Raw genomic sequence first — 576,716 nt, forward strand, 5'->3', positions numbered from 1 at the left:
AGGGTAATTTTCAAAGCCTCAGGTACAAAGTACATATCCAGGCCTCACTAAAATCAGTGGCCAAATTCTTTACTGACTTTGCAAAATTGTGAAATTTCTAAGTTCTGAGCACCATAATTTTTTCCTTCCTCTTTTGCTTCAACTCCCAATAGCAATGTTCAGTCAGGGTATCCGTATGTGTCTATTCCTGGCATGAACTTATATTAATTTAATTTATAGATACCATAATGTGTAAGCATATATTATGATAATTGAAATTTCCTCTGCTTAAATTTCTTATTACCTTAATTTTGTAGAATGTGTAAGTTAGTGTTTAGTAGTGAAAAATGGTTATTTATTTTCCAAGGCCAGTGACAAAAAGGAAAAAAAATTTAAGGTGTAATTACTCTTTTTCCATTTTGGTGTACAAGATAATCATAATGATTTTGATTAAAGACTTGTTGGGACAGCTATACATAAATGCTAAATGATGTGGTCTAAATATTAATAGAAATGGCTTTGTTCTAATCAACTTTGCTTCTATTTAAGGTGAGGAGTGGTGATACAAGCTTGTTCAGCCACCTTCAGGAAAAAAAAATACATTTACAACTTCATTGTTATTGCTTTTTTGAAAACAAATCCAAACAACTTTAATAATGAGGGAGAAGGAAAAACAGTAGAGTGAAAACATTCGATCATACTTCTGCATCAGAGTTCCTTATTTAATTAACAGTAGGACACAAAGATCCTAACATTGTCTTTTCTGACAATGTAAAAATAACATTGTCCCTGTCCTGAAGATCTTGAAGTCTAAACATGCTCACTCTTGATATATTTATTTGTTATTAAGTTGAAAAATATTGACTTGATTTTACCAAGCAGATGGCATTGCCAAGTAAAGCCATTTTAAATACTTGAAAGTATGAAGAGGCATTATCAAAGGGACATAGATGGCACGTACTTGCTTCATTCTCCAGCAGACTCTTTATAGGTGACTCATGGAGATTGTCCAAATGCCTAGAGTTTATTGAAGGACTTCAGTATTATTGGGTTAAGTCTAATCAGCTACAATGTAACAAGCCATTGGAAAAATACCTTAAGCTAGTGAAGGTGTCATTCTTGATTCAAAATAAGCACATAATAATGTGCTCAGAGGGCTCACTTCTCTACTTTAAGGAGAAAGAAGATACTTTTTTTTAAAAAAAAAGTAAATACTGATAAATAATTTTGCACTATTTATACACCAGCAAAGATCTCAAAATACAGACTCTGTTCTTGGAAAAAAATCAAATGCAACAAAAGATTTGTCAGAACAAGGTAGAAGAAAAGCGGAAAATCCAACCATTACTGAGACTGATAAGTAAGAAGAATTTTCTTCTGCCATCTTCCTAGGCCATGTGAACTTTAGTTATCAAACTATAATTAAAATCCAAGATCAATTATCATCTGTATTTCACACCAGATAAAAACATACAGGAGAGTTCTTTAAAGCTGTAGAAGGAAAAATTGAAGACTGGTGTGCAAATGTTTCAAGCAGCAGAGTTGTGGCTTTCTGATAGAGAAAAACTTAGACTTCCACAATGCCTGATAAAGGTCAAAATCCTTTTCAAAACAATGAGGAAGGAGAGCAGGTGTATAGCAGGTAGAATGTATAAATAAGATGGATCATGCAGAATGTATAAATAAGGTAGAAATAAGTCTTCCACAAAATTATTGCCAGATATGTTAATTTATAGGGCTTCAGCTAATGTAAATTAAAATTATGCATTCACTGGATTGGACAGTAGAGTTTAATTGATCTCATTGAAGCCATAATCCATCTGTCATTGAAGCCATAATCCTTCCATTTTAAGGAAGCAAACAATTTGTGAATATATCTAGAAAAGACTAAGGTGCTGAAATGTTTCAAGTAGAATACTTTTCAAACAGGTAATTTGAAATATGTATAAAGATTTTTACATAAAACTTTGCAAATCAAGAAAAAAGATTGAGTGGAAATACTTTTTTTCCAGTCTTAGCATAAATGAAATATTGCTGCTCTTTCACTATATAATGGCATATAAGGCTTAAATTGTTATGAAGCCTGATTTTTTCAGGTGACAAATGCTACAACTGTTTTCCCCTGGAGAAGTTTATTTCAACCATAAGCATGCAGAAGGTTTAGCACAGGTATTGTATGTGATTAGTAATAATTTTATCCCCGAAAAACCTTCAAACAAAACCTATTTTCAATGAATTCAAAGACAGTAAAATCAGGCCCTCAGCTAGAAAGTGATATTTTGGTTGCATTTTTGTTAACATCTGCTTAAAACCTCTTAAGCAGACGTTGACTAGTGCAGTTGCAAACTCTTATTTGTGTATATGTTGTATAGTTTATATTGGTACCCTGAATTTTATAAACAATTACAATTCAAAAACATTCTGACATCATACTGTCACTCATTGTCAAACATACATTTATTCTCAGCACTTTTTGATTAGTTAATATTATCTCTGTTTAAAAGGAAGGAATATTTAACTCCTGTAAGCCTTCAAAATCTCTGTTAATGACTGGCCCTATACCCATGCTGCTCCCTATCTTTCCAAGTCATATCTGACCTTGGGGAACCTTCCTAAGCAATTGAATTTTCAAGTTTTATGGGGGGGGGGGGGGTTAAAAAAAAAAAGAAGGAATAATTGCATATCGTTTTGTGGTTTTGGTTTTGCTTGCACCATGACAAAAGACAAGGTCTATTAATTACATCTTTGTCTTCCAAGCATCGCAGCCCAACATTTTTGTTCCCTCAGCTTTCAGCTGAAGAGGATTTATGCAGCTGACCTTCACCACTTCTTTTAAAAGAAAATCTTCACTTTGGGATCTGGCACAAAACCTAAGTATTGAAATGAGTGCTGTATTACTTTTGGATCATTGTCCTCCAAAACATGAATAAAGCTGGAAATTAAAATCAATACAACATGCTAGCACTTAATAACAGGTTTAAAGAAAAAAAAATCATGTAGAATTTTCAAAGTACTTACTATTGTAAAACTGCCTTTTTTTTTTTTTTTAAAGACAGGATCTAGCATTAACTTTATTATGGTGGAGGCATAATTGTGGTGCAGAGTGCATTTCCTGTGACTATTATTTTTCTGAGTATCTTTTAGGTAAAATCAGTTTGCTAAAAATGTAAATGAGTCTTGTAATTTCTTTCTGCTTTGCAAAAGCAATTTTGGCAATACAGTGCAGTTTTAATTTGTGAGACAAAGTAATACAGTGTAGTTGAGTGAGCACTTGAGATTTCTGAGCTATGCTTTTAATCTTATGGTCAGGTATTCAGCTTCTGTGTATCTTAGAATGAAGCTTCCACATGTATGGTGGTGTTCAAAGTAAATACACCCAGTCCGCTCACTGGGTTTGTGTATGTGGGAAAAAATATATCAGCATATAAAATGGTTTGACTATTGGAAGAGTACTGTGTAAGAAACAGGCAACCCATATTGGTTCAGATCTGCTTCAATAAGTACTCCTTCTGCCTATAGTGAAGCTTTAGTCCCCTGGGGATAGATTGCTAAGTGCCAAAAAAATGTTTCACGTTTTCTAAGTCACAGTTCTGAGTTTAACAGTGACTTTGACAGTACTCTAAACTTTTAATTGGAAAACCAATTATTTTATTTAAAGTTGAAAACTATGCTGTCTGGAAAGTGCAAAGAAGTTATTTATTCTGGGTAAAATAGTTAGAAAGCTGAGGAAAGGTAAATAAAGAGAGATGAAATAATGAAGAATTATATAAACCAGAAAATGGAATACCATCTGAGATGGCAAGCAATATTAGAGAAACTATTAAATGTCAGAGTTTCAAATCATCTTATTTTGAGCTAAATGTATGAGTGATACAGTCTTGTTGAGAAGAAAGGTAGGCATCTGCAGTAAAGTTAATTAGTGCAGTGGCTTGAGGGGAAATTCAGGTTAGATGTAAGGAAGAAGTTCTTTGCTGTGCGGGTGGTGAGGCACTCGAACAGGCTACCCAAAGACGTGGTAAATGCTCCATGCCTGGCAGGGTTCAAGGCCAGGTTGGGCAGAACCTTGGGCAGCATGGTCTAGTGTGAGGTGTCCTTGCCCATGGCAGGGGGGGTCAACTACGACATGGTAGCTGTCCCATTGGTTAGGTTTGGTTTTTTTTGGTGTGCTGCTTATCTGGAGCTACATCTTTACTGAAGGAATATATGACATGGTATGGATAATGTAAGCCAAAAAGCCAGGTCAGTGAGATGGGATATTCTGTATTGTAGAATTTGTGCTCTGTATTTCTGGTTCCCAACTCACTAGCTACACATGAAGTCTATAAAGCCACCTTCTGTGGTCAGAAGGTTTTGAAGAAAGGGTAGGATGACTGCAAAGCATGTGATGACAACTCCCAAGGCTCAAACACACAGCAGTTGTCACATGTCAGCTACTTGAAGTAATGAAGTATGTGCTCACCTGAGGTAAGCAGATAGTGAACAGATAGTAAAACAAATTTCTGCCATGTGAGCTAAAACTTATTTGCTTAAACCTCATTGAGATATAGTGGATATTTGATTATTCATTAAACTATCATAAGACTCGTAATAATTTCTTGCTTGAACTGAGGCTTTAAGAGAAGTCTAAAATGTCCTAAGAATCAGTAAAACCTTTTACTAAACATGTATCTGAATAATATTCTCATATAATGATATGGCAGGCTTTAGCTTTATTTTGAATCAGTTCTCAGACCTTTTCATTCAGCTTATGTAATGGCTGTTTGATTTCCTTTTTTAGTTGCTTGCTACTTCAAAGCATATTATTGCTCTGTTCTAAAATTCACAATTATTTATCTGTTTCTGCCTTTTATAGTCTAAAAAGAATGTCAGACTTGCAGTGAGAAATGCAAGTACTACAAGGAGATGATGAAGCAGTGACTTTTCTCCTAAAGACAATGCTGTATGTTCAGTCTTTTCTCAGGCTTGTTTTTCTATGTGCTTACTACAGAATAGTATGTGGAAAGAACAGGCAAATGTGCCCCTGTATCAAGCATACACAAAGGCAATAGCTGGTTGCTGGTAACTGTAGCTGTGTAGCTTACATCAAAGCGAGGGTTTGGTAGAGTGTTGTGACAGTAGAATGTTTTCCCCCCTGAGAGCTGCTGCTAGTAGTTTATGTAGCTTAGCAGCTCTGTTGTGCCTGCTTATGAGGGTGCTGTCACCATAAGGTCTGTTTCTTAACATTTCTTCTAGTGTTTCTTTCAGGACAGTGAGATCACAGCATAGTATCTAATGTTGAGTATCAAATCTTGTAGATAATGAGTTTGAATCGTAGCATCAACTGTTTTGGAAAAGACCTGTAAGACCACCATGTCCAACTGTTACCCCAGGACTGCCAAGTCCACCACTAAACCATATCAGTAAGGGCCTCATTTACACAGGTGGGTTTCTTTGGTTTTGGGGGGAGGGGGTTTGGAGGTTTTTTTTTACACTTCCAGGGAGGGTGGTTCCATCACTTCCCTGGGCAGCTTGTTCCAATGCCTGATCACCCTTCTGGTGAGGAAATTCTTCCTGATATCCAGTCTACACCTCCCCTGGTGCAGCTTGAGGCTGTTAGCTCTTGTCCTATCACTTGTTACTTGGGAGGCCAGCCACCTCCTCGCTCCATCCTCCTTTCAGGTAGTTGTAGAGAGCAATAAGGTCTCCCCTGAGCCTTCTCTTCTCCAGACTAAACTACTCCAGTTTCCTCAGCCATTCCTCATCAGACTTGTGCTCTAGGCCGGATAAAATACATCCCTGCAGTTGAATTTATGCATCCTAAAACCCAAATACAAGGATGAACTAGATCTGCAGTCATTCAGTTGTATTTTGCTGCAGAGTTGCTTCTCATCTCATTTTCCTTTTCAGAGGAGCCATGTGAAGTTTCCAGCAAGCCATAGTAGTTGCTCCTGTGACCATTGAAATAAAGTTTATCCAAAGCTCTTTATTATTGAACTCATATTCTATAGTTTGATTTAGTAGAAGTTTGGCTTCCAAAGTGGGATTAAGCTCTGCAGTTGCAGAGGTGGGGATGCCAAGTTTTTGCTTAGCAATACTAGGAATCTGTTAAATGTCTGAGTGAATATAATGCATGATGTAGTGCATCAAGTGGTTTATTGGTGTAGTGAATTTCATCCTTATAGTCTTTATACACAAAATACAAAGCTTGACAGGATTGTTCGTAAAATATTAATGTAATACACCCAATGATATATGTCTAAAAGTTATAATGTGCAAAACAGTAAAGGTAATATTTGAAGTTCTTAGAAAGGTAGTGTTGTGAAAGAGCTAACTGGATCATTGCGAACAAAATTAAAGGTCATGTAGTTTAGCAACATGTAACATCTTACTTAACTGTATGTAGGAGATTTTTGACCATTGCTTCCCAAATGAGTAAATCTGGCCTATCAAGTGGGATGATAGAGGGATGGATGCTAGATCTAATAATTTTAATTACCTGGATTTCTTCTGTTGAAATATGGTTGCCAGGATATTGTTGCCTGAGATATATAGAGACAAATACAGATGCTATATTCTTGCTTGTACAGAGTATAAGGATGACATAATTTTTGTAAAGTTTTCCCATCTGAACATTTTTCATGCAGTTAAAAAATAATGTTTGTCATATCTGTATACTTGAAGTGTTGTATTATGTCTGCTTCTTAATGTGAACAGAGAAGTTATTCTGTATGTGAAGAATTCATCTTAAATGAAAGAAACAAGAGAGACCTCAGAAAGGTAAGAGATTAAATTTGAGACAGATTTTTTAATTTTGTTTCTGGCTTTATACTGCTATAAATCAACATATTCAGATCATTAACTGAGCATACTGCTCCACCAATCTCAAGAGTTTTATAGCCTAGTTCAGGCTGCTTTTTCAGATGACCTGTCTTGCAAGAATTTATAAAACTGTGGTCCCTGTGCACTGTAGGCTGGAGTGTGGTTACCGGTACAAAGGCAGCACAAATAACCTAACATAAGTTACTAGCAATGGCAGCACAAAGCTAATTAAGTTATTGCAATGCCCAAAATGTCTTCAATATCTCACTTAAAATTGGCTTAGCTATGTTTGGCCTAGGGCGTTAGAACTGTACAGGTTTGGAAGAGGACTTGTTTTTTAAAAATCAATGAATGACATTGTGTTCCTAGGGAAAAGAGTGAAGTTACTCCTGCAGGACAAACATGCGGTTATCCCACCGTAGATAAGACAGCACATGTGTTCAAATGCTAATAGGCTTTAAAAAGAACATCTTTAGTTTATTTTTTCATTCCTTTTATTAAATTTGCATATATAGATTATTTGAATGTAGAACATATGTGGGTTTCTTTAATCATCTTTTATTTAAAAGAGCATAAAATGTATCTTGGGGTTAGAAAATGTTCGACTGGTTTTGATCAGTGTGGTTTAAGGTCTATGCATTTGGATCAGACTTCAGTGATTTTAGATATTTTCCTCTTCTGGTTAATACTTCTCATGTTGCTGAAGGCTTTTGGGGGTTGGTTTTTGGTTGTGTGGGGGTTTTGTGTTATTTTTCTCCTTCTTTCATGTTTCATCAGTAAAGCATTCCATCATCTTACTTTTTAAATATGTTAAGTTGTGGTCAGGATTTCTAACAAAATTCAGGTTGTATCCTGGGAATTATGTCTGCTTAACATTCCATTTTTGCAGTACTGTATCTTCATTCTCCCATGCATATGCAAACAGCCCTTCTTCCCCCCACTGCTTGGTCCTATTCCTTGCAAAAGATGAATTCTTCTAACAATCAGAATTGTCCTAAAGTTCCTGTGATTTGGTTAAGAAGTAACACCTTATTAGGATATGGCTTTCCTCATGGTCAGGTTAAAGGAGATTTTTATTTAAAAAAATATAAATAATTAACAAAAGATAAAATTAAAGAGCTCATTTTATAGTTAATGTACTTGACATGTGTTTGTATGTATATATATATATATTAGCAGCATCGAAAATTCATTCATGCAGTTTATAGAAAAAGGGGAGAGGGAGGGAAGGGAAGGAATTTGGAGGCTTTTCGTGTTCATTTTTCTTTATTGGTGAGGGATTTGCAGCTTTCTATTGAAAGCCTGAATTTCAAAGTGATGCCAGGGGACTGTATGTTTTGCAGCATCTTTAGTATGCTAGAATATATACACAGATATATCAACATTTCACATTTCTCTCTGATGCAATTTGTAAATTGTTTTTCTTTTCCTGTCTTATGTGGGCCTCTCCAGCAGCACTGGGACATCCATGTGCTGAAGGGTATGTTTTGTCATTCCCAGTAGCAGCATGTTGGGATCAGGTTTCCCATAGAACCATGTTATTGTCTGGGTAGTGAAGAAATAGCATAATTTTCTTCTGTTAGTGTGGCACTGTTCTGATAAGGAAACAATTTTATTTTTCTATAGTGCGAGTGTAATTTTATTTAAATCATGCTGAAACATATCTTTTTCCTTCTTGGAAAAGCTGAAAAATATACAGGAATTAATGTTTTAGCAAACAATATATACTTGTATGAGGTGCCTCATGACTTACTGCTTATAAGATTTTAAACATATGATCTGCTCTTAAATTGTGACACAAATGTGGTCATACTCTCCTTGTTCAGGCTATTGTTAGACTTCTGAACTAAGCCCACAGGGCTTATGTACAGTGAATATCCAAGGATTTTGGTATGCACTGACAAGCTTTCCTTTGTCTCTGGCATTTTTAGTTTGCTGCTGCTTCACAGTAGTTGGAGTCTAAATCCCAGATGTTTTGGAAACATCCTGCATGTTTGTTTTTTCTGTCTTGTTTGAGGACAAGTAATTGACTAACCCATTCCTCACATTACTCCGTAGATATGTTGTCTAAGGTCTATAGTTCAACACTTCCAAAATTGATAGAAACAGTACAAGAAAAAATAGTTTTGAGGGAGTCCTAAACCAGCATGAAGCTTTATTTAATGCCATGAAAAATAACCAATTTCAGTATTCCTTTGCCTTTGTCTTTTCTCATTTGCCTGAAACAGTCTGGGGGATGAATGATGTCCAGAAACAGTCATCATTATTGTCTTCTAAATCATGAAGTTCATCCAACATTTTATTATTCGTCATTTATCAGCAGTATTATTTAGTACATTTTATCCTGACTAGGGTTTTGCTACTTACTTGCCTGTTTCTTATTGTCTTTCCTTTTCCTATCGTTGTGAAGTCTCATCTTTGTTTCTGTGCATTTGGTGCATGACTTTTTTTCTTTTTCCTTGTTTAAGGAAAGGTGATTCCCAAACCACATCAGTGATAAAGACAAAAGTATTAGCTCTCTCTAACTCTAGCCAATATCCTTAACATTCTACTTTTTTAGTCATAGCAGTGGAGAAACTTCAGCTTTTTCCATTGTTCCTAGGTTGATTAATATATATGCTACTAGCAGAAATAAACTTGTTCTATGGATACAGTAATTTTTATAGTGATATTTTATGATCTATTGTTCCTCAGTGACACACATAACTGTTCCCCAAATCATTATGTATGGTCCATGAACTTCCACTTATTTTGCATGTGTAAACTTGGTCTCTGGTAAAAAATGTAGCAGAAAAGCTTAAAAAGACTTTCTAAGCAGCCTTTTTTGCTTGTCATAAATTCTTTTTTTTAATCCATGATACAAGAACAATTACACATTACTCCAGCTGGATTTATATTGATGGAAAGGCTTACTGCCACAAATCAGCGGAATCTTAATAGAATTTTATATGTAAAATTCGAATTACTAAGGTGACTTCTGCACATTTTCTGTTGCCAGCTCCTGATGTAAGGTGTTTTAACAGTTTAATCATTAAGCCACATGTGTAAACATCTGTTTGTTGCCTCTTCTATTTGATGGTCAGCTTCTCCCTGGAAATAGTAGCAGGCTTTGTATCTATAATTTAAAAGTATTGGAGGGATAGCTGGTCATCTAGTGATAGAACCGATCATAATTGGTATCAAGTATTAATTATGGTCACTCTACTTAGTTTAAACTGGCTACTAAATCTGGATTTGAGAGGAACTTTCTCAAGAGTATACAGATAAAAACCTTTTGTTCTTTTGTATATAAGTTTTATTGTTTTGAGAGGAGGAAAAGATGCTAGTTTGTGTTTGTTGGGTTTGGGGGGTGGAGTGGGGGTTTGAGTGGTTTTTTTGTTGGTTTTTTTTTTGTAGTTTTGCTTTTTGGTTTTGTTTGTGGTGGTAGTGCTTGCTTTTCCTTTCCATACCAAATTTAGGATGACAATGTGTAACTGTGTGTCATGGTTTAAAACCAAGTCCGCACAGCTCATTCACTCACTCCCCCCCTCGGTTCCCCAACTCCCAGAGAGTTAGGAAGGAGAATCCAAAGAATGTAGCCCCCACGGGTTGAGATAAGCACAGTTTAATAGCTAAGGCACAACACAAATCACTACTGCTACTACTACTACAAATAATAATGATAAAGCCAATACCAAGTGAAGAGAATACAACACCTCACCAACCACCGACCCATAACTCACCCCACCCTTCCCGACCGAGCACCGACAGATACCTCCTCCATCCCCCCAGAGCTCCAGCCCTTCTGGGTCTCTCCCGGTTACCTCCTGGGTATGACGTGCTATGGTATGGAATACCTCTTTGGCTAGCTTGGGTCAGGTGTCCTGTCTCTCCTTCCTCCCGGCCTCCCCTCCTCCCTGGCAGAGCATGAGCTCAGAAAAGGCCTTGGGCAAAACCAAACATTTGAGCAGTAACTCAAAACATCCTTGCTATCAGCAACTGTTCCCAGCCCGAAAGTCAAAACACAGCACTGCACCAGCTACCAAGAAGGAGAAAAATTACTGCTACTGCTGAACCCAGGACAGTTGCATACATAAATGAGATCTTCATAATGGATACCAGCGTGTGAAATAAGATGACTTCACTTTTGTGTTTCATTATAGCAGTAGCAACATACAAGCCAGAAAACCCATTGAAGCCACAAGCCTGATGCAAGATTAAATGTTCCAATTAACAAAAAAAAAAAATCTGTGCAGGAAAATGAAGGCATGCAGGAACACAAACTTGAACTCAGTTAACTAATTTTTCTACACAGTTTAGGATAAATGAAATTATGAGGATGGCTAATACAATTGATTCAATGTGTTCATTAGCATTTGTGTGGAGGAACTGCGGTTGACAGAAATGCATTCTAGATGTGGTAGGAAGAAAGCCCTAACTGACCCTAACTGATAAAAATACTTTGGGGATCTTTTTAAAATTAAATATGGAAATTCATGTTATAGAACTCCAGTTTTAAGTGTAAATATCATTTCTGCTGCAGATTTAGCCTGATTAATAATCTTCATATTTTAGTCACTGAATAGAGCATGTAATCATGTGTTGTCATTTATATTTTATCAGCTATAGCATGCTGCTTTATTGCATGGATAGCAATTATGCATAGGCAGAAAGGATAATAAGCAACATTTTGAATACAGTGTATTTTGAAGTCCCGAAGCATAAATTCTTCAAAACAATCACAGAGTGGTTGAGGTTAGAAGGGACCACCAGTGGTCATCTACTCCAGTCTTCCTGCACAGACAAGGTCACCTAAGCACATTCCTCAGAGTTGTGTCGAGATGGCTCTTGAATGTCTCCAGGGAAGGAGACTCCACCACCTCTCTGAATAACCTATTGCAATGCTCAGTCTCCCTCATGGTAAATTTCTTCCTCGTACCCAGGTGGAACTTCCTGTGGTTTAGCTTATACCCACTGCATTTTGTCCTGTCTCTTGAAACCACCAAGAAGAGACTTGTCCTGTCCTCTTGACACTCTTCCTTCAGATACTTACACACATTGATCAGATCCCTCTAGAGCCTTCTCTTCTCTAGGCTGAACAGGTCCAGCTCCCTCAGCCTTTCCTCATAAGAGAGTCTCCAGACCTTTAGTCTCTTGTCTGGATTGGAGATCTTGGCTGGACTTGGTCCAGATGCTCCATGTCTCTCTTGTACTGTGGAGCCCAGAACTGGACGCAGTGCTCCAGGTGGGGTGTCACCAGGGCTGAGTAGAGAGGGAGGATCACCTTCCTTGACCTGCTGGAAATACTTTTCCTAATGCAGCCCCAGAAAACAGGGGCCTTCTTGGCCACAAGGGCATGTTGATGACTCATGGACAGCTTGATGTACACCAGGATCCCAAGGTCCCTCTTCTAAAAGCAAACAAGAGAAAAAGCACAATAAAAAATATTTAGTATGATTCATGTTACTATGCCATGCTTAGGCAAATTTAACCGTCTAGTTAAAATTTTTAGACACTAAGTTTCACTCATTTGAAAACTGATTTTTTTTTGCTAGGAAGTTTCACTGAATTCGGCCCAAGATCACTCATGTTAAATCAAATCTTGGGCAAAGCGCATTGGGGATGCTATAGGATATAAAAATACACAAGTAGTTTTAGGAGCTGAATATTGATGGAAGCATTATCTTCCCCATCTTGTGAGTACCTCCAGAGTCCTTCTGTGTCCCCTAAATACTACCTAAACGGCAGTGGTCATGTTTGTGCGGTACAAGTGCATGTGCCAAACAAAACAGAACTGAAACTCTGTTGCTACGGGTTTCTGCCATAGCAGGGGCAGTAGCTCTCCTTTGCAAGTTACTGATTTAATGAAGTTTCTAGGAAATTAAAATATTTTTGAGACCTCTTTTATAAATTTTGGCTAAATTTGACTAACAGTGGTTACAGGATGCAAGACCAATGAGCAAGCAACTTAAGCAAAAAGTTTTATTTCCCAGAGGATGGTAATGCTAGAAGGCAGTAAGCAACTTGTTTTTGCCTCAAATGGGTTCAAAGCAGCAGTTGCTATGAAAGGGATGCATACAGATGTAAGAGAAACACAGCTTCTGTTGCAGATAAATGAAACACTTGGCACTTGTGGTCTGAGAAATTCTGAGAAAACTGGACAATGATGAATTACAGGGGCTAGTAAGGCTCTAAATGGAAGACTGGAGCCATGTTAAATCACAAGAGAGTATTTCAGTTTGTGGGTGAAAATGTAGTTCAAGAAGATGGAAGATGTTAAAATGTCTTGTCAGAGAGCCAGTAATCATGCCAAGGACTGTCAGTGGACAAAGGACATCAAAACCTGATTTTTTGAAACACGTAGCTACTTCTTCTACCTTCAGATCAAGCTTAAATGCCAGTGTTAAAGAAGTTTCTCAGAACTTTACTTATTGTGTTGATTCTGGGGACAAAGAATGTCTGAAGTGTGGAATAGTAGACTTCCTAATGCAAGCTCAAGCCTGATACGGCACAAATGAGGTGTCCAACCTCTTGTTTCCTTATGTTGCAGGGACTGTGCTATGTTACAATGGACTCATCTTTGCCCATTTCTACAAGCATGCTCATGTTTCCTGCATTACTCCTCTATGGAATGTGTTTTCTCACTTTTGCTTTGTTTGATCTGTTTCTGCCTTGCTGCTCTTATTAACCATTATCAAAAGGAAGTTAATTTAGTATCATTGTTTGCTTTGTTCTCTTAAAGCAGCCCTAATATGTCCTCACCAAACTTACTATATAATATTTTTGCATACATTCTGATGCAATTTTTTTACATAATTCACCCTCAACTCTTATCTGTACTTGAATTGTGACAGTTTTTTTAAACAGGGTTTGGCTTACTTGTATTTATAACTTTACAATACCTGGTGTAAGTAGGACTCTTAGTTAGGATCTGTGGATGTAATTGTAATACTTAAAAATGAAGAGGCTGAATTGGTTAAAGGACTGCAGTAAGATCTATGTCTGTTTCAGAGATGAGCTCTGAATCATATACATGTGATTCTCCTGCAGGTACCTGAATATCATGTGGTAAATGTTTTGCGTTTCTTTTCCCTCTTCATGCTACATTTGTAGTTACATTTTCTCATGGGATACAAACAGCTTCTGTGGACATCAGTGGGAATTACTCATGCTCTATGAGTGGAGACCAGAGTCCATGACTGAACTGAAGCCAGTGTTCTTTAAAAGTTCACATCTTGTATTGCTCTGTAATTTAGAATCCTTCTGACCAAACAAGGGGGGGAGAATGTGAATAATAGCAGCTGTTTTGAAAAAATTCAAAGGGTTAACAGAACATGATGTAAACTGTTTCATCTGTTCTTCCTACTTGTCCATTTTAATCAGAAATGAGTAAGTAGAGCTTATATGCAATGAACTTGAAGAATGCTAATGGGATGCCTGCATCATGTTGTACTCAGAGTACTTATGCCAGAATAGGAAAGCCTTTAATTCTGTGAGGCAAGAAAGAGGCTTTCTGAAGAGTTACTTTAAATTTAAACTCTCATTCTAATATTAGACAGCCTGCTGGATCTCTGAGTTAAAAATTGCCTCAGCTTTAGTTACTAGAGCCAGATGTAACATTGACCTTAAATGGTAAAAGCTCCCAAGAGTGAAAGAGAGGCTGGCCTGAGGGGAAAAAGAGGAATAACTGAAGTTTTAGGTAAGTAATCTCTGTAACTGAGAATAAGGTCTTTTTCAGCCGTGAAACAGAACGGAACCATGTTTCCTTCTTAAAGGTATAGTACCTTGTTGTTGTGATACCAAATAGCTGGTTCTTTCCAACTTTCCTCCCCTACACCCTTCAAATTCTACCCCTTCTTCTGATTTTAGCTGCTTAAGAAGTGAGTGTAGTTAATGAAACCTAGTGCACTGTATGTACTGTTTGGGAATGTACAAGAATGAAAAAGAAAAAGCTGTGTTAATTATACTGAGACTTGATTACTGAAGGTTTATAGTCAGTAATTCAAGACAACCTGATTCACAGATACTGTTAGCTGTCAGAGTCTTAGTTAGCAGCAATACAAGTGATAGGGAAACAAATTTATTTTTTTTATTATTTATTTTATTTTTATTGCATGACTTTCCTTCCCACAAGCTTGCTTTTAACAGTGCCGGAGTTCATTTTGATGGATTACTTGTGTCTGGAACTTATCTTTAAAAAGGCACTTCCAGAGCTTTTTCTTTATGCCTTGTGTTTGGTTTTAATTCTATTAGATGTAAATTAATACTATTAAGTGTGCCTAATTGGAATGTTGTACAGAAAAAAACCTAACCAAATCAACCTTCAAATGTTACAGCTTTAATACAAAAAATCACAGTATTTACATTTCCTGGTATTTTGTTCTTCAGTTTTATCTAAGCCATTTGGTAGGTGCTCTGCACTGAAGCATATTTTCTTGGCAAATTAAAAACTTCTTGTCTTACTAATGTGTATGTTAAACTTTTCTTCTCAGACAGTAGTATGTAAACAACATGAAAGTATGAGGTCAGTTCAAGGAAAGTGAAGGCTGGGGGTTCTGTTACTAACTGATGTTAGTAACAACTTGTGTTAGTTGATTTTTCAAATTGTATAGAGAATGATTGCATCTGGTGAAAAAGTCTTTTCAATCAGCTGCAAGATTCCATCTTTGAGAAGTGATTAGACAGTAGATTTTAGTTTATGCTATGCAAAGTTCAGATGAATTTAGAGTTCTGAGCATAGACAGTGTTCCTGCAAGTGCTAACAGTTGCTGCAATTATATTTGATATGGTAGGTGTTATGCATACTTTAAAGAAAGGTTACTTCATCCAGGTTCAAGAGAATGTGGTAAATAAGTCTTATTTGTTAAAGCATTTCAAATCCAGTTGCAAAACTTACTCAATTTTCCTTTTCTTTTTCTCTAGATCATTGGTGAATAGCTTAGTTTTAGGTTTATCTCCTACCTAACCTTTATGTTTTAGATAAATAATTCAGATCATTATTGAGATCAAATAATTCAAATTTTGATCAACCAAATATCCAAAATCAACAATTATACCGAACTTGGAGTTTAATAGTCTAACAATGCAACCCATAGAAATCTAAGTTTATTAGAACTAACACTGGAAACGGCTTTAGGTGCCCCTGCCTTGGCAGGGGTTTGGAACATATGATTTTCAGAGGTCCCTTCCAACCCTAATGATTCTGTGCAATTAAGAAACAGCCCAATATAGCAAATGCTGGATACTAGAGAGCCCTCCCTGTTTTAATTATCTTGTGTTTTTGTAGTCTCCAAAGCCACTTGTTCTGATTTGTTGGTCCGGCACGTGTTAGTTTACTTGTGACGTTTTGTGCATCCCCTGTGCAAGGGTATGCAACTTTAGATGGTGTTTAGAAGGTGTTTAAGTTTCAGTTAGTTATTTTTAACTTTGTATATGGGCTTAAATAACTATTCAGTGTCTAACTCCTTCACTTCTGAACTACATATTTCTAATGTATCTTGTAGCATTTCGGCAAGTATAGTTCTTAATGCATCCAACCCTTTTTTTTTGTTTGAATATACAATATGTGTAAATTTCTCATCAGTGAAGATGTTATAATGACAGTAAGTGTAATTTAATACAAAAAGTACAGGTTGTTTATTTGTACATAGTGAAAATTTTGTGTTAACATCAGCACTATGGTAAAGTACACAGGGTTATCAATGTATTTCATTTATATAAATTCCTCTGCTTTACATCCACCTGAATTAAGCTCTAAATTAATTGCAGACATGAAACCTGAATAACTCACTACCGCCTATCTTCTTATGCATTTGAGTCAGTTTTAATAGTTTTAATAGTTATAGATTTTTTTAATAGGTTTCTATAGTTGTATTTGTTTGGGAGCAAAGAAGTGGAAGTTAAATATTACCTAGCAGTCAGATTCATGCTTCCAATCCTGAGCACCAACCTCTTCCATCCTCCTTTCGGTCAGTCTGCTTTCTGACAACTTCTAGTTGTAGTATGGTGTCAAACTACTTTTTGAAAATCTGAGTTAGACAGAGTATGGCAACTGAGGTATAGAAAGCTGAGAAGAGACAGATGTTGAAAGCTTCTTATTTCAAGGATCATCTATGTATGCTCTTTACGTGTCATGTTGTTCTTCTGCTTCATCTATTTGGTCTTCTTAATGAAGTGTGTAAGTCCAGCAAAAAGAAGCATCAAATGGCTTGTGAGTGGAAGGAGAAAGAAAATTCTTCCTGTTTCAAGGTTTGTGGGCTGTTAAAAGGTCTGGGGGATTTGTGTGCAGAGAGAGATCTTTTCTGTCCTAACTTGCAGCCTTCCTGTAAAATAAGCAGAAGAATTTCCTTGTGGTGTGTTCTCCACTGGTACATCCTTTGAAAAATGGGTTGAAGAGGTGGTTTGGATCTCAGTATCACTGACAGAAAATCTGAATGGATGATGGATCTTTGTAAGCTTATAAACTAGTGACTCAAGACATGAATTGTTGCTTATGTACAGGTGTGTTATGTAGAATTTATGTGCTTATCCACATGTATGTTATGTAGAGCTGTAACTCTTACAGAAGAACTGAGAAATAACTCAGTTTCCCTCCCTGGAAAGTAGGAAATTCTCAAAAGGATAGAGTGTTCTGATACTTAGAACAAGTGGACTTGCAGCCTCAGGTTTTGCTGGAAAGCTTAGGCTCTAAAAGCATTCCTGGATTTAATTCTCTTCATTTGGTAGATGCAATGTTTTTTAATTTTTCTTTTGTTTATTTCAGTGTGTCTATTGTTACTTTTACAATCTGAAAAATAATTTGAGAAATTCAATTTTATTTATGAATTAACAAATGTATTAAGTACTGAAAGATTTAAACAACAGTATGCCCAAAAACACTGACACGCGACACCCACACTCTCCCCCCCAAAAAAATCAAAGTACCACCTGCTAGAACTTTTACCTGTCCTTAAAATGTACAAAACCCAAAGTCTTTTGGTATCACAAGTCACTACGGACCCCTAATATTGTTGATGTGATCACCTGTGGGCTTGGCTAAATCAATCCTGTAGAATTTTATTTATTTTATTTTATTTTATTTTATTCTATTCTATTCTGTTCTGTTCTGTTCTATTCTATTTTATATACTAGCATTAATTGCTTGGATCAAGGAGCATGAGAGAGGCAGGGAGGGAAATATGCAAAGCTGGCAGCTGATGTATGTCAAGTTTGTATGTAAACCTGAAAGTCTTTTTCCCCAGCTAATGCTGAATTATGTTTTGTTGAGTTTTGTCATGGTACAAAGTTATACTTTGGTTATATTTTAGTTATACTGCACTGTCCCCTAATTTATCTACAAATGCATTTAGTGATTGTCCAGCACAGCTATCTCATGTCTATAAAATAGGGTCCACTGGGCTAGTTACTGCAATTTCGGCAAAGAACAAAGGAGTTAAAAAGTTGATATTACAAAGGGCAGCATGAGGGAATAATTTTATTTAGGAGTTGCACTCTTTTTCTTACCAGTTGTAAGGATTTGCATCCTGGAAATTAATTCATTGTAGAAATTGTGTGCTGTTGAGTCAAGTGCAGCAATTAGTTTGTGCTAGGGGCTTGCCCTCAGAGTAAAATTACTGCTGTTTATATAATTCTGCAGAATGTTTTGTAACACTGGAGTTATACACAGGGAATTTGGCTATGAGCCTTTGCTTTTGAAATCAACAGCAAAGTTTCCATTGACTTCAGTGGTGACAGATCAGGCTCGTGGTGAATACCACAAAGGTAAAGGCTACATTAGTTCTCAGGAAATAAAAGTCAGAAGTCTAGGAGAATTTGAATAGAAGCAGTGGGTCTATTTTCACCTTTCTTATTTTGGACTTACAGAGATGAACTAATAAATGGCAGGATCTATAGAATGAGATCTGTTTCTGAAATTTTGGAAGGAAAAAGTCTGCTATTTTATTTTCAAGTGTTCCCCTCTTTTCTCTGCAATGTCTCTGAAAAGGTCTTTCTAGAATGGGGTGTACGTGTGCAAGCAGTAGAATATAAATCAAGTGTGATACGTCTATTACCATTTCCTGTTGAAACTTCTAAAGCTGTGCTGAACTGCTGTAACTGTGAACAGAGAAAATAAAAATAACATGTCCAACCATAAGCTGAAGGAGAGCTTGTGGAGAGGAAGAGAAATAATTTAACAATGTATAAAAATGCACATATGCATCACAATTTCAGTCACTGAATTTCCCATAGTTTTCTTCTTCAGTAGTGACTGAACATGACGGACCTCTGGGCTGATGAAAATAGCATGATTAACTAGGGGCATAAGTCACAATGGAGGGTGGAGTTTGCCCCCAGGAGGAGGTGCTAAGTCAATTTGATGCTCTGCGTGTCATCTCAGACTTTCCGATGCAAGTATAGTTGTGCCTGTCATCTTGACTTCCTTGAGGGCTATTGCAGTTAAACTTATAATTCCTATTATTTGATAGGTGTAACTATCAGCATTGCTGGAAAAGCTGTTTTCAGTAAGCACCGTACTGGAGCAGACTGTAGAAAACCAAGCAGATGTGTCAGAATTCCTAAGTACCTTAGCCTCTTAAAGCAAGATTAGAAGACTTGAAAGGTGTTCTGTGTGAAAATATCTGAGGGATAGGGAGAAAGAATTTGTGGGATATATTATAAAACCTCACCGTATAAACCTCAACTTTTATCTTCATGTTGAGTTTTTGGGACTTGCTTGAAATCTCTTCTACATAAACTTCCTCTTTATATCCAATCTAAACCTCTGCTGTTTAAGTTTCAACCCGTTACCGCTTGTCCTATCACTACAGTCTCTAATGAATAGTCCCTCACCAGCATCCCTGCAGGCCCCCTTCAGATACTGGAAGGCTGCTCTGAGGTCTCCACACAGCCTTCTCTTCTCCAGGCTGAACAGCCCCAACTTTCTCAGCCTGTCTTCATACAGGAGGTGCACCAGTCCCCTGATCAACCTCGTGGCCTTCCTCTGGAATTGTTCTAACATGCTGGCTCATGTTAATTTTCTCATCGACCAACACCCCCAAGTCCTTCTCCTCAGGGCTGCTCTGAATCTCTTCGCTGCCCAACCTGTAGCTGTGCCTGGGATTGCTCTGACCCAGGTGTAGGACCTTGCACTTGGCATGGTTAAACTTCATGAGGTTGGCATCAGCCCACCTCACAAGCACGTTAAGGTCCCTCTGGATGGCATTCCTTCCCTCCAGTGTATCAACCAACCCACACAGCTTGGTGTCATCAGCAAACTTGCTGAGGGCACACTCAATCCCGCTGTCCATGTCAGCGACAAAGATGTTGAACAAGACCGGTCCCAGCACCAATCCCTGAGGGACACCACTCGTTACTGGTCTCCAGCCGAACATCAGAGATCAGAGTTGACAGAAATTTCTTCCCTTCACAAAAGGACCTTGTAAATTTCTTGCATACCTTTTTACAAAATGGGCACAAATCAACAAAGCTTTTCACCTAATCTTGTTCTCTGCTTTCTGAGAACAAAATCCTTTAAACTCACAATATGCCTGACATTTACCTGTTTGCTTATATGATTCAGAGGTTATAAAGTTGGGAGTTTTTTTAATTTACTTTGAAGGTGGATACTCTACAATCATCTCGTGTACTTATCTCCTGAGCATCTGCTTGGAAAATAAAACAGCGTGCCATTCTGACATCCAAGAAAGAGCTATTAAAAGTCTGTTGCTATGTTTAAATGCCTACACTCAGTTGCTATAGCAATAAAAATATCAAAAATTATGTACGAACTGCATAGTGCATTACCAGCCCTTTCTGGGACAGGAAGATTGTGGGACTGAGAATATGACAAAGGTGCCAGCATATTAGAGTGTGGAGCTGCCACGGATTTCCAGGTGGCCTGTGCTGTTATTTGTGTGCAAAATGCAAAATGTGTCCAACTGTATAAATCCCAGAGTGGCTGTGTCAAAAGGGAAATTTGGATCTCTTCTAATTCTTTTTTTTTCTTCATTACTTGTGTAACAATCCAATACTTTGAGCATCTTCCCATTTGTCTGCAGGAGAAGTTGCTGAAAACATTGACCTTTCTTTAAATTCTTCCAGTCCCATAATATCATGTGTGAAAATCAGCATACAGAATGCATTGGACTGTGTAGATTTCCTCTCTGTAACAACAGTCATACCGAAATGCCCTTGTTGCTGAGGCAGCTATGGGACACCTGTCAAAAGGGAAAGAAATAGTAGCTAATGAATTCCTTAATATCTCTCTGGGGCTCAAAGCCTTGAACGTTGGATTGCTTCTTGAAGAGAGCAGGAAAATTAACTTCCTTCATAAAATATAGCAAGTAATGGAAGGCATGTTATTTTGGCAGCTATAAGTTTTCTTACAGAATTGAGTTGTTACTTCAAGCATCTCTATGCCTTAGTCTGTCTCCTACTGAGTAACAAGTTAGGGAAAAAGAACTGGAAAAAATATAACCTTCTTTGAAAGCAATATAACTGTTCTGTTCTCTTTATTCCTAATTGCTTGAAGAATCCTCAGGATTCAAATGAGATTGGCTCATGCTACATAGCAGTGTACTGTTCAGTTTGAATGTGGTAATGCAGAACAATCACATAATTACTGCAAGTGCTTTACTTTAACATATGCTTTGAATTCTGATGGAGACGTCTGGTATCAAGACTGTATCAGTTGTAGAAATACCTTTTTTTTTTCCAGGTAGTTATCAGTGCTCTAGCTCAAGGGTCATTATGCTGGTAAACATATAGATGAGGTGATTCTTAGAGGCACTATGGTACTCTAGTAGTCTGAGGGCACACCTAAATCTTCTAATATTTCTAAGTATTTTTGGGCTACTTTATTTTTGTAAAAGGTCTGAATGAACTACTACAACTTGGGTTAGGGTTAGGGTTAGAGTTTTTCTTAAAACAAGAGTTGTGATGTTACATAGTAGCACCCCTCTCATTTCTACTACAAAGTAGCTTGTATTTGCAACGTAATTACAGTATTTTTATGCAATAAATTTTGAGTATTTTGGAATTAAATTTTAATGTTTCAATTTTGCTTTTAACTTTTTAGGATTTACACATTTTATAGCATTATAGCTGCACATGTAGAAGCTGTGTCTTTCGCAGCCTCTGTGTGGATTCTTTGTTTACTTTCCTTCTTGACTGTTCTGTGTGAGGTACTGGAAAATCACTTTCCAAATGGGTTTATTCTGAATAGGATTGAGTGTGGTTTTGGTTTGGTTGTTTGGGGTTTTCTAACAGATCTCATGGAGCAGTCCAAATGTTAGATCCATAAATATTTATTGGTAGTTGTTTGTTAAAATTTTCTTAGAATTCCAATTATCTCTTAGGTCAAGCTCTGGAGATGCTCTTGTGGTTACATACAGTGTGCCTGTAAAATTATCAAATCTGTGCTTCATTTACAATGTTGTAACTTTTACTGTTTACAATATGTAGTTATATGAATAACCAGATTGGGGAGGGGAAGAAGACAGGGGGAGGAGATGTGTGAAAATTACCAACTGCAGCTTTTATGTTTCATTAAACTGTCAGGTACCTGAAATGCAGAAACCTGATTTTCCTTAGAACTGTCCTCACCAAAATTGTTATGACATCAATTTATTCTATATTTCAAAGATATTCTATACAGTCTCTGTTTCTGATGCTGTACCTCTGGACTTGCATCTGTCATGGAAATGCAAACTGACTGATACATGCCACAACCTGGGGTCAGCTTTTGGTGAAACTGGTCACCAACTTCAAAAACCATTGCAGTGCAGGAGTTGAAGAGGGAGAACTGAAGAGATAACATAGCTACATAAGCTTTTTTCAAAGAATAAAGAATTATATGGCTATTGCTTTAGAGACACATTTCCCATTATGTATTGTCCACTAGCCTTCTTTAAGTGTTAGCTATTTATTTATTCTTTCCAAAATCTATTTTTGGTCTTGTTCTCCTTGGAATAAAAATTATGCTGTTACTCTGGTTATCAGCCAACTATCCTTTCCCCTTCTTCCCTGCCCTCCCTTCATTCCCTCTCAGTAGCCTTTGAACTTATCCAACTTGTTGAATTTGGCAGGAGAGGATCTCAAAAGTATTAGATTCCTACAAGTGAATATCAGTGGTCTGGTAAAAAAGGAGAGACCCAGCTTCATGTTGCTAAAGGAGAAAGGCTCCACTGTGAGCTGATATTATCATTGATTCTGCTTGATCTGCCAGCTGGCAGCCTGGCATGTATGAAGTTTAAAACCAGTCACAGCAAATGCTCTCTTGTCCCTCCAGACTGTCAGGAGACTAGGAGACAAGTGAGCTTGTTATGAAGGAGATAAGATATAGAATCAGTAAAATCAAACACTTTAAGAGCAGGTTCTGTTAGCTCAGCTGCTTAGAAAGAGCTTGATTCTTAATGTAGAGAGACATAGGTTATAAAAGTGTCTGTTTATGCACTGATAACTTTATTTTGGAAAACTTTTGCACATGTCTTTGAAACATATTGTGAAAGCTACATCATGTGGTTTCACGCTGATTTCTAATAGTTAGTGGCAGTCCATATGTTTGACTTCTTGCAAAGCAGTGCAGAGTTTAGGTTGTAAAATAGATCCTCATCTATTTTCCATGAAGGCTGCAGTGCCTAAAGGGGAAAGATCAGAGGTTTCTGCAGTCATTTGGAACAGGCTGTAGCCTCTACTCAGTGTGCTCTTCAGACATGTCAGTCCTGCTCATGGGAATGGTGTTAGTGGACAGGTTCTTCCCACAGTAAATAAATGTCACCTGTCCAGGTAGAGGCAGCCGTTCTGATTAGACTTCCCTTATGCAACAGATGTTTTGAAGTTCAGCCAGGGGGAATACAGTAATAGGAGACAGCAGCCCTCATCTGCTTTATGGTCGTTTGAAGAAGGCAGCTGAGGCTCAAGAATCTTTTCACTGAAGATTTCCTTGCATCTGAAATTGTTTCTCCATTAATGATGTCCCTTTATGCATATAAGAGGTCAGTATGCAAGCTCGAAGGTTCATGAAACTGCAGGAGTTGCACATCAGGGAGACTGCTCACTTGCACCTGCTCCTTTAGGTGCCCTTTTAGTCATCTGTCATATATGTAGTTTTTTTCTTGAAAATATACAGGAAAATACTGGACTTGTTCTCTGAAGATTACTCAGAGTAATAGATCAGGTTTATGGATCACATCCAGGTTTATAAATCAGATCATGTGTACCCCCATGATTTCATGGCTTTTAAAAAACATTGGAAAAAACAGAAACACTATTCAGATGCTCACAAACCCAAAGAGACATACTAAACCAAAGTGCTGCTTCATAAACAAATTTTAATTAAATTGTTCATTAAAATGGTATAAAAATTCTAGATGAGAAAATATGGAAAACTAAGAAAATAATTATATAACATCTATTTCTGTGTTAGTGCACAATTGAGGCCAACAATGATAGCTTACTGTCTGTGAAAATGTTAATCCTTTGCAGTTCCAGATCAGAAACTTAAGTTAATGAGCTGGAAGATAAAAATCATTGGATTGCCTAACTTGTAACAAAAAGCTATATTTTTTTTCCATAACTTTCAAACATAATTCCCACTGAGTTCAGTGCTCCACCTAGATGGATGTAGAGGGATGGAAGTTACATCATAAATCTCAGTTGTAACTATGTATTCTTGCTAACTGGAAGTGCGGTATGGCTTTGGTATGTGACATGTAGTTTAGAAATGCAGAAGAACGAACAGTTATTGTTCAATAATGTGATGAGTTTTACCATGGAGAATTTAATAATTAGGACCTATCCTGAAGCAGTATTTCACAATATCAACATCTGATAAACAGTTCAAGGTGAAGAAGTAAGATACAGTGGCTGATTTTACTTAAGAGCATTGGGGAGAGATCATTGCTTCTTCACAGTGATAAATCTTAGCTGCATTAGAGACTGTTTATTAGGAAAATCTGGAGAATAGTGTGGCTAGTATTTTGAATGTTCTATGGCTCTTAAATAGGTCTTCAGAAAAACAGAATAACAAGCCTCCAAAAAATCTCAGCTTTCCCAAAATATTTGCAGGATATAGTGAAAGATGTGCTGTTTTACAGTGAAAGCATACACTGAAGAACCAAATCTCCTGAATAGTTCAGAACTGAATGCTTACATCCCTTGTTTTCTTAAACACACTGTTCTAGTATTTCCTACTGCATTTGCGCTAAGAAATAATGATTTAAATTGATGACATTTCAATGTTCTGCTCAGCTTTACAGACTGAGTAATGTATGAATGCAAACCATATTGAGCATGGGTTCAATATACTAACCTCCCTAAGCAATGTTAATGCATCTTAGTGTTAAAAATATGTAGCTTTGTGGAAGTCAATTGAGCAAATAACTCTGCCAGCCTTTGCAGGGTAAATTGACTAGAAAATTTTTGTGACTTACTAGTGCCTGATTTTTAGCTTGATATAGTTGCAGAAATACAAAATAAGACAAAGTATGAACCAAATCAATACCATTACTCCACTGCTGCAAAAATTGAAGAAGGAATACTAAAAGCGGTAATACTGTGTAATTGGTTACTTTGTCATTAAATATTCATGAAGCCCTGCTGTACAATGTTCAGTTAAGGTATTGGTTGCAATTAAAATGAGCTATGTGATTGAAATTTGCTTTTTTGTTTCATCTTAGTTCAAAAGCATGCTTAACATGCATTTAGAAGTGTTTTTTTCTCTCACGTGTATGACAGAAAAGTGCGATACTGTTCACCCAGGTTAGCAAATTAATTGTTATGGAAAGTATTATAGTTGCCGTGTTTGTTTATCTTCTAGATTCTGTTGTTTCTTCAGAAAATCATTTCTGTACTACCTGGATAATGAGAATGTTGGGGGAAAACAAAAAATCATAGCTAGCTCTAAACTTAAGTTTAAATATTTCCTTTACCAAAAAACTGGCATTTTCAGTTAAGTAACTTTATCTTCTTCATTCTGTAAAAATATGCTTTTTTCTTTTTTCCTCTGAGAGGATTAAACCCAAAAGTCTTGAAGGGAACACTTAGAAATTAATTTGTAGGTTGCAACTGAGCACCATGGAAATTAAAATAAATATTGCTCTAACTAAGAAACATTAACAACAACAAAGAAGTTTGTGTTGGAAAAAATCTTTACATGCCTTAGAAACATATTCAGCACAATTTGACATCATCTTATTTACACAGATCAAACAATATAATTGCTATTAATTTATCTTTACATAGATCTTTTTTGCATATGTATAGACATTATATACCTTGTATGTTAAGCTAGTTTGGCAAGCATTAGTTCTTTGTAGTGAGTTATTACATATGATAAGGAAGAAATAAAGGAAAGATGTGAAAAAAAGATTAGTGGAACATACATTTTTTACGAAAAACTAGTAACTGTAGTTGTAGCTTTCTTATTTCTTGCAATTTGTGAGGCAAAACTATCAGCAAGGTGGTTTACTAATAACTGCAGCCTGGGATTTGGATAGAAGACTAATAAAGAGAATTAAGATTTTACTTCTTAAGAATTTAATTTCCTGATCAATAAAAGTAAGAATTAAGAGAAAGATATAAGTGCTCTCGCTTTAGCCCAGTATCCCTTCCCCTGCCCCAAAGTTACTTGGAAAGTAATCTGAAGTAATTTTGGAAAGGGGGTTATCTAAAAAAAGATTAATTGTAGCCCAGTGAAGTTTATCTCCCTGGGCTCCCCCTGTAGTCAGCTGAGAAGAGAGAGGTTCCTCCAGAGTACAATTCAGAGAGCCTAAGTTAAATTCCTAATTTTAGGGTAGGATCATAAGTTGACTTAAAAGCAAACAAAAAACCAAACCAAGAAACCAAGCAGAAAACATAGGGAGACAATGTCCTTAGGCTGAAGTGAACTTCCATGGAAGTTCCCCTTTATACATGTTGTCATGTCTTTCAATGTTTTGAAGGCATGTGGTATTATGATAACTTTTATCAAGGATGATGTACAGAATGGAGTCGGTCTAGGCTGTTTTTCTTCTCTTGTTCCTTCTCCCACAGAGAGCATAAAATTTGGTGTTACTGCTTTGGGTAGAAACACAGAAATCTTAGATAAGTATTTAGCAACTTTATCCAACTGTCATGATTTAAGCCCAGCTGGCAACCCAGAAACCACGCAGCCACTTGCTCACTCCCCCGCCTTCCTCCCCCCTCTCCCAGAGGGATGGGGAGGAGAATCAAAAGAATGTAACTCCCAGGGGTTGAGATAAGAACAGCCCAGTAACTAAGGCATAACACAAACCACTACTGCTACCACCAATAATAATAATGATAAGGTAAATAACAAGGGAAGGGAATACAACCCCTCACCACTTGCCGATAGATACCCAGCCTGACCCAAGCAGTGATCAAGCCCTTCATGGTAACCGTCCCCAGTTTCTATACTGGGCATGACGTGCTGTGGTATGGAATACCTCGTTGGCTAGCTTGGGTCAGGTGTCCTGCCTCTGCTTCCTCCTGGCTTCCTCTCCTCCCTGACAGAGAATGAGACTGAGAAAGTCCTTGGTCAGAGTAAACATTACTGAGCAACAACTAAAAACATCGATGTTATCAGAGCTGTTCCCAGGCTGAAAGTCAAAAACACAGCACTGCACCAGCTACTAAGAAAGAGAAAGAAAATGACTGCTACTGCTGAACCCAGGACACCAGGTATATCCGAACTGGTGAATCTTTGAATGAAACCAGCATTTTCAGTAGACAAGCCAGAGCAAATATCTGCATTTTTCGTAAGGAAAAAAAAATCACTTCCACAGCCTATCAAGTTTTGCTTTCTTTATATCAACTCTGATAACTATACTAGGACTAATGTAAAGCTAGTGTTGCTTCCGTTTAACTGAATTGATAGAGAGATACAAGTAAACAGGAGAAAGTTTCACTATGGATGCCAAAACATACTTTCTAAGGCAAAACTGCAAACGTGAGATTTTCAAGAAGAGTTGAGATGAGACATTAACTTTTGGATGCTGAAAAAACTTTTTGTCTTTTGAAAACTTCAATGACACTTTTTTTTATGTGCCAAAGCAAAAGAAAAGTTATCCATCCCTCTTTGCTTTCCTTGAAGAAATTGTCATCGTAATTCTAGATGAACAAGTTATATTTCGCTCCTACTTTGTAGCAAATGTACATGGATATATTTTGTTTAGATAAACAATTTATTTTTTTTAAGAAAATATACCATATTACATGCTTGATAGCAAAAGCACTGTGTTTGTATCACAGAAGCTTTGAACTTGCAATGATGACTAAAATTTCATAATAATTTCTCTCTGGGCCAAAATCAAGAACTGGAATAAGACCTTTTAAAAAGAAAAAGGCATACCTGTAAAACTGACGATGGAAGCAATCACACATGGTAGACTGAAATTACATACATTTCCCTTATAGTAAATCTCTTGCTTTAATGACATATAAAAAATTATTTTGTGCTTAGTTAAATAGAATTTTTCATAGACTATTTCTTTTTACAGCCAAAAAGAAGAAATTTGCCAAAACTCTAATGGAAGCAAATATTTTTTAAGAAATCAGTGACATAAGGCTATTTTCTATCCTCAGACATAAATTTGCAGTTTCTGTTTTGAGAATGCATGTGCTAAAAAGATCAAGCCCGGCCTTAGCTCATCTATCAGTATTATGTCAGGAGTGCTGCAGTTTTGCTGGACAGATTCTCACCACTGAAAAATTTATACTTTGTGTGCTATAAAGATATAATTCAGCCTGTGTTTGGCCAACCTCAGTTGTAGAGACAGTGAACTTGAACAGTGTATTCTTGTCCAGACAAATTCTGTGTATATACTGTTATTCTATTTTTGTCTGTCCTCTACCACAATACATCTTAAAAGCTTTATCACCAGGATTTGAAAATATTTGTTCTCAGAGTAAAACTTTACTTACTTTCATGTGCTGTTTCATGTGTAGCTACTAGCATGCAATGTGATACATAGCTGAAGCTGTTCTGCAAGGTAACAAGGGCCATACTAGACAACAGACCCCACATATATGGTGAAAGCATGGAAAATTACATCATTTCCTAGAAAATATGATGTTTTGTGTTTCATTATTTGGTTGAAAAAGAAGGTAGTATTGTAGCTCCTTACTAGTCTGTTATCAAGAGATGACATTTTCTTTCCAAAATATTTATACTGGCTATATCCTGAGTAGTCAATTGAAGCTCTTATGATGTCAGTAGGTAAGTATTTTGGCTTTTTATATTTTAGGAATTATTAATCACTTTAAGTACCTTAATGTACAATTATTGTCCTTATATTGAGAAACACTCCCCTTATACCACCCCAAAAGACAGATACTTGCTGCTTTCTAGTAACTTTCTGAGTGAAGGTGATCATGGTATTCAGAGACCATGAATGAATCCTAATAGCTCCTTAAAAATTAGAGTCATCCCTGCTTGGTAACATTGCTATGCTTATCTGTACTACCAGGATTTGATGTTAATAAGCTTTCCTTGCTTGGTTCTGTCCTACAGGCCTTACAACAAGAGGACGAGATGTTGTTAACCCCTAAGGTTAATGACATGATATTTGACTTAGTGTTACAGTGACCCGACACAGGGAAAACTTAAATGCAAATGAAACGTACTTTGAAGAGTCTCTGTCTTCAAAGCCTTTCTATAGCGAGTGAAAGCTTTGATTGTGCTTTGATTGTGATTACTGGAAAAGAAAGTAGATGACTTGCAAAGTTTGATAGACAAGAATTAAATTAAAAGTAATTTAAAAACGAGTTTGCTTTGATCTTGTTTATCTATGATGTTAGAATCTAGCAGTAGCACATGAAAAATTATAATGATATGTATTATGTGTTTGTTATTAAAACAATCTCCTTATGAAGTTTTTCTTATATCACTTGCAGTGTGAAATAACTTTTAGAGTCATAAAATCTGTGGCTGATATATAGTATGTGTAATTTTATGGTTTTTTTCCAGAATTTGAATACCTTAAGGGGGAAGGCTTTCCCCCCTACCTGAGACCAATCATTTACATTTCCTTGCCTACTGAAATCTGATTTTTATACTGACTTGAGCTAGAAAGAAATATTAGAGAAAGAGATACTTCCAGATTCTGTCTCAGAAAGTTTGATTTATTCTTTTTCACTCTCCTGGTATAGACTCTGTGGAAGAAAATCAGTGGGAGCTGCAACAGCATCTTGTAACATTCTCCCACTTTGTATTACTGATTTGAGAATAGATAATTTTCATGTTTTTTCTGAATCATAGAATCATAGAATAGTTAAGGTTGGAAAGGACCTCAAGATCATCTAGTTCCAACCCCCCTGCCATGGGCAGGGACACCTCACACTAAACCATGTGACCCAAGGCTCTGTTCAACCTGGCCTTGAACACTGCCAGCGATGGAGTATTCACAACTTCCTTGAGCAACCCATTCCAGTGCCTCACCACCTTCACAGTAAAGAACTTCATCTTTATATACAATCTAAACTTTCCCTGTTTAAGTTTCAACCTGTTACCCCTTGTATTATCACTACAGTCCCTAATGAACAGTCCTTCCCCAGCATCCTTGTAGGCCCCCTTCAGATACTGGAAGGCTGCTATGAGGTCTCCACGCAGCCTTCTCTTCTCCAGGATGAACAGCCCCAACTTTCTCAGCCTATCTTCATACAGGAGGTGCTCCAGTCCCCTGATCATCCTCATGGCCTTCCTCTGGACTTGTTCCAACAATTCCATGTCCTTTTTATGTTGAGGACACCAGAACTGCACACAATACTCCAAGTGAGGTCTCACGAGAGTAGAGTAGAGGGGCAGGATTACCTCCTTTGACCTCCTGGTCATGCTTCTTTTGATGCAGCCCAGGATACGGTTGCTTTCTGGGCTGTAAGCGCACTCTGAAGCAGGCTCATGTTCATTTTCTCATTGACCAACACCCCCAAGTCCTTCTCCTCAGGGCTGCTCTGAATCTCTTCTCTGCCCAACCTGTAGCTGTGCCTGGAATTGCTCCGACCCAGGTGTAGGACCTTGCACTTGTCATGGTTAAACTTCATGAGGTTGGCATCAGCCCACCTCACAAGTGTGTCAAGGTCCCTCTGGATGGCATTCCTTCCCTCCAGTGTATCAACTGAACGACACAGCTTGGTGTCATCAGCAAACTTGCTGAGAGCACACTCAATCCCACTGTCCATGTCAGCGACAAAGATGACAAACAAGACCGGTCCCAACACTGATCCCTGAGGGACACCACTCATTACTGATCTCCAGACGGACATTGAACCGTTGACAAGTCTTTGAGTGTGACCGTGCAGCCAGTTCTTTATCCACTCAGCCACATGTGAGGCACTGGGAGCAGGAGTGTGGGCAGTACTGTGTAGCTGAGGATATTTGATAGGTAATGGGATGACAAAGGAAGAAAATGGTAGGCTATCACAATAAGCATGAAAAAAGACAGAGAATGGCAATAATCCTTTGTGGTTGAGGGGTGCATAAACTTTTGTGCCAGTTTCTTGATCTTGTAGGAGAAGATGGAGGGAAAGAAGATTCTATACAAGTTTGCACCTGTATCTCCTATTAAATAGTATTGCGATCAAATAGAATTTTCTTCATACAGCTATAAAATTGGGAATATAATTTGGTGTGTCTGTAAGCAAATGTGTGCATGTATATGTAAGACTGCAAAGTTTGAAAAGTGCTGGCTCACTGTCTTTTTTCTATGTGAAATTCAGTACTTCTTGCATTCATCATATGAGAATTCAGCATTCTTGTATGATAAATCTTAAAGAACTGAAAACACTTTCAGTGGCCTGCCACCCAAATAGCCTCTTAAAAACATCTGAAGCTTGTTCATATGCAAGAATCTAAAATGTGACAAACCAGGGAGATGCCAGACATTCTTCAGACTGAGTTGTTTACTTCTTCAGGAAGGCTACTTAAGAAACCACTGTAGTTCCATCCAATGGCAGCAATATCTTAGTCCTGGCTGTGATCTTAGCATGCATTGTCTTGTATTGACTAGAAAAATAGGAAAAACCCAAAACCTTTCTCCAGTACTTTCCTCTCTCTATTGTTCTATCCATCCCTTCAGCATTGGTAATTACTCATAATGGGCATAAAGGTAATTTTTCTTTGTGCAATTTTCTCATAATCAGTTTCTTTCAGAAATAATACCTGCTTCCACCAGAGAACATTAGAACTGCATATGCATAAGCAAACCATTCACTTAATCCCACATGAGGATCATGTTTACATTACTCTAAAACTCTCACTGTTTTCAACCATCTGCAGGTTAGGGCTTTCCAGATTCAGAGATTGTATAATTAATTACCACTGTACCTCTCCTCTGGATGAGTCTAATCTGCTTTCAAACTTTTTACAACTTTCTGTGATAACAAATTTGATTATTTAATTATATACTATTCTGAAGGAGCTTCTTTTGTACTTAAACTATTGCCTTATAACTGCTTTTGGCATCCACATCCTTGTGTACTGAGAAGAATTGTGAGCAAATAATGGCCCACCATCTCCAGCTTGTCTGTAGCTTTCTAAAATGTCTATACTGTTTGCTTTTTCAAGCTGAAGTGATCTAATCTCTTTTTTATGTTGAAACATTTTGCGATTTCTGAAAATTCTTTCTTCTATGTACCTTTTGTATTTGTGTTGTGCTTTTTTTTGAGATATCATTAGAACTCTTGAAAATCTGGGGATAATATGCTCCTAGTTTGTCTTGTTCTCGATTGTTTTTTACTAATTCATAACTTTTGCATTTTGGGCTGCTGCTGAATGCTATTTTCAGAGAACTATTAAAAATTACTTAGATATCTCTCCTGACTGGTAAAACACAATGATGAGCTTTGACTTAGCTAAGTATAGTGTGTGGTTATTTTTCTCCATGTACTTTGATTTGCATTTTTTAGCAATGTATTTCACCTGCCATTTTATCGTTCAGGTGCTCAGTATCCCTCAACTGGCTTTAGATCTTATTATCCCATCTCATCTTTAATCAGCTGTACACACCTCTTTTCCAGATTCTTCATGCCTATGTTGAACACCGCAGTCTATGTGGAAGTGTAATCTCTGCAGCAGAAAGGCAGACTTCCAACTCCTACCCTTTATTTTCTTCTTTAAATTACAAGAGGCCTTTCCCTCTTGTCCTGTGACAGTAGTTTTCTACTATTTGGTACAAAGCTTTGTCAAAACCTCCCTTTGAAAATACATGTTGCCTTTATTAAAATGCTTATCGACTTTTGTAGAGAAGTGTAATGAAATAACAAAGTTTGGAATGCTGTACAGCCCTGTGTTATCATTCTCACATCATCATTGATTTAGTAACAAAATATTAATTTTTATGTAGGACAGTTATCTTAAAGTTAGTAGTTAAAGTCAAGTAGTTAATGTGCAGCTTTTTGTCTAGGCATTTGCTAGAATGTTGTTCATAGGCATACTAAAACCCTAAAACCTTGATTAATAATAAAACTTTCGAATCATTGCTTACTCAGCATTTCTTCTATTTTAAATTATAGACTTATCTGTGTCGTTCCATGGTATTGTTGAAATTACTTGCTATATCTTTTTTTAAGATGCATTTGCTAAATATTTTACCTGGGTTCGTAATTTTTGTTTCATAATTATTAGAATAATTGAATTGCTATAATTCAGTTTTTCAAAATTTAAAATGAATCAGCCATATCCATTACTTCATTATAATTTAAATTTATTCAATATAAGGAAAGACTAAAAAATGGTAAGACAGTAAAACTGTATGCATAAGACTATATGGTTATTGTATTACATATTTCTATACTAATTGTTTGTAAGTAGGCAAATACAGAATACCGTTTTGCCTGATTTTTTATGTATAAGGTTATAAAATGAGCATAATTAGACACACATCACAGTTTCTTAAGTAATGACAATAGCAATATGAAATTCTAACATAGCTGATAAAGTGCTGTGAAGCAGGGCTAAGAAAGATGAGTTCTGATACGTTTAGCTCAGTATCAAGATGTGAATGCTGCTTTGCCCCTACTTGTGTCACCTTGCCTCTCTGCCAGGAGTTATCAAACTTTTAGCAGCTACAGTGGAACAGAACATGTACAACTTCAGTCATTAGCAACTTGAGCTAAACTGACAGTTGTCAACTGAGATGACCAAAAAGCAGGTATGTGCCTTATTTACTTGCTTTTACTGTAGACATAGTGCATTCTTTCAGAGACACAAACTACAACTGGAGTGGTATCTTAAATTTCTATTGCAGATTTTGACCTCTTTCTCTTTTAAAGTCTCTTATATGAGTAACTCTGCTCTTTTTACCCCCTTCTCACCTCTTCCATTTCCATTTTAGGTTTTGAGGGCAAAATTGTAAACCCTAGGAAATAAAACGTAAATCCCAAAGTCATTCTCTGATTTAAGCTCACCTTGTTGTTAGGGGCTCCTTGTGCCCAACACAAATAAAACCATAATAAATGTGAAGGTTTTTTAGATGTTGATGAGATTAGATTTTGCATAAAGCTGGTATGTCGGGTTTTAGATCAACTCCTGGATATAATCAGCTATGGAATGGTGTTGGCTAAATAGATTTATGGATACCATAATGTGGGCTGCTTGCAAAAGGGTTTGTCTGACAAAGCTCACTAAATCTTATTAATGACTATGGTTTAAATCAGTGCTGTGGTTGCATTATGAAATATCTGTCTAAAGAATGCAAATGAATATTTCAATGTGTAAGATGTAAGAATAGCTACATCATGAGCATGCCTAATGGAACAATTTCTGTGCTAACACACTATTTCTGCATGATGTGTGAAGTCTGGAGTATTTATTTTACCTGAGTCTTAATTGCTGCATCATCCTGTCTGATAGAATACCTATGCAACCTTCACATTATTAAATCAAATACTTTTTGTTTGTTTCACCTCAAAATTAGCACAGTTAGCAGGAGTGCACACTGCCGGCTCATGTTCATTTTCTCATCGACCAGCTTACCCCCTATCTCCCTTTGGGTAATACTCAAATGAACAATCATCCTTTGTATGATTAATTTAATATATGTTTTAATTATTATGATGTGTTCCTGAAGATAGACAGTGATAAGATAAATTGTTGTAGTTGCTGGCTTTTAAGTTGTTCCTGTTTCCAGCAAGAGATTAAACTACATTACAAAATCCTATTGCTTATGCACAGTTCTACATCTAGCTAGCAAAGGGAAGAGGTATACATGATGGCTTTTGCTACTTCACAGACAGCTAAGCCTGCAGAATCAATGTGTAATTGAGGGATAAAGTTGGACTGTTTCTAGCAAAAGCAGTAATTCTTGTGGTCTAAGATATAGCATCCCTGTATACAAGCTGGGACACCACAGTCTACCAGATCAGTGGAAAAAGCAATTGAATAATTGGATTCAAATAATATACTTCATTCATACTACTTGGCATGTACTGGCCAAGTGCAAGGTCCTACACCTGGGTCGGAGCAATTCCAGGCACAGCTACAGGCTGGGCAGAGAAGAGATTCAGAGCAGCCCTGCAGAGAAGGACTTGGGGGTGTTGGTCAACAAGAAACTTAACATGAGCTGGCTTCAGTGTGGGCTCACGGCCCAGAAAGCAACCGTATCCTGGGCTGTAGCAAAAGGAGCGTGACCAGCAGGTCGAAGGATGTGATCCTGCCCCTCTACTCTGCTCTCATGAGACCTCACTTGGAGTATTGTGTGCAGTTCTGGTGTCCTCAACATAAAAAGGACATGGAACTGTTGGAACAAGTCCAGAGGAGGCCACGAGGATGATCAGGGGACTGGAGCACCTCCTGTATGAAGACAGGCTGAGAAAGTTGGGGCTGTTCATCCTGGAGAAGAGAAGGCTGCGTGGAGACCTCATAGCAGCCTTCCAGTATCTGAAGGGGGCCTACAAGGATGCTGGGGAAGGACTGTTCATTAGGGACTGTAGTGATAATACAAGGGGTAACAGGTTGAAACTTAAACAGGGGAAGTTTAGATTGGATATAAGGAGGAAGTTCTTTACTGTGAGGGTGGTGAGGTACTGGAATGGGTTACCCAAGGAAGTTGTGAATGCTCCATTCCTGGCAGTGTTCAAGGCCAGGTTGAACAGAGCCTCGGGTGACATGGTTTAGTGTGAGGTGTCGCTGCCCATGGCAGGGGGATTGTAACTAGATGATCTTAAGGTCCTTTTCAACCCTAACTATTCTATGATTCTATGTTTGTCATCAGATATGGCTTACCACATTGGGCACCCAGGATGTTGATAAACTTGAACAAAACCAGGGAAAGCTGCTATGTCAAGAGGCACATGTTCTGTGAGGGGATGCTGAGGTAATGAACTGATACTGCTTACCCTGTAGATGGACTCAGGCACTTTACAGAAGTGCATGCCAGGGGAATGAGACAGTGATCATAAAGTACAAGGTATGTTCTGACCAGACATAAGGGTGGTGGTGGTGGAGATTGCTGTGTGTGTAATTGAACACTGGATCAGATCTACCATAAATTCTGCAATTTCTGTCCCTGGAAGTTTTCAAGTTCCAACTGGATAAAGTCTAAAGCAACTTAGTCTAGTTTCTTCAGTGCTGACCCTATGTCAAGGAGGAGGTTGGTCCAAATGTCCTTCAAACTTGAAGAATTCCGTGAGTCTGGAAATTGAGCCTTCAACCTGGCCATTATACAGTAACATGAAAGATACTGTAGTCAAATAATCAGTCAGCAGTCAAAATCCGTACAATGGCTGAGTATTTCGATAAGTTGATAGTACAGTTATTCCTTCTGTGGCGTACAGCGGTATTTAGAAAAGATCCTCAGTGGAATTGAATTCATAATTCTTTTTTTCACAAAAAAGAGATGAGTCTTTCATGCTGTTTTGAGTGTATTGATTTTGCAATGCAAATAAAAACATACATCTGTCCCTAAAGTAAGCAAATGTGAATCTGATTTTGCCCAGGAAGCACAAAAGGAGAATAAAATACTTGCCTTGCTGCTTTGCTACTTATCTATGCAAGATGGAAAGCTGACTATAATCCGCTTGCTTTAAAGACCACAACTGCATTTTAGAATCCTAAAGAAAGCTATTTATTGTGCCCTCTGGGGTTACACTTTGTGACTGGGAAATAAAGAATTTTGATTAATTTTTTCATTTGGAAATTTTTTTGCTTGACTAGCAACAAGACTCTTGGATCACTGAGCAATAATTCTGCCCTAATTGCCTTCAACTTATTTGTGTTTCTAAGTTAGGCTTTTGGTACTCATTTTTTCCTAATTATATAAAGTTGATATCCAGTGATCCTGGAAAAGAGAACAGTTTATAGAATGTTTTTATGTAAAAATTACATTTGAAAATTTTACTTTGAGTAATAACCTGAAGGTTTTTCTTAAACAAGAATGAATTGGTACTGAAGGATACACATTTCCCCTCCTCCCACCCTGATCTTGCGTCTCCCCTCCCCACAAGCCAATTTATTCTCTTTTTATATTAAATAAGGATATAGTCAAGTGGCAAATAGAGATAATATCATCTCAAACTCCCAATTCTGCCTAAATGATAGACAAAAATAAATGTGTAACTAGAATGTGATGTATAATGTATGCAGTGCAGACAGTAGAAACATTGGTTTCTCCGAATCTGTGAGGAGTAGAAGAAACCCAAATGACTCTGTGTTACTTAGTGTGTGATGCTCATTTGGGCAAAAGTATGTTTTGTGGTAGTACTGTCTCCTGATATTCTTAATACTACTGTCAGTAGCAATTTCATTTGGGTGATTTATCAGTGCCCAGGTATTTTGTGACTGTAACAATTGGTCCAGTCTCCTAAACAAATTCACTTGTTTCTTTCAAATAGTAAGTTGATCAAATAGTAAGTTGGAGGAGGAAGAGAGTAACATTTTTACTCAAAAATTTACGATTTTCTTCTATTTTAAGGTCACTGCCTTTCTGTTGTTAAGACAATAACTTTTTTCCAGATACTTTCTAGTTCTAGATTCCTTTTTGAACTACCCTTCTGAGTAACACTCCATATATTGTTCTCCCACTATTATCTTCACACTTTCTTATGTGCTGTTCCTTTTGTTTAGAAATCCTTATTCTCCATGCCAAATATCCACCCACTCCCATATTCTCATTTTCCCTTTAAATTGCATTTCCTTAACGTCTATCAAAAATAATCTTTAAGTTAAGAAACATCAACTCTGCCTTGGGTTCTGACACTCTTTCGATTGTCAAATTTGCTACTGCAGGCTGAGTACTTCAACTTGTTCTGCTGTTCTTGTCATTCTCGGTGAATGGAAAAAAAATGAGGTCAGTAAGAAGTAGGATGAGTTAAAATTTTTGTTTGCAAGGTAACAGAACATACAGAAACATGTATCTGAATCACAGATTGAAGGTGTTTTTCACCTGGGTGGTGATTTGTGCTTTGAAGGGGGAATGTGATTGGGGCTTTTTTTACACAAAACAAGGGAAAGAATTGTTGAAATGGTAAAACCGAATTTATTTAGGAATGATTAGTTGGAATTTAAAATGCAGGAGGCATACCTAAAAACTCTTGGATGATAAGGTCTGTTAGGCAGCTGTGACTATTTCATGACCTAGTCTGGTATATGGCATGCTTGTGCAAAGGTTTGTTATGTGCTTTGGAAGATGGTTTCCTGTGAGGTAGAGGATCTACTGTAATTAAAATTTAAACTGGTTCAGGTTTGGAGAGCTTTCACTAGGGATTTGAGCATAAACCTTCAGTAAGCTCAGTGAAAAAAGGTATAGCTTTCTCTGGTATATTTTGAAAGATTGAACATATGGCTTTGTATTTACTTCAGCTTCTACTTCCTGAAGAAGCTTCCTTGCTTTTGGCTAAGAAATATGCATGAGTATTTGGAGAGCAATAAAAGAACAAAGCAGTAGATAGCAAACAAAGAAAAAAAAAGGAAAGCATAGAGATAGGTGCATAGTTTTCTCTTTTGTCACAGAGCCACAGAGTCCTTGGCCATATTAGTTCTCTGCTCTGGAGATTATGTCTTAAAAGTGACCCTGGAAACAGCTCCCAACTAAATTGATGTACCGTTAGTTCATGCTGGATGCAAACCATTGAATGAGAAGGAACAGATGAGTAAAAGTCTTCAGGAATCCCTGAGAAAGTGACACCTTCCTTTGGTTCTTTTTCCACAGCTGTCCTGTTGTCTCCAGCACAGGGATGTGGGGATTGCCAGGTTCTTGCAATGGCATGACTGGAAAGGAGCCTGTGCTCTAAAAGCCTTGCAAATCTGTTCTTTCCACACAAGAGCTGCATTGAGTATCTTAGGCACATACTTAAACAGACAAAATTGCATTATTGGAGTTCTGTCTCAAGCTGATTAGTTCAAAGAAAAAACCCAGAATGAATAAAAACTATAACTTTTTTTTTATGAACTTGTGTACTATTTTTAAAACCTTGTTTTCATGGGGAAGAAATGCTACTTATAACTTAATTTCCTTAAATTCTTTTTAGTGCTAAACAAAAACTGGAACTAAAGACTTGCATCCAACCCAGAATAATTTATAGAGGTTTGATTCATGAAATATTAACTCCTAATTGCCCCAGAAACAAAGTGGAATCAGGAAACTTTCAGGCTGCCAAAAATACAGTTATCTTAAAAGAAAAAAAGTGGTATTTTCTTCCACATCTTTATTGTCAGGGTGGTGAGGCTGTGGATGCCCACTCCCTGGAAGTGCCCAGGGTCACACTGGACTTGGAGAAACTGGTCTAGTGGAAGGTGTCCCTGACCATGGCAGGGGGGCTGGAACTGGATGAGCTTTAAGATCTCTTTCAGTCCTAACCATTCTATGGTTTTACTTTGTACAGTTGTATGTATGTAACTCAGATTATTACAGTTATCACAGAGAAGCCTTTTATTAGTCCTGGGGCTATGACTTTTGTGTTTTGGTAAACTGACTGAAGCAACATCTTATTATCTTGGAAGCTTAAATATCTAATATGAGAAACCGTTCTCAAATTAGATGCAGTAGGAAACAATGTTTTCTGTGTTGGAGACAATAAAGAGTATTCAAATTTCCATGTAGTATCTCTCATCATATAGGCCAAAAATGTAGATGAGTTAGATTTAGTTGTGGTTTTGTTTTTATTTTTTGCTTTTTTTTTTCCTTTTCCAGTGACTGTATCTGTTATATCAAAATTTTCAGGTCCTCCTGCAAAATCTTAAAGGTTTTCTATTAAGATATTCTGGATCTGTTTGTTTGTGTTGTTGTATTGTTGTAGGTTTAGAATTTTTTTGACGTAGCTAATGAATGCCAACAATTTTTTTTTGTTCATTTATCTTAAATTCTGTAACTGTGCTTTGTGTCTGAAAACTTATTTTATGGTACAAATGCACTAAAGACCCTGTTTTGCTCATGCTTGGTTTGGGTGAAGTAAGTTTAGCAGGGTGTTTTAAGTACTTCAAAGCTGCAAAACAGTTCAAAATCCGGTATGATTTCCATATGCTTTTACAGCTCTACAAAAGCAGTGCAAAATGATACCTTTTTAATACAGTAATGTTTTACAACCACTTTGCAGGACAACAAAGAAAAAAGTTACAAAAAGCAGCTCAGAATTGTGCAGCAGCTGTGTTCATGAGTACGCAACTCCCATTGTTGACAAATGAGAGTTTGTTTACTTGACCCAGTGCAGTATGAGGTCAAGACATATTAATAAAATGCTTTCTTAACTGTTTATTTCCGCTTTTTTTAATATATCCTTGTGACATGGCAGAGCATTTGAGGTTAACTGCCAGGCTACCAGTGGGGATATGGAGTAAAGCACCTTTAAGCTTTTGCTAATGTGGTGCTTGATTGGTGATTCAGAGAGGGTAAGTTAACTGATTATAATTAGCTTTCTCTACTATGGTAAAATGAATTGCATAGAGAACACACTGAAAGCCAAGGGCCTCTAAATACTTTTCCCTTTTATGGAATAGAGCTCCCAGATCACCATTTCCTGGAGACTGTACTCTAAGCCTACAGAGTGGTAAAAGAAAGTTCTCTGTATTCACTGGTCTATATCTGACTATGTATTTGAGCTCATGGGATCATTTTTTTCCTAACTATTTTAAGCAGTAAGTTCACAATAACAGAGCAAAACATTAAGAAGCACTTCATCCTCTTTTCTTTCTTTTTTTTTACTTTTTTTATTACATTGTCTCATCTTAGTGTGGGAATACAGAGAATTTGGTGAATAAGATAGGTAATTTGTTGTTTGGGGTTTTTTATCTCATTTTGTAGGTATATATGGCTTGTGCAGACTAACATTGTAGATCTTTGCCCACATCCACTTTTCTTGTGACATGCGAGTTAATCTCTACAAGTATTTAATTTTAAAAGGTAATTTTGAAGCTCTTGCAATTTCTAAAACATTGGCATTTGGGTGAGGGGAAGATTTAAGCTGATAAATCACTACAAAAATAACATGACATCCTTTGATAGGTTAAAAGTAGGCCAGGCAGTGTTTGATCAATGCCTAATGAAAGAAATAACAGTATCTTGAAATTGTCTAGTGACTAGATGCTCACATGTGCTTATACATCTTGACTGTTTTTAAAGTGCAGATGTATTTTTTTTTGTTTATCCTTCACTGTCTTCAGGGACAGCAATTACAGTTGTTTCAGTTGATTTCTCACTATATTGCATATATTGTTGACATATCATTTCCTTCTTTGACTGAAACATGCTTATGCTTGTGGAAGGGAGATAAAGCTGGCAAAGCTAATGGTACTATGAGTGCAAAGGTTGTTCAGCTGGCAGATGAGCCAGACTTAGAACCTGGATAGTCATGCTCTTTGCACTTTGGTTTAGGGTTCAGTAAGGCTGTAAGCTGTATCTGTAGATAGAGGTAGGAATTTCTGTAGGTTCAAAGGCTGTAGTCCTCCATAATGCTCTACTGAAGAAGTAAAAAATGCACCTTCCAGGAAATGAACTTTCTAAGGACATTTCTTTTTCTTCCCACATTTGTGAGATGCAGATAAGCTCCTCTAATTCTGGTTAGAGTGTTCTCATGAGGCCCCCTTTTCTTATGTTTTGTTTCTCACTGACATTTACTGGGGCTATTTTCATTGCCCAATCAAATAGACCTAAGGTCACTTCAGCAGTGATGGAAGGTCATTTATTCACTAGTGTCTTAAGGATCTATCATTTCTAAACATTCACCTTTCCTACTAGTATCAGAAGACAGTAACTGATTTGGAAAATAGCAAAACTCCTTGCATGGAAAATGCACAGCATGGCACAAGAAGGTGGCTTCATTGAATATCTCCACTTCTATTTACAAAATGTGATGTTCTGGGCTGCATCAAAAGAAGCATGACCAGCAGGTCAAAGGAGGTAATCCTGCCCCTCTACTCTGCTCTCATGAGACCTCACTTGGAGTATTGTGTGCAGTTCTGGTGTCCTCAACATAAAAAGGACATGGAACTGTTGGAACAAGTCCAGAGGAGGCCACGAGGATGATCAGGGGACTGGAGCACCTCCCATATGAAGACAGGCTGAGAAAGTTGGGGCTGTTCAGCCTGGAGAAGAGAAGGCTGCGTGGAGACTTCATAGCAGCCTTCCAATATCTGAAGGGAGCCTACAAGGATGCTGATAAGGGACTATTCATTAGGGACTGTAGTAATAGGACAAGGAGTAATGGGTTAAAACTTAAACAGCAGAAGTTTAGATTGGATCTAAGGAAGAAGTTCTTTACTGTGAAGGTGGTGAGGTACTGGAATGGGTTGCCCAGGGAGGTTGTGAATGCTCCATCCCTGGTGGTGTTCAAGGCCAGCTTGGATGAAGCCTTGGGTGATACGGTTTAGTGTGAGGTGTCCCTGCCCATGGCAGGGGGGTTGGAACTGGATGATCTTAAGGTCCTTTTCAACCCTAACTATTCTATGATTCTATGTTTGTGCTTGTTAAGCACCAGAAAGTCTTGAAGGGATCTGGACTACTGATTTTAAGAACCCTGCACAGTTTAAAAATAAGCTTTTAGATTGAAAAATAGTAATTCATGAGTTATAAATCTTATAGCTTATGAATTGAACAGTGCCCTTATATATTTTGTTGAGATACCACTAACCCTTGCTTTGGCACCATAGAGGACTGCAGCAGTGTGGTCAGCATGTGCAAAGGCAAAATGTGTTTTATGAAGCCTCAGAATATGAATAACTGTATGCAGCCTTTTCGCTGCTCCAGTAGAGTCCTCAGCACTGGGGTTACCTGGAGAGATGTTAGGGGAAAATGGAAAGTCAGAAGAAGAAGTTTTCCTACTGATCAGCACCACAAAGATATGGAGCTTTTTCCTAGTTGCAAGATAGCTCTGTAAGGAAATCAGAGAAAGGTTCTAATTGTGTTACAGATGGACTGAACCCCATCCACTCCATATCTGGGGCTTGTTAAGGTGGCATAAATTCATCTTTCTACTCTCCATTCTCCCTTGGCTGTACTTTCTGTGCTGCATCTCTAAGACAACATAGCTTGGGATTTGTTCCTTTCTATTCTTAGACAAGACTTGATTATTTTCTTTTTCTTTTAAAGTTTTTTTGTTTTGCTTTTGAAATGTGAAAAATGACCTGAAACATGATGGACTTAATAGCTCTTTCTTGTTTCTTTTCCTTTTTTTTTTTTAAGTTTAGCGTGTACTAGGAACTCAGCTAAGCCTAGGAATAAACCACCTTGATGCAATAGCTGATACAGCTTCACACAGGACTGCAAACACTCGTTGGTCATGACTTGAAATAATCCTGATTTTTCAGGCTCAGCATTCATTAAGATTATCAGAACCCTTATAATTTCATAAGGCAAACACTAAGAGGGATTAGATGAACAGCTAAATGTCTATCTTCCCGTTTTTGTTTTTGCTTGAATTTAACTTCTTGCAAACTCTAAAAGCATGTAGGATACCAGGATTTTGTTACAGAGATGAAAAACAAGTCCATATAACTTGTTTTAGCTACCTTGCTTCTTTCTCGTCTTCATTTGTTGTTAATAGTTGGTGATTGTTGTTTGATACAAAAGTACTTAACTGTGGAAACACATAGATGTTTAATGCTACTGCTATCTGCCTCATCTCTATGGGTTTATTAAAACACAGGTAATCATTAATGTCTGTTTTCCATCATATTAGGGCCTTTAAAGATCTTTCTTTAAAGATTAAAAAAAAATAAATCTTTCTATTTGTATAAAGCTTCCTGTAGTCTTATTAAGTAAGAGATGGGTAAAATCATGATACAAACATGAGCTTCCACTTATTGTAGTAGAGCAAGAAATTCATCTGTAACTGGTTCAAAATGTCTACAAAAGCTTGAAACATGCTGTTCCTACATGCTCTGAAAAAGATTATGCTTACTGTTTAAAACTAAGTTTATATGCTGGTCTTCAGGATGATGTCATATATGCTAGATCTTTTCCACAGTCTTTATCAAAGAACTTCAATTAAACAATTTTTTTTCCTGAACACACTAATACTTGTGTAGAGATTATTTTTACAGTCAAAGAGTTCTACACTGAATTTCGTATGAGGTGTCCCTGTATTCCTCTTCTAGTAAAAGAGAAAATTCAGTTTCTAATATAGTGTGAAATAAATCTAATAAAAGCATGGGTCTTAGCTACTTCTGTAGTCCAAAGTTTTCATGCATTCTGCAGGTTTTACAACACCAATTTTTTTCTGTGAAAGGTGAGGTGAAGAACTTGTCACTACTGAGGCTATTTTAGTATTTCCTATGAATGGGTTTTTCTCTTTTTTGTTGATGTTGTTTTATTTGTTTTTAAATCAACGTAAGTATTTTGACAGTTTGGTCAGCTTCAATAAACTGACATGTTCCTGAATACATTCTGAATACATTTCTTTTCCCTTCCCTGAAATCAAAAGGAAAACTCTAGAAGATCAATCTTGCAATGCTGCTAAGTGCCTTGAAATTAAATCATCTCTTCATCTTAACCTTCTTGTTCCATCTATCTTGATTTCCAGAAAAGTAAAAGAATTGAGATTAGTAATCCAGATTTGGGAGAAGATAACATGTTTTGGAAGTTGAACTCTTTGGCATACTATTAAACTTATTATATTATGGTTTGAGTGTATAGCTCCATTCTGTACATACCTGTGAATTAGCTGTAAAGAGAATATAGTTAGCTTTTAATAGTCCAGACAGAAACTGTGCACCAGATTGTCTCTCTTAACAGCGTCGTCTGTCATCTGTAAGCACTACCAAGGAGTCGATTATGAGAGCTGTTCGTTAATTAGCCGGTAGGTGTCATAGTAAGTCTTGTAATGCATAACACTGTAGCTACAAGGTTTAGTATTTAAAATTTCTCATCTCAGACTACTGTACAGGCTTTAATGCTGACAATATCCTTGTGAGGGCAGTAGCCCCATAGAGAATAATAACAAAATTTTCTCATATAGTGGGCAGTGATTTTTATTTCTTCCCCCTTTTTTTTTTCTTTCTTTTTTTATTTGGCCATTACAGCCTTTTTGCCTCTGAAATGTCCGGCACAGCATTATCTTGTGTGCACATGCACACCAAGTCTTTGTACAGTTCACTTAGGCCTTGATCTTGCTTAAAGGAAGAGTGCCACCGTCTGGGTTATCAGTTTTACTCCTTTCTTTGATATCTGAGCTCATGCTCTGTTGCATTAGGACTTTGCTGGTTACTAAAAGGCATATTACACATATCTGGGATGCTATTTCCCTCTTACAGGATTTTTAGAGGTAGTTTGATCACAGGAAAAACAGTCATAGTAACAAAAAAAAAAGAATAATCTGTAAAATAGAGGAAAGAGATGGAAATAGTTTCAAAATTGAAGGTTATCCATTTTGAATGTTTTTACTAAGTTATACTTGACCTTGAAAGCTTTAGCTAATAAACCACAAGATAGCATTTTTAATTTTAAAATTCAATACTGTTTGTTACTGTAAGTGATCTCAGTGAATATAAACAGATTTTATTTGTTTTTTTGGCATCTCACACAGCCTGCAGATCACGAGGCCTCAGCACTAATGCCTTCAGGCTGACTGGAAGCAAATATTCTCAGCAGTGCATGGTCCTGATAGTCCACTTTGCAAGCCACGTGCTTCACACTGCCCACCATGCCAACCTTACCTGAAGACAAGGGACAATCAGAAGAGTCACAACACAACATTTCTCCTTCAGCCAAAGTAAGCATTCTTGCAAAGGTGTTTTCTGACAGTTCTTGGAAACCTGAGTGTGTATTTAGGAATGCATAAAATAAAATCTAATCATTGCTGTGTATTAATATGTTTTGATTAATTGATGAAGCTATGAATGACCTTTCAGTTGATATTCTTAAAATTCTTCAAATATTTTATAGACTGAGGAATGTGAACTGAAGTTGCTCAAGCATTTGTTTATCAAATTGATCTAGAGACTTATGTGGCTGGCTGTTCTGAACCAGTTATACTTGCAAGCTCTCCAAAAATGTCCATTGTGATGGTATTACAGAAAACTCAAACCTCTGGGATAAGAACTTAGACTTGTACTTCACAGTAGCCTTGAAATATCTAGTGTTGCCTTTACAGATTTAGAAAATGTTATGCAATTCATGCGTGTGTGAAAGATGGGAATCTGCTTTTTGGTTTCTAGACTTTCTCTGTGCTTTATTTGCCATAGCAGTAGCTGAACATATACTGGAACTACACAGAGAGCAGATGGGTGCTCCCCAGATTTTGCTACTAAAATTTGTGGCATCTACATGTTTTTACATGTTTTATTTGCAGATAAATTTTAAAAAAAATCAATAAAACAGTATCATTCTCCCTTTTGAATAATTCACACCACTGTTAAAAAGTAATTTTATGTTCTAATAAAGTGAAGGGTTTTTTTAATTGTTAGATTAGGTGAAGTAAAGAACCTTACTGTGATTACAACATAACTGGTTGTACAGATCATCCTGTTTAATGCATACTGGTATAAAGAAAGAAAGGATTTATAATCTGGCACATCCTCACTTCAAAATGTATGACTGTCACTGAGGACACTATGTTCTACATTTTAGGTGAAACATCCGCTACTTTAACATTGTTGGAAAACATTGTCAGCAGCAAGCCCTACACTGATTTGTCATGCATTTCATCTAAACTGCACATTGTGCTGAGTATTAGTTTCCTGTCTTCAGATAAACACCCCAGATACATGCAAGTTAATTAGACTATTAGCTGAGAATATGTATTAGGTCAAGAAGATTTTAAGATTTTTTTTCCCTTTCTCTCCCAGTTATTTTTAACTCACCCATGTGAAGAGTATTTTGGTAGAAAAGACTTGCTGGGTCAGATATACCCAAAGAGAAAAAACTGTGAAAGGCTGGCAGACATCAGTGAATCTAAGGCTGAGTGTGCTTGTCAAATGGGAGACATGAAAAATTCCAACCACCTAATCTAATATATATATATATATATATATTACATTATGCAAGCCTTTTAGAGATAAATCTTAAATGAACTATGATAATGTGATAGTTCATGAATCAGTTAACTGTGCAAAATGCTTCTTTTTATATAAATTGGGATTTTTAGGCACAAAGTACCAGTGAAAATATTTTAACCAACACACTGTTCATGAGCCTGCTTAAGGATTGCAACTAGTCAGTGCTGTGAAGAATTCCATCTCGTTCATACATTTTATCACTCTTGGGTCTTGCTGCAGTCCAAGTTGTACAGCATGGCTATATAAGGAAAATAGCTTATTGTGTGATAAGGACTTGCAAGCAAGGAGAGGTCATCAGAGGGCACACACAATTGGTGAACTTGTTTTCTGCATTAAACAAAACTTTCCAAGTCTGGAATCTCATCTTATCTAAAGTGGTGTCTGGTGTCTAACAATTTCCTCATTCTATTACAGGAGATACTTCCCCACCTTTTCCCTGCATGCACAAATGCACACACATTCACAAAACAGTTCTGACAAAAAGAAAACAAACCTTACATCACATGCAGTTTCTTGTTTACTTCAAGTATCTTTTACATGATGGGAAGATCTAAAATTAAGATTATTTAAAACCCCATCATTTAAAAGACTGCTTCTGAGATACATAACTTTTCTGAGGCCTTTCAAATAAGTGCCTGTTTCTGGCCAAATTTGTTCTGAAATACAGTTGAGACCTTTAATTAATTTCTCAGAATATGGCCAGCTGGCAGAGGGTTTTCTTATTATTATTATTTTATTTTCCTCAGTGCTTTAAAGAACTGAGGTGGTGTTACAGGAAAGCTTTCTCATCTGACTGGTAGGTCTGGACAGCGGAAGGCATGTGTCTTCACCTAGAAGCTGAACTGCTGCAGCTGGTGATCAAGGTTAATAATATATTCTACCTGACCTGAACAAGCCTTGACTACATCAATTTTCTTGGGATTTTTTGTTTGTTTTTTGTTCATTTTAATAGGCTGGTTTTAGAGTCCTAAAATGGACTTGGGTGGCTTTAAAGCTAATGTTACATCATTCAAAAGCTTTTGCTTGTTGGTAGTCATGAGATTAGTATCAACAATGTGCATGTGTATTCAGCTGCTTTGCCCTACAAGCAGGGCAGTCACCTGAATTTTTGTCATTGACTGTTAGGCAAAATACATTGTTACTTAGTAACATTTCCAATAATATTACTATTCAAACTATTATCATAAAATGTCAGCTGTGAATCACATATCATGCTTTTACATTCTAATGTTCCCAATATTGCAAGGATATTTTCCTTAAAATTTAATCTTGATATTGTTTTCTTGGCTTATTTCCAATTGCTCTCCTGTGACTGATAATCTGGATTTGCCAAGGAATGTCATATGAGAATTATGAGCTTAGAAGTGTGGAGCTGTCCAAGCAAAGCATATTTTATTGCCTTTGAGAAGAAGAAGGGTTATGTTATATACTTTAATATTATACCACTTTCAAAATGCTTCTCTAGTTCTTCAATGTTATCAGAAAATTATTTCAACAAGAATAAAATGCAGCACTGGTTGCGATGGTGAAAGGAGTTCTGTTGTATCTGATATATATTAGCAGTCACATAATCATTAGCTTTCTGTGTGCATGTAATTCCATTTCAGTTTCTAGTCTTGGCTACTTGTTCATTATGACAAACCTTATAACTATGCTAATTTCTCCACATGACAGTAGTTGACTGAAATATTCATTGATAATTTTTTGTTTCAAATAACTGAAATTATTTTTCTCTGTTCTAAAATGTTAACTTCTGAAACTGTGAGCCATTTTATATGCTTCATTCTGTAAATGCCTAAAGTAGTGCTTTTATAACAGCTTTATTACCTGCCTACTTAATATTACTAAAATAAATGCTATTCTGAATTCATTATACTTGCATCAAATTCTAGTATGTAAACATCCTTACAAGGAGTAAGCAGAATAGAACAGCAAATGTTCTGTCAATAAAAACAAAATTAACTGTTGAAGGTAATTGGCTTTTTGCCATGGATCGCAAACATGCTCTTTTAGAAAATCAGAAGCATCACTTCTTTGAGTGGTTCACATCCCAGGCCTGTCAGTATTTGAACAAAGCCCTTAATACTGTACTTTAGCATTTGGTTAGCCCTGAAGTGGTCAGGAAGTTTGGACTAGATGATCATGGGGCGTTCTTCCAACTGAAAATGTTCTATTCTGTAATCTAATCTAAAGCCCACTGAAGTAAAGATTTCTTATGAAACTTTTGGATGCTATTTCAAGAAAAAAATGAGATTTAAATAATTAAATAAAATAAAATACTTGTGTATACAAGTGCTTACCTGGAGCAGTTAGTATTGAAGAATTTAGAAGTTAATCTGTAAATTTTACAAGTTGTTTGATGGCAGCCCCCTGGCACTTTTGGGAATCTTCCCCTCCAGCTATAAAAACTCACAGTACTATGACATGTTCTACTTATCTCAGGATTGTACCCTAAAATAAAAATTGCAGCTTCTAACAGGTACCTACCCCCTCTGCATGATTTTATGTGAATCACTTTTCAACTTCTTGACTAACTGTAAGCACCAGATTGCTTCTGTAGCCTTTCAGCAGTGCAGGTTGATTTTTTCTTATTCTTTCTTTTGAATCTGAATGTAGCACATGCAGTACAAGTAATGTTTTTGACTACATATTTTCAATTTCTCTTTAAATGCATTTTTGTATTTGTCACAAACCATCCAGGACACTGTTGTTGAAGGGACAGCGTGCCGGACACCTTCTATTGTTCTTTCAGAGAATGCTGTAGCACCAGACATGGAAATTGATAAAAATCTGGTTAACAGGTATTGTATAATACATTACTAAACTATGCATGATTTGTGTTTCTAAAATATTCTTTGAAGTATATATTCTAATAAAACATTATCACTGTATCTCTATTTGTAATTTTATCATATTGTCTTTGCATTTTGATGATTATTTTTTTTGATGCCGGAAAGGGGGAAGGAGGAATATTATTGATAGGAAGGACTATTATTGATACTAAAAGAGTCGAGTTTCATATAATATGAAGCCTGCCAACCTGACTCAATATACTTTCAATTTAAATGTACTTTCCTGTCTTTCAGAATAGCATAATTTGATACTAAAGCAAAAATTTAAATTAAAATTTTGTGTAATTTGGACCAAAAGCTGTAAATTTTTGAAGTCCATCCTCTTGCTAGCAAATAGAATATAGCCTGATGAGGGGAAAATTGTTTGGTCAAATCCTTTTGTAGACATACAGTCATGTGCATGTGTGCTACAATACTACACCTACTACAGGGATGACTGACAGTTTGATTCCTTATGTTCCGTGTGTGGTAATGAGTAATACAGTCCTTCTGTCCATTTTAAGCTTTACTTGGATCCAGTCAGTGAGCATCTGGGACCACAAAAGTACAACTGAGCATTTTTATGTTTCCTGAAGTATTCCCTACTGTGGAAATTTTTCGATTCAGTAGCTAAATCCTAATTCTGACCTACTAATTATATAGGTACACCAGTAGTGCTGCCTTTACTCATATAAACATTTCCACTGAACCAATAAGATCTTTGTAGATATATGGTGGTTTAGACAATTAATCATTATAAGACTTAAAAATCTGTTGTTTTTTTAAGTACTGAAGATGTTAAGTTCCTCAAGGTACAGTCAGCCATCAGTGTTGACTCTCACAAATGAGTGTATCTTACATACGGAGTCCATGTTGTCTGGTTCCTTCTTGGATTAAGGAACTAGCTGTATTACCGTTGTATGACAATATTTTTAGTATCATACTGAAAAATAGACATTGTAGCAATAATATTTGTTATCTGTTGATTTTTTTTTGTGTATTGAAAGGAAAATGCAGCAACAAACTGCTGTTTGCTGTGTTATTCCTAAAAACAATCTGTTTGCATGATCAACTGAAGTTTGGTTTAGTGAAGAAGGAATGGTTTTGGCAAAAGATAAGCTTGCAATGTATTACAGTTTGTACAATAAGGCTTATTTTTGAGGGCAGAAAATTTCTAAGGAAGGCTTATGATCATAAGGTACAATTTTTACTAACAGTTTTTGCAAGTATTTTATTTTTTATACTTGGCATTTTATAGTTTTATGAACTGCTGAAAATCTTCTTTTGACAGGTTTAGCATATTACATATATCTTTCAGAATAAATTTACCTTCCAGTCAGTCTTGTGGGTATTATCTTGGTATTGACTTAGAACACATACTGTTTTATATAACTTAAGGTGATGCTGGTGAAGCTGCTGTTATTATATATTAACATAGAATCATAGAATAATTTGGTTTGGAAGGGACCTTCAAAGTTCATCCAGTCCAACCCCCCTGCAATGAGCAAGGATACCTTCAACTAGATCAAGTTGACTACAGCTCCATCCAGCCTGGCTTTGAATGTCAACTGACATTGCTGACTAACTTTGTTTCATAGGATAATATTCTGAGATATTAGAGTACCATGGTATTATTACCCAGTATCTTCTATTTTTCTTCTAAAGCCAATTAAGGTTGCTCACTTCTTTTAAAGTCCTTAGCTAAAAGCATTGGAAAATTAATTACTGGGCTATTCTTTCTTTTCCTATCTAAAAAACAGGTGCAACAATTGTAGGCTTCTTTTCCAGCTCTCTTCTTTCCCTTCCTCCCTTGTATCTGTTCAGTCCTCCTTACTGTTTTAGTGAAGCTCCAAAAAAACCTTCTGAAGCACCTGGAAACTGGGATAGGACCACATTCCTGACTGTGTGAAAGAAAATAGGTATCAACTAAAGATTCAAGAAGATAATGTTTCTGAGCTAGACTGCTGGACAACTTAAATGTCTAGCTTGAATATTATAGTAAGTTTTAAAGCAGATATTTGAGCTTGTTCAGGCAGACAGGGCAAGTTTACCATGTTGCGGTTAAGTGTATGTGAAAGTAGGCTGTTGAACGGAAATAATAATTCTGTATGAAGTTTAAAACCTCAATTAAATTTTGAGTTGCTTTAAGATTATTTTCAGTCTTCTGATAAAGCATACTTCTTGACTGGGATTCTTGAGTTATTGACCTGCCATTAGACTTAAAATATGGGGGGAAATTGATCAGAAAGTATTGATCATAAATCTATATTATAATTTCCTTTTATTTTTAAAGTGTACTACACAAAATCTCAAGATTATTTAAGAGTCAGCATTACAATGCAGTCACTTAAAAGCAGCATTATTTGCTGGATCAGCATTTAATTTTCTGCAGTCATTTGAGACCTTCACCTGGTTTTCAATCTAGAAAGTTCCTAGATTGCTATATAGGATTGTCAGTGTGGGAGCAAAAGAAATTCTTGCAATCATAAAACTTAGTTTAGGAAGCACTAAAAATTCACAAAGACTTTTACTTTTTTTTTCAATGTACCATATTTATATGAGTTTTAAGTAATGATAACAAACTAAAATGTAGGGTTTTTTGAGAAATCAAAATTTCACAGTGTATGAGTTTATCAAAACTCCTTTGTGAGAGCAATTTCTATAATTTTCCTTCTTTCTGCAATCTTCCTCCATTTTCCAGTTGTTTGGATATGAGAGGAATTACAATAAATTCTTTTAGTTTTAATATTTTTTAATCAAAGAAGAGTGCTTTCTTTTTAATGATACTCTTCTTTTATAGAGAAGTAGAATGTGTTTTGGTGGCATACTCCCATAATTTTGTTTGTTTATTTTTCTCTCTAGGCCTCGTAGTCCTCATAGGAGACACTCTAACCGTGCCACTAGGAATCCACCAAGTTCATTGACTTCTGTTGGTAAGAATTAATTCATTTAAGCTAGGATGTTTTCTCAGAAAATGTGATGTGCAAAAAAGGCCTAAATATAGAGTCTGACTGTATTGGCTACAGCCTTTTTCCTGTGCATACTGACTGTAATGCATACACAGGGAGGGAATACTGCTAGCATGTTGAGTTGAGTTAATGAGTTTATGATCTATAGTGGATTTACTGCAGACAGAATCAGGGAAATATGCATACTGTTTGTTTCATAAAGTTGTTAGCTTAGTGTGTTAGCTTAACAATTTTAGAAGGCTGGAGATCTACGTGCTTAAAATTCTTGTTGTATGCAAAATACTGCTTAATAATACTGTTTTTGTTATTTTTTAGCTTGAATTTTATTAGCAAGATCCCTAAAAGACAATTACGTCTCCAGTTATTTAGTTTGGATTTAACTTCAGATGAAATCAGGCTATCCAGGGAAAGATTTTCTTTGATTCTTTGCTTTCTAATTAATCTCTTACTAAGTATTTAGTTTTATTAGTTTTCTGATAGCTACTTGTGGAGTAAATTGTTATTCAAGGGTGCTAATGTTGTGGATGCAGATTTGTCCGTACTACAAACTGAGATAAATGCTAATCCTGTTAAGTGAATGGCAGAGCTCCCATTAGTTCTTAGTCTTGGTATGTTTGCATTTGGAGTGTTACTTGTCTGCATTTATGGATTTAATGTAAAGTACAAGTTGAACAGAGTTGATGGAATGTTTATTCTATCACATATAAAGTATGAAGGAATAAGGATATGAGAGCTCCGACCAAAACAGGGTGGACAGGAGGGGAAATCAGAAATACAGAATAAATTGTTAAAATTCTTGTTATCTCTCCAACCATGTTACTTTCTCCCAGCAATTAATCTGATTTGAGCCATTATCACTGCTGTATGCTGTATGTATAAAGAACAACTTTTCACTCACTACAGAGTCAAGCATTGGAACAGTCTGCCCAGACAGGTTTTGAATGAAAATCCCTAGAGGTTTTTCAAGACCAGATTGTCCTGAAAGACCAGCAACCTGGTCTGATTGCACCAGTCATTCTGCTTTGAACTGGTTGGACTAGATGACCTCCAGTATTCCTTTCCAATGTGCATTACTCTATGATTCAAGATATTGCTTTTCAAAGTTAGACATTTTCTAATTGAACCTTCTCAGAGGAAATCTGACTTGCCTGAAAGAAACGTAATTTCATGGACATGTGCAAAATCATAAACTTGCAGACCTGAAATAATAAGTGATTCTGTGAACACTTGCCGTTTGTAACTAGCTGCTGAGATGGGACAAAAGAGGAGAAATTAAAGGGTGTTTGATGGGGAAAAGAGAAAATGACAGCAAAAGGGAAGGGAAACAGAATTGTGGTGAAGGGGCAGAAGGCAAGGCAAGTATAAAAAGTCAAAGATGTTGAGTATAGAGAGGAAAACATACCTGTGTAAGGAGGATAGAAATTACCACACCTTGCAGCTTTCCACTTTTTCTGGCCCAAGGAAAGGGGCATGGGAAGTCCTTTTCTCAAATTTTCAACGAACAAATCCTAGTGTAAAAGAAAACAGGTATTTCATTAACAATAGATTGCTTTAAGAATATCCTGTGTATGGGCATGCTTTTTTAAAGCCTTCATATTTGAATAAATTTATGGAAATTAGAAGCAACCTCCAAAAACAATAAAATAACCCAACAAAGAGCCCCCTTTCCTGTCTCCAAACTAAACCCCCTTGACTTTTTGCTGCTTACTTATGTCCTCAGCTTTTCTGAGGACTGATTGTTCTGTAATCGATCATGTCAAAAGATACTTTTCTTGCATTACCTGATGACTTCCCATCCCCTCACCCAAGCTGTTCTTTAGTAAGTTCTTCTTATTGCAAAACAGTGTTAGAAATTCCCTCCTCCTAATAGAAACATCTGGCTGCGCAGCAACAGTCACAACTGATCTTTATCTCACAAAGCTGTTGTTAATGTGATGAAGTTGTTACTAATACCAGATAACTCTTCACACAATACAGTCACTGATTCACTCATACAGTTCACAGATTTTCTCATAGCTACCTGAGAATAAACCTCTGACTTGCAGTCTGTTGTTGATGCTAGCATGTGTCAGTGGCCTTGAATGGATTGAGCTGACTCTTGGTCATCTATTTATCAGTTCTAGCAGATCCAACAAGCTCGTTAATCTGTAGAGTTTATCAGCCCCTGAAAACTCTTTGCTTAATCATAGTCTGGAGAATTGTAAAAATCAGTGTTCTAATTTAGTAAAATTTTTCAGAAAATAATGTATTAATCTAATGGTCTAAGTGTATGGCAGTGGCTTTCAGTTTCTGGTCCATGTATTCTCCTGGGTCACATATCTAAAATATCAACAGAAGTGGGCATGAGGAAAAGTAATCTTTAACAATCTTTAACCATTAGATATTCTAATGGGATGTGCAATTCCTTTGGAAATTTCTTGCATGTCCCCCACATGGTAAAGATTGATTAGCTTTTTGAGATAGCTTTACAATTCTCATGATTTAACTATTCAACTTCTGCCTGCAGCTTTGCCAGATGCAACTTTACTGTCGCTTCTTGCATCTGTGCAAAAAGCTCTTCTATCTGCAGAGAATAAAATCTTTGTACTTTCAAACTCTTCACTTGATTTTATAGATTATTCGATGGCATCACCTCTATGTTAAAACTAGTTGTGAAATGAGTGTGTAGGACCTCAGCCTTAAAAAATGACGAACAAAATCCATGCAAAAACTCGGTCTCTGGCAGAAATGCTGTGACTGCACTTTTACTGATAAATTAGAAAAACTTTATTAGGGACACAGCCAGAAAAGCCAGTTTCACATATCAGAGCATCTTTGGTCATAGTGACTTAATCTTAGTGAGATACCAGTGGTTTTTGAGGATTTGCTCTAAACTTGAGAATATAAAAATATTAGAAATGAGCAGACATTAATTCTTGTGAAATGCAAGCTCAAAGGTATGTAGATTTGCTTCATAGCTGTTACTCCAAAATGCCACAATGTATCACAATGTTTTTATGCTGATGTTTCAAACCAGACAACAGCGGTCATGTCATTGACCTTGTAAATGATCAGTTACCTGATGTAAAAATATCGGAGGAAGACAAAAAAAAGAACCTTGAATTACTGGAAGAAGCTAAGAAAGTGAGTGAGAGGTTTCTCATGCGCAGAGGCAGGAAGTCAAGAAGCAGCCTTCCCGAGTCACCCACAGGTAGGTGCAGATTCTGAAAACAAGATTTCACATTCTACTTTAGAGATCCTCAAAGGCAGAAACAAGGATCTCCTGTAATACATACACTGCTACCATGTTACATACACTTTGTTGATTTTAAGGTCAAAATCCCTCTGCCCCTCCTCACAATTCCATATAAAATAGAACTGACCAATCTCTATATTCAGATGTAACAGTGGAAGACCGTGTAAAGTTTTCAAGTGCCCAAATGACACACTGCAGACACTGAAATGGGAATGCACACAGAATTTCTGTTGAAATGTGAAAAATAGTCACAAGTTCTTGTTTGTGAAGATTTTAATCCTAAAGTTCCTATTGCCCATAAAATTATATTTAAATGGCAAGATTTCTACTGCTGAAAAATCTTTTCCAGACATAATTACACAGACTTTTATTCTGAGCATATTCATAAACTAAACTAAATGGATCAGATCCTCCTTTAAAAACAGCAGAAGAAAATGTTTTGTTCTAGAATGTCAATCAAAATTGTTTTTCCCGTCATATGAAGTGCTTGAAAACTAGGAGGAAATGCCATTTTATCATGGAATAGGACTTTCATTTAGCTTTAAAATACCATTTCAAAACAAAGTTCTGTCTTAAAATCACGTGACACTTTCTGGAGGGGAAAAGAAAGAAAAAAAGAAAGAAATAAACTTCAAACTAAATTTTGCTTTTTCTTTTCTAAATTTCTTGTGAATCCTTCTCTTGTGTGTACTTCTCTGCAGAACTTCAGTCAGAAAAGTGAGGAGAATAAGGATTCTGTATACCAACAGAATCTCAATTAAAATGTCTTGTCAGGTTCTGGACAAACACATGACTGACGACAATGTGATTCATGCTTTAATCTTAACAGAATTTTGCAAATTCAAAAACTAGAAACTTGGAAAGTAAAATTACCTTGTTTTGGTTTTGTCTTTGTTTTAATGAAGCAGTTTCCCCTACACTTAGTCCTAAAGTTTCACCAGTAGGATCTCGGAGCAACTCTCTCACTCTTCCAGTTCCATCAGGTAAAATGATCTATGCAGGCTCAAACTTTAACTTAAAAGCTCACAAAAAATGTATTTTTAAATATTCCTTGGGAAGTCAGAACCAGTAGATTCAAGGATCTCCTCCTAAATATGGCAAAGCTCACGAATGCTCACATATATATTTTTACATAAATACGTAATTGTATTATATTTTTACTCCTGTGGTGCTGCTAGATTACATGTTCTGGTTTTTAATTATTCTCAATAATGGAGTTTTGAGAAGCTTTAATGATCTTTCACTTACTATCTTTTAGATATTTTCCCCCGTTTTGAATTACATTTTCCACATTTAAATTTTTTCTTAATATATTATGTGAAACTGTATATCTGTGTGTTTGATAACGCTGTAGTAGTAAAAACTTTGGGCAAATTAGGATGTGCCCTAATTATGTGTGTGTCTCTCTAGGGTCTGATGGATGCACAACCAGTAGTGTCGAGTCAGTAGGTCCAGGGCAGGTAAGAAAGAGCTGAATAGTCTGTACAGTAGCCTGGTTATTACAGTACTACATTATATTATGCTTGTCCCTGAGGAAAATGGGATGGTTTGAATACCATTTTATATACCAAGACTGTATTACTAATATGTTTTTTTTTCTGCAGAGTGAGGGACTAATAAATGTTTATTCTAAAGACAAAAAATCCACGAGGTAATAAGCACAGAAGGATCATAGAGATCTTTTAACTGTAGAAAATGGAAAAAGATCCAATATAACCCTAATCCATGGAAAAAAACTAACCACTAAAATGACATCATAAATAAATAAATACTTCATAAATAAATTTGACAAGTGTAAAAGTTAAAAAATTCAAAGTTAATCTATTAATATCTATATCTAACATTTACAGCGTAGATGTGAAAGATAACCTTGTAAGGCAATTTTTTTCTTTCTTTTTTGTTAGAATAACAGAGCTGTGAAAGAGGAAGACAGACAAACTGTAGAGGTAAGTGTTTCACATTGTTTTGAACAAAATTCACCTGTTTGTCTTGACATACATGATTTATTTATGTGACTAAGAAAGCTAAAAGCCTGCTTGCTGAGTGAAAAGAAGAATTATGCCATTCATTTGCACCTGAAAATGTAGCAGACGACAGTGGACTTACGTAAGCCTTTACATCCTGTTATGTACTTTGCTTTAGCTTTATTAAAATCAGTATACTATATAACTTCATAAGTTTAAAGTATCTGCTGTAGCTACTTTGATTTATGCTGGTGTTTTTAGACATCCTCTTCCTTTGATTCAGTGGAAGAGGTTACTGTACCTCACATTCTGTACCTCTGATAGGCTTTACTGCTCCACACAGCTACTGGTGAAGCAATCTATATGCATGTTTCCTAATTTGTTTTAGGTAACATCAGATGGCACTTTAAAAAGATGTTGCTGTGAGTGGGTTAGGTAATATTTACAAAAATAGTGTGGCAGCAGAATTTTGGAGCAGTAACTATAAAGGATGGGAGAGCAGCAACATATCCAAGGCAGGGACCACAGTTAGGTTTTATGCTTGTTGCCTTAAATTGCTCACACAGGTGCCCTTAGGAAAAATACAGATTCTGAACCAAAGTAGCCAAGGTATAGGCAAACATTCTTTTGCTAGATGTCCTGTGGAGATTGCAGCCAAATTATAATCTGTGGTACTACACACAAAGAGAGAGATCACAATAGTGTACAAGTCCATGCTGGTTTTTTTCCCTTGGGAGGTAAGGGACTCATGGAAAGCAATCAAAGGAAAGTAACAGGGCTATAAGATACAGCCTTAAAGGCATGTCCTCAAACAACCTTACATCAAGATGATGAGAGACTTGGCTATATGAAGATTGATATATTGCTGTAATGGACTCTAGGATAGGAGGACATTCTCTCAAAAGCTGAGAAAAGAGATTCCCAATTCAGTGTTCTGTGAAGTGCGTTTTAAAAATTATTTCTCTAATCAGCAGCACATGTTTAAAAGCAAATGTCACTGAAAAGGTAATGGCTTTTTACAGGGTTAGGGTTATCTTTGGCAGAGGAAAGAGAAAACTACACTTGTTTCTCTGTTTTATGTGTGTCCCTCTACTTTCAGAATGCTGTAAAAGGACTAATTGATCGAAGGCAGAATGATCAAAGAAAGATTTCTCAGGGAAGGTTGGTTCCTCGTTCTGCTGGTTTTGAAAACTCCAAAGAGAAGCTCTCAGAGCAAAAAGAAAACTTTGATCCGTGTAAACACATGGATACTTTACCTAAATGCTCCCCTTCAGGTGGTGATGGTGGCAGAATGTCTCTTAATACTTACACGAATGTTTGTGAAAATGAACTTGGAAAATCGTTCCTCAAGAAAACAAAAGAAAATGATGTTCCTCTAAGAACTCATCTACCAACATCAGGAAATATAGACTCAAAGCTAAAAATTTCTTTTCAAGAAATGAGGGACCATAAAGTTTCATTTAAACCAGAAATTAAACTTTGTGGACTTCGTCCTCCTCTCCTACGGGCTGTATCATGGGATAGCTTGGAGCCTGGACAGAAAGATAAAACACCTTTAAAATTACCATCTGAGGAAGATAAAAGCTTTGTTGTTGGAAACAAATCCAGCAATCAGTTAAAAGCGTTCAAAGACCTTCAAATCCAAGTTCAACCAGTTCGAATGCAGAAATTGACAAAGCTCAGAGAGGTGAGTCTCAGTCATATCCTGTTTTAAACTTATTCTCCTATTTTACTAAACTTTTGATTTGCTTAGCATTATTTTTCTCATTGCAATAAACATACAGTAATATAATGGGAAACAGTTTCAGGAAAATTAATCCAGAATTGTATCATGTTTTTACTTTGCAACTTTAATAAATTGTAACCTGTAGCTAAATTCCATGGAATTGTTCTATTTCGTAGTTGTCTTTAAATATGCACCAACTGCACTGTGGTATTGTCAATATGCACATATATGAATCTGCATATGCTCTTCCACGTGCAGGTTTTGGCCCCCAGGAATTAAAAAAATACAGTATTGGTGTCAATAAAGTAGTAATTGCTTTCATTGTGACAGAAAGGTAAGTCTAAACCACAATACATCTCATACTTGCATCATCTACATGACCTATAAACAGGAAATAGTTGATTAACAATCATGTAATTTGTAAAATGTTCTTGGAACTAAACTGATCTATTTTGATTTCGAAAGTATTTTAGATCTGAAGAATTTTTCCTTCCTTAGGATGTAACCATATTCTTTTTAAAAGTGTCTCTTGTGCTCTTTTACTTCCTTTGCTTCCCTGTAATATGCTTTTTCTGCTCCTTCAGAATTGTCCTCAAATTCACAGACTCTCACAGTATATTGAGTAATTGACAGATTTCTTTATGTGTGGGATGACACCTGTGTATGAACAGAAATCTTTAACTGAAGTTTGTAGGCAGTTACTATACTCTTGTTTAAGTGCTTACGAAGTCTCTGGATATCATAAGCTATTTGTAAACTTTATTTGGATTTTAAAAATCCAAATTTCTAGCTGAGTGGCTTCGAGTCCTTTATTGGTTGGTATTCTCCCTTCTAAGGGCAGTAGTCCTGTATTTCAAGAATACTGGCTTTTGCAATAGCATTACATTTGCAAGTCTCAGGGGACAGGAAATTGTTTTCGTATGATTTTTTGCTTATTGAACATTCTCAGAAAATGTCTCAGTGTCCAGGGCTGTAAAACCTTACATCGTGCAAATGTGTCAGCTTCTTGAAGGCTAGAATTGGACTGCGAAATCTATAAAGTAATCTATAGTTAAAAAATGTATAAATGATTGGTTAAAATTAAGAATTAAACCCTAATAATTAATCAGTGTATTGAAAAAAGGTCAAAATGAAATGATAACCCACCATCATAAAATAACCACCATGTGTATAGCAAAAATTACTTTGAAAGGAAAAAAAGAAAATAGTAGTGCTTACTTTACTTAACAACCTAATAAGACTATTTTCTTTGACTTCCAGTAGTTATTGCTTTAACATGAACATAAGGCTGACAGGTGAGGACCTCAAATTCTGTACTTTGGTTAATTTGTTCCTAGTGTATTGTTTGGAAATGGTAGCTTAGTTATTCGTGTTTTTCTGTTTATGTTGCATACAACTTCTTAGCATATGTGTACCGGAATTCTTATTTATAGAGACACTTGAGCCATATTATTTTGAAAGTCCTAGAAGGTGTTAAGCACAAATAATATTTAGAATCAGAAAAATAATATGTGATACATGATTCTGGTTAGGTGGGATTTGAACTCTGTCTTTGGTAGGAATTGCCTACTTATTAGCAAAAGCAGGTGTATGTGTATTTTAAACATATTTGAGAATATTAAGGTAGAAAATCAGGCGATGAGTACACTCTTCCTTGCCTTTAAGGAATGGAAGCAGGGTACAGTAACAGTGAAGTATTAGCTTGCAGATGTAGCATTCTCTCTCTTTTCTGGGATACTTAATTATTGCTATAGCTATATCCAAAATTGCTTTTTTTGCTGTTATTTACTAAAATGCTTATTTACCAAAACCTCTTTGGGTAAGGGGCACCTGCTGCACATCTGTCTGCATGACAGGAATTTTTCTAATTGATGCGTGTATGAACTTTGAAATATGTAATATTTAATATGTTGTGTTTGTGAATGTACTTGTGACCGTGCAATGTAGCATGTGACTATAACAATATAACAATATAAATATCCATTCTTGAGTTTATTAGCTCAAATAAATGTAATATTTAGTGTCCACATGGCAGGGATCTTTAAAGTGAGATTTCTAGTAAAGTCACTAAAAAATGTGACTGTTTTTCTAAACAGGAGCATATTTTGATGAGAAATCAAAGTTTGGTTGGACTCAAACTTCCTGAACTTAGTGAAGCCGCTGAACAAGAAAAAGGTACAGTATCATAAAAGCTGGAATGAGTGTCTCTTATACACTGATTTTTATAACTGGCTAATATGGAAGGGGAAAACAAAACCCCAACACTTCAGTTGCAATAATTGTGTAATGAAGCAGTCATGAAGAAGGGGACTGGCAGTAAAAATACCTGGATTTCTTGATGATCTGAGGCAAGAAGATACTGTAGGTATTATTACAACCAAATTAAAAGATGCATGCCTGGAACAGAGTCTAGGTTGTACTTAATAGATGAAGGACTGTCTGAAATTTCAGCCACATTCTGAAAAAAGCTTCAGCAGTGATGGATTCAATGGATGTGACCTCTGCAAGATATTCTGTCTATAAGGGGGAATTTGATCCTTGAAAGTATTAATAAGAGATGGAATGCTTTATTTCTGCTCTATTATTCTACTATATATGTGTCAAATACAGAAATGGCATGTCCACTTTTGGTCCACAGCTCTACATCAATGTGGATAGGCAAGAGTAAGGCCAGAGAGGAGACATAAAAGAGATTGAAGGATTGCAAAAATATGCCTTGCAATAAGTGGGGCTAGAGGGTTTTTTTTGCTCAATTAGTATGATTTTTAATAAGAAAAAGGCTAAAACCTCTGCATAAATATTTTTTTTTCAAATCTAACACAAGCAAATGAGATTTGATGCTTGTATGCTGCATCTGAAAACGTTCAGAATAGAAATAAAGATGGAAAATAGATAACAGATAGAAATAAAGAAATAAATCTTGAGGACAATTCAACAACTGGAAGAATCAAATAGCAGTAGCTCTGAGTGATCAATTGAAAATATTTAAAACAAACCTGTAAGTTTTCTTGGAAGTAGTTAAGTCAGAACTTGTTCAGTGTTTCTAAGGCCACATTAAGTGAAATGGAGAAAGTGAAAGGAGCTGAAACTGATTATCCAAGGTTTGATCCAAAGAAAATCTCTATTTTTCCTAATACTATTAATTTTGCTAATCCATAGATTTGCTTTGGGACTGTTTCATAAGGCCTTAGAGTTTCTGTCACACAAGATGAAAGAGAAATTACATTTCATGTTATCTCTGGAAACAGACTCATCTTGAGTCTGAATAAAACAAGTTTAAAAGAGACTTCTTGTCTTCTTCCTGTATTTAGTAATCTTTGAATTCTTAGGTATCGTAATATTATCCTTGTCACTATGCTAATTTATTGTTTCCCAGAAATTATTTAGCAGACTGTGTTTAAATGTTGCCACTTTACCAGCGTACTACACAATTCTGGCAGATTTGAAACTTTTGAGGAAACTGTTGTGAAAAGCTAAGCATTATTTTATCCAGCTTTTCAACCAAGATCTCATTAGCCTCACAATTTTTTTTAAACTCTAGTAACTTATCTAAATGATAACCAGAACATTAAGAGTCAACTTCTTGTCCTTGTTGGGGAAATCAAGTGAGGGGTCAAATCCTTAGTTCATATGTTAGAGAGGCTTACTTCCTTACATTGTCATAAAAGTAACCTTGTAATTTTTAACTGGAATAGTAATTTTTCTTAAACAATAGGAAATAGCCAGATACTTCATTATTACTGTTATGAATCAAATATACTGGCTCCATCATGTTTTGCTGTCAATGCCAAGTTATTGTGATCATCTGAGTAAACACAACTTTGCATCTACAGAAGTTTAGATAAGTGGAATATATTAGATGTGGAGACATTATGGTGTCAGGCTGGCTTTTTATAGGGACATTCGTGACTGTTCTCAAGTAATTACTGAAATTTTTATGCATAGAACTAAAAAATGCAGCTAGAAAGAACATCCTTTTCTGTCTTTCATTTGAATACTTTCCGCCTTTACAAAACTTGAACTTTGTCACAGAATTTGTTTTGCAAATTTAAGAATCTTTGTGTTATGTCAAACATCGAAACAGCTATACAAAGATATCTTCCCAAGTCTGAGATTCAGACTGAGAAACCTGACTTTCCTGTAGAAGAGTCCTTCACTAAGTTCTGGCAAGGTAGAAGAACGTAAGGAGTTACTATACATGAAATTGAATAAAATGAAAAAAAAAAAGTAACATGAATTAAAAATAAAGTGTTAGCTGTATCTTGGTCCTTCTGAAGGTGATAGAAGTTGAGAATGTCATTATAAACTTTATGTGCTGTTTCAGTGAACATGTACTGCTAACGAATACATGTTGTAGGCTCATCAATGCAAACCAGGCACAAAAATCTGTAGTATCTGCAAACCATGCACAAAAATCTGTAGTATAGTACTAGGCTTCATCTTGGCAGGTAGCATTTGAAGCCTTAGAAAATTGCAGTACTCTATTAAAAAAAATCTAATCTAAAATATTCCAGAAATTATGTAGCTGTACTGCTAAAACACAAATGCAAAATGTTAGGTTAGATGTTCCAGTAATAGAATTTGGGTTCCATTTGAATTCTAGGAAAAATATTAATTGAAAAATTATTTTTCAGTGCATTAGAAACTGTGAGGGTACTTATTACTTCAGTCTTTCTTCATAAAGGATGACAATTATACTGATTACTTTTGTTGCCAGTGCTTGAAAGTAAGACAGGGAGTAAAGGTGCGTGATGTAGCACCATATGCAATAAAGGAACTATTACTCTGCATGAAGGAATGAACCTTTTCTTATCGCTTTGCTCCCAGTACAGCTAGGGTGAAAGGCTCGTTGACTTTAAAATGACACAGGCTAAAAGGTCTCATTTGGCTCTGAGATGCTGCCTATTAATAGTTAATGCATGACTTTTCAAATATTATAAAAAGGTTTTTTGTCCAACAATGTCTTTAGGCCCTTCACCTCTCCCTTCCCCCACTGAAGAGGAAGAGACAAAGAATAGCTCTGATGTCATGCCCAGCATTCCTGATGTATTGCTGCGAAAACTACGAGTGCACAAATCACTTCCGGGAAGGTAAAAGCTCATTAGAAGTAGAAAGACATCATGTGGGGGAAGGCACACTGGTGGTTTCCAGTGAACACCCTTTATGGAGTTCTATTCATATGGGATCCATATAAGTAGTGACTGAAAATGTGCAACACAGATTTTTCAGAAAAAAATTGGGGAATGCACAAAGTTTCAGTAACTGGCCAAATTTTAAAATTAATTTGTAAGGTCTGTGTAAAAGGTCTGAAACCCAACTTGCATGCTACAAGGACGTTTTTGTACAGATTTCTTCCACTGGTCTGTCCACTCCTGGTTTTCAGTATTGCTGCTGAAGATACAAATTCGTGTTGAAAATGTTACTGTTTCTTTTCCCCAGAAAAATAATCAGGTTTGATAATGTTTTTCAATGGTAAAATTTTGGCAGGGAAGAACACTGCAGTTTTTTCTGCAAGTGACAGTTTTTCAAGGAATTGGAGTTTATTTTGCAAATTCCTTGATTGCCGCGGAAAGGACTCAGTCAGAGACCAATATGATCAGACCAAAAGCCATTTATTGCAAAGCATTAACTCCTTATATACTATTGCTTACACACACCTACAGCAATTTGGCATATCATGATTGGATACTTGACTAACATAGAATTGGTTAAGCACAGGTGTGAGAACTTGACCTCGAACACTTGCCAACAGTCCACAGTTCTCATAACTCAGTGAATTACAGCTTCTTCTTATCTTGCTTGCTTAGGCTTCCTCAGGCCTCTCACGGCCTTGCTGTATCCCTTAGAGTTATTCAGAGCTCATGTACCAAATATCCATTCTCCTGTGAGAACACTGTCTCCACACTTGATCTTTTGCTGTGCAAGACAGTGATCATATTTTAATTTGTATTGTATTAAAAAAAGCTAAGCTTCTTCTGTATTTCTCCATAAACCTTTTCTTTGAGAGAAGTAAAAGAAATAAGCTTATTTTTGTTTGTTTGGGTTTTTATTAATTATTAAAACAATTCCAAACATATGTGGCCAAAACTATTCCTAAATTCACCCATATATTTTTATACTATAAACACCAGAGGCTTTTAATAATTTGAAGCAGTCAGTAAGTGTTCTCTGTGCAGCTGGAATAAATAGTTAGCATTTGTTGTGAAGGAACTGTTATATAAATGGATGTGTGAGGTGAAGAAGTTCTAAAAGACCATTGCTTCATTGTAATTAAATACTGAAAAGAAAAACAATTTCATAGCTTAGTGCAAAATAGGTAAATGCTGCTGGCTTTGAGGATCGGATAATACACAGATCTTCTGGTTTTCAGGCAATATTCTTTAATCAGTCAGCTTAGCCTTTTGAATAAATGCACACATTACTTTTCATTCTTTAAAGGGGGTCTCAGAACATTCTCAGTAAAAATCAAGACATTAATGTTACCCTTCTGTGCTGTGTTATATGACACATACAGATGCTCAGACTTTCTTCTAGGACTATTCCTTCTAGTAGGCTTCCTCCTAGAATAACAGTAAGTAATATGAATAATAATACTTTAGGCACAGAATGGTTTTCCAACACAGGGAACATACTGGGCTCCTTTCTTCTAGTCACTTCTCTATGTATTGTCATCCTATACAATGAAAAAAACCTGCTGCTCAGTGGTGCCAGATGCATTGATTTCTATATTTGGGATTAATGATGCAATGAATATTACAGTAGTATTTTAATTTAAACTTAATTTAATTAACTGTCTGTCATATTTGAAAAATGGCAGTCAGGTGAAGTTCCTGGCAATTAGAAAAAAGGAAATATAACCCCTATTTTCAAGAAGGGGAAATGAAAGACCAAGGAAACTACAGACCAATCAGTCTCACCTCTGTGTCTGGTAGGATCATGGAGCAGCTTCTCCTGGAAGGCATGCTAAGACATGAAAAACAACAAGGTGCTTGGTGACAGCCAGCATGGCTTCACTAAGGGTAAATCATGCCTGACCAATTTGGTTGCCTTCTATGATGGGGCTACAGAAGTGATGGATAGGGGCAAAGTAGTTGATGTCATCTACCTGGACTTGTGCAAAGTATTTGATACTGTCCCACACAACATCTATGTCTCTAAACTGGAGAGACATCAATTTGATGGATAGACCACTCAGTGAATAAAAAACTATCGGTGGCCACAAGCAGAGAATTGTGGTCAAAGGCTCAATGTCCAACTGGAGATGGGTAACAAGTGGTGTCCCTAAGGGGTTGCTGTAGTGACTGATCCTGTTCAACATCTTTGTCAGAAACATGGACAGTGGATTGAGTGCGCTGTCAGCTTTGCTGATGACATCAACCTATGTGGTTCAGTTGATACCCTGGAGGGAAGGAATGCCATCCAGAGGGACCTTAACGTGCTTGAGAGGTGGGCTGATGCCAACCTCATGAAGCTCAACAAAGTGAAGTGCAAGGTCCTACACCTGGGTCAGGGCAATCCTAGGCAGAGAAGGTTGGGCAGAGAAGAGATTCAGAGCAGCCCTGCAGAGAAGGACTTGGGGGTGTTGGTCAATGAGAAAACTCAACATGGGCCAGCTTCAGTGTGCACTCATGTCTCAGAGATCCAACCGTATCCTGGGCTGCATCAAAAAGAATGTGACCAGCAGGTCGAAGGAGGTGATCCTGCCCCTCTACTCTGCTCTTGTGAGACCTCACTTGGAGTATTGTGTGCAGTTCTGCTGTCCTTAATGTAAGAAGGACATGAATGTGCTGGAGCAAGACCAGAGGAAGGTCAGGAGGAAGATCAGGGGGCTGGAGCACCTCCTATATGAAGACAGGTTAAGAAAGCTTGAGCTGTTGGAAAGCTGGACCTCATAACAGCCTTCCAGTATCTAAAGGGAGCCTACAAGGAAGAGACTCTTTGTCAGGGACTGTGGCAATAGGACAAGGGGTAATGGGTTTAAACTTAAACAGAGGAAGTTCAGGTTAGATATAAGGAAGAAGTGCTTTATTGTGAGGGTGGTGAGGCACTGGAACAGGTTGCACAAAAAGGTGGTAAATGCTTCATTCCTGGCAGTGTTCAATGCCAGATTGGGCAGAGCCTTGGGTGACATGGTTTAGTGTGAGGTGTCCCTGCCCATGGCGGGGGATTGGAACTGGATGATCTTAAGGTCCTTTCCAACGCTAACATTCTGTGATTCTATTCTTACAATTTAATGATTTTTCTGACAGTATCATGGCTGTATAGATCATGATAGATATCGGCTGACATCCACTAGAATTTGTATTTACAGCTCCTGTCATTTCCTTCAGGTGTTTCTTGTCTCTATTCACTTGTATAAAACTGAATAGCTTCTGATGTTTGGGAGCAATTAAAGGGACTAAGAACCTGTAAATTCAAACACTAAAGATGACTGCCTTTAAGTGAAATCTTGCAATATAATGTTGTGTATCTCATCTTTTTTTCTTTAATAGCTATATATATATATATAGTATTCTATGAAACTGCATTTTGGTAACTTTTTCTAGTTTTTATATAGCCAGTAATCATTTTTGTGGTGGAAAACTTGTAAAACTCAAACATAAAATTTGTCAGTGTCAGAATAATTGTTAGCTAACTTCTAACAAAAGGAGCAGCCAAACCAGAATAGTTTAGTAAACAGTGAGGTCGGCTTTGAATTCTGTACATCTGTGGTTATCTGTTAATGGAAGCAAAATGGGTAAAGATTATTATTCCAAAGCATATTAAGTCACCCACAACTCCAAAAGGGTAACTTTTGTCTTGCTCTTGTACTCCCGATTTATCACAATGCAGTACAGATAGCGCTATTTGTGGTTGCCACAAACTTTGGTATGGTTTTGCCAATACTCAGGAGATTCTCTGCTGTGCTTAAAAAACCCCACAAAACCAAACAACACTACGTGGGGTTTCTCCATAACAAGTACAATTTAATTAAATACTGATTTCACCTAAAGAAACCATAACATATTCACAGGGAGGATGTGGATTTTTTCTCTTGGTTTTGGTTAAATAGAAGAATAGCTCTGGTTTTAAAGGCAGAAGTAATTAAAATGTGATTCTGGCTTACTTTTATTTCTAGCTCTCCTCCACTTACCGAAAAAGAAGTTGAGGTAAGTATGTTCTTAAACTCATTATTTTAGCCATATGCCTCAATTTCAAGTGGTTGTAAGCCTAAAGGTTGTTACTAGAATCAGGTAATGGGGTTTTTATTTCCTAAAAGTATTATCAGAAAAAAAGCATATTGAACACAAAATAACAATTCTGTGAAATACTAGCAGTTGTCGGAGACAATATAAACTGTAAAAAGACTTACAGTAGGAATAAACAAAATACTTGTTTGTGCTTTCTTCAGAGTGAAATACAATTCATTATGGAAATTACTGTAATATACATAAAGTAGTAAAATAGAGACTAAATGAGACCAGAAATTAAATGAGTTTAATTGCATTTTTGTACTGGCCACTAGAAGCTTTGGGGCACTTTTTGATTACATCTTGCAATCAGTTTACATAATTTAACTTTTTTTGTGGGTTGCTCTTTAGCTTGCTGGCTTTTATTCTTCTTTTTTTCCACATACCAGACAAGAAAAATATCTTTATTTGCATAGCTGCAATCCAATGAAACTGTTGGTACCTTGTGCTTTGCAAAGTATTTATCCTAAGAAATAATGCATCTGGTGAAGAAAGAAACAATATATAACAGTTGAGGGCAGGAGAATAAAAATGTTAGCACTTAACCTTTTGCTGGCTTCAATGGTAGGTATTTATCCCTTACATAAAACAATGCTAATGGTGAGCTCATCCCTGGACTTCCTTTGCACAGACTATCTGTTTAAAAACCTTGGGGACCCCTGGAGGAAGTCCAGCTAGAAAACAGGTCCATTGTGATTCTGATACTTCTGGTAGGCTACTTCCTTCATTGTGTCTCTCTACTGATCTAGAAAAACATTCAGAAAAGAGGCAGCAAGGCCTGTTGAATATTTATTCATATTTTAAAAGTAGTAAAGAGAAGTGATTTTTGGAAAAAAATAATAATTTAAGAAATATTTAAGATTTTCTCTTTCGATACTTGTTTAAGCACCAAAGTTTCTTAAATACATACCATATAAGCTGTTACTGAAAATGACATTACTGTGATGCTTATTTAACAATGTTTTTTTAAATCCAAACAGAATGTATTTGTACAACTTTCCTTGGCCTTTAGAAATGATAGTTATACCTTGGAATCTAGAATTAACCAAGCAGAACGAGAGAGAAATCTTACTGAAGAGAATGCTGAGAAGGAACTGGAAAGCTTTAAAGCAGCCATTACAGTAAGAAAACAATAATTCTATCTCTAGCATACATGAGAGTATTCACACTTGAAATATGTGAGGCTAGGTTTCCTTATGCCTATTGTAAATTCAGCCCCAGAACTTCATTTTCTGCTGCCTACCACTCTGCACAAGAGGGAGCATTTTCTGCCAGCAGGCCACCATTGCCGGAAATTGCCCTACATCTAGCAGATTTCAGGAATAAATACTATTAATTTGCTGTTTGCTACTTGGAATAAGCCCTTGTCAAAGGTAAGGGTGTTCAGAACAGCAGTTTGAACAGTGATCCCTGCTCTCCTGGGCAAGACCTTCTTTAGCACTAAATTTGAAGTGTCTAGTTAGGGGAGAGAATGAAATCACCTGAAGCCTGAGTCCTGAGATTTGTGATTTGAAAGACCTCTTAACTGCAGATAACAGAAGGCAATATAAGAAAGGAGACAGAAAGAATTTCTTAAGGAACAGATGCAGCCTCAGGATCAGGTTATGGGCATTATTACGCTTTAATTCCAGCCTACCCTGATGTTCTTTTATCAGCAGTTTTCAGTCTTTTTTGCCAGCTTTCCCTGGATTTTCTAATTCAAATGACAAATACGTTTTTGAGATGTGTCAATTTATGTGCTGCACACATTTTTGTGCAAATAGGAAGGGATGCTCAGATACCATGATGCTAAATGAAATACCTGTAGACCCAATTTGAATATTACAAGGAGGTGCTGCTGTACTTTCAAGAAATAGGGGAACATGTTTCTCCCATTTTTTTAATCAAGAACATCATCAGGTAAGAAAAGATATAACTAAAAAAAAGATTGTGATATTTACATCTTTTCATCTGGAAAATACTTCTGTCTTTTCAAAAAATATTTGCATCTTTTCAAATCTGCGTTTCCAGACTATTGTCCCTGGGGGAAAAAAATAAGTTTTTAATGTTTTGCTGCTCTTCACTCTGTTCTCTGTTTAGAGAGCAGGCAGAAGCAGCATATAAATCAGGGGATTCAGACTGAAAAAAGTCTGTTAGATTTGATCTCTTAAGAATTCCTAATTAGGCACCAAGGGTCATGTTGCCAGCATGCGACAGATGTGGTTAGCTTTTTCCTCCTTTGTGCAGTTCACATGCAACAGTCTGGCTTTTACAAGCTTTTCTACATAGTTTATAGGAAAGTAGAAACTGCCATTCATATGAAAGCTTTTGTTCTATACAATGGAATAAACTAACAAGCGATTAAATGAAGTGATGGCTTCTGTGTAATCTGTATAATATTAGACCTAGACTTGTTTCAATCTCAGTACGAGGTTATCTTCATTTCTGTAGAACAGGCACATTATATGGCTCAATGACAGTGCTACCAGTCTTCATGATTTTTTTAAACCAATCTTATGATAATTGATGTTTTATTAAAAAAACACAACTTCAAGAGAAAGCTGATTTACATGAACTTCAGATATATTCGTGAAAACTAGGATGTTACAGTTGCCAAGAAAAAAATGAAAATTGGCAATTTTGTACATGTTTTTTTCAAACAGATTTCTTTATGCCTCCATGGGTCTTACAGTTGCCATCTGATTTACAGGCCATATTATTTTTTATTGCTCTCTAACACTTGGAATTCTTGAGACTATAATTTCTTTTATAAATAAGTGAAGTATCACAGAACTGAGAGAACATGAATGGCTGCTTTAACCCCTTGGGCCCAGCAGATTAAAATGTTCTTTGTGTTTTGGCAATAATTTGTAATTAATAATTCAAAAAACCTTGGCATTGGCAAAGTTCACAGGTAGCCAGGCATGATTCATCATTAATTTCAAAAGGAAAAGTATTGCAAATGTGTTTAGCCCTCTTTAACTCCTTGAAAGGTCTGTCTGCAGCATGCAGCGAAGCATCATTCTGACACACAGTAGCAGCACTGTCTCTGTTATCTATGGTAATAGTGATGGAACTCCTCTGGGACTAATTTGTAGTACATGTGTAGTTCTGCCTAGACATCTCAACCCTGCTTCTGTGGCTCAGGCTACTTTATCTGAATTAAAAGTGGCAAGATATGATGATAAAGCTTCTGTATTTTCACTTCAGTCTTCAGCTCACTTATGGCATCATTATGAACACAGAGAAGCTTACCAGAAGCTATTGGAGGATATTGCTGTTCTGCGGCGTTTAGCTGCTAGACTATCTAGTCGTGCTGAGATGGTTGGAGCTGTTCGCCAGGTAAGAACACCCTGGTGTCTAACACATATTCTGGCTGCACATGTTCACTCTTTCTCTTTTTCAGTCATAGCTGGAGGTTATATTAGCCCTTTGAATTTTATTTGTAATTTTCAGAGATTAAAGACATTTATTATAATGTCAGAGAAGACACCATTTCAGTATGGAAATAAAATTCAAAAAGAATGTTGCCCATGAAGCTATTTAACATCTGTGCAATAGGAGCATACATATTATTCAGAACTATAACTGCATCACAATAAACTTATTTAAAATCAGTGCAGCATGAATAAGAAAACTCTGGGTGAGAAAGCTGATCTAGTTTAGTCACCTGCCTTTGGCAACTACAGTAATAACAGAGCAAGTATAAATGAGAACACAGCAATATCCTTTCAGATTCAAGACTGTTGCCTGTTTCCTTGGAAAAAAAATAGACTGATGCCAGTGACTAAGACCTTCAAGAGTTTGAAAGCAAATGTACCTATACAACATAACTAATAAGATAGGCATGCAGGCAGAATGTAGAAAGATATGGCAAAATAAATTATAATATTCTGTGATTATACATGAATGCATGTACATTTGTGTTTAATTAGCTTCAGAATTTTCAGACATGGAGGTACCATATATTTCTTTATTTCTTTAATACCTATTCCAGATTTGGCCTAGACAGGAAGCATTCACAGAGGCAAATAATTTGTTTGAGAAGTGTAGAGGTTCCTGAGTATTCTCCTCTTTTCTTCCTTAGGAGAAGCGAATGTCAAAGGCAACAGAAGTAATGATGCAGTATGTAGAAAATCTGAAAAGAACGTACGAAAAGGATCATGCTGAACTAATGGAGTTCAAGAAACTTGCCAATCAGAATTCTAGCAGAAGCTATGGGGCATCTGGTAAAAAAACCCAAACATTTAAGGGTTTGTCTCGTCTCTATATGGAAAGGTGTTGGTGCTATTAATGATAAAAAGTGAAGTATTGTGAAACTTGTTCACAAAGTTCTGATCTACAGGAGTAGATTTCAAAAAGCTATAGATGTAACTATTAAGATATTTCATAAAAAACAAACAACACTGTAGTGCAGTAATTTAAAATCACTATCACATTTTTGTTGGCCTCTTGCACATACACATAGCTTACACAGTTATAACACATCTGTCTAAATGAGGTATGATGGCAGAATTTCATTAATGATAGAACAGTTAGGGTTGGAAATGACCTTAAGATCATCTAGTTCCAATCCCCTGCCATGGGCATGGACACCTCACACTAAAGCGTGCCACACAAGGCTTCGTCCAACCTGGCCTTGAGCACTGCCAGGGATGGAGCATTCACAACCTCCCTGGGCAACCTATTCCAGTGCCTCATCACCCTAACAATAAAGAATTTCTTCCTTATATCCCATCTAAACCTCCCCTGTTTAAGTTTTAACCTGTTACCCCTTGTCCTATCACTACCGTTCTTAAAAAGTTTTTTTCTGTTTCTAACCTTTCGTTTCCTAGTTTGCTAGGAAACTGAAATATGAGTATTTTCTTTTGCCAGAAGTTGTATATGGAGGCAAAAGATAGTAAAGATAGTAATGTTTCTTTTTTTTTTTTTTTTGCAATTATTTGAAATTTCTTCTGTAGGTGTAATTGAGACCAGAACTGTATGGCACATAAATATGCAGTCACTACAGACCTTGTATAAGTATACTACATCAGAGTTTGAAATGCAAGCAAGGGCTCTATAATCATTATTTATATAGATACTCATGTAGTGTAAGACAGCTCTTTATCTACTGTTTTTTTGCAGAAGACGGAGTGCCTCGTTCAACTAGATCCATGTCTCTTACTGTTGGAAAGGTATTTCTATAATATTAAGAAAATGAATATTTTATATAGTAAAATTTCTTTGTCTACATACACTTATTTTCTTGGGCTGTGTTCAAAACATAATGCCAGTAAATATTCAGTATTGTTCATGGAAGTGCTTAGTAATTTTGGATACATGATTAAGTATGACTTTGGGCAATAATGATAATGCTTGCTGTGGAACCATAAATAATAAAGGGGCCTATTTATTTAAGAATAATTGTATTCCAGGCCACATACCTATGCAGAGAATGGCTGAGATCCTGTACTTTATTCTAGTTCCTCAATGAGGAAGCTGAACACACAACTTACTAAGTAACTTGGGATTCTATGATTATACCATTTTCATTATCTGAAGAGTTATATCATGTTCAGAGTACCTTAAGATGTAAACAGTTGTCTTTAAGCGCTGCTCATTTTTCAGTTAGCATTGAAGTATCTTGTTCAGTTTGACAAAGTATCCAGAGTGAGCGATTATGTCAGATTGTTTTGGCTTGACCAATAACATGGCCAACATTCCATTTCTGTAAAACTTCCAAGTGTTGGACGTCAAGTTTATTACAAAACTTCCTAAAACAACCATTGTTTTGAGGGAACTAAGACCCATTGTGACTATTATGAAATTTGGTGGTCAGAGGCATTATATGAAGTCTATTATTTATTTTCATGTTTTTGTTTGCTTGAGTTATAGTTCTTTGGTTTTAATTTATTTCTGCCACCTCTGAGTGCTGGATAGAGAGAATTAGAGCACAGAGCATGCTGAGGGCAAGACTGGCTTTAAGAATGAGAACCAGATCAGCTGAAAGAGAGATCCCCAAAAAAAGATTAAATTTAATAAGAACAAGTCCAAATCATAAAGGGGAGGGGACCCAAAACACTAGGATGGACTGCCTAACACGGCTGCAGACTCCCCAGTATAGTTTTCAGGAGCACCTGAAACCTCTGTCATTAATGAACATGTGTATTGGTTTTGTCTAGAACTGAGATAAAAGAGTAGGTAACTCCTTCCATATATTTACTAAATCTATGTTTCAGTCCTTTCCTCTAAAGCTATCTAGAGCACAATCTTAAAGCGTTTAGATATGCACTAACACAAAGCTGTCAGGACTCTTTTACTCAGTTGGAAGCTTAAGTTTTACGATGTGTACACCATTGGATGAAACAGTTGCCTATTTACCTAATGACAGCAAAAACTTATATGATCTGTACTTCAGCTAGAATATATTGTGTACAGCTAGCACGTGTTTATCATATAAAGAATTTCATGGTCTTTGGGAAATGTAAGCAATGTTGCATGATGCAGCTAACAGCTCGAGGATTGAGGAGAAGGCTCTGTTCTTTTGCAGAGGTAACAGATGTTATAACTTGCAGGTTTAGAAATAATTGTGGGTAGAGCATATCATAGCAGATACAACGTATCATAATGGGTACATAACAAGAGTTTCATGTGTAACCATGATCCAGTCACTGAGACACTGGCACTTTCCCCCATTGTATTATACTTCTGATTTAACTGTGATAATAGCCTCTAATAAGAACTGACAGTATCAACTCAGAACATATCTGTTGTGTGGCTTCAACTAGGCCTTCAGTGTGGAAGAAAAACAGCAGCATGCCTGTACAACACCTCATTTCACACTAAGCAGTTGATGTACCAGTTAGTACTAGAGGAGGTTTTGAGGAAAACTACAGCCATAACAGCCATTCATCTTAGTTTTGCTTCTAACTCTCCTTTCCCTGAGGCACATTAACCTACCTGTTTGCCACCCCTATTAACCTGTGGAATTGTTCTTCAGTCTATCTTGTATGATTGAAAAAAATATAAATTGTTTCTCACAGAACATGCCTCGGAGGAGAGTCAGTGTTGCTGTTGTTCCTAAATTTAACTCCTTAAACATTCCTGGTCAGCCACCGACAGCTTCACCTATACCTTCAGTGCCATCCCAGGTAAGTAAACCCCACGTTTTAAAGATACTGCTTTTTGTTTAAATCACTTTTGCTTAGGACAAAACTGTAGTTACTAAAAAAAAAAAAAATTAAATTTAAGCCCTTTTGTTGGTTTAACTTGTTTTGACTTCATCCTAGTGAAGGAGATGGACAAAGGTAATTCCTATTATGTAGGGAACATATGCCTTCAGAAACTACCTCCGTAAATAATCACTTTGGACACAGAGCCCAAAAAGGCTTACTGGTGATTCAGAAGCATTAGACATTAGTTGAGGCAATTTGCCTTTAATTCTGTAGTAACATCCTGGGAAGGAGTAGTAAATATAGTTGTCCACTGTATGAGAGAAGTTTTAACTAGAAACCATAGAAGATGGTTGGACTGCTTCTCTTCATTGTTGAAAAGTCCACTAAACAGAAAAACATATAATTAATGTACAGAAATATATGTGGTACAAATCTAGATGTTCTGTGATGGAACTATAGTGGAACTATCAGACTCTGTCTCGATTTTTGTTTACAAAATTTTAATGAATTAAATTAAAATCTATATAAATACTTTGATGGAAAAATCCAAGGTGTATCAATTGTTCAGAGATGAGCTATGATAGCTCATCACAAAAAAAATACATGGTTTTCTGTTTAAAATGTAGGGCTATTTAAGTGAGGGGTTTTGCTGAGAAGTTAAATCCATTGTGGTGTTCAGTTTTAAGGAAACAATCTGTTTGTGCAATTTAGGTATTATGTCCTCAGAGTCAATTGTTTCAGAAATGAAGTGTGTTTGTTTACCATGATTTATTATGATTTTGTTTTGTTACAAATTTTCCATTGAAAACTCAGCTAACAAATTAATGTTCCTAGGATAATATGGAGAGAAGGAAATAGAGTAATTTTGCTGTTAAGTTATCAAATATATGATGAAAGACTTTTCTTGGGAAAAATAAACAAGATGGAAAGGAATGTCACAGAAAACTCTTTATAGTATGCAAGTCCGCTCTTTACTGTCATTAGTGGGAGTAATTAAGAAGCTCTATGTTAAGAGCTCGTGCCCTTGGGTGTGGGAAGAAAACCTAAGCAGCACACTGACTTTGTCATTTTATTGAAGTCTCATATGAAATTAATGTAACATTTATTGCTGTTTTCCACTGACAGTCTGAATCACCTAGTAATGGAAGAAGCAATCTAACGTCTACTCCTGTTCTGCCAGCACTTTTAGAAAAGTGAGTTCTGTCTAGGTCATCTCATTACCTATTAAATCCTAGTATGAAATGAAGATTATTTTATTTCTATCTTTCTTAATAGAAGTTACACCAAGGTATTGAAATCGGCAACCAATATGATGTTGGTTCGGTTGATTTCATGGTCTGGTAAATGCGTTTTACTATGTCACCATCATATGGTCCTTTTCATGTTCAAAGAGTTTGCAAACAGTATCTCAGAACGGTATCAAGCTTGCTATGATCACTAAAACTTATCAAGTGAAAAATGCAGCAGAAGATCATGCATTTACTCTTTTGACTAGGCCTGTCTTCAGAACTTGACAACATTAAGAATATGACATAAAATGCACATGGCTGGGTTGTGGGGTTTGGGGGTTTTTTAAAATATATTTCCTGGAACAAATTAATGCTATGCCTACTGTTGGCCATGACCATTCCTGGGTATGAATATTCATTAACTTGACTATCCCAGTAATAGAAGTTTGTGTTCTGCCCTTGCCTTTTCAACATGTTCTAGCTGGTAAGAATTGTATTTTGAAATACTCTGCTATCCAGTGTCATGTAGCCTTTTTAATTTGCATGAATAAACATAATATACAAAATTCAACAGTATAACTTATCATAATATTAGATAATCAGATTATTGCAGAAGTCAAAAAAATTATTGAGTAGGAATTCTTTTCTTAGTATAAAATGAACATTCAGCTAAATTGAAGCTTTAGGTTTGAGATTTTAGTTTTAACATCCTGAGACTTTAGTTATAACAGGCCAAGATGTTTGCATTTTAAAATGAAAAAATAGAGATACAAAGAGGGGATTTCTTGTTTTTAAACCTGGTAAGAATTAAATACCTCAACAAGTATTTTTCTAGTACCTATAAATTGCAAAAATATTTTTCGTTAAAAGAGTTGCCCTTCTGATTCTATATCATTTACCACTACTACAGTGTCTACACTAGATTAAGGTGTGCTGTAGTTATCCATTTTTCATAATAGTTCCATGAGTTATTCCACGGGTTAAAATAGTACTGCTTTAAGAGCAAAATAATAGTTACATGAACGAAGAAAGCAGGTAATTGCCAGAAAGAACATGCATACACACATTTCTGGAAAGAACTTTTAACTTCTTCCAGCTGAAATTCATGTAGGTCTGTAATTTAGTTTTGTGCAAGTTATTGAAACATAAAGCCCCTGCAGTAGTAGAGTACAAGGCTGGGCAATAGGAAAACATGTGAGACTGGGATGAGAACAGGAAGGCACACCTAAGCTGTTCTACAAGGTCTTTGTAAACAGTTATTGTTATGGATACAGGTATATTGCATTTGCAAACCCTTGTACATATAATTCTCCCAGAAAGCAACAAAAAAAAAGTCAGGCATTTTTCCAAATATATATCTCTTCTAGGAAATGTTGCATATTCTAAGGAAGTTGCTTGCTGGCATTTCAGAAGTAAAACTTACTGAAACATCACACTGATTTTTGTTATTGTTGTTCTACTTCTACTACTACTTTGGTTGTTTAGACTGTTTACAATATCACAATAAAACATCTGTAATACAAATTTAAATTAAAGTTTGTTAGAATGCTTTAAACATGCAAATTAAAAGCTTTAAAATACGTAGATCTCACATCAGTACAGAATATTGAATTTCACAGATTTTAGATAAGTGCTGAGGGAGGACGGAATTTATCTTATGTCTTTATTTTATCTCTGTGCTTTACTAAGAATGAAAATACACAACGATTGGAAAAACAAAACAATTGAACTATGGCACTAGTTTTTACAAATCAATGGAACTCTGTAAGATTTAGATCATCTTTTGGAACTATATAGAAATTCTGAAAAACAAAACCAACCAACAAACAACAAAAAAATCACACCAAAACCAACACCCCCCAAAAACTTTCTAGTGTCTGGTAGGTATCTTCCTGGATCTTAGGAAAACAGATCATGCTATCAAGTACTAGAACTTTAAATTCAAGTTTGGCATAAGTATGTATGCATGAGCCAGCTGCTATAGTAGTGTAAAATTATATAGTTTTGTATATGTAAGCAGTTCAATCTTATACTCAGGATTTGTTTAAAGTCCAAGTGAAAATAACGAGCATATGACTTCTTGAGAGAAAATCAATTGCCCACAGATAGTGTCAGTCAGGATCTGCCATTGATTTTAGTGCCAGGAAAATAAGGCCTGCAAAAAGGGTTAGATTCTGGAAGTTGAAAACCAATCCACTGTTAAGCTTATTAAACATTGTTTCCTAAGTCATGTCTGAATCACTTAAATTCTCTGTCCCAGCCTTAAATAAATGAGGACAGGTGAGCACTGCAGAGAGAAAGCAATATACAATCTCTTATCTTTAGGCTAAATTCTTATGGTTTTCACTTAGGAAAAACTCCAGTAACAAAAGCTGTGCATGTGTTTGTATTTTTTTAACCTGTATACTGGTTCAGTGTTTAAAGTCAGCAGAGGGGAGTACCTAAAAGCACATAAGAAAACTATTTTGTTAATTAGAATTTAGTACTATTTCTGTTCTTTTCCTCTGGAAATAATAGCCTACAATTTCTAAGATGATTTTTATAAAGTTGAGGGAAATGTTTTCAAGAATAGCAAATAAATGCCATGTATAAGCCAGGAAATAAATGCTCTTGTCTTTTTTAAAGAAGAAACACAATGCAAGTTCTAATACCTTAGAAACATATTAATTACTGTTCTTAAATTACATTTTGAAACTAAAATATTGCTTAGTGTTTAATTTTTCTCTTTTGAAAGACATTTGATTTCTTAGATGGACATTAAAGAAGAAAAATTGCAAGTCACAAAATTCTGTGTGTTTGTTCTTGTTTCGTAGTATACTACAAATAACATTTATTTCAGTGATGTTGTTTTCTATGTGATTGTTTCTTTTGTCTTGGCAGTGGAAAGAGTAATGGAGATCCTGCCTGTGAAACGGCTACTTCTGTGCTGACACAGAGTGGGTTGGAAGAGATCAATCCTGAAACTAAAGCCAAGATAGAAGAGGAAGCATATAACAAAGGGTGTGAATATTTTATGTGCACTTCTGTAAATGTGTGCTGTGAGATGAGGGCATATGTTTTTATAATGTAATTTTAAATACAAAGTGGGTGGCAATCAAAATCCCATACAGTCATAATTGAAGGAGTGTGGGAAACAATGCAAGTGAACTTTATTCGCTACATTTGCATAGTAGTAGTTCACTTTCATGCATTATTAACATTAGCCAGACTGTGGAAGGGCAGTTATATCAGAGATTCTCAATTGGGTGGGTGTTCTTATGTTAGAGTTCAGCTTCATGATAGGATAATCCAAAACAACTTTCTAAAATGTTTATTCTGAAAAGTTTACATGGACATCTGTAAAGAGTAAATATCAACTCTTAGAGTAAACTTGTGTTGTTTGGGTCACAGAGTGCTTTACACAGCATGTTTTGGGGCACAAAAGGCTATTTTACCCAGCTTTGGCATCTGTTTCTGAATATCAAGCAAAGACCTTTTCAATATAAATAATATAAATATAAAATATATTTATTAATATATTTATTAAAAATAATATAAACATTATTTTTATATATATAAAATATAAATGTAATTCCCTATTAATGTATGGTGGGGGTCTGTGTGACATATTTACATTCTTCAGCTAATTTTTACTCTTGCCCAAGTGCTGCAACACTGCTGGTTGTGTTTTACGGCAAGTGACAAAGCATGAAGATAATTTTTATTACATAAGAACAGGCCAAGCATGCTAGACTAAGAAAAATGTTCCATGTGTTAAAGTTATCAGGAAGGCTTGAAGAAAACCAAAGAACTTCAGGAACTGAAGGAAGAAGATGAAGATACACCAAAAGAAAGTCCTGATGAACATGAAGAAAGTGAAAATGAACATGAGATAAAAAACCTGAAAAACAGGTGAGACAGGGGTGTAATATGTCCGTACAAGACAGGCTACTTTTTTATCAATTAGTGGCACCCAATGAAGTGTTTTGTACTGTTATCTTGACATGCTTTCTTCCAGTGTAGGGAACTATACTTGAAATAACAGTGTTTTCACAGTAATGCATATTCTGAGATAAATAACAGTTGCAAAATGCAAAACTTCTTATATTTCAGCTAAAATTGTGTTGACATCAATATGCTTCATCTTGATGGGGTTGGGTTTGGATTTGAGGTAAAAAATATTCCACAAGATTTCTTTAGATGCCAGAGTGTATCTCTCAGTAGGCATGTGTAGTCTCATAAAAGTTGTAATTCAGGAATCTGATGCCTGTATTTGTGCCGTATGTCATTCCCAAAGGGTCTTCATAGGTGAGTCTTTCAATACATCTACAAGATGAATACAGATTAAGACAAGCTCCTCAACTACGTTGGACTTGCTCTGGCTTGAACAGGCAGATGTTTGCTCCCTCTGCAAGCTGTGTAGAGGCAACAGAACACTGTTATGCTGGAGTTTCTTGCCTTGCAGCAATGACATTTATTGCATTAATCTGCCCAGTGTTCTCTGTCTGAATCATCTGCCTATTGTCTTACCTGAAGCAATTGATGCCTAACTAGAAAACTTTTCTTAGAGTTAATTATTGAGTCTCCTCATTGTTTTACCACCCGTTTCAGTACACCTGCAATGTCCTTCATATTAAAAGCAGTGAGAGAGGCATTAGAGAGGCATTGAATGCTAAACAAAGCAAGTAATATGTCAAATCCCAGGCTAAGGTGGGGATCCTTACCTGATCCAGAAAAAATAATTTCCATTCCATAACCATTACAGTTATAAACATCTGTAAGGGGGGTTAGAACTAGAGGATCTTAAGGTCCTTTCCAACCCTAACTAGTTTATGATTCTATGATTTCAGCCATATTCAGAAAGGCATCCATCTCAGTAGTCATGAAACTCTCAGGAAGAAATATTTACAGTATGTTCTAATGTTGAGTTTAGTTGAGCAAGGTATAAACAGTGCAGAATTTTACATCATATCAAGACCTGAGATTTGCCAGTTGACGAGTGGAAGAAATAGAAATCGAGTTTTTGGTCTTCAGCTGTCTTGCAAATATCACCCATATCTGACAGCTCTTCTTAAAACAGCTTAATAAGCTGATTCCTTTTTGACAAGGTGTTTGTATTTGGAAGAAAAGTGGTGCACCATACATCTATCCATATATCTATGAAACTTCTCGAACTGAAAAGCTTAAGATAAGAAATTTGCATATGATTAATATATAACAGTTTTCTTTTCATTTTACAGCAGACTTGAAGTCATCATTAATTATTTACATATACTGTACCCCAAACTGTGTAAACACTGGAATGTGGTATGGCTGGTAGTGGCTGCAATAATAATTTTTGCTGTGGTGTTGGGAATCTACCATTCGTTCAACTCCTGTGATGAAAAATCAGAGGGACCTGAAGGGAAGGCTAGCTGTTCTGCTGCCCATCAACATTCCTGGTGGAACTCAGGATTTCAACATGAGCAACACACTGAATAATAAAGGAACAGCCACGTACTTATGATACCTGAGCAAGTATGCATATTGGAAAACTGTTGTTATAGGTAGTGCTTAGTTATCCTTACAGCTGTTAAATGTGGTCTGTTAGACAAGAGAGTTACCCCACACCATCAGGTTTGGGGATACACTATGAATGTACCTTATCAAAATGACAATCTGATAAATAATCCTATCTTGTCTTTTTAGTGTATATGACTGATACAAATAAAGTAATACTGAATCGTGATAAGGTTGTGGCAGTAATCAGCCATCAGCAAGACATGGTTTGCACAGGACAGTAATATCTCTGCTATGACTCTGAAGAAAATCATAAACCTGCATTTGCAGTTAGTGCTTTGCATTCCCTGAATTTATTACTGATTGTTGGAGTACTAATGGCATTTAAGTCCTTTGGGTTTCAAGAGACTATCTGCTTCCTTTTTCATGATTACTGGGTAGGCAGAAATAGAAGCTCTTCTATGGAAGGTTATGGTTGTATTATCAGACTAAATGCTTTGCTGATAAAGTTATTTTATAAGAGCAATTATCCGTATAACTATATAAATAGAAAACTAAGTACATGCATAAATGTGTTTTATGGTACACTTTAAGAATTGGACCACCACTTTTTTTTGTTTTTTAAGTGGGATACACCACAAACTGTGTCCAGGTGGCAGAGACGATACTGTCAAATAAATGTATCAAAGTGCTGAGACCAAAATGCATGTCAGTAAAGGTATACCATACGTACCTGCTGAACTTCAGTTACTTCTGATTGAAGATGAACTATGTCTTTCCATAACTATATGCTTGAATGTGACCACAATTTCAAAATCAGTTTGATACCTGATTGCACATGTGTCTTGCATTCTTCTGGCAATTTCTGACTGATTAACAAGTCTGTTTACAGCTGAAGGATAAGTATGTTATGAAGTACTGTTATTTCAGTTCAGATGCAATTATTATTGTCTTGTTTGTTGGTGTAAACACTGAACCTCAAGTTATCAAAGAAAATAGGTTTCTAACTCAGAAATTTAATTCATATATTGGCACTAGTAACAAATATCCTGCCGGTGAGTTTCATTTGTTACATCTTTTGCCATAAAGAATATTAATAACAAGGTTTTAAAAAAAAAATCATAACTTTTTTTTGGGGGGGTGGGGGAGGCAGGGGTCTATAAGCAGTTGAGGGTTTGGGTTTTTATGTACATGTTGTTGAGGAGTGTGCTTAAGAAAGTTCAGAAAGGATAATGGGAAAGTGCCATTTGGTCTAAAACTATAATTGTTAAAGAATAAAACAGAAGATGGTTTCTTGTAAATTATTTGGTATCTGGTTCAGTTAAAGTATCTGACTATGAAGAACTACTGTGACATTTCACATACTTTCAGTATTTAAAGAAACTCGTCATTTGCTCTTTGAATACTTCTTTATTAAAATCAGCTTCTTTAATATTCTTTACAAATAGTGTTGATAATAAGGCAACAAACATTGAAGGTAAATAGTCCTGAAGATTCAGAATCCCCTGGGCCAAAAATTATTATGTAAATTTGACTATGTGATTGTGGAAATGTTGGACTGCAATAAGTAAAAATAATTAACAGTGCCTATAATTAAATTAATTTGCTCTGATTTACATATCCATTGATGTGGGTCCAACACATATTATTGCAAAGAAATGTAGAAAGTTATTGATATCAACAGGACACTTGAACTGCTTCATGTTAAGAATGTGCTAAGGTGTTTTTGGTCAGTGGGTGAATAAGGTCTCCATCCTATCTATCTTGAAATTCAGCACACTTTTTGTGGACTTATTGCACAAAGGCAGATTTCTATAAGTAGCTGTACTGATTTGAACTGAACTATTTGCATGTCTAAGGCAAGTATAGTTTATTCACAAAGTTATTAGTTGTTGTGGGGAATGTACTGAAAGAGTCAAGAGATTTTAATAGGGATGAAAAGATGAAGATAAAGTTTATATATATAAGAAAAAGTTGTTCTTTTTATAACTACTTTGAGCAAATTGTCCACTAAAATAATGAACCACAATGACTAATAGTATATTAAATACTTTTACTTATTTTTTCAGTTAATGAAGACACTTTTTTAATTAGAAACTAGATTGAGCTCAAAAACTATTCTAAATATAATTTTATCTGTTGTATATTAGTTTGCTTTATCTGGAAAATAAGAACCAAACCAATCTCTTCTGTGTTGAAAGATCACATCAGATAACAAGAAATAGATCTATTATTTATGCTAGTAACACTGAAATAGTTTTCTTGAGGTGCAATATTTATTTTTCTGCTTTATCAAGACACGTTTACTGTTTTTCCTGCACAGCACAGATGTTTCTAGTAAAAGGAATTTTAAAAGGGCACTATTTTTGTGTATCATATTTAAATTTGTACTATTGTAAGATTTTGCACAAGTGTGCTGGTATTGTACTGTATAGTATCACATACTTGAGTTTTGAAATAAAAGTATGGTTTCAAAGTCCTCAATGTTGCTACTTTAAAGATTTGGTTTTTTACATGTACTCTGTCAGCATATTAATGGCTGTCTTCTTATAAAATACATACTACCTTGTCTATACTGCATAGTGTAGTGCCATGTTACACATACCAAAGGTCTTGTTCTTAATCTTTCTGTTCTTCAGGAAAATTATGTAAGACGAAGCAAGCAAAATCTTGTTTCAATAGAGAAAGTGTTTGTAAGCAGGGTCATCCCTGTCATACCCTAGAAAGTTGAGAGAGGAAACTGAAATATCCTGGAGAGAGTTTAACTCCTGCTTCTGAGGGATACTGCCTTTCACTGAGGAGATTGAACATGGAAAGCCACAAGGGAAATCTGTTACCAAAATAGACTGAGTGAAAGGTTAGGATTCTTTGCTTTATCTTCTTGTAGGCTTGAGAAGGCTGGGAAGCCTGGGCTTTTTGGGGAGCTGAAGAGCCATACCTGAGGGAAGGAGACAATACTCTATTCCCAGAAAGAACAGAAATGTCACTTCAGAATCTTTTCTGTCTAGCAACCCTCATCAGCATTTTAATACATGCTGACACAAGATGTTGGGAATTTTCCTTACAGGTTACTCTAGTATTAAGATCAATTACAGACTTATACTGAATGTTTAATTATCTTTTTTCACCATTCAAGTTATGATGAAGACCTACAAACAGGTTAAAAACCTTTTGTACTGTTACAGTCCAGATAGTTGATTCTTCCACACAGTTTTGGAGCAGCTGAAATATAAAAAAGAAGAAACTGGCACAAAAAAAAAAAAAAACAACCCAAAAAACATTTATTTTAGTATCACTTCATCATCCTGAAATTCTTTTCTTCCTCTCCTAATCTGTAGTTTGCTCTTACAAATCCACAGGAAGGAGCTTATATTTTTGTTTGGTATTACAAAGGTGTTTATCTCGTTTTTGCAGCTTAAAAGCCTACTAAACACCAATAGCATGGACAGGATTTCACTACAGGAACTTTGCGACAGTAAGGATAATAGGCAAGAAAGTGTTAAAACATGATAGGACTCAGCTTTTGATTTCATGGTAGGAAATACTTAGCAGTCCAAGGTAAGCATGGAGATGGTAAGATTTTGTTTAATGTTCTCAATGTTTTACAGACACCACCTAGTAGTTTATGAGAGCCACAGAAAAACTATTAGTTTCTGTTCCTATATTGTAAATGCAAGTGAATCCACTTAGAACTTGCTCCAATGAGAGTAAGTCTGATTATAGTATTTCAGATTGCCATCACTTTGTAGAGGCAGGTAAGTACAACACAATAAAGGAGTGACTAGAAATCGGAGCAAGAAATTTGTCTTAAGACCTCAAGGAGCTTTATCACCATTCAATTCCAAACTGCAGCCCAAACACAATCCAGTTTTCATTTATTACTGCTTAAGGAGCCATCATTTCATTAATCCACAGCATTCTCCACTAGTCCCTGTAGGTACCTGTCTATGTTATTAGTATACCCATAACCATGTTATATGCTGCTATAAGAGATTGGGTATGTGCCCATATAAAAACTAATACTATCTTAATATATTAAGCAGGAGCTCTCCACAATGCAAGCCACAGTTTAAAGAGGTAGCTACTGTTAACACTTGTGTTTACAGGACCTTGAAAACAGTCTGGGGATATAGGACCTCTAGAAGTTTACTGTATCACAATCTAAACATGATGTAACAAAAACATCCTGTTGCACAAAAAAATGCTCATACCATTCTGAACTATATAAGCAAGTAAAGTAATTTATTAATCAGTACTTGACATTGGCAAGGCCTCAGCTAGAGAGAAAGAGTGAGCAAGCTGGGGTTTCTTAGTTGAAAGAAAAGTGGGAGCAGAGGCATAACTATTTATGCCTCTTCACTCACATTACCTTTTAACAGTAGAGTGATGCACTGAATAGAGCGTTTGAGGACACATTAGGAATTTGATGCTGGAAGTCTTTAAGAACAGGTTAAACAAACATCTGTCGCGAATAGCATAAATACAGCTGATCCTACTGACAGTAAAGAGAGCTAACTGATCTCTTGAACTCCATTCCCACTCTGTATTTGTTGGAATCTATGCAAAAATCTGAGTTTCTTGCTAAGACTTCCTGAAGGTTTTCCGTTACAGCTATAGGGATCATCTGTATTTTGCATGAGGCTATTGGAATCCCTACTTGTTTTAACTTCACAAAAGGCAGCAGGAACCCCATTTATGGTAGTGTATTTCCAAATCTGTTCAATACTAGATATCATATTATCTCTGTGTTACAGTACCTATTTTTGCATTGGAAGTAAAGGAAGGTAGAAGTACTGCATCAAGACATGTAGGATATGGGGGAATGGTTGTCATTTCAATTACAATGCTGCGATACAATAGAGAATTTGTTTTATTTACCAGATGAATAGACAACATGAGTAATGAGCTGTTAATCAGTAAAACAGGAAAAAATAGCAAAAGAAAAAGTTCTTTCAAAGTGTTTACTGACTTTGCAGTCTAACAGTCTTATCTCCCTTCCTCAGCTGTGCTTTCTGAGTCAGCAGTAGTTAAATTTTCCAGCAAGCCCTACATGAAAGAAAGCATAAAGGGTGATTAGGGATTTCCACTAAGTGACCTCACCTCTGAGTGGGACAGTTAACACGTTTGCTCTGACATTCCTTCTACAAAGCAGTGCAGTGACAGCCGAAGTCATCTCAAAGGTGATCTGACAGCATCAATACCTTAGCTTTTCTTAGCAGATGAGACAAATCACCTTGAATTTCTTAATTTTCTGAGTTGGTGACAATGGCAACTTATTTTGGAGTTACCTCTGCAATGTCTTTCATCTGGGTTACAACATTCATGGCTCAAAATTACTTTATAACAGGTATGTAAAGTTCCACTTTTTAGTCTCCTAGTTGAACAGTAAATTACTTGGAAAAAAAAGTAGCTAGGTCTGCAAACAAAAATGGGGGGAAAGAGTGTGTGTAAACTTTTTCTGGCATAGGAAACCAAAGGGTTTTGAGAATAAAGTGCAATGAAAACTACTCTAGCATATAGGGGAACTTTCATTGTTAGTCTGATTTAATTACTGTCTAAATGCTGTAGCATTATGGGATAAATGCTACAGAACTGCTTGTTTTAAAGATTTGGTATTGCATTGAGGATTAAGTTATCATCTATCGAAACATGATTTTATTTTGTATTACTTAAAATACACGAGCAAACAGTTTTGTACAATCCTCAAAGAGCAAAACATGCATGAAACTAATTCTGTGCGTCTCTGCTGAAATGCCATCTTTAAAGCAAAGCACTTTACTCCAATTTAGCAACATCCTGATACTGTCTTGATTTGCAAGATTAAAGGAAACGTGTGGCAGGGATCTTGCTGTTCATCTCCAGACCAGTCACGCCTGTCTCTGGTTAATACAGTACAAAAGTTCCTATTTTGTCTAAACTATCTGTTTGAAAACAGGGAATAGCCAACATCAACTTTATCACACAGTTCTTAGACAGCCCTCAAACATTATTATATAAAAGTGGGTTTTTTTTTCCAGTCGAGGTCATACAATACTCCTTTCTTCTATAGTTAGTAAAATTTAAATGTCTTCTCCTTCAGACTCCACAATTGATGCAATCTATTCTAACTGCAGAGGCTACTAGGATATCTTCAGATAACTCAATGTACATCAGATGTTTCCAGATGTTTCACTGTAATTTGCAAGGAGTAAATGCTTGTTCTACTGGTGTAAAAGGGCATAAAACATTGTTGCAGACAATTTATTTTCTGATCTGCGAAAAGGCTTCTGAAGGAAACCTGGACTGAGAAAATTAGATGCTTGAGTCTTACTGTTTGTAGTCATCTTCAGGATGACTTTCTGGATGACCTCTGCATCTGATTCATTGTCTTGGTCTCTCTGGGGCTGCCAGTGAAACCTGCCACTGTCACTACTGTTCAGGTACTATGGGTCTGTGCCCTGATCAGTGATGTGTGCACTGTGCTGTGGTCACCTTCAGCTCCTGACTCCACTTTCCTTGTGGGACAGCCTCATTCTTGCTGCTCCCTGACATCAGCAGCGAAAGGAAAGTCTCTAATAAAGGAGAGTGAGGGCCTGGTGCAAGACAAAAATGACACAAACAACAGCTTCCCCCCAAAAAACAAGAAGAGAAATAATGCACAATAGAGCCAATACCCAGAGCTTACAAAAATCACTCTTCTTCCTGGCCTATGACAACTTTGTCATCTTGTGAGATTCTTCTGTCCAGGTCTTCCCACCTTTCTCAGTAAAGCTGACTTTTCACACAAGATCAAAATACTGAGGAGAATGTCCTGTTATTTGTAGGTTAACTAAAAGGAGCAAAGCTTAAAATATAACTGTGTTCAGCTTGTGGACCAAAAAGAATAATATGCTTCTCAACGATTAGTCTGTCTCTCATACAAACTCAGCCATCTTTGTAACAGAGTTCAGGTGTGATTTAAGAAGAAATAAAAAGACTTGAAGAGGCTATTGTTCTCTTTCTGGACTTCTTTTTCACATTGTAAACCCACCTGGAATTTAGATTGAATTTGGTAACTTATACAAAACATTTATTTTATTTCACTGTTTTGTTTTAAAAAGGTCAGTTTTGGTCCATTTCCTATACAGCCTCTTTTCTTATCTCTTAAGATTCAGGTTTATGGTACTAAAGTTTTATATTATGCTATGTAGTAATGCAATTATTATGTATCATGCAATTCTAATGTAAAAATATCTGTATATGTTTTTACTGACTAAACACTGCAACAGTTTACAAGTATCTAGGGAACTTTGTTAGGTTTCAGGAAATTCCATTCATTCAGCTGCTCAGCTTTATTTGAAATTTGTAAAGTTGGTCATTGAGAAACTTCCATTCTCAACATTACATTTTTTAATAGCTATATTGAGTCAAAACTGAAGCTAGGGAAATAACTGACAAACTAAGCGATAAGAAGGAAGTCTGAGCATGAAAAGGAGTAATTAAGCATAAACCCTAGAGGAGGAATGGGGTCTTGGAAACTGAGAAGCTGTGGGATGTGCCCCAGCAGCTAAGACAGGACTTATTCAGGAAAACAGAAATTATTCTCATGAGGACTGGGAGAGTTGACTGTTAGCAAAAAGGAATCAAGAAAACTTAACACTGGAACACCTAGAATAGAATAGACTATTTCAGCTGGAAGTGATCTACCATGATCATTTAGTCCAACTGCTTGACCAGTTGAGGGCTGAACAAAAAGCCTCTTAAACAGACAAGTCTGGCACATTGACCATCTCTTTATGAAGCCTGCTCCAGTGTTTGACCTCACTGCACAGGACTACTTTGGCAACAATGAAGAGATACAGGAGGACATTCACAAAGACAGACAGACTGAAATGAAGAAATTTGACAGCATAAGGATGGTCTGGAACTATCTGGGTAGACTTGAGGTCCTTGATACCTAAAGACACAACTCCATTGTGCAATGTGGCTTTTCTGCATCCTTATGCAATATGTTTGGGCTTGTTTTATGTTCAACTCGGGGCTGGATGCAGCCATGATTTGGCTATGGGGAGCATTCAAGTGTTCAGTGGCTCACCTGCCATGTGATGACCTACACCATGCCAGGAAGTGTTAATGGGAGGCCACAGCCTTCATCACAGCTGAAATAAATCCACCTAACAATTCAGTGATTGCTCTTCCGAAAATTTAAGTCCAATCAAACTGAGTGTAAGGACAGTATAGATGCATCTCTCGCCAGAAACCATTTCCAATCCTACCACACCCCATGGGAGCGGGAATGAAATGCTTGTCTTACTTGGAGCACTCCACACAAGCTTAGTCATCTTTCCATCCCCTTCTCATCATGGGAGTAGCTTGGCTGCTAGTTCATGTTTCCATTCATAAAATTCAATTTAACCTCTGTTGCTAAGAAGTCATGTGGTGAATCTGCAGGCATCACTTCATCCTGCCTTGAGAGCTCTGGATTGTCTGTATTCTGATGCATAGATTTTTATGGATTAGTGTACATACCTGGTGTGAACAGTCTGAGAAGCATATTGAGCAAGGAAGTAACATCTGTGGCTGTTGGTTATCTGAAATGTTTGCAATTAAATGTTGAAATGTTTCATTTAATGTGGCAATTACTGTATGTAACTCACAAAAAAAGAATAAAAATCTGTTTTCCAGTACATGCTTCTGGTGAAATATGGAGGCAAAAGAGTAATATTCTTTCTCCTTGGTGTGTCAAATCCTGACTTCTATGTCCTTAACACAGACTAAGAAAGTAGAGCAGGTGTAATCAGATCTGCATTTCCTGATGCACGTGTCAGGAACAGTGTGCCAGCTGTGGCTATCTAAAAAAACTGCCTATGGAAGAAAAATGGGGAAAATGGTCATAAATTCACCTGGCCTACTCCTTCTTTTCCTGCTGCCTGCCAAGCTTCCAGTAAATGAAACACTTTACAGTGACTGAAGGGTGGAAGCATCATGCTAGCCAGGAAGAAACAAAAGTTCAGGATCCATAAGGAACATAAGAAATGATAAATTCTTATAGGTGTATTTTCTTATTGGCATATTAATTCCATGGAAAATTACATATAATATCTTTGATAGAACTCATACTGGTAGGAGTGGTGTACTGACAGAATCAGTGCTGCAGTGAAACTTAGTTTTATCATTTTAATTAAAAAAGAAAAAAAAGGAAAAAAAAACCCTTGTATGATACAATTACTCCTTCCGTTTTGCATGTATATGTATGACAAATAAAAATGCCTTTAGTAAGAAACTGACACCAGGTAATGACTAAAATGCCAACTGTTTATGCCTTTAGTCTAATAACAGCCAAACCTCTTTAAACTCTGATTATTGTGTTAAGAAAATATGTTCTAAGGTATGTCTTCTTTTGCTAGAAAATCGTTTTCTACTATCCTCAATCTAGAAACTTTTAACAGTGTTCAATTCAGTTTAACGTGATCTTAAATTCTTCAGGAGGAATAAATGTTAATATTCAGATACTAACCTTGAATATTTATGTCTAAATTACAGGTTCCATTCTTTCACCTTGCAGGATCAGAGGTGTAGGAATTTATCTTGAGGAAAAAGTGAACTTCTCAGAAGCAAGTAATGCATGTAATCAACTGAATCTACAATTGGCAAGCAGAGATCAAGTTGAAAATGCTCTGAAACATGGCTTTGAAACATGCAGGTATATGACATTTGTTAATGTCTTGTTACCTTCAGTGAACACCTTTACACACATCTGAGGCTGGAGATAAATCTAATATTTAAAGGACTGATATTTTCATTGTAGCTATGGATGGGTGAAAGATGGATTGGTTGTCATTCCTCGAATAACATCCAACAAGAAATGTGGCAAGGGCAATGTTGGACTAGTGCGATGGTATGCTGAACCCTTCAAAACATTTATGGTTTACTGCTTCAATTCCTCAGGTATGTGAGCATGACAACTACATTTTTTGTGTTTTGGTTTGGGTTTTATTATTTTTTAGTATCTTCATGAAAAAGCATAACGAGTTCTTACAATCTGTTGGCACTTCCCCCCCAGTCTTACATGTTGCCAAGCTGCACTTAGCTTTGTAGCTTTAAAGGAATACAAAAAGGTCACTTTAGTTAATCCAAATTAATAACCTGGTGCTGCCATGAAAGCTCCTGAAGAAGAGTTGCTTTTACCATTCTGTAGTGTCCAGATAATGCTCTCAGTAAGTTTTGATTTGCATACATGAATTTGAAGGACAATAAATCAAATCTTTATCCAGGGTGTCTCTGTGCAGTGTGTGTTTTCTTGCAAAAAGACCAAGAGCGGGGTACTTCAGGAAAAGCTGATTGTTTTATCATTAAAGGAAATTTATCCATTAAACTGAATTAAAATACAAGTTAGAATAGCCAAGAGACCACAGAACTAGATTCCCAATCTATTGTCTCTAAAGTCAAACATCTTCCTTTAATAAGCATCATCCCAAGTGTGAAAAGACCTGTCCTTCCCCCTCATTCTTGACTGTCTATTCCCTGATTGAAGACACAACAATGGAACTTAGGAAAGAGCAGGAGAAAGATAGATATGCAAGATATACTCATGCAAAGATATAAAGATGTATGTGTCTAGTGACTGTGCACATTGGAGCTTCCAAGACTGAGGATAAAGTTTTTAGGGGAAAGGCCATGATCCTGGGCCATTTTAGTGCATGAAGGTAGGTAATATAAGTAGTTGACTTATTAAGTGTCTGACTGCTGACAAGAAAGCACTGCGGAGAGAAAGCACTGCTAAATACTGACTTATCACCTGACCTGTAAAGTTAAAAATTACATGATTAGGCTTAGGTTTTTTTCTATAGAAAGTCCATAACTTTAATTGATAAATGCATGGGTGAATTAGTACTATGGCAACATCCTCTAAAAGAAGCTGCTTCTGTTATTTTTTCTGTTCCTACGCAACACAGTGTTTCAATGTATGAAATATGTGTAAAAATGCATCAGAAATGTCAGGTAGGTTGGCTAATGCTAACGAGATAGCAAGTAATTCCAAATTATTTGCTTTGTTTATTATTACAGTATGCAAAGAAAGTTAAGCTTGCTGAATGGTTAGAAAATAATGTATATTTAGCATCAGGTTTATTCTGCACTTTATCTTATTTGCCTAACTGCTGCTATTCTAGGCATTTCTTACCAAAAACATATTTGGCAGAAGCTTTTTCTGTCAATTTTTCTTCATGCCAAAGAAATGCCAAAATTGCTTGAAAACTATAGTGGAAAAAGTAAAAAGCCATTTAGCTTTTTATTCTGCGAATGTAAATGCGTCATCAGGCGTCCTGTGGGGATTCATTTGGAGAACAGTACCTACATCATTTCCGTTATTTATGTTGTAATCTGCTTGTTACTTCAGTGAGATTTTTATAGCTTTACAGAATATAGAAAACTTCACATTTTCACATGAGCCTGATTCAGAACTCAGCTTTTTTGTCTACATGTAAAAGTCCACTTGCACCAATATTTTCACATAGACAACATCTGCATCATTTAAATGACTGAATTTCAGAGTGTGCCTTAAGTTTGTTTCTCTCTAGCCCCTATTAGAATGGTGTCACTTTTTTATGGCATGTTGGTGCCTGGTTTACCTGAAAGTTTTAAGGGCTACTTTTCTTTCCATTAAATCGTAGTTTTCCAAGTATCAAGGGTGCATGCATATGTTTTGAACTTACATGTAATACAATAGAAATGTTTTTTGATCTTGGATCTGTAGGTAAGGCTCCTGCTCTGCAGGATGTCATCCTGTTGGTTTTATATGCATTATTATTCTAAGTGCTGTTCTAAGAAACCTTGTTCTTGGTATGCATTTATAAAACACACACTGCACATGCTCAAAAAAGTGTTTAACTATGTTAGCAATTATAAAAGGTAGGTAATCTGGGTTGTAGCCACATGTTTGAAAGAGGTGTGCCTGATTTGGGTAAGGCTTTTTTGAATAAACAAACAGTAATTTCCAGAAGGGAATGACTGAGGAACAATTTCAATAAACATGTGTACAGTAAGTACAAAATTAACATTCAACACAACTCCTACGTATTTCTTTTCCCTGCTGCAGATGTTCAGATTAATTCATGCATACCAGATCCAACTACAACCATTCTACCTTCATCAAGTGCACCAACAGATTTAACTGCATCTTCAGGCTCTGATTTGACTGAGAACATCACAGCAGTGCCCAATGTGACTGAGTCAGAACAAACACTGAAAAATATAAAATTTCGTGTAATATGTATAACTGAAACTATATTGCCAACCGAGGGGACTACTACAAAAATGCCAGAGGAATACTCACCAATTGATTCTCCTAATTATACTTCCCGTTCTGCTTTTAAGAATGATGCTGTTGTCTTTGGAGGTAAAGGCTGTTTATGTAACTATTTAATCAGAAGGGCTACTTATGCAGATGTCAGTAGCAAAACTGTTTACTGTTATTTTTGTTTGCTATTCCAGCATCCACAGAATATGAGTGTTAGGGTTTTGCAAAAGCAAAGCCTATAAGACAGGATCTTTAAATAATTTTAAAGTAGAAGTAAGATCTTATCTTAAACTTTTTGTTAATATTTTAATATGAAATGGTGGAAGCTTATTCTGCTTAATGGGATTTGGGATGAATACATTTCTGAGAAATGTATTAGCAAACACCATGTGCTCAGAGTAATAATGGAAAACCCAGCAGGCTCTTAAAAAACAGAAGAAGCCAAGAAAGTTTTAAGAACTGCTGTTCTCCAAATATGGAGGTGTTCTTGAGGTATGAGCTGTGAATAAGTAATTCTAATATACAAGCACTGAGAAATAGACTAAATATGAGAAAATGCATTATAACTGTAAGGACAATTAATCACAAAAATGTGTTCTCTGGGGAAGTTGTAAAAACACTCCAACGAGCAGGTTAGACAAACATCTGTCAGGGATTACCTAAATACCTGATTCTAGTCTTTTGAAGAAAATGAGCTGTAGTATAACTAACCTTGTGAGATTCCTAATGCCTCTATTATTGCATTGACGTTTATGTACTTCTTACTCTAGACTGCTTTTAGAAGAATCTGGATTTCTGCTCATGAGCCTTTAGAAAGTCAGAATTAAGTACATATAAAAACTCAGTCCCTACCCCACTTTTATCTCCAGGTATCCCTACTGCACTTCTTGTACTGGCAGTCATCTTCTTCATTATCTCAGTTGTACTAGCAGTCTGCTATATCAAAAAGTAAGTACTTTATTTTTTGATTATTTATTCTTTTTCTCTTGGACTGACTTGACTCCTAGAGAACAACCAGTGAATATTTTAAATATATATATATATATTAAATATATAGCTAAAGAGCAGAGAATTAATGGTAATAACAATTTAGCACAAAGAACAAAATCTTAAACCATGCTGTTATGCAGATAAAATTTATTGTTGCTGTTGCCATTCCCTGCCTTAGGAAAAAAACAAAGACAAATATTGCCTATTTTTGGTTAGTAAATCATACCGAGTGTGAAACATTTACAAGTGTGCCAAATAGTAACAGTGAAGTGTCCATCTGTTTGTATACAAGTCTGCTTATGCAGTTTTCTTCTTGTTTCTATGTCAGACTCAAGGTAAAAGTTTTTATTCTTGGAATATGATTGTGTCCAGAAAAATGAGTTCATTTATCAAGTGGAAAGATTTTCAACACAGTGCATCACTAAATCGTATCAGAAATCTGTGTGCATTTAGAATCATAGAATCACAGAATAGTTAGGGTTGGAGAGGACCTTAAGATCATCCAGTTCCAACCCCCCTGCCATGGGCAGGGACACCTCACACTAAACCATGTCACCCGAGGCTTCGTCCAACCTGGCCTTCAACACTGCCAGGGGTGGAGCATTCACAACTTCCTTGGGTAACCCATTCCAGTGCCTCACCACCCTCACAGTAAAGAACTTCCTCCTTATATACAATCTAAACTTCCCCTGTTTAAGTTTCAACCTGTTACTCCTTGTATTATCACTGCAGTCCCTAATGAATAGTCCCTCACCAGCAACCCTATAGGCCCCCTTCAGATACTGGAAGGCTGCTAAGAGATCTCCACGCAGCCTTCTCTTCTCCAGGATGAACAGCCCCAACTTTCTCAGCCTGTCTTCATACAGGAGGTGCTCCAGTCCCCTGATCATCCTCGTGGCCTCCTCTGGACTTGTTCCAACAGTTCCATGTCCTTTTTATGTTGAGGACACCAGAACTGCACACAATACTCCAAGTGAGGTCTCACGAGAGCAGAGTAGAGGGGCAGGATCACCTCCTTTCACCTGCTGGTCACGCTCCTTTTGATGCAGCCCAGGATACGATTGCTTTCTGGGCTGAGAGCACACACTGAAGCTGGCTCATGTTCATTTTCTCATCAACCAACACCCCCAAGTCCTTCTCTGCAGGGCTGCTCTGAATCTCTTCGCTGCCCAACCTGTAGCTGTGCCTGGGATTGCTCCAACCCAGGTGTAGGACCTTGCACTTGTCATGGTTAAACTTCATGAGGTTGGCATCAGCCCACCTCACAAGTGTGTCAAGGTCCCTCTGGATGGCATTCCTTCCCTCCAGCGTATCAACAGAACCACACAGCTTGGTGTCATCAGCAAACTTGCTGCGGGCACACTCAATCCCACTGTCCATGGCACCAACAAAGATGTTAACCAAGACCAGTCCCATCACCAATCCCTGAGGGACACCACTCGTTACTGGTCTCCAGCCAGTTCTTTATCCACCGAGTGGCCCACCTATCAAACTGATGTCTCTCCAATTTAGACAAGGATGTCATGTGGGACAGTGTCGAACGCTTTGCACAAGTCCAGGTAGATGACATCAACTGCTCTACCCTGTCCATCTGTTCTGTAGCCCCATCATAGAAGGCCACCAAATTGGTCAGGCAGGATTTCCCCCTAGTGAAGCCATGCTGGCTGTCACCAAGCACCTTGTTGTTTTTCATGTGCCCTAGTATGCCTTCCTGGAGAATCTGCTCCCAGATTTTGCCAGGCACAGAGGTGAGACTGACTGGTCTGTAATTCCCTGGGTCATCCATTTTCCCCTTCTTGAAAATGGGGGTTATATTTTCCTTTTTCCAGTCATCAGGATCTTCACCTGACTGCCATGATTCTTCAAATATGATGGCCAGTGGCTTTGCAACTTCATTTGCCAGCTCCTTCAGGACCTGCGGATGGATTTCATCAGGTCCCATGGACTTGTGTACATTCAGGTTTTGAAGATGGTCTCGAACTAGATCCTCTCCTACAGTGGGCCCAAGGTCTAGGTTTTCACAGTCCCTGCGTCTGCCTTCCAAGACTTGGGTGGTGTGGTCAGAGCATTTGCTGGTGAAGACCAAGGCAAAGAAGTCATTCAGAACCTCAGTCTTCTCTAAATCCAGGGTAGCCAGTTCTCCTGATAGCTTCTGGAGGGGGCCTACATTGTCCCTACTCTGGTTTTTAACCACTATAGAACCCCTTCCTGTTATCCTTAACATCCTAGCCAAGTTTAATTCTAACTAGGGCTTCACTCACCTAACCTGGTCCCTTGCTTCCTGGACAACATCCCTGTATTCATCCCAGGCCACCTGTCCTTGCTTCCACCTTTTAGAAGCCTCTTTTTTCCTGTGAATTTTTCTCAGCAGCTCCTTATCCATCCAAGGAGGTCTCCTGGCCCTCTTACTGCACTGCCTTCTAGTTGGGATGCAACACTCCTGAGCTTGGAGCAGGTGATCCTTGAATATCAACCAACAGGCTTAGCCCCCCCCCTGCCCTCTAGGGCTATATCCCATGGAACCTTACTAAGCAGAGTCCTGAAGAGCCCAAAGTCTGCTCTCTTGAAGTCCAGGGCAGTGAGCTTGCTGCACGCTCTTCTCACTGTCCTGAGGACCTCGAATTTGACCATCTCATGATCTTTGCAACCAAGGCTGCCCTTGAGCGTCACATTTCCAACCAGCCCTTCCCTGTTGGTGAGCACAAGGTCAAGCAGGGCACCTCTCCTTGTCAGCTCCTCTATTGCTTGCAGAAGGAAGCTGTCTTCCACACAACCAAGGAACCTCCTGGATTGCTTGTGCTGGGCAGTACCATCCCTCCAACAGATATCGGGGTGGTTGAAGTCCTCCATGAGAACAAGGGCCTGCGAGTGTGAGACTGTTCCTGTATCCCTGTAGAGTTCTTCATCCACAGGTTCCTCTTGGTCAGACGGTCTGTAACAGATCCCCACAGTGATGTGTCCCATCACTGTTCTCCCTTTAACCCTGACCCACAAACTTTCTGTTAACTGCTCACCTGTCCCCAGACAGAGTTCCATACTCTCCAGCCTATCCCTAACATAAAGGGCAACTCCCCCTCACTGCCTGCCAGTCCTGTCTTTTCTAAAGAGCCTGTGACCTTCCATTCCAACACTGCAGTCACAGGAGCCATCCCACCATGTTTCTGTGATTCCTATTATATCATACCTCTGTAGATGTGCCCACATCTCTAATTCCTCTTGTTTGTTCCCCATGCTACAGGCATTCGTATAGAGGAATCTGAGCCGAGCTCCATATGAAGCCGGCTCATTGGCTGGAGCTGCTAGAATATTACTGCATTGCTCAGAGTATTTATTATAGGTGCTGGCAACTGACTGGGTGTGTTGGGATGGAATGATGCTCCCCTCCCCCAACACATCTAGTTTGAAGCTTCCTTGACCAGTCTGGCAAGCCTCCCAGCAAAGCCACTCTTCCCTTTCTTTATCAGAGCAGCTCCACCAGCCCCCAGTAGACCTGGCCTCCTAAACTGGGTCCCATGTTCTAAATACCCAAACCCCTGACTATGGCACCACCCTTCTAACCATTTATTAACCTGTCCAATCCTCCTTGCCTTTGGAAGGTCCTCCCCTGTATCCTGGAAAATTGTCGAAAAGACTGTCTGAGCTCCAGAGCCCCTGACCACCTCTCCCAGAGCTCTGGAGTCCTTCTTTATACTCCTCAGGCTACTACTATCTATATCCCTAGCACCCACATGTATCACTAGAAGCGGGTAATAGTCCGTGGGACTTACTAGAGCAGGCAGCTTCTCTGCAACATCCCTGATCCGTGCCTCAGGTAGGCAACACACCTCCCTTGCGACCGGGTCAGGCTGACAGACGGGTGCCTCTGTGACTTTCAAAGTAGAGTCCCCTACTACTGCAACCCACTGTTTTTTTCTGGTGGCACCAGTAGAGACCTTCTTTAGCAGTGCACCAGCTGACTGTTTCTGGTACAAGTGTGTTTGCTCATCAGGCCCCTGCAGGACAGCAAAGTGGTTCTGCATGGGGACAATAGATTTTCTCACATCCTAGCCCAGATAGCTTTATTGTTACATACCATGAATCCTGAATATACGTCATCTGATTTTTAAAAAAATACAAAAATATTGCTTTAAAAAGCACACTGCTTGAAAAAGCACAACGATCTAGCATGCCACTATTCTCTGTGAGGCTTTTGTTTCAGTATGGCAAAGAAATTCTAGGTATTTTTCCCTTTATTTCTTGAGTGATACTATCAAACTATGTCAGTGTTTCTGCTTTACTATATCCTTTTATTCTATCCAAAGGTACAAGAAAACCTTTCCATTTTCAAACAAGAATCAGCAAAAAGAAATGGTTGAAACAACTGCTCTTAAAGAGGATAAGTCAAATGACAAAGCTGCTGAGAAGGAAACGAAGAATGGTAAAAATACAGAAGAGTCTAAAACCAAGCCTGAGGCTGTAGTACAATGTCTAGAAGCAGAAGTTTAAGTGGAAGAATGTACACTGCTTGACAGAAATACAAAACAAAGTACACTGAACTAAACAGTGCTTTTCAACATGGGTGATCATAAATACTCATGAATATTTTCTCTATCTTAACATATGAAAACCTGTTTTTTTTTTATAATTACATCTTTAGCTACAAATACTGTTGCAGAAGAATATGGAATATTAATTACTTGAAATAAAATATCCATGATGCAGCTCATTTTTCATCTTTAATAAAGTAGTTAGAAATATGATATTAATGACATGCAGTGTGTTAACTATTTGCACAGAATTCAGTTCAATATGTAATGAAAAGCGTTTTTTTTGTCTGGCTGGAAGATCTCTGCTAACTTAATGTTGATTATCTTACTTCCATTAAGTAGCTGCTTATCTTTTTTAACGAGTCTGTTTACAAACAGATGAAATAAGTCTGTTTACAAGTGAGTAAAAATACCAACCCACTGACTGTCATGCAAATACCCAAGGAAGGGTACAAAGATGCCAATGTTTATATACATAGAACACTGTATAACTTTCTTGGGTATCTTTGTCACATCATAATTCAATGTTTTATTTATTAAAACCTGTATCATTCTTCTGCATCAGATATTTGATGGGGGGAACTTTAACTGTATCTCAACAGTTATATTTAAGATCTTTTATGCAGATTTAAGTGGGGCTTTCAGAATAAAGATCTCCAGTGGTATGGGACATTTACAGTACTTCATAAAAAAATAAAGTACAGTAGATACGTTTGTCTGAAAAGTTTATTCTTATTAAAACTGTCTCACAGTGAAAAGAGCTCAGATAACCTTAATGTTACAGAAATAATTAGTTATAAAAGAACAATATTAGCAATTTTTAAAATATTTTTTGAATAAATGGTTTGGATAATTTATTCTTGTACATGATGGTCATTATGGGAAAGTTTCTTTTTAGATCCAGCAGCCTGAAAAACATAGTCTAAAATAAAATAGTAATAGAACTGCTCACCTATATTGTGTTTTCTATAGTGTAGGATACTGGGTTATGAACTATTCTTTATCCAGAGAAATTTAGAAATTGGACACTGAGTTATACTCTATTGCTAATGGCAGAGCTTTTCTTTTTGTTTGATAGGTCAGAAATATTCCATGGCTCCATGACTCTGGGCTGTGTTGATACACAGTCTACCACTGCCATTAAAGCCATAATACTACAGAAGGACTGAGTCAGTATGGGTCTAAGAAATGCTAGTTTCAGATGTCCATCAAGAGAATTTCAGCAGGACAATGAGCAACAGAAGAAAGCACTAAATACAGCCTTCCCATGCAGTTAAGTAATACCTCTCCCTTGCAAAATATTGCAGTAACGTCATGTATTTCTCTTGGCAACCTGAATGAAAGTGCTGTGTGCCTTATGGGCAGCAAAAGTAGACAGCAGGAATAAGGCCATCATGAAGGGCCACAGCCAACACTTGATATGGTGTCTTTAAGCAAACAGGCTTAAGGACACTGGCAGCACTAGTGGATTCCAGGTAATTTTGAACTTTTTTTGTGACAATTTCCCTTCTGACTCTCTTTTCCATGTTCTAGATATTAGACATTACCTGTTTATTCTTTCCCTCTCCACCAAGAGATAATTATCTATCACTTCCCTTGATTGATACTGCTGGTTTACCCCTGATCCAGGCAGAATCCAGAAGGGATGAACTTCCTTTTCTCTCAGATTGTCTATTCATGCCTAAAGGAATTCAGAAAGTTTTTCTCTAGTTCCACTCCAGCTGGAAGTTTGTTGCTTCTATTTTAGATCTAAATAAGGTATTTCCCTCCCTCCCATAGTATTTGCTTTCTAAAAATCTATTTATGTTAGCTAATGTAATAGGATATTGCTTTAACCTGTAAATGTCTTGTTTTATCACGTACCTTAAAAGCTCAGCTAGCTTTTGTCCCAACCTTCACACTGACACCTGGCCAATGCACACAGTTTGATCTACCCCTCCTTTCTAATACACAATTTATGCCAATGCTACAAATGCTAAAAGGAACCTGTTACACTGTTCTGTAAGTAGTAAAAGGCATCTGTAAGGACTAATGAACCAGTACTGCACTTGATATTCTCTGTATATAATTAGTACTACTCAGTCACGTTTGCATTAGAGTACAAAATGTTCTCGCTTAGCATTTAATAGAACTGCAAGAGACGTACCACTATAAAGCAAACAGGAAACATTAATATTTAAGTCCTAGACAGAAAGTGACAAAACCCCCAAACCATTAACCAGTAGTAGCAGAAAATTAATGATTTCTCTTAAGTCTCTGACTTCTGTCAAGTGTCTTGCTTTTTTTACAAGACGTTCTCAACAGCTATGAAGTTCACTGATGTCTCAGAAATGGCCCTGTTCTTAAGTGTCTTGGACAAATAATTCATTCCCCTAGGAGGAGATCACAGTTTGCATCAGTCATTTGACAGTAACACTACCCAGATTCCCACACTGAGGTTACAGATGTTTGCTGACCTTAGGTGAAAGGGCTGGTTGATCTGCAGGAAATACAGTGAGGTTCCCAGTCCAACCCAGTCCCTGTCTGGAATATACGGTTGCCTTTGTCACGGGAAGTGCGTTTGTCTGTGTGTAAACAGATGCGGACAGGAAGGGGAAGTACTACTCCTTTTCTCCTCTTTAAATTAAAAAAAAATAATGAAAATCAAAACAACAAACCTCTAGAATTAAGCCCTTAAGCATCAGGATACAGCTGACCTAGAGGATGTTCTAGGATTTCTGTTCTTAAGCAGATTATGATTATTTATGGGTGTTGGGTTATTTTGCCAAAGGTCAGTGACCACTGACCTTTGCCACACACATCTAGCTCTCACATCCCTCAGGTTGAGGGGTGTTCTCTTCTTCACCTGTTACAGCAGGGAGTAGTAGTAGTTACAGTAGTAGCAGTTGCTGGCCTGTGGCGATCCCATCATGGTAGGCACTCAGACCCCAAGCAGTTATCATTTAACCTGCTATTTATTAGAGCTCATAGAAAAGAGTGGATAGTACAGGCAGTCTTACGACCCTTCAGAAGCTGGGAAAGCTGCGCTGCCCAGCAGTGCAACCCAACCTTCTGAGGACACACTATGGGCCGTTTGCAGCAAAGTGTTGATTATTCAAGCACTTATGGGACTTTTATTACAAGAACACAGCTCTGTACAACACTCTTACTGCACACCGGAAGGGATGCTCGGGCGGGCTCTGCTCCGCTCAACCACAGCCGAGGAAGGCTGGCACGGCCCTGCCAATACCGTCTCACCTCTCCCTTTCCCTTTCCCTTCATTTCCCTTTTTTCTTTCCCTTTCCCTTTCCCCCTCTCCTCTCCCTCCATCTCCTCCCCCAGGCCTACAGCTGCCGCGGGTCCCTCCGGGGTGGGAGCCGTGTCCCTCCTGGGCCCTCATCCCCACAGCAGCGTCCGCTCTACCCCGGCAACGGCACCACCCGCGCTCTGGCGTCACCGCCCCGCGCCAGCAGCCGGTGTGCTCTGCGCCTGCGCTGGAGCTGCTGTCGGCGGGCAGGATGCCGGGGCGCTGGGGTGAGGTTCGCTGCCTGGGTCCTCCTCGTCCGCAGCCACGGAGCCCTGGGGAGAGGGCGAGGCCAGGGGAAGCCGTTGGGTGCTCTTTGTCCGTCGGGGCCCGAAGTGTCGGTTAGGGGTTACCGGAGGAAGTGGTGGGGGGGTCGGGTGCGGGCGGCCCGTGTCGAGCGCGGCCTGGGGGTGCGGGTAAACCCTGAGGTGAAGGCAGGTGCCGTGCCCTGGCGTTGGGAGCGGTTGGCAGCGCCATCCGTCTCCTCGTCCCCTCCTTTCGGAGAGGCCCTGTGGTACATCCGGTTTGTCTGTGTATAGGTTCGGGTATTGCTGATGTTGAGGACTGCACCAAAGGAAACACTTTGCAAGCATCTTTGCAGAGGTTTTTTTGTCCAGACTTTTGTGTGGTAGGATCTCACTAGTTCAGTAGGCTGACACACGGCACTTCGCTTCCGCAGGAAGGTGGCTTCTCAGTCACAGAAACCAGAAGATAAGGAATGAGCTGTGTTCGAAGCATCAAAGATTATGCTGTGGAGAGGTTGTAAGTCAAGTGTATCTTTTGGGTGTATGCTCAGCAAACACAAGGCCCAGATAAGGTAGAGAAGGTTATTGGAGCACTGTTTGGAATGAGAAATATCACTTGAGTGGGAATACAGGTGTCCAAGAACAATTTGGTCAAAATTCCAACATTAAATTGGAAGTTTATTCTTTTGTGTGAAATACCAGAGCAGTTTGTAGAATGTTCTGATAAAAACTCACTTCATGTGTGCTCTGTTTTTCTTACACCAGGGCAAGATCTTCATAGCTGTAGACCAAGTTTCTGGGCAGTTTGATGCCCAGATGCAGCTATATAGTTGTGCATGCAAGATGAAGATCTGGTTTTCTGTAATGTCTCTCTCATAAAGTGTTTGTAAGGTACCTAAAGTCAGATATTCAGTGCTTAAGGCTGATATTCTGTAATTAGCTTGCAATTGCAGACCTCTGTATGTCTTAAAATGGTACTGGTTTGGTTTGCATTACAAACTATGAACTCTGTACAAACAGAATTAATTTGCATGTCTCTGCCATTTTGAGACAGCCAGGAGGAATTTTGAAGAAGTGCCAAATGACAGGGCTCATAGGGAAAATATGGGTAAAGACTCAGAAGACACAGAGTAGATCTTTAAGCAGACTTCTTGGGGGAAAAGATACGAGTGTAAGGGAAGGTTAAAATAAGCTAAGTTGGAGAGGTTTGAGCAAGTCAATTCTGTAATACATCCTGAATTTGAGTGGGTTGTGTCCAGGGAGGTTTCTAAATTGATTTATTTAGAATGCCATTCATTGGCTTACCAGTTTAAGAATGCTGTGAGAGTTATTTTGATCTGCCACTCTCAGTCTGATGTAAGAAAGCTAATTCCTGATGTAATGTCTGTTTATAAACAAACATTGACATGCTTATTTATAGACATTCTGACTTTCACGTGCACAAATATTTAGGACAAACAAAAATTGTCATAAATTATAACTGTCATCTTAAAATTTTATTTTGCATTCCACTGGATTTACTTATCTATATGTGTGTTGGAGCTGCTGAAGGAACGGCATGAAAATTTACCTCACTTTAATATAAGTATTGCTGTAATCAAAATAGTACTTTTTATAAGCTGTTAATGCCACATTCCAGTCTCTTCTAAATGTTCTGCTTTGACTGCTCAAGTTGTGTTACTGTAGAATAATCAGACTGTGTAGTGGGTAGTTAAATTCTTACACTAAAAGAGAATTAGAGAGTAACCATTTGTAAAGCATACAAATGTAACTCTAAAATATTTTTAGCAGAGACTCTGCAAGTGAATGAAAACTTCGTTCTACGGAACTGAGGTGAAGAACTTCAACCATGGGTCAACAAATTTCAAACCACACACAAACTGTAATTAACAAGTTGCCAGAGAAAGTAGCAAAGCATGCCTCTTTGGTTCAAGAAAGTGGTTTCCTAACCTATGAAGAGTTTCTGGGAAGAGTAGCTGAACTTAATGATGTGTAAGCCCTACTTTGTTTTCTTGGTGGTTTTAGTGTTTTACAGAGACTTTGTATGCAATATATTCCTCTGTGCTGGCTAACTCAGGACTGGCCAGCTTGTTTTGAAATATCTCCTGAAGCTTTTAGTTTCTGTACTGGTTATAATCAGACTTCAAAACAAAAGCCATTTTTCCTCCAGAAATTTACTTTTTCTCCAATATTCTTCTTCCAGCAAGTGTTGCTTCTCTCTTAGTTAGCAAGAGATAGACATTTAGCAGTATCTTTTTGTTGGTGTCACCTGTCTCCCTTAATCTTCCCCCCTTCACCAGCCATGTAAAGATGCAATGCTGCTTCATCTCTGCCCATAACTTTTCATAGGAAGTAGCAATATGAGCCTTTTAAAGACAGTACAGCTACACTATGAAGGTAAACCTGAGACAGAACCATTTGTGATCATCTTTTCCACCTCTGTGGACAGGCAGTGCTGTTCCTCATTAAAGATGTGGCATATCTTACTATCAGAAGCCAAGTGACCAAGATAATCACAAACAAAAGGCTGCATTAGAAATATTTTTCAGTGTGAATTTTGACTCCACATTGATGGTAAAAAGCACTGAACAAAAATGCAGAGTTGTCATTTTTACCCAGTATTTTTAGTATAAAATTATAGGAAGTGGAAACATATATGCTGATAAAGAACTTTGTAGTTTGAGGTTTTCAGTCATGTTTGACATTTAACTATAACGTGAATTTGTATTCAGTTTAGAAATTGTCTTGTAGACAGTCATACTATTATGAATGACCTTCAAGAACAGACAGGTATCTTCATCAATAGATTTTGAAGGACATTACTTTATGTTTTGCCTGAGAATCTAAGAATATATCAGTATGATTAACTCCAAAATGCCATTGTTATTCAAGGTTTTTTCTTATTTCTTCCAGTCCTTACTTCAGCCTGAATGTAACATAGTTTGAGCTCCTTCTTATGGAAGAGACTTTTGTGTCTGTGTTCCATTCAAAAAAAATACAACCCCCCCGAAAATCTCAGGGTCACCTGAAGCTTTCACCTGACTGCTTCATTGTTAATATATACTAACAAAAATACACTTCATCTGCATCTGTTGGTACTTGCAAGCTTTTTTTTACACACATGGTAAGGAAATAACCTTTTTAGATTGGACCACAAGATTGTATGATTACTATAATAAAGAGTGAGAGCATATAAAATGTCTGTAAAGGATATTTGCTGATGCTGGATCAGAAGACTTGCACATCATTTTCTGAAATTTACTGTGCAATTTAAAGTGAAATGGAACATATTTTATATTTAATGACATGCTAAGAAGGTCATTAATTTCATGTCTCTGGGAATCTCTTTAACGATAACACATAGGTGAACAATAAATAATACCACAGTAGCTAAGGCTGCTGGTCTTTGCATGTCTAGCATGTGGTGTAAACTGGATGATTCTTTATTTCAGTACTGCAAAACTGGCTTCTGGACAAGACAAACACCTGTTATTTGAAGTGCAGCCTGGTTCAGATTCATCTGCTTTCTGGAAGGTGGTTGTTCGGATAATATGCACTAAAGTAAGATTGTTGAAAATTTTAATTTGGCGAGGGGGTTCATACAAATATTTGAGGATTGTCACCTTTACTGATAAAATCTAACGCCTGCTACATACATTTTGAATATTAGATATTATTTAATATAAATTGAGTATATAGAGATGATTATATATATTTGTAAATTGAGTATATACAGATGATTCAAGGATACTGTTGAGGTAAATTAAGTCTGAAGTCTTAAGTTTCTGCAAAAAGCAGGTTAACAAAAACATTTTCATAACTAAGTTTAAAGGAGTATCTTCTGATGCAGCACTTATGGCCCATTAGTTGGGAATTCCGATTACTTGTGAGGTCGTGTCATGGTAATGAAATAGTACAACACACTGGGAACTGTATAGTTTGATAGAATTTAATCAGCAATTCCAAGCAGCATTAGTTGAGCTAGTGTAACTGTGTGTATTCTTATTCATTAGAAAACCAATCTAAAGATTAAGTGTTTAACTAACTGAGGAAGTTTTGTCATGGTCTTGAAACTAAGTTTGCTCTTTCTAATGGGGAGATTATTCCCCTCTATGTCTTACCAAGTAACATCCTTAAATGGTCCTGAGCAACCTTAACATGCAAGTTTCAAGCAAGCCAATGCTCAAACTTGGTTTGAAACAGACAGTTTGTGATTTTCTGTTTGCTCTTGGTTTTCATTAAGGCAGCCATCATTGTAGGCTATTTTAAGTTCAAATAAGAAATAACTCTTTGTTCTGTCCTTTGTCTTAAGTTCAGTCCATTTTTAAGGCATTAAATCCCTACTCATAATTTAATTCATTTGAGTAGTTACGGTAATTGTCTTGCGTTAAAAATGTAGTCCTAACCATGGTATTCCTTATTATAAAACAACTGCATTTTCGGGTCTTTATTGAGACAGACTGCAATTTGCTAGTGTAGTAACGGACAGTTTGGAAGGTGGCTACTGCCATGAGGATTGCAGTGCATTAAAAGAATTTTGAGCAATGTCATGTAAAAATCTGATATATAATTGTAAACAATTCTTATATCTTAAGATAAATAAAACCACTGGCGTTGTGGAAGCTTCCAGAATCCTGAACTTGTATCAGTTCATTCAACTTTATAAAGACATCACCAGTCAAGCAGCAGGAGTTCTTGCACAGAGTGGTACTTCTGAAGAAGCTGCTGAGAGTTTGATGTCTGTGTCATCTTGTCAGGCCAGCTTGTGGATGGGCAGGTATTTTGATATACTCTAGCTTTTGACCACAGTTACAACAGAAATAGTTTAGGATTTGTGTGTAAAACTTGAGCTACTAACACCTAATGATCAAAACCACATACTCTTAGTAGATGCAGTCTTTATATCATCACAGACCTGAATAACGTGTCTTCTCTTGTACCCCGAGAGCTATAGTGTACTTGAGTGAAATGCTGTTGGTGCTACCCTTCCTTGGCTTCAGAGCAATCATTTTAATGATTCATTCTAATATAAACATGATATATGTTGAACCTCCTGAATAAGGAAACAGGAGGAAATGGAATCAGCTGCAGCTACAAATTTAGGGGGTTTGACAGTGTTTGTTTAAACAGATTTTGTTATTGTTCCACTTAAACTTTCTCTTCCTCTTTTACGTTTTGGCATGTGAAAGTTCCCATCTGTTGCCACTAGACACTCATCAGTTATAGTAATAATTTAACTTGTAAGACTGGAAAAATGTGAACTGTCTCACACATGTTGACATCCTGCTTTGTTAACTAGAGGAAAAGCAAAAGATTGAGGTCAACACCTGCAATAACTTCAGTTCAAACTGAATGGAACAGCAATAAGCTTGTCACCCTTTCCCTGAGTGGAAATGTTGCTACCAGTAATTCCTTACTTTTAACTTTCTGAATTAGTTCGAAGTTCTACCTCAGTTTTAAGTGAGATACAGGTTTCACAAGAAACAGTAGTGAAGGGTATAGTTCTCTATATCAACCAGTGAAGAGCTGGTAGCCGTGTATTTTAACAGAACAAGTTGCTGAGCTAGTTAGCTATCTAGACTGTCACACTCCAGCTGTTAGAATGAGAAAGGGGTTGGCTGTGTTGTCATTCTACAGATAGAGCCCACTTTTTTCTGTCAGTGGATTACAGAATGTGTTCTTTTCATTTAATTTCCTGATTTTCTTGTTTGGGAACAAATAATCTTAAAGTATTGGCTGTTCTGAGTTATTAAAATGCTAGAATTAGGTAACAAATTGTGAACATGTTTGGAAAGTGTATTTTCCTGCTCTTTCTCAAAGATACATCCTAGATCACATGTATATCTGGAAATGGCCCTTTACTTCAAACAAAAAACCCACAGATGCTTATGCAAAACAGCTTTATCTATTGCTAAAGTCAGCGAATAGATAGATGTCTTAGGTGAGTTTCTCTTTCAGTTTGAGACTTCAAGATGGGGGAGATAAGCACCCTTTGTGTTTGTAAACTTCATCACTTGAGATGGTATTAATGATGAATAACAAGAGAAATCGAGTATAATATTCTAATATGCTGGTAATATTCTGGAATTGAGTGAACTTGTTGCTTACTCAAGTGTTTCAAGTCATTAAACAAAATACAGGCTGAGGCACCTTCAAGTATTTCATACTGAGGAAATATCTTCTGTTTGGTTTTCTGTGATGTCCTCCCATTTGCCTACATTTTTCTCACCTTGAGACATTTTTCAGCTCTGTGAGAGCTAGCCACCACTGTCCAAAAATAGCAATTATTATCTGTTTCATTCTTCTTCTTATCTTAACTTCTCCCACTGGAATAATACCCTAGTTCTCTAGAACACCCACTTCCTATTTGGAGCATTCAAAAAGTATCCGTAAGTGTTTTATGCTTTCTGATAACGAAGAGACAAGCATTTCCTTAGTTTGTCACTCTTGTATTTTACCATTTTTAAGAAATTTAGTCATATGACTAAATCTTAGTTTCCAGAAACTATAAATAGGACATCTGTTTTAAGTATAATTGCTTGTATATATACCAGCAAGTCTCAAATTGAAGTGTTATCGAAGGTTAGTACTCAGAGAGTTTGATGGGGAAAGGAAATGGAAGGGAACAACTCCAAAGACCACAGTGAGCTAATCAAAAGGATTTTTGAAACTGTTGTCCTCACTGTATGCAAATCACCATCTGTAATGGTACAACAACAAAAATCTCCTAGCATTCTAAACTAATTTATCAGAAAGCAAGTTGACAAGGAAACCCCAAGGACCTACTGAAGAATAAAATAAAAGCATGTTAATTGCTGTCCCTTGGCTGGGTAATCTGTACTGTATTTGACAGGCTCCCAAGATTCCTAAGCAAAAGCAGTCTGGTCAATAGTAATTAAGGTGGACTGTCTCTGCCATTCTTTCTAGACTGCTGCCTTTGTGCCCCAAGTCACAGAAGGGATTTCAGAATCGGGGATTTTGTAAGACCTGAAAATTTCAGAACACCTCGTGGCTGTATTGGAAGTGAGCCATGACTATAAAATTAGAGAACTTTACATGTCTAGTTAGGTCAGTGAAAGCTGAGGATTTTGTGCACATTTTCATTCTTGGGAATCTTGATAATGCAAATAGGTGAGATGCTTCTGCTAGGAACTTAGATACAGGTATCTATTATTTGGGAAAAAAATGAAGACAGATAAAATGAAAATGTCTGTCCTTGGGAGTGATCTAATTTCTAAACTTTTTTTCCCCTTCCCTAACAACACCTAAAAGCTTATCTGGAAATGCTGTGGTAACAGTCAACTTGAGAGTTCTAATTTGAAGGAACAACCATGAGGAGCTTACTACAACCTAAAACCATCCTTTTCAGTCTAATGAGCCGTTTAGCTGATGGCATGTGAAATGAGTGAACATGCATTCTGGTGATCCTCTTGATGTGTGTTTTTATCTATGGTATAAGCCAGCACACAGAAATTTGACATACTTTTATTATGAAATAGTTCAGCCTAACACTCTGAAAGGAAGGCAGATCCGCCTTCAACATAAACAGTGTTTCTGTTCTTTTGTGTCGTTGGGTGATGTTTAACCATTACTTCTCACGCTTCTTTGTTGATAAGAAAAAGGATTTGCATAACCCATTGCAACACTGAAAGCACCACATGAGACCAAAAATAAATGCATGTTCTGATGTGCTTAATTCATTTACTGTTTGTTGGTAGCTTGAGGCTCTGTCTGACAAACTGGGATGATATAACTAGTCCATTCACAAAATTATATGTTCCTTGAAGATAAGCAGTGGTGTTCCTTTCTGTCCATTAATTATTACGAAAAATGTAGTAACTACTGTAGTCACTAGGGCATAGATACAAGACCTAACGGTTATGTGGAAAAACAACTGTCTTCTCTTCTGCAGGGTTAAACAGTTGACAGATGAAGAGGAATGTTGCATTTGCATGGATGGACGTGCTGATTTAATCTTGCCATGTGCTCACAGCTTCTGCCAGAAATGCATTGATAAATGGTAATACATATTAAAGTATACTCATTATTTTATAGTATGCACTGGTTATCTGACATGTTCCCATTTGGTCTGACCAATTCCTTAGTTCCCATACAATTTAATGTCTGAAGATACTAACAGGATAATGATACATATGATACATAACAAGTTTGAGTAAAAGCAGACTGTAGCGGAAGGAAAAAAGGATTTCAGAATTTGTGAACACCTTATGAAGAATTTCCTTTTGGAAAAAGAAATGTAAAAGTGCTTTTCAGCATTTGTTATGTAATTTCTTACCTCTGGTCTTATAAAATTAAATCATATTCGTGCTTGCAAACTAGAGAAAACAGAGCATATGCTGATGCCAGCATGTTATGCTTCACAAAATCTCATTAAAATCTGTTTTTTAAGGCAAAAATCAGTAGTTTGTAAGAGTGTGCAAATATGAAGGCAAGTTGTTTATTGAAGAAATAACTATTAGGGTTTTTTTCCCATATATTATGCTTTCTTTTCAAATAAATCGCATACAATTTACTCATTTAAATATATTTCCCAAGAAAAGATTTCTTCTCAATAGCAGTGCCTTCAAATTTATGTATAACATGTACCTTACAATATTGTGTTCAGCTTCATAGTAAACAGAACAGCTTTTCAGCTTCTGCATCTCTCCGATGCACAGGTTGTTGGAAAACAGCAGTCTATCAGCAATACTTTTGCTTAGGTTAGCAACCATGGTGGAGAGTGGATTATTCTACTTTGGGTAATGAATCAACTAATGAATCTTAACTAAGTTGCAGTTACACCATTCTTTTCTTAGTACTCAATTTTTAAGGCTCATCTCTTCTTAACCTAGGCAGACAACAGAGTTTCCCAGCTCAGAAACATAATTATTTGGGACCCCTGAGGTAGTCACTGAAGGAGGATGGCACCCTAAGGACCAACTCTAAACCTCAGTGGTCTGAATAACCCAGGAAATGGGTTCCTTTTTCTATTTATATAGGAAGCTTATAGGGACTAGTTTCTGAAGGACCTCAGCTGAATATCTAAAGACGAGAAGAATTAACTTAGATTAGCTTAGATTTCCATTTAAACTTTCTGGACAGGTATGTAGATGCATTCATGAGGAATATAGCTCCAAATTTATCACTCAAAGAATGGAGCTATGTTCAGAATTTTTGGCCAGAATTTCTCACAAAAAAAAAGGTTTTCAAATAAAAAAATACATATAGGTGGTCTAGTCCAGCTAACCTGATCATTCTTAATGTTTCCATTGGGTTGTGTTCTTTTGTCTGAGGGCTCTTTTGGCTTTTGGGAGCCAGGAAGAGACCACCAATGAAAAACACTAATTTCTCTGGCTTTTTAACAGGAGTGATCGTCACAGAAGCTGTCCCGTTTGCCGTCGGCAGGTGACTGGAGCAAGTGATTCTTGGGTGGTTTCAGATGCACCTACTGAAGATGATATCGCTACTTACATACTCAACATGGTAGATGAGGTTGGCCAGCCTCACAGACCCTGACACTGGCCATGAGCTGATAACCATACTTGAAGTACTTGGAGCTTTCATTTTCACAAATATCTGTTTTTACCTCTCATTGGTGTTCTTCCACCGTCTGTCTTTTGCTTCACTTCTTGTCTGCTGTGCATCTATGCTGTTCTTTTAAAGCACAGGGTATATGAGCCAGTGTATGTGTGGACAGTCTTAATTATTAATCTGTACTTTCAGTAGATTCTTTGGTAATTAACAGAATTTCTTCTAACAACAACTTTTGGTATTAACAGTTTGACTACTAGATGAAGAAGTTTATAACAGCACAACTACAGCTGCTAACTGCTGTGTCGACATCACAGAGGACGAACTGTGTCAGGTGGCTTGACCTCACAGTTCTTATCCTTAAAAGCACTCACTTTTAGTTTCATGACAAACGTGAATAAAGATGATGAGTTAGCACTAGTGATTATTAGTTTGAAATTTTACTTCTGAAACTTGAAGACGTACCACTGCCTGTTCTTCAATAGCCAGTTATTGCTGCTTTTAGAGTTTACTGGTTTCAATCTGATCTGTTAGGAGTTGTAGTAGTATTTTAAATCTGCTTTGGAGAGTGTAGGCAGCTCTGTAAATGTACTTGTGCACTTCTGTTTATTCTTCTAGTAGATTATCTCCTAGAATATTTTTTAGAAATTATATTTAGCATAATATTATTAGCTTGGAAACACTAAACAGTTTCATACACAATCCTAAAAAAAAAGTAAATCACTTTCTGTATAGTTTTTGATAAAGAACAGCCCAAATTAATTTTTAAACATTAGGCATATCTATAAAGAATGCCATTGTTTGAATTAGTGGTTAAGGTATAGTTTAGTCAGATGCTTTGGTTTTATCTGCTTCTTTTTGAGTTTTTGGAGTGATGAAAACAGCTGTAAGGTGATTTAAGTAAGGGTGCTGTGCTTTATAAGTGCAATATGCTTTTATGTAGCAGAGAGAAACTTCTTTAATTGTGTTGCTTGCAGTGAGATGTGCGTGTGACAACTGGGGAAAAGGGATATCACGACTGGAATGCAACAGTATTTCTGTCTAGCAGAACAAAATCTTTAAAGTGCTGAGTTTAGACAGTCTAAAATGAATTGTTAGTATTCAGGAAACCCATCTGCAGCCGTATTGGCATAAATAGCACTATGGAAAACAACTGCTATTGTACAGAACTAATTTTTTTATTATTATTACGCATACATATATTAACAAATACTACCCTCTTGAGGCTACTGAGTGAGAAATACTCAAGGTTAGCATTTGAGGGAATATCAGCATAAATTTTGCTTACTGTAAGACTACATTTTTAATTACCATACTTGTGAAAATTTGATGATGCCATAAGGCTGGGGCCTTTTATCACAGACAGGTTCTGAATTAGAAGGCATATGCACGTGGATATGCACGTTTGGGTTGTGTTTTCATAGTTGGCTACAAAACAATGTAATTACATTGGGGGCAAGATCTTGTTCATTTTTCTATTATACTTTTTGTTAAGGAATGTGTGTAGCATATGATACCCTTTTGAGCTTGGCTTATGGCACAGTTGTCAAATTGATCATAGGCATTAAGACAGATAAGCAACAGACTCTTGTATGTGTCATCTAAAAGCCAATATGGCTTAGTGTGTAAATCTGTATTACTGAAAAAATCTGTTTATGGATGTATATAGCTTAGAACTAATTTGTTTCCCTTTGTTAATCCGTTGGTATCATGAGGTGTTCTTAAGAAAATATGCGGACTGTTTGATTGCATATAGGCAACAACTAAAAATTGTTAATGGTCAGGGATTTTCCACTAAAATATTTGCAAGTATTCCTAATTACATACTGGTTTGGTTTCTTTTTGCTTTTTGAGCTTGCATTAGTCCATGTTCAGAACTTTAACCTTTGAATTTTTTAGCCTTTTTATATCACTGGAACGAAAAGAACATCTAAATTAAAGCTTCAAGCTAACTTTATTTTTCAAGTAAGTCAAGAATTATACTTCTGAACTGAGATTTTATAAGTTGACTTTGCTGAGAACTGACATGAACTTTTTAAAATGTAATTTTGTAATGATGCAAACAGGTTGTTAATTGCAGCACAGTAACCTTGCAGTTACAATATACTCTAGTGCAAAAATTATTTAAATAGTGAAAAAGTAAACTTTGTATTCTGTACAGCTTTTTTTAATTAAGTTGCTGTAATTCACACTACTGTGATACAGGTACTGTAATGTGTGCCTTGTAAAATATATGTACTGTATGTAACATGGGATAGCAGGTCTATTAACACTGAAAAACTAGTAATTTGGTACTATTGCCTAGTCTGAAGTGCTATATTTAGCAAACAGTTTTGGAAATGGTAAAGGAATGAGACTGGCCCAGACATGGCAATGGGGTCTAGAAACTAGTCCTTGAAATGTTAATTACTATGAATAGCTGTTAGTGGGGGCATTAGAACAGACTAAACTTTCCTGTGTTAAGTGATGATTTCTTACTGTTGTAATGTGAAATTGTAACTTAAACATTTTAGATTGTATTAATATCTAGGGACACTCCAGTATATTAAACTTTGTGTATGAATGGTGCAAGTTACTTTGGAAGAAATGTTCTTTTAAACTTAAGAAAGCTCTTGGCTTTAGTACCACAAAAATCTGAAGAGTGAATATTAATCTAAATATAATCCTATTGTGCATGTGGTGTGGTTAAAAGTATGCCATAGAGGTGGGTCATATGTCTCTTAAACTTTGCAGTGTGGTACTAACAAGGTAGCTTAAATGCAGACCTGCAGAAAAGACCCACTCTGATTCTCCTATGTTTTGTCTGTCAGAACTGGAACATTCTGCAGGGATGGGAAAAGTTAACCAAGCAGCTCTATTTATTGAGGAGTGGGTTTGTTTAGAAAAAGGATATTTTTTTTTTCTCAGAGAAGTTTGATTCACTTTGTTCCCAAGTTATTCCATCATGTTTCTGAGAGTATTTTAAGCCTTAAGAATGCTAAGGTTTGGAATATTCTGTCTTCTCAGATTTTACCTGTTTTTAAATAACTGCAGTATATAATTAATATAACTGTTTCCTCTGTCTGGTTACTTGGTTTATCTCCTTGGATCTTTTGAAGCCAAGTGAAAAATGGGAAAGGAATTCATTATAACAGATGAGGAAATTAAAATTGGAAACCTTACCAGTTGACAGTCACACCAGGAGGTGGGTGCACTTGAGGAATTGACAAGTGTTGGTATTTAGGAGGTTTCAAGTTTAGACACCTTACTAATGTAATGCGCATGTTTCTTTTTTTAGTGGGAAATGGCATATCTGACTCACATATCTTTCCTTTGAAGAGAATTGTGTCTGTGATTATAAAGGTTTTCTAATCCATACTAATTCCAATTTTGGAAACACAAGGTAGCCAGTAAAATCTCTGTGCTATAGGTTTCAACTGAGCTGTTAAATCCGCTCCCCCCCCCCCAGCTCTATGTGCCAAGTGCATTACTTTTAGAAGGAACATCTTGGCCATAGTTCTCTGTGCTTTGTGTCCTGCTGAATCATGGAATGGTAGCCTTCTTGGATAGCCTTGAAGATGCCGGGTGTAAATAGGAGTTGTATGTTAACCTGTCTGCCCTTAATATTGCATACACATAATTCTTTAGTTTTGTATCCACTAAATACACGTGCTCTAGTATCACTAATTACAGTAATTAATTATTTTCTTTCTTTTTCTGTTGTTAAACCATTCTTGGTTTTATCCTCACCTGTTTGGGTGAATAGAATTCTGCTTTCTTAGAAGTGTGTCTTAAAGATCAGTAAACTCAAAACTGGGGTTTTTTAATTGTCATGTCTTCAAATGTTTTAATGGTCTAGAATTTTTCATAGGCAATATACTGTAAAGATGGAACACTTTTGCTGTTGCTATGCATAGCCGAAATTAACCTGAATAGGACAGTGTTGTTTTTCCTTTCCAGTAACTGCAGTGTAGATAATGGGGTTTTGCTGTGAACTAGTCATGTTCCAAGGAATGTAATGTCTGAGGGATCTGATGACACATTCTACTTTCATATCTGAGCTGTCACAATGTCAATTAGCATGTGATTGCTTACCTCAATAACCGATCAATCAAGGTTAAAATACTTAATGGGGGGGCATAGGTTTTGTAGGCCTGAAATTAAAAAACAAACAAAAAGACAACCCTTTTGAAAACTTGGATGGAACTTTGTCCTGTATGTATCTGTCTGGTGGCTTGAATACCATCCAACAGGTAATTAAATGAGCTCTCTTCTTTCGTTCAAAGTGCTGTTTGAAAAGACAAGGTATTCTTCTGAATTAAGCTTAAATTGATCATAAACCTGCCATGTTGGAATTTGGTTGTATATATGCGGAACAGAATAGGGGTTTGATACAACAGTTCCATGTTAATGTGGTCCCAACCCACTTTAGTAGACCTTCAAAAAAACATTTTTCATGTGAGATGGTACACACTAGTCATGGCTAATGATTGAGTTACTTAGCAGTGTTCCTGTTTCATTATTATATATACTATTACTCTGTGCTGCTTAACATTGATAGTGCTTTAAGAGGTATGGGTAAGAAATACACATTCTTCATTTACAGATGGATCTGTACTCCTATGCTTCATAAGTGCTGCTTGTGTACAGAAATTAAGGCTTTCTATACAGAAATAGACACATTTTCATCTTCATTTAAAATTATTACATGTACTGAAGAAAACATCTTGTGTTAGACTTCTTTTTCTTGAAAGTGATCTTGACTGTGGCAGAATGTCCATGTTGATACTTTTTCAGTTTGTCACTTGTTGGCTCTTGTGTTTTGTCAGGTAAAGCTGTCCTATGTACTGCTTAAACTGTTTCAGCTGTGACTGTCAGAACTGCTCTGCTGCTACCAAATTCAGGTGGTTTCACTCTGGTTAATAGCAAGGTGAGGCTCCAGCATCAGGAAGAGGTGCCACATGCCTTATCCTGATGCCCAGATGGAATAACCAGGGAGCCAGGGCATCAAGAGACAGCAGGATCAGCCCTATAATACAGTTTCATTTCAGGACTGAGAGGTCTACTGGCACAAATCGGAGCAGGTATTTTTTTATAACATTGAATTGCTTTATGTCAGTGTCCTAGGTTCAGCAGTAGAAGTAATTTTTCTCCTTAGTAGCTGGTCCAGTGCTGTGTTTTTGACTTCAGCCTGAGAACAACGCTGGTAACACCGATGTTTCTAGTTGCTGCTCAGTAATGTTTACTCTGACCAAGGACTTTCTGAGTTTCATGCACTGCCAGGGAGGAGAAGAAGCCAGGAGGAAGCAGAGACAGGACACCTGACCCAAACTAACCAAAGAGGTATTCCATCCACAGCATGTCATGACCAGTATAGAAACCAGGGGAGTTATCCAGAAGGGCTGAATCACTGCTCTGTTGGGCTGGGTATCTGTCAGTGGGTAGGGAGCGGTTGTATTCTCTTCCCTTGTTATTTCCCTTATCATTATTACTGGTGGCAGCAGTAGTGGGTTTGTGTTATCCCTTAGTTACTGGACTGTTCTTATCTCAACCCATGGGAGTTACATTATTTTCATTCTCCTCCCCATCCCTCTGAGAGTAGGGTAGGAATGGGGAGAGTGAGTGAACAGCTGTGTGGTACTGAAGTACCAGCTGGGCTTAAACCATGACAGTAAGCTAAGCTTTTAGCTCCTTCTCCTAAATATTGGTTAGCATCTTCTCTATCTCCACTGCAGTTTTATTGTTGGTTGTGGGTTTTTTTTCAGTATTCATGCTGTGGTAGTCCTTAATTTTGGTTTGGTCTTCTGTACTGCTAACAGGATTATTTCTGCTTAAATGCAGATTCTCAGCAGCTACATATCTTATTGAGAGGTATACACAGACAAAAGCTATACCATATTATTTTATAATTTATTTATTATTGTAATGTTTAATGCTTCCACAAGAGGCAAAAGATAAACATGATTTAACCCAGGCACAGAAAGAAAAAGCAGTTTTTACAGACATCCTTCCCCCTCACCCACCTTTTTCAGACTTAGATTTTAACTAGGCAAATAGAACAGGAAGGTTTAGTGACAAGTAATGAACAAAATGATAGGAGAAGGTGAGGTGGCTCTGAGGTGGACTTGCATAACCCAGCAGCAGAGTAAATGCCTGCTTTGCTAAAGGACTGTAACAGAATGGAAGAGCGTCACTAGAAACTGTTCTGAAAAATACGTTGTAAACATCAAATAACCATAATCGACCATTTTACATGAACGTATAAAATGCTCTGAAATAACATTTAAGGAAATCTTTAATAATGTTTGAATCTTAACACCAATGAAATGATGAGAAAATAGGATAGTCTCCCATTCTGAAGCAACACCCACCCCAGTAACCCTCTACAGTGATGTTCTTCCAAGTCCCTTTTTGTTCGAGTATAACACAAGCTGTGATGTAACCAGGTTTGGTCTCAATGCTGTGGGGGTAGGGAGAATCAGCAACTACCCTGTCTTGTATTTGAGTAAATGTTTATGACAGTAGTTCACACTGGACCTGCCCTTCATTGTACACATATCCTCAGACTGCAAGGTTATTTTGAACAGCCATACATTAGAACAAAAGTGCAACTTGGAAAAAAAAGCAGCTGAATTTTAAACACTACATTTGAGAATCGGTAACTTTTGCCTAATTAAAAGATGACCAAAAGAGATGTAGTTATGGAAGCATGAAAGGATGTCAGGTTTGTTCCCCTAAATGCAACACTATTAGCTTAATTTATCCTTAAAAGCAGTGCACATGGAAGCCCAGAAAGCAGAATCTCTGCTCGTGACCATTCGCATGTTATTACTGTCAAAATCCTAATTACTATCCATTAACTCTGTATTTAAACCCAGTTTGTGTTTTTTTCTTTAGTAAGAGCTACAGACATATTAGAACCTGATGAGTTTGAGGTAAGGAAAGATGAAAAGGTATTAAACATATACAAATTTAGTATAATATTAAGAAAACAAAGATCTAAGTGACAACAGAAGCAACACTAGTAGCAGTATTAAGGTGAAACAACCCAAGTACAGTAATGTTTGTCAGATGAAAATACAATTTAGATTCTTCAAACCAAGCATGTTACTTATTTCACCTGGACACAGATGCTTTTCTCAGGAAATTAATGTTATGTAGATAACAACTGATTAGTAAGTTGTACTAAAGAAAACAAGGTGTCTGAATTTTATGCAGCTAAAATGCTTGAACCCCTGTTTTCAGACTTTGTCCTAAGAAAATTACATTCACCCATCTTGGTAATGGATTATATGAAGTTTAACAGTGAAGCCAATAGGCACTGTTGATTTAAGAACTTTGGACCATTGCGTTATTGTACAGTTGAGCAGTGTAGCACAGTTTTCCTGTAGCACAGTTTTTTAGCTGCACAAGGAGTATAAAGTCTGGCAGCAGTTGAACACTGCAGACAATAGACTAGGTTGCTGAAGAGCTGAAGTCATGTCTCCCACCACCTGTCAATATGCAACCATATATTAGATTAACAATGTCTGCAATCACTGCAGCCCCTGTGCATGACACACTAATAGTGCCTGGATGTCCAGAACTCTGCTCCTGTGCCTTGGTCTCCCTCAGAGCAGGCTTACTTCCAGGCTGTTTCCTAAAGGTCTTTAGGTTTAGTCTCTCTTGTGGGGCTCTTACAGCTATAGGAGGTGATAGGGAACTCCTCCTTCCCTTACTTTGATGCCATTTCCCTGCAATCACCATTTTGGGACAGCAAGTACATTTAAAACGTGTCCTTGTAGATACTGCTTTGAAGTGCCACAGCCTAAAGGGAGAGTGTATGTCTTCAATGCCTGTATACATTCATACCATTAATGAGTCATTTGCTACTGGTGATGTCATCACTGCTACTTCTGGCTGCATTTACAAGGGAAAGTGAGACCTGATCAGCTCTTGAAAGGAAGGATGTAGGAGCCCAAACCCTGGAGGAAGGGCATGGCCTAAGGAATAAAGTGGCACACATTGTCTGATGCAAAACATCAAGTGTTTTAAGTCTAGTGAGGCTTGATTGGTTAGTGTTCATTATTTGTCCTTCTTGTGTGTGAATTTTCAGTTACTGCCTGAAGCTGCCTAACCTCCCTCTGTATTAAATGAGATCCCAAAGGCTCTAACCATAGGCTCGTTATCTTAGCTTAAGGAATTTAGGTCTCAAGAAGTATAATGTTGGACTTAAAGGCATCAACATCCTCTGCTGCCTCTAGCCTCAACTCTTTTTGGGTGTGAAACTACATGCAGTTTCCACAGTACATAAATGCTATCATGTTACAACCTTTAATCTTTTCTGAATGTGTAGTACTGTGCCTTAAGAAGGATGAGCAAATAGAAGAAAGAGTGAAAGTGATAAATAAATATTCCAGGAGCTGTATTTTACTAGCCACTCCATCATAAATAAAAAGTTCAACATAATTTGAAATGCTGTGTTTCAAGTGGGCTAGCTTCTGTATAAATAGACAGTTTGACTTCTCATTCAACTCTAACCAACGAAAATATAAACGAATGCAAATGTGTAAAAAAGATGTCAGAAGTAGGACCAGAACCCAGGTCTGGAGGTTCTACCACTGATTCATAAGAACACTTCCTTTGTTCAAGTAAAAAATTCCTCTTTACATGCAACCAAAATTATCTGCGTAAATTTCTAAGTAATTTGAACTGGCATATCCACATATTCCCATTACAAACCAATAAAAAAGTATTCTCACCTTTCAAGGCAAAGTTTTCATGATAGAATTAGACTCATTATTACAACATACAATGGTGAATTCGACACTATGTTTTCTACTTACTAGATTAGAAAGCATTAATTTGCTGTTCTTCACTGATATCCTACATGACAACAGGAAGTAGTTAGTCATTAAACAAGACTACCTGATTCTGGTTTTTCTTGTTTTCCAGTCTGAAACATTAAGATAAAAACTGTGTCAGAACACCTTCCAGAACGAAAGGCTAGCCTCAAAATTATGCACCCCATACAAACTGCTAATGATAAAGGGTTAAACTTACAAGTGCTAAATGCCATGACTGCTGCTGAGACTAGCAGGACAAAACCAGATGGATGTGTACTGTCCACATCTGCAGAATTGTAAGGTGCATGTCACAGATGGGCTACGAATATTCTGTTGTTTTCCAAGCTACAATACAGTGTACAGTTAAGACAGCATGAAACAAATATTACAGGAGTCTGAGCTTGCATCTAGTATTTACAGCCATCTTACAAAGCCTAATGCTGATAAAACCTGAAGTTTTTGCAATGAGAATAATGCATTAAAAAATAATGGCAAACACTGTTTACCTTCCATAAATAGATAATCTTTTTCTCTGTACTGTTCAGTTATGTCTTGGTAGCATCAAAGACAGATGATTCAATCTTAGTCAGCAATTCTTCCTTCTTAGGAGTGGGATGTTCTGATTTCTTTGAGTTTGTAATTACTTTGTCAGAGTAGAAATCTCTTCTGTTCTCATAGCATCAGACAGGAAACTAAGTTCATTGCACAGTGTCTCGTACCTGAAGGCCATCCGGATCTGTGCAACATTTGTCTTTCGAATGTCATTTCCCTCAGGCCCTTCTTTACAGTAATTCACCCCTAAGAATTTCTGCTTTTCCTGTGAGTGGGATTAAATATAAAAAGAAGTCAGTTCAACTGATCTGATTTATTGGCGGAGTGTTTGTTAGCTGAATGACTCCAGTGCAAGTGAAAAGAGCAGCTTCAACCAGCTGGCCACTGATCTTTGCCTAGAGTCTTAACCAGTTCTGAAGATTTTTAAGGCCAAAGTTACATATATAATTACTCAGCAGTACATTCAGGCTGGCTTGCTAAAACCCTCTGTGCTAGCATTTGGTCTTCACTACTACACCTTTAATGTCAGAGGTCAAAAAGAGGCTTAGATTTCTTTTGCTAGTTAAATATTGCACAAGAGGAAAATCTGCAGTTGTCACTAAAGAACACTGGAAGAAACAGCAGAATATATTAATAAAGCTCCTTCACATACCAGCTCCTTGGAGACAATGTTTTAAAACTACACAGAAGTAGAAGATGTTCTAAAGCAAGTCATAGAGAAAACCATGGATGTATAGAATTTTCAAGCCAAAAGGGATTTCTGTAGTACTCCCTTCTTAGCAAACACATCTTGCTTTTGACAGACAGTTTCTTTTTGCTCAATGCAACACATGATGTATGAAATTGCTGGCAGACGGATCTCACCCAAATAATTAAAGGTTTGGGACAGGAGGCAGAACCAAGTCTAAACATGCACCTGCTCTCTGCATGTTTTGGGAATTCCAAAACAAAGCTAATGAGGAGAACATGTTAATACTTTTTAAAATGTAAGACTGCACAGGAGATACTTTATGAAGATTTCTGGAAAAGAGAATAGGGCTGTGTGCAAATACATCACAGAAGCACCTACTATTCAGTTTTCAGAGTACTGACTTATCAGTTCCTGCTTGCCCCGATTCTTGCAAACAGGGATTTTTTCAGCCATAATTACCTTATCTGACAATCCACTCTGTAGTACGCTGTTTCTTGCTATTTCACACAAGTCACAGGTACTTAGTTTCCACACCTGGGCTGCAATAGCATATTCTTCCATGAGAGCTTCCTGTATCACCAAAATATGTTTAATATTAAATTAGATGTAAATAGGATGTATATGGAGATACGTACTCATTACTAAAGAAATTAATATATGCTCTTTAGGTAGCTGTGAAAAATTAGAGACAAATAACCGGGCAATTTCTCACTTCTGACCTTCCACACAAGGAGGTTGGGTCTGACTAATGAATGAGCTGTCACAGCTTACAGTCTTCCACACTATGTGTAACTCTGCTGGTGCTGCATTACATCCATGCAGCAAGCCCTCACAGAAGCTATCTTTTCTAGCAGAGACAAGTCATGGGCCAGAAGCCTGAGTGAAGCACACCAGAGATCAGCTTGTTCTCACAGCTCAGCGAACTGAGCAATGTACAGGCCACGCTAAAGCATAACATGATTCAAGTCAGTGCCAACCACAAAACAGGAGCATCAGACCCAATGACCAGGCAGTTCTGTCCTGCCAGGCCACCCAAGGGCAAGAATCAGTTCACTGAGCAAACAGCTGTCATCTTCAGAGATTCCACATTGTGTTTTTGTGATGTACTTCCCCAGATTTATTAGTAAGGAAACTGGACTTTCCTGGCACTCTAGAGGATTGTTTATGAAGGCTCAAACCTCCCTTCAGCCTCATCCTTCATCCTATACTTCAACAGCCAACACTGGAGAGGCAAGAGTACAAAAGAAACATAATTAGGAAATCAGACATTTCCCTCTGAAACCTAACAGTGAGTAGACTGAGAATGAGGAAGGATAATGAATGAAGTGACTGGAAGACATGAAACTTGATATCCTAAGCAATGATACGAAAGAGCTTTCAGGTCATTCTGGGCCTATTTAGTACCGTTGCCAAATTCAAAGACAAGTGCTTCTTGTTCTTACCTTTGTGTAATGAAACTGCATAGGATCATCTGTGGAGAGAGAGACATGAAGTCCCTTATGTAGAAACTCCCGTAGTGGATTTTTTGAGTACTCCAGGAATAGGCTGTTGTTACTAAGTGGGGACATAGCAATGGGTATTTGTGCAAGATAATAAAGATACTGGAGGACAGGACTCTGCAAAACAAAACACAGTCAGCATTTAATGGTACCATGGGCTAATGAAAAAAAGGATTTCCCCTGGATAAAATAAAACAGCATTACAGAGGGAGGAATAAGATCCAGAAAATTTGGTTGACACTAAACTCTGACTTATTTAGAAAATATTTTAAAGTCTGAATTTTAAATGTTACTGATTTTTATAAAAATAATTTACATTCTTCAACATATATGTCATCCTTTTAAAAATATGGTGACTAATGTTACTGTAGATTAATAAGTATATATGACTATGCAGGGCACTGCATTTGATACTAACTGCATACCTTCCCCCAAAACCTGAAATCACAGGAAACAGATGTGTAACAACTGCTAAGTTTTTTCAAAATTGAAGTCCAACAGGTAAATTTTAGGTGCAGAAAAGGTTTATTATATGTCATGTGTAGCTGTTGCACATAATATAAATCTTTTGTGGTCACCTCACCTTTATTGCTATTTTTTATTTAACCAACATGTAAACCTAGTAAGTGCCATTATCATTGTTGTTAATATTATAATCTGCTATGCCAGGTTATTGCACTTGGCTAAGCAGGTGAGAGTGAAAAGAAGAATGCTTTGGTCACATACAGCCTTAGTACTACTCTGGTTCTAATACTAGGGATTACTGGTTCTGAGAATAATGTCAGACATGATTTTAGGCAAGGTTTTTCTTTTTTCTTGTATATGTTAACAAACACAGAGAGAATTTTACAGCATTAACCAGAAAATCCAATTTACAAGAGAATGCTTTCTAAAACATTACAATAAACTCAGTGCAAGTCTGCCACCCACTGACCAATTATTTTAATTACAGGACACTGGCCTGGGGATGTGATGGTTTTCATTAACTGATACACCAGGAATGATAACATTTGTCCTGTCATGAGCAGCAAGCTGTAAGTAAAATATTACTGTGCTATTCAGCTATGTTAAATTTCTTGATCAATTGATCCCAGTTACTCTAGATGTAAATAATCATAACCTTAAGGAATTTCAGAATGAACCCTGAATTACAGGGATGCCAGTCAGGGAAAATGACCTTTGTCCCTCTGCAGAAGAAACCAGAGCTTAAGTTCTTCTGGGATCTAAACCAGGAAGTAGCAACAAGTCTAAGCATTTTTTTTCCATCTTAGCTCTGCTTTCAGGTGCTGTCAAGTCCTTGACATTTCTGAACAGTTGATCTTCCCTATAAAGACATAGCTTTAAAATAATTTGGAAAAGATTGGTGTTGTAGCTTAAATAGAAAATGCAGCTGAGCTTATTTATTTCACAGAATGGTTTGGGTTGGAAGGGACCTTAAAGCTCATCTAGTTCCAACCACCTGCCACAGGCAAGGACACCTTCCCCTAGATTAGGTTGCTCAAAGCCACAGCCAGCCTGACCTTGAACACTGCTAGGGATGGGACAGTCACAGCTTCTCTGGACAGCCTGTTCCAGTGTCTCAGTCACCCTCACAGTGAAGAGCCTCCTCCTAATATCTAGTCTAAATTTACCCTCTTTCAGTTTAAAGCCATTACCCCTTGTTCTGTCACTAACGTTCCCTTGTAAAATGTCCCTTTCCAAATTCCTTGTTGGCCTCTTTAGGTACTGGAAGGCTTCTCTAAGGTCTCCCCTGACCCCTGAACCTTCTCATCTCCAGGCTGAACAAGTCCAGCCCTCGCAGCATGTCTTCATATCAGTGCTGCAACCCTCTGATCATCTCCTTGGGGCCTGCTTCAACAGGTCCACATCCTTCTTATGCTGGGGGTCCCAGAGCTGAACACAGTACTCCAGGTGGGATTTCCAATTGAAGAGTTAGTTGTGCCTTGCTAAGAAAACTGATCTTGGGCTGCCAGACAAAGTCAATTTGGCGACTGCTGTTTGAACCAGTGACTGATGTCTAAGCAGACAGTGATTAGTTTAGGTTACCTTTTTCAGTAGCAATCCGTGAGAAATGTTGTCTGCTGTCAGAAAGGCTGATACAAGGTGTGTGATAGACCCAGCTTCTCCACAGTGCGGTCGAAACAGAAAAGTACACATGCCTCTTTCCCTAAGGAGATTAAAAGCAAGTTTCACTAACAAAATAGCACTGTTAATGCACTTGTTTTCATCTATTTTGCATATAACTAGCATTAATATGGGAATTTAAAAAAGTTACACATTCTCATACAGTTTGGTATGACATCTAATCAGGCTGCTGTTGAAAGGGGCAGGTCCCTATACCCAACCCCCTGCCATCACCTAACATATTTGCGCCTTCCTTCTTTCCTTCCCCAGTTATATCTCGTTTAGCAATTGTTTAATACTGGGTGAACAGTTATCAAACTGTTTTCAGCTGCGGGAGCTAGGGGACGGAAAGCTAAGTGAACTGAGGTAACCCATGGCTGCATAATCCCTAGGTTCAAAATGAGGGAAGCAGTGGAAGCACATTGCCAAGAATCAGCAAACACTACGTAGTGCAGTGACAACCTGCCATCTCACCATGTTAAGCATAGCATGAAGCCACAGCCTCAGCTGCACAGGAGTGTTAGTTGTTACACTAGACTTAACACTTTAATTTCTAGAACTGTTTTATTTTTATCATCTGTATTAAAAATTATGCTGAGTTTTAGGTTATAATGGACCCTATTACTCAGTGAAGACAAATGTCCCATAAGTATTTAGAGATTTAGATATAATCAAAGCAAAGAATTTCAACAAGGACTGCTAAAGTAATGAGGAATTTCTAGGATGGAAGTTTAGTCACGTTTCTCCTGAAAATGGATGCAAGGATATAATCTACCCTTGCTGACTTTGCTAATAGAACTAAAAGTATAAAAGTCTTCTAATGGACTGGCTGTGGTGCCTCAAATACTCAGTATATTTAACAGGGTGAACAGTTTTACTGACTCATTGATGAATTGTGTCATCTCACCTAGCTATAAAGAATATTTAATTATTACCTAGGGAGATTTTCAAATAGTAGTTGAAATGATTTTGAGGTGAAAAAGAAATGTGTGATGAAAGGGATGACCTGAATATCAGCTGCTGTGCTATGTCCTTTCCATTTGATGTTGTGAGCTTTGATTCTATTGGGTGGTCAAGAGAGAAATGCTTGAGGTAACAGTGGGAGAGAAGAAATAACATTTTAAATGTTAACTTGAGTAAGACTTGTGAAAATGACAAGTCTGTGCAACTCCTATAAGGAAATCCCAACATATTTTATAAATAATAATGAACCAAATCCTTGCAAGGTACATGACAACACTGTAATATCAGTGGATAACCCCACTGTGCCTCAATTTGAGTCAGTTGTGCAGATCACTCAATGAGTCAGCCACAAAGTTGGGAACATAATCTGATGTTGAATTTCAGGCTTTACTGAGCCTGATGCCAAAATCTGCTTTTACAGTCATGATCTCACATTCAGAATCATACCTCTCTGCATTACTTGCCTAGACATTGGTCTCAAAGGCAGTAAAACTGAATGAGTCAACATGCATGCTAAAGTAAGTTAGCTAGATGTGCAGTTTATAATTATGTCCTCCTTTGTCTATCTTTGGTAACAGCAGCAGCCCTAAACCCAATATTGCACAACATAACTTTGTACCTGTTAAATTACTAGGAGATAGCAGCTACCAATAAGTACATTATATTTGGAAATCCACTATGAATCCAAGCCAAGGTCAACAAGTCAGTTTTGTGTCAAACTGGTATATTAACCAGATGTCTTTACCATTTCTGAGTATTGCATTTGAATTCATTGTGTGCTCCTTTTGGACTCTTTAAAATAATTCAAGATAACCTTTGCTTCAATAGATGTATGATCTAGACACTGATTTAGATTAAGACAAAGATTACTGATTTTTCTTTCTGAAAGCTTGTAAAAAATTACTACTTACCTTCTGAGGTTGTTTAGCAACATGATGTTCACATACATATAATACAAATAATAGCTATATGGGGGATTCTTCTCACTGGTCCAGAGGTCAGGGTTAAGGCTTTTTTCAGAAAACATATGGCCACTATGTTTGGACTCATCATCAACACTGTCAAAGCCAGTCACCTGGTGGGAGAAGAGACTAACAGAAATCAATGTTTTCAAGAAGCAAATGTCAATGTTATTTTTCCTTCAGGACTTGCTTGTACAAAGCAACTAGTCCTCTTTCTTCATTTCCACCTTATGCTAGCAGTCCTGCCCTCCTATCACTCCCTGCAGATAGCAGGAGTAATGTGTTTCCTTGAAGGCAGTTTCACCACCTCCCCCCTTTTTTTTTTGAGACAAAGAGAAGGCCCAGGTGTACAAAAGCCTGTAAAATTCCCTCCAATCCAGATTAGAATCCTTTAAACTCATCTGGTTTTGTTATCTGAAAAGCAGCTGAAGGCCAGAGGCTCCCAGGAAACCTCAGAGTTCTGAACTGGGGCATGCTTTGCAATGGCTCTTTTAATCATGTCCCAGCAGCTACATCCTCACTTCTGAGTTCCATCAGGATCTACACAATACTCCCTTTTAAGCTGCCTCCTTTTTGAAGGCCAGTCCCAGAGACAAGCTCGCAGAGCGCATACTGGATTACTATGTTCCCTTTGCACAAGAGCATGCAAATGTCTTTTGGTCTTAGTGAGGATCACTGAGAGGGCAAATAAAGAGGTGATGAGCTGTTTCAGGGAAATAAATAGCAACTATTTAACAGCAGAACCCTACCCAGGCTTCTATTAAACAGCCAGTAAAACAGTAATACAAGTAATCTGTGGGGGAGGAAGATCTTAGTGTCTGGAAACAGCTGTGGACAAACAAAATTTATGAATAGGAGAGGATCTGTTTCATGTGAGACAGAAAATCCAAATATACTTACGTATTTGAGGAAAAGGTGCAATTCTTTGTGGTCTTTGGGATTGATTGTAGCTTCAAACAAAGGTACAAAGATGTTCTCCAACATCTTCCCAAAACTAGGCAGAATATTTTTTGACCTGAATATGTCACTGAAGAGGAAAAAATACCACAGTTTTGACCATTCTTTAATAGGCTTTAATTTTTCCTCCATTTTCACATTTGTTGACATTTGAGTTTATTCTACAGCTTCAGTTCTGCCAGGATTAAGAAATTAAAAGTTTATGTCAGGGCAGGGCTTGTCTCTGTGCTCCATTTCCTGTACCTCCTGCCACTCTGCTTCATCCAGGCTCTGCTGGAGCTCCTGAGCGCTCCAAAAATAGAGACAGTATGCAAAGGTAGATGGTCTCTCAAAAAGAGTGACCCTTTCCTTTACAGCAATCCAAATACCAATAGGTAAGACAAGGAATTACTTCTGAAAGATTCTGTTTTCCAAAGTTGTTAACTACTTCAAACAAAAGTAGAATATTTATTCTGCTTTAGTGAGCCTCTCAGAACAGAGGGACAGTACTCGAGTGTGTCATTAAGTGCACGACTTAATGAAGGTGTTGATTCCGCTGTGTATATAAGAAATCACTACATAAGAAATTAAAGGACAGATGCTTTCTCCCTAATGAGAAATCCACTCTGGGAGATATATATGCAACCATAACAGCTCTTTCTCTACTCATATTCCAACTATGCAATTTCAAAACATGAAGCACAGCTTTAAGACCTGACAAAATTATCATGGGACACTATTATAATATATGTATTAAAAACAAAGAACCATTTATTAAAGTCCCAAAGGATGCTTAAAACCTAAAAAAAAAAAGTGATATTGATTTAAGCTTGCAAATCAGCAATCAGAGCTGTGTTTCCAAGTTCACTGTCATTTAGTCACTGATCTTAAGGAAGTTTGGTGGTAACAGTTCTCATTTATGGAATTCGAGAGGTGATTTATTTACATCAATAACTGTGTTTTAACTTGCCCTTGAATGCAGCTTAATTTCACACAGTTGTAATTTTTGATTTTTAGTATCTTCAGACTTACAACTAATTCACAGTAGTTTTGAATAGCTTCATAAAGAATAGATTCAAACCCCATCTCCTGTCTTCCACCCCCAGACTGTCAGGAAAATTGCAGCAATGGTCAAAAATAGATTTCCCAGGCTCTTGCTTATAAATAGAACTACAGGAAAGCTCATAAACCATCTAAAAAATATCAGAAATTAAAACAAATCATTGGTATGATTTCAAACTATTAAAATTACCAAGAGTTCCTGATTACTTACTAGATTCTGGGAACCTGAATTATCCAGCGCATATTAGGGGAATAAACTTTATGCTTAATGAACCATTTTGCCAAGTTCAGCCATTCATCTGGAGACCGTCCATAAATGGATAAGCGGGGTTCTGTATACTGGTACTTACTTTCTTCTAGTTCACGGGCTACTTCCTATTAAGTAATAAATATATTTGCTTTAATATGGACACTGAAGATTATTTACAGCTAGTAATATATTTATCATTTTTTTTTCCTCAGACCAGATGTATTATCACTCTTTAAAGATAAAAAGGGAATGTTTTGTCTATTAATCAATTATCTTATTTTAGGCATTTAAATATTCTGCTGGCAAGCTATCTCAGAATTATTTCACTGTAACTAAACTGTAACACCTAGATTTAGAGAACAATATTGTGCAGTTATTGCTAACACCTTTGTAAGACATATGTTTAAAATTGGTAACTCAGAATGATACTATTTAAACTGTAGTAAGTGACTACATAAAATATGCAGACCGATAGAGAATCTGACCCAAAATGCATGGTAGTAAGCAATTTTAAGGCTGTTAATTTTAGACAAGCACTTCTGTATGTTTAAGAAAAGCTGACATCTAGTTCATGAAACCTACTAATTTTTTGGTTGTAAGAAATTAATTTGAAGCCTGTGCATACATGTGCAGGTACAGTTTTATGCAGAGGCACTGCCCTAGCCCCTCCTTCCCTAGCAGCTATCACTAGCCTACTACGTCCTCACAGAATATTAAGCTGGTGAATTGACTTTTGGCTGTTCTCCATTCATTTGAAACTGTACCCAGCACTGCTTTGAACTCATACGCAGGTTATGTGTATGAGTTTCTACCTCATAAAATGATTTAGAAAGCAGCAGTGGCTGACTTAGCTGAGGTCTTTCTCTGATGAACTGCCAGAGCAAGCCCAGTACCTGGAAACACTTAACCATAATATTAGCTCTAGATACAATTATGACATCACATACCTTTTACAAACCTTAATTTCTCTATAGCTGGAAAAGCTTGACATTTATTTACCTTGACCATACGAGCAAAATATTCACCACCAATGTAGTTCTCAGTTTTCAAATACAAGTCCCTGAGCTCACTGGCACCAACTGGATTGTACTTCGAATTGAATTTGTCAAATCGATGAAATGTTTGACGACCCTGGAGGAGGAAAAAAAACCAAAACACATGGATTTAAGTACACACAATAGTTTATAAATTAAATTGTCTAGCAATGAAAGGCACATACAAGAAAAAGCTTATGCTAATTTATGTCACACATGCAAAGTAATGCATGAGCTCAAATCTGATTTGATAAGTTATGCAAAAACTGTAGAAACCAAAATTTCACACTGAAAAAATTTAGTTTTCTTGTTTACTTTGTCAGTTTGATAGACTTACTGCATGGACATCTAGAGAGTCTACAGTGAGGTCATAAGGATCCATGTGAAGGCTTTCAAAGACTTGCTTTAAAGTCATCTTCTTGCCTTTCTTCTCTGCAACAATCCTGTTGGGCTCCGTTTGATATGTGTGCTTAATAAACCTCAATAAGTGTTTCTGGTTCATGCAAGCAGCAGCATGGATATGAGTATCAACCTGAAATCAAAAAGTTATTCATGCTCATCATCCATATACATGAGCTTAAATTAGCAAAGTATCTTTGTCAGTGACAACAATGACTAAAGCTTCTAAAATATTCTCCAAGTAACAAAAGGATTAGTGCCTAAGCAAGTCAAAATGTTTCAGAACCCTGAGATTTTAGGTTTGGAGGAATTATTCAACAAGCAGAACTATAAATGAAACAGCCCTCAATTAACAGTTCCCTACTTAAATATTTTTAAGCAAGATACATTATAAGTGCCAATCACAGAACCTGGGTTCTGATTAAATTTTATACTTCCCTAGGCATTCTTTAGTATTCTTTACTTCATCCACAAAATGACAATGTCTTTCTAGTTTATGGACTGCAGTCATAACCACCCTCTTTGGCTGAAAGAACCAGGAATTCTTAGCCATTTACAAAAGCATAATTCATGGTTTTTTACTTCAACCACATAAAACAGCTTAGGTCACTAGAACTGCAAAATGTACATGTGAGAAATTTTGTCACTGTTTTTTTCAAGTTTAATTATAATACATCAACTCATAATGCTGACAGATTTTTCATTTTCTTCAGATCTCTTCACACACTAAGGGAAGTGCAAGCTCCACAGAAGGGCTGAGAGTGCTCCTGCAGTTTTTGTTGAAGTCCCATTAAAAACAAACAAACAAAAAAACCCCAAAAGACAAGAACCAAATGGCTTCCACAGGTATGCTTTTTTTTTTTTTTGCCCAGAGCCTGCGTATCTGTTTGAGCACCTATACTAGAACACAATCCAAAGAAACAACTGATGAGACCTGGGGCTTGTTTGTTGACTTGAGTTTTCCCTTCAGTATGTGTAATGCCTTAGTGCTGCCAGCAGGTATGTCAAATGAATCCATTGCAGTTGCTCACAGTCAAGGGTTTATTATCTTAACCATACTGAGAAAGAGGAAAATCAGGTATATTCCCCAACTTCTTGTTTGAAAAGGCAGATAATACTAATTGCAGTTCACGAGGACCAAGTACCTGAAAAGGAAGACTACGCCTTAGCTAGGATAATGGCCTTAAGGCACCTACCAGCACAGCAATACTCAGTACATGGAGGAGCAAAGCTGCTGCTCCAGGGTCCATTTGTTATTAATTTCCTTGAGAAATTCTGACTGAACAATAGAACAGCCTAATGCATGTTGTAGGTAAAACAATGAAATTACAAAAAAAATCCTATCAATTTAAAACCAAACCAAAACAAACCACTGTTCTGATCAGGTTTCACAGTTGACATAGTGAGCACAGCAGCTCTGGGGACAGGCTGTCAGACTCTGAGGTTGCCTTCAACTCCAGACTGCCAAATCCTGGCAGAAGCAGTTGCAGCTCACTCAGAAGCTGCAGTGCTGCATGTAATCTGTCTGCTAAGCTTCCCATTTCCCTCCAGTCCAGACCCCACATGGACATAGAAGGTCATGAGTACAGGGATGTAGCCAGAAGCAACTGCCGACATTTACTATTTCTAACATCTGCCTTGTGTACCAACAGACTGGTACTGGAGAAAAGTCTTACGAGACCAACTGATAGATTGCTTCTGCAGAAGGAGTCAGAAGCCAGATAATGAGTTTGTAATACAAGTTTCAAGATGATATATAATAGGGACAGGACAGTTCAGATAGCAAGTCTAAAAAAGCACCATGCAGTACTGCCCTAGATATTGATAGGTGATGGTCTGGAATCATAAAAGTTAACACTTAATCATGAGGCCCTATGTAAAACTGTGGCAGAAAGGGCTGCTCTAACTTCGTATACAGAGTTGTCGTGGTTTAAACCCAACCATGCAGTCTCTCACTCCAGAGGGATGGGGAGGAGAACTGGAAGAATGAAACTCCCACAGGTTGAGACAAGAACAGTCCAGTAACTAAGGTATAACACAAACCACTGCTGCTACCACCAATAATAGTAACGATAAGAGAAATAACAAGGGAAGAGAATATGATACCAGCCGCTGAAAGGAGCCTGACCCAGAAGAGAGCGAGCCCTTGTGGGTAACTCCCAGTTACTTCCCCCCCCCCACCCCCACCGTGCATTTCAAAGCAGAAATAAAAAATATTCTTGCTTCTGCACAGCACTGGTAATCCAGCTGTCAGAATGCACCCGGTTTTGCTGTCTGAATTTAAAGGTTTTAAAAAAACCCGAATACTGACAATGTTCCTAAGAAACATCACAAAAGGAAATAGGAGATTTCAGATTTCACCAACATAAGTAGTTGACATCCCACTCTGCTTTTATGGATCAGTAGGAAACACATCACTGAGTACCTGAACAAATAATAGCCACACTCCTGCAATGTAAAACTCAACTTATGCCATGTCATACACTCCACAGAAATGCCACTGGTTTATTTGGCACATGTAGTCATCCAATTCCAGTTTATACACACAGAATGTGTTCCATTCTTCTAAGGGTATTTCCATGTGAATGTTAATAGTGTAACTAAAGACAAGGATATAAACTGAATCCTAAACATGAACACTTAATTGTTAACTGCTGCCCAGTTCAAATATACTAAACACTTTACAGCTAAATGAAAAAGCAAGAGACATAGTACTGTCTTAAGACTGTACTGTCTTGCAGTTAAGTAACACTTAACTGCATTATTAATGCTCAGTAAACAATACTGTGTCTAAAACAGTCAAAACAGCTCCACTTAACATATTAACATATTACACTCCTCAGACTACTTTTATAGATACTTGAACCAAGTGCACTTCTGTTTTAGAAACAAATACTGTTTACTGTAAACACTTTCTGGGCCAGTGAAATATTACAAACTACTAGGCTTGGTTGACTTATGTGGAAGAATGAAATAATTAATAGATGCCCTATAAGTTCTAAACATTCAGAGAAAGCAAGTAATAGGTATAGAATACCAGGGTTAGGGAACTTGAATAAGAGTAGGTTACTGAATTTCAGAATGCACTAGTTCCAGTGGTGGCTCAGCTACTGGAATTAATGAGTCTTGAAAAAACAAAACAAAACATTTCCTCTCTGTTTACATCAACATGAATTCAGCACTGTTAGGAGGGCAAGGGCACAAAACCAGGAGACTTTTTGTTTCTTTTGTTTGCTTGTATGAAAGGATCACATGACACAGTAGTAACTGCATTTCTTTTAAAGTCATGCTTCCCTCTCCTAAATAATTCCCAAGCGTGCCTCAGCAACTCAGTAAGCTCCTGTGAAATCTTCCCGCGTCCCCACAAGCATATCACACATAGCTCTATAGCTGAGCTAACCACGTCAGGCTTCTTCCCCAAGAACCAAGATCTTCCTTTGTATTTTTTCCCTCCTCTGTCTCCCTAAATAGAATTACTTCCCAAGAGTAAAAAGATTTTCCTGGAGTCTCTTTCATACTTTCTCCAGAGAACATGAGGTACTTTGGCTACTTTTGGGGAGACACCATGATCAAGCAGGTGGTTTTCCCAGGGCGAGGCTCATCCCTTGCAATCTGGGTGTGCTGACCCCTGTGATTTCCCCAGATGTGGGAAACTTGTGGTAGTGGGGGACTGTTTGGTTTTTTTTTTTGGCTGAGCAACCCCAGGCACAGCTACAGGTTGGGCAGAGAAGAGATTCAGAGCAGCCCTGAGGAGGACTTGGGGGTGTTGGTCAATGAGAAAATGAACATGAGCCAGCTTCAGTGTGTGCTTGCAGCCCAGAAAGCCAACCCTATTCTGGGCTGCATCAAAAGGAGCATGACCAGCAGGTCAAAGGAGGTGATCCTGCCCCTCTACTCTGCTCTCGTGAGACCTCACTTGGAGTATTGTGTGCAGTTCTGGTGTCCTCAACATAAAAAGGACATGGAACTGTTGGAACAAGTCCAGAGGAGGCCACGAGGATGATCAGGGGACTGGAGCACCTCCCATATGAAGACAGGCTGAGAAAGTTGGGGCTGTTCAGCCTGGAGAAGAGAAGGCTGCGTGGAGACCTCATAGTGGCCTTCCAGTATCTGAAGGGGGCTATAGGGATGCTGAGGATGGACTATTCAGTGTGTATGCTTTTGTGCATTTCACAAGGACAGGTGCAATCCTATAGAAATGAAATATCTAAAGACAGAATCCTTAGACATAGCTTATATGGTCTGATTCGGTTATGGATTTAAATTTTTTTATTTTTATTTGAAGTGCTGTCATGCTAAGAAATTGTGTTATTTATTATGAAGGGCATCTACTAAAAGAATTTTAACAGATTGAGCTCATGTAAGTGACAAATGCCCCCTTTGCCGCCTTTCTCCCTCACAAAAGATAAAACCAGGCCCAGTTTAGGCTGTTGCTATTTTGCTCTTCATACAATACATGAAGTAAGCTGAGGCTTTTCTGGGCTGTGAGTAACAAGCCTCTACCATAAGGTCTATTTGTGCTGTTTGCAAACATTCTGCTTGCATTTCCAAATTTGATACAGTGCCACTTCAGCCCAGTTTCCCCTTAGCAGAAAGAAACCTCAGCTGCATGCCCTTAGGCAGATTTCCTGTTGCAGCTATTACTGTCCTCTCCCACAGGAGCAAACTTTTTACTCAAGGTCACCTTAATCTTCAATGAAAAAAAAGAAACAGAATGACTGACAGAAACCTATCTTGGACCACTTAATATGCCTTCAGTGAATTCACCTTTTTAACAAATGAGTTAACAATAGTTAACACAAAGCTCTCCTTAATTCTTTAAAATCCATCACCTCATTCAAGCAATGGTGGACATAATTTTTCTTGCAAATAAAAGAGGATCACTTAGCAATTCTCCATGTAACGAAGCCAGCCTGTCTTTCTTGGCACTCTCAGTTCAGGCTAGCCCTTTCCTTTTTGACCTGACCACCCATGCCATTCTCTCTTCAGTCAGTGTGGATGAAATGCTTGTACTTCTTAGTCAAGATAGTTACATGTGTGTACAACTTCCAGCTTGAAGGAAGTTCTCACTGGCATCCAAACCATGTCTCGCCAACACCAGCTTCCCTAAACTACTCTGCCTCTCTCATCTTCCTGCATTGCTTCTTTTTAATTCCACTGTGTTTCAGATCTCCACAAAACATCTACCTCAGGGCTTCTCTGTGCATGTCAGAAATAGTTTTGCACTGAATTAGCCATATGCTCTAGAGTCAAAGTGATAAATACAGCAGGAACAAATGCCAAGGGCAGCCTTTTTAATGATACTGAAATTATCCAGTGCATAATCCAGTGTATAGTAAGCAGTATCCACACTTGCAAACTACCTGATTTTTGAATACATGAACTTTAACAGAGAAACATTTCTACCCCAATAGCTCTGGACTTAGGAACTTGACACTACAGCCTTTATTTCAATGGGGGATTGAAGGGAAATCACTCCACATCCTACTGCTGGATTCTGTGTTCACCAATACATTCATACAGCACTAGCTTTTTCAGATAGGATGCAACAGCTTTATAAAATGAGCTTGATTCTTTCCTCACAGCTCTGTAACAGGCATAAGCGGCAGGAGACACAAAATAGCCTGCCAAAGGGTAGAACAGTAAAGCTCCTGGCAGCTGAAATAGTCCCTAAAGCCAGGCACTGCCCCTCAGGAGCTTGTCTAATTCATACTTAATGGCATTCAGAGCAACCCCGAAACCAGGAGAGACAGGAGATGCAAATCCCTGTATCTCCAGCTTCTCGTGCAGCTGCAAATTTACAGAATCAAGCCCTATAATGTTTGTATTCACACAAATACAGAACTACACTGCTGAGAAGTAAAATTAGTTTCTTTTTCTTTTAACTAGTAACAAAGAGGATAGAGGAAAAGCTTTCTTTATGGTCTCTACAGAATTTTTGTGTTATAATGACTGATGGCTTTCCCTGGTCATTATTTTGTGCTTACTTTGCAAGACTTGAGGGTAGATGTAAAAATTTACCTCAGCATCTCCGCAAGACAGGAGGGAAGAAGTAGTATCCACAGTGCTTTGAAAGCACTAAATACAGCTTTAATGCCAGTTAAGAGTGGCAAGGTACCATTACATGTAATACCAAGAGAGGTGCACAGAGGCATTCCTGTCTGGTGCTGTCCCATAAGTCTTCACATTCACTGTCAGTAAGTAGCTACTGGAGGGAAAAAAAGACCTCAGAATCAAAGTTCATGGAACTGAAGTATAAATTCACTGTTCACTCATAAGGCTTTTAATCGTATGTTTGAAAAACAGATATCTATTAATCTTATTCAATATTTTGTGAGATCTATAAAATTTGCAAGTCCATAAACCACTCAAACATCCTTTCTTAGAAATAACAAGTGGTATTTTCAACCCTGTGGTCACAAACAAAAGCTAAAATATATTTCCTTTTTGTCTAACCAATACCTTAAAAGAAAAAAAAAATATCAGTTTTGATGATCTAGACCAAATGGTACGTCACAGCAGCCATCAGCTACTGCAACATGCAATTCAGAATGGCCCTGTAAACCACTCTAGAAACTGCATTCTTCCACTAATGGCTCCCCTGGTCTGAGCTACACGAGGCCAGGCATCTGAGCTAGTGAAGCTGTAGGCAGAAGAATATGACATGTAAAAGTCACTGCTATGATACATAAGCAGGTTTGGTTTACTGACAGACTGAAATAATGGCTAAAGAGAGGAGGAATATGGAAGGAGGCTTAGGCTGTAATTTTCTTCTTTATAAAACTGTATCAAACACAGTACATAAATAATATATAAGCGAGTACATGTTAGGTAAACAAGTTAGCTTGGCTTCACCTTTTTTTTTTAAGAACAAAAAAAGCAACAACCTCCCCCCTAGAAATAACAACTTGAGACAAACCAAAGCTCCTAATAACAAGAACAGCTCTTGGTCCTTTACTTTGAAGGCGTATTTCAGCTTAGAAACTGAATTATCAATCAGCTCTGAATTATCAGAGGCTGCTGGGCTCAGCAGTCTACTGGAAGCCCTGCTCAAAAAGCCTCACACACTTGCTTTGGAAGGCAAGATACCCTAATAGACAAACTAAAACTCAGTTCTAAGTTTGTGTGCCACAGAGCTGCACTCTTGTTGCTTAATTTCACCCTTATTGCAAGCAACCCAGGAGTTATGTGGAGAACTTGTTTTTACTGCATCTTTCAGTTCATCAGCCAGAGAAGGTGGGAGAGCCCTGCTGATGGTAAACTCAAGAGTCTTCTCTAAAGTTAGCATTCTCCAACTCAGACAGTTGTCTATCTCATGTGGGGAGCCAAGTGGAGCCAGCCAGTCCTTACCAGCTGTGGATTTTTGTTTGTCTATAGATGTATTCATCAGGTTATTAAAAGACAATTTTCCAGTTCCAACTTGATCAGTGCAAAACGTATCTTTGGTTGCATTCTAGTTAAGTCCACTATGAAAGATACACATGTGCATTTCCCTTACTTAGCAGGAGCCTTATCTTGGGTTTTATTAAATAGACATGCCCATAGGAGAACTCCCATAAAACCTGGAAAAATAGAGGAAAAAAAAAACCAAAACAACAAAACCACCCCATACCACAATAACCTTTGATTGTCACGCCAGCAAATAATGCTGGCCAGCTTCCTGTACCTTTCTAAATACAGCAATACATGCTCACTGATTGACCTTGACACTGCATTCATAATTGTTTTAATTTGGGCATTTTCCATCAGTTACATTTGCTCTATTATGTAACAAATGGATTTTACCACATTTTCCACACTAGTGTCTGAGGGATGTAATAGCCAACTTCACTAATAACTCTGTTGGGAGGTGAATCTTATTTCTTGCTTTCCTTACGAGCAGTACATATTGTTTAATGATTGACTAACAGAGAGACAACCTGAAAATGTAGGCCCTAGAAGTGTGGTTCATATTACAAGTTTCACTGCTAAAACTGTTATTAGGAAGGAAGCACTTTGGGGAAGTTACAGAACCAAACATTAAATGAGTTGGCAAGACAGGAAAAACAAGATTACCTGGGGACTTGCAGGAACTCTACAATGCAGTTTACTTTTCAGAGTGCTTCATAAAAATACTACTTATAAGCCTGCTTCAGAAGAATACTATTTTAAGAAAGACTAACACTGCAGCAAGCAATAACTCTCAGTAGGAATGACCTGTGGCAGAGAAAAGCAAGCTTGTTCCTGCACTCCTGAATTTGAGTATTGCTAGAGTGGAATTGATGGAAATTTTGTGGTTCTGAACAACATTAAACCATCTGTAGATTGCCTTATTTAATAGCAAATAATTAGAAAATAATTAAGATATGCTCAGAGACATTGAACATTTGCTTTTAAATCAAAGGCTGAACTTAGCAAGTACAATCCTACCAATTACAGATTCTCAAGTAATCAAATTGACTGTCTAAGGCAGATCCACAACTCTGCCCTTCCCACCCCTCCACCACCATGTGTTTTATTATCAATGTCTGTCACTTAGTGAAATGTTTTCTCTGAATGTGGTATTGAAACAAGGGGAACAGAAAATCACAAAATGGAATTTATAAACCTTTAGAATTAGTTTTAAGCAATGTTAAGTTCAATGGCTTTGTAACAGTAGCAGTGGAAAATTACTGAGGTGCATAATACATAGAAAAAATAGAGTACAGCTAGAGAACATACTGGCACAAGATAAATCGTTATAGTTGATGTGGTCTTAAGAAAAACAGTCTAGAAAAAGAGGACACAGGGATAAGGAGTATCTGGGAATAGCAGGTGTCCAGGATAGGCTGTGGGTAAACTAACTGATAAGTAGGAGGATAGGGGGATTATTATGTCTCTGGTGCTAGTGAACCAATTAAACTGGTATGAGCATCTACTGCGCGTGCTTCAAAGGCTGCCAGAAGTGATGAAGATTGTTGGAAGAAGTAAACGACCCTCAGAGACCACCACCACAGTTCTGTACGCATGCGGGGAGCTTTCTGGAAAATGATGTAATCCATACGTAGCCTCATGAATATGTATGTATGCCCAGGGACTATATAAGGATGGCTTGTGTAGTAATAGAGAGACACACGTTAGGAGGAGTTATCCCCCGTGTCTCCCGGCGCCGCAATAAAGAATACCTGCTTGTCAGCTTGAAAACTTTGTTGGCAAGTTTGTTCCTGGAGTTTTCTCCGAATCAGTATGGAGTAATATCTTCTCCAGGGTTATGCAAGAAAACCGTCAAGTTAGGAGTCAAGCCTCTGCTACTTGAGTCCTGCTCTAAGTGAATTAGCTTATAGATCCTCCTGTTCATGCACTTAACAGACAGAAGTGTGAAATTCATTAGAATTTACCTACCAACCCATCTGCTTCTAGCCTTGTGATAGACAGGAGTACACCCATCAAGCACTTGTGTTTAGCAGATTTTATATTTGCTTGTTTTTACCACAACAGTGACAAACATTCAGCAGCTAGCACACTGGGCACTATTGGAAAAAGCAAAAATGACTTCTTGGTGTAATTAATTCAATCTGAAGTTACAACATAAGGACTAAGTCATCCAGTTGCATATAGAGACAATATAAAAATGGGTCTGTAGTGGTTAGAAAAAATAGCAACAATTACTGATTTGTGAAGAAATCTCACCTATCAAAAAAGCATTCTCTTTCCACTAACTTCCTCTTAAGCTCAAGAAAGGGAAGCAAACAGAAGCAGGCTAACACTGGTGCTTCCTTGCTTTGAAGAGAAAGCAGCTCCCCTGGGTGTGAATACATCAGGAAATTAAATCAGCTCCCTCATTCCCCTATCTGTCTCCTAATTACAGCCCCAGCATATCTCAGACAGCTAAATAACTTCTTTCAGAGTCCATAGACGTTTTTGACCAGATACTGATGGCAGCACAAACCCTCTGTTCAGTTTCTGTTGGAGGTCTTTTTACTTTTGACATGTACTTAAGTGTTTTTTTTCAATATGAAGTTAAATTTTCATCCAAAACCTATACAGCTTTTCCTACTACAGTCTAGTATGACTTACCTACATGAAAGCAGGAAAATGCACTTGACTGACTTCAAGTGAATTAATTTAAATAAATTGAAGCTCCATATGGATATTTCTATTCATAATCCAAGTGAGCTTAATTTGATTAAATGTTTCACTCCTTTGAAGCAATCTACATACAGTTAAACTCCTTTGATTCTGGATAAGTGAAACAGATTAATTTAGCCTAATCCAATTAACTCACTTGCATTCAAGTTCACTTTCCTGGCATGTTCCCATGTAGAGCAATTTTGATATTCTTAATGTAGTTCAGTTGAGCGCTACGCACACATCACTTCATGTATATCATCTACACCCCACGCAAGAAAAGCAAAACTGCTGGAACTCCTACTCAGAGCATCATGCCTTTAACCCTTTTCCCACTTACCTTTCTCACATTATAAAAGTCTCGATGTGGATTACTCTTCAATTCTTTAAATTCTGACATTTCATTTAACATCTCATGTAAACTAAATTTAGATTCTAAGAAGTTAAGCCTCCGATGACAATATGTTTTTCTGTAAAAGAAAACACAAAAGTCAACTTAAAACTATTTCTATTTTCAGTTCAGAAAGAACTTGAAAGTTTTCACATTTTTTTTAATTTTTTTATGAAGACCAAGACAAATCCATTCCTCTTATTCTACTGGTTAGCACTCAATAGCCAATATTATTTCAGACCAAACCTCAAACAGAACTCTACAGAACTATGTTATGTCCTTTAAGTAGTTGAAGTATTTATCACTGCATCTGTGCATATAACGCAGTTCTTTCAATAATGATGATCAGAGAAAGCATAAAGCCTGTAATCAAATGTGATGTCAACTGCTACAACTCTGAAACTATACCTTCAATAGAGCAGATCACCTCATATATAACAAACCACCAGGAATCCAGACTACAGATCACTATGGGTATCATAAAAAAAAAAAACAAAAAACACAACAACAACAAAAAATACAAACAACTCCCCAGGTTATTTGCCTTTTCAATGCGAATATAAGAAGCCAAGCTATGATCCAGTATACTTACATTTTTAAAACACATATTGTGTAGAAATACCTTTTCTCTAAAATATTTTCTTTTGCTCTTTGAAAAAATCATGCATTTTTGTTTCTGCTTGCCTACTTTGCCTTTGCTTTCATCTTCTGTTATGGTTCTCTTTCTATTTTTAACCACTGACATATTTATTCCCTTCACCATCTGTCAATTCTTAGTGAATCTACAATATTTTTGTAGCACTAGTCATGTAACAGCCTTCTTTTTTCTGCTTTATTGTTGACAGTCTCTCCTTAGTGGGACACAAATCCCATCATGCACTTGAACGTCCAATTCAAACACAGTCTCATTGTATCTGATATTGATCAAAACACATTTGCCCACTGCAGGAAGTCTTTGTTGGGTTTTCTGTTATTCAAGACACTGAAAAACTGGTGAGTACAGGTGAGATTTTCCACCAGCTAAAGAACAGTAAGGCTTAAAGAGTAATGGGTTCTTGATCTCCAAGCAGCCCCATGTGTGATAGACATAAATGGCAGAAAAGTCTTGCTACAAACATGGAAACAATACCACATAGAGAGCTTATGCTCTTTACTTCCAGGATTACTGGACTCAGGAAATGTGAATCACCCTGCAAAAGCTTAATCTGAAGAAGTGAAAGGAATATATAATTGCTCCTGCGTTCACAAAGGTGCTGGGTGTTCTAACATCCTCCAAGGCCCTTCTTACGGCTTCCTGATAAATGCTGTTAACAAAAGATGCAAAAAGAAGGGTCTTCACTATGACCTGTGTTTCAACTTCTTCCTCCTTGTCCTTTATCTTCTCAGTATCTTTCTCTTGGAATATAACATGCTGAAACTGGAAATACATTTCCCCACTGCATACTGTAAACGAAGCATAATCAAACTAGCTTTGATTTGGAGCAGCAGTGCTGATAATGCTGGCAGAAACATAGGCTTTTGCCCTTGAAAAAGCCCTTAGGGAATGGGGCAGTTCTGTTCAGCCCATCTGCTTTGTCACTATCAATATGCAAGGCAGACGGATCATGCTGCAGGTGTCAGACACAGAGTCAAAGAGAAAGAATGCATCAGGTGCAACTAACTTGTCACATTGTAAATGATGATCTTCCACTGGCAGGACTAGAAATGTAGCGCTGGCAGGCAGGGCGAATAGTTAAAAGAGCAATCAGGTTCCTGCTTTGTTCCATCTAAGGTGGATTCCTTTCCCAGCACTGAGGCCATGAGAAACCCTGATGGTTCCAGTACTCAGCTGGGAAGTAAACTGAAAAACCTGGATGTACATGTTCTCATTATGTACTGGACAAGGACATTGCTTTGTCACGAGTGTGTCAGTTATTATTCTAGAGTTGTTAAGTTTCTAGTTTTTAGAGATTTCCCAGGAGTTTGATGGTTCTGGGAAATTTCAGATCTATTTTGATTGTGTGTGTGTGTGGAGCAGTTTTGCAACACATGAGCAGTTAATTCACATCTGGAACAAATCAGACAGACTATTTACATTTCTGAGCTGTTCTGTATGCTCTATAAATGCAGGGCTTCTCTTCATGCAGCAGGAGTAGAACAGACATGAAGAAATTCCAGACAACTGTTCAAAAACCTTAAATTCAGTATGGGCCAAAACAAAAGAGGCAAGGTTCAAGTTTCAGTTTCCATGCCTCAAGAAGTTTGGATGAGATCTGACTTCAATGGGAACATTTGGCCAATTTCTTGCTTCTCTGTTAACTGCTTCTCATTTTGCCATGGTTGATGTAGATAAACTAAAGAAATTAAATATATCTGTACTTGGCTTTTTTTACTTTTAAGTAATGCTTAAGAGGAAAACAAAACAGTACTTTATAATGATTATACTGAGGAATTAGATATTGCAAAAGTGAGAAGTATTAAAACAAGGTAACCAGCAGTCTAAAGGGACAGAGAAGAAAGAAACATACGTTGGACCATCTGCAATTAGAGCAAGAACGTGGCTCAGGTCAAGGGTATATGTCTCAAGGTCAGGATATGGCAGACTCCGAGGCTCATTGAGTTCCATCATTTCTTTGTTATTGTAAACAAAGGGAATGCCACCTTTTATCTTGATAACATAATCCAAATTGTCTGGAGCATCATCAAGATTGTAAGGATCTTCATTTTCTTCTGGGGGTGAATGGAAATCTGGAAATAAATTTACATTACATTTAGAGAAAATAGCTTTCACAAAAAGCAAAGCAATTACAAAAAGGACTCTACGCTTCTATAATATTTCATTTCAAAAAGAGCTTAATTTTCCCATTAAATTTACATTTTCAGTTACTGTAAAAGACCTTTTGTTACAACACAGCTTTATTCTGACAGGCTTTAATTGCAATCTCTCTCTACGCTAAGTGCCTACCTTATTTCAAATATTATACACTAGACTTCTCTGAATCAATGTATAAATATATTTAATACTATTTTTTATTAATGTATGACAGCACAAGATTCAAAATAAGTTTTCAGAAGTACTTAAATTAGTATTGTTGAAAGTATCATTGAGATTTTTGACCAATAAAACAGTTGTTAGTGCCCACCATTTTTTTCCACCTACTGACTCACTGTAGTAATTTTGTTAGTTTGTATTTAAGCACATAGTAATGCAGTTGTTCTCATCTGGAAACATATGTCAGAAAAGAACAGGCTTTGCCTTACCTCACCTCTGCTATTCCCACAATCCAATGAGCAGGAAATAACTTCTGATTCTGTGCTTCTCACTCTGATCAAGGCAGTGGTTGGTTTGTAGGGTTTATTTGGGTTTGGTTGGTTGGTTTTGCTGTGGTTTTATTGGGGGTTTTTTTGTGGGTTTTGTTTGTTTGTGTTTAGGGTCTGTGTTTGTTTTTTTAAAATAAAACTCCTCATTTTTAATTATTTTTTTTTTTGTAGAACCAAGAAGTGTAGAAGCCAGGGACAGAAAAACACAACTACAATTTTCCCCTTGGCCTTCTGATAATGACCAAAATCATAAAGTACCAGAAGCACAGCTGAGATTTGTTCAGTGCAGTTTTGTAATTCCTTGACAAAATAACAAATTTGGTTGTTTTTTTTTTCTGAGAATCAGGTAAATGCACACACTTCTGGGAGATTCAGCTTATGTGAACACTTAAACACTATTGCTCATGTTAGTGAATTTTCAATGCTGCTTCTACAGTATCTTACCCCTGCAACCAGCACAAAGTATGTGCCTCAACCACACTTATGTCAACCGAACTGCACTGTTGGGCTCAGACTTGTCAGGCTACTTCTTTTACCTATTCAGCTAAGCCAAGACAAAAAAAAATAAGTAACTGGTCCTTTTATTCACTTAAAGCACCTGAATGTATGGTATAAATATTAGAGATAAGAATGGTATCAGTTTGTAACTATCCAGCTCAAACTTGTACCATTTAAGACACTGTAATCAGACAGAAAATTTAAAAATTATAACTGTAAATAAGTTAACTTAATAATAGCTTGAAAATATCTCCCTGCTAGCTGTTCCAAAATATATTTCCTGTTTTGAATATTCTTTACATTCTTTCTACATAATAAAAACATGTTAATTCATTCACCTGCTTTAAAACACTGAGCTAGAGGGTACGTGATTTAAAATGTCACTTTATAGCTTAGAATACATTAAAAAACAATATGGACACCTCTACAGTGGCATCTGTACAGACCAAAGGTTACTCCTCACACATAAATCCAAAACTAGCAGTGACAACAGTTTAATGCACAAGCAAAGCTTTCAAGACACAACCCACCTAAGCGACACATAAGATACCACTTATGACATTTATAGTGGGGAATACAGTCAACCTAATAAGTCTTGTTGAGTGATGAGAGTTTATTAAACTGGGCAGAATGCCCAACAATATGACTATACAGCTTTCAGCCTTGACCTGGTAAGTGTACCATGACTGTGAAATTACTGATTCAGGGCTTGCTAACTGGCATGTCTGTACTGTGCGTCAGCAGTTTACAATGAAGATGAGCTCATAATCCTTTTAATTTCAGTATGCCAAGATCAGAACAAACGACTCTTCACTCTAACCCTATCCATACAGCTTTTTCTGGAGCTTCACAAGTGTACTCCTTACAAAAACAACAAACAAAACAAAAATATCAATAAACATCTAGTGTGGGGGGTTTTAGCTTTTGACAGCTTCAAAGTTTCAAATTAGACACAGGATTTATAACTCAGGTCCAGCAGTAATTCTCCACCACTTACTAACAGAATAAACTACAGAGGCAAAGACATTCAGAACAGATCATCAAAAAAATCCAAACTATCTTTACGACAGCAGTGCATGGGTTTAATTCTACATGTTTAAAGAGAACAAAAATACTCACCTGGATACACTTCATCTTCAACCCTCCATTTTTCATCTTGCATGCTACACAAATACCGAGATGTTGTTCTTGGGAAGCGATGGTAGGCAAGACGAGAATACTTTTCCCGAATGAGAAGAGCTTTCACCAGGCTCTTGGCAGCTTGCTCATAATCATCAACTGTAACCTGAAAGGAAAGCCTGGATAAATACTGACAAAAACAAAACAGTAGTTTCAGCAACAAACTGAATCCACACCAGTAACAAGGAGACTGCATTTCCAGAAAGGTTAGTGTATCTGGCTTGACAGTATGGATCTTGCCCAAAGTCTCAAGAAGCCAGTGACAGAAACAGAGTCCAAATCCAATGTGCAAAATACACATATTTTTTCCTCCTACAATATATTACCCATTTATTGAATACCTGATTATGCTTTTACCATAAAAAACTAAATCCAGTAGATAAAAAGTATAAAATGACCTGACCTTGACTTGAACTGTTTTACAAATTGATGTGTTCACAAGGCAATTTACAGTTTGTGGCAGAGAGCCATATATCGTCATGTCACACTTTATATACATTGGTTGGTTTGCTAACTGGCAACCAAACTGGCTACCAAACATGGTTTGGTATTCAGCTGCCTCCCCGCAACGTGAAAAAGGTTTCTTACCCCTGCACAGTAGTCCCCACTAATTGAAACTCTCTGAAACTCTGGTACATCGTATGGCACTTGAACTGGCAGAAAAGCACTTGGAACAACTGGTGTTGCAGGAGACAGAACAGGATTGGCTGATGGTGCTTTCCATTCCTGAGATGGAATTTGTAATGACAAAGACTGGGATCGAATCATCTTGAAACTTTTCTTCCTATAAATTCATGGTATAAAGCATAAAAATAAGCCATGGTATAAAACACTGAATACACTGGAAAACTGACTGCAGCAAAAAAATCACCCCCTAAGAGCTCTTACAAATGCTATCTCTCATATACGACAGGAAAAAATATTAGCCATAAAATATTTGTGCTTGTAGCTTTTTTCTATTGACATTTCACATTACATTGATACACACAATTGCACTTACCCTCCACATGAACACAATATGACAGAATTTATTTACAATTCCCATAAGATGCTCTACATTTATTTTGTTCCTCTTCTTACAAATTCAGCCATTTAGTGCCCTGAGGGAAGGTATAGACTTGTGTATCAAAGCCATGCTATGTTATATTACTCTGGTAACTAATATTACCCTTTTGCTCAAGTCTCACCAAACACTGCCTAAGGAATAACTACATGCTCATCTTTTTTCTCACAACTTTAACTGCATGACTACATATGAAATTTTGATGCAACTGTGACAGACGCATACCTCTGACAAATCAGTTAAAAAAGGAATGTTGTATTTCTCCATGAAGTAATATCTCAAGTGAAGTTTTGAAGTATCTCCAAAAATTTCATTTATTTTCCTTACTTCATTTATTTAAATATATTTTAAATACTCATATAATAAGTAACTATGTTATAAACTAGCTGTGACATCATTTTCACACTGTGGAAATAGTTCCTTCTTTTATAAACTAAGTGCCAAAACATTAAAATGACAGTAAAACCACAAAGAAAAAAAAAAAGGAATACTGGAATACTCTCTGGAAGTTGCATATTCTGTGAAATTCTAAAAAATAAGAACATGGGGTGCTGTAATAATTATTACCCTATGATTAAATTCCATCAGCTCTTAAGTACTGGTAGCCACCTTAGAAATCAGCACGAAATTCTCGAAAGGCAGTGCTGGATCAACTACAACTGAAACCAAAAGAAGTTTTAATCATGTAACTGTCCTTGAAGTACACTTCAGTCCGGTAGGACAGGGATAAATACCTGTTCTGTTCCCACTTGTAAACAACATACTTACAATATCCCACTTCCCACAGTTAAACTGGTACAAAAGTTGAGGTAGTGTGACAGAACATATTTCTGTAAGACAATTTCCTAAATTAGAAGTGAAACTTATTAAATTCAGGAGGAAATAGATACTAAATTGTTTTTTTAATTAAAACATCTAGTTATCCCCTTCTGTGCTTGCTTATGTCTATGAACATGCCAACTGGGAAACCCACTTGCACAATTCAAGACCAGAAGTCTCAGCCTGTATCATCAGTGTGTCATGCCTTAACTAAATTAACTCTTCTCCCTTCTGTTCCAGAAATATGATGCCAAGCATTGCCCAACTGATTGTCTGCAGCTAGTACATGTGTTTAGCTATCACTTTCAAAGGCTTCCTTGTTTGCTTGCTTTTTGAAGAGTCTGTGTATGTCCAAGCCATTTGGTGTCAGGCTGCTGCTGAGCTCATGTGACTCTAAGGAATAGTCCAGCCAGTCCACTGAAGTTCAGATACTGGAGCAGCTTGACACCAGGATAAGGCCACCTCTTTCACAGGAGGTTTGGCTTCATTACATTCATGGGTGGACTGGACTTTTTTTTCCCCCTGAGAAAATTCAAGATGCGTGCTTTTGTGACTAATAGTGGTTAGATTTTATCTCTGAGTTAAGGAAACCTACAAATAACCTCATTATGCCAATAGCACTTTTCACCTTCTCCCTTGATGTTAAATGTGATGTCTTCGCTTTCATCTATTTTTACAGAGACTAAAAAAAATATCATACCACTGTCATTTTCTCTGTAACAAAATTTTCTGGTTTTCCAAATTAAACTAGAATAAAGGGGGGAGCAGAAAGTGTTTCTTTTACTGACTCTAGTCTTTGGGTTGTGTTTATTTCTACCCAGCTATGCTGTTTGTTAAACTTGCATAAGCAGTATCTATGCTATTGCTGGAAATGCAGCTGTGACAACCTCACCAATTCAACTTCCTGAGGACTAATTCCCCCACCTTCTGCACAGCAGAGGATAGTACACAGGTGCCCTTGGTACCTGCTGCTGAACTTTCTCTTGAAGTAATAAGAGGCAGGATGTTATTTGCCAGTTATTGCAATATTAACTCAACCTAATTTTAAAAAACTGTTTTCTACTAAGAAAAAAACTACTGAACAAACCTTTTAGCTGTTTCTGCAGACTGTTGTTCTGCCAGTTCCTTCTGCAGCTCCCTTTCCTTAGCCTCTTTCTGCCCAATAGGGCAGTCTTCAGGCACAGTGAATAGTGACAATGCATCTTTGCTGTCTTCTTCTCGGAGAACTTTAGCAAATACTTTCTCTGCTAGAAGGCGTACTTGCTCATCAACCTCAGAGATGTTCAGCTTTGGAAATTGTCTGGGCATCTCAGCTAACAAGGAAAATAATTGACAAAGTTATAACTACAAGAAGAATAAAGATGCGTGAGACTGGGGTTTTTTCATGGTACACCTATCAAAATTAAGAGCTTAGAGCAAGAACAGAATAAAGTAAAACAGCTACACAGAATTTGAACCAGTATGCAGTACACAAGAACCAGAGGTATCCACTAAGAATCTTTACTTGTGTAGCCATGCCAATTTGTGAATCAGGCACTTCTTGGTCTTAAGACATTCTTAAGATACGTATGTACAGATCTGACAGTAGATTCCACTTACTTGCATTGCCAGGCTATATTATTTGTGATATAATGTATACATAGCTGTACATACTTGCACTGAACTTGGAAACCACATTCACACAGTTGCCTGCCCTGCTCAGTGAACTCTGCATGAATTTGAGAGCCACAAACAGGTTAGAAGAGCAGTTTGCACATTTATACCTCACTCCGTCCTTTCCACAAGTAAGAAAGTCATGGAACTGCTTTGAAGTAAAATGGTTGCACAACAGGAGCAAATATGGTGTGATTTCTCCCACCTCCCCCCCATTTGTTTTCAGTACTTTATATCCTGCTTTTGAATTGTATGTGGGAAGCAGATAGGATATGGGCTTTATATATATCTGGTAGCATTCTGGAGGGGAAAAAAATACAGGCTTTATAAGCTACTGACCAGCATTATTCATTATGTACTATAAAGCTTTTTGAATGCCTTCAGTATGATGGAGCTTGTAACAAATAAGATTAAATTCTTATTACCAAAGTTAAAAATAGCGATGAACATGTCACAACAAATGGATTCAAGCACTGTCAGAATGTGAAGTCCGGGTCCAAAACTGGCATTTCACAATCTTTTGGTTACAAAAACACAAACATATTTTACGAGATGGTATTCATTTACATAGTGATGTATGCTGAAAGTGAGCATAATAGTTTTTAATTGTTCCAGGAATAACTTATCAGGGCCCCCACTACAGCATTTATGCAGGCATGCTGCAAATTTCAGATGTTGATATGTGATCCTTTTGATATGTGATCCTTGTTTTCAGCCTAAAAGATTCTAATTAATGTCCACCTGTTGGTGGACAACCACAGTTGCCTTGAGAACACTTGTGCTTTTATTCTAAAAGCAAATACAACATGAAAAGGTGACGAGATATACTGGCCCATAAATGGACCATAAACATGGCAATGTAAGGATCATCTACATTATTTTGTATTCTTATTTTGTAAGAACTACCTTGCACCCCAGCATAAAAACATCACTGGTTTCAGAGAGCTATGGGTCTGAGTCTTCAGCTTTTCTGCCTGGAAAGTATTTGTTGTGCAATTAGCATGAAGTCTTCATAAAATCAAGTACAGCTACATAAGAAACATCATTCAATGACAATGCAGTATGATGTCTCATAAGCATCCAAACTTAGATTCGGTTTCTCAATTTCAAAACTCAATGAAGTCATGGGAGTCTTTCCACTGACCTCAGTGAACACAGTTGTCATCAACAATAACTGCCATACATGCAGTTCCCAGCAACAAGGGCCTCTTTAGCCATTTCAGCCATGCAAGAACAGTATACTTACTTGACCACATTAAGAATGCTACCATTAGTAAAATTTGGAATTATAATGCTTCTCCTGGTTCTAAATCAGCAATCAAAACATCTTTACTACTAGCTAAGACAGGAAAAATCAAATGGTTGCATGTTTATGACTGGCTTAGCATTACCTAATAACTTTCTCTTAGAAAACTGTAACCAGAAAGAAAAAGCAGTCAGAAACACACTGCATGAGCAATCATACTATATTTTAAATCTTTACAGTAAGACACTGAAGTCAAAATATAGAGATACAAGTACAGTCTTCTACCAAGACCAAAGTGTATTTTTTCTTTCTTACAGAACCTGATCTCATGTTCGCCACTCAAACAAATGAGAGATTAGGGCGCAAAACACTTCGAAAAGTAGGTTCACCCACATCACTGTTAGCTTATGCACTTGACACAATACTCATGCAAGCTATGCCATCCTGAACTGTAAAAGTGATGAGGATCTTGTATCCAGCATCCTTCTATATAAGTGCTGCCTTTTACCCAAGGTGAGCAACTGGGAGAGCAACAACTAGACATACTAATGGAATAGGAAGGGAGTATGAATGCCATCCAGCAACCAACAAATGCTCTTTTCCTAAACCACTCTCACAGAAAGACTGCTTAGTTCTTTGGTTCTGCACCTTTGTAGAAGAAAGCTATTGAAGCACACTGCATAAGAAAAATGATGATTATTTTAAAAGCAACTATTGATCAGGAATGTAATGGGCTTGAATATGTAATGAGCACACGCCATGAATACAAGAACAACCGCTGCCGCCCTCAAACCCCAACCTATAGCCAGCTGGCAGCGCAGAGAACCGCATCCTGCCACCGCGAGAAGGTGGGGACCGGCCGGGCCATGGGGCGCAAGAGCCCGCTCACGGTCGCTTGAGATCCGCTCCCGCTAGGGCGGCTGCCAAGGTCACCACCACTACCCCGGGCCAGGCCTGCCTCGGGACTTACCTAGTGCCCCGGAGAAAGCCATGCTGGGGCAGGGGTGGGTCGCGCCACCGGCGCTCCCCCCGGATGGAAAGACTCTGTCAGGAGCGGCTGCTGGCGGAGAAGGAGGCGGCGGAGGGAGGGAGGAACTGCTCCTGCCAGATTCCGCCGCTCCCCTCTGCCGCATTCCCCCACCGGCCGGCCGGCCACCCCGCTACCGCAGTGCCGCGCCGCCCTTTCCCCGGCCCTTTATGGCCGCCACGGCCCCCGGGCGGAGAAGCCTGCCTGCCGCGCCCCCGGCCCCACCGGGGCCGCACACTGCTTCCTGCGAGGCAGCATCACGACCGGGGCGGTTCCGCAGCAGGTGGGGCCGGGAGCTGGTGGAAGGAGGGCACTAGGGTGGGGAAGCCGGGCCAGCCACCAAGACTACCCCCCCTGCCTGCCTGTCCCCAAGTCCGTTGGGGTGGGGGATGACCGTTAACCGTCGCCCTGGCTGGGCGGGGCGAGGAGGTGCGCGCCTTGTCCGTACCTCAGTGAGGAGACTCCCGCCCAGCGGCGGGGGCTGTTTCCTTCTGCCGCTCGTTGGCTCTCGTGGCTGCACCTGCGAGAGCGGCGGGGCCGGAGCCTCAGTGGGGGCCGGAGGAGCGTAGAGAAGCGTTCTCCCTCCGTTTCCCCTTCGGAAGCTTCAGACAGAAGGCGCTCTGTCACGTCTCCACGCCGGTGTAGGAGGGGGCTACCCGGGCCGCGCCGCCTCGGCCCTCCTCAGCCCCCCTCAGCCCCCCTCAGCCCCCCTCGGCTGCTTCACAAGCGCTCGTTTCAAAACTCCTTCTCAAAAAGCGCTTTAATGTAGAAAACCTTGGTCTGAGACCGGAATGGCGTGAGGCTGGTGCAAAGATGAAACCCGATCAGTAGGTTTGCTGGCGATGTATCCCTCTCAGGAGTTTCCTCAGGAATGTCCGCCCTTCAGGGTAGCGACACGCTCAGGTGTTCAGGTGTATTTTTTTTAATAAACTTACGGATAAAGGGCTCAAGACAAATAACTGAAGGTCGAAACAAGCATGAGTCAGCAGGAATGAGGATCCTAATATGTAAAATAATTTGACCTTATTTTGGGCCCTGAAGTTGAAAGGTTTACAGATGTTTATGGTAAATTTGGGTTACAGTACTTGGAGTCTAATCTGAAGATGTTTCAATATGAAAGTATCTGTACAACACAGAGAAGCACTGGGAACATAGTGACTGAAGAGCAAGGCTATTTGTGTAATGAGCAGGGTAGAGGTAGATCTCCCAAAATGTGTGAGGAATCAGGTGGTTCTGTGGTAAGTGTGCTGTCCCCGTGTCCTCCCGACTTGGTATAGGAAAAATGTTCCATGTGTAAATCTCAGAGGTTTTTGGCTGCAGAAATTCCTTTACTTCCTACAGCTGGTGAAGAAATGGAAGTGAAAACAAAAGTAACTACAAATTTTGAGTTGCAAAGAAGAGTTGCAAAAGTTTGCATAGTCTGAGTTGCAAAGAAGGGCAGATATTTTGACTAGTATCAACATGATCCCCTTCAAGTACTCATAGAAAAAGATAAGAATTATGGCCACAGCTGTTACAAGAAACATTTATCAATCCAAAGCATTTGAAAATTAGTCACAATCAAATTTATTTTTTTATTTTTTATTTTAAAATAATAATTCTACTACTAAAAACAAAAACAAAACAAAAAACCCAACATTGTTTTTTAGCTTGGGAAAAAAAGCTTATACTGCATGTCCATGTTTCTCCCACAGTAACTCTGAATGTCTTCATCAGCTGCTTGCAGGCTACACCCAGACAAGCCATCTGCCACCCGGAAACTGCAAACTGTAAGTGTCTGTAAGTCTGACTCAGGGTTGCCCTGCCCACACAACATATGAGTAAAGGATACCTGTTGCTGCTGGCCATTCTGTACACCCTTTCACTGCTGCTCTATTAGTCCTTCATCCTTTCTCCTGTTACCCATGTCCTTTTTCCAACTGCCTCTCTGAACTTGCCCAAACTTGTCTTCTTCCCATCATGGAGTCTGCCTGGCAGCCTGGGCACCTTAGTGGCCTTCTAATCATAGCTGTGCCCTGCCTGCTGGACTCAAGTATCCCATGGCTTCTTGGATTCTTCTTTTCAGCTTGGCAAATAGCTCTTACCTCCACACTTAATTTAATCTATCTTCTAACTGCGGAGTGCAAGAGCCTGGAAGAGTTCCTTCCTGTGCACTTGCTGGCTTTCTACCAACTGCAGTGAAAAAATAACGTCCTTAAAGATAATTGAGTTTCTACAGTTTTCTTTCATGGAAACAAACGGCTCTGTATACCACAAGTGAAAAAATATTGCAGTGTGAGTTAACCTTTTATGAAGGCCAGAGAATTCACACAGAAAGAAGACCTTAAAGATGCCTTAACAAAGAAAAACCTTTATGACCACAAATCCATAAGGATGTCAGACACTTGTACTAGGTAACCATGACTATTTAAACGAGCTTTCCTTTTGTAACAAGTTGGAAGCCTTTAAAGGCAAACTGAGGTCATAACTTAGTAAATGCATCTGTTATAATTCAAGCATTAAGAAAATACTGTTCTAAGACCTGTAATAATGTCAGGATAGACTGTAAGACTAGGGTAGTGGTAATAAAAAATGGTAGTAAGAAAATACTTTAGGTCCTCTCACATTTCAAAAGCTGAGGACAGTGAAATAGCATATTTGCAGTAGTAGATATTGTGCACTTCCATTAGCAACTGCAAAACACATAGCCGTGAACTTTGCATCTAGACTTAGAACACCCCAGTGATGTCAGTCAGCACCTTGTTAAACACTTACCATGTGGCCCATGAAGGAGTCTTTCTGCCAGTCCAGTTTTTGGGTAGATTATACTTTTATACACTATATTGAAAGTAGTGCAAGTATCTCCAGAGCCATTTTCAATTCTGATTCCTGCATTAAATGTCAGTACATTCTGAAGCCATCTGGGTTTTAGTTCACTTCTCTTGTGTAGCAAGCAGTTCTCTCAGGTAAATTTTGCACTGTGTAAAAATTTATTTCTTTTTATCTTTTTAATCTTATTCTGCAAGAAAAAGTTATCCCCTTCCTTTTACCACAAAATTACAACTGATTACAGTTTTTTTAACATTATTTTTAAAATTCTGTATTTCTGTTATACCTTCAACTTACTCTAAGCCCTACTTTAGAGATTATTCTTTTGAAACAGTAGTAAACTCATGATCATTCCAGTGTACATGGTATTTGAACTGCTCTTTTGCAGTCAGTCTATTTAAAAAAGGAAATGTAATAACAGTTTTAAAGCTATACTTGCATGTCAGTATCTCCTGAGGAATGGAATAAAGAAACCCCTATATATACATCTGTATTAGTAATACAGATATATAATTAGTATTATTAATACACATCTTGTCTGGGAGATTATTATAGCCAGAATGCATATTCATTAAAATTAGGAAACGGTCTCTCATTCTCACTTGAAATAGTTTCAGTTATAATGTACTGCTTTCATTGGAATCGTGCCTTAAAAACAAATGGATTTTTTTAAAATAGATTTTTTTTTAAATAGATTCATATTACTGACAGTGGTACTGATAACAATAAAACAACTAATGGATCAAATGAAATATTTCAATCTATAACATACCCATTAGTGGCTTCCAAGCAATATTAGTTGTAGTACTCACTTTTCTGATCTTCAGTCAGTTCAGTTAATGATATGCTTGGCACACATGCATTTACTTACTTAAGAGTAGCTGACATTCTAACAGCAAAAAACTCATGGTTAAATAAAATTATCTCCAAAAGCTGGAGGGGAGGTTTGTGCCAGATGTGAAATGTAACTGAATTGCATTATCAAATACTCTCTACTAGAAAGGAAGAATGATTCAACTTTTTAAACAAAACAGTAAATGAAAAATGTAATCAGTCAAAAAGGGAGAAAATTATTCCCCTGAGTGATTGAAATGATACAAAGCAAATCATATCTGTCTGTTTTATGAAGTCAGCAAATCAAAAAGCATCACCTTTCTTATCCGCTGCTTTTCAAAAACCTTTTACAAATTTTGACATATGAGTGTATGTGAATTAGACTCAGTTAAAAACTCTTGACACAGATGACTGGGTCTTTCTCAGTATTGAGTTAAAGTAGAATTTGTAAATCTAAAAGTTTGGTTCCTGCTCAAAATATAAACAGCTGTATTTTAGAGACTGCTTAAGGCCATTCCAGAAAGTATGTGACAGCAGCAACAGGGAGAAGAAACTTTGATTAGACCAATTTTTTATAAGCTCCATCTTGGATAGTTGTGCTGTTTGGAATATGTACATAAAAGATACATCTATGCTTATATAAAATTTTAAAATTACTTGCACTGACATTTAAACTGATAGCAAGTGTGGAAGCTTGTTTCTTGGGTTTTTTTTCAGTAAATGATATTCTCCTTTCTGAAAGGATACCTGCAAGTACGATTGTCCTGTAGTGTGTTATTCTAAAAAAACATAGATATAGTATGCAAATATAAATCTGATTATTTAAAAACTGAAATGGAAGTGGGAACTATGTCAATTACAAAAGGATGTGACTGTTCAGTGGCTGCTTTGAAAATGAACTAGGGAAGTACCTGTGCAGTCCTAATAGTCTGAGTCTGAAATAGCAGAAGCTTTCCATGAGTTTATAAATGGAATACACTGTAATACTTTGTTGCACAAGAGAAGTTTACAAGCAAGATGGGATGATGTGGTTTCTTTGGAATTGTAAGCTGTCATTCGGATATTTGGAAAGCTTTCTTTCCAGCCAGTTGGCAAATTCTTTGCTGGCATCTACTAACAGCCTTGCTTTGTCACAACAGCAGTGTAAAAATTCTAGTTTAAAACCAGTTTGTCTCAAACCTACTTAGCTTGGACTTCACAAGTATTTACTTTTGATGGAGGACTGCCTTGCTCTGACATTATACATAATGTATCTGAAATTCTGAAATTGTAAGGAGGAGATTTCTGACTGTATTGGACAAATGTGTATGTGGAGCTGAAAGGCTTTTAGTCTGATTTATAAAATGAGAATTTTCTGAAAGTTACATTTCACATCTGTTATGTGATCTGCAAATGAAATACTTCTTAACCACTGCTGTACAATATTGTTTTACTTAGCTTTAAGAGGAATTTTATTTGTTCAGAGTGAATGTAAAATACAGTATTCAGCAAGCAATAGTCTAATACATTAGACACTGCCAGTGCATGATAAATAATGAAAGTGTCATTACAGCTCACAAAGGGGAACACCATGGTCAGCTTTGGAAACTGCTAAAATAAAAAGTATCCTGCAGTATTTGATTTCTGCAGAAATCAGTACTGGAATCTAAATTGTATGAATAGAATTAGTTTACATATGAAGTTTGCAATGGAAGTGCAAACAGTTCCATTGATACTTGGGTCTGCATTTGTATTACATTTAGATGACTACTAAGGTTTTTGTGATGATATGAAAAAAGGGTTTGCATCTGGCTTATTTGGCACCCAAGTCAGAAGTTTCATGCCCAAAGAACAGATATCTGTGTGCTGCAGGTGGAGCACATAACTGTCCAGAAAGTGGGATATGCAAGATATGGTTTAGACATAACCTTACACAAACCTTACATAACCTTACACGAACCTTACATAACTTTATTTAACTCAAGTCTAGGTGTTGGTGAACAGCAGTCTTCCCTGTCCCCACAATATCCCCACCTTGTCTTTGTTTTACAAGTGTATTTTCCAAGTCTCTCCTTTTACAAGTGTGGGTGAAACTCTGCAGCCTCCAAAGCCAGGAGTGCATTTGTTCACAGGAATTCTTAGGGGCCATTTACAGCCCAAATAAACCTACTCTATGTTGCTTGTGTAATGCTAAGCAGGATCAGTTGGCTTGGTCAGAAATCCAAGCCCAGATGTTCTTATTTTTATACAGAAATTTAAACTTTCACGTGGGGGAAATTTTTATGTTTTTTAACCAATTTGCCTGAGTGAAAAATGCCACGGCTAGGCCTGCACTTTTAGGCAGAGTGTCTTAGAAAGCCCTTGTCTTCCTTCCATAAAGCGCATCCGAAATCTTACGTACGGGAATCCACAGGCTGTGAAATTCGCCTTCTGTTTTCCTGCCCTATAGACAGCAGGAGAACAACACAATGTGTTTTCTGTGACCGCGGCTGCCCAGGAGGGCGGTGCCAAGCGCCCGCTCCGCTCTCTTCGCCCGGTTGCGCTCTCCACGCTCCGCCCGTCAGCGCCGGGACAAGGCCTGCCGCAGCGGGAGCAGCCACCCTCCCCGCGCCTCCCGCCGCCTTATGTAAACTGTCGTTACGCAAGGAATGCGGATTTCACCTTACATAACCGTTGGCTCCTAACACACACTGCTTTACTGGTGCCATTAGCGGCCATACGTTAAAAGGAGAGAAAAGTGATGCTTGCATTATTAGAGATTTCTCTCTCTCTCTGGTTCCAGAATGGGTAGGTGACCTGTTTGCTGCTGTGGTACTTTTCACTAAGGCAATCGCATGGAACTCCCTTTTCTTCCTTCACCTGGAGGAAACTCCCTTCTATTAAAATAACAGCACACATACTTAGGTCTTATTTGTGCCCTTTCCTGGGTGTCTAGGAGAGATTCATAATTATCACATAGAGTAAACTTAATCCAATACAAAGGGAAATCGAGATCTGTGTATCTCAAGCTGTATATTTCAACTAATGCCACAATCAGAGGATCTGATGCCAATGTCTGTGCGCAAAGGTAAGATTTCCAAAAGCCTAGCTACAGGGTTAGGCAAAAGATCAGTACTCTGGAGAGATCCCAGAGATGAGTGGGGTTTGTTTCTCTTTCCTTGTCCTCTTGAGTGAAGGCAGAGCATCATTAGGTGCTGTATACCTGGGATACTTTCATGGATTAGTAGATACTGTCAGGGTTTCTGTTTGATGCTTTGCTCAACTTCCCTTTACTAATTTTTGATCCTACAACTCTTACATACTTTTCCTTTTTTTATGTAGTGCCCTTGGTAAGCTGAGAGAGGGTGTTGTGTGGTTTTGGGTTTTTTAGTTGGTTGCTTTTATGTTGGGTTTCCCCCCTGCCCCTTACTTTAGCCTTTTTTCTCTCTGGAAAGTCCTTGAATTCCACCTTAAAGGATCAGTCTACAGGGGTGCTCTGCTCAGGGTTTTGCTCTGGTTCTCTACTTACATGTTTTTGACTGTACACCTTCATACCCCTTTTTCATTTGTTGTTAATGCTCAGCCAGCCCTGAAAGAAAAATACAGGATGAGCAAAACCATCAGTAGATAGTTAGATGGTGTCAAAGAGCAATCATTTTCCAGTTTTGCCTCACCTGTATTGCTTCATAACCTTTATGAATTGGAGGTGGAATCTGGACTCGCCTAACTGATTGTAATCAGTCAATAAATACCTTACAAGAATGAGTCCAGTTCCATTTTTAACTGTGTCTGTCTTGGTGTCCAAATCATCCTATGGTAGTGAGCTTGTTCTCCAGCTTCATTGTGCACTATGAGCCAGCTTTGATCCAAAGCTTGTATGATGAGAAACAGCACGGCTCTTTGAGCTCTTAGCTTTTGTTGGCTAAGACTACAGCTAGTGTAAGCTCATGTCTTTTCCAGTGTATTGCAAAGAGATCCTCTAACTGATGCTTAGACAGATAACAGCAATGCACTATTGAACCAAAGGAGTATATATAACCATGCTCAGGCATGTTGCGCTATGGTAAGACGATCTGTGGGGTGGGTCTCTGTACCTAATAAACCACTTTGCTAGGTCATGCAGCTGAAAATAAGTCATTTGCACAGGAAGGAGGACAAACATGGACACATTTCTTTGACACTCAGGCAGCTGATTGAGACTGTAGCAGATGAAAGAAAGTATGAAATGAAAGGGGACCTGCTAGGTTAGGCAGCTGTTTGAATGGCTGATTCCTGTCATCTCTTCTACGATCCAAAGGGCATAAGCAGGGAGTAAGTAAGGGAACAGCCAGACTTCTTCAAAACTCAAATTATGTTGTTATTTCATATAAATGAAATATGACTTTTAAACTGTTATGTATATTACCCCCAAAACGATGGGGAAGATAAATTTTCTGTGTGCATATATGCATTTAGTGATTTGGTACTGAGGCTGGATATTTGGTTAAAGAGCAAAAGTAGATTTCATGTACATTCTCTTTGTTTTTCCTGATATGCTTTAACAGTTCCTAATATATTGAAAGTGTTAATACAAAATATTTCTGTTGTTGATTACCAAAATACCCAGCAAGGACTACACCAGTGATTAATTCTGTAAGTGAAAATCATGCACCAGGGAAGAACAGCAAAGTTTTAAAGGTGTTACTATTATGACCAGATCCAGGGTGATAGTTGCAAGGTTGCTGAGGAAAAAAAGAATCAACTTATTTTCTAATGTGAGCAATTGTACTAAATGTGCCTAAAAACTAGAGAAGAAAGGGTTGTAGATCTGCAACACTCCTGAAGGACTAAAATGTTTTCACAGTCCCAGATTAAATTAGTAATCAATTTTGCTGATTGATAACGTCTAATCGGTTTCCCTGCAAATTAAGGTACGTTTGGGTCTCTTGTTCTAGCAAGAAGCTATCTGACTGATAACTGAAAGAGAATAGATTTAGATTAGATATTGTGAAGAAATTCTTTACTGTGAGGGTGGTGAGACACTGGCGCAGGTTGCCCAGAGAAGTTAAGGATGTCCCGTTTGTGGCAGTTTTCAAGGCTAGATAAGATGAGGCTATGAGCAACCTGGTCTAGTGGAAGGTGTTCCTGCCCATGGCAGCGGGTTGGAACTAGATGATCTTAAAGGTCTCTTCCAACCCAGCCTATCCTATGATTCTGTCAATCTATGATGACTGGGTGTAAAGTAGTTAAAAAATTGGAAGAGTGTATCAATAGTTTAAAACCAGTTTTCTCCATGTGTGGGGTCAGAATCTACAGCCTTCATTTTCCCATTTTTAGTCACCACACATATATCCAGTGGGCATAATTAACTGAAAATTTGGTAAAACACAGGGGAAAAACTGAAAGCCAATGGCTTTTAGACTCTTGCGCTGGTTAGCAGTTCCAGCTTGGTCAAAGGCTGAAAACAATTTTATTTTATTTTTTTTTTTTAATAGTCGCTGTGTTTTCTTGTGATTGTTCACAATAGAGTCTTCAAGAAAAAGTCACATAGTCCAAAATGACTGCCAATGGAGCACATCTCTCTGAATCCGATCTACTTTTCAAACCAGTGCCGGCTTGGAAAATGCTGTGCTTTAAAAAGCCAACAGAGCCACCTAGTGTTTAAATTAAAAGTGTACAGGTTTGAGTGTTTTGAACTATGCAAGAGCAATATCTAGGTCAGAGGAGGAAAACAGATCATAGTTTTTCATATTAATCGTTGACAGTTGTTTCTTACAAACTCCACAGTTATTTGTGCTAGAATTCAGTGTTACAATTCTATGTGGAGATTTCTATTACTTCACTAGAGAAACCCAAGACTAGTAAAAAAGTTTCCTCTCATATTTAGCCTTAGCTACTTTGTGTTATAAATTATACATTTTCATTTCTTCTTGGCACTTAAACCCTTCAGATACCTGTTGCGTGCTGGTTCAGGGTATGTACTTAATTGTTTTATGGGGTTTTTGCCTTCTGTGAACTCTCTTTTTGACAGTCTGGCATATCAAACTTGATGCAGTGCTCTGAAGATGGTCAGAAAGCTAGGAAGAGACCACATCACAGATTTTTTTTTCCTCAAAATGCTGCAACTAGCTTCAGTGGCTGCTATCTCCCTTCCCAGTAATCATGTTACATGCACACAATTTACACTGATTTTTGCCTCATCATTCCTCGTAGTGAGCTCAGATAAAATTGCTCATAATTTGTCATCCAGTCTTTTACCTTATTACATATTCATGTTATTTTTTTCTGCCTCTACAGATAACTTCTAGAGGAAAAGAAACATGATTTTTGTATTTATTGTGTAAATAGTTGGGCTGTGTTTGTGTCGTGGTTTAAACCAAGTCCCCCCAACTCCCGGAGAGTTAGGAAGGAGAATCCAAAGAATGTAGCCCCCACGGATTGAGATAAGAACGGTTTAATTGCTAAGGCATAACACAAAACCCCTACTGCCATTTACTACTACAAATAATAGTGATACAGCAAACAGCAAGTGAAAAGAATACAACACCCCACCAGCCACCGACCCATAACTCACTCCACCCTGCCTGGCCGAGCACCATGTGCTCCCTCCTCCATTTTCCTCCAGAGCTCTACCCCTCCAGCTTTCTCCTTCCCAGTATGTATCCTGGGCATCACGTGCTATGGTATGGAATACCTCATTGGCTAGCCTGGGTCAGGTGTCCTGTCTCTCCTTCCTCCCAGACTCCCCCTGGCTGGAAAAAACCTTGTACAAAAACGCCCTCAAAACATGCTCAAACCATGACATTATCCACCCCTTATTCCATACCATTCACGTCATGCCCAGACCTCACATTTCCAATACACAATCACTCTTAAGTCCACCCCTCGATCATGAGACATCTCTATGTTGCATCTCTGGACTGATGGCCTGAAGTATCTGGGCCCACCAGGCTCAAAATCATTCACCGTCCCCTTCAGCAGTTCTACAGCTTGCTGCTGGGGACTCCATACAGCTGCCTTCCACCTCCAATGCTTCCAAAGCACTGGAGGGGCCCAGTGGATCAGATACCTGGCCATACTGTCCCACATGCCCTGCCACTCATGACTGTCCAGCCTTGGGAACAGTCTACTGGTGCTCCTATGTACTTGTCTAAACTTAGACAAGACCCAGACCTGACTCTGCTTAACTTTTGGGATCAGACAAAATGGTTGTGGATGGAACACACTCTGTGTGTGTGCCACCATGCTGAAAACCATCACAATCAGCAGGCAGGTCCCAAGGGCACCCAAAAGCCATTCATAACCGTCAGAACTCTCAGCTGCTGCTGCTGCACTTGTCACTGGGGCTGATGTAGCTGCCCTGCTTGCCAGCTCTCCCACTATCAGCTTCTCTTCTCCTCAGTCTGGATCTTCCTCCTCTGCCTTGCTGGGAAATGCTGCGTGGTCTCCTGTATCCTGCTGGGGCTTGGCGGGTGACTTCCGGGGAATATTCTCGGATGCTGCGGGGTTCGGAACGGCGGCAGGACTCGGTTCCTCCTCTGCCTTGCTGGGAAGTGCTGCGTAGTCTCCTGCATCCTGCTGGGGGTCGGCGGGCGACTTCCGGGGGACACTCTCGGCCGTCGGAGGGTCGGGAACGGCCGCAGGACTCGCCCCCCCCACTGCCTGATCCTGCTGCTCAGCTACCGCCCTGCTCCGCTCCTCCCCCGCCTGCTCCCGCTGCTCTGCCACAGCCGTTTGGCTCCCTGTGCCGCTCTCCCTGGCAGCCTCAGCTGCCGGCAGCTCCCGGGGCCGCTCCTTCCTGGCTTCACGCAGCTCCACACAGACGACGACGAGGATAAGGACAAGGACGGCGAAGAGCAGCGGGACGGCCTGGTACAAGTCCAAGTCCACGGCCACGTCCATCCCCCCCTGCTGCCGGAGCCCCACCGTATTACAAGCCTCTGACACAAACACATCCAATCCATACACCAAGTACCCAGTAAAATCCCGAAACAGCGAGATCCAGAGAAAAACCTCTAAGAGCCAATAAATCAGCATTGTGACAAGAGACCATAAATCCGCTCAGATCTGTTCTTATCTCAATCCCTCGGGCCCCACGTTGGGCGCCAAAAATGTTGTGGTTTAAACCAAGTCCCCCCAACTCCCGGAGAGTTAGGAAGGAGAATCCAAAGAATGTAGCCCCCACAGATTGAGATAAGAACGGTTTAATTGCCAAGGCATAACACAAAACCCCTACTGCCATTTACTACTACAAATAATAATGATACAGCAAACAGCAAGTGAAAAGAATACAACACCCCACCAGCCACCGACCCATAACTCACTCCACCCTGCCTGGCCGAGCACCATGTGCTCCCTCCTCCATTTTCCTCCAGAGCTCTACCCCTCCAGCTTTCTCCTTCCCAGTATGTATCCTGGGCATCACGTGCTATGGTATGGAATACCTCATTGGCTAGCCTGGGTCAGGTGTCCTGTCTCTCCTTCCTCCCAGACTCCCCCTGGCTGGAAAAAACCTTGTACAAAAACACCCTCAAAACATGCTCAAACCATGACAGTTTGTTCTCCTTAACGTAATGTAAGAAGGTGAGTGCAGATCAACTAATGACTACTCAACAAACAGGCAAAACAGAATTTAACTGACCTATGGCAAAAAGAATGAGGTCAAAGTAGAGCTGGGATCATGTGTTAGCCAACCTAACAGCTTGTGCTAGCATGGGAGATGTAAGACAGGGCAAAAGAAGTCACACTGGGAAAAGCCACTGATATTTCTGAGACAAACCACCTCTTCCTGGGTCCATGTCAGAAGTCATTGTCCCATAATTGTTCTCTGTTTCTTTTTCTGTCCAAGTCTTGTCTAAGAGTATGTTTTTCTTATGCAGCATGCAGAGATTCATTAAAATCCTAATTTCCATTTAGCAGTCTAGCATATGTGTAATTCAAAGGTAGGACAGGCTTTGGGCATGGGAACTTATCTGACCTAACTTTAGATGTTTAAAAGATAGTTGTCTGAATCTAAGCTAGTGTTCTAAGATTCTTTATAGCCCATGAGAAGAAATAAACACTTTCCAAAAAATCGTTTCTTTGGATCACCATGTAGATACCTAATAATGCTGGAGCCAAACATTCTCAAGAGTTGAATCCCATGTAGCCAGCAGTAACTACTGAAAAACAGTCATTTAGCAGAGCAAGGCAGACTTATATTAGTTTCAAAGCTACTTCTGGTTGGCCATCTTAAAACAGGAGAGAATATGTAGTGAGAATGCTGCCCTTTAAAGGAATTAGTTAACAGCTGTATTCCTTTCAGTAATTACCCAGTTTGCTCAAGAAAGGAAACAGAATGAGTCTTGTGCTTGATGAATCTATTTTGCTTATTACTGGTGATCCTTCTGCCCACTCTGTATTTCAAGTTTTTAAAAGCAGTTAGGGTTTCTTCAGTTACAATATTGCCAAAAGTCAAAATAAAGGTTCTGATAATATCAAAATGTATTACTGCTGTATTCTGTTTACTGAATCCCTTCAAAGGGACTATCATATTACTACTATGACCTAAAAAAAAAATGTTAGCCTAGTTTAATCATTAAAACAAAAAGCTGAAAGCCAGAAAGATCATAATACAACTATTAGGGACAGAGAAGAGCCAACAATGTCTTTCACCAAAAATAGACTAGAAAAGACCTATCTGAGTCTGTAGGGTGTTTCCATTTCCCCCAGCTGATGTACTGCACAAACTCATGATATACCCAGTTTCTCCAGAATTTAAGTTTACATTCAAGTAGATCATGTGCCGAGCTGTTCTGTTTACAAAAGCTTTTGTCTACACCAGGAAATTTAGCCATACAGCTCTCATGTCATAAACAATTTTTGAGCTATTGGAAAAGCTGCAACTAGTTATTTAAGAGCAATTATTGTGGAATAGCCTATGCTACAGTGGTTACACCCATCACTTTCCCTTTACAATATTCCACACATGAACTCATAAACTTTTACGGTATTTTCTTCAGGTGTCTACAAATGGGCAACTTGAAATAATATTCTGAGTTATATTAGTTGTCCTTGAACAGTTAACCCTAAAATTTTTTTGGTTGGAGGTAATTAGAATTAAGCACAAGGAGAGGAAAGGGAGGAAAACTCCCACGGAAGGGAAGAAAGACAGAAAAGGAGACACAAGGAGAACTGTAAAGAAGAAAATCAAAGTGCAGAAATAGCAGTGGAAGTCAGGATGGGTATGTTTCCCCAGCTGAGGAGCTGCCCTGGTAGGAAGGCTGAGTTAGCTGCCACAGTTCAAAAGGATAGTTTATCCCCTTGATCTTAATGCCAGTACCCCACTGGTATCTGTGTGCATATTGCCGTAGATTAAGTGTATCCTATAGTCCAGAATTTAGAGAAGCAGTCATTAAACATGGAATTTGGCCTTCTCTGTGGAGTGACTTTGCATATCGCTCACATAGTTCTCAGTGCCAAGACAGTATTTTGTCCACTGCATGCCCATGTTTGTTCTGCCAGCCTTTTCATTACTTGTTTCCTTACTCAGAATATATCAAAGTCCAGATCTGTGACAATTCAGAGTATCTTTTAAAATAACTTTTTTTTTTTTCTGTTTGTTCGGAACAGTAGAAAGCAACTTGCTGTTTGTTTCTCCCTGTGGCTGACACTTCTTTCTAGGAGACTTAAATACTGTGATAAATTGAAGGAAAAGTATGTCATTTCCACATGTATGGCATGAGCTGTCAAGGAGGTGAAATGACAAGGACACATGCTGTCCAAAAAGAGCTGATAAGGACAGAATAGGGAAGCAGAGCCTGTTCAGAGCCTCAGGGAGCAACCTGTCCTGGGATACTGTCTGAGATGGTGTGCCTTAGTCTGTTTGCTTCCCACGCAAATCAGATATGGGTTTCGCACATCCTTACAGAATCAGGACCTAAAATGATTTTACAGAAGTGTTGCTTCTTTTATTTTCATAATTCGGGAGCTAAGAAAAGATTAGCTTGATCAAAAATATAATTAATCAAAGTTGTGATAACTGAGGGAATGTTATCTAATAGAAACTTTTACCTGTTTTTTAATGTTTAGGTGCTTTTTTAATGCCTGCATACAAATGTGTATCCACATTTGCTAAGAAAGCCATTCTATCTGAGATTCGGAATAAAAATCCTTTGTTTTAAACCTTACAGTTTGACCAGACAATTAGTCAAGGAGGTTAGATGCACCTTTTACTCCAAATGTTTCTACAGAGGAATGAAACTGCAGAAAAAAAAAAAAACAAACAAACAAAAAAAAAAAAAAAACAAAAAAAAACCCCAAACAAAACAAAACCAGTGAAACCAGGTGCTGTAGATGGGTATATAAAGTGGAAGAGGCTTGAGCACATGCACATTAAAGAACTAGAGAAAGAAATAAAATGATTTTATATGAGATTGAACTGAAAACATGGAACAGGAAGTCTGACTTAGCTGAAGGCAATGAGACCTGAGGAAGTTAGCTGCACAAGAGAGACTCTGGAGCTTTCAGAGCAGCATTTTAGGTAACTCCAGATGATATGGTATCTACTTGTAACAAGTGACTTGTGATGCCTCAAGAAAATACACACTGTATTTCTTGAGTTATCCAAATAAAGAGCAGGAATGTTTCAAAAATGCATGCAATGTGTGTTACAGTGTGTATACCTTCCACCTTAGGTACTTCCTAAGGTATAAAATGTAATTCCGACTATGTGTTTGCAGAGAGTGCCTTGGAGTATTCTCGGGATTCTGGAAACTGGAGACAAATCAGTTGTTTGGCCTATTTCTGTGAAGGGGAAACAGGGAACTGTATGTAGGGACTGGGAAGGCTGATGGAAGAGGTAATGATGTAGCCTACTAAGTAAAGCTTATTGCTACAAGTGGAGTGAAATTCACCACAGCAGTTTGGGGAGCACATATTGGTGCAGTTTGAACAGACCTACCAACCGAGGATGATTAGATGAGTTCACAAATAATTTCTCTTTCTGAACTTGTCAGGGACATAAAGAATCATTGAGAACCAAAGGCCATAAGGTGAAGCCAGCATGTTCAAATGAGAAGTTGACCATTCTTTTTAACAGCGTGTGTGACTAATCAGTGTCAGGGAAGTTGCTGATTTTCTGCCTCTTGATGTTTTCACTTCAAATCAGTGTACTTTTCTGGAAGCAATACTTCAGTTGAACAGATTTGTGGATCTCAGTATAGTAATAGATGAGTAAAACATAATGGCCTTGACAAACAAGAGTCAAACTAAGAGATCTGTTAGTTTATCCTGGCCTTAAATTCTCTGAATCTGTGAATTTTCTTAGACAGCTTTGACTTCCTCATCCTGGATTTCATATTGTTTCTTTCTGCTTTCAGTTTGACGTTTTAAGTTCATGCCTGAAGGCCAGAGGCACTTTTTTCTTGTTGTTTAAACACTAACTAGAGGGTGAAAACATTTCTGTTTGTCCAAATCTGGAAAAATGCAGAATGATTATATTACCAAAGGGAGAGAGGGGAAAAAAAAAAGGAAAAGAAGGAATACTGTGTACCCAACAAAATAGAGGCAAGAATGCAGGAATGTAAATGTGTTACAGGCTGTTATAAGGATTTTGGATTCAAAAATGAAACTTAGAAGACTGAAGAGTTGAACAGGCATAACAGTATCCAGTTTATTTAGACTACAAATTGCCTTCCTCAGATTGCTAAAGTGACAGGAAAAAATTATGAAAAGAAGGTAATCATATTTAGTCTGGCAGTTTCCACTGAAATGCCTCTTTCTGCAATAGGTTGGGTTTGGGTTTTGGTTTTTGTTAGTTTGAGGTTTTTTTTCTTGAAGGAAGTACCTTGGGGAATTACTAGAAAAATGAGCTTTATTAAGTGTTCATGGCCATATGAACTACCCACCCATCCAGTATAAATGTGTTCTGGCAAAACAAGTGTTTGTGTTGCCATAGCCTTTCCCGTGATGTTATTTTCTCAAGCAAAAGCATTTTTCTAGCTGAGATCTTAACAAGGACACAGGCAGGGCGCCATGATTCAGTCCTTGAAGAGAAAAATAATGGTTTGGAAGGAATGGTGAAGGAAAGAGATTGTTTCAGAGGGAGTAGAACAAAGGAGTTATGTATCTGGTGACTCTTTTGCCCAACAGAAGCAAAAATCCCTTCCACTAATCACTCCAGTTCTGTGGGAGAGAAGTGCAGCCTCCACCAGCCCTGCAGAAACACTGACAGCCCCAGCACTAAGATGCTCCTGGAGCATCCCCAGTATAGACAAAATCTTTTAAAAATAGTAGCTGAATTGTTACTTGCTAAGCAAATCATGCGTCAGATACAGGCTTCCTTAGATCAAGTCAGAGGGCCCTTTGCTGTGCACAGGTACAGCGACTCTGCACAGAAATACATCCTCAGTGTCTGTGTGGATCCATGTGATATATCTGCAAGATGTGAAGTGTTCTATGTACTGCCTTTTGGTTTTTCCTTCCTTTGCCTGCAAAATCACTTAAGGAAGGTCTTGCCTAAGTATTCTTGTCCTCCGGTGAATACTCCTGCAAGTTAAAATGATTGTGAATTCTACATTGTTTATTGATTTGCACTTTGGTTTTAGGTTAATATCAAAGAGTTTTATCATAAAAACTAGTGAGCTGATCACATAAGCATTGAACAACATTGTGACAACATTCTTATATAGTACGCATCACAGTGACTAAAGCAAGACTGATGGATGCTTACCTAAAATGCATAAGAAAAAGGCAGGTATTGAGTCACCCTTTCTCAGCAGATCTTCCTAAATTCCAGCAATCATCAGTTTATGAGGTAGAGGTCATATCTGAATCCTTCTGCTTCCTATCCGCAAGAGGCCACTCATTTCTTTCTGAAGGAATAAAGGACAAAAATAATGCCCCCCTCCAAAAAAAAAACCTAACCAACCAAACAAACAAAAAATCCCAAACACCAAGCCAAAAAACAAACAAACCAACCCCCAAGAGGACCACCAAAACAATACCTCCAAACTGAACAGCAGGACCAGAGGCTTGGGCTCAGCTCTCATATTCATACATGGGGCTCTGATGAGATTTGGCCATTTTTCTTCCCTTAGCTCCTGTGACACAACTCTTCTCTCTCAAACTGCTTTCGTATCTACATAGCCCTGCAAATCACAGAATATTGATCTCACCAAAGAAAATAAAGGGAATAAGGTCAATGAACACTAAAAGTAGGTCCAAAATCCAATAAAGTATCTATTTATAGGAGAGAATGCATTACAAAAAAAACACAGAATGAAAAATAAAAATAAAAATAAAATAGACCTCTTGGGTTATCTTACTCCCCTAAACTCAATTTTCTTCATAACACAAACCACATCATGAGGTGCTGAGCAGAACACCTTCTGTTTGAAGCAATGCAGTCCACATCTCACTAACACAGCACACCAGCATTTTATCAAACAGATCAGTTACAGACCCATTTCAAAACAAGCAAAGCAACATGGAACATTTTATTTACCTTTAAATAAATTAATTACCTGGAAACTAAGAGAGCAAGTAGCATTTGGTAGAAGTAACAGAATATACTAGAACTTTACTCCCAGAAATGTGTGTGTTCCTCTACCTGCTGAGATTCATTCAGTCTCATGCTCCTGCACTGAGGTTCCTTTTAAGAATCCCAAGATCAGAGCTCTACTCAGTCCTCTGGGAAGCAATTCCTCAGCCTACTACCTCCTGTTATGTTCTTCCTGTTCAACTCAACATGTACCTACTGTCTTCTTGATCTTGTTGGAGTCTTCAAAAGCTGTTTTTTCTCATCTTTCCTATTCATATCTACTGGAAAAAAATCACAAGATATTTTATTTAAAGCTACAAATGCACCAAAAGGAGAATGTGAGCTAAGTCCAGCTTGCTTTATGCAAATAGTTCCTATGAAATTAAAAGTTTTTTTAGTGGAGGGAAGCAAACTCACACCCTTGTGTAACATCAGTCCTGTCTTTATTTTTTTTATATGACCTTTTGAAAATTAGATTAGAAAAATAATTCCAAATTAACATTAAATCAATGAAGTCTCTTGCTCTTGAAGTTCAGGAGGGATGTATCTCACGCATGAGACAATACTGGAACTGCATATTGTGGGATGTATCTGAACCATGGTCCTAAAGTTGATTTAGTTGCCATAATGTGATGTGGGGAGTCTGTGTGCTTCATTCAGCAAGAAGAGGGTTGATCTGGATAACGATTCTGGAGCAGAGGGAAGGGGAACCTGGTGCAGAGAATTACAAGGCTGCTGGGAGAGCAACAAGAATCACTAAGAACTTAACATCATTTAAAGGGAGACATTTCAAATTTGATGCTGGCAGGATTTCAAAGATATGGGGGAACTAAAAGAGATCCAGAGGCTGGAGATACAACTACAAATGGAGTTACTGGTGCTTGTCTGCTGTCACAGATAGTGACAGTGATTTATAGATGTACCTCAGGGGTCAGAATTCCCCCTAGTTTCTTGTAAAAAGTCTTGAGAGATGGTCTATTCATATGCATTCCTCTCTTGAAGTTTACTGTCCGTAGAGCAGAAAGTACTTAGTGGAGATAGTGTTCTCTACTTCACCTACAGATGGGTGTATTAGCGAGAGCTGCTTCTGGTTTGTCTTTGAAAGGCTCCTTCTTCTATTTGAAACTGCTGAAGGCATGGGTATGCATTTAATTCAGTCATTCCTACTACTGAAGCTGTAAGCCCCATGGCTGGATTGGGCCATACCATGTGGAATGCCATTGGGAATGGCTATAGTCACTTGTATTGTCTCTGTCTGCATATGTGAATAAACCTCCTTAGAATGTGATCATGGAAAAATAATTCCAATGAGTTCAATATCTGAATAGAAAAAAAGATGAAAGCTTATTTACATGTGATGGGAAAACTAAGCTAAAATAACCTCATGAACAATGAAAGCTTATAAAATAGTTCACCTCCAACAAAATGCTAAAGAATACAATGTAATTACAACGTAGTTCCATTTAGTACATTTAGTACTATTTTGTCATGAAAATTCATAGTACTTTTAATTAATTTGGAGTTACTGGGAGTGACATGCTTTACTGAAAAAATAATGATGAATTCCTGAGCATCAGAGATAAGGTTTGTGGTTCCTATGATAAAATATTTTTAGCTGACAGGCATATGAAAGCATTTAGAATTGTCCTAGTTTCTTTAATGGAAAATAATTTATTTCATAAATACTTAAAAATTATTCTTACATAACTTGGAGGGAACTTCCAGAGGTTTCATTAAGTTGGAATGTTAATCAAGCACACATATTGCCTAATCTTAAACCAAATAGAAAACAGCACATATTCTGTAACTTTGCAGTATGTTATGTACTTCCCAATGTGGATGTGGGATCAATCAGATCCCCAGTTCTCATATTTCCAAATAAGCTATGTGATTCTAAATTTTTATTAGAGATCCAGAACCTCAATTGTTATGTAAATGAACAGTAAGATAACTCTTCTGTTTAGGACTAGAGGAAGGGCAGTGGGACATGTGGATTCTAATTCCCAATCTGCCTTATTAATCACAAAAAAGCTGTTAAGAACCAACCATTTCTTTGTTGTCTTGATGGTTTGTCTGGCCCTACATGGAGATGTAAGTGAGCATAAAGTGCCCCCTTTATTTCTCTCTTGAGCTTAATCCTGCAAGTAAGAGAGGTAAAGCAGATTCTGCAGAACTATAAAGCAGTCTTTGGTTCACTTTCCAAGATCATATGCTAAGATCATTGTACTAAAAAAACTTCAGTTTCATCTGATGAGAGACTGGAGCAGTTTTCTTGGCTTGGGGACACAAAAAACTTCATGCTACTAATTAGTTCAGGGCAGGTTACAAAGTGATGATCCAGTCCTAATTGTGGATGTTTGTTTTGGGGTTTTTTTTTCTATCACTAAGTAAACTAAGGCTTAAGAAAATGTAAAAACTAGGTTTAGTCTAATTTTAAAACCTTAGTGATAGATGGATAGCTTTAAGTTACGTGGTTAAAATGTTGTAAATCTTAAAATCAAAAACCTTAAGACAATTCTGACCTAGTTTGTGTTACATTCAGATACTGGTGTAAGGTGAGTTGTAATAGCCCAGTTTTGTATCCTTTATGTTTTAGGTGAGAATCATCCAGTCATATATTTCATTTCAAATTAGTAATTGAATAGCATAAGTGCAACATTTGTGCACTGCATTTTAAATGCCAGTGCCAATGTATATTGTAAATAGCTGAAAAACAGCTGTCACCATTGGTCTGTCACAGAGAGGTAGTATTCATATCCCAGGTCTTTGAAAGATTAAGTCCTCTGTTGAGATTTATGAACAATATACTGTTAATTTCTTGTTTCAAAATGAAGACAACTGTTAATACCCAGGTGTGACACAGTGGGATTCAACACAGTGGGACTGAGCTGGAAGTGGAGGCCTTCCCACTGCCTGTGACTTGCTTCTTCCAAAGACTGTCACTTCAGGAACAGTTGAACTGTGTGCAAAGATGCTCCCAAATCAACAAATCCTATAACATGTGGAAACAGTTCTTATTTTATAGTGATATTCTTATAGACATGGCTGGATGGATTATTCCATTTCCCTGTTGTGGGAAGCAAAGAGCAATCATAAAGATAGGCAGCTAAAAGCCACCATCAGCTAAATCTGCCTGTTTGTGAGTCAATACCTTCACATATTAGAGGTGGTAAATACCAAACTTTAGAGGAAAATACTAACATGTATCATAGCAACTGGCAATCACTTACCTGCAGCAAATCAGTATAGATAACCAAAAGTTTGGGCGTATGCTGAACATTACCTTCAAGGTTTTAAAGGGCCAAGAGAACTGCAAACCTGTCAGTATTGGGTCTGATTTGGATGGGATTAATTTTCCCCATAGCAGCCCTCATAGTGCTGTGCTGTGTGGCTAGAAAGGTGTTGATAGCACACCAGTGTTCTGGCTACTGCTGTGCAGTGCTCAGACAGCATCAAGGCTGTCTCTCCAACAACCCCCCTCACTCCCAAAGACCAGTAGGCTATGGGCAGGCAAGACCATGGGAGGGGACATAAGGCACCTGACCAAAACCGACCAAAGGGATATTCCACACCGTATGACATCTGCTCAGATATAAAAGCTTTACAGAAAGGGGGAGGGGGGACATTTGTTAGTGCAACATTTGTCTTCTGGAGCAGCTGCTATACATACTGAAGACCTACTTCCCAGGAAGTGGTTGGGCATTGCCTGCTGATGGGAAGTAAAAAATGAATACTTTGTCTTTCCTTTGCTTTCACATCCATCCTTTGCTTTTGCTTCATTGAACTGCATTTCCCTTGAGCCATTAAGTTCTTTTCCATTTTATTTTCTTCCACCCTGTCCCGCTGAGAAGTGATAGAGTGGTTTGAGCACCTGCCATCCAACCAAGGTCAACCCGCTACATTATAAGACAGATGTCACAGAAATGTTGTGATGAACTCTGAGTTGGATGCATTTTTATCCCTGTAAAGATCATGACATAGCCAAGAAACAGAATTGTATTCTTGTCCAAATTCTGTGTTTGTCCTCAGTGTCTGAAGGACTGAGGGACACTTGCCAAACTATTCAGTTGTTGGTCAGAAGTTGGAAAAGCAACAAGAATATGGTCCCCCAATACTCGCACATGATATAATTTCAAGTACGATGTTGCCAGCTTTTGAAATAGTGCTAAATTATCTACATGACTAGTATGATCCAAAAATTAACTGCATTGTGAACCTAACCAGTTACTGTGAAGGAGAACGGCTACCTTCAAGCACTGTGATTCCTCACTGATGTTACTCAGAAAATGTTTATGGCAAATGATCTCTGATTTCAAACTTCTAGAGAGAATCCGAGAAGATGGATCACAGATTGCCAGCACAGTGATGGATAGTCGTCTGCACTGATAATGTGTTTGGGATGAAATCTTGACTCTGCTGATTGTCAGTGCGATTTTCCAATTGCTGCTTAATAATAAGACCATACAGCTGAATGACGGGTGATAATTCTTCAGGGTTTTTTAGTTGATTTTGCCCTAACCAAAATTAACCATCAAGGTGTTGCCAGTTTAGTGAAACATTGAAATCTCTTGTTCTATTCTCTGGGATTTCCTGTGATTGCGTGAATGAAAAACAGAGATAATGGGCTCTGTATCTTGGAGCCTTCAGAAAGGAAGCTGAGGCCAGTGAAAATGTCTGCTCCTTTCAGGAGATTTTGGTGTGGTTATGAGTCTTGGAGATCAGTTTGAGTTCACATACTATCTAATGGACAACAATTATAAAGTTAAACCACTTAAGGTCATGTCAGTGTTGCTACACACTAGACAGCCATGCTTCTTGGTGCTAGGCCATTGTGCAAAGCCTGCCTTGGGAAATATCCCAAGGATACCCACTGAGTATGAAAGGAACACTTGGCCAAGGAAAGCAGGAAAAGTGTTTTTCTGAAGTGGGGGAAGGGATGGTGTTTGTTTTCTGGTTTTAATCCATGGAAGTCCAAGAAAGGGAACAAAAAAAAAAATGAAAGAGTGGGAGGATTAAACTGGAGGAGAGTAGAAGTGTCTTTTTACGACAGAGCAGACCGCTGTTTAAACCTTGGAACTTCATTATTCTTGATCCAGCTGGCAGTTTGCTAGAAGAGCTGTCCTGACTCCTGGGTATCCATGCAAGTTTGGAGAAAAGCAGGTTTTCCTGTTTCCACTCTTGCAAGAGTAACAGTTCCTTGCCAGAAGCACTGACTAGTGGCAAGCTACATATCTGCAACTAGAGAAACACAGAGAGAGCTGAGTTGCTGCTTCAGAGGCCCAGAGGAGATGTCTAGTACACAGCCAACAAGAGTCTGTCCATGCTGGTGCTGCAGACAGTTAACTGACTGCATTGTGTCAGTGTTCACAAAGATTTCCTCAAAGTACCCTGCTAGTCAAAGCCTCTGCTGTAATATACAAGCTAGAATTCCAAAGGTTAACTGCTCTCTACCAGAAGAAACTGGTTTCTGTCTCATTGTTTCCTGCAGAGCTTTTAGAAGCAGGACTTAAGCATGTCACCAGAACCACAGGAAGGGGTGGTTGTGCCTGGCAGCCCCTGAAAACCCACGTCCTCCCTCATACGTTTTTGCCTAACTGAAAGCATTTCACTGAAAGGTGCTTACAGTCAATAGATGTTACTCTTTACTGCTTCAGTAAAAATGTCTATCCTGGCAAAATGCAGAGAGATAAACTGCAGTACTGCCTGAAGAAAAGAGTATCAGCCATGGCCTTTTTCCAGTGGCCAGTGACAAGTGGAGCAGTGATTACAGATCTTCAGGTGAAGTGAAGGTTTTTGCCTCTTCCTTACCATAGCTGATCGAGGCTAAAGTGTGCCTTGATACTGCAGTGGTACCAGGAAGTCCTTCACTATATTGTCTGTATTCTTTTCAGTGCCTTCTTGTAACCAAAAAGACAGGCAAGGGATCCATCAAATGGCACATGCAGAAAAGGAGAGACACATGGGGCAGGAAAAGACACCTTTCTGGATAAAAACTGATATTGTGGGAGCTCCATTTGGTTAATTGTGTTGAAGTCATAAGGTAAATAATAAGCCTATAACTTTTAAAAAGAGCATTCTCTGTTGTGACATATAACAGTCTTTATGAACTGTTATCTCTCTCTTACCACTTTGCCTTTGAAGGCATTTTGAATTTTAAAGTCTTCTGTCCAAGTGAGGGTATATCTGCATGCACCATCTAACCTCTTTAACCATGTATATATGTATACATTTAAGAATTGTATATGGAAAGAAAGTAACCAAAATAATAGAGTCCTGGAACTTTAACACAATATTTTTGTTTCCTTGAAAATTATTTGCAGATTTGCTGAAGAAAAACATGAGTTCACACAGACTACAGGTTCTTACAAGAGGTAGCAGGAAAAAGGTTCTAACTTGATGCATTTCCCATTTTCTTAAACTTCCAGCCAGCTTTTTCCAAAGCTGAACAGCAACACCTGAACACTGGCACAAACATTCAGATTTCCTTTAGAACATTCAAAAGTCAGTTCTGAGCAACTGACCTTTGGAAATCCACTTAGGGGCACAGATACTGTTCTTAGACAGTAAAAAAATGAAAATTGACATTTATGCCTCTAACTGAATATTCCACAAACTTACAGTGAAGTCCATACCTAAGTAAGTTTTAATATTAAGTATTGTGATATTCTGGTATTCTATACATTTTATAACTTTTTGTACCAATAAAAGGTATCTTTAGCCAGATATGTCATCTCTTAATTACTTCTTAGATCTTTTGGATTAGGCACTGTTATACATAATATATGCTATTATGCACATTTTTTTTTTGATAACTTTTATTGCACTGTCCTGGGTTCAGCAGTAACAGTCATTTTTCTCCTTCTTAGTAGCTGGTGCAGTGCCATGTTTTTGATTTTCAGCCTGGGAACAATGCTGATAACACTGATGTTTTTAGTTGTTTCTAAGTACTGTTTACTCTGACCAACGATTTTCTGAGTCTCATGCTCTGCCAGGGAGGAGGGGAAGCCGGGAGGAAGCAGAAGCAGGACACCTGACCCAAACTAACCAAAGAGGTATTCCATACCACAGCACATCATGTCTAGTACATAAACTTGGGGCAGTTACCCGGAAGGGCCGGGTATCTGTCGGTGCGTGGGGAGCGGCTGTATTCTCTCCCCTTGTTATTTCCCTTATCATTATTATTATTGGTTTTAGCAGCAGTGGTTTGTGTTATACCTTAGTTTTGGACTGTTCTTATCTCAACCTGTGGGAGTTACATTCTTTTGATTCTCCTCCCCATCCCTGTGGGAGCAAGGGGAAAAAGGGGGGGAGCTGGTGGGGGGTGTGGGGAGTGAGCAAGCAGCTGCATGGCTCTGAGTTACCGGCTGGGCTTAAACCAGGATGTGCACATCTTCTGTAGAAGAGCATACAACACACCGTGTTTCCCTACAGACTATTGAATTCCTAGGTTTCTCCCGTGAGAATTGACTTGTGTACCATACTTTCTCTAAGCTGCATTATGTCTGGCCTGTCTCATTCTCCTTGACTATCTGCTCCCAATGTCCACTCTTCAGGTTTTGACCCCTCCTAGCTCTTCTTGTGTTGGAGTCAACCATGTCCTCATTTAGAGACCGAATCCTGGCTGGTTGTAATCCACATAGTCCCAGTTCTGCAACCACACCCCAGCTGTCAGCACGGACATAGGCAAGCACTCTGCATGACAACGTAGCAGAATGGGCATGAACAACATAGAACTGCTTGGCTCAGGGACCAGAGATTGCTCCTTGGAGGAGATGACATAATCCATTAAATGTAGCCTCTTTGCATCCACTTGGCTCCCATAGTCCCCAGAGTATCCTTGTTTCCTGTTCTCACCTTAATATAATTAGTGGTAACCACTTCCTTGCCCAGTGAGTCCTACTCCTTTACAAAATGAGTGTCCTATATAGAGTAATACAGAAAAAAAACAAAAACATTCTGTCTCCAAGCCCAGGAAGAGTAGCATTTTGCTAAAGGAGGTAATTTACCTTAGTAAGGCCTAGAGAGAGACGTCCCCACAAATTTACAGACTGTGCCATTATACAGTATGAGGTTTCTAATTCTGTAATTACTGAAATATTTAGTCAACTGCAGTTGTATTGCAGATTAATATTTCTATTTTTAGGTTATTTGTGTAGCCAGATTCTTCTTAGGTGGCAGTGAAGCAAGCGAGTAATTGTAATTTAGCATTTGGAAAGTTGGCATACATTTTTATGTAAGTTTCCCTTTTTAGTTAACTGCTGTTTCAAAAATCTTCCATGTTAGACATGTGTGAAAATAACTTAGAGGTAGGAGGAGCTTTTCAGACAGGAGTCAACAGAAACAAAAATTCTACTCTATCTCTGCACAGTACAAGCAATATTTAAAAATTCCAGGCATTTTCATGATGGTTTGAGTTGGAGGAAATCTGGACTAAACACAGACCGTAAACTTTCTAATAGCATTTTAAATTCTATGTTGAGCACATTGGCAGTTAGACAGTTGTTTAGCAATATTACAGGAAGGAGGTTAGGTCAGAGTGACCTAGTCACATGCAGGAAAACCATTACCTTCTCAAGGCATTCTGCTTGGGGTAATAGTTTAAAACATACAACAAGGAATGGATTGTGTCATAGCAGTGGGCTTAGGAGGAACACCAGGGCTAATGAGTGCTACAAATGTGCAACAAGTGTTGATACTCTACTCATGGCTGCTACAAAGAGTGCTAAGAGGCTGAATGCTGTTTAAGTGGAAAAGCTGACAGCGTGTGTCTGGGAATGTACTTGCCTTTTGGCTCAGGATAACACTGTCACGCAGTACCACCAGGTGGGCTTTTGGGCTCAGTGGGAAATGCTGTGCTTCCAAAGTGCAATATCACTTTCAGGCTGGGAAAGAGCAGCTGGGAGGAATATGACTGAGCACAGTTACTACCAGACTGCACTGAACAGAACAGAAAGCTCTCAGGTTATGCCATGGCCTGAAAACTTCAGTTTGGTACGGTTCCATCCCAGCTGTCTGGGGGACAAAGGCACTCTGATCAGCCATCTGATCCATTTATTTTTCTCTCTCATGTCTACAACACTAAATGTTCGAGAGAAGTCCCAATAAAACCAGAATAAAACACTGAATGTATCATGGTAAAAAAAAATATTTTTTCTCCTCTTGATTCTGACCCTGTGAGCTAAATCATGTTTGCTTTCCTTTGCCATCTACTGCTAACACATAAACAAAACAACCACTCTTCTGTTGCAATGTGTCTGAGGTATCTGTAATCACAATGCTGACTGCCAGTAATTGGTATTTGCTTTGGTCAGCTTTAAAATCATGCTAATTACAATTGATCTTCCTACTCACATACTGAAAGAAACATAGTATCTGGAGGCAAGATTAGGCATTTGAGGAAAACTTAATAAATCCTCAGGCACCAATGCCTGCCTCCCTCAGAGCTGGCATCAGTAACGTCTATGCTCCAAATGAACACTTGGTCATACTCCCTAAGGTCTTGTTCACTCAATGTGCATCAACAGTTCTACTAGTAGGACAAGGACAGCTTATTGCATTAGGTAGCAAACCAGCGAACATTGTCAGTTAGGTATTTCTGTGATAGCCAAAGATATTTACTGATTTTTCTGAAGTTTCCTTCCTCCAGTACTTCATTGGAGCACTTTCCTGAACATGCCTAACATCATCAGAAACCTGTAGAATGGGGAATAATAACTACTGATATAAGAGGAAGAACTAGGGAACACAGTGCACAGGTGTGGGCTTTAGTAAGGATACTGGAATCAGTACAGAATAACTAATAAACTCTTTAATTACATAATGGTTTAACATTGTCTTAAAGTGCCTCAAGTATCCTGTTGCCACCCATGTTAAGTTGCTTTATTATGGAATCAGCAGAAAGTGCTCACCCTGCTGAAGCATTAGCACACTCCCTGCTGTGCTTCTTCAGCTGGTTGTTGTCCATTCAGTCACTCAGCTACTGACACTTGATGAGACTGGAGTCAGAGGCTCCAGAACTACAGAAGGTCTTTGTCATGTAACCTTTGCTCATTGCAAAATGGTTTGCAGAGGGCACCTTGCAGTTTTGTAAGATACTACATGTTTTCATTTACAAAAACTTGAAATAGGTGCCAGGAAATAGAGCTGAAAAATCAGATAAAATAGTTACCAGTGAATTTTCCAGGATTCTTCCCTCTTCCATTTTCTAACTTTTTAATACAAATGCTTCTGCAAGAAGAAGTCAGTACCAAGAAGTTACAGCATTTATGTCTTGTTCAGATTTAATTAATGTTATTTCATCAGTATTTTTTAGAAACTACTGATAAAACTAAAGATGTACTTGCTTTGACATTTTCCTTAAGATGTTGCCAAACTCACATCAAGTATGTACAAAGATTTTATAACTGAAGATACATATGCATCAATTTGTGTATGCTGTCGTTTGACAATATTGTCATAAAATGCTATTTTTAGTGCCACTGTCATCTGCTTCAATTATTTAAGTTTTGTTATTCTGGCAAACATAAAACTTGTCTGAAAATATTCAGGTTCTGATATGAGAACCACAGAAATTGTAGGTTCCAAGAAAAAGATGTCTTGATTAACCCAGATTTACCAGCATGAATGTTAGCTTTTTCGTTGTTCTGTAATAAAGGACCATGCAAAGAAAATGTACTTACTATGTTAGTGTAAGATATTTTGATAGTTTGATAGAGATTGCATTCCTAGTTTCTTTTCTGTTTTGTATGGCATTGCTGTCTTCCATACCATATAGTTATTGCATAATCGCTCCCTTTCAAGCATACAAACAATGAGGTCAACTTGAGTCATGTCAAATAACTAGAGCAAACGCCACATATGAAATCATTTAAGATAACAAGTCATGTAATCACACGTATTATCTCTTGCCTGGATTTTCTGGTTCATGCTTGAAGTGTGTCAGAATACACAAAAGCAACAAAGCTTACCAGCTGACGGTTTTGCCTATGATAAGCAACTGATAAGCAGTATATTGCAAAGTGTTTAAGACAGACAAGTTAGAATGTAAAAATACCTTCCTCTAAATCATCATTCTGCTTCTTTAAACTGAACTTTTCAAGGCAAAACTTGTGTTTTCTTGCAGGGGAAAAAAAAAATCAACCAACATGATAGGGATGAAGGTTTAATTTTATTTTAGTGGGTGTAATAACATTCAGCTATGTTACATTTTAAAGCTACCTAATTATCAGATGTAACATCTGGGATACAGTATCAGACTGTGTTTTATCCAAGCTGGGCACAAATACAAGAAAGTGTTATTTGTGTTTATTAAATGGAACATACAGAGAAAGGTCAACATTTTCCCTATTCATCCTTCATCAGCAGAGACTGGTGAGAAAGCAGGGTAAAAGTGAAACTCCTTAATCAACAAGAACTTGTGACTTCAAAAATATGCAAGACACATGAAAGCCAAGAACAAGCTTCTTACCCATGCATTTTTTCTTTCATTGTATATTATTTAGTTCAGTTGTACTCAGACCACAGACCTCTGCTGTTCTTTACTGTTCAAAAGAAGTGGTCTCTCGTTTGCTACAGTGGTTGACAAGAAGAAAAGCATTAAATCACTGTTCATAGACAAGCAATTAAGAGAAAGCAGAACATGGTTAACACAATTCCCATTAATATGTTTTAATCCATTCTGCAGCACCTTTGAGGTAGTTAAACTGGTCAGTTGCTTCTATAACCCTCCCAACTATTTGTGATAGTAATTATATTTACTGGCCCTTCAATGTAAGTTCTTCTGCCTTGTGTCTAGAGGTTTTGTGAGTCTTTCTTTTTTGTTATCTACACTGCAAAGCCTCACAAAGAAGAGTTAAGTCTCTTCTAACCTTATGGTCCTAGAGAGTTTCAAGCTGCTGCTGGAGGGTGTGTGGACACATAGGTTGAACAATCCTGTTGGTATCTCTTACTGTGTAGAATCGTGTTCTCATTAGTCAGTTTTTTAGTCATCTGCTCCAGCACTGGCACCATTCATGTTCCTGATATGGCACAATGAAGTGGCTTTTCTTGCATGGAGGGGATCCGTAGAATCATAGAATAGTTAGGGTTGGAAAGGACCTTAAGATCATTTAGTTCCAACCCCCCTCACACCTCACACTAAAGCAATTCTCAACACAGAAGCTTTATTCACAAATAGCATTAAAAATGCCTGACTGGGTTAGAGCAGTAATCTGTCTAGGCCAGTTTCAGTGAGTGCCCGCCCCAGCTGAATATTGCAGAACTTGCTGAATGGCACTTCTGTGATTACCTTATCCACCATCTTAATTATTTTGTAAACCTAGAACATTCCTCATCCTTCACCTGTCCAAGTGGAAGAGTTCTAAACTTTTTAGTTTCTCCTCAGAAAGCAGCCACTCTGTTCCCTTGACCCTTTTAAGTGCTCTTCTTTTTGCCCTCTGGAGATTGATCCCCTGTCCTCTATGCAATGTAGAGATGAGAACTGTGTGCTGAATTCAAGGTGAAGGTGCATCAATGTTTTATAAAGTGTCAGACTGGCCCCTCTGTCACATTCTCAATAACCTTCCTGATGATGTACAACATACTGACTCCTGGTTCCTGCTGGACATTGAGCCAGAAGGTAACTTCCCTCCCTCAGCATCTCTGATTTGGCCTGCAGCATCTATTCTCTTTCTAAAAGGACTGGGCTTTTCCAGTCCCTATCTCTCTTATAGATATTTCTTTCTTTTTCTTTCCCTCCAGTCACATTTACTTTGAATACTCAAGAACTGGCAGAGTTAAAATCCAGACTAATTCAGTGACTAAAGGCTTAAAACTGTTGTGTTTTTGAATGGCAAGCAGAATGGAATCCTAACTGGAAGCCAAAACCAGATCTGAACAGAATTTGAAATACCATTTTGAAGACCTTTTCAAACATACATCTATATAAAACTTACTGTTTCTGGCATCCCTTAGCACATATTTGTGCAGTATAAGGACTGTTTAGACTAGGTCGATGAGAAAATGAACATGAGCCGGCAGTGTGCACTTGTAGCCCAGAAAGCCAACCATATTCTGGGCTGCATCAAAAGAAGCATGACCAGCAGGTTGAAGGAGGTGATTCTGCCCTCTGCTCTCATGAGACCTCACTTGGAGTATTGTGTGCAGTTCTGGTGTCCTCAACATAAAAAGGACATGGAACTGTTGGAACAAGTCCAGAGAAGGGCCACGAGGATGATCAGGGGACTGGAGCACCTCCCGTATGAAGATAAGCTGAGAAAGTTGGGGCTGTTCAGCCTGGAGAAGAGAAGGCTGCATGGAGACCACATAGCAGCCTTCAAGGATCTGAAAGGAGGCTATAGGGATGCAGGGGAGGGACTCTTCATTAGGGACTGTAGTGACAGGACAAGAGGTAACAGGTCAAAACTTAGACAGGGAAGGTTTAGATTGGATACAAGGAAGAAGTTCTTTACTGTGAGGGTGGTGAGGCACAGGAATGGGTTGCCCAGGGAAGTTGTGAATGCTCCATCCCTGGCAGTGTTCAAGGCCAGGTTGGACAAAGCCTTAGGTGATATGGTTTAGTGTGAGGTGTCCCTGCCCATGGCAGGGGGTTGGAACTAGATGATCTTAAGGTCCTTTCCAACCCTAACAGTTCTATGATTCTATGATTCTAGGTTTTGCACAAGCCTTTGTTTAAAGACTGTAGCACGGGTGTACTGGCTGCTCTGTGCTGCTCTTTAGATTCTCACTGAGCTTGTTCACTCAGGGACCTGCCTCATAAACAGCTTTTGGTCGAAGAGGGTTGGTAATAGAATCATAGAATGGTTTGGGTTTGAAAAGACCTTAAAGCTTATCTAATTCCAACCACCTGCCATGGGAAAGGAAACCTTCCATTAGACCAGGTTGCTCCAAGTCCCATCCTACCTGGCCTTGAGCACTGCCAGGGATGGGGCGGTCACAGCTTATCTAGGCAACCAGCTTTGCCCAGCTTTGATTCCTGTCCTTCTGTATCTGTCAACTCTGTGGTTATTACTAGTGACTTGCCCTGTGGGTAACAGTAGGCCTAAGTTTCTCAAACCTTTTTCTGTTAGTCTTATGGTGCACCTTACTGAGGTAGGTGTGTTTATATGTGTGCATTTCTGTGCTTTCATGATCTATATTTGTGTGTGTGCATTCATCTATTGGGTAGTGGTTCCCTATTGTTCCTGTTGTGGTAGCCTGTTCATTAGTCCTGCCTCCCACTCCTCTGCCTGAACTGCCACTAAGCTGCCTGCAGTGTTTCACCTTATTTGCATCCTTACATGTAGCCTTAAAGATCTGAGTAGAGAGAAGCTGCTTTTCTGGCATGGAAACATGGATGATGTCTGTCCTGACACAAGGAAGCAAAGACATAGGCTGAAGTAACTTCCTGGCTGAAGGTCCATGCTCCAAGTGTGCCCCATTCGTACATTTCCATTTTCATATTTGTAGCCATTCATAATAGAGTACATAATATGTAACCTGGGTGGGCTAAATGAGCCAACTAGTGAATCACTGTACACCCAATATAGAGTAAATTTAACCAGCACCAATTTCAAACCAGAGGTAAATAAAAAGTGTACCATTTCAACTGTTTCAAACCCATTATGAATAAAGGGCTGAATGTTGTACATGGACATCTTGCAGTATATGTTTTTTTGAAGAAACTCTACAGTCATAGAGATGAAAAGAAATATTTTGATGGCTCATTTTTCAATGTCTGTTTGGGTTACTCAGGATTAAAAATAAAATTGTAAAAATCCTTCATATAAGCCAAGAGAGCTTTACAGTCTTTTACAAGTCATCTCTACTGTCTTTAACTTCCTCATGTAGAATTTGAAGAAGCCTTTCATACCAGATATACTACTTCCTTCTTGTGTAAGTGTTGTTGGATTATGTGTTATAATAAAACCACTTTGCAACAGGTTATTTATTTAAATACTTGTATTATACTAAGTATATATAACTTGCATAACTATATCAGAGCAAATACAACTGTGATTTCAATCCAGTATAAAAATGTCATTGCAGAAAGTAGTCCCTTCTCTTTGTAACAGAGGGACAGCGTCAGTTCTGTGATGGTAAAAGCTGACAGCTCACACCTAACTACTGCTGAGGTGGTGCATTGTTTATGCCTTATTTAGATAAATGGGAGAAACAGGTCAGTCTGATCACACTGTTCTGATCCTTGCCTTTTAAAAAGCTCTCTGCCTAGAAATAAAAGGCATGTTATATCTCTCCAGTCATAAGTTCTCCTGAAAAGGCAGTACTGGTCTTTCTAACTTCAGACTTCTTTATTCATCAGTAAATAGGTAATTCCTGTAACACACAAGAGCCAGTGTTCTCTTTTGATTCCTTCATGTCACACCTTAAAAACATTATTTTCTCAAAAAATGCTGCTATGTTCACTATTTCCTGGTAGCCCACAGTTGCAAAAGTGGTATCAGGATAGAAGAAGCATCCAGTTGGGCAAAGTGTAACCCCTGAGTTTACTTAGAACAGAAAGACTAGAATCGTTTCCTTTCTCCATCTAGAAAGAATATATAAAGGTATTGTGCTGTTCCTGCATTTTCTGAGTAAAGCCCAGGAGAAATGAAAAATTTGAGTCTCTGCCTTACTCAGCATAGTGAGTAACTAGCCCAGGCCAGATATAAAATTGCTTTAAAAGCAGGCCTCCCTGCTGGCAGCAGCAGCATGCCATTTTGACATACAGCAGTAATCTTAAATGAGAGTGATTTATTTTTCTTTTGAAGGCAGCAGATGGCAGCAAAGTTATACAGATGTGCCAGACTAGTGGAAGAAGCAAATATCTTAGTACACACACTTCAACAACATTCCATGGAAAAAAAGGTATCATTTGTTTCTGTCTGTCTTGCAGTGTGGTTAAGAATATAAATCAGGTTTAATGGACCTCGTGCACTTGTAACGTGAGGGGGTTTTTCCCCATTATGAGTAGGTAATAAAATCAGATGGGGCAAGATGATGTGAATTATCACTCAATAAATTATCATTGTCTCTGCAGGAATCACTCATTTGTGCAAATATTTTTAGAACCTTCATTAGACAGATACTGATTGCCTGAAAATATTATCACATAGTGCTAGACTGTGTGTGCACCCTGACCAATACAAGAGCTTTGGCTGCCACTCTCTGCTGTGAGCTGTGTATACCACTCACTCTCTCACTTGAGTTGGTTTCTGGATGCATCCTTTTCTGAGGCTCCCAAGTAGGTGATGAGATTTTTTTAAAGTAGAGAGGAAAGAGAGAGAAGGAAGGAAATGCTGCAATGTAAAGTCATAGTGTTTAAAACACTCCAAAATCCTACTGTACAGCAAAAAACCCCAAAAAACAACAAAACAAAAAAAAACATGAACTCTGGGGTTTGGCAAGAACACGGAAAGTTTCTGGGATTTGATCCCTACTCATGAACACATTTATCACCACACTTAACACATGTATGTTGGTTGAAGTTCTCATTGCCAGCAGCACTACACCACATCCATTTGAGAGGAGCAGCAATTATCATACATTGTTGAACTCATTTCAGATTGAACTGAGAAGGTGAATTTGAGTTACCTCTTTTTGAAAGAGTTCCTGTCTCTTATTTCTACCTTTTAGTAGTTTCTTCAGTCTTCAAAGCCAAAACTTGTGAATAAAGTATAAAGCAAAGCTTACAATACAATCTTTCAGTGTAAAAATAGACATGTTTTTGAAAGAAAGCTGAGTCTTAGTTTTGGGTTTTTTTCCTCCTACTGAAGCCAGTAGAAGTTTTGTTTCAATTAAATGGGATCAGTCTCAGGCCTGGGATTTGGTGTTGAGATTCCTATCTGGCTTACCAGTTCATCACCACCAGAATGTCTGATGTCTGTAGGCACTAAGTAATGATATATGCCAGTTGCATATTTCTCATGTTGTTTATCAATAAAGAGCCAGACTATGAATTTGTTCCTTATGCAGAATGAGATGCAGAGCTTCAAAGCCCCAGAAAAAGAATTACTTAGAAAATGTGACTTGGAAATTCGTCACTTTTTTCTTGTTTCTAAAGCGAGCAAATTTACACAGTGCATCTGCCTTCTCCCAGTGTGCAGATTCTGATCTTCTCCCGAGTCCTCATATACAGGGAGGGAAGTGTAGTGGCCTGCAAGAGCTTACTGCTTTCTAGCAGAGAGCCACAGTAGAGTCAGGTCATGGGAAGGTAAAGAAGGAACCCACACTCTATTTTGTCCTCTCCAGTAACAGCAGTGGGATGACTTACATGCTGGCCTTTTCCTCTTACAGTGTTTTGGTTTCACGATAACTCCCGTGACAGTAACCACCTATTAAAAGGACAATAATAATGTTTGTTTGATGAACTGTTTAGTTTGCTCCTGAACAGGCAGATAAGATCTGTTATGTTTGTCCTCCCATTTCTGCCAACACTACTGGACATCAGAGATTAAAACCTGGACATTTGTTTGTTTATTTTTACACCAAATTAGCAAAGTGTGAAGAAAATATAAACCATTTTATATTTGCTGGAAATGTTGCAGGTAATTTGTAAACTGACAGATCTGGGAAGTGATGACTGAAGGTATCAGAGGAATATTTATTTTGCAAACCTATTCTGAGAGTCAGATTTATTACAAAATATTTACCTTCAGCTAGGTTGGACTGATCTTTCCTGGCTTTTGAAAAACCCAGGCTTTTTTAAATGGATGGGAGCCCCAAGGAGGTCTAGTTAAATGTTAGGTAAAAGTTATCACAGAATCAAAAATGTCAAAAGATTTCATTTGGCCTCCTTGTTGCTGTTGGTGTTGCCTGGAAGTTTGTGGGCAAAACACTCCAGTCTTATCAAATCATTAACATTGATTCTAGTCTTAACAGAACCATTTGTTTTTCATCTGGAAACATGACAGTTATCAAGCATTTTGACTATTGTACATAGCATGTAATAAAAAAGGTTTTTACATAGCAAAGTTCCTTACCTCATGAGGAAATTATGCTCCTTCTTCTCATGAAGGATACATGTCTTGCTCCAAAGAATTAAGTACTTAAAAATCAAAGCAATTTCAAAGCTGACACAATTATTTGGTGAAAAAGAAAAAACCTGTTCTTTAAGAAATATTTGGATAATAAAAGCAAACCCTCATGAACACAATAAACAAATTTTAGTTAGGCATAATTGTATTTAGTTATTGGCTGTACTCAGTCGTTCTGGATTTTTTTCTCCTGATGCCTGTGTGCTCTACACTACTTAACTATGATGTGAGATAATATAAAATGGTGTATTGACGGCACAAGGAAAATATTTGGATGGCTGTCTGGAGTTGCCATTATTGGCTTTAATTATGACTTGCTGTCCTTTGGGTACTAAATGAGCCAGAAAAGGTTTCATATGTGCCAAAGTATTCATTAGTATTCCCTTTTCTGTCATTGTGCTTGCAAAAAAAGTTTATATCTGGCACCTGACTGCAGTTCTTATTAGCACTGACCAAGATGCTTTGCAGATTTCGATAATCATCTGAGAGTACATCAGTGTCTCTACTTTTTGGATACAGAAGTTGTTCCTAGGTAACAGTGGCAGAACTCTTTGACCACATTCTGATGTAACTGGAGAGCAAACATTTTTGCAGTTCTCCATATGATGGGGCTGCTTAAAGTAAGATTTGTGGTACCAACTTGTTGTGGCTAAAGCCCAGCTGGCAACCCAGAACCACACAGCCCCTTGCTCACTCCCTCCCCTTCCTCCCCCTGCTCCCAGAGGGGATGGGGAGGAGAATCAAAAGAATGTACCTCCCACAGGTTGAGATAAGAACAGTCCAGTAACTAAGGTATAACACAAACCACTGCTGCTACCACCAATAATAATAATGATAAGGGAAATAACAAGGGAAGAGAATACAACCACTCACCACCTGCTGACTGATACCCAACCCAACCCAAGCAGTGATCTAGCCCTTCCGGATAACTGCCCCAAGTTTATGTACTAGACATGATGTGCTGTGGTATGGAATACCTCTTTGGTTAGTTTGGGTCAGGCATCCTGTTTCTGCTTCCTCTCAGCTTCCCCTCCTCCCTGTCAGAGCATGAGACTCAGAAAGTCCTTGGTCAGAGTAAACATTACTGAGCAACAACTAAAAACATCGGTGTTATCAGCGCTGTTCCCAGGCTGAAAGTCAAAAACACAGCACTGCACCAGCTACTAAGAAGCAAAAAAATGACCGCTACTACTAAATCCAGGACACTATCCACCCCTTATTTCATACCATTCACGTCATGCTCAGATCTCACATTTTTTAATATACCATCACTCTTGTCTCATACATATATATATATACACAAACACTAACACACCACAAAAAGACAGTGATCATTCCTTAGTGCATGGACCAATCCCTATAAAGCTGCTGAGTTCATCCTGTCCATGATGTCAGGCTCCATCTCTTATAACAGTCTTTCAGAGCAGGAGAGGCTCTGTGCTGAACCCAGGACACAACTGGAGGAAAAAAAAAGATTACTTGTTTCCCTCCTTCAGGTGGGGGGACCTGCACTAGGTCTTTATGGGAAAGCACTTGTATATCAGCATTTTAGGCCCCTTGCCACCATTCTGTATAGCATTAATAATGGAACCATGAAAGTCTTTCAGAGATAAAAATAGCCTTTGGAGTCTATTTTGGTAATAAAAAAAATCGTCTATATTGGAGTAGTTTTTCTTTGCCATAGGGTTTCTCTAGAGTAGGAATAAGACAAAATAATAACTCATAAAGTATATTTGAAGAACTCTTCTGACACTTCACTGAGGAGGCTCTGCTGAGATTGGTGACCACTCCTTTGGCATCCACTCTTGAACAGACTGAAGAATAAGGATTAATTCCTCCTCCAATCTATGTTTACCATTGCAAAATTTGATTTTAATTTAGAACTTTGTTTGAACTGAACTTACAGTCATGTTTTAAGCAGTCTCTGAAATGCTGGCCTGTGGGACACCAGGCTGTTCTTATAAACTAATATTTTAATTAAAGCAGTGCATAAACAAATGCTCCTGATTTTGAAGGCATTTGATGACATTTTCCACTCCTCATCTGTCACATTAGAGCATAAGCTGGACTTGACATAAGCACACAGCTATTCTTGAGCTTCTAGGACTTTGAGAGAATTCTTGCTGATGGGCTGATTCTGTTTCACAGTTTTGTTCTCCCTGAAGCCTCGGGTTTCAAAATCTTCACACTCAGAGATTTTAATCTAAGTTCATGTATGGATTTCAACCGTCTAAAGGCTAGTGCCCAACATTTTGCTTTGTGGGATGTTCACAGTGAAAAGATGCTTAGCCAAAATTCTCCAGTAATGTCACCTGCTTGTGCAGAAGGAAGAGCTTTGACCTTGACTCACCTGGGGTGAGTCACCTTGGCTCCTACCTGGGGCAGGTGCAGAAAAGGATGAGGAGCAAGAATGCTGACTCTATATATTTTAACAGTTACAGACCAGTTCCCCCAAACCTGGAGCTCAATTTGGGATATGCGTTTAGCTCTGTAATTGGAAAGAGTCCCTGCCTGCTCTGTCATTCTCCAGCCTATCTAGCCTAACCTAACTAGGTTGGCTAAAACACATGGTCATAGTATTCCCTGGGTTTATTTTTCACCTCCATGCTATCAAAAAACATGCTGCCTTCCAGTCATAAGGCTACTCACTACTTTCTAGCATGTCTAATTCATGTCTTTACACTTTAAAATACATAGTTTCAAAGACTGGGGGATGAGGAGTGGTAGGGGTGAGAGTGAAGGGAATTAAAACAAACAAGCAAACAAACTTTCTTTAGTTGCCGGTTTGGTTTTTTTTTTTTGCACCTACAGTTTTGCTTCTCCCTACAAGCACAGCAGGTGGTGCTCTTGATCCTTCCAAACAAATTCTATTTACTAAGCTCCAGTAAGGTCAGAATTACGCCAGGCAGCACCAGCTTGCTAGTTTTAGCTCTGTCCAGCTAGTCCAAGGATCTTTCAGCTCTGAGTGAAGTGTTTTCTGTCGGTGAAAGGGAAAGGAGGGAAGAAAATGTTTTTTAGTGGGGACCAGCTTTTGACAGTAAATGAAGAAAAGATCCATACAAACAAAAGTAGCCAGTTGGCAAGTACGTACTAACCACACTCTAGCCCAACCCAGCCTTACATCCCAAGTTTAGATGACAAAGATGCTAGCTGTGTAACCCGTAAGTAAAACATTGTAGCTATTAACTTGAGTGGTTCTGTTGAAGCCATTTCAGTTGTGCTCTTGTACTTTAATTAGGATCTGCTTTCACCTACACAATGTAATTTCCCACTGTAAGCACCCCAAACCTTACAAGCTACAATTATTCTAATTTCAAGATCTTTTGTGATTTGAGAATAGGCTCTTGCTTGTTTTTCAGCTGGCAGATACAACCTGTGCTGAAGATCATACATTTGCTGTCACCCCTTACAATTTGCGAAGTCTGGACCAGAAAAGCCACTGGCAGTAGAGAGGTAAATTCTCTTCCAGCTGTTAACAAACAGATGATAATTGAAACTGGCAAATGTCAATACATATATGAATTTGGTTTTTATATAAAAAAGAAGAACATTTCAAGTTGAAACCCCATCTTTCTATTCCAAAGTTTAGTGGAAAATGCTTAGGAAGTAATTAAAAATAGATAGTTCTGAGAAGAACTTCAAAACTTTGGGGAGAGAAATCATTATGAATATATGCCAGGCATCGAGTCAACTAGATTCCTACCCAAGGTTTTTGCACCAGTATTCCTGGAAAGGTATCCCTGCCAGTTCTTTTGAAATTTTCTTGTAAATATATGCTCCGTCAGCATTTAGTATTAGGTTAGAAAATAGCCCACTTCATTTATGCTAGCAGCATTTAGTGCTGCTGTTCCCAGAACTCTACACGTTAACTATGTTCGGAGATACTGTAAAATAGGGGAATTTGCATACTTTGCTACCCAAGATGTTATAAAAATACACTTGCTTAGTTTTTAGATTTTCTTGGCATGCAAAGGGGAGGCACCAATAGATGGTGCTATTGGTGCGTTAATAAGGTTCAGTTTCACATTTGGTTTCTGCTCTGTGGCTGGAATTTGTTTAAAAAAAAAAAGAAAGTAAGGAACAAAACAACAAACCCCCTAATGCTGAGCTTTTATCCAAGATGTTCTACCCACCCTGAACTGGTCACCATTTAACTTTAACCTCAACTGTGGCCCAGGAAATCCTTCAATATAAATAACCTTGGAAGCTGCCATGACCATTTTTGGAACACGCTCCCTCAATAAATCTGTTATTTTGTTGTGCAATGTTGAAGTGTGCAGTTGTTTCCCTGATTAATTAGAGCAAAAAATAAACTTGCACGATCAATCCAAGCTGTGACACATTTCAGCCCTGGCTGGAACATGTGAATAGGAAAGGCCTCAGAGCCTTTTCAACTGATCTGACCTGGGATTTTAGGATGCATTCTTGCTTTTGGGTTTACTTGATCCAGCTAGATAGGGTGGCTGCTAACGAAGTCTGAAGAGTTTTGGTCTGGCACGGAAAGGCCAGGCTAGGTTAGCAAGGGTAGGGATGAACACAGTACAACATCCTTCATCTTGACCACCTGCCCCACTAAAGACAACATAAGAGAACTGGTTTATGTAATAGTGTTTATTTCACATATTACCCGTGGAGAACAGCTGATACATTCTCTACATCTTTCACGAGTCTGGAATGAAAGATAAAAAAGGTATGGAAAAAAAAGGTAACATTTGACATTCATGATATGAAAAATAGAGGGGATACAATGTTTTAAAATGCCCTTATGCAATATATATATATAACGTATAAAAATAAAATATATTTTAAAAAAAGATACAAATAGGACATGACAGAGGACAATCTTAAATATCAATATGTATCTCATGATCCACACATACCGCACTTAAAATTAACAAAAACCACGTACAATTGCACTTTTCCTCTCTGGAAGGTTCAAGTATATTTGCAGTCCCCGCAGGGACTAGTGAGTGTCCGATTCCCTGCCGGGTGCAGATACCGCAGAGGGTAGAGCAGATGTGGGCGACATGTCCTTGCCGAGGGCCGAACGCGCACCCCAAACACCCAGGGGCAGCGGGCGAGGCCGGGGTGCAGCGTAGCGGCCGGCATCCCCCGACGGATTCCCCCGGCAGCGGGTCTCCCCTGAGCAGCCCCTCTTGGGGGCAGACGGGGCCGGGGCAGCTCTGAGGGCGGCCGGCCGGCAAGGAAGGCCCGGCCCCCCCTCCCGAGTGCAGCGGCGGGGCAGGGGGCCACATGGCGGCCGGCAGGGTAGAGGCGCGTCTGGCGCCTTCCAGTCCCAGGCGGTGCCTCCCCCGGAGGGTAAAGAGTCAGTGCCCGGCCCCCCGCTGCGGCAGGCGGGGGGGAAGCGGCCTCCACGCGTTCCCACAGCTTCCCCACTGCAATCCCCAGCGCGGGGCGCTGGCCGCAGAACCGGCTGCTCCACACCCTGCCCGCCGCTCCGCTGCTCCCGGCCCTGGAGGGCGCGCAGGGTTCCGCCAGGACAGCCGCTCTCCGCGAATCCTGCCGAGCAGCAGCGGACCTCTGAGTGTCCATACTTCAGTCCACCCATCCGAGACGGCCTCAACCGGTAGTACCGGCAGAGTTCAGAGCCCGAAGACGGCGGCGAGGGGCTGCGCCCTTGGAGTCCGGAGGCGTCGCTCGGCCCGGGGGAAACGCGCCGGGCCGCTGCGTTCGGGCAGGGAGCGCCTCCTGCGGCCGTAGCCCTGGGGACTGATCTTGCTGGCGGGGGCGGTGTCGTCCTTGTCTTTATCGGTCAGCTGGTAGATCTGGTGGGCCAGCTTCTGCACCGTGCACGTCCCGAATCGACACCCCGTGCGGATGGCTTGGAAGTGGGGGAAGCTGTTAATGCTCTGGCGGTAGCGCTTGACGCGGATGTGAGCATCCTCCCGAGTGCTGCGAGGCAGGAAGAGGGAGAGCGGGCATGAGAAACGCGCAGTGGGGCTTCGGATGAGAGGACCCCGTGGGGAGGGCAGGGAACCCCCGGGCTGGAGGTGGGCCCGCCCCGACGGTACAGAACTGCCACCCCCCGGCTTTGCTGTTCGTCTGGTGGCGAGAGAGGAGCGACCTGATCGCAGGGCAGAGCCACAGCCTGCTGCCGATGGGAGAAGAGGTCCCGCCGGTTTATGGCGGTTACTTTATCTATGGATCCAGAGCTCAAGTTACTATTTATATTGGACTTTCACAGTAAAGGTTTTGTTATCTCCCGACAGCTGAAGAGCTCGGGGAAAGGGAAGCGTGCTGTGCAGTCCGGGCAGAATCTGCCTACTGGACTTGGGGGGGTGGGGGTGGGGGGAGGAATCTATAGCGAGATTAAGCTTAAACACCCGGAAACGAGGGGACTCTGAAGCTTCCCACTGTCTCGAGCAAGTGCCTGAGATCAGAAGGGGCTGGAATGTACCTGGGATGCGAGATTCGAGGTTCCTCCTTCACGTCCTGGGTCCGTATGAGCGGCTGCACGTCGGCGGCTGCCCCCAGCCCTCGGAGCGCGCCTGCGGGCTTCACGTCCCGCTTGGCTCGGCTCAGTGCCCATCTCGTCCATCTGAAAGCGCAAGGGAAGAGGACAGCCTGTTAGCGCAAGCCTGCCCGTGCAGGAGCCAAACCAAAGAGATTCGAGGGGCGATTATTTTTGCCAGCGCCGAGATTTCTTTAATTTTGTTTCCCGAAAGGGCATGAGGCCTTTAAGGCGCTGTGCAATTCCCGCAGGGAATTCAGTCCCTCCGATAGCGGACGGAGTCCGGTGCGGAGGCTCCAGAGTGGGACTGGGAGCTGGCAGAAGGGCGTGCTCCGATACTCACTTTCTTTTGAACTCTGTCGCTACGTTCACCCGTGCAGCATCCATCCCAAGGAAGGTCACAGAGCCGAGATAGAGCAGGGCTACGTGCACTAGTTTCATTCTGGCTGGGGTCCTAGCGGAGGCAAGAAGAGAAGACTATAAGCACGATTGCTAATATATGTCAAGTAAGGACCGTCCTTCATTTCTGGTGATGCCAGAAAGCTCCTTTCCTCGGAGAGCCCCCAGGCTACCGGGGACTTTGCGTGCGGTATGAACCAGGAGCTAATATTTACTCAACAACTTGTCACAAAGTGAATAGCAGAGCCTCCAAAGTTTACGTTTGTCTAGAGTTTTACTTGCAGAGGAGGCTGAAACCCAGCAGGATTTCCAGAATACCCCCATCGGCTTGCCCCAGGATTTAGCAAACCCATGAGATTAGAGGGAGCTGACACTCAGACGCGTCGTTTCCAAACTCCAGCAAGTGTTTTGCTGCCTGGAAGCTGATCCCCTGATAGCTCATCTTCCCACTTCACACGCAAAACCAGCTAGCCCTGGATCTTATGTTGTAAACTGCAGCTGATGCCAAAAGCCAGTGCAAGGCTCTGCAGCATAGCTCCAAGCTCTTCAGAACAGTCCAGATTCAGTAGACTTTTTACTTCCTTTCCAGCTCCCCTGCATTTTTTTTTCTTTTTACTGGAATTATTGAGGAGGGGAAGGAAAAAAAACCCAACAAACCCTCTTACCTGCCAGTGAGGATAATCCACTGAGACAAATGTTTCTGTAGTAGCGATCCGAACTTGCAGGGTTTCCTGAGGAGCGAGCACTCTCTCTTTGTGTGTCTGAAGTAACCACTGCAGAGCTGCGCTCCACCGCTCCCTTTTATAGAGCGGCGAGAGGGAAGTGGGTGGACCTTGGCGTGGCTGGGCGATTCTTCATTGACACTTACCCCCACCCCCACGTCCTGAGCACTTCTTGAACATTTTAGAGTGGACTTTTTTACCCTACCAGAGTAAAAATAAGAAAATTATTGAAAACTGTCTTCAAAGACCCCTTCGGAATTTTGTTGATTACAGCGATAGATTTTAGGTGTGGATTCTGAGTCGTAAGGCATAACTGGCACAATCCGATAAACCCCTCAGTTGGTTTCATTGCGGACAGAGGTTTTAACTGCCGATATATAGTTATGTATACATGGTCTGTAGTATAATCTCTCATTCTAGGCATCTTGACTTCAGGTGGATGGAAGCAGGGGGTTAGGAATTAGACTCGATCAGTTTCAAAATCCGTGCAAATCCATCAAATCCTAAAGTTCCAAAATTAAACCCATATTTGGACAACATGAATTATAATGAGTGACGGTAATGAATGCCAGCCTTCTTTACATAAGGAGGTGACAAATCAGACATTATTAATATTTATGACTCAGCTTGGGTGCCCTTTTTATCTAATAAACTGTATTTTATTTACTTGATCTATTCAAATAAATCACACCTCAAATGGGTTTGGGAGATGGAGGTTAGGGCACACTGCTGTACCTCTGAACAAAGAAAGCAGTATGGCTTTGAGGCAAACACAGACTCCCTGACATGTGTGGGGATTCGGACCGGGGGAGACCTGCCTGCCCTCCATTTACCCCATTCCTTGAACATTTATATATGCATATATGTGAGTGCACTTTCTTCCCCGGTTATGAAGCTAAACCAGTGGCTTCCCCGGTTGGCCAAAAGGAAAATCTTAACCTGCCACTTTTTTGTGTGTGGTGTTTTTTTGTTTTGGGATTTTCTTTTTTAATTTACAGTCTTTAACATCTTTGCTCCGTGGCGCCTCAGCAACGCAGAGCTCCGGCTTCGCAGGGGTGCTGGAAGTCCGCACCAGATGGGCTGTTTCTCTACTGTCGCAATGCAAATTCAGCAGAGCCGAGGGAAAAGCCCAGGAGACCCGTGCCCTGGGGCGTCAGGGTCCTCTTCCCAGCGAGAGCTACTCGGGAGGAAGGAATGAGCTGGCATGTGCGAGCTCCTTCTCTCACATCTTGCCCCGAGCAAAGTGTTTCAAAAATCAGGTGAGTTTGTACTCGTGACTCTGCCTTTCTCGATAACCGCGGTATATAACAACACCCTGGAGAGGTATGTGCAAGGGGATGACGGAAACTGCTGTGCACGGCTGACTCGGGCTAAGGTGCTCCCTCCCTCACCAGCACCGGCCTGGCAACCGGAGGCTTCTGTCTCCGGCATCTACCTGTCAGGGGCCAGGCTGGCCGGAGTGACACCCGCCGGTAGAGAGGTTCGGCACTCACTGCAGCCGTTCCCGTGCTCGGCACCTTTCTTCCCCGAGAGCCCGGCGCGGCTCCCGCATGGCGAGCCGGTTTCCCCGGCCGTAAGTGGCCCGGTTCCGCTCCTCCGCCGCACCTGCCCGCCCAGGCGAGGAGCGCGGAGGTGAGCCGCTGTCCCCAGGCTCTCATCCCTGACAGCCGTCAGCTCAGGCAGCTACGTGGAGCAGCCGTCCCGCTGCCCTCCCCGCGGACCGTGATCTGGAGCAGGAATGCGGAGGGCGAGAGGCTTGGGATGTAAACCCAGGGAGGAAGAAATGGTAAGATCAGTGGTCTAGAATGGGGCTGTATCATGACCAGAGCTGCACAACTGCATCAGACCACGATGACTGGATTATCTTGACCTTATGAGGCAGCTCAGGCTAAAGTGAGTTCAAGCATTTCCTTGATCAGCAGAAGTTGAAACTGAATCTAGCATTTCCAAATTAGAAGGCAACACTCTGTGTGATGAGTGTTACTTTGATTCAAATTAAGTCTCCTCTTCCAGTAAAAAAATAACATACTTCCTCAAATGCTGGAAAATCCCTCATTAAAATCCTTGTAAACGGGAAGCTTATTTTGTATACTCCTGAGCAAACAATGCAGAAAGAATCCTATGCTGGTTTAGGAATAGTAACAGTAGTGGTAACACAAGTCACATGTGGGTTCCATACCAACTGCAACTGTCATTTTAGTGGCACAAAATCAGCTCATTCAAGTTCATGAGGTGTCAAATTTTGGAATATAAATCTATCAGTTTGTTGCCAATGTGATTTTGTGAAAGGGCTTTAGCCGGTTCAAATCCAACACAAAACATCATGTTCTTTGTTCTCATGCTCATTTTGTTCTTCCTAAGCAGTTGAGCTCCTGTGCAGCTTGGAAATGAGCAATAGTCACTCAATTTGTACTATGAGGTAACAGTGACCACTTTTTAAAAATAATTTTGTAAATTGCGAGTTATTTCCATCTAAAAAAAAGTGACACAAAATGTTCCAGGGAAATATTATTCACAAAGTATTTTTCTGAGGCAATGCCAAGCAATTCACATAGAATGGGCTCTCCTTGGGCATGCAGGGTCTCCTCTGGATGCTGCCCCATCGCTTGCGGGGAAGTTGGCCTGGAAGAACATCCAGCTCTTGTACTTATTTACTGATTATCTTGGGTGTGTCACTTAACCTCTTGGTGTTTTATGCACAAAAGGCTTTACAATATGTATCTACTCTGGCAGGGAATCTGTGAGGATTAGTTGCTGTTTGTACAGCATTTTATTAAGGTTGACTTTTATTCCAAAAGCAAAGATATAAAACGTTGTAGACATCAATGGGGAATAAGTTTGAGACAAATATTCTGTGCTGGTATGCAAGAAAATTGTTGTTTGAAGCTGGTGGAAGGACTTTTCTGTGTTTCATTTTAGGTTTAAATTTTACTATATTCATACACCACAAATATGAATATACTTTATTATATTTCAGATTGTATGAAATCAGCAGAAAGATTAACTTCAAGGCCAGGTTGGACAGAGCCTTGTGTGACATGGTCTGGTGTGAGGCATCCGTGCTCACGGCAGGGAGGTTGGAACTAGATGATCTTAAGGTCCTTTCCAACCCAAACCATTCTATGATTCTATGATTCTGTGATACTAATAGAAGAATGATAATGCATGGATGATGTAAAACCTCAGTCAAGCTCCACACAGAAAAGCCTGGTTGTTAGTGCATGCACTCAGCCAGCTTTGCCTGTGCCAAGAGCACAGTTACAAGAAGTGATTCCATTTCTGGTAGTCCCATTGGGGGTGCTTTTGGTATTACATCTGATAGGTTTCAGTACACCAAACAATGCCTGCTAAATGAGGGTAGGATGCATATTGGCAGGGGAAAGCCTGGTTTGGGTCTTTTGGGTCATGGCTGCTTCCTTATGGGGTGGCATGGAGTGACACTGGATTAGGGGACAACAGACAGAGTGTGACCATTATATTTCATGAAGGATGAGTTGAACTCACAGGTACTGTGAACTTTCACACTTTTTTGGTGGTAAGCACACAGTGAGTGTGGCAATGCTCCTTGTGAGTTTTCAGCCCCCTGAAGGGGCTGCAGCCCAACAGTTCTTCCTCTGGGATAAATATATGACTGCTTACTTGGTCCTTCTGGAGACCTAGGCCTTGGTGTCCTCCCAGAGCCACTGCTTTGTGAGCCCCTGCAGCTCCCATGAGGAGCCAGGCTACTCTGCTGCAACACAGGGAATTATGGTTTTGGTGGTCTGGATGAAAGTTCAGTTTACTTTGCATTAGACTTTATGTGAGCAAACAATCTGTCTGCTCCACTTCCTCATTTGTCTTGTAAGAACATAGGATTGCTCTATACTTAAGAGATGTTATGGAAGTAAGTTATGTATGACTTTTACTGTCCATGCAGGTACACATCTGTGTTCAAACCCAAATGAACAGTGACCTTCCTATTATGTGAGTACTTAAGGTGTGATTTTTTTAATTACATGCTTTATAAACTAACCAAGCTTTGGCTTAACTAGTCTAGATGGAAGAAGGAGCAAGGGTGTAAAGTGGGTGCTAGAAGTATTGGGGCATCAATAAGTAGCATCTTCCTCTTGATCCAGCATTTGTTACTCTCCTGGGAAGGTGATGTTCTCATACTTACAGGTGCTTGAACAGCAGTGAGACTCAATTACTAAGATTTGTTATTACATATTGAACCTTTCTAGCAGTGCAGATACGATAACTCTAAGATCCCATTTCAGCTCCAAATTAAGTAATTCCTTAGTGTTTCTAACCTTTCCCCCAGGTTTTCTGTACAGAACATCACCCCTTTCTTTTGTAAACTGTTGCATGTCCAGGCTTTGTGCTGTTGAACAACTGCACTGTCAGAATGATGGGTCATGTGTGACTTCATTAAGATTGGTGTTCCTTTGTTGCTACTTCAAAAATACTTTTAAACAAAAAGCTCAGTGTTTTGAAAAAATCTTTGTGGTTTTCAGTCATTAAAGACTACAGAATCATGAACCAAACTGCCTATGCATAACATCAGAAAAATGTTTATTCTTCTACTCCTACTTAATATGGAAAGTGATGGACCCCACAGATTACATCTGTTTCTCACAAGTATATTCAGTCTTTTTGATGTATATAGTATGCATTTTTCTTTACTTCTAAAGTTAACAAGCAATTTTATTAAGTTTAGGTCTTTATACATGGCATCTAAACATCATTCAAAACAGTTAAACCATGAAGCTGATTACTGCAAGGAGATTTTGACTGCTGCCCTCCACTGAGAAGGCACAAGCAAGAAGACTGTCATTGATTGCTGAAGTTTCCTGACCTCTGGGTTATCAGCAAGACACTGTATCGGTATGTCCCAGCTAAGTAGGAGGTGTAAGAATTACGTGTTCGAAATAGAAATGTCTCTGTGGAACTGCTAATGATTGTCTGCTGGGTCCCTTTTGATGGTGGATGCTTAGTAGACTCTGTGAATTTGCTGTTTCTGTACACAGCCCAGTACTCATGGCTAATGCAGCTCATCACTATACCACAACTGATGCCTTTTGCATTGTTTATTCTCTTTGTGCTATCAAATAGGACGTACATGGAACGCTTCTGCAGACTCCACCAGTTAACCAAGCGCTGTACTGACTGTCAGATACCGTTTATCACCAGTATCTCTGCAGTTTCTGGCAAGCCCACTGGGCTTTCAAGAGTGAGCATCCCAAAGGTGTCGGCCTCATCCGCACGTTATAATTAGCAACACGAAATCTCCCCTCTGTCCCGCTCCCTGACAGCCACCGCATGTACCCACATAAGCACGTCAGAGGCTAGGAGGGCTACGCCGAAGCGCTGCCGCCCGTCAACCCCGGCAGCAGCCGGTACCATCGCCAGGCTCCCACCTGCAAGAGCCGCGGCCCGCATGGAAGGGGGCACCCTGGTCGGCTGGAGGCATATCGGGCAACCATGCCTTGCACCGCACCGCGGGGGAGCGCAGCCTCCTCCTCCGCCTCTCGGGCACGGCCACAAAGCCCAGCCGAACCCAGACCACAACCCAGCCGTTGTGACCGTTAGCGCCGCGGAAGCCTCGAGGCCGACTTCCCCTCCGGTGGCACGTTCCGCACATCCCGCATAAAACGTAAACAGGAAACATCCTGGAAATGTAAGTCTCGATTCCCGAGGCTGAGGTCCGGGGGATGGCGCAAGCTCGCAGCCGAGTTTTACCTGGGCACAGCCTGAGAGGGGCGATGCCCATTCCCGGCAGTGAATTCTCCTGCCAGGAGAGGTCCCTGAGGGGGTGAGGTGAAGCCCCGCTTAGGGAATTCTTTCGGGGGTGCAGATCAGCCGGACCCCCCGCGTTTGTGTTTGGGCTTCTGCGTTTCCCAAGGGAGAAAGCGCTCCAGACTCCAGGCTCCCGGGTGGGGAGACAAAGCCCACAGCGGACGAGGAGGGCCCGAGTGGGGAACGGCCCTGCCCGGGGTGGGCTGTGAAGCGAGGCGGTAGCGCTGGAGCCCCCCGGGGCCAGCGGAGCCACACCGCCTCACCACCGTGAGCCCTCAGCCCACGCCCAGCCCGCCGGGGTCACGGCGCAGCGGTCCCGGCGGCGCGCAGGCGCACAGCGTGTCCGCGCCTCCAACATGGCTGAGGTGGTGCCGCTTCTTTTGCGGTGGGTGCGGAAGGGAGGATGCTAGGCGTCTGGGGAGCCGGTGCCGTAGCAGGGGTGCTGAGGCGGACTCCTTGCAGCCATGGCTAGGCTGGCCGACTATTTCATCGTGGTGGGCTATGACCACGAGAAGACAGGTAGGTGTGGCTGCGCGCAGGGCTGCCCCACGGTGCCTGGCCTCTTCCCCCCACCCATCGTTCCTGCCCGGCCCCGGCCCCCTCCCGCCTCCCGGTCGGGCCGCAGGAGGAGGAGACTGCCGCGCACACGGGGAGCGTGTGTGGCTATGGGGAGGAGGGCGGCCGAGGGCAGCGGGGCTGGCCTCTCTCGTGGAGGGGTGCGGCGGTCTCCGGGGATGACGGAAGAGTTAATCCCTCTTTCCTGAGGTGGAGCGGGCCGGCAGGAAAGCTGAGGGGCATTTCTATCGTCCGTAGGCCGGCTGGCCGGACTCTGGTCTCTTCAGCGGGGCCGGGGTGGTCTCTTTTTTTGTCTGGCCGCCTCAGTCCACCTGGTAGCGTCGCTAACCCGGCCCACGGGGAGCGGGGCACAGCACTGTGCCAGCCAGGGCGTATCCCGCGGCCTTGCCCCACCGCCCCGGCCGTTGGAAACGGGCCACGGTTCCTTCCAGAAAGGGGGGGGTAACTTCAAATGTCGCCCATGGACCCGCACGACACCCGACCCCCTGTCCCGCCTGACAGCCACGGCTGTGCTCCCGCTAGGCAGGCACCGGAGGCCGGCGTGTCGGTGCATCCCCTCTGCAGAAAACGGCGCTACTAGGCGTTGTTTCCCCACCTTTGTGCTGCTGGCTGGGGCACGGTCACCCGCGGCCTCAGATAAAAACAAAGACTGAGGGGTCTAGGAAAGCAGTGGGGCTTTTTGCCTGTTTTGACTGGGGTCTTACAGCTGGTGACCAGGTGCCGCCGATAACACCTGGGGAAATGCTGTTGCTCTTCGGGAATGGCTGCTTTTCTCAGAGAATTAAGATGTTTTGTGTCTGCTTTGGTGAAAGCAAAGTGGTGTTACCTACTATAGTGTCGTGGGTAAACGAAGAGTGATTTTATATTATGTAACTTTCTGTTGTAATGTGACATTCGTTGCTGGAGTGACCTTAAATCAGTATATAAACTGATTTGAGACTGAAGTGATTGTAAACTGGTATGTGTTCATGCTGGGTATTTCAGAATGACCCTTTGAATGTATGTTGTTAATAAACACTATTAAACGTTTGAATGTTCCCTAATTTATTTGACTGTGCATAACCCAAACAACACAAGTTTGTTACTCCAAGTAATTCTTTGAAGTAACAATTGCATGTAATCTCTGCTCATTCTAAAAGTGTAGCTAATAAACTCTTAAAAAAGCTTTTTTTTTTTTCCTTCAGGGTAATTGTATGTATGTGTTTAAAGATACAGAGGGTTACAAAGTTCTCTTAAGGGCCTCCTCAATTTTATTATACCAATATTATTATTCCATTAATTATGGTGTGACTCCCCCTCCCATCTCATTTGGAGATAAGACTTGTCCTAATTGTAGTGACAAAATTATAGGACATGTGAAATAATTTATGTTAAAATTCATGAATTCCCCTTGCCCTTCCCTTGTTTAGAGCATCTTCCCCAACAATAGTAGCCCAAATGAAAATGAAGAAGTAACTGAAAAACCCAGGGATGCTTTTAAGAAGACTTTAAAGCAAGTAGGCTGCTGCCTTAAAGGGTATGATTGGTCTGACATAGCCACTATGTGAGGTAAAATTGCAGATTACATTGGAAAGCTTTATGTTTGTAAAATGTCTTCATCAGTAGCGCTTAAGTATGTGTGTAACTTCCTGTACAAAAATTGTTTCCTTAGGTTTAGTAGAATTGCTTGCACAGATGAAATAGAGCAGATTCAGTAATAACTTGAGAAGCAGAACCTTAATTTGAAAAGGTCATGCCCAGAAAGTAACTATTCAGACTTTGACTTCATTATTTAACTTACTCGTTGGTACTTTAATGTTTCATACTAAAAATGTTTGAAGGAAAAGCATTCTGTTGAAGACTAGGCATGCATTGTTTTCCAAATTCCTTTACCCCCACATACAATCCCATAATACATGGAGTACTGACCTTTCGTTTTCTTGTAAAAATGTTAGTTTCTTGATACGTTTATTATGCTTCTTTCTATGTGAAAAAGCAGGGGCAAACATTTCTAGGTAATAGACTTATTGCCCATGAAGCTTTTAAATTGTAAGTGTGCTTTTTTTTTTTCCTTTAACAATATTCAGGCTTGGTTTTAATATGTTTTATTTTAATGTTGAGTGTAATTATGTTTTCTTGTGGTTTTGTTTTATTTTCTCCCCCCCCCCCCCCATACTCTGTGGAATACCCTTTTGTAAACAAGCAAACAAAAATCCTGTAACTTTTCCCCCTTCCCCAACCTGTTTGTCAGCAGCAGTTTGGATAATATACACTTGTGGTCAGTAAGGAAGGATGTTTATAGTAATGATTGTTCTCCCAGAAAAGCCCTACTGCCTCTACTATCTATCTGTAGCAGCTGTTATCTGCTCTGACTTCACCTGTGTTAGATGAATTTGTTTACGTGTGACAATGTCTGCAGTATATTGAAAATGTGGTAAAGGTTTTGTTTTCCTGTGCAGGTTATCTAGCTTTATTAAAAACTTTCACTATAAATATCTAAAATGCTGCATTTGTTCGCTTGTGTAATTTAGGAGTGGATATCTTGATTTTTCTTGTTGTGGGAAAAATTCCTTTGTTACTGGCGCCACGAGTTTTTACCCAACATAGTCTTAAGGGGAAGTGAACATTTTTATTGCGCTCAAATAAACCAAAGAGAGTATCCTTTGGGGGTCAGACATTTAAAGGTCATTCCTGTTCCAGTCTAGGCCTATGGAAATTGATGTTACAGCAGTCCAAGTGCTGTCACCTCTATTGTGTTAAATCTTCCTTTCATTTTCAGCTTGTTTTAGGATGCTGATCTGCCAAAAAGACCTTTCTTGCTGAGTAATTTGCTTGTGTTGCTGTATTATTTTTTTCTCTGGGTTACTTTTCTGCTAATTTCTCAAACTTTGGTTCACCAAGATGCCAGACGAGGGCTGGTGTGAGCATAAAGGAGGAGTAGGAGCATGCAGGAGGACAGATCACTGCAGCCTGAATTTTTATCAGCTTAGATGATCCTAGAACCTTGGGCACAAAGATGTTGATCAGATACCTTGGTCTCCTATGTGCTCCAAGGAAAGTAATGGGTGCTTTTGAGTAGTTCCAGTAACAGGTAGTTATATTTCTGGTTGGCAGGATGCACTGAGATTCAGCCTGTGTGGAGAATGAGCTTTGCCATGTTGGTAAACTTTCAGGCACCAAGGAAGTTAAGTCTTTGCCTTGTAAAGGATGATCTGGTTCATGTAGGATTTTATGGATTTCAGGTACAGCTGACTGTACTCCTGCTTAAAAGTTACTTAGTTTGTATCTTGCATTCTAAAAGTGATTTGAAATATATCATAGTTTCAGTTGCTGTTGTGTGTTTTAAAAACTCTTTCTGAGCCACTACAAAGAACTGCACTACCAGTAGCTACTCCCATTGGAAGTTCATGTTAGAATCATAGAATCATAGAATATTTAGGGTTGGAAATGACCTTAAGATCATCTAGTTCCAAACCCCTGCCATGGGAAGGGACACCTCACACTAAACCATGTTGCCCAAGGCTTTGTCCAGCCTGGCCTTGAACACTTCATCCTTGGATGAACATCCTTGGATGGAGCATTCACAGCCTTCCTGGGCAACCCATTCCAGTGCCTCACCACCCTAACAGTAAAGAATTTCTTCCTTAGATCCAATCTAAACCTCTGCTGTTTAAGTTTCAACCCATTACCCCTTGTCCTATCACTACAGTCCCTAATGAATAGTCCCTCACCAGCATCCCTATAGGCCCCCTTTAGATACTGGAAGGCTGCTATGAGATCTCCACGCAGCCTTCTCTTCTCCAGGCTGAACAGCCCCAACTTTCTCAGCCTGTCTTCATATGGGAGGTGCTCCAGTCCCCTGATCATCCTCGTGGCCTCCTCTGGAATTGTTCTAACAGTTCCATGTCCTTTTTATGTTGAGGACACCAGAACTGCACACAATACTCCAAGTGAGGTCTCACAAGAGAGCAGAGTAGAGGGGCAGGATCACCTCCTTTGACCTGCTGGTCACGCTCTTTTTCATGCAACCCAGAATATGTTTGGTTTTCTGGGCTGCAAACACACACTGAAGCCGGCTCATGTTCATTTTCTTATTGACCAACACCCCCAAGTCCTTCTCTGCAGGGCTGCTCTGAATCTCTTCTCTGCCCAACCTGTAGCTGTTCCTGGGATTGCTCCGACCCAGGTGTAGGACCTTGCACTTGTCATGGTTAAACTTCATGAGGTTGGCATCAGCCCACCTCACAAGTGTGTCAAGGTCCCTCTGGATGGCATTCCTTCCCTCCAGTGTATCAACCAAACCACACAGCTTGGCGTCATCGGCAAACTTGCTGAGGGCACACTCAATCCCACTGTCCATGTCAGCGACAAAGATGTTAAACGAGACCAGTCCCAACACCGATCCCTGAGGGACACCACTTGTTATTGGTCTCTAGCTGGACATTGAGCCGTTAACCACAACTCTTTACATGCGGCCACGCAGCCAGTTCTTTGTCCACTGAGTGGTCCACCTATCAAATTAGTGTCTCTCCAACTTAGAGACAAGGATGTCGTATGGGACATGTTCAGTGTCTTGATAGAGTTGGAGAAACCAGATGTAATAAATTCCCCATATTTAATAAAAAACCCTTGGTCAGTTTTCAGGAAAACGTGAAAGCGTCTTTCACATTTTCCTTCTTTGGAAATGTGAAGAAGCTCAATAATATACCAAGGTGGATTGCTTTACCATGTTATTTTGCATTCAGCTGAACCTTTACTAAGGTGGACAACCACATTTTTTCCAATGTATTAGGACAGGGTAAAGCTGTTACGTAACTTACTACAAAAGGCATTTACAGAAATCTCTGAAGGGACCAGGGTGCTAGGAAACATAGGCACTCTGGGTTATAATCTGGAGAAAATCCTGGAAGATGTTACTGTGTATCCATTTTCTTTTCCCATGTATTTCGAAGTGTTCAATGTGTTTCACCAAAAATTCCCATTTAATATGTTTGCGTAATGAGATATGGATGGGTTTTAGGAAGGGTACAGGTATTTGCAAAGATCACAGAAGGGCATGAGAAAATGCCGTTTGGTTTTGTATTTGCTAGTATAAGCCAAAATAATAAATTTATCCCTAGAATTTAAGAGTGGTGGTACTTGAAAACAGTAGAAGAGACAACTTGTGTCTTTCTTAATTCAACTGAAATGTAAGGTTAAAAAAGAGAAAGCTGAATAGTGGATTTGATCAATTTGCACATATGTCCCTAGCAGCTTTCCTGTAGGATGCCGTTGTGTACCCATCAGTTAACTCTGAAAACAACATGTTTTCTGTGAGATTTGATTGCTGTAAGAAGATGGACTAATGGTTTTTGTTCTTGCTTGTGAATGCTCTTGCAGCGTGTATGCCAGAAGGCTTGCAACTGAATAGCAGTTTTATTTGGCTGTTGTCATAACTGATAAATGTGGATATAACATGTGTAGGCTTTGCTGTGGTTGTTCCTGTACTGATTTTTACCAGCTTCTTTTCAGGGAAGCCTTTCTTGTCTAACATGGCTTTGTAACTTCTTGGATTTTGAAACTAGACAATTGATGATAGAGTGGGAGAAGTTACAAAATGCAGTTGTTTTTTTCTGTGGGCAGATTTTGTCTGTGAAGAATATCCTTTTTCTTGAATGGGGGTAAATGACACATGAGGATTTTTTTTGCGTATTTGTTGTATATTCATAGTTGGGCATTCCTCTGACTTGTGTGTGTGTAAAGAGTGGATTATTTCTTGGTGTCTTGGTATGCAATCTCCTTAAAACAGAAAGCGTAGAAAAATAAGGCAATCACACTGTTCCTTCAGTGGTTTTGTTATCTGTGCTTGGCTTAATTTGAATTTCAAATGCAATCCAGGAAAATTTCAAAGGGAGAAGAAGCCCCAACAAAAAATAAATCTTTTTGTGTCAGAAGAATTCTGGTATCTGTAACTGAAACATCAAGTGTACCATCAGAACTGAAGCAGAACGCAAATGTGTAAGTAGCTGTGTATTAGTAAGAGATTACTGTAGTTGGCTGTGACTAGAGGAGGGTATGAGTGCCAGAAAATTTCCGAACAAGTTAGTTGTTCCAGTGTAAGAAATGATCTCTTTCTGCAAATCTTGTCCTTGCTCAGTTTAGTTTTCAAATACCACAGTCTCCATAATACCGTGCCAAAACAGAATGAGAAAAGACTATTTCCATTGTCGGTGTGGCTTTTTTTTTTGTAGCATATGTTCCTAAAATGTATTCCAGCAGTTTCTTCTAATTTATAATGTTGACTAACAAAATTGTTGTTTTGATTTATGGGTTGACTGTAATTTTGGAGACACCTTAAAATCAATACAGATCAATAGAATTCTTCTTTTTCCTCAAAACCTCTAATTAATTTCTCTAAAAACTTGAATTTTAAACTCTTTGCTCACTTGGTCTTGCTGTCAAATAACAGCAGCAGTAAAAATACATTTTTTTTCAGCCTTTCAGTTTAAATCACACATTCATGGAGGCTGAATGTTTACTCTGTAGATATCTTCATTTATCCTAAAATGCAAGGACTTAGATTCTGTTAGAGGAAGTAGCATTTCATAATATTGGGGATATTTTAAGACTAGTTTACAGTAAAGAAACTCTCTCTCCCCTTTTCTGGTCTGGATTAATTTTGTGGATTATTTGACAAAAAGACACTTCTCCTGCAGCATGTTCATGGAGAACAATTTGTTATTCACGCCTGAATGCTATTTGAGTTCCAGCCTTCTATAATGGCAAGTGTATTTTTCAGTGGGAGGACAATAAGAATGACATTTAACTACTCCAATGTCACAAACATAATAGTCTTATAACTCTGAGGAAGATAATTATGCTGCTATGGTAGTTCACTAACATGAATTTTAAATACCAACTCCTTCCCCAGCTACTGGGACTTACAAAGTAAAAAACAAAGGAAAACCATGGTCACTATGGAATAATTTGAAAATGTGGAACAGTAGATTCACTGTTCAACCATGATAAATGTCAGTGGAAGTTGTATCTTACAAATATATACTGGTCATTAGGAAGTCTTCCTTTAATTCATCTGTTTTACTCTTTTGCAGTAACATGAGATTTTCAGGTTCCTTGCTTGTATAGTGAAAAAAATATTTCTAACAATAATGATATCGTTATTGATGGGATTAATTTTCTTCTGCTTGGTGTTTTTGGAATTGTATTCATGTACTGTTGAAATAAATTATTCCTTTGGTGTCAGTGGTATATTCTGAAGTCAAGGACAATCCAATTAGTGTTTATTGGGATTTGGCAGCTGAATCTCCCTGCTCATTGAGCCAAGAACATGCTTGTTATTGCTTATCTGTTAGTGACTAGATACATCATGATTTCCTGTCTGTAATGTAACAATTCTTAATTTTCACTCTTCTGCAAATTATATGACAAAATGCAATCATTGAACAGGGTGTTAATTCTTTGTTTTTAATAATCTTATGGTCAAGGTTCAACAAAGTAACTATCACAGTAACTAAACTACAGTTTTCACTAGGTCTTCAGCAAGATTGGAAGTATCTTATTAAATGGTAGACTTACACTTTGGACCTAATAGAATAGGAACTGGAATGTAGGTGAGACATTTTGGCAGGGAATTTCTCAGACACTTGTGGATGCAAAGGAATAATGACTTTTCTTTCTAGATGTTTTACTTTAGTTGTGGAAGACTGTGCTTTTGAAAATGGGTTTAATTGAGCTACTTTCGACAGATGCCATAAATACTAATGCCAAGAGTATTGAGTGTTGTTAGTTGGCAGTGTTCCCTTCAAGCTTCATAGTGGGCTGCATATTGGTTCCGTGTGCTTTGGGAGCCCTCACTCTGTTAGAGGCTGCTCTTCCTGCTTACTCTGATATATTCTGGTATTTTAAAGTTCTTTTTGTCTACTTTGGTTTCCTAGGTTTACCCCAGGAGAATCTCTGACCTAAGTGTCTGTCTCTGTTTCTCCCTTCTTTCCCCCTTTTCTCTCTCTTAATTTCTAAACATAGCCATTTTTATCTACATTTCTCTGAGATGGGAGTCCTCTTGTCTTAAAAATAGCTTTAGAATAGAGGTTAGAGGGGCCTTAATAATGTTTAATGGTGGTTAGCTGTCTGCCAGTCTAAAAAAAGACTGTATTCATATGTCTTCTTAGTTTCTTATAACTGCATAAAACTTGTAGCTTGATTGTTGTGTTGTTAAAACTCTTTCACATTTGAAATTTGTACATTTAACATGTGTATTTGTGCTTTGGAAAAACAAATACAGACACATCCTTTTTGTGACTATTCTTTTATGAACTATAATTCTTAAGTAACAGTAAGCATAAGCTGACTGTATGACTAACAGTGCTCACGACTTTCAAAAGGACAAAGTTGGTTGTGAGCTTGTCGTAAATACATCTGTAATGGACTTTTAATTCTTGAAATAGTGTTGAATGGGCATACTGTACTTTTAAAATAACAAAAAATTAGGAATTCTGTGGGGTTTTATAATGCTCTTACAGAGCCTGCTTTTCATAAGAATGCAAATTGCAGTTGCATTAAAAAAAAGCCACACGTGTTGTTCCTGCAGAGCTGTTTCTTCATAGTCTTTTTTCCCCGAAAAAATATATAGTAGTTTTACAAGGCTTCTGCAATGACTAAGTTGTTACTGTTTTATATTGTCAGAATATGCTATTTTTGACCTAAGTGTAACACAGATAAATCTAGTAGAAGTTACAGCAGGATTTTAGTTTTCTTCTTAGTTGGTAACTTGTAAAGAGAGAAGTAGGCTTCATATTTTTGAAGAACTTAGAATTTCTTAATGAAGATTTCAAAGGCAAATGAATTATTCTTTTCCTTCCTAAAACATAGGATCTAAACCCACATTTTTTTTCATAGTATATTGATAATCTAATTTTTCTAGTCCCTCTCTTTTTAGGCTGTGTGTTCGTAGAACCTTCAGTCTGAGAGAATTGTTTTTTTGTTGTTTCATGTTTAGTGTTGGACATAGCTCTCAATGCTGTTTCTATAAGAGCTGGTAGCAGATGCTAATGTGGTTGATTGAAAATTGGTATTGTGTCGACTAGAAGGGTCTGGATTTACCTTTGATATAATTTCTTTTCTAGCTTTGAGTACTCAGTGCTTCTAAACCCTAGAAACAGCTTTTGTCAGTTCAGAAGGTCATTGCTCATCGGTAGGGCAGTGTGTCTTTCTAGAGGATGCTGCTGCTGTGACTGTCATGGCTGCTGCTGGGCTGCTAGGTGGAATTTGCTCTTTTTGTAAAGGAGGTTAACCTGGGGCTTCTGCCTGGGCAAGAAATAGTTTGTGCCCAACTGCAACTGAGGAGCTAGTTGGAATTCCCTGTTAAGGGAGGGAAGAGCTGCTGCCTGTAACTTGGGGATTCACCCCATGTTTCTTAGACATACAATTAACTTGCAAAATAGGAAACTAATTAGTGTGTGTTTCTCACGATCAACAATTTTCAGCAATGGTCGAAAGCTCAAGGTTTGGAATGGATGTTATATATAGTATTTCCAAAAAAGATAAGATAATGAGGCATATACACAGAATAAAAAGATGTTTTCTATGGCAGTATATAGGGTGTAGAGCTTGTGCTCAGAAATTCCTGCAAGTTACAATTGTTGAAAATGCTGCAGAGAAATGTTTCCTTTCTGGGTATTTTATAGTGACTAAAATGTAAGTGCTTGATTTTAAGTAACAATTTCTGGTCCACTTTGCTTAAGGAAGTTAAGATAATGCCTTTGGAAGTCTCAAATTTGCCTTTTAGCTGAAGGCAACTGCTTCTACAGCAATTTTAGATACTTCTGCTGGTTTGGTGCTAGTTCCACTAAATGAGCTGAGTTTTTGACTCGAGTTACCTGTAAACATGCTTTAAGCTGAGACACCTGGATATGTATCGACATAACTGGGGCACTTGCTCCTTTTTACCAGCTCTGAGGGTTTGATCATTTCTAGCAGAGAAGCAGCAAAACCAACTAGAACATCCCAAACTATCTCAGTAGATTGTACTAGGACTAGAGTGTCAAAGCTGTGGTGTGTCAGTTGGGATGGCGTTGTAATTCAGCAGGACAGCCAAAGTAAGTGTCATGTTTTTTCAGTTACAGGCAACTACAAAGAAAACAAGTCTATAGAGAGCCATGTGTTTGTGATTTGGAATTCAGAACTCTTCTTTTAAAAGATTCTTTTTCCTGTTTGATTAATCTGCATAAATAATGACACGAGGTTTGCCACTGAGCAAATAGTGTTGATGAAGTACTGATACTTTTGTGAAGTTGTTGTTTCAGTACTGTGTTTTCCAAATATTTTGCTTATAATGTTTATTATGAAGAGAGATGAGATCATACATATTTAACAAAATATCCTTGTGGAGGCTGGTTTTATTATTTTGTTCTCTTTTGCCACATGGCATATTTTTGGAAGAGGCAAGGCTGACACTGAAACATTTTATTTTTTTGTGAGAGAGTAGTCTTGAAAAGTATCTAGAAAGCACACTTTCTGCCTTTCTGACCTTGTGAGACGTTTTTGCATTTCAAAAGGAATTTGCTTGCTTAGTGTTGCTTATGGGTTTATTTTGCCTTTTTTTTGTGTGTGTGTGTTTTGAGAAAATCTGGTCCAGTTTTTTAGTAAAGGGCCCATTTTTAGAAAATTGCAGTTCAAAACTGTGTGGCTTTAGTGTCTCTAGACATAATCATTGGTAGTCACAGCTGCTGCGCTTGTTAGTAGGTTAGTAGAATGCAGGAAATAACAATTTACAACCATACTTAATTCTAACAAAAATGGGGTTTGTTCCTTGTTGCAATGAGACTGTTTTAGCAGCCTAACTCGGAAGACTGTTCTTTTCACAATCTGTTGTTTTCTTGATAGTATGCTTACCATTATGTGAAGTTAGACAACTCAGAAGTAAGACTTGTATGAAGGTACTACTACTAGTAATAAAGGCCTTAACCTTGGACTGGGTCCATAGTTTTGTATGTCTTAGGGAAGTGACCTTGAAAATATTCCCTTTTCCAAACTTGTGACAGCTGAAGGTAGAATGTTGAAAAATAAAACCCATGCAACTCATGTCTTCCTGTATTAGTTGTGTGTGTTCTGTTCATTCTTAATCATTGTGCTTAAAGTTACAGTAAAAGTTTGTGGATCCCATTGCTACACTCCTTCCTCTTTCCCCTCCCTGTTCCCTAAAAAACCAATAATTTTTCTTGTTTCACATTACTTGTAAAACTTAGGTTATGGAGGCTAATAAAATACTTGAAGACTCTTGAACTGCATCCTATAGTTCTGAATTAAAAATCAGTTCCTGTGTTATAAAGACCAATTTTGCTCATTCTTCTTTGGGTTGAAGAAAACCAAACCTATGGATAAATAGACAACAGACTATAAAAATCTTCCAAATACGCTGATCAGTTTCTGTCATGCATTCTTATGCTTGGTAATCAGCTTTATAATCTAGCTTTTTTTTTTTTTACTGTCAAACTATATGGATTTTGCAGCAAGAATTATTATTCTGAAGAGCTCTTTAACCTTCTCCCCCAGCCCCAAAAGGAGGAGCATATGGTTTCTGTGAAAAATCAGCTAAAGAGATGTAGAGCTTCTTAAAATGTCCCTGTGTGAACTCTAAAGTTGAGCAGTAGGTATCTCTAATTACTTACTGTCAAAATCTGCTGTGTACTTCCTACCTGATGTTAACTTTACTTTCTTAAAGGTGTTTTAAAGGTTGTTGGTTTTAGATTTCTTTGGTTTATGGCTTTATGAAGACCCTGGATCTTTCTTTATTCTTTTGTATTTGGCAATTACTAAGAAGAGATGTAGCCTATAATAATCTTAATATTTTTCTACAGTAGTAGAAAAAGTCATCTGCTTTTTTACAGTTTTTACAGCAGATGGACAAAGTTTTTGTCAACACTGTCTTGCCTATCTTAACTTTCAGCAAATTTCCATATCTGGGCCTTTTAAAGAATCTAAGCTGTTGCTGGTTAAATGGCAAGAGTCTAAAGAGTTATGACTAGATTGAAGGATAGAAGTAAATGGTCAGTAGTCATATGCAAATTGATAGCATTGACTTCCAAAGTTAATTTTAGACACTTTTTGCTCACTCTTGTAAATACCTGGTAAAAGGAGAGGTGGAATAGGTAGGGGATGAGACTTGCAGATGATTTAAAAAATAAAAATAAATTCAGGATAGCTGAATCTAGAGCTTATGGTGAAGGGCTCCAGAAAGAGCTCATGACAAGATGTTGGAATTTTGGATGAAATGCTGTTTTTGTAAATAAAAGCTAAAATACAAGCAGTGGTGAGAAAAGATTGTCCTAACATACATTCACAACAATGATCTCCAATTTAGCTATTGTTACTTAGTGAAAAAGTTCTTGGAATTTGTTAGGGCAGTTCTCTGTAAACATCAGCTTAGTGTGTGGTGATAATGGCCACAGTAAACTCAGAAATAAATAGTATGGAACTGTGGGGAAAAACACCCCACCAGAAAACATTGTGGTGCTGGGACTTGCAACTTAAGGAACAAGAATTGATTGGGTGAATCCCTAGAGGTCCTGTGTATCCCTGGTTTCTGTAGTCCTGAATCTTAAGGAAGACTGGACAGGTCCTCTGAGAATCACCTCCTCGCCTTCTTCCCCAAAGCACAATTAGCTGTAGCCTTTGTTGGTTGGAGTACATCTTTCTTTAGCTTGTTCTTAAACCTGTTCTGTTACAGCACTTTCACAGCCTGCTTTGTGAGTGTGTTCCAGTGCTACTCTGCCTCACTTCTAGAAGGGTTTTCGTAGTGTTTGAGTCAAGTGGGTTTGGGTACAGTGTTAAGCCTGTTGTTACTGTTCTCCTCAAAGTGTGTGACCGAACTGGATATGGTAACTAACATAATATCTTACCAAAACTGAGAGTGAGATTGTTATTTGCTGGTTCTGCAGACACTTCCATGCATAGACATCTCTCAGTTTTGTTCTGTTTATTTATTGAAAATTTATTTTTCAACATTGGAACACTGAGGGTCACTTTGTAGTCTACTTTAAAATCTACATCCCTTTTAACTGAACTACTGACTGTTTGGCCATCTCATATATGTAATCAGCTGTTGTGACAACTCTGCAGCTTTACATTCACCTTAGTTATGCCCTGATATATCTTCTTAATTTTTTCCCAGTCTTTCAAAATCACTCTGAGTTCTAATCTTGTCCTCTAACTTGCTTATCACCTGCATTTTCTGAAATTGGTAATTTCTGTGTATATGTAAAGTACTTGTGTATATCTATGCTTATATATATAAACAGAACAGCTTCAGTTCTATTTTGTGTTTCAGCCTGCAGTGACTTTAATCAAAAACAAACCAAAAACCACCCCAAAACCAAAAACTGAGCACTGAACCCCATAATGACTCATGTATCATAGCTGTGAGATGGAATTAATGTTGCTGTAAGTATGATTGAATGTGTGTAGTGAGTCACTTTGCACAAAGTCTATTCAGTTCTTCCTAGGCGTATTAAATTGGAGGTGCTTTGTGGTATATTTAAGTAGGGCTATATTTTAAGAGTTGGGGTACTTGGAGAAATAAGTTAGCAAAATATTCCATAAACAACAGAACTAGTGACAGCTTTCTGCACGTTTTTGTCTTTTGTCTTGAATATCCCCATTAGTACTCTACTGGACAAGAAACAGGGTGTCTTGAATAATTTTTTTCTTTTTTTTTTTTCAAACCAGGGTCACTGGGCAATACTTACATTAGTTAATGGCAGTTGATCACATAGGTTTCCTACAGAAGCAAGGTTTATAAGAATCATGAAATCATAAAATGGTTGGGGTTGGAAAGGATCTTAAGATCATCCAGTTCACACCCCCTGACATGGGCAGTAATGCCTCACACTAGAACATGTCACCCAAGGCTCTGTCGAGGCTGGCCTTAAATATTTCCAGAGATGGAGCATTCACAACTTCTCTGAGTAACCTGTTCCAGTCCCTCACCCCTCACAGTAAAGAACATCTTCCTTATATCTAACCTGAACTTCCTCTGTTTAAGTTTAAACCCATTACTCCTTGTCCTGTCACTACAGTCCCTAATGAATAGTCCCTCACCAGCATCCCTGTAGGCCCCCTTCAGATACTGGAAGGCTGCTATGAGATCTCCATGCAGCCTTCTCTTCTCCAGACTGAACAGCCCCAACTTTCTCATCCTGTCTTCATATGGGAGGTGCTCCAGTCCTCTGATCATCCTCTTGGCTCCTCTGGGCTTGTTCTAACACTTCCATGTCCTTTTTATGTTGATGACAGTGGGGTTGCACGAGAGCAGTGGGACAGGATCACCTCGTTTGACGTCCTGGTTGCACTCCTTTTGATGCAGCACAGTATATAGTTGGCTTTTTGGGCTGCAAGCCCACACTGAAGACAGCGCGTGTTCAGTTTCACATCAGCCAATACCCCCAGGCCCTTCTGTTCAGGCTGCTTTGAATCACTGCTCCACCCAACCTGTAGCTGTGCTTGGTATTGCCCTGACCCAGGGGCAGTTCCTTTCACTGGGCTTGGTTGAACTTTGTAAGGTTGGCATTGGACAACCTCTCAACTGTGTCAGGGTCCCTCTGGATGGCAGCCCTTCCCTCCAGCATATCAACCAAACCACACAGCTTGATGTCATCAGCAAAGTTGCTGAGGGTGCACTCAATCCCACTGTCCATGGCACTGACAAAGATGTTGAACAGGATCAGTCCCAATACCAACCCCTGAGGGATGCCACTGGTTACCCATCTCCAGCCAGACCTTGAGCTCTTGACTGCAACTGTCTGCTTGTGGCCATCCAGCCAATTCTTTCTCCACCAGGTGGTCCATCTATCAAATTTATGTCTCTCCAGTTCAGAGACAAGGATGTCATGCAGGACAGTGTGTCCTGGGTTCAGCAGTAGCAGTCATTTTTTCTCCTTAGTAGCTGGTGCAGTGCTGTGTTTTTGACTTCTGGCCTGGGAAAAGCGCTGATAACACTGATGTTTTTCGTTACTGCTCGTCTGCTCAAATGTTTAGTCTGATCAAGGACTTTCTGAGTTTCATGCTCTGTCAGGGAGAAGGGGACGCTGGGAGGAAGCAGGGAGAGGACACCTGACCCAAACTAGCCAAAGAGGTATTCCATAACACAGGATGTCATGCCCAGGATGTGAACTGGGAGTTACCCGGAAGGGCTAGTTCACTGCTTGGTTGGGCTGGGTATTGGCAGGTGGTGAGCTGTTGTATTCTCTCCCCTTGTTATTTCCCTTATCATTATTATTATTGGTGGTAGCAGTAGTGGTTTGTGTTATACCTTAGTTACTAAACTGTTCTTATCTCAAGATATCTCTTATTCTTTCAGTTCTCCTCACCATCCCTCTGGGAGCTGGGGGAGGAAGGGGAGGGAGTGAGAGAACGACTGCGTGATTTACAGCTGAGCTTAAACCACGACACAGTATCAAATGCTTTGCACAAGTCCAGGTAGATGATAACAACTGCTTTGCCCCTATCCATCAGTTCTGTAGTTCCATCATAGAAGACCACCAGATTGGTCAGGCAGGATTTGCCCTTAGTGAAGCCATATTGGTTGTCACCAACCACTTGGTTGTTTTCATTGTTTAGCATTGTTTCCAGGAGAATCTGCTTCATGATCCTGACAGCCACAGAGGTGAGAACTGGCTGGTGTGTAGTTTCCTGGGTCTTCCATTTCCTCTTCTTGAAAACGGGAGTTATATTTCCCTTTTTCTGGTTGTCAGGAACTTCGCCTGTCGTGATTTTTCAAATAAGATGGATAAAGGCTTAGGAACTTCATTTGCCAGCTCCTTCAAGACCTGTGGACATGATTTGCTGACACTTAGGAGAGTATCTGCTTTGTAATAAATACATCCTAGTATGCTCCAGTTAGAATTCTGGGACTGGCATAACCTCAGAAGGGAGGGGTTATATTCTATTAGTTTATTATCAGCTCATAGTCAAGTGACATTTAATTATTTGCTAGGGTGTGGCTGCAGCTCCACTTTCTTCAGTTATGCTCTAATTTCAAACAGCCGCTTCAGTTTCTTACTTGCAAATTATGGATCGAGGATTTATTTTAGGTATTTTTACTGCTAATGGTGCAGGTACTAGAAGCGCGTTTTGATGTGTAAACTCGTGGTGGTGTAGCTTACTTGTGGGGTGAGAAATGACGCTAAGGAAATAGGTGATTTATCATGGAATTGTGGAATCACAGAATGGTTTGGGTTGGAAGCGACCTTAAAGCTCATCCAGTTTCAACTCCCTGCCATGAGGCACCTTCTACTAGACCACGTTGCTCCAAGCCCCATCCTGCTTGACCTCGAATACTGCCAGGAATGGGGCAGCCACAGCTTCTCTGGGCAACCTGTGCCAGTGTCTCACCACCCTCACAGTAGAGAGCTTCTTCCTAATCTCTGATCTAAATCCGCCCTCTTTCAGTTTAATTTAGCACGTAAGCAGAGAATCATACTTAATTCTTGCATTGCAGTTTTGAAAGAATTACCTAAAAACCTGAAGGAATATACTTGTTGTTTAAAATAACAAATGGATGTTTATTTTATTCCTTTCTATTTGTTGCTGGTTTTGTTTTATAATTGCTTAAATATTTAACAGCATTTGCAGTACTGATTTAACTGTGCTTAGAGATCAGGTGAAACAATGTTATGCTACAGAGACAAGATATAATTCACATTATACAAAGTTCAGCTTTAGTGAAGACTGTGTTAGAAGAAATATAAATGCACACTAATGCTTCCAGTGTTTCGAAGTTCATGTGTACATTTAAAATAAATTTGAATACAACATACTAATTTTCAGCATCTCTTACAAAGGACTACATTCTTTGTGTTGATCCACACTTGATTTAAGTCACTCTAGCAGCTGCGTTCTTAGGAGAGGAGGGAATGAAATAAACTGTTAACCTTTGAAAGCCAGAACACAAATAGTGTTTAACTTGTGGACATTTGTAGCTATTTCAAACAATGGTGTTGATTTTGGTTGCCTTTTTGAAGTAGACCCACTCTTTTTGTTCTTGTTTCGGAAAGTAAGCATATTGTTCGGAATTTTTCTGCAGCTGTGAAGAGCAGTGTCATGCAGTAGTTCGGTAAGATGACATCATGAGATGGTTCTGACTACTGTGCAATCTGCTTGCGTTTGGCCCTGTGTAAGTGTGATCACTGGCATGTACTTGTTTCCATTTGGTTTGAATCAAGTAAGCATTGATGGAATTGTTTTCCATGGCTATTGGCTTGATCTTGTTGTTCTGGGCTATGGTTATTTTGACCTCAAAAACATTCTGTTCAATCTTTGCTCCAGTTCATTCTCCTAAAAGGTGCTTCACGTAGATCCTGTTATCTTTAGACAGCAGAGCATTCCTGTAAGGCCACGTTGGGCTGTCAGTAGGTAATTTGGGGATGTTAGAATGGTGATACACCAGTTGTTTGAAATTCTGGTGTGACAGAAGGCCAGTAATGGCAGAGCCTTGTGCACACTCTCCACATCCCTGTCCTATAGAGTACTGGAGAATGCAGATCAAAATATGTCTAAACTCTTGGGCCAAACTCTCTTGAGATCATCTTACATTGCTTTACAGTACTGGCTTGCACGTACTTGTGTAGGGTTTAGGTGGTAGGTACCATGAGCAGCCTGAACACTGGCATTCATGCCATTTTGGCAGGTGGGTGAGGAGCTGATTTTTGCTAAATACATATGGGCCATTAGATATGCTCACAGTTACTGGAAACTCTTTGTTTTTGCTGTGTGTTTTTGGTCTATAGTCAGTCCAGACAAAATATTTGTCCTACCAGGATATGTGAATCATTGTTGTTTGTAAGACTTCATTTATCATCTGTGTTCTGAAAATGGTTTGTGTGAGGGAAACACTGAGTGCACTCAAATTTTATTGTTAATGTGCGTTTTTACAGCTGTTAAAAAAAATTGCTTTGGTAAGATCAAAATATTATTGAATTGTTTTAGCCTATTGGAAACGCAGGAAATATAAAGGCTGGGAAACTCCCAAGTGACTCATCATTCTTCATCACCTGTAGGTGAGCAAATGGCATGCAGACTTAAAAAAACCCAGAAAAAACAAATCTTAGCAACTGGGTAGTTCTGGGAAAAAAAGAGAAGAAAAGTTGCTCCTTCATCCTTCATGCATTGCTAATACTCTTTGAGAATAAAAACTGCTTTAAAATTATTTTTATCAATGAAAAATACATGTGCAGCACAAAATTGGTTTTAAGGATTGAGTGAACAGATTGACTTGTGGGTTTTTTATTTTTCTTTTTCTCTGTAATCTGCTTTTAAATGGTAGTGAGGCCATATGCATGTGAATTCAAGTGAGGAGGGCACTGTCTGAAATTCTGTATGGACTTCCACTATGCTTCTCATCACATGAGGGAATACAGCAATTGCTATGCAGTTAAGGGGGAAATAATGTGCTTGTAGACAGTTGAGATGATCTTCCAGTCACAAAATTCTGTAAGTTTTGAACAAAGTTTAAATGAAGTGTGACATGAGGAAGTTTGGTGATGATGTCTGCTGGTGTGTGAGCGTGTACGTGTTCCCGTTCCTCTTGCTAAAGCGTGGCTCCATAAATTCTTAGAGGCAGGAAGCATTATAGAAAAATGACTATTTTAAATGACAATAAGAAGTGAAAAAAGGCAGAAGAAGAGGAGCTGAGAGATGCTAAACATTGTCTTTCAGAAAGCACATGTGCAGTGTGCAGAGGAAAAATCTTGTGAAGGTAGTGGAGAGGTAACTAAAGGACTTGGGAGTTGAGGCAGCTTCTTATTACAGAGCATTGAAAAGTAGATCAAGAGGAAGTGAATTTCAGAACAAACATCTTGCATGTTGAGATGTGCTGAATTATATTTACAGATTGGAGTTTAGATATGGGTAGTTTGATCAAACTACAAAACAGGATTTTGCAGTGATATGCATATTACTTGATTTAAGGGTAATATAAGGCATTTGGAGAAAAGAATTGGGCAAATGACTCTTATTTACAGACTTCAGACTTGGAGAGGAAGGTTTTGGTATGGTGCAGGTGAGAAGATGTGTCTGAAGATCTTGCCTTCGAGATAAGAAAGTGAAGGACAGAAAGGATTTCTCTGTCTACTGCCTGAACTATGTTTTAGTTCATAAGCACTGTGTTGAAAATTTCAAATGAGCTGGCTTGGTGATGTATTGCAAGAATATGTTGAACTTCCAGAGATGCTAGTTTTTTAAGCATAGTTGGCAAATACTCTTCAAAAGCAATTTTAAATTTTTGGAGGTCGTATTTCCCTAACTCTAGAGTGACAGTGTCTCCAGTGTAAAGCAGCATTAAGCTACATTGATACTGTAATTTAGCAGGAAATGTGGATCTTTCAAATAAGTTTTGGATCAAATATGTATTTCCTTTGATTCCAAGCAAGTGCTTTTATTAAAGATTAATGTGGTTTTTTTTTGATGTCACAGAAATATTTCTGTTATTGGTCAACTAATCATCCTGGAAATGCTTTTAGAAGTGATGATTGTTTTGCTTAAATGCGTGTCAATACCATCTTCAACATCTTATACTTTCCTGTTTCTGTGGAGTATCTTTCTGGTATTGACAAACTACACTACAGCTAAACTCAAAGTAGACTTAAAACTTCACCTTGAAAATTTCAGAAAGCACATTACCTACTGTACAAAGAACGTTATTTATGAAGGGTTCTTCAGTTTATTGTAAAGCAAGATGCATTTTGTAGAGCATGCTTATTTTGCCTTCTGGTTTATTGGCTTAAGGAAGGGAAGTTTTTTTTCCCTGTTGTATTTTTTACACAGATGTGCATTTTATTTCTTGCTTAATTTTACTGTAATCCTTCATGTGCACATTTGATGACAAAGAAGTAGCAGGACATCATTTAAAAAGCATTTGGACACTTTTCTGTGTACCAAATTGTCACTTTGAACTCTGGGGGAAAAATGAGTATAATGAAACGGCTGAGATCCAAACATGTCAGAATTGAGCTTTACAGTAAACATTCTCCACTTTCAGCTGCTCTGTGCTAAATAGTCTTTTGGAAAGTGACATGTATGATTACTAGATGTGAGAAGATGCAAAGGACTTCTTATTTGATGTAAGCACTGTCATAATGTTCCATGTTCTATTTTACTCCAGTGTTGATAAGTACTTTCTTACACTTTGTATTTTTTAATAAGAAGACATAAATAACTTTAAAAAAACCCAACACATAATGTTCCAGATTATCTCGGATAAAATTGATTTCTTTCTTTATGATAATCTGTCCATATTTATGTGGGAAATATGTGTATTTTTAAAAAGCCAGAATAGTTTTAAAATAAAGCCTTTGCCTTTTCAGTCACTAACCAGACATGAAGTTGAAATCAAGTTCATGGAGAAAAAATACTGCTCCCTTACAACAGAACTTGTCATTCTGATAGGGAGAGGTCTGTAGCACTGGTCAGCATAGCCAAAGGCAAATCCTGCCCTGTCAATGGGATGGTACTATGAAACGATTGAAGGAAGCTGTCTTGGGGGATTTGTCTGCATGGGGTCTCCACTGTGGGAGTTGCCATGTAGGGCATATAGTCTGTATAAGTAAGGGAGTAAAGTATAAGTAAATATAAATTTAAAATGCTCTTTTTCAGAAAGTGCAAGAGAATACCTGTGTAACAGTACCATAGCATGTTCTGATGTAATAATTCTTTAAGAAATGTTTCCCCTGCTGGATAGTGTTGAAATAATATCCATATTAAGTATCTTTGTCTTAGTAGCTGCTACAGTACAGTCAACAAATTTAGTTTTGGCTAAAGATTTACAGTTTAAAAGGTCAGTAGAAAAAAAAAAAGCCAACCCCCAAACCAAAATGCTTTCCAATAAAGCCAGCTATTCTTTTAGCTTCTTTCCCTTGGCCTTGTTCCCCATGCCAGCAGACCTCCAACTTTCCGTGAGCATACCTTATTTAACTTCATTTGCTTGAACTTGTGAAATCTAACTTCAGTTTTCAAATACACAAAATCATTTGCTTGCTATAGTCACTGCTCATCACATAGACATGATGTCTAGATTGTACAGGTTCTGAGAATTTCCTCAGATTTCATGCTTGGTAGTGATTATGGTAGTTCTCTTTGAACATCTTTACAATTGTGAGCTCAGGTTAAACTCAATTTTCAACATCCAGTTGTTGGACATTCTTTGTGAGTAGCCTGAGGATACTGTAGTTATTCTTTCCAAATACATTGGTTAAGGAGAGTTAATGTAACAGATAATATAGTTACTTACTTGCTACTAGCTTACAGTTCTACAGGTATCTTCCCCACAGTCAGAAAATGTTCATGAGAAGATGTAAACTTACGTGTCTTCTGTTTTATTGTGGACCTTCTGGATAGTTAATGCAATGGTTGAGTTGAGCTTTGCTGTCTGTTGCCTGATAACTTTTGCTCTGAGTGGGATAGGAGCAGTGTCTTCTAGATAGCAGCTGTGTGGTCTCCACTGACAGAAGAGTATGCTACATGTGCCAATGTATTTGAACGCCACTGCAGCAGTTGCTTTCCTATCTATGTGCTTCTAGGGGATTTTTAGCCTAGTGCAGATGCACAAATGTAGACATCCCTATTCCCTGTACAATCCAAGTTTGTCATACATTGATAGACAGAATTGTAGCTTCCTCATCTGTTTGCTTCACACTAAGGAATTGTGCTTCTCAAGTTTTTCAGCAGCTGTAGGAGACTTGTACCTCTGTAATGAACAATGCTTTCCTGAACTGTTTTGTCAGATGATTTACCATGTAGTCCGAGAAAATTACCTCATTTAGAAGAAGAAAGCTCTGAGGGGAAACTGAGGTACTGTGCCCATAGCTCTGCAATCATGAGTTCACCATTGTCATGTTGACTCCTTCTTCCAGCCTCTTTGTGTGGTTATGAAGAATAAATAATCCCTGTATCTCTCCCAAGAGATAAGCTTTCCAGAAAGACGTGGAAAGTCTTCAGTAAAATTTAATCAGTTCATAGGCTGTCTATAAACAGGCAGCTCTGAGGTAGCAGATGCATGTGGAGTGTATATGGAATGCCAAAAAGAGTGTGTAGAAATGCCAGTCTACATTGCAAGTGTGTTGCTGTAGATGTGGGTACTGGGGAGCATGCAGACATTGCTGTGACTGTTCAGAGTTGCTCTGGTGGGTTCTGTTCTACTGTCATCTGATCTTCTAAGGAAGATGGTGTGAAGCTGGGCATTTATGCTGCCAAAATACAGATCGTATGATTATGGGCTTATGCTAGGTCTGTTTTATTTCTGTCTGTAGGGCTGCTTTATTAAATCTTGCAATGCTGAGCTGATATTCTGAGCTAGTGGGGAACATAAGAGGAGTGGCTTTGGTTTCTTCACTTTAAATTGAAGGCCATAATTAACTTCTCTTAATAGTTGTCTGTTTGGTTACATTCTGGTTTGAGTGATGAAGGAGTTGCTGAGTTGCCTTTTTTTATTTATGTATTCTGATGGACAGTAGAATTGGGGTCTGGTAGGATTAGTAAAGTAAGAAGGTTTCTTGTCAGATAATCTTTTTTTATTGTTGTTTGTTTATTTTTTGGCCAGAAGGAAAAAAAATGAAAATTTAATTTTCTTTTAAATTAAGAGTAGGTATCCTGCTAAGGTCATAACTTCCTTTTCAGTTTTATGCAGCAATTTTTGTACCTGCGTCAGAAAATTGAATTTTTGCCATTTATAACAAGATTTGTTGTTTCCAAATCAATGGCTAAAAATTCTCATTTTTCTGTTAATGCAAAGCCTTGGTGTTTTTATTTTCATTCTTTTTTAATTTTGAAAGTAGATTTTTACCTATAAGTACTCAAACTTCAGAACTTTCAATCTCCAGTAAATACTTTTCTTGCCTGTTTTGCTGTTGACAGTAACACTTAAGAATGAGGCTAAGTAAATGATGACAGGTACGGATACAGTTTAGGGTAATAGAATGGTGTGTGCAAACCCCACACATTTCTATTCTATAAGTATATTTATAGAAAATTTCTATTGAAGAAAATTAATGTTTTGAAAATTGAAAAATCCATTGAAAATTTGTATTGAAACATGTAGTTTTTAAGTAATATAAGTCCTCTGAGGCCTAGCGTGTGGTGTGCGTATATCACTTGAAAGTCACGGTAATGCCAAACAATATTGGAAATTCATATTAAAATTTGAAAGTGCTTATTACACTGTTTAACTGGGCACACAATGTACTCTAAAGCTACATACTCATTCATGGCTGCTGGGTCATCCATGTAGTATTTGTTGAGATTTCTGAAAAATAACTTCTGTTGGAAGATTTGAGATTCTTACCAGTTGATAATTATTTCTCTATGATAGTTTTGCTAAAACAAGATTGGCAATAATTTACAAGAAAGTCTGCATCTTCTTGGTCTGCAGCTCTTCTCAATGATTGTTGAAATATTGTTATTCTTAGAAAGCATTAAGTAGCTTGCTTCAACTGCCACTTGAACAAAAATCAATGCCAAAAACCCTGACAGGTTATATAAAAAAGAGAGACCTGGAGGGCAAACAAATAAACATCACGACAAAACCCCCCAGATAACAACCAGCAGAACCCATAAACCAAAAAACAAAACAAAAAACCAGCTCAGAAATCACCTATTGAGTTTTTCTTATGTATTTTCTATACAAGTTTGGGGCCTTCGCATCCACAAGTCCATCATCTCTGCTGGTGTTCAAGGCCAGGTTGGACAAAGCCTTGGGTGACATGGTTTAGTGTGATGTGTCCCTGCCCATGGCAGGGGGGTTGGAACTAGATGATCTTAAGGTCCTTTCCAACCTTAACTATTCTATGATTCTAAATGGAAAACTACTTAAGTTTAAAGACAAATGACTTTTAAAAGTTGCATCTTAAAATATTTATGATGCAATACTGTATTTTTATCGTATTCATCATAATTGATTCAGTGTGATACAGTAAGTCTGTAGAGGGTCACCTTACTACCAATCCAGAGTAATTTCATTATTTGAAGAAAAGCCTTTAAAGTCATTGGTAGGTTTTTTTCCTCTTAAATTCTTTCACAGCTCATCAGAAAATAAGAAATAAATGAGGACTTTTCTGTTGCAGCATAATAATAGTTACTCTTATAATGACTGCAAGAAATTTAAAGGTGAGTACTGAGATGAATTTCATAAAGTTGAGACTGGTGTAACTGAGAAGCAGAACTGAAAGTAGATGTATTTAGGTAGTGTTCTGGGTAGAAAGTATGTGGGCTGAGGAAGAAGGATAGAAGTTACCTTGATAACAGTTGATACTAAGTAGATGATGTACCTTTAGGAACCTGGCATTGTCTGTAGGAACATTCTTGTGCATCAGACTGGTAGCTTTTTCTGTTTTACTAGTATAGATGCTCCTCTGATTTTCCGCATTCTGACAGAGAGGTTCTGGTTTTCCTCTTAAATCTCCATGGAGACTTTTTGGAGTTAATTTTTGCCGATATTATGTATGCACAACATTGTCTTGTCATCCATAAGTTCTCAGCTCTCTAAACTAATCCCAAGCATTTGTTAAGTGTGTGGTGGCTAGACTGTAATTCTAATAAAAGACATCTTAAGAAAAAAAAAGAGAAGGCTGTTTGGCTTGGATGGTGTTTTTCTGCCATGCTCTTTTGGTGTCAGGGTTCTGACTGATACCAAATGTTGGCTAGATTTGTGAAGAAGCTTTTTATTTTACTTTGTTTTTTATTTTGTTCTTGTGGACCAAGCTCTTGTATTAAGATGCCTTTCATAGAAGGAAAACAATTTTCAAAGTGTTATATAGCATATTTCCTGAGATTTGAGTCTTAAGTTTACAATAGTTTCTTATTTCTAAAATAAGATACACGAAGATATATATTTCTGAGATATATACTATAGATGCTCTTGTTGTGTATAAATATTGTGAAAATATTGTCATCCTCAACAATCTGATAGGTCATAGTAATTTTTTTTTCTTCTTTCATGGTCTTTGTGTCAGTTGTTTTAATGGAATCCTCAGTGGATAAAGCAGTTAAGTAAGATCTTGCAGGTCCAGCAAATGGATCTTGGTTATTATTATTCTTATGGAATGATAAAGCTGTAAGCTTTTACATTCTGTCTGAAATAAATGTGACATAGAGCACTCCGGTTTTCAGTGTATTCAATAAGTTAAAATGGAGAGATTTTGGACTGGCTGTTAACACTGATATATTGGCTTGTAGTATGATGGTAGCAGACTTGAGTGCTAAACTTGTCAGATTAAGGAATGCAGAGGGCCAGAACTGTATTGATGTACAGTAATTTTATAGCTGGTGAATCATCCCTGAAAGAAACTTTGTGCTACCATGCTGTTCTGGCAATTTTCAGCTTGTGTAACAGCCACTTGAAGGGCGTTTAAGAAAAGCCCCTTAGGCTTTTTGTACGTAACACTGAGAATCAGTCTTATTCCTACCAGGCAAAGGGTAAAGGAAGTGGAAAGGTGGCTCATAACCAACTTCCGCTTGCCCTCTGGTGCTGTGCTGCTGCTCAGGCACCTGGCCAAGCATACATAATGGGAAAGACTTGCTAGTAAACCGCATTATTTGAAGAGAGACAATATAGGCAATTTGCAACAATTTGTACATATTATGGAAAAAGTTGCATGTAGTAAGTAGTAAAGAAACAAAGCTGTGTTACCGAATTGCTTAACACTATGAGTATTTCATAATAATGTGCAGTTTGCATTTCAGCAGTCTTAAAAAGAAATTGGAGTACTTTCAGACATGTTAGATGAGACTCACATGAGAGTGACAGATTCTTCATTCATCAGAAGTCAAATTCTTGTTGATCCCTCCTAGAAAGTAGTAGTTCCCCTGTACTTCCCTCATCCCAAAGGTATTGTGCCTTCTGAAGAATGTGGAAAGTGTTTCTCAAAGTAAATTCTTTTGTGCTCAGAGAAAGTATTTACTTCCCCTGTTTAAATATTTAAACTTCACTGAAGAAGAAAATAATATTTTAGTATCATTTATAGTTAATTCAGATTGTGCAATTCTGATTGTTCTATACATTTTGTGTGGAACATTTTCCTACTAGTTTCAGTTTTTAGCTTGTACATCACTCTTGTTCCTAGATCTAAAATGTGCTCTTCAAAAAAAAAAAAGAAAAACCAACCCACAAACCAAACAAAACCAAAACCCCTGGAAACCAAAACCACTCACCCCTAGAAAGCAAGAACCCCTCCCAACCTTTAAGGTTGTTATTCTCTCATACTATATTTGTGTTAGCTCAGATAAGGCTAAAGTCGTTCTAGCATGAATGTTCACAGATCAGTGTTCTCTCTCCTTCCCTTTCTGTGCAGGACACTTTCGGTGGTCACCAACTGAATACTGTTTTCAGCGTAGAAGGACCTAATTTTGCCTTTATTCACAATTATTAATTTGTGTAATTTGAAGCCAATTTTTAAGTATATTCTTTTAGGCATCTTTAGCTATAGCATTATCAGTTTTCCAGAATATAATCCAGAAAGCATCTACCAATCATCCAAATATAAAACATTATTATGATTCAAGCCAAATGGAATATTCTGGGGCTATTTATCCTGTATTAAGTGTCCAGGTCAAGTGTCTAAGCTTTTGTCATGAAACTTATTGGTATGTGTGGAGGTATTTATAAGTACTTCTGTGTTTCTTTAGACGTGACTTACATTCAAAGGCTTTTATTACTTCTACTGAAAACAATAAAACTCAGTGCTGGTATGCATTGGTTTAAAATATAGCATACTTATTAATATGTCCGACTATGTTTTTTTCTCTTCTGGCTTGTTTTGTAAAATGCTGTGTGATGAGAAGTATTCCAGTGCTTTAACCCATGCAGAACTCTTCCAAAGGGGTTGCTGAAGTTGAATCTTTTTGTTGCAGGTGCTATGCGGTACTGTGTGTATGTATATCTCTCCCAAATTGGAATTGATCTAATAAAGGAGTCTTTGAGGTACTTCAGTAGAATCCACAAAGTTGCTGAAATAAGTATGCAGTAATTAAGCTAATATAATCACATCACCTCTGAAACTAAATCAATGTGATGTAGGTGAGGATTTAAAAAAAAATTATTTCATAAGGTCAATTTTTTATTCTTTTTTACTTTTTTTTTTAATGAAAAAAGTTTTGCTTCTTAAAGTAATGTTTACTTTTAAACGTATGGCTCTAGATAAATCTCCCTTTAGATTGTACCCTGCCTATCTCAAAGCCATATTAGGTCATTCGTTCTTCTGTTAATGAATCACTAGAATTATTTGACAATGAATCACAAAGCAGGTTTGAATGAAGCTTGTTGAGGAGTGCATTATTATCAAATTTGCATCACAAATGCTGCATTCTTAAATATATTTCATTGGGTTTTGAGTTATTGATCCTGTTCTTCTTTGCTGCTTCTTTCTCTCCTCCCTGCCTCATTTTACCATGTTCTCTAAAAGGACAGCTTGAGTTGAAGCTTGCTACATCTGAAAGCCATTTCATTTTCTATTGCTTTAGTGTGATAATTTGCTAAACCCATCATTTTTGTGGACAAGAATCTGGTCAGGCCATGAAGTGTGCTATTTACTCAGAATAACACTATTTCTTACAAGTAAGATTAGGTGGAAAAATGTTTTAATTAAAATTGAAATCACTTGGATAGATATTCAGGATTCTGTTAAAAGCAAAATTTTACAGTTTAAAATTAGCCAGGACTGTAGATACTAATTTCTAGGTCATGGTAAAGAAAAGATGAAGTGCTAGTGCCTGGAAGTAGCGTATGCTGAGGAGATGTATCATTCAAGTTTAGGAGTTAAATTATCATTTGTTTCTAATCTTCCACTTCTTTCTATCACTTGATCATACAATTAGTTTTCATGTGAGTCAGATTTTCATTATAGGGGCATTTTGATTTTCAGTAATTTACAAGAATTCTTCAAGAGCTTTCTTCTGTTCTTCAAGCTGTTACAATCGTATGTCCCTGTTGTAACAATATTATCAATGGCATCTTAAGTGGCGTTAACAGCACTTGACATCTCTGAGGAAGCAGGGTTCTGAACATGTTTATCAATTCAATAAAACCCTCAAAATATGTTTTCTGTTATGGGTATGCCTGGTTAGTTTAGCATTTCTGGCTGTTTCTGAACATGCTTGATTTTTGGTAGAAGAAAATCAGGTAAACTGCTGTGAAGTAACAACTGTATGTAATGTGTTGAGATTTTAATTTATCTTGCTTCATTTTGTATGGTTCATAATGCTCTGGCTATCTGGTTAGAGGATGTTCTTTGTGGAGTCATGAAGGTTTAGTGCTCATAACATTTTCAGTCTTAAGAGAACTGCAGATTCTTTATTTGCTTTATTATTTGCTTGAATGTGTTCTAGGTTTTTTTGTGGTTGCTGTTTGTTGTGGGTTTTTTTTTACATGGAAGAGGAAAAACAAAAACAGCAAAGCAGAATAACAAAGTTTCGATACAACATAGAATTCGTGTGAACAAAAAAGCGAAGTGTATGTGCATTATATTAACAGGAGTAAGTTTTAGTTTATTTTACGTTTTGACACTGCTTATGAGTTTGTTTCTACATAGGCTTTTTTTTTCCCCTGAAGACCTCTGAGCTAAACAGTGTGCAATCAGGATGTGTATCTTTTTACTCTGTTCATGTCTTTTTGCTTATCCGTCCACTCATCAGGATGTACAGAGTTTAGCCATTGAGATGCAGAGTTGTTTTCTAATAGGTGTGGTAGTTGGGTTTCATCTTGCTAGGCAATGTCAATGCTTTCAACAGCCTCTGCTGCCCTCTCCTGCTGTGCTTTCTGGCTTCTGTTCTTGGAAAAGTGAGTGGATTTCAGGATGGAACCCGGACAAAATGGGCTTTTCCAGCTTTGGAAAATGGTAGGGTGGAGGTTCCATGCACCCTTGTGCTCTTCTATAAAAGTGAGATATTTATAGCTTGATAACATGTTCCCCTATCTCCTAGAGCATATCAGTGCTGGGGAGAAAGGCCTCACACTATTCAGATTAACGTGAAGGTGAGTAAAAAGCATCTGAAATTGTCGTGCTAGTTGTGATGGTAGCATAGCAGCAAAGCTTCTCCATTTGAAGTGGTAGGGTTATCTTGCATGCTCAGGAACTTCTAATATACCGTTTCAGATTCCTGAGTCATGGGTAGTAGGAAAAAGACCCACAAATGTATTACTGTTATTAGTGGCACAGAAAAAAAAAAAGAAAAGTTACTGAATATGGAAGTTAACATTTTGTATGGAATTTGAGTGATGTAAGCAGTGTTTGACCAGATGCAGGCTAGCATAACAGTTTGCTTTCTTTTTAAAAAATGCATAATCTCTCCTTTCATCTTTTTTTGCATATATTAGAATGGAGAAAAATAGTATGGAAAGGTTGGAAAGTGGAAATGCTGTATAAAGATATGTAATAGGATATGGGAACTATTTTGATAATAATTTCTCTAGGAATTAATTGTTCTGAGGGTACTTGGTGTGAATGTCAAGGAAGGGATTAGAAGTGTGTCCTGGAAAAAATCGTGGGGTTTTGCATATATGCCATTAAATAGTGTAACAGTATCTTTAAGGGCTCCTGTTTTGGATAACAAATAGAAACACAGTTTAGAGAGAGTGTTTGAGAATACATTTAATTGAGTGTTGTATAAATACGTAGCGAACATAACTAGGACTTGGATGACATTGTGCAGGACAAAGAGTACTTCAGTGCAGACCTCTGTGGGAAAAGTAATGTTTACTTCAGAAAGTATCATCTATCAGTTTGACAAATAAAGCTTAACTGGCATCAGTTTCTGTTATAAAAATTTACTTATGTAAAGACATCACTAGAATCTAGTTGAGTAGTGAAACCTATCTGAACATATTCAGCTGAAACAGCAAGTATGCATTCTGTCATTTTTATACATTTATTCTAGCTAGCTATATTACAAAATATGTTTTACTTATCCAACATACTTTTGGCTTTCATGTTCTAGTACAAAAGGTTACAGCACTTCAGTAGGCATGTGTCTCGGGTGGAAATTGGTCTGAAAATAAAAATAACATGTAAACTGTTATCTCTCTTCTGGGGAACACCATAGGTGCATTTATGATATTATCAGTGACTGCTGGCAAGTGGTTGAGTGAGCAGGCTTTAGCTGGGTCATAAGATCATGTTCTTCCCACAGCTGAGACAAGTTTATTTTCCTCCATGCTACAGGTGATGAGGAACTTTACTAAAGGTTTTACAGAGGCTGTGTGTTCTACAATAGGCACTGAGTAATTAGTTGCATGTCCAGTGCACACAGACTGACTCTTATTTTTTGAGTCTAATTTGGGTCAAAACTCATCCTAGAAGATAGGAATCCTGATGTTTTAAAAGTAAAGCTAGGTAACAACTTGTTTAGACTTGGCATGGTAGACTGTACTGCTTGACAGAGCATTTGATAGGTTTTGGGTAACCCTGACACACAAAAAAGAAATCCGTACTGAATTAAGGTGACAACATGAATAAGGAAGGATATCTTGGAATAGTTTCATGGGGTATCTTTTTGAAGTGTCATTTCCAGCGTGCCGAGAAATTCTTTCCTCTTCGTAGTTGTGATGATCTGGAAGGATACATTCTAGAACAGTTGGAAGTAATTTGGCAATTTGATACTCAGACTGTATTACACATGCAAGTCCCACAGGATTTCAAAGTTTGTAGGGCTTTTGCACTTTTAATATCCTTTTGCATGTAGTGGCAGGGCTGGATAATAACGTAGTACTTTCATTTGGAGATTGCATGTTAAAGCCAGTGGTGCCTGTAGCCCCAGGGGGTCTTCAGTGATAACCTTCTAGGTCTGGAATTTGGGAAACAGTGCCATAATAGTTCACTTTTATTTTGATTTTTTTGCATTTTAAAACTGAAAGTGCCACTTCTCATTAAGGTATTATAGTGGACTTTTAGTTTTGTGATAGACATCTGAATAAAATCAGATGAATAAACTCTAATGTCTGGTGCTGGGTAATGATTCTGAATACTTTCCTAACATTTATATCAGGTGTTATGATTGTAGTATATGCTGAATCCAGTTGATTCCAATTATCATTGACTTATACATTTAGACACTCATAAATGGCATGCAGATTAGGGAGAAGGCATGCTGGAGTCATAGCCAATAGCTGGGAGTGGAATATGGTAACTTTGTATGTATATGTGAATGCGCCTTTTTTGTTTTTTTGGGGGGGGCTGTTTGTTGTTGGTTTTGTTTGTTTGTGGATAGCATAGTTTTAATAGCAACAAATTTGGTATTCCACTGTTCTCTACCATTTTGCAATATGTATGTATGGATTAGATGCAAAAGTAAAGCAAGTCCTTGACTTTTCTAGTCCTTAATCATTTATATCACTCTTGTGGTTTGCTTGTTTGGTTTTTTTTCAGCATGTTTGAACTAATAGCTCAGAGTTTAATGCAAAGACAGTTCTGGTGTGAACCACTGCTCTTTATATCCAGGTGAGTTTATTTCTAGAAGAATTTTAGGATAGTCTTTCTGCAGCTGAACTCCTGTTCAGTGATTTTTTTCCCTTCCTAACTTGGGATACAGTTTTCAGTTGGTTTCTTTTGGGAGGTAAGAGTGGAGCATTGGCCTTGTTTTTTTATTTGTTTGGTTTTTTTCCTAGACAAGGTTTTTTCTTTGTTTTGTTTTGTTTTTTGTTTTCTTAATTAGATGTTCTCTGTGAGTGACTGCAGCTTGTCACTGATAGATAGGCACCTCTCCCGGATTAAATAATCAAGGTTTAGTCATGTTTAATTATGTAAAGCAGATTTTGCTTGTATGTGCCAGAAGAAAAAACTTACTCTGATACATCTGGTTCTGTTCCACTTTGAATTCTCGTAGGGTTCACAAATAAGAACAAAAGGTAACAGAGAACAGCAGTAGAGAACATTTGTCCCTGGTTGTACTTTTTATGTCCTTTATTCCAGAGGGATAAGAAACTTTTTGGGTACAGTTGATACAATTTTTCTACAGAATTGCAGTATAAACAGAAGGAAGGCTTCCTGAGCCCTTTAATAATATTTCTTCTATAATGCATTTTTCATTTAAAGTACTACAGAACTTGTAGTTCTGTATTTGAATGTAGCCCACATGAATATGATCACACCACTTACACTCGAAAACCTGAGAATAGGAAATGTTTTCCATGTACAGACTTTGTAGATGGAATATTCATGCTCCATGCGTGAAGAATGAGAAAACACGTGGATGCGTTAGCTGGAATGCATCTGGCACGTCTGTTCCTTGGGGAGATGAAGTGTTCCATAGCTGTGAGTTGTTTTCAAAGTGGCAGAAAAAATTGTTCTATATTTGTTCTTTATCCAAAATATTCTGGCTTCCCAAATTCTTTTGCAACTTGAGAACTGACTCCATTTTGTACTCTGCATATGTTGTATCCCTGTTACCACAGAGATGGAAATGTTAAGATTATCCACCAATTGTTCTTTGCCAAAACAAAAATGACCAAGATCTTTATACTGGAAGGTTGTCTTCTTGAAAAGGCACTGAATATCTCTCAGGGTCTCAGTGCCTGTGGCTGTTAAAAGTTGGTATCACTAAAGTCAGACCATTTAGCGCTGTCTTTAGTGCCAGGCACATTCTTGTCAGCAAACTCATCAGATGCTGCTATTCAAACAAGTCCATTTTGAAGATGCTACCCTTCTTTCAACATGATAAATTAGACAGCCTGTTTAGCATCGGATCATTCAGTAATGTTCAAGAAGAAAAAGCTTGAAGTGCTGTGTTTTCAATACCTCACACCTTGGAGAATATTGATTGTGCCAGGGAAATTAAGAATCCGGAATTATGACAGTAGCGATTGTACTCCTCATGTGTGAGTTCTAGATTTGCTTCCATAAGACCCACATTCTTTCTCTGTGGCTACAGTTTAGTCATTCAGCCAGTATGTATTGCTTACAATATGCTATCACAGAGTAAAATAGTGTAAATTTATTCTAAGCAGGTTCATCTTTACTTTTACAATGAAAATTCCCAATCTTTATGGAAGTAGTACCTCAGAACTTTTCCAGATGGTGGTCACTAGAACCATTATTTTCTTCTTGGGAAAGGTGTACTGCTGTGATTAAACTTGCTAAAATGAGTAGAGGATGTCCTTCAGTGTGGAAATGGAACTGTGTTTTGTGATCATGTTATATCATCTTTCTGCAGCCTGGATGTCATTGCCTGTTAAGGAAATCCGATGAACCTCCTGAATCCTCTGTGTGGTGGGTGGGCACTGGCAAGTGACTAAGCCTTCACCCAGTTGTTTTCTTACTCCTCCACAATGGGATAAGGAAGGGAATCAAAAAGGCAAAAGAGAGAAAAACTTGTGAGTTGAGATAAAGATGGTTTAGTAACTGAAGGTAGGAGGAAGAAAGATGCTGGGGGGAAGTGATACAACTGTAACCAGTCTCCATGTCCCACGAGCAGACCAATGTCCAGTCTGTCTCCAAGCAGCATCTACTTTGGTTGGAAAAACTCCTCCAGTTTTACTGCTGGGCATGACACTGCATGATACTGGAATCTCTGATTTCGGCCAACTGTTCTAGCCGTGTCCCCTTCCAGTCTCTTGCCCACCCCTAGGCCTACTCTCTGTGGGAGGCAGGGTGAGAGAGAAGGCCTTGGTGTTGTATGATAACTTTGACCAACAGCTAAAACATTGGGTTAATTACATATCTAAAATGCAGCACCATAGGGGCTGCTATGAAGGAAATGAACTTTGCAACTAGAACTAGTATGTATCCCTGAACATCTCCAAATTGTAATTTCACTGCTCACAGGGTTAATTACAGAATCATAGAATAGTTAGGGTTGGAAAGGACCCTAAGGTCATCTAGTTCCAGCTCCCCTGCCATGGGCAGGGACACCTCACACTAAACCATGTTACCTAAGGCTCTATCCAACCTGGCCTTGAATACCACCAGGGATGGAGCATTCACAGCTTCCTTGGGCAACCCATTCCAGTGCCTCACCACCCTAACAGTAAAGAATTTCTTCCTTAGATCCAATCTAAACTTCCCCTGTTCAAGTTTTTACCCATTAAACCTTATCCTATCACTACAGTCCCTAATGAATAGTCTCTCATCAGCATCCTTATAGGCCCCCTTCAGATACTGGAAGGCTGCTATGAGGTCTCCACGCAGCCTTCTCTTCTCCAGGCTGAACAGCCCCAACTTTCTCAGCCTGTCTTCATACAGGAGGTGCTCCAGTCCCCTGATCATCCTCGTGGCCTCCTCTGGACTTGTTCCAACAGTTCCATGTCCTTTTTATGTTGAGGACACCAGAACTGCACACAATACTCCAAGAGGGGTCTCACAAGAGCAGAGTAGAGGGGCAGAATCACCTCCTTTGACCTGCTGGTTGCGCTCCTTTTGATGTAGCCCAGGATACGTTCAGCTTTCTGAGCTATGAGCGCACATAGAGAATACCAGCTTTTAAGGAAGTGAATCTTCTTGGCTAAGCCTTTCAGGTTCAGAAGCAAGCATTTGAAGCACAAGGCTGCTTTCAGCAAAGGCATTTGTTCTTTTGCCTCAGAGCAGCTGGGCTTTGCCCCAGTGCAGTTGGACTATCAGATTATTTCACACTGTTTTCCTGCAGTGAACAAGCTGTTCTTTGACTTCCTGTCCACTGAAACCAGACAGAATTGCTTCTTACTGCAAGTTGTCTTCAGGCTGTCTCTGTTTATTAAGAGACCTAGATGATATTAGTCTGTGGAGGTAGGTGTTGTGCCAAAGCTGAACAATGTACCAATCCATGTTGTGGAGTAACAGGAGTTATTCTTGAATCTTTAGTGAGAAGGGGTCTACTTCCTATAGAAGTTTAAGTCCTTATGTTTGGTTCTGCAATTACATACTTGGCTAACCACTATGGTAAATCAGTATGTCTTCCTCCTAAGACAGAAGACCTATTTATCTTGCATGACTCATTGCATCAAATGTTACCTCAGATGACTTGAAGTATCAGGAACTGTTGGTCTTCCTGGAAGTCATTCCTTTGGTGAGTGGTCAGCACTGCTCAGATTTGCTTGTACTTCCCCGAATACTCCAAGAAAGTGGTATTAGAAGTGTTCCATGGGAGCTGGAAAGATCTTTTCCGCTGTCATGTTATGCAAGAGTTATGGGTTTGGTTAGAAAATGTTTTACATCGATGTTCTAGGGCTCTGGAGTCTTGGAAATGATTGAGAGCTTAGGTATGATGGGCAATTTCACTGCCTATTACTGGATTGGCAGGTAACATGATGCAGGGTAATTTCTCTTTTAATAAGCAAATTTATATTTTGGGGATAGGTACATGGAGATTCACCTGTCAGTAGTTTACCCATGTGCGGCTTCAAATGCTGGTATGCAAATTTGAGGTATCTTGCTTCTAAACCATGAGCAGCAGATATAGTATTCTAATTACTAGCAAGAATTACTTGTAAGTGGGGAATCTATCTGTTTCCTTCATCCTGCAACTGGAAGCTCTTCTGCTTTGTAGCCAAACTTGCCTGGATGTGCTCCTAATTACACCAGAGTGTCTGATCATACTTAAGGTTTTTCAGTTTCCATCATCTTTGAGTCTTTCTAGCCCAAAGACAGGCAAGGAATGTCGCTGTTGTTTGTTTCTGGTTTGGGGTTTGTTTTTTGGTGTTTTGTTTTTTCTCCCCTTAATATACATATATAGGTGAGAAGACTTTGATACTTGTACCTTCTGCAATTTTTGTCTTTTGTGAAAGGTAGAGAAAATTCAAGGCCCTGATTAGCCTTGGTGTCTTTCACATACGTATATGCACCTTATTTATCAAGGGTGTTTGAATGCATTTTGCATTATGTGTTAGAATGTTCTCCACTCTCAGGTGACAAGGTATTCAGCTCTCTGTGAGCACCATGTCACTCAGGTTTTGATTCTTGCTAAATAAAATTCTTGTAGTGATATTCTGTCCCTGTTGTTTCCTGTTACGGGTGAAATGTAGTAGTCTGTTTCGATCTCAGTAATCTGCCTTTTTCTGTCTCAGGTAACTGAATTGCGATGCTTTCTGTGAGTTAGAATTCATATTATGTTATCTAATGTATGCTGGGGCAGAGCTTCTGAAGCACATAAAAGGGTGTTCTTGGCTTATGTTTTCTTCAAAACTGCTGTACAACCAAAGATGCTCTTGGAGGATCACCATCTAGTGCCTTTCATACCATTGAATTCTTCTCACTACTATGTTAAGATGATGTTCTGTATGTGGGCTACATAAGACTATGTTGTGGTTTAAGCCCAGCTGGTAACCCAGAACCATGCAGTCGCTCGCTCACTGTCCCCCCCCGTCCGCCCCCCCCCTTTCCTCTCCCTGCTCCCAAAGGGATGGGGAGGAGAATTAAAAGAATGTATCTCCCACAGGTTGAGAGAAGAACAGTCCAAAACTAAGGTATAACACAAACCACTGCTGCTACCACCAATAATAATAACGATAAGGGAAATAACAAGGGAAGAGAATACAACCGCTTACCACCCACCGACCAATACCTAGCCCAGCCCAGCAGTGTTCTAGCTCTTCCAGGTAACTGCCCCCAGTTTATATAGTGGGCATAATGTGCTGTGGTATGGAATACCTCTTTGGTTAGTTTGGGTCAGGCATCCTGTTTCTGCTTCCTCCTGGCTTCCCCTCCTCCCTGTCAGAGCATGAGACTCAGAAAGTCCTTAGTCAGAGTAAACATTACTGAGCGACAACTAAAAGCATCAGTGTTATCAGTGCTGTTCCCAGGCTGAAAGTCAAAAACACAGCACTGCACCAGCTACTAGGAAGGAGAAAAATGACTGCTACTGCTGACCCCAGGACAGAATACCACAAAACTAAAGAGATTTATCTGTTAAAGTTTAAAGAATGTCCATTTTTAGGCTATAGCTGAGAACAGGTTATGGTAAGGATTGTTTTGTGTGGCAATACTACTACTTCATCAAAATGACTTTTATGAGTTTATCTGTGTGGAGGCACAGGAACTTAAATCCCTTAGTGGAGACATTTCACTCAGGCATAAAGTAGCTGTATGGGTGTTCCATTTATAGCTTTGTCACTTACTTGTGGTTTTGAGCAATAAGTGCTTCACTGAATACAAAATGGGGATGTCCCTGTTTTGACAGGTTGTCTGTCACCATAGTAACCAAAAATAGTGAACTCCTTTATTGGAAGTGTTGTGGTATGATTATGGAAAGTATTTTCTAAGTTGGAGCATTAAGTTTGTTTTTCTGACATCTGGCACAAGAAAAATGTTTTTCAGTACAGCTGTCAGGCTGAAGAGGAAACAGTAGGCAAAATCTTTGAAATCTAATCAGTCTGTGTTTCAATTTAATGGTCCAGGATAATGATGCATTCAGTAGGTGAAATAAGAACTGGGAGGCAAGCTATTTGTTTCCCCCCTCTGTGAGTCACCCATGATAATATAGGCCGGTGCTACACATGTTCTTACATTGCATGATGCAGCCATGCTATATGTACCCTGTTTTCTGCACTGAGAGTCAGGGCAAAAACTGCAGTTGGTATAGGATAAGTGGTTTGTATCATGCTAATGGAGCAGCTCAATCAGCACAGGAGTAATCATTGTCAGATTCTGAAATAGAACTGTTCTTTTTAGGAGCTGTAGTAGTGGACAGTATGGATGCTACTCTTTTATAAAGTGTCAGTTCCTGACACAGTTGCCAAAATTAAAAACCTTCAAATCTGAAGCTGGAATGATTCTGTTTCTGTAACAAAAAATGCAGTAACCAAAGTTGGATCTGTGTGCATGTTACCTGACAAGATCTCACCTGCTCAAGTCTGTAAGGTCAGGCTAATCTGGGGAAAAGCTGAGGGACATTAACTTGTAGTTCCTCCTTATTTATGAGTGTCTTAAGCATTGCATATTAAATCTGAACAGTATATTTTTACTTTCTGTATTTAAACCAGCATGCTCTTGCATTTCTTCTCCTGCCTCCCATTAAGGAACTTGTATGTGATGGATAAGATTATTCCTATAGGAAGCAGGTAATACAGTTTTCAGTTGAGATTTTTATGTGAAATGGAGTAGTGTAGTGAGTTCTGTGTAGTATGTTGACCGAAGAGAGGATGATTATAATGGATGATGTGAGTTGTACCTCTCTACCTGGTAGAAGAGTTAGATGAACCTCTGGTTATTTGTTACTATAGTAAGTGTACTTTATTTGCTCAGGTTTGGCAGTAGCATCAGACCAATAATGTTGTTAAGAAAACAGATCATGCAGGTCTACCTCATTAGCAAACTGATCTTCAAGGATATTAGCTAATATAATTTAACTCTGTACAAAGAGCCAGCATTTTAGGACGTGTGAGTAATCTTTCAGGTAATTTACATAAGAATTAAAGATCTAAGTAATGACAAATGGCTTGGCTTTAAAACATTAATTTGTGTTTTGTTGACTTTTTTTAAAAGGAAAGCCCCTTTTCTTACAAGCTTTTTGTACATTACAGATAGCTGCAAAATGTTTTGTCATAATATTTAGAAAACATTCACAAAATAACTTGAAAAGCTGTGGCTGTTTATGTCAGTATTTTTGCTTGGAGGTCAGATACATGAAGTTGTGTAAACCTGTAACTGTTTCTTTCACACCTATGTTCTTTACACAGGTCAGTTTACTTTAAAAGTAGAGAAAGATAGAATGTATTCAGTTTAAAAGTGAAAAAAGTGATTTGTAGTGAAGATTAATCTTTCACTGAATACAGATAGAGTTCAAACATCTACTTCAAATACATGAACTTGGTATAGCTAGAACTACGTTCTAATGCTCTATTTGCTGTTCCTCATGGGATGGAAAATCAGTGCAGAATCTTCTTTCTGTCCCAAAAAATGTAATCTCTACTCACTTACATGGTCTCTATGTTGGTGAGCAGCCCTACATTGAACTAAAGTTATCAGCCAGCTCTGGGAAGTGTTTTGCTTACTCTTTTGCAACATTGCATTCCCTGCTAATTAGATACATCCGACTCCCTGGTGCCTTTGAAACAAGTCAATGCTTGAGAAGATACATTTGGTCTTGTACAGTGACAGTTTTCCTCATCAGCGAAATTTTCAGGTGGTAATTTGCACTGGTAATCTAATTTTATCTTTTTCAAAGATAGACTGTGGTAGGGATAAGGTTCCTCATGCGATCTGAGTATTTGTTTGAAGACCTTCTGGTCTTAAATGATGTTACACAAACCGCTGTAATTTTGGAGAAAACAAAGAAAGTGTTCCTCTTAGTGGCTGGCTATGAATCTCTTAAACAGGGAAAGCATATAATTTTATGTGTGTTTAGGGACACCCATATTTGCATTGTTTCCACTTCTCATTTAGCAGTGCAGTAGGTGTGAAATCTTTGTCTTTCACTTCAGAAGGCTGTTCTGAATCACTGTTTTTGATAACTTGTTTCGGAGCTTTTTGCTTTTAGACTGAATTTGAGCTCTGTGGCTCCATCCCTCAAATGAAACCAGTTGTTCAGACCATTAGATACAAATGTGTGCTTCAAGGGAAGTCTCATTGTTTTCATTAGAAAGAAGTCTTTGTCCAAGAGTTTATACATCTTTTACAAAAGGAGACCCAACCCCAAACTTTATGTATGATTATTCCACCCTCTATGTCCAACTAGTACTAACCTTATTCTGTCAAATAGGCTGTATCTAGTAATATTCTCGTAAACATGAATTAGTTTTAGGAGCATTTCTTGAACTCATGACACTGTTTCTGCAAAATACTTTCCCTACCTGCATCTTAGAATAATAGTAGGTGTTATGGTGGTTGCAGTTTAATAGTAACTTCATCCTATTAATGTATTTCAGGTATTCCTGTTTTTATTGTAAGTATGTTTGTAGCTAAAAGCTGAAGGGAGTGGAGAGAAAGACTTAACATCCACTGTGTAAGCCTCATTTCTTTGGGAAACCAGCTGGGGAAAGGTGAAGATATCCTGTTAAAGCCAAAGAGCTAGCAGTTCAGAAGATGCTGCAAGAACTGAGTTCTGACTAGGTTTCTGGAAATAATCAGTCCAATAGGAGAACTATAAAAGCATTCAAAGTTAGAAAAAGCTGACAGTACAATAAAAATGTTGTTGCCTACCAGACTACTGTGGAACAGATGTTACAGATGAGATAAACATCAGTGCTCAGACCTTGTTAGACTGAGATTCTAATGAGTGGGACTGTGCTCTTTAGTAATTCAAGCCTCAGTAGCTTGTTGCTCACAGGGCTACTTGTTCCTTTCCTCATCCAGAAATTTCAAAGGAAAATTCCAAAGTGGAGCTTTGTTTTTAATTATTGGGTTTATCAGTTAAAGATAAATCAAAAGGTGATTGTTGGTGGAAGATAATTTGCTGAAAATAGAAATCAGATTTAATAAACAGGGCAGTGTTATTTCTGAAACAAAGCAATATACGTTCTTTGTTAGAACTGAGAAGCTGCCTAGATTTCCTTTCTTTTTGCGAGCAGTCTGAGGCACTCTGACATTGATTCAGGGTACAGAGCTGATACAGTTTTGTCATCTTAATTTTTATACCTTCCTTGAAAATAAATAATCATTTTTTTCCCCCCCAAGACAGCTGGGAAGTCTTGTTCAGTTTGGTGGGTTCAAAAGAATGTTTATTTAACATAGAGTGTTTATTTTGAAGTCTGTTCTTCCCTTCCTATCCAGAAGCTGGCAAAAGTGATTTGTTTGCAAACAAGAAGGGGAATTGTTGGTGAGCAGGAAACTTTCTCCCTGCCAGCCTCCCAAGCTTTTTTCCAGTTTCTTGGATATTATGTCAACTGTTGAATAGGGAATAACTTGAAAATTATATAAGATTCACTGTTGTTTTCTTTTGTCTGTTATTGCCTTTTAAGACTTTTGCAAAGCCATATTACTGTCCCCCCAGCAAAAATAACAATATGTGTCCAGAAATTCCAGTTTCTTCCAACTTCAGTTTGGAAGAAAGAGTTCTGAGATCCAGCAGTTACAGCCAAGCTGTGCTCACTGTACCCACATAAAATTTTGGGAGAATTGGAACCCTAGTGGAAGGTGGAGGATGATGGTACTGAAGGGTTCTTCAATAGTAAACGCCGTTTTTGTAGGTCCCAGTACAAAAATATTTTTGAAGGACATCTCATGTTACTGCAGAAATTCTTCCAGGGGGTCGTCAAATCATAGGGTCAACTAGGTTGGAAAAGACTTTTAAGATCATCAAGTCCAACCTTAACCCCAGGACTGCCAAGTCCATCACTAAGCCATGTCACTAAGGGCCATGTACATGGTTTTTGAACACTTCCAGTGATGGTGATTCCACCACTGCCCTGGGCATCCTGTTCCCATACCTGATCATCCTCTCTGTAAGGAAATTTTTCCTAATCTAAGCCTCCCCTGTTGAAGCTTGAGGCTGTTACCTCTTGTCCTATTGCTTGTTACTTGGGAGAAGAGAATGCCCCCCACCTCATTACAACCTCATTTCATGTAGTTGTAGAGAGCAATAAGGTCACCCCTGAGCCTTCTCTTCTCTAGGCTAAACAACCCCAGTTCCCTCAGCTGTTCCTTAAAAGACATCCTCCAGATCCGTTACCAGCTTTGTTACAGTAGATGTAACAGCAGCAAAAAGAAATAACATTTTACAGAACTTGCAATTCAGAAATGTCAGTGGGTCATTACATTGGTCACTGAGTTTTTGGTCTTAATCACAGATTTCAGAATGAGACACGACTAACAGTTTTTCAGCTATAATACTGATGTGGTGTTGTTTGGTGTGTGACTCTTCAGAGGGGCTAGAAGCTGGTGGATTCCTGGCTGATCAAATCACTGTGTGCACCATCAGTCAGTGCTGTTGTGCCTGATACTGAGCAGTATTAGAGGGACATCATTGCAGTAGGTAAATAATTCAACTAACCTGTGGTGGTGATGAATCCCTATTTATTCTTTCTTTTTCCTCTTCATTTTGCCGTTGCTTCCCTTTTCTCTGATTTCCTCCCTCTTCCATTTTTTATGGCATTTATCCATTTTTGTTTTGCTTTGCATTGATACAAATTCAGCGGATGAAGATCATCCTTAAATCTGATTTTTATTTTTTTTCCTGACCTTTCAAACCTATTCTAGAGGTATTTTAACTGAGTAGAAGTTGCTAATCTTCTTTCAGCAGAAACATATGTTTCTTGTACATCCTTTGGGGGAATAGAGCACTTCCCCTATGCTTCCTTCATTTCTGTGTAGGATGGGTTAATGGCTCTGCAAAATAGAAAAGTATCAGAATCAAATAAATATTGGAGCATTCAGGAATTTGGACCATCCAAGTATTTCAGGTAGTCCTCACTAGCAGTGCTTGTGTATTTGGGGTAGGGTTGAAACACTGTTTTGTTTTCCAAGTTCAAAACTTTTTCCTGTTTACAAAGAAAAGGGCTTGAGGATCCTCTTATCCTGTTATTTGTTGAATCCTTGATGATATGGCAAGCCTCTGGAACGTCTGTCGTTCAAATTCCCAAGATTGTAGCATGCATTTCTTTGACTTGATTAAGATGAACTGACTGTGAATTTTGCCAGTTGTACAAATAGTGTCTGTGATCATTGTGGGAAGCCTGTCTTCACTCTGTCTTCCTGAAAGTACCAACATCTTGTTTAACCTTTTGTAGCTGTTGGGCTGCAGAAAAGTCTTTTGAATATATCAGTTAGAAGTTTTTTATGTAAATGTCTGTGTTCAAGCTACTTTAGACATTAGGAAGCACGTAGCCTGTGTTTGCTATAATGAGGTTGAGCAGAATTTTTCAGAACTTCATGCTGTGTGTTTTATGTCTATCAAAGAAATATTTTTCTTTCCAGGCATTCAGTGTTATTTCTCCTTTGGTCTCTTGTTCAGTTCTTGCTCTTGACTTCTGTATAGGGACTGAATTAAAACGGGAATATCTTTTGTAGTATTTTCTGTCTTCTGGCATTAGGATTTCTGTAATGATTTGTTTCAAGGTAGGGGAGACCTTAGGTACACATCTGTTCCCTTTTACAAACAGAGGCCTAAGATGGAATGGGAATTGTCTTCTCTCTTCCGTGAAGAGAGTTTCCAAAATCCTAAACAGTGACAAGAATCCTAGAGTGGTTTATGTCAGAAGGGACCTTAAAGATAATCTAGTTCTAACCCCCCATGCCATGGGCAGGGACACCATCCAGCCTGGCCTTGAACGCTGCCAGGGATGGGGCAGCCACAGCTGCTCTGGGCACCCTGTGCCAGTGCTTCACTACTCCTATAGTGAAGAATTTTTTCCTAATGTCTAATCTAAATTGCCCTCTTTCAGGTTAAAGACATTCCCCCTTGTTCTGTCACTACATGTCCTTGTAAAATGCCCCTCTCCAGATATCTTGTCGGCCCCTTTAGGCACTGGAAGCTGCTCTTAAGGTGTCCCTGGAGCCTTCTCCAGGCTGACCAGTCCTTGGTAGTTTAGAACTTCTGCTGTTTCAGATTGCTTGAGAACTTTGATATGCAAAGGACTTTACAGCAGGTTTTAGTGAAGTCTCTAACACAAGATGCTGTTTTGACAGGATAAAGCGGTACTGTACTCTGCCACCTGTGTCTCTGTATCTTTCACACTGACAGTCTGTTTCTAACTTTGAACATGTAAAGTTGTACTTCTGAATACTTTAAATTATTTACTTATTAACTTTACATGCAGGCTCTATAATGGTAGTTTTAAAGTATTTTAAGTGGCATAATTACTGATGTTCTTGATCTGTGATCTGTAGTGTTTCTTCTGTGCAGACCTGAAAATTGTCTCTTTTGTAGCAGATCAACAAAGTGCTTATATTCAAGGCTTTCCATGTATGATTAAAACTACTTACAGCTCAGATGTATTTTTATCAGGGGTTTGTAAATGAAAAGGCAGTTTATCACCGTTCTCATTAATTTGGAATGTAAGTTGCATTAGCAGCTTGCTTCTGGAATTTCAAGGGCAAGCAAGAGATGGCATGTGACCTTTCAAGGGAAGGATTTATGTAAGAAGGGAGTTTAGGGGACTAGGGTTCAGGAAACAGCAAATTATGGCAAAATTTTAATGTGTTGCATGTTTGTATTGTTTAAAGAAAAGGATGGGAAAAGGGGAAGAAGAGAGAAGATCACATGAGGCTAGCTGGGGAGAAAAGTTGCTTTTTCCTTTGTAGCTTACAATACAGATTACTCATTGAGCATTCTTTCAGGCTGAAACTTCAGTTTTGGTCTTGGGCAAATTCAGTATGTGTATGGATTGTACTTGGACAAGGATGTAATGTCTAGAAGTTTGAAGCCTGATTTACTGTGAGGTCAGTTTAGATTCTTAATGGATTAAAGAGTTAATCTATCTTAAAGGTAAAGATACTATTGGATGATAACAATTATTATTACCCCCTGGCACCCTTCATGAAAATGAAATTGCAGTTCATTGCTCTAAGTGTAAAGTTACAGCTTTCAAAATATTTCAATATATTGCTGCAATATTTTAACAATGTGGGTAAGTCAGTCTTAATAAAGGGAGCGGAATGAAGAGCAAAACCTCTGAAATCTTAGTAGAACTATGATCTGTAAAATGTACTGGCAGGCACTAACTGTGGAGGTTACTGTTCACTGGCTATTTGGGGTGTGTGTGTGTGCTTTAAAAGTGGTTTCACATTTGGTTAATTTGATTTAGTTAATAGGAATTTTACTCAACTGATGAAGAAATGTCCTTCTAGTGTTAAGGATTAATAAAAGGGGTTTCAAAGAAGACTTGGGAAAAGATAGATGCAGAGTGGAGGGAAAGTGGTTGGCGTCTGAAACTTACTAATGAAAAATCTAATTACCTTATTCTATTTTTGTATCAGAAGAAATAGGTGAAGCTGTTACTTGTCCAGTGGAAGCAGTAGAGATCAGAATGAGATAGAAGTTACTGAGATACTCACCTCTGGTTTAACCAAGTGAGCTGTACAATATAATGGAATAGGAAATGTCAGTCTGTCACAATGTCAAATGTATTCGCTTTTGAAACCCACCTGAAGTATTGAGTCTCAGTCCATATTAAACTCAGAGTAGCTGTACCCATTATACAAAGTAGAGGAGACCAGTGGATACATTAAGTGAATACTGAAGCCATAGGCTTTACTAGAAGAGCAGAATTGTACATGTAAGTGTTCTCTCTCCTCCCTGCCTTCCTGGTTTAGATTTTCTAATTTGATCTTGAATGGAGGTCTTGAAATTTTGTTCAGTAATTATGATAGGCTCCTTTACATATAATAAAATTTTGTATTATTGATTAAACATGCTTTCAGATACTTGGTCAGAAGAATTTAAAACACCCAACAACCTCTGTGCTTGAAAAACCATTAAAAAAGATATGAATGAAACCTGATTTAACAATGTTAACATATGTGGCCTTGGTATTATTTTAAGGCTGTCAGTAGTTATCAGTAGCTTATATTGAAAGAAATGATAGCTGTTGCTGAAATCGCATGAGCTGATCTTTTTTTTCTTTCTGCTTGTTATGCTAAACCAGTTGAGAATGTGGAATTGCTTAAGTGCTGAGTTGTAGCCACCTCTTGAATAATCTGTTGTCTTCAGACGTAACTGCTCTGCTGAAAGATGAATGGCTTTTATGTAGTCAGTTGAAGACAGATAGCGTTGACACCCCTTTACTCCAAGCCATAGTATTTAGGGACTTACTACAATTCTACTGTTATTTAAATAGTTGGATTGAAAAACACCAACAGAGAGTCAACAGTACTTACACAATAAAGTATTGGAAAAAAGTGATGAGCATACTGTACTGAATTGGGTTTATCAAGGAGGTGATCCTGCCGCTCTACTCTGCTCTTGTGAGACCTTGCTTGGAGTATTGTGTGCAGTTCTGGTGCCCTCAACATAAAAAGGACATGGAACTGTTAGAAGTCTAGAGGAGGCCACGAGGATGATCAGGGGACTGGAGCATTTCACATATGAAGACAGGCTGAGAAAGTTGGGGCTGTTCAGCCTGGAGAAGAGAAGGCTGCGTGGAGACCTCATAGCAGCCTTCCAGTATCTGAAGGGGGCCTACAGGGATGCTGGGGAGGGACTATTCATTAGGGACTGTAGTGATAGGACAAGGGGTAATGGGTTGAAACTTAAACAGCAGAGGTTTAGATTGGTTATAAGGAGGAAGTTCTTTACTGTGAGGGTGGTGAGGCACTGGAATGGGTTGCCCAGGGAGGCTGTGAATGCTTCATCCCTGGCAGTGTTCAAGACCAGGTTGGATGAAGCCTTGGGTGATATGGTTTAGTGTGAGGTGTCCCTGCCCATGGCAGGGGGGTTGGAACTGGATGATCTTAAGGTCCTTTCCAACCCTATTCCAACTGTTCTATGATTCTATGATTAAATGGGAGTGCAGCTACTAAGTCTTCTCTTGCACAGGTTTTAATCTTATGTAGCAGTATTAAGCGAGTTACTTTGTATATGCATTCATGTAAAGCAGTAGGGTCATAAGACAGACCTTTTCTATCGTTTTGCTTCTGTGTAAGGAATAAATGTAAATTTCTGTGTTAAGGTAAACTTATAATCAACGTAAGATGCTGCTTCTGGTAAGAGCAGGCCAGGTCCTCACTGCCTGTGGAATGAAGATTGTTTTGAGTGTTCCTGGTCTAAACTTTTCACAAAGAATGCAACTTGCAGATGAGTAACTTGTGTACTTGAAAATAATGTTTTTATTTATTTTATTTATCAAATTGCAGTGAATTTTACTTTGTAATTGGAAACATATAAAACTGAGATTTTGAAGAACTACACTGATTTAAAAAGAGTGCAGATACATTAAAAAAACCCAAACAAACCAAACAACAAAGGACAAAATCTTCCCTCTCCCCTGCCTGAAAGCAAACCGAATTCTGGATGGAAGAAACTATTTCCCATCTATCCCATGTAGTTTATACAATTTAAGAAGCCATGTGAACTAGTTATATTTTAGGCATTATAAGTAGATTTGTAAATCTCTATCACAGGATTTCTGTGTGGAAGGATTAACGGTGCTTGTTTTGGGGATTTTTAAGTTTTTTTACTCACATTTTTTATTCGTATCTGCTGAATGTGAATATTTATTGTTCCCCTTTTTTTCTTCTTCTGATGCTCATATCTTTGATACAGAACTATCAACATTCTTATTTGTTCTTCAGAACGTTTTATTTTGATGGCGTATTCTTCATGCATCCTTCCATAAGCTATTTTTTCCAACTTTGATCTTTCTGAAGATTCATCTTAATTGGTCTGGTCCTTAACTTTGTTTAATATCTGGAATGTTCTTGTGGCTCCTGTTCAGAAGTTTCCCTTTGTAATGATTTTGAAAACTTGGAAACCAAATCAGTGGCACTTGAACTAGAGGTAGATGGAATGTGTTTCTTTTTTCCAGAGTGTTTTCCCAACAGTGGCCTCTAAGATGGAAAAATCAGGGATAGCTGTACTGGCCATAAATTGCCAAGTTTTGAGAGCAGGGTGCAAGTTGTATGAGAGGAGGTTGGGAACTCCCTTGTGCCAGACACAGCTGCTGAAAGCAAGCTTTGAAACTGATGTTTCAAAAACAGAAGTGAAGCAACCTGAACCAGTTTGTGCATAGTTTGTAGTTTATGTATGTCTTATCTCAATAAATTGCTAGAGTTAAAAGTACATTGTTAGATTCAAATTAGATGAGGTGGCGTTCAATTAGTTTCAAAAGTATGACCTCAATTAGACTGTGATAAAGCTGCCAGTTAACAGGCAATTTTGAAAGCATCCTCTACCTGCTTTCAGTACTCCGGAGGAAAAAAATTGAAGCATGTAGGAGTGTTGTACCAAAACTGTGTGTTTGGTAATATAGAGGAGTAAGCAGTTTGAAAGTAGGAAGGATTTAAGGGTCCATGCTAAAAATTTAGTTGAAGGATTCACCATGGCATTGACTTGAAGAGAAGAATAACACACTCACAGAAAACAGCAAAATCATAAAATCATAGAATCATAGAATAGTTAGGGTTGGAAAGGACCTTAAGATCATCCAGTTCCAACCCCCCTGCCATGGGCAGGGACACCTCACACTAAACCATATCACCCAAGGCTCTATCCAACCTGGCCTTGAACTGATGTTTTTCTAAACAGCGTTGGAACACTTTATACATAATGATTTCAGGGTATCGCCTCAGCATGTGAAGCTTTCATTTAGCTATTAGATATTTTGGAATGATTTTTCTTTGATCCTAGAAATGCCCTGAAGTGCAAGTTCAGGTGGTAGTAAGAAGTTCAGTCTGGCTTTCAGAAAATATTCAGGGATAGTTTTTTTTTCTCCAGGTAAATTCCTACTGAGGCTTATAATCCTTCTTGAAAGCAAAATGGAATTACATGCAATAAGGTCTGACACTGGTGGCCACCATTAGTGTCCTTCTGAGGAAAGGAGTCTAAAAAGACTTGTAACATTTTGACATAAAGGAGTGAATATTAAAATTGCATTAAAAAAATTGTACATCTCTTAATACTGAATTAAAAGAAGTTCCAATGTTGTAACCTAGGGAGTGTCTTTCTAGCAGTGTAATAAAAAGAGAACTAGAAGGATTAGTAGCTTTAAAATGTAATAAAGGAGAAGAAATTTTGAGCTGCTTTTATAGATGTAGTGGTAGTGTCAGAGGTCTCAGTCTTTCGAGAACTGGGGTGGATTCAGTGTAAAAAAGCTGTCATCTGTTTTCCCATAGAGAAAACTTGGGGCATTTATATATAGCAGAGACTGACCACTTTTTGCTGCTGTAATTCTTTGATACTTCCTTTCCAGGAAGTCTTGGTATCTCTGTTCACTATGGTCCATCTGCCCTTTCTTGCTGTTAGCCTCTCAGCCGCAAGTTCTACTCTGCTTGGACGGCATTTGTGTGCACTGTTGTTTGGATGCATTTGTTTGCTGTCTCTTCCTTGCTTTGCCTGCCAGCTTTAGAACAACTAGAGGGAGAAGAGATTTGGTTTAAACAATTTATGAAAAGCAGATAAAATGGTGATTTGAGGCTTTAACTCAACAAGGGAAGAAGTTCAGATACTGAGTCAGTGAAGTAGGAGTCCTGTCAGAATGAAAGAGGAGTGGAGGCTATCAAGTAGGTGACTACTTAAAGGAATGGGAGGAAAGACAAGTTCTCTGAGTGAGTTACCAAACGTAAAGAGTAAGAGAGCATAGAACACTAAATGCTGTTTAAGGCGTGCTAGCAACAAAATACATACACATTTCTACCGTATCTAGTTGAAAATGTAGCTGTTGTGCTTTTTTACATGGAAGAAGGAAACAGGGACTGGATATCTACAGAAGAAAGGAGGAACACAGAAGTGTGTTTACCTGCCTTAGGAGGGGAGGGTGTGTGACTGCTCTTCTGAGAGCTGTTTAAGGAAGGATTGGTAAAGCCTCTCTGTTAATGCCTCTTGTTTTTAGAAGGATGTCATGATGAAATGGTAGGGGCAGAGGAGTAATAATTCAGAAGATGCTGTGTAAGTAAGAGTACTTGAGGCAACAGGCAACACTTGCTCTTTAACAAGTGAAATTAATGATTGGTGACCCTATTCAGTTCTTACAGTCTAATAGATATGGAGCTCTCTTTCCTTAACAGGAAGTGCTGCTGTAACCGTATCTGTATTTGTTCCTTGGTTTCTGGCGCATCCTAACTCTGCTTTCTCAGCACTTCTGCAGCTTCTTTTTACATACAGTATCTCCTTTGCCTTTTAACTTGATGATTACATCTCTTATTGCTGCACATCTACAACTAACCCAGTCTAATTCAAATTCTTCAGCATGCTGCCTTGGGGAATCACAATCAGTATGTGATGTTGTGAGGGTAAGATTGCAGTTTCGAGTTCACTATGTGTAGTTTATATGGCCATTGTACCAAGAACATCTACTCCTAAATTGTTTTCAGAAGAAAAATCATAGAATGTTAAGTATAAAAATACATAAAGTAGAGAAAATACAGAATTGTCAGATTAATTCTACCTAAATGCCTTGTAAAATTTATTATGGGTTTTAAGATAGTGGCAAACTCCAATTGTAAATTAGCAGGAAGCTTAGAGAAGGATATTTTTTTCTACCACAACATTGATTTATAAATTGCTTTGTGCTAGCAGACTTGAGTTGTGTCAGACTGAAAATTGGTTTTTATGCTAAAGCCAGGAGAATAGTGTGTTGCTGCTGCTTGGGTGTCTGTAGAGGAAGCAACACACAGGGACTGCTACTACTATTGCAGAATTTTTTAATTTTTAAACTAAAATAGTTTTTTAAATAGTTGCAAATTTCAACTTTGTCTTTTAGGAAGCTTTATGTGTATCTTAATAGAAAAAATATTTCTTCAGTATGTTTTTATTTTAAATCAGATTTGCACCCATGCCTGCAGTGATATGCACTTGCTTCCTTATCTACCCTGTTTTTCCTGTTAATCCCCTTGCTGGCTAAGGGAATGCAAATACAGTGGGTTTCTAGAGCTGTGATTGTTCTGCTTGCTTGGTTTGAATATACCTGCTGGTTGCCTGGGAGGGTGCTGTCTTACAGTAACCGTTCAGCTTTCCTACTGCTGCCTTCTCTTTTTAGTAGGGGTAGGAACTTGGGCCTCTTGTCTCTGCTCAGTGATTGCCTTGCATACGTGTATGTTTTGTTTGCTCATTTCATGTTTGTGTTCCTGTACCATTCAGAATAACAGGATGCTACAGTTGAGTGTTTGTGGCTTCTGATCTATAGCATGGTAGCTTTAAAAAAAAGGAGAGAGTATAGAAAAAATAAAAGGTCAGTTGTGTAGTTTTTTCTCTCTGTCTTTCTCTGTAGAAAATCTGAGCTAATTTGTCCAAGGAATAAGCTAGAAATACTGGCAGGGAGCTAGTATCTTGGATAAATGATATGCATTTTTAATCTATAGACTTCTTTGAAGACTACTTGTTGCCAAATGCTAGATTTCTGTTTTAATATCACATTATCCATTATATTAGTTTTTAATTTTGTACTATGTGTGGACCAGAATTACCAGTAATCATCTGTCACTTTGAAAACATGCATGATGAGCATAGGCTGGATGCAGCTTGCAGCTTCATTTCATATAGTGACTGCTTGTGTCACTACCGGAGAATATTAAGATCGTATTTATTATATGACTTACAAGATACATTTGAGGAGCCTGTTCTGCCTCTTTTTGTGAAACATTTCCTAATACTGGGTATATTCTGAAAATAATCTCAAATTTATGGCAATTTAAATTCCACCAGGATGACTTTAAGTAATTGAATTTTATCTTTCAGCAGGACCAACGGAAGGCTTGGGAAAAATAATACAAAGATTTCCTCAGAAGGACTGGGAAGATACTCCTTTTCCACAGGGAATAGAGTTGGTAAGTTTGCATTACATTTTATAATGTCTAGAATTTTTTTTCACATACAGTTGGAAGATACATGAAGACTGCCTTCATGCAATTACTTGTATTATCTGACCTGACAGGGAATGGGTAGAAGTTGAGTAGAGGGGATAGGTAATAGCTTTAAGAATAATAATTTTGGCTAACAGAAGATAACTTATTCTAGTCTGTACCACTAAGTAGGTATTCCTAGAATACAGAAAAAGACCTGCTAATTTAGAAACAGTGTATTTAAAGTAAATGTTATTTGTGTCAGTAGGTTTATCATTGACTGTTCTTATAAGCATCCTTCAGATGGCAGATGACTTTTTATTATCATGTTCAAATGAATACAAATGTGTATTTGTACGTTAAAGAGAATTAAGAAGGATATCCCAATAAACTGGCTTGATTAAAATGGTCAGTCTCTACCCAGTATTCTGACCTTGACAGATGATATGATAGATGCTTACAAAATCAGTAAACTGAACAATGCCAGTGTACAGTGATCTATTTTAAATACCCTCTCTGAAAATTCACTAAAGCCACTTCTTTCCCTTCCTTGATGTCATATTGAGATTCATACATTGTGTAATTAAAAGGTGTATCTCAGACATCTGAATCACTGATTTATTGAACATATGGGTCTAAAAATCCCGTAGAGAAATGAAATGCTGTGGTCATACTCTGCACATCATGTTTCTGAGAAGTCAGAGTAAACTCTTACTGCTGTGAACTTAGGAACCTCTGTGACAGGATGAGCTGGAGAAGGAGATGGCCTGTAGGAAATGTTGCAATAGAAGTCTTTGTACTGTGGGACAAAATCAGCTGCAGAGGACAAATACACTGACTCTTCACTGAATTTATCACACATATGCAGCAAATATAGCAAGATTTTACCAGTATGATACCTTTTAACCACTGTTCAGCTCACTTGCTGAGTCATAACATACCATTGGCCATGTGTTGTCTTCTCCAGTGAAAGAGAGAGGAGGGGATCTTGGTATTTACTGCTTGCTCTCTGGTGTAGCAGACGTTTATGCTATTCACTGTGTGCTGGTGTACGCGACTGGTTGCTCGTTTTCTTCAACAGTGTGGTTTTCATTTCTTAATAGTCAAGCGTAAGCCTTATGTTTTGGGGGGATGCCATACTTTAATTACTGGTGTAAGCATTATTTCGGATACACGTGATGGATAGTTGCAGTGCTTGCAGTACACTTGCATAATACTACATTTGGCAATGTGGTGCTGTTCTGAAACAATGGAAGCTCCTGCTTTCTCTGAAGTGTTTCTACTACTGTTACAACATTATACTGCTCTGTATAGCAACTGCTTTTTGCTTTAGATGGTTGTTCTCTACTTAATACATGCCTAGCCAACGTGTGCCTGATGATTGCTGACCAAGTTCAGATAAGTGGCTTTTTTAATATAACACACACAGTTGTAGTTCTTTAGAACTTTGATGACAAGGCTTTGGGGTGGTTTTTTTTAACCTCTCTCTTGTGGTTGAGCTAAGCGGTTTGGTCTTGCCTTAAACAGCTTCAAGAGTTTGAATCTTACTAAGATTTATTTTGTCATAAAGTCTTACCTATTTCAAAGAAAGTAATGTGTCTGACTTCCAGTGTTGTAATGAAATAAATGAGCACAGTTTCTCTTAAAGCAGTGAAGTGTCCTAAGTGGTATATCTGTACTCAAATGTTATTTCTCACTGATGTTTAATTGTAGGATGTTGGCACTAAAAGAAATACCTTTCTAAAGGAAGATTTCTTCATTTTCTTCATTGAACAAAACTTTTCTGTATCAGTTCTCAAATGACTTGTTAGGCAAAGGCATTAGGACTTTGAAGTTTCCAAGTTAAATGAAATCTGATGACTTAAAAATTAAGGACATCTATTTGACCAGTTGGCAAAATTAGTGAAATTCTGATTTGCTTTCCAAATGTGGTAATAAAACTTTAATATTGCAAATATCAAGTACTAAAGTAAATCACTTATAAAAATCAGATTTTATCAGGATGGGGTTTTTTTCCCACAAGGTTTTGCATAAGTGTAACATGAATCAGGGCTAATTCTTGGAAAGAATAAAACCTGTGTTACCGTTTTCTATTTGTCATCTTGAGGGCAGCTTTAGTATCATTAAGAGGGTAGCAGGCGAACTGTGAAGGGAAAAAAGGGACAAAGTAAAAATAGTGTGGGTGACAAACTTATGTGAGACTGAAGATAGACACAGTTATGAATAGAACTTAGTTCTATGAGTAGTTCAAGTTAACATCCTCTTTAAGTGTAATTGCTCCCCTTTGAGTGAAGGATTTTCATTTCTCTGAAATGGAAAAAACCCCATGGTTTGTTTGTGCAAAACAAGTTAATCTCTCTCCACTGTGTTTTCTTGAAGGAAAAAAAGGCCAAAGCTTTTCATGCCTAGCAATAGGATTGAAGGGAGATTTTTTTGAGTCTTCTATCAAAGTTAGTTCTTCTGCCATGAATCGTTGGGATCTTCAGCTGATTATCAGTGAAGATAGGGCCTCTTAGGCCCCCTCCACCTTTTTTTGTGCCAAATCGTATAGGTTGAATGAGATAATTTGTCTTGGCATCTAATGGGTGATATGATCTAATAGTGTTTCCCATTCATGTTGTTAATGGCATCTTATGAAACAGGGATGATGGTGGTGGGGAAATAGTGGAAAATACCTAGGCCCACCCCTCAAGCCTTTAAGATGGAAAAGTTTGGGGGCCTGTTTGGACCCCTTGTGATTTCCATAGCTTATAGAGATGCCATTAGTCCAAGCTCCAGCTGAAAACTAATAGACAAAATCCTCTGAGACTTTTGTGGAGGGCTTTTCTCTTTCCTGAACCTTGCGTGCCCCCTACCTCTTTGGGCTTGAATTTGTGTGATCAAATTTGTGAAACATAAGTGATGATAATGTAGAGGGTGGAATTGTGCAGGTAATATCTAATTAAATAATAAAACCACCGTAAATAATGTGTTTCATTTTATTAAGCCCAGTTTTGAAAAATGGGCTATCATGGCAAAAACTGTACCTAATGGACCATCTCCTGGCTGAGTGAAAGGCAGTAATTTGGGGAAAATCTTATCCAGGAAAGATAATGACCCTATTTTAACTTTTAGTTTTAGCCTTGCTAATGTTTGTGGTTTTGTTAATTTGACACAAATATGTAGAGAATTGGGTCATTATAAAATGTAATTGCATTTTGAACTTTACTGAGAGTGTTACATTTGGTGTATATTCTGTATTGAAGGCTTAATCTATTAAATTGTTTCTATTTTGATGTGTGTAGCATGTTAGCTATGTTCTGGTCTTGTTTAACAAACATAAGTTATGGAATAAATTTATTGTCCAAAATTCAACAGGAATATAGTTTATGAAATGTTATGGAAGCGTTCTAATTTGTCTCAGTAAATAAATTTCATGTCTTCTGGTCATCAGTGGTAATTGAGCAAAGCCACGTGTTTCTGTTGATGGAAAGATAGTGTGAGTAGGTCTCGGTCAGTGTATCTTCTTAGAGCTTCTACTTGTCTGCATCTCATCAAATGACCGAAACAGATTTTTCTTAATCTTACACTCCTTGCATTTGCCATTTCTTTAATGGCTTCACAGCTTTGATCTTTGTTCTGTTTATAACTGAATACAGAAACTTTGCTAAGTGAGCCACCTACAAATTGCTGTAAAACACACCTGAAGTTTTTTGTAATGGATTATTAATTACAGTAGGTACTAAAGGCTTTAATACTGTTTTTTTACACCATTTGTTGAATTGTGTCATATAACTGAGAGTGAGGTATGATATTTGTTATTATTATATATGGTACATACTCACTGTTACTTCAAAAGCAGCAAGATGCTCTTCAGTTTGCTAGAAACTTTTGTGGGCTATTCAAGAGGAATGCAGGAAATGTTTTTATAATTCAGCTTTGAATCTGAGCATCTTCAAATTACTGACAAATAGCAGTCCATCTGCAGTTTACTATGAAATACAAGTCAAAGTGACTATCCTCAGGTTTCATGGAAGTAAGCTGACTCTCCGAAGTAGAGAGAGCTTTACCCATTCTTAAAGTTAATAAAATCTTTGGCTCAGAAAAGCAGGTAAGTAGCTGATTTTCTAAAGAATGTGGTTAGAAGATACCAAACTGATAGTTGCTCCCCATCATATTTTAAATGAACGTGTTTGGATGTCCTTGTCCGTAGTCTTGACTGTTTCAAAGAAATTATTCCAGCTTTACAAGATACAGCTTAAGTATAGCCCTCTGAAATTAGCTGAGACATACAGAACAGTTTAAAATGAGGATACTCAAAACTTCTTGTTCTTGCTCTGTAGAAAGAATGCTTGAGAGACTTTGCTGGCTGAATGCGTTAGCTATATGTATCTGCATATTCTTCTAGTTTATAATCCAGTTTTAATTCTGCTGTATACCTTTCTAGACATCATAATTAGTTATACATCAAAGGAGGAAGCTTTGGTATGTAATGTTACACTATATATTAATTTTTGTCCTAGGGCTAAATTAGCTAAACTAAGTGTCATCTGCATTACTCAGTGTTGGGAGATTTATGCTAATTGGGCCAATGAAAGTCATACCTAGAAAAAGATACATTGTCTTAAGTTTAAACTAGATATAGCGTGCTTGTGCAGTTAGTGGGAAATTTTCTTCCCTTGTACTCACTGTAGTATGTAGTACTACATACTACAGTAGTGCCGTGAATCAGTAATTTTCATTTCAAGTGTGTGCAAGTATACGTGTGAACATACATTTCTAGATGAGCTAATCAGCTATCCAGGTAATTACTTAAGTTATAAAATGTAATTGTAAATTGTAAAAACTGTTAATTTAATACAAGCTTGCATGAGTTATGATGCTAAGAGGAAAGGCTTCTGAAGAGAGGCTAGATGTGTCCAGTTGAGATCTGGTAGAATGTCTGTTTCCTTCTAGAGGAGGAGGAGTTGGTGTTGATGGAATGAGCATTTTACTTTTCTGTAGAACCTTATCTTTGGTGTAGACCTTAGCATTTTTGCACCTTTGGAGCTGCTTCAGATACGAACTCTTAAATAGACATAAAATATGTCTTTTATGAAATACTGGCTTCAACTCTTAAACTCTAACTAACCTGAGAGATGAAAAGAAATCAGATGAGGTTAATGAGTGGTGTTTAGGTAGTTTCAAAGTATATCTGTATTTTGACTGACCTAGTAGAGCTCAGTTTTTGGACAAAACCCAACTTCGTAGTCCTATCCAGAACTGTCCACTTCATGATAACAAACATAACTTACAAGTGACAGGTATACCTCTGCGATCTTAAGTGAATGTACACTGCTGATGGAGCTTCACAGTTGGGCTGAGAAAGCTATCACACACACACACACACCCTATCAAAACCCAACAAATGTCTTTAGATTTCCATTGAAAACTGGAATTTTTGTCACTCAACTGAAGGCATTTTACAGTAAGCCAGATTTTTAAGTAGTGAACTCCTAAACTTTGGAGATTCCCAATACAGGATCCCAAAATCATTACGCATGCTGTCAAAATAATACTTTTAAAATTCAAATGATAATCATTTAGTGTTATTTAGTGTTTTTTCCTGTTTTACCACTTTGGTGTGAATCAGCTTTTCTAGGGAACAAATCTGATGTTTGAACATTTTACTTGTTATTTTAAAATAAGAGAAAAACTGGGTTGCAGCTTAGCCAGTTAAGGCCTGAAGTGATTCAAGTTTTAAGGGAGTTAATCTTTAAATGCCTCAGTCTTAGTTAGCTGATCTGTAAGCCAATTTTTCTGCAACATTAATGCTTTTAAGGACCTGAATAAAGGATTCTCTACAGCATCCATTCAACTTTTGAAGTGCACGTGGTTAGCCGCAGAGATTTTGCTTTTGTGTTTGGCTTTTTTTTTTGCCCTTCCCCTCAAAAATCTCTCTCAAGTATCATTAAACATGTAATTATTTAATGAACAATTGCATCACAGAACTCAGAGAAAGATTGTTCTTTCATTCTCATTTTGTTGCAGTACAGGTGGTTTCAGCAGTTAGTAAAAAACAGATGACAGCAAAAGTATAGCTATTTTTTATTGGAGTTCTTATGGACTCTGTTTATATTCCTTTAACTTGTCTATATTAGCCTCCAGTGGAAATCTTAGAGTGCCATAAATGTAGTATGTTTTACAGTAATGTTTCTGCTGTCCTGTAAAATACTTGTATTACTTGTGGGTTTTAGAATCCCACTGTGTTTACTGAGTGGATTTTAGCTCCTGGATTTTGTAGACTTGTGGGGTAAAATAATTTGATATTGAAATCTAAGGACTTGCAAGTAGTCCTTGTGTAGAAAAACTTGGTCTTACTTGACTAAATACTGTAAAAGGGTGCAATTAATATGTTTTATCCATTTTGTTTGTATTGTTTACAACTGCGGAAAACTGGAACAATTGATAATGCAGGCAACATTTTTAGTAAAAATGGTGAAATATTGAAGTGGCACCTTTTTACCTTCCATTTCTTCCCCACAATAGTTTAAGTTAAATTATTTTAAAATCTGCTGGAGGAGAAAAGCATTTTAAAAAGCTTTCTTAAGAAATGCAGGTATTTGTAGAATCATAGCATGATTTGGGTTGGTTTTCTTTATTCTTGAGATCTCTCATCCCCATAAATAATACTCCGCTGCAAAAGATGGTCATTTCCACTTAATGCTTTGTGTGTGATTCATTATCTGTATGAGTATTCGCATAACTGTCCATACGTTTTTTTTCACATCCTCTTTAAAAATTAAAGACAAGACTGCAACATGGGCATTTCTGTAAGTTTCTGCTTATGGGGCTTTTGCATAATGGTCAGGCAGAGGAGATTGAGACTTACAGTTAAATTGTGTTGCAACATTTGCAATCTCCAGGCGTATCCTGGTATTTTCAGTATCAGGTATTCTCAACTAATAGACTCACCTGTGAGAGGTCTCCTGGAGAGCCTGTTTTTCATGAAGGTACTGAAATATTGATTATTAAATGTTTTTTGATATTCCTTTAAAAAATAACAAAGTATATATGTAAGGGTGGAGATAATGGAGATACTCACTGAATGTAGTGATGCAAGTATGATTGGTTTTCATTTAAGTAGCATTATAGTGATGGAAATCTATCAGTATCATCATTCTTACTCTTTGAGTTCCCTCTCTTGTTGGGTATTTGAGAATGATCTGTTTTGTTCTTGCCCTTAACAGCCCTGTCTGCCTATGTCCAGCCGGACTAGGATTCTTACGTGTGGTGTTTTTTGTCTCCCCCTGTGCTTCTCTGAGATTTGAGAGTCTGCAGGGTTATGAAGCATGCTTTGTTCTTCAGTTTCTTATGGTACAAGGCTAGTGTGTATAATACCTTTGGAATAAACGGGTTTGTAGCTTGTATGTTTCAGTAAGTATTCTGTCCTTTTCAGTTTATCCTATTACCTGTATGTGCTCAGTGTGAATACATAAACATTTATGAATATTTTTCAAGCTTATTTAGAGGAACTAAGAAATAGTCTGGACTAAAAAGGGAGGGCAATGTAAAATTCACTCAATAGGAAAATGGACTGTATCTCCAGAAACCAAAACTGTAGAGTAAGTATCCTAATTTTTTTAGAGGATAATTTCTGGGCAAATTTTTCTTTTTACATTCTTTTCAGCTTTATTTTCCTTGAAAACTTTATAGAATAGCCTGGTTATGGATGTGCTTTGTCTTCCAAATATGTTTGTTTATACTTGGAAGTTAACTTAGATGAATGCAATAATATGACCTGAAAGTGCTCTGTGGTTTTGAATAGCTGAATATGTTCTTAAGATCAGAATAGGTTCTCAAGTGACTTATACCACTTTGGGCTACTAATAATTGAAAGTTATTTCAGAATAATTCTACATAAAGACAAATGGTGTAAGTTTGGAATGCAAGCAACAGAAGAGAAATTTTGCCTGAAAGACACAGAGCAGTGTATGCTTATAAGCCAGTTAAAATACTGTAAATGCTGTACCTTCTGAGTTTACAGCACTGTTTTGATATTGTCCTAAATACACAGACAGGAAGAGAGATGTATTTAAGTACACTGTAACATCCAGATCTCTTATCATACAAAGCTACTGTTTTCCAGTTGTGCCATGTGCAGTGGACTCTCCTTGTCTAAATTAGTAATATACAGGTGTAAGCATGTCTCTATCCTGTGTCGTGGCAACCGAGTGTTGTGCATCTTGAGCTATGAAGTTTAGCTTTTGCATAAACTAGCCTGAGATGGCCAGAGGTTAGACCTGAGAAGACTTCAGATAAATAGAACGAATAAGCTGTTCTTGTCCTTTGAGAGTAAGAAGAGTAACGGTGAATTGGTGAATGGTGGATCCTATAGCAAAAAAGATTTGGTGTAAACAGTAAAACATTTAGATAGATGGAGCACACACTGCTTAGAATAAAATTTTTGCACAGTGTTACGTGGTTTTAATGTTAAGACAGCTATGACGAATGACTTGTGTGAGGCTAACGGTAAGGCATGAAAAGGGGAGTAGCTCGGATATGCTCTTGAAGCTCTTTTTAGATTTATTCATCTGAAAAGCTCTCCATCTGTGTGCTTCTTTGCTTCTCTGCAGAGGGAGATGATAGTAACTCATTGGGAAGATACCAAGCTGAGACATCAGAACGGTGATGAATGAAGAAATCTGTGTGGATTTCCATGAAAGATGAGATTTTGTCGTGTGTTTGTCCTTGTTTTTAACTGCAGCAAGCTTATTTTTAGGAGTTCTTCATGTCACTGTTGAATCAAGTTCCTGTAACTACCAGAGATGAAGAGAGAAAATTAAACTTGGGCAAATGCAAATCCGGGAAGGCATTGAAGTACCACAGAACCCCTTACCAATTCATTGTTTAAAATTCCCATGTTTTGTTTCACTTTATTATTACAGCTAACTTTTTTTTGTCAACCTGCTGCAAAAATTAGTGCTTTTCTTATGCTTGAAGTGCTGTAATTTAGGTAATTCTTTTTCTGAAGTTTGGGGAGGGGAGTGGTGATGTTTGATCTGTTTTTTCTGTGTGTTTGTGCAGGGAGCTGAGAATTTATGTGGTTTTGGAGAGAGCCAGAAAGCAAGACTGTTGCCTGTTGAATTTATAACTATACATCCAGTTGTCACTGAGCTATCCTTTCTAGGGTTGTGTGAAGGAGCAGAAAGGCAGATAATGTGCATCTAATCAAACACAGTCTATTGGGCTGAATGCAAGATTGTGAAATTTGAACTGGGTCATTGAATGTTCTGGGAATCCAGAAATAATTTATCTGTGAGGTTGATTCCTATGACTATAAATCAGTTTGGAATGTTTTATAATAGTTCAAGAAAACAAGCTAATGGAAAATAAAGGCTATTGTACATTTGTCCGAACAGATTTGTTAATGGTTTGTCTTTTGTTAAAGCTGATACTTTTCATGCTAAGAATTTCTAATCAGTAGTGTTTGGAGATCATGATATTTTCCCACCTCCCTAATTTGACCAACTTGTTGATTTGCACTCTGTATAAGTTTTGTTTGTTGCATGCAGGTTTCTTGTGCTGGCTTAAATTATCTCAGCAGTTTTAAAGCCTTACTTCTTAAACTTGGAACCTTTTGTGATGTCTTTATACTGTATAAATGTTTATTCAAAATAAAAAAGAAAAATTAACAAAACCCCCAGTTAAGATAAACCTTCACAATTGTGAGTATTGTGTGCTGCAGCTCCTTGCATCAGCCCCTGTATTATCCAGTTAGAAGCCATACAGAAAAACAGGTGCAGAGATGTTTTGCTGTATCTAATTCATGTAATTCCTGGTTTTCCTTTCTGTTTACTTTCCAGGGCAGAGCGCCTGTGTGCTCTAAGCATACACCTGAAAAACAAACCTACAATAGCCTGGGGAGAGAGTGTCTGGCTGACTGGGCCATGCAGAGTCCTAGGGAAGGGACTTGGAGGCTCATTTACAGTTTTTGTCAAAGCAGCATGTTGGCCTCAAGCTCCATCACTATCTTAAGTAGGAAAAGGAGCTGATTTTGTAAATGCTGAGGCTGAGGGGTTAGTTAGTTTGTTTGTAAAGCAGGCTACTTAATGTTGTTTCACTATGGTGTGTTAATGCTCTCTTTTGACTAATTGCATAGAGCTGGCAAAACCATTTTCAGATCTTTCAGCCTTTATTGTGCAGACTTTTTAGACTCCTGTCTATTCCTTAATAATATGTAGCATGTTGTTTTCTTTTATACAAAACCTGGTATTGGTCGATGGGTAAAGGAAAATTTTATGAACGAACATGCAGGTTAGAAGATGTAAAAGGGAGCTAGGCTAGTTAGATGGCCCTCTTCCGCATGTATTTTTATTTAATAATATGGTCTATAGGAACTTCCAGTATGGTTTTGATATCCTGATTTTAGTAAGGATTTAGTAAATGACAATGAGAATTTTAGTGAAGAAACCTCCTTATTTTAAGTAAAAGTTAACAAATAGTAATTTTATGGAGCTTGCTTTTTATCATAGTAATGTAAAAGTAAATAAATAGTATACTTTTATATGCAAAATACAATTTGCATTAAGAGGAAGAAGAAAAATACAAATGTATCCAGGTATATTTTGTAGTGTGTGTTGTCAGGCTATTCACTGATGAAAGATTTTTGTCTTTGTATTGAAATTCTCCTGAATGAGGATCTGTCATAAACTTAAAATGAATTCTGAGTATGGAACAAGTATTGTGGAATCAGTAATTTTGTCAGCGGTTTACCTGGTCTTGTCCTAGCAAATCCTTCTCTTCTTTCTCTGTCTTCAGTGTTCTGTCAGTGTTAGAAAGAAACTGATGTAGGCCAAACCTTTAGAAGTGGCAGGTTTTTAAGATGAGTGTGTTAATGCTGCAGTCTGACCCATGTAGTGTTACAACCTTATTTAATTTTGCTGACAGATCTCTCTCAGGTATGTTTAGTTCAGAGTCTTTATGTTTTTCAAGGATATGCTGTGAAATGATCACTTGAACAGGTGCTTTTACTTGGCTATAATGGATACCAGGATAAACTAGAAAGGAATTTTATTTCTATATCAGCACTGGAGTAATAAATTAAGCAGTTGAACTGGCCTCTAGTATGGATCTCTGAAGCTCCAGCTTCCACAGATGTGGAGATAAGGCAACTCAGTCTTTAGTTGTGGTAAATACTACTTGTATGATGATCCTTTTACAGTTTGTAGTTCTCTTTAAGCCTGCAACTCATTAAATCTGAGCTGCAGAGTGAACCTAGGCAAAGAGAAAGAACAGTGATACCCAAATCTTCTTTTGAATGGCTTTGGGAACTTCCTCTCAACAGCTTCTCTGACTGGATAGCTCAAGTCTCGCAGGTTGTAATGCAAGCTGAGTTCAATGAACAAAATCCAACCAACCACCCTCACTGCACCTCCTCTCAAACAAACAAAACCGCTCCTATGCCAGCATACCCCTTTCTACCCCTCCCCACATATTCAGAGCATAAGTTAATGTACTGCTGAGGTTTTTTAAAGAAGCTTTTCCATCCAGGCTTTGTCATATGTGTGTCCCCAAACTACTTGCTCATCTTCCTTGCACTGCGTGGTTCCTTAACCTTCATGAGAAGGCATCTTTTATTTATGTCAGCAAATGAAGATAACAAAAACCAGATCACTCTCAGATATTGGCCAGGTTTTCAGTTATCCTCAAGTAAAAAATATCTTTGTTCTTGAAAGTATATTCTGCATGCCAGAGAGGCACTCTGCATCAGGGACTGCAGTGATAGCACAAGGGGTAATGGGTTCAAACTTCAACAAAGGAGATTTAGGTTGCGTAATAGAAAGGAATTTACCATGCAAGTGATGAGATGCTGGAACATGCTGCCTAAGGAAGTGGTGTTCAAGGCCAGATTGGATGGGGCCTTGAGCAAGCTGGTCTAGTGAAAGGTGTCCCTGCCCATGGCAAAGTGTTAGAACTACATGATCCTAAAGTCTTTTCCAATCCAAACCATTCTGCGATTCTGTACATATTCTGACTTGAATCTCTGCCAAGCTACTTCAACTGAAGCAAGCAGTATATATGTAAAATTAGGAATACAGCAATTTTAATGTAATAAATAATGTGTAATAGCACCCTGCACCCCCATATAAAAGGAACTGCTGTTTTACTGAGCTGCAAATATTCCTATTGTCATTCTGCAATAAATTGTGAGGAATTTAATATAAGAACTGGCTTTAATTTTCTGTTCCCATCCCGTTTCATGTCTTCAGATCTTGAAGATTTAGCTCTTGCTTAAGTAAAGGCAGTTCAAACAAAATTCATTCTAGTGAGTGTCTCAAACTGGTGGGACAATGGCAGATGATGTAATTGCTTTATGTAGATTGCTGCATTATATTATGCTGTGCTATATTCAAGCAAATATGCTTTGGTGTTAAAAATGCCAAATGCAATTATGGTTTTGGTGCTTTATTTTAGGCTTACGTAAGAGTGCAGGGAAACATGTTTCTATTCTAAAAAATACAAATAAATTCACAGTTTTTGTTCAAGAAAGAATGTCTCCTTTTGTAATTTACTGGAAAGTCTACATTATAATATAGTACTTTAAAACCAAGCAGCACTCCCCTTCTGTAAATGGCATACACAAAATCAACCTCACTTCATTTTTAACTGTATGGTTTCCTTTTCCACATGTGTTACAGCATGTGGACAAGAGAGATGTTCATTGAAATCATGGCTTATAAGCTTAGAATGAAGACAGAATTAGATTTAATATCAAAGTAGTGGGATAAGAAGTGGGTACTAAAGTTACAGTGTGCATTTGTGACCTCAGTGTTTTTAACATTCTTCGAATACCAGATTTGTCTAGTTCTCTGCATCACCTCATGATTATTCGCTATAACTGCATACCAGAAAAGCTTATTTCACAATGATTTTCCTCATTCTGGCCCCGTAATATACTTGTAGAGACTTGTTGGCATTTGCAATTTTTAAAATTTGTTGTTGGACCATTTTGTATCTGTTTCGTGTCTTGTATATTGAATTTGATCTCCTCTCCCAAATAACAGCAGAATTGGCAAGACCTCTTGAAAAGTGGGTGGAGAGTACATACTCCCCCTCAACCTCCCCCCCCCCACCCCCCCAGGTTTGAGCAGCAGCAGCAGCAACTTCTATATGAGGGGCTTTTCCATATCCACAGTGAGTTATCATATTTGCACTGAAGAACAAAAATTGCTTGTAAAATCACTATTTTTGGTTATGGCTGAATCACTTATGTAAGCATGTTTTCAGAGTTTTCTGTTTCAAAATTCAAGACCTGTTTCTTATTTCACTTTGATCAATACTGTTGCTTAAAGGATGTGTTTTGGTCATTTCATGTCTGAATGTCTTTCATCTGAAAGATTAGCAGTACTTCCAGTAGTGTAGTTGGAAAATTGTTGGCAAATATTGTGATAAATGAATATCTACAGTTTTCTTTGTTCTTGGGTAATACAATTGTAAAAACTTCACATGAATTGGGAAACTTGTTCCCAATTTATATAACCAGAGAGATGTTAAATGAGTGGAAATCCATTAAATAACAATAATTTTGTTAAGTTTGATCCAGCTTGAAAGATCGTTGATGTTAGTTTTTTGTAATAGTATGCCTCAGCTGAAGAAAGTAAGGAGTTGAGTTATTTTGAATATGCGTAAGAAAGTATATTGCAGTAACGGATTTTGTGGAATCATATGCAGTTAATACATATTTTAAGTACATTTCAGTTGGTTTTAAGAAGAAGGCCTTGAATTTTGTCTTGTTTTTTGTTTGTTTTGGCTGCCACAAACATGATTTTGTTTGTATTTTGCATGGCAAAGGCTAAGTAGATAGTATTAAGTGTTCAGTAATATATATTCCAAAATGTTTCAATTTACCTCCAAGGTGAACAATGATATATATAAGAAAAACCTAAGCAAATGTCAGATTCCTGTGCTGACTTTGGCTTTAGATTGCAAGTAGTACAGTGTTGTTGTGGAAGAGTTAGCTAAAACCACTTAACACCTCAGTCCCTGAGTTCAGATTATGATTTAATAGAGATGACTGAAGTTGATTGATCTTAATAAACCATTTTTTTTGGTTGTTAAAATGGAGAAGCAGAAGTAGTTTTCCAAGAAAACCTAAGAACCTCTTTAAAGGTTTTAGCTGCACCTTGTCTTTCTAGGCTCACCATTAAGATTGCAAGAATATATAAAAATTCCATGAAACAGAGATCCTTTTCAATGGCTCTCCATCCTGTTTTAACCTGTTATTATAAGAATCATGAGTGCATTTGTTGACACAAGTATTTTTTATCAGTTTATACATGGTGCTGTTAGAACATGTCCAGAGGAGGGCCACGAGGATGATCAGGGGACTGGAGCACCTCCCATATGAAGACAGGCTGAGAAAGTTGGGGCTGTTCAGCCTGGAGAAGAGAAGGCTGCGTGGAGACCTCATAGCAGCCTTCCAGTATCTGAAGGGGGCCTACAGGGATGCTGGTGAGGGACTGTTCATTAGGGACTGTAGTGACAGGACAAGGGGTAACGGGTTGAAACTTAAACAGCAGAGGTTTAGACTGGATATAAGGAAGAAATTCTTTACTGTAAGGGTGGTGAGGTACTGGAATGGGTTGCCCAGGGAGGTTGTGAATGCTCCATCCCTGGCAGTGTTCAAGACCAGGTTGGATGAAGGGTGGCGTGGTTTAGTGTGAGGTGTCCCTGCCCATGGCAGGGGGCTGGAACTGGATGATCTTGAGGTCCTTTCCAATCCTAACTATTCTATGATTCTATGATGATGAAAAAAAAGGTTAGAAATAGTTATATTTGGCATAATTCAGTTATATTACATCGAATATTTGGTGGCATGTTTTATATTGTGGTTTTCTTTTTTATTATTTTTTTAATGAAACATTTTGAGATTATCAGCTGCTAATTAGGCAACTTTTCTAAGTATCCTAATTTCATTTGTTAAGTACACAGATGTGATCTATACTGAAGCATTTTAGGGTGTGTAGTATGGGATAATAATGACATACTTCTTGTATTATTAAGGTGTGTCATTATTACGGCATATGCACGCCCTTTTATGTCTTATGGCTTAAATATGGCAGTACTTATAAGCTTTCCTTTTAAAGTATTCATTTACCATGATGAGTTAGGTAACAGTGTATCTATGTACATTATTTTACCTATTATGGATGATAGCTTACTTGTGGGTTGCAAAAGCAATACTACAGTGGAAACCTTAATTAAATTAGGGATTTAATTTAGTAATGGTTTCTGAAGTGTGTTAAAGAAGTAAACTGAATGACTCTTGTCTCTTCAGACTATCAATTTAAAATGTGACAGAAAACATACCTTTACAATTTTAGTTTCACAGTATTTTATGTCTTGCACTGAATGAAGTAAGAATGGAGTGGTCCTGAGCCTTCTTGTGTTTTCTTTTGATACGAGTTACCCCTTCAGGTTTTTGTGTTGGGAGGATGAGGCTGTTCTCTCTGCAAGTGCTGATCCAGTGAGAGAGGAGAAAGCAAACTACCTAACTTAAGCTTCGGTCTAGAAAGGCATAAACAAGTTTTTCAAACTTACGTATTTCAGACCCCAGTAAGGGAGAGGGTGCAGCTAAGAGGTATGTGTTCTACTGAGATCTTTAGGATAACTTACTGTTTAAATTTCAACCTAGTGGCAAAAAGCTGACTGTAGTTTTGGAAGGCCGTATTCTCATTATTCTGTGTGTGTTACCTTCCACTTCCCTGAAGTATCTGCTTTTCTGCTGTGGGAACCATATATGATTTAGTAGGCTATGCTTTAAACATTAATGTTAACAGAGTAACATATCAATAGGTTTAAATCTAATGATTCTGCTAGAACTAGAGATGTTACACTATTGATAGTTGAGCTATTTTTCATGGTCACGTAAGGTTTACGGGAAATGTTGGCATCCTGAGGCCATTAATGAAAATAATGAAACCCAAGGTCAGAATAGAAGTTGATCAAGCTTATCATCCAGAATCCAACAGGAATCAGTACTGGATAGGTTTGGAAAGAGCGTAAGATATTATGATATGACATACTGTTGCTTCCTTTCATGAATACACTGGTACATGCTACTCCAGGCTTAAGAGGCTTCCATGGTGATAGGATACATTTGGGCCAACATGTTTCTCAGGAGCTTCTCCTCCATTTCTCTTCCTGAAAGCTTTTAAACCCATTATTCTTTCGTCCTTCATAACAGTCCGTGGCAATGTGTTATGCAGTTTCACTGTATTTTGTGAAAGACTTCCATATGTTTTATACCGACACACGATCCTTTTATATAATGCTCTCTAATATTTAATGAGAAATAAATAATGATTCTGTGGTTATATTATTGATCCTATTCATAAGTATGTAAGTGTCTGTTCTGTTCCTGTTCTAGAGCACATTTCTTCCAAGATGGAGAAGCCTCTCTGATGCAATCTTTCCTTGCACAGAAGCTCTTCCAAGCCTCTGCATACTCTTGTTTTTGCCTGTGACTTTTAGTTCAAATTTATCTTTTTTGATTAGCAGGGACCGAAATGCCAAGTCTTAACAGTGTATGTGTACCTTCCAGTTCCTTTCCTGATAATTTTGAGTATTTGAACTTTTTCTTCCGTGGTTACTACACATTAAAGTGAAACACGCTTCAGGTTCTGTTTCCTGAGAGGTAACAATGTAGTCTGCTGTTGCTTATGCACCTTAAGGATTATTTGTTCTTCTTACACACATTAGTTTCCTCTTCTCAGCTAGGAATTTCTTGGTATTGTGAGACCTTTTCATGTGCTATTACAAAGGACTTCAGCACTGACTGTTCCACATACTTGATATTCCATAAACTTGACCAATTCACTGTTGAACTTTTTTGATATGTTCAGAAATTGTCTGTAGAAAGCAAACCAGAAAACCTAAAATCAGTGAGCCCCTACTGTACATGAACGGATCACATCAGAGATGTTTGTGAATATTGTTTCTAATCCGCCTCTGCTGGGAAAAGATAGCCATTTATTCCCACTTTTAAAATTGGTTATTAGTCCAGAAGAGAACTGTTGTTGTATACAATGACAATTTAGTTTACTTGTGGTTTGGGTTTTTTTCAATGTTCTTGCTAAAAGGTTTGGGGTTTTTTTGAAAGGTGAGCTGTATTGTATTGAATACATCCATTTGCTTTTGTTGAAGAACTGTTGATAGATGATTACTCATGATCTTGGTGTAGAGAAGCCTTTCTGATTCTTTTCCAATACAATTTATTTGTTTGTAGGGTTACTGGTTCTGTAACTTGACATTTTCCGCAAGTTTGGTACATGTAGAGCAAATATTTTAAATAACATCAGTGCTCTTTAAAAACAAATGGTACATTTACCTACCTTCCAGTAATCCACTATTGTCTCCAGGGAAAGAAAGTTAAAATCACAGTTTATAGCTCTCTACTTTTGTGTTTTGTTCACATGGAACTCTTGCAATAATATGGTCTGTCCACGATGGTTTGATACTTTCATTTTCATTTTCTGTAATCTTTTATATTTTCCCCTCCAAAATACAAGCCCGTCTCTAGGGAACAGTAATGTAGAGAACTCTTACTGTGGTTGATCTTTTGGGTTTGTTCTTCATGTTGGTTTTTGGGTTTTTTTTTCTCTTTTGAGGTCTTGATTACTGTGATTGTGAAATCACAGATTTTACATTTGTCCTTATTTTACCCATTATTGCCAGGAGTTGTTCAAGCTTTTACTTCTCTTACATTTTCAAACACATTTTAGTAGTCATTTTATTCCTTAGCAAGCTCCTCCATTGAATATCTTGATTAGTTTTATTGGTAGTTTTCCAGTTAACTTATTGGAGTTTATGCACACTTTTCCTTTCCTTAACTTGGGCAAGACTTCTCTTTTCCCCTGATGGTTAATAGTGTTGTTTTCAAAAGTTAGTTATGGCTACTGTGTGATATTAAGAAAGTAAGTTTTCCTGAAAATACTCGCAGTATCACATTCCCAAAAAGATTCCATGTGCATCTCTTGAAAAGCGCTTTGATCTCGACAGACTTCAGATGCATCACAACTTCTTTAGGAAGAGTCAAGTCTTTGTGAGATTTGTCATGCTGACATCCAACAGACAGATTGCTACAGGTTCATACTGGTATCCAGTTATATTCCTACTTTAGGAATATAAGAATTTATAGAATATTGGAATTTTAGAGAATTTTAGGAATTTAGAGGTTGCTTTTCCTTAGAAGCTGGGTTTGTTGCTACTATGAGAGTATTCCCTACTGAAAGATGTTCAAGGCCAGTAGGGTGTGGGCCCTATCTCAGAATAATGCTCTGCTAACATGAGACTTCTCTGTACTGAGAAAGAAACAGAGGCTTGAAGTGAGCCCATTTTGCGTGGCCTCGCTGGCCCAGTATGGTCTGGCTGGCCTGCTGCCTTCCTGGCAGAGAAGCAACTGCATTGCATTCAGAGGAGCACTACCTGGGTGTAGCTCACCAAGGGAGCTGTGTGAATCACCTTGTTGTAGCATGGGATGGGACAGAAAGAGAAGGGAAGACAAAATGATTTCTGGGTGCTGATCTTTCAGCTTTTACATACTCTCAATTTTTTATTAACTTTTCGATTGATATTTGGTGCAGGGACATGTAATAAAATAAATGTTTAAAAAGTGAAAGAAGGAGTTTTAATGAATTTTACTAAGCAGGGTTTGCTTTTTCCTTCCGAACATTTCCAACCTAGTTGCCAAAACTGTGTTTTCATGAAAGCCTGTGGGCAGCCCATTTCTATTCATTTAGAACAGAGCTCTGGAGCTTGTGGTGCTTGTCACTGCTTGAATTTTCCTCAGTAGGAACAGTTTTTAAATTCCAATACCAAATCTCCTGCTCCCAAACCAAATATTTCCTTTTTGAATTTTTTTGTGTTTTCACTACATATAGTATTTTTGTACCATGTTTACCTTTTCTTCAGATTTACTTGGAAATGAGGTACCTCTCCTGAAAATACTTGAAGTGGTGAAAATTGGATGTTAAACTTCTCTTGCTCAGATAGGCATTTCAGGTATTATAGTAAAGATCTTTCCAACAAAGAAATATTGAAGGTATTTTTATCCTGGAGTGGTTGGAGTGTACATAGTACTGTTAAACTTGAGTGCTTGTCTTAGGAGTGGTTCATATATCCTCTTTGTGCCTTTAGAAGTGGTTAAAGCCTAGTCCAGTTGTAACTCTTTCATCAGCCCTTTGAACTGCAGGCGAGACATACTGTCATACTCTTAAATAAGCCGGCAGAAGATGTCAGAAAGTTTGCATGTTGATTGGCTTTAGTTTTATTTTGAATGAGAAATTTACTATTATATTATCAGGTACTAAATGCTGCAGTCATAAGGATATTTGTGCTTGCTATAGTCGCAGTGTTAAGTAATCTGTAGTAAGAATAGCAGTCCAGACCTTAAAATGTGGATCTAGTTACAAAATACTTGAATTTGTATTACTTAGCTCAGCATAAAGTATTGATATGTGGAGAATGTTAAAAGATCCCATAGTTCTTGGTTGTCAGGTTCTAACATAATAGGATTTTCTTTCTGTCTTAGCCTTAAAAAAATAAATAGAGTGAAAGACCCAAACGCTACATATTTTGCTTTGAATGTAGAAATTGTTTAATAGAGTCATAATTTTGAAAGTGGCCCTTGAGTGTTCTCTGTGACATCTTAGGCAGAGGTGGGGAGAAAAAAACCCTACAAGAGGTGTTTCCATAACCAGCCAATGCATTAAAGGAGAATGCATGTGTGGTTTATATCTTCCTGCGAATGAGTGTGGTGTCAGGGGCTGTATATGTGGAGTTTTCCTCATCAGCGCTCCTTCATCCCTCGGTGAGAGTCAATATTGAAGAGAGCAAACAATTCAGGTCAGTCTCCTTCACTGAGGAACCTGGTGCTTGGTTCACCAAGAGAGGCAGTGGGCAAAGAAGCTCTGCTTCTTTTGAGTCCTGACCAAACTAGGTAGTACTGAGAGCTAGGAAGTGTATTCGTCTATTGTCAGTTGACTTTACACTTGTGGATTTTTAATGTGATGGAAAACAGAGATTTTACTTAAAAGCTGTGGCAGTATTGTCGTACAAAAGTACTTGTGGATTGTTGTTTTAGGAGGGGATATGGGATTTTAGTTTCTTTTTTGTTTTTGTTTTTTTAGGATTTCAGGCTCTAATTTTGCTGCCACAAACAGAAGATGGCAGAATGTATGCAGTGTTTTCTCCTGCAGTTAATATGATTAATAACGTCATCTAGAAACAAACTACAGTGCTTTAGGTTGTGAATCTAAAACTTAAAACATTGTGAATCGTAATTAGACTTGAATCAGTGTGACAATGAATATGTGTATATGTAAAATAAAAATCTAATAGGTTTTTTTTTTCACATAGTCCTTATTTTTTAGAATTTCTGGGTAGTAAAAGAGAGTGGCTGAGAGTTTTATTACATTTTTACTGTGGCATTTTAAAATGCATGTAAATTAGTACTTGCATAATTTAAATGGGAGCAGTATAAATGCATTGAGTATTGTTTACTATTTTTATCTAATATACTGGCTATCTTAGTAAGTTCTATTAAATTAATATAATGTATTAACTTTTTAGTATCTATCTTGTATAATTTTTGTCTTTGAATCAAATTAATCTTGTTGTTGAGTTCTGTTTAAGATAAAAGTTTGGGTAATGCTTTGTTTGGGATAAGGGGAGAAGCTTGTTAATAGATATTAAATACTGATGTACATTTCCACAAGTCTTTTTGAATACTTTCATGTGGGGTCATTGGAAATGAGCAGACAGAATATTTTTCATAGACACCCTCCCCTACCCCCCACCACCTTTAAGTTGGCAGTATTCCTTCTAGGAATACTAGAAGGAATTCCTATTCTCCTTTACTAAGAACACTTTTTTATATTACAAAACCAAAAGCCTACTGTCTCTGGAAACAATTGTTTTAGATGAGATATTAGAAATATGCAAAATATGAACACTTCAATTTTAACTATTAACATGTGATAATTTACTCCTGTACTTTGAAGAGTAAATTTATTCATTACTCTTGATGTCATAATTTACTCTTTATATCACTATCAACATTAGTTTTGCAAAATAGAGTAGCAGGCCTGATGGGAATTAGTCATGATTTCTGTTTGCACATTTTTGTGTAGCATATAGTGCAAACATGTAGGAACATATTATCTTGTCTTGCCCCTTTTCTTGTTTTCATGCTGGCATTAAGGAATATATTTAGCCAGATATTTACAATCTAAGGGTATTTTCACTGCCCCATTTCAAATATCAGGTTATTCTGCAACTTGGAATTTCCCACAGCATAGCAAATAAGTAATACTTGTTTTGCATAAAAAGTGACACAGCAGTTTCTGTAGTCTGGAAGGAACTTGTACAGAACAAGATGGAATTATTCCATAGACCCCAGAAAGTATTTTCTCATTGAGATATGGAGTCGCATAGGGCCAGGACTTTGCATTTGCCTTTATTGAACATGTTGAGGCTACTGACCCAGTCTGTTTCTACAAGATGAGCAGGTCTCCTAGATGAACAGACCTATTCGCTAGTCTTTCAAATGCTCCCTCCCCACCCCACTTGGTATCATTTGCATTTTTGATGCAAATGTGTCCATGTATCTGAGGGGTTAGCTGAAACAGGAACATGAAGTAGAATTGCAAAGACAGTATTGACAGTTTTATTCAGAAATGTATTTTAAATACCTTATGTTTTAATATTTTGTTCACTGCATAGATAAATACTCCTCTGTTTTCTTAAGCTTAGATAAATACAAACAGTCATGGAAAAAACATTCAGTTTGCAATTGTGAATTGTTGATTTTGTTTTTAATGTCTTTTTTCATATATTTTAGCAGTACAGGAATGAATATGTTCTTTGGTTTCATTCCATCATTTATCTTACAGGAAACATTTGTCATTCAGGCAGCTCTTTCTCTCTTGTACTGTTTTGTTTGTAGTTTTTTTTTTCCTCCATGAGGTGAAAATACCTAAGCACCAGAGAACAGTAATTTAGGATTACAGTGGGGTGCTTGCACTGCAGTTTGTTTTTAAATGTTAGGAAAACAAAAAGGGGGTGGGTGGGGTGGAGCGCAGGCACTGCATTGCAAAATGGCCCTACTACTGAGTAAGAAGTGCAGAGTGAATCCCAGCATGTAGCTCACTGAATGACTAGGTCACACACATCATATGATTAACTTTGTAGTTGGTTTCCTATAAGTGACAGTGTAGAATTGTTTGCTAGCTCTCCTTGCTCTCCCTGCCCAGCATCCTAAGGGTACTCTAGTCTGGAAACCAGTTCTGGCTGCCGTTTGTCAGTCTGGGCCTCAGTAACAGAAGGCTTCTTTCAGCTGCACAGAACAAACAACTCCTGCAATTGCTGATGTGACCTGTTACAAACCAAAGTGCATATTCCAGAAATACCTTTTAAAGGACCTTATTGGGAATAAGTATATTTTAAAGAGTAAAATGTTATCAACATACAATGTAGGAGATAGACTTATTTATTAATTGTTGGAAGATCTCCAACTTCTTGGTGTACCTGGTGGCCTATTGCACAAAAGTATTTGTGCTCCATTTATTAGTACTGGAAGGTTCTTTTAATATAGAACAGGAGTGCTTACAGAACTTTAGGCTGAGATTCTCTTCCAGTGCAAGTTTCAGTAATTTCGAGGAATAGGTTCCATGAGGGAACTGAGAGTGAAACTTAAACATGCACTGCCTTTTCTTCCTCTCCTCCTCAACCTCCAGACAAGAATGTGATATAGAGAAAGGCAACTTAATGGGTAATCTACAGTTGATGTAATAATTTTTTGTTTTAAATCTGTCCTGTTTCTGTGTTTTATTTCATGTGAGGTTTGCAAGGCAAACCTGACTGGGACTTCACCGGACTGTTATGTGTGGAGGTATTTATCTGACAGAGAAACTGCTTGACTTTTTAAACTCTTCTCATTGTTACAATGCAGTCCCAGCTGTAATGTGGAATGCAGCGTGAGCTTCCGGGAAGTACTCAAACAGCTTTAAAGAAAATGTCTAAATAGGAGTATCATCAGTTGGTGACTACGGGTAACTGAGCTCAGCTTAGCAATTCCTTAATTCTTTTGTTTTCCTGTTCCGTGGTGAGACGTGGTCCTGGCAGTGGGTGTTGCGATAAAGGAAAGGTGAATGCTGCTCATGAAGCAGGAACTGCAGGAGGCTATGTTTGTTTCTCTTACTTGTTTTGTAATGAAAACTGTTGTTTCAGTGAATAAGCAAGAGGCGATGACATGTAGAATCGCACGTTTTAGTGAGATACTGACCTGCCAAGATTCCTTTCATTTACAACATTTTCCAGAAAAAACTTCTGACTAGAAGCATCATATTACAACTTAGTAACCTCATCTTAAAACTAGAGAATCTAGTGTTTCTGAAACTACAGTTTAACATCTTCATGTAAGAGGCTGGTGTGATGATAAACAGGAGAGCTGCTTTGTTTATGTATTGTTGTAAAATTCAGTATTTTACATGTTATAGTTACTGCACTATATGCTACTTAGAGTTGCAATATTTGATCACATTGTAGCTTTAAAAATTAATTTCAGGTTTTCTGCTACTCTTTCATGTGAAAAGCAATACTGATTATTTTTCTTTGCATCTTGAGAGGGGTTTTTTGCACTGTTTTACTGATGTATCGCAGTTGGAATTCATTGCAGTTCATAGCTGTGCTTTGCTGATGGTAAATTAAGTACTCATGTCTTTTATTTAAGCAAGTAGCAATGTTTTCATTACACAGTAAAATTTATGGCTATGCATACTAGCTGCTTACAGGCTTTTAGTAATACAGTTACTGCTTACATATTTCTAGTAATTGAGAACACAAAATCCTGCAGGAAAGACACCATTACTATATAAAAACACACTGAGTGATTTAGTAAGTACTGTGTGTTGGGCCTTAATTGCACAGGTGAATAGAACTCTGGAGGTTGAAATGAGTTACTTTTCAGAGACCATGTAGTGCATTCCTTTTGTATTAATAAAACTGAAAGTGGCATCAGCTCTTTCAAGTGTGGACATTGAGAGGATGGGAGAACTTGTTAGAACACCTAATTAAGGAGCAGGAATTATGTTGTTTTTTGGGGTTTTTTTTAGAGTAAGATGAACAAGATACAGAAGACAAAAAGGTTAATGGTTCCACAAAAACCAACTCTGCCTTGTGAATCTGTTCATGTTTGAGTGCACATTCAGAACTGGGTCCACCTGTAGTGCAGATAGAGACTGAGGTTGTGGATGCTGGTGTTCAAGGCCAGGTTGGACGACGCCTTGGGTGACATGGTTTAGTGTGAGGTGTTCCTGCCCATGGCAGGGGGGTTGGAACTGGATGATCTTAAGGTCCTTTCTAACCCTAACTATCCTATGATTCTATGATTCTATGCAGCTGATCCCTTTATCTTGTGACCTGGAGTGTATGACACATTGGATAAGGGATTCATTACTGTCTCCTGCATTCCATTTCAGTAATCCTTCTGTATCAGTCACCTCATCCTAAGCATGGTTGTTGTTGTTGGTTTCTTTTTTTTCTTGTTCTTTTTGTCGGTTCTGAAGTTATTTAGGGAAACTCCAGAAACAGCATACACAGACAGAAGGATGTATCCTGCTGACATGCTCTTCCTTTTCCAGGAACTGACGTTCTCTTCACTTTGACTGACAAACAGAGAGATATTATTTTAATAGTTGTGTGAAATAAAATAAAAAGGGGCAGGCAGGATGAAGTATTTGAGAATTTGAAGAGTAACTTCAGTTACACTCTTGGAAGTTTTCTAATTTTGTAATTAGACTACTAATTAAAATATAGAGTTTTAAAAAACTAGCTGAAAAGAATACAGATCAGAATCTTCTTGATTCCACAAAGGAAAACTGTGCCTCAGTAATCTATTAATATTCTCTGAGTGCATAAACCAAACAGTGGATACAGCCGAAGTCACTTACATCGTCTATTTGAAGGTTCCAAGTCCTTTGCCAAACTCCTTCAAAATAGGTTGGGGAAATTACAAGGCAAGGGCTAGTCAGGAATAGGTAGTGACCAAGAGAGCTGAAAGAAAACATGAGATTGCTGTAAGTGTTCACCACAGCAGGGGTGTTCCCTTTTAGAGATGAGAGTATTTATAAGCAATAAATGTGAGAAATAGAATTAGCAAAATTGCACATACTAGAGTTACTTATTTCGTTAGGTTAAGAGAAAACCCTTGAGGGAATTTTGGGGGAGCCAGTTAGAGGAATAGCAAGATGGCAGCTGAAATTCAGTGCTGATGAATGCAAAAGCGTGCATATTGAAGGAAGTAATTTGAACTGTGCAGAAGCTTTACTCTTGAATTAAATTTACAAATTTAGAAGTCGTCTGAGCAACAGTTTGGAGAACAGAGTTGAAGATCTCTGGTTTGATAAGCAACAGTGCTCAAAAAAAAAGCTAAGATCTGTTAGCATTGTGGAGATGAAACGAGGAGTTCCACTGTTGCCTGGAACTACAGAGACAGGAAATTTGGGAATGATTACTAAAATGGCAAGGTAGATGGAAAGCTTGTGGAGGTGTGTGTATCATCTGCTTATTTGGACCATTTGGTCTTCAGGAGTAGCTGTTTGGAGTTGGAGAAAGTGTGCAGATTTTGCATTGGAAAGCCGTGATACAGAGCAAAGAGGCCTTTCTGTTCATGTTGAGCAGGGGCAGTGAGTATAACAGACCGCTTGTGACTGCAGACCCCTCCATTAGGTGTGTGTAGTGCACAGCTGTGTTCTGATAGCTATTCCCAGGGGCTGATGATGAAGGTGAAGAATTCAGTGAGACTTAAAGAATTTCTTTGTAGTAATGGCTCAAGAGAACAAAAATTGAAAAGATTGTAACTTCTGTGCTTATGCAAGAAGTCCAGCACATAATCACTAATTGTTGGAAGGAAGCATTTATTAGGGCATGTTTTTCCATGCAACACACTGGCTGGGCTTTTGTTTTGTAAGGTGGCACTGAACTGCTACTTAGATTTGAAATAAGAATGAGAAGTAGCCAAGTTGTTTGGAATTACAGATTGTATACCTGTTCTATCAGTTCACTTATTTTCAAATGTTTCAAGTAATATTTTGTGGTAAAACATTCAAGAAACAAAGTTGAGTGTCATCTTCTGCAGCCTGGTATGTTGTTGTCATACATATGTTCATTGGCAGGTCTGAAGGCAAAAATTAGAAGCAATGTTAAATGCTCAGAGAAACATTTTTTTGAAATAGACTAAGGAATCGTAAGATCCTGTGTTGTATGTGGGAGAATAAACAGTTCCTTCTCTTTACCAAGATAATCTTAGGTTTCTGTTTTTACTTAGGAAGCATTCTCTATAGTTGAAGAATTTGCAGGTTAGTGAACAAAACCTTTTTAGTTCTGCAGCACTAAATTTTTTCATATCATTTAACTCAGATAAATTTAGTTTTGGTTAGAACTTCCATGTGTAGGGGAATGGGTTGTTGTTTTTCTTTTTTTTTCTGTTTTTTTTTTCCCTTAAATTTAAAAGCAAACATAAAACCCCAGTAACCAAGTACCTTCCCTTCCCCCCCTAAATCTCCACTAATTTTGTCTGGGCTCTGAAATGAGTCCTTTGTTTCAACAGCTAATATAATCAGTGGCATAATGAAATATGCCATTTCAAAAATAATTAATATAATTGCTTGGGAAATTATTTGTTACCCTAATTATTTGATGGTGATTGTCTGTAGTACTCATAACTAATTGTCATGGCGTGTCCCTTAACTGTATATGCTGTTCATTGATGCGTTTGCACTGTAGTACCTGTACAGCACTCAGGATGGTGTTGGGTGTTGTAATACCTACTATATCCTCATTTTTTTTCAGTACTGATCTTTGTGCCTTAGACATTGGTGGTGGCCTTTTAATTTGAAAGTCACAGCTTATTAGAAGAATTATATCTGAACATCTCTTATGATGAATAAATGTTCATCTTCCTGCTTGGAACAAATGAAGCAGATGTAAAAATAAGGTGCCAATTAATGGATGTGGTGCTTCTGATTTTAAATCATGTCTATAAGTAAATCCTCTGTAACACTAAACAAGCTTTGTAGGTCCATAAAAATGAATTTGGGCTTCACAGTGGATTCTAGAAAACAGCACAGTGCAGCAAATACATAAGTCTCATTTCTCAGTAGAATCACAGAATAGTGAAGCCATGCTGGCTGTCACCAAGCACCTTGTTGTTTTTCATGTGCCCTAGCATGCCTTCCAGGAGAATCTGCTCCACAATTTTTCCAGGCACAGAGGTGACACTGACTGATCTGTAATTCCCTGGGTCATCAATTTTGCCCTTCTTGAAAAACAAGGGTTATATTTCCCTTTTTCCAGTCATCGGGAACTTCACCTGACTGCCATGATTTTTCAAATATGATGGCCAGTGGCTTTGCAACTTCCTTTGCCAGCTCCTTCAGGACCCACGGATGGATTTCATCACGTCCCATGGACTTGTGCATATTCAGGTTCTTAGGATGGTCTCTCCTACAGTGGGCCCAAGGTCTTTATTCTCACAGACCCTGCATCTGCCTTCCAAGACTTGGGTGGTGCAGTCAGAGAATTTGCCAGTGAAGACCGAGGCCAAGAAGTCATTCAGAACCTCAGCCTTCTCCAAATCCAGGGTAGCCAGTTCTCCTGAAAGCTTCCAGAGAGAGCCCACATTGTCTGTAGTCTTTTATTCTCAATGTACCTATAAAATCGCTTCCTGTTATCTTTCACATCCCTAGCCAAGTTTAATTCTAACTGGGCCTTAGCTTTCCTGACCTGGTCCCTAGCTTCCCAGACAACATCCCTGTATTCTTCCCAGGCTGCCTGTCCTTGCTTCCACCTTTTAGAAGCCTCTTCTTTCCCTCTAAGTTTCCTCAGCAGCTCCTTATCCATCCAAGGAGGTCTCCTGGCCCTCCTGCTGCACTTCCTTCTACTTGGGATGCAACACTCCTGAGCTTGGGGCAGATGATCTTTGGATATCATCCACCAGTCTTGGATTCCCCTGTCCTCTAGGGCTATATCGCATGGAACCTTGCTAAGCAGGTTCCTGAAGAGCCCAAAGTCTGCTCTCTAGTAGCAGAAGAACTATTTTTAAAAGATTGTCTTGCTCAGTCTAACTTCTGCTCGCAAGTATTTTTCAGCTGCCTTTTCTACACTGAGAACAGTTACTAAAAAATATGCTAAACAGCATGGCTGTTGCATACCTATCTAATTCAAGGTCCACCATTGCCAAACAAAAATAAACCTTCGCAGAGATGCATGTGATACTTCCTTTGTTAAACCATGCAAATGATTGCAGCTAAAGCAGGTAATTCTAAGATAAATGTACCTGTTACTGATAATTCTGTTGTGCTTCTTTTTAGGGTATAGGTGGAGTAAGCTTTGTTTTGTTTTCTAGAAATTTTATGTGTTGGAGGAGAAACTGCCTTTACAACTGTACCTGCAGGAAATGCCTTTGGAATCAGTGTGACTGTATGATACATCAGATAAATACCATTGACCAACTTTTTGAGATTAATCTCTCATTATCAAAAATAACTGTTCTTGTGTTCCTAGCTGATACAGGATTTTACTCTTTGGTTTTCTAAAAGTTTGTCTCCAAGATAGAAACTTTTTGTACTTAGTGTGTGATGGTGACATTCTTACACTTGAAGGTGTAGCTAGTGAAGTAAAAGCTTCCATAAGCCACTGCTGCTGCTTCATTTTGATCCAAGGCTAACAAATGTTTGCCAGCTTTTATTTCTGAATATGTTTGTTTTGTTTGGTTGTTGGTTTGTTTTTTTTAACCAGTGTGTTTCACTTCACTATATAATTTTAATTTTCCTTATGCTAACATTTCTTCTGTGTATATCTGTTCTACAAAAGTTGTTAGAACTCAGAGGCTTTGGTTCTGAGGATGGTTGGGAGTGTAGCACTTGCACAGTTACCATTAAGGATGGCCTTCATTGTTCATATCCTTTTGTAATATTATAAATAGGTATGTAAGGAGCCGAGTGACCAGTTTAATTTTTCTAGTAGTTAATGTAGCAGTGTGGGATAGCAGACAAAGAAACAATTTCATATAAAACTGGATGGAATTAAAAGACCATCCTAAAATACAAACCAAGGTGTTGTAGCTCTTACTGTTTTGAAGTTGAGAAAAGGAGCAAGGAATACCACAATGAAACTTGGGTTAATCATCAGCTGATTCTGATAATTCCACAAATGCCAAATACAGAGCTGTAGTAAGTGAAGGAATGTGGTGGTTGGAGGATATTGTCATACAGGACATTCTGGCCATGAAAGAAAAGAGGTGGGTACCTGGCACTGTCTGTCATAATTCTGCTGTCCTGGCCATTAGGTTGTTCTTCCAGTTCCATTATCTTAATGTTATCCAGAGAAACCCAGGATGTAGTTTACCCCAGGAAGGGTAATACTTAATGAGTAAAATGATTCCAGTTCTCAGGCTTGACAAATCTCTCTGTTCAGTGTTGTACAGTTATATTTGATAGCCTCAAACTCAGGTTACTTTTCACAATGTCTTTCCTGCATTCTGCCGCATGGATTAACATGCAGCTTACTGACAGGTCTACAACATGTTTCTCTGAAAAGCAAAGCATGCATATGCTGAATAAACAGCACAAACATAGTAGCAAGTGCAGAGATGTGCAGTTAGGGCTTAATGTTCCCTGTTGTTTACAGAATGCTCAGCTACTGTAGCATATTAGTTTCCCTTTTCAAGAGCTCTGGACTTTCTCTGGGTTCCCTGACTGCCCTCATCAGTTAGCCTTTAATTATGTAATTGAGCTGTTTGACACTTTGTGTCTCAAGGAAGCAACTCCTGAGCAGCTTCGTATGCTCCTCATTAGATACCTTCCCCTACTTAGGTTGTCACTGATTTCCTAAAGAAGATACTGGGTGTTGACACAGGAGTCCCGGACAACACAGAGACGATCAATATGGTCAAGCGATTGCCAGAGTTTATTCAGATACAGTGCTCCTTTTATACCCTTACACCCTTAGGTTTCTTATGTAACAGCCTTGGATACTGAGCTCTAATTGGTTAGTCCAGAGGTTACTACCATTTACAAAGCTAATGTTTATAACTTGTTATAATTGCGATTAAATACCTTACTCTAAAAATACAGTGGGAAACTACAACCTTGGCAGAGATCATTCTCTGCACGTTTTCAGTGGAAAATTACAGAGGCCTAACAAGACAATTGACCTTGCTTATGCCTGACAAAAATCTTCTTACTTTACAGTAATAAGGCTCAGGGTATCGGGATCGCTCACTACGTGGCCTTGGCTCCTTAAGAATTCCCACAACTGGGTCTGCCCCTTTGTGGCTAAAGCTAGATGTCTTTTTTAATATTGATTAGTGTAATAAGGGAAGTTTTTCTGTAGGGAGAGGAGAAGCATGATACTGCAAGTTAAAAATGGAACAGAACAGAAAAAACCTTAAAAACCCACAATACTTTTCCTCATTAAGGTTGGCAACAGTAAGTAAGCTTAAAGGTGTATATATAATGCACGTACCAGACCAGTAGCTTGTATGTGCAGTTAAGTGTGAAGTACGAAACAGTTAGCATTTCTGTTGGGCAGTACAAAAGCATTGGTAAGCTGTGGTATCGAGTTTGTTCAGTTGGATGGTTTCTTGAATTTTGGTATCAGTTCTATGAGAATTTTGGTATCAATTCTAAGAGTGTACAAGAATCTGTTTGTGTGGTAAAGAAACTTTTGCTTATAAAGCTGAATTCAATCTATATATGTTTATGTGTGTTTAAGTAATGTAGAAATTATCAGCCTTTGTGAGTTACCACCTGGTTTTAGTCAGAGGAAATCTAAGGTTGTCTGAAGTTATATTTTCAGGCCTCTATTTCTTTTACAAAAATGCAGGCAGGAGATGCATATTCTTCTGTCCTAAGAATACTCACAGGCTACATTTAGGCACCTTAAATTCTTGTGCATGTTGTACTTAACTACATAGTTAAACTTTTCAATCTTCAATGAAGACTAAATACTTTTCTCTGCATAGCTGGTTAATATCTTTATGCTGTTGTGAATGTGTGAATTTCAGTTCTGCCATCAAGAACATTGGTTGTTGAATCATGTTAAAGTCACAAAATCATAGAATGGTTAGGGTTGAAAGGGACCTTAAAACTTTCGTTCAGTTGACAAATTTAGGACATGGGAATACATCCCTATATGTGTAATTCTGTTTATGTCTGCCTCTTAAATACAGAATCTTATTAACCCTTATTAATACTAATAATGGAGGGTTTTTTTTAAGTGTTATAATTATATGGAAAAGCCCATTTGTCCTTTTTGTATTGTATCAGTTTCAGGCAAGGGTGTCTAAATGTGCTCTGCTAGTTTAAAATAACGTCTCTGTTTAAATGTTTACAGTACTTTATCTTGTACAGACTAGTGATTTGCACCAAGGCAGTCATATTAATATATTCAAGCCAGTGGCATAATTTTAAGCATATATATTGCTTGGAAGATTAAGCATTCCTTATATCATGGAGTTCCTCATAAACAAAGAAACTTCAAGGTTTGGAATGTAGTCTGTAGTATCACATTGCCCATTTGCCTCTGTGCTGCTTATGCAACCACTTATGCTGTGTGCTTTTTTTTGTCAGAGAGGAATGTATGGTGCTTAATTTCAACTTTTGTTTTCAATTTATTTGTTTTATGAGTATAACCCAATTATTTGTCCTGAAAGAGAAGAAACTAAAGATACATAGACAAACATCAGAACTATGCTTTTAAAATTCTGACATTACTGTGCATGGTAAAACCTAGAGAAATTATAATTTAGTGAATTGTACCATGCATCTCTACTTTTTGATGCTGAAACTTGTCAAGGAAGATCCCTTTTAACTGAAGAAAGGTGTATGTTGTATCCCTCATCAAGAGTGTAAAAAACCCCATGTATCTGGAGGAGGCAGACTGCAGCGCAGTCAGATTTGCAGATGATGTCAAACTTGGGGTGCAGTTTGATGCACTGGGGGGCGAATGCCATTCAGATGAGCTTGGGCAGGCTGGAGGAAAGTACCGAATCCAGCAAGAACAAGTGACAAAACTTTTGTACTGGCCATCTCCATCTGTATACATTTATAGAGCTAAACAAAACTGTCACTCTTGGCCAAAACCCCACTGTGTTACACTCTTACACCTAGTTCAGTTATTGATTCCATGATCTATTTAAAGGTTTTAGAGCAGTTCATCTTGGCTTCTCTCTTTTGGAGTTTGGAAACCCATGAGAGTGTCCTGCCAAGTTGTTCTCCTTTTGAAAACAGCTGTGCTTCACTCATTAGCAACTCCCAGAGAAATGGCTAAAGGTGCAAACTCTTTGGCTTACTTGAGCTTTCTACTCCACTGTTACAAACTCTCACTTGGTAAGATGTGCTGCTTTTCTTTGTACTTCTTGATAGAGTCCCAGTTTCTCCTTTCTCTCTGTTGGGTATGAGGTTATTTTTTTCACTTCAGGAGCCTGAGGACCACTGAGCAGCATGAATGGTGGTGTGTGCTTCACCACTGATAGAAGCACAGATTTTTTATGTACTGAAGACTTAAAGCTAATGAGATTTCACTGTACTAATGAATGGTTCCCATTAAATTGCTGGGTTTGACTGACTAATAACTGATGTGCAGAATTTAGAGTGTAGTATAATTTTTGTGTTTATAAATGTCTTTTTCTTGGTACTAAAAGAGGAAGTTAATTTTTCATCTTTATTTGCTGAACTTAAAAAATGCAGAGTTTAGTAAGATTACAGCAAGACTGTGATGTGCTTAATCAATGTAAAAATGCTTCTTGATGGTTTTATGCTTTAGTAATGTCTGTTAAACCTTCAGCAGCCCATTGAGAATCTTTCAAAGTGAATTTTCGTTGCACTTACCTAAACAGTTTTTATAACCTGAGCAAACATACTGCATTTTGAGGTTTATGTAGACGAATAATGCAGAAAATAACTGCTTGGGAAAAAACAGCTCTTTAGTTTGCTGTCCTTTTCAATGTTCATCTGTATATTTATTGGTACTGTGCTCAGTAAAATTAACTTTCCTCATCAGTACACACAGGGTAGGTGTGTGTTTCAGAGATACTTGCAAGCCCAGCTCTCCGTGAGTGCTCCTTCAGGAGAAATTCCACAGCAAACCAAATCATCTCTGTTGTCTTTTCAACTATTCTGGCTGTTTGGTGTTTTCTAAATCTTAGCAGGAAACTTTCCCATCACTGACAGTTTCCCAGCATTCATCTGTGGGCTATCCCCGGTAAAGCACTGAAGACATTTCATTGGAGAAGGCATAACATGACTTTAACATCTTTGGCAGACTTTAAACTATGCATGGTTTGTGAGATTATTTTTCTATAGACATTTGCTCAATATTAAAAGAGAAGAATATTCTTGGGAAAGGCTGTTGTTTTCAGGCCTTGTGGCTAGAGGGCTTTGCAGTGATATGTCTAGGATCACTTGAGAAGATGGAAGGTGGCATAGTTGGGCGATTTGGGGAAATTGGACCCTGTTGGAATGCTTCTTCTTTCAGGCTGGTTTGCTTTCCTCTGTTGTCTAACAGAGACTGGGCTTGTGACAGGGAAAGTGTTTGTTCCTGGGGTCATTTGATTTTTTTGAACTCCAGATACTAGGGTATTCTTGCTCTTTCTCCTGGTGTATGAGCTTGAAGACTTACCCATGTGCTTGCTGGGCTGCCATGAATCCTGTTGTCAGCTTTATGCTACACTGAGCTATTTGAATCGCCGATGACTAGATGGTGTTCCAAAGTTGTAGTTTGAATAATGGAAATGTGGACTGTAGTGAAACTGTAGATTTGAACTGTGCTGGGGACCTGAAAAAGAAGGCATGCCAGTTATGTTCTGTATTCTTTTAAACAAATGTGGTAAAAGGGCCACATTTGCATCTTTAGGGGTTTTGTCCTGTTTACACTTTCTTCTCAACAGAGGAGATTCTAATTCAGGTTACTTGTAAATGGAGTTAGACTAGCTAGAATCTGTGAAACGGAGAGTCTTTTTTCTTTGTGTTCTACCTGCATTTCATTTCTTAGAAGTTTAATCCACAGGTACTGCTCTGTGGAGCTTTCAGTGATTGGCGGTAAGAAGTAGGACATTTTCTTTCAGAACAGAATTGTGGAAAAGCAATTTAGGTACAAGTTTAAAATGATGCACTGCAAATAATGTGGAATGCTCCATATGATAGACTTCTTGCAAGAGGAAAGAAACAGTAGAAGAGGAAGAAGGGATGTTTGGGCAGTTTCTTATAGTAGTTAACAAAACAACTGTTAAAACCAGATTTATATTCAATAAAACTTAATAAAGCTACCTCAGATTTATAAAAAAGATACGTATCTCTCTATCTGCATACACATTTCTTAGTATGGCAAGACCTGTGCTGTGCTTCCTAGGGAAGCAAACTGGCAATTCAGAGCTGTCCATGCTTTCAGCTTCTGAGTTGCGGATTAACAATGGCCTTGATGAAGTTCTGTAAGGATGCTACTTTCCAGTTTCTCAGCTGGCCTGCTTTAGAAAACAGTACTGCACTTTCCTGCCTGTGTGGAGAAGTAAAACTGGCTTGGGGCTGATTTTACATAGAATCTGCTGGGAAGTCTATGCATTGTGTTTCAAGATCTGGAGCAGTGGAGAATGCAACACAAGAAATTATCTCAATGGTTTCTGCATTGACAGCTGGAGTCCCCTTGAGTTTGTCAGCTTCAACTATGAGCTCCATCCTGGTGAGACTGTTCCCACAGTGTTCACTTTCCAATGCTCAGACTTGGGCAAGTTTTCTAGAATTGAGGTTGCATGGACACTCTTGAGCTGAAATAACTCAGTTCCACCCTGAAGACAGGGTAAAGGTTCTTTGCAAATAGCAGTGTGTGTCGTTAAGGGCTGTTGATCTGTAACAACTTTTGTTATCAGTTTGTAACCTAACAGCAAAAAAATAGAAAACTTGAGTCTCTGAATAAAGTTGAAAGAGGGTGGATGTTTTTTCTCTTTTTTTGCTTTGTTTCTGGACTTAGAAAGGAACGTACTCTGTTGAATTCACATCTGGTTGGCTGATTTCTTCATGGAGAAACTCCAAATTAATTGTGAAGATTAGAATAAGCGTTCATGGGTTTTCAGGATTTTGAATGGAATTTGAAGTATTGTGTTTTCAAGCAGTGAACAAATCAGTTTTCTCATAGGTATTTGTTCATGTTCTAATTTTGGCATTTCTTTGTCTACATTCTAATTTTAAAAATTGTTTTATACTTCATGTTGTGTCTTGGGATTTCGTAATGTGCTCGCTCTTCTCAGATATGCACGTGAATTCATTGAAGTTCCTCATGACAGAAAGTTCTCATCTGAAAGTCGTTGCCAACTTAGTTGTAATAAACTTATTTATGAAAATAAACCGCTTATAAATGAGAATGGAATTTGCAAATCATAAAAAATGTCATGAGTATATTAATATGCGGGATTTGTTTTTCGAAGAGTACAAACACGCTATCTTACTATTGCCTTATTTTCTTCATAATAATGGTTAACAAATGTGTCCGAAAGAGGTCTCATGAGCAAGATAAAGAAAAAATAGCCAGTAAAAAGTGCTTGCCAGCTAAAAAATGTCTTTCTGCTCAACCTTTGTGAATCCCCTTCTTTTGTATTTAAATTCACAGATTGCAAATAATGTACTTTTTTTTTTTGCATAAATTGCTCTGGATTTTTGGAATATCCAGCATTGCAAAACTTTAGAGTTTTCCACAAGTTTAGCGTTTCATTATTGACTCATTTCTGGCATTTCTTTCCACCTTTATGCATATATATTTCTGGTAAGTGTATTGTATTCCAGGAAGGTCAGAAACTGGAATCTCCCATTAAACTTTTCTTGATCATCTCTATTTGAAAAATGATTTTTTTTTTCCTTGATTAAAATTAATTCAAACTAACGCCTAGCTTAAATATTCTGGTGTTTTGTGTTTTAGATATCTCTTGTTTCTAAAGTATAAGATTGCATAGAAGGTGCTGTCCTCTCTAAGCGTCTCTCGGCTTATACAGTAGCCTAAAATTCTGTTTGAACCTTTGTGCTAGGTCACAAAGGCAGACCAGTTTGTCTGCATTATTTCATATAAAAAGCCAATCCTTTGAGCCTTCAGGTTGATAAGAATATCCTGAGGATAAAAATACCGTGTCTTTAGTTGACACTTACTTAAGGATACCTAAGAGTGGTATGCAGATATTACTAATACTTAAGTACCCACTTTTATAATTGTGGTGAAAATGGCAGCCACATAAAATGATTATGTGATCATATTTGATATTTGAATTGGTTAGTTGAAGACGTTTTTATTCTGGCTAAAGAAGAGTATACAACTTGAGATTGGAAGGTAATGTTCTAGACAGCCCTGACAACATTTTGGGTTTTGTTTTCAAACTTCAACATCTTTGGTTTCAGCAGGAACTTTTGAATATTGTCAACAGCTTGTTGCAAAACATCTGTGGACCAGGAATCTTAAGACCAATTTAAGAAAAGCTTTTGCTGCCAGTTCCAGATGTTTTATAAGGAAGACTTGAGGAGGCTTAATTACTGTAAGTTTTCTGGAGGTTTTTCCCCCTGACTTCTCCATGCACATTATAAAAAGACATTATAGGAGGTATTTCTCTAAAAAGCTGTAGAGAAGCTAAAAAGTCTTTGGTTTGCCTTGTCAAAAGAGAAAAACTTTCTTGGGACTTTTGTTACAGTATGTTAATCTAGAGACAGAACTGCCCCAAACAATCACTCAGTAGATAGTTTTGTCTTGGAAGGGATCAACTCCACTCTTGGTTAGGCCCTTCATTGGCTCAAAGAGGAGGATACCAATAGAATGATGCTGTTTTGGATGGATGACCAAGTGTTACAAATTCTCCTTCTGGTGCTGGTCTGGTATCTGTGTTATCACCACTGAGCTGTCACAGTTGATGAAATACACTGGTGTGAGTGAGAGGGTGGAAATCTTTCAGAGTTTTTCATTCTGCATAGAAACTCAACCAGCCATCATAGCAGCCTTCCAATATCTGGAAGGATGCTGGAGAGGGACTCCTTGTCAGGGACTGTAGAGATAGGGCAAGAAGTAATGGGTTCAAACAAAACCAGGGGAAGTTCAGGTTAGATATAAGGAAGAAGTTATTCACTGTGAGGGTGGTGAGGCACTGGAACAGGTTGCTCAGAGGAGTGGTAAATGCTCCATGCCAGGCAATGGTCACAGCAAGGCTGAACGGAGCCTTGGCTGACATGGTCTGGTGTGAGGCGTTCCCACCATAGCAGGGGTTTTGGAACTTGATGATCTTGAGGTCCTTTACAACCCCAGCTGTTCTATGATTCACCAAATGAATCACTATGAACACCATCAGTTCATTTTGGTGATGTTTCTGTTGGTATGTAAAGTTTTTGTTCCAGTAGAGGTAAAGAATCTATTGGCATGGGGGGCAGTTCCATAGAGCTGCTGTGTTCAAGACTTTTATCAGAACATCATGTTTTAAGATTTTAAGCCAGTGGCAACTTTGCCAAATCTCAAGTATCTGTGACCCAGTTTTTTTCATACTAGCAGTATTGCTGAGTTTCCTGATAAATGAAAACATTTTCAAAAGTACACTCAGCATTTCTGAAAGCCTGGCCATGGTGTCCACTTGTAGCAATTAGGGAGTACCTGTGAAAAATGGTCTTTCAGCATCACACAGAAAATCAGTAGTGGAGGCACAGTATGTGCAAGTTCTTAAAACAGCAGTTGGTCAGCTGTATGACCGATGAAACACATTTTATTTTACCATGCAAACACTTCTCTTGATTTCTGCTTATAATTGGCCACCTATTTCCGCTGTTATCTCCTTCTCTTAGAAGCAGTGAATGTTCCTTGGAACATTTGTATGTTTAGAGGGAGAATTAAGAAACCACCTTTAAATTTCAGCAGTGTCAAATACAGAATTATGTGTTTATCTTCCTTATGTTACCACTACTTCACAAATACTTTTAGAGCAGGGATTATTATGAAATATGTTTGAATTATTTTTGCCTTTTGTCTCTGTTTGGTTTTGAGGGTTTTGTTTATAACACTAATTGTGTGTTGGGGCATAAGACAGAGTGGCCATTTACCTGTTTGCTTTCATGGCAGTCTTCATTTCATAGTCTTAGCTGTAGGCAGTCTTAGTTTAATTACTTAGGTTGTAAGTGGAATGTATCCTTCCGTGGTCTGGGGTGCGTATCAGCATGGTTCTGCCACAACACAGTTGTCTAAATCCGCATCGACTGTCAGTGGGAACTTCACTGATATATATGAAACTCACTGTGTGTTACACTGTCGGTGTTTTCTACCCAGCTCATCTCACTTTTAATGGATGATACGCACAACTTTCTGGGCTCCTTCACTTCTGAGGTTCCTTTTGTGCACAAAAGGTGACACATTTACAGGTGATGAATTTGCTAATAAAATTGGCTTGCTGTGCATCAGTTCATTGTGAAGTTGTCCTTATATACCATCCGAATGTGCTAATTTCCATAACATGTTTCTAGTAAACTCATTAGCAAGTGTCTGTAGTTGGTTGTTCAGGGAGATGAGTAATTTCGCACTCCCAGATTTTTACTACTGGGAAGTAGTAGCATCAGTTTATATCCTACTTTCTGGAGTTCAGAACAGTTTCCAAATCAGTGTGGAAATACTGAATTTGAAACAGTGCTCTAATTTTGGACAGCTGAAAGATGCCAAGTATGTGGTAGAGCATAATCTTTTCTTGAACAATAGTTTTGAAGTTAAAAAAAAAAGAAAATGAAAAAGACATTTTATAATTCTGTAATGGTTTTGGAAAAGTGCAAGTCATAAGAGGAATTGAAAACAATTTGTGTTGCAAAACAGTGCAATAGGTTGACACTTGGCATGCAAAGTTTGGTGAAAACATTAAGAAAGGTGAAAATATTATAGTGCAACTTTTAAATGCATCTTGAAGAGGCATTTAATGTTACTTGAGGATTTATAATGTTAAGAATATTGGCATCAAATCACAAAAAGTTCATTTCCCTTATGAAATTACTCTGGTAATGATACAGCTGTTAGCAAGTCACGGGTTTTAAAGGATATGATCAAGGCTTTGTGTTTGTAGCATTTTCTTTCCTTCTTGTTAACTTGCCGTGCAAAATATTGAGTTGCAAGCTATCATTCATAGATGGACACTTACTTTTTTAAAGCACATATAACTCATAGTATCAAAATATGTACCATTTTATAATCTTGTTCTCAGCAACAGAGTTCCTACTTCGTGGAGGACAGAATGTAAACCTTTAGGAACTCACAGGAGTATCAGCCAGTGTAAAGATTCCCCACTCTTTCAGTTCATTGCTAATTTAAATCCTTTGAAACCCAAAGTAATTGTGTATATAATTATATATATAATTATATACATATGTAATAATTATATATATATAATTATATATAGTATAGCATATGTATGTATAATATAATATTATAAGCAAGATACTATTTTGATCTTTGTTCTGTGTTGTACTTTCTACTTTATTGCGTAAGCATAGATTTGCTGCGTAAGCATAGATTTGCTGCGTAAGCTGTCTTTGTGGCTGTTATTGAGCAGTTGGAGACAGAATGAGAAAATGGACGGTAGAATGAGTTTTAAATGACAGTGGACCTAAAGATTACTGAGATAGTAGGAATAACTTTAATTTTAATTGTAACCACATTTATTGGCTAAGATGCTATTAAACATTGTTGTATCTGGGGATTTACATTAAATCATGCAGATATACATGCAGTTTGCTTTGGAGAAAGAAGAGCTGTGTTTTTTCTTGGTGAATATTTGTGACACAATACGCTAACATTGCACTGCTAGCTGTGAACACACCTGACAGAATATGCCACTTTCTCAGTGTTGTGGGCTTCCTCTTTTACTTTATGCTTTTACCACCAAGTAAAACACGGAAGTAAGAAAAAGTCTTCAACAACTGCAATTTAAGACGTTAGTGTAGATCTCAGTTACTTCATCTAAGACTATATAAAAAGTATTCTTAAAAATACGAAAATTTTAATGCATTTCACTAAGACCTGACTAAATGCAGTCACCACGGATGTGGAGGAATGCTTGGATTATTCAGATCCCATCATATCATTCCAGCAATTGTAATCACTATTATTACAGGTAGAGGGTGGGGTTAGTGTTTCAGGGAAAAGACCAACAAGTAACATATTGCTGTGCTGGTTCTGTGAAGGTGATTTTGAAGATGGTTCTGTGAAGATGGGTTTATAGAAGTGGACAGCGTTAGGCAGTTCAGTTCCATCAGTTTGAGTCGTAGATAATTTTGTTATTAATGTTGCATGTAGGAAAAATCTTTGTCATGTGATCTACAACTAAAGGGCTAAAATACGTAATGTTCCTTATTGCTATGATTTTGCATTTATGGAAAAGACTGGATTCCTTAATTTCTGAGGCAAGATTTGAGATTTTCTTTCTGCAGCCTACCAGTTTCATTTTTACAAGGTCTGAATTCTATCTAGGGATTGTTACTGTCTTAAGACTCTTTGGGGTAGGATACTCAATATATGCAAAGGAACATCAAATAAAAATCAGAGCATATAGGGAAGAGGAGATGATTCTCTCAGGATTGAGGCATGGCTACATAGTTCCTGTCTTTGTGGTTTTGGATTATTTTTTCAGTGAGACATAAACGGGAGGTCTGCCTATTATAAACACTAAAGATCCATCCATGCAAATGTAGGAGTGTTAGCCACTTTGTTTTCTTTACACTTCTATCCTGAGTAATGACATTCTGCCTACGCTTCTTCAATAGCTTTCCTGTGATGAAGTGTGTTGTGTCCAGCTTTAAAATAGTTCTGAAATTTCCTGAATGGATGAAGAGAATTTCGGAAAGGGTATGTGAGCACTGTTGAAAGTAAAGCTGAATTGGATTGCAAAAGGTGGTGGAGTGAGAGTTCTTTAGCTGTACAAATGGCTACGAAAAGAAATAGCAGGACTCTGTTAGACTGTGAAGTTTGGATTAAGGTGAAATACCTTTGCACAGTCCCAAATGAAACTGTCTGGTGCAACTATCTGTAACTGCAGTGGTAAACATGGCTTCAAATGCAAGGTGACTACTGAGAAAAGAATTGGAAAGTGGCATTGCATCTCGCACCTCCCTACTAACAGAGATTTGATTTTAAGATTTATTGCACTGCTGCTGGTGACAACTAGTTAAGTATATACTGATTGAATACACTGAAGATTTAAAGTAAATACTGCTGCTAAAATGAAGTAAAATCCTGTATGGAAGTCTTAATTTAACCATACTGTTTCACAGCATGAAAGCTCAGAGATGAGAAGGTTTAAGGCACACATAAAGGCTTTCCAGTATATATTGATTTTTGAGAAGAATTGAAGAAAATGAAAACTACATCCAGAAAAGTATGTTACTCTTAACTGCATGGTTAAATAAGAAAAATAATAAAGAAAAATAGTGTGGGTTAAGAAAAAAAAAACAACACAAAAATTGTGCACGAGTTTGTGTAAGGGGAAGGTAATTCTTGGTGTGGTTTTTAAACTCTTCACATTGCTACGTAAGAGAGAACAGAAAGGAGGTTTCTGCATAGGAGCCAATATAGTTGGAGCAAGGAAAAGCAGTTGCTCAGCAGGTTTTTTTAAAATCAGTTAAGATGATGGTACTTTAATTGTTCAGAATAGTGATCAAGCGATGTGGTGTTGCAGTGTGCTTATTAATAGAATGTAGAATAAAGACATTTATTTATTAGAGCTTATAAAGGAAATGGTGTAACGTAAAGCAAGATTAGAGTCAGAGGTAAGTGAAGAATGGGTCAAAAAGATGTGAGTCACTGGGTGACAGGAAGAGTAGGTGGTCAGCTATGGCAGAAAATTACATTTTTCTGGATGCTGGTGAGAAGACCAACTGAAATAGATTTTGTGGATAATGATTCAAGTTTTGGTCTGCCACTCAGTCTGCAAACATGTTTATATATCCAGTTCTTACTCTGAAGTGCTGATGTGTCTATTGCTAATTTCTTTTGGCTTAACAGTAATGAAGTAAATGACATCTTTTTGTGGACCTTTCACTCTCTCCCTCGTGTGGTTGTTATCGCACTGGTTTTTGAACCATGAAGCATCTTAATCAGTGAATTGAGGGCAGGGAGATGTCAGTTCTGTTACTTGCAGTGTGGACAGGGCTGTTTGACAGCTTTGCCATTACATATGAACATTTGATGGCAGCTTCTGTGACTTGGAGTTAGCTGTTTAGCTGTGGTTTTCAAATGAAGAACACTAGTCCGTGAGCTCTTTCATAACCTATAGTTTCAGATAACATTTTCTGGATCCTGGCAGAACAGTTCTTTCCATTCCCTCTGATTAATTTTGACCTGGTATTGTGGTATGTTTTTCTTTCCTGTATCTGCTGCTCATCCACTTAAGTCACTTTTCTGTTGGGTTCACTTGTTTATTTTATTACAATTAAAAAAATAGACGTGAGGAATGTTTTTAAAATGCGTCAGTCCTTCCATGGTCATACAAATGAAAGTTTTGAGGCTAGGTTATTAGAAGAGAGTTCAAAATTTTGATAGTTTACTAGGTTGAGGTAATTGCCTGGGGAAGGCTACAGACATTTTCAGCAGGCATGTCTGTCAGCGTATCTGCATTTGCTGTCTTGGATCACTTCCCATATTTGAAGGGAGACAGAAAGTTAAAGCAGGTCTTCAAAAACCACTGCCCAGTAACAAGTCAATGTACTTGTATAGCTTTCTTTTGAGAAATTCCTTCCTGGACTTTGCCGGACTTTGCTTTTTGCTTTTCTGAACTTGTTGAGGACTTTATATACAGATCTAGGAGAACACTTGGATATAAGTTGTTTGGGCCCAGGTTAAATATTAGAAAATAATAAGTCAGTATAGAATTACAACGTGTCATCTAGTTGGCTCTTTCAGTAAACGCATAATACAGGTTTCTGTTATTTCATTGTGGGCTCTTTGAATATATAAACTTCAGTTTTCAAACCAGCAATGCCAGCATAAGTTTTTTTTCATAAAAATGCAATTTGCTAGGACATTTGACTTGCAGGCTTACGTTAAATTATAAAGAAAATAGAGCATAGTTTTGGCTTTGCATGGAGAGTTCTTTTTGTTCTGAGTGAAACGCCGTTTATGAAATAGAGTACAGTAACTTTCTGACTACTTGCAGCAATGTGTAGGCCTGTGTTTATGACTTGGTCTCTACACAACCAGTGTTTTCAAGTTGCTGAGGCTGAAGTTTTTAAGGACAAAGTTGTTATTCTGAATATCTGGGGGGCTGGGGATACTATTTCTTGAAAAATGGTCTGTTGGTTTCTATTTTGGTACAAATCTGTGCATAATTGAAAAATCATTTTGGCAATCTAGTCTGAGTTTATGTGTGTGGGCCAAACCCGTTTGGTACTATCTACTGCCATTCTGCTTTTTTATAGGAAAAAGAAATTGTTTCTTAAATTGCATGATGTTGACTAGCAAATAGGAAAATAGCAGAAAATTCCTATGATGTTTTAAAGGTTCCCCAACCCCCCCCCCAATACTCTGAAAAATTGATTTTCTTCTGTGCTGTTGTAGGTTGAGTGTAGTCCAGTGTCGTTAGCTGTTCTAATGTCATGGGTCAACACATGTTTCCTGGTATGCAACTGTTGAAAGGGTGGGTTTTTTGTTTGTTTTTCAGTTCTCTTTTTTAATGTAACCCATACACACATTGTCAAAGCTCATATATTATTCTTCTAATGTTTGTCCAGTATTGCATAGTTAGTTTAAAATTTTCACTTAATTTGTTTGGAGTTTACAGCAAATATTTTTCATATTATTTTTCTTCAGTATGATCTGTTTCATATTTTGGAGACTTAGGAATGTAGGAAACATTGAGGCATCAGGAAATGCTGCCTGCAGTAGGGTATTTCTGCTCATCTTGTATCATTACTCCTGAGACAAAATGATGAATACTCTCATATTTGGAGGCAGCTCGGCAGTTCTTGCTGCTCAGACGAGACCATCATGTCTGAGGTGTTGTCATCTTCGGCACTTAAGACATAGTCGTCATCTTGCTGAAACAGGTTGCGTCTTGTTACCATGTTTTATAAATGTCTTCCCAATAAAATGAATTTTAGCTATATAATCACAGTAAAATGAAGCTGTTTGTTCTTATTTCTCTTTTGTAATGTTACCTGGTGTTTTCTGTTGTCTGAAGAAATGGCTTCAAACTTTCATGGCCTTATAAGTGTAAATGCTGAACTACAAATGCATTGTAAACCCTAGGTTTCGGTCTCCTTTCAAACTGGACTGTAGCAACAGTGATTTGCGTGGCTGTGGGTAACTTCAGATAGTTTCACAGTCTTCCAGAGGTGGCTTTTGCCAATATAGAAATATTTGATTTTTAGATGAGGGGAAAAATAAAAATACCGTAAGTGGTTCAGTGTTTCACTGTAGCGCTGGTCCTTTATTCTTAGTAGTTAAAATGGCCTGAAGGTTTTCAGGTGATTTTTGTTGCCTGTAGCATGAAAGAATAAATAGTCATTCTTTTAAAAGAACACGCTGTCCTTTTGGAGAGCTGTATTGCACAAGTGATGTCCGAGTCAAAAGTGTGTTGTTATTTTTTTGTTTTGTGTTACTTTTTATTTTTCCTGTAGATGGCTTCCTCTGGGGTATAATTTGGAATAAAATTCAGTACTGTTAAGTATTTTGGCTCTTTATTTTATTCAAAGTATGTAAGACATTACAGATGCCTTGAAATATTTCTATTTCCTCTGTATGCTTATGGGACAGTAGAAGGGAACCCCTTATGGTCAACTAGTGATTCTATTTTTATATATACATGTACCACTAACATTTGATCAATGTGGGGAAACATGTTAGTTATTTAATGTTTTCAGTGGGAGTGTGATCTTTACAGTGTAATTTCCTATGTTTTAATTCCTACTGGTCAATAGCTTCTCCTGTTATGTAACAATTATTTGATAAGTTTACCATATGTACAATAATAACAGCAACAGTGTATTTTCCCCCTTCTTAAGTACATTTTGCATGAAAAAGATGTTGTTTATGTTTCTATTCCCTGTATTTTATGAGATGCTCTTTAATTGATGGTGTTCAGTGATGTTCAGTTTGAAAGCACTGTAAGGGCAGCCCAGGTGTTTGTGGATGTAAGAGACTGGAATTGAACTGAGAGGAGGCACTTTCTGAGCATGCTGTCACTGCAGAGGATACCTGTATGCAGCTGAAATGTGCAAATATGCTTGTATAGGTGTTTTTTCTGTACTTGTTAGCTGCCTTTTGACAGAGGGGGAAATGTGTGGGGTTTTTTTTCAAACTGTAAAGTTAACAGCTTACATTTTGGTAGTAAATTACCAATAACTGTTGTCTTTAAGCAGTAGTATATTTTACAAGTCTGACCGATTATTTTGCATTAAATTGTCAAGCCAACATAGAATTAACTAATCCTTACAGATCCACCTGAAAAATGTATTCCTTTACATGTAGTCTTAATCAGTGCTTTCCAAGAACATTTTATGATGGAATTATACCATATTTTCGATATGTTGCTCATAAACAACAAATTTTGCTTTCTTTTTTAGACATCAGTTTAAAAAAAACCCTTATTTTTACCCTCTTACTGGCTTCACGGAGAAAACCATATGTAATAGATCAGTTTATTTAGTCTGGCTAGAGTCTGTTAATTAGCACCACTGATCTGTGACAAAGCGCCCAGCAATTCTAATAACACTAACTAGTTTCAGAGCTAGTTTCAGTTCTATCCAAACTGGCAGCATTCCTGAGATTAGGATGAGACCAGAGCATCTCCTGAGCTTAAGGGAATTGATTGCACTGATGGTACTAACATGCCATATGTTATAAATGGGAAACAAACAAGCAAAAGAAATCTGTGAATCCCTCTCACCTTGATTTGGTAGAAAATTTCATTGCAGCCTGTGGCTTTGCATGCAGCATGTAGTCACATAAGCAAGACAGGCTAGCCAGACTTCTCTGCAGTATCTGCCAGCCCCATGAAGTGCTGGATTGCTGCCACTGGTTCTCTTGCAAAAATTGAGATGTGCAATTAGGTATTCAGGTGGAAATTCTGTCTAAATCTCTATGCTTAAATGGTTGAAGCTCTGAAGTATGAAATCTAATTATGATCATATCATAATGTAGAGCTTCAAGTGTAATGAACATGTTCAGGCCCTGAAAAGGAAAGAACAAGAGGTTTCATGTAGAGGTTTCCAGGTCTCACACTGGTCTGGGCTGACTTGTGCTGAAACACATGGACTGAATAATTTCTTCCAAAAGCTGTCAAATTTTACTTGAAGAACTCCAACTGAGGGCAACCTCATTCTTACCCTGATAACCTGTTCCAGTTTTCTGTTCCCTTCACTGATTAGATGGTGACATCTTATTTTGAGGTTTGAATTTTTATGATGATGACTTCTGCATATTGTAATACACTGGATCTGGAACACTTATATGAAGTTTTCTTACTAGCAAACACTTTATCTGCATATAACTACTCCATAAAGTGCTTCTCCACAATAAACTAAAACAGATGAGCTCTTTTAAACCCATCACGCGACACTTGTTTTTCAGCCCCAGGGTGTTGGTGGTTTTGGTTTTTTGTTTAGTTTGATTGCATAATTAGCTGCACTGTATTTCTAATACCCCATTCCTCAAATATTGTTTCAATGGCTTGTTTTCTACAAAAACATACCAGTCATTATTCTGTTTGTATGTTTGATTTTTGTATCTGATACAGGTTCAAATTACCTTCTGTTAATTTACCTGAGTTGACTGTTGTGCTGAATCTAATGTCTGTAATTTCCTGTTGATGTTCCTTTACCCATTTGAAACATAGCAATAATGTCTGCAGTCTCCAGACTCCTGTAATTTCTCATTTTTGGAAAAAATGGTGGAATATTAACTTCAGTGGTCAAGAACTCCTTACTTTTTTCCTCTTGGATGCAGGTTACTTCTTATGGAATCATATATTCAGATCAGTTGGAAAAGACCTTTAAGATCATTAAGTCCAACCTCTACCCCAGCAGTGTCAAGTTCACCACTAAACCGTGTCACTGAGGGTCTCATCTACATGGGTTTTGAACACTTCAGACTGTGACTCCACCACTAACATCTTATGACAGAAGCATGCTCCTCATAAAAACTTTTAATGCTCTATTTTGTTCTGTTTCAATTATCATGTGGTCAAGAACGAAGAGCGTTCAAGTTGCAGTGTTCTCATGATTATGCAGAATTCAAATTTAAGATGTCTTCCAAACATGGAGTACACTGAAAATGTGCCAGAAGGGAGGAAAACCAGTTCTCATGATAAAAAGTACAAACTTTCTCAGTGCCAAAGCTCTCTGAAGTTTCATTTTGACAAACTTTGGAATCTTGGTATCTTCTTAATTCAGACACTGCTAAATTCTGAAAGCCTATCTGGAGGACATTGAGTCTTTTCATGAAAATAGCCACTTCCTGGCATGCCAACAGTGCATATGAAAGCATCTGCAGTGGCACAAAGCCTTTTTGTTTAGACTGGAGCTTATGCCAAACTCTCTTACCACACCCATTGAAGACATCCTGTAATGTAGTCCAGTAGTAATGGCCACTTGTATAATGCACGCCTCAGCAGAGGGCAAGTATATCTCATACTATTGGTCCCATTTTTCTGCACAGGAAACTAAAACTCAGTGGAAAGCACCGAACTTTTCAGCTGTCTTTTCATGCTCCTTATTTCAGTGTGTTCTTGGTGAGAGTGCTGACAGGAAATGCATTTCATGGTTTTCATAATTAATTCTGTGGAAATGTAAAATTCAGCAGCAGCAGCCAAAGTACAGAACTTCATTAGTAAGATGCATTCATATTGCAATCTAGTTTTTGGTTGGTTTTTTGTTTGTTTTTAATTTCAGATCATTTGGCTTTCATGCAATTGCAGATACTTTGTTTGCTGAGATTTTTAGCTACACTTCATTTTCCTATTCTTATGTACTTTCTTTTCTGTACACACTTGCAAAAGGGGAAATCAGTTGTGACTCTAAGTGGGAAATAGTAACAAGAAGCATATAAGAAATATTGTAAAATTCTCAAAATGAACAGACTGGCTATATACTGCCCTGTCTGTAATTTTCTTATTTTAAATTTAAGTCCTCTTAGCTGAATAAAGCTCTAGGTGTAGTGAGCTGTTGTAGTTATCTCTCTGCCTTGCTTCTTCAGATAATGGGAGGGTGATGGTGAGCAGGCAGCATGAGATGTAGCGCAGTGGCTGGTAGGAATGGTTTCTGTGATGGTGTGTTTGGCAAGGTGGCCAGTTGTTGCATGTGGTCCTGGACACACTCTCTTTTTCAGGCCCTCTACTACTCACATGGTTAGGGGGAATTTTGCTGGGCTAGGTGACTGCCAACCAATTGAAACTTCCCCAGGCATTCCAAAAGCCCCTTCCCCATGCCAGCCATTCCTTCCTCCTTTCCCTTGATTTCCCCTTACTAGGTGGAAACATTGATGTTGAGACAGATGCCCTGTCTCTGGATTGAACTGGCAGAAAAGTGCTTGGGGCATGTTGTCCGTGTTCCAAATCTTGGAGGCACTGGGATAGACAGCAGCACCATTTTGCCGGCACTGGTTATCTGCTCTCAGGAAACCTGTTTGTTTCAGTCCATGGGGAGAAGCTATCAGGCAAGGCAAGATGCACAAATCAGCTGAATCCTGTGCAGGTTGACTATGACAAAGCCCAAAACATGGAAATCTTGTACAAAACATGGGAGCTTCAGAAAGACCCCCTGAGACCAAAATCTAGACGCATGCATCCCTTCTTGGTATTACATTTACAAACGTACAGCCTTCTGCTTCTATTGATCTGGTTTCCCATCATTCACTTTGCTGCTTTTTTTGGAACTCAGGGTGAGTTTAAAAGTGAGTTGCCACATGAAAGGGTGTATTTAAAAAGGAAATTAGTTATAATTTTGTTTGGACTGAGTGCATTTTATTCAAGGGTTTTAAGGTGTATTTACTATCCTTTTTGTGTGTGTGTTTTTTCTTTCCTGTAAGCATATTTTCTTAGTCTAATTTCTGCTCTCTATGTTAAGAGTAAATTCTGATTTTCTTTTTTGAATTCATGAAATGCATAGAATAGCTGCTTCAGATACCTAACCCATTTGTATTTGGTTTGACATACTGATGTGTGTCTGAGAATTTCTGGTTACTGTCCACAGCTGTCTCACTCTCTTTGCCTGAGGTAGCCCAGAACATGGTGGATACATTGGGGTTTGTTGGGGGTGGTGGTAAAAAAAGATTCTGGGTCCAAGGGCCCCAGAATTTTAAACTTCTATAACATTATCTTGATGGGCACTTAGCTGAAAACAAGAGGAGGTAGCTTAGTTTAAGTAAATGAATAAAAGTCCATGCAATTAATTGTTTGCACAGGTGCACTGGTACCGGTTTCTTACTAAACATGATTAGAATAGAGATGTTGGAAGTTCATTTCGAGAAGAAAACCTCATTCAGAATGTCATTAATCCTGTACTATTTTTGTGGTAGTTTGCTGTAAATCACCACATCTGTAGTCTAGGGTGGCTTTGTTCAGAAATAGAAGATTATTTGACAGATTGTATTTTGGTTTTAATAAGCCATTGGACTGGAGTTATTGAGTGTTCTGAAAACAGAACATGGTTTCCCAGGGGGTGTAGTTTTCTTTCTAAAAGCCAGTTCAAAAATTACTTTCACAAGACAAAGTAGGAATACAGTCCCTGTAAACATGTTTTTTTCAAGTTCAGGGGTTTCAGCGCAGCATTCATTGTGGAAAGGTGTTTTAAGTTGCACAGTATTATGAGTTTTTTAAAACAAAGCAATGAACTTGAAACTTCCGTGTGTGTATGTGCGTGTAGATGTACACCCAGGTGTATTTACTGCTATGCATGCCATTTCAGAACAAGATTTCTCTGCCTGCATGACTTAGGAGAATGAATTAGCTGATTTTAATTGAGATGTTCTCAAATATTTTAATTTCTTTTTATGAACTTCTGCTGCAGGGTCTCTGTGACAAGCTCAAGTATCTGATCATTGAGGATCATTTTAATCTGTAGTTCAAATCAGAGGATACCTTGTCTGTCACTTGTGCAGGAATTTGTGCATTGAGAGCTATTTCAGCAACTTTCAGGCTTAAGAACCCCAAAAATGCAGTTGAGGATCTTTTCTTTGAGGGGAAGTATTTCTTAGTGTCTTTTTTGACATGTTCTTTATGTTTGAAGAGCCAACTGCTGAGGTGGAAATTTCCATAGTACGTGGGGAGAGTCTGTCCCAGGCAAGGAGGGGAATGATTGGACAGTAGCATCACCTGTAATCACAACCTTCCTGCTGCTTCTAACGTAATTCCCCAAAGTATTTCACCCAGTTTCAGGCGTGAGAGACTAAGGGACAGGTACTGTGCAGCAACACCAACATGTGCAGGCACCTGAGTGTGGTTTTTTTCAATTGCTAAGAGGAGAAAGCAATTCTTTGATTTCAAATGACCACCGTGTATTCACACTCCTTTTGCCTTTCATCTGTCTCTGGTGTCATAGGTTAGAAAGTCTGAAATTAATGCAAGATATTAACGTTGGCTTCTTAACCTCTTTTCTGGCTTCCGCACCCCACCAGGCTCTGGGCTGGTGGGAGAAGTAGGCAGCTGGTTTGTGCACATCTTTGAGGGGGTGCTCCAGACATCAGGTCGCAGTAGTTCACTGGTGCCACAAGGTGGTTGTGTAAAGGTTCATCTTGGAGAACTCTGGATTTCAGTAAATTTCAGGGCAGAAAAGACCTTCGTGTTTCTTTTAGGGTTAAGAGCTATTTTTATTCTTTCTTTATAAGGGAGTTGAATTGTTTACAGTTAATCATCAGAAAATTCTACAACCCTTAAAATGGGCTTGTTACCTGGAAATAATTTAGAGTATACTTTAAGTGCACTAGTTTTATTTTAGACTTGGCTAAGAATAAATATGCAGTTGCTTAGATATGGGATCTTGAAAGGCAGGAAGATGTTATAAAATTCAGTGTATATTTTGTATTCTGTTTATATTCAGAGATATCCCCAAATCTCCAAGCATTTCCTCAGATTTACAGCTTCATAACATTGCCTTTTTATTATGCCAGTGAGCCCTGTAATTGTTTTGTTTTAAGTAGAAGTATGCATCTGAAAAAGAAAATTCCCTTTGCCAAAATTCCATACATAAGTGAATGGTGAAATGGTGAAATACTCAGCAGCTGGTGCTAGGTCATGCAAGTCCAGATGGAACAAACTTCCTTCACATGATGTCCAGAACATGGTCCTTTATTTTCAGGGAGGTTTGTAGAAAAGATGATGATCTTGATACCTGTTAAAAACAAAGCACAGTTATTTGAAAAGTCAAAGAAAACCCACAGAAGCAGACAATAAAATGAAACCTTATGCCCAGAATGATCCAGTGGAGAATCAAATGCTTGGTGAAAGAGTTAAACTAGAAAGGAAGGTGAATATCTGTGTCAGATGTGTAAAATTGTAAAGTCATTTTGTGATCTTTTAATTCAAGTGCTGTCAATAGAGTTCAAATGTTTTCTGTTTTATGTGCATCCAAATAGTTTTGGATTTTATTTAACAAGAAACAAGTACAGAAATGTATTTTGAAGAAAATACATAGTGTGAGAATATATTTTAAATGTCATTATGTAATTAAGTGCAGGGTTCTGTAGTGGTACATCACAGACCTTGTCTTCTCTTCTGTATAAACACTTCCAAAAATGCTTTTAAGGGATAACTTGCAAAAATACATCACACAGACTTTCTGAACAAGCTTCCCCCCTCCCTTTCTGCCTTGGTGGTGCCATCAGGGATAGTGAATTTCTGACAGAAAGCCGCCCAGATTGTTGATACAGAAAACAGTGTAAAGTGCAGAGAGAACAGTCTTCTTGTCTGTAGCTACACAGACCCAACTAGAACATTGTTATGGACTTGGTTGTTCTTGGGGTGCAACGGCAGACGTAAATGGCAAAGTTCTAGCATGCAGTTCAGCAAATAAATCATTTCTGGTCAATAGATATCGAGGGCAGATACTGTTGTTCTGTCATGGGAAGGAGACATATGTCTAAAATTTTCCTCTAATGCAACTTGAGCACCATATAATTACTGCTCAGTATGGTAACAGTATTTGGTCTTCATTTCCACAGTATGCAGTGAAACTTCTTCCTACATAGTAATTCATCCAGTTCTTTAACAGAAATTGTGACTTCAGTTTTCTTCAAGTTTTCAACAGCTTTAGTATGTTCTCTAGGGTAGTGTCATGGCATCAAGCCTGTCAGTTTTCAAGAAGCATTTGGACAATGATCTTAGATACATGGTTGAACTTTGGATGTTGCCTGGTGTGGAGTTAGGAGTTTGACTTGATCCTCCTTGGTCCTTCCCAGTTCAGGATACTCTATGATTCCATGATTCTAGACAACAAAGCTGTATACAGTATATCTAAGGTATATGCTGATTTATGCAAATGATTTATTTTAGAAGAGAAGGACAGGGCAAGGGGTAGGATTACACCTACAGCTCTAGGTAGGAAAGAAGGAACGAATTTCCAAATCAAGCAATGCTGACATGTTTGGCTTACACAAATTAGAAGAAACAAATGTCCCTTCTAAACATTCATTAATCATGTCTACACTTTAGAGAGAAGGCTTGTGGTGATGACATGACATACAATTCTTAAAGGTAACAAACCCAGTTGCACTGTTTTAAATACTGTGCGTTATTTAAAAATCTGTCCAGTTTCTTGTTTAGTCTGAAAATATTTGTGGGAATAATCAAGAGAAAATTCTTTGCTTCACTGGGAACCTGCAGTTTCCAACAACCCTTGAAACGTCATTGCAGCACCTTGAATATAAGATCTCTTACATATTTGCACCAGATTTTAGAAGGGAATCAGTTGTAATCTGGAGTTGATTTTAAGCACTTGCCACCATTAGAGGCTTATTTCTATAAATAATGAGTTGGACAATCTGATTATTTCCAATTTTCAGTGTCTTTAGTAGAATTTATGTTCTGGTTCCAGGACTTCTGCAAATAAGTGAAACAATATGGGAGCATGTTAATTTTTAAACTCCTGGCTTTTTTTCTTGTTTACTGAAGAAGCACATGACCTTTGAATTATATTCACAGTGGTGCTTTTGTCTGTTTTGTTACAGCATCTGGTTTGGTAAGGAAACATTTTCTTGTTCTTAGTGGCCAGACTGTGCTGGTAATCGTACTGGATAGTAGCTTGTATTTATACTAGTTTGGACATTCTTCTCAATGATGTTTGCATGTCAAATATTACACTAATATTTATCACCTTATTTCAAGGAAACTGAGAATCATTCATTGTTTAATTTCTTGGGGGAGCATGTTGACTTTATCCTCAATCTCTGTAAATTCCTTCCAGTTTATTTGAAAACACAGATTCTCTTTGTACTCAGTGGGTGTACTCTACTTCAGCTGTTTTCCTTAAAAATCACTAATTGTTGTTTTCTAGTAAAACAGTTACATCTAGAAAGCATACCTTACACACAAGATCATTTTGAAATAGGGAAGAATTCTTACTGACGTGAGTAGGGTTTAGACATGCATGAAGATCGAGAGGCTGCTGTTGAGAGCAGCCTGCCCACATCAGCTGTCACTTCTGATAGTAACAAATTTAGCTGTTGGTTTTCTCTTTGCATTTCCCAGTTTACAGGGTAGATGTTGGGATAAATTTTATGCAATATTCCTGCTAATAAAGGCTTATTACAAAGTATTATATTTTAAAATAAACACAAAAAGTATATTCAAAGTTAACAATAGCTCAGAGTTCAGAATTGATAGTCTGTATGTTTCATGTGAAAACCAGCAATGCGTGAGCCACACATCCCAGGCTCACGTATCTGTCATTTGGGTGCAGAATACATTGTGGATTATCTGGATATACTGGCTCTTCTGTGCCTTTAGTATGTTGTGTTTGGTGTATGGAGAATAGTCCTTTGTCTAGGAATTCCAGACAGCTAAAATTCTGATAGATTACTGCTTACACATATGAGATGGGAAATTACCCATAAAGCTAAAGGGCAGTGGCACCAGCAAGGAGCTCCTGTCCCAGTTGGTAGACTTGACAGGTCTGAAAGAGTGTTGATTGTAAACTCAAGCATTCAGAGCTTAAGAAGTGCCAGATCTAGGACTGCATGAGCAACCTTAATTTGTATGGATGATTCTGTATTAATGGTATACCATGAAATGTTTCTGTTATTAACAGAATCTTACTGCATTCTTTGCATTTTGTCTCATACTTGTTGAACAGTTATTCAGAGTTTGGGGGTTTTTATCTTATTTGAGCTACAGATTCCAAGCTGCATTTACCACACGCCACCTAAACTCTGCGATACATACAAAACTCTAATGATTTTATTGTCAACTTTTAAGTGATGCTTTTGTTACAATGTTATATATATTGACCATAATGCATTATCTTTATAGCAGCCCTGCAGGACTAATAGCGGTATCTTCTTATTTTTATCTGACATGGGATGAAAAACAAAGGGAGATTAGGCCAGTATTATCATGGACTAATACTGGATGCTTTGCTTGGGATGACTGTACTTTTTGATGTTCAGAACAGTTATTCTTAGATGCAGGAGGGGGTGCTTAGCACTTCTAAGGATACAGACTCAGAAGTGTTAAGCTGACTATCTAGAATTTGAAGAATGTAACATGAGAAAACTTGGGTTTTGAAGATTTTCCCAGGATTGTAAAATAAATTGTATCACAGAGGCAGAGTTTTAGCTGCTAGTCACCTAAGACTACCCAGGTTTTATTGCAGAGGTTCTAAAGCTGAATCTGGAGTAAATGTTTGTTTACAGCTTACTCTGCATGCTCTTGCAGTTTTTAGCAGCTGTAGAGCAGAAAGAAGCAGATGCTGGAAACAGGAGATTTCGACCTATCTCTCTGGTTCCTTTGGTATCCACATTGTTTAACAATTCTAGAAATGCTTGTGGTGTGGGTGGTTTGGGTTTTTTAATTATTTTTTTATTCCTAATACGTACAGGGGCTGTTGCCTTCACCACATGTAAATTCTAAGTTTATAATTTTGCTGATGGTAACGTACTTGTGAATTTTTCTTGTATGTGACTTCAGCCTTTAGTAAAAGAAACAGTGAATACAAAATTCCACGCAGGCCATCTCGCAAATCTTCAGCAAACTGATATGTGAATCTCAGCATCGTCTTCTATTACAAGTTATTAACCAATGATGTATGATAGTAACTTAAAAAAAACCTGAAAACATATACTTTTCACTTGCTTTTGAGCTACAGTTCTGTTTTTCTTCATGCTGTTTGTGAATCTCCCTTCTGAGGTCAGAGCTGCTGTCTTTGGTTCTGATGACTTGCACTGCCATAGCCCTGGTCAGCTTGAAAGGAACAAATGCTGAAAGGATTTAGGCTTATTTGACATGTGTTTTAAATATTGCAAGTTTAATCTGCTCATTGCTACAAAAGGTTGGAAACATGTAGTATTTGAAGTGCATGCAAATTATTTGGAGAACTGCAGCCTGTTTGAATCCAAGAAGCAAGTGATTTTCTTTGTTCCTGAGAAGTCAGTAAAGTCATGAAGAAGTCACTAAACTTGAACATACTTTTCACAGGGGTGGCAAAACTTGTATCCCTGCTATGACATGACCTCTTGTAAAATTCCAAATGTTCACCTGGAATTTACAGAGGTAGTAAATAAATGGATGAAAAATAATGCTCTGTAAAGTAGTCTTTTGTAGTAGTAAGTATTGAATAATTTTGCAAGGAAGTGAGAGTGGAATAAATCTGTGTGTTTAGATAAATCAATGGAGAAATAAGTGGAGAAATAAAAAATGTACAGACATTCCAAGACACGACAATTCCAGCTTCAACTTCTAACCTGTTCTCCAAATGAAACCTGCCTGCATAATGTGTCACTTTATTTGTGCTGTTACCTGTTACACCCTGCAAAGATAATCTTGAATACTGAATTCAAAGGAATGCATCTTCAGTTTGCAGGGCTTATTATGTCTGCCTTGAGGTCTGTAGAGCTAGATTTGTATCATTCTGACCAACTCCAAGGCTTGCTCAGTTTGCCCCATTTTCGCTGAATTTGCAACCCTGAATATGTTTGCTGTAAATAAAATGAGCTTCTTGTTTCAGATAGTGTTTTGTTGTATTGTTAAAAAATATTTTTTCTATTTCTTAAGATAATTGATATTACTGCTTAACTATATGTGTGTCTTCTTTTTCTTTCCCCCGTTAGTTTTGCCAGCCTGGAGGATGGCAGCTTTCGAAAGAGAGAAAACAGCCAACATTCTTTGTGGTGGTTTTGACTGATATAGACTCAGAGAGGCACTACTGTTCCTGCTTAACTTTCTATGAAGCAGAGATTAATTTACAGGTAAAAACTCTACAATAACTAACAAAATACAGAAAAAAGTGTCTAGAAACAATAGATTAATGTTATAGAGGTCGTTTCTGGTAAGGATGTACTTTTTCTATCATATACAAATGCATGTATTTTTGTTCAAAGGTAAGCTCAATCTATTTCCTTGTGTGTCTTACCTGCTTTAAAAAAAACAACAAACAACAAACAAAAAAAACCCACAACAAGAAAAGTAAACCCAGCCAAAAACATTTCATGGAATTCCTTTTTCTCCACTGCATTTTTTTTTTATGGGACAGCCAATATTGTGTTCCTTTCATTTAGTTCCATGCTTGACATAGCATGAATGATTCTCATCTTTGTTCTTGGAAAAGTTGTTTATTAACTTCTGCTCCCTCTGCTGGCCAGCTCTTATCAGGCCAGCATAGGACAAATGTATACAAGCTATGCTGTAGGTATATACATATTCCTGTAAGTACATGTAGTGTGGCTGTAAATGGCATGATTTTAAAACGGATAGAACAATTCTTCAGTGTTTAGGTAGGTCGGATTTTGGGTGTCAGCCACTTGGAAGTGTTGGTTTTAAGCATATATTTAATTATTTTTTGGGCAACCTCAGTCTTTCAAAAATAGACATTTTATTTCCCATTTAATGTAAAGTAGTTTGCAGAATCTGTGCTATGACATAATCTGTTACGTCAGTGTTATGTTTTTGGATGTTTTATTTCCCCACATGAAAATTATAAAATAAGTAAAACCTTGGCATTAAGTATATTAAAATCAGTTACAATTAAATAGATGGCTACTGAAGTAGGCTTTTTTGCTTTATTAATATAGTGTAACATTACTGATTACTTGCTTTTAATAATCCAAGTGTACTTATTCTTTCTTTTATTTTTAGAGCAATTAAAAGATGTGGCATAGTAGTATTCTTTTTCTGGGCACAACTAGAAGCCAGAGAATAACAGCTGTTCTTATTTCATTAGTGTTACAGTTTCGGTGGGCTTTATCTTCTTTTCTTTAGATTATTAGAAGGAGTTAGAAGAAGAAATATAATAAAAAATTAGATGTATTTCAGTCTTAAATTTTAGTTTAGATCAGCTGACACCTTCCTGGTGAAATTTTTGTCATTAGTTAATGTCTCTCATTTTTCCTTTATTTTATAAATAAAGAGTGAAGTATTCTATAGTAGTTCTTTCCCAGCTGATAAAAATTTACAATGGCTGATTCTTCCTCCACTCTATGTATTTCATAATATATACTAAATTTAGCAAACTTGTTATTTATCCTGTGGTTTCTAGCAGCTGCTTTTGATTCAGTATTCCCATCTTTGAAGTAATGCTCATCATAAAACATCCAGTATTAACTAAAAGGTTTTGGTTTCTTTTCTTATATTGCCTAAGTATTAAACTAAAAAACAAAACAAAAACCTAAAATGAATAATTAAAAACCTGAGTGCAGCAGGATGTTGGTTCTCCTAATGCCATTCCTGGCTGGGTTGAAAAGAATGCATATTTTTCAGATGAACTTGCTGTGGTGAAATTTATTCTATGACTGCATTGTTTATAGCTAAACTTCCTGTTTCTTTCTAAAACCCTAAGAGAATAATTGAACGTGCCGTGTTACATGGTCATTAGACAAGAATTCGGCACATGTACAATCTGTAATGAAACATAAGCTTATGAAGCATCAGGCTATGAAAGTAATATTGATTTAACCTTTCAGATGCATGCCTCATTAAATAAACAGTCCATGCAACATGGTGTCCAGGCTTGAAATGAATTTTGGACAATACTTTTCACAGTTATACTGTTCAATTTTAATTCTTTTTACCTAAAGATATAACTCACTAAGACAAAAGTAAGATTAAATTAAAAGAAAAGAATTACTTGTTTTTCAGTAGCCTTCCCCAGGTAAACCTTGCTGATACACAAGATTGGTCAAAAGTCAGCTGAAGCAGAATCTCCTTGGCAAAGTCGTCTTCACAAAAACCTGGAATTAACTACTTGAAAGTTTCTGTAGCTAATTAAACTGCAAAATGAAACCAAATGAATTTCTTAGCTTGTGAATGCTAGAAGGGAACTATCAAACCTTTTTTGAGCCTTCTGCATAATAATACAAGAACATTTTTCATGCAGTTGATCAAGCTGGATCTGAGAAGGCTAATTCTGTCATTCTGGTTCCCTTCGTTTCTGCTCTGTTTGTTACAAGATAATTCGTAAGTAAATGCTATCTGTAAAGCAAGGAGCTTGCATTCACGTGATATATTTAGGTAGTACCTATGATAGCCTGGGGTGCAAAATTAATACAGAAACTGTAAAAGCTACCTAGAGAAAAGTATTCTTCCTCTCTGAAAGCCCTGGATTCACTTTAATCTCTTGGCAGATGCATGCCATAACAAGTTTTCCAGAGAAAAGCACAGGCTCTAGTAATCAGCTGATGGCCTATTTTCAACTTGCTACTCCTGGAGAGAAAGTAAAATACTGTTTTATTTGTTGACATCTATGAATCATACTTTGCATTGTTTCAGTGTTGTCATTCTGAACTGACCTGATATTTATTATCTGCATGAATGCTGGTCAGTTTTATTGGTGATCAGCTCTCATGAAGTTGTGACAATATATCAAAAAGATCGATGTTCCTTTTAGTCTGGTCAGTACTCCATATCTGTACTCACAAGGAAGGTGAACACATGTTATTCCATTAAACATGGGAATAAAACTCACTTGATGCTATGGATGCAGGTGATACAGCTTTACTATACAGCCCTTTGTGAATTGTTCTGTTTTACAATGCTAGTCTCAGTTGTCCAAGTTACATTTCTTAAAGCTATACAAGAATACATTCCTCATCTGAGATTAAAATGAAACATTTGAAAATTTGACCTTAACAGGAGTCTGTCCTTGGTTCAGCTGTTACAGTTATTTCTCTCTTTCTTAGTGGCTGGTGCAGTGCTGTGTTTTCACCTTTATTCTGAGAACAGTGCTGATAACACACCAGTATTTTAGTTGTTGCTAAATAATGCTCACCCCAATCAAGACATTTTCGTTCTAATGCTCTGCCAGTGAGGAGGGGCACAGGAAGCCAGGAGGAAGCATAGACAGGACCCCTGACCCAGACTAGCCAAGGGAGTATTCCATACCACCACAGCACAAGTATATAAACTGGGAGGAGTCACCCAGGAGTTACCCAGAAGGGCAGGACACTGCTTGGGTTGGGCTGGTTATTGGTTGATGAGTGATGAGCAATTGTGTACTGTGCATCGCTTGTGTTTGGTTTTTTTCTTTCCTTCCCTTTTTAGTTTTATATTCTCTCTCCTTATTATTTTATTATTATTATTATTATTAGTGGTAGTAGTAGCAATTTTGTATTATGCCTTAGTTACTGGACTGTTCTTATCTCAACTGCTGGGGTTTGCATTCTTTCGAATCTCCTGCCCACCCCGCCAGGAGTAGGGTGGAAGAAGAGGGGGATTGAATAAGTGGCTGCATCGTTCTGAGTTATTCTGGCTGGATTTAAACCGTGAGAGTCTAGAGTTTGGAACATGAATATGCAACTGGAGGCAGTCTGATAATGAGTTAATGACAGCAAAGCTGTTGTCATTTAAAGACTTTGTTTAGTATGTTTCAGGGGAGTTCCATGTGCAAGATTTCTCTCTGATCTCAAGTTTCTACCAATAGAAAGTGTAAAGAGTAGTGAGATACTGCGCTGTTTTCTCTTTCCAGCTTTTTATGTCTCCAGCACATGCTTGGTCTGATCCACAGTTCTGTCTGGCTTAAGGTGCCATTTAGATGCTCTAGCGAATAGGGCCGAATGCCATACTGTCTTGTATCTACAAGAATTAGGAGGAAAGTACATCAAAACATCCCTATTTCCTCTTCCATCATAGTGACTTGAAGATTTTTTTGTTTCTGGTGTTGGGTACCCACCTCCCCCTTACTGTATTCTTACTGTTGCTGTGACCTTCAAATCTCATTGGTTTCGAGAAAACTTTGTCCTATCAGCCAAAGAAATAGTATACCTAGCTTATCTTAATGGCGACAGAAGCTGGAAACTGTTGAGCAGCCAAGGGGTATTCAGAAGAATCTCAAATCAACAGAATTCACCTATAAAACTAATATACTCTGTGTAACTTTAGCCATCAAAAAAAAGCCTACATATATTCATAAGTACATGTATATGTATAGTTCTGTGTGCTATATATGTTGTCTGCTAAAAGTTCTTATTTTTAACAGCAATTTCTGGATGTTACCACTTAGCACACGAAGACTTGATTTAATACATTTGACTCAGCAGATACTTCTACTGACCTCAGCTGTGCTTCTTACCAGTTGCACAGTTAGAATTTATACTAACAGTGCTTGGAAGAGCATCATAGATAGAATCTTTTTAAAAACTGTTGACTCACTTCATTTGGGAACTTAATGGTCAAATTGTATGTTGCTGTGCACTTCAAAAGAAATTTATCCTCTCTCCCCAGCCCTGCCATCAAATTAGAGAGTGATTTATGCCAGTAACTGAGCCTGTGCAACTGCATTTCTTGCATTACAAAAAATCTGCTCAATGAGGTCAGCACAAAACCCCAAGCATTCATTTATAACAATCTTACTACAAGTTTGTATCATTCTTGTGTTTTGTCTTAAGCATGTGTATGTTAAAACATTGTGATCACAAAGTTGCTAAGATTAAATATATCACTCTGGAAAAATGCATGTAAGTAATAATTCACAAGTCCTCCATTTCCTGCCATTCACATTGTCTTGCTCTCTGTGCTCCTCTGCAAAAAGAAATCATAAAAATCCCAAACTATAAAATGTCACATTAAGAACATTCACAGATAATTTTCTGAGTCAAGGCAAAATGCTTTTGCAGAGTGAAAAACCTTGTTTTGGGGGAGATTTAGATTGGATAGGAGTAAGAAATTCTTTTCTATGAGAGTGGTGAGGCACTGGAACAGCCTGCCCAAGGAATTTTTGAATGTGCCATCCCTGGCAGTGTTCAAGGCTGGGTTGGATGGGGCTTTGAGCAACCTGGTCTAGCAGGAGATATCCCTGCCAATGGCAGGGGGATTGGAGCTAGTTGGTCTTGATATCCTTTCCATCCCAAACCATTCTATGATATGTTTGCAATCTTTGCATTATTTTCTTTTTTATTGATAGAATACCTACTGTGCATTGCTATAGGTTTTTCAGTCCTGTTTTGAAATTACACCAGGCTGTGTGGTTCAGTTGATACACTGGAGGGAAGGGTCACCATCCAGAGGGACCTTGACATGCTTGTGAGGCGGGCTGATGGCGACCTTAAGAAGTTTAACCAATCCAAGTGCAAGGTCCTACACTTGGGTCGGGGCAATCCCATGCACTGCTGCAGGTTGGGCAGAGAAGAGATTCAGAGCAGCCCTGTGGAGAAGGATTTGGGGGTGTTGGTTGATGAGAAACTTAACATGAGCTGGCTTCAGTGTGCACTCACACCCCAGAAAGCAACCGTATCCTGGGCTGCATCAAAAGGAGCATGACCAGCAGGTCAAAGGAGGTGATCCTGCCCCTCTACTCTGCTCTTGTGAGACTTCACTTGGAGTATTGTGTGCAGTTCTGGTGCCCTCAACATAAAAAGGACATGGAACTGTTAGAACAAGTCCAGAGGAGGCCACGAGGATGATCAGGGGACTGGAGCACCTCCCGTATGAAGACAGGCTGAGAAAGTTGGGGCTGTTCAGCCTGGAGAAGAGAAGGCTGCGTGGAGACCTCATAGCAGCCTTCCAGTATCTGAAGGGGGCCTATAAGGATGCTGGTGAGGGACTGTTCTTTAGGGACTGTAGTGATAGGACAAGGGGCCCTTACCCTGGGGGCAGAGACTTGGGTGATACAGTTTAGTGTGTGGTATCCCTGCCTATGGCAGGAGGGATGGAACTAGGTGATCTTAAGGTCCTTTCCAAGCCTAGCTGTTCTATGATTGTATGAAATCAAGATAATTTCTTTTGTGCAGGTATAATTATTCCAGTACAAGTTTAGTTGCCATGGTATGATTTTGTGCACACAGACAAGCCATGAAGTAGATCCATTCACCTGTGGGTTTAGTTCAGTACAGCAGATAATAGGTAGAATGCAGATTTGTATTCTGGAGACATCAGCTAAGTTTATTTTAACTTCTGTACATGTGTTAGAATTTATTGGATACATGTGTTTGTATTATCTGAAAAGTAAATAAAATGAACTGATGATGAATGTATTTTGGCCTTTGGTGGTTAATAAGCCAATTAAGAGTGTATTTGGCTGCAAATAAGACCAGCAGAGAATAAGTCACGTAGAAAGAGATCTGTCCCAAATGAGCAATTGGCACAAGATTACTAAAGCAAACTTTAAATATTTTTTCTTGAAATAAGAAATTATGCATGGTTTCTAAATCTTCTTTGCTGAGCAGTTAGTAGGAAAACAGTGGGCTTGCTGAACTTGGCACAATTTCACTGCAAAATTTTGCATAGGGCAAACTGGTTTTCGCAATTAAAATGAAGTACTAGAGTGAAAATTCCGTAATGAGATGTTCATTCCCTCTCTGGAACTGGATGAATTAATGAAAGTACAATTCTAATTTCACTTTCTGTTCACATTTGATTTTGAGTTTCAGAAAATGCCTGCCAGCTTCCACCTTTACAACTGCGGAGCTACATCTAACGATACGTGTTTTCTAACTTTTCGTGCCCCAGTTTGAAATTATTTTCTTCAGTCTGACATGAAGAGAAACCTAATTTTTCTCTGCTCATTGTTATTCAGAACTAAATTCACTGACTTCAGTGGCATATGGTTTCGATGTGGAAAAGTATGGCCAGCATGCCTGGATTGTCTTCATATCTGGAAGTGAGTGGCAGTTCTAAGAAAAGCAATTCACAGAGGTGGTTTGAAGACTTGGAAGGCCATAGTGGTTCCCACTGAAGGAAGTCAGAGCCGGTGTAGGTGAAGACTGGATGGACACCTGGTAGTCTTGAAGAGTTGGGTAACGGTTTGAAGTTGCTTCATCTAGGAACCTTCAGTGTTGGAGATTTGATAAGTGGCAGATTTGTTCATACATATTCAAGTATTAAGATACACTAACTTCTGAAGTTGGTGGTGAAAAGACATGAAGGGAAGGATACTTACAGTCCCTGTGTGCTAGAATTCAGCTCCATGTTGATGGAGGAAATGCTGATGTGTTCTCAAGCTGTGTAAGTCACTTAACCTCAACTACATTCAGCAGTAGAAATATTTTTTACTATATTGGTGAGTCTTTTTCATCTTTAAAAATTGACTTCAGTTCCTAATGTAGATTTTGGCTAGATTGTTATTTTTAAGCGAAATGTGAATATTTGGAAGCAGAGCTGACATCTTGAAATGATTGTTCTTGCAAAATTATGTTCATAAAAGTTCAAGAGGAAACGTGAAAGCCTGAGAGCTAGATCAGAGCAACGTTGAATAAAAAAGATAAGGATAATATGAGTAAAATTGGCTGCTGTCATTTGTTTTCTTGGTTGCCACATGTTGTCTTTTAAATGAGTTGCACTTTTTCACTGGAATAGCACAAAATCAGTCACCCATTTTCTAGTAAAAGTTTTAGTATTATTTCTTAATCTGAAATTGAGGCTTGCATAAAAATGTCCGTTTATGTGCTGATTTTGTACATGCAGCTCTTAAGGACATCCAGGGTCAGCCGAATACAATTTACAGTATAGATCTTGTACTTGCAGTAGCTTTTATGAAAGTGGGTGGGAAGCAGAGAGTTATGTTTTGTAATCCACTGCCGCATGAGGGAGGGCTTGGAGTGTGAGACCAACCCTTATCAGATATTGGGTGATCCACAGTTTTTTTTAAACTTTGACATAAATCTACAGGAAATTAAATTAATTCATAGCTACAAAGAACTATTAGCTTGTAATGTGAATGCTGTATTTTATTTTTTTCTCTATTCCACATATTGGAGACCAAGTCTAAAAGCATGGATGATATTAAGTCAGTTTAGGTTTTAGATATCTATAAATGTGTAAGGGTTTTTGATGTCCTTAAGGATGAAGTCATTCAGTCAGAGAGAAAAGAAAGAAGGGAATAAAAAATAAGTTTGTAATCCTGTAACTAATGTGTGTGTGACTTAGGTATCAAAAGGGAATTAACGTGTCTTGAAGCTGTTGACTACCATTGAACACTGAATATAATAATGTAGCTGAAAAGTTGCACTATTTTATAATCTAAATAATACTGAGAAAGTGTATAATTAAATAAGATACATTGAAATATATTACATATGTTAGTTGGAAGAACATAAGAGTTATCACTTGGGGTCAGAAGGAAAAGATATCTTGCACAATATTTTGTCTCTGTGGATGGTTAGGAGTGGATGTCTAGTGATTGACAGGAACAGGGCATACATAAAATATCCATGAGTGGTCTCTCCTCTGCCTCTACAGTTCAAGGACCCACAGAGCCAAGTATACCTGGTGTATATTTATTAATCTCTGTGAATTCCATTAGCTTGCCCAGTCTTTGTGTGACCCTCTCTGCGTTTTTATTACTACCATTCTGTGGCACAAGAGTTTTGTAAGTCAAATAACTGTCGCTTGAAGAGATACCACCAATTGTTTGTTTTGAGCCTATTTCAGTTAGCGTACTGATCATGGTGGCTCTTTTTGTTATTTCTTAACACTAGCTGTGAATGACCGTTTTACTTTGGTGGTTTGGATTTTGGTTTGATTTTCAGGAACCCAGTGGGATTATTGATGCCAGCTGTAAAAAGTATATAAAGAGTAAAACAAAGCAGTAAGTGTAGGACCTTCTGCAAAGGACTTTCTAACAGCTTTGCTGTCAGTTCAATTGGTTGAACTTTTGTTTCATGCAGTGTTACTACTTCTGTTTTGGCAAGCCAGCACACAGAATAGCTCTACAGAAATTTCCTATGCTCTTTGATGCTAAGCGTGGACAGTAAACACTTAGGCTGTTCTTGTCCATACAAGATGTCATCTGAAACTCAGTTTTCAACTCTGAATATATATTTGTGATAAAGCAAAATGCATCAGGTAGAACGTGTCACAGGACTACTTCATTTAACCATTGTGCCTGCTTAAGATATGCTGAGTAGTGCATATAGGGCATACTGGAGAAGCAGGAGACTGCAGTGAAGTTTTGAAATGGTATCAGTCACGTGTTGTTAAGCTGTGCCTGTGCACTTTGTATTGTGCCTGTCCACTTCATGGATTCGCAGTATTCATTACATTTCCTTTAATGTCTCCTTAAATAGCCTGGTGTGGTTACTGACTTGGGACAGCTACATGGCTATTCTGCTCTTGTAAGACCTCACTTGGACTGTTGTGTGCAGTTCTGGTATCCTCAACATAAAAAGGACATGGAACTGTTAGAACAAGTCCAGAGGAGGCCACGAGGATGATCAGGGGACTGGAGCACCTCCTGTATGAAGACAGGCTGAGAAAGTTGGGGCTGTTCAGCCTGGAGAAGAGAAGGCTGCGTGTAGATCTCTTAGCAGCCTTCCAGTATCTGAAGGGGGCCTATAAGGATGCTGGTGAGGGACTCTTCATTAGGGACTGTAGTGATAGGATAAGGGGTAATGGGTTAAAACTTAAACAGCAGAGGTTTAGATTGGATATAATGAAGAAATTCTTCACTGTTAGGGTTGTGAGGCACTGGAATGGGTTGCCCAGGGAAGCTGTGAATGCTCCATCCCTGGCGGGGTTCAAGGCCAGGTTGGATGAAGCCTTGGGTGATATGGTTTAGTGTGAGGTGTCCCTGCCCATGGCAGGGGGATTGGAATTTGATGATCTTAAGGTCCTTTCCAACCCTAACTATTCTATGATTCTATGACTTGTCACTTGCTCTGTTAAAATCTGTAAATAATTTTTCCATAGTACCCCATGTGTAGCATATGAAAAAAAGTATTTAATCTGTATTACAGTTGTAAGAAATCTTTAGGTTGTCTTTGACATCAATTTGAGGATATTATTATTATTATACCTGATTTTATTTTTTCTAATACCAAGCTTTCAAACTCTTATCTCATTACAGTGTACTTGGTAAAGTCCTGCAAAGTGTGCCCAGTTGTCCTTATGCTTCTTTTATAAATGTAGAGGGGCTTCTAAAGCAAAAGAATACCAAATTTAGCAATACCTTATTTAATGTGTATAAATCCCACAAGTATCTGATTTTAACTGCATCTATTAGAAATATATTAAATCTTTTTCAAGCCTGTGGATCTGGAAAATCACGCCTGATCTGTTGGTAGGTAACTCCATTTGTCAGTAACTTCCTCATTAAAGAATTCTTGAATAATTAGTCTGAATTTGTCTAGTTTGGGCTTAATGCCATGAACATCCCTTGGCTAAACTGAGGAACAAGTTGTGCTCAGAAACCAACCAAACAAATAAATAGCAAACTGATGATGAACTGCTGATCACAGTTCATTTTTCTGAACTGTTGGTTGTCAGGGGATTAATGTTGTGGGGTTTTTTTTAATTACTTGGTCGTGTGAACTTTTATTAGTTTGGGAAATTTTTTCAAATGCTTGCACAAATGCATTCATTAATTCAGATATTTTTATTGACTAAGTTTATAAACTATATAGTGATGCTGTTAGTTCACTTAGTTGGTTATCGTACATTTACCCCATTGCTTTAGGTCGCAAGTATGTTAAATGGCTTCTTCTCATGATACAAGAAAAAAGGCAACAATCTAAATGAGAGATATCAGGGAAGCCCCATAACGGCATACTGGGTACCATTGTCATCATCTTCCAGTGAATATAAGTACAAAAGAAAAACCATAATAATCAACTAGATTAGGAAAAAATAATCAGTATTATCTTAAATAACCAATTTAAATTATATATCCTTAACATGCAGTTATTCTTAATTTAGCTGTAAATGGAATGCTGTATTTATAAAATTAAAAGGTATTGATTGAGGAAAAAAACTCTACTAACTCTTTCATTAGTTTTCATTAGAGAATATTTTCTCCTAGATGAGAAAAGGGAAAAAGATGAAATGTGCGTGTGTCTGAGCAAAAGTATAAATTGAAAGAATTAGATTTATGGTTTTACCACTTTGTATTTAGTATTGCTACAGAATGCTTATGCTGTTAATTCTTTGCTTGAAAAGTATGTTAGAAGTCATGTGTTTGAAATGATTATCCACTTAGTCTACTGAATCCTAATAATGTGCCTGCGTGCCTGTCAGAACGTTGAGCCGTGGAAGAAATACAGCTAGTCATGTTACATTTTCCTGTCTTTTATGAAGTAAAAGATTGTTTTTTGTAGTATAAATGATTTATCCATTCAATATTGTGCTGCTATTGTGCCCATAAAGTTTTAAATTAAATCTAATTATGAATTAATTCAAGACTTGATCTGATGTTGAGTGGATTTTATGAAAATGGTCTTTTATAGAAACCTATTCCCTGTCTATACACCCTTAATTTTCATTATCTTAGTACCATGTGAATATAGAAAAACTTCCATATTCCCTTGCCTTTAGAGATGTGGAGTGTTTCAATTTCATTTTTCCTAATATTGTCAGGATAGCCAGAAGCTGTCGCTGTTATGCCTAGAATTCATAATTGACTCTTTAGAACAGTTGATGCAATAAACTTTTGTTGATTTTATCTTTAGTGGTGTGTAACCACTAAACTATAATTTAAAAATTCTTCTTGTATGTTGGGGGTGGGGATAGCGAACTGTAATTTATGTAGAAGCTCTCCCTGTCAGTATTATAATGGATGGAAGAAAATAAATGAATGTGTGGGGCATGTAACTGTTGAGTTACTGTGTTTCTCTATTAATCCATAAGTCACAATTCTAAGCTAGAAATGAGATGCAGACTAGTCTAAATCTGTACATTGTGTATGTAGTGATTGCCGTTTAAGTAAGAATTTATGTACAAAGCCAAGTATGTGTATATATATAGCTATGCCAATTGTTTTATATTTGTTTTGAAAATATTATACATATGTTTTAGTTAAATAACTGGTTATTACAAACCTAAGTACTGTCTTTTTAAACCATTTTTACTTAAATATTGAATTATTTTTTAGATAGTAAGCTGTCTCCAGGTCAGGGCATTCCTGAGCTGCTGGAGATGGAGAGGGAATGAACTGGAGGAATGACAACACTAAGCTATAGATGAACATTTTTTTCTGGCTCAGTATAGCCATCCTTATATGTTTCGGGTTTTGTGTGTGTGTTTGGAGTTTTTTAAATATCTTGCTGAGAAAAAGGATTTTATAGTATATATCAATACCACTTAACTTTTATGTCCTGAAGAATGACAGTGACAGTTTTACAGGAACTCCAGAGTCTTGTTTAGTTTGTGTATAAACCACATATTTTTAGTGTTTTGAGGTTTTTTTGGTATACATGTAAGAAATTACATGCCCTTTTCTGTCAATATGATAACGAAAATAGAGCACCAAAGTGCATGTACATATACACATACCTATGTATCTTACTCTCAGAGGGGTGTGTGTGAGCAGTGCTTTAGCATAGGTTGACACAGAACTTGATTGTGGTTGAGCAGCTTCCGAAAGAAAAATGCCCATGTTCAGGACACAAGCCTGAAATGCTAATTCTGACTTCTGGGTGAATGGGCAATGCAGGTCAGGTTAGAAAGTAGCTCTTCAATACCCTACAGCTATCAGTGATGCTTCTAGCTGGTACCCAGCTACTGGGCCTTTTCAGAGTGACTTTTTCAGTTTGGTGCTGGAACTGAGGAAAGCATTTATGTAATAAAACCCAGGTCTTGGTGTGTAGGCAGAAATGATTAAGTGGTTCATCGATGATGATGATGATTGCTGCTTGAAAGCTAATGTCTTCAGCCGCCACCATTTGGCTCTGACAGAGGCACACAGGACTGTGCAGACAGGACTGGAGAGGGTAGGACTGTTATGTGTTTTGCTTCAGTAGAAGGTAATTTAGGTTAGTTAAAACTGCTCTTGAAGGAAGCTGTTTAGTTTCCAACTAGAACAATTATGCAGCGCTCTTCCAACTTTTTTGATTGTACTCTCCTATCAATAAAATTCCCACATGAAGCTTACTATAACTGAACATTTTTCATAATTAAAAGGATTAAGTCAGCTTTTTAAGTACTTATATAATTGTTTTAACTACTTTTACTTAGATACATGTGTTTGCTTAAAGAAACCGTACGCTCTAAACAGAGATTGTGAAATAAAGCACATGAACTCACAGCATTCCTGGCATTTAAGAACATTTCTATCAGGCTTCTTCCATTTAGTAGAAAAGTGATCTGGATTGGTTTTTTTTTAAATAAACTGAAATGATGACTAGTAATATGACAAAAATAGAAGGCAGGAATGGAATGTTGTCATATGGAAAGGGAATGGAAATGGAAGTAATTTTTCTCGTAGTCCTAATTAAGATAGTGTAGTGACTTTTGCTTAGAAGAATGCTTGGTGAGGAACAAATAAAGTCTTTAGAAATTTGGTGGGTGGTATGGGAGTGGAGAAAATTACATGCAAAAAATTGGAAAGCACAGGCTTTCTGTCACTTGAAAACTTACTCAGTTAATCAATTTGTCAAAGACTTGTGGAATTCTGGAAATGAAAATATTTAGTGACAACTTTAGTTTTGGCCATGAATAATAATAAAATATTTGTGATTGAAATGTCAGCACTGGCGAGTAGGTTATAGCAACTTGCACAGTATCATTAACAACTGCAAGGTTATCTGCACTGAACTCTTCCTTTTTGTCTTCTTTTTTTCTTGTAACAGAAACTTGGTGTCTTACAAGTTGGAAAGATTTTGTTGAGAAATCTGAATTAGTTTTCTTGTGAAGAAATTCTAGATTCCAAATTCACTGAGTCAGGATGGAGGTTACTTCATAGATCATTTTATTTGTAACATTAGTGGAATTTCTGGAAGAAATTTAATACATGAATGTGTAGGACAATGAAACATTCTTCTATGAAATGTGTTATTTGTGTGCCTAGATTACAGTTGATGGTAAATCAGCTAACACTTTGATGTGAAAGGATCCTATTCTGTAATGTTTCACTATCTAACGCATGAAACAGGGAGCATTTAATGTGAAACTTTGTCCTGTTAACTGCTGTCTAGAAGAACTTTATTTTGCGTACGTTGGTGCATGAATTCCCAGATGAGTTTTAACAACTCCTGTTAGTTGACTTCATTGCCAGTTTCAAATAATGCATTTTCTTTAATAAAGCTTTGAGAAATGTTAACTTTTTGTGAGAATGCTAACATTTCAGCATGAGATTTCTTTCTTCTTATTAATTGAAGTGTTTCTGTTTTCAAGGGAAAAGAAATTGAAGGTGAAGAGGAGTCTGGTTTAATCCCGCCTGCAGAAGTATTTGCTCCTAAGAGTCTGGTTTTGGTGTCCAGACTAGATTATCCAGAAATTTTCAGGGTAAAGAACTTGCAATTGCCATTTATAATATATGTCAGCAGACAAATCTGGTTTTAATGAGAAGCGGTGGCAGTACTTTTGGTTTAAAACATCTCAGGTTTGAATGGGGAATTTAAAAGTAAAAGTAGTCTTAGACTGAACTAGATAAAATTCAATGTCTGTAGCAGTAAATAGCCCCCATAGGTTAAAGCAGTGCTTTTTTGCCCTCCAAGCAGTTTTAAATTTTCACAGAAGATGAAATAGAGATTTTTTTTTTCTTGGCTCAATTTACTGTATAATGAAGGGAATTATTAGGACCAAACCATCCTTGCTCAGGTAAAAACAAGGCATTAACAATATTTGATTAAATATATAATGGCAAATTAATGGCAAAAGCCTAGTTTTTCTCTGTATGTAAAGTAGAATGTCAGAGCCTCTTCTAGATCAAATTAAGATTCATGACAGAGGTTTAGAATCTTGGATTACTTTCAGCTGATGAAATATGACTGATCTGAGATAAATGAAAAGCTTAAATTTTTATTAAGCTAATACATATTAACAGAAGCAAATATAGTTCAGTTTACAGATCAAAGGGAGGAAATCATTCAACAGCTAAGTTGTCATGAGACATTAAGAATGATTGTACCAAGTGAGATTAAAAGTCCATGTAGCCCAGTATTTTGTCTTTGATAATGGCCCATGGCAAATGCAAAGCAATGTGTGTGAAAATAGGGCAGGCTGTAGAAATAATTCCACAAAATACTTTCCTAATTCAGTGTGAATTATAGTTAAATAACATCCTGAACCAGAGGTGTCAATTGTGTGGGGTTTTTTCATATAATTTGTCCAGTTTCTTAACGCTTAGATTTTACACCAACCCGTGGCAAGGAGTTTCACAGCTTAACTATGTGTTATATGAAAAGTTACTGTTGGAATTATTTCTAAGAGAATTCCTAAAATATTTGCTGATTTATGAGAATAGCAATAGATAAAGGACACCAAAAGGATGCTGATAGCTAAGTAATTTATTTCATTTTTCTATTGAAGGCTTCTTAGAATGCAGTGTTGAATCTTATGTTAAAGTATTAGTAAAAATGATAGTTGTATCTGTCATTTCTCAGTCAAAAGTGGATCCATGAAAAAAGACACCAAAATGCTGAACTGTTAATATACTGTTGATGTTAAAATAAAATATATTTATATTGAAACAATTAAGAATGTAAGTTAAGTAATGTATGGAATTGTTGATCTCTGATACTAGTCTTTTTGAGTCTCAAAAACTCATTGATTCATCAAAGTCTTCTGCTCTGGAAACAAGTCAGTTTTAGATCCATAGGATTCAAAGCACAGATAAAGCTATACTGCTTTTGTAATTTTGTAAAGTAACTTGTAGTAAAACACTTTTTGTGTGATGAATGAAGCACAAATTTTAAACATGGTTTCTCTTTTAAACAAAGAATATATCTACACCTGCCAGCACCATACATCCCTTCTAAATAGCCAGACTATTTTTTTAAATGAATGATTGCTTTTGTAGCAAATTACCCTGTCTTCACTGGAAATTACTCTGCTCCATTAACAACTATTAAGACACACATTTAAAAACAATTATATACATAGATCTTCAAGTATTTTGACATCTACCTTCCCTGTATAGCAGGCTAATGTATTTTGTGTACCTTTCTAGGCTTGCCTTGGCCTGATCTATACTGTGTATGTGGATAGCCTGAATGTGTCACTGGAGACACTCATTGCAAATCTGTGTTCATGCCTTGTCCCTGCTTCTGGAGGGTCTCAGGTAAGTGGGGAGGAAAAAAAAAAAACAAAACCAAACGTATTTTTCCAGTTAATTTAATTTATGAAGAAAACAAAAAATAAATTCTTGAAATACTTTTGAAGGAAAAAAGATCATAGTTCAGCTGAGTGCTTTCACTGTGGCCTGTGAGGGCTTTCCCTGTGGCCTGTCTTCTAAAGACAGCAGAAATTCCATTCCAGGATAAGGTCAAAGGGTTAATTTTGTCACTGAGTTGGCTCTTTACAAGCCACAATAACAAATCATGCAGTTCGTATAGGTTTAGTTCTTAATAATAATGAGTGTTCAGGAATATTTCTGCTAGCTAAAGGTTTTTTTTAAAGGGTTTTTTCTTTGCCATTTGTTAACATATCCTTTACTTTAGTCCATTTCCCCATGTCTTTTCCTTGATGCAGTTCAGAATTCCACTGGTCTTTTCTTTGATAATTCATTTGAATTTCCGTTTTCATAAAATTTGTAAAAAATGCTAAAAGTAACTTAAAAATGTGGTTTTCTCAGAGGTAATTAAATATTCCGGGTAGCCGATGCATTAAAAGTAAGAAAAAGGTTTTTATGCAGACACAGTTCTTTCTGTATTTTACCTATGCTTTCTGTAAGCAGAAAGTCAAGTTTGTATGTTGATTTGATTTAAATAAACTATTCGTCTACATTTGTGTGTTTCTGACAAGCCAGTTGGGTCTTAACTTGTTTGGCCTTCACTTTATGCGGTAACGCTACTGGGAAATTGTATTCATATAATGAAATGCATCTGGAAACTAAGTATGCAAATGGCAATGTTCTAAAGTCAATTTCATGCACGTTTTCTCACACTTCCCACCCTACCTATGCATTACCAACCTTCTTGAAATCCTACAAATCCCTAATTCTTTTCTGATTTTCCCATAGCCCTGGCTACTTTGGAGTTTTTCTTAGTGCTGTAAGTGCCAATATGTCCTCTCAGCATAGTCAAGATCTACCCTATTGCTCTTCAGGCAACCGTGTTTATTTGCATTCTAAGCCTTTTTGGCTCTGAAGGGGAGTAGTTAGATTGTAGCTCCGTATCAGAAGCCCTTTTTTTCCAGTGGTATTTGAACCTCATATCACAGGTTTTGGTGATTCACTTGAACATCTAGCTTCTCTTCTTTCCATTTCCACCCACCCCACCCCATCCCTCCATCTAGAAATGTAGCTTTACTCAGGAGCTCTTTCCCCTGCTAGAAGAGGGAGAAAAAGTCATGCTTGTCTGCATTAATTGAAACTAAAATTTTACTTCTACTTTAGTATGCAGAGCAGGAACATAGGAGTAGCAGAAGTGTCTTCTTCCCATGTATCACAAGTACGTTCATACTTTTAAAACATGTATGCAGACAGTAGATATCAAAAAACTTCACTTAGAAAATAAGTTATTCTGGTTTTAGTGGCTGGGAGTTTTGTGTTTTGATTTTGGGTTTTCTTCTGGAAGGTTTTTTAATGTATTATTGAAGATGTAATATTGAATGCTTTCAAAGCTGTTACTACTTACCTAATTAAGTGTAAATGCAAGGAAGGCACAAACTAATGCTAGTCCATTCAAGGAGCATTGTCCTCAGATTGTATTTCAGATGTCTGTAGGTCAATTCAGTTATTCTTGCTGACTTTAAACTGCTGTATGAAAAATAAATAATTTGTGCAGGATGAATCACTGATCTGTATGAAACAGCCTGTTTATTCTATATAAATTACATTTATACTCAATTAAAAAAATAATTCTTTCTACAGAAGTTGTTTTCTTTGGGAGCTGGAGACCGACAGCTGATACAGACTCCTCTACATGATAGCCTTCCTGTTACAGGCACCAGTGTGGCTCTTCTCTTTCAGCAACTGGGTATGTCTAGATCTGCTTTGAAAAAAGAAATCTGTTTCTAAACTACAGAATGTGGTATTTTCTGCCTCATTCGGTTCAGATCATGTGCTGGGAAAGCTACATGGTAAATACGAATTTCTTCTGCCTGAAAAAATGGCAAATGGTGTTGTTATACCCATATCAGACATTCATATAACCTTTTTGTAAATCCTGCTTGTGGTAGGTTATCTCCAATATTATCTAGTGTTTGTAAGTGTACTGTGAGCAGTAGTAAGCCTGGCCTCTGTTTAATTATGAAAACATTCATGTGAAAAGATTGCCCACCCTTTGGATACTGTAGAAACTCCAAACAAAAACAAGGAAGTTAATAAAACTAGTGTAACTGAAAAGGTTAGTAGAAAAAAATACCAAGAACTGATATTGGTACCAATGTGGAATTCATATTATTCTGCTGTTACTTGTTTTTCCCTATCTTTCAAGATCATCTAACACAATACTCATAAAATTATTTACCTGTTTGTTACAATTACAACATTGTGTCACTATTACCTGGATACCTCAATACTGATCTGATATGTCTCATTAAATTTTAACACTCTGTTAGTCATCTTTCCATTGGTTTATGAAGCGAACTTGAAGCACAGACCTGTAGCAGTCATTAACCTTACTAAGTCTCAAATAATCAAATGGCCTTGGAATATACATCCTATAATAAATGGACTATGAAAACAGATGCAGACTCGAAAAAGAATAGCGAAGAGGAGTAAGAGCTTACTTCACAGGAAACGGTACCAGATCTGATGAGCACAATGCCATCTACTACTGATAAGATATAATTGTATCTTTACAAAAAGAATATTATTATTTTGTTGATAGCAGTTTAAATTAAGAAGCAAGGCTAACATGGTATAGATGTTTCTTATCCTCACTACAGTCCCTGAGGTTTTACTCAGCTTATTATGTCCAGATTCATTAAGATTACTCTGCTCAGATTGCAGGTAATGTTTTAAACATGGATAGGCCCAACAACTTTTCCCTTTTTCTGAAGATACAAAATACGGTGTGAAGTACCGTATATGTAGTATGATACACCATGTGGTATGGTGTGTTTGTTCTGCAAGTGTGGTATGTGATACCTAAGTTGAGGTAATTGATTTTAGTGGTTGTAGTGAAGGTTGTTACAAATTCATGGTTGTGAAAATGTTAAAGAAAGCAAAGCTTTTAGTTAGTGCTTGGATAGGCTAGCCACCATGTCTTGGCTTTTGTAAGGCAAATTGAGATTGTAATACTTTGTCATGGGATCAGTCTGAGAAAGGCAATGAAGGCAAATAATCTGAAGTCATTGTATGCATCAGATTTATAGAGGGTATCTCTATAAAGATGGAGTGGGAATGTAAAAATGGAAGAGAAAACTGAAGACTATCTTTTCCACTTGGATTCTTAGTAAGAGCATGTTTGCAGAACGGAGTTTTAAAAATTCCTTTCTTTGTGTATGAAACTGTATTATGAAACTTTCCTATGAGAAGATAAAATTGCTTTTGCATACATTTGATTTAAGTAAATATTATTAATCATATGTTATTAATGAGTAAATGTATACAGGTGGATGTTATGTAACTTTCTGAAGATATGATAGCAGAGTACTGAAGAGTTTGAAAAGAACTCCTAGATTGTTGTGTTAGCAATCAGTGAGTTTTTACCTTTGTATTTTGAAATTGTTTAATTCCTTACTAGCTCATATACGCTTTCCAGTACCTATACCACTAGTTTACTCTTTGTTGACCATGTAATCTCTCTTCTTCTATTCTCCATTAGCCTTCTTCCTGTGAACAGTCTAGTTTCTGGGGGTTTGCTGTTCTTTTGCTTTTTCTTCTTCCCCTTAGTTACAGCAGATGTTTGGAAGTGCAGTCTTTATTGGGTTTTGGTGGCTTATAAGAAATACAGGAGTCAGTAAGCCCATGCTTACCAGGTACATTTTCCATTTATGGTTCAGAGAAGGATATGAAAATCAGCAAAAGGAGGGGGAGCCAAAGGGAAATACAGAAGGAAAACTTGCTTATTGTTCACAGTTCTGGTCAGTGACACTTCATCTGTCCTGAAGAAGAGAGAAATTGAAGAAAGTATGTGATTATAAAACTCAGCAAATCTTCAGAAAGAGAAGCTGTGGGCTTACATCCTGTTTCCCAAAAGGGATTATGTGAGTTTGTAGAAAAAAGAGAGTTGTGTCAGTACCCCTTCTTTTCTGCCATGGCATGATTTTCTGTCTTGCAAGACTATAAAAACTATAAGGAAGAGCTTGTCTAATGGTCTTGTGTAGGTCTTCGTGTCTCTTTGGTATGATGAGGATGGTAGTAGTTGCTTGGGAACAGGTCTGAAATTAAGGATTAAAAAAAAAAAAGAAAAAGTTATTGATACAGCTGCATATGTCTGTTTGCAATGGTTGTTGAATATAAAAAAGGACCTGGAAATACGGACAGACTGTTTCAAATAAATACGCATTTATACTCATTTTTCATGTAGTCTTATGACAAGATTGGAGGCAATGAGTCCAGAAGGATGTGGTAGAACCTATGAGCTCATCCTTTGCAAAAGTTTATTTTTCTCAGCCAAGGCCTAATCCATTACTCTGGAGATCATAGAATCATAGAATAGTTAGGGTTGGATCATAGTTGAGCTTTTCAGAGACTTCTTGTGATTTTTGAAACTATATTCATACTAGCTCTCTTCTGTCATTCCATTTGAACAGCAGCTGACTGCATATTTATTTCTACCAACCTGGGCAAAACCATTCTACTTCTGTGGTCCAGTGTGGTGTTTGGTAGTTACTTTAATGACAGCTGTTATCCCATCAAATGCTTGTGTTTAGGACACAATTATTTGCCAGTCTGTTTGTCAAGGAACTACATGTTCAGTTATTTCTCTGCAGGTACAAGTCACTCAATCCTATTTGAATTATTATTCATAAATTGAAGAGTAGCTAGAAAAATATGTATGAACTGTACAAATTACTTGTTTAAAAATAGCTCTTTCTTTGGGGAAGATGGGCAGAAAGACAAAATTCAGCACTATGAATAGATGCAAAAATAATTTCAACATTTATTTTGAGAAATATTGTGCAACAGTAGTCTCATCATGTTTTTTCTGCTTGGCAGGATAATAGTGTGTCAGTGGATGGCCCTCCCTGTATTACTGAGTTTGCAGCATATCTGGAAATAGACCTTATTTTTATTTAGGCGTTAAACTACAGTTGGGAAAAACATCCCCAGAGGTTTTAAGCTTAATAATAAGGAACAGCAGTGCTTGACACGTCAATTTTTTAAGCTTTTTTATTTTTTTCAAATTAAGAAGAAAAGATTTGTATGTATATGGGAATAACATGCCGAAAGCCAGGCCTGTAGCTGGATCACTACACGTAAAAATTACCTCATCAACAAGAATTAGCTCAAAAAACAGTAATTGTAAAGTTACCTTTAAAAGTTATCTGCGGTAGCTGTAAGACTTTCAGTACTCTTCTATTTCTCATTGTCTGTTAGTAAGATGTTAGGTATGTTTAAAAGTTTTAAAACACAGTAGTCTTCTTCAGGCTCTCCCAAAGGAAGTCTTGGTTATATTTCACTTGTTTTTCACTTTATTAACAATACATTCCTGTGTTTCTGCTGTAAACTCTTTTTATTTCTCCAAACCTCAGTCCTGCTTGCCTTCTCCATTCTACAGGCAGTATGGTTACTCAGTGCTGCCATATTCAGCCATATTTTATCATTTTGTGTGTTTAAAATTTGGGGAGAAAATCTTACTTCATTACAACATTACTATTTTATTTATTTTTTAATGAAGGTATGCTGTTCCATCTCTATTTGGAAGTAGACATTTTACATGTAGATGGATTTTAAACTGACTGACTTGCACTTTACAAAGTTTGGTTAACTCATTAAAACCCACTTTTTTTTTTAAATGGTCCTATTGTTGTGCCAGTAACATTCAGATTACGTTTTGCTTTCAGAAGACTTGAAATCTCCATTTAGGCTGATAGTTCAGCAGGCTCTGTCCTTGGTTCTTACAAGTATTTCCTTTGACAGCTAATTTCAGGGCCCTGAGCTCATCATCAGCCTGATGAACCTGTACTTGCAGGATTGAGCTGCCTGTGCTCAAGGTCAGCATTGATATAGCACAGCTGTGCAACCTTCATTCTCACTGTTGAGGAAGGAGCTGTGGGAAAGATGTGAGAATGTGCGGCCTGTTGACCTCTTAGCTTGGATGCCATACTGAAACTCAGGCAATGGCTTTGGTCCTTGCCTGAGCCATGTTGTAAAGATACTTTTGCCTGGCAGCATACCTGTCTGACCCAGATCCTCACCTATGGACTGGACATCTGTCCTGGGTTCAGCAGTAGCAGTCATTTTTCTCCTTCTTGGTAGCTGGTGCAGTGCTGTGTTTTGACTTTCGGGCTGGGAACAGTTGCTGATAGCAAGGATGTTTTGAGTTACTGCTCAAATGTTTGGTTTGTCCAAGGCCTTTTCTAAGCTCTGCTCTGCCAGGGAGGAAGGAGAGAAAGGACACCTGACCCAGGCTAGCCAAAGAGGTATTCCATACCACAGCACATCACGCTCGAGGAGGTAACTGGATGTTGGCTGGAAGGGGGGGTTTAGCTCTCTTCTGGGTTGGGCTCGTTTCAGCGGGTGGTATCGTATTCTCTCTCCTTGTTTATTTCCTCTATCATTGTTTTTATTAGTGGTAGCAGTAGTGATTTGTGTTATACCTTAGTTACTGGATTGGTTTTATCTCAACCCGTGGGTGTTACATTCCTTCGGTTCTCCTCCCCATCCCTCTGGGAGCGGGGAGGGGGGGGTTGGAAGGGGTATGTGGTGCTGCGGGAGACTGAGGTGGGGTTTTAAACCATGCAAGCTGTGCGGATTGGTTTAAACCACGACAGTTCTTTTTGGCGCCCAACGTGGGGCACGAGGGGTTGAGATAACAACAGATCTGACAGGATTTATAGTCACTTGTCACAATGCTGATTTATTGGCTCTCACAGTTGCTTCGCTTGATCTCAGTTTCAGGATTTTGCCAGTTACTTTGGACATGTATTAGCTGTGTTTGTGATTATCAAATGTAGGGTTTGGGCAAAGTTTCTTATCTCTTTGTACTTTATGTTAATGACTTGTAATACAATAGAAGCATTGATCATGAAACTGATCTGGTTTATGTTCCCAGTGTGGTCACCAACTTTAGACTTTGGGAGGTATATAATAGAAGTGCTTAGCAATTTCACATCTTTTTTTCTCCTTCTCGGGTGGTCAACCTTTGAAGGAGACATTCTTCTACCCTCCCAGTGCCCTCTCCAGATGGTCTACAGCATCATTTGAGAGTTTTGAAGTTTTTGAATGGCCTTTTAATACTGTTGAGACTTGCATGCTGATTGTGATGGGGATCACCATAGTAGCACGCATACAGTGTGTGTTTTGCCCACAGTCATTTTGTCTGATTTCAAGAGTTAAGCAGAGTCAGGTTTGGGCCTTTATTGGGGTTAAACGACGACATAGGAGGACCAAGAGATTTTCCCAGAGGCTGGACAGCCATGAGCGGCAGGGTGTGGGATAGCATGGGCAAGTATCTAGGTCAGTGGACCCCTCCAGTACTTTGGAATTTCACTTCCAAACAAGTACAAAATCCGAAAGAATTAGTAAAACACCTAAATGAGGTGTGCTGTCGTTCTGGACATACCACAGATGGACAAATCATGGCAACGTGCTGGGGCTTGGCCTATGCGAACAGGGCCTTGTTCAACATTATCCAGCACCTTCAAAAGGAAAAAAATGTCCCTGGATCTGAGGGCAACACAGAAGTCAGCACAGCTGCTCCAGCTCCAAGCACAGCAGCTACACCATCCCCAGCGACAAGTACAGTCGCTACTCAAACTTCAGCTGCAACAGACAGCGCAGCTACCCCAGCAACAAGTACAGCAACTATTCAAACCTCAACTGCAACAGACAGTGCAGCTACCCCAGCTCTAAGCAGAACAGCTACATCACCCCCATCAACAAGTACAGTTGCTACTCAAACTACAGTGATAATCACTGCAGCTGAACCAGAGGACCAATTCGTACCAATATCGGTTGCTCTTGTACACAAGAGAAAAAACAAAAGAGAGGCAAGATGAAGAAACAACGTATTCACCACCTGGTCTAGCATATGATCAGGGGTCATCATCACATGATGAAGAAGAAGAAGAGGTGACTTCTCGGCCTCGGACCTCAACTGAGCTGCGGAATATGCGAAAAGATTTCACCCGTCAATCAGGGGAGCACATCATCACCTGGTTGCTCCGATGTTGGGATAATAGGGCCGATGGTCACGAACTAGCAGGTACAGAAGCCAAGCAGCTGGGGTCACTTGCTAGAGAAGGGGGAATTGACAAAGCAATTGCAAGAGAGAAAAAGTCCCTCAGTCTTTGGAGGCGACTTTTGGCAGCTGTGAAAGAAAGGTTTCCATACGAGGATGATGTTATGAGTCGTTCGGCCAAGTGGACTACTTTAGACAAAGGCATCTAGTCTCTGAAGGAATCGGCTATCGTAGAGATGATCTATCACATCAAGCCTAATAATGGGTATATACCCATAGACCCAGATGAAGTCGAATGTACATGACCCATGTGGCGAAAATTGACATGGAATGCACTGTCATCATATGCCCATTCATTGGCAACAGTAACCTGGAATGACATAGTACCACTAACAGTGGATGAAATGATTCATAAACTCCGAGAATTCAAAGACAATCTCACCCCTTCCAAAGTACTAACCGAGCCCGACCCTTTTGCATTTCTGATAGTCAGTAGCAAGCAGGATGCAGCTTTTTGCTTTTTTCCAGAAGCACAGCCCAATTGTGCAGTCTTATACTTGTGGATATTGGTTCTAATCTCTGTTCTCAGTGACCCTGGGATTTGACTTTCTTGCTGAGCTAGCATAAATCATCGTGTTGCTCCTTCACAAATAGTCTTTAACTTTCACAGTTGCTGATTCTTTTAGCTTTTTAGAATGTGTAAATCAAGTAGAGGAACTGTATTCTGGACTACACAGTGCTGTTTGAGAAAGACCCCAATTGTCTTAAAAGAATTCCACTTCCAGTACTGTGACTGGAACTACTTAATTCTTCACTGTCAGAGGGCAGTAGAGTTCAGCATACAAAACCTCAATGCTGGCTTGACTATAAGTCAAAGGATGCATGTTGGCTAGTGGCATATTACAGGAATGACATTTGCTTCTAGTTTGTTTTTCCTGTAAAATAGGTGTATGTGGTCTGTAGTTAAACTCCAGGATAATTATTCATAAAGAAGCATAAGGCTAGTGACAGACCATAATATGTGCTTAGCTGCTAATTACTCCTGCTTATATTATTGCTAATAACTTTAAATAAATGTTACCTTTTTTCTTTTTAAGAATGATAAACCCAGAAATTTCCTCTGCTAGCCCAGTACACAGCTAGCTATGGTGGCAGAAGTTGTGAATGTAAGACTTGGCAGTCATGGTTGTGAAAGGTTAATCTGCAGTAACCTGTGAAAGTTATTTTGAGAGTCAAAGGTTATCTGCAGTAGTTTGTGCCTAGGGAAAGCAAACCTGGTTGTCTTGAATGGTTGGGCAGTTGATCCTTCACAGAGGGATTAGATGCCTGAATTCCTTGGCTCTTGCCATGATGGAGGAGCTTGTATAGAACTGTAAGTAATATAAGTTGGAACAGACCCCTGAAAGTCAAAAGGTCCAACCCTGTACTCGGCCTACTTTAGAGACATACCAGGTAGGTCATCTAAACATGAATTGTGGAACAACTGATACATATTAATGTTTAGGAGTTTGAGTATTTCTTCAGGCTGTGGGTAAAAATATGTGAAAAGTTCTTACCTTGATGTAAACATAATGTCTTGTTACATGGCTTAATCTTGAACAGCCCACTTTGATACATATAGCTTGGTCAATTCTTGTTCAGCTCTCCCAAAAGACCCCTGAGTCTACAGCAATTTTTCTTCTTCAGCCTAATGTTTAACTGAACAGGGGTATCCGTGGCTATGTATTGAAGTCTCTTTGACTTCACTTTTTATCGTGAGAGTTATTATTTTATAGATCTGCACTATTACTTACTACACCTTAAATACTTCCTAAGTCAGATAGATCTTATTTGGAAATACATTTAAGATAGAGCTTGTTCAATCTGGGATTGTCTGATATACTCATGATGGAAAAAGGCTGGACTCTTTCAGTTTATAGATCCTTCAGTCCCATATTTCCATATCCAGGATATATTAAAATATCCAGGATTTTTGCTTTTGACTAAATTTGTTGACATGTTGAAAAATGTTTTCTGTAATATAATAGTTTCTTATTATTTTAATTCTGGTTTGGGGGAGGTATAATGTTCACCCTCTCATGTAGTGTACTTTATGCCAAGAGATTGCTGTATCAAATTACTGTATAAATGGGAATAGACATTCCTGATAAATATATATGTGTATTTGTATGGCTGGGAAACATTATGAAAGGGTCACTGCACAGTCAGCATGTGAGCTGGCTTCAACTTGTTGACTAAGAAAATCCTAGTGTCTTCAACATAGAGCAAGAATTTTTTGCATTTTAATACTTCATTATGTTCAGAAATAATGTAAGGGCAGCTGAGCAGTGAGAGATCTAATCTGCGCAGCATATGAAGGGACCAAATGCAGCATTTTCAGTATAGTAATGCCTAAAAGTGCGAGATGCACAGTGTGGATGTGGTGCGCTTTCTGCACATACCTCATGTTTGTGGTGAGACTTAAGTCACATGAATCAGATTTGTTTGTTATTTATTTGTTTACCAACTTCTTACCCAAGTCATTCAATTTGTTTTCTTTCCATGAGATGTCATGTATCTTGTAATGGGCATATATATATATACATCCTTTGTTGGAATTCATGTATGATTAAATTAAAGGAAGACAGTTTTATTGAAGTATATAATCAAGAAACTTCTAATCATTCTTTGATCTTAATGAATTATATGCTCTCCAGGCTGTGGAACCTGGCACAACATGTTGCATGAGTGGATGGTGCTGGCTTATGTTGTAGTTTCAGTTTAAATCCCAATGGCCAGTGAGCTGTGATTAGCTCTCTAACCCAGCAAAAGAGAATTTGCCGTTCAAGCTTTCCAAGTAGATTTGTGTGGTCTGTCAAAGAACAAATAGATTACCAAGGGATTTGATGTGGCATTTACTGGTAATGGGCCCTTACTGCTGCAACAGGGGAACAAAAAGAAAGTATTCTTTTAGATGCTGTTGGAAATAAAAGGTTATCATGGTAGTGAATTTAGTACAGGGACTCTTATGCACTCCCAGCTAGCTGCACTACATGGACAGTCACTGAGACTTCATTTCCCCAGCAGCATAAACTGCCAGGCAGCTGACCCCATTTGTGAATGTCTATATCCAGCTCCATAATCCTGACCCATCTCCTGTGCTGAAGTGGTACTTGGCTCACCCATGCTGGTATTTTATCTCACCAAGTTAACAGAAAATATTTGAAGGGTGGAAGGAGGAAAAGCCACAGCTGTTTTCTGTCGACAGTCTCATATTATGGTTTGATGCTGTGGTTAGGTTGATCTAGTAGTCAAGTGCTGTCATGAACAGATCCATCACTCTTCCAGCTTGGACTCCTTAAACTTTAATGCAGTTTGAAGAAAGCATCAGCATCATGTGGGTGGGATAAGACCATCCTTCTCAATGACAGCCATTAGAGCCGTTTACAGTCAGGTAACATCAAACTATTCCTTCAGTACCTGCTGCTCAGTGGTTTTGCATTTGTTTGGCATGTGTGGATACACTAAGAGCTCTGTCATCTACCAGTGTAATGCTGGTGCTCTGATGCCAGCTGTCAGGAGGCAGGATTCTGAAATGCGTTGGCAGTGACCAATATTTCTTGCAGTGTTCGCTGTTTTGTATAACAGTGGAGCATATGAAAAAAGATGCTCGCTTACTTTTTACCCGGTCCAAACTTGTATTACTAATGCTTCTGTTAATGAAACAAAATATGTAGTAGTTGATTTTTAAGAAAATTGTTAAGTCTCAGAAAGAAAATGTATCTGACATAAGTAAATACTACTGTTTAAAAAAGCTGTGTATTTAGTAAAGTGCTGGAATGAGCTGTTTTGTAAAAGGAAGCTTTTCAAGTAAGATGAAAAATACTAAAATTATATATAACTATTTGCTCTGTAACAATTAGATGATTTTTTAAAGTTCTTAAGGGAAAATTTCTTTTGACATACTTGAGAAGAGACAAGTTTTCTATTTATACTAGGACTTCAGAAAACATCTCTAGAAAAGTGGAAAATCTTACTTTCCAGTGAAGAGCAAAATGTAAACTCCAGACAGCAAATATCTAATAAAAGACAAATTTCAAAAAAGGCAAAAGAAGCTTACCTCTGCTTGTAGAAAATACTGAAACAGTTCCTATTCAGAACAAATTTCTTTCTACTTTTGCCGGTATGAATGTGGAAATAACTTTTCTCATTATTCCAAATCAAGCTTGATAGCAGTTAAATCATAAGACCTTGCAAATCTTTACGTTTCAGAACTTCAGTGTTAATACTCATGCTGAGAAGAAAGGAAAACCAGTTCTATAGGAATGGCCTTCCATATATTGCTTTTTTTTATTTTTTAAATGATTTTTAAAGTATTGCTGTTCAGTTGCAGTGTGTGCGAGGGTATCACTGTCTCAGGAGGTCAGGAAAAGCTCAGATCATTTCACAAAGAGAGAGTTTTTAAAGATCGCTAAATATTTTGCAGAGAATCCAAATAAGATCTTCTTAGAAAATAAAGCAACTCCTAAATTATGCATGGTAGTGGTGTTTCACAGTTTCCTTAATTGAATAATTGTGAGTTTATGCTTCATGAATGTGAACCAGTGGTGTCTTAAGATAGCTCTGACTGAACATCCTAATCAGTCACCTCTTTGTTCGTGTTGTCTTTGCATTTATTTGATTCCATTAATGTAATGCTTTGGTAGTTATATCCCTTGCGAAAGACTTTGTAGTCCTCAGACAGGAAACAGTATGTTTGCAGTTTCTTGTGTATCCTTGACCATTTTTCCTGTGTACAGTTCAAGAATGACAGTACTCTTCTCATTCTTAGATATTTTCTTTCTAAGGATCATAATGGTATTACTCTTGCTCTGCATTGTTTTGTTAAAGGACATTTTTCTGCTTTAAATGAATTCAATCAAAGTATGAGTATCCATTTACTCCATCAGGATTTAATTTGGAGTATTTCTACTAAGAATATTTTACAATCTATTGCACATGGGAGTCTTTCCTATATATTATACTATTCATTTTCATATTGCAGCTAATCATGATATTGTGGGTTTAATTCTCTATTTTGCCTGTTGGCTTTATTCTTAGCTATGAGTGAAATACTTGCTTTTGAATTTTTATGTAAATAAATAAGCCATGTATTTGTCTGGAATTAGTCATTGTAGTTTGATTCAGGTCACTTGAGAACTGCAGTTTTATACATAGCCGCAAAGATTACAAAAATATCCATCACCAAGGTAGAAAGTCATTAACTATTTTCATATACTTCTTGTGTTGATGAAAGTAAAATGTACTGAATTCATACCTTTAGGATATACCTGTGCTTTCAGTTGCTGATGTTCAGTTGGTAATGCAGCTTTTGCTGCTCCTTTAAGTAGGTCTTCAGAGGGATTTAATGAAATTGGTAATAATGACGTGCTACCAACATGCGGGTGATAGGCATCACTGTATGTCTTCCTAAGTAGATAGTATTTTGTGCTTAATCCGTGTTTCTTTGTGCCTGTGTAATTTTGAGTTTGGGTAACAACCATCTGCTTGATTCAGTGTTGACAGAACACAATTGATAGTGTTAAACTTTGGGGGAGTGACAATGATAGGAATACTTATCCATCAGCTGAAGAGATATTTTTATATATATTTACTCATTTCACTCTCTTTGATACACTGTTTAATGATCAGTTGGCTTTTACGGCATTTATACTAGAATCATTATGGTCCTCCTGTTCCTTACCTCTTCCCACCCTCCCCAAAAGCTGGTCTGTAGAGAAGCCTTCATTCTGCCCTGCTTCTTACAAAGAACATGCAGCATTCATGGTTCAGATACTGAATTGCCTTCAGTTCCAGAATCAAAAGTTTATCTTTAAAAACGTGTTTTGATTTCAGTACTAGGTGTCACATACATATTTTCTACCATGAGCTCAGAAATTAGTGTGAACATGTTATTCGTGAAGTGCTCGATTCTTTGAGGGAGTGTTAACTGAAGACTCCGTGCTTCAGAGGCTGCTTCTCTTCCTTTTTAGTCTGACAAAGACCTAATAAATTAATCTCTTGAGGTATGGGTCTGACTCATTTCTCCGCTACACAGCCAGACAGCAGGATAAACTAACCTTCACAAAACTCTCTGCTTGTGTAGCTAGATTGCTTCCCTTTACTCTCACACTTTATGAGCTAGTTTGGCTATGATTTAATCATGTAGCATGCAGTGTTGTCCTACTCTAACAACAGATTGCATACTTTTCTAAATGTGAATTGATCCTTAACAAAGTAACATAGCAATGTGGGGGATTGGTTTTAACTGTGTGTAGTTGATTGGAGATACTGTGTAATTTTTGGATTGATGAATGGAATTTGGCAAGATTACATATGTGAGCATTGAGTACAGTTGTTGCCTCTTATTTGTTAGTTAAGCTTGTATTTTGTTCATTAGCAGTGCTATGCAGCTGCATCTAAAAATAAAAATGAAAAGAGTTTTGTTTTTCTCAACTTTTTTCCCCAGTTATCTTTAGAGATTGACACTGCCTGGCACAGAATTTGTACTTTGCACTCTCCAGTGGCCTTTCAGAAAGGCTTTTCAGTCTTTGTTGACCCATTTCCTGGATTAGTCTGGCTAAGTTATGGATTATTTTCTCTATTGAGCTTTTTCTTGTGTCCAGTAATTCAAGAATGGCAGATTGGCATAATAATGTATTCTATAGTTGAGTTTCCAAATCGATGTTTATAACTCTTTACAGAAGTCTGAAGAAGTTAGTGATAATATTTTGATTTCTTGCAATATAGAAGACAGCTAATAATTTGTCAAGTACACTTTGTGTTTGGGTTTTTTTTTTAATCATGCTTGAATAAATACTTAAATTCTGGAACAACAGGAAGCAGGCAGAATGATACATTTGTTGCTGTAGGATGTCAGATAATTTAGTACAAATTACAGATTCTTTAAATACTTGAAAACAGTGAAGGTCAGGAAGCCTTCATTCAAAATTGTCCAGCATATGTATAATATTTTACAGGATGTCTGTCTCTGGACTGCAAAAGAGTAATCTGTAAAAATCAACTTGTTTATTGTTTTTTGTGTTGTCTATTTATGCCCTGACAAATTAGCATCGGATGTAGTTTGGAGTCTCAAGACCAGTATATGGTTCAAGGTTATAGACTGACATGACTGTGTCTTGTAGCATAAGGAAACTGGGCTCAGGCTGTTATTTGGAACTGTTTGTTTTCAGTAAATAGCATGCAAGGCTGGAAACAACATCTTGGTGTATTGGTCAAACAGTTTAATTGATAGTTTAAATGGTTTAAAAAAGGAAAGTAATTGAAAGTGTTACTGTTTATAATTTGTTTGATTCAGTCATATTGCTGATATTTCTGAAAATATATGTTGCAAAGTATTTGTGGAATTTTTTGTGTATTTTTTAGGCATTTAGAATATAGATAATGGTAGAGAGAATCTAGAAATAACACTTAGATAAGAGATTCAATCCACTGAAAATTCCAGGTTCAGCTTGAAGTTAACATCTGTAAAGTTCTGTTGGTTACGTTAGGTAATTATCTCATGTTTCCCACACAGGTTTCTTTTGGTATTTGGAATTAGCCCAGTTGTTCAGACAGGGTGTGCTAATCTCTGTCCCACACTTGACTCTGCTGAGGTGTTTCCGTGTGCAGGGATTTTAGCCAGTGATAGATTGCGTGGCAGTAATTTGCATGGTTCACTGATGCTGTTTTTCCCAAAGACCAGCTTAACTTGGACATGTGATGGGGATTGCCGGAGTGGAGAGACAAATGCTGTCTATCCCTTTCGATATGTGAGCAGTTTTCCAGTGAGCTTTCCTTGTCCCTAGCAGCCTGTCTCATTGCTTTGGTAATGTGTTTCGCTTGTCCCTGTTGAAATTCACAGAGAAGGTTGGATATTTCCTGGTGCCCTTACTGTTTTTTCTTTTTCCTGCTATTCCTTAAAAGACCTGCTGATTTATGAGAGAGACGTGTTAAAAAATCTCTCCATTTGTTTTTTTCCATAAGTTATGCAAATAAAGCAATGCTTTTGCCTAAGTCAGCAAAGCTGGAGCTACATCAGGTGCACTCATATCACAGCAAACATTTCAAATTAATCCTTCATGGCCAGTTAAAATGTAGTGAAGATCTGAGAGACTGACTAGCAGAATGTAATAAAAACTTTGCAGTAAATATTCTATATGGCATAAAGTTTATACATGCTAAAAATAGTCATCTTCAATATCAAATTATCTTGGTGCTGATAAAGTTACAATGAGAAATGCCTTTGAGAAGTACAAACGGAAGCTTTATCTGCAGCCAATAATATGCAGGAAAACAGAACTAGTTTTCCTAGTGAAAGCCTCACAAACTGTGTCACCACTGCTTAATAGTTTGAATAAAAAAAAACAAAAAAAACCCAAACAAAACCCAAAAGCTTTTGTTTTTTTCTTATTTTTGTTTCCCTCCTTTTTATTCCATTAAGTGTTGGGTTTTTGGGTATTGTCCCTTTGTCCTCCAGTAAAACCTTGAGAGGAAGATGGAACTTGTGCACTCCAGGCTTGCTGTAATTAAGTTCAGATTACAATCCTGTTGTTGGGCAGTTTTGCATAAAAAGTGCAGTTCAGGTTTTTAAACTCTTGCAGGGACTTCTTCCTAACAGAATCATAGACTCATAGAATCATAGAATAGTTAGGGTTGGAAAGGACCTTAAGATCATCAAGTTCCAACCCCCTGCCATGGGCAGGGACACCTCACACTAAACCATGTCACCCAAGGCTCTGTCCAGCCTGGCATTGAACACCACCTGGGATGTGGCATTCACAACTTCCTTGGGCAACCTATTCCAGTGCCTCACCACCCTCACAGTAAGGAACTTCCCCCTTATATCCAATCTAAACTTACCCTGTTTAAGTTTTAACCCGTTACCCCTTGTCCCACCACTACAGTCCCTAATGAAGAGTCCCTCCCCAGCATCTTTATAGGCCCCTTCAGATACTGGAAGGCTGCTATGGCAGCAGTGTATAACTTTCTGTTCAGTTGTATACATATCCTCATACATACACAGAAGAAAGATTGCTATTTCAAATTAGCTTCTAACAATTCACTGATGGATGCTGTTTCATTCACATGAGGAAACTAGTTTGATTTTTTTTTTAACACTATCCATACAGTTTGTTTTACACTAGCAGAATATTAATTATGACCCTAAAAGCAATAGCAAATAGTAACTCACTTGGTGTTACAACAAAACCTTCTGTCCTTGAGTCCTCTCAAATCTCTGATGTTGATTTCATGACCCTGTCTTTTCAAATCTTGGCAAATGGAGGTTGAAAGCACAAGCTATTATGCTATTGACTTGTTCATCCCAAGAATTGCCTTTTTCTCAACAACTCTCTCTGAATCATTGTCCCTTTATATTGAACCAAGCTCTACTCCAGCAAAACAAATCTTCATGCAACATCATAGCAAAAAAAAAGAGTTGTCAATTTGTGTAATAAAAATTTCTTAAGCGAAACAAGGTGTTAATTATCATGTGAATATAGTGGCTATCAAACTAGTCACACTTCTTATTGGGAAGATTATTGTAAGATAAGCAGTAGCTTTATAGAGGTAATAGAGTCTGTCTTACTGATAACACAAGCTGTGTCCTTAGGGAAACATCATACATTCCAGCATATTTCAGGAAATTTCAGAAATTTCAGTATCCCTCACATCTCAGACATGTCTGGTTCTCAGGATGGGACTTTGTTTTAAAGGAAATGTATTTTTGGTTTTCCCTGAAAGCACATGGCTTTGTCCCTTAGGTAAATGATATCGTCTCAGCACTACCCCACCCACACACACTGATCACCCCCATCATCTGATTCATGAGTGCTACCCTAAATCTTGTGGGGCTTATTGAAACAATCAGATCTTCTTTAACATATTCTTCTTATGACATGTATCTTCTTACTGCCCTTTTTTAACCTTGTGACTCCTAGAATGCTACCCATGGATAAAGTATGAATGTATTCCTAGGAAGTCACTGTCATTTTCTTTGAGCTTGGCAGTGTGTTTTTTTGGTTTGAGTTTGTTTTTTTTTTTCCTCCATTGAGATACATAAAGGTTTAGAAGTTAAGCCTGGATCAGTGACCAGAATGTAATTTTAGATACACAGAACGCTATGCAGAAGGTACACATAATACTGTTTGAAGTCATTAAGCATTGCTGGGATTTGTGTTGAAAAGAGGAAATCCTTGAAAGGATTGAAAGGGAGATATGATATATTTGAAATATAGAACTATATTCAGGTAGTATTTTAATAACTTGATAAATAGAAAAGAAGCTGTATGAGTTAAATAAAAAGCAGAAAAACTTGGGGTTTTGGCAATTTATGAATTTATCATATGCTTTTTTGAAAATTTCTTCAGAAAATATAATGAATATGATTCTGATTCTTCTTCTGATATATTGTTATTTTCCCTTTTCCTTTTTATTTTCCTTTTTTTTTTCTTTTTTCTTTTTTTTATAGGAATCCAAAATGTACTCAGCTTATTCTGTGCTGTGCTTACGGAAAATAAGATTCTCTTTCACTCAGCAAGTTTTCAGAGACTCAGTGATGCCTGTAGGGCTCTGGAGTCTTTGATGTTTCCCCTCAAATACAGGTGAGTGCAGTTTTGATTCTTTGAACTCTGACTAATTTTCTAACCTATTTTATAACTTATATTACATTATCCTTAACAGAAGGAACTGTGCTATATTTATTCAAATAAGCAAAGGTTTTTATAATCATATATACGAGTCCTAGTCTGTACACATCATTTATAAAAATCTGATTGCATCATGACAGTGGAAACAATTAAAGGAGAAACATCCTACCTACAAATACAGTAGGAGCCCTAGTCAAAACATCAGTTGGATGGTGCAGCGTGACAGTGATGATCCGTGAGTAAATGCATGGAAAAGATATTGAGGAGATCTAATAATAGTCTACAATAAGAGGAGATGTGTGGCAGGAAAACAAGAGACTGGAGTCATAAATTGTAGCGAGGGTGAGAGAGGCTTCTGGCTGTACACAGGGAAAACATGTTTGATTATGAGGGTAACAAATCAGTGGAACAGAGCCTATGGAACTTTCATCCCTGTAGGTTTTAGGACCTAGCTGCACAAAGCCCAGGACAACGCGATCTCGATTCAGTCTTGCTATGAGCTATAGGGTGGACTAAATGGTCTCCTGAGGCTCTTTACAACCCAAAAGATTCTGTGGTTTTAAGATAAAACTGTGACACAAGGTAATGTAGCTGTTAAGTCACAGACAAATATTCACCAGAGAATGACTTTAAAACAACAAATTGACTCTAAAAAGCTACATCTGAATCCACCATTATGAAATGGGAAACTGAATGTCAAGCTATTTGGGATTTTTAGAAGACATTTAATTCTGACTCATCTGTTTCAAACATGCTTGTGTTTTAATAGCATGTTTTTATTTACAATATATTAGAGTCAGGCTTAATTTTTAATATAGAATTAGAAGGGGGAATAATTGAAAGTGAGTTCTGGAATATGTTTCTTCATGCTAAAATAGTCATGATTGTAAATTTTTTATAACTAAATTAGGCATTGAAATGTCTCAATAAATTTAGATCCAGATTTTCATGTTGCTTTGATGAAAACACTTATTGTTTTTAGATTGTTAAATCAAGTAAGCAGTATCTGAAATACACTGTTCTATGCATAACGTTTAGTTGTTATTTCAATATCAAAGCAAAAGATTTTATTTAAAGATTTCGTATTAATGATACTTCACAAAAGGCTCAATTGTAGGTGTCTGGCCAAATCCAAACCACGTTTTTAAAATGAAGTTATGATCCATAACTTTAGTGTCCCTAGTTACCTAATAAGTTCTGGACAAATATAGTGTCCATATAACATAAATGTTACAAATATAAATAGGCTTCTCTTATTTTGCAAAATACATATGTTTACAATGAGTTGCAGAATGTGTAATACGATGATTTCTGGAGTTTATATGACACATGTTCTTTTAACAGCATGTCAATTTATAAAGAAGCATTTAATTAATATTTTAATTTTTTGTTTTTAAAATACAGGCATTTGTAGTAAATTTAATACATAACAGAAGGATTTTATTTTTTTTTCTCAAGAAAAAAGGTGACCTATGTAAAAGGATAGTCAGAAGCTTTTATGTTATTTTGTTTATTCTTTTCACAGTTATCCCTATATTCCAATCCTTCCTGCACAGCTATTGGAAGTTCTCAGCTCACCAACACCTTTCATAATTGGCGTACATTCTGTCTTTCGCAATGACATTCATGAGCTTGTAAGTATGTCTGCTCAGCAATAAGTATAGTCACAGTGTTATTAGTCGTGTTTAGTTGAAGAGATGTTTATATGGACAATTCATATGTTTAAAATATTATTGTAGAAAGCAAGGCAAGATAGGAGGAGAAGAATGGAAAAGCAGCAATTCTTTTTGAAATACAGTGAGACTATAAAATAGAGAGGAAAATTATTTGATTCTAGTGCAGGATGGGAAGGAATGATTCCATTTACAGCTTTGCCGTGTGCTGGGAGAAACTGAACCAGAGTACAGAGGTGTTTAGAAACCTGTAATTCTACATACAGTTATCCTCACCATGTCATTTTACAAACAAACTTTTGTATATCTCAAATCACTGAACACAGACCTGGAACATCCAGAAACAGAAGTCAGTTTTGAAAGGTTGGTCCAATTTGACTTGCTTTGGTTTCCACTCAATTTTTATGGCTAGATTCAGTAATGTGAAGTATTTGGAGTATTCCCTTTATCAAAAACATTCTATACAGTGAAGTTAGTACTGGTTTATTTTAACTTATGTTCAGAACATTAAATTTGAACTGTTGTGTCTTTAAACTATGCTCACAGTATTCACTGCTGATGTGTTTCTTCCTTACAGTTAGATGTAATCATAGCAGACCTGGATGGAGGCACAATTAAAATTCCTGAATGTATTCATCTTTCTCAGCTGCCAGAGCCACTGCTACATCAGACTCAAATGGCGCTATCTCTAGTATGTTTTGATACAAACCCCATTTTCCACTCTCTTGCCTATTTTTTAAAGAAATGTAAAAATTAATTTCAGTATTAAATCACTTTCAAGCACATTGGAAATGAGATTTAAAATCATGATTCATGCCAACATTTGTGATTTTAGGAGAATTTGCTATCTACAGTTAATTACTAAGTTTTTTCACTGTTCAAGGGATAGGTAATGATTTTTTAATAAGAATTCAACATCAGTATTTGAGCAGAATTGTTACCAGTTTAGCTGCTTTTCTGATTTTATAAATTCATTTCAACTGTACATTTTCTTGAAGTTTAACAAAGAATAAACACGTTATTTGTATGTTACCCGTATATCAGTACTCAAGAATGATTGATACAATGTAAGGGAATCACCAAAAATGTAGTTCAGTTTGCCTTTTTACTATCATTGTCGTAAGTTAGACGTCACCTTATTTGGAGGCTTCTGAACAAATCTCCTTGTCTTGAAGAGAAGAATCTTCTGCCTGTTAATCTGTTTCAGATGAATCAGACCTAAAATCCTTAAATAGGACTAGCTTCATCGACTCTAATACAATTTTTTCATAATGAGCTCACTTATAGAAAGCTGTAGCTGAGAAATGAATCCCACTTTTATTTCCAAAGTCTGCATAATTTAAATCAGTCTATTATTTGAGATCCTTAATATCAGTGAAATAAGAAAAAAAAATTAATTTATCCTTTCCTCAGCAAAATGAGGGAAAAAAATTTTGTTTAAAAATTTCTCTAGGTTTTGCATCCTGATTTGGAAACAGCAGATTATGCATTCCCTCCCCCACGAGCAGCTTTATCACACTCAAAAATGCTGGTAAGATTTCTCTGTTATGTCTGACTTAAGGAGAAAACTCTTGACATTTTAGACTAACTTCTTTTTAAGAATTTCTGCTTTGTGTTTTCTTTTCCATATACATATTTATTATAGTATTATTGCTGAAGCAAATAAATGCCATTGGACTTTTCATTCTGCCTTCTCATAGCATTCTAATAGGATGGAAGTTTTTATAAACATACTTGTATTAATATGGAAGTACCTTATTTTCTTTAAGTATTTCTATCTATTGAGTTGAATCTGTTCCTCCTCTATTTCATAGACTAGTATAGCTGCAGAATTTTACATGAGTAGACAAAGTGGTCTTTTTATCCATTTCTGTAAATATTAAAATCAACTTCTCTTACAGACACCACTACAACTGTTCAGAAACATCAGAAATGTCATTCAAGATTTATATTTTTAGACTAAATTTGAGTAAAGATAGGAGTGGTAGCTGTGTCAGCAAAACATAAGTCACTGGTTTTACAATAATAATGATAATTATTATACACTGTATGCTTGGACATGTTGGGAAAGGTGTTATATGATTTTTAACCACACAAGGTTAAATTGCTTTAATGAACCCCAACCTGAATGGAACTACATGTGCTTGTCTATACTAAAAAAGTCTGTAGAAAGTTTTCTAGTAAAATCTATTCAATTTAGAGTAATAGTAGTTATGAATTTGTGATAACAACTTGGTAAAGCTGCTGGGTTTAGCTTGTAGGAGTGTCTAGAACTGAAATTGAGTTGGTAGTCCACACTAAAATCCTAAAGCTAATTCAACTGAAGAACATACGTTGTTTTTTTTGTGTAGGTGTATTTGAAAACATAAAACTCTTCAGTTGTACAATATATTTGTTGTACTTACTTCTTGTATAGGTTTTGGGTTTTTTTTTATTAGTAAAGACAGGGAATGTCTTCCACTTAACTAATGGCAGGAGTCAGCTAAGATCTTACTTTGAACAGTGAGGTTATAAATAAATATAATTTTGTATCAGAATAAGAATGTTGTTATACCTGAAAGAAACAGCCATGTTTTCAAGTAGTTCAAAAAGTCGGAGTACAAATGTACCTGTTAACATCCTGGACACAATGAAAATGAGAATCTCAGTAGTGAGTCCCTCCAAAATTAACTTACAAATACAATAAAAGTTAATCATGTTCCAATGAAGAATGTAGAGACATCTAGTAAAATATCCCAGCAGGAGAGCTTCATAGAATCTTACATATACCTAAGTTTGTTTCTTTAAAATGTCATTACAAGCTTTAACTTAGATTGTATTTACTTGATTAGCTAATCAGATGTTTACCCAATTGTTTAATTTAATATTCTTTGCTGTGTGTAATTTTTAAAGTTAGCTTGTTTAAAAGGTTGTTTAAGACACCATAAAACAATTTTTAGGAGCTCAGGTTTTAACCATGACTAATCTGCAAAGGTACTTGAGCTAAGAGAAAGTAACATGGGTAACACAGGATTTGCTCACAATCTTTGCATCTGGGCCAGCTGGATATGTCAGCTGCCCCAAGTCTGCCCCCAGCTGTTCACAGCATTTCCATCAATCTGTCAATGTCTATGTAAGCACCTTCTTACTCATTTAAATAAAAATATACCAGGGCATTAAAGATCTACCACATCTTTAAAGATCCAGAACCCTGGCTTATTTTGGCAGCAGTAGGTTATCCAATGAAGACATGAATTTGAAGAGTCCTAGACAGGCAGCTGAACAAACTTAGAGCAGTCTCCTCAGCTGGCAGAGCCACAGTGAATGGCTGTAGTGATGGCTGTAATGATGCCTGCAATGCTTTTAGCCTGGTTGCTGCAGCAGCAGCAGTGCCAGCTTAGGCTCCTAAGGTTCCTCGCTCCTCTGCCCACACCAATGGCACTACTTGTGTAGCGCTGCAGAGCCATACTTATTTTAAGGTGTAAATCCAGGCTAAAGTACCCTCTTTCCTTTATTTAGCAGTAGTTTTTTCTTATGGCAGTTCTTTCATGTGATTCACCACATGACCACCCCAAAAGTTGTACTTGCATCACCTGCTGTGCTGGCAGAAGAAGATCAGCAGGAGTAAAGGGGTGAATATGTACTACATCTATCATTGCTGTCTGAGGGCAGGTCTGTAAAGCTGTAGCCTCACATAAGAGAACTTCATATGTGTAAAAGCATCTGCCTATGCTATACTGCTACATTGTTTGATGAATTTGTAGGCATTTCTCAGATGACTTTATATAAATGTGTGGAAAAGTTTAAAATGCAAAAATGTTTTGATAGCACGTTCAACTACTGCTTACAGGACAAAGAAGTGCGAGCAATCTTCCTTAGACTATTTGCACAACTTTTCCAAGGATACCGATCATGTCTTCAGCTGATCAGAATCCATGCTGAGCCAGTGATTCATTTCCATAAGGTAAAAGACAAGTACTTATGTATATTTAGTTAGTGTCATGTTACTCCTGTGAGCTTGCCTTTTGAACGAGTGTTAAAGTTCAAAACCAATAAAATAATCTACACAGGGTAAGCATAGAATTCTGACATAACACTATACCAGTGCATTTTAGTGGGACTAATTGCAAGGACAGTGATGAAATGTGAAACACCATTAATATTAACATTTAATACAAATAAACATGACCAATCATTATGGAATTTTGAAAAGATATGTACTGAATTAGAATGCAGCACTTGGAAGTACTAGTTTTTTATTTTATTATCTGTGAGATCTTTAAAATGTTTGCATCAAACTTCCTGTTCACTCCTGAATTTAGGTGTAAAAAGATACTAGCTAATAGAAAAGATTTCATTATAATGTGCCACCTATTAGTAGAAGCTGGTGAAAATCTTCAACTGCCAATACATAACTGAGTGTAGTTTTGATACTGATAAAAGACATACATTTTTTTCTTTCTTTATTGCAGGCAGCCTTCTTGGGTAAACGAGGCTTAATTGAGAATGATTTTCTAACCAAAGTGCTCAATGGAATGGCATTTGCTGGTTTTGTGTCAGAGAGGGGTCCTCCTTTCAGAGCCTGTGATCTTTTTGATGAGGTGAAAACTATTCCTATATACCAAAGTAAACTAAAATGTACCTATAATATTTCAGCATGTAAAAAAATACTGAAATGCTTCTGTGTCCTCATTGTTTATTAAGGTTTATATTAGTCTTTTAAATTCCAATTTCTACTAAGTATACATTTGCAGCTTACTTCCATAAAATTATGCCATGTTCACATGTATTTGAAGTTAAACAGATGTGTAAATCATGGTAATGCTGCTCCTATTGTCAGGTTTGGAACTTCATAATTCATCACAAGTGGTAGCACAGAACTATTTTGAGTAATTTAATTATATTCTTAGAAACACTGAAAAAAGTAATTGAGAAATATTAAATTAAACACATACCCAAGAATATAAACTGCGACAAACTTTCTTTTTTTTAAGTAATGCCATATTTTTTCTGTTCTGGTTTTTATTTGAATGTATAATACAAAGAGTTTGGTACTAATTCTGCTTAGTAGTAGTATATATAAGAAATATGGATTATCGTACTAGAAATGTTAAAAGAATGCTTCAGGTACATAGGAATTTCTGTATTTGGTAATACTATAAAGTCTGGTAACAGAAGCTGTGTATGAAAGTGAAAATATCTCATGTTCCAGAGCAATGTGACATTGCACATTTTCCAGTGTTCAGTTTTCTTTGCTGAATTTCAATTTAAGATTAAAATTTCATAATTTAAATGCAAAAGAAATTATTCTAAGTTGAATTGTCAACTTTTTTTTTTATTTTTTAAGTTGGTAGCCTTTGAAGTTGAAAGAATTAAAGCTGAGGAGGGTAATCCACCAAAAATGATAAAGCATGTTAGAGAACTTGCAGAACAGCTCTTCAAAAATGTAAGTTTACTCTATCTGCTGCACTTTTAAAGTTGAGATAGTAACATTGAAACGTCTTACTTCTGAGATTGATCCAGTGTACGAAAATGAAAGTGACTGCTTCTGTTAGTCATCGTGTACATTATGATGGAAGAGTTTAGAACTTGAAGTGTCATCAATTTTGTACATGTGATGTGTATTGGTGGAAGTTCCATATAGTGATATTGATTTGTGTATAGGTACTGCTACTTCCTTTCCTTTTTTTCTGGTCAGTATTCACATAATATTTATCACTGTTATATTCTCTGCTGCAACCTGTCCATGCCTCTAGACAGTTTTCCATGTGAAAATTGTACATCCAGTTTGGCATAATGTGTATTTTCCACAGACTTTTTTCACTGTGCAACCCAGTCCCCACAGGTTGTGTGCTCAGCAAGTGCTATTTCTTACCTCCTTTTTCTTGAACTCTAGGTTTCCTGGAATACCATTTCCAGTTTCATTCTTCCCTTCCTATCATGCTCCTTTATGTTACATGTTGCTTCTCTTTCCATTCGTTAGCTGGCTTTGTGGGTTTTCTGTGTTGTTCTCTCTTTCTTGGGGGGGGGGGGGGCATCACCTAATCTCCCCCCACCCACACAGACTTCCTGTGGTTTTTCAGACTCCACAAAGCAATATCTACTACATAACCAGTTAACATCTTTATCACTCTTTCTATTCTGTATCGCTCTTCCCCAAAACTATGATTTACATCTACACTTCTACTAATATCCCACAAGAATGACCAAATACTGCTATGTCCTGCGGTGTTTTGGGGTTTCTTTTGGGTTGTATGTGTCTGTCTTCCCTGTGCCCCCCATGAATACCTTTAAGGATTTTTTTCACTGTCACTGTAATTTTTGTTTAGCATAAAATTAATATCTTTTCCATAAGAAATAAAAAAAAATAACACCCAGTGCATTCAGCAGTCTTTTTTTATTTTGGATGGAAAAATACATCTATGTACTGCAAGTAAATTAAATGTGTGAATAGTAAGGGGTGTTAAATGAGATTAGTCTGTCTTTAATATTGTCCTTAGTTGCAAAACGTATGTGTCTGTTTTCAGACTTGCTCACATGCACCATCTCTCTTTTCCTCTGAAATTGCCTTTTACTGACTGTTACAGTTTTTCTGAATTAAATAATTGATACACTTCTTAATCTAACTTAATGATAGTAGCCCTTAGAAGAGAGAGCAAATACATCCCTGTGGACTAAAACCATTTCACATGTAACAGTGCGTGTGAAATGTTGTCTCTTGTCCCTGTGTGGTATGGCATACTTACTGGAGTACATTAACACTGATATCCTTACACTGACACTTCAGACCTAGAGTATGTATCTTGTGGAAAATTAAGAGAAACATCAGGCATCAGAATTTTTGTTACATAGATTCATTTCGTAGAATCATAGAATAGTTAGGGTTGGAAAGGACCTTAAGATCATCTAGTTCCAACCCCCTGCCATGGGCAGGGACACATCACACTAAGCCGTATAACCCAAGGCTTCATCCAGCCTGGCCTTGAACACTGCCAGGGATGGAGCATTCACAACCTCCCTGGGCAACCCATTCCAGCACCTCACCACCCTAACAGTAAAGAATTTCTTCCTTATATCCAATCTAAACTTCCCCTGTTTAAGTTTTAACCCGTTACCCCTTGTCCTGTCACTACAGTCCCTAATGAAGAGTCCCTCCCCAGCATCCCTGTAGGCCCCCTTCAAATACTGGAAGGCTGCTATGAGGTCTCCATGCAGTCTTCTCTTCTCCAAGCTGAACAGCCCCAACTTTCTCAGCCTGTCTTCATACAGGAGGTGCTCCAGTCCCCTGATCATCCTCGTGGCCTCCTCTGGACTTGTTCCAACAGTTCCATGTCCTTTTTATGTTGAGGACACCAGAACTGCACACAATACTCCAAGTGAGGTCTCATGAGAGCAGAGTAGAGGGGCAGGATCACCTCCTTTGACCTGCTGGTCACGCTCCTTTTGATGCAGCCCAGGATACAGTTGCTTTCTGGGCTGCGAGCGCACACTGCAGCTGGTTCATGTTATGTTTCTCATCGACCAACACCCCCAAGTCCTTCTCTGCAGGACTACCATGAATTTCCTTTTTGCCCAGCCTGTAGCTGTGCCTGGGATTGCTCTGACCCAGGTGTAGGACCTTGCACTTGTCATGGTTAAACTTCATGAGGTTGGTATCAGCCCAGCTCACAAGTGTGTCAAGGTCCCTCTGGATGGCATTTCTTCCCTCCAGTGTATCAACAGAACCACACAGCTTGGTGTCATCAGCAAACTTGCTGAGGGCACACTCAATCCCACTGTCCATGTCAGCGACAAAGATGTTGAATAAGACTGGTCCCAACATCGATCCCTGAGGGACACCACTCAGGTTACTGGTTTCCAGCCAGACATTGAACCATTGACCACAAGTCTTTGAGTGCGACCATCCAGCCAGTTCTTTATCCACCGAGTGGCCTGCCTGTCAAACTGATGACACTCCAATTTAGAGACAAGGATGTCGTGTGGGACAGTGTCGAGTGCTTTGCACAAGTCCAGGTAGATGACATCAACTGCTCCACCCCTGTCCATCAGTTCCGTAGCCCCATCATAGAAGGCCACCAAGTTGGTCAGTCAGGATTTCCCCCTAGTGAAGCCATGCTGGCTGTCACCAAGCACCTTGTTGTTTTTCATGTGCCCTAGAATGCCTTCCAGGAGAATCTGCTCCAAGACTTTGCCAGGCACAGAGATGAGACTGACTGGTCTGTTATTCCCTGGAGCATCCATTTTTCCCTTCTTGAAAATGGGGGTTATATTTCCCTTTTTCCAGTCATCAGGAACTTCACCTGACTGCCATGATTTTTCAAATATGATGGCCAGTGGCTTTGCAACTTCATTCACCAGCTCCTTCAGGACCCATGGATGGATTTCATCAGGTCCCATGGAATTGTGCACGTTCAGGTTCTTAGGATGGTCTCAAACCAGATCCTCTCCTACAGTGGGCCTAGGCTCATCATTCTCACAGTCCCCGTGTCTGTCTTCCAAGACTTGGGTGGTGCGGCCAGAGCCTTTGCCAGTGAAGACCGAGGCAAAGAAGCCATTCAGAACCTCAGCCTTCTCCAAATCCTGTGTGGCCAGTTCTCCTGAAAGCTTCCGGAGGGGGCCTACATTGTCCTTAGTCTGTTTTTTAGCCGCTACATACCTATAAAATCCCTTCCTGTTATCCTTAACATCCCTAGCCAAGTTTAGCTCTAACTGGGCCTTAGCTTTCCTGACCTTGTCCCTAGCTTCCCAGACAACATCCCTGTATTCATCCCAGGCCACCTGTCCTTGCTTCCACCTTTTATAAGCCTCTTCTTTCCCTCTAAGTTTCCTCAGCAGCTCCTTATCCATCCAAGGAGGTCTCCTGGCCCTCCTGCTGCACTTCCTTCTACTTGGGATGCAACACTCCTGAGCTTGGAGCAGGTGATCCTTGAATATTAACCAAGAGTCTTGGGCCCCCTGCCCTCTAGGGCTGTATACCATGGAACCTTGCTAAGCAGAATATTACTTATTCAATGGTGTATCTCCTCATTCTAGAGCATTCTCTTAATGATAAATATTGGACTCATTCTATTTTCTACTTAGAATAGAAGGGCGTGTAAAGCATAAGTAAATATACATATGTGGAACTTTCTGTTTCTATTATTTCTTAAAATCAGTGTCAAAAGTAATTCATTTAAGTAATTTCTTGTGATGAGATTTATTATATCATTGTGATGAGCTTCCTACTTCATTACCACTAAGTAAATGGCTTAGTGCATTTACAAGTCAGATTTTTGATAGTTACACATACACCGATCTTTTGAATAAAGCACTGTGATGAGTAACTTTGTTTCTGTAAGTTATACATAGACCTGCCTGATTTTAAACTCACTGCATGATGTATTTTGAAATCTTGCTCCACAGTTTTAATAGTTTTAATAATACTGTAGCTGTGACAGTCTAGATACGTAATGGAGACAAGGTTTGTTACAGGGAGATAATGTTTTAGTGTAGCTGGTATAAGTGGAAAATCTAGACAAGTTTTTGGCATATACTGCTTTAGTAGTTGAAGACATTAGACCTACATTCCTCATAGCGTATACAGCTGACATTATATTTGTGATGTCCGAGATTAAAGTAACTCTATATTTCCTCTGGAGCTCTCTTCTCCATGAAATGGAATGTGGAATAGTTACACTCCCTTTCTGGCTTTTTCTGTTATATGTCATCTGTTACCCCTGCTGAGGTTGTGTTCCCTTTTCTGCCTTGCTTCTTTTAGCATCTGCTGCTCTCATCCTCCTAGCTAGGTTTTTGGCTTGGTTTATTTAACTTTCCTCTGCAGAGAATTTGTATGGTTAAGTAGGTGGTTTGTTTTGACTGCTATTTCTCAAGTTGATGCATTTGATCCCTTTGTTGCCTTTTGCTCCCTTAAACGAAAGTTTCAAGCTAACTCCTGTTTGCAAGTTTTATTGCAAGCTAGTTGTGCTTGTATAACAGAAACCTAACTGGTTGAGGAGCACTCTTTGGCAGTGGTCTATAGCCAGTAATAAGTAATAGCATAGAGTCAAGTTACATAATAGTAAATTAAATCATGTTCCGTGATAACCCCTGGTATATGAATGGAAAGCTGAAAACGTCCTATTTTGTTTGATGGTTACACTCCTCAAGAGGTGAGATGTGATCCTGTGAATGGCGGTAGAATCCCTGTGGATCTCAGCTGCCTTTAGGAAAAGGTACAGCCTTAAGCCAGGATTTAAAAGAAAAGCAAACCAAAAACAAAACCACAAATAAAAAAGATTATCAACCATTTGAGGGGAAAAAATGAAAAGAAATGGTGAATTTTCCTATCATGTTGTCTTCAGGATATTTTTCTGGAAAGCGTGTTTTAAACATGCTAAAATAACTTTGCAGGCAGTTGAGTGAAAATTAGGGGTTTGTGATGTATGGGGTCTTTCTGACAGCTGAACACCAGATACAGAAGATGCAATATAAAAACTGATTTTTAATGTTTTTTTTTCTCTTCTGACACCTCTGCAAGAAAACCCAAAAGCAAGGATAAAAACTTTCTTTGAGGCTGCTTATTAGAGACCATGAAAGAGTGAGTGGAGATTCATTCAGGCAAACATTTACATTCACAGTGGAAATGCTGATAGATTTATAACAATAAAAGTCTTTCTGTCCTGTGTGAACATCCCAAAATCTGGGGTGACAGCTTTTTTTACTTTCCTTGCAGTTTAGGCATACTGCTTGCTCTCTTTGATCACATATATTAACTTCTTTATTTTTTTTTACTGCAAACAGTGAGCTCTGTGATGCATTTTTATGGGACTTACAGAAGATAGAAAATTGGTGTCTAGTGAGTTTGATCCAACATGGTACAAAATTAACTTTTACTTCATAGTCCTAATCAAGATGAGAATATTTCTCAGTACTCAGTGAAGAGATTATATGTTTTAGTACTCTTTAACTCTCTCTCTAATGAAGAGATTGATTGTCAAACTATTTGAGTCCTAAATATTCATTAAGCTGCATAAAATCAACCTAAGCAGTAATTTTCTTTTGCTCTCTTTCTTTTTGAATTTTGAGTTTTGACAAAGATGATTTTGTAAAAGCCTTTAATGAAGTCGAAAGTATTACAGATAATGAATCAGGGTGATATGAATATGAAACGTTATATTAATGAGCTGCATTAGATACTGTGCTTCTTAATCATTCAGGTATGACAGCTGCACAATACAACAATAAATTTGAATAATACAGATGGTGACACTGTATAACACATTTGTGTATAACCTTTGCTTTTGACCTGCAGGAGAATCCCAATCCCCACATAGCATTCCAGAAAGTGCCACGGCCCATGGAGGGCTCCCACTTGCGGGTTCACATCCTTCCTTTCCCCCGGATCAATGAGTGTCGGGTGCAGGAGCTTCTCCAGGAAGGCCTTGCAAGGAGTCAGGGTGCCCCTCCTGCCACCCGGGGGGACAAGAAGTGTGTTGTTCCAGCGGGTCCCCCTGTTGGTATGTGTACTCCTTCCCTGACTTACCTGTTTGCCATCCTAGCTCATGAGCTGAACAAACAATTAACATGGCTGCAATGAGTTGCTCCCAAACTCATGTTAATACTACATTTTTAGTGATGTTGGTAAACTTCAGTAAACAGACTTGCCAGTTTGCCTTTGCACTTTTGAAAGCCCTTTTGTATCAGCCTTTACTAAGAGATCAAATATCCATAGTGGCATAATTACTAACAACAAAAAAGGATTTTATCCGAGTTAAATTGAACTATTAAATTAGATATTGTCTACTCATCTAGGTTCGATGAATATCACCATAGGTTACTTGTAGGACTGTCTGTACCATGCTTTGAGCTGTTAGGATTTTTCCTTTGACACTAGTGGAAGACATGTAAATTACTGGAAAAAGGCAGGGAACAAACGTATGCTCTGTCTCAAAATAAATAGACCTTTATTTAAATACAGTGAGCAGGCATAGACATTGTATGCCTGTCAATTTCATTTTAATGCTAGAAAAATTCTATTAGTCATATTCATTGATGTGAATGATGGCATAAACAAGTATGTTTAGTAAATTTGCAGGACACATGAAGCTAAACAGAGTTTGCAGAAGTTTTGAAGGATGAGAATTCAGATCAATCTTGAAAACTTAGAAATCTAGTTTCTGAATTTTATACTTCTGCCTTTCTTCAGATAAGGTATTTCATGGGCATGATCAGCTGACTAGGCAACTTCAGACACTAATTTGGGAATTACAGTGATCGTAGGGCAAACATGACCCAACTGTATCAAGCTACTGCAAAAAAAAGACAAACATCTTAGTCGCATGTATAAACAGGAGTACAGTCAGTGAACCCATGGAGAAATCCTTTTGTTGTCCTCAGTAAGAGCTCAGCTGGACTGTTTGTATCCATTTTTGGACACTAGAAGACTGTCTCCATTTTTGGTTCTGTTGGAGAGAGTCCAGAAGCAAGCAGCAAGAATGACCAGTGGTCTGGAGAATGTGACCTAGAAGGAAAGATGGAGAATTGTTTAGACTGAAAAACAGAAGACTAAGGCAACACATAATAGCAGCCTTCAATTACTGAAGAGTCTGTTAAAAGAAAGGGAATAATCTGTAGTGATAAGTAATAATGGATTTAATTGCAGCGTGAAAGTAGAGTTATTTGTATGGAAAAACTTGGTAAAATGAGAATTGTGAGACAGTTGAACTGATTTCTTGTGAAGCCATGGAGTCTCTGTTATCACAGAACTTTGGGAACATATTAGACAAACATGAGAAATAACATAAATACAGTTGATCCTGTCTAGGGACAGCAGGATGAACTGGATGGCCTCTTGAGGCCCGTTCTAGGCCTGTTTCTCTTTGCATTTACTAAGAATAGGATAAACTCTGTTCACCTGCCTTTGCTGTTGACTGTTAGTTTGGTTTTGGTTCTTTTTTCCCCCAAGGAGCAGCTTTCACACTCATACTCCCTGCTGTCCTGTGTGTCAAAATCCTTGGTTATTGGAGCTCATTGTTCTCTCACACTCATACTCCCTGCTGTCCTGTGTGTCAAAATCCTTGGCTATTGGAGCTCATTGTTATCTACAAGAAGGGCATAGTCTGCATTTATAATTTATTTGTTTGATACCAAAGAGGAAAAGGGTATGTTAGCTCTTCTGTTCTGAATTCTCTTGAAAATTCAGAGCTAAATAAACACTGCATTCAGAAAACAATCTTTAGATATCAGCAAATCGGAGTCTAGATATGAGAACATGTCTGTCACAAAATTCCTGCCATGGCCAATGAATTCTCTAGGAAAAAAATAGTTATCGACTGCTACAAAATATGCAATGCTGTGTAGTTCACTGCAGAATACGTGTTTATAAATGTATATCTATTATAATTTCTCTTTATGTATTTCATTAGTATGTTAGAAGTTGTAATCTCTTTGTGTCTGTATGAGACAAATAGAACAAGTAGTAAAGAAAATCAACTGTTGTACTTAAAATTCAGATTTCTTCAGATAGTATAGGAAAACCAAAGATGTAGGATCTTATGTTCCCACCTCTATATGCCTACTAATGGTATTTGCTTAACAGGCCAAAACTGAGGGCACACTTTAATTTTAAAAGAACTTTCAGGTCTTTGTGGCTTTTGCAGGAGACATTTCACAGATGTATATTCTTCTTTTTCTTTGTTAGTTTCCATAATGGAAAAAGGAAGCACAGTTTTCAACAGTGCACAAAGGCTGGAAGTTGTTAGAAATTGCATCTCATTCATTTTTGAAAACAAATTTTTGGAGACTGAAAAGGTAATGAAACGACTTTTTAACTTTCCCAAATAAGCTTGTTCTGTTAATGAGCAAAAGGAGACTGACCTTGTCACAAAGTACATTTTGAACTCTTATTTCAAATGCTAATGATTATTTTAACCATTTAAATGAATGAAGTAAGCAGTAAAACTAGTTATATGAATGCAGTACTGGGTGTAATTTGAGGCTAATGGATTTGAAAACATGTTTGTAATACTACATGGATGTGTTAAAGCTGTTTTTTCTGCTTTATGTTACCATTATAAATAGCATTGTCCACGTAATTTGTTTTTAAAGCAGTGTATTACTTTAGCAGTATTGACTGGGAGGAGTGCAGACAAATGGCACACACACACATTTCAGTGTTCATCAACCAATGCTCTTTTGAAATTTTTTAAGTACTGTAAGTTTTGGTAGTTTTAAAAATCAGTAATTTTACAGAGCTCAGAGATGAATGTAAACATTTGCCATGTCTGTCTTTACTTAAATGTACTAGTGAGTTGTCGTCCTTTACATGCTTAGTTTTCCAAATTATGAAGTTGCCAGGTTTTATAGATTCTGTCCATAGAGTTTTCAATTATTGATTCTAGAACCTACACTGAAATCTAATTCTACAAATCAAAATGACTGTAAAATAATTTTAAGAACATTTCTTATATTTGTCAGAGAAGTATCACCCATGCATCTCTGAGGCTGTGCAGCCCAGTGCGAAAATGGGCGTTTTTGATTTACAGGTTACGTTATGGAAATGTATACAGGAGAAGTTCTAATAAAATATGTATCTCTTTTTAAAGAGTTTTGATGCATGTGTAATACAGTAGTATTTAATATTCTTTTAATTACACACACTTTGAAAAATTCAGTAAATGTTTTGTCCCCCCAAGTGGTAAATTTGTCCTTAGATAAGAAAATAGGCTGCCTTTTATATATCTGTTACCACCCATTAAATCTAGTCTAAAGGGCCACAGTTGATAATCACTGATGTAGCACTTGCTGCATCTTTAAAACATTGGCATAAATATTCTATTGGCACTGTCTTGGGATAAACTGTGTAACAGTCTTGTGACCTTATTGCTATGAGAGGTTCTAAAACCATTTGTCATTCAATGCTTTTCCAAAAAACCTGCTGGTTGTCCTTGATATGCTAACTTGTGGCCTGGCCTCGCTGGTGCAGAATAGAGCACTTGCTTTCATGCATAATAATCCATTTCTGATTTCACGTTCACTCAATGTCTGTCTGTATTCAATCATTTCTATTTTAGATGTAGATGAGAAATGCTGTTCAATGCATTGGGAAGAATAAAGGGAAGAATCTACTCCTTAACGAGTCTAACTAAATCAGCCATTATGTGAAAGTGTGATACTCAAGCTGATAAGTCAGTTCGAAAGTTATTGTGTAATATACTGTCACTTGAAGTTTCTTAATAAAGAATTATAATCAGTATGAATGGTGCCATTCAATTTCATTTTCATAAAGACAGATTTTCTTCTCTCCAGACCCTGCCTGCAGCTCTGAGAGCCCTAAAGGGAAAGGCAGCTCGGCACTGCCTGACACAGGAATTAGGCTTGCATGTTAAACAAAATCGAGCAATACTGGACCATCAGCAGTTCGACTACATTGTGCGAATGATGAATTGTGCTTTGCAGGTACAGTGTGTGAAGGTTTTGTTCTTTGCTTGTCTTTGTTTTGCTATTGTGATAAGCAAAGAATTGTTTAGAATGATGTGGAAAAGCAATATAATTAAAGGACAGTTAATATACTTAGTGTTGTGGCAGAAACTACTTGACAGTGGATTTAAGATATTTAAGATATTAGGCAGGTCTGTACAGATCTGCCTCATAAAAAAAAAAACCCAGAAAACTCTTTCCATTATTGACAATGTAGATATAACTTAGTTTTTTTAAGTATTGAAGTGATTTGCCTTAATGGACTTAGTTTTTTAAGTATTGAAGTGATTTGCCTTAATAGCTTGGATTACCTTATTAAGGAACGGGTGTTAGGATTTCCAGGTCATTTGCTACTTCAGCCTCCTAAAGTGTGTATCAGCCACTGCTCAGTTAAAAAAAAAAACTAAGTTTGTCCTCTTTGTCATCATAAGTGTGAACATATTTCAAGAACAAAGCATACTTTCTGCTCCTGTGGTTCATGGTTGTAGTTCTACTTGTCACCGTGACATCTTAGAGACTCGCTGAAGGTGTTTGCAGTTCATCTCTTAAGTTCTCTACTGATAAATGAAATAATTTTGTGCTGAAAAAGCATCAACATATGGTGGCAGCTACCTACAACAGTAAAATATATAGATGACTTCTTTTGACTTTTGTTTGAGTAATTGTTTTGGTTTAGCTTAACTTGCTTACAGTTCATTGTCAGAAATATTTTATAGACATCAGTGTTTTTGGTCTGATATCTGAGAATGCAGGAGTATTTTCTTTACTTTGTAATGTGATCACATTTGGTTGCAATTTGCCTCTTGTTACCCCTAAGTTATTGTATCAAATTAGGGGTTTGAGACATTGGTATTTTAAGCACACTCTCCTCTAACCTAAAAACCACTGAAATTATTTTGCAGCAGTTTGTTGACACATATCTTTTAAAAGGTGACTGCTAAATACAGTTTTCATTTACATATAGATATAAATTAACACTGACTGAGCAAATGCTACCTCAGGTCACCATCAAATATAAGATTCGTTGTCTGCTGTATTTCTTGTTTGTTCACAGTAGATGCTTTTCTGCTGTTTGGAACTTTGCCAGAGCAGTGGTTTTGGAGTAAAGTTACCTGCACTTAGCAGATGATAACTGAACTCAGCTGGCTGAAACTGTATGGTGTGTACCGGAATGTCTCTTTTTTTGACACAGCCATTGGCCTTTTCCAGACTTTAAGGTTAACTTCAGTTTTGCTTCCAACTCTGAGGCTATCTGCAAAACTGTATTTCTCTGCCCAGTGACCAGTGGAATACTGACCTGCTGTATATTTGAGTTAGAAATTTCCTTTCAAACCAGAAAGCAGGATTGTCTCGATGTTGTTTCCACTTTTTTGATTGTTTGTGGGATTAAAAACCCCTTTATTTGCCGTATCTTAGTACAAAATAGATGGCAGGAGAAAATGGGGAGTTGAGAGAATTTCCTTTGCTCAGGAAAGAAATGCTAACATCACCTTTAATAAAGCCATAACATCCATTTTTTTCCCTAGGAGAAAAATATTGGTTTTCTTTCCAGTGATTTGAAGATCCAGAAGGGACCTTGATGTTCATAGAAATAAATGTGTCTGAAGTATCCCTGAAGTTAAACTAGAATAGGGTTTGGTTGTTTTGTGGGATTTTTTGTTGGTTTGTTTGGTTCTTCTTTCCCCAACAGAACTAATGAACATAAATCGTAGAGAGGAAATAGATCCAGTCAGCAGGCACAGGTTTTATGGGTTTTTTCCCCCTCAACATTGTTTTCATATCTGTGAAAATATAAAATGGAAATCTAAATTTCTTAGGTGTCAGCTTGGCCAATATGAAACATCTGAACTCCTGACACTAGGCAGCTAGTTGGAAGCAAGTATTTAGAACTTCTACTTTTATGGTGTATGAAATGATTTATGAAGTTATAAGCATGATTTATTAAGATAAAAGGATGATTTATAATTTGTTTGTTCACTTTGTTCAACTCTATTATTTGGAACAACATGCAAATTGTGACATTTTGGAGCTTCCCCGTATCAGAAAAAAATATATTATCCACAAGTTAAATTAGCTCTTTCTGCAGTGGGACTCAGCATGTCAGCATTTTGCTGTAGAGGCAAGAATTCTGTTAGTTGCAGGTCATAAGACCAAGTCATTTAAACAGCGTCTGTTAAAAAGATACAAAAATCTAATTAAAGAAATGCGGTCTTAGCTGGAGATATATTCAAGTTTTAAGGAAATACCACATTAATTACAATTGAGTTTTTGAGAGAGAGTCAGACTGCAGCACTGCTTTAAGACCTCACTGAACTATCAGAGTTGTGGAAACTGTCTCAGTCATACCACTGAATATCTTGCTGCAGATTTTTCTGTTAATGTTATTGTATGTTCCTGTTATCGCCCATAAGATACAAACCAAAATATTGCTGTGACCAGGGATCTGTTACAAAAGCTGAGGAAAGGAAGGCACCAAGCAGACTTGATAGGCTGGACATAGCCCTGGCTGTCTACTGTACATGCTGGATGATCTGGCATTACACTGGAGGGAAGGAATGCCATCCAGAGGGACCTTGACACACTTGTGAGGTGGGGTGATGCCAACCTCATGAAGTTTAACCATGCCAAGTGCAAGGTCCTACACCTGGGTTGGAGCAATCCCAGGCACAGCTACAGGTTGGACAAAAAGGAAATTCATGGTAGTCCTGCAGAGAAGGACTTGGGGGTGTTGGTCGATGAGAAACATAACATGAGCCGGCTTCAGTGTGTGCTCACAGCCCAGAAAGCAACTGTATCCTGGGCTGCATCAAAAGGAGCGTGACCAGCAGGTCAAAGGAGGTGATCCTGCCCCTCTACTCTGCTCTCATGAGACCTCACTTGGAGTATTGTGTGCAGTTCTGGTGTCCTCAACATAAAAAGGACATGGAACTGTTGGAACAAGTCCAGAGGAGGCCACGAGGATGATCAGGGGACTGGAGCACCTCCTGTATGAAGACAGGCTGAGAAAGTTGGGGCTGTTCAGCCTGGAGAAGAGAAGGCTGCGTGGAGACCTCATAGCAGCCTTCCAGTATCTGAAGGGGGCCTACAGGGATGCTGGTGAGGGACTCTTCATTAGGGACTGTAGTGACAGGACAAGAGGTAACAGGGTAAAACTTAAACAGGGGAAGTTTAGACTGAATATAAGGAAGAAATTCTTCACTGTAAGGTTGATGAGGCACTGGAATGGGTAGCCTGAGGAAGTTGTGAATGCTCCATCCCTGGCAGTGTTCAAGACCAGGCTGGATGAAGCCTTGGGTGATATGGTTTAGTGTGATGTGTCCCTGCCCATGGCAGGGGGGTTGGAACTAGATGATCTTAAGGTCCTTTCCAACCCTAACTATTCTATGATTCTATGTGTGTGCCTGATGGTTTTCCCTGGGAAATACCAGTATTTGCTGGCTCACTTGCTCATGTTTATAGGAAATCTGATGCTCCTCAGCCACCAAACCTCTGCTACTGATAATGTAAATTGTTGTAAACCATAGTATTTCAAGAGATATAGGTTGACCATTTCTGAGAAGTGTCTTTTGAACAAGAAACCACATTATTGTCATGTACTGAATTCTTTGTCTTACTGGGAACAGTGCCACATATTAGAAAACCAGGAAGATTGCATTCTGCAAGTTTATTGCAGATCCCTCTGTTACTATTCAAGATTTTCCTGGTTGTCTAGTCTTAGGGTTTTTTTCTTTTAATAGAATTTATTCTCTTGTTTTACTAGAGTCCATAAAAATAAAGGTTATATGTTTTTTAGAGCTTCCAAACACTTGTTTTAAAGATGAAAAGCAGTATGTTAACAAAATTTTAGCAATAATCCCACAATGCATATTTGGCCGGTATCATTGTATCTAGTGAGACATGTGTGCTACCACAGTGCTTCGGAATAGATTAAGGAAGAAGAATAAATTACTCATACCATTGCTTCAAGGTAACAGCTGCTTTATTTTAGCAAAAAATTAGTTAGGCTGTATTTCCCTATGTATCTGATCTCTAGCCATTTTGCAGCTGGAAGGAAGGGAGGGTGGTATATCACTGATGTCTCTAGAGCTGGCAAAACTTGGGCTTGCAGGTTCTCTGGTCTTTATCAGCTTGAGTCTCTCAGTCCAGTAGTGGCATTCTTTTGAGCTGTTGTTCACTAGGCTGTTTACAGTCAGGAGATAATGGGCAGGACCTCACTGCAAAGTTTTGATAGGCCTGAGAAATAGTACAATAGAGTCTCTTATTATTCTGCCGTATTTAGCAGATAGGCAGCTGCATGTCAAGCCTTGTGGTAAACTTTAGGTAGCTTTACAAATACAGTTAATTCATGATGCAGGAAGTCAATACTGAAGTGTTAAAAACATGTTTCATTGTGTCTGTTTGTGTCTGGGAAGTACTGCTACTGAAATAAAAGTATTTCTGATTGTTCTTAGTGGCAAGAAGACCAAAACTGCATGGAGATTGTAGTGCTCATTGATTAAAGCAGACATCTTCTGATGAGGGCAGTTAAATCCCCAGTTGTTTGCTTTTATCTCTGCTAGGCGTTGTTATTGGCCACTTGCCGATGCACTTTGTTGTCTTGCTCTAAATAAGAATTTTTACCCTGACAAATCACATAATCCAACAAGCAATCAAATCAGCCTGTATTACAGTATTAATATCTGTGATAGCAAAACAGAAGCATTATGTTTTATTCCGTATGTTATATAACTAAAATTACTGTTAAAAACCATCTATAGTGGTGCAAAAGCTTAATACTGACAATTGATTGACAATTTATGCATGGAGATGGCGCTGTAATGAGAAAAAGGTGAAATGATTTCTCTAGAAACTATTTCCATCATTTTTGCTATCTGCTGCTGAGTTTACATCAGAATTATTTGCAATTATACAAAAATTCTTGTTCTGAAAGTTTTTTTCGCTTAATTTTCTGTAATGTAATTCTTTTCTCTGACATTTCAGAAAAGGATGCCTAACATTTTTACAACTAAGAAGCCTTTTTTTTACCAGAGAAGCATTTGTTCTATGTAATTATAATTCTAGCAGGACATTGTATCCTTATTACTTGTTAAGAAATAATAGCAAAACCAGTCTCAAGGCTCAAGCTGCATGCTTCTCCATTAATTTATTAGAAACAACATGACTTGTTCAGATTTTCAATTGTTTCTGACTTTCTTCTGGCAGCCCCAAGTGAATTCTTATTTTGAAACATAGGAGCACTTAGTTTGATAAAACGGCAGTAAAGGCAAAAAGAGATGAAGGCTGTAACTTCTCCCCTTGTGTAGGTGGAGAGTACTTGATGAAAAGATATTCCAAACTACTTGCATAAAGTAACAGTAACAGTAAGGCTTTCTAAAAGAAAAAGATTCTCTTCGGAGTACTGTGAACTAGCTTTGTTTGGTGGTTGGGACAGATAAAGCTTTTCATTTAAAAAGGAGAACTCCAAGTCTACAGTGTTGCAATATCACATTGCCTCTGTAAGATGTCACTAATATTGCCTAATTTCATATTAATGCTTTGGCAAATTTGGGACAAATTGGAAAACACACGTGCCCCACACATCTGGAGTACTTAAACTAAATGTGGTTAGAGTGGGAATAAGGTGCATAAAAACTGTTAAATGCATAAATGCTTTCAAAATTCTTTTCTTCAGCTGTAGGAAAGGGGTAAGGTCTTCTAATGATGTGATTTAATCTGACAGCCTGCAAAGTCATGAATGCTGTTTTAAGACCAGTTTCGCATCTGTGTGAATATGTGGTGTTGTAGACAAATTATTAAACGTTTTAGTGCTTTAGATAGTTTCTAATAGATCTCTAGGGCTTTCCATACTTGCAAAAAGCAGATGTTAATCTTTCACATAGAGTATACCGAGCACTCTAAAAGTATACTTACAATATACAATATGAGAAATGACTGTAGGAAGTCTTAGTAGCAACCAGAGCAAAATTAAGAATTTAACCTGTGTTAGGTTACAACAGAGGTATATCTGGACCAGCATCTGTCCTCCAGCAATTGCCAAAAGCAGACTAAAGATAATACTGGTTAATTCTGCCTGTACAATTTTGCTCATGACTCTTTTGTATCAGTTTGATGTAATAAGGGTCTCTTTCTAGTGCTTACTATACAATCGGTGGAGAAAGAATCTTTAATATGCAAAATTAGAACCAGTGGCATTTTGTAATTAGTATTAAATTTATTTTTCTTATGCTAATAACTGTTGTATTGTGTTCTGCCACCATATAACATTTTAAAATTGTCAGTTCTCAGAATTCAGAGGTTTGCAAATACTGTCCAATAGCAAGAAATATTTTATTACTCCTGGGAGAAAATAAACCACATATGTATGGGTCATACAATTCAAATTCTTGGCAATATAAAGGTTAAATGAACTAGTATTTCTGATATTTTATGTAGAAAACTATGTTGCTAAATGTCTTTATTTCAGAGGCTAATAGTTGATTTCTCTCCTTTCAGACTTTTTTTTCATGGCCTGCCTTTTGTTACTCAGTTTGACTTGCATTCTTGCAAGTAAAGACTGTCAGAGTAATATTTGAACAAAATAATATTTGAAAGTATTTTAAGGTCTTTTAGAGCATACAAAATACATAATAAAGAGAAGTCACTTTAGTTGAACAGGGACATAATTCTATTAATTTATTAGTTATTAACAGTTAGATCTTTTTCATTCTGTTAGATGTAGTTATGGTATTATTTAAGTGAAAGAATGGAGATTCCAGTATTTAAGGCTTGGACTGTTAACTTCCAGATTTAATCCCATATTGTCACAACAGGCACAGTCATATAGTTTCTGTGGTCCACGGTTTATTACTCAAGAAGTAAAAATAACAGGGTTTTTTCCATCCTGCTAACCTTTCAGGAGCTCACCTATAGTGTTCTGGACTTAATAAAAGCTGCTCTTTCTGAATCTTTCTGATGACCTTGCTCATTCTCAAGAAATTGCAAGATACCAGAATATCGTTGCACATGGCTGAACTGGTGGTTCTCACTTAATTTCTCTGGGAAAAAAAAAGTACATTATAAAATGTTGTATTGCTGATCTGTGTTTATTTCTCCTTTTTTTGCTCTGAGGAGCATACTGTTACAGCCATCTCATTTCATTGGATGGCCATACAGCCCATGAAAAATACATTCACATCCACATTTTCATGAAATCCAGAAAACAGACTTTTTTTGTGGGATTGCCCATGTACTTATTCATGAAGTAGGTGTATGCATACTGCTATTACTGAAGGTTGCAAACTTTTTAGCCTTATTACTGCTGCTAGAGGACCAGTCCACAGTTACCTATTTGCAGGTATCGAGGGAGATGACCATCTTGCATAGCAGTAGCCATTCTTCATTTGGCTTGGACTCTCCATGAGGAGGCACTGTCCAAGTAATTCCTTTTTACATCACCTGGGGAGATTTGTTTCTGCAGTGATCTCCACAGAGCTGTCTGGCTCGTTCTGCATGTCCAGGAACCAAGGTGTTTGTCTCAAGCCAAGTAAAACTGCCTCTGTGGTTTTAATGAGGAAATGAGGTGGCAGAAAACCATAGCTGCTTTTCACACTGGTGCTGTACCAGTGGAGGTGTTCAGAAATGAGCCTGTGCATTTCCTAAATTACTGTTTCCCTGCAGGTTTTGGAGACCCTACTTCTGTTACTGTGAAAGTGTTTGTAACTTCTGCTTGGACCTGCCCTCCATAATTATTGCATGAGACTGTTACTTTAAGAAAGGAAAAATAGGCATTAGCAGTAATGAGTCCCATGACATGCTGTCCATACCTATATCTGCCTTCAGTCTCCCTCTCTCAGCTGCTCACCAAAATGCATTGTGTTCACACTTTTCCTCCTGTCCTCTGTGTATGTACATGAGGCACAAGGCTGATACAGGTATCTATGCCAGCTATAATAGAGATATATACACTGATACATATAAATATAAACTCGGTAGTAATGTAGAAGTTAAAATAATCTGCAAGTTCCACCATGATCGGCCTGTTCATGGTATGAATGCATGTGCATCTAGAGCATACATCATCTTGAGTGCTCTGGTCGCAGGGAATCCCATGGTTACACAGGTTTCTGACTGCTAACATGTAAACACATCAAAAATGCCAGAATAAATATGTGAAAGTACCCTCCTTTCTGTTGATACAACTTGTCATAGATATTACTTGTTTTCAAGGCTGCAGACTGTGGGAGTATTGATTATCTCTTTGTTACATTTCTGTGCAGTTAGCAGAGAAGGATTCAGCCTTGTTTTAAGGGTCTCTGCTTATATTTTATTACAATTGTCAAATAATAGTGGGGAGTTTGGTTTAATACAAGAATAAGCAGGCCCCCCTCACTGAGGCATGGCATGGTTGAAACCAAAGCACCTGAAACAAACCAGCAGCGTCAAAATTAAGTATGTTAAGAGCCGTGATGATTTTGAAGAGCTTTTAGCAGATTTTAGCAGATTTTTCATGGCATTTACATAGCAATGTAGGCGTTTTAGTTAAAAAAAGAAAAAAGGGTATGGTATCCAAACTGCAGACACAGCTGGTCTGTGTCTGAGCTATGTTGATTTCAGTCAGATCATATCTGACTTACAAATGGGTAAATAAAAATGTGATATCCTTGTGGACACAAATGTAAGTGCTAGAGCATTAGACACTGAATGAGGGTGTCACAGCAAGTAGTTCCCTGGCAGGAATAAGGAGAGTGATGCAACCCCCCCCCCATCCCAGTTGGGTCTCTGCGACGTCAGCTAGAGCACTCTATAGTCTTAATGGATGTCTCCATCTTTCTGTGGCCTTTTGGGCCTTTGTTCGGTCCTCCAGTATTTGCTGTTCATGCAGGGCATGCTTGCACGTGTTTGGGCACACATAGGTGCCTTTATTGAAACCATGTAGCTTCTTGGAGCATTGTTGTGGTAGGCTCTGACTGCTGCTAAGAGTTCATTACTGTTAATTGTGGCCTTGTGGTTGCCAAGTGTTCCTAATAACTCCATGTTCTAAATATTTTTGGTCATCTTGATGAAAAGCAGACATGTGCTTGTAAGCTACTCACTGCTGTAAATAAAACAAATCTTTTTTAGGAATTATGTTATACTGCTGTGTAGTTGCTCTCTAGCCTGCCTCTGAAAGAGGTGTACTGATGAAAGGTAGTGAAAAGGAAAAAAAAACCCAGAGTCTTTGATGTTTGAAATTGTTACTACTAATAAAGTTGTATAAAACTAGTGACTTCTTTTGTTAGAAGTTTTATATCTAACAAAAATATGAAAGGAACACATGCAATTTTGTTATTTTAAATTTTATGTATGTGTATAATGCGTATTTCAATACAGCTACCTAATTCCATATAGATGTGTGTAAAACACTGTTATTTATGTTTACCTGCGCTCAATCTGTATTGAGTGTCATTTTATGTATACATTAAGTAACAAAATATTACACAGCATTGATGCACTATACCCACTCAGTGAACATAACTCTCTGGCCACCCATATGCACATGTGTATTTAGCTTTAGTGCAATTTTTATTACTAAAATGAAGGGGAAGAATTTGCGTGTCACTCTGGTCTTCCCCCCCTTGCTTCGCACTTCAAATAACTTAAACTGAGGTGTAGTAGAGCACTGAAGTGGAATGCTTCTCTGGTTTGTGAGCAAGGTGTGTGCTTCCTTGATCATTGGTGGTATTTAACTTCCTAGAAGAAACATGCCATATAGAAAACTAGTTTGTTGTTTCTACAAGGAATTTTATGAAGTGGTCTGTTTTCAAATGTTTTGTTTTGCAGGAATTTGCATAAAAGTTGCCAGTGGGTGGCTGGAAGATAATAATCTTTTTTATTTTTCACATACAGTCATTTCTAAAACAAAAAGAACATTGAAATACATTCAAAGGTTTCTGATCTTTTGGTTGCTATAATATTTGTATAACCTTTGGCTTAAACAGTTGAAATCTTGGCAGCTTGTGTTCAAAAAAATTGAAGTGTGATGTTGAGATACATAAAACACAGGCCAGTTCTGGGTTTTGTCAGTTATTTTGTGTAGGTTTTGACAAATGCTTTAATATGACAAACAAAAAATAGTGAACATGTGGCATTTTAGCATGTTTTTTTAAAGGGAAAATGCATAAGAATAGATTTCTATATAGTAATAGACCTATATCTACTGTTACATAAATAGAAAGTGTGTAAAGTTACAGAATAAAACCAGAGTAAAGGTGTAAACAAAAGAACATTTCACAGTCTACAAGAGTGCTAAAAAATTCTTGCAGCTGTTAACATTTATTTTCAGTATTATAGCCCAGATTTATGACTCCCATGAATTGTTTTTTAGGATGCATGGAAAAATATCGTTTAAGTATGCTGTGGTGAAGATTGCTTTTAGTAATTCCACAACTCAGCGGGTCTTGGTATCTAGTAATCCAACAAAGTATTTAAAAGTAACTTCTACTGTCTACAGATCAAAAATCAAACAAACAAAACTCAGTAAAGCATCTTGTAAAACCTTTGTTTTCAATCTTGATTAAGTATCACTTCAGAGAATGCATATCCTTTCTTACACCTATATAAGTTGTATAGAATTGGCATGTAATATTCTCTATCCCTACCAGGTGTATGGAATGAAGTATCTTGAGATCATCTCTAGCTGTAGTAATACTATACTTAAAATCAGACTGGATTAAGAGGAAATCAGACTGGATTAAGAGGATTCTGTGATTTTTAGCACTTCTTTAGAAACTTCATCTCTTTCCTTGTCTGCATTATAATACTCTATCTCTGAACCATAGGCATCTGGATTTTACATATTATACATTCCTTCAACAGTACTGATGATTTTAATTCTCAGAAAGTTATTTTTCTTCACTTCTAATACCTTATGTAATTGCTAATATTTTATATATTTTCCTATACTTTCAATTCTCACAAAATCTGCTTCTATAAATATCATACATGCTCTGTCTTCCACTTGTGCAAGAACATTAACATTAGTGCAGTGTACATTTCGTGGATGGCACAAAATATGCTGTCCACAACATGTTTCTGGATCAGTGTCTGACCTTTGTGCCAGGAGAAGCTGGGGTTCACAGCCTTAAACTAAGTAAAGTCTTTACTGAATGATTTTTTTTGGTATTTGAGCAGGCAAAACAAGTTGTTCTTTTAAACATTTTTTCTTTGTAAGAAGAGGAAAAAATGTTAATGCAAGCAAAGCCAGTGGACTAAACAGACTTTAATTTATTGTTTCAGACCAAATTCAAGATTCTAGACTATTGATTTCATTGGAATTTAGCCTGTTATATTTATGAAATTAAAAGTTATAATTGTTTTTGTAAAAAAAAAGGGAAAAAAAAAAAGGAATATATTTATTTTAATGGACTGTTTTGAATGCTTGCCTTTGTCATTTGGGAATAGCTGAAATACTAACATATGTGGTTCTGTTTAGAAGCCACAGGCCACAACTACAGTTATGTTAATACAATTTGTTACTCAGCCTCTGAATCGCACATGTAAAAGTCATAGACTTTGATCCTAACTCAAATTGATTGATGGCTGTTACCTTCCCAATCCTCTCTCTGTGTAGCCTCCACCCTTACAGAGCTAGTTACCATGTAAAACATGTTCTGTGAAGAAAACTTAGTTGATGGTAGGCTCGGGGTTGTTCAGTTACTTTCACAGCCTCTCAGGCAGTCAGTAGACCATCAGTGTTGCATGGATCAAAACATGAAAACCATAACTACAGAGGGAATCCAAACCAGGGTGCTGAGAGGTGTTACAAGAATCACTTCTTTGATCATTGAGACTGCCGCATACATTTTACACAAGCTCATTGCAAAGAACTGCTTTAACATGATTTAGTATATGTACCATATAACAAAGATTTTACTTGTATTAATCTTGTCTAATTTCTGCTTTCATGAAATGGAAAGGTGAATGAACCTATCTGCAGTTTACTCAGAATGCCATTGGTGGTATTCATTTCTGGCTTCAAATCTGGGAGCGTTCTATACTTAAAGAACAGAATATACTAAAATATATGAGCATTCCGATTCTCTCTTTCATATAGACATTCACTTTCTTCCATAGCCTACTTAAATTCATCTCCTCTGAGATCACCTAGGAGTAATCAAAACTGGGGGGAGAACTGCTGATTCTTGGATATATTTTTCCACAAGAGCATGTTAAAGATGGTTTCTGCAGCCAGAAATTTTCTGAGTATTCCACAAACATTTTTGAGATTACATGTTATCCATTTGTTTTATTGATCACCATAAATACTTGTTTGGAGACAGGGATTAGGATTTCTTGAGGGGGGAAATAACTTCTTTTCCATGTCATCTTGAACCCTGTAATATTTAATAAATTTACCAAAGTCAACGTATCTTCTTGTTGCGCATTGTTTGCATGACAGTTTGAATGTTTTTGTTTCAGTTATTGATAGTACATGCTCTTGGGAGCATGAAGAGAAACAGAGATGCTTGCTAAGAGAGAGAGGTACTATTGAAGGGAATGTCATATGTTACCTCTTTGTCAAGGGACTATGTTCCATATTTTCCATCTTAACGAAAGATTTACATCCCTTACAAGTTTTCCTATCTAAATTTCAAAATTTGAAACATAATTATGTACGCAAAATAAAATGAACAAGGTGTAGCACAGTTCTCTGATCACTAAAAAGAAGCTGATCTTAAAGGTCCTTGGTGGAGTTGAAATTCTGGTGAATTTGGAAGCAGCTAAAGCAATGTTTTCTGTGCTTTCTTGGTCTCCTTTTCATTCTTTATTCTTTTCTCTGTGTTTAGTAGTTACCCTTTGCTAGTAATTTTTTAGCGAATACTGTATCTCTTGTATTTGTTTTATTATGACACCATTTCACCAACTTCCCTCTTCCCCTCACCATAACAGAAAACTTTACTAATTGTTATTACAAAAGAGTTGAATCTTTTGAGTACGTTTAGGAAATCCCGTCAGTGAGTGATGTATCTGGAAACCTGACGTTCTGAAACTTTCTGCAGTTCAACTGAGAAGTGTTTCCTTCATTTAAAATTTCTTCATGTCTTGATCTGAAACACTGTTGGGTTATGGGACTTATGCGTATTCCAGGACATATTGCAGGACTGCAGACTGCTATGATTGTGTAATGATTACCAGCATTACCTAGATCTTGTTTTTCTTGCTTCTGTGATTTCTGGTACACTAGTAGAAGTCAGCAGATAATAGGCTTTTCTGAATACTCTGTCTTTAAATTTGGATTTTTTAACACTGTGTGCTCAGATGAGGTGAACATATTATTTTAGGTATACAAAAGCTTCCATTCACATGTCAATCTTGGTAAGTTCATTACTGTTGTAAGATGAGATACCTCCCATATGAAGATAGGCTGAGAAAGTTGGGGCTGTTCAGCTTGGAGAAGAGAAGACTGCATGGAGACCTCATAGCAGCCTTCCAGTATTTGAAGGGGGCCTACAGGGATGCTGGGGAGGGACTCTTCATTAGGGACTGTAGTGACAGGACAAGGGGTAATGGGTTGAAACTTGAACAAGGGAAGTTTAGATTGGATATAAAGAGGAAGTTCTTTACTGTGAGGGTGGTGAGGCACTGGAATGGGTTGCCCAGGGAGGTTGTGAATGCTCCATCCCTGGCAGTGTTCAAGGCCAGGTTGGACATAGCCTTGGGTGACATGGTTTAGTGTGAGGTGTCCCTGCCCATGGCAGGGGGGTTGTAACTGGATGATCTTAAGGTCCTTTCCAAACCTAACTTTTATATGATCCAGTGAGATAGGGTAATCCTTATTTTGCTGTGTACTGGCTGCAGTGCTGCCGTTATTAAAAACCAAGAAAATAAAAATGCAACACATAGTATATCTCTGTATTTAACTCATTCAGGATGAAGATAAAGGATTTGGGTCCAACATTTAATGGCAAGGTTTTTTCTAGAGACTTTCATCAAAATCAGATGTGCAGCACCTCCATGTTATTGGTACGGCAATGGTGAATTTTGGCTGACACTTAGCTGTCATACTTACAGTCAAAAAATCATGTATTTTGAAGGCAATAGTGAATTCTTTCAAAACTTGGGAAAGTATTTTTGTTGTTGCATTCTGGATTGTGGGTAGATTATCACAAAAACTAGGACATTTTATAATTGCATTCTTATAATTTGTAAAAATTTATCAAGTTTAACATACTTCTTGAGACAGCAACTGTATCTGGCTGTTGGATACATACCTTTAATACAGTAAATCTCACAGGATGTTTTTCCTTAAATGTAAGTTTCTGGTGCTTATCAGTCAGCTTTTTACTTACTTTATTTCAAAAATAAACATAGATGGTTAGGATCAGCTACTGTAAGAGAAAAACAATTTTCCTTTTATTGTTATAAAAATGTCATATTAGCAGATTACTACCATACAGTTATTCTAGCTGTCGAGTAAAATGAAAATATTTTAATCTGGTTTAAACTTCAGTGGTAGCCAAGGGCATCGGAAGACAAGAGAGATTGTTTTGAGAAGAGTCAGACTAATGTGAGTATTTATGAATTTAATTTACTAATTCATTGGTATAATAAAATAGAATAGGTAAGGTTACGTGCAGATTGAACTGTGAATGTAAAATGATATTTTTTTTTACATTTTGGCATATGTCATTTGTGTAACATTTGTCTGTTGTGACAGAGGAGCTTTGCTCAGGTAGAGGTGGCTATTATTATTGATGCATCAAGATCATTTCTGTTCATAGCATCGTGCATTTGGAATACATTACCTGGCAGGATAGACTGTTTTCTGCACCTCATTGAGAATGCAGCAAGTTCACTGTTCAGTTTATTAAATTGTTGAATAAGATCACCTAGTGGGATGTCTGACAGTACTGAATCAAATGCTACCCTCTTAAATCTCCTAACAAAACAACAAAGAACAAGATCCAAAATTTCAGCAGCTTAAGGAGCTTGGGCAGAATGTATTCATGGGACACTAGCATGGTACTGGAAGAAAAGGCAATTGGGACAGTGGGATTCATGTCAACTCCCATAGTGAAAGTCTTCCTCAAAGCCTAAAGATTTCTTTGCTACTTAAAATTGCAGGTAAGATAAAAGGACTGAGAAGACAGTAAAATGTATCATGATGTATGCTCGTATTTCTTGCGAGGAGGAGACAAAGATTAGAAATACTTTTGAGTCATCACATTTATGTTTATTGTGCATGACTGGCAGTTCATGCTGATACAATGTGTTTCTTCATTCAGTACACACACGAAATAATGCCATCCTGTCCAGTGTGGTTTTAGTAATTTGCTATTGCATTATCTGGAACTGGAATATTGATCTTTTGAGGACACTAAAGCCAATGCTAAGGCTTAAACTTCTCACTTTTCAGTATCCACGCTTTTTTTTCAACCATTGCAATCTGGTTTATCCTTCTGGAAGCTCCAGATATTGTGTGAAATGGATTTCGAACAGCATGAGTGTAGTTGGGATTTAGTATTTCACTAATCGTAGAATCATAGAATAGTTAGGGTTGGAAAGGACCTGAAGATCATCTAGTTGCATATCTCACTGTATCCCAGGTTTCCCTTTATGAGTCTTTATTTGCCACTTACTTCCTTAGCAGAACTCCCCTTTTTGCATTTTTCCCTATAATGTCAAGAAAATTATAAAAATAATAAACCAGAAAGGTATTTGAAATAAAATCCTCAAGAAGATCAGATAGCCTAGGAGATGATCTGTCAGGGTTTTAAAATGGATTAACTGGCAAAGAAGGATTTCTCTGTGTCTAGTTTGCTGGATGTTGCTGCAAGCAATGATAGTAGTGTTTGCCCTGCAGAAGTGTTTATACAAAGGAGAGGAATTTGTTTCAAGGACTTTCAGACATGCTCCCTCAGGTGGATGACAAACCAGTATGTTTTGGGAACTTACTTTTTCACTTCTGTAACCAAAGTAGGAGGAGTTCCTTCAGGGAATTCTAACCTTCATATTTCCTAGACCATGTGAAAATACCAGAGAAAAATATCAATTCAAGAAGTTTTAAAACTGAAAGGTTCAGAGGATAATGTCACAATTACCAGTTCAGAATTGGTTTCTAGTTTCTTCCATTGTCTTTATCTTTTACCAAAAAATGTTTCACACTTGTTTTAGTTTGTATTCTTAGAAGACACCCACTTTATTATGAACATTAAAGGAACAAATTTTTCGTGAAAGTTTTGCAAGAAACTTCCACATCTCTCATGCGTTTATCATACTTGTATTATTGAAACACAAAAGCATTAAGGCTTCAAATAAAATCTGTATCCCTATGAAAGAAGCTGCTGCCCATGCATTAAAAAGTACAACAATATTTCATATTAAGTTAAATAAAAATAATGTATTTTTGTATATATTCTTATCCACAGTTTAAATATTTGTTTCAGAACGTGTATATTTCACTGATGAATGAGATCTTGAAGGAGGAACTTCACTAAATCAAGCAGCTTTTTAAATCTCTGAAACTCTTGGGCTTTCCAGGCTTTGGAACAACATTCTTCCTTGATTGCACAGATTTGATGTGTTAATCAAGGTGGACACTGCTCAGCAGCATGTTACCTAACCACACAGAACATAACTCCTTCAGTTTTCTAAATTCGCCTTGGGTATTCTCTTCTAATAACCATTTATCTTTTAAAAGACTTTGTGAGCTGGAGTTATAGAGCCTTAAATTTGCTGGGAGTTTTTTCTGCAGAAAAATCAGATATTTCTGATAATGGCTTTAGTAGCATAATTTTTCACGGTGTGGAATGAGCGTACTCTGATGTTGTTACAAGGTTGATTTTTGGATTAAGCAATTTGTACAACAGCTTGTATTAAAGTTGTTAAAACCGCAGCTACTCTTTGAAATGTAACAATAAGTTTACATTCCAGTCTATTAAAGAACTGAGAGGTCTGGCAGCAGGGTTGGCAACAAGGGATTTTAGGTTCCATTAGATTCACCAGCACAACTATACAATGCATCATTTCTGCCTAAGCATGGAAAAGCCCTTACTGGCTGAATTAAAGATTCACAACCTTATGATAAGCAGAATTATATCAAAAAAACCCCACCCCCCCTTTTGTAATCCTTGAAATCCTGCAACTATTGCAGGTCATCCCAGAAATATCCTCTTCCAGCAGCTGACACTTGTTTAATTAATCCAGAAATGGAGTTGCACCAACAAAGACAATCCAAGAAAACTTCTTCCAGAAGCAGCTGGTCATTGTCGTTCTTCTTGTCCTTTGGTGCAGCTGTACACAGACTAGCTGGTGCCTTTGCCAAAACTGTAGCAATGCTTCTCAGTATATCAAGGTTAGCGTAGAAAAACTGAAGTTGTCAGGCAACAAGATGTCAAATACGTATTGAAAAGAAGCTCTACTTCTGACAGTTGGTGAAAAATGCATCTCCCAGAGGCAGTGTTACATGCACACAAACATGTACTTCAGTTCCCAGGGGCACTTGCCAGAACCCTGGGGATGCATTTGATGTATCTGTATATATATTTTTAAAATTAAAAGATTAAATGAATATTTGTTACCAGCTTTCTCTCCAATAATTTTTGTCTTTGCTGGTTAAGCACAGTGTTTTCCCTTTATATACTTAATTAGACTGGGTGGTTTTCAGTTCTGCACTCCTGATAGTTTCCATCTCTTGGACCAGATCTTTAAACTCTCTGATTGTTTTATTCCTTTGCCCCTGCTATGATATATATATATGTATCTCTTGGTGAGACTAATGTGTTAAACATTTTTGACTTTGGTACAAGATATTCTTCTCCATCCTATCTCCCATCAGCCTTACACATTGTTTCCAATTATTTACTCTTTACCTCATGTATTTCTTTGAAAAACTGAATATCACTATTCTCAATCTGTTCAATTCTACTGCCAGTTACTAGTTTTACAATGCTTTTTTTTTCCCCTGATGTCAAGATACTTCGTAATATTTCTATTCTCATTTTAAGTGTCCATTAAATTCAACTGCAATGTTACCCATTTTACCATTTCTTTAGAGCTGTCTGTACTGTACGGAGTTTGCTCAGATCTGCAAATAGCAATAAAGTAGGGTCATTAATTTTGTACCTTTTTCTGAATGTTAAGGCACAGTCTTGGTTTGGCTTGTATCGCACAGCACATGGTTCCAGGTGCTGTTCATATGTAGCTTATGTCTTTGCATGCTCTTACCCTGTCTTCTGTGCAGAACATTGCATTTGTCTTCATTGAAGTTCAGGAAGTTCTTGCTAGTCTTTTTCTGACAGGCTGTGATGCCAGGTAGTAGCAGTCCTATTATCCAGTGTATTTACCACTTCCCCAAATGCTGAAGGCACATTTCGTTAATGAACACATTGCCTGTTAAACTCAGAACCATTAACTGCTGTTTTTTGAGTCAGACAGTGCAGTCAGTTTTCCATTCTTTCATCTGGACTCTATCTCTCTAGCTTACCTACTAGGATACCAAAGGAGGCCCTGTCAAAAGCCCTGTAAAAGCCATGGTAAAAAAGACTGTGATGCTCTTTCCTCAGCCACAGAGCTTGTTATTTCATCATAGAGGTTCCTCTTGGTCAGCCTATGCTTTCTGTTCTCAACCACTTTTTTGTTCTTCATGTATCTGGAAATGCTTTCTATAAGGGTTTGCTTCCTACAGTCTGCCTTTAGATCCCTTGAACCTGTTCCTTGCCTTCTTTGAGGTGTTGCCCATACATGTAGAAACCTGGTATTTTTTTAAAAAGTGTTAATTCTTATTAAGTTGTAAAAATTGTATAGAATTGCACCAATGATGTGAGGCATTTCTATTGAAAGTATTCAAAATTAGAAAATTGCATTAGAGAACAGTGAAATTAAATTAAGCAAGATGAACATATTCTTATGTGTTTGAAAGTTTGGGACTTCTCTTATAATTTAGAAGAGATGCTACTGTGCACTGAATGAATGCTAATATGCATAAGAGCGTGTACTGTGCACTTGTGAACTGATTCACTAGTAGATAACTTGACTGTACTGGAATATTGCATCTGTTTTAATAGTTCTTCTAATATTTTAAGCATTTTTTTTGTTGTTCCCTAACTCTATTAGCCAGACTGTCCATAAAGTGGTTTATTAAGTATCCTGTCTATATTTCACAATCACTGCAAAGTGCTTTTGTCTACCAGGGCTTGAGGAGTACATTGCCATCTTTATATATATTATTAATTAATCACTCCTTTTCCAACTGAGCTGTTAATGGATATTGACCACTGTTTTCTCATGCACTGCAGTGTATTCTATCATTTGAATGTTGTTTGTCAAATACTTTTTACAGATTACTGTGCAGGACCTTGTATCACAGCTGGTGTAGTTTAAGGTTTGGACAGAGTCACTGTGAATGAAGCCCTGCTGTGAAATAAAAGTCAAAAGGCATCTTGGCATCCCAACCATTTCCTTGGGAGAAGATTACAGCCTGAGTATGTTGAGCTTTATTGCCATGGGCCTCATGACAGTATTCAGAAACATGCATGGCATTTCTGTTAAAGAAACTCAGATGTGCTTAGACGCAAGGGATGGCATTCTTGTATTCATCATTATCTTGCAAAAAAGTTAAATGTTTTGAAGCTTTTGGGGTACAGTAAAAATACAGTGAAGAATGTGTAATTTATGCACATAAAGATTGAGGTTCCTGATTTCCTAAACATAATTTGTTACGAGAAGGAGGAAATGACTAATCTCAACCCAAGACGGAAATGTATTTATTGAGAAACAAGGGGGGGGGGGTGGGCAGGAGGGAGGGGTTGTGGTGGTGAGAGGGGTGGATGGACTCAGCAGCTCTTCTTTGAGTAAAATACTGTTTGTTGTTTTGGCTTGCTGTAGGACCAGAAGTACAATGGATCTGCATAGAGAGAATGTGCTGTATTCATTAACTTGCGAACTTGTGGAGTGAAGCAAAAGAAAACTTAAAAACAAATGAACATTATGTGTTTGTGTAATTCCGTCTAAATTATATCCATTTAATTCTGTTCCTTATGCCACTGTGTTTCCAGGATAGGCAGACATATGAGGATTCAGGGCCAGGTAAAGACAAATACGAAGCTCTTCAGGAAGTAAAATCCTTCTGAATCTCCTGCAGCCTGGAATGGCAGGCCTATAACATCTTGTTCCCTATTGCTGACATAATAGGCTCCTTAGCCAAATCTGCATTATGATGGCTTCTAGTCAGGCAGAGAGACTACAGAGTTCTTTTGGGCTTGGTGCAGTTCTTTCGTCTTTTGCATTGGTACTAGTAATGAACATAATATTCATAGAGGATGAAGAAAGCGTTAACATCTGGTATAATTTAGGGGAGAAGTGAAATCTGTGTAATACAGATTTTGTGTTGAATGACTGCTGTCAGATAGTAACCAGGTAACAATCTGAGAAGTTGCTCCTCAAAAGTCCAGGGGTGGTTCAGTTCACTGTTAGACCTGGAACCAATAGGCAATACGAGTGTACAGTTTTGTTTTTATTAACTGAGAATGATTGCAACAGTGAACAAAAATTAAAAGCTTGTGTTAATGAGTAACACTTAAAATGTGCTATGGTAATTTGTGAATGAAGAGGTGTTTTTGTGAGTTAATAAGTTTGAAAGACTGTATATATCCTTACAAAATGAGAAGTTGTGAGTGTAATGAGAATTACAGAAGGCAATATCTTCTGAGTTTTGAGTGTGTTCTTGTAGTTCTACTGATAGCTAAGTTCACAGGTAGTCAGCTATATGGGCCTCCTAGGTATGTCTGTCTTCCGTTCTGTTTCTCAAGTCCTGGAAGAGTTGCATTTAACAAAATTGTAGCTGTTTCAGTAAGGTTTGTTTTGAAGTTTGGTGAGAAAACAAAGAGAAAACTTAGATCCCATTGTAAAGCAGAGGAGCAGGTAGCAGTGATGTTAGCTTCACTAGGCAAAACTGTACAAGAATGTTGGAACAAAAGTAACTATTAATTTTCACTGAAAAAAATTTGCTTGTGATTTCAGTAAGAAGATTTCAGACTATGTTTTGAAACTAATTATCCACTGCTAGTAAAAAGTAATGCAGTTAATTAGCAAAATATGTCATTTTGACTGTTGCTTCAGATAATGGCTTCATCTGTGGAATTAAAACTTGTAGTTTAAACACTTGTAAAATTTACATTGGAAATTCAAAATAGGACCTTTGTTTTAAGGCAGTTTATATTAGATACAGTCAGTATCTAATTGCAGAATTGACAGTTTATTTAGTTGGGTTTTTAACTCTAAGATTGAATATAAAGGAATTGAATATAAAGGATATTGGTTGTGACGTTGATTAACGTAGAATAGGCTTTCTTTGATAAAAACTTACATTTTCAATAGTTCAATTACATTAATATTGTATTTATATATGGATGCATAAACTTTATTCAGGTTGTCTAATGAAAACGAATGATTTTTTCTAAAATTGGTGTATTAATATTCAATTCTAATTTTGAATTACATTGCAGTTCTACATGGTGAATCCCTGTTCCTTTTGACAATTTTTCTAAACTGGATTGCTTAATCCTCACACTACTGAAATCATCTGCTGAATTTGGAACCAGTATTTCACCTGTAATTTATAGCCAGTGTGCTGCACTTAGTTATAGTTACCTTATACATGCTGACTTAACAGTACTTAAAAGCACACATGACCCTCAAGTTTCTGGCTTTTTTTTCTTGATTCATTATGAGCTTAGTTCTGCATGGTGATGAAGGCTTTTGGCCTTCATGAAAATTGACAACATTCAGTACTTCTCAGGAGGCACAATGCAACACTGAGAGTTACTTTAACAGTATTTTTAATAAAGCATAGATGCAGCAGACTGCTGCCAGAAAAGTATGGATAAAGAACTGTCTTCTTTAGTGTTTCACTCTGAAAAGTTTGAAGGCATTCACTGTATGCTACATTAATTTCATGTGATTGTCAGGCCTGCGGGAAATTCCAATCATTTATAGCGCTGCTGAATGTATAGCAAAATTGGGTCCCAAGTTTTCAGCATACTCAGATTTCTTTAGATTATTTAAAATGTGGTGTCTGATTGAAAAGCTTACTGCCCAAAGCAGAATGTGGTTTAACACAGGAAACATACTGCATCAGCTAGCAATTGATGATTGAGACTATTAAGATGGATTTAAAAAGGAAATTGCACTCCAAGTGTTATCAGTTATTTAATATATATCTCCTAGATCTTTATCATGTGACTAAGTGAAAGCAGAAATCCCTTGGTATCAGTTGTTATTTACTGCAGCCTGTTCAGGAAAATGTATAAGCTTATGCTTGGCTGTCACTGTGCTTCACTGACTTCGGCTTGCTCTTGTAGTCAGTGGGACATTAAAGGGTGCTTAAGGGCTGTATTGAATCTGGGCCTGCACCTTCAGTAGCAGATCAAGGAGAAACCTTTACCTAAGGTGGCTCTTCTTAGCTGTTCATTACTAGGATCAGATTTTGGAGGACATCTCAACTTAATGATGACATGCAATACCTTGTTTTCCAAACAGAAGTTCAGGTCAATACTTCCTCTGAAGTCAAGAATGAGGAGAAGGATTGCCTCTCCTCTCCAGTACCAGAAGCCTAATCCAACCACCAGGTTCCAAAAGCCAGATACTGTCAGTCCCATGCATCCATCCAGGCGGTCAAAACTTCCTAGCTGTCAGTTCTGCAATGTAATGACGATATCTAACCACCAACATTTTGTTGCATATTTAAACTGAGAGGAGCATAAAAGTAAATCACATCTTATCAAAGTAAATAATGTAAGGAAAAGCTTTCTTGTTTTATTATTCACGTGTCAATTCACTATAGTGAAACTATATTAAATGTACAGGAATTCCTGACACACTCCCAGTCTGCTACAGAGTTCAGCACCAGTCTGAATATGTAGTCAGTATGACCAGAATAATGTGCCAGGTCTTCATTCAATTACATATGGATTCAAAGTAGTACTCTGCATATGGCATAATGGAAGTCTACATTTCACTGTCTAGGATATTGGGTTAATCATTGGAAATTAATTTGCTGATAATTTTTGTTCCCCAGATGTGGTTTAGCTTCATTTCATGCAAATGAGGAGGAACAGCTTCAATTATTTTATGGTATTTGATTTGTCTACTTCTGTAGCAGTAATAAGAGATATTTTTCATAATAAGACATTGTTACATACAAGGCAAATGGATTGCTTTGTTTAAGGAGTCTGAATTGATTGCATACTATAAATATATGCAATTTCTAGTACTTTGGTTTGCCTGTATAATTGAGAAACTAAGATGCACTATTCTTAGAATAGCAGTATTATACTTTATTCCTAGCTGAGATCATTTTACATTTCTTGTCATATGCTGGAGGAGAAAATATATAGAGAGATAATAATTCCATACTACAAGTCCAGGGGGTACTGCTGACATAGAATATGTGGAGAATTTCATACTTATAAGAAGGAATGGAAAAATAATCTACTGTGTTGTTTATGTGGTGATGATATATATCTCTGAGACATATGTTAGCTCTTGGAGTATTGAATACTCTCTAGGTGAAGATACATTGCTCAGTTTTTATAAAGATATTTTTGTGTATATTTTGGGTAAAAGCCAAAGCTCTTATAAGTAATTTGAGCTAAGGGATTAAGTATAATAACTTGAAACAATAAGGATGGATCATTTTATACCTGGTTATAAATAAGCACCTACTGAAATAAGATATGTATTTTTCTGAAAACTGTTGAGCATTCCTAAAGGTTGTTTTAAATTGGAAGTTTTCTGATTAAGTGAAAAAATACTATTTGCCATATCTTTATATTAAACTCCAAATAAATGTGGTAAATAGTGACTGAGGGTTAAGGAATGGATAACAATAGGAAGTAATGCAGAAATTTAAAATTAAAAGAAGATGAGTCTGTGTCCTTTAATCTTATTGTGTTAACATTTTACAAACTAATTTGGGGTTTTTATATATATATCACAATACTAAAAGGTATCATTAGAACATACATTTAGTTTCTCAGTGTCCTCTTTTCTTACTGTTTTCCTCTACCAGATTGGAATGTGTTAGGAAGTGTGGGCACTTGCACACTTTTTGTTTTCCATGCTGTCCTGGGTTTAGCAGTAGCTGTCATGTTTTCTCCTTAGTAGCTGGTGCAGTGCTGTGGTTTTGACTTTCAGCCTGGGAACAGAGCTGATAACACCAATGTTTTTAGTTGTTACAAAGTAATGTTTGCTCTGACCAAGAACTTTGTGAGTCTCATGCTGTGCCAGGGAGGAGGGGATGCTGGGAGGAAGCAGAGACAGGACACCTGACCCAAACTAGCCAAAGACGTATTCCATACCACAGCATGTCATGCCTGGGGAGGTAACTGGGAGTTACCCAGAAGGGCTCGCTCTCTTCTGGGTCGGGCTCATTTTGGGAGGTGGTATTGTATTCTCTTCCCTTGTTATTTCTCTTAGCATTATTATTATTGGTGGTAGCAGCAGTGGTTTGTGTTATACCTTAGTTACTGGACTGTTCTTATCTGAACCCATGGGAGTTACATTCTTTCGATTCTCCTCCTCATCCCTCCAGGAGCTGGGGGGGGGGGGGGGGAAGGGAGGGAGTGTGAGAGAGAGACTATGTGGCTGTGTTTAAACCACGACACATGCATAGTCAACACACATGAATTTATGCAGAGCTACACACGTCAAATCTGAAGTAACTGCAGAAATAAAGTTTCACATCTATGAACTTATACACCTTTTCAGAATACACCTGTAAGTAGTTTCCTAAATGCTACTGTATTTAACATTACATGGACATTGGTTTTTTTTTTGTTTAGATGAGCTTGATTGAAGTAATCAAAAATGATGTTACTGGAAAATCAGAAAGGATTCAATGGATTTTTAGAGTAATGAGAAGCAAAACAGTCTTGTGATTCTTTTTTTTTCTTAAACCTCGCTCAGCAGTGATAAGAGAGATGAATACAAAGAACATCCTAATCATCCTTAACATGGTTGTTCCTGTAATGCAGATTTAGTAACTCTGCTATCACAGTTGGCTAGTGCCAACTTTTTGCTAGTTAGGTTTTAGAAAACTTGGATATGAGATGAAGGCATGAATGAAAAGTTGGGCAGAGGAACCCTTGAGATATTTCAATTTTGGAATTTGGTCAGATGTTATAGATAGGAGTGCGGTTTCAGTTGGAGGGTGCCCATTGTAAGAATGAATGTTAGAAATATTCAAATGAATTGTTCAAGTGGAAATGTATCACAGTGGTGATACATTTGTCTATCAGAAATATGCACATTTTGTTCTTCAGTGTTGGCAAAAAGAGCTAATGGAAAAAATCTAGTCACTTTAAAAAGAAAAGAAAGTATCTTTTAACTCGAGTATTTTTATTTCTTTTTTTTTTTCTTAAGTCTTAAAAATTCAAGTAGTTTGTTTTTTAAATATTAAATTACATTCCAATTCTGGTTTCTCTTAAAAGACTTCCGTAATAAAATCACTATTTTCATCAGTGCAATTACTAGTTGATTTACTTTGGCATTCCCTTTTAAGCCTAGAGAGTCACGAATGACACACTTGACTGTTGAATGAGGCATTCTGAGACTGTGAAGAGAATGGGTTTTCATCTTTTAAAGTTAACATTGTGCCAAACATTTGTAGATGTTGTGGAGGTGATCATTTCATATTAAATAAATGTCGGTTCCTTTGTGTAAACTCTTTGAAAGTACATTCTTTGGTCATCATATCAGTTCCATTTTAGTCAGATTTGCTGTTGACCCAAGTGGAAGCAAGCTACCATTTTTTATTGTTTCCTAAATGAGGAATACTTTCCTTTCTCTGTGTAAGCTGTTGGTGAAATTATATTTCAAACATCTGAGTTAGAAAGGTGCTAATAAATTCCTTAAATGGGAAGAATCATAGCAATACCTATGTAGCAGAAATCAAGAAAATGTATGCGTATATACACACATATATAAATATATTCATGTTATTCATACATGAAATTGATTAAAAGTTACAATGTATGTAGGAAGGGCATCAGAAAGACTCCATAAATCAGAAATAAAATTATAATGGGTAACATTGAAAATAGTTTTGCTTATTTTCTTTGTATGGTTTTTTTTTTGAAGGATTGTTCATCTTCAGAAGAATATAACATTGCTGCAGCATTGCTACCCCTGACAACTGCTTTTTACAGGGTAAGTTTTTATTGAAAACCACTCCAATTTTGTATTGTTTTACATTACATACATTGTTAAAGTGAAGAAAGCGACAGCAAGAGATACATGGCGGGGTAAGAGGGTTCATTCTAAGATTGATTAGTGACAATGAAAGTCTGCTAATAGGCTGTTATGAACATTGCTCCAGAATTACACCTACTGATGTAGGGTGATGATGATTATGATAAGTTTACACAGAACTAAGTGCAGGCTTATAGGATGGGTTAGGGAATTATTGAATTATAATGACTCATTAAAATATTTTAAAATAATTTCTGATGTTATTGTGTAAAAGCTGCTTGTTGGAGTAATTTTTCGTTTTATTTGGCATGTGAAGCTTTCAGTCTGTGGAGTTGTTAACTTTGGAGAATATTATGAATGGCTTATTTTAATTGTGTATTTGTTTTCCGTTTCTTACGCTTGTTTTTTGTTTTGGTTTGGTGTTGGGTTGTTTTTGCATAATGTTTGATAGTGATAGCATATAATATGATGGTAAATAAGCAGATGTAAATAAGCAACTTCTGCAAGCAGTTATTTCAAAAGCAGAACGTTTGTGTGTATGGCTGTTGTTACTGCAGTGTGCCAATATAGTAGCGTTTTCACCATTTCTAGTTAGCTTAGGTCCTGCTTTTCAGGAGGAAGTTCAGAACGTGGACTTTTTTAATGTAAATATTGGTGTACAACTTAGGTTGGGAAATAAGAGTTTAATCATTGGTAATTGGTACATCGTGATACTAAAAAATTGTAGTTACTATGACAGTCTAGCTAGACATTAACAACATGTGATAGAAGTTAAGAAAAATATAGCCTTCCATCCTTCAGATGGTGTATGAGGCATTTATGTGTAGCCATAAATAAAATGAAGAGAGATTCCTATGTTAGCCAAATAGAAACTAACAATGAGCTGAGAAATAAATCAGTGTTTTTTAATTTAAACTATCCATTCTAATTGAACATTTTCTGATTGTTTTATATTAGAAATTGATTCTGTGATGTGACTTTTAGAATTAAAAATGTGGAATTTTACAAGCCATAGAACCTAGAAACACCTGCTGAAGGCAAGAACAATTTTATATGCATAGCAAGTTTCCTGAAATCTATTTAAGCCAGTATTTTCTACATATCTAAGGCATAAATTGGTAGATTTTCTCTCTTGTAATCATTTGAACTATGGAAAAGTTTTATTTAAATGGGATTTATTTTAGAGGTGTACATAATACCCCAAGGCTGCTTTCTGGAAAGTCTATGAAGTATTTTCATTCTCATATTAGCTAGCATGATTAAATTTTTCAATCCCAGCAAATAATCTTTTTCCTATTTTTAATTACATGTTCAGTTCATTCTTTTCCATTCCTTCTGTTGAGTCCTTGAGCAGCAGCAGCAGAATCATGAGTTGTTTGTCATTTGTTGCTGGCACTGATACTTAAATACATTTTGCTGTTTTATTTCTTGCTACTGCATTCATCCTGTATTATGAAGAAAGATTGACTGTAATTTTGTTTCATCTTCTGGTTTTTAGTTTCTCTAATAAGAAGGGCCAAGAGAGTCCACATAGCTCTTTACCTAGAGAAGTACAGATTATTTTATAGTAGTTTTGTTAGATTCCACATTTTGTAAAGCTTGCTTAAGTATTGATTTAACTCTAAAGCTATAATCCCTGGAAACTGTGAGTCCCTGGATGTAAAAAACGTGATCAATTTTATTTGTGAGACCTGAATTAAAAGTTAAAGTAACCTGACTGTTAGCTTGCAAAAGCCAGCTGTTCGTGCATAATAGAAAAAGAATTTTGTTTTTCCCAGATCTAATCCTCAGGTTCAGTGATGACCCCCTTTGGTATGTCCCATTAGATACAATTCCTTGGCAAAAGTACTTATTTTGGTATAAAACTATTCATACTAAATACAAACTGATATCTTTTTCAGAACGTAAGATCAGTTGACAAACTTTGCTGCAATTAGTTAAAATTAACAGTTTGAAATTCTATTTGGAATGTATATAAAAAGGAAACTTTTTTGAGCACTCTTCAGCCTCTCTAGAGGTTTTCAAAATTGTATCCTAGACTAGAGTGTGTTCTACCTGACCTGAACCTGTGACAGGAAGAATGGTCTGTATCAGTATTCTTAAAGAAAAATTGGTGTAGGTTTTCCACCCCATAACATCTCTGTAACCCTTTGGACAAATTCCTGCTCTGGAGTTACACCAAACTAATGTTGTTCTTCCCTTCTTTTGGGGAGAAATCATATCAAATCCTGCTGCTTTACTTTTCTCCCTTGAGCTGCCTGCTTTCTAATGTAATAACAGTTCGTAAGCTCTATTTTCACTGGATTTCCATTTACCCAAATCTTAGCTAAATGATTAGAATTTTGTTGCTTAATACAGCATATTGCAGTTCTGTCTCTGGTAAGTCCAGAGGAGTGTACAAACTAAAGTTAAGATCATTTGGGTGATTATTTGTTTTTTTATTAAAGTACCTTAAGGAAAACTGGTATGTGTGTGCTGTCAAACTATGTCATGCCTTTTGCACTGAGTTGCTTGTCAATTTTACTTTAATTGCCATATACGTGCACACTTGAAGATGCATTTCACTCTTCTGGAGGCCGAGTGCAGGTATTCCAATACTTTTGCTTCAGTATGCAGAACAGTATTATCTGTGTTGTAAATGCGATTGTATTTATGCTTTCCAAAAATTGTGAAGTGCTTCACAGTCTGTACTTGTTTCTGTTGATGTTTCAGTTATCAGAATATCATCTTTAATGCCAGCAGCATATTAAATACTACTTCACAGAGCCCTGTTGAAACTGCACAGTATTCTTGGTAGCAGGTTTCCATTTGTGTCTGCATTGGTATTACTGTGCAAGTGATATTCCAAATCGAGTTATCAATGAGAAATCCTGTAGTGAATCTAAAAATGTAGAGTTATATCAGTAAAATATATATTTTGCCATCTATATTTGCTATAGCATTTAGATGGGAAATTATGATGGGATTTCATGTCACAAGATTTTATCGTTAATGACATTCCTGTTGCTTCAAAGGCTGTTGGTTCTTTTTATTATGAAAGGATTATTGTGTATATAAATGTTGTTCCATTTTATTTACCAAACACCAAACAGAGCACTAATGAAACAGTTACCTGTTCTTCATAAATAGCTTTGCTCTACGTTGCCACACATAGTGCAGACAGAAGGTGCTTAAGGTGTATAAATAATGAGAAGGATGTGTTTTAGTGGGCGTCCAGCAGATGAAAGCAAGCAAGTGGTAAGAGAAGCATACTTCTAGAGGTGATATTGGAAGGTTCTGGAATGGTCTTCCCAAGAAGTAGTCAATGCTCTAGCCTTGAGGTATTTTAAAATATTCTTGGGAAAACAGTAAAAAATGTATAGAAAGGAACAAGCTTGCATGATATAACAGGTCTTAATGTCTTTGCTTGCATAAAGATGATTTCTACATACAGCTAATTAAAATAACAAAAGCATTACCCTGTGTACAGCATTCTATCAGCTCTTGGGATGTCTGCTGAAATTTCAGAATTCCAGCTCCTGAAGTCTGGTGAGTGATCTGTTGTGAAACTTGATTAGCAGGAGTTGATCCCACTCTAACTCATAGCTGGTGGGATTAAACTCATAGACAGGAAGTCAGTCTTGGTTGCATATTTGTGGCCTGGGATAATAATTGAATTTTTCTAGAAAAAAAATAGTCAGAATGCTTTTTAAAAAACTTTAATATTAGACATGAGTTGTTAGCAAAATGTGACTCATCAGTGACAGTGGACTTTGGTGCATACTGTTAATGTCACAAAAACAAACACGTCTTTTCCTCCTGGGTTAGAAAAAGGTTTTAGTTTACCATAAGTAATACTGTTGGAATTTTGTTTAAAATTGAAACAATATAAATAAAATGCCTTTATACATGAAGATAAAAGAATTTTTCCATGTTTTTTGGTACAGATGACCCATGCTTATTTCCTATTCAGTGATTTTGTCTGTGTATAAAATAGAAACGTAGTATTCCCTGGTGCTGTGAAAAAGAGGTCTTTTCCTGTATGTGGGGAGAAAGCACAAGTTGAAGAGGACATATTTTGATTATATTTCCATTTTATTAATCCATCAAAGATGACAGTTTGACAATTGTATTATTGGCCTTATCAGACTCATAGGATTTGGATACTGTTTCAGTTGTGTCTCTCTGCCAAAGTGCAAGATGTCTGATTACACTGCATTTCTTGAAGTTCTACTGTGCAGGAAGAGTGATGATCAGTGGCAGGTACTAGTTTCAGCCTGTCCACTGGACAGCAGACAGAGGAAGCAAAAGCTTTTTCCTCACTGCTATTCTATGCCAAGTCATGGTCAGAGTGTCCACTTCTCTATCTTCCATCTCTTTTTCAGCTTTTCAGGTTTGGCAGTCAGATCAAACAGTCTTTCTTGCATCCCTCGACTATTGTAGACCTGTATGTGCAGATCATAATACACCTTCTGCACTTTTGGGGGATCTTTTTCAAAATGTTGTAATTAATACTTTATTGTACCTCATTACACAGTAGATAGCAACACTCTTGCAGACTTTTGTTATCTGGCATTCAGAAGTGACAGTTCTGATCATGTGTGTTTAAATAAAGGAAGTGACATAATAAAAATATGCTATTATGAAAGTAAAGTTTGTTCTGTGTACAAACAATGAATGGCTTCCGTATTTTATAGATGAGCTTGTCTTTAAATTTCAGTAGCCAGAGCAATACCATTTTTCAGAATCACATGTATTTCATTTAAATTTCCGACTCACTTGTTTTTAATGGATTGATGTGCACCTGGATTGTGCCGATCTAGTTTCAGAAAGAATAACCCAAATGCAATAGACTGTCTTAACGGACTGCATGTAAGTCATTAAAACTGACATTTGTTATTTAGCGTAATGCATTTGGAAACTGCTTTATAATTTTTCTATGATGAATTTATGTAATAAGTGGGAAGGATAGAAAGAAGAATTGATTTTTTTTGTTAATTACTAGTATTATTTTATTTCAGTGCTGTAAACCACCAAACTTTGAATAAAATTTCAATTGGATACTGATAATTTTATTCTAGAACTTGCAATGAAACATCAGAGATACTTTGCAGACTAGTGCTAACTGGAATCCTTAAAGGTATGCCAGTTGCTTGGCTGTTTATCTGCATGTCTGTTCATTTATCATTTGTAGGCCATTTGTACACCTTCAGCTTCTTTATTGAGAAGGAAATAGAGTTACCTAAAATAGAAGAATTGCTTTATTCAATGTTTTTTAAAGATTACCAAAATACGGTAAATAATTTTACTTAAAACTTCTGAATATAGTACAGAACATCTATTCAGGTCATCTTAGGATTCATCCTAGTACCATTTTCAAATTATGAAAAAGATGTTAGTCTGTGTTTATTGGAAGTGGTTTTTGTTTAAGTTTTAATTTTTTTAAATAATCTTCAAGGTGACCATAAAATTGTGACTTAATAAAAAAAATTGAAGTTAATGGTAAAAAGGTAAACCGGAAGAATTCCATATTGAGACACCAATTCCATATTAAGACACCAATATAAAGAATTCTAATGTTTTCCACAGTGAAATATATATATGCTGCTTTGTGGAGCTTAGCAATAAAATGAAATGAATTCAAGTGTATACTTTCCTAGTTGAAATGAGTTACCAAGTTTTGTTAACAGTTGTAACAGATGCTCATTTGAAGGAAGACTTTACTCCTCAGAACGCCTAAATAAATGACCACTTTACTCCAGAGTGTATTAGGGGTGGGAGGCATTCCCGGGTAGGGATAAGGGCTTTCTCTGAAGGTTGAAGAGGCAGTACTAGAGAAATTCAGAGTGGTTTATCGTATTTTAACTATTACCATCAAACGTTTTTCCAAGAAAAACGCTATTTGAGGTTGCTTATGTAACGAAGCATCATAATTTAAAATGTGCTGTCTGTTGTATCAGCTATGAAGTCGCAGAGAAGCTACCTAATGGCTGATGTGGATATCTGTGATAATGGGTGAAGACGTATTGACATTTGTCTTTATCAGGCAAATTTTGCATCTAGTACTAGCCGAAATTAAGTGGAATATTGGTCCAACGGTACTGTGGAAAACAGTGGAATATTTGATACTAATATTTATGTCTGTTACTTTATAACAAATAGTATATTAGTCTTTATTTTAGAATTTGTGTAAATACCAGGGGATTGTATATAGTTATTGAATGATACAGTTAATTTTGAAAAGCAAAATTAGTGGGGTTCTTTTTATATTTAAGACAAGTTTTCTTTCTTAACTTGCATTTTTTGCACAACTGTGTTGGCCCAAGTAATTCTCATAAGCATCAGTATACTAGTAGCCTTCTGTAAAGCTAGAAGACTTTCTGTAATGCATTAGCTTTCTATACTGATTTTTTTAATTCTTACATCTAGTTGTTATATTTACTCATCATTTCTGTCTTACTCTGATATGCTTGTGATGAAATTGCTTCTGTTTTAGAATTCTCTACTCTTGAATTGCTAGCTTTTATTTAGGAAACTCACATCCTGAAAGACTTGCTTTATTGTCTTGGCAAGAAGTTGTGTCTGCTTTCATTAATTTTCTTCTTGTATCTCTATTCTGCCACTTCTGATACTGTCTTAATCTTATCCATTCTCAGAATGGTAATCCCTTAAATGTAGAAATATGTTAAATTGCCTGCTTGAAAACCAGCAGGAACGTGCCTGTGTCATGTATCGGTACTATGGAAGAAGCTGGACCACAAAAGAAAAACTATGTAGGCAGACTTTATGTGGTTCCTGTGCTTACATAACTGTTTTAAAACAAACAGCAGTGAATTTGAGGACATCACACAGAACTGGAGAAAGCATTTTCTGCAGTAGATCAAGAAGTAATAAGTATGAAAATAACATATATTAGCTTTCATCATTGGATTTGGCTGTTCTTTCACTATTGGAACCCTAATGCTTCTTTACATAAGCAGAGATTGTAATGTTTCAACTCCGGACAGCAATCTGACTTGTTAAGAAAAAGTGAAGGGTAATGTTGGTGAAAAGTGTTAAAGGGCATGATACACATGCAGGGGTAGGCTTGGATGTTAATCCTTTTGGGTGGTTCGTATTTCCTAGGGAAGTTACGTTTCAGAATTCTTCATGATACTCTTCTTCCTGGTTTTGCTCATCCTCTCTCTTTCACCTTCTGAACCATGCAGTATATGTAATTTGCATGCCAAGACAAAATCTACTACTGTGGTATTATTTTATTAACTTGCAAGTTGTATTCTGTATTGTCCCCTTTTACCTTTCTGACTATTATGCTCATCCTGTTCTTGAGGACTATTTGAGGATGTTCGAATAAGGGAATGCTGTATCTTGAGAGAACTTCTGAGAGAATTCTGCCACTGAAGACAGAGAAAGTTGACATAGGGAAAGGAAAATCCAATCCTAACTATTCTATGATTCTGTGATTCTATGAAAATAGTAATTAAAGAGATACTAGAATGAAAACTTGAAAATAATTATTACCCTTTTGGGGACTACTTAGATGCGCTATTAACTGGGCTTCATCTCAAGACATCAGTAATTCTAAGAACCACTATCAGAATTTAAATAAAACCATAAACTTGTGAGATTTACAGAGTTTATTTGTTTCTGAGTGCAGACCTGAATAACAACTTTGCTGCTGGAGGATTATTTTTGTGGGTAGAGCCAATAACACTATTCCAGTGCAGTGACACAGATGCACACTCACTGCTGAGCCACCTGATGCCAAAAGAATATGGTGACATTTTAGAAGATGTTCAAAATAGCTCTGTCACAATTTAAAACTCTTCAGATGGATTCACCACTGCAAGTGAGAATCCATGAAATCTGTATCTTAACGGATGTATTTAAACCTTGATGAACAGTTATGGTAGTCTCTACAATGAAAATAGATTAAAATAAAAATGTGATGTACTGTAGACAGGGGAAGACATCAGCATATCCATATCTTGGAACTTAACCTTGTTTAGAACTATGAAGGTCTGATGTTCTGGCATGAAAATGTTGGGGTTTTCTGCAGGTTCTGAACATCCTTCATCCCAGATGACTTTAGTTTCCTTAGAGTGTTCCACAGATAACAGAACTTCATAAATCTTTCTATTATCTTTTTTGAGAAAGAAGTATGTTACTGTGCATTAATTAACGTTATGTGTAACTCGGTATTACATCTGTCTGTCTATACTGGTACGTCAGTAGAGAAATCTGATATATGCTGAACGGCTTTAATTAATCTATTGTAAATTATATGTGATCTTCAGGAATCTGGGATTAAAGATCATGAATAGTTAGATGTTTAAGTCACTTTTGCCAGAAAATGTATATAATAAATAAAGCTCCATCCAGAATTACATCCCAATTTTGCAAAATTCTAGAATTCTATTGCCCTCTGCTGGTTTAATGTACCTGTCTGTGGCTTGGTAGCACTCAATTAGAAGTGAATTGGCCTTCCTTCCTTTTATTTTTCATGGTGAAATTATAGTAGATAAAGAGTGTAATGAACCAGTTTGCTACTCATACTTTAATGTATTATAAAATATAAATCAGGCTTGAGTACAGTCTTTTTTGGTGGCTTTCTGAAGTTACAAGAGGTGGCAGATGGGTTTCTTTTTTGTTGCTGAGGTTTTCGGGTTGAAGAAGCAGCTTGATTTAATATGTTTTTTTTTTTCTAAAGCAATAAAGAAACTAAGAAACAACAATGGAAGCTTCACAGTTCTTTCTTTATACTTTTATGACCTTTCCCCATATTTGTGTTTACAATATATTTGAGTATAATTCCACGTGGGAAAACCGTTTACTGAATTGAATTTTTTGACTGATGTTATCCATGCAGCACCATGACTGACCCTTTTAAAGTGTCGCTATGTCCTGGATGAGCTGTAAGCTTACACTTGCAGACTTTTTCAGGAAGAACCTTAACCACTACAGGACAGGAAATGTTGTGATCTCCTTTAGTATGCGAAGAAGGTAATTTCTCAGGTGTTGCAATTGCTTTCTCACAGAGGTCAAGTGGATAACCCATAGCATAGTAATTCCTCAAGGAGCTGAGAAGAAAGCTGTTCTTGGCATTCAGCAGCAAGCTCATTATCACCTCTTTCTGTCCTCTTCTCACCAAAAATATCCAAAACCATTAACTGAGGATATAAGTTGGAGACAGAAATCCAGTTCTGAAGCAAACTGGATTTCTCTAAAAAATAGTGAATGGTTGAGCTTACTACTTTGTTTCCATAGCCAAGAAATGTGCAGTCTAAATAATGCTGTCATAGAGAGCCTCTCTGGAGACCTGCACCTTACAGTAAGTTTGGGAGTCTTGGACTTAGTGCACATTTTTGCTGAGCCATGAATGTCATTTTAAGAATCAGAGTTATGCAGTGTCAAGAAACAGAAATAAGTCCTGGACAGGCATTATCCAATGCTACTTAGTATGTTGGAAATAATGGAAAGACAATGCCTGAATTCAGGAAGTTGTGTATAGCCACACACAGCAAGTCACAAATCTACCTTGTGTTTTTACGAACTATGGAATGTGATTCATTATTTTGGTATAGGTAATGTCTGTTTCATACATAATTTGGGATGGGAGTGTTTAGGTGTTTTTAAAGTGCCATTAGTTTATTGAAAAGAACTTAGTGTCCTTTTGGGGAAGTTAACTCATTTCATGTTGACTGTTAACAATTTACACCTTAATGCTCATTGAAGCTATCATAAGACAGCTTTAGAGTAAGGACTTTATCAGTTCAGAACTATTTTTGTTATTTTCTTCTGGGGTCTTTTTTAAGCTGTCAGCCCCTAAATCCTCCCTTATAAGCAGGAAATTCTTTTGCTGCTTCCTACATTCATTCTGTCTGGCAGAATTGAATTAGGACAGGGACAGAATTGGGACAGGGAGAAAGAGCATAAATATTGGTATAATTTAGCTGTCCTATGGAAAGATGGGTGAAGATTTGTTTTATATATGCAGTATTGCTTGATGAAAAAACACTGTTTTACTTAAATTGGAGAAATCTTGAGCAAATTCTTTAGAATGCAACAGTAAACATTGGGGCCATTGTAGTATATTGGATTAGTTTCCATTCTAGTCAAAACAGCTGACTAAGCACTCCCAGAGCAGAGAATATAGACACTGCAAGCTTCATGGAATGCTTATATTTGTACCGTGTATTAGTACCTGGATTTTGACTGCATAGAAGCAGCAGTGTGCTTCTTAAGGCTGTTACTCATACTGCTTTTTTACAAACTAACCAAAATAAGCTGAGAATGTGAAGTGATTTTGCCTAAAATAACCAAGAGAGCTTAGCCTTGAACTACAAATCCTGACTTTGATTCTGTGCTCTGGCCACTATCAAGTTTTATCATTTGCTTCAACACATGCAAGTGATAAGAAGAATAATGTTTATTAGCATTTTGATGGATTTTCTTTCATCCTTTTGCAAACTATTTTTACTTTGCTTAGAAGTTACTGTCAGTGTTGATTTATGTCATTATACTTGAATATAAATATTGTTTAAAATTTTTGTTTTGTACAGGGCTGTTCATAGTCTTAAATTATGACCACAGGAAGAGCATCTAAAAGCCCCTCAGCTTTCCTGTTGTGTTTGTCCCATGTGTAAATAATTAATTTTGGTTTTATTTCTGTAACACTATTACTATGGAATCAGGATTATGAGTTATTTTATTTTGGGTTTTACCTTACTAGGTCAGGAAGTCTTCCCTTACTAGGTAAGGAAGACCACCCCTTCCTTACCTAGTTCACACAAGTACCTGACTTGGACTGGAAACATCAAAGGCAGCTGGACAGGTTGATAGTCAAATCACTCTTTTGTTTGGCATTTACCACGTGAATCGGCATAAGTTAACTAGACCAACTAGCTAGGCTTGAACAGACATTTTACCTTTTTCTCACCTTTTTTTCCCTTCCTCCCCCCTTTTTTTTGTCCTTTTCCTGACATTGTAGCCTCTTTTTGCAGCTGTATTGTGACTGGGAATTACTGCCAGTGACAAAAATAAAGAATCAATACAGCTTTAGCAGTAACTGTTGCTTTCAAGATATGTTATCCATATGTATATTCCATGATTTACCTGTCATCTCCAGTCCTCTGTAATATAAGTTTTGTGTATCTGGATTTTGAGTTAGGTGAATGATTGGGCCAGATCTCTTCTGTGGGCCTGTGTTATTTATCAAAGCTGAACAAATTAAACCATTTTAAGCCAGCTGTATACACACCTGTAACAGTGAAAGATATGGAATGTGTACACCTCTTTAAGAGAATTGTAAAGCAGGTAGCTTTACAGGAGTGTAGAGGTAGTCTTCCTGTTTCTTTATTTTCTCATTTACAATTAAAAGACTCAATTTCATGTACAATTAGTTGTCCCACTAATTAAGAGGCTTGACATAATCGTGAGTTAGTGTATATTTTGTATGGCTGAGGTTTTGTCAAGGCATCCCTAGCACTCAGTACAAAGATCAGTAGGATGCTGTTTGTGCTGTCCTGTTCTGCAATTTAACAGCTAGATCCAAGCACAGGATCCATTAGTGTGTCATCAGTTGTCCTTTCCTCTGAGCTACCATAAACTACATCACATCTGAAACTTGGGAATCTGTTAAATGAGCCAGCTGTCTTCTGTTTCAGTATTGGGTAAGCAAAGTCGTATGTAGTGCAGTATGAATCTTCCATGAACTTAGATTTTTTAACAGGTTACCAAGAAATTTTGATTAAATTCTGCATGATGAAATAAAAATTATATTTCTCAGTTTTTGATGGTTTATCACAAGGCATTTCAGTTGGGTAAATTTTAATAGCATGTCACATACAATTTTCTCAAACATACCATTTCAAAGAGCTTTGTCTTTCCTAGGGAATGAATACATGGCACATTATCAGGACTTTTAGTTCATTATGTACTTGGAAGAGCATAGCGTGGGAAACACAGTTCGAAAAATTGCAAAGCCAGAAATTTGTAAAACAGACTTTAAAGTTTTCAGTTGTAAATTCCTGGCCTTCCATTTGAATACCTGGGTGCCTACAAAGGAAATATTGTACGTGCTGGCTGTTGTGTACAATTATACATCTGTTAATATAAGTTGAGTAGATTTAATGCTCTGCAGTAAAGTGGTTTACAACATAATCATAGAATAGGTAAGGTTGGAGAGGACCTTAAGATCATCTTCCAGCCCCTTGCTATGGGCAGGGACACCACACCCTAGACCATGTCCAGCCTGTCCACGAACACTGCCAGGGATAAACCATTTGCCACTTCTTTGGGCAACCCATTCCAGCGCCTCACCACCCTCACAGTAAAGGATTTATTTCATGAAAGTAAAATTAAACTCCAGGTATGAGTAGTGCGTTGAGTGAAAGACATTAAATGAGGCACCAAGTAATGCACTTTATTCTTCAGTTCTCCTGCAGATATAATAATAAGCAGCTATTTAGATAACCTACTTCTTTGCTATGTGTGATATACAACACAAATTTTTTGTGGTCTTCTTTTTTTTTTCCAAAAAGTAAGAATGCATGATGCAAGATTGTATTCTTCATTATTCAGGTCATTGAAATAAATTTTCTGTCATTGTATGTTGTTATCAAGAATATAAAGCAACTCACTGGAAGACTAGTGCTACCTAAATAAATAGACCTCCTTGAAAAAAATGGTCCATTCATGATGAGTAATCATAGAATAGGTAGGGTTGGAAAGGACCTTAAGATCATCCAGTTCCAACCCCCCTGCCATGGGCAGGGACACCTTACACTAAACCATATCACCCAAGGCTTCATCCAACCTGGCCTTGAACACTGCCAGGGATGGAGCATTCACAACCTCCCCGGGCAACCCATTCCAGTGCCTCACCACCCTCACAGTAAAGAACTTCTTCCTTATATTCAGTCTAAACTTCCCCTGTTTAAGTTTCAACCTGTTACCTCTTGTCCTATCACTACAGTCCCTAATGAATAGCCCCTCACCAGCATCCCTGTAGGCCCCCTTCAGATACTGGAAGGCTGCTATGAGGTCTCCACGCAGCCTTCTCTTCTCCAGGCTGAACAGCCCCAACTTTCTCAGCCTGTCTTCATACAGGAGGTGCTCCAGTCCCCTGATCATCCTCGTGGCCTCCTCTGGACATGTTCCAACAGTTCCATGTCCTTTTTATGTTGAGGACACCAGAACTGCACACAATACTCCAGGTGAGGTCTCATGAGAGCAGAGTAGAGGGACAGGATCACCTCCTTTAACCTGCTGGTCACACTCCTCTTGATGCAGCCCAGGATACGGTTGCTTTCTGGGCTGCGAGCACACACTGAAGCTGGCTCAGGTTCATTTTCTCATCGACCAACACCCCCAAGTCTTTCTCTGCAGAGCTGCTCTGAATTTCCTTTTTGCCCAGCCTGTAGCTGTGCCTGGGATTGCTCTGACCCAGGTGTAGGACCTTGCACTTGGCATGGTTAAACTTCATGAGGTTGGCATCAGCCCACCTCACAAGTGTGTCAAGGTCCCTCTGGATGGCATTCCTTCCCTCCAGTGTATCAAGTGAACCACACAGCTTGGTGTCATCGGCAAACTTGCTGAGGGTGCACTCAATCCCACTGTCCATGTCAGCGACAAAGACGTTGAATAAGACCGGTCCCAACATGGATCCCTGAGGGACACGACTCAGGTTACTGTTTTCCATCCGGACATTGAACCGTTGACCACAACTCCTTGCGTGCGGCCATCCAGCCAGTTTTTAATGCTGTAACAATTCTGGTTTTGTTTGAGACCTCGCAGGTACCCTAGAACCTTGTGACTTCAAAGAACATACCAAATTTAACAATCTCTCATTAGCTGGATTTGTGTCATAAAGTGCAGTAGATAACAATAAAAATAACAATTTATCTAAATTTCTGCTGTTGCAACAGATACAGTGTATTGGAAGGACTTAGTTGCCACTTGAATTTAATTATCCTAGTTCTGACTTAAATAAAATGAGAAATAATTTTCATCAGTTTGAATATTGATACCTATGTTATGGGACTAGGTTATTAAAAATAGGATACTGTTGGCAAGGAAGATGTTTTATATTAGAAATCTGTTCTGTACTGTCATCACAGAATCCTTCCTCTCAGTCTCATTTTCCTAACTATGACTCAGGAAAGCCATGCCTTGCACTGGCATTAGATCTGTATGCAAGCTTCATGCATGTTAAATTCCTTTAATGGTACAGAATGAGATAATTTCTCTTTCCTATATTGCAGTACAAAAGATGGTATATATTGCATATTTCATTCTGTAGAACAGATTTTATGTATATGTATTTAAATACTCAAGCCATAGCCTTTAAAGAAATTAAATAATAGAACTAATATGTCAATTTTGCATGATTTTTGCTTTCAGAAATTAGCACCTGGAGTTAGTCAGTTTGCTTACACCTGTGTGCAAGACCATCCTATCTGGACTAACCAACAGTTTTGGGAAACAACCTTTTATAGCAATGTGCAAAATCAAGTTCGCTCCCTCTACCTTTCAGCGAAAGATGACAACCATGCAGTACAGTTGAGACAAAAGGTAGGAGAATATATTATAAAGTAAATATCAAGGTAGAATTTTTATTCACTTTTTGTCTGCTAAGTTGTGGAGCGGTAAGTTGTGGTTTCTCCCATTTAATGTACTTTTCTTTCATTTTTGCCGTATTAAACAGGATAAAATAACATGAAAAAATAACAAAAAATTACATTTATCTGTTGTCCTGGGTTCAGCAGTAGCAGTCATGTTTTCTCCTTCTTGGTAGCTGGTGCAGCGCTGTGCTTTGACTTCTGGCCTGGGAACGGTGCTGATAGCACCTGTATTTGTAGTTACTGCTCAAATATTTACTCTGGCCAAGGACTTTCTGAGCTCATGCTCTGCCAGGGAGGAGGGGAGGTCGGGAGGAAGAAGAGACAGGACACGTAACCCAGGCTAGCCAAAGAGGTATTCCATACCACAGCACGTCTTGCCCAGGATGTAACCGAGAGTTACCCAGAAGGGCTAGTGCTCTGGGGGGTTGGAGGAGGTATCGGTTGGTGCTCAGTCGGGCAGGGTGGGGTGAGTTATTGGTCAGCAGTTGGTGAGGTGTTGTATTCTCTTCACTTGTTATTTCCTTTATCATTATTATTGATGGTAGCAGTAGTGATTTGTGCTATACCTTAGTTATTAAACTGTTCTTATCTCAACCCGTGGGAGCTACATTCTTTGGATTCTCCTTCCTAGCTCTCTGGGAGCAAGGGGGGGAGTGAGTGAACGAGCTGTGTGGCTTGGTTTAACCCATGACCTCTGTGAAGCATTATAATTTGATGCTGCTCATGTGATTTTTCAAAAAAACACTTTTTTGTATACATTTCCACACTTTAAGGTATATGTTTTTCCTGAGAGTAGTAACTTATTGTATAGTAGTGTTACAAACAAGTGACAGTTCTGTTATATGAAAAACCTAAGTTAGCAGCAGTTCTTATGCCCAGTGTTAGATTATTACCAAGCCGTGGGGTGATTTCTGTTGAATGGCACTCGGTCTGCTTTAGTGAAATTGAACAGATCTTCCAGAACACAAATTATGTGTCTCAGTAGGATGAAAGTGCATCTCTAATGCAAAAACATAATGGGAAGCCTTGCAGCATGCTAAAATAACTTCTTTTTTTTTTTTAAGGAGCATTACATACACATAGGAAAGAGCTGTTTGTAGTCTCTCTTCTTGTATGAGTATTATCAACTATGTGACTGAAACGTGTATGCTATCCAAAGTCATGCAGAACTGTAGAGACAGGAAGTAAAATAGGGATATCCCTAGCAATGGAGTCAGAATGAGGAACAGAAAAGGCGTTTCAGATGTATGAGGTTGTTGTGGTTTAAACTCAGTCAGCCACGCAGTCTCTCTCTCACTCCCCCCAACTGCCTGCCCCCCACTCCTGGAGGGATGGGGAGGAGAATCAAAAGAATGTAACTCCCAGGGGTTGAGATAAGAGCAGTCCATTAACTAAGGTTTAACACAAAACAACTACTGCTACCACCAATAATAATAATGATAAGGGAAATAACAAGGGAAGAGAGTACCACCACTCACCACCTGCCAACCAATACCCAGCCTGACTGAGCAGTGATTCAGCCCATCTAGGTAACTGCCCCCAGTTTATATACTGGGCATGATGTGCTGTGGTATGGAATACCTCTTTAGATAGTTTGGGTTAGGTGTCCTGTCTCTGCTTCCTCCTGGCTTCCCCTCCTCCGTGGCAGAACCTGAGACTCAGAAAGTCCTTGTTCAGAGTAAACATTACTGAGCAACAACTAAAAACATCGGTGTTATCAGCGCTGTTCCCAGGCTGAAAGTCAAAAAGACAGCACTGGATCAGCTACTAAGGAGAAAAATGACTGCTACTGCTGAACCCAAGACAGAGGGATAAAGAGCAAGCGACTATGGGACTGTGTATAGGGAACCCCTGTGTAAAGGGGGTAAGCCTTCTGTGTAAAGGTGTGGAGAGTAGTAGAACTTCAAGCATCTACTTTAAACCTCACGTGTCCATATGGAAAAATTTATCAACTTAAATTTAGTATAGAAAAAACATTTACAAGGTATGTAGTCCTTTAATAATTTAACATGAGGCATTATGTCGGTAATACCGGCTGCCAGATTCCCTTATTCTGACTTCCTCAGGCTATAATACAATTTGACTATGTGCAACCTATCTGGTTTGTTTCAACCAAAAGCTAGAATTGGACTCAACATGTAAAAGCATGAGTGTTTCAGCTGGTCTGGAAACTATTTATATAAAACCTTGCTTCACCTGAACATCTTAGGAATTTGGGAACTATTACCTGCATGAAGCAATGTGCTTCTCAGTCTGACTCATGCTTGCTTTTACGTGAGCTAAATGGATAAGCTAATGACAGCAACTGTGTTAAAATCAGTAAACCACTCTGAATAAACATGGGTGATTGTATAGCATAAAAGTCATCTAGAAAGAAATTGTTATTTAGATCTGTCTACATTTTGCTGCTTGCATATTTCAGTGAACTGCTTTCAAAGCTCAGTTCCTATAATCATAACTCTTCTTAAGCCCTATTGAGTGTAGTTATTTGGTTTTTCTTTTAATGTTAATATATAACTTACTGAAGAAGTTTAATAAACAATTTAATAAACAAAGTTTTGACAAAACATTTTTTTATTTTTAACATTCCAGCTTTCTTATTTTTCTGTGCTTTTTTTATTTCATTCTACATGTCTTCTAGGAGAAAAATTCTGTAGGTTCAGACCAAGATAAGACAGCAATGGACCTGGCTGCTGAGCAATTGCGATTATGGCCAACTCTTAATAAGCAAACACAGCAGGAGCTCATCCAGAATGAGGAAAGTACAGTTTTCAGTCAGGCAATTCATTTTGCTAACCTCATGGTCTACCTGCTAGTACCACTGGATACAAGTAAGAACAAGTTGTTGAGAACATCGGCTACAGGTGACTGGGAGAGTGGAAGCAACAGTATTGTCACAAACAGGTGGGCATACAGCTTCAGTGTGGATGGGTCACAGTTCTCAAAAGTGTCTTAGTTTTCAGGATTTGTTCTAAATACCAGATTATTTCAGTATCTTCACTTTTTTTAAAGTTCATTAATTAAGGAGAGTAGTCTAATGTGGTTCCTCTTAAAATAGCAACTTAATCTGAAGCAACCTGCCACCGTTTAAAGGAATATAAAAGCTTTACTGGTGCATCAAGAATTTGTAATCTAATAATGCAGATGCTGAAGGCAAATACATGATGAGAAAGAAAAAGCAGCCCAAACCGTACATTATATAACTTGAAAAACTCAATATATGAACCTAAAATCAAGAAAGCATTTGTATAGAATCCATAAAATCCCAATTTCAAAAGCTACAAGGAAGAAAGGCACTAAAATCACGCAAAGCAAGAGGGCTAAACTACTATGTCAAAAGTTAAATTACTGAGGAGGCAGGAGGAGTATAAATGCCAGTTACATTCCATTAGCATGTGAATTTATAAAATAGCCTTCCTTTCTCTCTAGTTATTGTTTTCGTTATCACGTGTGATCTATCAGGATTCCCACCTGATAAAATTGTAGAACACTGGCGTCATGTAAAGTATAGGCTTCCTACCTATCAGGCTTCCCATTGCTGCTAATTTCTGCTGACTAAACACCTCTAATCTCAGGCATTAGGATGTGCTCAGGAAGCATGTTGTGGTGTATATTGTATGAATCTGACCTTTAATATTATTATGGGAAGCATTTTTAGACAAAGTACATCTCCCACTGACATGCTTGCACTTTTATGTGATGCACAGAAAGCTATTTTTATAGCCTTTTGCTTTTGAATGCTTTGCTCTGCAACCAGAATATTTATTTAATGTATCTTTGTCTAACTGGATATTTATTTACCATGGGTTGCAAATAATGTATTTGACTCCATGAAGAGAAGACATAGAGCTCACATCCAGGCAGCTTTTTTTCTCATGTGGGCCCATCTGCACTGGATTCATGGAGGGAAAATTCTGCTACATCATCATCATCAACACAGTTCTAACAGTGTTAATAACAATAAAAATACAATGTTAGCTTTGGTACCACCATACCCTTTTAGCAAAGTTTATGTATTGTAGCTAGGAAAAAAAAAACACAGCTTGTCTTTGTCTAGCCAGATATCACCTTTGCATCACCACTTGAAATTTCTTTTATTTATGTCTATAGTATTGCAGGCAGTGTTGCAGAGAGTTATGACACTGAAAGTGGATTTGAGGACTCTGAGAATAATGATGTTGCAAATGCAGTTGTACGTTTTATCACGAGATTTATTGACAAGGTTTGCACAGAGAGCGGTGTTACACAGGATCACATCAAGGGTCTTCACTGCATGATACCTGGTAGGAACTGTGATGAGTGGTTTGTAGTCTTTCTTTTTTCTACTTTTTTTTTCTAGTAAGAGAAATGTGCTTCTTGGTTTCAGTTACTTTCAGTGAAGTTAGATGGTTAGATTTCTTTGTAGACTGTAATTTTGTTGAATTTCAAGTAATTATTCCTTTAATGTTTAAATTTGAGACTTTCAGAATATCAGAGTTTAAATTAGATTGCAAGTTTCTCTTTCATATTATGTGAGTCTTCATTTATGGTATTACTGCTTTCCAGGCATTGTTGCAATGCACATAGAGACCTTGGAGGCTGTCCATCGTGAGAGTAGGCGGCTTCCACCAATACAGAAGGCAAGTGTTATGAAACGTATTTGTATTCTTTACAAGTATTACAATCATTCAATTTAGTCATATTTTTCCCTCTTACAATGTTACAAAGAAATATCAAAACATTGAAAGAAAATTTTCACCAGTGATAAATAAAATGCTTGGCTTTGGTCTCATGAAATATGAACTTATGAAGCTAGTAGAGCCAAACCCCTGATTATAAGCAAGCTATTGCATGCCCACTGTTTTTTCAGAACCACTTCTCTTAGGTGAGTCCAAACTCCATCTCCTTTCTTTGGACTCTGTCTTATAACAATTTTGTTTTGAAGTTTTTTCAGCCAAATATTAGAACTAGATTGAGGTATAACACTGATATCACCATTACACTAACACTTTCATTTATTTGCATCAGCCCAAAATTCTACGACCAACTTTACTGCCAGGAGAAGAATTTGTTTGTGAAGGTCTCCGTGTGCTACTGGATCCTGATGGCAGAGAGGAAGCTACAGGAGGACTGCTTGGAGGCCCTCACATCCTTCCTGCTGAAGGAGCTTTGTTCCTGACCACTTACAGAATTATATTTAAAGGCACTCCTCATGATCAACTGGGTAAGAAAAATGAAACAGTGATAGTTGTGGTCCTTCAGAGCTGGCCTGTCCACCTAGTATAACACCAACATCAAAATATATATTCCTCACAGTATAACTTTTAGTGTTTATCAGATAAGAATAATCTCTTAATATAGGTTTTTATTGCTTGATAGGACAGTCATTGACTTTGGATTTACATTTAACTTAACTAGAATTTATTCAGGTAAGGCGTTAGATACTAAGTGTTTGTTTATTCATGCATATAGTATTCCTGTCTTCAACAATTTAAGTAATATCATAAAACTATGAATTTGTCTTAGAGGAAACTTCAGTAGTCTGTCCCATGGCATTATGGGTTTTCACAGGCTACCTAAAGTTGGAGACAAAAAATAAGGACATTCGTGGCTATATTTTAGTAATTACCATAGACTTGTGAATGAACAAAATGCTTAATGTATTCATATTTCAGTTCCATCTGTAAAGTTGGTCTGATAATGCTGCTTTACAGAGCAGTATTTGTAAGCTTCTTTACTGCTAAGGGAGAATATATATACTGTGTGAGACCCGCAGCTTTCACTGCCCCTAGCTTTTCATTAAACAGGGTTTTTTTCAGCCACTAGAAGTCTGTTAAATTGAACATGCTCATGAGTTAGTATTCTCTCAAATATCTATTAATAAATTCAGTATTATTTTTAATATGTACTGGAAATAGCTCTCCTGAATGATAAATTTTTATATTTTGACATCTGCCATTTCTAAGCAGATTGTCTTTTAGAGGTATAACTTTATTGTGGAATGTTCATGGTCATGCATAAAGATACCAGTGTATATCATTTGTTGTTTAAGTAAAATTGAAACTGTTTCTTCACCCCCATCAACCTAGATTTTGGGTGTACACTTCATCATGTATACAGACTCAGAAGGAAGGAGAATGTTTTTCTAATCATCCCAGCTGTAATTAAGCAGAGATTCAGATTACTAGTAATACTTTAGGAACTTACCTTTTTAGGTACTTTGCCTGAAATTTATTAGGTACCATTATTTTTGTGTTGCTCTGGACTCCCTCATTCCTATCTATTCAAAGTACATGAAACCAAACCAGGTCTGATTCTGTGATCTAATAAGGATGTGTAAATACAATATTGTGGTCCTCAGTTGGAGAGCAGACAGTGATCCGGAGCTTTCCTATTGCATCTGTTACGAAGGAGAAGAAGATCACTATACAAAACCAACTGCAGCAAAGTATGCAGGAAGGACTGCAGATCACTTCAGCTACCTTTCAGGTAAAAGGAAGCTTTTTAAAAATTTATGTGACAACACACCTCAAAATAGAGGATTACCATTTTCAAATTTGATTTCTTTTCACTCCTTTCCTTAGCTTTCCATTTTGGATCCAGTAAAGGTTTATTTTGGGTCCAAATCTCTTAATGTTTAATAAGTAGAAGCCTAGGCAGGCCAGTGGCAACATGCTTTCTCTCTCTTTCAGCTACATGGAATGTATATGGAAAAAGCTATGAATACTACTTTCTTCTCCTGACTTCTCATTGTACCAGCATTCTGCAAAAATCCATGGCAGAAAGTCATGGTGCACCTCACATGGAAGTTGCACTTCCAGGAATCTTTAGGATAGCCACCATTGGCCAGAACCAATGAGCCTTTGTATGACTTGCACACATCCTGACTTCTATACAGATACTGACTTCTGTGCAGATCCTGGTAGCTTCCTGTCTGTGTGTTCAGAAGCATGTACTGCAGGGTGATTGATAGAGGGGAACTTTTAAGAGTTAGGAATCTTGAAGTGTTTCCTCAGTATTTTGTCCTGGTGGTGAACTTGAAGGTAGTCAAACCCTAAGAGATGAGAAGTTGAAAGCAAAAAATTTTATTTCGTGGATTGAAAGTAGACTGCAGTACTTAAGATGTGAGATATTTGTTGGGTTAGGTGACTGCAGAAGTGTATTTTCATTGAGAACAAAAACTCGTAACATTTGAATGCATAATAAAATAGAGCATGAGCATTTCACTAGTTCTTAAATAATGGACATTATTTAGCTAATTGTTCATTATTAGATATTATGACAAAATTCTTCAGTATGAGGGTGGTGAGGCACCATCCCTGGAAGCATTAAAGGCCAGGTGGGATCAGCTTTGAGCAACCTGGTCTAGTGGAAGGTGTCCTTGCCTGTGGCATGGGGGTTAGAAGTAGATGGTCTTTAAAGTCCTTTCCTACCTAAACCATTCGATGACCCTATTCAAAAGCATATGATTAGAAATAAAAGTGAGTAAAGCAACTGACAAAAAGTTCTTGTTGTGGACTTCACAAGGACTTCAATTTTCCAGTAATCCTTTTGCCAGAATAGTTAGCATACTTCAACGATGTGCTAAATACAGACACAGCTCAGTGTTTTCTGTGCTGGACTCTGCTAAAACTTTGTTTAGCATAGTTTTGTTTTAGGTTGTGAGAACAAAAACAATCAGCAAACAATTTACTTTCTGTTCTCTTTGTAACAGCTAGAGTTCAATGCAGTGTGAAATAACCCCTCCTCTTTGCTTATTAATTACGACTTTCAGGTGTTTTCTGCAGTTATGCTATTTAATCTGTTTAAAACTTCAGATCAGTGTGACCCCTACAGATTCCAGAGCTGCTTTCAAGGAGGTCCTAGAACAACAGAGTTATTAGTCATTTGGAAAGTATTTAAAAAACAAGTGAAATTTGAAAAGCAGTGATGAAATGCACCTTCTAGATAGCAGAGAAAAAAACATTGAAATGGTTTATAGGTATGCCTTCAGAAATTAACCTCTAGGATATTTCTTTGTTTGCTGACTCCTCTTGGCTGAGGATGAAGAGATGGGATTCTTTTATTATTCTTTTCCCTAAAAAACGTTTCAAAAAGCATTTTTAGTTGGTAGATAGATCAGGATTGAATAGGACAAGGTTAGTCTATTTTAAGGATTGGATTTCACTATTACATTTTTATTAGTAGTAGCTTTTTATACTTTGCAAGGTGTGGCAAAAATTGGAATGGCTGAGTAATGGAAGTATAATGGTTGTGACTTATGAATGCTGAAATTGTGGTTTGATGAAACTCTTTGAAGTGCATTACAGCCTTAGTTCCCAGTGTATGGGCAGAGCTGGCAGAGTATTTCCAAGCTAAATTGTCCCATGTGACTAGTATTTGAACTGTTGTAGGCATCTTAATGCCAGCAGTACTACTTGGATTTACCAAAATATTTGTTTGATATGATTAAAATTCTGAATGTTATTTTTAGTGAAAATAACTTAATCTTGGGACTTAAATATAAAAATTACATTAAAAATTAAAAACACATAAGATCCCTCAAAGCCAATAAGATATATGGACATATATTTGTATTGTACTGCATGTATGCAAGTATGGGAATTTTGCTAATGTATTTTAGGATCTTTCAATTTCTTTAATTCTATAGGGGTTTTACCCCATTTCTAACATGTCATATCTTTAATACGCAGTTAATTAAAGTAGCATTTGATGAAGAAGTAAGTCCTGAAGTGGTGGAAATATTTAAGAAACAGTTAATGAAGTTCCGTTATCCTCAGTCTATCTTCAGCACTTTTGCATTTGCAGCTGGGCAAACAGCACCACAGATTATTTTACCAAAACAAAAAGAAAAGAACACATCATTCCGGTATAGTCATTCTTCTTCTTTTATTATTGATGTTCTTGTTGAGTTTCAGTCAAATGCATTGAACAGTCTGAAAGCTTTGTGGAAATGCAGATCATTCAGGCACTTTTCAGGAAAGGCAAAATAACTGATTGCTATTCCAAGTCTTTTTATATTTCCAGAATAAAAGGTAGATTAGTATGATACGTATGTCCGTTTGGTATAAATATATTTTATTTATCTAAATTTCTTGCTGCAGTAAATTCATTACATTTTGGAACACATGTAAGTAGCATCTTCGGTTACCCAAACTATGCCAACATAAGAAATAGATTTCTTGTATGTAACTTTACAAATTAATAACCTAATGTGGTTTGTAACTGATTTGACCCTTAATACAGTCTGCACAGTTGTCCTAGTGTGGTTTTACTCTAGAGTATGAGCTTTAGCCTCTTTTGAAGTTTGTGATACATACATTTTTAGTAGACTAGGTGGACCGCTAGTTTTTAGAGTGGTAGTTCCCATGATTCTCTGTTGATTATTACATTGTTGACACAGGAAAGTAAAATCCCAAGCTAGTCACGGAATCCTAAAACAGCAATATCTGTCTTTCCTGGCTTTACTTTGTGAACTTTTTAGATATATCACATTGCTAGCAAAATACAAATACGTAAAGAAAGATGGGGGCTGCTTATTCATTATCATTAGACGTAATAGTTACAAATTTATCTCAAAGTAATAAAATTGGTTTTTAAAATTTAATATAGGAAATAAATTTTCTGGTTATAATTTTTGTCATATTAAATGAAAAATTACATGAAATACATTTTATTTGGGTAAGTGGGTTCATCAAAAAATCTACACCCTAGTGGGGAGAATCATAGTCATCTTTCTAAATATTTTTATTGCTATGAATTTATAGTACCTTCTCAAAAAGCATTGTGAAAGGAGCAAAACGTGCTGGGAAGATGACAATTGGACGCCAATATTTATTAAAGAAGAAGACAGGCACAATAGTGGAAGAAAGAGGGAATCGCCCAGGCTGGAATGAAGATGATGATATCTCTGGTAATAGTGAAACAGTTTTTTCTATGTTGGTTGATGAGTCTATCCTTTTATGCTTTCATTTGAAGATGTTGAATAAGAAATGTATTCAAAAAGAAATTGCAGTCTTCCTAGACAGGAACAATAAAGGTTTCAAGTATGTACACTCAGTAACCATTTTCTTTTGCAATGATGCAGCAAAAGAGGAAGTTGACTTCATTCAGTGGTAAAGCAAAATACTAGATTATTATCTTTTGTCAAAATATTTGCATATAGTATCTTGTTATCATTTTTTTACATCATAATAATGTAGATGGAACAGCACAGAAGAATATTGTAACTTTCATTTATCTTTAGAAATCACGATGACATCTGCAATTAGATGAGAAGGCAGTAATTGGTGAGATTCAATGAAAAGCAAGTGACAAATGATTTCTAAACACAGTAGAAGTCATTAGTACTGGAAGTACAGTTTTTCCAAATTTATTTGAAAGAATTTTGGGACAGAAGGTAGAAAGTGATGTGGGCACTTTGTATAGTTTGTGTGATGGTATGGAGTTTGACTCTCTTCCAAATACTTGTTTTCCTACCATGTGCTGCTGTCAGTATATCCTTATCTGGACCAGTGCTAATTTGTAATAAACCACTAGAGGGAACCAGATTCTCCTGTACATGAAACAGGTATTGTTTTGTCATACCATTCTTTCTTTTTTTTTTGAAAAAAAAAAAGACATTTCAGATAATGAAGTGTTTATCAAACACTAATAATCTCTTCAAAACATCAAAAAAGCCATATTTTCCTTTGGAGTATTTGGTCAGTGAGCAAGGCAACTTATATGACTTATGAACAGATACATAAGCAGATAAAAGTTATCTGAAGCAAGACCATCTTACTGCACTGTTGCTGTTCTCTCTAAAATGGAAGCAAGCTATTCCAGGAAAGCTAAAAAATGTTGTTTCTCTTCTTTCATTCCAGATAGAAGTGGTGGAAAAGGGGCAAAAAGAAAGGATTACAAAACACAGGATGTCTTTAGAGTGCTGAAAAATGACATTCTTAATTTAATTTCTGGCATCTTTTCTAAGTGCTGAGTTAGTATGTGTTCTGATGGTGCAGATTCTTTGGGTCAGAAACCATTCTGCAGGCTGTACCTGATTTTGTGTCTTTCACCCAGAGACACCAAGCATAAGCATACCTGTGTATTAGTACTTCTCTTGATGATGAAGAAGTTTTTAAGAGTTTTTGCATTGCAGATGTGCAAACCAGCTACATTCTTCCATAAGCACAGGTGCTCTATAGCCATTAACGATAGTAACTTTTTTACTCCAATTACAAAACTATGAATTGTGAAGCGTTCTACCCACCACTTTCCAGATATCTTGACTGGGAGCATGTAAAGTGACTGGAGTCTGACAGTATGCTTTTCTCTCCATGCTGCACTGACACCTCAGGTATAATCAGCTGATAACAGTGGTAACTCTTTGCTTCAGACAGAGTACAAACAGCCATAGGAAATTTGCTTTTTAACCCCTGCAATTTCTTTTATATTGACTGCTGTGAATGGCTTTTTGTTTGCAAGTCTCAAAAACTGAAGTATCGGAAACTATGCAGCTATGCCAATAATTAAGCAAATTGAAGTTATCTGCAGCAGGTGACGCCTTGTCTGAAAAAACAAATGTTAAAGATAGGGTTGGAAGGAACTTCAAGAGATCATCTACTCCATCTCTGTGCCCCACAGCAAGTTCAACATACTTAATCCATTCCTCACAGATGTTTACCTAACTTTTTCTTACAAGCTTTCAGATATGAGTGTTCCACAACTCTAGGCACTTTGTACTAATGCTTTAACCATCCTGTTGCTGGAGAAGAACAAGCAACTTTCTGATATTCAGGCCTAAATATTTCCTTGCCCCAATTTAAAGCCTTCACTTCTTACTCTGCCATTACATACAGGAGAGATTATTTCCTTCAGTCTGATTGCAGTGCTTAATGTATTTATGGACTGTATTGTCCATGTTTTCTGTTCTTTTATAGATATGAAATATCTACAGTTTTTAGTTTTTTGTTTATTAGTCATGATAGACTTCTGATCATCTTCATTGCTCTTTTCTCAGTGTTCTTCAGGAGGTTCACATATAACTTGCAGCATAATTTCCAGAACTGGGGACAGTAGCCTAGTTATTATTTGCTACTAACAAATGCCAACTTTCTCTCCAGTTCCTCCCCATCTTTTTGTTTTAAGAGTTTAGAATCTCATCACTACTAAATTTTGTTACCTATAGGTGATCATACTGGTGTGTTCTATAAAATGGAAGACTGTAAAACTCACTTTTACAAACAGTCGTATCTCAAAAACAGCTTATTTTCAAAATCTAATTTAAAAAAAAGCATTTTAAATTTAAGATAACAAAACATCTTCATCTCCTTCCTCAGGTTATGGATACTGGCATGAGCTGTTATAATCTCTAGCTTTTAATGCACAGGAAAAGGTTTTGCAAATTCTGATCACCAATATACCTGCTTTCATGAGAGAAAAAGGCATGTAGGAAACAGTATTTAAAAATATGCACCCTCATCTTACTTGGATTAGTTATACCTTTCTGTTTAAAACTGTTAAATACCAAGTTTCTGTATGCCTCAAAATAAAATGCTTTCTGAAACTCATTTGATTTGTTTCTTGATGGCACACTTTATACTTGTAAATGTTTTGTAAATTCATTCTTACCATGACAAATAGGAAAACACGTAAAAAAGAGGCTATCCACAGTGTTAAACTCTGTATTATTTGCATCCAATAGGGCATTGTTGTTGTTTGATGAGCTGCAGGGCCAGTAAAATTATTCATTTCACTTTTATGCTAAAATGCACACAAAAAAAAGTGTATGGGTTCTACTCCTGTGAATTCTTAACATCATCTACTGCCAGTAAAATTTTAATTTTACCATAATTTGTATTTTTAAAAAAAAATAATTTCCACTTTTATAAAATATTGTTTTCAATTTAAATCCTTATGTACCTTTTAGTGCCTCATTCATGAAGAAGTATTTCTCCTCATATGCACATATTTCCATGTTTAGGTGATAGCAAGTAGTTAATACATGCTGTGAACAGTAAATCTGCTTTCAGAAGTATTTGGAAATAGTTGGAAGTGTCCCTAACAGGCAGGTGGTAGGTATTGTACGAAGACCTTGCTTGACTTGAATTTCAGTGTAGTTTGAACTTGTGACATGTTTTTTCTCTCTCATGGTTGAAGGTTTTTCTGCTTTGGAAAGTGCCGCTGACATTCACAGCTGAAGAAAGGTGCTCTTTGACACTGAAACTGAGACATTAAGAAACTATCAGTCATCTGTTTTGAAATTATGACACAGAAACATCTTTTTATTTGAACTGAGCCTTAAAATGTTTATTGTAACTTTCGAAGGTATTTTAAAAGAATTGTGAGGTCCATTTTAACCTGAGGTTCTAAGGAATTTATGTGCACAATTTTTATTACTCTAGCTTATGTATATCTTTGTGTAGCAGTTGGAAGTTTAACAGGTTTTCATAAATTGTTGGAAGAAAGGTTATCTGCCTTCAGTTCCATTCAGATGAATATGTAAGATAACACATTCCAGGATTTTAGCAAGAGAGCTGTCAGCCATGCCAGTCACAAGTGCAGTAGGTAACTGTGCGATATATTCAGGCTTCCTGACTAAAATATTATTTTATTACTTATAATTCTGCAAACTGTGGTTTATCTGTATTAATTCTTGTAATCACTGGCAGTAAAACAAACTAATATTTTGTTCAGAAGAAAACAGCATCATTTTCTTGGCTTTCCCAGTAACAAACTCTTAAAGATTTTTCACTTCAGTTTCAGATGACAGCGAGATGCACACAGGTGGTACCCTAAAAGCATCAGAAAAATCAACAATGGAGCAATTAGTAGAAAGAGCCTGTTTCAGGGACTATCAACGCTTGGGACTAGGGACCATCAGTAGTAACTCTTCCCGTTCAAAACCAGAGTACTTGAGAGTAACTGCACTGAACAGGATGTATTCACTTTGCAGGAGGTGAGTTTACCAATTCAGTGAAGTAATGAAAATAAAAGTGAAAATAAAGATGACATAATAAACACATCCTATGAGGTATCCATTAAAGCAACATATTGTGAGAAGAATTTTGTCCACAGTAGGAGTTTTCAACTAGAGACCTTGAAGCTATTTATATTCCACTCAGAGATTTGTCTTTGGGTGGCTGTGTATGTATTCATCAGATTCGGAAAGACTGCCAACTGTGGTAGCCAAAAGTGAGCTTTTAGAACTACCCCAGAAGCTGTGTCAGACAACAGAAGTCTTCCTTCCTTGGTTCTTTCTATAGCCCATGAAAAGAGAGTGCCCCTGGGGCTTTTGGAAGAACCTAATCTACACACTGTGTTAAAGGAGTTTCTTGGTTTTCTGTACTGATGTCTAAATCATTAGACTATTTGCATAAAAATATAATTATGCCTAAATGAAAAAGTAGCCCTTACAAAATGTTATACATAACTATTTTCTTAATAAAAATATATTTTAAAATTGTATTTATGAAGGTATCTACACTACTTTAAAAATTTGTCATGTGCTGAAAGTCACATGCTGTATTTTAACACATGAATGTTACTAACTCCTCTTTTGGTGTGAAAGCTGTTGTAGTTAATGACCACTACCCACAAAAATTCTTTTTAATACAAAAGGCTATCTGCATGGGTCATATTAGAATATTTGCATTCTCTAAAGCCAGTTTTGGCTAGTCATTCCTTTCATTATGGACAATGAAATCACCACATTTTTATGAAAGAAAGGCACACAGCAAAATAATGGAGACTTATCTAGAAAAACAGACTAATAACCAGTTTTGCTCAGTCACCACTGAGTGAGTGTGCAGCTGAAGGCATTAAATTTACATTTGCATTATTCTTTGAACATTATGCAGACAACTCTTTCCTAAAACCACCAGGTTTTAATATTTGGTAGGATTTTTTTAAAAAATATAATATCTGAGTGGATTAAAAATGTCAGGTTACAGATACATATCTAATGCCATATTAGTTTGGTTACTGTGTTTTAAATAGACTGTAAATAGTATGTACGTTAATTTTTGTATGAGGGCAGTTCAATAAATGTCAAAGAATTTGATTTACAGGAACAAAGCTTTAGTAAGTACTAACTTAGTTTCTTCTCAACATATGAAATCAGCACTTAAATTGATTTTTTTTGGAGGGGATAGATAATAATCTTTCTTATGAATACTTCTTCCACTGACATGAACAAAACTACCTTCTTGCGGGGGTTGCCATTTTTAAAGGTATTGCATCAGTGAATTTCCTAATCTGTCAATGTATTGTAGTGTTTTTAAAAGTACACAAAAACGCAGTTTCAAATTTATTGTTCCAAGGAATCTGACTGTAAAATTTAAATGTATTTTGAAATAAACCAAGTTATATTGTTTTAATTGTGATACTTTAGGCAATCTAGCATTCTTTCAATTCTCATATTTCATATGCAAGTGCCAGAACAAAACTACTGCATTATTTGAATGCCCCAACATTCACTTTTCTGTTATGCTCAAAAATATGGATTTATTAGCCATGTATAGCCACTTACAGTGATAGAGAAGAGATACATAAGAAGAAGAATACTACCAAATATAACATAACCTTAATGGAGAGAGAGTAGTGGTGATAATCTTACTTTTTTTTTCATTAAAGTTGTTTTTTAAATGCAGTTTTCTTTACAAATCAATGTATTTGCTAGGATTCGGCTGAAAATGAGACTTAATAAATAAGTGTAACAGTTGAGGTATATTTTCAACAAGATGTATATTCAGCTTGTAATTTTTTGGATTTTTTTTGTCGTTTAAAATTTTTGAAAGCAATTTTAATTTTCCCCCCCCCAATTTTTTTCACCATTTTGTCAATATAAGTTATCCTGGGCTTCTGGTAGTACCTCAGTCTGTTCAAGACAACAGTCTGCAGAGAGTTGCTCGCTGTTACCGTCACAATCGTCTACCAGTTGTTTGTTGGAAGAACACTAAAACCAGTACTCTTCTACTTCGATCTGGGGGCTTTCATGGAAAAGGTGTTGTTGGCCTCTTCAAATCCCAAAACACACACACTACAGGTGAGTTGGTGCAGTTACACTTTCTGTATAAGTAATTTTAGGTAGAAATAGTTACTTTTCTAGTGGAAGTCAGTTAATGTTATTGCATACTTCCAGCGGTATTTTAGGCAGTAGATAAGCTGATTGACAATAACTGTCAGTCAGGTACTAGCTTCTGGAGTTACTGTTTTAAAATGTAAAGAAAAAGGACTGTTGTCAGGAAGGTACTGCAGGGAAAATGAGAATATTTACAGGAGATTTAATTCAGAATGAAGTTGAGGCTTGGTGAAACAAAACTTTAAGAATTATTATACACGGGTGCATGTGTTTGAGTCAGTAGGAGTTGTGTAAAGTGAAAGAGAGTCTATATTGAAAAACGCATTGTGATGGAAACTAAGAGGACAAAGATAATTGTAAATTAAATTAATGTTGATAGATGCATACCTTCCTAAGCAGAGGTTTCGTAGGAGAAGATTTTTATTATACAGAAACAGAGGACCTGCTGGAATTTTCTTGTTACACTGTGTGTTAAGCAAGTTTTCAAAGTATAGTTAGGAGCAGTATGTCATACCAGAAGCACAAAATGTAGTTTCTTAGAGAAGTTATGCTCAGTACTGAATTGCTGTATGGAACCAAACTACACGTGCAATGGAACTGCAGTTTTCTAAAATCTGTCCCTAAAGGATTATTGACAGGTGTTTAAATATGAAAGGCCTTTTCAGAATGTCTTTTGAAACATGAAAGTTGGTTTCTGAATTCCACTTCAGCCCTTCTGGGTATTTTTTAGCAGAGCATTTTAGTTCTAAGTATGACATTCTGCACCTGAATTATTAAGAACTGGTTAGATGCCATCTAGGAATACCAGTTACGTTTCTTGTATATAGTAACATGGTCCAAGAGCACAGTTATTTTGATACAGGCTAGATTATTTACTATATTAGGACCCTTTGAAAGATAAAGATGGATTCTGTCAGTCATACAGACAACATATTAACAGCTGAGGCAATCTTACTGTGTTGCTAAACAATGGATTTCTTTCCTGGGATTTACAGTATTACTGGGATCTCCATCTCTTTTGCTCAAATCCATATTGTTGTGATGGCCTTCATGCATGATACAGCACTTAAAAGGGTCACTTATTCTGTAGAAATCCATGTTCAGCTGTGCAGGTAAGGGGTTAATGCTTCAGTCACCAATTCATTCCTTTATATGGCTGTTAAGCACTGTGTGAAGGGATGATTGGTGATTAAAGATGAAGGGCAAAATTTTCCTTGCTCTGGAATTCAGGTATCTGCTCAGTTCAGTAAGAGATTTTTGTGTAAGTCAAGCTGTTCATCTCCCCACTGTCTTTCCTGAAACACACACAATACTCTTTACAGTGGTAAGGATGTTACCCTTTCATTTAGACATTTCATTTCCTTTCTTTTAACTAAATTAAGACCTAAATTGAGTTTTGTGTGGCATTGCTTTAAGGACTTGGGGACCCAGAAATCATGTAAGCAGATTTCAGGATGTGTAAACCCTGCTTAATAGTTGAAAAGAAAATAATGTTTTTCTTCAGGCTTGTTCCACTTTGTCAGACAGAAACAGTGTGAGATTTCCTGCATGTACATTTTCTAATCATTCTGTAATTGTGCTTCCAGTTCAGACACTAATTTTAAAAGGGTCATTTAGATACTAATTTTAACAGAGCTGTCTTGAAATTTCTTTCGCCACCTCCAGCTAATTAGGTTACTGTCTATTAGTCTCCAGCATAGAATCTGATTGGATCGTCACAGAAGAAAGCTATTTATAAGTTACCACTGTGGTTCGTCAAAATGTGCTCAAACTCTTTGACTCTCTCTATCTCTTAGTCCAAATCTCGGCTCTTGAGGTTAAGATACCAAATCCTGGTTTAAGCAGCTGACATTTTTGTCCTAAAGTGAGTCCAGATGTGGCTGCAATAAAATGGAATTCAAACATTTTTGTTTGGCATTTGAAGCAATTCTGTTGTTCAGTTCTGTTCTAACTCTCTGAGACTGGACACTTTTCTCTCATTCTAGTATGATGCAGGACCTTCATCTCCTTCCCTTCCTTTAGGTCCCTCTACCTGGACACAAATGGGTGGAGTTCTTCTAATTAAGGCTTTTTTTTTCCTTATTTTTGAGGGGTTTTTTTCTTGATTCTGTGTTTTGTTATTGGATTCTTAACTTTTTAAAGTCTGAAGATTGTCTTTAGTTCACTGCCCATTGTAACTTTAGTATTTTGTCAGAGCATCCTACTTTCTCATCTTGCCTTTTTATTTTCTCTGCCCTCTGTTTTTAAACTGTGTTTCTTCTCTGGCTTTGCTTTCATCCAGTCTTTTGCAGCTGCTTTTCTCTTTTTTAAATGATCCTTCTCCATGTCCCCAGCAACTTAAGCAACATCAGTAACAACAGAAAAATCATTCTTTTTCTGAGATCTCTAGAGTAGTCATCTGAAACTGCAGGCGTTCAGTGGTTTTCAGAGTTGTGGTACAACAGTGCAGATACCTCACCTCTCCCACCCACACACCCCCCTGCTGTAAATTACCTAAGCATGTAGGAAGACACTTCCTTAAGTTACCTACTGGTGAAAGAGAGGTGGACTTGTTTCCAGGGAACAGGAACATTACTTTTCACAGTCGTAGATCCCTTAACATGTGTTATCCAGGTGTGCATGCAATGTCCATCCTCATTCCTCTTGTCTTCATTCTACTAAAAAGGTCGGATTCTGGGAGCAGGTTACCTGAAGGACATGTAGGTTGTGTCTGTTGATGCAGCAGAGTGTGTGAACACTGTTGTCTTTTGAGATATATATATTTTCAGTGAATGGGCAATATATCTCAAGGAATCTCCAGTTATAGGTCAGTAATCTTGCTTTACTGGAATGAAAAGAGCCTGTCAATTATGGTTTTAACTTGCTTTTGTTACAGAAACAATTCTAACTGTTCTCTACACGTTTTCTTAAAAAGGGTGAAATTTGCTGAAAAGTAACACAAATTTAGACATGTTACTTTTCGTTCTGAGAGTGAAGGATAAACTGCAGTTTCCATTCTGTTGTATTCATCACTGGTAAGGATGAATGTTTTAGGAGTGACCAGGAGGTAACAAACTCTTTCAGAAGTTTAGTTTTGTGGCGTGGAATGCAAGAGAACATTGCTGGGTGCTGCTCTCCAGCAAGGTGATGAACATCTGACCATTCTTTGTCATCAAAGGAATGGTTTTTTGAACCTTTGATAGGCAAGCCATGACATTTTCAATATTCTCCTATACATAATAAGCTTTTTATTGTGCTATTTATTTGCATTTTAATGTATTCCATTGTTCTTGTGACTGTAGCTCCTACTTCTTTAGAATCTTCAAGCAGTATAGAACAGGAGAAATACCTACAAGCCTTACTGAATGTGATATCCGTCCACTGCAAAATGAATGGCAGTAACACTCTTACTGCTAGACCACCAATTTCTCTGTCTCCAGGTAAAATTGGTTTACATAGTGCTTTTTTATGATTAAGTTTGAAAGTTGAGTTTTCTCTGATTTGTTATTAATTCAATGACCTATATGAGTTCTGTTGTTTCTTTGCAGTTACACTTACACATTTATAATCTTTCCCAAAATACTTTTTGGTATTCCTAATCTGACAATAAACAACCACTTGTGGGTCATAGTTTTTGAAGAAATATCTTGAGTGTGGTGGTCAGTCATGAGGCTTTAGTAATTTATTACAATTCTGGAACAAATAAAGTTCTCCGGAATATCAAGATGCCAAAACTTTCCAGGGTTTTTTTAATCAAATGTAACGTTTACATTAGATAATAGAATTAAAAGCAAATATGCAGTTTAAATACTTTCATAACAAATTAAATGTATTGAAAACTGTATATTGAATTAGAGGCTGCCAAAATTAAGAGAATGCAAAATACTACTCTGTTGCATGTAATGGAAAATATGAGTTTACAAGCTCAGATTGTACATGAACAGACACAGTATTTAGTTGCAGCAGCAACAGAAGCAATATATAGGCATTTTCATGTGTGTTATGTGCCCATAATGGGCATATAATGTCATTTTTAAGTATAGCTTTACTTGCAGTAAAATGTTTCAATAATACTCCTGAGTTATGTGGAACCATGAGGAAATGAATCTATTTCAGTTATTCTTTGATGAAACTTGGTAAGGTTTATGTGAAGGTAACCCCAATGTCTTAGAAAGAGGAGTATGTCACTTGAAATTGTGTCTTGTCTTGTCTTATTCAGTTGGTTGCAACTGACCTAATATAGCCAGTGTTTTTTCTTGTAAAATAACACCATTCCCAAAGTGTGTATGCTTTGCTTTGCTTAATGTAAAATATGTTGATTGCTTAGCTGTATCTAACATCTCCATACTGTTGCCAGTGTACATGTCTTAAAAAAATCAATCTGAAGTACAAAACTAGCAAGAATTAGCTGTATTGTGTGAAAAAGGGCATTTTATTAGTTATGTTAAGTATTAGTCTGAGTAACACTGTAGTTTTTTAATCTTTTCTTCTTTTTTCTGGCTGACTTTAGGCACTGAAAGGAGGGCTTCAAGAATGTCTACTGTGTTTAAGCAGGTAGTGCCAGGACATTTGGATGTAAATCTGTCCAATAGCTTTGCTCAAGGAGGTTAGTAAGACTAGCTCAAAGTCTGTTATTTAAAGTAATAAATGGTAACAAAATGTTAGTGAAATAAAAATAATTACACTGCTTACCAATTCATTACTCCATGAAACAACAAAATAGAAATTACAGATTAGCTTCAGTCCTTAACATTATTCAAGTATCTGATTTTTGTTTAAGTCCTTTACTTACCATTGAAGTAAAGCTTGTTTCGTGTTGGAAATCATTGGAAAATTAAGCACTCAGTTATGACTTAAGTTTCTAAATACTTTGTGATTCATCAGTATTTGAAATTTGTCTAAAATGTATGTCCTGAAAATGCAGATTGTATATTACAACTGAATGCACTTTAGAATCTCCAATTAAATACCATACTACCATTTTGCTAAAGGTTAGCTGATGGTTTATAAAGTTGTATATAATCTATTGAATAATATTAGTCTAGGTAAAGGGGGGGAGTTATGTGGCCAGGCATAGTAACTGCGAGATAGAGTCATTCTGAAGTACAAGGGCTCATCAGTGTTAATTTCTACAAGAAGCTTTCATTCTATGAAATGGATTCCAACTACTTTTGTAGTTTGATGAAGTTGTCAGGATTTTTGATGTGCAATGCATGCATATATTAGCAATTAAATTCCTTAAATATATGTTTGTTAGGATGGAAATTGTTATATAAATCGGTGACTGTGCCCAGCTGAATTTGTACTGGAATAGTGAAAATGCTGGGTAGCTGACAGCAGATGTTTTGTTGTATTCCATCCCTTCGTGTTGGAACAAAAGTGCCAACAGCAAAGTGGCGCTGAGGGGCTGTAAAGATGCTCCTGATAAGTATGGGAAAGCTTGCTGGTTGACTGTATGGAAGTTGTCTTTTGAAGACAAAAGGATTACTGAAATAACTGTTGCAGATTTCTGGGATTAGAGTTTGTGGTGTCATAGGATGAGTTTTAGCTACTCAGTGAATAAAAAAGTATTAGTATCAATATGACAAATGAAGAAAAAATATTAGTGTCAAGACAGTATTAGATCACAGATGTGTTGTTATGTTGGACATTAAGTCTGCTTCTCTTGGCTTAATTTCAGCAGTAATCAGGAAGAAGGCAGAGAAGTTATCTTGTGTCTTGCTGGGTTTATGCCACTCCTGCTCTATATATCCGAAAGGTGTAATTACAGTCCAGTATCTGCAGTCTATTTACAGTTCAGCTGGATACATGAGGGCTTTGCTGGAACATAAGAATATTTGACAAGTACTAGTGAAGGTGAGAAGTTGACAGGGTAAGACAGAAGAGGGAAAAGGAGTATCCCTGTAGGGAAGTAAAAACTAGATTTTTAGATTAGCTAACATAGTTCTAAAAGAAAGTCTAAAATACATGAAGTATATAGAATCTCTAAAATTGCTGTTCTCAAATAAATTGGTTCATCTGATTTATTATTTCAAATTTCTGTACTACTTTTTCAAGCTGGTTGCATTTCACATGTGAGGTGGTGTTGAAACTGTATGTAGGACCATAATACAGTTTTGGTCAGCCAAAGAACCAGATTTACACAGGCAGTCTAAAAATGGTGATATCTCTCTCCTTCATATCCCAAGAAGAACTCAAAAATTAGAAAAGGACAAAGGGGTTAGCTAGTTTCTACTTTATCAAGGCAAGTGGCTATGGATTGTGCACTGTACTTCACAGAACACAAACACAGTATTTTTTGGTTTTGATTCTGAATCCTCCTTTCCGTGTTTCTAGTGTCACACATACCAGGGCTCAAAAGTCAGGTTCAGCTATGATACAGTAATTGAAAATTACACTTTCTATTTTTTTTTGTGCCAGAGAATGCTTTTTTGGTACACATATTTTTAAATTGAAGTTAGAGGATTAGAGCCAGTGCTTGAATGGTATTTCTCATTTTTAAAAATCATTATTGTTCTGAATACTCATCAATTGTCCTGAATTTTTGTGTCCATGTCAAGTATGTTTTTTAACTTGATCTGGAACAGTGTTAACAAAGTATTTGCCTAAAGCCCAGTTAAGCTGTTTCTGATCTGAAATATTTGGCCAAATACTTACATTTCATAATATATTTTTATTCTTGGAATTTTTTTGGCAACCCTTTGGTTGATATCTTTCATAGGAATTGTAAGTTCACTCAATACATCCCTTTTCTTCTTACGTTATTTATAGTATGATTCTGTGGAACAGCAGTTCTTACCTAGCACTTCTGTGGAATTTAATAGAATAAAATGTTTTTTCAGTATGGTTTGCTGCTGTTGGAAAAATACTATGGTATTTGCAATTAATGAATACAGGCTCAGACGTTTATTTTAAAAACAGCAGACATTAACACTTTGAGTATGTTTTAATAGAGTATCTGTGATAAAAGAAGTCGCTTGTGTTTATGTGGCTTTTGAGCAAAAAATACACCCTCTGATAAGCATCCAAGGTTCCCACTGAAAATCAGAGTTCTTGAATCTTTGTGTGATAGATACTACATGTTTTCTAAATCATACACTTTTACATGGTTCTTAAAAATGTTTGTAGGTGTATAAAACAAATTGCACTCTGATTTGATCTTGAGGCCCATCCAATCATGTACCTACAATAGACTAAACCGTTTTTTTTAAGAAGCACTGAGGTTGAGATTTTTAATTATGCTGACTTTCAGCTGGACAGAAGCTTTCAATGAAGTATTCAGCAGAATGATTTCATCACTACATTTCCTTTGGTATTATAATTACGGAAAACCACATGATGGCTGTGCTACATGTTTGAAACTATTGCAATGACAATGAAAATTACTCCTTTTTGATAAATGGGTACTTCCTTCCCATTTTATATTGGTTTTCTGGCTTGATTGATGCCAGAAAAAAAAATCTTGTGATGACTTGGATTTCTTCTGTCTGATAAATCATGTACTATGAAGTAATTCAATATATGCTAGATCTTTGGAAATTAATAAGTAACCCTTTTCTTTTCTCCTGCAATGTGTCTCGCTCCAATGTGCATTCCATTCCTCCTTCTTCTGTCTTAACTGTTATCTACCAGTGCTTGGGTACAGAGATAAATGTTTCACTCATTCAAATTCCAAATCAGCAACTAAGGGAAGAGTCTATCAAGGTACTGTATTCTGTGTCCTGAAAGCACATTCTTTTCTATCATCTCCATAACTACTACCTTATCTTAATACATGCTAAAGTGGTACTGATGGAAAGACTTGATTTGGCATTAACAAGATTTTCAGGCTTTAGTTCAGTGTTATGATTCGATTTAGTTTGGGGGGGGGGGTTGGCCATTGAATGTATGATGCAGTGATAGTGATTTAGTCACATGCTTCACTAAGTTATTCTTTTAATACTGTTATGACCAAATGTGGAATGATCTGTAGTAAACTTTGTGTGTGAAAAAATGAATTTCTGCCAAATTAGAAAGATGTACTAAGAACGTATATGCCAAATAATGAAAGCTGGATACTGCTAACAAAAGATAAGATAGTAGGCAAAATTAGAACAGAGATAAAAATGTCTTTTAATCATTGTCATGCATCATTGGTAAATGTGTTCACCTTCATGTGTTTGTTGCTTTTGATGTGCTACAGGCACTAATGATGGCCTGCATACATAAAATTTTAGAAAGTGACACTGTATTTTTGTAAATATCATCTTTGGGTACAGTTGTCTGTGTTGAAGCTGACATCTTTTCATACCAAACAAACAAGCAATTATTCCTCTTACATTCTTACTGTGATTTCTGCTCGCTGAAGTCTTTATTATTTCATCTGTGGTAGTTGAGGTGTGGAACAAAACTTTATACTAAACATATATACTACTTTGTGAAGTATTACATAAAACTGGCTGGTTTTGAAGTGGAAGTTACTTAGAACAGTTAGGAAGTCATAAATTCCTAGCCAGCCATCCTCAATTGCACCTATTTCTTTGCTCACGTCTAAGTCTGGCAGCCAGAGAGGCAGACAAGCTAAACTGTACGGACAAGTCCCTGCTGAAGATTACAGTATTATTCTTTAGTAGAAACATAATCTTGCTTTTAAAAAACAGAATAAAATTATTTTGCTGGTTGAGGTATCTCAGTGGGATTTTACTGTTACCTGCATATCTTTTCCTTCTGTGAAAAAAATGTTGACTATGCATATTACTGGGTTTTCCTGAAGGAGCTGGAGGGGGCTTTTTGGTACAGTAGTGTCTACATTTCTATGGCTACAAGTTATCTCTGGTGCCTCTTTTGGGTATCTTGTTTCACGGACTTGTGGACAAGAGTCTCCTCTGATAATCTGATTTACGGCATAATGGGTTAAAGAATTTCACCCTGCCATTTGAATGCCAAGTTTAGTATACTTAAAGGATTGGATTTTCAGGTAGTGCTATTTATATTCTGAAAATCAAGAACCTTTCACATACATCACTAGGACACGCAAGAACAGTCTCACAAAATCCTTCTTACTAAGACACAAGAAACAGAAAAATACTCTTGTCTTTTCCTCTGCTAATGCTGAACAGGCCTTGGCAATGTGATTTATCACTACTTTATCTTATGTTAAAAATCACTAAACTTTCTTAGGCATGATATGAGCCTGTAGCACACATATCTGTGTGCTATAGGAATTTTGTCTTCTGGAAGTGACAGTAGCTGCATCAGGAAGGCACAATATGCAAACAAAAAATGCTGTCAGGAGTCAGAGGTAATTAAGTTGGTACGATGCCATTTGAATATTGCTGTGCTGCTTTCAGAGGCAAGTCTGTGGTTCCACATCACAGTGTACTGTTTCAAGTTTGTGTTGGTGCAGGCTTTGGGATTTCTGTACCATGCCCTGCTGCCAGAATAATGGCGTTCTTACTGCCAGATTAAATTATAAGACTGTGGTCTACCAGGCATCTCTACTCACACAACTGTACCATAGTTACATCTGCTAGAATACAGTCATGAAACAAATGATTAAAAAAAGAACTTAGTTTTCATTTCTAAATGTCCATTAGAAATGGACAATTACAGACCAAAATTCATGGCATTCTGCATTTTAATCATGTCATTTCAAGAGTATAAATATGAAATACTTTACCCTGAAATGTAATATTGATCATCCTTTTATAGATTTTCATTATCATACGATATGGTTGATAGTTTTACATTATCTAGGGCAAAAGAAACACAAGGATTCTAGGTAAGAGGAAATTTTTAAGTGATACTATTTCTGTTTTTGAAGAAAGTAATTATATAATACTGTTGTGGGTTAGACTTCCAAAAAAATATGTCTTTAATGAGGAAATACATCAAATTTTTGTCTCTACTTCTCAAATGAACAGCACTAGCAATTTCATTTCCATACACTTAAATGGATGCTAATTACTTGCAGGTTGTGATTCATGTTATCATTATATCATTGATATAGAATCATAGAACCATAGAATAGTTATGGTTGGAAAAGACCTTAAGATCATCTAGTTCCAATCCCCCTGCCATGGGCAGGGACAATACACACTAAACCATATCACCCAAGGCTCTGTCCAACCTGGCCTTGAACATGATTGCAACCATTGTCTCTACAATAGAAAGAGCTTTGCAGTGTTTGATTAGTTTCTTAGGTTAAATCACAATACAGTAGGATTCTTTTGACAATTTTTGTTATGAAAATATTTCTTTCCTGTATGTGTTGTTAGTTATGTCCTGTGGGGGATGTAAATGACATACTTAAGCTCTCTACTTTCCAAATTATGTTTTAGCATGTGCCTTGGTAACTCTGATCTCCGGTGTGTCACTTAAAGAGGTTTTAAATTGTTTTCCATCTTTGTGAAGGTGTATGGACAAGTCTTCGTTCAAGCAGTCGATTTATCAACACTCAGACGCCATTCATTGATGTTGGTGCAAGACTTGCAGGGAAGGATAACAGCACTTCCTACAGCAGCAGCACTTTTCTGCAAAGTCAGCTTTTGAGGCGGCAAGCAGCCCTCTATATATTTGGAGAAAAATCTCAGTTACGGGTAATAGTAGTTGTGTCTTTTTTTAATGTTAACATAGTTTTTATTTGGCTTGAGTTTAAAAACCCTCGTGTTTTTGGCAAAACTGTAAATAATATTCTAGGTAAGGCAGACGGATAACTCCTAAAGTTGTACACTCTTTTGAGGATTATTCCTGCATGCAGAATAAGAGTTAATGCTGTATAACACAGTGGGGTTGAAAACTGAGCTCTGGAATCATAGAATACCACAAAGTTAACATAAATTAAAATATACTAAATTATCTTAAAAAAACAGGTGCAAACTCACAACTTTCGTGAGTAGAGCCCTATTTATCACTTCTGTGCTGATGTGTAGTAGATCTAAGAGAGACAAAGATGGATAACAGATTATTAGAGGAATGGAGTAGCTTTTGTACAAGGTAGGAGTATTCAACTTGGGAAGGATATGGCTAGGAAGGAAATACATTGCTAGGACACAGAGATTCCAGCAAAGCCTTCATATTCAGAAGTCACCATTGCTTCACTGTTTTAACTGTTTGCCTGCACTGACTTAGCAGAGAACAAGGGCAGCGGAGTTTAGCTGCTGGTATAAAGATTAATAATGGGAATGTAGAGAGTGTGACTAGCATAGCAGCAGTGGAGCTTGCTGCCCCTTTCAGAGACTGTTCAGAGCTATTGCAAGGGAAGTGCTGGAGATGTGTATCTGTAAGTTCTTGCTTTCAGAGCCATGCTTAATTATACCTAAATGCATACTACTGTACTCTGGTTCTGCTGACTACTCATCTAATGTTCAGCTGAGTTGCCATTTCGGTGATTTCTACATTGGGAAACATGAAACAGACTTACTTAGAAATTTTAAGGGCAATTTTATTTTACCTGATGTGTTGAAATATGTTACAAAGTAAATGGAATGTTCTTAGTCAGGAAAGCAGTTACCAGAGAAGAAAACTTTTGTTAGTGTGAGCAGCAATTGAATTCACATGAAACCAAATTGATTTCAATAAGGACAACTCAGAAGTGTGTCTGTCCTCATTTGATTACATGAAAAGGACCATGATGTCTACAGTTTTGGACACCTTTTTGGATAGATTATAATATTTTAGATGCAGTTGTATAAGAAACAAGTACCCTCTGCATTAATTCTTGGTAGTTTTACTTTTTTTCCAGAAAATATTTGCAGATTATTTTTTTAAATCTCTGCATTTGAAGATTGGAAACTCAGTTGTTTTCTACTTTCCTATTTGAAATGTGAACATATACAAAATTTCTTATTTTTTGAACTATATATGCTTCCAAAAGCACTTATTGGTTGTAGGAAAACACATCAGTGTTCAGTTCTTTCAGAAATTATGTCGTATCAGGAGACAGAAGAAACATCTGTATCAAAATGATGAATCAAAATTCTTTCAAATATTGTTTCTATTTTAACTTTTGATTATTTCAAACTCCCTCTCATTGATTAGTGTCTAGTCTATATGATCAGTTCAGCTTTTGGTTTTGGATAAAGAAATTGGGTTGGGTTTTTATTATTAAGTATTTGCTACCTTTATTAGCATTCTGCTAACTTGAATTTGCTGGCTTGGCAGAGGATCCATTACTGATCTTGATTCATATAAGGACCTGTTTTATGCTGCCAAATAGCATTTCGTACAAATTGATAATAAAAACAGAATTATCGTTTTAAGGAAAATGTGCTACTTTTCTCAGTTGCTTTTATCATACATTAGAATCATAGAATCATAGAATAGTTAGGGTTGGAAAGGACCTTAAGATCATCTAGTTCCAACCCCCCTGCCATGGGCAGGAACACCTCACACTAAACCATGTCACCCAAGGCTTCATCCAACCTGGCCTTGAACACTGCCAGGGATGGAGCATTCACAACCTCCCCGGGCAACCCATTCCAGTGCCTCACCACCCCAACAGTAAAGAATTTCTTCCTTATATCCAATCTAAACCTCTGCTGGTTAAGTTTCAACCCATTACCCCTTGTCCTATCACAACAGTCCCTAATGGATAGTCCCTCCCCAGCATCCCTGTAGGCCCCCTTCAGATACTGGAAGGCTGCTATGAGGTCTCCACGCAGCCTTCTCTTCTCCAGGCTGAACAACCCCAACTTTCTCAGCCTGTCTTCATATGGGAGGTGCTCCAGTCCCCTGATCATCCTCGTGGCCTCCTCTGGACTTGTTCCAACAGTTCCATGTCCTTTTTATGTTGAGGACACCAGAACTGCACACAATGCTCCAAGTGAGGTCTTACGAGAGCAGAGCAGATGGGCAGGATCACCTCCTTTGACCTGCTGGTCACACTTCTTTTGCTGCAGCCCAGGATACAGTTGCTTTCTGGGCTGTGAGTGCACACTGAAGCTGGCTCATGTTCATTTTCTCATGGACCAACACCCCCAAGTCCTTCTCTGCAGAGCTGCTCTGAATCTCTTCTCTGCCCAACCTGTAGCTGTGCCTGGGATTGCTCCAACCCAGGTGTAGGACCTTGCACTTGGCATGGTTAATCTTCATGAGGTTGGCATCAGCCCAGCTCACAAGTGTGTCAAGGTCCCTCTGGATGGCATTCCTTCCCTCCAGTATATCAAGTGAACCACACAGCTTGGTGTCATCAGCAAACTTGCTGAGGGCACACTCAACCCCACTGTCCATGTCAGTGACAAAGATGTTGAACAAGACCGATCTCAACACCGATCCCTGAGGGACACGACTCAGATTACTGGTCTCCATCCGGACATTGAGCCGTTGACCACAACTCCTTGTGTGCGGCCATCCAGCCTGTTCTTTATTCACAGAGTGGTCCACCTCTCAAATTGATGTCTCTCCAATTTAGAGACAAGGATGTCGTGTGGGACAGTGTCAAATGCTTTGCACAAGTCCAGGTAGATGATGTCAACTGCTTTGCTCCACCCCTGTCCATTATCTTTGTAGTCCTGTCATAGAAGGCCAATTATTATAACATAGCATTCAAAAAAGACAAATTTAGTAGTCAAGCTATTGAATTTATTTTTGAACCATGTCAAACTATAAACAGGACTAAATCCAGGCTTTCACTTTCCTCCAATTTTGCTTGGCATGCTATGAAACAGCTTAATGAAAATTATTTGCAAGCCAAGTTTAATTCCAGGAAAGAAGAATTTCTGAAGAAAAATTAAAATGTTGGCTGTAAAGATCTTCATTGATGCTTCTTACATGAGAATTGTTTTGCCTAATAATGTAGTTTTCCTTTTCATTGTAGTTTGAGAGTTTTTTGGGGTTTTTTTTTCAGTTAGCTAACTTGATCTTTTAATGCAGTCCTCCTCTTATTTCCCATTTTGTACGTGCAGTAAGTAAAACAAAATAGGAAGAAATCTGCCAGGAAAACCTCACATGCTTCTTGGAAATTATATCAGATATTCCCTGATATATTATGACTGCTGCTCTGTGTTGAACTAGGTACTTAAGACACACAGCTGTCTCAATGTGCAGTGACCACTTAGATGAGTCACCTAGTTTGCAGTTTTGGGGGTTCTCTTTAGATTTGAGGGTTACTTTTTTTTCTGCATTATTGCATACTAGGATCTGTCCTACACTGCTGCTTTGTCAGTCATACAGTTATTTTATTTTTTTTATTTATTGTTAATTTTCTTTAAAAATCATAAAGTACATTATGTTGTGTATAAAGAACTCAATAGATTTATCACTTTGGGGTTTTACTACTATTATTTATTATTATTATAAATGTGACTGTTATGCAGTACATTTTGCTGTTATGAGTAGTACTTCATTATCATATATTTTGCAAGTGGTGTAAGGATTTTTATTGTCCTGGGAAGGTGTTTAACTAAACAGTTTTTCAATTAGGAATTGAAATACTTAGCAATGAAGCATGCAAGATGTTGAAATTTAATGGGACTGTCAGTGAAAAATATGCTTCCCTTTTAATTGTATCTGCCAATGTCCTTTTCATACAGGGATTCAAGCTTGATTTTGCTTTGAATTGTGAATTTGTTCCTGTTGAATTCAGTGACATCCGACAGACAAAGGCAAGCTTTAAAAAGCTGATGAGAGCTTGTGTTCCCAGCACTATTCCTACAGATTCTGAGGCAACATTCCTTAAAGCACTTGGGGAGTCAGAGTGGTTCCCACAGGTAATTTATATGACAGATACTTCTAACAATCTATATGCAGTTCTGCTTACACAAAATAAATTTCAAGCTCTCCTGACAGAGAGCTATTGTGTTCTAACCAGCTGTTCTTCTTCGTTCATTGTAATTATTTTGCATATTATCAATTCTGTCGTTCCATAAGCATTATTATTTTAATGCAATCATAACATGTACAAATGTGGGAGGCATTTTTTATGGCATAATTTATGGCTTATAGCATGGAACACATACACAAGTAGAAATGACCGGTTTTTCTGTCTATATAAATTTATGGTCTTGGTTTTCACTGCTTTTTCTTATATATGTTAAAAATTTTAAAAAGTATGGAACAACAAATGATTTTTTGATTTTAAAACTGATATACTGCTCTTCATAAGTGTTCTCATTCTGATTTTCTATATGCACCAGTACTCAGCAAATAAACTAGCATCTGTTATCTGTTGTTGGAGTATGGCAAAGTTCTTGCAGGAGAGAGGGGATTCTTTGTGTGTTAATCTGTTTTCTCTCTATCTGTTCTTTACATCCCTGTCCCATATTCCCTTACACAAAGATTAACCAAACAAAAACAAAAACGGGGCTGGAAGTAACTGCAGGATTCAAATTACGAAGGATGTGGGACTGTCAGCTTTTTGTGTATCTAAAACTGTTTCAATTATAGTGAATGTTCTAAGCAGTTTTATGTTATGTTTGGAATATTCTTCTTAAATGCAATTAATCATAGAAAACAGAATAGACTCCTGTGCGGCTTACTTAAGGAGGAAGTAGCATGTAACACAATCATTTATGTAATTATGCATTAAAAAATGTACTCCTGATTGAAATGTGCTACACAGTACAAAGACTGGCTTAATTTCTTCCCTTGAGGTGTGATCACTCCATAGAGAGCACAGGAGTTGGTCATTGCTGTGTCTGGCCACCCTATTTTGCAGGAAGGGGAGAAGTGGGAAGAGCATGAAAACTTGACTCCATCATCACATGAACATTTTCAATCACAGAGTAGTTGAGGAAGCTGATAAATGTAGGTAAATAAATATCACTGATGAGATAAACATGTCCCTATGTCACCATTTAAACCCAGGCAGTAACTCAATACCACACAGTCACTCTCTCACCCACCTCTTCCCCCCTCCCAAGTGAGATGAGGAGGTGAATCAAAGAAGTGTAAAACCCACAGGTTGAGATAAGAAAAGTTTAATACCTAAAATACAATGTCATGATACTAACAGTGATAATGACAAAGAAAATAGCAAGGGGAGAGAATATAAAAACCAAAAGGGGAAAGGGAAACAATAAACAGCAGTGATGAACAATACAATTGCTCACCACTCACCAACCGATACCCAGCCTGACCTGAGCAGTGCTCATTCCCTTCTGAGTGACTCCCCCCATTTATATACTGGACATGACGTGCTGTGGTATGGAATACCCCTTTGGTTAGTTTGGGTTAGGTGTTCTGTCTCTGTTTCCTCCTGGCTTCTTGTGCCTCTTCACACTTGGGGAGCATGAGAGACTGAAAAGTTCTTGACCAGGGTAGGTGCTACTGAGCAACAACTAAAGCATTGGTGTGTTATCAGCACTGTTCTCAGACTAAAGCAAAAACACAGAAAAGTTGTACCAGCTACTAGGAAGAAAATTAACTCTATTCCAGCCAAAACCAGGACTGTAAGAGCACAGAGATCAAGGGGAGTTTACAATATTCGAATTACTCTCTTTTGGCATATTTTGGAGGAAAAGTAAAAGTGAATCTTTCTTTGCTTAGGACTAGATCATAATGTAACACACTAGCTGTATTCATTTAAACCACATTTCTATGGTTTAAATCATGCCATACGTGACTTATGTAATAAAGTAAATTTATGACTAATTTAACACATTTTCTACTATTCCTGTGAAAGAACATAGATCTGTCATCTTGGAAATGTGTTTTTATTGTGATAAGCTTTCTTCTCCTGGACAATAGAAGTTACACAGTATTGATTTTGGCACTTAAAGGCTAAATATTTGTTGATAAGGGTGTGAATTCATAAGAAGAAATTTAAAGTGCTGCCCTATTTTCTTTATACGAATGATACAAATGGTATTTTGCATTTTTATATATGGAATCTGTATCATCAGATTGCTTATCAGTTTCTGTATTAAGGATGAAAAAAACAGTGTTTCTTCTATTCTCCTGCCTAAAAGTATGGAACAGTAAACAAGCCACTTTATTTTAAAAGTGGTGCTCATTTTGGTCTTTTCCTATTAAAGATTGCAGGGAAATTAGTTTCTTTTATTTTCTAAGCAATGGCTGTATGAATGTTCAGAGGAGTGATTTCCATGGTAATATTCATAGGATTGGGTTTTTTTAATATTGTTCTCCCTGACTCACTTTCCTGTGTCTTCTGTACTTTCCTAACTTTCGTTTTCCCTTGCATAAATGACCTTAGACATCTCTTGTCATCTTTTTTTCTTTGATTTCCTGTACTACCTTCTCCCTTCTTCCAGGCTTTCACCTTTCTTACTGCTGCTATTGGTTGCACTGTATTCAGTGCTCTGCAAAGAGCAGTTTCATTCTGCTGTAAAAACCCGAATTGCTTACGTACTGTCTGATACAATGTTTACCAAGAACGCTATTACAGCATGACAAAAATAGTACAAACATAACAAATATTTTCATTGTAGTAATAATAATGTATTGTCTCATAGTAAAATCAAATTGCCCAAATTCACCTAATTTTTTTTAACCTGCTTATACCTATCATGTTTGAATCAATCTCGTTCAAGTCAATAACCCTTCCCAGAGGAATAAACTACCCCATCTGCTAGAGGAATTTTAGTATCACTACATAATGAGTATTAAATGCAAATACTTAGTTTGTCCTCTTTCCATATAGTTTAGCCAATCCACCCAAATATAAGAAACACTGTTTAATCAACCTGAACTATTTCTAGATAATAGAAATAGCATTTTTCTGTGTTTGTTTTCAGGTTTGGGGATTTTTTTTCATTCTTATTCTTACTGTTATGAATTTCATTGCAGACCTCCATGGGATTGAGCATTAGAAATACTATCTTGTAAATATCTTACATGGGTTCTCCCATTAAAGTACTTAGTGACTTTGTGGAACCTTAATATTTCACAGGAAGTTATTTTAGTGTTAAGCCCAGGATGGAATTTCGCTACAATAAATCTGTCAAGCGTGTTGTTCCCGTTCTCCTTTTTATGACAGCTATTTTATTGCAGTACTCATTGGTTTTAATAGCTTAAGTTCGTATCTTCAAATCTTTTCTCAGTTTTGTTGTAGTTTAGATTAAAATCCTGAGACTGCTACATTTTATAGCTTTCTAATCTGTTGCATCAGTGTATTTCTCTCCACCATATGTAGATTTTTGAATAAATATTTAATATTAAATATGAAAATATTATATTTATTGATAAAATCTAGAAAGTTATACTTGAGTATGTTACTTATCTGTGATACTTTATAGCTTCACAGGATAATGCAGTTGGGTGTCATCATCTCTGAGCTCCTTGAAAATGGTTCTTCTGTTATGGTTTGTTTGGAAGATGGCTGGGATATTACTGCACAAGTAAGCTTCTATTCAAACCTTGAAATAGCTAAATATTAAGAAAAAAACACCAAACAATAGTGGCTGTTAATTTGGCTATAACATTAATCAATTTGTATTGTGGCAGCAGAGAAAAAACTAGTAAGTACGTATTCTTGTATTCATTTGCATTTACATTATAAAAGAGTTTCTTAGAATGAATTTGTTCCATAGGTCCTGATGGGATTACAGCTCTAAGGCTTAGATATAAAATCTGCATTCTTGCAGCTGACCATATATGAGAATAAAAGCTGATAAACTTTTCATTTCTCTCACTGTAAGCATAGGAGAGAAGGAGAGGAATTCTTTCTCTTGCTGTTCACCTTCCATAAATGAACTTAGGAGACCACACACAGAGAGAAAACTAAATTTGTGCCAAAGAGACTATAACACCTGCTGCAAGAACAGCACAACAGATAACTTTCTGAATCAAACTATAAATTAGGTGAAGCCCTGCTGCTTTGTTTAATGGATGCATTGTGTACATGTAGTTGTGTCATATTTCAGAAGATAAACAGAGATACCAGTAATCCTAGTAAATAAAAACTTTGTGTGCAGCCAACACCCTGATAGCAGGTAAACAAACCTACAAAAGAATGTTAACATAATTATTGGAATCATTGTCGAAAAATGAAGAACAGAGATGGGGACATAAACAGCTGGAAGTGAAAGAAGTTAGTGCTGCATTTTAGTCTTCTGAAATGCTGTGTATAAAACCAGGATGAAGTTGGCTAGTGAGCACCATAGCATGACAACACTGCAGAAACTCTAGTGTTACCCTCAGGACCAATTCTTTTAACACTTTCTTTGCTGAGGTAACCAATACTATTTTATAAATGTTTATTGTCCTGTTGTATTAACAAAAGTGGTTTTATTTCAAATGTAATGTAAACGTGGTAAGCACTATAATGACTTCCAAAATCTATAGCTGATCAGGTTTGACTTTTACAGTATTGTAAAATCTCAATTTATTTGAAGCTTTTTCATGTGAAATATGGTCTGGTTTGCTTTATAGAACTACTTAATATATTTGGTAAAATACTTATAACTGAGTTTATATGGAGGCCTCTGTTTCCTTGAACTATAAACAGTTTATAGAATATTTATATTAATTGACTGAAGTGTTCTCCTAACTTCTGTTACTTTTCACACAGTATATCCTGTCTTGTTATCTAGGTAGTATCTCTGGTGCAGTTACTCAGCGATCCCTTCTATAGGACTCTTGAAGGCTTTCGAATGCTGGTGGAAAAAGAGTGGCTCTCTTTTGGTCATAAATTTAGTCAACGTAGTAGTCTGACTCTCAATTGTCAGGGTAGTGGATTTGCTCCTGTTTTCTTACAGTTCTTGGACTGTGTGCATCAGGTAAGTCAATCTCTAATTTTAGTTTACAAGAAGAATTAACAAATAAGTGCACAGATGCCTCTATTTCAGATGTTATAGTTGGTGCTTTGAGAGAAGACTAGCAACCTCCTTCTCTAGGTTTTATTGAAGTGAATGAATTTCACCTCATAAAGAGCTGGAATGGTTGCCTAGAGGGGGCTGATCCACCCAAACAAAACAGACCAAAAGGGATGATTGGCATTACAGATCTTCTAAGGTCATTTATGCAGGTTTCAAATAGAAGTTTTTTAAGCTTAAGACTGGCTTTTGGCAGCCTGGGGGACGAAACTGACTGACTGTCAGCACAGTGACTAGACAGATTTTAATTCCTTGTGCTTGACAATGAGTTCAAAGAGGCCTTATACTCCATCGGTTCTGGAAAAAACAATCTATAAACCAGGGGGGCCTGAGATGTTCGTGTTTTTATATATACTGCATGTTCAAAAGAAAGTAAACACCAGCAGTTATACTGTATATGAAGAAGTTAGGTTAATGTCATGGTTTAAGCCCAGCTTGTAACTCAGATATCACGCAGCCGTTATCACACTCCCTCCTCTTCCTCTGCCTATGCCCAGAAGGATGGGGAGGAGAATCGAAAGAATGTTGAGGTTGAGATAAGAACAGTCAAGTAACTAAGGTATAACACACACCACTACTGCTACCACCAATAAGAATAATGATAAGGGAAATAACAAGGGAAGAGAATACAACCCCTCACCACCCCCTGACCAATACCTAGCCTGACCCGAGCAGTGATCTAGCCCTTCCGGGTAACTGCCCCCAGTTTATATACTGGGCATGATGTGCTGTGGTATGGAATACCTCTTCAGATAGTTTGGGTCAGGTGTCCTGTTTCTGCTTCCTCCCGGCTTCCCCTCCTCACTGGCAGAGCATGAGACTCAGAAAGTCCTTGGTCAGAGTAAACATTATTGAGCAGCAGCTAAAAACGTCGGTGTTACCAGCGCTGTTCCCAGGCTGAAAGTCAAAAACACAGCACTGCACCAGCTACTAAGAAGGAGAAAAATGACTGCTACTGCTGAACACAGGAAAGTTAAGAATATTGCACTCGTTTCAAGTTAATTCTAAAGTCTGTCCTTTTCTTCATCTCAAACCAGTAAATATAAATGTGTATTGCTGTCTTGCAAGTTAATAGCCATATCCTTGGCATTTGGTTTGATTCCTATCGCTTTCCCCACTAGAAAACGGTAGAAGTATGTGTCATATCTGTTTTATAAATCTGTTTCTCAATGTCTGTGTTCCTGAGGTTGTTATTTTAAATTGAGAGATTTCTCCAAAGATAATCAGTACTGCATCTTTCATTCAAGCAAGTTAATCTGCCGAATTGTCACACTAATCCTTACAACAGCTTAAGGTTATTGCTCCTTTTCTGGAGTAGAAAAACCAAATTCTTGGTTGCAGTGGCTGCAACAGGACAGAATAGCCATGTCTTCCAATACATGGTAATTCATTCAGTTCTGTGTGTAAATCATTTGTCTGGTGCTGTATTCTGTCTGCTGTAAGTTGTCTTCTCCAAGCTTTAATGAACTGACTAAATAAGTCTGTGTATTAGTAGAAAGGAGTAAGCCTATGTATGATTTCAAGCAGTAGTGTAATTTTGGAGTAAATCCCTCCAGCATCTCTCCTTACCATATGTTGATGCCCTATTGGTGCATGTGTACTAGATTTTTCTTAGAAGAATTTAACCTCAAAGTTCTGCTTCTGGTATGTACTAAATATTCAGCATCTCTTAAAAGGTGATTGATCACTTAGCTTAAAACTGTTGGGGTCATCAATGTACAATGGTGTCATCAACTCAACTGGACTAAATCTGATCCAAAGTAAGGCAACAAATATGTGATGGAGCTGCAGGGACCTCAGCACCAGTTGCTTCAGTCTGTTTACTCCTTTTGCTCCAAATTACTTGCTTATGTAGATATAGCCTGTATCCTGTTTCTCACCCTAGAAACGCTTTGCTCCAGTTTTAGTGTAATAAATCTTAGAAACATGGCGTAAAGAAAAGCAAGGAAAATATCCACACATACCTCTAGAGTAATTTTTTTCTCCAGTTCGGAGGTCACACAAACAAATAGGCTATTCAGAACAAAGATAACACTTAAATTCAGGATTTTGGTTTGTTGTCATGCAACAGAATGTACCATGTTTTCTTCAAGGCAAAATATTTGATTTTTCTCTAAGTCATGTTTAACACAGTCTGGAGTTCTAAGAACATGGAATAATAGATTATAAACATCTTGCCTTAAAAAGTTAGGATGAAATGTAGAGTGGGACAAATCCCTTTTGTTAACAAATGTCAGGTGTGATTTTGTCTCAAGCTGCAAGATGCCTAAAATATTCTACTATAGATGTGAATATGTCAAGGAAATAGAAGAAAGTCACCATGGTAATTCATCTCAGCAGCTTTAATGCATGTCACTAGGTAGCTGACTCTTCTCTATATCCTTTAATATAAAGTATACAAGTTATTAACAGATAAATTTTACAGGAAGATCTGTATTTTCTGGTTTTTGGTCTTAAGCTGTGACCACTTGCCCAGGCTGCAGCTCTGTTTAGCAGAAGGATTGCCTCCCACAGACCATCTGGAGCTATTCGTCACTTCCTCCCTGGTGGAGATACTACCCTTCTGATCTGATAGCAGAGGTGTTTATGTGAACTTGCCAGCCATTTCCTATCAAAATAGTAGAAAAATACTTGTAGAAAAGGCTATCTTATTTTGATGGGTGTCAGTTTAGAAGCGGTTCAGCACATCAATCTGAAGAAGGCAGTAACTTCTCATGAGGGAAGGTAAGGCTGTCTAGGGGTTATAATCTTCTCAGCCAGTGTCATGTTCAGCCAAGAAAGGTCATGGGTACACAGCTTTACTGCATAATCAATTTAATATATATAATATAGACTTGTCTGTTAGAAAAAATCTTTAAGCTAAATGACTTAACAATCCTATTTAGAATGCAACTCTGAGTAATTTTTTCTAGAAATGGACTTACTAATGTTAGTTTCCTAACTCATGATGGCATAGCATTTGCGTACCAAATTCTAACAGTATGGTTGTAAACTCTAGGGAAGACTTTTGAGATAAAATGAATGGATAAAGTTTCATAGGAATTTACTGTGAAAAATAAATCAACTGAAGATTTATAGTTAAACATTTCTGTTAAATTTCATTCATTTCTGTGCAACTCATTAGACAACTACAGAATCCAATTAGATTGCAACTTGACCCTGAAGTGTAATGTATTATGATCAAGTGTTTTAAAATCACCCATTTATCAGAAATAAACATTTGGTCCTTTCAAAATATTTTTACCCATTCTAGTCTCAACATGCTGTGTTCGGTAAGAAAGTCACCATAGAACTAGTATGTGCATTAAATGTCATGGGTTAAACTAAAGATTCAGAGAAAACAAATGAAGCAGTAATTCCTAAATTAGAACTGCATCATCATGTAAAAAGTCATTGTTTATGCCAATATCTCCAGGTGTCAGCTGAATTATTAATTCAAAATGATTCTTTCACCATAGAAGCATCTGGCAGATTCTGTTTCCAAGACAACTGAGTTTATGCATGTGATGTCACTGCAGGAAGCTCTTCTTATTTTTCTTCTGTACCTATGTGGTAACTTATTGCATATAATTGAAGTGGAATGATTTTCTGGAACTGACTTCTTTTAAGCTCAATAAGCAGCTCTGTTACAGCACCCCGTGTAAAGGGAGATGAGGGTGCTACTCCCATGGTAGATGTAGCCAGTTATTCCAGTATTTGCAGAAATACCCTCTTAATGGTTACTAGCACAGGAGATTTTGGAGTGCAATATTTCTTACTTAAACTAAGTACATATTGATATCTAATGGGATTACAAAACCAAAATGCATTGGAAAACTAAGGAAGGCTGATAGTAGTGTAAGATTATTAGATATATTTAGGAGATATTTAAGTTAATTGGAGCATGTAGATTTGAAAAAGACCTCAGAAATAATTACTTTCTCTAATCATAATATTAGAAGCACCTGTTGGTTTACTCAGGTTGTAATTGTTCATATCATATAGAGATTAAGCATTTTAAAAGATGATGCAGTTGTAATTTTCAAAGATACTCTGTCCCTGTAGACTTACCTTTCTAGGTGGTATGTGTTGAAATTGTCAAGTATGAAACATTGCTTCTAACTTACATGTAAATTTTGAGTATATCCCTTAAAATCAGTGAATTAACTGATACAGCAAAAAAGAGTTATTGGAGAGAAACCAGCTATACTTCAGCTTAGGTGGTTGTGTTGTCTACAGTATGGATGTATTTATTGTCAGCATTCACAGGGGATTTCTTTTGCTGTCATATTGCACATCATTATTTTTACACATCTCTTTGTATTATATCTCAATATCCTCTTTTTTCCTTCTTTTTTTCTTTTTTTTTTCTTTTTTTTTAGATTCATAACCAGTACCCAACAGAGTTTGAGTTCAATCAATATTATCTGAAGTTTCTGGCTTTTCATCACGTATCAAATCGATTTAAAACTTTTCTTCTGGATTCAGATTATGAAAGACTAGAACATGGTATGTGTGATGTTTGTTTATTGCATATTGGTTTCGTAGTTGTCAGGGTTTTTATCGTCAGTATTTGGTCTACAAATTTGCCTAGTTTGAGATAGTCCACTAATTGCATGGTGATGATGTAATGAATTCCAATTGAGGAACATAAACCAAAATTAGGGGGAAGAACACGCAGAATTTTCTGAATTTATGATTCCTGAGCCATGCTATTGATGGGACTAAAGGAAAGTAGAAGAAATTAGTGTCATGCCTCCGGGTCTTTTGGCAATTTATCCACACAATTCGGTTTCCCCTACTAAATACCTTATTTTAACAGAAAAGTCCTTAGGAATCTTCAGCAGGTGCATGAAGTTTCAGGAGAGGAAAGCTTTCCCATCTGTTATCTCTCACTTCTTTCTCTTGTGTTCTTTCAGTGTTTCTCTTCTTTTGTATTTCCTTTTACTGCATCTGTCATGTGCTACTTTACTGGTTCCAAGGTCCTATCTATTCTCAGTGCCCTTTTAATAAGACCACACAACCACAGCTGAGGCTTTTCTTGGAACTTGTTCACTGAGCAAAACACTTACGTGCTCTGAATTGCACTGCTTCGTGGGGTGGTTCTCATGGCATACAGTCAATTTGAATGCTTCTCATAAGAACTGTAGAACCTGTGGAACAGGCTAAACATGAGCAACCATTTTATTTTAACAAAAAAGTTAATTTCCATTATATGTCTCCATTTGAACAAAAACAAGAAATTGGAATCCATGACCTCTGTTGTTCCTTCTTACTTGGATTGTTTGAAGGTTCTACAAGGAGGGAGAAGGGTTAGGTGGGAGGTGGTATTAGTTTATTTAAGGGTAATTTGCTTTCAAATACCATTTAATGCAATATAGAATCCTGTTCCAGTAGATTTTGGGTAATCTGTATGTCCTTTCAAAGTAATTTCAGATAACGCAAATATATGGCTAACCTGTTTACACTAGCCTAATTTGTTTTCCCTGAAATGAGTCAGCAAGTAACTTACTTCAGGGAAATGAGTTACTTGCAGGTAAGTGGTTCAGCTGGTGCAGCAGACTGTAACGGCTTGTCGCTTCAGGTAGTGTGGAGCAGAATCAGCAGGGCTTGGTGGTCTGCTGAGTCAGCATAGCTGCAAGCAGAAACGGGCATTCATAAATAACACTCAAGTATTTCTGTCGATTTCAGAACAGATTTATAAATATAATACTACTGAATAGTTGCAATTGCAAACCACAGAAGTTATTTCATCAGATACAATCTCTTGTTGCAGTGGCATTTGATAAATTTAGTCTGTGAAATTCCTTTTATCTGTGCTTTAGTGCTTGTTACTTGTTACCATAAAGCTACCTTGTTGCCACTGTTTCTTTCTCTAGGGACACTATTTGAAGATAAAGGAGATAAACATGCTAAAAAAGGAGTTTGTATTTGGGAATGTATTGAAAAGATGCACAAAAGGAGCCCTATTTTCTTCAATTACCTCTATGCCCCTGCTGAAATAGAGGTATGATTTTTAAGAAAACGAACAGGTAGTTTGTTATTCTGAGTGATTCTGTGAGTACATTTTGCTATCTTAATTGCTCTCAGCTGAATTTAGCATTTGATGGACAGTTGCCCCAGACCCACATTTGTTGATTGGATTAGTGTCTCATAGGCTGTTATGGAAATGTCATTTAAAGAGCCACATTCTGGAATATGTATTTATGCATCTTGCTGAAGTAAATGAGGATCTTTCTTTCATTTCATTTAATTACATGAATGATTATAAAAATTATCTTAAAGTTTATGCAGACTGTTAAAAAAAATTACATGCTGTAAGCCATAATTATGGAGAAATGAATTTAGAGTGATAATAAGATACATTTCATAATGATCTGATTAAATTGCCATTTATATCACTGTCTCATATGATAATATATGTCCACTAGATTTGACTCTGTCTTGAATAATTATATAAAATTCACAATACACTTGCCATTACAGAATTGTGCAATAGCCAAGGAAGCAGTCGAGATATCTCAGAGTCTGGGTTTACTGTAGTTCAGGGTGCGAGGCTGTTTTTAAGATGCTCCTGCCATCCACTTCCCCACAAGTGTTTATTCCTGTGCTGTTCTCTCCTGCTTTGGCAGTGAGCTTCATCCTGATAAATCATTGTTTGCATGTCTGTCCACTGCTGGTGACCAGAAATCATAATGACTACAGATTGGGCAAAAAGGAAATTCAGAGCAGCTCTGCAGAGAAGGACTTGGGGGTGTTGGTTGATGAGAAAATGAACATGAGCCAACTTCAGTGTGCACTCACAGCCCAGAAAGCAACTGTATCCTGGGCTGCATCAAAAGGAGCATGACCAGCAGGTTAAAGGAGGTGATCCTGCCCCTCTACTCTGCTCTTGTGAGACCTCACTTGGAGTATTGTGTGCAGTTCTGGTGTCCTCAACATAAAAAGGACATGGAACTGTTGGAACAAGTCCAGAGGAGGCCACGAGGATGATCAGGGGCTGGAGCATCTCCCATATGAAGACAGGCTGAGAAAGTTGGGACTGTTCAGCCTGGAGAAGAGAAGGCTGCGTGGAGACCTCATAGCAGCCTTCCAGTATCTGAAGGGGGCCTACAGGGATGCTGGTGAGGGACTCTTCATTAGGGACTGTAGTGATAGGACAAGGGGTAACGGGTTGAAACTTAAACAGGGGAAGTTTAGATTGGATTACTGTGAGGGTGGTGAGGCACTGGAATGGGTTGCCCAGGGAGGTTGTGAATGCTCCATCCCTGGCAGTGTTCAAGGCCAGGTTGGATGAAGCCTTGCATGATATGGTTTAGTGTGAGGTGTCCCTGCCCATGGCAGGGGGGTTGGAACTAGATGATCTTAAGGTCCTTTCCAACCCTAACTATTCTATGATACTATGACAGTCTCCACTGTCTCAGAGGCAAGGGCACACCTAATATTTTTGTTGGTGTTCCTTGGTTTTCCTTTTATCCTGGAGTTGTTTCACTGCATTGTATTTTAGCACACATAGCACCTTGCACTCAAATCTGCTATATAAACTGATCTGTCTCATTTAAAAAAAGGGGAAATAATTATTTCCTTTAAGATACTTTGAGTCTGCATCAGATCTTCATTGCAGTCAAAGGGGCTGCTCCCTTCAACCCACACACACATAACATACACACATGCACTTATACTTACCTAATAAAGTGGTAGTGTGAGAGGAAGAAGGGAGAAAACAAGAGGATGGTATTCAGTGAACAGGACGTACTGCAGATATCTTTTTTTTTAGAGAAACATCTATCTTTTCTGTAGAACCCTCACTGTGATGAATTTGGAGTTTGAATGATTGCCTGTTCACTGTATGTTCTATTCATTTTGCGGTAAGCATAGCCCAATTACTAAGCAGTCAGGAGTGGATTTTGATATTTTTATAGTGTAAGAAACTTTTGCCTCTTATGAAATGCTAATATGGTAGCAGAATTAGTCATAATAACAGAATTAGTCATTATGACTAAGCATCACTCTTCAGACTTTAATCTTGCCTGTTCATCTGAGGTCGTAACACCCATCAGGTAAGGTGCATGCAAACTGAAAATCTTACTTTTTTAAAAGGAAAAAAACAAACAACAACAGAATATTTAATACAAAGTGCTCTGTTTTAAACTATTCTGAAAGATCTGCAGTCTCTGGCTGCTTACTTATTACTGTGCTTTTTCCAAGTAGCATGTCCACCTATGTTAGATAGTCCGTGTCCTTTCTCTCATGGCAGAGTCTTAGATTTTCTGCTGAGACAAACTGGAGGGTGATTGCTGCCGAGTACCTTTTGTGTCTTTAACAGGAGGTCCCAGCGACATATGCTGAATTAGAGTTCTTGGTAGGCACTTGGTTTAGCAGATGGATAAATATAAGCGATATATTCCCAAAACTAGTATTACTTTTAGGTTTTGATCTGACTGAGCCAAGTGGAAATGACGAAACTGCAGCACAACTAACCAAGTGCAATATACTGTTCAATTTAGAATGATCTAGAAAAATATAAGCATCGTATTGTGAGCCTGAAGCTCAAAGACTTTCTGTCATTATAACAAAACTGTCTTTCAAATAGGCACTGAAACCAAATGTAAATATGTCCAGCCTCAAAAAGTGGGATTATTATGTGGAAGAGATTTTGGCTACAGGTCCTTCCTATGATTGGACCATGGTAACTGCCAAATGCAGTGTTTCAGAGGAAGCTGACCAATCGGATAGTTCACTCTCTCAAACTAAGAGGAAAATAGTATGGCCATGTTATGATGATGTTAAAAAACTACAGCCTGATGCCATCAGCAGCCTTTTAAATGTAAGTACATGCATTACACAGAACAGTAAGTTCTTTTATGCTCAAAAAATTAATATTTACTTTTTAAGTTAATGCCTTATAGATATACTGTTATTAAAAGGATCATTATAGACGTGAAAATAGGTGTTTAGCAAAACTAACTGGGTGATGTTGAGGAGTGATGGTTGGTTTGGGAATCAGTCGGACTTCTTGCAAAGCTTATGTTGTTCTGAATGAAGACTTTTCTGGGAGTACACTTTTAACAGTAGTTAATAACTATAAGAAAGCCAGTCATGTATTCTGTCTTTTTTAAATAATAAGGTATGTAGTATAATACATTTTTAGGTTGCCTTTTGTAAGAAATACAAGAACTGTTATTTTAACTTGAGCAAATGTGGAATCTAGCTTTCTTTTCCTCTTTCTACTCAGTTTGGAGTAGGTGTGTAGTAAAATGACTAAGACATAGATTTCCAGACAGATAACAAAATGTGACACTAGTTGATTTCAACAAGTGGGAGGCAGATACACAAACATAAACTGAACATCTTGGCCCAATTTTCTCAAATAGCTTTCCATGATTGGTCTCAATTTATTCATGTTTGCTAGGACCGAAATGTAAACTTAGATTCTGTAGAATATTTTGGTCATATATGCCAAATATGGTAATAAAACCTTGAAATATATGCATGATTTTGGCTTTTTCTTGTTTCAGCTTATGTAGGCTGCTTAGGTGGTGTTGTTTCTTCATTAGAAGATTAAAAAGCATCCTATTATCATGATAATTGTTGTAGTTGATTTTAATATCTGTATTTTCTTAAATGTTTATTGGTTGATTATAATTAACAGTCCTAATATTTATATTAGTATCTTAATTGATAGTGTGGGAAAATGACAAAGGCATTATTCACTTCCTAGAGCTATTGTTTCAAGCCACCTGCATATTCAGATACAGGTCACTATATACAGTTTTTAACTTTGAAATCTATTTGCAGAATTTACCTTCTATTAAAGCTGGGATTACAGAGGCTAATACCCCTAATGCTTGGAAAATTGGGGTATGCTGTAGGTCCCCAAACTACCCTGCAGCAAAGATGATATTTAGCAAAGTTTTAAGGCAGGAAGTTTCTGAATGGATTCGAGTCCTTGAGGATAGACTTGCTTTTTCTAGAGAGTTAACTTTATTCTGGCACATTCCTGAAATGTCTTTTGTTCCATTCATTCCAACTGTAATTGATCAAACACAGGAACAATGCCCAATTAAACAATAATAAATTAATCACTTATAAAAGTCCCCTTGACTCAAAATAAGATAGCCAGAATTTCTCAGAGCTTACAACTTCACAAATGCAGAGCAAGCTGTCCCTCAGCAGGGATCGTATCAGGAATTCTTTAGCAAAAAAAACCCAGAGAGCTTTCATATCACGTAACTAGAGGCCAGAAGTAAAACAGGAATAGAGTAACAGTGTTCTTCTGCATTTCTTCCTGGGGTAAATGCCAAGCTATCCATATCCACAGCTGTGAGAAACTGCCATATAACAGGGAAATCGGACATATAATATTCTGAAGATATGTAGGTCAGGTTTTATAGAATTTAAATGTTGTTTGTGAATTAGATTATAGTAATAGAAGATAGTGATGGAGAGGAACATTTGGAAAACTTTGAAGAGGTTGTATAAAGGTTACAAAAATATTCTTGTAAGTTCAAAAAGCAAAGTGAACTTTCTTTTAAAACAAGTTGTTAATTTAGGGCTATTGCTTATGTAGGAGAATGACCTCTTTTGAATCATAAATCTATTGAGAATGTGTTGGTATCCAAAAAATGTTTGAACTGAAACCATATTTAACAATTGTAAATTACTAGGGAAGATTGATTCTCCCTTAGTTTATAATGATAAGCCCCAGTTTGTTTGTTCTAAAGATATATTTTCAGTTGAAAACTAGATAGTGCTCTTCAGGATCTAAAGCTGAAGCAGAGGAGTTAATGAGTGTCTTAACTGAGAATTTTCCTTGGTAGAATGTGGTGCTCTTCTATGAAGAGCAAAAGATGTAATTCTTTAGCAGTAAATGTTCTAATGTGTTAGCATATTTCATTCATTTAGTCCTAAATGAAGCCTTTTAAAGTTTGCTGGTGATAAAATGCATTCTAAAATACAGATTTCTGTATAAAGCTTCTCAATTCACTTCTACCACGTCAGAGACAGAAATATGAGCTGCGTTGTTCAAATCTTACATTCTCAAAAGTGTACCTTGGAGACATAAATGTTCGAAAGCAGATCCAGACAGAGGTGCTCCCCTTTAAGACTGTTTTCTAATGGCCTTTCTGCATAACAGAAATCAGAAAGAAGGTACTGATGTTAAGAGTAGCTACATAGCCATTTTAAAAGAAAATTGAAGGTAATTATGAAACAGCATACCTAGGCCTTTATTTTCTTTCAGAGATTAGTTACAAATAGTTTTAGCAGAATTTTTGCATTTGAAAAAGGTAGATTTTGCCACAATTTTTTTTTGTCCCCCTAAGCACTTGCTTTCATTACTTGAAAAATTCAGTAAGACAACACCACAGTGTAGTACGTCCATGAGCCATGTCTTCAGTACAGGGTACAGCTCTGGGTTAAATGTTTCCCATGAAGACTAGCTCTTCAAATGATCCTTTGACATGAATCTGTTGTGATACATTATAAATGGGCTAACTTATCTAAGTGATGTTCAACAAAGGGAAGTCTTGTGGCTGGGGAGGAGCAGCCCCATGCACCAGTGTACACTGGGGGTACCCAGCTGGAAAACAGCTTTGCATAAAGGGACTGGGCGAACAGCAAGCTGATCTGAACCAACAACGTGTCCTTGCAGGTGCAATGGCTAGTGGTATCCTGGGATGGATTAGGAGTATTGCCTGCAGGTTGAGGGAAGTGATCCTTTAGCCAGCCCTGCTAAAGCCAAACCTGTAGTTCTGGACTCCTTGGTACAAGAACAAGATGGTGCTACTGGAGAGAGTCCAGCAAATGGCCACAAAGACAATTAGGGCATTGGAGCATCTCTTCAATGAGGAAAGCCTGAGAGAGCTGGGACTGTTCAGCCTGCAGAAGAGAAGGCTCAGGGTAATCTTATCAATGTATATAGATACCTGAATAGAATGTGTAAAGAAGACAGAGCCAAACTCTTTTCAGTGGTGCCCAGTGACAAGACCAGAGGCAGTGGGTGCAAACTGAAACACAGGAGGTTCCATCTATACCGTCAGGGCACACTTTTTCACAGTGAGAGTGACTGAACACTGGCACATATTGCCCTGAGAGGTTGCGTATCTCCATCCTTGGAGACACTCAGAAGCCATCTGCAGACAGTCCTAGCAACTGGCTCTAGATGGCCCTGCTTCAGCAGCGGAGCTGGACCAGATGACTTCCAGAGGTCACTTCCAGCCTCAACCATTCTGTGATATATGCCTGGTTGCCAGTTGTATTAGAGGTAGTAATCTACCAGTATTTTAGTGAAAATACAAGTCAAATACTGGAGGGCAGACACGTTTCCCACTAATTTGCTGGCATTCCAAAAAATGTATTCAGTCTTCATCATTCATTCAAATTCCAGGACTTTTAAGAATTGTGAGAGGTGAACCTACACATTCTATTATTCCAAATAAGCAGTTACATCACTTACCATTACATGGTGATTGCTCAGCAAGAGGTTGGCAAACTCAAAAGATGCCAGTCATCCAAATTAACTCTGCTGCAAATATACACTGTAAAGAACTAAGGCTATATAAGGGGTCAATGAATAACCAGCAAAACAATAAAAATAGTGCTTCAGAGCATGAGGTTGCAGTTATGTGCCAGAAAGACTGCTCCATCAAAGTGGCCCCTGAACCATTAAGTTTTTTCCAAATACTGAATGACTGGTCGTGTACAACTTGTTGCACACACAAGTCTAAATGCTTGACAGAGGCAGTAATTCAGTCACTGGATACACATTCAGTATCTTTCCATTTGTGGTCAAAGTCTTGGAAGACTTCTAGCCCAGGAGTTATATATACTGAGAAGGAAGTGCTCACAAAACAGGGTACTCTGTTACAGTCAAAACAGCTGACTAGTGAAGGACTTTATCCAGATTGTTTTGTGTGCACAAACACATCGTGGTTTCAAAGGAGGTGATCGGTCTCCGCAGTTCTGGAGTGTCTCCAGAGTTAACTCCTGTTTGTACCATTCCAATATTACAAAGCAGATTACTCAGTAGATGCATCTTTTGAAAGGCACAGTAATGCTAATCGTTTGTATTAACTAATTTCAGGAAATTGATACTCGTATATCCACAGATTGTATTTGCTACAGCCTTTCTTTTTATATGTATTGACTTCTGCTCCCATAAGTTGAGGCAACAGGGAATGAACCAGAAAGATAAATTTAAGGCATTTTTCTTGCAAGGAAATGCAGCTATTCATAGTTCATTCCATATGTGGAAGAAAAAAAAAAACCCTGACATTTTCAGTAAAATTTAGAACTGAAGAAACAAAGAGTAAATTTTAATGATTTATTGCCATGTAAGTTTTTTTACATGGGGTTTATTAAAGGAGAATGTATTCCTAACTTTTCAATTTATATGCAGGAGATTGTTGAAAGGTTTTCATTTTAAGTTCTGGAAGCGCTACTCATTGTAGAGCCAAAAAAAGAAGGAATGTGACCCAGTTGCTAAGTAACAAGTTTCAGTTGCTTCCAGATTCTGCAGAGAAAGACTCATACTCAGAAGTCAAGACGAGGGCACAAAGAATAATCAGATTAAAACCTGACTAACTTTCAGCACAAAAGAGCTTGTATACTTTTACAGCAATTTGGAAAGCCTTTTACGTAAAAAGTCTGTGTTAGATTGATTCGGTCATTTGTGTCTCATCAGGAAGCATTTTACACTCAGCACTTTGAAAGAGGAACAAGTAATCTAGAGAAGCCTTTAGTCTGGCTTGTATTCACCACTCCTTATTTTGTATCTACCTATGAAGATACTCCAAACAAAGCTATTCTGGTTTTATTTCTTGGCAGGAAGAAAATCCCAGAATATTTAATGTATATATGGCTTTCAACTATCTTCAGTATTTAAAACTTCTGGTTTAAGTCTTGTTGATAAGATGGATTTCTTACATTTAATTTGACTTTTGCATTTTCTAATTTACTTTCAGCAGAGAAGAGTTTGTAGAAATGTTTTGTTAAATATTGGCTTTTTTTATTTTCAATTGAGATACCAAGATTTTTCTGGTCAAATATAGCAATTTTCTGTAAGTCTTTCAATAAATAACAATACCCTGAAGAAACTGTCATTTTGAAAGACCATTAGGAGTTGGAGAGTATCATGAAATCTGCTTTCATCACTTGTTCTAGTAGAAGTAAATAAAGACAGAGACTTACTGTCTCTCCTTTGAACATAAATGCCCTGGGTTTTAGTTAGTTTTTATATAGCATGAGAATTCTCTCTCATATGGCAGGTTTTGGTTCTGTCAATACTTAATTGGCTGAGGTTTTAATTTGATTTCATTAAGATTCATATTTTAATAATAATATAGTTGTTGAAAGTAAAAATATAGAAAGGAAGCATGGTGAGGAATATGAACCACGTATCAAAGTAATGACAAATGTATTGATGAGTGTTCAGAAGTAAACATAAACTAATTAAATTGCCTCTTTTTACTTAGCATGCACTGTCTTATTAGCAGGAAATAACCCTAACTGGAGGTTATCAACATAGGTCATATTCCCAAGATCCACAACAAGAACATGTTGTTTCAGTTTGGTATCCAAACTGAATAAATCTTTCTGTTTCATTTCCTTCTTTTATTACAGCTTTGTATCACATTTTATCAACCCGGGTAAATGTTAATATTGGCAATGTACAATGTTGGTGTCACAGCACAGAATTCGCTCTTTGTAAATATTGTTATAAAAATATAGCCTATGCTTACCATTGTCATGTTTCTATTATGGCAATTGGTGTTGAATTTTGTGTGTTCAGGAGAACTGGCAGAGAACTGAGAGCATAGTGGCTCCTCCAACCTGTGACATGCAAGAACAACTTTGTGGCTGATGCTGTACTTGGTTCCTTTCGACTCCTAAGTCTGGTGGACTTCAGCGTACAGCTAGTTTGACAGAGGTTTTTCTACTGTACTGGTTAACACAGCCTAAAAGTTACCTGTGTAAAAATATTGCCTAGAAAATGGTTGTACAAAACCAATTGCAGGAAGTGATTCTGTGATCAGAAAACTCTTGTTATTTGTTTCAGGAAATCGAGAAGTTGGAAAGTAAATTAAATCAGAGCCCAGAAAGGTGGCAGCTTTTGTGGGAAAGAGTCAAAATAAGTCTAAAAGATGACACCAGGCAAGACAATGTAAGTAGTAAAAGAGCTCATGCAATAGAGCATTCCATTCCAGCTATATAGGCTACCTGGGGCACTAACAAAATCACTGTATTTCTTGGAGTAAAATAGTGCTTTCAGAAATGTTGTTCTAACCGACTACGCTGACTTTGTATTTCTGTATGTAGAAAAACGTATTTATGCTTGTGCTATTTACCTAATGGCTTTACCAGAGTAGATTAAGATACCCAGAAAAAATAAGCATGAGCATATGACTTTATATGTTGAAAAGATTCTTGAAGTACAAAAAAACGAATTTCCTAAAATTAGCTGAAAGGACACAACAGTTTCAGAAATGAGTAAAGATATTTCCATGTCTAAATGGAATTTTGGAACTGAATTCCAGTAAAGGTCAGAAGCATTCATGCTTGTGTTTCCAGTTATTGACTGTGGTAAAAACAATCACTAACAATATAGGTATTTTCTAAGTCAAAGGCTGCTTTTTTTCTTTTTACTCCACTTTCACTAGGAAGAATGATACTGCTTTTTGTGAGCTTTTCCTATAAATTTGGCACAATGAATTGCCCCTGAAGACTGTACCTGAAGTCTTCAGCTTCATGTGCTTGTTCAGATTTGCCAGCATTCATGTAATGTTTAGTTGACAGCACTACTTCATTATTTGTCCTTTCATCTCAGAAAAGGAATCTGCTTTATGTCTGTCAGTCATTAAAGCTCACTTTATACCCTAGATAAATTCAAGATGAAAAAAAATATAATTCTAGCAAAGCAGAAGGGTTTTTTTTTTATTGAGTTGGAAGCAGAATAGGAAATGCAAGTATAAATATACCTGGTATCAGTCTCCTGTCCTAGCTGTTATTTAAGTATTCTCAGATAAATGCAATAGCTAACGTCAGTCCTAAAGAACTCCATCTCTAGGATGCTGTCATTTAGATTAAGAGCAAATTTAGGATGCCTCTTACTCCAGGTTATTGAGATTCTATAAAAATAATTTATATTGGAACTGTAAAGTAGCTCTTGGAAACTGCACTCTTTCTGCCTTCCATCTCTCTCTCCTTTCTTTCCCTTCCTGTCCCTTTTCTTCCTTCTCTATGAAAGTAGGGAAATTTATTGTATCCAAATGTCTTCACTAATTCTAGATTATTCTGAGAAATCAAGGGAGACATTGTTCAAGATTGTTTCACTGGAATATGCAAGGCTTTTTTGAAATACTGATTTTTCACACCATGTGAACTGTTATGCTTAAGAAATGCATTGAATTACCATCCCTCTGACTTCTTTTCTGAAGCAGTAGTGACTCGTCGTATGAAGATTCTTTTGCTCTCATAGTAATTCACAACTTGTGTTGTACCACGTATTATCAGTGTAAAGTTGAGACAGTTTCACAATGCAAGACACATTGTGTTATCTTTCTTCTTGTATTTTCATATTATTTAGCTCCGAAGAGATCCTTCTGGCTCCTCAGGAATGATGTCAGCTAATCTACATTCCTATCAAAAGAGGTCTTTGTTGGAAATACCTGGCAGTGGGCTGGGTGAAGAACAGAGTGCAAGTATCCCTCCCTCTAATGGAGTAGACAGAAGAACAACTACACTATACAATCATTTCACATCAAAGAATGATGAAAATAGGTAAACAGAGTGTTTATGGACTTCTTATTAGATAGGTACAAGTGTCTGTTTAAGGAAAAAATTACATTTTCATATGCACAGAATGCTTTATTCCTTCATAGTGGTTTTGTTTTTCTGTTATCTTGATGGGTGGGCCTCTTTCTCCTAGCAGTAGCTTTCAGTCTTCCTCTTTATATACACAAGCAAATTGTAGCTGCACATTTAATGCATCCAAAGTACTGAAACAGTATTTATTAGTATATCACACTTACCAATAAGTAAATTACTTGTTTAAAACTAATTTGTTTTACTGCAGTAAAAGAAGTGTTTCAGTATGTGTGTAGTCATTTTGGGGCTTTTATGTATCATTAATATTCATATTATATAATCAAGCCTTCTGTGTTTTTGTACCTTTCAGATCTTTTGAAGGTACGCTATACAAAAGAGGAGCTTTACTAAAAGGTTGGAAACCTCGCTGGTTTGTGCTGGATGTGACAAAACACCAGGTAAAACTTTTTCAGATAATAGACTTGTATATGACTATTTTGCTGCTTTTTTATTGACTGTGTATAGATTGACTTTACAAATGCTAATGATTATTTTTAGATGTGTATTTATGCAATGTGTGTGTTACATCATTATAGACCATATATCTGTGTTTATCTCGTGTAGCTCGTAGCAGATACAGCATTCTGAATGGACAGAGGTTTGTTACTATGTTGGGGTTTGATTTGGTTTGTTTCAAACAGTAGTAAATGTTTAGCATATAATCATAAAAGACTTTTTAGACTGGAAGTCATGCATTATTGTTTGGGTACAAACATTTTTTGCCTGCATCATACCTCAGGAGAAAAAAAAAAACAGGTAGTGCCTGAGGACATTTTCTAGGCATTAGGGTACACAAGCAATACAGTCAATTTTTTAAAGCCCTGAGCACTCTTAGCTATAGAATGTCATTGGGGAATTAAGTGGTAAGCATAATTTATTTTTTAATATGACCAAAAGAACTAAAAGCTCTTTCTGAGTGCAGTTTGGATGCTGGGACCTAATATGGTAACTGATAGCAAGTTTTGTTCAGGCATTCATATTGAAACAATAGTAGTTATTGTAAGCTCAGTGTGTATTTTGCAGCCTCTTTGTTACTCAAGCACTTTGCCATTAGCATTTTTCCCTGCAAGTGAAAAGATATGTATACTCTGGGTATACAGAAAAAAAGGTTCCATTTTGCAGAAGAGAAAAATACTTGTAAATTTTTTGTATAACCAAATATCCTCCTGAGTTTCATAGTTGTAGGATTAATACAGGTCTGTCTTAGTTGGAATTCTGGTGTTTGACCTTGCTGTGAAGGTTGCTTCATTATTTTGCATTGATTTCTGGGATATTTCTTTTTTTTCCTCACTTTTCTTTAAGTAAGAGATACTCTCTTTTGGAACTTGTTTGCACATTGGAACCCAGTTTGCAGAGTGGTTAACATTCATACCAAAGTATCTTTGCAAGGAGAGAAAAAAAAGGCAAGCTTCTTTCAAACCACTAAGTGCAGTATAGCAAAATGTGAGTTTTCTGTGCAGTTTGTAATTATCTAAAATTATACTTATTTTTTTCTGATCATTTTGAATCCTTGAAATGTAGAGAGTAATTGTTTTGTTAATTCCTTGCTGAAGTAAAGCTTTTGTATTCGTTTCAAAGTAATGAACAGTAATTAGGTGGTTTCTGTTAGAAAAACTGATAAGGAATGCTGAATCTTAAAGACTATGTTCCACTTTCAACCTTCACACGTTCTCTGACCGGACGCAATGCAGGAGTATTTGAAGCTTCTCTTCTCTGAAAATCTGGTAACAAAATGCTCCTGCCCCAACTCCATGTCTGCACAGGAGCAGATGGTGGAGACTTCTTTGTTCTCAGTTTTGTCTTAGAAATTTCCCATGTCTGATGTCCTTGGGTCCTAATAACATTTGTGCCTCTCAGCCTTAGTACTCCATGTTGTATCCAGGAAAAGAGAAGTGAAATGTCCATCTAAGTAGCATATTTGGGTTTTTCTTTTTTTTCTCTTGTGGTCTAGCTGCGATACTATGATTCTGGTGAGGATACAAGCTGTAAGGGACACATAGACCTTGCAGAAGTAGAAACTGTGATTCCTGCTTCTCCGACAATTGGAGCCCCAAAACATGCAAGTGAAAAAGCTTTTTTTGATGTAAGTATTTCTGGTTTTTACTTTATGTGAAGGTTTCTTTACTTGGTGTATTGAGCCTACTGCTTTCCATCCTGCTGGAAGGTGTGAGCTAGGAAGAAGCAGTCATGCCAACTCAAGACAAAAAATTTTTGCACAGCTAGCATCTGGCTCTCAGATGAGAGCAGAACAGCAGAAGTTAAAAAAATGGTACATTCAGACCCAATTAGTGCATTGAATATTACAGCTTAAAATACGCAAGTTTCATTTTCTATTTTATGTGTTGCCTATCTTCATGTTCTTATTTTTCCTTTGCAGTTGAAGACAAATAAACGTGTGTATAATTTTTGTGCCCAAGATGCACAGAGTGCTCAACAATGGATGGATAGGATCCAGAGTTGCATTTCAGATGCTTAGAAAGGAAGAACGTTTCATGATAAAGACACGTTTAAAGCATCTCTTCCTGTAAGAAGCTAAGTTCTGAAATGTTACTGACAGACAGCCAGCCTTCCTTACATTTCAGCCATAAAAGTTCATAATATGCTAAAATTCCCTTCCTATTCAATAATTATAACCACTGTAACTGCTATTTTTTTTCTGCAGGGAGGACTTTGAGAAATAATCATCAATTTATCCTGAATTTCCACTTTCTTCAGTATAATCCCTAGCTATAAAAAGGGTCTGTATTTGCACTATCACCTAATCCTGGTTTTATCATTTCAGAGCTCTTCTGTTAGGAAGCCTGTCCAGAGGAAATCGTAGAAATTTTCTCTCCAACAGGAAGTGAACTTTCACTTTATTTATATTTTCAAGCAAAATGTTCTTATTTCCAAGCTAGTCATGCATAAGAGGGAACGTATCTACAGTTCCTTTAAATAAATAAATAAATGAAGTCTGACAGTCCAGTGGCATATATATCAGGTTGCCAATTTTTATAGACAGTTGACACTTTTAAAGACCAAAAAGTGAAATGCCTGAAACCAGACTTCCAAGTGTTTTATCAGTGTGCAGGTCATTCTCTAATATTGTGCACTCTAATATTGAGCACTTCTGCAATGTGGTTGCTCTATTTCAATTTCTAGGGATTATCTGAAGATCATAGCACTTTTCTTTTTAGATTCTATTTACAATAGTATAAATGAAAGAAAACTGGCTGACACTATCCAGGAGAAATGGAAAACAAACTAGGAATTCAGTAGAAGAAAGACCTCTTATGTGTGAGTTGTATATGTTAACTTATATGCTGTTCTGCTCACTGTAAAATACAAAATGACAAATGTAATAATGCACTAAACAATGAAGCAAGCACTTGCACTGAAATCTTTAAAATGCAGACATTTTGCAGGACAGAGCTAAGTTATTTATAGCAGAACAATATTAGCTCGTTAACAACATTACAGATATTAAATATGTACATAATCAGGTTTGATGTGTCATGATTTGATACTTTTTAAACATTTTTGCACATGAATTGGAAGACTGTTTATAGATTTTTACATTTGATAAAATTGTGTTTGTTCAGCTTAAAATCCTGGCAAAACATTTTTAATAGCCCCAAGATAGTAGAGATTTTACAATCTGCCGATAGTGGTGACATTGAGTAGAGTATGTAGGTAATTAAGCCATTGTTTTTATTTTAAAATGTTAATATTTTAAATAGCACACTAATCTTACAAAAGGTTTGTATATATGAGTCACTATTTTCTCATTTTTCCAGATGTTCTGCTTGTAATTTACTGTCAGCCTAACCAAACTGACTATACCTGTAAGATTTTTCAGTTACTAAATTGTTTGTGAGTTTGCTTGGGTTTTTTTTTATAACTAATGTATTTTGTCAGAAAGGAACACAAACTTCTCACCACACACAATAGGAAATGCAGCTGGTTTTAATGCATTTACAATTTCAAGACAAAAATATGAAGGATTTTTCTAGCATTTTTCAATTGACAAATTTCCACCTGTGACGATGGTGTTTGCACATTTGTATTTTTCTTTGTATATGAAGTACTTTTATATGTACTTTGTAAAATACTGATCCTGTTCTTCAGTTATATGAAAATATACATACCACTCCTTATTTTGTAACTAGTTAATTTTAAATCTTGTATGTTATGTGATATATGTATGCTAACCATCTTGTAATAAATACACTTCTTGAGGAAAAGTAAAAACCTTTCCTTTTACTGTAAAAGAGAAAAAAGCAAGACCCACATGTTGAAGTATTTTCACAGGCACAAGACAAATCCTTATTTACTCTGTATTAAGAATAGTGAGTGTATTAAAAACTATGTGGTCTTTTGTATACTTGTAAATATTCTTACATAAGAGTTGCACTTGAGCATCCTTAACTCCAACATTTGTCAACAGTAACACTAAAGACTAAAGAAATCAGAATTTAAAGCAAAATTACCATTCTAACAAGTCTCAATTTATAGCCTTTACTAAAAGGCTAAATACATATAATGTTCATACTAAGTTATTGAATAATGATGTTAATTTTTTTTTTAATCCTGTTTGGTATCACACCATAAATCAACTGCATACTTTCACCCTGGAATGTATCTCATTTATATCACCTTCTGCAAAAATTATCTAGTTCATAAGAAATAAAATATAAAAAAATGACAGTCTTACTTGAGATTATGCATCTAAATTGAATTACTGAGTGTAATGTGGGATAGCATAGTTAAAATGGAAAAGGAATGTGTGACAGAGGTAGGAGACTTGTGACAATTCTTGGATGCTGTGGTGCTTAAGTGGTAAGGTTTGCATATTGAGCTTGGCATGGATGCTAATGTTGCCTTAAATGTTGATCTCAATTTTTAGTGTCTATATTGATGGAAAATGGACTTGAGCAACTTAACTTAAAAATACCTAAATAAAAGCTTAAATGAGATTTTTTTATATTTGTGGTGTTTATGTAAGGTATATACAAAGGAATCATAGGCACAGGCTCTTGGTGTGAAGACACAAGGTTTGCAGTTTGCAGTGCCCCTGGGGGTCTCTTTTATACAAAATGAAGATTCAAACAGAGACTTAGACAAAATGCAGAGAAGTTAGCAAAGCACAAGCTATGGGGTTTGTCAGTGTGTTTGAGTTGTGGCAGCAGAAGTAGAAAATTACAGACAGAGAATTTGCTTGGGAAGAATTCTTTGTACAAAGGGATCTATCTTCATATTCTGTGAAAATATTTCAGGAAAAGGAACCCATCCAGTTGGGGCTGGGGTAAAAATGCACTCCCTCTGGTGTGTTGTATTACTGTTTCCATACTGTGTATCATAACATTCCCACTGTACAAAAGAGAATTATCAGAGGCTTTGTGTAAAGGGGTAAGATTGATTGCCCTTCTCTTTGTTGAGTATCAAAAGGCCCACATAATAGGTGACAGGATGAACTGAATTTACATTTTGAAGGGTTGCTACCAGAATATTCTATTAGTAATTACTCTTTCCTATCTAACATACAAGTATTTTCTATAAAACTCCTTACTTTTGATGAAACTTTAAAATTAGTGTTCTAAATAATAAAATACTTAGCATGCCACATGTGTGGGTCGCTGGTTATGTAATAATACACAAACAGCTAACAAACACAGGAACAAATGTTCAAAATTTTGTATCACATCCCACACACATTATTTGCATCTGATATTTTGTCAATTGCAGACATAACAAAAATGTGGTGATCTTGTCCAAATACTGTCATTTCACCTTTTCATCCTGTAATATTCTTGGAGTATGTCTCAGTGGCTGCACCACATTTCACATTTTTCATATTTGTGATCATCCAAATATTTTGTCTGTTCGTGATTATCCTGTGTTTGCTTTGGGGAGTCAGAAAACTGAAATGAATCTACCAGTTCCCCGGGTATGCTAAAGTTCATGCAGAGTATCATTGTCGCACCTACTTTCTGAGGTTTTGTCTGTATTTGATCTGCTTCTTCACAGATCCTTGGCTACCCTGCAAGCCAAGGGCATTACTAGCATCCACATTCTCATTTAGGAAAGTTTCATCTGAGTTTTTTTCACATACAAGTTTTTCTCAATTGACTAGTAAGGGTGCTTCTTCCTCTCATTACTGACACGTCCAGCTACCATCTCAAAGGAATAGATTACTAATACAAATGCTGCTGATAAGGATTGGTTTTGTGTTTCTTTTTGCATAGTACAAAATCTCCAAAGACTAACTTTCCTTTATTTATTTATCTGCTGTAGACCTTTCCAATCTCAGCTGATACGACTTTTCCCCCAGAGGGACTCTATCTTTACATTTCTGCTGAGGAAACATAGAGGAGTTAAAAAGAAGCTTATAAAAAATGGAGGCGAGGACAGGTGGCCTGGGAGGAATATATGGATATTGTCCAGGAAGCTAGGGACAAGGTCAGGAAAGCTAAGGCCCAGTTAGAATGAAATCTGGCAAGGGATGTGAAAGATAACCGGAAGGGACTCTATGGGTAAGTAGCAAACAAAAGACAGAATAGGGACAACTTTGGCCCTCTCCAGAAGCTATCAGGAGAACTGGCTACCCTGGATTTGGAGAAGGCTGAGGTTCCTAATGACTTTCTTGCCTCAGTCTTCACTGGCACATGCTCTAACCACACCACCCAAGTCTTGGAAGGCAGATGCAGGGACTGTGAGAATGAAGACCTTGGGCCCACTGTACATGAGGATCTGGTTCGAGACCATCTTAAAAACCTGAATGTACACAAGTCCATGGGACCTGATGAAATCCATCCGCGGGTCCTGAAGGAGCTGGCAAATGAAGTTGCAAAGCCACTGGCCATCATATTTGAAAAATCATGGCAGTCAGGTGAAGTTCCCTGAAAAAAAGGGAACTATAACCCCCATTTTCAAGAAGGGGAAAATGGAAGACCCAGGGAATTACAGACCAGTCAGTCTCACCTCTGTGCCTGGCAAAGTCTTGGAGCAGATTCTCCTGGAAGGCATTCTAGGGCACATGAAAAACAACAAGGTGCTTGGTGACAGCCAGCATGGCTTCACTAGGTGGAAATCCTGCCTGACCAATTTGGTGGCCTTCTATGATGGGGCTATGGAACTGATGGGCAGGGGTGGAGCAGTTGATGTCATCTACCTGGAGTTGTGCAAAGCGTTCGACACTGTCCCACATGACATCCTTGTCTCTAAATTGGAGAGACATCAATTTGACAGGTGGACCACCCAGTGGATAAAGAACTGGCTGGATGGTCGCACTCAAAGAGTTGTGGTCAATGGTTCAATGTCCAGCTGGAGACCAGTAACGAGTGGTGTCTCTCAGGGATCAGTGTTAGGACCGGACTTGTTCAACATCTTTGTTGGTGCCATGGACAGTGGGGTTGAATGTGCCCTCAGCAAGTTTGCTGATGACACCAAGCTGTGTGGTTCGGTTGACATGCTGGAGGGAAGGAATGCCATCCAGAGGGACCTTGACACACTTGTGAGCTGGGCTGATGCCAACCTCATGAAGTTTAACCATGCCAAGTGCAAGGTCCTACACCTGGGTCGGAGCAATCCCAGGCACAACTACAGGTTGGGCAGAGAAGAGGTTCAGAGCAGCCCTGAGGAGAAGGACTTGGGGGTGTTAGTCAATGAGAAAATGAACATGAGTCGGCTTCAATGTGTGCTCACAGCCAAGAAAGCAACCGTATCCTGGCCTGCATCAAAAGGAGGGTGACCACAAGGCCAAAGGAGGTGATATTGCCCATCTGCTCTGTTCTCATGAGATCTCACTTGTAGTATTGTGTGCAGTTCTGGTGTCCTCAACATAAAAAGGACATGGAACTGTTGGAACAAGTCCAGAGGAGGCCACGAGGATGATCAGGGGACTGGAGCACCTCCCATATGAAGACAGGCTGAGAGAGTTGGGGCTGTTCAGCCTGGAGAAGAGAAGGCTGCATGGAGACCTCATAGCAGCCTTCCAGTATCTGAAGGGGGCCTGTAAGAACACTGGTGAGGGACTTCATCAGGGACTGTAGTGATAGAACAAGGGGTAACGGTTTGAAACTTAAACAGGGGAAGTTTAGGTCGGATATAAGGAAGAAATTCTTTACTGTGAGGGTGGTGAGGCACTGGAATGGGTTGCCCAGAGAGGTTGTGAATGCTCCATCCCTGGCAGTGTTCAAGACCAGGTTGGACCAGAGCCTTGCGTGACATGGTTTAGTGTGAGGTGTTCCTGCCCATGGCAGGGGGGTTGTAACTAGATGATCTTAAGGTCCTTTCCAACCTTAGGTTCCAACCCTAACTATTCTATGATTCTGATAAAAAAAAAAATCTAAGACAAGAATAACTTGTCTTCTTCCACTTCAGGCTCCTGACACAAAAACTTGCAGTGTCTCCTTTTCTGGTGTATGTAGCAATGCCTGAAACCCTGTAAAATATCCCATCAAATGTTAATGAACCAGAGCCAGGAATAAATTGAGGAGTTAGTTATGTACAGACATGTAATTGACCACTACATGTATTATGTATGTTAGCAGCTTCAGGACAAGCTATAGGTCTTATTTCCAGTCTCAAGAAGTATCATAATATTGCCTCAGCAATCAAGGACACTTGTTTTTAACACTAAAATACCTTAGGTTTGTATCCTGTTCTTTCTGCGGCAATGGTCTTCTGAGACTTTGTCCCTTTAATGGCACAAATCTCTGTAGAGTAAATAGTTTTTAAGATAAACTCATTTTTATCAATTATTATTTCAGTTGTTAAAACCACACAGCTGACCACACAGTGCCATATGTGACAAGTTTCTCAGCATGGGAATAAAAAGCAAACATGTTGCTGTTTACCGTGGTACTGAGCGGGGTTTAGTTCAAAGAATAATGCACACATTTTTGTCATGCAAGCAGATTTTCCATTTTTGCTATCGAAACTAAATATTGCTGTCAGTAAGGTCATGTATATCCTAGCAACTTGCTATGGACTGCTTTTTAGCTGTTGTCAGAAAGGCCTCAGTTGAAAAATACTTTTAGCTTGTCCTAGGTTACTGCATGCATGTTGCCTTATGATATTCAGGTATTTCCTGAAAATGCAGTTCTGTGCAACTTTTCCACCTTTTCTCAGACCTGTTCACCATTTCACAGTGAAACATTACACATATTTAAATTGTGTTCAAGTAAATTCATATAATACTTGAGATAGGGACTGTTTTCCTTATTTAGTGATGGTATCTCAAGACAACTTGATAACTTTATTTGAGAAATGAGTATGTGCAACCAAAACAGACATAGATCCTTCAGCTTATCTTGGGATTCCATCTCAGTGATTTGCATTCTGTTAATTTTCATTACCAGCCTGAGTTACATGAAAGTGTAGTGAGGCCTTCAGTGACACTTGACATTACAAGTGACCGTATTACTGTTCTCATTGGTGTTTATTAGAAAATAGGAAATTAGATTAATCTTTGCGTGTATTCTCACCGAGCCAGGATGAACAGAGATGAGGAAGGACGTGAACTTCAAAAAGTAGAAAGATACAGGGAGAAAGCAACCCCTGGCTGGTAGTTAGTGCCTAACATAGCAATGAGTTGATGCCACTGTAAAGCAGAGATCAGAATAACACATGTAAGCAGTTTAGTGCACATTCTTCTGTTGGACAGATGATCAAGGAATTAGAAAGGTAAAAGCCAGGTATCTGTAACAGAGTGGAGTGTCAGAAAGCTCATACTACAAATGGGAAGAATTTCAGGTAAGCAAGCCCTGGAACTGGATCCCATACACCCACGTCTCCAGTAGCAAGGGAAGACTTCTGATTGGTACTTTCCTCCGAGCAGTTGCATTATCTGTTCACCAAAATCTCCCTCCATACTTCAGTCCCTTAGTTGTGTTTTACTTATCTGATCATGCCTAAATTTAGATGAGAAATTGTTGAGCTGCAGAGATGATCATGGTTGTTCCCTAGAGGTGCCTAAAACACTTGCAGGTGCTATGATATAATTAAAGCCAAAAGGGAAAGAGACTTTGTTTTTCAAAGTGCTCTGAAATATTTGTACATCCATATTTTGGAATTTTGGGGGAGGTAGGGGAACCAAATGGCTGATTGAGTTTGGCCTGCCATAAGAGATAAGAGGCCAATTTGTAAAACTGGATCTGAGCCTGGATTTCAAACACTCTCAGCATTTGACATGTGATAATCGCTCTTTGGAATTAGATTTAACAGCACTGAGGAAAGAGGTTAACATGAAGCCAATGTCAAGTATGCTGAACTCTGGTCATTGGAAATACCATCACTAATATTACTATAAGTGTATTTCCAGTAGAACATCACAGCCTTGTTTATCAAATGCAGGCTTAGCCAAATTAGTATCAGCTGCTGGAGATGGGTACAAAGGATGCACTGTCAAGTCTCTAATTTCCAAATTTGGGCCATTCTTTCCATGATGTAACATATTTATCTGTTATATGACACTCTCAGTGTGGAATAATTAATAATATAGGATTTTATCCATATAGCAGAATATGCATGCCTTTACTTAATGTTTGTTGCTTCAACCAAAACAATTTGATTATAAATTTTCTTGCACTTTTTTCATGAATTACTGTCAGAGAAAGCACAGAAGGCAAAATGGTCAGTGGGCTGACTAAAAATTGCTAATGTAATGCTGTGTCTTATTACTGGGGTAATTATTGCTAACACTATTTTGAGCTGTTACATAATTAGTATTATTTCTTGTAAGAATGAGACAATTCTTGGCAGTTTGAAACACAAACAGCACACCTAAAACAAAGTCTCCACTGATGCATAGACTGAATGTTTTTCAGCCAGAAAGCATGCAGCAAACACACCTGTTCCGTTTTATGTGGATAGGGAAGAAGCAAAATGCCGTTTAAAAGTGGGCCCAGGTATCACTCATTGGTGCTAACAAATACTTGAGGAATGTAATGCTACTTAGAACTGTTACCTTTGTTCTTCCAAAGGAACTTAATTTTTCATAGACTGCTAATATGTGGTTAAAATAAACCTGAGATTTGCTGCATTAAGTAACGCCGTTCCTTTTAAAGAAACAAGCACAGTGACACTGTGTACTAGACACTGTAAGAAGAAATAGTAATACAGCCCTTAAAAAAGGTAACAGGTAAAACACTATGCATCTTTCTTGCAAAATAAAATGTGGTCACTATCAAAATCTGGTTTGTAAGGCTTGAAGAGAATGGGAGAGGAGAAAACTGTAGTCCTTTTTTGGGAATAAACATGGATAGTCATTACAAAGGGAAATGTTTGCTTGGAAAACAAGCCTTCATATTGGCCTGCTGGATTAAAAATTAAATACTAACATGGAAAAAAAGTCTTCTTTCTCAAATTAGGTGTGTTTTCCTGAATTTCAATATTAAATACAAAAGCCAGACCTTTATGAGAGGGCATGTACAAATACAGCACATGCAAAATAAGAAAAGTACAAAGTAGATCCTAAAACTGTTAGCCCTTGCCTTGTTACACAAGGTAGCATTAAATGAGGAGGAGAGGGAAGAGGGACAGAGATAGAGAGTTGGCAGAACAGCAGCCAGGCAAAGGGAGAAAATGGGAAATTATTTAAAATTAAATTGTTATTTAATTTTAGTGGATATTACATATTTTAGTGGATATTATTTAATAAGCCTGGTTGGGGCAGCTGCTCTCATCAGTGGCATCTCTGCCTGTCTCTGGGGCAGCACTGCCTGGAGCAGAGAAGGAACAGCAGTGGTGGCCATGCCTGTGGTTGTGCTTCGTTCCTGCCTGGGCCAGTGGAAGGTGATGGACTCCTGCAAGAGCACTCCTCGGTACCTGAGTACATGGCCCAGTAACCAAACAGCCACATGGCTCTGGATGGTGCTGGGAGTCACTGAAAGGAAAGCAGCATATTGATTAGAGTTGAGGCTGGGCAGGACTTCCTGCACCACAGCAAGGGCTCCTGCTCTTCTGCACCTTGACTGAGAAGGGAGCAGGAACTGCCACAGCATGAGGTGTGACCCAGTGCTCTGAATGTGATCTGGCCAAAGGAGGTTCCAAAAGGTAAAGCAGGGAGGCATACAGAGTTCAGAGGGCAGTGCTGGAAGTTCTGATATGATGGTGTCATTCCAGGAATTACTGTTCTCCTGAAACTGCTAAAATATAAGGGCTTTTGAACAGCAATAACTCAGTACACAGCAGACTTTTACTGTGGTAGTTGGGAAGTATGGTGTTGCTGTACTTAAGGGTATGTTCTGTTCTGGATGGTTTGTCTGCTGCCTGTGTTGTGATGATACTCACAGATGTCTTGTATATTAGAGGTCCTACTACCTGAAACGAAGAAATTGCCAGGTGGGGTTTTTTGTGTGCCTTTTGGCATGTATCCTTCAGCTTGCTTCACAGGGAGCTCTGAAGTACATAGTGTAAGACTCAAAGACTGTGATCCAAGTGATGAACTCAGCCCTGAGAAGGGAAGTCTCTACTTACTAGTCATATAGTTGTTCGAAGACCAGCTGCATGACTTGGTGGTTAGTAGCTGAGATGCATTGTACCAGTCACTTCATGCAGTTGTTAAAGAAGTGTGTGGTACTGTATTCTGCTTGAGCTGATTTCTGTCAACACTGAAGTATATTCAGAGGTGGTTTTCCTTCCTTAAGTGATAAAACCTAGAGCTTTGCAAAGTCCTAGCAAAAACTGTTAATATGCTATAGAAATAGAAGCAAGCCAAAAGGTGGCTGCAGCTGTTCTTTACTATATTATTGCACATTTTGATTCCATATGTGACTCTGTGGAAAAGAAGTGCCTCAGAATAAACAAATAAAAATCAAACAAATTGGAGCAAATAAGTGCAGCTAACCCACCTTTAGCATCTAATTTCTACATTACAACTGAGGTTTTCTGTATTCAGTCCCAACTCCCTGAAGGACTTATTGTAGATCAGAAATGCTGCTGAGCCTAATCATGTCAGTGGAGTTTTTCCACAGAAAAATGAAATACTAAACTGCACATATGCTGAACGTGTTGAAGTTGTGTAAAATAAAAGAGAATTCCAACATTGCATTAATGTCATGGAGAATATTTTGATGATTTAATTGGCTTAAAAAGCATGTGTAAGTAATTGCTGCATGAGGCACTGAAGTCAGACTGTTCACAGATGCAAATGTTTCTGTCTCCCAACCAAGGATTCCTGATTCATGTTGCATTATAGTGTGTTATAAAGCACTGATAGGTCCTCAGCTTCTTCCTGTTGTTAACTATGTCTTACGTTTTGTCTGACAAAATTTTATGCTTCTGCCATCTTAGAAAATATATTTTTCTAAATTCTGTTACCATTATGAGTAACAATATATCTCCTGTGTTCAGAAGAAAAGATAAGATGTTCCTCTCTATTCTGATCAAGAGAATAGTATACTTGCATGCTTTGCATTTTTTGCATTACATGTCATTGACATGTATATGACATACCCATTGGGGCAGAGTTTTCAGATTACATTGCCCATCCAAACAGCTCACACGGGGAACCGTGGTATGATTTAGTATGTGACTAACTGAAGAAATCCCCTTTTTTCAACCAAAGTTGCAGGTGAATGATACAGGTAAATTTCATGTACGTGGCTGGCTTGGGAGACATTGGAGTAGGATAAAACCTACATTTAGCCCTCTTTCTGTGTGAAATAGGATTACTGCATCATTTTAAATCACTTTTTAAATATCCCCTTTGCTACTGTATTTTTATAGTTATAGCGTTAACTTAAGATAAACCTACCATCTTAAACAAGATGGGTCCTTCATTGCTTTACTGCGGTACTTTGATGTAGCTGACTCTCAAAAAGGATCAACTGCTCTGCTCTTAAGTGATATTGTAGCCAACCAGAACATTTCTCTGTGATTACATGAGTATAAACAGTATATATTGACTATTACAGTACTTAGTTTGACGTATAACTAACTTCCTGGATATATTCCTAACTTCTTGGCATATTCTTTGACAGGTGTGTCTCTTTGCTGTCATGAGTAGCAAAATCCAGGAAAACACACAGCTGGACAGCTGTCATACATGTGGGACCAGCCAAAGGGCTATTGTTAGTTCCTTTGAGGTTTTTTACTCTTGCTCCTGAATTCTTTTTCAGGGGTGAAATTCTGTCTTCCTTAACTCTTTGCAAAGCTCACCTCAAATTCAGCAAAACAGATTTTAATCCTCATGAAGGTTATTGTATCTATTAAATTGAGTTTGAGCTTTTGTCACACAGAAAGCAGTGCTTGCTGTTGTTATTAAAGTTGCTTTCCTTTGGAATCGTGTTTCTGTCCTCTCTGGATTTACTATCATAATTTCCAAAATACTGTGTTTTGGAAAAAGAACAAGAATAATACATGTTAATAACCATGGAATGAAGGAAGCTTCAGCAGGGTTTGAAAGTGACACCATAAATTGCTTTTAATTCAGTGGATTTATGATTTCACAAAAGAAATTAAGAGATAATGTTTGTTACAAGTAGTAATCAAAATGAACGTATGATGCAGGGATCATTTTCTTGCAGAGTCAGCTAGTTTGACTGTAGCTCTACACTAGTGCAGCAACTATAGAAACTAGTTTGTACTTCATATGCAATGTGTTCTGATTATCTGTAAAACGCATACAAGGCTTTTATGTCAAAGTATTCAGCAGTCTGAGTGCCCAGCCAAAGGAGTGACCCAGAGATCTTGCTCAGGTAGATTATGTTTACTGTGTTAAATGGGACTCAACCCTTCAACCTTTACTTATAGAGACATAACTCAAACTAATGTAGAGACAAAATTTATAATATAGGCTACAGTTTTTTTCCCAGTCATCTCTGGAACTATTTATAATTAAAACATATATTCCTAGATGTCTGGTCAATATTTGATGGTATGAAGTATATAAAATTCATACTATCTATGATGAGCAGCTGTTCCTGAATCCACAGAGTCATTACTCAGGGTAAGCTGCTGAGGTAGGATGCAGTTGTGTAGACCTGCGGCTGTGGGTACATGAGCCCCCTGTGTAAACCTGCCAGAGGTGGAGAGTCTGTGTCACCCAGTAAAGGAGCAGTGGCTCTAGGGGTGGTTAAAATCTCCCATGGGTACTGCAGCCTAGGAATGTGAGGCTTCTTTCAGTTGTCTGAAGAAGGTCTCACCTACTTGTGCCCAATCACATGGTCTGTGGCAGACACCCAACACAACATTGCTTATGTTGGTCTGCCTCTAATTTTGACCCATAGGAGGTCAGTTGTCTCAAGGCAGAGGTCTATGCACTCCTGCTGCTCTCTCACACAAAGGGCAATGCCCCCTCTTGATCCTCCTGGCCTGTCATCCCTAAAGAGCCTGTATCCATTCATCACAGTACTCCAGTCCTGTGGGCTATCCCACCATCTCTTCCTGATGCCAGTGAGATTGTAGCCCTGCAACTGGCTGCGGACCTCTAATTCTTCCTGTTTGTTTCTGAAGCTGTACATGGGTGCACAGGCACTTCAAGGAGGCATCTAGTTGTGTTGATTTCCCAGAAGTACCTTAGTATGTAATAACTACTCTCAGTGTCACTGAAAACTTTAAGATGGACAGCTCTAGTAACAGAAAATGTAGGTTGGCTTAGTGCATAAGATGGGAACCTGTTCCTGGAGTGATGTGCAGGGCAGCTCTTTGGTTTCTAGTACAGCCTCTGACAGAGCATCATTATTTATAGCTGAAGATAAACTTAAGCAGGGCTGTGTTTGCTCTCCTGAAGTCCTGTGCTCTGAAAGATCTGCCTGGATACAGCTCAGAACTTTCCCTTGTGTCATGATTCAGTGGAGAGCTAGACTTGATGAATCCGTCCAGTCAAGTTACAGCTGGGCAGTTTGAATCCAAGAAGTTCTTTAAAAGCACACAGAAATTCAGATCTGTTGTTCTGGTTCAAGCCAAACTCTAGTGAAGCCGTGTGATGTAACTTAACACCAGTTTATGGCAAAGAAATTCATCATTCCACATATTTGACAGCTAGGTATTTGTTATGTAAGTTTGGTATGGTATGCAATGTGACCTATGTCCTGTTCTAGCTTGGTTGCCAGCATGGATTGCCACCAATATTTTTACTGTGGGAGCAAGACACGCAGTACTTTCAAACTCAGTTTTGCCAGTATTTCTTTACCTCAAACCCTTCAGATGGAGATTTTTCGTATGGTTTGCATTGAAAAATTATTTGCATTGCATTTCATATGGTTTGCAATGCATATTCTGCATTGCTCTGTATTTAAACATGGCTCAGTCCTAGGGTTCCACATAAGTTTTCTCGTCTATCCTTACAATATGTCACAGATAAAATTACTGTGTCAAGACATCACAAAAATGTTTCTGTGTCTTTGGCACCAGTGCTGTGCGTGCCGGAACCATTTATTTAATTTACATCTTTTTCCATGTTTTTAGAATGTGGAAACAGCAGCGCATCTTCCTTTTAACTCTGGCTTTGATAAAGTTGAAAATACTGCTTCTGGGAAGGCTCTGTTCATTGGAAAGAATCAGAATTGTTAGGGTTGGAAGAGACCTTAAATATCATCCAGTTCCAACCCTCCTGCCACGGGCAGGGACACCTTCCACGAGACCAGGCTGCTCCAAGTCCTGTCCCGTTTTGCCTTGAACATCTCCAGGGGTGGGGCAGCAACAGCGTCTCAGGGCAACCTGTTCCACCCTCATAGTGAAGAATTGTTTCCTAATGTCTAATCTAAGTCTCCCCTCTTGTCAGCCTAAAGCCATTCCCCCCTTGTGTGTGTATTTAACCCATGAAAAATAGAACTAAATCTGGAAATGCCAACTAGAAACAGTGTTCTGCAGTTTAAAACAGGAAAGACCTTGTGAGTCAAGAAGCAGCAGCAGTAAAGAATCGTACTTGAGTATCCTTTGCTTTAAACTCTGCAGTTATTTTTCTCAGAAACCAAAACAACTACAGCTGTATCCCAACATCAGATTTGATGAAGCTGAAGCAGCGCAATGGATACTTGTAAATGAGAAAAACCACAGAAGGCCTGTAATTGTTCACTGAATCAGAGACATCTCAATAGAAAGCATTCCAAGCTCGGTGCTTAGCAATATGGGCAAATACACTATATTTCTAGACTGTCTATTCCTTAAAAAAATACTTTTGTTGGTAATACCAGAGAGCTTTTGTGGCCTCTAATGTCCTACAAAGTATCTTGGTGCACCAGGGTCAGGCTTTCAGTCTTGCAATGTAATAGTTTACTCATAATTAGTTTTTTTCCTTTCTTATCCAAATGTTCTACTTATTTTGATTATCCTGAGTTTCTTGTCTTGTTCTCATTATCTAGGGAGGTTCTTGGCTCATTATTAAAGCAAAAAGCTACACTCTAGTTTTTCTGGGTGGGCATTTAAGGAAATTTGATGTATTTGAAAGTTATTTATTACCTTTGCTCTAGATCTTTTAGTCCTTTGTGCAGTAAAACCAAGATACCTAACAACGTAGTGGGTTTTTCAGGTATAGTTCTATGCACTGTTAAGTTTTTGTATGCAAGAGATCTCCTAATTTACAAAGAGGGTGGCTGCTGCTTTGGGGTGGGTTTTCTGGGGTGACTTTTTTTGTTTGTTTTCAGTTTTGGGGTGTTCTTTTCTAAGGGCTTTTTCCCTTCTTAATATGAAACAGTTTCAAGACTTCAAATATGGCCTTGTGCATTATAGGAGATACATGAGGAAAGTATCTGAAGGGAGAGTGTAAACAGAACGGGGCCAGACCATAGGTCAAGATGGAACGGGCATATACTAAAACACAGGAAGTTCCACCTGGACATGACAAAAAACTTCTTTACTGTGAGGGCAAATGAGTGTTGGAGTAGGTTGCCCAGACAAGTTATGGAGTCTCTTTCCCTCAAGACATTAAAGAGCCTTGTGGACACAACCCTGAGGCATGTGCTTAGGTGACCCTGCTTGAGGAGGGAGGATGGACTAGATGGCTCGCAGTGGTCCCTTCCAGCCTCAACCATTCTGTGAGTGTTTGGATGAGGGGGGGTTGGGTGTCATTTTTGCTTGTTTTCATTGATGCTTTTCTTTTTGTCTTTAGAAGTCTTATTTGAAAGACACTCTTGTCCTAAAAACTCCATTTGCTGTTAGTAATGTCTCTGCAATCAAGCGTTTATGAAAGTGCTGCAATATTTGATTTGCAACAAAACTATTACTGTTTGGAAGATGAATCACTTTGTTTAAATACTGATGGAAGTTTTTCTTTTGCAACCCTGTCCTTAAGTGTAACAAAATGAAAAGTTGAAAACAAAACAGTTTGAGAGGTTAGTTCTATGAATGTCTTCCTAAATGAATTTTAGAGCTATATAGTGTTCCTTAATGCTTTTGAGAGTCTTCCTAGATATGACTTCAGATTGTTAGACTGTATCCTTCAAAAATTTTTGCAAAATACTTAATATACATTTTATACTGGTGAGTGAAAATCACTCCATGCTGCTAGGTAGCAACAAATAATCTTAATTTCTAACTTTTTAATTCCTAAAGAAATGGGGTTTATGAGGACTCAAAACTAGCCCTATTTAACTTGCTCAGGTTTCCCAAATACCTTATTCCAAATGACAGCTATTTGTCTTTATGCCAAACTTTGAGGTAGCTATAAGACTGGATTTCAAAATGTCAATGCCATTGTAGAGTATACATCAAATTTGGGGCAGGGGGGAGGGAGGGAAGGAGTGAGTACAGGAACCTAGCTTGTCTCCAAAGGACTTCACACACTCCTGAGGCCTGGGACATACCTGAGGTCATGTTTCATTAGCCTTTGGCAATAAATTATGTTTAGCTCTCACTGGTACTCTGTAGTGCTGATCTAACCTTGTCTAGACATGTTGGTTGTGGGGTTTTTTTTCCCCCTAGAAATGCCATTCCCCACCCCCAAAGTTTAAATGTATTATTATACTGGGTATGGGTATTTGTGCTTCAGCAGAGCCTTGTGAAATCTTCCACAGTGCGGTTTATTTAGGAGCGGACCATCTGAACCTAATTCAGTCTCTTGTTTTCAATTTGTTCAGGAATTATTATTATAAACTCTTCAATGTGGAAACAGTCGTTGACTTTTACAGTGTTCTAACCATGTCCTCTTTTTGCCTCTTTTAATAACCTCATTTAATGAACAGTGTTACTTGCTGGGATATGGGATTACCTGTGGTTATCATACTGATTCCCACAGTGTTCATGACAGAGACAGTCCTAGTTCACAGCTTCCGCCTGCAGCCTAGCTTCCTCTCGATTCTATGGGCAGCTGACACCTACTCTGCCCAGAAACAGAAAGGACAGTAGCACAGCCATGCTTCACTTCCTTTCTACTGCTTTTGATAGTGAGTCAACCTTTAAAGCCCAGTCACTCTGCATATGTTCTTATTTTTGTTTAGCTTTGCATGTCTCTTCCCTGTGGTGGTCAGGGTGAAGCAAAACCTTAAAATGTACTATCTTTCTTTAAATAAGTCTACCCATATTCCAGAAGAGGTTTCCAGAGTCATCCAGGAGGTTATGAAGATGTTCCTGCATGGTACTCTGGTGCTTGCTATTAAACCCAACTTCAACAGGCCTAGCTGCTCCCCCTCAAGTGTTACTTTTCTTTAAAGACGACTAAGTGGGGAAAAAAAAGGAGATCAAATTAATCACATTGGCATCAGAGGGAGAGCTGTGCAGTCTTCAGGTACTGTCTGGGTTGTTTTTGAGCAGTGCACAGCTCCATCCTAATCTCCTGAGCCATTTGTGCTCCTGTCCTCAGCTGCACCTCTCATTAGGAGCTCACTTGTATAGGTACCATTAAGTCTGAAAAGCACTGTGAGTAGGTACTAGCTTTACACAGTGGACATGATACCTTCTAAAAAAGCTTATCTAATATAGCATGGTGATTTTCAAGAACATTCACTACTACAATCTGAAATGCAGCTCTACTAGAGAGTCTACTATTAGTTTTATTCTGATACCTTTCCTCAAGGGTAAATGTCAGATAGCTTTCTGCAGTGTATGGAACACAAATGCCTTCACTGTATCAGTACAGGGAAGTGTGTGGTCTTCCACTTCAATTTATTTGTACTGTGATAATGATTTTGGAATTGGTTTTAGCTCTCCACTGTGTTCTAATTGTAATAATAAATGAAAATGCAAATGTTACTGTTCAAAACAGCAGTAAGTATGTTCTTAACCTCTAACTCAAATCGAACTTAATTATGATAGATATGTATTTACTGCTGTCCTGGACTGAGGTCAGTAAAACCTGGCACTGTCAAGATTAGTTTTTTATTTGGATGCTCAAAATGATTTATATAGGTGAAAGAAAAACTTGGTTTTGTCTTGAGTCCTAGGCCACTCAATGCTTTATGATTTATTCTCTCACAAGAGAGCTCTCAGTATATTTTAAAGGATTTAGTTATGAATCTCTGTCTTTGAGCACTTCTTCCAAACCAGCCTGATAGGTAAAAACTGCTGCTTATAAATATTTTCTCGGTTAAAGAGAGATTACAACTGCGTTTGCTTTTTTTCATTCAAATTAATGTTAGAAGTGTGATCGAGTTGGAGGCAAGATCCTTGAAAGTTTAGGAATACTCCTAAACACCTCTGGGTCCCCAAGGGGAAGGAACTGTGAAACCTGAATTTGGACCTAAATGTTTTGAAAGAGCAGATGCAAATTGTAGGCACTATAAGACTGGAGATGGAGAGGTGTCCATTTGAAACCTCTTGAATTGCACTGTTAATGGCTGTAGCTGTTCATCAGACTGCATTAATATGTGTGAATTTCACCTTGATTTGTGAAACAGACCATTTTCTTTCAGCAAAGGAAGCTTGTACGGGGAAAGCAGTCCTGGTTTTCTATATATACTTTAATACTCAAAGATACTCTGTCACACCTTGCAGCCTTTCAGCAGTAACAGGCCCAAGTCCCAGTAAGCAGAAAGTACAGTCTGGCTGTGCCCTTGATGAGGGAGCTGATCTTGTTATGCTGTGGTTTGTCTAGAGGAGCTCAAGCCTTATACTCTGGGGGTGGCATTTTCCTTATTTATTTGTTCTCTCTTTAGCCCTGCATTTTTTACTTGCTGGCTGCAGGTCAGTCATTGCTCAGCCAGCAGCTGTACTGGCCAATTCAAGGAGTCACTAAGCTGAACTAAAACGTTAGCTTGTCTGTTTGTCACTAGGCTTCCCAGGATTTCCAGCAGTAAATCTGGAAAATACATCTAATCCCACTGAGGTATTCTCTAGCTTTTCTGACATGAAGGATCGTGTGGTGACCGTTGTGCTTTGTGTGCAGCAATGGAATCTCTGGGGCATAAACCAGTGATGAGGAGCTGTGTGATGCAGGGGAGACAGTTTGTTTGCTATTTCTAGGTTAGGGAAGAAAGGCAGTTAAACTTTATATTAATGAACTGACTCCAGAAAACAGACCCAAAATACAAAAATCCTGTCAAATGTTAACTTTTTGTTGACTGTAGAATTTGTTCAGTTTATACACCTGCTATAAAAGTCTTTTTTATCAGAAGTTGGCTCATTTCCAGAGATGAATATAAGCCTCTGGCCAATAATGGACAGAATAATAGGAAAAAAAACCCAACATCACAAGCATCTGTCCATAATGATTTACTCACATTTTCATCCACATTGAAAGCAAATGCTTTGATTAATTTGCTGCAAGTTTACTTCTCTTGTTTTCCTTAGCATTATTGGTTTTACACCTTAATACAAATAATCTGATCTATATTTAGATATATAGTTTTGCTTATAACAACATAATTGGGAAAAAAAGATGAAATTGAAGATAGCTACTGAGGTACAACAAATTACAGTTTATCAAATTTGTTTTCAGATCCCCACTGCATTTGAACTATGGAAGGTTAAAAAACCCCACATTTTCATCATAATTTTGTTTTCCTTGTCATAGAGGTGGCTGTGCTGACAGGAAAGTTGAAGATAGCAATGTAAACTTTAACAAAGAGAGAGAAATACTTGTGGTTTCTCAAAATGGAATGAAAGCGGATATCTCCTTCTGCTGTACTACACCTTTCTGTCCATGGAAACAGAACACAGTGGAAGCATTTGGCTCCAGAGTGATCTTGCCAGATAAACCAGAGGGGGGATTTGAGAAGCCTGGTCTGATACCCTAACTCCTTGTGAACTTGGCCTCTCTGGCACAGCTGGTACAAAAAACCTGGGAAGCCTCTGTGCAGAAGCAGGCAGATATTCCTTGCTAGGCTTTTTTATTTAAGTGTTCTGAACTTCTGGATCCAGCTTGGGGCAGAAACTGAGGAAAATCTGAAGTGGTATTGCTTGAGATCTCATGAGTTCTTTCCATAAAATCTATGCAGTTGTATGTTTCATATACTGGAATAAACATGTCAACCTTTGGGCACTTCCCTTTGGAAGGCGCCCAGCTCTTAACATCTTTTCTGATTTGCTCACTGTTAGTGCTTTCACAGATGCTGATGTGGAAGTGAGTAGCTCTCTCCCAGTGATCTGAAATGAGCAGAGTGATGCTTCTGTTCTTCTCCTTTGCTGTGCTGGGAACAGGTAGCTGGCTCTAGCAGTGTGTGCCAGCTGCTATCTGTCTGCTTTCAGAGCAGCCAGCCTCCACTTGGGCTTCTGATGAGCAGCTCCAGAAGAGGTTTGCCAAGGCAAAATGCATCCAGGCTTACCTTTGCTGTCCAGGACAAGCTAAGCAGTACTCAGCCATTGTTCTGATCTACCGGAAGCAGCTCTGAACTATTTAAATGAATAGCACATCTGGCTCCCCTGTTTGCTGTCTGAAAAGCTGGATCCTATTTTCTATGGCCTCACTCCTCCGTCCACCCCCACTCTCTCCTCCTTCTCCCAGAGGAAGACAGACCTGCCATAAGCCATAGCAATCCTCAGTGCTGGAAGTGGCCAGTTCAGGACAACTGGAAAGGAATTTGAGCCATTACTGGAATTCTAATCTCAGACTCTTCTAGAAAAGAGCTTTACAGCTTTTTGCTTGTCCTCTTGGGTCTGATGTTTGACAGGAAATGAGTTTGAAGGGTTCAGGAGCAGGTCACAGAACTGCCTTGCTGCCAGCTGCTCTGCCGACCTTAACAGTGTGTTTGCAGAAATCTGATACACTTGCTTATTATTAAAGCCTTTTCTCTGAGAAGAGATTGCTTCCAAAGCCAGGTCCTACCAGACGTATTGCTAGCATATTGCATCCTCGCCTCTGTGAATTCTTCTCCACTGACACTTGTTATGACCTAAGACTCTAGCCATCTGAAAAATGCTGTTTTGTAATTCAAGGCAGAGTGAACAATTGTGTTTGCAGGCATGTTTATGTTTGTCTTTTGCAGCACTTATTTTGTTTGTCCCTTATATGCCCATCTGTGGGACCTCAAAGAAGTCCAAATACTTTCCTGATCTTGCATAATTAACGTTGGACTTACTAAAATACCTCAAATCTGGTCTCAAGAAAGCAATTGTAATGGATGGGTTGACTGTTTCCTGTGTAGCAGCTGAGAAGTATATTCCCAAGCAAATTTAAAAACAAAGCAGCCTCCATCCTTTCTTGGAATCCTTTTAGCAAGTCAGTGTTGCTCAGACTAGTACAAAGTTCAAATAGGCCATGGAGACTAATGGCATGTCTCACTTTCCTCACTGTGTTTCTGATTTAGAAACTGCTTTCCAAATGCAAACTTTCAGAGCGGGGCAGACCAGACCAGGACAGTGTGGAAGCCCAATAGCAGGGCTATGCTGGCAGGAATATTGCAACTAAAAAGCTATAGCAGAAGTCCCTTTGATCACCTGCTCTGAGAGTTCTCTGTCTTCCCAAGAGGACAGTTTAGCAATTTTGTATGTTATCTTGTATAGGGATGTGTAGAGAACAATCCTTACACAAAGCCTCTACTTCAAACACAGAAGGCATGTTTTTTACCCTTTTCTTCCAAGAAGTTTGGGTTTTCTTGCAAAAATAATTAAGGAGATTAAAATAACACAAAATAGGTAAGACTGGCTATTTCATTGTCCTTTTTTAGCATCTTTGTCTTTCTCTTATGTCTTCACTTCTGTAGGAGTCTGGCTCATCTGCATCTTCTGCTGCTTTAATATGTTGGTCAGTTTGCACTTCAGGTCAGCCTTCTCAAGTGTTTGCTGTCTCTCCAGAAGCAGTGTGCCCTGGAAAACTGAATTGTGTGCAAGTACACTAACAAAGGTCAGACACATGGAATACATAAATGTGCCATTATTTTAACTTGTTAACTGATGAAAAGTCCTCCAGAAATCCTGAGCAACTGAAATGATCTTGCTAGCCCAAAAGACATATAATATGTGGATAACAACTACTTCAGCACTAAACATTTGTGGTTCCTGCCACAGTTTAAAAATTAATGCACAAGCCAGTCTGCTACTAATGCAGAATTGAGTAGTAACCCACTGATTCAACAGTATGATTACCAGACTTGACAGCACTGAGTAAAAATAAGATTAACCTTTTGCTTCAGAACTACATATGTACAGCACTCTATAGAATGGGAAAGCCAGGAATAAGTAGGATTTTGATTTTAAATGTTTTTCTCCCCTTTGTCTTCCCTAGGGGTTCTTAAAAGTCCTGCTGCCTATTCTTAGCTGCACTATTTGAGAGGAGCTACTTCTGTCTTAATGGGAGCTCACATTTAAATAAAGGAATCGAAACGTGGCAAAACTATTATATTATTTCTTTGTGCAATGACTGCTGTGAGTATGGCTAAATAGAATAGGTCAGGAATGGCACAAATAATGCCAAAGCCAGTCAAAGAAATTGAAGCTTATTGCCTGCTCAGGACCTCCTTCTTGTAGGATATAGTCAGGGTTTTCTATGTGAGCGCTGGAAAGAGATGGGGGGAGAAACCCAGCATGTAAAAGCAGCAACAAAAGCCATCAGTGCTCCAACAGTCAGGTGCTTTTGCTAGTGCATCTTTCCCCACAAGGAGAACAAGTTCTCCTGCTGTCAGGAGCTGTAACAGACTGCCCAATTCCCCATAAGAGTACTTGGGAAATTTAAAACAGTGAATAAGTTACTTGGAAGGAATGCTCTGTGCACCTTCTTGCTACCAGATGGGGCAGAAGCCCTGTCTACATGACCCCTTGGATAAAACCTCCAGCACTATAAAGTGGCAGCTCAAATTTACATGGGATCCAAGCACTCACTTTCATGTCACAACTGGCTTCTTCAAAGTAGAGGACACGTGGGCACTAATAATCACTGACCTTTATTTATTAGTTTTTGTCCTTTTCTGTGGTATAACAATGGTTTAGGATGCTCCCAGTGCATCAGGAGAGATGCATTTAGCATGTGCCAGATGAAAAACTTTGGGGTAGTGTGGATTGGGATTGGGCACACTGATAGTGGAGTAATTATGTACATGATATGCCTCAAGGTACCAAGTATGTTAATCCTTTTTCTAGATGAGATGGAACATGGGACCAGCCTTAGCAGCAGGAGTCGGTACTTTAGAATTAGAAAAGAACATGTAATTTATTTTTTTAATTGTTGAAGGATGCCTTGTTGAGATAAGCCTAATGAAAAGATTTTCTTCCATAAACATCACTATTTCTAAGACCTCTTTTGAGTATGACATGGGAAGCAATTTGTTTTCCACATTTGTTATGAGCAGTCGAGGTAATGAAGAAATGAATGTGTCTGTTAGTACAGCAATAATGGAGTTGTAACATACCTCTGTGGTAAGACTGGTAAGACTGGATGTATCTGAAAGAGCATCTGTTCTAGTCATTCAATGAAGATATTTATTCTTCAAAATAACAAAACCATTAAAATTATCTACATTAATAAAGCACTTCTGCCTAATTCCTTGGGAATATTATATCCTTCTTATTAAGAAAATAGAAAAGTTGACTTGGTTTCATCCGTAGGTGGACTCATGTGAAGTATGATAAAAGCAACGAGACTGAAGCTTGGCTTAAGCACACTGAAGTGAGAATGAGGCAATTGGAGGACAACAGATTCAGTGCCAGGGGAAGAAATGAGACTAGAGACACAAACTCATCTCAGTAATTTGATTTACAGCAGGCTATGGTGGCAAAAAGCCACAGTAGCCTGGTTCTTGGCTAATGGTGACCTGCTAAGACCAGCATGCAGTACACTGTTCCTTTAGCCAATTTGGCCATGACTTTGCTGAGGGCTTTCATAAACTCAGTATTAAGGTGTGAGAATCAAAAGATTCTAAATCCTTAGCGAAGGGGTAGTCAGCCTTCCTGACCATTTTACCAAAATATCTATGTGGCAAGGGGACAAAGGACATATTTCACTTCTACATCTGTATATCCAAAACCAGAGAATGGATAACATTCAAAAGTAGCTCATGGAAAGAAGAGAGCAGGAGCTTTCCAGAGGCCTTATCTTCCTGTTATAGAGTCTGTGATTATGTTTACAGCTCTATCTTAATCCCTGCCTCAGCACAGCACCGCTGTGGTGGTGTTCTCCTGCGTGCAGTGCCCTAGAAGTGTGTCACCTCCATAGGTTTCCCTCTTTACCCATGTGAACATAATTAGCTATATCTTTTGATCATTGAGTTGCTCCTCTGCACCCTAGGGAGTTCAGAACTGCAGCTTTTAACTCCCTCTTTGCTAGCTGCATTATTCTTTACATTTTTAGGCAGATTAGCCAGGTACACTGATGAAATAAACATCAAAAAGGATGCTCAGTCTTGGAAAGGTTAAAGACAGGCTGTGGTTGTAGAGGAGCCTCAGAGTACAACCACAGACCCAATGAAGTCACCTTGACGGAACCACTGAACATTACTTCTCTGCATATGGTATGGCTTTGGGAGATTCTTTTGTTTATGTTTATGTGATTTTGTTTTCTTAAAGAAGAACATTCCATTTTACCACAGTGGAAGCTGAGAAACCAGAACTGCCCTTGGCAGGGCCTGTGTTTCAGATAGTTCATATCAGAAAGGAAAAAAAAAGGAAAAAGGAAAAAAAAAAGTGACTCAAAAGATAATAATGATTCCAAGAATCGTTAATTTTCCCCTTCTGGACAGAGGCCTGAAAAGACTTGCTTGTAAAGGCAGAATTTCAGGGGAAACTCCAACTTAAAGAGTCATCCTTGACTTGCAAGCCAAGCAACTGTTAATGATGAATTAAGAGCAGTTTAAGTCAAACCTGCACATAGATTCTCCCCGTTTTGTCATATGCTACCAGCTTTTTACATTTAAAGGTTCTCCTCACTGTTGTTAAAGAGCTACACAAAAATCAGAGGAAACAATGAGCTTGACTGCACAAAATGCTATCAAATGTGCAAGTTCACTGGGGCGGAGAGAAGGAGCAGAACAGCGCTATTCTCTATTATCACCTCTAGTCATCCTGGGTATGCTGCTAGTAAATGGGTGGAAAACAACGTTAAAAACAAATGTTGTTTTCTTAAAGTGATGTTATTCAGAGAAGTTCACCCTTGAGTGCTGAAGCTAGATGCACTGAGGTTTTACTGCCTCGTGGGGTCTGTGATTACCTTGAAGGAAAATGCTGATTAAATATCTTTTATCTGAAACAAACTCGATTCTTCTTGCACAGCTGCTTTAGTAATCATCTGTTGTGGCTCGATCGAAAAAATCCAGTGGAGCTGCAGTGGGATTAGTTTCATTGACTTCAGTAAGCTCTGGATCATACCCATGAGGAATGAAGAATGACTCTCCCCTAATCTCTTAAATTCTTCTCCTCTCTTGTTCCAAAGCGATTACAAAACTGGTGAAATGGAAGGAATAGTTTCTCTTGGTCTCGTGTTCTTCATCAATCTTCAGGTTTATTTTAGGCTATAAATCGTTCTAATCATGGATGCTTTCTTGTTTTTGTCTTACAATGTTTAGCTGCAGAAGGCCAAAATGCATGTTTACTGCCCTTCTGCAGCTGCTGTTGTACTGAGATTGTTTATCTGCTTAGTGCCTGTCTGCTGTGGCTTCTTAGGTATTTCACAATCTGAGAAGCTCAAAACTCTACTTGAGTTTTCAAACTGATAAGAGAACTGAACTACAATGTTTGGGGGGGGGAACTATCTGTCTGAAAAAGCTAGGGTTTTTCTCCTTTTGTGAAGGCATTGCTGAGGGCCAGCATAAAAATAACAATTTTCTGTGGCTGTGCTGTCTGGTGGTGCTACATGACCATTTTCATTGCTGGCAGAGCACAGATACGTGCATCAAAAGCTTTGCTTAAGGGTTTGCATCAGGCTACTAACAAAATACATACAGTGATTTTATATAGTTGAATTGTATGTCCATAAACATTGTGCTGTCATTATACAGCCAAACCACTTTTAGCTAGGTATCACTACAACTGACCAGTGTTTCAGTGTTTCCAAACAAGCACTGGGCTCTTCAGCCAGGCTTCCCAAGATGCTTTGCCACTGCTGTCTAAAATCCTGGGACTTTACATACGGTGTGTTGCGGCATCCAACTGCAAGATGATGGAATTTTGAGGCTTGGACTGAAATTTAAATTCCCGTGATTCTTCCTATCTCACATCCATCTCTGTTCTTGCAATACAGCCAGCACCAGTTTAAAAACATTGGCAAGTACCAAGATCTTCATGAGTATAAACAGACTGTTGCAAGCATGTCTGAAGACATGCAAAGTTTTCAGGACCAGGGCAATAAGGGCAGCCAAGGAGGAGTTTGGCACCAGGCACACAGTGCCACCCCTGCTGGGGCACCCTCGCTCAGTGGAGTGCAGTCCATCTTGGGTAGTCAACAATGACCAGTAACAGGTTAGTTTTATAGATATGGGATTACAGATGGGTAAAATCCCCTGTGACCAAAGCACTCCAGAGGGGTAGCTGGGGAATCATTACGTAAAGGTAGTTTTCCCTTCCTTCTCTGCGCTTAAGCATGCCATGAGTTAGCCACTGACCATCCGTGCCAGGCAGAGCAGCTGACTTGACTATTGCATAGGGGCCATGTGCTCTGTCATGAAGATGTTTTAGGCTAAACAATCCAGACTACGTACTTACAAGTCTGTCCGTTTGTGAGTGCCCAAGTTTTCTGATGTGGTTGACTCTGTTGCTTACCCTTCGAGCCTCTGGAATAATTCTGTAAAGAAGGGCCCAGAGAGCCTGCAATTGCAGGTTCACCTCTATTAAGGCATAAAGATCTTGAAAAGCCCCTTGAGTCAGGCTTCCCACAGCCATGCTTGCAATTCTTGGCCTTGTGGCCTCTGGCTGTGTCCCTCAGTGCTACTGCTTAAGAGTGATTAGTTTGTTTGCTGGTTGCCTCCATGTCAGGCACGTCACCATCAAACTTTACAATGACTGCACAAGCACTTATGCGTGAAAGAAAGGGCTGCAGCCTTATGCAACAGATGGGGGGAGGAGGCTGGTAGACCCTAAAGGCAGATTTACCCTGTAGCAATTCAAAACACTAAACAAACACTGCCTCAACTGGACTATAGTTGCTCATGCTCCTGCTTTGAGGATTAGGACTGCTCATGGAAAAATGTGTGTTGTGCTTTGTTTGGAACTCATCCCACATGTTAATGTTGTGACGTATAGCCTCCATCCTCCACTTAAGCGTGTGGCTGGAGTGGTGAACATGTAAAAACATTTTATATGGGGGAGGGTTAATGCTTTGTGGAGAAAGATTTCTAATAATAAACACATTTTGTGTGGGTGTGTGGTGAGTTGTTTGTTTGCCTGGCTGTTTGTGTTTTTTCTAAAGACATTATCTGTGGAAGATCATAAGTATGTGTCCTCAGTGCACACTGGTCATTGAATGCTAAGATGTCCTGCTGGTAGAAGCTGGCAAAAGGGCTCTCCCAGCACTCAGAATTCTTTTTGCCATTGCTTTGCTACGCAGAAATGCATGATAGTGGAGGTCAGGCAGCAGCACAAGACGTGCCTCGGAAGAGGATGGTTGCAGAAGCAGGGGCTTGCAGAGGATGCCCAGGCTTCAGCTGGCAATCTGTGGTGGACTCCTATAGCCTGAGTGCCTAGCTGGATGAAGTAGGCTGAGTCTTCAGTTTCTGCAGCAGCTGTGTCTGTAAGGCCACTTCTCTGTCCCCTGTTTTTACTTCAGGAACCCTTTTCTCCACTGCTCTGTCTCTTTATTTGCCTCCTGGGATGCCATTGCAAGCATTTTAAACATGTCGTCATCTCTGGAGCTCTTCTTTTTCCTACATAGATTGGACAAGTATTTGCTTAACGACAATAGCAGCCCTGTCCTTAGTTGCCATGAGTTGTCAGCTGTTGGGGGGAAGGAGAAAACGAGCTATTGTAAGAATGATGCTTTCATGCCAAATGGAACAAAGAGCTTCGGTTGCTCCCCCTTCCCCCTTTGTTTTAGTTTTCTGGTTCTTCCCAGTCTTGGAGACAGCACGGCATTTCCAAAACCTTTTGGCTCTGAAGAATGAGGGGCATCAGTCTACCTAGAGGAGAGGTGTCTAGAAACAGTCAGTGCAAATCAAACTGACGTCCACATCTGTTCTTACAGAGTGTGTTGTGGCAAGGGAAAAACAATGATACATGCAGGGGCAAGGTGGTGTTTGTTTGCACATTGGTACTGCCTGTCCTTACTTACGCAGGTATCTCTTTTCCAAAAGGCATCACACAAACAAAGCTGTTGTACTGGAGTGGAAGGACACTACTGGCTCTGAATGGTATCATCCCTCATGAGTCACTTTGAGAGAACTGCACTGCTGTGCAATTCTCTTCCCTAAATTAGATTTCCTTAAGGTTGCTCTTATTTTATGCCTCTTTTACCTTTCCCAACAACTGCAGTCAGCACGAATTGCACAACAGTTAAGTGACCCAACAGTCCAGAAGGAGCTATGCGGAACCTTAGCCGTGCCTTCAATCATTTGTATTTTTGCAGTCTCTGGCTGATTTATTTAATCCTTGGCTGTTTCTTTGCTGCTACAGTTAGAGCTTCCATTTCTGTTCTGTCAGTTGGTGCAGTCTTCAGCTAGGTGACCATGAAGGGTGGAGGGGAAGAGAGTGTTAAAAGGAAGATGGTGTAAGCAGCCAGATGGCACATGCCAGAACTGAGCAAGTAAAAGTGGTCTTTCCTGATCATTATTAAGGGCCATCCAGAGAGCCTTGCTTTTTCCAGCATGGACTCTACTTGGAGTGAGAGATGCTGCCTTTTGTTAAAAAAGAAGGTGGGGATAGCGTAGATCAGTACAGCAGCCCTTGTAGACTGCCTGGAAACAGGCTGCTGGAAGGGCAAGAGTAACTCTGACACATCAGAAACATTTCCATCTTCAGTTCTGTGGTGCATCTTGTTTAGCTGATCAGCACCATGGTCTTCAGAGCATTTCTTCTCTAGCTGAACGTAGAAAGGTTGAGAGTTTCAGTGTTATGCTGGTGCCGTTTGACTCCTTAACCACCTGTGGCAGGAACAGTTTTCTTCTGTAACACCCACAAAGGGCTGGTATGGGTTTTATTGGAAGTACGTTTCAACTCAGGGAGCAGTAAGGTTTCTGCAAGCACTCAGGTCACCTGGGGCTCTGTTCTGTCCTGTTGGCCACCATTGGCACTAAGAGCTGGATAGCTCCTTCTTCACATTTGTTCCTTACAGTGGGTGTAGCTCAGATGTGTTCTCCCCAGAACAGGGAAAACAAAGGTCTGGGTACTGCCTTGGACAGGGGCATGAGCCATGACTGCTTGCCCTTGGTGGGATGGGGAATGCAACATGGCAATTGGAAGATCCTGATGACTGGGTCTGCAAAAGAAGGTCCCAGCTGGCCCATTGGCATGGTGTGACTGGTGATGACATGAGGTGACATCTGGTTGGGATGATGGCAGTGCTGTGACATGCCTGGCAAAAACTATACGGATTGCTGGGAAACGAAAGGAATGTGGGGTGAGACCAGCCTCCAGCTTTGCTGGAAGGAAACTGAACTCCCATCTCGCCTGTGCACAACTGCAGAAAAATCACAAGTAGCAGCAACAAACTTTGAATTCACAAGCAGCTTTGGGGGGTTTGAGGTATTTGTATGTGTGTTTTGTTGTTGCTGTTTAAGTAGAATTTTTTTCTGATTGCTGCATGGTAAATTACAGCTACAGATAACTCCTAAAAGATTATAAAGTGTAGATTATACAGTCTGCTGATAGAATCCAGGCACAGGGTTATATTAAGGATTTGTCACACAGTGATCATACTTCAGACTTTATCTGTTATAGGTTTAAGTCTGATTCCTAAAACTGTAATTTGTGCATGTGATCCTTTCTCTCCCTTAAGTCTCATTAAATGTATATTTTAGTAAATTGTTTTATGTTTCTAAGACAGTTGACCGACCCCTAGTGCTTAATGGAATTTCTTCTGACTGGAGTGTTGAAGCTGCAGTGGGATGATGAATAGCATCAAACTTTAGGATAGCTTGTGAGATGCATCAAATGTGAAATCAAAATGTGTGCATGTTTGAGGGACAAACGAACTCCAGCAATAAAAATAGTTCCCTATTGCCATATGGGTTAGTATGTCACAAGAGCAAGGTTTATTCCAGGAATTATTCTAGGGCCAAAGGGCAATCTGATCATCAGCAGAAGGATATTGGTGCTGCCAGAAACAAAGCTGCAAACAGCATAGGAATTTGAGAAAATGCATTCAGTGCTGTGTTTGTGATGGATTTACATATTTGTATAACTGCAGAATGAATTAATTATATTCCCACTGCTTACAATGCAAGAAAAGGAGAATATTTTCCACTGATGGTGATAATAAATATGATCTGTATTAAGTAGTTAAAAATTATTTGGGCCAAATTTCCATAAAAATTGTCAAATCATGTATGGCCAGTTTATCCTGACAATTGGCAAGAAAGTGAATTCAAGGAGTGTTGCTGGAAATCTGGATGTTTAGATATACTTCTAATGCCACTGGAAAAAGCCAGGAGTTTTTAGATTGGCTTTTGCAAAAATATGTAACATGATGAAATGCTACAGAAAACTGAAGTTATTTCCCCACCACCTTTACGTTGCTCAATGCAGCTACTGTGCCAGCCTCTCATACTGGGGCCAGGAGGCACGAGGGCTTTGTCAGCCCCCCTGGGTTCCTCCATGCTAGGGCTGAGCCAGAGGTGCTGCGGTTGCCTCTGGTCTGCACCACCAGCCCCTGGTGCCTGGCAAATACCTCCTCAAGGGCTCTGCCGGTGCCTTCAAGGTCATGGAGGCAGAAATGTTTCTTTCAGACTCATGCAGGAGTTTTTGGTATTTCCAGAATAAGGGGATTTTCCCCCATTGATAGAGAGGGGAAGCTTTCAAAATGAGAAACTTTCAAAACCTTGTGTATATTTATGTGGATATATAAAGCTATCTCTTAATAGATTATGTTTAGAGCTATCTGTATCTGTAAAATAAAGGTATCTCTAAACATACTTATTTAGAGATGAGACTAAAGCCAAATCTACCTTTCAAACCCCAGATTGCCTCTGTCCCTTTACAGCTGGCAGACACACAGAAGAGCCGTCTGCAGAGATAAGAGTCAGCCTCCCTGCGGCACCTCCTGATCTGAACTCCCGCAGACTCCCAGCACTTCTGATCCAGACCTGAGCTTGGTGGCACAAGCCTGCTTCTAGCGCTAGTGGAGATAGCTGAACCACTACAGCAATCACAGCTGAGCGCTAGGATATGGAAGAAGTGAGTCACATGAGGCAGATGAAAGCCAACGTTAAGTGCTGTGATTATTCTATCAAATGACTGCTATAAACATGTCTTTAAAAAAAACATAATCTTTAGCTAAACAATGTCATCAGGTGATATTAACTGGTGACACCTTCTAATCTGGGATTGTGAACTATCTGGCTTTGTGTATGCTTTGCTTTGCAGCAAACTGTCAGAGGCAGAGGGGTAGCAGCACTGGCCAGGCTGGAGGCCCATCGAGGTATGAACCACCAGCATTGGAGAGGGGCTAGCAGCCCCCTGACCTGCTGTCACACAGCATTACTTGTGCTGGTGCCGCCCTGGAAATGGTTTTGCAGGTGCCCCAGTGAAGGGCAGAGGCAACGCAGTGGGAGGTACCCAGTTATTTGTCCTCAGGGTGCTGTGTTGATCCCTGCCTGACAGCAGCAGGGCAACAGCACCATGCCATGGGGCTGTGGTGAGAGAGTGGTGTTGGACCAGGCATGTAAGGCTGCTCACTTACTCCATAAATGGGCTCAGCAGAGATGGATCCAGGTGCAGTTATGTAATCTAACAAATGATTTGCTGCCAGAGCAGGAGACCTAACCTGTAATCCCCAAGGGGGTTTTGTAACAGCTCTTCCTGTACCTGTGCTACCAGGTTCAGCACAGCCTGCAAAACCTGACCAGAAATCCGAGTCGACTTCTGGGGCCTTGATAGGGATCATTTCCGTCATTGCTTGGGACAGCAGTTTGAAATGAGTTTTTATGTCTCTATGCACACTACATATACATTGTTTGAGCTGTGATGTTGATATAACAGGCAAAGTTATGCTTGGGTGAGTTCAGAAGTGTGCCGTATTTTGGTCCAACATCCCTGGCTCACAGTTACAGCTACTGTCACACCAAAAAGTCCAATTAGTTTCATGCTTGGTGGGTGGATGTAACCCACTACTTTGCAGTGGTGGCTGCACTTGCAGCTGCTGTAAGTTCTGCTCTTGCTGTGTGCTTTGCCAGCAGGCTGTTTTGTGGAGCCCTTCTCAGCATGAAAAGCCTCTCTGTAATTGGAGTTCTTGATTGCTTCCTTCAAAGAATTCAAGGACAGGAAAGGAAGAAGAGAGATTTCTCACACCACTGTCTCTCTCTTCATGAGACCAGGAGAGTTAAACCCTAACAGTCCCTTTAACATGTCAAAATGATGTAAGGTACCTGTGTTCCACCCTTCTTGGGTGTCCTTGGCTCCACTGTCCTTGACCTGAGTAATTTCAGTGCTATTTGTTCTGAGTAATTTTGGTTTTGCTGCTGCATGTCCCTGTGAATAAGAAACAATATTTCTATTGGCAGCAGTTAGTTCTTCATCCACCCATGTCTCCTAAAGCATGATAAAAGCACAAAATGAACTCTCAGTATCTGACCTTTCCATCGTGTGTGTGTGTGTTTTGTCACCCAAGTGGACCAGGAACAGCTTTTCCTCCTTGAAACGTTCAGGTGTTGATGCTAATGGGAAAAGTCACAACATTTGGGTCTAGACTTTGAGGATATCTCAGTATTTGGATTTGGAGGTTTGGTTGATGCCACTTCTAAAGCCAGCTCCAGATTCTGTAACTTGAGAAGTGGCAGTGTGAAATCACTGGGAGCTCTGCCATGCCTATTTGGGCGTTACAATTTCATACTCAAAGTTTCCTGGGTTTGAGAGTCAGTGTTTCTATCTGAACCAGCTTTAAGTGGGGAGAAGCAGGTTATTAATGAGGTTAGCTCTTCAGGGATTGGTTTTTTCCTTTGTATGCTCACATTTCTGGGAATTCCACACTGCAAAGCTCTGGAGCAAAGGTCTTCTCAGGTTTAAAAAAGCAAGAAGGGCTCTTACAAGTCTCAGGGAGGCATCTCTTTGGCATTCATATCCTCTTGGCTGCAGTCTTCAAGCCCACTGGGAAATGAGTGAGAATCTAGTGTTCTGCACACAGTGTAAGAATGCCTGCTAGCTTTAAACTTGCATTTTTAAAACTGGTTATAATGTTTTCTGTTTAAGAACAATGAAGCTCCTAAAAAGTATGTCTGCTGCACATGAGAGGGCTGAAGTTCCCATAAGTTTCTCCAAAGCCTGATAGAAGTTCCCTGCAAAATTTGTAAGCACACCCTCTCCAGTTCTGAGTTATGGAAAGTATCTCTGTTGAGTTCAGATTTCATGACTGTTTGTTCCTAGCAGAGATTATAATTCGTTTACGCTTCACTAAAATGTTGAATCACCAAATTCATAGCATTTACTGGTGCCTGTGACTGCAAAAGGTAGAAGCTGTCACCTACTAGTAGTGTTAATAGACATGTTGAATAGCTTTGTGGAATGCCTAGCTTATTTTTGTTCTGCAGTGCTACACAGCCGTGGTTTTTATCTTGCTGTATTTCTAGAACCAATAACAGGACCTGCTCTTGCATCTCCCCACGTCCTCCTTTATGGCCTAGAAAGGAAAGTGTAATGCTGCTGCTGTTCATGGTGATGCACAGCTCTGTGGTAACATGGGTGCATGGGGATCGTGACTAAAGGTCCTCCTGTGACTGGGCCTCTGCCCCACAGTATGTTCAACTCCAAGATCTGCTTTCCTTTTCCTACATGGGATAATCCCAGTCTGTGCTAGAGTAGCTACTTCTTGATACATGACCAGCAAAATAGTTATCTTCTAATGTGATATTCTTGCTTTTGCTGTTCTCAGGACATAGGTTATTATTATTCCAGAACATAAAAGTATATATAAAGTATATACCTATACAATATATATAAAAAGTGTATACCAGAACAAATACTGGTATTATTTGCAAATGAAATGAAGCGAGGCTGGAGTGATTGTTTTGTTGTTGTAGGCTCACCTGGGTCTCGTTTCCTTTTTTTTTCCTCCCCTTAAAAAAGCAGTAAGAGACTATATTAGAGAAAAGAAATCCCTGAACTTTTTGTCAGGGTCACATGGTGGTTACATGATAAAAAAGGAATGTATATCCTTGAGCAGACTGTGGCTTATTTGACCTAGTGAAATCTTAGGGCTTGTGGTCCCATGAGAATTAGACAAACTGTGGAGTTTGGACTTTTTCCTATGCATCCATGTTATTTTGATCAGAGGCTCCTTTTACAGTTCTGCTGCTTCTATATGACCTTGCACAAATCCCTATACTTCTTAGTTCTTCAGTCTGCTACTCAGTGAAATACAGAAAATCTTGATGTATTCCTGCCTCACAGGGTTAACATGTGGCTTGTTTGCACTGTGGTGTGTGATCCCCTGATGAAAGCTATCATGTAAAGCCTGATAATCCAGCAGGCCCATACTGAAAAGCATGCAGTCTGTATAGTTACACATGCTTTCTTCTCACTTTCAGAGCAGGCAAATCTTTCAACATGTTTTGTTTTCAGATTTTGATCTTTAACCTTGATACTTATGATGGTTGGAAAAGGGAGAGGGTTGGCAAGTGTGTTTCTGGTAGAGATTAACCAGACCCAGACCAGTGAAGCAGCTGGGGGGGATCCCAGCTCTTTCCTGTACAGCACACCTAGCCCAAGAGTAAAGTCTGTGTCATGTCAACAAGGAAAAGATCTGCCTCCACTTGGCAGCAAGTTCGTAATACTACATTTGCTTTCTTGCTGTTCTTTCTCTCAGTATTGCTGGTATTTTCTTCACCTTCCTGTCAGCTTTCTTCTCCAGGCACAAGGAGTTTCACCACTGTGTTCTTAACAAGTAATGCTAAAAGTTAGTCTTTTAACAGCACTTTATCTATTTCCTCTCTTGTTAGAGGGGAGAAGATGATGTGGGGAAGTTTCAGGATTTTGGTTTGACTTTGATTTGCTGAGGTGTAGAAACTATATGGAGCAGCCTGGCATTTTAGTTTCATTTGTTCTGCTCTCTGATTTTGCCATTTTGGAAACATAAACAATGCATAATAGTACCTTGTTGCAACATCTTCCGATCAGACTCGTATGAAATTGCCTTGGTAATGTGGTTGGTTTAAATCCCTGTTGCCCATTATATTTTTTCCGATTAAGTAATTCAAAGGCATATGTTCAAATCAAGATGTTCTTGATCTCTCTTGTTGCTGTAGTGTTTTTTACCGTAGAAAAGACCGTAAGACCTGTCCCACTTTCTGCAATGATTGGTCTGCACTCCTGCAGCTTGAATGTTAGTACAAGATTTTAAATGTGGATGACAGCTTTGTAACACTGGGTTAAATGCTCCACTCCTTGCCTTGCCCCACAACAGGGCTAGGGTGGAAGGGCAGGGCCCATAACTGCCAGGCTAACTCCTGGATGTGCAGAGAAATGCTTACTGGGCCTACTGGGAATGATTCACACCTACATCCCAGCAGGGTTCTTCCTTAGAGAGTTTTTGCATGTGTCTGAGCAATTTCCTGAGCAAAGCCTTTCGTTTGTAAGTCTAATAAGTGTGGTATATACCAGTAGTGCTATGGTAATAAATGACAGTTCTCACAATTAATGCCAGCACATGACTAGCCTCTTTCAGACTAAAATAAGTAATTCCATGGTCTTGTGAGTGCGACTATGAGGAAAGAGATTCCGAAATACTGAGAACTTGAGGGGATTAGCAAAAAAATGCAAACGTTTGTCTTTCAGGTTAATAGCCTATGTGGATGCTGTCATTCTGCCTCGGGACCCTGTGGGTTGGCATCAAGACTGTCTCTGAGCATGTTGAGAGAAGTTGAAGTGTTATTAATATGGACCACATTCCACTGATGTGCAGCTTCGAGGTGCTAAGGATGCCCTTGTTAAAACCTTGGCAGATCATCACAAGCATCTTCCATGCTTTTGGCCTGAGGGAGGTGTTCCTTTATGAGCTGCATGAGTCAGGAAAAAAGGGGAAGGTTTCAAAATAAAGCCAAAGTTCAAACTCAGAAAAGAAAAAGATTCTTTTGCCTTTTTAAAGTAGCATATGGTTCTGGGGCATGTAGTTGCAGGCATGTGCAAAGCCACAGGAGTCGTAAGCAAGGTGTAAGGCTTGCTGAGAAGGGAGCTCTAGAGCTCTCTGCATGGCCTGACAAGTACTGACTCCTCTGTTAAAGACTTTGCCAGGAAGTTTTTGCAGCTCAAGTGGACATGTTGCTAGCAAGAACAGCTCACTGAACTTCAGGGAACCTGCAGAAAATATCTACATTTTTACAGTAGGAGCCTTTTCACCCTGCAAATGAACAGAATGCATAGGGCTTTATAACTAATGCAAAATCTTTAGAGCAAAATGAGGGTGTCAGATATTCAGATGTGTTCCTTAGCACCTGGCCTGCCCAAGAGGCTGCCTCGGGGGACATCCTTTTTGGTTGGCCTCTTGCAGGCATGCATGAGGAACATGTTGAGAAGTGTTAACATAATAGATGATACCGGTTCTGCTTGCTCTTGTACGGGGGATCTCAGTGGCTGGGTGAACACATCAGGACTGGTGACCTATGCTGTCTTACCCTACTAGTCCTTGTCCTTTAAACGTATGTTATATATACACATGAATGTTAATTATCTGAAAAGGGAACAGGCAAAATAACAATTTAAAAAACACTGTAGAAAAGAAGAATTCCTGTGACACTAAAACTTTATATCTGTTGTGCACTTACTTTGAACAAGAATGATGGAAGCCTGTTTAAATAAGCATGCATGCTTTAAGTTCCTCTCTGCTTTGTACTACATGTTTTCAGCTTTCATGTACAGATAGGGAAGTCCAAAGAAGATGTAAATACAGTGTATAGTTAGCTTTCCTCCTTGTCTCAAAGCTTGGAATCTGGTCATTTTTACAGTCTGTAAAAGTTCAGAATGTTGTTCAGGCTTGGTGAAACAGTACTACCTGCTATGTAGCTGAGTACCTTCATTCCCCACTCTGCTCTTCACAGGAGGCAATTCCTACCCACTGTAAAGACTCAGGTGGTCCCTGAAGGAGATGCTGGGTCAGGCAGCATTGTAGTTTGAATGTTGCTGTGTTTTTCTGTGCCAAAACTTCCTCATGGGTGGGACAGCAGATGAACCTGCAGGTCTGCTCTGGCACTGGTGATTGGTCTGCTTTGAGTAAGAGGTTGGGCTGGGTAACAATCCAGAGGTTCCTGCCACCCTGTGTTTTGTGGTAATTCATGGAGGTGATGCCGAGGTTCAGTAACATGCAAAGCCAAGCAAGCAAGCAAGATGTGTAAACAGAACGAACAATCATGATAGCATTAGGCCACAAAGGCATGTTGAGGGATGGCAGTTTGGTTCACATGCCTGTACGTATGCTGGGATTTGCCTGCTCCTGCTGCATTAAGCTAGAAGTGAAAAGATGTAATTCTTCATCTCAAGAGATATCCAGCCTGCTTGAAATATTTATAGCTGTTAAAGTTTCTCTGTTCAGAACAGGCCAAAAAGATTGGTGTGCTTTGGATGAGTGTGTCTCTGTTCATATTTTGATAAATGCCTGCATCTTAAGTTACCTTCTGCAGCCTGCTATGAAGAGTGTAGTGTCAGAGAAGGGCCTTTACCATTTGTAAAATGATACATCATGCTGAGTTTGTATTTGTCATCTGATTTTGAAAAAAATAGCAGAAACAGAGGAGAGAATGTTTCCTACTTTAAATGTGTTCAGTTATCTGTGGACAGTTTATGAATCCAGTTGGCCTGCAGTGAATTTGGGAGCAATTCTTTGGACAAAACACTTAGTGTATTTTGTACTATTATCACTGAAAATAAATGACCTTTTTTTAACTATGTGCTTTGAGAGGTTGTTCACTGGCTAAATGAAAAAAGAAGCAAAATAGGTGTACATTGCAGGGTATTAAGAGAGGTCTGCAAACAACACGATTTGCTGTTAAATGAAAACTTTCATCAGGGTGAAGAGGAATTACTTGGAATTGATGTTGAACTGTAAATTATTTCTGGAGGGCAAATACAGTGGGGAACAATCAATTCTGCCCCACAGCTTTTATTGGTTTGTTATTGCTCAAGAGCTCACTTCACAGACAAGAGAAACCACAAAAATTACTCATAGAATCACAGCATGCTTCAGGTTGCAAGGGAGCCTAAAGCTCATCTAGTTCTGACCCCCCTGCCATGGGCATGGACCCGTTCCACTACAGCAGGTTGCCCCAAGTCCTGTTCAGCCTGGCCTTGAACACTGCCAGGGATGTGGCATCCACAACTTCTCAGAGCAACCTGTTCCAGTGCCTCACCACCCTCATAGTGACTAATTTCTTCCTTGTACCTAACCTGAATCTACTCTCTTTCAGCTTAAAACCATTTCCCCTTGTCCTGTCCCTAAATGCCCTTATGAATTTCTTGTTGGTCTCCTTTAGGTACTGGAAGGCTGTTCTAAGGTATCATCAGAACCTTCTCTTCTCCTTTACCGAGCATGCCCGACTCTCTCAGCCTGTCTTCATAGGAGAGGTGCACCAGCCTCTCTGATGATCTTTGTGGCCATCCTCTGGACTTGCATTCAACAAGTCCAGAATTCTTGTTCTCTCTGATGCATTTGCAGGGGGACTTAGTGGTTCAGCAGGTGAAGTCTGAAATGCTAGGTCATCACTCCCATTTTCATCCTTATGGGGCCTTTCAGGTGAATATAATGCTGTACTCCCAACCATCAGCCTGCACTTCACTAACATCCTGCACCAGAACTCCACATCCTGGGGGAAGGCAAGAGCTCTCCTGCACAGGAAGCATCACCATGTTTGCAGCCTGCCAGAGCACATGCGTTGATGGCAGCAACAAGCACATCCCCAGCAGTCGTGCTGGCTGCAACCCTCCTCTTTGGCAGGGGAGGAAGCCACAGCCTTGCCAAGCCTGACAGAAGGGAATTGTCCAGCCCATGGGAGGGAGAGCGATGGTATGCTGGGGTGGCAGGAAGGTCTGCTGCAAGGAGGAGTTGTTCAACCATGACAGTCTCCCACAAAAAATCTAGGGCATGTTTAAATTGGATTTGTTTTCGCATCTGTCGGAGGTAGACCCAGGAGCCCTGCTCTGTCCCTGGGGCCTTTGTTGAGACAGTCAAATGGATATTCAGGGGTATGCTGGAGCGGAGCTAAGCCCAACAGCACACAGCTGTTTTACCATCGTAGAAAGTCCAACTTAAAAAGAGGAATTTTTCCTTGTTGATTGTATGATTTTCTTTGGAGATGGATGGTCCTCTGGGCTCTCTGTTTTTTCACTCATCTGTTAAAAAGCCCCATTTTGGGACATCCCAATTCTCCCAGCCAAGAAAAGCTGGATTCTGCTCCTGGCTTGCTCAGAAGTGGTTGCTCAAGAGCAAAATGAAGCATTCCTGTCAGGAATTGGATGCACAACATCCAGCGTGCTCCTGGGGTCAAAGAAATAGGTCTTAGGCTGGAAGAGAAATCCTCCTCATGGCAGTACATTACGTCAGTACAGAAAGGGACCGTCCAATTTTGCATTCCAATATGAAACACAGCAGCAGGTGATATGTTCAGCAAGATGCAAGTTTAATAAACTTCCTGTTCAACTTGTGGACAGAATAAATAGTTCCATGATGTCTATTTAACAAAGCCAAATTGTGCACCTCTCTGTATTGCAACTAAAACCACTGCAGTTAAGGGACTGTCAACATTTCCCGTCTGGATGGATGATTTAGCTGCTTTGCTCCATATCAGGGCTAACTTGGCATTTGACTTACCAAGTTCTGCTACAAGATTCTGTTTTACTGATTATATTTGTGTTCAGTAGCTACGTCATTCTTAGGCTTGGAGAAGGAGTTTTAAGCAGCATTAGAGTAGAAGAAAAATTAATATTAAAAAATATAGTTTTGCAAATCCCTGGAGAATGAAAAGAAGCTTAGAGACAGATGTACACAGAGTTGGGAGAAGGCAAGCATTTTCCCTCTCCTTGCTTTTAGCTTTGAAAAGGTCCATGGGATTGAACTATTACTTATTAGTGTCTGCCCCCCCCTGCAATTTTGTGTTTCGTTCCAGATGTGCAGTGTTTTTATGGAAAGCAAATTTATTTCACTGTGATATGAATGCAAACATTTAATTAACATTATCTGTTCAGAAGCATTGCTTAAACAAAAGTTGACCTTTCTGTGCCAAAGTTAAATGAAGCTTTGAAACTGAAGGTTAGTTTTTTTGTTCCTTTGACCAGCACCATGGATTGATGTGCTGTTGATACAAACACTTTCTCAGGTTTCATGTGTGGAAGTCTATGATGGAATAATAACTTCATTAATTTGGCCCATACTGATTCAGTTGAATACTAATATTTTGACCTTATTCCCTAAGGAATATTCTTCCTGCTGCACAAACTTGGAAAACGTGGACATCCCTGTGGTGTGAGCCACATTTATGACAAACTTTCAGAAAGATATTTCACACGTAAATCCATGACTCTTGGTTCTTAACACTTTCCATATTACCAGAAAGAGGTAAAATGTGTAAAAAAAACTCATTGTAAAATTTGTAAAAAAAACCTCATTGAAATGTGTTTTTTTGACTGCTCCTTTCTTTCCCTTTTTTTTAGTACCCTGTTTAGTAACAGTTTAGTTTCTGTGTGCCCTGTAACCCAGGAAAGACAAGGATGTGGGTCCTGTGCGCAGCTGACCTCACCTGAGCTGATACAGTTTTGAACCTTGAGTCTCAGCACAGAGGATAAGAATGCACATCTACAAAGGTATTTAAACAGCCAAGTCCTTTAATGCCTTTGTGTGTCTAAAGCCTTGGAATGGATCCACCAGCCTCTAGTAAGTAGGAATGTGAAGAAGCTGGACATCGGTTACATGTCAACTGACCCCCATAGTCTAACCCAGTAATCACTGAGGTAGAACCTTCCTGGTTATCTCAAGGAGGAGGAAACTGGGCTAGGAATTATGTTTTGTTAAAATACAATACAAATTCCTAACCCAGTTTTCAGTCAGGAGAGCATGTTATTGTTGAACAATTGCTACCACTTCGTGGAAGCTTATTTTCTGCGCCTTAAGGGAAATTGAATTAAGTGACCTTCTATTTTAAAACACTGCTCTTTCCTGTCACTGATGAAGCAATAACAATTACAGAACATGGGATTTTCTGGGAGTTAGTTGTTTGCTCTTAGTGATATGAATTTTGCTGCCTCTATTTGAATCTTATCTATAGTACTGCCTGAGGCAGGCCACTAGAGACTGATTTCACTAGTGACTCCAGGCTGGCCATTCAGGCAAGAAGAAAGGCATATCCCACAGCTTCAGAAGTTAGTGCTAGAGCTGTGATGGACCTGATGAATAGGGCTGTGCATGATGGTAGCTGAGGTTTGTGGTATACTCTACCCATGGGCTGTCGCTGACATCCAGAGCAGCTGCTTTTTCTACATAGAGAACTGTTTCTGTTACTAAGCAGCCCAGAAACCGTAATGTTCACAAGGGGTGCAAGTCCACTGTCCAGTCCTTGCCTTTCCACACTCATTACAGCTCAGCAAATGCAGAGATTTGAACCTAATATGACAAGAAGTGTCAGAATTGGGGACTGATTCTCTGTGAAATAATTTCCATTATGGGATTGCTGCCAGGAAGCTTGACTCTGCATTCCTTTGACACCCCAGATTCCCACAAACTGCAGGGAGAGGACTCTGTGGGAAAGGAGTGTGGCATGAGTTTGTAATCTTTTCAGCTACAGGTATCGTAATATATAAGTGGGATATTCTCAAGAGCTTGCTGTGCAAGAAAGGTGACCCTTCTAGAACTGGGACCATTTATAGGATACTGATTTTTAGTGTAGAGCACGGTTTTATAACAGATTTCTACAAATGTAAAATACCAGACCAATTAAGCTTGAAAGTGCTGACAGAGTTCTAATGAAATCAGCGTGAACAATATCAGTCTTGCATAACTCTGTTTCCATCAAAAGCATCAGAAATTATGATTTTTTTCTTCGTCCCTTGTAAGCAATGAAGTTCTGACAGCTTGTTCCTGTTTCCCAGTACTGCTGCTTCATTAATTTGTCCATAAGTCTGATGTTTCTACTCCACTCCCATTTCCCTTTGGTTCCTTGTTTTTCTTCCTTAGCATTGACATTTTGGCTCCTTCCCTACAATACTGTGTATTGGCTACAGGGAGTTCAAGTGTGCCTTTCCTGTAACCCTTCTGTCCCTCCATTTAGTGGCAGAGGGTACACCGCTGCAGTCCTTCAACGAGGGTGGATATTGCAAAACACTGACTACCGAGAGCTTGTATTTGGTATTCAGCACTTTTTCTTCTTTTTTTTTCATTTGGAGACCAAATCCCTGGGCAAATGTGTCATTTAAGCACAGCACAAATTCAAGATGCAAGTAGGCTGCTAAGCCAGGGTTGCTCCAAGATGCTGGCAGTCCACATGACTTCTGTGAAAAGGGTGCTGATTAATTACTGGGTACGTAAGAGTTAAAGGTAATGTAATGTCTGGTCTTGCTGTCAGTCTCCTACCTGTCTGCCCATGCACAGAGGGGCCTTTGAGTCATACAGCAAGACAAGGGCAGCCACACGTGCGAAGAAGCACAAGCTAGGGCAAAGTCCTCTGCATTCTGCACGGATGAGGGGCAAAAATACTGGTAGTAGATCTCTTCTTTCTCTCGTTTTGATACCTGCATTTTGAGACCTACCAAAGGAGTTGTTAACTAAGGTGAAGGCAGGAAATACTCATGTGATTTTTGCAACTTGGGCCTCCTGGACTTCTCCCCATGGGACAATGAAGTTTGTCTGTCTCTATCTAAACAGCTTTGGCTTTGTGATTAAATGCTTCATTCAATTTCACAAAACTACTCACATCTAACACTGCAGAACAGACAAACAAGGAGAGGAGTTTAGTGTGTGTAACAAGCTGGAATACAACTGAAAAAGACTTAAAGCCTGTGATCAGCTTGGTAGCACACAGGGATCACCAAGGGTGGTCACAAAGGTTGACTTGAATTCTGTGCTCGCTCTCTCTACTGCTTTCTTAATCCCATTTACATCCTTGATCTCAGACTTCATGACTCTGTGATGACTTAGGCTTGATCAAACCTTCAACTGTTGTGAGTGTTGTTAGTATCTTCAGGAAACATGTGGATCAAGTTCTCAGGGTCTTGAAAGTGCCACAATGTAATAAAATCCTATTTCTTAGACTGCAGTTCATCATCTTGTCTGTTCTCCATTTAGTGCCATGTTGATTTGTGTTCAGAATCAGCCCGAATGATATAGAATGCAAATAAATAGGTTTTGTGGAAGACTACTAGAAGATTGTAATCTTCTGGTCTTATCTCTCACTCCAGATGTATCCTGAAATGACTTGTTCTGTCTTCTCTTTCTATTTCACAATGTAAGCATTTCACAGAGGAGGTGACATCTTTCAGTGCTTTAGCATTTCATCTCCCTATGCCTTCACATTTTTTTCCACTTTCTCATCTGGATGTTACCAACTTAATTAAACTGCACAATGACTCTAAAAATACAAACTCTGGCAAAGGCTAGCGAGGATGTTTCTTGGCATCTTGTCATTGTTTTGCCTTGGGCCCATAGCTTCGCTTGCCACTCTCCACTGAGTACTGAACCCGTGCTTGTGTTTAAGGATAACAGCTCCAAGCATGATTATATCACAGTTTCTGTGTGTGCTTTCAGGAGGGTTTAATGCTGTATAAATTGCCCATTATAACCACATTTTCAGACAATAGCTGGCTGCACAATACAGTGCAATAAAGCAGTAGCAAATCTTGTTCCTGTTCATTCCCTGTCATTATATTTAGGTTCCAATGAGTTGGTTTAAGATCACATAGGAAAAAAAAAACCCACAATGGGCTCAAAGCAATGGCTGCAAATGTAAGCAGTTTTCTTAGTCCATAAGCAAAGATGACATGGCCTCTAGCCGAGTTCTGTGATATTTTCCCATCTGAATCTGTCTGCCAAAGCAGCATAAGCTTATCTAATCATGCAGTTGACTAACCGTGTTGATTTTACTGGACCAGCTTTCAGGGAAGGCATTGGAGAATAACTGCAGCAGCTATCATCTTTCTGTGAGGGATTTCAGGTAAACTTCTGCAGCTCAATGTGCCTTGCAAGTATGAGCAAGCAGAGTCTGTTGAGAGCAAAGGAAGTTTCCCATTCTTACTGTCAGACCTCTTTTCCACAAGCAATACCACAATGCTAATTACTTCTGTAGCTGAGCAATTTTTTGTGATTTACTTTTCTTCTATGAGCATTGCTAGGAGTTGAAAGAGTCAAATTCCATTCAACATTGAGCATAAGTCACTTTGCCTCAGTTCCCTGTCTTGTTGAAGATATAGCTGATATTTAAAGAGTTGGGAAGTCTTGTTCCTTGGAAGACCTTTCCTTTGAATTTCTGTGAACAAACATCTATGATTTCTGAGTGCTGTGTGCCAGCACAATCCTGAAACCATGCTGAAGGCGTGTTATTGCCACATGGGTGCATGGGTCAGAACCATCTTTTGCAAGTCTAGAAAGTACCTGATCTTGCCTCAAATTGTACTCCTGGTTCCTAGAAATACTCTTGCTACAAGATAAGGAAATTATGTAATCATGGATGTCCACTGGGTACCCTGGATTGAATGAACTCGTCCTTGTGTACCATGGGAATAGTCATAGAATAAAAATTCCAGATAGGTTAATCATAACAGAAACATTTACTGAGGTTTCCAGCTGGGACATCTGGGAAACTATGGAGCACAATGCTAAAAACAAAAGGTGTGTCCATCCTGACCATCTATACACTAAAGTGGCCAGGGCCCTTTTTTAAGGAGAAATGCCTTCTTTCGTTTGGCCAGCATTAATTAAGGACAGGGTTTCCCAGCCAGTCCACTCTTGGGCTTGAAGGTGAGCTGATGAAGCAACCTGCTGGGTGGCTGCATTTACTCCTAGGGAAAGGCATCATAGAAATTCTTGGTGCCTGGGTAAGGCTTTAGAGCGCTGTCCCCTGTTTGTCTTCATCGACGTTTAAATTAATTGTGTGGAGAACAGAGCCTTGAGTTTACTCTATATGCAATCTACAGGTATCTGGGTGAGAGACTTCTCCTGCTGAAGCAGTCTTTATGCTTTGCATTAATGTAAACCGTGTTTAGAAATGTATTGTCTGTGTCAGATCTGACATCACAACCAAATCCTTTAAAATAAAGTTTTAGGGGCGATCGTATGTCAGCTGCTTAGCACTGAAATGTATGGAATGGAATTAAGCAAACCTTTTCTTAATTAAAAAATTAAAATGGACTCTGAACTTTATCTAAGGGTCACTTTGGGATGATTTCTAGACAGAAAAAATCTTGGCTTTCTGGCAGGACAGCTGTGAGGGAGTGTTCTCTTCATTAGAACACAATTTGTCCAAGAAAATAACGTTCCAAGTCCTAATCAATTTAGATGAAAACTTGCTGGACAGAGTTCAAGCAGGCCAGTTATGGAGTCTCATAAAGCCAAACCCACATGTCTCAGTGGGCAAGAGGCAAGATAATCTTAGCTTACAATGGAATGTTTAAATTTATACAGCTAAGACACTGACATAGGCACAAGGTTTGGTTCTTTTGTGTTTTGTTTTTTAACCAGAAACATGTGAAGAATTAGAAATTTTAATGAGAGGGAATGTCCCTTTAAGATACAATCACTCATGGTGAATGGGCTGTGGCCAGATTTGTTCTTGCTTTAGCATCTATAGAAAGATTTTTTGGAAAGGACCAGTTTCCAAAGCACTAGAAACATAGGTGTGCCTCTAAATGAAGGTCCTTGGCATTACAGGCTCTTGCACAGTGTTATAATTCCCAGCTGTATAAGGATTCTTTTTAAATTAACTGCTTCAACAGTGGAAATTCAGCGGTTTGGGGAAGCTGTTGCACAGTTAGCCCTTGGGAAGGTGACACCATGCACAGCATTGTTCAGCCATTAGATGTAAGCTCTTTATGATGACACATCACTACTGAGCACAGAAATCTACAGGATAACACATCCCCAACCTTCTGGTGTTAATGGTAACTATTTCAGGGTTTGCTTTTCTGTCATTCAGTTAGTTTCTCCATTATTGCAGCTAGCATTCCAGGCTGCAAAAGGGTATGTAAATAACTTTCAGATTTGCAGGTCCATGCTAGAAATTCTCGTAAGGATGAGATATAACCTGAGCAATCTTTAACCTGGGGAGTATTTCATTTCTTAACTTGAAACAGTTTTATAACTTGCAGAGTCTTAGCCAAGGTTAATATCCACTACAGTCATGAATCAAGTATGTCTCTCGCAGTAACTGTCAATGCTTGGTAGATAGCCACAACAAGAAGTTGATGTCTGAAGTGCCAGCTTACATCTCCCCCTTTGCGAGTGAATCCTCTGCTCTCCTGCATGCAATGCTGGGAAGTGACAAACACACCATTTCTCCCATGTCATCGTTCTCTTCTGGCACTTGTCAACCTCCACTGGCTCCAGGAAAAACAAGAAACAAACAAAACCAACAATTTTTTTCTAGCTGCAACTTGCCCTGTCTGCAGGACAGTCACTTAGTCCCTCACTTGTTATCTACCCAACAGCCCTCTCTGTCCAGGGACCAAGACCTGGGTCCGGAGCTGTCGTGACTCCTGTGATTTCTAGGGGCAGTGAAACATCCCCTCTGCTGGACCTCCTCTCAAACAGCACCATCCACAATACCACTCATGCACCTGCATCCATCCTCTTGACTCAAAGGGCAATTTACCCACATGGCTGGGGCTGGATGTGAAAGAAAAGGAGCATACAGTATTGTTAAGCAACTTGTGGTTAAAGTCAAAACCTCTGGGGACTCCCTGACTACTGTAAAACACCAGCAGTTCGTTGTCCCACAGCCTCTTCCTTCCTTCACGCCCTGCTCCGCCAAGTTGGCCACCTGAGACTGCTCCTTGCTCTTGTTTTCCCTGGCTCTTCTCGCTTGTTTACTTAAAAATCTCTTTCCCTCCCCTTCTCTTCATTTGAATTTCTTGCAGGAGGGTCCTATAAGGACACCTACTTTAATCAGGATTTCCTGTGAGTTAATAGGCAGCTTTTTTGTTTTGGTTTGGTTTTGAATGTTTTGAAATAAAAATGTAATAATTTCTTAAATGCCCCTTTCCAAAACTCTTCTTTAAACCAAACACTTTTCTTACAGAAACAAATGGTTTTCAAGACTTAGTTTAAAAGCCAACCTCTGTACTGAGAAGGAGAAGGAATACTTTGACTGTAGCAGGACAGCCTGTCACCCAAGGGAAAGCTAACTGCATATTTTCATTTTCAAAAAGCACTCAAGACTAAAACCACCTGTGAGTGAGTCTGGCCTCTCCAGCTGATTTAGTAGGACCTAGAGCAGAGTGTCCTGTCAAAAGGCACGCTTATTTTCACAAGGCAAATGAATCAGATTTTATGTGTCAGGGCTACAGCTCATTGGGATGAACTCATTAAAACTCTGTAAAACAAACTGTGAGAGGTGCAATATTTCATTATTCAAACTGGGATAATAGACAGGCATCCTATGGAAAAGTGAGTCATATTCTCTGTGGTACATTCTGTTCATTCTGTTATAACAAACATGAGTGTTTGTTTGCTAAGTCCATTAGCATCCAGCTATAAACCTGATTAGGAGGACAAGTTCCTCAGCCTGCTGCTGGGTTAGCATGTGTATTGCTATTTGGTCGCTCTGTTGTATAACAGCACCAGTCATGTCAGACTGCCATTCCAAAAGGAAATAAAAGCACTTTCCTCGTTTATTTCAAATCCATCAAGAATTTCTATTAAGGACATCAAAGCAATGACTTGAATACTTCCCATGCTTTCTGAATGACTCATCTTTTAAAGAAACTGCTGGGAAATAAGGCACCACTAAGGTTCCTTAATTTCAGGGTTTGAGACTTTTAAGAACCTCACTGAAAACAGTCAGAACAAGAAGCCACAAACCCACCTTCTCATAAAACCCTTCTCCATATTTTATATATTTTATATATTAGTGTTCATTTCTGTGCTACTAGTTTGAGTTGTTTTACAACCTGCATGCCAGAAGATAAACCAGCTCATTAGTCTAGCTTTGTGACTGTGGAAGGTAAGTTAAATGATCAAGTGTATTTACTGCTACCACTGATGGAAGATGATGGCCAAGGGAACGACTTTTAAATAGGATGATGATTGGCTGCATCTAAAACTAGTAGTGAAATAAGGGATTGTCTGCTGGAGACAAAGGGACTTCTGGGAAGTTTCTGTGCAGCAGAAATAGCATTTTGGAAATCTGACTCTTGCCTGGTTGTAAGAATGGGCAACATTGCCAAATTGTTAAATGCTTGCTGCATTTCTAATGACTGTAGATGGGGTGGGAGGCATTGCTGCTGACTTCAGCGGGAAGACTTGGAGATTTGCCACAGGTTAGGAACTTGCTGGGTTATAGCTTGAAGTGTTTCATCTATTTCCATTGAATCACTTGCTTATCACAATTATTTGCCCAGCACAGTGCTCCAGGAAGTGAAGTTACTATCCTGCAATATCTGAAAGGAAAGGCTGAGGACAATGAGTATCCACTGTTTGGCTCTGGCATTCCAGCTTCTGGAGTGCATGATGGTACCCTTAAGACTGCTCATCTTGCTGACCTTTTTCTTCCACCTTCTATCCACATGTCAGCAGAGCAGTGGCATGCAGTTGCAGATACACTCTAGCACAAGATGGAGCATACATTGAAAACCTGTGGAGTAACAGCATGAGACTACAGGTAAAATAGCTACTTCACTCCCCAAACTGAACTTACTTTGAGACACTCAAGTCTTTTTACCATGGCAAATATCTGGTGGTTTAGGGCTTCTAACTGTCTCTAATTTTTAGGGCTTTCTGGTGTTTTAGGGCTTCTTTCTGTCTCTAATAATATTTTTTTAATAAATTTATCTTCAAGGTATCCAATTACTAAAACCATTCCCCGTTTAAGTCCCTTATTGGAGGTATTTTTAGCAGTCAGGGAATAAGCCTGTATTGTCCCTCCTCAAGATCTCTTCAAGCCATTGTTCACTGAAGTGCAGAAATGCTTCAGAGCCATGTCAGGTGCTTTCAGCGTGCAGCCATGTGGACAGGCTGGCCCCAGGAGCCAGTCCAGTTCCAGGTTCCCAGAAAGACATCTCACACCTCTGACAGTGAATCAGCAGTAGAAGGCTCTCCTTGCCCACCGCAGCACCTCAGGTTACCTCTGCGAGTCATTCATTCTATAGGAAATCTCATAACTATCAATGGGATATTTAACAAAACTGAGGTTTTTTTAATCTTTAGGTGCCCATAGCTATTCACAAAACTAAAATACACAGTCTGGCATGATCAGCTGCATGCTGGATAAAAACCACATAGCTTTGAAACACTTCTTGAGCAGGGTCAGGAGGTCTCAGTGGATTCTCTGGCAGAAATTAACAGTTGGCATCACATTTTTCTCGGTAAAGTACAAGAAGTTTATCTAGTAATAGAGCCTTTTGAAGGCAGAGCAGTTAGAAGTGTAACACCCCCTGCATACACAGGCTTGTGTTGCAGGTGAAAACATCATGCTTAAGAAATGAAGTCTTAATTTCTGCTATTTATCCCTTACTTTTCCCTGCCAGTAACTGTCATCTTCTTACTGTGGCAACTGTCACCCTGTGGACATGTGGTTGAAGTGGTTTTGGGGTTTGGGTTTGGGCTTAGTTTGAGGGGTTTTTTTTGTCTGTTCTCCCTGGAGAATTGGATGCTGTATATGTGTGGCTGCCTAGACCAAAACTGTGGATGTTGAGAATTGGAGGTCCCAGTCTTTGCTGTGCCAGTCCTGGTGACGTGTGGATGCATAAGGCTATTTAGTATGCGTCACTGCAAGAAATACATCTGCAAGCATGACATGATATCTGTGGGTGCAGAAGTATCAGTTTGGAAATTCCAGTGTTTGTTTTGCTGTCAGTATTACTCCAGTGAATAGGTTTTAGTTGCTTCCCACCTCTGTACAATGGAAATAGGGCACTTCTAGCAAAACCAGAGCTAAATTTTGAATTATTCATAGCTTTTTGCATACCCATGACTGGATTATAAGCTGTGAATCTGTGAAGATGCATACCAACATTTCTGTGGTTTAAGCATTAGGGAACCCCCTTTTCCATAGACACTGTTGTATGTTTTGTGGCAAGTCTGTGTTCAGCCCCTTCAGCCCCCAGGCATACAGCCTCAGCACCTAGACCCCATGACCCTTTCCTGTGTGCAGACCCATGTTTTTATTCTGTAGAATCTGCTCTGCTGGGGGCTGCAGGCTCATACAGAGCTAGGAAGGTGCCTCTCATGTGCTGTGTCTTTGAGGTGCAGAAAGCAGCATCTAGCATATCTCGACTCCATAAACTATCAGGGCATAACCATAACAGATACAGGTAGCAGCACCACCCCAGCACTTACAGTGCCCTCACCCATGCCACAGCCACACTCTGCACACAAGGCCCTTCACTGCCAGGGCTGTGGACATGCACAGGCTGGAAGGTTGGCTGGGTCACCCCATGCCTCTTGGTAACAGGCCCCAGTGCTTTGCCATCAGCTCGCAGGAGGCTGTGACATTTGAGCTTACACTGGCTGCCCCAGCCTAGGGAGGTCAAACAAACTGAACTGCTCTTCAAATTAGCTGGATGCAGCTTTGATCGCTGTCCATTTGAGATCTTGTGTGTTTTAGCTGGAAAAATGCGTGCCACGTTCCAGCCACCTCCTCCAGCCAGGGGAGCAATGATGCCACTGGCAAATGTGTGAGCCTGCTAAGAGTTACTTAGCTGGAAAGTTATCACTGAAGCATGTCCTCTATCGAGAACAATCTCAGCTTCACTGGGCCTATCTCTTACAGATGTTAATTCCCTGCTATTAGCTTTACAAGTTCCAACAGCATAGTAAGCTGCAGTAAAGAGAGGGGATATGTTCAATTTAAGCAATGAGATTACTGTGTTCTGAATAAATCCACTTTTATTAATAATTACCTCTCTGCCATGACTTTAAATTCAAACAGCTGGACAGCCTCTGCTTTTTATTAATTTCCTTGGATCCTTTGGCACGAAGCCCTCAATTCCTGTGATGTAATGGTATAAAAAGCTGGCTCCTGCCTGAGCTTCCACCCACAAGTTCTAAATTTGGAGCATGGCAAATTTCTGCAAATTCCAGAGACAGGCTATGCTCAAGACGTGCTGATGCCTCCAGTCCCATCCTATTGCACCAAACAACAAGACTGTGCTTTTTATAACTGGGATCATAAATATGACTCAGATGCACATGTTGTCTATGTAAGCACTTGGGGTTGGCTATCACTTTATGGCACTGGGAGAAAGCCAAGCCAAATAAAAATTGTTTTGAGTAAATATTACATTTCTAGAGCATGAATAACTTTTCTCTTCAGCCAGCGTGTCACTAATGGGAATAAGGAAGAAGTCAGGGTGGGGGAAAGCAGTAACTAAATCATCCCACTAAACACAGTCTGCAGCAGGACCTGTTGTTTCGACTCATCTGGGGTGTAATATCCCAGATAATTCGTAGCAGGTCTCAGCAAGGCCACAAGTAACGGACATAAAAATAGCTGTATAGTTGAGCACCATGCTGCTGCACAGCTCTCTCTTGGGTGGGATCTCCAACAGTGGTATGTAAAACAGGCAACCAAAGAACCAAGTGTCCTTCTCTCCCCCGCTCCCAAATGTGCAGAGGCTCAAGCATGTGGATTGCTCCACAGAGATCGGTGTTGCTACTCACATGCTCAGCGCTAAGTGTGTGCACATGTCTATTCAGGATCTGGGCCAAAAGGAAGGATGAGTTTTTCATCCTGTGACTTTGGGACCCCGGGGGATGTCTGCATTGCAGAGCACTGGAAAACAGAACATGAGTCCACATATAGCTTTGTGCTGCTGCACCAGAAGGTGAAGCAGTTTATTGGCAGCTCTCTGTGGCAGTGATAGGACACCCCATCACCAGCAGACACCATACAGGGCTGGTTCATCATGGCTGTTCGCTCTGCTCCAGTACTTCCAGCAAGCTGTTATGTCTCAGCTCCTCCTCACCCCCCAAAACTATAACTACTCCTGCTGCCCTTGAGCAGGACTCAGTCAGCAGCATCTGAAGAGCTTCACCTGCCTGAAATGCAAAGGGATAAAAGCAGTTTTATTTCTGTTAGAAATTATCAGGAACCATTTCCTGATAAAAGGAATCTTAAAGCCTCCCCAAAACAATAGCCAGGAAGAAAAGCAAGAGTCTAGCTTTGAAAGTCATTGGTGTCTTTCCCATTTTCCTAGTAGGCATATAATCCTGAGCATTTTGCATTCCTTTGTGTTGCACCTGAACTTTGCTGTCTTGTCTTTGTTTATAGGAAGAAAACCTGGCTTTAAAAGAGGAGCTCAGACAGGAAAGCAGCAATATTCCAAGAGAATTTCCGAGTCAAGCAGGAGAGCAACTGGCTCCTCAAAGAGATCCCTAAAACATTCAGCTCCGCATTGGAGCAGGTGAGTGGGAAGGCGTCAAGAGCACTCAACATTCTTATGTCCCAGCCATCCCTATCAAGTGTCTGAAGAGCTTTTCTGTGCAGTGGGCTGGACTAGGGCTTGCAGATAAAATGCTTTAAGGGCTGTGAGCCCTGCAATAACAGCGACAGCCCTGACGTCAGCAGACCTGTACCTCCAGGGACTAGCACTGAGAAATCAGTGCTGATCTGCCCAGCGAAGGCAGCTTTGACTGTGTTTCCAGGATCTGGGCGATAAGTCTTTTTCCATGCTTTGCAAGCTGCCAGTGGTCATTTTCTGCCAGGATAGCAGCTCAAGCAGTGTGTGAGGGACTGGCTCCCTCCCCTTTGTAATGCATTTTACAATTCAGAGAAACTTTTGTAACATAAGAAAGTGTTTTTACATATTAGAGCTTCTAAATTGTTAAAACAGTTGGAAAATCCTAATTGCCGTTAGTAGACAAGAAGAAAAACACCGAAGAAAACATTTGGGATTGCAGAATTAACAAAACTGGGAGCTGAGGATCGGTTTCCAAGACCAAAAACATTTTCAGGGCATCCTCTTGTGCATGCAAGTTTAACACAAATAGTCAAGTCTTCAACAAGTGATGTGCACCTACCTGCAAAAGAGAGTTGCAGAGATTTAAGCTCTGAAAATTGTCCAGAGATGCAATGTCCAGGTCAGTCATGTTCAGATTTAATCCAGGATCTTTCTGGATCTCCACATGCACAAAGGAGGGGAAAACCTACCTGGGATTGATTCAAAGCCTGAATTAGAGATGATGAAGGAAGGCCTGGCTGGAGCACAGTACGGCTTTATGGCTACTGGTAGAGAGTGGTGCCAGAGGGCTCTGGCCATGCAGGAGTTTCCCTGGTACCCATGGCCCTTTCCAAGCCCTCATGCAGCGATCTCTGATTTGCACCTTGTGGACACAGATTGCAGTTTATCATGGTATTGCTTAAAAACCTCTCTTTTTAGGGAATAGCTAAGTATTTTGCAGATGTTTGTGAGCTTTTTTAGTGGGTAAATATCACTCATGTTTCATCAATGAGCAGCTGAGGCCTAAGGAGGTTGAGGGACCTAGCACAGATCATAGCAAGTCAAATTGTTTGGAATTTTGTAGCTCTGAAATATCATCTTCCTAGAACAGGAAACCCTCTCAGGAGTAGCAGGTTTTCCTTAAAACAACACTTCAAACTTGTCCATCTTGATATACCAGGAAAAGGAGGAATGCAGAAAATGTGAGCGTTAGCTTAGTCTTCCTTGAACTCAACCACCAGGTTCGTGTTCCTATGGAGAAACAAATCCCCTGCAGGCATCGTGGTGTCTTTGATTTAAACTCCCCCTTTTGGTGTCTGAGCTAAGATGAAAATAGGCATTTTCTGGGCCAGCAAAAGGTTTCTAGATTAACAACCCTCCAATCCCACTTCTCAAGAGTTTATGACATGAGCAGTTGAGCTAATGTAATCGCACTCAGCCTTCCCTACATTTCAAAATTGGATTAAAGTTCATAAGTTGTTGAGGGAAAATGTTACCCAACAGAGTAACTGTATGACTCTCAGATCAGCGTCAGGCCTTTGCAGCAATGGGTGCGGGCCCTGGTTTCAGTCACCTGAATAAATCAGGGTAACCAGCATGTCCAGAGCAGAGGAGGGGATGGGATGCATCGCTGCTGCTCAGCCTTTGCAGCCACATGGAAGCCCACCAAGCTGTAATGACTGGGTATGCTGACAGCCTTACCCTTTGTAATCTCCTTGGTCCTCCGGGGTTGGCAAGGTAAGTCACCCAGACCTAAGAAAAGGGTTTGGCTGGGTGTTACATGTGCCTCCTTGCAAAGGACGAGTGGGTTTTCCTCCTGCAGCAGCAGTGTGCTGCTGCACGTACACAGGTGACGCAGCTCCGAGCATGCTACCAGCTCAGCTGTAAAACCCCTGGTCTGTGTGAATCCTCCTTCCCAAACAGGCTCCTCAGATGTGATTCATTCCAGCCGCTCTGCTGAGCCGTGCGGCGGTGTCCGGCTGCCATCTGCCGTCCGACGGCCGGCGGGGGCCACGGCGGGGCAGGGACACACGAAGCATCCCAGGCCCGACGACAGGGCGCTCGGAGTGGCAATCTCTGGTCTCCGTCTAAGCCGTGAGCAAACCCTGCTCAGACTCACCAGGGCCCCCCCCCCGCCGTATCTCCCGCATTCCTGCGGCAGAGCTGGTATTTCTTATTGTTCTCCCCGTCTCTGGGGGAGCAGCTGCTGCTGCCTGACCGGCCTGCCGGGGCAGGAGCTGGCCGAGTGCTGTGCTGCGGGTCCCAGAGCTAGCCGGGGGCGCTGGAAAAACCGTGTCAGTCTTCTCGCCCGGCTGCGTCACGATGGGAGCAGGGGCAAGAACGAAGAACTGAATGAGCAGCGAGCGGCCGTGCAGCACCAGTCTGCTGCGGGTGCTGTGGGCTCGGCACAGGAGCGTCCTAGTCTGTATCCTTCCTAGGAGCACGCCTCGTCTGCCGAGTGGTAAATGCCCACAAACTGGTGCACCATCGGCTGCGTGGCTGGGCCACCAGCGGCAGTGACTGGTCCGAGCAGGGTGGGCAGGGGAGGCAGGGCAGAGCTATATAAGGTGGGCAGGATGGGTTCCTGCTCTGCAGAGAGGACAGTGCAGGGGAACAGCCTGGCCCAGCAAGGGCATTTGGCACCTATCGTGGTTTTCCTTTTCCCTGCTCGTTTGGTGAGCTATTCTGCCAAGCTGGTTCTAGTACTGTGCCCCATGCTTGTGTCCAGCCCTTGATTTCAAGGAATATATGCTCTGGATTTTCTCTTGCTGGGAGGAAGGATTTGCTGGCTGGGGGTGACCTGAAAGCAGCTACGGGTTTGATTGTTGCCATCTGTAATGGTGACAGAGCATGTGGAAGCACAGACAGACAAATTCCTTTTGCAAGCAGGGCCACACATAGGCTTGGGGGTGATGGTTGTTTCTGCCCAACTACCTCCTCAAGATGCTTCATGGGCCAGCAGCGACTCCCTTGGGCATTATGCAGCCCTCACAGGCAGGCAGTGGCCATGCTAAAGCAAAACAGCAAACGCCAAAGATGCCACCTTCATCCCCACAGAGAGCAGCACCACACCACTCAGCATTTTTGGGAGGGAGCTGTGTATGAACAGGCTGTACCTCCCCATCATTTCCCACCTTCTGTCTGGGAAAAAGCAGCCCAGGGCCAGCACAATCTGTGGTGGGGCAAGCTTGGCTGTGAAATGGGGCATGCTCCTCCTTCATAGGCAGATGTGGTCATTTTCTTCAAGGCTTGGAAAGAGTAAAATGCCCCAGTGTATCACTGGCAAAAGAAATGGCTGGGAAAACACAACCTCAGGCTGCTCCAAATGCAAAATCTCATGCCCAGCTGTGCTTTCAAAGGGACTTTCTAAAGGTGTTTAAGCAGAGCCTGAATAGTTTTGACCTTAAATAGCTTTTTAAGTGTTGGATTTTGTTTGGTTGGTTGGGTTTTCTTTTTTAGTCAGGACTGAGGAACCAGTACTCCAGAGGAACCAGTACTCCAGAAGACCTCCCCAGCACCCACACACTGTGTTGGGGCTGAGCAGTACAAGCTTTGTCAGAGTGGAAAGAGAAACACCCATGCTCTGGTAGGCATCGAAACAGCTAATGCTCACCAACACCGAGGAAGCCCAGGCTGGGTTTGAAACTATCTTGTGTCACTTAATCCCATCTGAGTAGTATACATGCTAGTGTGTGTGTTCAAATTACACGTGTTGGCTGTGTTGGGTGAAAGGACACGGGTGTCTTTTGCAGCTGTGGGCAAGAGTAGCCAACACAGGCCTGTGTGAATCACACTCAATCATCCACACAAACACACAGGTAAGTTCCCCATAGTGAAATCTGCATGGCCCGATCTAATCACTGCTGTGCGCTGAAGAAACAGGCAGCAACAGGAATAACAGCAGGTTATTGGAGCATTTGCAGAAAGATATTATTAGACCAGATCCTATAAAAGCTGTTTGCGTGCTGTAGCCATGGCAAGTAGCTCTATTAATTATTAATTGTATTAGTAACAGTGTATAAAGCTGGTGCTAGATCAAGCTCCTAGATGAAAATGGCCAGTGGGGAAAAGTGGAGTGCAACTGTTCTGGGGCTTGTAATATTATTTTCCTTTCTGTCAACATTCTGCCCAGTCTGTCATGGGCTTTTCCCTGGCCAACTGCTCCTATTCTTTTACATTACCCCTGGAAAATGGGCTAAAATACCAGAAAGAAGCAGGGAGAGGGGCTTCTGTCAAGTGGTCCTTCTGGGTCTGTGCTTGTAGGTGTTTGTTAAGAACTGCCTCATTAAATCTTCCTCTCAAAATTTTCAGGATGTTTTTATCTTTTGGTTTGCATCATACTGTCCCAGTTGTAATTTCTCTGGGAGGTGAGAATCAGTGACCTGTTTCCCATATCTGTTTTCACCTGAAGTGTTAAAACAACCATAGGCATAGGAAGTGTACTTTTGACATAGCCAGAAAGTCACTTCATAAAAACAGTACTTCTCTGCACTTTCACTTCCCTGGGGTTTCCAAGTAGTTGAAGTTCACAGTGAGACTCAATGCATGAAAGTCACTCTAGTCTCTAAATTCATATAAAGTCCCAAACATTGTGTTTTATTTTGGAACTCGTGGCCACATGAGCAGGAACAGGATTCCCAAGGCCACGCTGTCCGTATGGCTGCTCACCTGGCCACAGGTTGGACTCTTCCCACCCCTACCATGTCTCACCTCCACCTTTTGTGACTTGAAGGGATGAGTTTGAGTCCCCCTCCCAAAAGGGGGTGCATGTGGGAGCTGACACATTGCACATCCTTCTCTCATCTTCCAGGATTTTTATCATGCAAGTCAGTGAGCACCGTTCAGAAGAATGAAGAAAAACAGGCCTGGGGAGAAGGATGCACAAGGCAGCTGGGAAAGCACTATTTTCAGGTAAGTAACCATCCTTACACGTTTTTTCCTTGCCCTGTTTTACTCCCATTAGGAAACCTGTACAGCAGCCCAGGCTTTATGCTGCAGCTGAGAGCTTGCTGGGTGATGCATCCAACTGTATACATTGTCTTTCTATGGTGCAGGGAGGGGGGATTGGAAAATATGCCTGAATTAGCTTCAAGCCTCTGTGCATAACTTTATCCAGGCCAGTGGTAACACTTGAACTGTAAAATCCTTTTTCCTAGGCTCGTGGGACGCCTCTGGGATCAGATACACTGTCTCTGGGATAACAGACCAAACTGGCTCATGAGCTCAAGGACAACGTGCTACAACAACAGCAGTAATTGTCACACAGCAGAAGACCTGGTTCACTTCACGTTTGTGTACACAGCCTTGTGCTCCTCTCTCTGCCTCGCAGGCGGGTGCTGCAATGGAGCTGACGGGTGGTTTTCACCCGCTCGGGACACGCAGGGAACGTGTTAGCGAGGAAAGCTGCGGCGCTTCGGGGCTGAGCCACCACCAGATGGCAGCTGGAGCCCAGGTATGGCAGCGTCAGGGCTGGGCTCTGCCTCCTGCTGCCACCGCCAGGGGCACGGCACCGGGATGGAAAAGGTGTGTGTGTGTGTGTGTGTGTGTGTAAGACAGACACATTGTCAAATGAGCAGCATCGTGCAGGCAGAGCTGGAAAATCCCTAACTGACGAGTAGGACGACTAAACTGTTGCTAGTATTGTGGGAGGGTTTCATTCTGTTACAGATGACAGCTTAGTGTTCTAATTCACTTCTAATTCCTCTTTACTGCCCTTTGCTTTATGAACAAATAATTACCTCTCTTCCTGAAGCAGTCAGAAGTACGGGTATCCCTTTTCCTGGCCAAGCACCACTTTCATCAAAAATCGTTCGTGTAATTGTTTCACCTATTGGAGATAAAAATCAGATCAGTTATTTTCAGGTCACTTTCACTGAAGCCATGTTCCTGGTGGCCTGTGTGACCAAGCAGCTGCTTCCTGCTGGGTGTCCCATCGCCCCCACTCTGGGATACAGATGTTGTACACTGCTGCTTTCCTATGCAGGTTTTCCTTTCGTGGCTGTTCATGCAGGACAGTTAGCAGACATGGTATGTGTTCCTGGAACCAGGCCTGTTAGGGTTTGGGAATGTGTAAATAAGTATGCAAGTCTCGTAAGTCAGCTTCATAAAATGGTCACAGGGTGGAAAAAAAAATCCTGGTTTAGGACTAAAATACCCAAACATGGTACTGTGCTATTGGTTTGCAGGCCTGTCCCACCAGCAGCAGCAAGTGAACCTGACTCATCCGGGGGACAAACCCAGTGGGCTGAGCCCTCCAGTGCATCTCCTCGGGGATCAAGAACAGCAGACACAGCTCTCCACTGGCCTCCGTGTACTTTCCAGGGCTCCTCAGGTGGAACAGAGATATCCAGAGCAGCATGTCATTGAGGATATCTGCACCACTAGCAGCCTGACTGGTTTCTTGGAATAAGGAAGTGTGCTGTGACCCTTGGCTTCACAGGAAATCGCATGGCACCGGGGTGCAGTTTTCTATGCTGCACTGCTTCATGAGGTGTGGTGAGGCTGACTCACAGCTCTCCCTTTTCTCTGAATGCTGTGTTTACTGAGGCTTTAAAGGGCTCATTCTGTGGTGTTGTTCTCAAAATGCGATACGTTTTACGTTTAACTTTAACCAATCTCCTCCCACACTTTTACCTCACACAAAGCTTTCTGAATGTGTCAGATCACGCTGGGACAACAAAGCTAAAACCAGACTTTCTCATTTCCTCTTCTAGTAGTGACCAAGAAATAACGCCACGTACACGGATGACATTTTAATGAAGGGCTGTTGTGCCTGCAGAGGCACATGTCTGTGTGTACCAGGGTCCTCTCATGCTGCAGACATGTTTCCCCATTAACTTGCTGGCACAACAGGTCTGCTCCTGTTCCAGTGTAGTGCTCCATTAGTGTAGATCCAATTTCCCATCTGGTGTGCTTTGTGTTTCAGCAGACAGCTAAACTGCACCCTCAGTGTAGTATTATTGAGCAATGCTGCCTGCAGTAGCTGAGCATCATTGTTTTGTATCAAGGTCTACTGAATATCAGCATCTAAAGTAGTACTGGTATTATCTGTTACTGTTCCCTAATAAATATTATGGTTTTAATCCAAACCCCACTGATCAGATCATTAAAAGTATATTTCTTCCATCAAAGTCATACTTCCGTACCACGGTTACTGGATATTAAACTCCAGTAACCCAAAAGAAACAAATGCAAAAAAAGACATTAATTAAGAAATGTAAATGACTTCATATTACTTTATTAAACAGCCAGTTCTAAAGAACAGTAAAAAACATGAAAACATGCATCATTTGGTGTACTTAAAAAACATTTGTCCAAAGTAAAGACTGTTAGAAAATGTAAAGTTTAGCCCCAATACACCTTCTGCTCTCCAGATAAAGGATGTCTGGTAGTTATAAATACTGTTCTATCTCCTTTAGCAAAGTTTAACAACACATACATTAGTATTTCTATTATAGGTTGGGTTGGTTGGGTTTCTTTTTTCACATTTCTTCTGTAAACATGATCAATTTAAAAAATGCCTCGTTAGCAAGCTTTAAGGACTCCTGCTTTCCTGTACAGTAAATACAAATAGAAAGATCCTGGACTTTCCTTCCATTCTAATCAGCGCTTCTTATGGAAACATTTAAGATTCCAATTAGTATAAAAATATAACCAGAGAATAAATGTCTGAGAGAGAAGATTCAGTATTTGAGTGAGTCTTAGTTAATAGGCAAATAAAATGCATTGACTTCCAAAGCTGAAGATCACTTCTGTACAGCTTCTGCCCTTCTGAGACCCAAGTATCCCAAATGCACTGGTTATACATATAAAACATTCACTTATTTACTAAAAATAATTTAACATTTAGCTGAACTAAAAAGCAGGTGGTAAAAGATGGATGCCCACGTTTGGTGTGCATACAAAGGTCAAAGTTGATGAGCAGGCTACACCAAGGGACATCTGCTCTTCAGGAGGAAGACTTAGTTCTCAAAGTGTCTGTACAACTTAGCAAGAATACTACTTTATTTAGCAATAGACTGACTTCTTGTTTGGTGTGGGAGATCTACAGAGCAAAATCAGGCTTGTTCCTTTTCCCCACAGAGACTGAAATAACTGGCTTGGTCCCTGGAGAGAATTCAGAGGCAGAGCAGGCAGCTCTTTGGGAAGCCTTGACACTGTAAATGCCAAAATTATTTTACTGATGGGAATTAATATTTTTCTAAAGCAGTTTTGCTACACATTTCTCATTTTTATCTAATATTTAAATGTCAAATTTAAGTTTTCCTCTTGATTTTTGTTTTTTTATTTTCCTCCCAATTTTAAAGTCAGTCAAAAGTGGTGCATCTGAATGAGTGGTGTGTTATGATGGAATTTCTTGCACAAACATTGCCTTGATGCAGGTAACATTTGGCCCGCGTGTGCTATCATCTTCCATTCATGGCCTCCAGAAATTTGTGATTTTAAAATGCATCTTTTACACTACGATAAGAACTCCCAAAGGTCTTTAGTACTTCTCAAGTATGAAAAGGTACAAGAGCAATCTTGTACGACTATTTTTCCCAGATGTTTTAGAGCAGCATTTTGTACCTACCTACTTCGAGTTCTTTTGTTTGGATTCCTGAAAACAAAGGAAAATTGGACACAGAATCTGACCAGCCAGCAGGTATCCAGTGAAGCCAGTCTACCCTTGCTAGGCAGGAATGTGTCTGAGCACTCAGCACCCTTCGAAGAGCAACAGCTGGACAGGGCAAAACCAAAAGAAGACCAAATGGAATGAAAGGTAATGAAAGGTAATGTAAGGTAATGCTCTCTTCGAGTTGGACAGAACTTCCAGGGCTGATTTACTCTGGGTTTAAATTACACTCACTGAAGCAATGAAACAATTGCTTCCCTCACTTTTTGGAATGAAGTGATGCTGCTTGAGCAGTTAGGTACTGTCAGATGGTTACAGGCTAGTGGAGAAACAACCCTGTCACAAGCTACATTTAAATAAAAATCTTCAGTTGAAAAGTTTTGTATAAAATAACAGAATTTCTGGAAACATGAGGGAAAACAGCAACTACTGTCAGACACCACAGTGTAATTACTGAGCTCTAAGTAGACACTCCTAAGTGGTAAACAGTATTTCCTTTGTGGAAGGCCCAACCTGCTGAGCAAGCTAAGATCTTTGTAAGCGAGAAGCTGCTCTGTGCAAAGCAGAATGGAAGAAGGCGGGCTTCTATTCATGGACAATCCATCGGCTAAAGTCACTACTCAGAAGTGGCTTTCTTCCCTTTCCAGCTCTTTTGTCTTTGCTCGAGTTCAGCTTCAGTGAAGGCAGCTGGGCCCCAGTTTGTGATCAAGTGAGGATTCTTGGAGCCTGGAAGACAGAGTGCAATACTGAAGCCCGTGTTTCTGATGGGACATCACTCACCCACCACTCTAGGGACAGGCCACATCACCGCAGGATAATTTGGTAAGGGCTGTCCCTTCTGTGACTGGAAACCCTCTCAAAGGTGACCTGAGGAGCTGCCTAACTGAGTAGGTGCTTAGTGTGAGAAGCTGTCAACTGCCTCAATCTCTTGCATCCTCATCTCCCAACTCCCCCCCAACAATAGCTCTTAGTAAACCCCTTTTCTTCTTGCCTTTAGAGATGTCCTTGAAAGAACTTGATCTCTCCAGCAGTATATTACACAGCCACTTTCCTCTGGGTTGGCACACTATTAATTAAGCTTTTCCCAAAAATCAAATATTTCAGCTATTTTTACTTGATGTTTTTGGCAGTTAGCACTTATGCTAACTGCATTACACACCCAAAGGATGTGTAGGTTGATGTGTTAAGGTTGATCCTTGCTTTATTTAAAGTAAATAAATAAATAATAATAGCATTAAGACTACTACTACTACTAATAATAACGTTATAGTAGAGCCGGTAAAGACTTGAAAGTTACCATCAGTAGTTCTCATAAATGTGGTATTTACAGCCTGCCATGAAACCAGTAAGCTACAGGGAAAGACACACTTCACTAAATCACTAGGTGATCTAAGCATATGAGATAGAAAGAAAACATGCTTTTGGTAACTCTTATGTTAAGAACCTACCTGGCTCTATTAGTCGAATTAATCCCTCATGATGAGCTACTTTATCTTTCCAACTCTTGGTGTTATTAGCTGCTGTTTCCAGCTTCTTCTTCACCTCCTGAAATAAGACAAAGCCCATATGAAAATGAGAACAACTTTACTGTTCATATAGAAAGATAAAACATCCTTTAAAATCAACACAGAACCAGGCTAATTCAGCCAGCATTCCATTTAGAGTAGACAGGAGAACTTCACTTCTAACTGTCCTAGGTCATTTAGTTATTGCTGACTGTATAAAGGTAAATTGTCAAACCAGAACCCCAAAGTAACTCTTTTTACAAGATTCTGTAGCTGTGCAAGTAGGGATAGCCCTCGTGAAGATTGAAAGCATAAACCATAGTTTTCAAACAGAAAGATGCACTTTTTGTTCCAGACTAAGAATAGCTACTGGGTATATCTCAACTACTAGAAATCAGAAAGTGCAAGCCAGGAAAGGATGGCTGCAGTTACACCCAAGCAAGAAAGGTGTTCTTCAGTCTAAACTAGCCTTTTGGGGAATTCTAAAGAGAAGGCCAGAATGTTTAATCATTTCTAAAATAATGAGTCAACAATCACAGTGACTTTGTTTCAGTGATCATTTGTTTTGTGGATTTTTTTTTTGTTTGGGGCTTTTTTGGTTGTGGGGCATTTTATGGGTTGGGTTTTTTTCTTTGTTTTTTTAATGTCCATTATATTCAGCAACTCCTTTGGAGCAGTAAATGATGTTTCACATACAAAAAGACCGAGATGTCATCCAAAAAAAATAAAAGCTAAAAGCAATCTGAAGATGGTGTTAGATGTAATACCAACACAGTAGGTTGTGAAGAATCCAGAACTCCCCCACCTAGGCCCGTGCTTGCAGTCACTGCATTTGTATTCACTACCTTGTCCTTCACAGAGCTAACCCCAAGGGCACGGAGACAGCATAAACACACTCCCTCCTTAAACAGAAAACCAGTCATGTTTTGTTTCCTGACCTAAATACACACAGGATCAACACCTCCCCAGCCCTAGAAAGCATGCAGCACTTCACACTCCATAATGGAGTCTGACTCTTATTTCTTCCATGAATGCAGCTACTGGCCTTCACTAAAAACAACAGAGCAGAGACAGGCCTGCCATTTAGAGCACAAAGCACTGCTACATACTGAGAATCTAAGCTAATTCCTAGCTATCCTTGACATGAGTTCAGTGCTTGAATACTTGTTTGAGGAGCAAGGGCCTACAGCAGCACATTGGTTTTTCATCTGTAAAAGCTAGAATTCCTCCATGACACCATCAAAAGACTGTAAGAATACTTAAAAAAGTGTTAAGGCATTTAGTTATGACAGCAACAGAACTGCTTAAAAAGTTAGTCTGCACTAGAAGACAAATAGTATACAGAGTATTTCAGGGTATGACTGAGCTGGCTTGCATGCAAATTGAGACAAGACAGGAAGCAGTGTGTCTGATACACCTCCTCTTCTTCAAATGTAATACCGGTTTAAGCCAAAAAAAAACCAACATGTAACCTGTTGTTATCATTTTTGTGCCACACTAATTGCTAAAGAATAATCACACTGATAAACTTCAAATTCAGTTAGGCTACTGAATACCCAGCTAAGTATGAGAGGCTGATGTACAGAAAAGCTCACCTCATATTGCTCAAGGGCCTCCTTCCTTTCCAGTTCAAGTTGTTTCAGCTGCTGCATAGCAACTTGAAGAGCCTGTTCCTTTATCATTCTCTGGTTTTCTAGCTCTTGTTTCTCTGCTTCTGTCATCTGAATGGTCTGTTGCTGCTGTAAGTGCCATTTTTCCAGTTCAGCTCTCTTTGCTGACTCTTCTTCCAGTAATCTACAAGGGGGATTGCAGTTTTAACCACACTTCAAAGTAAGTTGTATCCATTATGTAGCATACACATAGGCAGCCAAGATAAGTGTTTTCTATTCCCCACCCCACCCCCTTGGGAAGCAGGGAAAAAGTTATTGCTTGTTGGCTTGTCTTCAATATAAAGCTGAAAACCATGCCAACAGTGCAAGCGGTCTGACTGCTACAAAGGGCTATTCAGAAAATTTAGTCAGTAATGCACATACACAACACTGAAAACCACAGAAGAAACAGGCATGCATAAGTTAGTTACTTTAATTGTCTTAGAAGGCCTGACTATGATGAAACAAACCACACTGAATAAAGCCCATATGAGTAAGAGGAGACTTAACCCTTTATCAATTACAATTGAAACCTGTGATAAAATACAGCAGAAGGTTCTATTTATAGTTACTGTTTTATAAAATAGACGATTGAGAAGTCTACAGAGTAATCTCAGTTTTTCAAGTGCTGACATGCACAACAACACAAGTGTGCCTGCTTTTCTGAAACTGCTGAGCACTTGCTCTGCTCAGGGCTAATCAAACACATTAAAAAGTCATAAATAGCAGCTTTAGCCTTCATAGCTTAAGGAAAAAAAAAATCTATCCTGTGTTTGGACTGCAAGCTAGTCTCCCTCTCAAGTGCTGCGTCCAAGATGCAAACACTCTCTACTACTATGGCACAGTTACCTATTATTGTAGGAAGCGAGTGGGGAATTGAAATGAATTTTTACTAAGTCAAACCAATACCTGGCTTGAAGTTTCCTTACAGTCTCTTCATCCTGACGTGCCTGTTTCTCATCCTCCAAAGCTCCCTGTAGCTGTTTATACATTTCCTCCAGTTCACGTACTCTCTGTAAATACTGCTCCAGTTCAGATGATTTCTGAGCAACCTGCTCTTCCATTTTTTGTCTTACCTAGTGGCACAAATCAGGGACACAGATGAGCTACCATTCAACTCACATTTCCAATTTTTAAAGGAATAGCCAGGTTTCCCTCAGATAATGTTTTCAGAGACAACCCTTCTGCTGCCTGCAGAGCAGAACCGGTAACATTGGGTCTAGATTTGTAGATGTGTAACTAAGAGCATTTTAAACAAAATAATAGTACAGGTTACTTTATATTGCCCTACTTCATATGCAGTACAGGTCTTTTTACAGGGGTTTAACCTCAACTTCAGTCAGTTTGATGCTGTCACTCAGTTTGCAGATACACACTAAACCAGAGGAAGAGAAAGCTCAGAGAGTGCCCAGACACAAAGGTCAGTCTAGTTTAATGATACTGTTTCCACTTCTTTCCTCAGGCAAGTCTGTACTGGCAACAGTGTATTTCACATACTTAGATGTGGATGATGGCACCATGACAGCATAGGATGGATGGTTGGAAATCAGCCAAGAAGACTGGTTTTGCTAAGAGATGAGCAACTATAACAAAAAACATAGGTAAGGGATAGATGAAGGTGAGAGGATGCTGCACATCCACAGCCACCCAGTCTCTGATCCTAGTCACTCCCCTTTCACTGACCAGAGCAGGAATGCAGAGCTGTCCTGTCCCACTCAGCCCATCACCGTGCCAGGGATCACAGCAGGCAGCTGGCTTTGAACTGAGTCAGGATAAGGCACCAAAACCTCGGTATTTAGCAATATGTAACATGTACTTCACAGAAGGTAAGCACAGGTCCTGAAGTCAGCAAGAAAGGTTTGCTGTCAAGTAAGGCAGGAGGGCATGTCCTGCTCTACTGGTCTGCACACTGCCCTCCCCTTACTAAAACCCACTGACCCAGAAGGTGATCATATTCAAGAATTCACACTTCAGCCTCTAAAGGGGTACTAGATGCTTTTATGTTCCGAGATATTCCAGCACATTCACTTGATTATTTCTACTTTTTTCTCCAGCTAACAGAAAAGCCTGTTACACCCAACAAAGCCCATGAGGACTATAAATCAGTCATAGTAACAGCATTGTAAACCTACAATGTTTCTTTCATTTTTTTATGTTTGTGTGTGTGTATAGATGTATAGATACAGTATAAAAAAAGCAGTAGTTTTAGGAATAAATTCAAGTCATAAAATTCCTAAAATGCATTTTAATTATGCCTGTGTTCATTTTACATATTCTCATAGCATGTACTGGCTGCAGATTCTCCATCTCTGAAAATTGCAAGGATAACTTCAAGTCTGGATTTAGTTTTCAAACAGTCATTTTTTTCCCAATTTTCCAATAATATTTAAGTTTTGAATGCTATACAAGCTGTAGGCAAGGTGTTCCAGTGTTTGCATTCACTACATCTCTATGTAAACTCTAATAAATACATCACAGGTTGCAGTCTCCAGCCTCCTGCAAAATCTGTGGAATACTTTCAGTGCCTGCCTGTGGGTGAAGTCAGTGCTGAGCGCTTTGCCCAGTGTGTAATCACAGCAAAACACCACGTGCACTACTTACCATCTTTTCTCTCTCCAGCTCCAAACTGAAGCGATCTTGTAATTCAACTTGAGTCTGAAGTCTTTTCTTCTCTTCCTCAGCAGCACGAGCAGCTGCTGCTTCCAGTTGCTGGAAGAGAAGGGCAGGGGGTGGGGAGAAAAGAGAGAGGAGGAAAAACAATTTGTCAAAACTAAACCCTTTGGAGGGAAGAGAATATTAACAATTTTTAACAGAAATGGAGGAAACCTTCAAAAGCATTAAGGCACTAGCGTTTGGGGGTTTTAAATGTCTGAGGCTATTCTCAATCTCTAAATGTACTTTTAAATCTTGTTATTTGCAAGACAATTTTAAATTTACCAGTGAAATTATCAGACTTCCTCCAAGTTTCCCTTGAGTGCAGCTTTACACAACCAACATAAACCATTATTATTTCCTTCTCTACCTCATAAGGGATAGAAAACTACTATGAAAGCCCACATCCCAGGCAGCAGGACTGCACAGGAGTTCCAATAGTGAAAACATGCCAGCTTGTACACAGTCCATACAGAAACAGAAGACACACTAAATTGCCATGGGAAAGCAGAAGTGCCACAAACTTCGACTGTGATTGTTTTATTGTGAATCACATCCCTTTGACATCCCCTAAATTGCCATGTAAGGAAAATAAAATCCTAGCTGATGATCATCACTTGCAATTAGGGGGAAAATTAGCCAAGGCCTGGGAACAGCTGCTGGTACCTTCACACCTTCTTGCAAGTTGTTTAAGTTCTTTGGTGTCTTGATCTTACAAATAAAGATAGTTGTCACAGCTTTATATTTTATTAGGATTTTGATGAAATGTATTTTGAGAATGCAAGGAAGGTCAGAAATATACAAGTACTGGCCAAAACTTCAGCAATACTGAAAACAAAATCATTCTTTCACATAGTTTTTCTAAGAAACTTATCTGATGCTTCAGAGCTTTGAATTTGTTTCCACAGACCTTCAGTAAGAGCAGAACACCCAACATCTGTAGTATTTTTGGAAGGTACTGCATTTAGCCCAAGTTCCCTCACACAACCTAAATGAACTAACCAGATGCCTACATGATTAAAACTGCCAAGCTAAAACTTTCATTCCTTTAAGTGCAGAAAAAAATCGGAAATAGAGGAGAAAGCTCCTAGTCCCTGTTTTTAAGCTGTAGAAGATAACAGTACAGAACTGCTCTCCTTTGAAAGGCTTAAATGATGCCAACCTTTCAGAAGTAGGACTGCTCCTCTGCCAGAACATTTAGAAGCATGTAATTGTAGTCAGATCCAAGACATCTACTTAAGTGAAATTTTCTTTTGGTTTCCTTCCCTACTTTGAAATTAAACATTGCCAATACTGAGCTGAGAGAGCGAACATGCAGAGCAACAGGCAAGGGGGGGTGCTAGGCTTCTGACAGAGCTCAACAAGAAAATACACTGCTTGTCTACTCTATCAGTAACTTCCTGCTTAATTCATGTCAGAGGATATCAGTTCCTGTCAGGTAAGATTACTCACAGCCATGCAGGCTAGGGGAAAGTCCCAAATGTTGGGGGTGCATGGAAAGGGGGAATCCACAGGAACACATGATTCCAGCAGGGGTTAGTTAGCAAGCACAGAGTCTCTGTAGGCCACGGAGGACCCCAGATTGAAACAGAAAGGGTATACACATCTTGTGCATGCTCTCTTGGTAATAAAACCTTACATTTCAGTTTGTTCAACAGGTGTAGCTCAAAATTCCATTTAAAAAATATGGAAAAAAAATCTATAGTAGATAAAGGCTCTTATTCTTCTGATTTTTTTTTTAGTTCAGGAACTATCAAAATACAAACCAGTCTCAGAGTGCACTTTGGCAGATGCTGCATAAAGTGGCTCACTGCCATCGGGAGGCAAATCTAACTCTAGGTTTTCCAGAACAATTCAGTTTCCTGAACCATTGACAAAGCCTTTTCCTTGAAGAACATTTTTCCAACTAGTCAAAAACTAAGTCCCTCCAACACAGTACCCCCACTCATTTCACTTAATCAAAGTGCAGTAGTTTGTGTCAGAGACTAAGCTACTTCCCTTGAGAAACCATTTTAATCCAGCCCACTTCAAAAGATGCTTCTTGCCCCAGCTCTCTTCAGGTTATCCACTGTGATTTCTATAACATTTCCTGGAGCTTCTCAACATCCCCCTGCTCCTTTGGTGCTGCTCTCATAATATCTTCCCCCTTTTTCTCCATAAAGTAAACTCAACACAGAAATCCAGCCCTATGATTTCTGTTAACAGGTACATTACTTACCAGCAACTTGCAGGTAACACAGGTTATCCTTTAAAGCATACTTTACATTCCAAATTTTAAATACATGTTAGACTACAGGTGATCAAATTAAATTTGTTTTCCCACTGTCAGACTCCATTTAAGGCAAACAGAGCAATACTCACATCAGTGGTGTCAGTCCTAAGTTAACTGAAAAAAGACAAATCTGTCTTCACCACAATTGTGTCTTAATGACAAGACTTTTTAAAAGATATATTTTGAATTCCTTTATTTGCTTCTTAGACTCAGCAGCTCTAACATGTTCTCACAATATTTATTAAGATTAAAAGCTTCTTCTAATTGAGGGCTAAAATTAGGGTGTTTTATTCATGAAAAACCTGGGCAATGATGCACACTTGAACTAAATGGGAATGCAAAAAAAAAAAAATCAGTTTAGGAAGGCAGTGAATGAAACACTCCTTAGACCAAGCACAGAACAAAGACCTGGACTGCTCTCGCAACAGGGACTCAGCAGCCAAAATGTTAGGCAGCAGTGGTGAGGGAGGCGTTTGATGGTGATCTAGGCTATTTCCAAGGCACACTCCTTATTAAAAGGTATCATAGCAGTAGAAGCCATAGTAACTCTTCCTGCAAGCCTTTAAAAAGAAAAGATAAAAAGTATATCTGGATACTGATCAAGTCTCTGTGGAGAACTATTGCAGAGATAATTCCAAAGATCCATAAGCATGTTCCATCTACTGTTAAATAGCGTGAAGCCACAGCAATGGCACCTCGGTGTCTCCTGCCAGTCATTAGACTAAAATGCCATGTGCAAACAAAATAATGCATTCAGCAAGTCTACTGCTAATACTCAAGAGATTTCTAGTCCAATTCTCAGGCTGTCAGAAGTCAATCAAGCACTTACAAGGAACACATATTTAAACAGTTTATAAATGATTAGTATGTGTCTCAGCTCTGTAAATCTTTTACAAACTAATAAAATTACACCTATACAACTCACAAAATCACTTTGCACCTTTGGGACCTTTGTAAATTAAACTTCTATCTCTGAAAACAACTATGGTGTGAAAAGAACAGCTCCCCACACACATGATTCGCATATTGTAACTTTGGAAAAATACCTAAGAAAATCTTCATGTAAAGCCCCAGGTTTGACAGACATGTGACACAAAAAAGAAAAACAACCCCCCCCCAAGTAACTGAAAACACTAGATTCTCTAGTCCCCAGCCACATAGCCAGGGCTTTCTTCTACACTAGCTTCACAACACCCCCACATAAGTACAGGGGACAGGGCTGGGCCACATGATTTACCCTGAACCTGCTAACAGTGCTTACAACCTGCTGTGGTCAGTGTTGAAGGCTTTACTGCAGCTCAACCACCAGATCTACATGCTTAAAGTGCTGATGCTTGCACAAGCTCACCTACTCTGGAGGCATTCACTCATGAACACCTGAACAGGAAACAGGTGCCTAATTATGCTTCAAAAAGCCCAGCTCAACCACAGAGATCAAGCTTAAAGTTTGAAGGTCAGCAGCTCCCACTCCCACCTTTCGCACAGTCTCCAGTTCCTTCTGCTTGTTCTCGTTGGCCGTTTGCAGCTCCTTCATCTGCCGCTCCAGCTCTTCGTGCTCAGCTAACAGCTTCTGGCGCAACTCTTTCCGTTTCTGGCGTGCTTCTTTGTGGGGTGGAGGGCTCCCCACTCTCAGAAGGTTTACAGTGGTCTGTATGGCTGGAAAGGAGCATGCCAGACAAAGGGAGAGAAACAGAACATCAGTGAAGGAAATGCTAAACTTTCGGGATAGCTTTAATGAATAAATACTTGTGGTGGTGTGTTATTTGTTAGATTGGGGTTTTTCTTAATGTATTTTTAAATCAGAAATAACTGTTGTCAGTTCTCCTAACTCATCAGGCTAGCTATCAACACAAACCAAAAGTGAAAGACACACAGCTTTCAGTAGTGGCTGTGTGCTGCAACGATAAGGTCTGGCAATTCCAATGCATCATGGCAATTCCAATATTGATTTCTAATGACTAATGGAGGTACAAGCCACCTGTACACCTAGGTGTAAAATAAAAAAAAAAATAAAAACCAAATGAAACAACCAAAAACCCCAACACTTCAAGATTTCCTACTACCCAGATTCAGCAACTCTAATAAGTCCGTAAGATGTTATCCAACATATGCATCACTTCCCTTGGACCAACCTCAAATCCTTTATTCTTACTGATACTCCAAGGGAAAACCTTCTTCCAGTAAGCCAGTTGCTCTCATTCACTTACATTCAATGAGGAAATATTCAGGGAGTAAAGCTGAGGAGTGGCAGATAAACTCGATATTTTATTGACCAACTACAGCTGTGAAAACGTATCTCCTCTGGGAACTAAGTAATCCTTTGTCATACATCTGACTGGTGCAATTAAACACATGCTTTAGGTAAGGAGGGAAGTGCAAATGAAAGCACACAGCTCTAAATATATAAAAGTGCACATACTTCAACAGCAGTGGCAACACTGGTTTTGCAAGGACTTCTACCTTACTCTGCAAAAGATGCATGTAACTGTCATTTGGCACATATGTGAGAAGGTGTTACAGAGGGTGTCAATTTCACTGTGGGAATAGAAAAGAAAGCCCTAATGGCCAGCTGAATCCTCAGCTCACCAAACCATACTACCCCAAGCAGAACTGTAAAAGCAAAGCTAGCATTTTACAGTGCTGAAATAAACAAGCTTTCCCCTTCCTTCCCAAAAGCAACAATTTACAATGTATTTCCCCTTCCCCATCCCTAGAAGTACAGCCAATATGGAAAAAGCAAACAATAACTATCCATTTCACTTTGGTTATGGCTGCCTCAATTAAGGTGCCTAAATGACAGAAAGAGAGTCCCTTTACACATACCCTCAGTTCTTCCTAAATCTCAGGCTCCTTAAAGATCCTTTCCATGTGCCCAAAACCGAGACATTAAAGCTCACCAGACCAAGAATTTCAAATTTGAGCAAAGCACAGCTTCAAGACTTCAGCTTACCTTAAACTTTCACATAACTAAGATTTTTGAAGCCTCACCTTGAATCCACTCCTGCTTCTTCTTTTTATCAGAGGCACTGATCTCAAAGCTTTTATCAAGACATTTTATGAGAAAAAGGCATTTCTTTCCATCTTTGTCAGGCAAGGCCTAGAATGGGTAGCAAAAGGATTAGCCCTGTAAACACTGAAATCCAAGTTATATTGTCAAGTATGCATATACATACACAGTTATTTGTTACAGAGCCACAAATAACAGCACTAAGAACCTTCATTAAGTAGTTTATGAACAGGGTTTTCTTGAATGAAGTAACAAAAGCTATGCTAATGAAAGATATCAAAAGTCTACCCCATCACACAAAAAGGATTCATTCTTATCACAGTTTGTTGTTTGTTTGGTCCTTATTTACCTCTACACAACAGTTGCCATCCAGGATGATGTCTCCCTTCTTGTCCTTCAAATCTTCACTTACATAGTAGGAAATAATATTGGGTTTTAGCACAAACCATCGCTCCATCCAATTTTTCCTTTTGTGACCTTTTTTCAGCATGTAGCCCTGTAAAAAGCAAGAGATCAGCTGAAATGCCCAGCCTCTGATGACCTGCCTGGTCTTTTGTTTCTATTGCTTAACGGTCCAATAAAGCACACAGAAAAGTCTGCTCAAGACCCTAAACACTTCACCTATTCACTTCCATTCCCAGTACAGGCATACAGCTAATTGTTTAGCCCATGAGAGACTACTCACTCTTCTTCTGTCCAGGTTTTAAGGAACTGGGTTACCTGAAGAACGGAATAATTGTTATTATTATGCCATTATCAAGTCATTATTATGATCCTTTTTGACGTTGAAGATGGATGAATGAACTGGGAGGTGGTGTGTCCACTGCTACCGTGGCAGCTCCTGTGTGTCCCTGCCCAAGTTATTTGGTTCTTAAATTGTAGGAACCTGTTCTGACCTAACAGTGAGATCCTATCAGCCCACAAATATGTGCTTTTATTTGAAGTACCACTGCTGTGGAGCAACAGAAAAAGACAAGAGTCCACTGGGCAGAATCAGCACATCCATACAGCCATTTCCCTGAAATCTTAAAGGAGCTCACGATTACTTTCAAGTTTTGTTAGCCAGAGTTAACCTTAAGTAGCCTTCAAGAGTGCACACTGCATGTGAAGGATCCAGCACCTCTTATTATAGCAAACAACTTTCAAAAGTACAGGAATGAGAAAACAAAAGCAACAAAAATGCCAGCGAGAAAGGCAGGATTGTCAACACATCATTTTTCTACCTTGAAAGAGTTTCTTTTCCATTTTTGTCTTTCAGACATGAATTTAAAATGGTGAATCCACTCCTGGCTATTAACCTCAACACTGATAAATACTTGAATCAAAATTTCCTTGTTTATTTCCCCTCAGTAACTTAACCCTACTGGTAATGTCTGTTAAAATCATAAAGCTGACACTTCTTGCATTCCCACCACCAAATACACACTGGAGTTAACTCTGAAGTCGAAGACACAATTCATCCTCTCTCCGTAACTTTAAAGCACGTAATCCTCCATTACATTAGCCAGTAAGGACAGTGATGTCCTCTTTGATGAGCTTTAATATTTAGTTTTCTTCAGTCAAGCAGAGACATGTTCAAGGTCAGATTTATGGGGTTTGGAGCAACCTGCTCTAATGGAAGGTGTTCCTACCTGCGGCAGGGGGGTTGGAACCAGATGACCTTGAAGGTCCCTTCCAACCCAAACCATTCTATGATTCTATGACATTTGTCATTGCTAAGGTTCACCTGTAGTACTTTAATGACAGCTGTTAGTAGAAATCAGTTCTATGTGGAAGCACACACCAGTGACAGATGTGGGCCTGCATCTACAAACTGTAAATCTAGCCTGTTACGGGATACTCCCAGGTATGAAGCAGAAACACGTCTATCCTGGGAGTGGCTCTACCCTGCCAACACACCTATTTAGCTGTACCCCACTAAAGAAACAATTCTTTATAGGATACTTCAATGAGTATGTTAGAGAAACTGGTAACAGAACCATACTCCTGGCATCTCTTTTGGATGGGATATGGGAAGACTGGGGGTGCCTGGATTTTAAAGGAACAGAGTTGTACCTTGATTTAGACAATGCCAAGTTCTCACTCACAGTATTTAACTTTCTTTGAAAGATAATCCACTTACAAGCCTTAACAAAACTATTTTGAAAGAAGACAAGCCCATACTTTGCCACTGAGCTTTATATACGGATAAAAGAATAAAAATTAAAATCTTCTGCAATAACAATAAATAGGCTGGTAATATGATCCAATCATCCCAGTTGACCTCTATTGAGCATTAACATACCTAAAAAGCAGCAATACTAAGTGCAGTTACACTAGTAACCCTGTTACATGTTACCTGGTGTTGCTTTGGCAATTCAAAAACTCTCTCACGGAAAAGGATGCCTGGAGAATGATGTAATAATTGGTCATTCTTTCATGCATTTTTAGTGATCTTATCCAGGGCACTGCTGTGACCTAGTCAGTTTTTAATCTAGAGTTTTGCCATTATTTCTACTATATCTACCCTTTCTGAAACCATAATCCCCAATTATTTACATACTTATGACAGGCTTCTAACTTCAGAAAAAAGTCAAATCCCAGATGAAACTGAAACACCCACATCAACATAGCTATGACTAAGCCATACAGAAAGCACTGTACTCCAAGTATTCCAGATTAAGAGGATGAAAGAAGATGGAAAGGAGACCAAGTAACATTTTTCTGTAATAGCTTCTAGCTACAGCAATTTTTGACACAAGACAATGAATAAATGTGTTGTGACATACTCAAGTCACAGGTGTTTTTCTGTAGAGGTCTGAGGGCAATTAAAAGTTAGGACAGTTGGAGCAGCTCTTTTGCTTAAAATACTAAACAAAAAAAGAAACACCCCCTACATGTACAGCTTATCTATGCTCAGCTCCTCTAGCCAGTTAAACATAGCCAGAACCACGGCCGTGCCTATTCCCCTGTGCCATCCCATCCCCTGCTCCAAAGCAGGAATGTGCAGAGAAACAGCTTTTTTTGCCGCCTCCACACTTGGGTCTGAGGTCTGAGTGGTAACAAGGGCATGTGAAGGACTCCCACAGCTTCAATCTTTCATTCCTTCAGTATAGGTCATAACCAGGTGCTTCCCCCATCCTACCCCCTGACACACTGAATTTGCTCTCAAAGCCAAGTCAGACTAGTATTTTCCCCTCAAACTGCTGCAAAATCTTTACCTGTTATTTCAGTGCATCAGCAGCTTCTCATCTTGCAAGAGCCCACTGACAACCCCTGGGAATCTTTTCACACCAATTATCGTGTGACAGGACACCTCTTTCAGAAAACTAGTATCACAAATGAAGCTATCATTGCTACCCTCTACAGGCCTCAGAGACCCAAGGTAAGTGCACAATAAAAAGGGTAGTATGACACTTGCCTACAACATGTTATTTGTTACTAACTTGAAGTAATCATAGACTTTAATAAACTGAACCAGATGCCTGTAAGTCACACAGGGAACTCTGTCTTCTATTAGGCTAGTGACTGTCCAGGAGGTGCTGGGCCAAATCTTGACCCAAACTCTTTTTATGTGCCAAGGAACTATTCAAAGACACTCAGACATCCCTGGGAAAGAGGCATAGCCACTGAGAGAGGAAAGGAAGGAGACAGTAAAGAAAAAGGTGGATAGGGGGGTGAAGAGAAAGCCACAATGCAGTATCAAAACTTAAAAGAAATACGATTTCCTCACAAGCTCCAAGCAGAAGGACTGATCTGACACTGGTTATTTTCTTTTTCATGGTATTAAACCCCAGAATGACTTCATTTTGCCCTCAACTGACTGACTGTGTGTCCCCAGCCCTCACCTCCAACAGGCAACCAGCAGTTAACAAAAATAGACTTTCGCATTGTTCTGTAGGTATTCTGAAAGAATTTCCTGTGCCAAGACTTTCTGACGATCTCTTCAGAACAGCTCAGGAAAGCCTGCCAAGAAAACCTTTGTTTCTCTCCTCACCAAGAATCCAAGAAATCAAAGATGAAACAAATTCTCTGTCAGGTAAGAGTCAATTTTAAAGAGTTCTCTAGGTAAGCTCTGCTGTGACAGGTACAGTTTCCATTGAGGAAAATGCAGTTTTAAAAGCCATTCCTAAACTGATAATCCAGCCACTGGAAACCCAAAGAAACTGATGACTGACAGATGTTTGATAAGAATATGAAGGCCGGAATGACTTCTCGTGTTTAAGAATGGATAAGCTGTCACTCACATAGCCTGCTAAGCAGAACACAAAGAGAGGGAGGCTCTGGAACTCTTGCACACCTTTTTGCTCAGGTTGAAGTGATACAACTTAAAAGCAGGCCTTTCCACTGGAGCAATACTTCTGTCCAGAAGACCTTGTTTGCATACAGATGTGATCATCAGCAAAATGTATTGGCTACAACATAACTGAAACCAAAACCCAGTATCTTCTCAGACTGAAGAGCTGTCACCAGTTTAAGAACCGACAATGTGTTGCAGCTATTCTGTCAGCTAACAAGCAGTTCATACTAGTATAAAAAGGTCGTATTTCAAGACAGAGCACACGTCTTTTAATAACACTCTCCCAACAAGCAACTCAATCATAATAGTGCAACAATTACAGCAATCTGAACACAACTTCTCTTTTATAAAAATAAACTCAGATTAAAGAACCCTTATGTCATTTACCTCATTTCCCCTGGTCATTATCCATCAGGTAAAGAAATTTCTGCACAAGTTGAACATTTTCCAGTTATGCAATACATTTTTCTACTCCAAAGCATTATTCCTCTGTGGTTCTTACCTGTTTGAGTACATCTAATATAAGCTCATTAAAGACTTCATTGATTGCCATGGACACCGTCTGTCGGTCCATTCCTTTACTAAACTGCCCGCTGCCAATGAGATCAATCAGCTCCCATGCAGAAAGACCTTCTCGACTGGTGTTGAGAGCAATCTTGTAATGGTCAAACTGCTCCTGCTGCCAGCCTGCTCCCATTGCTTCAGTGAGTTTTTTAAGTAAATATTCAATCTGTACAGAAACACAAACAGAAATCAATCATTTTCAGCAGGAATGGAAACCAAGTGTTTCAGGTGTAAGCTAAGCCTCTCTAGACTATGATTACAGCTGGATTCCTGCATTCACATGCAGGCTCCTAAGAGTAGGTGGTTTAGTCAGCAAAGAGTTTAGGCTCTTGTCTCAGTTGAACTTTTGACTGCCAAACCCTTCCTGTAGCTACTCTCTTCATTGCAAAGAAACAAAGAATTGACCTGTCAGCCTCTTTTAACATTTTAGATTGCTACAGAACACATGGGACCTTCCCTGCAACAGCTTCCAAAATACAGTTTGGAGCCATGGCTGAAGTGTGAGAAAGCAAGAAGTTCCAAAAAGTATTCTGGTGAGATAAAAAACAAACAAATTACAAAAAGCAAGAAAAGATGGCAGTTTGGAAAAGAAGTGAAATGAAAAACTGCCAAGGTGTGATCACCTATCTTAGCCTTCACCTGACCCCTCTTTTCTAGCTCTCAAGCACTCCATCAATGGACACAATCTTGGCAGATTGTATCAAGAAAAGTAAAAGGACAAATTTTTCATGTCCACTTTTACTGTTTCCAAAATAAAATCTCCTTTTCCTTTCATCTTATATCATTCTGTAAGCATTACCATACACAGGGCAGTAACACTAGTCAAACACAAGAATGAAAAGAGGGAAGGAAGGCTGAGTTTCTTCTTTTCTCTGGGGTTTTTATGTTGTTTTAAACTCATCACTGTTCGCTCCTTAAACCAGTTCCCAATATTTTAAACTAAGCCCATCTACAGCTTTGAGCACATGCAAAATGCTTTTAATGGCTCTTTAACAAAATAATTGGTGAGAGCCCTGCTAAAAAAACCTCTACACAACATAATAAAAGCTAGGCTTCTAATTTTATAGGACTGAAGTCGGAGAACACCAATTAGAGCATTTAATCCTTTTTTGAAGCCAGACCAAGCTAATGTGGCTGCCTGCCATCTTGGGCAATGGCTCACACTGTGTTTCTCCACTTCACTACCTTCAGCAGCCAGCAAAGCTACCTGCACCCTCCCTACGGAGGAAGCCTGGGGCGAGGGCACTCACCCCACCGCAGGGACAGGGGAGCACCAGCCTCTTCCTCCAGTCACAAGACAGCACTGAGCCACTTCTGGGAGGTCAGTCCACAAAACCCCAGTGAGGGCTCATCCAGCTGCCCTGCTTCTGGCCAGGCATGAGGGATGCCACAGGGAGGGAAATGCACAGTGCCTGGCGCACGGACATGCAGAGGGAAAGCAAAACGACCCTTTCAGGTTCTGCCTGTGCACATGGAAGTAACAATGGTTTCCTCAAGTGCTGCTTTTCTGAAGGTCAGTCCTTCAGGTAGGTCTGCTCCACTTTCAGTTTACCTATTTGAGGTGTGGTTTTGGAAACACCAAGTGACTCGGGAGTCTGAATCCTGTTATCAAAAATTACTAAACTATACAACATGAACTCACTGAGAAGTGGTGGAAACCAAATGACTTCTAGGACTTCTTTTTTCTAATCACCAATGCTGGCTCACCTCTGTTCCTCAGAGCTACAGCTCAGAGTCACCTTTCAGATGGTCTAACAGGCTTTTGAGCACCCAGCAGTCTGCCTGAGACCTGGGATTACAAAGAAATAAAGAAGTGGGTTTTCCCCAAAGACTTCACCACACACAAGGACTCCAAGGTCTCCAGGTTTTGATGCAGCATGCACATTAACTTTGTGGCTGCTGCTTCTCTCTCTTGCAACTAGTACAGTTGTAAACCTCTTTCCTTTCCCTCATATCTGTGATCAAGAAACACACAAACGTGTAGCAAAACACTCATCTGTTGAAGCAGTAAATTACCAAAATCACCTTGCAGATAGGGTGGCTTTTCTTACTGTTTCCGCTCAGTAAGTGTTCTTAGACGCACAGCCCCTACTCTAGTATCACATGGACTAATGCTACAGTAAAATGGAGAAGCTACTGAAAGCTGCTGCACTCCACTGTAAGTGAAGATCAGGTTCATGACCATTTGAGGAACCTGAACATACGAAAGTCTATGGGACCTGATGAGATCCATCCCAGAGTCCTGAGAGAACTGGCTGACGCAATTGCCAAGCCACACTGCATGATATTTGAGAAGTGACAGCAGTCAGGAAAGCTCCCTGGTGACTGGGAAAAGGGCCATTTTTAAAAAGGATGGAAAGGAGGACCCTGGGAACTACCAACCTCAGCCTCAACTCTGTGCCTTGGAAGATCCTTTTAGAGCTATGCTGGGGCACATAGAGGACACGGAGGTGATATGAGACAGCCAGCAAGGCTTCACCAAAGGCAAGTCCTGTCTGACCAATCTAGTGGCCTTCTATGATTGAGTTACTACATCACTGGACAAAGGGCGGGCTATGGATGTTGTCTATCTGGATTTCTGTAAAGCCTTTGACACAGTCCCCCACAACATCCTGATCTCTAAACTGGAGAGATATGGATTTGATGGGTGGACTGTTTGGTGGATAAGGGTAGTGGTCAACGGTCCAGTGTCTGGCTGGACACCAGTGACAAGTGGCATCCCTCAGGGGTCCATACTGGGATCACTACTGTTTAATATCTTCATCAACAACATGGACAGTGGATTGAGTGCACCATCAGCAAGTCTGCAGATGACATGAAGCTGAGTGGTGCAGTTAACACACCTGAGGGATGGGATGCCATTCACAGGGACTTGGACAGGCTCAAGATATGGGCCCACGAGAATCTCCTAAGATTCAATGGGGCCAAGTGGAGGGTCCTGCACCTAGGGCAGGGCAACCCCCCACATCAAGTTAGGATGGGGGATGAAGGGCTTGAGAGTATCTCTGAGGAGGACTTGGGGGTACTGGTGGATGAAAGACTGGATGTGAGCTGGCAATGTGCACTTGCAGCCCAGAAAGCCAGTTATATCTTGGGCTGCAACCAAAGGAGTGTGGCCAGCAGGACAAGGGAGGTGATTCTGCTCCTCTACTCTGCCCTGGTGAGACCCCACCTGAAGTACTGCATCCAGCTCTAGTGTCCTCAGCACAGGAAAAGACACAGACCTGTTGAAGAGGGTCCAGAGGAGGGCCACAAAAATGATCAGAGGAATAGAGCACCTCTCCATCAGGTGAGGGAGTTGCAGAGGGAGGTGATGGACAGGCTGAGGGTCTTCTGTCTGGAGAAGACTCCAGGGAGACCTTACTGCAGCCTTTCAGATCTTAAAAGTGACCTATAAGAAAGATGGGAAAAGACTTTTTAGCAGGGCCTGCTGCAATAGGACAAGGGGTGATGGTTTTAAACTAAAAAAGGAGAGATTCAAGGCTGGATAGGATGAAAAAATTCTTGGTGGCAAAACACTGGCATAGTCGCTCCTTATCCAATTCTTACCAGCAAAGACATGATCTGAACAAAGACCTCTGCAAAAGCAGCATTCAATCTGTACAAAAGTGCTGAGAGAGAGGGCACCAGGTTTTTTGTGATCAGCAGAGATGACTTTCAGCTCAGTGCCTGCCACCTGAGGAAAGCATCCCTACAGACAACACACCTGCACAGCCACTTCACCTTCTCCATGCAGGCTGCACATCCAGGCCTCCTCCTCACAGTACCAGGGCTCTGCTTGCCATGGTCACCGCTGCTCACATCCACTCTTCAACACAAGTCATAAAACAATGCTTTGCACTGGTTCCACACACAGCTCTGAATTACTGACATTAATATAATCACATGAGAGCAAGGAAATTTCAGCATGCCCTTCCAAGCAAACACCATGGAACTTCCACTAGATTTTCAGTAATAAATCCCCTTAAAAAATCTTTAAAATGGGCTTTGCTGATTTTCATTCTCCAACATCCTTAAGTCAAAAAACTAATCCAAGGCTTTTGAGCACCAGTTACAATAAATCCTCAGTTAGGGGCAGGAAGCAGCTTACTTCCTACTTCAGAAAAGTATTACAGGAAAAAAAAAAAACAACAAAACCGACATCCCAAAAAAATCCTTCCTGGCATGCAAGAACAGGAGCACTGTGAACTCATTTCAAAGCAAACCTCCTAAACCCTGGATTTGACGAGCTGAAACAAGCTCTGGCATCAATGCAGAAGTAACTGGTTTTTTTCCCCATGTTCAAACCATGTTCTGCCCACTCAGCTCAGTCCCTCTGTACAGCACCAGTTCTGAACTATGATCCTGTACTTCGGCTGAAAGGAAAGCTAAAATTACTGAGGCTTAATTAGGTACATAATATAACTGCCCAAATTCTAAACAGTAATTAAAAAAGTGATTAAAACTTAATGAACTTCAACTTTAAAATACATTGTCCTAAGATTTCACAACCTGTTACACTGCTGGAGGCATGCAGCTCTGGAATTCCTTTAGTTAATCATCTCAAAGTACTAGGACTCTCTTGTAGATAAAGGGACACACACAAGAAATCATGCCCAAATAGACTTTTTCACTTTTTTGCTTAAGCCACAGCTTAAACAAATGGTCTGGAGAAGAAGCACTGCAAAACTCTTGGCTAGTACATGTTATCATGTAATACACTACAAATGTGTCAACATACCTTTTGCTTTAATGTCATCTGTACACCTTATTTTGATTATTAGAACAGATTTAAACATTTACCAAATCACTAATATGACCACAAATATCCTATAATCCCATTAAAGTACATCAAATATCTCATTACTTTAAAATACATTAACTCTTCTTAAATGAAAAGGACTTGTGCATATTACAACTTAATCTAAAAAAAAAAAACACCAAAAATCCCAAACAAACAAAAAAAAGAACAAAAAAAAAACAGTACATGACTAACCTAAGTCCCCAGGAAATAATTACCTGACATTATCTGCTCAATAGCAACAGCGAGTGTTGCAGTGGGGTATAAATGTGGAAAAAAGTGTGAGGTAAATATAAAGAAATAAATGGGATCAATGTGGAAGCAAATAAGAGACCATTCATTATGTGCTCAAATGAGGAACTTCTGAGAGCAAACGTTTCCCCTCCTCCACAAAGAAACATGTCAACTCAGCAAATAACTGACAATTCAGTCTACTGACTCAAACGCAACCTATTTTTGTGGTTAAAAAGTAGAGTGTCAAAAAGCAAGCATGAAGCAACATTTGCTGCTATTCTGACTGGACCTTGACTTCTGGATACAGACATAAGAACATGGGGTATTGCTAACACTGCACGGACCAACTGGTTCCACAGTATGACAAACAGCTTCCATCTCAAATCAACAGAAGCTTTTCAGACAGAATTCTGCCAAAAGAAAACAAAAATTATATAAAGAACAGCAGCTCTTTAACACAAGCTATGCAGTCTGTTTGGAATCTTCTTTCAGAGGGCACTTTATTTTCCTGTGTTTCAACACCCATTTGTTGTTCTTTTCCAGGTATTCCTGGCACTACCCTTTATATGGAATGAAGTATTATAGATACTTCACTTATTTCTCTGGTATACAAGTGTGTCTCTTGGAAGATGAAAAATGAAAAACAACATCAAGGAGGCCTTCATGCCCAACAAAGTACGGCAGACAAGGTCATTCTTGTCTATATGAACTATTCTATAATAGTTCACATTATTTAAATAAGGTTTGTGATATTAACAGAGCAGATGTAAAAAGGTCTATTCACATTGTACAGAATTCTGCAGAAACATGTTACTGAACAAGAGACATAAAAGCAATCATATCCCCTTTCACAGTCATCAATTCCTTCTTTTCATCCCATCAGAACGTCACTTTTAAGTTAAAATTTGTTCCTTTCCACCAAAAAATTATGTTAATTGTCCACTGTAAACCATTAACTTTTATTTTAAAGTTAAATTAGCATTAAATAGCACAATAAAATTCAATTCAAAAAACTTTGTAACATGTAAATCATAAAACCAGCCTGCTGCATAAGCTAAAAATTGTCTGATTTTTTGCATCGATTGAGTAAAAGAGTAGTGAAACGGGAAGAACTGATGCAAGTTGTGACAAAAATCTTTCTAACCACCATTATGAACTTGTACAGATCATGGGTCAATTAAAACCCCACACAAGGAGCTTTGATTCTAGTTGTATCAGGTTTGATTTTTTCTGAACAGCCAAGCTTCAATTCCCAGTGTTTTATTCACTGTATCAGTTTCTGATACTAGAATGCAGAACAAGGAAGCAAACATGGCTGCAACAAACCTTTTTCTGCAAGAAATGCCTCCAGAACGATCACCATTGGACAGCTTCAGACTTTCACTTCCCCAGTCTACAAAACATTTTCTCATTCTCAAACACAAAGAAAGCCTCACACATTTTGGACTCTCTCTGTCCTAACCAGAAGGATTAGGAATGACATGTATTAAAACAGTTGAAGGATACAGGACAAGGAAAAAATTACTGTGCAAGTCTCCTTTTTTCAAGAAGGCAAACTTAAAAAGGAGAAACAACAAATACACTTGGCTTACCGAAACCAAGTTATGTGAACACTAGGTTACAACACACAAAGAGTGTGCAGGTTGCAGTGTACATATCTGCGAGTTTCGCCGTTAAGGACGGCTCAGAAACACAGCTAACCACATACCACAGCTTTCACAGGTGATAAAGCATTCCCAAGGCTGCAGTCACATGTCCAGAAATAGGAAAGGGAAAGTATTTGGAATCCTTTTTATAAAACAGAAGATACCTGGTTAAACAATACCAAGGCACACAAATGAGCCTGGAACAACTAAGAAGTGAGTTGTCAGGAAAGCTCATGACACTAGAAATATTTCTCCTCTTATGGCTACAGTTCTCTCCACCTTTCTTCCTTTTATCCTTCTGGTGGAACAGATAATGTCTGTATGAGCTGAAGGAAACACACACATCTGGAATGTCTGCCTCTCTGTAATGGAAAAGATCAGTTGTGAGGACTGGAAGGAGCTCCCACCCAGTCCCCTGCTTTCCAGATGCATTAGCAGTATAGGTGCCTGGTAAAGCTCTGCCCACTGCACCAGGAGGCAGATCTGTTGTTAGCTGAGAAGTGCATTAATTCTGAAAGCTGTCCAACAGCACTAATTTTAATTATACCAAACAAATACAGCACTGATTTCCTCCAGTCCGTCTGAACCTCTCTGCAGATACCACATTTACCCAGTTCACATAAGGATTTTACTCTGCACATATGAGGGCTCATCACCTGAAAGAGGGAGACAGAATTTATACACTTCTGTACTTCCCTGGGACATGAGCACTTGTGCAAAATAAATATTCATGGATCTCTCTTCTTTCCAACTCTCCTAGCTGCTTCCACCCACCCATTAGTAACCAGTGGAGCATGAGGCCATTACCAGCTGAGTCCAGTGCCCCTGCATAGGCACCAGCCCGTCTCTTGGTGACTTGACTTAGAATCATAAAATAGTTAGGGTTGGAAAGGACCTTAAGATCATCTACTTCCAACCCCCCCTGCCATGGGCAGGGACACCTCACACTAAACCATGTCACACAAGGCTCTGTCCAACCTGACTTGAAAACAGCCAGTGATGGAGCATTCACAACTTCCTCAGGCTACCCATTCCAGTGCCTCACCACCCTCACAGTAAAGTATTTCTTCCTTATATCCAATCTAAACCTCCCCTGTTTAAGTTTTAGCCCATTACCCTTTGTCCTATCACTACAGTCCCTAATGAATAGTCCCTCCCCAGCATCCCTGTAGGCCCCCTTCAGATACTGCAAGGCTGCTATGAGGTCTCCACGCAGCCTTCTCTTCTCCAGGCTGAACAGCCCCAACTTTCTCAGCCTGTCTTCATACAGGAGGTGCTCCAGTCCCCTGATCATCCTCGTGGCCTCCTCTGGACATGTTCCAACAGTTCCATGTCCTTTTTATGTTGAGGGCACCAGAACTGCACACAATACTCCAAGTGAGGTCTCACGAGAGCAGAGTAGAGGGGCAGGATCACCTCCTTTGACCTGCTGGTCACGCTCCTTTTGATGCAGCCCAGGATACGTTTCCTTTCTTGGCTGCGAGCACACACTGAAGCTGGCTCATGTTCATTTTCTCATCGACCAACACCCCCACGTCCTTCTCCCCAGGGCTGCTCTGAAGCTCTTCTCTGCCCAACCTGGAGCTGTGCCTGGGATTGCTCCGACCCAGGTGTAGGACCTTGCACTTGGCATGGTTAAACTTCATGAGATTGGCATCAGCCCAGCTCACAAGTGTGTCAAGGTCCCTCTGGATGGCATTCCTTCCCTCCAGCGTATCAACCAACCCACACAGCTTGGTGTCATCAGCAAACTTGCTGAGGGCGCACTCAATTCCATTGTCTATGTCGTTGACAAAGACATTGAAAAAAACTGGTCCCAGCACGGATCCCTGAGGGACACCACTCGTTACTGGTCTCCAGCTGTACATTGAGCCGTTGACCACAACACTTTGCATGCAGCCATCCAGCCAGTTCTTTATCCACTGAGTGGTCCACCTATCAAACTGATGTCTCTCCAATTTAGACACAAGCATGTCGTGTGGGACAGCATCGAACGCTTTGCACAACTCCAGGTAGATGATGTCAACTGCTCCACCCCTGTCCATCAGTTCCGTAGCCCCATCATAGAAGGCCACCAAATTGGTCAGGCAGGATTTCCCCTTACTGAAGCCATACTGGCTGTCACCAAGCACCTTGTTGTTTTTCATGTGCCCTAGAATGCCTTCCAGGAGAATCTGCTCCCAGATTTTGCCAGGCACAGAGGTGAGACTGACTGGTCTGTAATTCCCTGGAGCATCCATTTTCCCCTTCTTGAAAATGGGGGTTATAGTTCCCTTTTTTCAGGGAACTTCACCTGACTGCCATGATTTTTCAAATATGATGGCCAGTGGCTTTGCAACTTCATTCGCCAGCTCCTTCAGGACCCATGAATGCATTTCATCAGGTCCCATGGACTTGTGTACATTCAGGTTCTTAGGATGGTCTCGAACCAGATCCTCTCCTACAGTGGGCCCAAGGTCTTCATTCTCACAGTCCCTGTGTCTGCCTTCCAAGACTTGGGTGGTGCAGTCAGAGCCTTTGCCAGTGAAGACCAAGGCAAAGAAGTCATTAGGAACCTCAGCCTTCTCCAAATCCAGGGTAGCCAGTTCTCCTGATAGCTTCCAGAGGGGGCCTACATTGTCCCTAGTCTGTCTTTAATTTGCAATGTAATTACAGAATCCCTTCCTGTTATCCTTAACATCCCTAGCCAAGTTTAATTCTAACTGGGCCTTAGCTTTCCTAACCTGGTCCCTAGCTTCCCAGACAACATCCCTGTATTCATCCCAGGCTGCCTGTCCTTGCTTCCACCTTTTATAAGCCTCTTTTTTCCCCTCTAAGTTTCCTCAGCAGCTCCTTATCCATCCAAGGAGGTCTCCTGGCCCTCTTACTGCACTGCCTTCTAGTCGGGATGCAACACTCCTGAGCCTGGAGCAGGTGATCCTTGAATATCAACCAACAGGCTTAGGCCCCCCTGCCCTCTAGGGCTATATCCCATGGAACCTTACTAAGCAGGGTCCTGAAGAGGCCAAAGTCTGCTCTCTTGAAGTCCAGGGCAGTGAGCTTGCTGCACGCTCTTCTCACTGTCCTGAGGACCTCGAACTCAACCATCTCATGATCTCTGCAATCAAGGCTGCCCTGGAGAGTCACATTTCCAACCAGCCCTTCCCTGTTGGTGAGCACAAGGTCAAGCAGGGCACCTCTCCTTGTCAGCTCCTGTATTACTTGCAGAAGGAAGCTGTCTTCCACACAATCGAGGAACCTCCTGGATTGCTTGTGCCGGGCAGTACCATCCCTCCAACAGATATCGGGGTGGTTGAAGTCCTCCATGAGGACAAAGGCCTGCAAGCATGAGGCTGTTCCTCTCTCTCTGTAGAGTGCTTCATCCACAGGTTCCTCTTGGTCAGGCGGTCTGTAACAGATCCCCACAGTGATGTGTCCCATCACTGTTCTCCCTTTAACCCTGACCCACAGACTCTCTGTTGACTGCTCACCTGTCCCCAGACAGAGTTCCATACTCTCCAGCCTTTCGCTAACATAAATAGCCCGCCTGCCAGTCCTGTCTTTTCTAAAGAGCCTGTAACCTTCCATTCCAACACTCCAGTCATAGGAGCCATCCCACCATGTTTCTGTGATGCCTATTATAACATACCCCTGTAGACATGCACACATCTCTAATTCCTCTTGTTTGTTCCCTATTCTATGGGCCTTTGTAGAGAGGCATCTGATCCGAGCTCCAAATGAAGCCAGCTCATTGGCTGGAATATCTTTACATTGCTCTGAGCATTTATTCTAGGTGCTGGCAACTGACTGGGTGTGTTGGGATGGAATGATGCTCCCCTCCCCCAACACATCTAGTTTGAAGCTTCCTTCACCAGTCTGGCAAGCCTCCTACCAAAACAGCTCTTCCTTTTCTTTATCAGAGCAGCTTCACCAGCCCCCAGTAGACCTGGCCTCCTAAACTGGGTCCCATGTTCTAAATACCCAAACCCCTGACTATGGCACCACCCTTCTACCCATTTATTAACCTGTCCAATCCTCCTAGCCTTTGGAAGGTCCTCCCCTGTATCCCAGAGAATTGATGAAAAGACAATCTGAGCTCCAGAGCCTCTAACCACCTCTCCCAGGGCTCTGTAATCCTTCTTTATATGCTCCAGCCTACTCCTATCTATATTCCTAGCACCCTCTTGGATCACTAGAAGTGGGTAATAGTCAGTGGGACTTATTAGAGCAGGCAGCCTCTCAGCAATATCCCTGATCTGAGCCCCTGGCAAGCAAAACACATCCCTTGAGACTGGGTCAGGCCAACAGACGGGTGCCTCTGTGACTTCTCTGCATAACAGACGGATCTTCTCAACCTTGAAGTCGCATCCCAAAACTGCACACCTGAACCCAAGCTCATCCCCATGTGGGACTTTACTGACCTTACTTCCCTCAAGTGCAGATCTGCCATCTCTCCCACCATGGCAAGTGAGAAGCTGTCTGGCTTTCAGTCTGGTTGCTAAAGAAGCAACTTCTGGACCTTGTGTAACCCCTCCATTGCTTTCAAACCCCTCTTTGTAACTTCTCTCTTCAGCCTGAATCTAAGGAAACCTACATCTCTGTAGCCTGTTTTCCTTTCTCTGGTTGAGATACAGCTGTTCCCAATTTGCTGCCCATTCAACACCTGGGCAGGGAATCAACAGTTAACACTTTGCAGATGGAAGTAACAGCCCCATCTAATTACATCTAAAATGAAAGGGCTAGCACAGTGACAGTAGTGCAAAAGTACACACCATAGGCAAGAACAAAGGAGAGCAGCCCCCATCTTTGGTCAGTGCAGTTTAAATAAAGTTTTACTGTATTTGCATTGCACTCCTGTACCCAAGCAGGAGAGCTTTCCAGATATGAAATTGTTCAAATGAGCGCAGAAATCACTTATTTAAAAAAACAAAACAAAAACACAAAACCCCAAACACCAAGCTCCACCAGAAAAGGAAACTCCCAAGTAGGTCTTAAAGAGCAGCTCCTCCAAGAAATAGGAAGTGAAGGCATCCTCATAGCCACATGAAGTTGTATCAACACATTCACTGGAGACCTAAAAAGTTCTCTCTGTTATAATCTTCCCATCCACAAGATGGGCTATAGAAATCTTCAAGCTGATCCTTTTAACCCGAAGGTATGAGACAAGTTTCCTAGTTACTTATAAAGGGAAAACAAAATCTGTGAAACCCAAAAGCCTACAAGGTGGAAGGGAGGGAGGAGGAGAAACAGCTGGATCCCACACAAAGGACTCTGAGCCAGAAACTGCAGTAAGTTGTGTGTTGCAGTATTGTCAGCCAACAGTAAAAGCAACAGACAGGGAGGGAAGGAAAGCATGCTCCCTGGCTCAGAAGCTGTCCTCACTCATGAGAGGTTTACATTGCTCTCACCAAAACATAAACATCACAGAAGAGCAATGCTTCCATCACCCTTTGTTCTTCACTGTGCAAAAATCCCCTCAGTTTATACATGATGTACAAGTCCTTTTTGTAATTAAATGAAAGGCTACAATATAAAATAGTGAGGACTAAATATAAAATCAAGCTTTTTTTTTAACTCAAGAGGCATAAAAAGTAAATGGAAAGAAAAATACTAGGTGAATCTGGAAGTTAAGACTTAATATAAGAAAACCTCAGACATAAGAACTTTAAAGGCAGATATGAATGGTCACGCAGAGAAAAAGCAACACTGACCAAAATTGAGACTTCGCATTTTTACTTTTGGAGTTTTGTGCAAAAGGGCAAATGAGTAAGTGTGGAATTTTCTAGAAGCACAGAGAACCTCATGGAAGACCAATGCAAACAGACAGCATTCCTCCACCAGCTGATTACATTACCTGTGTGGTCTAAGGCAAAAGGTTAGAGTGAATACAGGCATTGTGTCTGATAAGAACAGAGCAGCCTTTGCCAGGCTCTTTAAGCTTTCTTTAAACAGTATTGTGCAATTTAAACACTGCTGTAATCAAGGAGATGCAGACACAGAGCCACCCTAAGAATTGCAATAATACTCCAAATAGAAGAGCCATACAGGTCAATCCTGGGCATGAGGGATGGGAAGGAGAGAAAACAAAGCAGTTATAACATCTGGAAAACCTCTTATGGGCTCAGAGCCAACTCTGCAGCTCATCTGCCAGCAGACACATTGCCATTACCTGGCATCAGCTACAGAAGGCAGCATGGATATGGGGGGTTGCTTAGTGGAGGGGTAGCAAGTGAGCAATGCCAGCACCTCAGAGCTGGCAGGGCTGAAGCTTTTAACCATGCAAACAAATAAGGAAGATGTGAAATTTCTACCCTCAGATAAGCCCAGCTGTGCAATGGGGAACACAATGACAAACCAGAGACATAGATGTGTCCCAGTTCTGACATTTTTCAGTGGCTCTGACCTTAAAAGCCAAATCTGGCACCAATTACGCTGTCTTAGCTTTTATAACCATTATGCCCATCTCCCAGAACTGTCAGAAAAAAATAGAAAAGCAAGGAAAAAGACTGTCCCATTTCTCATGGGAATACAGCACAACAGGTGAGGCCTTGTCATCACCAGCCTAGCAAAATCCAAAACACTGCAGAAAGTGCAAGTCTCCTAAAAGGTGAGTTATAAGGAAAACCCCAGCAGTTTATTTTGCTTGGAGAGTTATCAGTACTTCATGGCCAGGCATAACAGCTTCGAGTCCAACGGTTATGTCGTAGCAGCATGTAAATCAGACTGGTTTGATTCCTGACTGTTCAACAGTTTGCAAATACTCATTAATCAGTACTCCACTGCTGAACTGCAAACCCCTGGGATTTCTGCATGTGGTTTCAGAAGATTATTTATGCCTGATTTTCCTGCTTCTTCCCTCACCCCTCCTGAAGCAGAGAATAGTGGAGATACAGAAATCTTGCTTTAGGGTTAAAATACCTATTTGAGCATTGCCCATACTTGTTCACAAATGTGTAGTACGGAGAGATCTCTCTGGTATCGTTCTTTCAACAATTTCAAGCAAGAGTATTCAGGTGGTGGCTGGTTTTGATCAGAAATAGACATCACCAGAAAAGTTCATACTTCTCCTTTTCATCAGGAGGGTGACATGAGACCAAAGACTCATCTTGCAAGTCATGGTAACAGAGCAGAGGGAGAACTTATTTTCAGAATCATACTAATGCACCAACTGTGCAAAATCTTAAGCACATATAAGCAAGCACAGTGACTGAAAATAACATACCTAAGCCACTCATGAATGAAGCAAGAACCTCAACAGCTCCAAATTCTGGCACAGGAACTAGCATCCCCATCACCAGTCAGTAATCACAAAAAGCAAAATAAACTATTTACTGGGGGACAAGAAGCATGTCCCATTTAGTCTAGGCTGTTTAAATGACACACAAACACAGCCATCAATATCTAAAGTAACAGGTGGGAATCTTACATATGCACCCTGGAAGACAAGGAAAAGTATCTGAGGCCTTATGTTATTAAAAGAGGGGAACAAAAGTTTAATATTAAACAACTATTTTCTCTTAAATCAACATATTCAACTGGGACATGAAGCAAACTGGTGTTAAACAGCTGAAGTTTTTGTTTCTTACCTCCTCAGGTACTATGATTAAAGGGTATTTGTCCTCCGATAAAAAGTTAAAAAGAACCCACACTTTAAATGCATCTTCATCACTAATAAGCAGAGGACTTTTAGAGAGGTTCTTTTTAGCACAGAGAGTCCAGCACATCCTGTTGAATTCAACTTTGTCAAAGTTTCCTTGAACCTAAAATGAAGAAATTGAACAACAACAAAAGAAGTTAATACAAACGAACGACACAGAGTAATGGACAAAGTTTAACAGGCATACAAAAAAAGTCATGCAAAAAGCACTGACAAAATTCTAGCTTGCAAGAAACATCAAGGCCCAAAAAAGAAAACTGTAGAAGCCTGCTCTGACTTCCTGTATGGGGTCAACTAAGGAATTTCTTCCAGCAAAATCTATATCCAAACTCCAATTTCTGGTTGAGTTAATAACAGCCCAACTTCATGTGAAGGAGGCTATACTGAATTCTGTGTTTCCTCTAGCATATTAGGTTTCACTTCCGAACCACCTTCATAACTGTCTTAAGTTTCCAGATGCCCTTCTATTGCACTGAGTTACTGAGAGTTTATACAGCAAATCTGGAAACGAATATAGCCAAAACTACATGTGGATATGCTCAAAAGCATATTGGAACAATAGCTGGGAAAGACCTTTAATGTTTTTCCACTTCATATTACTCAAATGTAACTCTTATAGGATATTTATAAACATATAAACATCTTTCTCCTCAAATGCTGATCCACTTAGAATCTTTTCTTTTTCTCAGACTTACAAATATTCACCCCCATTAAAAAAAAATCTCTTTCTTGTTATTCTTTATCACACTTAGCAACTGTAAACACAGCCATCTGTGGGTTATTCACATACACGAAAGCTTTCATTTCCTCCATTTTCTTTTTAAACCCTCATTTATGTTTGAGATTTATCTCCCTACGATATCAATGCTCTTTCTTTGCCAACATGTAACTGATAAAGGCATATTCTGCACTGTAACAGAAGTCCCTTGAGATTTTGAAAAATGTGACTAAACAACAGGTTCTTGTACTTCTTGTGGTAAATGTTCCCATTGGCCCATTTTCTTATGATGGGCCAAACCATGTGTCATGGTGCAGATGCTCCAAGGACACCACTGCAAACTGTATGATCTCCTATCTAGTCTGGTAAGAGGTCAAACATAGCGGAGGGCGAGCCACAGTGGCTAACTCAAAGACAGGCTAAGGAAGGGGATGAAATTATGTGGGTGGAGAGAAAAAGAAAACAGAAAACCAGAAGAAGACAGAAGTAAACAGAAAGCCAACCCTATTCTAAGTGGTACTTTACAGGACTAAAAGTGAGACATGAAAGAAAGCCACAGATTTTGCATGTTGGCAGAGCTGGCCACCAATGTAAGTGATGGTGCAAGAGGCCAGCTACTCTGCTTTGGAGAAGGTGGAAGCTGTAGTAGCTATAGCTACTGTACTCACAAGCTCAGCATACCAGATATCTGTACAAGAAACATGGGTCTTAAATAAAACAGCAGATAAGCAAACAAATTACCTTTGGAACAAAGGCTAGAAGCCATGTTTCCTTCTCCTTCCTTCAATCTGCCAGCACCTCTTCCCTTGGCTCCTCTTGCTTTTGGTTTTTCCTATCTGTCCTCCCCACCCACTTATTTTCTAAAACAGCTTCACCCACTCAGATGATGAGCAGTTCCACCATGGAACTAGTGGTTATTCTACTCCCAAGGAACACGCCAATGGGGTGCAAAATCTCCTTTCCTCCAGCCACCATCTGGCAAGTGCTCTAAGCTATAAAAATACAGTGGGTTGCTCCATGAGCTGCTGATATTTTAAAGCATGGTAGCAATCAATGGCCACAGGGACACAGGTAGAAAAAGGCACAGGTCTTGGCCAGGTAAAGGAAAGTGCATGGTTTCTGCTCAAACAGCAAAGCTGGACTGTGTGTACTTCAGAAGCTCATGTCAAAATCCACGTCACCTACAGCACGGTACTGCCACCAGGATTAGGCAGCAGCCACACAGAAGGTTTCAGGACCATTCTGCCCCAGGGGATCAGGTTGCACTGTGCCAGGGGTCCCACTTTAGACATACAAGTCCTTTTTTCAGAATCCAAACTTGCTTCTGAAATGGACTTTATGCGGACCATGTGTCATCCAGAGCAGAGACACTCTTCAGGAATTATTCAGGAACAATAACCAGATAAGCACCCAAGGCTCAGCTCTCCAAAATAATTAAAAATAACTCCAATTCATATCTGTGATTCTTTTAAAGGATCAGACTGGCTGTTAAATAAAGGACATAATCACAAAATTGTTGTTCCAGAGACATTTGAAACCAGGGATGGAACTAAACATTTCTATTCAACGAAAACCAACAATTTTCCTATGCAAGTCCATGTGGCAGTGCCAACTACTCCTGGTACCTTCCTTCTACAAGTATGTTTTTTATGGGGAGGGAGGAGAAGGAAGGTGAAAATCCTGCAACTAAACACAAATTGCTTTAGAGCTAACTCCATACTACAGAAGTCTTGGCTGTGCTATTTTGGCTTCCTTGATGGGCAACACCCTACTACATAGTAGCTACATAATTATTACCCCAAATAAATAATTTCTCTGGATTTATGACAGACTATTTCTAAGCATAGGTTCAGAAATTAAGAATACTTGTTTGGTTTCTAAATTATACTGGAACTTGTGTGCAAAAGTATTTCTAATTTAGTTAATATACTATTAAAAGTAGAAAATTTTCAAACCATCATCAATATTGTACCAAATAACTCTAAAATATAAGAAAAACACAGAAAATATTTGGCTTAATATTTTAAGTGACCAGATCAGCTCCAAAAATATAACAAGCTTTGGTAGTGTAAGCAACATTCACTAAATTGTTTGGAAGATTAAATAATCTGAGGTTTAGAACGATGTCCTCCCCCTATTTGTCTCTTCCCTGCTATAAAGTAAGGCATATTGTAAAATACCACCATCTCACCACCATTGAAAAGAAAATGTTTTCAATTTATATTAAAAGACATACATTATAAATAATGGAACATGCTAAAATATGGTTATGAAACCAAGTAAAACAGGTTATGAAGACAGTCAAGGCCAGATTGGACAGACCCCTGGATGACATGGTTTAGTGTGAGGTGTTCCTGCCCATGACAGGGGGGTTGGAACTAGATGATCTTAAGGTCCTTTCCAACCCTAACTATTCTATGATTCTACGATATCAGCAAGTGACAGCTTCCTCCTGAAGGGGACAATTACAAAACAAGAGTAGATTTTGTTTCAAATGCAAGAAAACCCTAAATACATCTACCTGCTAAGCAATAAGCAGCACCGTACTAGAAATCATCTATTAGGCAATACTAATTATTCAAACTATTTATTCAAACTCCTTATTTGGATAAAGAAAATTAGTTGCAACAAGTTTGTTTCATTACACTACTGACTTGTGCCTCTCCTGATGATTCCTTGGTTCTATATACAGAGGCTTTATTGCAGGGTAACACAGGTAAACCAGCACTAAAAAAATACAAAAAAGCTGTAACTGTTGTATTTAAAAGTACAACAGAAGTTCTTACAAAAGGTTATGAAGACCTCAGTAAAGTTCTATGTTACAGTTACGTATCTGTTTTAAAAGAAATCTAAGGATTCATTCTTTAAATATTTTACTAATTTTTTTAAGCAAGTTATCTTCAGATTAAAAAGAAAACATCAAACAACAACTAACACACTCTCTTGACCAGACTGTTCTTGCTCAAATCAATTAATTCACTAGAAAACATATGACTGGAAATTGAGAGAACTTGCTCTGCATTTGGGGGTATAAAGCACCAGTCTTTCTTTAGTAGCCTTGCTTACTAGCATAAATTAATAGCATTTGTTGTGCAATTACAGCATCCAAAAGAACAGATTATGCCCTGGGCAAACGATAAAAAAGGGGGTTCTTGTTTGCTTTTTTTGCTTGTTTTCTTTAAACAAAGGAGACATGTTATGAATCAGTGACTTCATTCCACTGTATCTTGTCTTTTGGCACAGATATAAAGTCATCTCTAAAAGATGTCACAATCAAGATTTTTCCAGTCCTAAAGGATAGCCCTCAGGCTAACGAATTTCACCCCTTTTTAAACAGTACGTATCTAAACTGTTTACAAGCTTTTAGCCAGGATTAAATAACATGAAGTTACAGATAATCCTGTTCCTTAACATTTTCATCTTTTAAAATGAACTAATGGTACGGGTATATCAGACAATTATGGGAAGCCAGATCAGTGGATGACTAAAACAACACAAGAAACACAAGAAACAACACAAGAAACACAAGTCATGCTCTTTCCTTTCCCGAGAAAGCAGGGTAGCTTGACCTTTGTTTCTCAGGTGGTGTAAGAAAGTGCTCTAGAGCATCTAAATAGTCTGAATTCACACCAACTTGCTTATGCAGCCAGGTCTTTCATTTTCAAATTAAGGTGTAATTCAAATGCAATTGCTCCTTATTTCTGTAACTACTCTCCCTAGAAACACCCTTTAACAATAAAGCATGTTTATATTTGAAAAAGCCTTCCTTCTGTTTTCTGGGTTTTGGGGTTTTTTTGGTTGTGGTGGAGTTTTTAGGGGTTTTTTTTTGTTTCTTTCTTTTTTTTTCTTAATGGTTCCTACTGCCTACAAACAGCATCAACAAAACCACTGTGGTTCAGACTTTGTAATCCTTTGGTCAAAATAAAGTAACCCTCTTTTCCAAGAAATTCGTATAGGAACTGCTTGGTCTCCACTGAATCTTACAGGAGCTCAGACAGCCAACAAGAAGTGGAAATTAGATAAACTTCTCAGGGACAAAGCAAGATTCTTCAGTATCAAACAACCAAGATGCTAAAAGGGTATCTTTATGTGCATTAACGGTCCACAGCTCCCACACATAAAACTGGACACTGTCAGTGGGTATGAGAGAAATACAAACTAGAGAGCCAGAGGAGCTGGTAAGTCTTAGCTAAATATAAGAAGCTTCTCCTGTTTCCAGGCTACCAGACTGCATTATATGTATCATATTTTCATAGAATCAAAGGACCAACCCATCTGCCACAGGCAGAGACACCTTCCACTAGACCAGCTTGCTCAAAGCCCCATCCAACCTGGCCTTGAACACTGCCAGGGATGGAGCACCCACAGCTTCTCAGGGGAACCTGTTCCAATGCTTCACCACTCTCATAATGACTATTTTTTTCCTTGTATCTAACCTAAATCTACCCTTTTTCAGCTTAAAGCCATTCCTCTTGTCCTATCCCTACATGCCTTTTAAAAAGTCCCTCTACAGCTTTCAGTACTGGAAGCTGCTCTAAGGTTTCCCCAGAGCCTTCTCTTCTCCAGGTTGAATGTGCCCAGCTCTTTCAGCCTGTCTTCATAGGAAAAGTGCTCCACCCTCTAACCATCTTCATGGACCTCCCCTGGACTCACTCCCGCAGGTCCACATCCTTCTTATGTTGGGGGCCCCAAACCTGGATGCAGTTCTCCAGGTGGGGTCTCACAAGAGTGGAGTAAAGGGGGACAACCACCTCCCTTGACCAGCTGGTTATGCTTCTTTTAGTAGATTAGCTTTCTGCGCTGCAAGCACACATTGCCAGATCACACTGAATTTCTTGTCAACCAGCACCCCCAAGTCTTCTCAGGGCTCTTTGCAAACCTGTTTCTGCCCAACCTGTATTTGTATGTAGGACTGCCTTGGCCAGGTGCAGGACCTTGCACTTCACTTCATTAAACTTCATAAAGTTGGCACTGCTCCACCTCACAAGCATGCCAAGGTCCCTCTGGATAACATCCCTTCCCTCCAGCATACAACCAAACCACACAGCTTGGTGTCTTCAGCAAACTTGCTGAGGGTGCACTCAATCCCACTGCCCCTGTCACCGACAAAGATGATGAACAGGATCAGTCTCAACACCAACCACTCATCACTTTTCTCCACTTGGACATTGAGCCATTGACTGTAACTCTGAGGGTGGTCCAGTATTAAAGTTAGATCATAGAAGCAGCAAAAATCAGCAAACAGGGCTCAGGAGTTTCCATAATCTGCAATTGCTGCATTAGACATTTCAGCAGCATGAAAGTTCAGGACTTCTCAGCATTATAAAAGAAAGTAAATATGTATCTCTGCAGCCACAATATCAAAGTTTGAGAGTTTCTGGGGTAGGCCCCCAAGTTTACAAGAAATAGTGGTATTGAAGCTGGTATGTTTGCACTATTATGTACAATGGTTTTTACTGACTAGACCATTATCCTCAACAGAAGTTGTTGAAGATAAGGGTTTTTTTAACTGTCAATCCCAGTGACTAGCTATCATAGAATAAGATGCAGAGGCAGAGGAAACTGCTGGATTTCCGGAGTATTCCACAAAACACGGCACAACAGACAGCTGACAGTGGGTGACATAGGGAGTGTCACCCACTGTAATTACTTGAAGGATTTATTAAATTACTTTCTGAATAACTAAAGATATTTTTGTCCTGTTGGCAAAGGAACCTGTAACAATATTTTGCCATAGGCATAAGGTGGGACAATCTATAACTCCAACATACTTCCAAATAAATTCAATTTGAGGTAGTTTATTAACATGGTTCTGCATGAACATACCTTAGACAATGACCAGATGTAACATGAAACAGAAACCAAGGAAAGGAAAGAGAGAACAGTACACCCTTCCATTTTAAGGCACAGGCTCTCCAGAGTACCCAGCCACCACACAGGCACACTCAATCCCCAGTGCCTTCACACCACCATGCTTAGAAGTCTATTGTAAAGACACTCTAACACAAAACCTGAGAAAAGAAAAAACAAAACACAAGAATTCAAAACGTACCTTTTCCAAGATGAATTTGTTTAGATAAGGCATGTAACCCTGATTGGAAACTGGTCCTTCATCATCATCCCTAAAGTGCTCTTCCAAGGCCACTGGATCATGGGGAACATTTAACACTGTGCACAAGTTGTGAGAAAGGACCTAAGGACAGAAAAGAAATCCATGACAATGTTGTTGGCCTTAACCATGCTGTGTTGGCTCCAGAGCGGGCCTGTGTTTCACAAAACCACGTGCAAAGCCACATGCTCATGTCAGCACAAGTTGTAGATTTGTGTCAAAAAGCAAAACATAACTAAAAAAGTTGACTCCAAGGACACAGTGGCTTGAAACAGTTGCAAGCTTACAGAAGCAATGCAATCACAGATAGGTCCATTCCTACAGAAGTGCAAGCACAGCTACAGAAGCTACCCGTTGTCCCTATGTACTTATGCATTGAGAACCAGGAGAAGCATGCAGAAATGCCAGAGTAATATTTACAGAGTGAAATTAGAGAGCTACAGAAAACAATCACAAACACCTAGCCTTTGAAATTATAAATATTTACTATCTAGCAAAAATGAGTAACAAATAGAACTCCATATGTACATTTAGTTTACAAAGAAATGACCAAATTAAAGCATTAACTATGAGTTTCTCTCATCTGCTTCTCAACATTCACCTTGTTTCAGTTGGCAAAGTACGTTATACAAAGGGGAAGGGTTTGATGTGCTTCTCAAATTTTTATTTTAAAAAGGTATTTGCATAAATTATGTCAAGAGCTTAACACCCACAAGCACTCATGTCTGTTCTTGAGAAAATACATTCAAGAAGAGGCTACACACTTGATTAGTTTTGAGGAAGCACTGAACTATTTAAAACTAACCGTAGCAAACACATCTCAACTTCTTAAATTCAGGCCAAGTTTTGCATGCACAGACTAACGCCTTGGTACCAACAGCAGGAAGGCAGAGCCTGGGTACCAGCATCTCCTGTGCCACCAGCACTTTCCCATCCCTTTCATGTTCACACTATCTCATGTCAGGTCAGCCCTGTAATATGCTGACCATTGAGTCTTAAACACGCAGTCACTCAGGAGCCGTCTCCTCTTTGCATGATACAGAATGAAGCCTCTGAAGATCATGTACTGACTACAGAAACTGGGTTAATGAATTAGCCACACATGCCCAGGAATGGTCTGCATTGAAAAAAATGTAATTAAGAACCAAAGGCAAAAAATACAGCAAAAGCAAAATCAGGCAGAAGTGAAACAGGCTGTATTTTAGGAGGATGAAGCAAGTAGGTGGCTGGTCTTTTCTCCAGCAAATGACAGGACGGCCTCAAGCTGTACCAGGGGAGGTTACATTAGATATTAGGACAAATTTCTTCACCATACGGGTTGTCAAGCATTGGAACAGGCTGCCCAGGGAAGCAGTGGAGTCACCATCCCTGAAAGTATTTAAATACACATAGACGTGGCACTTCAGGACATGGTTTAGTGGTGGAGCTTGGCAGTGCTGGGGTAATGGTTGGACTTCATGATTTTAAAGGTCTTCTCCAACATAGCTGATTCTGTGACACTATGATTTTGAAAAGGCCCACTGCTTGTGGTATATGTTTGCTTTAAATCAACAACTAGACTGGACAAACTGCAACTGAATTTTGTTCTTTACTTTTTCACTGTGCAGCATAAAATAATAATTTAAAAAATAGACCCAAATGATGCATAAAGAAAGCAGTAAAAAAATGTGCAGGAAATTTACACGTGGATTCTTTAGGCAAGAAGACCTAAAGTGGTCGAGATGAGGTACCTGAAAAACAAGAATTGAAAGTCTGAAGTTGTCAAAGCCTAGGAAATCAAACCTAGGCCACACACTTAAAATGTCTGGGCTGCCACCCCCTCCACCATGAAGTATATTTACTTTACATATGATATATGATAAAGAGACATGTAGAATCTAAGTGCTAGTTAGCATAAAATCCTATACAGATAGCCCAAGATGCAAGTTCAGTGGAGAATTCCTTTCTACATACCTCAAAAGTTACATTTTATTTTAGAAAAGCACACATTTCCATGAGTAATACTTATGTTCATTGCCATATGCTAACATTAGGGCACCATTAGGTGCAGAAGTTTAAAAGCAGAAAAACAATAGCATCAGTCATACTACAACAAAAGCTGTATTTCCCAAAGTAGCAAAATGGTATTCAGAAATTACCACAACATTCCATGCTACCCTCCATCAACACTGTATTTTCTTTCAATCTATCCTTATCTTTAACGACTGCATTAAATCAAGTATTTGAGACCATGTGATTTACATTTGGAGTGAGGAAAACGTACTATCATGCGTGTTTCCCCTTCTATTTAAGGCTTCTGTTGTTATTTATAGGAGACTGAGGGATTCTTGAATTTCTGGGAGAGACGGATGAACTCAGTTTTCCAACCAGACTGTAGCTGCTAAAACTATAACTAAAAAAAAATATTCAGATAACAAAAATATTCTAAAAGCATAACTGATTTATGCTTATTACTCAAATAACTTAAAAGTCCCAATAAAATACCTTCTGGTTGTGTCCTTCTCACATGTTTCTCTTCTCCCTTCTTCAGCCTTCTTGCTATGTTGGGCTGCCAGAAACCTAGGTGGTTTCCACATCAAGCACCCAATTTACCAGGAACAAATTCAACGTTTGAGTCGTTTTCTAAGATCTGCCTTATCTGAGATCTCTCCTGTGCCCAGTGCTCTCTTTTCATAACTCAGGAAATTCCTCGGTGCCAGCCAAAGCCTGCCATTCTCTAACACAGCCAAGTGCCAGCTGAATTCTTCAGTTGCCAGCTGAGCCTGACAAATTCTCGTCTCATTTGGTTTTGTTCTCTCAAAGCACATTATCTGGACCATAATATACTCTAGTTTAATGATCAATTTGAAAAAACAAAAAAACAAAAATCTAGCTGAATACTAGGCTAACTGGGGTATGAAAAATTGGCTTGCCTTGCATTAGCTCTGTAGACCATGAGAAAGTTTTGCAGCAGTAAGGATTATTTCCCTCCTGCCCACAGGGTTGCTAGGCAGCTTCTTCTGTCAGCACTTACTATGCTCAGGATGCCATGTTTAACAATTTACCTTCATGCCAGAGTTAACTCCTACCTCAGCTCAGAGACTCATCTCTGTGCTACAACAAATGGGCACAGCAGCAGTCCCCAGACTGCAGTCCATGAGACAGTACAAGCAGTCTGCAGAGGGTTCACAAAACCAGCGCTCTCTGGGCACAATTCTTTCATTTTCAATGCGAACCTCTGTAAGAAAGATGCCTAGTGGTGCCCACAGAATACTGAAGGTGTTCTGCACCCAATCTAAATAATCAGAGGAAACAAGCAAGCTGAACACCAAAGGTCATTCCAGACTATGGATTTCCTTTATTTATGGCCAGTCCCCTGTTGCTTTAGCTGGAGTGCAGATCTCCAGCCCAGCTATACTCTGCCACAGCAGCGCCACTCTGAGCTACCATTTTCCAAAATTGATCTTCCAAAACTTTAAGCACATGTTGAATTGTTGCCAAGTATTTCCATTTAACCTTGTCCATGAAAGTGATCTGTGTTTCTAAAGGGAAAGACCTGCTAGACTACTTACTGCCCAGCAACAAAAATCTGGCCCAGATGACAGGCAGGAGCATTAACAGGGCAGATTAATCCTAGAGCAGCTAGTAGTCAGTTTCTTCAGCACTTTTTTCTTTTCCATCTTTCAGGGGGGTCTCCCTCCTCCCCCATCTCTTTTTCAGGTTTTAAATGTTGGCATCACATATCCCAAGAGCTCCATTAAGTGGCTTTGTGTGAATTCATTCCAAGACGTTCTTGGCTCATCTCTCCCTGACATCCATGTCAGCAGCTAGCCAGCCAAAATAAGGCTACTGAAGTACTTTAACGTTTCCTTTTTCGACCAGTGTGGAAACTTGCATCGTATATGTCACCTGTCACTGGCACAAGGTCTTTTCAACCAAGGTGCGTCTTAAGTATAGTTTCTTGCATCACAGCATCTTCAAGGTACAGCTTCCTTATCCACTCAGGTAGCAATCTGGAGTCTCATCATTCAACATTAGAGTCTCCTTATTTAACAACAGGGTTAAGTGCATCAACATCTCTGCCAGTTGGATGAGTGTATTCAAGCCTGCCATCCACGAGCTCCGGTTCCTGATACTAATGCCCTTTGGGCACATCACAGTTCTGTTCCTTCATTTGCTCCCTTCTCCTTTGGGCACTCACAGACCCTTTGTCACCATTTTTGACAACCACACACTTGCCTTCATTATCAGCACATTCCCTCTGGCTCCCAATCACACACTGGTGCCAGCCTGCATCTGTCCATTTACTAAGGAAATTGCCCTTCTGCCCTGCAGTTCCAAGTCCTTAAGACGAGCTCCAGGTAAACATGCTCCATCTACTGTGTCTTTCTTCTACATCTTCCTTGAAACCAATTGACAAAATCTCAAGGACGAAGGCTAAACAGGCTGCTGATCCACTGGCAGCTGCTCCTCTCAAACACAGCATCATTTCCTAATGTCCCCTCTTTGGTCTGCCTCTCTCTTTCGGAAGAGGGGCACCCCTCCCCTCACATCTTATAGACACAATTCCTCATGGCTACCTTAATACAAACACTTCTGAGCCCTGTTAATAATGTCAGAGTACAACTCCCTCATGTGAGTCATAATGACTAATTTCCTACCATCCTTCAACATTGTACAAAGTCAACTGTGCAGCTGGGGTCCTGCCTACTCATGACAGGCTCTCAACCCTTCCAGTGCTTTGCTACATTGTTCAAGGTCTTCCTCTCCATTCCGACTGTCCCTCTTGCCCCTGATTACACCGTTCTTCCTCTTCCCACTGGTCACTGACTTCCCATTTAATAAAAAGACAAAGCAAAGAGGTGTAATAATCCTATAACAACCCATTTGTAATTCCAGACTGGTAGAATTTTTCTAAAAATAACTAGTAACTTTGGCCCTCATAATACAGGCTCAAATGAGACTGTTTTCATGAGATGCTCACCCATCCACATTCTGCAGATACCACGCCAGGAATCCAAGACTTTGAAAATCCAGCCCACTGTAGCACACAAAACAAAAACAGTCAAATAACCCCATTGCCTATGCAGAGACAAGTCATAAAGCAATATAACGAAGAGAGAGTTTAAAAACTAATTGGCATGTATTCTTTCCAAGATCCAATCATACACACCTACTACAAGGGGTTTTGCTGGCTGTTAAAACGTAATTACATTTAAAACCATGCTGTTTCAAGATCCACATGAAAAGCAGATTTAATGTTGGCACACTACATGAATTTTTAAAATAAGACAAGTTTAAAATTGCAGATTGCAAGAAAGATTAAACTGGATTTAAATACAGGAAAACAAGTATTTGCATGTAGCTTGCGCTTGAACCACATCAGCAGCTATCAGAGCATACACAGAACTTACACTTTATCCTTCCTATATCAGTGCTTGAACGTGCTGAAACACACTGACAAAATTATTGTGTCCATATTTAAAGGTGCATTTAAGAATAGAATATGCAAATGTTTCTGCTAATACAGAAAAAAAAGGGTAAGCTCTGCAGCCAGCATAACAGTAGAACTTCTGAAGATCATTGGTTAAAGAAAATAAAATCAGAGCATATTGGAAGAAGATAGTATTCAAAATTGCACGGAGGACTGATTTAACTGTCTCCTCTCAGCAGCTTAGACCATATACAAAAAATACAAATAGATAAAAGACAACTGAGGAAATCCTTACTATTCTAAGCAAGTCCTAGTTTTTCCTCCAAGGATGTGCTGTTTCTCCAGACTACAAAACAGACCAAATTCACCCACCACCCCTTTGCTCTAGATACGTTAAAAACAAATGTGTGATGCAAACCCTTCACAGTAGGGTCTCAGCTACATAACATTTATTTTTCTCATAGTAGTTCATGAAGATAATGTATTTTTATGGAAGGCTCAAAGATCACTTCTAGGCAGAGAAACTAGAAATCACTTTCTTTAACAACCAACACGTTACACTTAGGACCTTCTGTTCAACATGATGGCAACATGTTATACTGGATTATACAACTCAAAGCTCCATTATGTTTTCTCATTGAGGAAGGAAGAGTTCAGCAGGTTACAACACTGCATGCCCTTATCAGAAAACAAACTTTTTTACCATCTTTTTAATAACAGGAGTTTCACTAATTAATAAACGTATTTTTCTAATGCCACAGATCTCCAAGCTCTATCTCTCCTTTTTACAAGGGTGCTAAATCTTCCTCATGGTAATGTGGATGAGAAATACTTTATCAAGAAACACTTTCTCAATACGACATAGGCCTGCATCAATCAGATAGGAAGTTCTGTTTTGATGTCCTGTTTACCCTTTCTGCTGCATCCATGTGGGGCTACTGCTGTAACATGTGCCTTTTCTCCCCAGCAGGACTATCATTTTGACATCACATTCATCATTTGCCACGAAAAAAAATATGGAAGAGTACTCTCTACCCCTCTGTATTTCCTGAAAATTAACTCTTGATGGCCAAAGGAGAAGGCAAGCAGCCTCAATTCAGACTTGTTCCTGCATTCCAGATCCCCCACTTGTAACTTCCCTTGGGAGTCTTTGTATCATAGACAGAACTGCACACACCCAAAGAGACCCACTTTTTCTTCATCCTTTCACTCTCACAGACAAGAATAAAACATCAAAACTGCTTAGGAAGATGTTTGATAGGTAATGAGGGGACAAATTTAATTTTCCCTTTCCTTTTTTTTTTCTTTTTAACCTTTTTTAAACATACAACATTGGAGCCATGCTGCTCTAGTAAGACAACAGAGCATGGTAAGACAGGTAACTGTAGCTCAGTTTGGAAATAAAACTGCTGCTATAATCCATTTATGTCAGTCAATGATTTTAAAGAACTGATGACACCTCCACAAGAGCAACTGTGCTTATAAATGCTCCACCACAGCATCCTGGCTGCTTCTTTAGCCATTTAATTCACCTTAGCACATGTATGACCACGGCAGCTTCTCCCTGACCAGCACGACAACACGTGCTGCCAAACACACTGCCAACACACCTCCTGGTTGAACACACTGAGTGCACAAGCTAGGACAGTGTGACAGGAAAATGGGATTCCTTTAAAAAGCAGGACAATAAAAACACCACTTATTTCAGCTAGTCCTGCAACACTGCAATGTAAGTACTTGCTTTCATTATGCTACCTGTAAAAGACAGGACCTACACACATTTTCAGCTTGAGCTCATAGTCAGGTCCAGCCCCTTGCCTGACTCTTCCCCACAGTCACCTCTGGATGAGTTAGGCTGTATCTCACAGCCTGATCACCCAGAGTGAAGAAAAGGAGAAGAGGAAGAGGTGCTTGCAGCATGCTGTGGCCACTTATTACATGGCAATGCTGAAAACAAAGTCCATTAGCTACCAACCACACACATAAATACCACCTGCAGCAAAGCCACTCTTGCTCACGGAGTTGATCTCACCAAGGGTGCAAACTTCAGCTAACTGCTGCGGCTCACACAACTCCAGCACTCAGTACAAGGACCCATAGTCTTGTATGTCAACAGGTGTCACATTCCTATTCAAAATATTTAGCCAGATTTTTGCTATTATTCCCAGGCCAAGATGGTCCCATAAAGTAAGGCCAAGATGGAATCAGATTCAGCGAGCTGCCTGAGAGCTCTTTTAAGAGCACAAACATTACTTCAGCATATAAGCTGAAGAAAGAATGGCACAGTTGGAGCCTCTTGACTAATTCTCCTGTTTATATCCAAATAAGAGAGCACTGTGAAACCCCACTCTCCCCTTGGCAAGCTATGAATTTCACTTGGATGCAGCCAACCCCTATACATGGGACCTTGTGGCTACCCGTCAAAAGATTTTGGCCAGAAAGGGTACCAAGGACATGTGGTTGAAAGCAGACCAGAAACACAACAAGGGCTTGTGCATGCACTGACATCTTGGTAAGATGAAGCACTTGCCTGGGTAGAATGAAAATAAGCCTCCTCAGGCATGAGGAAGGGCACATACAAGCTTCCTCTGGGATGGAGGCATTCACGAGCCACAGCAGCTAGCAACATCATGTGGTGAATGACAGCCTCAATGGAGCAAGTATCACCTAGGGCACTCAAGTGGGCTTTGAAATGGGGGGCTGTGTCCCAGTGCCCAGCTCCAGGTGTGACCACCTCAGGCAGGCCCCTGGCCCAGCACCCCCATGCCCACTGTGGAGGAAGCTGGTTGTGACAGCACAGGCCCATGTCATAGAATCATAGAACAGTTAGGGTTGGAAAGGACCTTAAGATCATCAAGTTCCAACCCCCCTGCCATGGAAACTAGTTTAGCTGGAACTAAACCATGCCACCCAAGGCTTCATCCAACCTGGCCTTGAACACTGCCAGGGATGGAGCATTCACAACCTCCCTGGGCAACCCATTCCAGTGCCTCACCACCCTAACAGTAAAGAATTTCTTCCTTAGATCCTATCTAAACCTCCCCTGTTTAAGTTTCAACCTGTTACCCCTTGTCCTATCACTACAGTCCCTCACCAGCAACCCTCTAGGCCCCATATGTCACGGCCCCTCACATCCACACCAGGCCCTGTCCCCACACCGTGTCCCCTGGGCTCACCACCCTTCTCCCCTCACCGTCCCACTTGCCTTGAGCTGGGACTTGGAGACCTTCCCGCTGCGATCGAGGTCGAGGGCGGTGAAGGCGTGCCAGATGGACTTGAGCAGCTCCTCCTTGAGGCCCACCATGGCCGCCCGGCGGCAGACACGGCCACCGCCGCCGCCTTGCTCCCTCCGCCGCTCCCGCTCTTCCTTCGCCTCAGCCAGCCCCGCCGCGCCCTCCCCGGGGGCGGGGGCCCGGCCCCACAGGCACCGCCCCGGAGGCCGGGGCCGAGGGGCCGCCTGCGGCACCCGGGAGGCTGGAGCGGCTGCCGATGAGGGACCTGCCGCAGCAGCGCCGGCTCCTGGGGCACAGCGGGTGCCTGCGGCTGTTGGCACGGAGACACCGCCCCATGTGCACAGTAGGGTACGCGCATACCGAGAAAAGTGCCCTCAGAAACTGTTTGAGAGCAGCTGGCAAGGAAGGCTTGGATACAGCCGGAGGGAATGGAGGTCAATCGGAAACAGTTCACCACTACTTCTAAACCAGGAGTGGCACGAAGTGTCATCAAGGGGAATAAGCTTGTTGTTGAGCTTTGGAAGGTGTTTTTGTGGTGGGAGCTTGGGGGGTTAAAGCTCACCTGTTGCAGGTTCAGACTAAGCAACACTGAGAACAGTGACTGGGTGAGGACTTCAGATGTCCCCATTGTCCCTGTGCTTTCTAGCAGAACCCTCAGTGGGGGAGTTGATTCTAGGCCAGAAGCAGCAGGAAGATAATGAAGTGTATAGTGCTTTGAATACTGCATCCAATATCATTCACAGTACATAGGTCATGGTCAAGGTAAGGTTTCATTCTCATGGATTTTAAGCCAAACCATTACAATCCTGCATTCAAGATACATAACAAACAAAGCAAACAAACAAAAAGATACTCACTTTTGTCCAGTTTTAGCCTTCATTTAACCACATCATCAGAACAAAAATAGAACACTGCAAGTGGCATAGTTCTGGCAGGTAAACAAGATGATTGTTTTGCAGCAGGTGGTGCTAGTAAGAAAGGCACTCAGACTCTCAAATATCACATAAAATACCACTTACTTGAGCTAAGACTAAAACAGAGAGGACAGTAGAGATAATCTTGCATTTCTTCAGGTGCTGGGAAGCCTCAGCAGCGTCAACCACATCTCTGATCAAGGTGCAATATGTCACACAGGCCCTGCCCAAGGTAAAGTTCCACCACTTTGGTCATTTAAGCCAATGCAGAGTTTTCTTACAAGAAATCAACTCTATACATTTTTCCTAGTGACAAACAGAAAGGATGTTCACATGTCAACCTCTTGCTGCATTTTCAGATAATGGGCAGGCTACACAGCGGATGTAATCACAGGTACCGAGTAGGAGCTGCCTGCAGGCTCCTCTGGTACAATCAACCACATCAGTTTACCCCATATCCGTGGGACACACACAGTCCCAGGTGGGCCTGGAGGCCAGGCTGGACTGCCAGCACAGTACAGCACAAGGTTGAGTAGGCACAGGCCTGACTTAGATGGATCAATAATCCTCAGTGTACAATGGTCATCTGGTCAGGACCACTACAGGTAAGCACATAGCCAAGTCCACTGTAGAAAGTACTTTCACTTCTCATATGTGGCAATACATAAAATGAGTTTTCTGTATGTGGGAAATTGGAGGCTAGAATCATTCACAGATTTCCAGTAATTTTCATTCTTTAGTGTCTTCTTTAGCTTTACAGCAAGCAACAAAAATGTTCTAGCGATGCAGAGACATCATAGTCTCTCAGTAGCACAGTGCCTTATTCATTGGGCATATCCTTGCAGCCTTTCCCCCTCATTTTTCTTAAGCTTTTTCCTCCAGAGTTTATTCAGGACTTTGGAATCCACGATTATTTATACTCTTTCCTCAGGATGGGTGGTGAGAGCTATATAATTAACAACAACAGTTAATTTGATTAAATTTCTTAATGAACCTGATTTGCTAACATCATAGCTGTTAGTATTACCAGAAAAATCTGTTATTGTGAAATAGATACCTTACCACTTGCAGCTAAGGCATTTCTCCAATTTGACCACAGCTGAAGGAGGAAGGAGATGACTTTTGTATATGCAGATAACCTAACAAACCTATTTTATTTGGTAGCCAAGCAACCACAAGGTCACCAGTAAGTAAAGAACATCCCTATTAAAGTGCATTAAAATACAGTTAGGTTCTGGGGAAAGTTGCTAAGGAAAAGGCAATTCATATAGTTCACACATGAATCTCCTCATGGCAGGGACAATTTCTGTTTTGAACAGACTTCAGTGATTTTTGGCAGCTCATTTTTATAAAAACAATAGAGTGGAAAAATGAAACTAAACCAAAATGCCCCACAAAATAATTGTAAAAACAACCCTATGTGCTTCTATTTATTTTGCCTTCATTCTTTTTGCTGGCTTCTGTTATTCTGGATTTAAATGACATGCTGAAATCCTTCACCAGAACAGGACTTCGTTTCCATTAAGAACAGAAACAGTTCCATTCAGGTCAATAGGTCAACAGTCAATGCTTGAATTGTTTCATTAACATGAATGTATAAGTCTCAGCCACTCCAGCTTTTAGCAGGGTAGTCAAAAGGATACTCACAAGTTATGCATAAAACTAGTACAATGTATAGGATTGAGCTAACTATGCAAACACAGTTAAACTTAAGTTCATAGGCAGACAAACTTGCTGTTGAGCAAAACCTTTGTTTTTCATACTTACCCAAAATAACTTTAGCAAAGTTACAGGACTAACTGCATCCACACCCAAAGCGTGAGTTATTTTAAGCAGTTCCTTTGTTTTAATATGCTTGTCTAGGTCTTTGCTTATCAAAGTCTTTACATTCTAAAGCTTTGAAGATAAGATTGACATATAAACCATAGAACATTAACAGTGATCACATTACCCATTAAGTCCTTGGTATCACTACATAAACTCCAAATAATTTGCATGGTACAAAAGTAAGTTCTGATGCAACTTAATGTACTTCTGCTTTTCTTGAAAGTTGTCCAAGATCTCAGCAACTTTATTTGAATCTGTGCTTATTCTAATCTTGTTTGCTTACCACAGTCAAAACCACGACTGAAGAGTGGCGAGGAGATCAGGGAGGGAAAACTGGCTCACAGCCCCACAGAGTGACTCACAGTTTCAGGAAGAAGCTTTAGACCCTGCTGAGGATCAGCCTTAAGACATCAGTCACTTCTCCTCCCTACAGAAGCTTAATTACTCCTTGTTAGCCAAATAATAAGTATTTGTCAGGGAAGTTTGAACCAGAGGAAAGATTACGCATTTGAACTGTTACTAATTTTGTGTTATGCCACTGAGTCAGTTAAACTGCCATCAAGGAAAGAATTCAGACACATCAGCAACTCACTGTTTTCTGCTTACTGTTAGCCAGAGAAAATCTTCCTCAACTGTGGAATGACCAGTCATTTTCATCCTCCAAAGGAAAACTTAATTGAAGCAAACAGAAATTGAAAATCATTAAGCCAAGTTTGTATTAAACTGAGTTTCCAGTATCTTCCATTTAGCAGCGATGTTTCAGTAGAAAACAATTAAAGCAAATGCCAGTGTTCATTATCAGCATTATAGCTTGCAAACAGACCAGTCCAACCATACATATCAAAGAAGCACTGAAGGACAGTAAGTGTATTTGACATTATACCGTAGCCCAGTCCTCAAACCATTTGAGGACTTTGTTTTTGTATTATTTTTAAATACTTTAAAAAGTTCTATCTCTGTCCTTATACCCATGCCTCACTAGAACTAGGTAGAAATTGAGCATGAACATTATTGTAGGTGAAATAGGAAGTACCATTAGATGCTGAATCAGAATGGCAGCTCAGTCCCTCCTACAAAAAAAAAAAAAGTTGCTTTTCTATCCACTTCTAAGACTTCTAGAGAAGATTCTAGAGAATCTTCAAAGCAATTTCACCAAAGCAGTCCTGCTTTACCATAGCTTTCTGCTACTTAAAGACACATGCACAACACATACATTTCTATTCTAACTTGATGAAAAAAACATAATGAAGAGGTAAACTACAGAGCATTGACTTACCTTTCTGGTCCTTCCGGATAACACACATCTTACTCTCCACTTGCAGCTGATAAAGTATTTCTTACCAAGTTACAGAACTAATCATAGAACAGGATACCAAAGATATCTTACTTGCAGAAAGAAAGAGGAAAATCCCAGGTGTGTACTGCAGTAACTATCTGGGGATGGAAACTGGAGAAAAAAATGGTCAATGGAAAAAGCTGTTAAGCAGAGTTTGTGTAGAAAACTGATAAACAGTATTGACTTAGTTACCAAAAGGAAATTAAAATCCCATTTGCTAAGGTGCAGAACAAATGTATCGGGAGATTCTACCCTAAACATCTTAACACCCAAGTAGCTGAGAATGAAAAGAGGCAAGAGGAAGCAGCAGCAGATACAGGAAGATCACCCAAGGTTGCTCATGCTAAAGGTTGGGAGTAGGATGCATTTCTTCTGTCCCCGGCACCCCTATCCTGCAAAACATCTTGCCTAAAATACTTTAATTAGGTGTGTATTCTGTTGTCTGTACATCAATAGATGGACAAGATCATTAGGATGCATGCTAAATACACAGGATCTTTTCCATTAGGATGCATGCTAAATACACAGGATCTTTTCCTGAGCATAAATGGTCAGTCAGTAACAGCAGCAGTTCTTATGTCCATTAGCCCACTTATCTGGCAGTAACCCTAGGGATACCTAGACCATTAGTTAGAATTAGGCCAGTTATTTTGCTTTCATCTTGAGTCAAACAGAGATCAGTTTAAACCAGCATGTTTATTCAGATGTCATGCTAAGTATTGATGGTGAATATTAGAAGGGAGTCAAATGACTAACAAAAGGAAGATCTTCGAAACCAAACCTTCAGATTTTTCAAGGCTTTCCAGAATCTCAGATGATTTTTAAGCATGCACAATCTCAGATCTCTGAGCATGTGTTAAACAGTAATAAATTGCTTCCTGTTTAAATAGGCACAGCAATATTCTCTCCTCAGGACACCTCCCTTTCCTCTACCCCAATCCCATTATACTTGGGGAAGATAGCATCTTCTTCCAATTCCAACTGTTTAAATAGAAGCAGCACTTTAATTTCCTGTGTGCTATCCTGCCCACCACTGCTTCTTCCTGCTTTCTCTGCAGAACCTACGTGTCAGCTTAGCAGCCTGCAATCAGAGGAGCCTGCAGCTCTCTCTCAGGTATTCTCCACAGTTCACTGAAAGATGGAGAAGTTCAGGCAGGGAACAGCCCTGCTTTTGACTCTTACTGACCATCACTTTAGTCCAGAGTCCTCAAGCACAGCTGTATCAGTGACATTAATAGGTAGCACACATACACAGGTTCATTAATTGTTCACACATGTTATATACCAATATATGGTGAAACCATGAGGATGTCTTTTCCAAGCCTCCCAAACTGAGGGGATGGGTGTGGATGAAGAAAAAAAGTCAACACTTACCTGAGCTACTTCTGGAAAGAATGCTCAGTCACTACTGCAGAACAAGATCATGGTTTCTAACTATCAGAATCTAGCATTATATTAGCACACAAGTGCTCTAGAGAAAAAAAAAATTAGTGTACAGTTGATCATTTTTTCCAGCAGGTGTTGCTGGAGACTACAAAACACATAAAAGACAAGGTCAAGCTGGTCAGCTTTTGGGAAGGGATCAAATCTCCCCGTGTATCCCTCCCTCCAACAAGTTCAACAAGAAGGGTTGGGTGACTAAGTATACTCTTATTAATGAAACATTTCAAAGTTATAGTCTACAGTAATGCAATCCATGAAATTGCTGACCCATCACTGGCAGTATTCAAGGCCAGATCGGACAGGGCTTTGAACAACCTGGTCTAGTGGAAGGTGTCTCTGCCCATGGCAAGTTGGAACTGGATGAGCTTTAAGTTAATTTCCAACCCAAATCATTCTGTGATTCTATGAAACTGAAATCCTATTTTCAAATATACAAGCAATGCCTACCTCCATTTCTAGGTGGAAGTAAAGCTTATTTATAGCTTCATAAAAAAGCCAAGTAGTCACTCTGTTTTTCAGGTTCTACATCTTATTAATTCAGATCTATCCCAACTCAAATAAAATACGCTATTAGGCCTGTAGTCATCAATGGCTTGTATCCATGGGTAGGTGGGGAGCAGGAAATCAGTGTACGGGTAGGACACTTGGAAATGGAAAAAAAGCAAGCAACCAATCAAACCAACTCCAGAACAACCCACCAGAAAAACAAACAAGCAAACTAAAAAAAACAACACCCAAACCCACAGCCAAAACCAAACCCCCGCCCACAAAACCACACACACATAAAAGCCCCCAAACCCAAACCAAACCGACAAAGATTACCTTAGTAATTCTACCTGGTTAACCCTGCATGAATCTGTGGCAAGAATTGCTGGGAGTTCGATACGTAACCTGTGAAAGCAGAACAGCAATTTCTAGTTTGCTACAGTTTCCAACAGGAAGGTGCTAACTTCTCTTTATAGACATACTTTTCCCCATCCATTGGTCTTCATGGCTACAATGGACCAGTAGTATGCACAACTTCACAGTGGTATTTTCTCAAAAAATATTCTCCAAGTAAATCCAATTGTGTTTCAACAGTAATGGCACAAGCACAATTTCATATAATATTTGAACCACCATGTGTGCCTCAAAATATTAAAAAGTTAAAACAGAGCATTTATGATTCAATTATAACGGTTTAGCCTGCAAAGCAAAGAGAAACTAAGGGCCATCAATACTTCTACAGGTAGTCCATGGAAAGGTTTGACTGACAAGACTAATTACCCAGTAAGTGAGTCAATCCTTGGTACTTGAAATTCACATCAAGTTGGACAGGTCAATGCTTTTGTTTCCAATAGGAACTAATTTTGTACTGTCAAATGGAAGACAATTCATCCACAAATAGTTTAGATGGAACAATTTCAGGATACTCTTTGGAAATCAGCATTAAGTGGTGTCCTGTCTCTACAGAAAACTTAATTCTGCAAAAAATATTGTCTACCACAACACCCACTCTTTGGGCAGAAGATGAAGTAAAACTAAGCAAGACTAGACAGGTAGTGCTGTCCAGTAACCTATCATTAGAAAAGGATTACAGACACTGCATCTATATGCAAAGACAGAAAACAAATAAGCAGACCAATATCTAAAGGAGGTGGGGATATGAAATGCCTGCTTTCAGTTACTTTTAGGGTCTCTTTTTATGTAGCTCCTCAGGAAACAAGGTACTCTAATCAAAAATCTGAAGTACTTTGCCATCTCTGTAGTAGAAAGTTAAACTAGATGAATTCACAAGAAAAATGCTTAACCATTTAACTCATTTAGCTTCTTAAATTGATACGAAGAGAAAATGAACATGAGCCAGCAGTGTGCACTCACAGCCCAGAAACCCGACCGTATCCTGGGCTGCATCAAGAGGAGCGTGACCAGCAGGTCAAAGCAGGTGATCCTGCCCCTCTACTCTGCTCTCGTGAGACCTCACTTGGAGCATTGTGTGCAGTTCTGGTGTCCTCAACATAAAAAGGACATGGTGCTGTTAGAACATGTCCAGAGGAGGCCACAAGGATGATCAGGGGACTGGAGCACCTCCCATATGAAGACAGGCTGAGAAAGTTGGGGCTGTTCAGCCTGGAGAAGAGAAGGCTGCGTGGAGACCTCATAGCAGCCTTCTAGTATCTGAAGGGGGTCTACAGGGATGCTGGGGAGGGACTATTCATTAGGGACTGTAGTGACAGGACAAGGGGTAATGGGTTGAAACTTAAACAGCAGAGGTTTAGACTGGATATAAGGAAGAAGTTCTTTACTGTTAGGGTGGTGAGGCACTGGAATGGGTTGCCCAGGGAGGTTGTGAATGCTCCATCCCTTAATGGTGTTAAAGGCCAGGTTGGACGAAGCCTTTGGTGGCATGGTTTAGTGTGAGGTGTCCCTGCCCATGGCAGAGGGGCTGGAACTAGATGATCTTGAGGTCCTTTCCAATCCTAACTATTCTATGATTCTATGATTCTTAAAGTGCTAAAGCTTACCTTGTTACATCATGTATGGGAGAATTCCTTGAAATGACATCTGACTTCCTACATTTTGTGAGCAGCTAGTAGCTTCTTCCTCCTGAAAAGGTGGCTTGCTTAACTACATACAACTTTTCCCAAATGTAGTTTTTGCAGTAAATTCGTAAGATACCAAAATTACGGTCAGATTGTAAAAACCCTTCAATGTCAGTAAAAATAAATACTACTTTTCACTCAGCAAGCATCTGAATCATGAATCACTGGATGCTGGGCGTATTCATGGGAAGCATTAATGCATACATTCCAAATTTTCTGCCTCGTCCCACTGGCCACTGTTGGAACAGAATTCTCAGCCTCCCCGTTATCCTCAAGAAATCTGATGAAAATTTGAGATAAAATGTCACCCTTCTTACTGCTCCTATAAACTATTTAAAACTCCTGCAGCTCCTTTTTAAACACTTAGCACACAGGAGAAAGAACATCCAAAGACACTTCAATTACATGGTTTCGGTTGGGCATCCCTTCTATGCCAGATACAAAACACGAGACCAAGAATATAGGAGAACCACAGAATCCTTTATGTTGGAAAAGATCTTTAAGATTCAGTGCAACAGTTAACATAACACTGCCAAGTCCACCACTAAACCATGTCCCCAGGTGCCACCTTTTAAATACCTCCAGGGATGTTGACTCAACCACTTCTCTGGGCAGCCTGTTCCAATGCCTGACAACTCTTGTGAAGAAATGTTTCCTGATATCCCATCTAAACCTCTGTGGAGCAACTTGAGGTCATTTCCTCTTGTCCTGTCACTCGTTCACTTGAGAGAAGAGACTAACACCCACCTCACCATAACCTCCTTTCAAGTAGTTGCAGAGAGCAGTAAGATGCCCTCTGAGCTGCCTACTCTCCAGACTAAAAACCCCCAGTTCCCTCAACTGTTCCTCATCAGACTTGCTCTCCAGACCCTTCACCAGCTTCGTTGCCTTTTTCTGGACCTGCTTCAGTCCCTCAATGTCTCTCTTGTAGTGAGAGGCTTAAAACTGAACACGGTATTCAAGACACAGCCTCACCAGTGCCGAGTACAGGGGGACAATCCTTTCCTTAGAACTGCTGGTCATGCTCTTTCCAATACAAGCCAGGATGCTATTGAACTTCTTGGCTACCTAGGCACAAAAACTGGCTCATATGCAGCAAGATGTCAACCAACAACTCAGGTCCTTTCTCTCCGAGCAGCTTTTAGTGTTGCAAGGGGTTGCTGAGACCCAAGTGCAGAACCTGGCACTGAGTCTTGTTGAACCTCATACAGTTGGTCTCGGTTCATCAGTCAAGCCTGTTCACGTCCCTCTGGAGAGCCTTGCTACTCTCAAGCATATAGATATTCCTGCCCAACTTGGTGTCTCTGCAAACTTACTGAGGTTGCACTCAACCACCTTATCCAGATCATTGACAGGTATCAAACAGAACTGACCCCAATCCTGAACCCTGGGGACCACTTGTGACCAGCTGCCAACTGTATTTAACTCCATTCACCACCACTCTTTCGGCTTGGCCATTCACCCATCTTTTTATTCAGCAAAGAGAATGTCTCTACAAGCTTACATAGCTACTGTATATGGCTTGTTTGCACAGCAATACCTGTATTGATGTTACAAGCCTCTGAAAATGAGTGATGCAAAAGCATACAATTATCATAGGTATGTCAAGTCTATTTATACTATAGGGGAAGACGAGTTTACTACATTTGTTGATCCCCCACCAGCTGATGACTGTTAAGAAAAAGTATGTTTTAAAAGCAGTCTCATTTAGCATAAATGAACATTAAAACA

At 38.6% G+C, this 576,716-nt stretch overlaps 8 protein-coding genes, 1 long non-coding RNA gene and 1 pseudogene across 14 annotated transcripts; 6 read left to right on the top strand and 4 right to left on the bottom strand.

The window, feature by feature from the left end:
* The first annotated feature begins 14,472 nt into the window (after positions 1-14,472).
* IRAG1 (inositol 1,4,5-triphosphate receptor associated 1) lies at positions 14,473-84,045 on the top strand. The gene is made up of 20 exons (XM_031055056.2): positions 14,473-14,531; positions 45,682-45,867; positions 49,853-49,953; positions 52,846-52,916; positions 55,969-56,142; positions 57,598-57,647; positions 58,092-58,133; positions 59,251-59,838; positions 61,974-62,052; positions 64,847-64,967; positions 68,996-69,026; positions 70,088-70,228; positions 72,297-72,428; positions 73,174-73,315; positions 74,214-74,263; positions 76,112-76,219; positions 77,369-77,436; positions 80,353-80,472; positions 81,232-81,363; positions 82,692-84,045. The coding sequence occupies exons 2-20, from the start codon at positions 45,799-45,801 to the stop codon at positions 82,930-82,932; spliced, it is 2,460 nt and encodes an 819-aa protein (XP_030910916.2). The 5' UTR covers positions 14,473-14,531; positions 45,682-45,798; the 3' UTR covers positions 82,933-84,045.
* Positions 84,046-88,094: 4,049 nt separating this feature from the next.
* Positions 88,095-101,530, top strand: LYVE1 (lymphatic vessel endothelial hyaluronan receptor 1). Its single transcript, XM_005141319.3, has 6 exons — positions 88,095-88,297; positions 92,452-92,611; positions 92,717-92,856; positions 95,006-95,305; positions 96,076-96,154; positions 100,498-101,530. The coding sequence occupies exons 1-6, from the start codon at positions 88,216-88,218 to the stop codon at positions 100,679-100,681; spliced, it is 945 nt and encodes a 314-aa protein (XP_005141376.1). The 5' UTR covers positions 88,095-88,215; the 3' UTR covers positions 100,682-101,530.
* Positions 101,531-104,179: 2,649 nt separating this feature from the next.
* On the top strand, positions 104,180-116,356 carry RNF141 (ring finger protein 141). 5 transcript variants are annotated; one of them, XM_031055058.2, is made up of 7 exons: positions 104,182-104,235; positions 104,685-104,767; positions 106,039-106,242; positions 107,703-107,811; positions 108,846-109,027; positions 112,163-112,270; positions 113,616-116,356. In XM_031055058.2, exons 3-7 carry the CDS (start codon positions 106,100-106,102, stop codon positions 113,764-113,766), a joined length of 693 nt encoding a protein of 230 aa, XP_030910918.1. In that variant the 5' UTR covers positions 104,182-104,235; positions 104,685-104,767; positions 106,039-106,099; the 3' UTR covers positions 113,767-116,356. The 5 variants fall into 5 exon arrangements, with proteins under 5 accessions (XP_005141375.2, XP_030910918.1, XP_030910919.1 ...); XM_031055059.2 differs by having other exon boundaries at positions 104,685-104,764; XM_031055060.2 differs by having other exon boundaries at positions 104,685-104,764; positions 106,042-106,242.
* A 3,346-nt stretch (positions 116,357-119,702) lies between these two features.
* On the bottom strand, positions 119,703-154,832 carry AMPD3 (adenosine monophosphate deaminase 3). Its single transcript, XM_005141317.4, has 15 exons — positions 154,768-154,832; positions 151,481-151,706; positions 149,100-149,295; positions 148,452-148,617; positions 146,042-146,261; positions 143,484-143,613; positions 132,996-133,190; positions 132,624-132,755; positions 131,586-131,749; positions 130,277-130,403; positions 129,326-129,489; positions 127,374-127,494; positions 125,271-125,444; positions 124,288-124,398; positions 119,703-123,402 (listed from the first exon to the last, which is right to left on the bottom strand). The coding sequence occupies exons 2-15, from the start codon at positions 151,699-151,701 to the stop codon at positions 123,226-123,228; spliced, it is 2,298 nt and encodes a 765-aa protein (XP_005141374.2). The 5' UTR covers positions 151,702-151,706; positions 154,768-154,832; the 3' UTR covers positions 119,703-123,225.
* LOC115947622 (uncharacterized) lies at positions 136,613-136,714 on the top strand (annotated as a pseudogene).
* Positions 154,833-195,364: 40,532 nt separating the features above from the next.
* Positions 195,365-196,025, bottom strand: LOC117436166 (cuticle collagen 2-like). Its single transcript, XM_034062695.1, has one exon. It carries the CDS (start codon positions 195,997-195,999, stop codon positions 195,394-195,396), a length of 606 nt encoding a protein of 201 aa, XP_033918586.1. The 5' UTR covers positions 196,000-196,025; the 3' UTR covers positions 195,365-195,393.
* On the bottom strand, positions 196,000-198,062 carry ADM (adrenomedullin). The gene is made up of 4 exons (XM_005141326.3): positions 197,967-198,062; positions 197,246-197,356; positions 196,849-196,989; positions 196,000-196,343 (listed from the first exon to the last, which is right to left on the bottom strand). The coding sequence occupies exons 2-4, from the start codon at positions 197,341-197,343 to the stop codon at positions 196,034-196,036; spliced, it is 549 nt and encodes a 182-aa protein (XP_005141383.1). The 5' UTR covers positions 197,344-197,356; positions 197,967-198,062; the 3' UTR covers positions 196,000-196,033.
* A 5,977-nt stretch (positions 198,063-204,039) lies between these two features.
* Positions 204,040-462,568, top strand: SBF2 (SET binding factor 2). The gene is made up of 40 exons (XM_034062016.1): positions 204,040-204,317; positions 255,555-255,643; positions 311,972-312,109; positions 326,391-326,501; positions 328,168-328,278; positions 330,031-330,136; positions 346,944-347,076; positions 348,647-348,755; positions 349,372-349,485; positions 350,248-350,325; positions 352,624-352,737; positions 353,246-353,374; positions 354,121-354,219; positions 360,064-360,268; positions 362,452-362,561; positions 364,059-364,208; positions 390,324-390,392; positions 404,817-404,987; positions 407,679-407,941; positions 409,148-409,320; positions 409,583-409,656; positions 410,045-410,240; positions 411,378-411,505; positions 413,710-413,885; positions 414,784-414,929; positions 418,757-418,955; positions 420,847-421,043; positions 424,361-424,498; positions 431,451-431,635; positions 435,569-435,745; positions 439,232-439,333; positions 440,528-440,713; positions 445,171-445,297; positions 446,668-446,795; positions 449,382-449,615; positions 455,847-455,951; positions 457,374-457,567; positions 457,965-458,052; positions 459,606-459,737; positions 460,032-462,568. Exons 1-40 carry the CDS (start codon positions 204,263-204,265, stop codon positions 460,128-460,130), a joined length of 5,538 nt encoding a protein of 1,845 aa, XP_033917907.1. The 5' UTR covers positions 204,040-204,262; the 3' UTR covers positions 460,131-462,568.
* Positions 462,569-487,356: 24,788 nt separating this feature from the next.
* Positions 487,357-519,804, top strand: LOC115947175 (uncharacterized). Of its 2 annotated transcripts, none has more exons than XR_004549531.1 (9): positions 487,357-487,601; positions 491,004-491,197; positions 508,707-508,794; positions 512,404-512,536; positions 514,496-515,033; positions 516,032-516,158; positions 517,383-517,483; positions 517,729-518,095; positions 518,758-519,804. It is a non-coding gene; the product is annotated as an uncharacterized lncRNA (long non-coding RNA). The 2 variants fall into 2 exon arrangements; XR_004549530.1 differs by having other exon boundaries at positions 517,729-518,024.
* On the bottom strand, positions 519,780-567,076 carry SWAP70 (switching B cell complex subunit SWAP70). The gene is made up of 12 exons (XM_005153249.3): positions 566,856-567,076; positions 558,181-558,321; positions 551,340-551,513; positions 537,053-537,280; positions 532,621-532,767; positions 532,253-532,361; positions 530,739-530,920; positions 526,942-527,049; positions 525,250-525,416; positions 524,287-524,485; positions 522,635-522,731; positions 519,780-521,912 (listed from the first exon to the last, which is right to left on the bottom strand). The coding sequence occupies exons 1-12, from the start codon at positions 566,952-566,954 to the stop codon at positions 521,803-521,805; spliced, it is 1,761 nt and encodes a 586-aa protein (XP_005153306.2). The 5' UTR covers positions 566,955-567,076; the 3' UTR covers positions 519,780-521,802.
* Between the last annotated feature and the right edge of the window lie 9,640 nt (positions 567,077-576,716).

This window comes from Melopsittacus undulatus, chromosome 4 (genome assembly GCF_012275295.1).
Source record: "Melopsittacus undulatus isolate bMelUnd1 chromosome 4, bMelUnd1.mat.Z, whole genome shotgun sequence".
NCBI lineage: Eukaryota > Metazoa > Chordata > Aves > Psittaciformes > Psittaculidae > Melopsittacus > Melopsittacus undulatus.

Bases quoted from the DNA above. Each gene is read 5' to 3' on its own strand.
- IRAG1 (XM_031055056.2), top strand. From the start codon at position 45,799: ATGCCAACCTTACCTGAAGACAAGGGACAATCAGAAGAGTCACAACAC. The intron at 45,868-49,852 runs GTAAGCATTCTT...CAAACCATCCAG, and splicing joins ACATTTCTCCTTCAGCCAAA to GACACTGTTGTTGAAGGGAC. The intron at 58,134-59,250 runs GTAAGTGTTTCA...CTCTACTTTCAG, and splicing joins AAGACAGACAAACTGTAGAG to AATGCTGTAAAAGGACTAAT.
- LYVE1 (XM_005141319.3), top strand. From the start codon at position 88,216: ATGGCAACTTATTTTGGAGTTACCTCTGCAATGTCTTTCATCTGGGTT. The intron at 92,612-92,716 runs GTATATGACATT...TTTTCATTGTAG, and splicing joins CATGGCTTTGAAACATGCAG to CTATGGATGGGTGAAAGATG. The intron at 96,155-100,497 runs GTAAGTACTTTA...TTCTATCCAAAG, and splicing joins GCAGTCTGCTATATCAAAAA to GTACAAGAAAACCTTTCCAT.
- RNF141 (XM_005141318.4), top strand. From the start codon at position 106,100: ATGGGTCAACAAATTTCAAACCACACACAAACTGTAATTAACAAGTTG. The intron at 106,243-107,702 runs GTAAGCCCTACT...TCTTTATTTCAG, and splicing joins GTAGCTGAACTTAATGATGT to TACTGCAAAACTGGCTTCTG. The intron at 109,028-112,162 runs GTATTTTGATAT...TCTCTTCTGCAG, and splicing joins GCCAGCTTGTGGATGGGCAG to GGTTAAACAGTTGACAGATG.
- AMPD3 (XM_005141317.4), bottom strand. From the start codon at position 151,701: ATGCCCAGACAATTTCCAAAGCTGAACATCTCTGAGGTTGATGAGCAA. The intron at 143,614-146,041 runs GTATGTTTCTTT...TTTCTTTTACAG, and splicing joins CTAATTGCAGATGGTCCAAC to AAAAACATATTGTCATCGGA. The intron at 127,495-129,325 runs GTAAGTAGTAAT...TAATCTCCTTAG, and splicing joins TTGCTAAACAACCTCAGAAG to GGAAAGAGGCATGTGTACTT.
- LOC117436166 (XM_034062695.1), bottom strand. From the start codon at position 195,999: ATGGGTGGACTGAAGTATGGACACTCAGAGGTCCGCTGCTGCTCGGCA.
- ADM (XM_005141326.3), bottom strand. From the start codon at position 197,343: ATGAAACTAGTGCACGTAGCCCTGCTCTATCTCGGCTCTGTGACCTTC. The intron at 196,990-197,245 runs GTGAGTATCGGA...TTGCGCTTTCAG, and splicing joins GCGACAGAGTTCAAAAGAAA to ATGGACGAGATGGGCACTGA. The intron at 196,344-196,848 runs GTACATTCCAGC...CCTGCCTCGCAG, and splicing joins CCTCGAATCTCGCATCCCAG to CACTCGGGAGGATGCTCACA.
- SBF2 (XM_034062016.1), top strand. From the start codon at position 204,263: ATGGCTAGGCTGGCCGACTATTTCATCGTGGTGGGCTATGACCACGAG. The intron at 360,269-362,451 runs GTATGTGTACTC...TTTCTTTGTTAG, and splicing joins TCCAGCGGGTCCCCCTGTTG to TTTCCATAATGGAAAAAGGA. The intron at 445,298-446,667 runs GTATGTGTGATG...TTCTTTCTCTAG, and splicing joins TTATGAAAGACTAGAACATG to GGACACTATTTGAAGATAAA.
- SWAP70 (XM_005153249.3), bottom strand. From the start codon at position 566,954: ATGGTGGGCCTCAAGGAGGAGCTGCTCAAGTCCATCTGGCACGCCTTC. The intron at 537,281-551,339 runs GTAAGAAACAAA...GTTTCTGTACAG, and splicing joins TAATCATAGTACCTGAGGAG to ATTGAATATTTACTTAAAAA. The intron at 521,913-522,634 runs GTAGGTTCTTAA...TCTGTCTTCCAG, and splicing joins AATTCGACTAATAGAGCCAG to GCTCCAAGAATCCTCACTTG.